This window comes from Lasiodiplodia theobromae (assembly GCF_012971845.1).
Source record: "Lasiodiplodia theobromae strain AM2As chromosome Unknown scaffold_25, whole genome shotgun sequence".
Taxonomy (NCBI): Eukaryota; Fungi; Ascomycota; class Dothideomycetes; order Botryosphaeriales; family Botryosphaeriaceae; genus Lasiodiplodia; species Lasiodiplodia theobromae.
The window spans coordinates 1-537,621 of record NW_023336458.1 but is presented as its reverse complement, the minus strand read 5'-3'; the positions used below and the strand labels follow the sequence as shown (position 1 = coordinate 537,621).

Below are 537,621 nucleotides of genomic sequence, written 5' to 3'. Positions count from 1 at the left end.
AGTCTCCGCATTCACAAGGTCTCGGGGATTTGTTTTATTTTTCTTTGGCTTATCAGAGAGCCGGGGACTTTAATATCAAGCTCGACACGCCGCTGAAAAAAACACTACTCCTCGTCACCGGGTTATGGACTTCTCAATCACGCCCAAATTGCATGACCCACAGTCCGTCGGTTTTGCCCAGAGATCGGATGTCTTCAACGTACGGAGCCATCGGAGCAAACGATGTCGAACGACGACATGTTCCGGAACGTCGCCCCCGTTCTGTCGGCGGCCTATACATGATGCTGCCCGTGCCACTCTTCTGTTCCATGGGCATGGCAGCTACAAGCTCGACTACCATTTTTGCCTACGAAATGCTCGTGTGCAAGGATCCGAGCAATTGCTCATCCAGCGAGAAAAAACGATATTCAGCAACCGTGGCCACGTCTGTGGTCATTGCAAACTTCTGTGCCGTCTTGGTGCTTTGGGTACTTCCGCTGCTCCCTCGGGCAAACCCGAAAAACGGCCTCTACTTTTGGATCTTGGCGCGCGCTTCTAGCGTGCTGGTTCTGGCTGCTGGAGGTTCGTGTGCTGCCACGCGTACGATTCAGTGTATACAGCTAACCGCGTTTGCCAGTCCATTACAGCAGCATCTGGCTGGCTTTGAGCGGCCGCGTGCTCGAAGGATGTGCGACAGACAACGTCCTCCAGCTAGTGCTGAACACGCTGTATCTCCGCGCGTCAGAGCAAACGCAGATTTCGCGTCTCTTCGGCCTCTCCCTGGCGCTGTTCATGGTCGGTCAAGGCCTGAGCCCGATCATAAGCGGCTTGTTCGCCGACTTCCGCGCCAGCTTCGCCATGGCCACGCTTCTGTTCGGGCTGTGCTTCTCGTACATCTGGATCCTGCCGACGGCCTGCATTCCGGAGGAGCAGGCAGCTCAAGCGGGGGGCATGGACGACGAGGATCGCCCGCAAAGAAAACCCACGTCGACGGCCATCCTCCTCCTCCACCTCCTGCTACAGCCACTACGAGCAGCCGTGCGCACCCGCGCCCTCTGGGCCCCCGAGGCCGCCCTCCTGCTCTTCCTCGCAGCAACCTCGTACCTCTACCCGGCCATCCTGGTCTTCGCCTCGACGCGGCACGGCTTCACGGCCGCGCAGAACGGGTGGATCGTCTCGCTCACCGCGGCCAGCTGCAGCTGCTCTCTCCTGGCTGTGCACGTCGTGTGGCCGAGGCTTCTGCGGAGACGACGACCAGCACCAGCAGCGGACCCGGACAAGCTAAGGTCCCGCGCTGCTCAAGTTGCGTTCGACGCCAACTTCCGCAACGCAGCAGCCTCGATGCTGCTGCTCGCCGCCGTCTGCCCGGCAATCGGCCTGACGACGCGCGCGTGGCAGGTCTACGTGCTCGCCGCGGTGGCGGCGCTGGGCCTGTCGGCGCCGGCGTTCGTCAAGAGCTACGCGGTGGGCCTCCTGGCCTCTTCCTCATCCTCCTCCTCATCTTCCTCCTCCTCCTCCTCCGACGTCGACGACAACGACGACGAGGAAGGGAGGAAGAAGACGCAGGCGTTGACGGCGCTGGCGCTGATGGAGACGTGCGGCGCGCTGCTGTCGCCCGTCGTGCTTGGCGGCGTCGCCGCCCAGAGCGGGCGGGGAGAGGACGGGGAGTCACGGGTCTTCTTCGTGGCCGCTGCGCTCGTCGTGGCTGCGCTCGCCGTCCTGACGGGAGGCGCGGTTGACGTAGCGTCTGGTGGTGGTCGCCGGGTGATACGGCTGTGGAGTGCTGGTGTGTTTTGTCGGTGACCGACGACGCCTCGGCTCGGCTCGGCACTCGAGCTGATGTTTTGCTTGAGCCTGAGGCTTCAGGCAGAGTCCGTGCGGGATGACTATCAAGCTAGAATCTGCTAGACTGGAGCCGGCAATGCAATTTTGCTCTCTGCTGCAATTACTGGCGCTTATATTGTGCTATTTGTGCCCTGACAGTAATCCACCGATCAGGACTCTTAGAAAAGATCAATGATTGCCACTTCCCGTTCGAGCGACACACCACTCACGCACGCAGCTAAGCCCACGACTGTAGGAATTGGCTTCTAGTCATTGTATTTCCAGCCATTACAGTCTACATACTGGTTGATACGTCTATGTGCCTCTCGGACGTAGTCAAGAGTGGTAGATTCATGATAAGATGTTCAACCCTTCTCGTGACACTAGAGGATTCTTCTTCTTCATGTGTCGGGACCCGAGAAATTGATTGTGCGAAAGTTTTGCCACCGGTCATCGAAGACTTGCTCCGTCTGATAGGTGTAAATTACAACACCTGGTGGCAATATCAATACTATTTGCAGTGAAGAGACAAGATTAACAGGTTTGCCATTTTCCGTTCTTGTCTCGACATAGGAAGAATGCTGCCGGTCTTGGTTATTGCCCTCCTAGTAGGCGTCTTGTACGCCACCGGGTTTATCGAATCCAGTCTGTCCTTCGTCGTCAATGTAAGATAAACCGCATGCAGCATTTTCAATCCGAGATGAACACACATGGCTAATTGTTGTAGCTCATTCTACAACACCAGCACAGGGTTCCGCACAGCGCAGGACAAAAGCCCATCCCAACGGTCCCCTTTACCTGGCCCAACGGCCAGGGCACCGAGAAGTTTTTCGAGGGCCGTAAGGCCGCACTACGATGGCGAGACGAGTTTGGGCCAATATACCGCATCTGGTCCGGGTTCCAAGCAGAGATGTAAGCTCACTCCACCACAGCTATCTCCAACGTGCTGCGCCCAGCTCACCCCACCTCCACAAGCGTTCTCTCCAAGCCGGAGCAGGCGCAGCGTTTCTACCGCGACTCCCACCTGCACATCAAAGCCAAAGACAACAACTCGGGCTGGCTCTTCGGCGAGCTGCTCGGCCAATGCGTCGGCCTCGTCAGCCTCGACCGCTGGCGCACCCTCCGCGAGCAAGTCGACCCTCCCTTCTCGCGGCCCGCCGCCATCGGGCACACGGCCATGCTGGTGCGCCAGGCCCGTGACTTCGTCGCCGAACGCTTTCTCTCCCCGCTTCCCACAGATGGCCGCACAACGCTGGCGATCCGTCCAGCCGCCGACCTCAAACTCTGCCCCTTCTTCATGGTCGCCGACATCTTCTTCGGCGCCCTGGACGCGCCGCAGCGGGCGGCGCTGGTCGCGCTCGCCCCGCTGCGTGAGGACCTGTTCAAGGACGCTTTCCGCGGCGGCGTCAGCCGCTTCGCTTTCGGCAAGTACCTGCCTGGCGGTGGCTCGCGCGTGCGCGCCCGCCTGCGCGAGTTCCAGGACGGGTGGCATGCGTTTGTGCGGGAGGCGTATGGCAAGGCGGTGGCCGCGCAAGGGCAACAGCAGAAGGGGGAGCTGCCTCCTGTCGTGCAGCTGTGGGAGGCGGTCGAGCGGGGGGATATCCCTATGGTCGAGGTACGTGTCATCAGTAAATGTTGGACTGTCTCATGGTGTTGACGGCGGGAAACAGTTCATGCAGACGCTGGACGAGTCGCTGTACGCGAACCTGGACGTCACCACGCATGCCGTGGCCTGGAATGTGATCCTCCTCGCACAGCACCCGGTTGTTCAGGACGAAGTGCTGGCGGAAATCCGGGCCGTGACCCGTGGAGGAGAGGAATCGGCCTATATTCGCTATCTCAACAGCGACGATACGTTGCTCGCGGCGTGCGTGGTCGAGGCTGCCCGCCTGCGTCCGATCTTGCGTATGTTACCAACACAGGGAGGACGGCTAGTAAATGTGACAGAGGGCTGATGCAAAGTTTACTCCTCGCAGCATTTTCGAATCCCGAGTCGGCAACAGATGACAAGATTATCGATGGTTACGTCATTCCTCGCGGCGTGAGTTCTCAGAGCATCGGCCGTGCTGATCGTTGTGCTGATTCTAAGCAGACCGCTGTTATTGTCGACACACACGCCATCAACGTGGCAAACCACTTCTGGAAAGACGGAGAGAAGTACATACCGCGTAGACACATGGGCTTGAGCAAGCAGCAAGTAAGCAACCAATCATGCACTAGTACCATCAGGATGAGTTCTCACCATGCCGAAATCAGATCCGCTACAATATGTGGAGGTACGGGTTCGGTCCGAGACAGTGCCTGGGAAAGAACGTCGCGGACCGCTTGATTCGCGCAATCATTGCGGAGCTTTTGCAACACTTCCAGCTTCGTCTCTCTGTCGTGGCTAAGACTGGCGACCAGGAGTTTTTGCTCGAGGATGAAAGCTGGGTGGGACTACCTACCACCGAGGTCATCATGACGAAGCTAGAATAGACCGTCTCGCTATCCATTAATGTCTAGCTTTACTTTAATACCTCTTGTAAAAGGAATCGGTTGATTGTCTGGTAAATGCAGTACATTTTAGTTTGGCATAGGAGAACGGGAGGTTGGCCCGCCACGCTCTTGCCCACTGACTTCGTGGGTGTTGATCCGTGGTACAGTCATACACCATTTTTCCCCCAACTTATATGAACTCTACTTGAGCTGATAGTACGTTTCAGTGGAGACATTGAGCGAAGAATATAATAAATCCACGGCGAAATTATTAATTAGACTTTAAACGATGAACAAAAATTCTCACCACATGGGGATTCTGCGGAAAAGGGGCAGGGAAGCATATCACAGATCAAGAAGATGATACGGAAAGATTCTAGTTGAATATCCCATTTCGAGCATGTTTTACTACTTAGTCTTTCTTCACCCCAGCATTTTCCCTCAATTTCCTCATGTCCAATCCCTCCCTCTGCGCCTCAGCCCACGTCTTCTCAACGATGTCGGCGTGCTGCTGGCTGCGGATCTCAAAGTGGCAGGGGAACTTGACCGGAGTCAGGAGGAAGCCCGGCTCGGCGTTCAGCGGCGGCTCGAGCACATTCCCGTTGCCATCGACAGACTTCCGAATGTTGTAAGCCCACAGGATGCGGGCGATGTTGATGAAGAGCGAGTTGTGCGCAACGTGGATGCCCGGGCAGTACCGGCGACCGGCGCCAAAAGTGAAGTGGCCGCGCGCCATCGGGTCGGGGGAGTTCATGGCCTCGGCCGGCGTGAGCGGGTCGTCGATGTAGCGGGATGGATCAAAGCGGTCGGGATCTTCGAAACGCTCCGTGTCGTAGTGAAGGGCCCTGACAGGAGGTTGTTTGCATTAGCTCGAGTACGGAGGGGAAGGGGAGGGACTGCATCACTTACCACCAGTTCAGAACCACCACCGCTCCTTTTGGAATAAAGTATCCCTTGTACCAGTCATCCTTTGTCGTGGCGTGGCAGGTGCCAACCTTGGTGGTGGCACGCCAACGCAGCGTCTCCTTTGCGAAACCTCGGATGTAGGGGAGATTGGGCTCATCATCAAAGGTGGGCATCCTGTCCTTGCCAACCACCCGGTCAAGTTCCTCGTGAGCCTTTTCCACGACTTCCGGATACAGCAGACATGCCAGAATGACGTTATTTAGTGCAGTGGTTGTCGCATCGCTGCCCGCTTCGATGAGAGCGCCGGCCGTGTATGCAGCCAACTCAGGCCCGACGTTGTTCTTGCGGGTCCCGATGGTTTCGATGTCCTTGATGAAGCAGTCAGGTGCGGTGCCGTCCTTGATCTTCTCCAAGCAGTCGTTGTACAGCCGCATGTAGACTTTGGCGTCCTCCTCATGCCACTTTCTGCCAATGTTCTTCCAGTTCTGCAGCAACCGCGACGGAATGTACTTGGCGAGTGACGGCACGGTATCGGCGATCCAGACGCCGGGAGCGGACGCGAGGGTAAAGTGCCGGATGATGGTGAAGATCTCGTCGTAGAGCGGATCAGCCCAGCTGGTAATGCGGCGTCCGTACGTGACGAGCATGATGACGCTGGCCGAGTACCGGCGGTTGATGTTGTAGAACTCGTGGTCGTCCTTGACGTGGAGCAGTTCCCAAAGGACCGACTTCGTCTCAAAGTCCTGCACCGGCTTGTACATGACGGATGTCTCAAGGTTCAGAGCAGCATGCAGCAGGTTGCGGACCTTGCGCCATTTGTCGTTGTAGGGCATGAAGTTGACCCTGTTCTCGTTGGAAACAAGGTTGATCATGGGTGCATGAGCACGTGATGAGTAGATATTGCCGCGCTTATCCATGAGGTCCTTGACGGCCTGAGGCGAAGAGAGCCAGATGTAGTGCTCAAGGCCAACTTTGGTGTGGAAAATCTCGCCGTATTCGCGTGCCCATTCGGCCGCACGCTTGGGCATGCTGTCGATATCAGACATCTCAAGCATCGAGCCAATTAATGGGAGACCCTTTGGGCCCGGCGGGAGGTGCTTGAGGCGGCTGTCGCGCGCCAGCAGCCAGTAGGCAAGGGCGACGAACTGCAACAACATATTAGCAATGGCTCATCGCTTGGAGCTCAGGGCGCACCGTCACAGCCAACGCCAGGTAGGCCGACGGCGGAGCCGTGCCAGCGAGAATATTTGACGACATGGTGCAAGGGTCAGAGGTGGATCCTGGACGACTCTGATGCGGAATTTACGACGTTCAGCAAATATGATATATTTGTCTCGGCTTTTACGCATGCGGTGCTCGATAATACCATGCAGGTGGTGCTCGGCTGCCGGCAGGGATAAGAAGTTTCCGCGAATGTCTCCGGAGCGACCAGGGGCCGCTCCCACTCTTCCACGCTCCCATCGGGCAGTTTCACGCACAATCGCGGATGCAAAGCGCATAGGTTGATGCCACTCTTTCAGTCCCTCACACCGTCGCCTTCAATTGCCGCAGTCACAACGATGACCACGAAACCAGGCAGTTCAGCCCACAACAGGCAAGCCAAGAGACTTGGAGTATCTTGGGAAGATCTCACAGTCAAGGTCAGGGGAGCCACCAAGCAACATGTCAGGACGTTTCCAGACGCCGTTGTTGGCAGCTTCGGCCCTGACCTGTACCGCCTCGTACGCAGCTGGTTCCCATCAACTGCCGGTGCCGACACCAGAACGATTCTCCATGGCTTTTCCGGCAGTATTCGCAGCGGCGAGATGCTCCTCGTGCTTGGTCGCCCTGGCTCGGGGTGCACAACTTTTCTGAGAGCCATTGCAAACCACCGCCACCACTTTCTGGAAGTCTCGGGCGACGTCAGCTACGGCTGCATCTCGGCCCGTGAACAAGCAGAGCATTACCGCGGCGAGATCACCTACTGCCCCGAGGATGACGTTCATTTTCCTCGGCTGCGCGTCTGGGACACTCTCCTCTTTGCTTTGCAGTGCAAGGCTGGAAAGCAGAATGCCAGCACAATATCCGAGACGGCTCACGGCCTTCTCGAGGCATTGAGGCTAGAAGGAGTCAGAGAAACTCGCGTCGGCGATGCCTTCATCAGGGGTGTTAGCGGCGGCGAGCGGAAGAGGGCAAGTCTCCCAGACTCGGCGGCCACACGAGCCTTACTGACGGCTGCCAGATATCCATAGCCGAGATTCTTGCGGCTGATTCTGCGCTAACTTGCTGGGATAACAGCACTCGTGGCCTGGACAGCGCAACCGCCCTAGAGTACGCCAAAACCCTGCGCAACGTCACCGATTCGGGGAACAGGAGCACTGCTGTGACGCTCTACCAGGCGGGAGAGGGCATTTACGCCCTCATGGACAAAGTCTTGCTCATTGATGACGGTCGATGCGTCTTCTTTGGCCCGGCGGCAGAGGCCAAACAGTAGGTGCCTACATAGCCTTGCAACACTCCAACGGAGAGCTGATACGAACACAAGATATTTCATTGACCTCGGCTTCGAGTGCCCACCGCGCATGACCACGGCCGACTTTCTAGTCTCGGTGACGGATCCCATAGCACGCCGGATCCGCGCCGGATACGAGGACCGTGTGCCACGCACTGCCGAGAGCCTTGAGGCCGCGTACAACCGCTCGTCGCATCATCGGGCCATGATGCAGGACACGCAGGCCTACCGAGCGGAGCTCCAGGACAGCCAGTGTGCCGAGACAGAGGACTTCAAGCGGCTCGTTGCCGAATCCAGGGGCAGTCGCATCCGGAAGGGCTCCGTCTACAATGCCAGTTTCCCGAAGCAGGTGTTCGCCTGTGCCCGGCGTGAGGTGTGGCTGCTCGTCAACGAGCCGATGATCTCTGCAACGAAGTGCTGGAACATCCTGGTCAACGCTCTGGTTGTCGGCTCGCTTTTCTACGGCCAGGGCCTGGACACGTCGGGAGCCTTCAGCCGCGGCGGCAGCCTTTTCTTCTCTGCGCTGTTCATCTGTTGGGTCCAGCTGCCTGAGCTCAATATCGTACTTGCCGGCCGACCCGTCGTCCAGCGACAACACGGCTACGCCTTCTACAGGCCTGCGGCCCTGGCACTAGCCAAGGCGCTGGTCGACGGTCTGGTTCTGGCTGTTGCATCGATCCTGCTTTCCATCATCTTCTACTTCATGGCCAATCTCGACACTGAGCCTGGCAAGTTCTTCGTATACCTGCTATTCGTATTCATGGTCTCGTACAGCATGACGGAGCTTTACAGGATGTTCGGCTCGGTGTCTTCTACCCTGGACACGGCCATTCGCTTCAGCAGCACCGCCCAGAACCTGCTTGTGCGCCGCCTCCCCACCCCGCTCCAGGGCCATTGCTAACACCGCATTCAGATCATCTTCTCCGGTTACATCGTGCCCAGAGCGGATATGAGCAGCTCCGCGCCGTGGTTTGCCTGGGTATGTGACTATCTCATGCTTCCGCGCTGCTCCTTCTGACATGTCTAGTTATATTGGATCAACCCTGTTGCCTACGGGTTCGAGGCTGTGTTTGCGAATGACTTCAGAGGCAGGACCATGACTTGTTCAGGCGACCTTATCGTGCCTCGCGGATCCAACGCGGTTTCCGGCTTCCAAAGCTGTGCCATTGAAGGCTCTGAATCCAACAGCCTGCTGGTCAGCGGCGAACAGTATCTGGACACGGCATACCAGTATCGCCCTCGAAACATCTGGCGCAACTTTGGAGTGCTGATTGCGCTGACGATCCTTTACGTCCTTCTCACTGCGCTCTTCTCCGAGCTCATCGAGTTCCCCGATGCCCGGGCTGGCGGGCTCATGTTCAAGAGAAAGGCCCGCAGCTTGTTGAAAGTGCGTCCGCACGACGAGGAGGCCGCACCCGCTGCGAAAAAGGATGCAGGGATCCACACGCGCGTGTCCGACAGCGCCGACGTCTTCATGTGGAAAAACCTGAACATCACCGTTCCCTACGGTTCTGGGGGCGAGAAGCACCTTCTGAGGGACGTCTGCGGCTATGCCAAGCCAGGCAGTTTGGTGGCTCTAATGGGCGCCTCTGGAGCGGGGAAGACGACGCTGCTCAGCCTCCTCGCGCAGCGTGACACGCCAGGCACCACGTCGGGCGAGATTCTGGCCAGCGGCAAGCCCGTCGATGCCTCTTTCCGCAGGGACACGGCCTTCTGCGAGCAGTTCGACATGCACGATGGGAGCGCAACGGTTCGCGAAGCCCTCGAGTTTTCCGCTCTCCTCCGCCAGAACGGCGGCACGCGGCGCGAGAAGTTGGAGTACGTCGACACCGTCATCGACATCCTGAATCTGGCCGACGTGCAGGATGCCGTCATCTCGAGCCTCGGTGAGTTTCCCACGCGCTCCGAAACCTTGCGTGTTACTCTGTGCTGACTGCCATTCTAGGGCTGGAGTTGATGAAGAGGACCACGATCGCGGTTGAACTCGTGGCCAAGCCGTCGAAGGTGCTGTTTCTCGATGAGCCGACGACCGGATTGGACAGCCAGTCGGCCCTATCCATCGTGTATTTCCTCAAGAAGCTAGCTCGCGCGGGGCAGGCAATCGTCTGTACCGTGCACCAGCCGAGCTCCGAGCTTTTTGAACTGTTTGACACCATCCTCGGCCTCGGCCCCGGGGGCAGGACCTTTTACTTTGGCGAGATTGGTCCGCAGGGCCAGGCCGTGCTGGACTACTTCTCCGCCCGCGGCGTCCACGTGCCAGAGGAGACGAATATCGCCGAGTTCATCCTCGAGGCATCCATAAAGTCGGGACAGACCGGGACCATCGACTGGGCTGCGGAGTGGGAGCATTCCGAGGAGCGTGCGGCTCTCATGGCACAGCTGGACGGTTTCAACAGCGTGCAGAAGACCGAAGGGCCTGAGCTGTCTTCTCGTCCGCGCCGCAGCGAGTACAACGCGCCCGTCAGCCTCCAGACGTGGCTCCTCACCAAGCGCGCCCTCGTGCAATACTGGCGGGACCCGCCGTACGTCTACGCCAAGATCTTCGTCGCCGTCGTCATCGGCATCGCCAACGGCTTCATCTTCTGGCGGGCGGGCGAAGGCAGCTCGCCGACCGACCTGCAAAACGTCATGTTTTCCTGCTTCGTGCTGGTCATCATCCCGGCCGCCATCGTCAACGGCATCCTTCCCAAGTTCCACTCCAACATGGCCCTCTGGGAAGCCCGCGAGCTGCCGTCGCGCGTCTACGGCTGCTTCGCCTTCTGCACCGCCCAGATACTCGCCGAGATCCCCTACGCCGCCCTCACTGCCGTCGTCTACTTCCTGCTCTGGTACTACCCCGTCGGGCTGCCTGCCGATTCGAGCACCGCCGGCTACGTCTTCTTCATGACGCTGCTCTACATCTTCCACATCACCACCATGGGCCAGTGGTTCTGCGCCTGGGCCCCCAACTTCACCGTCATCAGCTACGTAAGTCCCCAGCCGTGCCCCGCCAGTCCCCCCCGTCTGCCGCCCAATTAGCTAACACATCAGCCCCCAACAAGACGCTCCCCACCGTGCTCGGCGTCTTCTCACTCTTCAACGGCATCATCATCCCCTACGAGGGCATGTCGGTCGTCTGGCGCTACACGATATACTGGATCAACCCGACGACGTACTGGATGGGCGGCGTGCTGGGCGCCACGCTGCGCGACAAGCCGGTGCGCTGCTCGCTCGCCGACGCGACGCGTTTCGCGCTCCCTGCGAACGCTTCTACGTGCGCCGACTACGCGGGCGAGTTCGTTGCCCGCGCTGGCGGCTACTTGCTCTCCGCCGACGACGACGACGGCGTGCCGGATGGCGAGTGCGCGTACTGCAAGTTCCGCGTCGGAGACGACTACCTGCGTACGCTGCACGTTGACGCGGCTGACAGGTGGCGGAACTGCGGTATCTTTGCTGCTTTCTGCGTGGCGAATGTGTTGTTGCTGTTTTTCTTTGTTTACACGTAAGTCAAATGGTGGTGGTGATTCTCTGCTGGGTTGTTTTTGGCTGACTGACGATTTTTCATGTTTAGGACTCGGGTTCGTAAATTGTCGCTGGGATTCGGCAGCATTGGGAAGGTGATTGGAATGGTCTCTAAGAAGGTTGGAGGATCTTAATGGGAGGATGATGACACGGGGGGTGGAGGTGCACAACAAAGGTAATGGCGATGTTATATGGATACAAATATTTAATACAAGTCCCTCGTCATCGAATGGCTTCTTGTCGAATTTGGACGAAGTTGAGCTTCCCTCCGTCGCCACTACCCCAGATGTAGCGGTGGATGCAGTCATGATACTTCCACATCAGCTTGTAAAGGAAAACGCAGGTGAAGGCAACCCATGCGGGGCAGTTCCCCTCGCTGTCGACGTTCCACGTTGTAAGACGGACAACGCGTCTCAGGAACGGCCTCCACGTGTACTCGAAGATGAGTGCTCCCACAGTCGGCCTCGCAGGCTTCTGGTAGCGGGGAAGAGACTCGAGATAATCGACGTACGTCTGAGGGAGGCCATTACCTTTTGCTCCGCTGATGAAAAGGTCCTTCGGAGCCGCCGTTAGACAATGTGCTGTCCGCCACCAGCAGTGGGCCGTACTCACCAGGTATCGTGCACTCGGAGCACCGTTCGGGCGTATCGGGTGCTTGGCCTTCAACGTGACGGCGTCGATCGTCTCGCCCAAGTCCAGCAGCAGAGCCTGTACGGCAACGACTTCGTACACGACACCGCTGCCTTCAGTCACGAGAAGGCGGTGGAAGTCGTCGGGCGTCAGCAGGTACGCGACGCCGCAGACGGGCGGCACGGCGAAGCGCTGCGTGCCCCAGACCAGCTCGACGCCGGAGGAGCGTCCGTCAGCGGGAAAAGCCTCGACGCTGGCGTATGAAGGCTCGGAGTAAGGGATGCCGAATATGTCGAAGGTGAGGTAGTGCGTCGTCGCCTGAACGGTTGCGCAGCGCAGCGGCTGGACAGAACGTTTGGCCATGGAGGCCTGGCTCATGTTGGATCCATACGCGAGATACCAGATCGGCTTCGATTCCATCGGAAAAGCTGTCGATTGCATTGCTACATGAAGTTCAGCAACGATGAAAGGTTGGAGCGAGCACTGGATGGCGAGTGCAAGGACAGCCGCTAGGCAGCCGAAGAAGCTTCTTCGGTGTCCGAGAGCCGGCTGTCGATTCCCGAAGCCGATGCTCAGGAGTCGGTGCCCTTCTTAAGCTGGCTGTGGTAGTGCTCTGTCTAGACCAAAGACGAAGCTCACCATGATCGACATCACGTCCTCGCGTTCGCTCACCTCGGACATTCCAGACATCCCCTGCCTTCTGATCGTGGAAGGCCGGTACCAGAACTGGATCAAGCCTGTGATCTTGTTCGAGGCCCTGGGTGTGCCGTGGGACCCCGTCGTGCTCGATCGCGAAGCTGCGGCTGCTGATTGGTTCCGCAAGATCCATCCGCAGCTGTACGTGCCTGCGCTCATTGACAAGGCCGATGGCGGACGGGTTCAGCTCTGGGACAGCACGACCATCTTGATGTACTTGGGTCAGCACTACGACACTGCGAAGCAATTCGTTGGGAAGTCGGCCCAGGAGGACGTCGAGATCGGCAACTGGCTAATGTTTGAGACGGCTTCGCTTGGGTAAGCCGGCTGAGACCAACTTCGGCAGGATCCGCTGACAAGATACAGACCGACGGCCAAGTACTGGGTGTGGTACGACATGCGCACAGGAGCCGACGTCAACCAGAAGGCCCAACAAAAGTACGTGTCCGCGTCCGACTGATCCCTGCGCGTCGTTGCTGATGATGAGACTCAGGATGATGACGGATCTGAAAAAGCAGTACTCGATTCTCAACCAGAGGCTCTCGGAGCCCGGCCAGAACTGGATTGCGCTCAAAGACAGACCGACCATTGCCGACATATCGATCCTACCCTTCACGGACCACAACACGCTTGGGAGGATGCAGGTTGACATACAAGAGTGGCCCGCCCTGGCCGGCTGGTACAAGAGGATGATGGAGCTCCCATACGTGAAGAAGGCGTACGATGAATTAGAGTCACGGCCGGCGAAGAAAATTGTGTAGTGGTAGATGTTGCTGTCATTGGTCTACAACTTAGGTAGAAATCTGGTAGAAGCAAACAAATTGCCTTTGTCACGGGCACACATGTGGCGCTATTGCGACTCCTTGCTCGCCTCCAGCGCAGCCGCACCCTCTTCGTTGCACAGCTGCATCGAGACTACGGCACCAGCGCGGCAGCCTGGTGATTGATTAGCCGGGTAGCCACATGGGCGGGTGGCGCAAACGTACCTGCTCCCAGGGCCAGAGAGGCCTGCTTGACGACTTCGGAGGTGTCGCCAGCAACAATGCAGCCGGGGACGCTGGACTCGGTAAACAGCGCGTCGACGGCCACGTCGCCCGAGGGAGTCGTCTTGAGGCCGAGCTGGTCGATGAGGTGCTGGCCGCGGTTGCGCGTGGGCGGCTTGTGCATCAGCAGGCCCAGGGTGGCGCTGGGCCCGTCGTCGAACTCGAGCGTGATGCCGCGCTCCGGGCCTTTGCCGTTGTTGACCAGACGGCGGATGCGGCGCGTGTCGAGCGTGGCGCCGCTGGCCAGGGCCACGCGCAGGGCGTGCTGCACGGGAGCGGCGTCGGACACGGGCCCGTTGCTGTAGATGGTGACTTTCGGATTGAGGTGCAGGGCCATGACCGACAGGTGGCCGTAGGCGGGCGAGTCGAAGGCCAGCACGCCCATGGGGTAGGCGCGCTCGTCGAAGCCGTCGCAGAAAAGGCACTGCACAATGTGGTCGGGCCAGTTTTGGCGGTAGCCGTCAATGTCGTCGGGCAGCACGTCCTCGGTGCCTGTAGCCAAGACCAGCTTGCGGCCGCGGAACACGGCGCCGGCGTCGTCGGTCAGCTGGAAGCCCTTGCGGCCCGGCTCGAGGTCGATGTGGGCGGCGTGCGTGACGTGGGAGGCGTGAAAGGAGACGGTCGGGTAGCGCTCAATCTGGCGGCGGGCGACGGCGCGGAACTCGCTCGGATCCATGCCGTCGCGCGAGAGCACCGTGTGCATGGCCGTGACGCCGGCGTTGCGGTACACGCCCGTGTCGAAGACCAGCGCGGTGCGGCACACGCGGCCGAGGGCGAGGGCAGCCGCGAGCCCCGCGGGGCCGCCGCCGACAATGAGAGCGTCGTAGAGCATTATTGCTATTGATGTGCCGCTGCATGCGCGTTGTCGGCCGGGCATAAATACGAACAAAATGTGTCCGGAAACTCTCCGGCGGCTCGCTACCCGACGCAGGATATACCTGCCTATTGTAAGAGCCGCCAGCACGCATGCATGTTCCACCGCGATGCCGCCCGCCGCCCTCTCCGCCCGCATCCAGGCCGACATGGCCTGGTTCAGCGACGCCTTCCGCCGCCATGTCGCCAAGGAGAACAGCGTCGGCCCGGCTCCCATCGACCTGGGCACGGCCGAGAACCGCCTGGCACACGGTGACATGGTCGAGCTGCTGCAGCGCGCCGCCGCCGACTTCCCTGCGCACCTGCTCTGCTACGCCAAAGGGCTCGGCGCTAACCAAGAGCTGCTGCACGCCGCCGCCGCCTTCTTCAACAGCTTCTTCCGCCCGCGCGTGCCCGTATGCCCCGAGCACATCGTCGCTGGCCCGGGTGCCAGCGCCCTGCTGGAGACGCTCGCCTACTCGCTCTGCGCCGACGGCGACGCCATCCTCGTCGAGGCGCCCTACTGGAGTGCGTGCTGCCGGCCAGCCGCACCGCTGACACCGCTGACGCCGCCGCAGGCAGCTTCAACGTCTACTCGACCGTGCGCAACCATGTCCAAATGGTGCCCGTCCACTGCCCGCCGCCGCCGTGCAGCCCAGCCGAGTACGTCGCCTGCTTCCGCAACGCCCTGCGCAGCTCGCGCCGCCGCGTCCGCGCCATCCTGCTCTGCAACCCGCAGAACCCCCAAGCCCACATTCATGCGCGCGGCACCATCGAAGCGCTCCTGCAGTTCTGCGAGGAGGCCGACCTGCATTTCGTCTCGGACGAGATCTACGCCCTCTCCGCCTTCGGCCCGCTGCCGGGCTGCGGCGGGCTGCAGTCGCCGTCCCTGTCCTTCGATTCCGTCCTGGCCATGGACTTGGAGCGGCTGCGTGTCGACGCCTCCCGCGTGCATCTACTCTACAGCATCAGCAAGGATTTCGGGAGCAGCGGGCTCAGAATGGTAAACCAAAAAAAAATAACAGCTCTGCCGCCCGTGCGCTGACTTCGGGCACCCGCAGGGCTTCGTCGTCACACAAGCACACCCAGAGTTGCGGTACAGCCTGTCAGTCTTGAACTTCGCCAGGTTCTCCAACGCCGCGTCGTGGGTGGCGACGCGTCTGCTGGGCGACCTGCCCGAGGTGCAGCGCCTGGTCGACGTCAACCGCTCGCGCCTCCGCACCGCCGCGACCCTGGCCGTGCGCTTCCTGGACTTCCACGACCTCCCATTCTACCAGCCCGCCGCAGGGCTGTACGTCTGGGCGCGGCTCGGCCCGCCCGGTTGCTCCTGGGAAGACGAGGCCCGCCTGCTTGCCGAGTTTGCGGCTGCGGGCGTGTTTGTGGGCGCGGGCGGCGAGTATTCGAGCCCGGAGCCGGGCTGGTTCAGGCTGACGTTTGCCATCCCGCGCGACGAGCTGGTGGAGGCTCTGCGGCGCATCGAGCGCGTCTTGGGCGTCGTCAAGCACTGGCGGCCTGACGCGTGATGCCATTGGTCGTGTCGGCTGCCGATATTGCCTATTTTGGTTAGAGCATCGCCGGGGACCGACGGATCGTGGCGCTGGCGTTTTTAGTCCCCGTCATGTCGCAACGTCAAGACTGTTCGTAAATAAGGGAAATTTTTATGGAGACTGGTTTCTCGGTCCCCGCGTAGCTTTAACGGCCAAGGTCATAAATAAGGAGTCGACGCCCCTTGACGCTGGAAAACCGGGTGCGCAAATGGAGCAGCAATGCGGAGAGCAGCCCGTTGCCGGGCGCGAGTTCCTGCCAAGAGCCCAGCAACTTCTACGTGAAACCCCTCTCATAGGTCAGCTGCCCCTTGCCGCCGATCTTGACCCGTCCACACCACTGATGTAGACCATGGCCAAAGACGGTCACAACGATTTTCCGTACATGATCCGAGCATGGTACTCGAACCAGTTCGACCGCCCCGACTTCAACGTGCATGACATGCCCGTCGGCCACACCGACATCCGACGCCTCCGGGAAGGCATGCTGGGCGGCCAATTCTGGAGCGCCTATGTCCCGTGGTGGGTATTCAATATCGGAATCCGGTCCAGGGGAGGAGGACGACGACGACGACGATGCGAGCTAACGTCCCCCGTCCTACTTATATAGCCCGAAGGTCGGTGACGTCGACACCGACGTCGTCCCGCAAAGCAGCTACCTGGAGAGTTTTCGGCAAACAATCGAGCAGGTGGACGTCATCCACAGCCTGTGTCGGCGCTATCCCGAGACCTTTGGCTTCGCCGATTCGTCGTCGTCCGTATGGAGCGCCTTTCGCGCGGGACGCATAGCCAGCCTGATCGGCGTGGAGGGCCTGCATCAGACCGCCAACAGCCTCAGCGCGCTGCGCATGCTGCACCGGCTCCGTGTGCGTTACGTGACCCTCTCGCACAACTGCAACAATGAGCACGCCGATGCTGCTGTGCGTGATAGACTCCCGCCCGCTTGCCCCATATGCCCCCCGTTTGATGCCCGAGCAAAAAAAGCTGACATGTCAGCCGTAGACGACGAAGGCGAAGCGCCACCGAGGTCTCTCCGTGCTCGGGGAAAAGGTGCTCCGTGAGATGAACGCAATCGGAATGTGCGTGCTCCCCATTCCTAGAGCTCCTGGAAACGAGCAAAAAATTGACCATCGTTCAGGATTATCGATCTGTCCCACACCTCCGACGAGGTTCAGAAGCACGCCATCCGGCTTTCCACAGCTCCTGTCATCTTCTCCCACTCGTCAAGGCACGTTCCTCGATGCCGCCGCCCAAGCTCGATAGAGAGAGAGACTGACGCGCCAGAAAGCTATACGCTGTGTCCGCACCCGCGGAACGTCACGGACGAGGTTTTGGACATGCTCCGGGAGAACAACGGTGTCATCATGGTCTGCTTTTTGAGAGAGCTGACGGACGCGAACCAAGAGAAAGCAACACTGTCGAGAGTGGCGGACCACATTGAATACATCGGCCGGAGAATCGGCTATGCTCACGTTGGCATAGGATCGGATTTCGACGGCATGCTTCGTGGGCCGGACGGTCTGGAGGACACGGCCAAGTACCCGTATCTCATTTGTGAGTTGCTGAGACGGGGGATAGGAGAAGAGGATGTGAGGAAGATTATGGGGTTGAATGTCATTCGAGTGCTGGAGGACGTAGAGAAGACTGCTCGCATAGCACAGCAGGGGCATTCTCCCATCCCCTTTGATGAGGTCGAACAGATATTTGATAGCAAGCTTCGAGATCAGATACTCCAGGAAAGGGCGCGAGGAAAAGAGGTTACTGTAAGGCGTAGGTGCATTGAGGCGGAACAGGGGGCTCACTGCTGATGAAAACAAGAGGATTAGATTGTTACGCAACGTAGTGAATAAGAATTCTATTAGATTGTATATACAAAAAGAAGCTGCTAAGGAAGAGAAAGCCCTAAGAAAAATTGAGCTCAAGTAGAAAGAGAAATGCGCCAGTAGAGTTAGGTTATTTTTAAAGCTTAACAGTATTTATTTTCGCTAAAAGTAATTCTAAAAGAGTGTCTAATACTCTAGTATACACACCCCGATACACCGCCTCAACACTCGACACAACAGCAGCACCCTGCAGCCTCTCAACCATCTCCCTAATCTCGTCCATCCGCCTCACCGCCAAAATCCGCAGCACCTCCTTACTATCGCCATCATTCACAGCATACCCACCGCACCGCAGCATCGGAGTCTCGGCGGCGCCGATGGTGGCGTCGCTGCTGCTGCTACTACAGCAGTAGTCCGCAATCCCGAGCGTGATGTCGAGCGCGCGCTCGAGCGCCAGGCACAGCAGCATCACCGTCGAAACGCGCGCCAGGCAGTGCCCGCAGCGCGCCATGCGCGCGCAGTGCTCGACGTAGCTGCGCGACCGCTGCACCGCGCACAGCACCGCCGCGCCGGCCGACCGCCGTATGCCGCTGCACGGCGGGCGGGACAGCAGCTTCAGCAGCTCGGGGCCCGAGGCGCAGCACGGAGATGCAGACGCCGGGAGGGGGAGCAGCAGCGACGACGATGACGATGACGATGACGAAGAGGAGGAGGACGAGGATGAGGATGAGGATGAGGAGGACGATGGTGGCGGTGTGCTGAGGGACGTCGTCGAGTGCGACGAGAGGGAGAGGGAGGAGGCGGCGGCGGAGCAGGGATTGGGCGCAGCCTGCTCGCCCAACGATGGCAGCAGCCCCGGAGAGTGCAACAGCGCTGCTCCGGAGAAAAGCGCCACGTCCGTCCCGCCCCCTTCCGCTTCACCCAACGGGCCGCTGCTGAGAGATGGGACGCAGGAAAGTAGCTGCTCCAATGGCGTCAGGGGCGTGCTGAGTGCCGTTAACGTTCCGGTTGCCATCGGGTCGTAGCTGTCAAAACTCAGGAGCGTGCTGGTTGAATCGTCGGGTCCCGCTAGGGCGAACATGCTGTCGAAATCGCAGGTTGTGGATGCTGATTCCGCAAAGGTGGCCGGTAGCATCCAATCATGTTGGTGTTGGTGTTCTTGTTCTTGCTCTTGTCCTTGATGGTGTCCTCGTTCTTGACCTTGTTGGAGTCCCTGCTCTTGTTCTTGGTCTTGCACTTGTCCTTGTCCTTGTCCTTGTCCTTGTCCTTGTCCTTGTCCTTGTTCCTGGTCTTGGCCTTGGCCTTGGTCTTGGTCTTGGTCTTGGTCGTGGTCTTGGTCGTGGTCTTGTCGTTGCCCTTGTCGTTGCCCTTGTCCTTGTCCTTGACCTTGTGCTTGTTCTTCCGGCAGCTGCAGGTCCTGCGGCTTTGGCGTCAGGGCAGGGGCTGAAGAGACGATGGTGGTGGCGGTGGCGGTGCTGTGGGTTCGTGGGCGGCCCATGCGTCGAGATGGACTGTACACGCAATTAATGTGGTGCTTCTCACAGCGTGCACATGTCGGGCGCCGCTGATCGCAGCGAACCTTGCTTCGCTGGCAGCTGTCGCATGATTGGCGTATCTTGGGCGCTTTGGGATGCTTCATTAAAGAGCGATGATGTGAATTCAAGTGGTGATGGCGACATCGGCTACTTTGAGTGGCTGAGATATATATATGTATAGATGGCTTCCTTAGTCAGGCTTCCTTCCCAGGAATCTGTGCTGACCATGGAGGATCATACCCCCTGGAGAGTGGCGCATATGCTACTGATCTATTCTCTACCGAATTTCATCCTGGTGAGTAACGTTTTGGGAAACTCGCTCCGTGGCCACCGCGGCTAATCATCCTAGTACCCGTCCGGACACCGACGGATCCTGTTTGCATAATCCCAGTCCCTAACGCTTATCTAGTCTGGTACTTGTCTCGGAGGGCGCCGAGTTGACTGAGGGTGCAGCGTACCAAGTCATGGCACGCTGAGAAGTCACCGCCTCTTTCGGAAAGAGTCCGCTCGAGCGAGGCTACGGTAGAGGAGAGGCGAGCTAGCCGCAGCTCTATGAGGCCGTGGCTGAGGATCTTGGCGTCGGCGGGATCGAGAGCGTAGTTGTCAAGCGACATGGTGGCTTGCGAGCACCCCCGGGTCTTGGCATCAGAGTCCCACAGCTGCTCCAGCCACCGAACCACAGACAAGCTGAGCATGGCTACGGCGGCGAGAGAGCTCTGCTGTTGACAGCATTTAATGCAGTCTAGCAGCGCCAGACAATCGTTCTCGGCGCGTTTGGCCACCTCCAGCGCAGTCTCGAACGGCACCGTCGTGCTAGCGAGCTGTTCACTGCGGAGTAGGGCTCGTAGAGCTTCCAGAGTGCAGTGGCAGCCGCCGTCGGGTCGCATTGCCATGATTAAAGATGTCTGCAGCGCTCTGATTAGTGGTCAGGGGGGGCTGGAGAAAGGGGTCCCTCTTACTTGTTTGCGTGTCTTGAAGGATTGAGGCGGAACGGGTAGAGGTGAGTCAAGAAGCATACTAAGACTCATTCATGAGTAGCTACAACGCTAATACATAGTGGCTAGTCGGCTACACAGACTCCGATGCCGCATACGGTCGGTGTACGACAGTACCATCAGCGCGGATCGTGTGGCAGGGGGACGCGAAGCTGAATCCAAACTTCTGGTTCAATCGGTTTTGCAAAGACCACATCCCCCTCTGCTATTGAAACCGCGCTAGCGCTTGGGCCACAGTACGGGATATAGGCCTGTACTGAGGTCCAAGCGTGGCTTTTGTCAGCGTGTTGCTGAAAATCAGCAAATTACGGTAGCCACATTTCCGAGATTCGCGACCAATCTGCGACCTTTTAGGAAAGCGGGCAAGCGGAGCAGCGAATCTAGGTGAAGGATTACCTATCTTGTGCCGATCCGGACCAACCCCTCAAGAGACTGCGACCCACTGCGGCCACACCAACACTACAGTCTGGCCAGGCCAACGATAGTACATAGGCACACACGTAGATAGAGACGTTAGTTGTCAATTCCAATCATTGATTTACCTTCCCTGCTGCCATTCTCTACATTTTCGTCCAGTGATAGCCTGATAGCGAACCGTGAGCCGCTGCACACGTCCCTTCCTCCGATGCGCAGCGTAACAACCGAGGTAGCGGAATTTCAGCGCAAAAAGTCCGTGTCAACCATGGAGCGCATCCCCAATGCAATACGCTCTTCTTAGAAATAGTCGCTACCCTCTGGGACGGGGTACCGGTCCAGACGGGGTAGTGGGACAATCAATCAAAGAGCCACATTCAGTCGCTGAAGATGCCTTGATGAGCGATCCGAGGAAAATGCACCCGTATCATCACAGCATATCGTTGGCTGTCCCATTTCTCCGTCTGTCCCGGTAACCCGTCCCAGGTGTTAGGTTTTATAACCATGGTTCCAGGCGTAAATCATATTAGCTCAGCGCTATGCTTAAATAATTACCAGGCTTATTCACTATAAAACATATACTATCTGGCCAATCTCTACATCTGGTTACCGAAGTCTGTCCTCAAATAAACAAAAATTACGTGTCCCACACGGATACCACGCTAACACGATTGATAGCTCAACCATAGTACCCGGCGCGCGGGTTCATACACCTTGTTGTCCACCGCTGGTTCGGATTCGGAAACCTGTCAGCTCGCAATATTGCTCCTAGATTCCTTTTGGAATCTACAAGCGGGGGCCCCACAGTATATTGCGGTCGGGCGGGGAAATGTTTTGCCTCCCCCACTTGGGCGTCAACCGTCGTTTCCAGGATAGTTGCAGCATTCTGTTGGCTTCTTTGGCTCCTGATTAACAGACCCACAGTAGAAAAGAACGCCCTCCGACCACGGTAATAGGCGGACGCTGGCGGATGTCTACGGATACCTCGGATTATGCATTCACGCTAGCATCGGAAAATCGGGTCGTGTTGCGCAATCTGGATGCGTGCATTAGACAGGTTTAGTAATACGAATAGTAGCTGTTTTGGCGCGATAGAGGGGCCATTTGCGCGCTCGATTCGGCGCTTTGCACTAATGCACTCGAATCTGCTCACAAAGCCTAAAAGTCGGATGCCGTTCTTGACTGCTTTCAGAATCGAAGCATGGCTTTGCGTGAAATGCGATGCTAAACCTCTCTATTTGCCCGTCTCTATAATCGGGTGTCTATGGCGGTGACTGAGATGCCTTACACCTTACAAAGAACTGTGCGTCAATCAAACGGCGCAATCTGGCACATCTAACTGGGGTAGACAGGGTTGTATTGCAGCGGTGTCATGACTACCATCGAAGCAAGCCAAAGAAGGTGGCTGACGTGCTTGGCATTTATCCGTTCGGGTATATAACGGAACATGAGCCCAATTGCCTGGACCATGCTTCAAGCTGCCCCACGTGGGAAGGCGAGCAACTTTATGCGCTTCCAAGTTACAAGATGTGCATGAAATGGCCAGTCGCCGACGGACATACCGGTGGCCGATATGTCGGCAACCGAAAAAAGACGCGGCCATAAGAGAGGCAAAGATAGAAAAAAAGACGGCAGGACGAGACGTTCACAACAACGACAATGCTGGCAGAAACAGTAGTGCGAGAGCTAGAGGACCTACGGCAGCACGCCGAGCGCGTGGCCGAGTTCCTCGCAAGGCCTGACCAAGCCGCGCTCCTGGCCGAGCAGCTGCACAACCCGGACGAGCTGCCGCGGAAGGACCTGTGGCAGACGTGCGCCAGCGTAGTCGACAGCCTGGACCGCGTGCAGCTGATCATCTCCCCATCCGTCTCGCTGCTAGCCGACTGCTTCTTCGGTAAGGCCCGTCCCGCCGCCGCCGCCCATCATCCCTGCTCCTCATCCCCCGCTGACTGACTGGACCGTCTAGGATACCTGCCAACCAAAGCGCTCTGGACCGCCGTCGACGCCCGCGTCCCTGATCTGCTGGCGGCACACGGCCCGCAGACGGTGGAGCAGCTGGCACAGCGCGCGGGGCTGCAGCCGCAGCGCCTGCAGCAGCTGCTCGACACGCTGGCTCCCCTAGGCATCTTCGCGCATACCACCGACGCCACCATCACCAACAGCCGCGCGTCGGCGCTGCTGACGCGCGACCACTGGGCGCAGTGGCACCGCTGGGCCGACCTGTACGGCACCGACTTCTTCGACGCCTCGCGCTGTATGCCTTTGGCGGTGCGCGCGGGCGAGCGCCGCAGCGCCGCGCAGCTCTCGTTCGACACGGAGCTCAGCCTGTTCGACTACATGGCGCAGACGGGGCTGGCATCCAAGTTCCACGCCACGCTGGGCGCCGGCCAGGTCGCCATGGCGAAAGGCTTTACCGTCGACTACCCGTGGGCCGAGATCGAGAGCAGCACTAGCGAGCAGCAGCCGTTCATCGACCTGGGCGGCGGGTCGGGCGCGCTGCTGGCGTCGGTGCTGCGCGCGCACCCGCGCCTGCGCGGCGCGCTGATGGACCTCGGCCACGTCGTCGACATGGTCGAGCCGGACTTTAGAAGCAGCGACGGCAAGTTCGCCGACGTCGCCGACCGCGTCGTCGCGCTGCATCGTGGGAACTTCCTCGAGAGCGTGCCGCCCGCCGCCGTCTACACGATGAAGTGGTGCCTGCACGACTGGTCCGACGACGACGTCGTCAAGGTCTTCCGCGTCGTGCGGCGCTGCATCGACGTCGAGTCCGCCGTCAGCCGCCTCGTCGTCTTCGAGGCTGTGAAGACGCCGAAGCGCAGCGGCCGCATATCCCGCTACGGCGACCTGGTTATGATGGTGACGGCAAATGGTCAGGAGCGCGCTGAGGAGGACTGGCGGAGGCTGGCTGGAGCGGCTGGCTGGCGTCTTGCGAACGTGTATCCGCTGCGGGATGCTTGGGCCGCGGGAATAGAACTCAGGCCGATTTAGCTTTCTCCTTTTTCTATTTCCATCATGTAGCAAATGTCAAAGCAGAATATTCCTTGTATCTAGCAGCTGAAGCCTTCGCTATCCGGGCATACCGGCATCGGGTGCCGATTGTGGTAGCAGTTATATATTCAAACGCGGATTGAGACATGCACTTGTAATTCCGCTGGACGCATTTCAACGAGAATTCATTTCCCAGCATGCAGCCTCTCACTCTATACACCCATCGATCCGTGAGTGGTTGCTCGTGCCACCTTCTCCCTAGACTGATAACCAAAGGGGCCCAATCCGTGGAAAGTGGCCTTCTACCTGACCGAGCTTGGGATACCGTACACCGAGGTATTTCTTGACTTCGACCAAGTCAAGAAGCCAAGCTTCACGAGTATCAACCCCAATGGGCGTGTCCCGGCTCTCCACGATCCCAACAACGAAACCACCGTCTTCGAGTCGGGTGCCATCCTCGAGTACATCGCCGAAAACTTCGACAAAGACGGCAAGCTGTGCTACTCAAGCGGCAAGGAAAAGTACCAGCAGCTCAGCTGGCTCCACTTCCAGATGTCCGGTCAGGGGCCGTACTTCGGCCAGTGCGCCTGGTTTTTGCTGTACCACGGGGAAAAGGTGCAGTCGGCCATCGACCGGTACGCTGGCGAAATCAAGCGCATGCTTGCCGTCATCGACGCCCATCTCGCCGCGACCAAGTCCGATTACCTGGTCGGCGGCAAATGCACTTACGCTGACCTGGCCTGGGTTCCGTGGAACATCGTGGCGCACGAACGCTTGGTCCCAGACTGGGATGCGAGTGTGCAGCTTCCACACTACTGGGCGTGGCACCAAAGGTTGCTTCAAAGGGAGGCCGTGCGCAAGGTCTGGGAGCAGAGGCGGTTAGCGATCGAGTCTTGATTTCCTGTCCTCCTTTCCAATCTCCACTTTTTTCCGTAGGAAGAAGGAATAATACATTTGAATTCACCTATGTGAACCAAATTGCACTAGATGACGCTTTGCACATCCTCTTGTTTGCCCTTGTTCTGGCTTCCGTCATCGCCAAAGTGTACTGTCGGCCACCGGCCGATGTCCATCCTACGTTCGGGTGCCGAGCTTGGAACCACGCGAGCTAGGCAGAAGCAGCATGTTATAATCGTACGTGAAGACGCAGCAACCTTTTCCCTTTTCCATTAACTTCACCATCACTGCTTCGAGGAACACCCAAGAATAATGTCCGCACCTAAAGACCATGCTGCCGCGGAGTCAGCGAGGGATCGGTACCCGCTGCCATTCCACTTTGCAGAAATGGATCGGCTGAGGATCCAGCACGAGTGGGTCAAGGGAACATGCGGCGGTTTGATCAAGGCACCCATCGACTACAAGGCATCCGGGCTCCGCGTGCTCGATTCTGCCACGGCTGACGGTAAAATACGCCCAGTTTCTTCTTGTTCCAATTGCAAGCTGACCGTCCGTCTCAGGATTTTGGATCACCGACGTCAGATCGATTCTCCCAGCCGATGCAGAATTTGTCGGATTTGACATTGCGTAAGATAATCCCCCCAACCTCCTCACGCATGCATGCCCCCCCGCCGCAGCCGTTGACGAGAACGAAACTTTGCCCCCAACAAGGCCAGAACTATTCCCACCAAAAGGCTGGACGCCTCCGAAAGTGTCGCTCGTAACGCAGAGCCTGCTCGACGACTTCCCCGCCGAATGGACCGCGTCGTTCGACCTGGTCCACCAGCGCTTCGTCCTGCCCATCTTCGCGCCGGCGGAGGCCGAGAAGGTCGTCGCGCGGCTGGTGCGCTGCGTCAAGCCCGGCGGGTGGATCCAGCACTTCGAGCCGAACGCCACCGTCGTCGAGTGCCATCCGGATGCGAAGGCGTTGAGCCTGCTGCCGAAGCTGTTTGCCGTCTACATGCTCGATACGAATCCGTCGAGTAGCCTGGTGGCGACGCTCGAGAAGAACGGCGTCAGGAATATACGGCAGCAGGACGTCGAGCTTGGTATCGGGAAGGCGCATGAGAACGTTGAGTTGGGGCTGAGGGGAAGGAAGGACGTGCTGCATATGTATGAGACGTTCGTGACGAGCTTCAGGTAGGTATCGTTGGTGTTCGTTTCTGCGAGCGGCGTGCTGACACTTGAGTAAAGCGCGGACAAGTTGGGGATATCGCAGGAACGGTTTGACAACCTCTATGCAGATGCGGTGGATGAGATTGACCGTTTTGGTATGTCCGTGCGGTTTACAATTACCTGGGGTCAGAAGGAGTAATACCTCAATGGTGGTTATTGTCAAGACCACGGGCGGGTAGAAAAGGCGGAGGGGGTAGGAACGAAACGTGGCCCGAAAGAAGCCGAAGATACAGGACGGACTCGTGCAGCCGGTCGGCGACACCTATTATATTTGAGAATTTGTACCCATTCGCATGAATAGTGCCTTTTTGTGAGCATATTAAAGATGGCTTTCATGCCCAAATGATAAAGAGTATTGCGGCAAGTATTGTCGTATTACAGTTTGCACAGATCAACGGGCTACAGGCAACCCGAGTGCTATCTGGTACAGATGGGTCACTTGAGGGAGATATCGTTGTCCTATTGATGGCTAGTATCGCTGTTAGCCCTTATAACGCCAATAGTTAGCCCAAAGACGTTCCGAGATGAACGATGTATGAACAGGTCAGTCGAAGATCAATGCCAACTGTTTCAACTGGTCAAGGATGGGTGGACAGATGCCATCTTCCGTCTTGAACCCTGGGTACAATTCAAGACTCCCACTCCTGTCAATCCTTTTGCGAACATCCCGGCGTGCACCTGCATATCTGCTGCAAAGGAAGACGGTCGGAATGGCCGTCCGTTCTGACTTTCCAACCATGTACAAGCACCACAAAATCGTTCCGTTGACAGCCTCCCGCTAGAGATGATGTCTGATTTTTTCTGCAAGTTGGAGGAATGCGGAAAGCGCTGGATCTTTTGCTTCCCAGTAACTGAGCTTTCCAATCTTTCAATGGAACCTCCTAATAGACTGCTCTGGATTTTGCCATGCGGGTCGGTGAAGTTCACGAAGCTTGTCCCAAACCCTAGATCCGTCGCTCAGGTGAGCATCGTTAGGTGTCACCTTAGTCGATGACTTTTCCATCGGTAGACCACAATGATCACCGCAGGTGATGGTGCGCACAGTACTGTGTACGTCCAAGCTGTCGAATGTCACTTGGAGTTGATGATTGAGCATGGACGTAGAGGATTCCAAGGAAGACTGGCTCTTAGAAAGTTGAAAATGAGCGGGGTAGCTGCGGCTGTGAGAAGTCCCCAAGGTAGTAGAGTAGTGCTGGCACAGCTGAGCTCCAAGGCCCCCACATGCATGTCCACCAGTTGCACCTCCATGCTTAGCTCTCGCCATGTCACCTGTACGCCATCGAATGCAGGGCACTGTTTAGCCAAGATAAAATAAAACAAGCCGACCCTCCGCGGGCGTCTTGCCAAAACAAGACGCCCGCGGAGGGTCGGCTTGAACGTCTTAGCTTGTTTTAGCTTATTTCAGTAATCTTATAAGACGTCTTACCAAAACAGAGCCCTGATCGGAAGCTGTTGTAGAACAGCATTACGCAATTCCCAGTCCTGTGTGAAGTCAGCCTGGATAATATTGCCCGTTCAGCCCCCCAGTGATTCAACAGCAATCGAGCGAGAATGCCAGATGCGACATGCTGCAAAGGCCCATCACGAGTTGCTACTCCTCCCTGGCAGACCATAAGGTCTTGCTACAGTTCCCTGGGGGATCAGGCTCCTTCTTCCAGTAGCTTTACTCCGGGAGCCTCAACGCTGAGCCTTACTTGGAATACTACTACAACCAATGTCACGTTTTCAGTACCGAGCAGAGAACACATTTTTCTGACACCAGCAAGCCGGACTTTCATCTAATAGAGACCCACAAATGCATCGTCGAAGTTGCTCAATTTCTGATAACCGATGCTCCGACCCGAGAAGACATCCCGATCGCCCGCATTACCTCTGGGCACTCGCCAAGCGAATAAAGTGAAGAGCAGGATCAGATAAAAATGCTGCTTGAGAATTTCATCGATTTTGCAGCACGATGACTAACGATGATGGAGATTGGAGCGCCTTTCTACGTCATCTCATCCCAGCAACCATTGACGTGGAAAAGGGGCACGCTACGCTCTCTTGTAGCCGATCAAGTGGCACCAGGAGAGGTTTCGGGGACTAGCGTCAGGCTGCAAAATATTTCACTGCGCGCAACCTTGAGCTTCTGTGCAACATGCGGATTGTTGGGACGTCGAATCTCGCAGATTATCTGCGATTAAAAGATGACGATACGGTGTTGATGATTTTCCAACATGCGACATTCTTGTAGAACTGTCAGAAGTAAGGAATGCCCTTCCGCTCCGTGAATAGATCTACTAACAGACCACCCAGAGGTATCTTCCTTGCCGGGTTCTGCAGAGAAACTCTACACACATTGTCTCTTATATTATCATATTTAGACAAAGAGACTGTGAGATGGTACAATAAACAATGGGAAACGTGGGGGCTTGATCTCAAAGCTCTTCGGTGCCCACCATTGCGAGTAGATGATCGGCACATTGAGAGATTTCATTTGTGGAAGGAACATTTATCATCTTAAAGAGGGTCTTTGATGCAGCAGAGCCGAATACAATAACACAGTGGTGGTATGATAAGCGAAAAGAACCCCTCCGGTCTCGTACAGTCTCCCAGACCCGACCAACACCCACTACTTGAGGTCACATTCTACCATCACTTACATTATCTCAACGCCCTAATAAGCAAGTATAGGACAAGCGAGACAGGGAAAATTCATTATATCACTTCTCCGCACGCCTCGAGGCTGAGACGGAAGCAACCCACAGCGCTTACGATTGCCACAGCCAATTGTGGCCTTAAGCCACAGGTTTCAGCTACATGATAAACGATGCCAATGCAGTGAATTCCTCATAAACCTTCGGCATTTTTCATTTGGCAGGTGGAATACTAGATTACCGACCGAAAAGAGCAGTAGCCTAATCTCCAAAAACTATGGCCAGTGTTATCCGATCTACCGCTAGGCAACCATTCGAGCTATCCAAATCTCACCGATTATACAAGCGTTCGAATATTCCCCCGTCTTGTGTGCTGTGATATCTTGCTAAGCTAGCAATGATGATCTGGTTTCGCGGTTTTCTTTTCCTTTTTCGAATGGCATGTAGTTCAACTTTCAAACGTTTTCTTTCTTGAGGCTCGCAACCGCTCGTGATAATTCGGCAACAAGTTTTGCTATTAGTCTGCCACACAGCCACAGTATTTCAGCCTCGTATGCTGACACGAGAAAGAATGAGGCTGGGCCATAAATTGACATAGCCCATTGCTCTTTTATGACCGATGCCTAAAAAAAGCCAACATATTCAGGGGATCAGAACAAGGGGTATCTTCCCTTACGGATGATGTGACAGATCAAATGTGCTAGCGCCAGCTATGTTCGGGGTCTGAAAGGCCTCTCATGCATGGAAAAATGGATACGCGCCAGCCACCGGCGGCAACAAGGATTTGTGATTCAGCCTTGCAACTTGTCATTTGACACCCACCTCGCCGCAGCACCATCAGCCCTCTGATCATTCGATTCAAAATTAGCCCCGCTTGCTTGGGACTGCTATTTATTTTCCACGACTCTCCGTTAAGTTCAGCGATGCAACAAGCTTCAGGCTTTCCCTTCTACTTCTTCTTCTCAGACTCTTCCAATCATGGCATGCTCTGACAACGAAGAACTCGTTTCGATAACTCTTCAGACATTGACAGAGAACGGATGGTGTCCTCGACAAGTCGACTACCTAAGAAACACATTCGGCCCACCTGTCCTTTCGTACCTCAGCACCCTCAACCGATCGAAGTTCCGCAATGTCTCCCACGCGGCCTGTAAGAAAAGCAAGCATTGCTCTGCGTACAATGTAGATCGCAAAAAGTATAAGCCCGCCCATACAAGCAATTGTTCCACAACACCTGGAAGCTGTACCTTGGTGAAAGTCGACACCGGAAAACTGATAGACACCATTCAAAAGGAAGAGCACCGCTTATATCCATCAACCTCAAAGACGATCACAACGTATCCCTGCAAATCACTCCTCGGAACCATGAAACCCAGTATATCGCGATATCTCATGTCTGGTCAGACGGCCTTGGGAACCCGAAAGGCAATGCTCTGCCGTCTTGCCAACTGAAGCAGCTGAAACTGCAGGTAGCCAAACTGAAGCTTCTCGGAAATGCTGCTCCTCCTCCATTGATTTGGATCGATACCCTATGCGTTCCTGTCGAGTCGCAACATTCCCGTTACAGGAAACAGGAGATCAAGCGAATGTCATCCATATATGCCGGGGCCACGGCCATTCTTGTCCTGGACTCTGAACTCCAGAAAATCAACGCGAGCGCAATACGTGAAGAAGAGGTCCTCGCTCGCATTATCTGCAGCGTGTGGATGCAGCGTTGCTGGACACTTGAAGAAGGAATCGTCTCACGCCTGTGCTTTTTCCAGTTCCAGAATAAACCGATCGACCCACCAGTATTTTTTCCGGAGCTTACCGGCAATTTGATACCAGAGCAGCCGTATATCTATGGCATGCTCAAATTACATCTATGGGATAGGCTCCACTACGGTCGAGCTACTGGTGTCCGGCAGAGCATCTACTGTAAAGAATCACTTCAAAGAAGACGTTGCTTTCAGTCCCACGGCCCGTTGACCAAAGCCCTTTGGCCGCTCGTTGGTTCAAAGGTTGATTCAACATACGCTGCGTTGGACCGAAACGACGGCGCAACTCCGTCGTACCTTGCCCTTCAGCTAGTCCGTACATGGAATGAGCTGGCACATCGCTCTACATCAAGACCTGAGGATATCTATGCTATTATGGCTAGTGTCTTAGGCTTTTCGCCTGAGAGAATCATGAACCTTCAGGAGAATTCAGAGCGGCTTCATGCATTGATTTTCAGCTTTCCGTACCTTCCGGTGTCTCTCTTCTTCAACACTGGACCAAGATACAAGCAAGCAGAGATACATAACAATAGATGGGTACCAGAAGAGATCGGCCATTACATGCTGCAGGAGGGTGGCATAATGAGGTTCACTGACGAAGGACTACACTTGCATATCCAGAAAAGCCAGGATATCTACCTCATCGGTGGCGTTCTGAGTGACGAGATCTCATTCCGCATCTCAACGCAGTCGGAGGCTGTATACCATGTCACGCTTTCCCACGAGGATTCAAACGGAAACAATGCGTTGAGATCTAGATACAAATCCGTTTGCCTTTTGCTTCAGCATCCGCTTTCAGCAGACACTCAACACACACGGGGAGCGTTATTTCGAATACATACAACGGAAGGAGACGGAGTCCCGCCTGTGGAATCACATGAAGACTTGGACCTTATTTTCGACTGCCCAATCGATATCTATCGTACTACGCCAACACCCCGTGAGCTGGACGTCAAGCATACAACAAAGGTTGACCATACTAGGAAAGTTTTAGTCCTATACGGTAAACACTATAGTCTCTTTCAACTCCTTAATTTGCATATTGCTGACTTTCATTAGACAAGACCCCAAATTTCGAGGTCCTCCCGCGGCGACCCACTTCTCATATATCTCTGATGTTTTCCCCGGTAGTATACTCCATCTTGTTCTTTTTTCTCGTTATCATTGCCATCGTCGAGAGGAAGCTGATTTTTGCTTTGCCAAAACGTGCACCGGGAGTGAATTTCCACTTATTTTTTCCCTTCTGCGTGTGGTGCCTCAATGTCGCTCACAGAGAGCTAAGTAAATGGCTCGAGAGTTTAGCATACCGGACCTGGCTCGAATTATTCGACCATGATGTGCCTGAAGAACAGCGGAGTCTGCAGTGGAAGCTTTGGTGGAATATTATGGACGAAGGGAAGTATGCCGACATAAGATGGGAGCAGTGGGGCGCGTCTTGGCAAGTTACAAAGAGAGTATGGACGAGGTTCTGGGATGTGGTTTGGACCGATGTAGCATTGCGTAGGTCAGGGATCGATATTTAGAGCGTTTTGGCTGCCTCTTGGGAAGGCGTCGCGTGTTCACACCGCCCTAATCAAGTGACAGCTCTGTGATGGGGCTTCCAGGCCTTTAGTACCATGTAGGGTTTCTAGAGCAGCGAATAAAAGTACATCCAGCCGGCAGTATACCTTACCCTATCACCACGTTGTCTGAGAGCCTCCACCTTTTCATTGCGTTGGTTCGTTCTGCGTCTGGGTCTGGTTGATTTGTGCGGGTAGAGCCGGCCTTGCCTACGTCAAGCTTGCAAAGGTCTTGCATTATCTGATCCCAGATAAATTTCTGGAGCTCAGCCTGCTCAGCCCTGTCTTCCAGCATCAAGCGCTGTTGCTGCTCCGCAGACATATCCTTCTGTTTTGCACTACGGATTTCTCCCAGGGTGTGGATGAGCTCAGCCTCAGATGCTCGCTTCCTTTCGAGTGCAAACCGCTGGCCACGGACATAACGCTTAGTCACATCCGTGGCGCCGTCTTTGGAGAAGGCGATACAGTATGACAATCTTTTGCCCCACCCTTTGCGCTATCAGTACTGTACATTTGAAAAGTAACTCAAGAACACGACTTACCTTCACAATAGATCCTGGGTTCATCCCAAGCTTCTGCATGAGCATCCACGTGTATCCATCTCTTCTGGTGCTTCGAGTACACCTCGGTCCAAACGTGGTCTTCCGCATTCCACACCAATCTCACCCTGGCTCCAAGCGCGTGGCAAAGCATTGAGAAGCATTGAGTCCATTCTCCCGACCGCCCCCGTCTGGTACGCATGAGCACAAACGGGTCGTTATACCGCGGAAACCGTTCGAAGTTGCCACAGTATCTGTTCTCGCAGCGGTAAGCCTCGACGGCTCTTGCACCGCCAGCCAGCTCCTCAGCCTGTGGTACAGCCATTCCGATCCCGGTGGTTTTACTGCGGCAGATCGAACAGGTAGGATTGTCGACCCACTGGAAGAAAGATCTCTTGAACCACCTCAGCAACGCTTTGATGACACAATCCTCGAAACCCAGAATGGGGCGCCGGGCTGGTGAATGTGCTTTGGCGTCGGAGCGGACGACCTCGAACTCCTTCTCTGCTTGTCGGTGGAGCATCTCCAGTGGCAATTGGGAGAGCGCCTCGTCGAGTAGATCCGGGTTGTTCCACTGAAACGGTTTGCTCGAGAGTGACCACAACAGGTCCTTGAATCTGATCGACTTTTGACTCTGTGGTTGCTGTGGGCTGATTGGTATATTATGGATGATGGGAGGTTGAGATTGCAGCGGTGACAGTGGTGAGGTTCGGCGTGCCTTAGTCAACTTCGCCTTCCGCGCTTCACTCAGGTTTTCGCGGAAAGTTCTCGTCAACGCAGAAGCTTCACTGCCGCTTATGGCTGTCGTCGGTACCCTCGGTGTGCAACGGGAAAAGCGGTTCCAGATTTGAAGTCGTGATGAAAGCCTCCTCCGTATATCCTGCAGGACGCCATGCGCCGGTATGATGTAGGCATTACCAGAGCCTGGACTTCCGGCAACAATGTGGCCTTCAAGGTTGCCGGTCTCCTCGTTGACGACGATGGAGCCGCAGTCCCCCTCGGACACGATGCCGTCCAACTTTACTGACCAGAGCTCTTGCGTCTTCTTACCTCCGGGGAGAGTCATGATGGTGGGCGTACCCGAGAGTATCCCGCGTGTAGCTGTTCCGAATCCGGTGTAGGCCACAACTGGGGTGTCTCGAGGGGTTACGCTGGTACGCATCCGCGGCTGAATGGTATGGTAGTCGCAATGACGATGGACATGTGGTAGTCCTCGAGCTGACGACTGGCTTCCCTTCAGCATGACCAGGCAATAGTCTAGCGTAGGGTTGGGACCGTCTTTTGACGAAAGTACTACATCATCTGGAGTATACGTGAACGCTGGTAATGCTCCGGATACCTCAGGGTTCCGCACCCCAGCATGTCCATCGAACGTAACTACGCTTTGGGCGGTAGCTTCGTTACTGGGCTGCTGATGAAAGCTACCACTGGCTTTGTCTTCGTCGCTGCCATCGGGAACTTCGTCATGTCCTGCGTCCAGGGTGTCTTCGTCGAGGCTCAACTCAAAGTCGTTTTCATCGTCGTCGTCGAAGTTCAACGTCAACTCATGCGGGAAAAAGGCATGCGAAGCTGTTATGAAGAGAAGGAGGCCGTCCCAATTGAAAACAGCACCGACTGTAGCATTCACCCGCCGGTCAAAGCCTCGTTGTATCTCAATCCGGCGTCCGACTGGGTTACCGCATTCCATATTCTGGATTCCTGAGGGTCTGGATACTTGCATCCTGCCGGCTGCAAGCGGTTTCAGCTCGTCAAACTCTAGCGGCCGGGTGCAGTCCCCTGTTTTGAATCCCGGAAAGTTTGCGAGGATATTGCTCTCCTCTATCTGCTTCCGGACCGTCTTCCGTGCATCGGACTCTTTGCTGCAGAAGAAGATGACTGGATACGCGCTCTTTCTGGATTTTCCGATCATGTACACCTGCCAAATGACTGGTGTTGACACAGCGTCGCCATGCTCTTCCAAATGCTCCTTGATATGGTCTTTCAAAACAAGAAAGCTTCGTCGGACTGCTCCCTTGGCTTGCCAGCAATGCAACCTCCCGATCTTTCGATATTCCACTCCAATAGATTCCTCGAAATTATGGGTTTCATCTGAACTTTTGTTGTCTTTTGACTCCAGCCTGTGAAGAAAACGCGTAAATGGGTTCGTGGGTGTAGTCGTCATGTTTGCTGCCACATACGTCTTTGAGCCTTCCACGTGCCAATAGTACCGTCTGGGCGCTATGACACAGAGGGCTTGGCTTGCGGAAGCCTAAAGTTGAATCCAAAAGTGGACGGGGGAATAAGAAGGTGAATAAACTGGACTATTGGGCCAAAATGTCAACTTGAAAGTTCAGAATCGTGAGAAGAACGGTAGAAGGAATTGGTGGGCAACCAGCAGTGGCTGAGTTCGCGGGGTGCGGCGAAAAGGTCGACGTACGCTGCCGAGGCTCAGCTGCATGAAGGTGCAGATCTGCCTCGCGCGTGCTTACTTGTCCACGCGTCGAGGACGCGCAGCACGATGGGCGCAGACGGGAGCACTGTTGAATTTTCAGAACCCTCTAAAAGCATCGCATGTTTATTGTTTTCTTGACGATTACCCGCCACATTCATTGCAACCGCGAGTAGTCGAAATGCCGGATACCGACTGCTTGAAGCGATCCATCACCACGTGCCATCCCTCGCTAGAGGAGAAATCGATCCTCCTCAACATCATCTGGAACACTACAATAAACCCGAAGACTTCAAAGACGCCAGTACTCGACATCGACCCTTACCTGGAATACTACGCTGAACAATGTCACATCTTCAGCCTAGAACAGAGTGGCTTATCAGCGGACGGGCCATCTGGATTTGAAATCTCGGCCCACGAAGACATCCTCCAAGTCGTACAAAAACTAGCAACAGAGCCGCAATCGAGACAAGACGTGGTGCAAAGCCTCAAAGCATTACGACTACACCCCTCAGAAAAGGCGGAAAGCGAAAGGGAATGTACCGGTCAAGATTCAGCCCCCAACGTCGACGTCATCAACAACGCAATCGATTGGGCGGCAAGGCTGCTGACCATGATGGACATCGGCCAACCACATTGCGCCTATTCCGCCCAGCGGCCGCTCAGCTGGGAACAAGGCTCCCTGCGCGCATTCGTGTCCAATCGCCTAGAGCCCGAAAGGCAAAGCGCAGGAGGCTACGTACGCCTGCCCAAGCTGTTCAACGCGCGTAACCTCGAGCTCCTTGCCGGAATCAAAGTTTCTTGGACCAATAATCTCTCTGACCATCTGCGGATGAGGGATGATGACAAAGAGGTTCTGATTTTCCACCACGCAACGTTCCTCGAGAACGGCCGCACGTAAGCTACAACCCCCACACCCAACGATAGCCCCCACACCAAAACTTATCGTTTCCCGTAGGGACATCTTTCCACCGGGCTTCTGCAAAGAGACATTGCGCACGCTCTCGCTTCTTCTGCCAGCTTCTGACAAAGACACAGCAAAATGGTATAAGAAGTACCGCTCCGTGGAGAAGCTGGACCGCAGAGCAGTCAAACTGCCGAACCTCCGCACGGACGACCGCCAGATTGAGAATTTCCACTTCTGGCGAGAACGTCTCGTGATCCTGAAGCAGGTCTTCGACGAGGCTGAACCCAGCACGCTCTCGCAGTGGTGGTACGACAGGCGGAAGGGTCCACAGTGGTACACCTTTTGGGTCGCCGTTGCGGTTCTCGCGCTGACGGTATTCTTCGGTATCGTACAGTCTGTCGAGGGCGCGATGCAGGTGTATCGTGCTTATCATCCCGGAGGGCCCGAGGAGCATTGAAACAAAGTCTGATTGGTCATTTTGGAATTCACCCCGCCGTGGTTCGCGTTTCATGCCCGTAATCTGGTGCCTCAAGTATCTGAAACATTGGCCCTACCCGGCACAAGGCCCACACGCTCGATCCTGACAAACAAACGTTACCATTAGGTTGCACTGTGGACATCGACTCCTCGATAACCCATCGGCCGGTTGAATGGTATCGCCAACGACATCGATGCAGTCGACGTACTTCCGCCCCGTACTTGCCAGTCACGGTAGCTCCGCGCATCTGTGAAGGATCTCGATTCCTCGATATGACCCTAAGGGTGATAGCTCCTCTCGGGGCTTCGAGCTTTCTGGGAATACCCTTTCAAGGTCTCCCTTGTGGGCGCTCTAACCGTTCCCGTGTACACTTGCAGATGGTGGAATGTACCGAGGATTTTAATTGGCCGTAATTGAATTGCTTAAAAAAGCAGGATGGTGAAGGAAAGGGAGAGCTGATAAGGATAGTGGTAAAGCAGCTAAAAAAAATAGTCAGTGCTTAATTATACCCTAATTAGTATTCTAACCCGTATCTGGCTAGTGATATCTATGTATTCACTTTTGTCATTGTAGTAGGGGCAATTGGTCGTGTTATATGAACCCCGTCATCGACCACAACCCGTCGGCCCACCTGTGCTCCGTTAGTCAGCTTGTTCCACGACGCTTGAAACGTCTAATTAGAGCTTTTCCTTGAAAGAAACGTGAACAATTGAAGACTTCTCGTCTGAAGCCAGTCAGCTGATCGTAGATAATTCATCCTCTTCTACCAGCTGTATCTGGGAATTGATCAGCGTCTCGGTGTTTCGTCAAGCCCTCTTGTCCTGGTTCTCCTTCTTCATAGTGTCTTCAATTCCCTCAGTATAATCCCTCACCCTCTCCGCATACTTTCCCAATCCCCAGAGATGGATCTCATTAATCCAGTTCACAATTGTCTCCACGCCATCGGGTTGCTGGAGGTTTCCACGGTCTATGTGTTGAATGAATGTTCCCACCCATTCCCCTTGCTTCTTAACTCAAGGCTCGGCAAGGTATACCTCATACTTGTAACCGCAGATGATCATGGCATAGTGGCGTATGTCTTTCCGGTCATTTTCAGTCCACCCAAGATTGCCAGCATTCTTCTTGAACATTTCCCCTAGTCTGTAGCGGTTGTACTGGCTCACAAGAGCTGTTCTCTAAAAATAAAAAATAACACATGCGGAACAGGTACATTCCGGGTCCCAGCAACCTTGAACCCTGCGATCGATATCGATGTAGTCGATGGCAGTGTGTTCGACAACTACTGCTTCTCCAAGCCGTTTCCAGGGGGGACGGGGAAGTCGCAACGGTTTAGGAAGTTCCGGCAGGGAAGATCCGCTGGATCGTTGCCGACTCTGCATATTATCATTAGTAAAAAAGTTCCTGTTTCACGAACCGGCGGCCAAGAACTTACTTCATCAGTGCGACATAATTGGGTCCGAAACCAGTATTGATCTATAGTTTCGCACCCATCGTTAGCATCGAGACTGACTTATGTTACGAGGGGTGTGTGATAGAGCATACGTTGATGCATCCACCCTCGTGGTGATCTTCGTGGTTGTTGCTACAGTAGGAGCAAGTCTTCGAGTCGAACTTGCTGCTCGTCGCGATGATCATGTTGAAGTAACCGGAGTACGAGAAGGAGAGCGCCTCGTGGAGATCGGGTCCGCTGACCCGTTGGTCGGTGCCCTTGCCGACTTTACCCTCCCACATGTTCGTGCCCTTGCAGTCGCGGTCGCGGAAGAAAGTGACCGTGCCGTCGGCAGCATATGCAAGCTGGAAGGCGCTGAGGCCGAGGAGGATGGTGGAGATAAAGTTGACCATGGTTGCAAAATGTTGAGTGAAGATGAGCTTGGTGATTGTAGGAGTGGATGAGTGCTTGTGTTTGAGCTGGATAACGTAGAGCATGTCTCCTTTAAATACCGTCTCTCTTACTTCATTTCCATGATTTGGCCCCCAGCAAGTCTCTTTCACTGGTGATGTGGGTTGCTATTTTTCACGAAAGTCTCGAGATCTTCACTCGGCCTGAGAACGCACTGAGCATGTTGGAAGTCTCAGAAGCCAATGGTATCGTGGTGAAACGGCCCCCATGGGGTGCCTGGATGAACGGGGGTGTGCGGCGCCACCCGCGTCTGCCCTGTGCGCTGCCGCAACTCCGACTTGTCCCATGGGGTACCGATTTGGAAATTCCGAGCTCCACAATACATAGGGGACAATTCGAATCCTTCTCGTGTACACTTGCTTCAATCCTACATCTCTCGTGATTCAACTCCCTCGAGCCCTCATGAACGGGCCAGTCGTTCACACCAGCACCGACCGTGCTGCATGACGTATTTTCGTATGAGCGAGAGACTCTAAATCCCTAAAGCGACAGGAATGGTAGTTGTGCAGTGTACGTGCCCCATGTTTCGATCCTTGGTGAAAATACACTTTCCGCACTGTAATACTCTACATCTCCAGCGTCAGTCCCGCGCGTTCATACCAGAGAGTTTAGACAGTACGTAATTTTGATATACCGCTCCTTCTAAGGGCCCACACAAACGCTATGTACAAAAGGTGGCAGACGAGATCCACTGAGTCCATTTTGGACCCCAGTCAGACCACATGTAGTGGTGCTGACAGTAGATACGGCGTGCTTTTCTCCGGATGTCATTGTTGCATCACTTGAGGAACTAAACTTGGTCGAATCCTGCAATTTGTCTCCCAAAATTTGCAGTCCCCTTTGGCAGCGGAATGCGAGCGCGGGAATCGTCACAAGGCAGCCTGTCCTGGATCCAGTGATATGATAGGTCAGAATTGCAGATTTCATTACAAAAAAAAAAACTTCCGCACTAGCGACAGATACAGAATCTCTCTGCGGGTTAGAATGTAAACGCCTTTCTGTTGTGCCTCTTCTCTATCTTTTTGGAATTAAGGCAGTTTTCCGAATGTTGAGTACAAAAACGACCGAATCCCCGGGCAAAAGGTCAGTGCGCAGCACGGGCAAAAAGAAAAACGTACAACAGCCGGGATTCCCCAATGGTCACCCACTTGAGTACTAATCGACTGGTTCGCAGCTTAAGTACGGCGTAGCGTTGGGCGAAGTGTTTTGTTCTTGAAGGTCTCCTTGACTTTAGCCTACTTCGTTGCTGATGGTAATGCGCGCAGATACAGCTTATGGGGCTTTAAGTAGTCTGCATAGTTTGTATATCTCCATGTCGGACTAGAGTATGATCTGGGTTCCACATTAAATGTAGGTTCTTCTGGGTGAGGAGCGGGCTTCTCGAGAACAATACCTTCTAAGGGCTCCTCAGGAACAGCATCTTCTGCGGGTTGCTCGAAAGCATCCGGTGACGATGGAACGTCCGACAGAGCTGGAGTGGGTGGTATATCCTTGGAAACCTCCTCAACAGTGGGAAATGGTGTCGTGTAGTCCCCTGTGTACGCGAATTGGCAGAAGCGTATGAAGTCTTCTTCGTCAACTTCGCCCCAGATAGCAGACCTGTTTGACCCCTCAATCATGTTGCCGTTCATGAGACGATCTAACGCCTTTGATTGAAGCGCAAAGGCAGCTGAGTCGACAACGAACTTCTTGCCGTGTCCGCCAATGCGAAAGGTGAATTGGTCGGAACGCATGATCCTGCATGCGAACACAAAAATTTTTGTCGACGTCCATCGCTTCGCTCGAAAGGGGCATATTAACTGGCAATTACACGTACTGATCATAGAACTCTCGAGGATTCCCGCGCATTCCTGTGCTTTCACCTCTTCTGGATGAGAATCGGCCATTCTGAGCTGTGTTCTCGAGCTGGTCAATACCTTGGTATGAGCATTCGAATCTGGAAAGGAAATATTGAGAGGCAACGCTCCCGCAGGTAGATCAGGCGGCGCGGGAGGTCTTCTCTTGACTACGAAGCGTGGTGGGCTCGTTGTTTCTACCGAGATCACAGCTGAGCTCTGGTTGGCGAATTGGGTGCATGATGTTGGGACAGCGCACACAGCAGTGACGCCATGCAGCATTGCCACGCCGTTCGACAGAGACGTCTCATTGCATGAAATGAACACTGAGCTAAGCATTGTAGCACAAAGCATGAGCCTGAGCGGGGTAGAGATTCCTTTCGTAAAGTCTCAACTGCAACGTGCAGACGTAGGCGGCCGACTTGAGTTGACGTTGGCAAGATCTTCAACCTGCTGTTGATCGCCACGTTTTTGATATCCCAGCACTTCCTAGTCCTGTGTTTAGGCTCGGCCGCAGTAGTGGTATTATTTTTAGAAGGCAATCAAGTTGAGCGGGGTAGACGAGATGCAAGGCATGAATCGAGCAAGCCCGATAGGTCCATCGCACGAAATGCATAGGTAGCGGAAGAGAGATTGCGAACGATTTTATTGCAATTGTACATCTCATCTCTGATATTTCTCATGTCGTCATTCCCTATTCCGTAGTCTCAGGGCAGGCCTTGAAGCCCCTGCCCTTGTCGCCATCACGGTCGCAGCATTGATCCTGATTCCAAGTCAATCGTATCTGTAATGTGAAGCAAAAAAAAGACGATTCTACTTACGGGATCAACGATGTAGGCGCAGCACAGGTAGATCTGAGTGGAGACCTGGTGAGGCATGTCGGCCGGGCATCCAGGGTCGACGCGAGGCTGGAGGGCGGCAGCGTGGATGCCGGCGGCGAAAAGAATGGCAGCGAGCGAGAACTTCATTGTGTATTTTAAAGTGATTGACTGGAGAGTAAAGAAGGTGGGGATGCCACTCCATAACTCTACTTTTGCCCTCTTATATAGGCGTATAGCCAAGTTAATGTGCTTAGAACGGGGCCCGGTCAATTGGCTCCTGAGGCGAACGTGTTTCGGGTCCAGTCGCTTGCGCGTGTTGTTTCCCCGTAGGTAACTCCGGGCGTAACTTAAGCTTAACTAGCATATTCCTGGTAAAGGATTGATAGAGAGTCGCCCGGTGCGTACAGATACGAGGTGTGCACGGATATGAGCGAGGAACACCAAGACCCTCCCCCCGACTGATAAATAGCACTAATGTAACAAGAAGCGATGGGCTAGCAGACGCAGAGAGGACGGTAAACGCTGCAACATACATTGATTTAAGCTTAATTAATAGAGTGTTTGAAGCGATGATGCAATGCACTAGAAGAAAATCAACATAAAGCAAGCGCCCAGCTGGCTCTAGGGCCTCTTTCTTAGACTCTCGTCCAAGTTTCAACTATTATTCCCCGCATTAAGAGAATAAGACAACGTTCCTTCACGAAGACGTTCGAAGGGGCATGGAAGCCAGGTGGAACCTTGGTTTGACACGAGATGAAGAGCGGGGAAACGGGTGTTTAGGGGCCCAACGATTTATTGGCCGGTTAAGGCGCGCATGGGCTGATGACACGACTCAGGAGCTATCTCTGCATCAAAGCACCGCCGCAAAACGTCTCGAGGGCGGAATGTTCTCTCTAAACTCCAACACATCGCCAACCGTCCAACAAAGGTATGTGGGCTTTGGAAAATCTGTCGGCGGAGCGCAATCACAGTAGTGACTACTCAGCTTGCCGGTACCGTGGACCAGATGCCCAGATGCCCACTCGTTTATCCAGCCGAGTTCGCGAAACTCGGGGTTGCGGACCGAGCTGTCGCGGTATTGCATGACAGTGGATGCCGATCACTCTTCTTCGATGGTCAATCTTGAAACGACCTTCCCCCACTTCGAAGGAGCCTCAGAGTATATGTAGGGATAGCGTCCCGTCTCTTCGCGCAGCGTGACAAACTCCAACACATCGCCAGCCGTCCAATAAAGGTACAGGTCTTCCAAAATTCAGTTTATGCGAGTCCCAGCGGATCCTCCACATCAGAAGACCAAGAATGTCCCGGATAAGCGTGCACGACCGTGCGCGGCTGTAGTCAAGGAACACTAAATTCCCCGTTAACATCTACACACCTCTAGCATGGTCCTTCTCCGGACTTGGCTGTACATTGCAGCAACGCATTGGCAAACAAAACTTCTTCAAACGCATCGGGTACTGGCCCTGCTTCTCATTGTTGCATAGCTTGCGCATTACTACGCCCAGTTCCGACCCCGAACACCCGAACACCCGAACCAACGAAAAAAAAAATAAAATAGAAAGAAAGAAAAGAAAAGGCGTCGAGATTATAGTAACAGAGCCATGCCATCGGTCAAGCTCGTGCCTTCACTTGCCTGAGCGCCGTATTCATCCTCATCTGTGGATCTGGTAGGGACCCAAACAGCGAAAACCCTATATTAGGGTATTTGGTGCCCGTCATGAACTCTGCTGCCAACGAGCTCCGCTTCGAAAAGCAGTGTCCCACATCAAGTAGGGTCCGCACTCCTAAGTATATTTTTTCTAATTCTTAATCTCTAAGGGCATAATTTACTTACTCGTGATTCTATAAATGGACTTAAAGATCTAAGAATTGGTTAATACGTTATTGATATTTTTCGAGGGAGCGGATAAGATATCCTACATTCTGCGACCTATGGACGTACGTGAAAGATGGGTTGAACAAGAAGTATTAAGATGACAATCAGTCAACAGGCAGTTACGGTCGCGTACTGATGCTGAACAACATAGGCAATATGTCTTTGCCTTTAAGTTAACAGGCAGGAATGTAAGGTGGCTGAGTTAGGGAAGAACATTGAGCACGATAGATAGTCAGAATGAAACGGTGAAGAACAGATTCGTCTTAGTGGTTGCATTCTTTATATAGATCTATAAATGCTGTGTAACGTGACCCATAGCAGTGACTTTGCGCTTAACAGACTTTGTTAGGCTAGGTGGGTCCTCATTTGGTATCATTGGGTGCTGGCCAACGGGTATGAAGCGAACCGTCACAAGCAGCGCTACAATTACCCTTATCGCCAGCTGGAATTTGGACGCGGAACATAAGGCATGCAGGCGAATTTTTCATCTTACTTATCATCTCAGCCTCCGAAAGCAAGGACTCTGGGATGTCTGAATAGTCAACTCGTTTTTTATTTGCAGTCGCTTTATCAAGTGTCCGTTCGTATCACCGCTTTGTCCACAGAATCCGGGTCTGGTCACACTCTTGACGTGGCCCTCAGTTCCGGTGATAGTGGCTGAGCGTTTCGCAATGGATTCTAGATTCGGCATCTTTTCTTTAGGAGAGTCCAGCGTCCGACCCGCGGCCAAGTACGCCAAGCCCTCGCGCAGCATACTTCATCCAGACAGAGCAGCTAATTATAGAACTGCAGTGCCGCAGCCTCTCTGGCATAGATATTTCCAATTCTGCGGGGCCATCCACGAGAGTATCTTTTGCTTTTAAAAAGGGTACTCTCGCCGTCAGTTGTGCTGCTCTTTAAACTCTTTGACTTTCTCCAATCGGGGTCGCGACGTTTCAACTTTCACCACGACACACTCTTATCCTGCATTTTTGGTCTATCCGTTTCTTGCACCTTAGCTTCTCTAAAATCGCCTGTGAGACATGGCGTCTTACGGCTACTACAGATACCAGCCAAACACAGCCGCCGCCGGCATCTTCGCCGTGCTCTTCGCCATCCCGACATTCTACCACTGCTTCCAATGTTTCCGCACGCGGACTTGGTACTTCATACCACTGATAGTCGGTGGTTTCTGTGCGTTCCCTCTCCAATACGTTTCTCCCCCTCTGTCCCCCTTTCAACCCTCAGCCCAAGCTTACCCAACAACTGACCTACCATCACAACAACGCTGACCCACAACCACAGTCGAAACAATCGGCTACGTCGCCCGCGCCATCTCCTCCACCAAAGTCGACGACCTTGGCTCCTACATCGTGCAGATGCTCACCATCCTCATCGCGCCCTCCCTCTTCGCCGCCTCCATGTACATGCTTCTGGGGCGCCTGATGCAAGTAGCCGGCGGCGAGCGGCACGCGCTCATCCCGCGCCGCTTCTTGACCAAGGTATTCGTCGTCGGCGACGTAGTCGCATTCCTCCTTCAGTGCGGTGGCGGCGGCATCGTGGCGGCCGCCATCTTCGACACGTCCGGGGCACGCGACGCGGACAAGATGAAGCTCGGGGAGAAGGTGATCGAAGCGGGTCTGTTCGTGCAGCTGATCTTCTTCGGATTCTTCCTGGTCATCGGGTCGTGGTGGAAGAGAGGCGTCGAGAAAGACAACGAGCCGGCGGCCGGAAGCAGCAATGAGCCCGGGGTTGCGTGGCGCAAGCACTTCTGGGTTTTGATGGGGGCGAGTTCGTTGGTCTTTTTGCGTTGTGTGTTTAGGGTTGTGGAGTATATGAGTGGCAGGGAGGCGGAGTTTCAAAACCAAGAGTGGTTCGTGTATGTGTTCGATGCGGTACTGATGCTGGGTGTGGTGGTTCTGTTTAACGTGGTGCACCCGAGTGAGGTGACGCGCATGTTGAAACAGGAAGATGCGAGCGTTCGTGGGACGGAGTTAGCGTGATCTTTTAACGGTTTGCTCATTTCTGTATGCCTAGACTTTGTTGGGTATATCGAAACTACGCACGCACTCATTCCCTCATTAACTGTTCTGTAAGTAAATTAACACTATGGATGCGTGTACCTTCGTAGCAGTGAAGTTTAGTCTACGAGACAACAGCTGCGTGCCTAAGCTGAACATGCGGTTATCGTGAGAGACGGCGATAATTGTGTGTGTGGCTGGCAAGGAAAGATACGGCGAAATAGTAGGGCTCAGGGGCAATCCTTCGGAAGCTGGCTGATAACGCCAAAACGTCTGCCATGCGCAGGCCACACAAGCCGTCGTATCTGACGCTTGAAATGTGATAAATCTGCTACTCAAGCTAAGGTGTAGGACTAAAATTGAGCACATTCTCCTCAGCCCGGAAAGCTTTTGCGGGCAAATTCGCAATGACTGAGGGTCTTTTTGCTTGCCAAGCTCCCGATTGGTTATACAGTGCGAACCAATCAGAGCGCCGAGTAGGAGTTGGGCAAGTCGGTCAGAGTCGCCCGTTGAATTATATATGTATTCTCCGAACGCACATCAGCTCTCAAAATAAGCACAAAATAGAGAGAAATTTACCGGACTATAGAGAGCCGCCAGGGGACGTGCTAGTGGAAGGCGCCGAACAAAGAGATACATGATACCTGAGGAATGAACACAGCCGGATCTACGACGGGGAAAGGAAAGTTCTACATAGCAAGCTGCTACCTGCTGCGCCTCCTACTAATCGACGTCGGTTGGGGTTTTTGCGAGCAGTCGCGTACTGTCCGGAATCTCGCACTGCTTTCCCAATCGGGTTAGCAGCGCGAGCCCCATTGCCCCCCGCGAATGCCAAGGGCTTCCATATCTTGCTGGCCGTGTGATATGCACGCCCCCAATCCCATCAATACACAGCCACATTGCAGCATTCGGCGAACGACTCGCATTGCCGTTATCTCGAATCTCCGGTCACTCTCTTTGTTTCCGTTCTCTACCACCTGGAACTAAAATGATGAAAGGCCGAGCATGTAGGAACAATAGCGCAATACTCTCCTTTTTTTTTTTTTTACCTCAACTGCAAATTAACGAATGAGTCCAGAAGAGGACGAGAACAACAACATAGGAAACCTTTTCACGAGTCCAGACTCTTTCAACGATCCCTCATCTCCAGCAAGCCGCTGCTCCCACAACCACCTCACTGCGCCCCCTTCTTAAACGGCTCAATCGCCTCCGCCGTCACCATCGCATCAAAAGCCTTCGTCCCCTCAAGCTTAGGCAACCACGCGTACTTCTCGCGACAGTACACCTCCATCTTCGGCGCCCACTTCTGATTGAGGGTCAGATCGTCCAGCGTGCCGATGCGAACGTTGAGCATGCCGACCGAGTCGGCGAGGGTGCCGGTCAGCCAGCACGTGGTGCCGCAGTCGCCGCAGAAGTGGTTGTGCACGTCGGCGCCCGCGTCGCTCTTGCGCGAGTAGACCTTCGGCGCGGCGCCCGTCGAGGTGAACGACTGCTGCGCGACGGTGAGCGAGGCCGTGTTGGTCGAGCCTGTTTGACGCTGGCAGTTGGTGCAGTAGCAGAGGGCCTTGGCGTGGGGAGATGCGCGTTAGTATGGAGTCGTCTCGAGTGGAGTGGGGTAGTTACGGTATGGATTGGCTCGCTGGTGAAGGTGTACTTGACCTTGCCGCACTGGCAGCCGCCTGTGTAAGACATGTTTGGGGTTGTTGGGTAGTTGAGGTTTGGTGGGGTTGTGATGCTGTGGTTTGTCTTGGGCAGAGGCGATATCGTCGAGTTTATATACTCAACGGAGCTTGGAGACGCAGTCAGCAAGGAGTTGTTTACGCGGCCGTCCGGATTGAAGGAATACGCGTATACGGAGTCGGATGCAAGTTAGCGCTCAAGTGATTGGCTGGAGTGCAAAGGAATACAGCTGATGTCTTGGCCCTTCATTGGCGAGCCTCGGCCGACGTCTGCTTTTCTGCTGACATTGTACGACAATGCAGCTGTGGTTCCTCCATCTCATTCAAAAAAAGCTAGGATGATGTCGCTCCAACTCGGCCGAGCCTTTCGGCCTTTGAACATTGAATTTGTTCACAAACTGGTCGATGATGCGCTGCCAGATCGTGGGGGAGGACGGCATGATGGGACGTATGCGGGGGATCGAGTACTCTGTAGCAAGGCTACGCTATTGGGCTATTTCTGGACGTAAATAAGTGCAAAGAATAGATATGATGACTGCTTGACTTGAGCCAGGCCGATGTAAATACAGCAGCAATAGCACAGGAACATTGTCCTCGGAAAGACTCGATTTCTCATGATACAGAAGGTAATTCGAGTTCGTGAAACCCTACATAGAACAACGGTAATCCAAGATATGACAGCCTTCAGGGCATTGGCGCGTCTAGTGTTTAATAGTCAGGTCATAAATTTCGACGCCCTTTGAATACGTTTTTGAGAAGGCCTACCTTTGAGCCGACTTTCCGGAACATCCCTGGCTACAACGTGCCGGAAGTCTTCTATGTCGCAGAGAACATAAAGCCACTCTTTTTCAACAAATTTTGCACCCGCAACGCGGTACGGGCCTTTCGAATCCGCAGGTTTGTCCTGGCTGATAAATTGAACTTCGTCGGCTATGCAGAACCCTGCGCATGGAGGATTGGAGATCCATTGACCAACGCGAGACATGATGGGTGTTTTTCTGGTTGCCACTTTGCCTCCGACCCGCCCGGCATAAATCCTTTTTTGATTCTCAGTGGATGTGGGAAGCTATTGGCCGAGAATAATAAACTTTTGGCTAACCATGCCAACTAGGCCACGCCATTGCTTATCAATCACTACCCCGCTCTTAGGGATATCCATTGCCTTTAGGATGACCGTACAATAAATTAATCAATGATGACTATGTATGGGGTCCTGTCGCATATTTCGAAGGCGCAACCACTTGGTCACAACTGACTGTCAGACCCACGAGTACCCTTAGTAACCTTCACCTAGCCAAAATAATGGGAAACGAAGGATGTGCTATAAATTCGGATACAGCTTCGAAACTCTTGCACCCTCCGTTGGCAACTGCATGCACATTGGAAGAAGAGCAGCACCCGGAAGAAGAACTGCATCCATGGAAACTCAACCGCTTTTCACCCTTCAAGGTTCCGTTCCTCAGGGTATGGGACTACTTTTCAGGTAGTCAGCCGGATGACACAAACCGCATGATTTCCAGAGCACCGCGTCGACGCCTTGACACTTTCGAGTCTCGAAAAAACTCATTGACCGTACACGTGGATCACAAAATCTGGAGACCAACACCTTATATTTCGTTCACCACATCAAAAGAAGCTGCTCAGCTGTTGGCTGAGAGCAGATCAGAAAGGCGGAGATGCCAGCAGACTCTCACGGTCGTCAATCCCAATGTCCGAATCAAGAAGGGTCTACCTATACTCGACATTTCTGCCGAGATGGATTACTATGAAGTGCAAGATCCATACGGGATGTCGAACCAATATTACAAAGACCACTTTCTTTGCATTTGGGAAGTTCTGGAGGACGAGATCGTTGGTCACTGGAAGTGGAAGGATCTTGATGAAAATCCGCAATGGTACGAGGAGATCATCATGCCAGCTTTCAAAGCACATGAGGAACGAATGAAGATGAAGTCCTTGGACGATGAGATACTGGGATTATCAAGTGCTATGAGCAAGACTTCCCGTATGTTCTTCACCTCTTACTTGAAGGTCCAGCTAATTTGAGTAGTTGCCGATGTTTCGACCAACGCACAACAACTTCTCCGGAGCGAATCGGATACGCCGAGCAATGATTTTAAGTACTATTGCAAACACGAATCTTGCCGGAACGATAGCGAATCGGATACGTGGAGCGAGAAATTCAGGTACTATTGCGGACGGGACTCTTGCTCGAGCGACAGCGACGAGGAAGTGGACCCGGGGAAGGGGCGAATGTACCCGATGATGTGATCAAGAATCTGAAAGGCAGCTTTCTTATCAATGCTGCCGACTACAACTCCAACTCTATGGAGGCTCTATGGAAGTAACCCATGGTTAAAAATAGCCAGTCAATGCAAGCAATTTATTGGATCACAGAAAACTCATCATGTCCGTAGTCTTATCCAAGAACTATTCAATATTTTTTTTGGTCTACATGTAAAGAAATGCGAGTACGCTCAACTAAATACAAACGCCAATTCAAGCCATCCTAAGTCCCAAGCCCCAACCATAACCCCTAAAAACCAATCATGTCCAATCTAATCCCACCACCAACACCCCTTTTCGACCCATCGACCCTAACAAATCAATCAATCAATCACCTCCTTATCGCCAACCCCTCGCCATTCGCCGCGATACTCGCATCCAGCGCCGCAAAATGCCAGCCAAACCCCACCTTCTTCGCCTTCCCCGCCCACTCATGCGGGGGCATCCTGGTCCACTCCTCCTCCTTGCCTTCCTCTTGTTCCTTCTCAACCAGCCCCGCCACATCCCTCATGCTCAACCGCACGGTGCTCGGGTACCGACACTCCACCACCGTAGCACCCGCCTCATCATCATCATCTCCCACAACCGCCAGCCCAATCTCCCGTGCCAAATCCTCAACGCGAACCAGGTCGAAACTACCCGCCCACGCACCAGCCTCCGTCTCATCATCCTCCTTAAACGTCTCCGGCAGCGCGCGCAGCTCCTTGGCAACTTGACGAAGCTCGTTCAGCAGCTCCTCCGGAGCTTCTCCTTCTCCCTCGGCAGGCATAGCCCTGTGCACGCGCACCGGCAAGCCCAGCCGGGCCGCGGCGTCAGCGAGGAGGCGCTCGCTCGCCCACTTCGACAAGACGTAACCGCTACCAGCGTCCGCCGGCGAGCTCAGGGCAACCGCGCCGGCGCTCGACACGAAATGCAGCGGCACGCCGCGCGGGGCCGCGAGGCGGACGAGTTCGCGGGTCGACGCGACGTTCGTAGCGCGGAGGTGCTCGTAGTGGTCCCAGAAAGAGCGGTTAGCGGCGCTGTGCACGACGGCGTCGGCCGACGCAGCGAGGTTGGCGAAAGCCGCTTCCGACAGGCCGAGACGGGGCGCGGTGAGGTCGCCGGTGTGGACGACGACCTTGGGGTTGGCGGCGTGCTGCTCGACGAGCGAGGAAGGCTGGCGGACGGCGAGACAGTGCACCTCGGCGACCCGCTCGTCAGCGACGAGCTGGCTTAGGATCCTGCGACCGAGGTAGCCGGTAGCACCCGTCAACAGCACCCTCAGCGCCTCCGGCTTAGCCCGCGGCGCCGCAGTGCTCACAGCACCGCCCAAGTCCAGCGGCTCCGGCGCAACCGTGTCCTCCCTCACCCACTCCTCGACCGACGCTGGAGCACTACGCTTGACAGCCGCAGCCATGGCGCCGAGCGTGTTGTCCTCGAGCAGCTGGCGCAGCGGGACCGCGGCGCCGAACTCGTCGCGGATGAGCTGGGCGAGCTTGACGAGCAGCAGCGAATTGCCGCCGACGTCGAAGAAGCTGGTGTCGGCGGAGGTGGCGTGGGGGGCGTCAGCCGAGACGACGGCGCGCCAGAGGCGTTCGAGGGCGATTTGGTCGGGGGTGAGCGTAGTCGTGGTGGTAGTAGTGGCGGACGATTGATCCTCCTCAGCAGTAAGCGGGAGCGAGGCAGCGGCGCGACGATCAAGCTTGCCGTGTGCGGTCAAGGGCAGGCGGTCGACGGGGACGAGGGTGGCCGGGACCATGTACTGGGGGAGGGCCTGGGCGAGACGAGGCTTGAGGGTAGCGGCTAGGAAGTCGTTCTTGTTCTCATCTTCTTTACCACCATCGGCGGCAAACTCAACGTGAGCGACCAGGAAAGGCGGGTTACCTCTCACCGACGCGACGGCAGCGGCGACGGCGCCATCAGAAGCCTTGACGACGGCGCTCTCGACGTCGCCGAGCTCGATGCGGATGCCGCGCAGCTTGACCTGCGCGTCGTCGGCGACGCGGCCGTGGAAGAAGAGCGTGCCGTCGGGGCCGAGGTGGCCGACGTCACCGGTGCGGAAGGCCTTGACTGCCGCGTTATCCAGGTCCGGGATGAACTTGGCCGCGTTGAGTGCCGTGTCGACGTAGCCGGCGGCGACGCTGGGCCCGCCGACGACGATTTCACCAGCGACGCCGGCAGGGAGCGGGCGCAGGTTCTCGTCGACGATGCGGATGGTGTAGTTGGGCAGCGGGCGGCCGAGGGAGATGGCGCCGTCGTTAATACGAGCGGCGTCGGGGGTGGACGGGATCTCGGCCTCGGCGCAGGAGAAGGTGATTTCGCTGGGGCCGTAGGCGTTGAAGACGCGCAGCAGCGGGTTGGCGAGGGCGACGAAGTCGTCGCGCAGAGCGCGCGTGAAGGCCTCGCCGCCCGAAGTGGCGAAGCGCCAGTTGGTGGCGCGGGCGATGTCCTTCGCGCCATAGGCCAGCCAGGCCTGGTACTCGGACGGGGTGGCGACGGTCCACGAGATGCCCTCGGAGGCGAGCAGCGAGGTCAGTTGAGCCGGGTCGCGGCGCGCCTCGGCGGACGCGACGTAGAGGGTGCCGCCGTGCGTGAGGGCGGTCAGAAGCTGGCGGAGAGACATGTCAAAGGTGCAGGCGCTCTGCTGGAGGACGGTCTCACGGCCGACGCCCCAGTGCCTGTCGGTGCCCTCGATGTTGTTGCGGATGCCGCTGTGGCGCAGCATGATGCCCTTGGGCACGCCAGTGGAACCGCTGGTGTAGAGAATGGCGGCCGGCTCCTCGGGGCGGGCGCGGCTAGCACGTGGGGTTGCATCTTCGGCGAGCATGTCGACGTTGATGACGGCCATGTCAGGTGTAGACAGTGTCATGGCACGGGTGAAGGTGCGAGCGTCGCAAAGGATGGCGCTGGCGCGGCAGTCGCTCAGCACGGCGGCGATGCGCTGAGGCGTGTGGCGGGTATCCAGAGGCACGTAGGCGCATCCAGCCCTCCACACACCCAGCACGGAGCAAGCCCAATTGGCCGTGGGCTCCTGGAGCAGCGCGACGGAAGAGCCCTCAGTGACGCCGTGTTCCTCGAGAGCCGCAGAGATGGCGTTGCAGCGCGCATCCATGGTCGAGTACGTCAGATTGGCGCCGTGCCCGTCGCGGATGGCAGTGCGCTCCGGGTTCTGCGCAGCCATCACGTCGATGCGCTGCGACACGGTCGCCGGCCAAGCCAACTCCATGGCCGGCCCACGGCCCGCATCGAGCGCCTCTTGCACCGCAGCGTCGTCGAACAGGGCGGGCTCGCTCTCGCGGGCGTCAGGACGAGCAGCGAACACCTCCAGCATGCGGATGTAGCTGCGCAGCAGGAGCTCGGCGGCGCGCTGGGGGTAGAGGTACTTCTGCGTCTTCATCGACACGGAGACCTCGCCGCCGGCGTAGTCGGTGATGTCGAGGGTGACGTCGTAGGCCGTGTTGCCCAGCGTGGCGTCGCCCTCGAGCTCGGCGCCCAGGGCCTTCTCGGTGCGGATGGCGAGCTGGCGGTAGTCGAAGAAGACCTGGAAGAGCGGGCTGTGCGTCGACGAGCGCTGGATGGCGAGCTCCTCGAGCAGCACGTCGAACGGCACCGCCGAGTGGGCCAGGGCGGCGTAGGCCTTGGTGCGCGCCTCGGTCAGAACGTCAGCGAAGGAGCTGTCCTTGGATGAGCGGCGCATGCGCAGCGGGAGCAGGTTCAGCAGGAAGCCGATGGTGCCGGCGGTGTCGCCATCGGTGCGGTTGGCGTCGGCGAGGCCGATGCTGACGTCGTCCGTGTCCTCAAGCCAGCGGAAGAGGAGGACCTTGAGCGCGGCGAGGAAGAAGTGGAACGAAGTAGCGCGGTGGCGGCGGGCCTGGTCCTTGATGCGCTTGGCCAGGTCGGCTCCCAGCGTAACGGTCGCCTCGGCACACTCATAGCGCGTCAAGGCCTGGCGGGTGCGGCGTTGAGCGAGGGGGAAGAGCGGCAGCGGCTGCGGGCAGTCCGGGTACTCATTCTTCCAGAAGTCGAGATGAGTCTTGAGCTGGCCGCTCTCGACGGCGCGCCTCTGGCGGGTAGCGAAGTCGCCGAACTGGACGGCGACGGGCGGCAGAGACTGGCGGCGGTACGCGCGGTCGAGCTCATAAAGGAAGACGTTGAAGCTGAAGCCGTCGATGGCGATGTGGTGGAAGCCGAAGAGCAGGTGGTGCGTCGTCGGGCCGTTCGACAGCAGCATCAGCCGAGCCGTCTCGCCGCGCTCAATGTCGTAGCGGTGGCTCGAGAGGGTGCGGCACGCGTCGAGGACTTGCTGCTCATCGATGATGTTGGAAGTTTCGAGGCGCAGCGATGAGAAAGGCAGCACACCCTGCATAGGCGCGCCGTCGTCGCCCGAGAAGAAGGCGGTGCGGAAGGCCTCGTGGCGTTCGGCCACGGCGCTAGCGGCCCGCTGCAGATCGTGCACACGGAGCGGGCCGGTGATGCGGGCCCGGAAGACCAGGTTGAAAGCGGTCGGGTCGTCCAGGTACTGCTGCAGGAACCAAAACCGTGTCGACGCATACGCCATAGGTACCGTCTTCTCGAAAGTAGGCAGCGGCACCAGCTCCTCCACCTTGGCGCCGCTGCAGTCCTCATCCTCCTCGGCCTCGTGCTCAGAGAGCGCGGGAATCTCCTCCGAGAGCACCGACGAATTGTCGTCATCGGAGCTCACGTCCTCGGAACCGGAGCCCGCGTTTTCAGGCGCCGATTCCTCCTCGCTGGTAGAATCAGAACCAGCATTCTCTTCAACCGCCGCTGCCGGCGCGGCCTTGGGGACCAGCTCGGGCGACATGCGAGCAACAGCGTCCTCAACAAGCTCAGCGACGGTGGCGCCGCCCAGGATCTTGAGCACGGGCATATCGAGGTCGAGCTCATTGGCGAACCACGAGCGCATGTCGACGGCAACGAGCGAGTCGACGCCGAGCGAGACGACCGGGGTATCCGCCGTCAGCGAGCCGTCGTTGGGCAGCTTGAGCGTCTGCTGCAGGGTGGCAAGGAACGCCTCCTGCAGCACCTGCTCGGCCTCCTCCATGCTCTCCACCTCGAGGAGCTGCTTCTTAACGGGGTCCTTGGGGCGGCCCGCGGCGTCGACGGCGGCGGCGGCGCTGTTGCGCTGCGACTGGCGGTAGTGTGCGAACTTGGGGTTGTCGATCCAGGCCGGAGCGTGGGCGTAGGTGGGGTCGAACGACTGCAGGCCGGCCGACAGCTCGGGGTTGCGGCCCGACTCGGGGCGGCCGGCCTCGACGCACTCGGCGAAGAAGGTCAGGAAGTCGCGCTCCGACACGGTCGCGTAGCCCATCGTGTCGAGGCGGTCGAGGATCGTCTCGTCGGTGCGGTGGATGTAGCCGAGGCCCTTGATGCCGGCCAGGTTCATGACGCTGGCCACGAGGCCCCTCTTGCGGCGGCCGTGGGCCAGGGCGCACATGTACGAGTTGGCCGCCGCGTACGGCGACTGTCCGTAGTTGCCAGTGACCGAAGCCAGCGACGAGAACAGGATGAAGAAGTCCAGGTCGTTGGTCGGGAAGAGCTCGTCCAGGATCCGGCTGCCGTCGACCTTGGGCCGCAAGACCTTGTTCATCGTCTCGTAGTCCATGTTCGAGAACAGCAGGTCTTCCAGCACCATGGCAGCGTTGGCCACACCCGCAATCGGCGGCATGGTCCGGCAGATTTCGCGGTGCGCGGACAGCACCGAGTCCTTACTCGTGACGTCCCTGGAAAAAAACTATTGTCAGCTCGGTGTCTCGCCAGCAACAGTACTCACTTACACGGCAAACATATTGAGAACGACTCCCGCAGCCCTCATCATCTTGACCCACGCCTGATCCTCGTTGGGCCTGCGGCTGCAGAGAGCAAAGTGCTTGGCACCCCTCTCCACCATCCAGCGGCAGAGCGACCTGCCGAGATCGCCCGTCATTCCGAGCAGGAAGTACGTCCTGTCGGACCTGAATCGGACCGTCGATTCAACCGGGCGCACGCTGACCGTGACCGAGGCAGTGGCAGTCCAATCGACGACCTCGAGCGTGGCGTTGTTGGCAGCATCGCGACGGCCGGCGAGAGAGCCAACCGGGACTTCTGTAGCGTCAGTGGACGACAGCAGCTCGGGCTGCTGAGCCTGGGCGCAGGCCGTCGAGAGGCAAGCCGCCAGCTCATCAGCAGGCCAGGCGGCACGCGTGCTGGCATGCGAGCTCAGGAGGCTCGAAGCATCCATCAACGTGCATCCTCTCGGCGCGAACTTGCCGAGGTGCACTGCGTCCTCGCTCGCAGCCAAGTCGACGAGGAGAGAAATGTCCTGCGGGACGCACTGGCGCGCAGCACGCTCCGGGGCCCACGGGTGGATGATCGTGGGCTGCTGGCCATTGAGGTCGTACCTCTCGTCGCTGGAAGTAGTCAGCGCGAGCTTGATCTGCTTCTCAGCCGCCTGCTTCTCAAGCAGCGCCGCGAGCAGCGGGGCGGGCTGGTGGACGAGCAGGGAGCCGCCCTGCTCGACGCCGGCGAGGATAGCGGCGGCCGTGATGCTGGAAGCGGCCGCGACAAGTAGCTGGCTGGTCTTGTCTTCGGGCACATTGTCGCAGGCCGCAGTCCAGGCCTTGGGGACGCGGACGGCCGACGAGCAGCTGGGGGCCAGGGCGAGCAGCGTCTGGCCCGAGGCGCGGTCGACGCCCACGACCAGGAACAGGAAGCCCATGCGGCCGATCTGCAGGGCGGACGCGGTCGAGCGGAGCACGCGAATGTCAACGTACTCGCTGCTACCGGCAGTCTCATCGGCGCCGGGGAAGCGGCCCTCGCGAAGCTCGAGGGTGTCGTCGTCGGCGCGAACGACGTCGACGACAGACTCCTCCAGGGACACTTCGGCGGTGATGGGGCGGCGCGTAGAGTTGAAGCGGTCGTTGGGCCCCTGGCTGGGGCGGTAGCGGGGAACCTCGATGGCGCCGCTGCTGGTGACCGAGAGCTCGTGCTCGATGGACCACAGCGTGGAGCTGGCCCGCTGAGAGGCCGAGTCGCCGATCTGGAGGCGCAGCAGCGACGCCGCGATGAGCTGGGCGTCGGGCTTGACGGTGGTGTCGAAGTCGAGCATCTGCATGCGCAGCGTGCGCTTCATCTCCGACGCGAGGCAGCGCGCCACGCCGTACATCATGTTGGCGTACGGGTCGTCGGCGCGATTGCCCTGCGTGACCCAGAGCACGAGGCGAGCCGAGTCGAAAATGTACTTGGCAGACTCCAGCTTGCGGGCCGTGAAGGGATTGAAGAAGGCGGTCTCCAGCTCCGACACGTTCAGCACCGTGGCCTTGGGCGGGACGTAGTCGACGGCCTCGAGGCTGTCGAACGCGGTGATGTTCCTGCAGTAGGGCGCGACGGTGTTGCCGATGGCTTGGACGAGGCGCGAGGTGGCGAAGGTGGCGCCGCCCACGATGACGAGGTTGTCGATGATGGGCTTTGCGCTGGCAGGGTGGGCCAGCGGCTCCCTCAGCAGGCTGATGTGCGAGTCGACAGCCTGGGCAGCCATGACCGAGAAGGGGATGAGGTCGTTCTTGGAGCTGGGCGTCGTGGTGTCCACGCCCGCGAAGCCGGCGCGGCGGAGTACCGCGTCCCACTCCCGGCGCGTCACCAGCGGCGTGAGGCGGCGTCCCTCTTCCTCACCGACCCACCAGCCGGGCAGTCCGCTGAAGATGAAGCTAATGCGCAGCGGCCTATTGTTCGTGATCTCGAGCAGCAGGAGGTGGCCACCAGGCTTCAACAGGCGGCGAGCGTTGCGGAGCGTGTTCTCCAGCGAACGCGTGGCGTGGAGGACGTTGGATGCCACGATCACATCGTACGCATGCTCCGGGAAGCCCTGGTCAGTGGGGTCCTGCTCAACGTCAAGCGTCTTGTAAGTGAACCGGTCGTTGTGGTCTGCGAAGAGCCGCTGGGCGTCTTCGAAGAAGGCGGCCGAGATATCGGTGTAAGTGTATGAGCCGTAGCGGCGGCCGATGCGCTTCAGGATCGCGTTCGCCGCACTTCCAGTGCCGGCACCGATTTCAAGGAAATCCATGCTGGGGTAGCGGTGCGCGAGCTGGTCAGCAACCTGTCCGAGGTAGGTGTTGTACTCGGGCAGGCCGATGGAATCCCTGTAGAAGTGGTCCAGGAGATTGTTCGAACGGAACTGCTCGAGGATGGTCGTCTCGCCGCGCACAAACGGCACCAGCGTCTCTCCGACGAGCAGCACAATCTGGAAGTCCTGGAAGCGGTCCATCATCTTCTGCACCTCAGCCTGGATAAACTCGTACGAGTCATCCAACCACTCCTTCTTGCACGTCGGGTGCTGGCCAGCCGCGGCGAGCGCGACGGCGTGGGCAGCCCACTCCAGCACCCTCGCCTGGTGCCAGTTGCAGCGCTCGCGCTCTTCGGGCGTGATAGTCTCGTGGAGCCTGCGCAGGTAGAAGAGACAAGTGCGCTCACAAAGAGCCGACGCGGCGGCCTCGTCGTCGGTGAGCACCCAGGGCTGGTAGATGCCCTCCAAATCGAGCGACAGCGGGCCCCAGAGGGTCTCGGCCACCAGCTGGCGGTCGTCCTTGGCCGTGGGCGTGGCGAGGGGCGACACATGCAGGCCTTCGATCTGGACGATGGTATTGTTCTTACTGCTGCTGCCATCCCGCACGACGACGTCGCCGCGGATGCCGTCCGCGAGCGCCAAGTCGGCCTCGAAGGCGAGCGGCAGCTCGAGGCAGCCGGTGCCCATGCAGGCCGACGGGTTGAGGCGGATGCGCTCGATCAGGGTCGGGATGTGCAGCGTCCACAGGTCGCCATCGCCGGGGGAAGCCAGCGCCGCGAAGATGGCTTGGAAAGCCACGTCCAGCGGAGCGGGGTGGAGTACCAGTGTCGACTCCTCGTCGCCCTCGCGGGGAACGAAGATGGTGCCGCGGGCGGCGTCGCGCGTGCGCTCCAGGCTCGTGATGGCCTGGAACATGCCCGAGTAGTTGTAGCCCGTGTTGCGGAGGCTGGCGTAGAAGGTGTCGACGTCGACGCCGGCCATGTCGGCGAGCTGAGCGGGCCTTGCCGGCAGGCAGTCGGGCGCAGGGCTGCCGAGGGTGACCCTCAGCTTGCCGTTGGCCACCGAGGTGAAACCCGAGTCCTTGGTGAGGGAGGCATCGCAGCTGAAATCGGCGACGACGTGGCCCGCCTCGGTGCGGACGTTGGTGAGGCAGAAGAGCGTCTCCACGCCGGTGCTGTCGTCGAAGAAGCTGAGGGCGCGGTGAATGCTGAAGTCGGTGATCTCAATCAGGCGCGTCTCCTCGGGAGTGGCGAGAGCCCTGCAAGCCTCAAGGGCCATGCACGCGAAGCCGGCAGCCGGGAACAGCGTCTGGCCCTGGATCTGGTGACCACGCAGCCACGGGAGCTCCGTAGGCTTCAGGTAGTTGCGCCAGCGGTGCTGACCCTCGGCGTCACTGGGGCAGCGGGTGCCGAGGAGGGCGTGGACGGGGTCGTCGCGCAGACGCACCATGCGGGACTCGCGCGACTCACTCCAGAAAGTCCTGTCGTGGTCCCAGGGGTATTGAGGCAGGCCCTTGGGTACCATGCGGGGGGCTGGGCCGGAGAAGGCCTCGTCGAAGCGCTCCAAGTCCACAGCAGCCGAACCCAGGTGGGACCAGATGAAGCCCACGCAGTCGGCCAGGGCCTCGACATCGTTGCTGCCACGCTTGATAGTGCCGGTGTACGGGCAGCCACCCTTGACCATCTCCTCGATGGTGAGGCTGGCCGGGCCGCGCAGTGCTGGGTGCGGTCCGACCTCGATGGCGACGGCGGGGGCGCCCGTGGCGGAAACAGCAGCGGTCAGTGCCTGCGAGAACAGCACCGGCCGGGCCATGTTGTCGGCCCAGTACTGAGCAACGTCGACGTCGGCCACATTCATCTCACGGCCATCCAGCACGCTGGAGAACCACCGAGGGGCATTAGCCGGCGGGGTGCGCAGCTGGATGCCGGCGCGGCGCATCGAGGCGATGTAGCCGGGCAGGCAGGGCAGCATGTGGTGCGAGTGGTAGGCCGTGTCGACGACCAGTCTGCGCGCGAACTTTGACTCATCCTCCATGACCAGCTGTGCGCGGTCGACGGCGGAGGCGTCACCGGAGAGGGTGACGCTGGCCGACGAGTTGCTGGCCGCCACGCAGAGGCGCCCACGGAAGAAGGGCAGAGCGCACAGCTCGCTGGCGTCGGCCATGGATGTGCCTGCCGCGAGCATGGCGCCGCCGCGAGCACCCGTGGCGTGAAGACCACGCAGGTAGGCGATGCGGATGGCGTCGCGGGCGGAAAGGAAGCCTGCCGCGTAGGCTGCGCCAATCTCACCGCTGGAGTGACCGACAACGGCCTCGAAGGAGATGCCGCATGCGTATAGAAGGTCGACCAACAGCACCTGGACGGCGGTGCACAGCGGCTGTGACAAAGCCGCCTCGCGCACGCGCGAGGTCTCAGCCGGCGCGAGGAGCTGCTCGCGGAGCGACCACTCCGGCCTCTCGCTCTCGGGCAGCTCTGCGAGCGCCTGCTCGAGCTCAGCAAGTGTCTGAGACGCTGCCTTTGACGCCAGCACCAGACCACGGCCCATGGCGGCCCACTGCGCGCCCTGACCGGTGAAGATGCCGACGATGCGGCGCGACTTGGTGGCGGCGCGCACGAAGCTAGCCTCCTCACGCTGAGCATCCAGCCGCTCACACAGCTCCTCGACCGACTGCGCCGCCACCGACGTCCGCACGGGGAATGCAGACCGGCGGTGGTGCAGCGTCCAGGCGAGCGTGCGGAGGTCGACCTCGGCACCGGAGCGGAGGAAGTCGGCATGTGCGGCCAGCACGTCCTTGAGAGAGCGCACCGAATTGGCCGAGAAGACAAACGGCCCTGACGATGCGAGCGGGAGTGCGGGCTCCGCAGTGACCGCTGGCTTCTCGTAGCTCTCGACGATGGCGTGGGCGTTGGTGCCTCCGAAGCCTATACAGGGTCAGTGAGATGATACCAGGAAGGACTTAGACTAGACTTACCGAAACTGTTGACACTGACACGGCGCGGAGTGCCAGCCGGCAGCGCCGGCCAAGTCTGCAGCTCCGTCGGGATGCGCAGGTTGGAGTAGTAAGGAGCGACGTCTGGGTTCAGGCGGTTGAAGTGCATGTTGGGCGGGATCATTTTGTTTTGCACCGCCAACGACGCCTTGAGCAAGCCTGCGATGCCCGCAGTGCCCTCGGTGTGGCCGATGACGGTCTTGATCGAGCCGACCCACAGCGGCACCTCCCCAGCAGGCGTCTCGGCCCCGCCAAAGAAGGCTTCGCAGATGGCCGAGGCCTCCTGCGGGTCGCCCGCCTTGGTACCGGTGCCGTGAGCCTCGAAGTACTGACACCTGTCTGTCTCCTTGCGGGGATCCAGGCCCGCACGGGCGTATGTCTGCGCGATGAGATCTGCCTGGGCGGAGGCACTAGGCATGGTGATGCCTGGCGTGCGTCCGTCCTGGTTAACGCCCGTCTCGCGGATGATGCATTCGATGTCGTCACCGTCCGCGAGCGCGGCGCTCAGCGTCTTCAACACGACCGCTCCGATACCTTCACCGCGTGCGTATCCGTCTGCGTTCGCATCCCACATGCGCGATCGCCCCGTCGGCGACAGCATGTTAAGGTTGCTCTCGGCGATATACATCTCTGCAAGTGGCTGTTAGCGAGGACGAGGAAGAGGATCGGATGGCTTACTTGGGCCGAAGATGAGGTTGGCGCCGGCTGCCACAGCGACGTTGGACTCGCCGCTGCGGAGCACCTGCACCGCCTGGTGCACTGCCACCAAACTGGACGAACATGCTGTGTCGATTGTCATCGAGGGACCGTGCCAGTCGAAAAAGTATGAGATGCGGTTGCTCATGATACTCCTGGCCGAGCCAGTAGCGGCGTACTTTGGAATCGACTCGACGTCGTGGTACACGATCTCGGCATAGTCGTCGCACATGACACCGACGTAGACGGCGGTACGTGAGCCTTGAAGGTCTTCAAGCTTCAGGCCAGCGCTCTCGATCGACTCGTACACGCTTTCGAGCAGCAGGCGCTGTTGAGGGTCGATCGAGTCTGCCTCGGCCGCTTGGATATTGAAGAATTGTGCGTCGAACGCACAGGGGTCGTCATTCAGGAGGTACGACTGGCGCACGTTGCTCGCTCCGTGATAGTGTCCGTTTTGGTGGTAGAAGCTCTTCGCCTTGAACCTGTCAATGTTGGACAGGACGTCTCGTGGCTGCTTGAGAAGTTCCCATAGCTTCGACGGCGAGGTCGAGGATCCAGGAAAGCGACATGCGCTGCCTACGATGGCAATGGGCTCAGGGTTGCGCTGCATGGCGGGCTAATGTGGGGTGGTAAAAGATGAGTGAAAGCTCGTGTCTGTCAAAAAGATCAACGGAGATGGAGCGGAGGAGGGCTTTTAGATGGAGCTGAAGAGGGCGTTCAGATGGAGCTGAGGAGGACGTTAAGATGGAGCTGAGGAGGACGTGAAGATGTAGCTGAGGAAGGCTTTTGGATGAAGCTGAAGAGGGCGTTAAGATGAAGCGTACTCCACTGCTTTGCGTAAGTAATGTGATGGAGAGGTTCTGGCTGGCATTTATGTGTATGTATCACAGTCGGGCGTCGTTCAGGTGGATAGGTCAGCAATTGTTGCTCCCACGCGTTCCTGAAGCGAGTTGGGACCTGAGCACCGCCTAAACGAATCCAGAAGGTGGAGGTCTCAGCATACTGTGCCTCGTTGGTGGTGTTCGCGGTACCACTGACTTGGCACCGGCCAGAAGGGTGGGTATTGGAAGAGCAAGGGTAGGATGCTGGCTAAGCACCGGTAGGCTTGGCATAAGCAATCCAGTTTCCCGAAGTAGCTAGCGACGTTGCTTACCTAGAGAGAGGCTCTCCACGACCAGAATCGAGTTCCCTATCCAGAACACCATCTATTGTTGTTGCTAGTTTTGGGGGCTGCGTGGCTTGCGGTACGAGCCGAATCATGTCCAAACATGGAACCTGACAGTGCATAATCCTCCCGCATGGGGTGCCAGCCACAAACGGCCCCGGTCGATGCACGGTCAGCAGCTTGTATTCAGGCCCCATCGTGAGGCTCAGCCAATCCTTACAGCAACAACGGTTCCTGGGCCCTGAACGCCACAGTTCTTTTCTTACATTGGTGCATGGTGTTGGATGCGGGGCGAATGCTCAGCACCAAAAGCTGAACTTCGTCTTCATTTTGGTTTTATAAACACCGACACCACAGAAACTTGAGAAAGGCGACGATTTTTCTCTTTCTTTATTCAAGACCTCGACGCAAGCAGACACGATGTCGCAGACGATCCCAACGACTCAGAAGGCAATCATTGTGGACGACAGCGGCAATTTTGTCGAGTCCAGCAATGTGCCCGTCATGCAGCTCGAGCCAGACGCCGTCATTATCAAGGTGGCGGCCGTGGCCCTGAACCCCGTCGACACGAAGATGCTCGGCGATTTCGCCACGCCCGGTGCGATTCTCGGCTTCGACTGCGCCGGCACCGTCGTTGCCGTCGGGCGCGACGTCGGAGCAAGGCTGAAGCCGGGCGATCGTGTCTGCGGCAGCGCCGACGGCATGAACCGCTTCAGGCCCTTGAGCGGCGGGTTTGCCGAGTACGTGTCGCTGCCGGGCGATTTGGCGCTCAAGATCCCAGAGGGCATGTCGTTCGAAGCGGCGGCGCCCTTGGGAACGGCGCTGGCGTCGGCGGGCATGGCGCTGTTCGCGTCGCTGAAGCTGCCCGCCACGCTGACGGAGCCCGCCAGCGCACCGTTCTGGGTGCTCGTCAACGGCGGCAGCACATCGACCGGAACGATGATGATCCAGCTGCTGAAGCTGTAGGTACTCCTCCCGCCGCGGTTAATGCGGTCTGCTGACGGCAAAAAACAGGTGCAACCTTCGTGTGGTCACGACGTGCTCGCCTCGGAACTTCGCCTTGGTCAAGTCTTACGGGGCGGACGCCGTGTTCGACTACAACTCGCCAACCTGCGCCCAGGACATCCGGAAATTCACCGAGGACGCGCTTGAGTACGCGGTCGACTGCGTGACGCTGGAATCATCCATGAAGCTCTGCTACGCCGCCATTGGGCGTGCGGGCGGCAGCTATACGGCGCTGGACCCCTTCCCCGAGACGCAGCGCACCCGCAAGGCCATCACTCCAGACTGGATTCTGGCAACCCAGGTGACGGGCAACGCCTGCTCCTGGCCAGCGCCGTACGGCAGAGACGGGTCGCCCGAGCTGAGAGCGTGGGCAAATACCTTCTTCGAACAGGTGCAGAAAGCCCTCAACGAGCGTAGAATCCGCGGTCACCCCGCCAAGGTTTCGCCCGACGGCTTCGCCGGGGTGCTCGAGGGCGTGGGGATCATCAGACGCGGCGAGGTCAGCGGCCAGAAGCTTGTCTACAGCGTGGCTTGATCGTGGGTTTGGTGTTTCATAGCAGGGGAGCGGCGTTGAGGGACGGGCGCATGGAGTAGCATAGATGATATGATTATTGAAATGGATGAGTTTTGGCCACTGAATGAAGGGTTGTGGGTGACGCGTGCGACGGCAGTCGGTGACGCTAGGCTCCAACGCTAAGCCCCGGCGCTAAGCCGTGTGCTAAGCTCTAATACGAAGCCCTGGCGCTAGGCCTAATACGCCACTGACATCACTGAAAAAACGACAACCCAACACGCGCAGACTTCAACCATCCGCCAACGACCTTCCCAACCATCTATCCAGACATCTAGCATTCATCTAAACGTTTGCCATCCTGCATTTCAAAAATTTCTTATCTCCAGGCATCTGCATCAAAAAGACATCAATGGTAGTGCCACTTCTCACCATCATCGTGAGCCCGTAAGCGGAGCCAATGTTCCACAAAGCAGCTCGATCTCACAAAGGATCTTGTACTATGGCTCAGACTGATCCCATACGTCTCTTTTCAAGCTGGGCTTTTGGTCGTTGGCGTGCGGAAGCTCCGGAAGGCGGAGCTGGTTCCTGCTCGTTGGCTTGCAAAAGTCGTGGCCTACGTTTATCGCGGTCTTTCTCCAGATCCTCTCAAAAAAGCTGAAACAAGAAAAGGAAGAGATATCTAGGTCTTTCTAGGATGTGGTTTCAGTCATTGCTTGCCTCATGTTGCTTCTATCTTCAGCAGTGTTAGAGAAGGCCCCAGGCCTCAGGCTCATCCTGATCACTCCACGATACCCGGTGAGCTTCGATGAACCTCGGTTGATAGGACAGACATGCTGACCTTGCAGCTCGCACTGCTTTCCCATAGCGACACCACGGCGGACTGCGCCGGCGCAGCGACGCCCATATGAGTGGCAGTCGAGCAGCTCACTTTTGCGGTAAAACAAACCACAACCATGCAATTCGCCGCACTCATCTTCCTGTGCGCGCCCATCCTCATCGCGCTCCTCTCCCGGCGGCTCGCCACTGAGTGGCGGCTGCGCAAGCTGGCTAAGGCCAACGGGTGCAAGCCCGTCCGGCAGCTACGCAGCCGTCTACCATTCGCACTAGACCTCAAGTGGCGCGTCTTCCAGCACCGCGGCAGCATCCTCGACGACGTCATCTTCCAGGTGTACCGCGACCAGGGCACGTGGATCTTCAGCAGTGACAGCACGCTGGACCGGTCCATCTCAGCCGCCGATCCGCGCGTCATCCAAGCCATCCTAGCAACCCACTTCCGCGACTGGGGGCTGGGCCAGAGCCGCGCGCGCGCGGTGGGCCCGCTGCTGGGGCGCGGCGTCTTCACCAGCGACGGCGAAGTCTGGCAGCACGCGCGGGGCGTCCTCCGCCCGCAATTCACCAAGGCCCAAGTCAGCGACGTCGCGACGGTCGAGCGCCACGTGCAAGCCCTCTTCGCCGCCATGGGCGGCGCCTCGCCCAACGGCTGGACGCGCACGCGCAACCTCATGCCTCTCCTCCTCCGCTTCACGCTCGACAACACGACCGACTTCCTGTACGGCCAGAGCCTGCACTCGCAGACGCACATGGCCGGCGCGCATGAGGGCTCACCCGAAGCCCTGCACGCCGCCTCGTTCGAAAAGGCCTTCACCGACGCCAACAGCGGCGCGCAGCTGCGCCTCAAGGCCGGCCCCTTCTACTGGCTCTTCCGCTCGCGCGCCTTCGTCGCGGCCTGCGCGACGTGGCAGGAGCACGGCACGCGCCTCGTCGACGCCGCGCTGGGCCGCGAGAAGCAAGAAAACCGCTACTGCTTCGTCGACGGCCTCGCCGAGAGCACCGACGACCGCGCGCTGATGCGCGACCTCAGCATCCAGCTGCTGTTCGCGGGCGAGGACACGTCGGCCAGCCTGCTCGCCTTCACGCTGCGCTGCCTCGCCCTGCACCCGGGGGCGTGGAGCCGCCTGCGCCGCGAGGTGCTCGAGTTCTTTGGGACACAGGCGCAGCCGGTGCGTGAGGTCACGTTCGCGTCGCTCAAGGAGTGCGCACCGCTGCAGAACGTGCTCAAGGAGACGCTGCGGCTGTACCCGCCCGTCCCGATGAACGCGCGCGAGGCGCTGCGCGACACGGTGCTGCCTGTTGGCGGTGGGCCCGACGGGAACGCGCCGGTTGCGGTGGCGAAGGGGACGGTGGTCAAGTACAGCCCCTACGTCATGCAGCGCCGCGAGGATATCTGGGGCCCGGACGCGCTCGAGTGGAAGCCGGATCGCTGGGTCGGGCGCCGCGTCGGGTGGGAGTACCTGCCTTTCAACGGCGGGCCGCGCATCTGTATCGGACGTAAGGACCCCCCTGTAACCCGAGTATGGAACTTGCTGAAAGTTTGCAGAACAATTTGCCTTGACCGAGATCGCCTACGCTGTCGTGCGCATCTTGCAGCACTTCGACGACATCCAGGGCGGCGACTTCGAGCCCGCTATTTCGACGACGTGGAGCACTGCCTTGTTTCCCAAGCATGGCGTTCCGCTGTCGTTCCACGTGGCTGCGGAGTAGGGGTGTTGTGGGTGTTTCAACATTCGTTTAGTTTTCGTTTGTCACAGCATGGTGGGAGTTGGGTAGATTCATTTTTTTTAGCAATTTGAGAGATTTATTTGTGAGCGAAAGGTCAATATGTGTGGTGACTAACTATCGGAGGGTGATATGAAATAATCGCCATATTAATTTGCATTACACTTCACCATAGCATGGACGCCTTTCAGCTTCTAAACAGAAACATGAAAACTTCAGCTTTTCGGTGGATGTATATGCATACAATCTCCACATGCCACGCCAGTGGAAATAGAAGAAAGAAAACGAACAACTTGGAGAAATTGAACAACAGCAAGGGGTAGTGGTCACGGCATCCTCCATGAGTGTACAAAAAGACTCATGGAGGAATTATGAGATGGCGCTGAAGAGGTGATTTCAGGCAGGCGTTTTCTCGGCCTCGTCCTTCTTGCGCCTGACACGGAGGGAGAAGCCCATGACCAGACAGATGATGACGGCAATGAACTCCATCACGACAGACATGCACACGTAGATTGCGATGCTACCAGTGATGGAGTTGAAGTCCTGATCGCCACTAAAGTCATAGATCATGGCGTAGAGCAGACGGACGAAGACAAAGGGGAATGAAGCACCGACGCCGGGCAAGATGCGGCGCTCGCTGACTTCGATGCGCGACATGCTCACGGCCAGGTAGCCGAGAATGAGCACGTCGAAGACGAAAATAGCCAAGAAGATGGCGACGGCGGCTTTAGACTTGGGGTCCACGGTGGTGAGGCGGTCGGTGGATTTGCTGGCCTGGATACCACCGACGGTGCCTATAACGAGACCAACTAGCGAAAGTAGGTCGAGGGACTTGAATACAAGGCCCGGCAGGCGTGGCTTGGCCATGAAGTCGTTCCTGTGGGGCGCCTTGTCAGCAACAAAGGAAAAAAGAAAAGAGGCTAGGGGGCCAAGGTGCTTACGCTCGCGAAAGGAGTCCAAGACACAACAACACGAGAGGGGATAGGCCGACTGACGTGCATACGGCTAGGGCCGTTGCGACACGTCTGGAGGGATTGTGGGAGAAAATGAGCTGACAGATGGCGGCAACTATCCTTAGCAGCGAAAATGCAACTAGAAAGTACCAACTGGCGGATTTCTTGAAGCCATGTTTGAAGCAGAGGAAAGTCGCCGCCCCGCCCGCGGGAATGTAGAAGACGAGTTGGGCGATGGCAATGTCGTCGCGGTCGGTAAGTGTCATGTTGGACTACTCTTGGAGACGGTAGCAATAGAGTCTTTCGCAGACCAAGCAGCATTTTAGAAGCAGACAGCTCGCACTGGTTACCCAATGCGGACATGAAGTCACAGAGACATGCCGAGGTTGAAACCGTTCTACGAAGAAAACTCGCACTGGTGACCAGATGCGGACGAGGACTCACATAGCCACGCTTCGCCTGAGACTGTGCCACGAAGAAAAGAGCCTCGGCTGCACGGTCAGCAGCAACTATTCCTGCAGGGCAAGCTGGATGGATCACCATGTTGATCGCTCCGCCAGCAGCCGGAGAGTGCATCCAGCATCGCGCATCTAAATACACAGCAGCATCACGATGAGCAATAAAGTTAAGAGCAACAGACATGTTTCCCCTCCAAGACAACTGGCCAGAACCGTCCCAAGCAGACTTCGCCATAACCGACGCCGGGCCAGCCAGCATCCTGTTGCACGAAATGATCAGCTCAAAGACTACCGGGGGTCGCGAGATCGACCGGCTCGACCAGCCCCCCGCACGCCAGAAGCCGATGCAGGTCCTCTGCCTGGGCCTTTCCCGCACCGGCACCACCTGTAAGTTGCATGCACCGCCCCCCTCTCCGATCACCTGATTTTAACAGGCAGCGAAAAATCAGCAATGGTGCACGCGCTGGAAAGACTTGGCTACCGCAGCTACCATTTCAACGAGACGGTCGAAATGCAGAGAAAAGGCAAGATGCACCTTCTCTGCTGGCGTGAGGCGCTCGAAGCCAAGCTCTACGGCCGTGGCGCAGCATTCGGCTTGGCCGAGCTTGAGAAGCTTTTGCACGAGTACACGGTAAGCATCCCCCCAGCACCTTGGCGCCCAGGCGGCGCGGAAATACCCCACATATGATTGCTGACTGGCGTTTGCGGCGCAGGCTGTGACGGATGCCCCGTGCGCCAACTTCGTCGACGAGCTCATCGCGGCGTATCCCGACGCCAAGGTCGTCCTGACCACCAGGGACGACGAGCCGTGGCTGCGGTCCATGGAAGCCTCCTACTACGACATCCTAGGCGTTTCAGCATGGCCGTTCGTGCGCTGGCTGGACCCTGTAAGTAACTGCTCTTTCTCTCGGCTCTTGCTTGATAGCCGCGCTAGTGAACAGGGATGCTGATCCGCCCATGCGCACAGCCGGGACTGGGGGCCCTCTACGACGTCCTCCGCCTAATTCTGGTCGACTGGACGGGCGGGCCCTGGCGCGACCGCGCGGCCCTCCGCGACGGCGCTCGCCGCCACAACGAGCACATTCGCGCCCTGGTGCCGAAAGAGCGGCTGCTCGAATTCCGCGTGCAGCAGGGCTGGGAGCCGCTCTGCAAGTTCCTTGGCAAGGACGTGCCCGACGAGCCGTTCCCGCGCAAGAACGAGGGCAAGCATACGCTGACGAAGCTGCGCGTCGGCATGGCGCTTAAGACGTTGAAGGTGGTGGTGTTGGTGGCGGTTTCGCTGCTGCGCATGGCTGCGCTGCCCGCCTTGTTGGTTGGTGCGACTGCTTTGTTCCTGAGCAGCAGGCGCTAGATCTATTTTTTTTAAAACGTAGGATGAGGATTCGTGGGGTGTTGGTGGGGCTTATCGGGTGTTTTTCCGCGTGTTTCGGCTGCTATCGTGTGCATTTTTCTGTTCTGGCGTGGGGCCAAATATCTCAGACTAACTCATACCCCCAATTGAAGATCACTTGCCCTAAAACATTCACCCGTCGGCTTAAATTGGAATCACGCGTATTTGTTAGCATGAACTGCAACCCTTGCACCAAAGTAACAACGCTAGCAGATGATTTGCTCGACAAATTTCCTACCAACTCGTATCCATACTCAGCTCCCTTCAGGACCCAGCATTGGCAAGACAAGACAAGATAAGCCGTCTTAAACTAGACAAGACATCTTGGTAAGATGCGTCCCGTCTTGTCGTGTCTTGAAAGCTTGGCAAGCCATCGCGCCGTCTTAGTTAGCAATAATTCGCATAGTATTGATGCAGTAGAATATTGGCAAGACGCTGCCGAGGGTAGCTCAAACGAATCATCTTCCCGAAATTTGGAATTACAATACCGAGCTTTAACTATATCGGTAGCAGATGTTTCAGAGTTTCCGAGTTATGGTTGTCCGGCGACCGAAGATAAAATTCCCCAATCCGGTTAGATGGCAGATGAGTCGCAGGAATCCAGTGACAAGCCACGGATCTAACAGTTTACATAAGTATCAATGCTCTATTCGGCCAAGCCACAGCCCTGGGGCCCAATAAGTAGCAATACGTAGCGCCTGCCCTGAGCACCCCATAAGTTCAGCTTGAACCCTCGGTAGCCTAACCCCGAGTCAAGATGCCGCAGCCATTCACCATTTGCTTTGAAGACGCATCTACGAAAAGGCAGAGGCAGAACCGCATCGCGCAACGCAAGCACCGTATGATAGATCCTCTGGGCTGCCCGTCTGCGACAGGCTAACACGAATCCAGGGAGTCGAGACAGAGCGCGGCAAATGAAAGGCGGCCGGGACGTCCCGGAAAACCCAAGTCTTATGCAGCACGATAGCCCTCCACGAAATTACGTGCTCTCCTCCGGCAGCATGCCGCTCGAAACACAACCTCAGACAGCAGCCGAAGGGGTCGATGCCACCACCGGCATTGCTGACGCAGCGCCGGGTAAGAACTCTAGAGCGACCCCGTCCACTCTTATATCGCTGACGCACGACGAAACAGAACAAACAGGAGTGTTGACACCATCGAGCGATCCATTCGGCCCGGTATGCGCAAACACGGGGGCAGTGCAGTACGGCGGCGTGCCCGCCGACTGGTTCCCGCCGACGACGCAGACGACATCATACATGCAGCTCGATCAGCAGCATCCTCCTTCCGGCGCCGCGGCCCCGTACGATGACAATACCTACATACTCCCGTACTCACTACAGCCGGATCCGCCAGCGGTCCCGCTGCAGCAGCTGGCCGGCCACTGCCAGTCCGTTGAAGAACGCATGGAGGCGCTAGTCGAGTTCTCGCGCAGCATGGGCTTCACGACGTTCGACGACGCCGTTACAACGTACTATACCGCACAATTCAAAGCGCGCACCCGCATCGAGATGGAGCAGCGCTGCAGCCGCAGCCGGCAGCTGCCCGGCGTGCTGGCCCTCCTCACAGCTAGCGCGCAGCGCTGGACGAGCCTGCAGTCGCACGCCTACCGCTGCGAGATCGTCAAGGCGGCAGAGAATATATACGCCGATGAGATGGCCCGCCTGGAGGGCCTGATCGGCCCACTGCAGATGCACGGAGGCGGGACGGGCCTTGCGGCACTGCGCAACTGCCCGGATGAGCTGCAGGGGATTCTGGAGGACCACGTAAGGAGGCGGCCCGGCTCCCCACGGATTAAAGTTTAGTGTTTTGCTGATCGTGCATTAGGCTCCGAATTTGTGGCTCCTGCTGGTGGAGCTGGCTAAGTCGAGGACCCTGGAGAGCAATTGCACCGTGCTCAGCATTGCTGCGTCATTGTTGAATCTACGGCTGCTGCAGCGAGATACTGGTACGAAGAGTCGTAGTAGGTGAAACTACGGATCGAGCAGCGGAGGGAGAGGGGAAAGAGAGTACATAAGTCGGGATGAGTGGAAGGCGGTTTCTCGATTTTAACATATACGAATTCAATGCATTGGTAGGAGTATAATCGGAGGAATACATCATTCAATGAGCTTCAAAGATGAATATTGATTGCAGTACAGTGGATTTTGTCACATGATTCTGGGGAATGGCGCGCATCCGGCGGGCGCGGCGAGTGCGGGAGTACCCGGGACCGTTATGGCGCGGCCGAGGCCGGGCGCTACGTTTAATGCAACGTCAATCATATCTGCATACACTCCCGCACGCGGCTTGACATTATTCTGAGACTTTCATCATGCTGTGTTGTCTCTCGTGGGTTTCTGAGCCCTGCATCAGTTCGCGCTGGCAGAAAGCGCTGGCACGACAGGGGCCTGAGTAAAATGGCCCGCTCAATCCTACAGCCGCAGCCAGCCAATAGCATGCCTATCTCAAGTGTGCGTCACCCATGCACTGTCAGCGTCGTCTAGCCGCATGTAGAAGCCGAGGATCGTGCCGGATTCGGAATGCAGTGCGAGCTGTGACCACGCCCAACAATGCGACCGTCTCGCAGCTGCTCCGCCGTGTTGCTGCCTGGCGCACCTTCCGCTCAGCCACCAGCCACCTGCGTGTCCGGCCCCAAGAACCTCGGCTGGCCCCTTTGTCTCCACGATGATAATACTTCCCTAAACCTCCGCGCTGGACGCCTCCCTAAACAACAGCCATGGGTTCTTTCACTGAGCGCTCGTGCCCCAAGCCCATATCGCGCGTCCCCGCGAAAGACCTGTCAATTGGCGTCACCCTGCACGAGCTCCTCATCTACATTGCTGCACCCTGCACAATTATTACTGGCTTTTTTTCCCTCGTCCTGGTCTTCAAACACCTCTGCCGCTACACAAAGCCGACTGAGCAGCGTCAGATTGTTCGCTTGATCATTACCCCCGCCATTTTTGCTGTTTTTTCTCTCCTTGCCCTCATCTTCTACGACGAAAATGAGTACATTACCCCACTCCCGGACCTCTACGAAGCCTTCGCCCTAGCCTGCTTGTTCATTCTCTTCACCCATTACGCTCAGGAACCGACCACCATCCACCATAATGGAAACGTCGAGACGACTAAAAATCTCGACTCCGGACACGTAGAAGGCCTTCAAAAGGCGTGGGTTGCTGTCTTCCAGTACCCCGTCGTCAAGACCATTCTCACCATCGCCACCGAGGCCTCACTTGCCACTGGGAAATATTGTGCCAGCTCGCGTAGCGTTCACTTCGCGCACATCTGGGTATGCACATCCGCCATCCACCGACTCATCCACACTAACCTCTCCAGATCGTCGTCATCGGCGACATCTCCCTGGTCGTCTGCTTCCTCGCCATCCTAGAATTCTACAAGACGCAAAAGGCCCACATGACCGTGCACAAGCCGCTCCTCAAGCTCCTCTCCTTCAAGCTCATCGTCTTCATCATCTTCGTCCAGAACCTCGTCTTCAACTTCATCAGCATCCCCGACGGCCTCAGCGCCGACGACACCGTCGCGCCCCGCGACATCAAGTACGGCCTGCCCGCCTTCCTCGTCTGCGTCGAGATGGTCTTCTTCTCGCTCTTCTTCTTCTTCAGCTTCGGCAGCCGCATCTACCACCCCTCCAAGCGCCATCCCGAGCCCCGCGAGCACTTCCTCGTTGCTCTCTTCCACGTCCTCAATCCTGCTGATGTGATCCGCGATATCGCGAAGATGTTTTCGATGGCCTTGTCCGGTCAGAAGAAGTCTTCAGGGGGGTTTGGGGGGTCGTCCTCGCGCCACGGCGGCCACCGGTCGTCGAGACACGGCCACCACCCGCGTTATGAACATCGCTCAGGCCATGGACATCGCATGCGCCAATATGAAGCCCCGCGGTATTAGCACCGCCTGAGGCGCTTGTTTGCGCACGCGCATTGTGAGCCTTCTTCGCAATCTGTTTGGTAAGGTTCCGCCCCCAATGCGTCAATCAGGTTTCTAATTCATTGAACAGGTAGCGAGAATGAATAAAACATTTCTGCTCTTCTAAGTGAGCAGCAAATTAGCTGGATTGTATGACTTATGGCTGAATGAATCATGTACCGAGTGGGGTGCTCGGTTGGGTGTTGAAAGGGGGAACGATGATGTAGACCACTAGTTTGACGATTTCCCTCTTGCATACTTAGCGCTCTCGTTGAGTTTCTTTATCGTTAGAGGATTAGGGTCTTCTTTCAAATTATACCACTGTTGTTTGCTGTTCTTGCTCAACCTCGAACTCTTGGTCCACAGCGGGTAAATCTTATGCTAGCAATTTTTTGTTCGGTGTTGACTTGAATTGTTTCATTGCTGTGAAACTGTGTCGCGAAATGATGTGTGTAAGAAGAAATAGGAGGTTCATCGGTAGCTTGACTCCTTGGGAGGTTTTCGTTGGGAGAGCAAATAAGCATTCTGGGCATTGAAGCTTGGCTCTTGTCGCATGCAATGATGCAATTGTCTCTTGGTATTACTCATACCATTTCCTACCTCTTTGAGCCGACAACCTGCTTCCTCCAGGAAATTCTTAGGGCGATTCAATCAGCAATGCCTAAACCAAAGTGTTCTACGGTAATTCTTTTTTATTATTTATCTATATTGTTGAACGCGGATACCAACACCATTTCTTTTTCCGAAAAAAAAAACTCAACCATCGCTTCAAGCCCAGATCTTGGACCGTGCCGGTAAAGATTGTCTTAAAAAAAATATCGGACCACAAAAACACGAAGCCGTATTGATTTTAGTACTTAATGGTAGCCATGATATTGTCTGACTAAAAAGAAAAACCATTTATTTTTTAAACTTGCACATTTATATAGCAATACAACAAATTAATTTTTAATTCCGTCAATTCTACTTAAGGTGTAATATGGTAAGTTTTGGTGGAGAGTTGAGTTTAGAGGCTTTTACGAAAAGAAAGAAAAAAGGAGCGGGGTTTAGCAATTGCTTTTTGCTAAAGTCCATAGATTAGGATTCCTCTCAGACTTGCCCTGCTGCAGATGCTCGACGCCCGGCAGCAAGCTGAGACAGAAATGCCGACTTGTCAGGGTTCCTGACAGTGCAGCACCCCACTTTTGCGCCGCACAACACCTGACAAGGCGGAGCTTCAGCCCCCAAGTTTAAAAATAGGGCACGAACATACAAGTGGAGCCGCCACAACTCCAAGAAAGTGTACAAAGTGCGGAAGTTGTCTCTTCTATACCATACCTACTTAGTGACGAAGGCTGGGATTACTTTTGTGCCTGAACAAGATCTCTCCTCAGCGAAGCCGAAGAGGAGTGCCGAGTGTGCGACAACGTAGCGTGGCTGGGGATCGCGGTGGAGACTTGGGGTTTGGGGGCGCTTTAGGTGGACCTTCGAGCTCCTATTGGTCAACTCGGAAGGAAGCATCTGGCGTCGCCTTCCTGAATCCTCGGCGCTATTCTTGTCGTTGCTTATCCTCATAGCCGTACTCGCTGACCGTACTTTCTGGCGGCTGGGGTTGGCGTTTCGGGTATCTTGGGATCGTCGCTCTCGGCTTCGCCCCTCTTCCTAATCGTCGTTTGCAATAGCCTCAGATGCCACGCCCTTCACACATTCCTTCTCAGACTGAATCCTGATGTAGCCTCCTGCCTTCTAGAATTTTTCAGCCTCTTTCTCTGCCTGGCTCAGCGGGGTCCCCTGCATTATGCATTTGCATCTTTATCGCCGGTGATGGTATTTGTATGAAAACTGGACCTAAGAAAACTTGCAGAGCTCTGTCTCTGCCCAAATGACCATGACTATTTCCCAGAACTAAAAAGCACCTATAAAAAGAAAAGGATGGAAAGGAAAAGGGATAATTACCAAACCCAACCTCTTCCGTGACTAATAATCCAAACCCAACTCTCACCGAAACTTGCCTTCTTTATAGTGCTGTAAAACTTTAATGAAATTAAACTGTAAAAACATTTTTCTATCTTGAAACTACCAGACAGGTATGTAAATGTTTGTTAGAGTAAAAAATAAACATTTTTAACTTGATAACGTTAACTTACACGGACTAAGTGCCAGATTTGGGCCACGATGGTTTGATTTAGGTCTTTTGTCGCGGAGGAGGTCTGGTTTGGTAATTTCTCCAAAGGAAACGCCATTTCGAAGGGAAGCCAAGATCGGTGGATGCCGCGGATCCTAAGGCGTGAGCATCGCTGTCTATTCCGCTTCGCCGCCGGAGTCGGACGTCTCCCTATCATCAGAGATCTAGATGACTGGCGACCTCTTATTCCGAGGGGAGATGAATGGAGCCGAGACCTGCCGTTTCTTCGGCGTTGCCGGTTTAACTTTTTCGGGACTTCGAAAATTCGGCCGTCCTCGTGGTCGTCTTCGCAGCCGTCTACCCATCCATCTCCCGTATTCGCAGCTGTATTTGCAAGCTCTTTCTCAAAGACAGTATAGCTAACGGTAAGAAGCTCCCCAGACCCACGCGAGAAACCGAAGCGAAGCGTTGTGAAGCGTGGATATTTTGCCTCGCAATCCACGCGCCGATCATTTAAGGCGACTGAAGCATTTATAGCATGGACAGATACCCATCTTGCATGATCCCAGCCCATAACGGTAGGTGGTGTTTCCAGCCGATTTTTAAGCGGACTGGGCGAGAGGCTGAAAGGAGCTCTGGAGTTCGGGTCGCAGGAACCGAGAAGTTCGACACAATAGGACGCCTTGCCGGCTGGGCAATATTCCGCCCCCCGGAAACTCCAGTGGTGAAACAAGCTGCATCAACTAGAACAGTGGCGTCACTACTTGGTTCAACACCCTTACCGGCTATCACCGGGATGGACTTGGCTTTCTCGACAACGAAATCCTTAACTGACTCGTTTTCATCAAAATACGAGTTTATGCACAATCGAGCCAATCATGTCAAATGCTTTCCGAAACAGTTGCGAGACCAGGCATCCACTCTCTCCCTCCGCAGTACACTCGCCAGAATAAAAGAGGTGGTAGTCAGGCAGCCTGAACACGCTGCACCTCCGAATCAATCTTTTTCCCACTTAGTCGCTCTTTTGCAGGAAATCTGCTCCCACTAAAGTATGCGGGGCCCGACGGTTTTTCTGGCCTGTGCCTTGTCATCGTCCCTCCTTGCCGTAGCTGCTCCGTTGGAGGTTCGTCAAGACTCAAATGATTCGTCATGTACTGCCGAGACCTTGTCGCCCGACACCTGGAATAATCTCGACATCGACACTTTCATGAACGACTGGGCTGCACAAAATGTCACTCCGGCAGCTTCAAACAATATTCAGGCGCTTGCCAGCTCTTTTGGAGCGCCCAACTTCTTCTGGTCCGCTCGCTCCCCTTGGCTTCCCCCCCATTATGCTAATAAGCATCAGTGGTCTTGATAACTTTTGCAATGCCGGCCAGCCGTGCCTTCCGATCACGCTCCCTGCTTGGTAAGTCTTCATCCTCACCACAAAGCACCAGACTAACAGTAATGCAGGTACCTCATGGTCGCTATCCAGAACTGGAACAGCTACATGAACTCGCTAAACACAGCCATCATCTTTGCGTCGAGCATCCTCAGCATGAAGCTCCCCAGCATCGTATCCGACTTCTACCCGGACCCAGACGACAACGTCACACCCCTGCAGAACATAGTGCGCATGTTCAGCACGGTGCTCAGCATCGTGCCCTTCACCGGACCCGTCAGCACGGCGGCCGGGGCAGCCTCGACCGGCCTGTCCTTCCTCGCCGGCCAGATGCACGCCCCCGAGCCGACCGACAAGTTCATGGCATGGTCCAACGTCGGCAACTCGCTATCCGAAGTAGTGCAGCTGTACCAGCAAGCCGTGTCCGACTCGATCCAGGCCACCATCGACGCCCAGCTCAACGCCACCAACGGCGTCAACTCCGTCGTCGCCGGCGGCCGCTTCCTCGGCGTCAGCCAGAACTTCACGCAGGCGGACCTGCAGGACCAGGTGACGAGCGTCATCGAGACATTCGCCATCGGCCTGACGCTGCAGGCCAGGAAGGTCTTCATCTACCGCGACTCGTACAGCGGCGACAGCGAGTGCCGCACGCCCTACCTCGGCGGCTGGACCGAGTACTGCGTCATCGACGCCGGCGGCGGCGGCGCCGTCTACTACACGCTGCTGTCTATCGACAGCAACGGCAACTCCAACCCCGAGCTCGACGCCGCGGACATCATGGTCAACAAGTACGGACTCGTGCAGTCGCAGTTCCTTGAGATTCCGACGCATTGCTTCGATCAGAATAATAAGACGCAGCTGGCTTTCCCGTTCCAGGGCGACGCACTGCCGCTGAGTGCCTGGGATCCGTGCGTCTTTAACTTGCAGGTCTGCGATGCGCCGAACCATGATGTGTATGATAAGGGTATTTCGGATATCTGTAGGGATCAGGGCCTTGATATTTAAAGGGTCTGTAGATAGCTCTTGTAAGACCTTGTATCTTTATAAATGTAGAATGAGATACGTCAAAGATCCGTTATGAAGAGGAAAGTTATCTGTGCAGTAATCTATTCTGCCAAATAAAATTCACATACGTTAATCTACTGCTAAGCTCAGAGAATAAAGATGAAGTAAGGGCAATTAAGTCTGGTGAGAAAACTTGAGGTGATGCATATACGCACAGCCGGCCCGTCATGTGTTTTGACTGTAGGCAGAGAATATCCACGACTATTTAGTCTCATAGAAGCTGTTCTTAAGAGAACATGAGCATGCTTGGAAGACTTCGGGATTATGAGCATCTACGCCGAAACTACCGCCGAATCGGGGAAAGCGGCACGGCGTATCCGTCCACCGTCGCCGCTCTAACAAAACCTACAAGCCGAGGCCACTCAAGCTCGGAATCTCCTCTTGTTTTCCCGTCATCAGTCACTGAAACAGCCGTATACCCACGCTGCGTGACAATATGCCGACAGTACCTAGGGCTACAAGCACGGAAGCTGAGGCTCCAAACACCGAGGGTGAGGCACCAAGCACCGAGACTGTGGCGCGGCAGGGCCGACGTGCCGGGCCAGGGAGCAAGTCAATCGCGTGAGGCTATCCTCCATCAGTGTTAGCAAATTCTCAAGTCCGGCAAACTGACAGCACGTACGCAGTTGCCAGCGTTGCCATGCGAGAAAAGTCAAGTGCTCTGGAGGTCTGCCTTGCCAAAACTGTCGGCAAGCTCACCGAGAGCCCGAATGCTCATATCCTCAGCGGAACAGAAAAGTGAAGGTTGCACAGAGGTCGTATAATTATAGCTGCGTCTAGTGAAACGTGACGCAGGCTGACAATTGGCAGGTTCATTGATGGATTGCTCGAGGAAATTGAGCGGCTCAAGCGCCAAAATGCCTCCGTCACACCGCAAAGCCATGCAACGGCCCCAAGTCTCGTCCCCGAGACAGTGCTGCCACCTGGCACAACTGAACACGATGGCATTGCATTAAACCCAACGCTCAACGCCAAGCCGTGGTTCGATAGTGTCAATGTGTTCCGCACCCCAATCCTCATTGGGGAAGCAGCCGACAATGCATTTGCCACCCGATTCCGCCAAGCCATCTCCGACCCTCAGGCTCCTGAGCCCACTCACCTGCTACGGATCAACTACATCACCGACGAACCGCTGATGAATCTGGCAGGGTTCGAGGTCGCGTGGCCCAGCCCGTCGCGGGCGAGGTTCTTGATCGGAGCCGCTCTGAATTACGTCAGCCGCTGTTATTGCCTTGTTCGCCGGAGTTCGATCATGGAGGACCTGGAACAGAGTATTCGTGATCCAACGTGGGGTAACCCTCTACTCCACTGCAAGTTCTGGGCCTTGTTCGCCGTCGGCGAGCTGTGCTCGACAAGGTCTGTCGGAACCCAGGGCTTCCCCGGTATCGCCTTCTTTTCACAGTCCTTGAAAGTGCTCGGCCTTCTCGATGAACTCCCGGGGCTGGATTCTATTGAGCTTCTTCTCCTCATCGTAAGAGACTCCTCTGACTGAAGTTAAATTTTTGCTAACAGCTCTTGCCCAGTCCTTTTACTCCATGGCTCTCCATCGGCGATACAGCGCATATATCCTGGCAGGAACAGCCATGCGCTCCGCAATTGTAGCAGGTCTCCATCTGAACGTTCCAGAATCCCAACTCCCTGACCCGGGCGTTCGAGAGCACCGAAAGCGATTGTTTTGGACGGCATACATCTTCGACCGGATGTGGGCGTCCAAGCTGGGCCATCCACCCGCAACACAAGATGACGATATCGGAGTAGACCTGCCTTCAGAATCGCCAGTTGGCAGCAAATCTTCCAACGACTTCACCGACTCAGCTTATCATGTCGCCAACATCAGACTAACAAGCCTACTCACAAAGGTCATCCGCTCCGTCTACAGCCTGCGCAAACAAAACCACGGCGAAAGTCTATCAACCCGCATCCACCAATCCCTGAAAGATCTCCAAGCCTGGGTCGAATCGCTCCCGCCACAGCTCCAGATCGACCAATCATCCGAAGCGACCCACGATCTAAAGACAATCTCACTCCACCTCGCATTCAACCAGGTCCGCCCCCACCACGCGCGCCTCCCCGCCCCCAACTAACCAACCAACACCCCTTAGTGCGTCATCCTCGCCACCCGCCCCGTCCTCCTCCACACCCTGCGCTCGCACATCGCCTGCGTGCCCTCCTCCGCCCCTCTTCCTCCTCCCCCTGTCCCACCCACCGCCTCCACCCTCGCCGAAGCATCCATCCGTTGCGCCCGCCACTCCTTCCGCCTGCTCACGCAGTCCTGGATCGACGGCTCGTTCGCGACTTTCGACGCGCATTTCACGCAGTACCTCTTTTCCGCGCTGACCATCCTCGCTGTGTCGAGCTTGCTGGAGACGAAGGACAGCGGCGGCGACTGCGACGCCTTCGAGGAGGCGGCAAGGCTGCTAGACCAGCTGCGCGTGGCGGGGAGCTGTGTGGCGCAGGAGTATGGGAATCATGTTGAGGCGATGAGGGGGGGCGGTGGGGGCGTATGTCAAGAGGACGACGGGGGAAGCCGCGGGGGTGCAGCAACAGCAAGAGGCTGTGGTGACTGGTGGAAGGACGACGGAGACGGTGGGCATGACGTCGGCGGAGCCGTCGTTGAGGGAGTTGTTGGAGCAGCCGTTTATTGATTTGCAGTTTTTGGAGGATGCGGTTGATTATGAGGGGTTGTATTGGCCGGATCTGAGTGCCGGGACTTGAGATACTGTTGATATGGGGGCATGGAAGTTCAATTCAAATAATCGAATTTGTGCTTGACCTAGATCTGCAGTTTCGTGATGGCGAAAATGATTGGAGGACGATAAAGGAGAGCAAAAACCAGAAAAGACAAACATCCCAGTACCGACTCTAGACTTGTCTGGGACTGTCCTGTTCCCAGATCCGACGAGCTGCCAAGTACATATTCAAAGCTGAATTTGAACCATCACCTCCGAGATAGCTGCGTTGAATTTTCAAACGACACAGCATCGGAGGAGGCCGCGGAAAGCTTTTGGCAGAACGGGCTTCATTTTCGAAGAGTCTTCCCATAAACAATAAACACAAATGGGACGCTACTCATGAGGAGCGCAACGAAGCCTAAAAGAGAACACGCCCACTGTACTCCCAGCCGTGTATACATGGGAACTGCAGCGAAGGGAAGGCAGACGGCCGCAAGGGATCTGGTGGTGCTTGCAGCGGCATTGGCCGATGCTGAGAAGGTTTAATATGCGTCAGTGAGGTAGTTCAGCATGGCCATGAAAATGAGAAGATAGCCCGCTCCGAAGCAGAATCCCGACATGATTGGCACGGCTGGGTGAATTGACGGGACAGATGTCCAGCCCAACCAGAAGAGGGCAACGACAACACTAAAGTTGCTTGGGTCAGTAATTGCAGAGAGGTTGAGGCAGGAGGGGTACACTCACCCAGGTCCTCCTATGCAGGCGAGTGGTAGGCGGCGGTATTCGTCGTCGAATGTCCATAAGGCTTCTGTGCTTTTGAACTTGGCATACCTTGCTTCGTACCAAAAGAAGATGCCGAGAGCGGCTACGCAGCCTCCTGCCACTTTGAATGGTACTTCGCGTTAGACTTGGAAGGTATCAACAGTAAATGGAGACTTTGTACCAACCTGGCAGGAATGCGAGACCACTGGTGCTCGGAGACATGCCATAGACGCCTTGCGTACGGATTAGCATCATGCACAATCAGCAGCAGATACGAGTTACCAACCATGAAAAATGATAGGGTATGCCTGGAAAAATAGATAAAGGATTGAGTAAACAAGGGCAAGATAAAGTGAGGTGAATAGGACCACGGGCTCCTGAAACATCATGCTGAATGGCCTTGCAAACACAACCTTTAACTCTGAGGTCAATCGATGATGATCTTTACCATAAAGCTCCGTGGCTGGAGTATTCTCCATCCGGGTGGATGCGTCAAGCCGTCTTCGCAGGACTGGAAGAAACGTCTCGGGAAGAAGCAGAACGAGCGGCAGCCCTACGCCCCCAATCGCCAAACCAATCCAGAAGCTCCACCTCCAAGAAAGCTTCTCGACAAGCCCAGAGATTATGGGGCCGATCGGTGAACCCAGTGATCCAGCTAGAAGGAACGCTGCCATGACCTTGCCCCGTTCTTCATGATTGTCGTAAATGTCTGCGAACAAACCGCCAACGACGGCGTTAGGGGCAGCAGCGACAAGTCCGGCGAGGAATCGAAAGAGCAAGAGCAGGCTGAAGCGGTTGCTGAGTGCGCAAGCCATGGTGAAAATCAGATAGCTGATGTACGTGACAATGAGCACCGGCCGACGGCCAATATGTTCGCTCAAGGGGCCGAACATGGGCGGCCCGATGGTGTACCCAAGCATGTACAACGAATTGAGACAGACAAGGTTTGTGGCACTGTGGATCGAGAAGTCAGTTCGTATGGCGTCGACAGCCCCAGATGGGAGCGATGAGCCAAGGTTGCTGTTCCATGAAATCCATATGCCCGTCCATACAATTCGGCACTTTTGAAGCTGTCAAGGTGGGTCAGCGTGATATGCTTCTTACAGGACGGACCAGTTGAGCTTACCCTGGAAAACGAGGTAGGGACATGAGGCTCTTCAAGCTGCTGCAGTGCACCGCTTGATTGAGGATGCACATGATCAAGGGAAGCCATGGCTGCCATGGAGGAATTGCAACAGAGACGGTCTTCTCTTGGGCCTGCATCCAGGAAGTGCTGGGAACAAATCTTACCTTTTCTCCATAGAACACGTTCTGGTTTTCTGCCGATGGTCCTGGCGCTTGAAGACGGCGTTCGCGTAGCTTCGGCCTTGAACTGTAGAGTTGGCCGAGATGCGCTCTCGGCGAAAAGCATCAAGTCGCCGCGCAATTACTTGGCTCTTCACTTGCAAGCCATTAGTTCAACACAGAGCTAAATTTTACACTGGCAACAAACCCTGTCACTATATAACCCGCAAATACTCCTGGCACTTGATAGCCAAAATCACCACCTCCAATCACCTTGGTCCCCCAGCGAGTCACAGCGCCATCCACCGTCACTCCCACGGCCAACATGGCTTCCTTCACCTCTCCAACATCTACAGATGGTCCGCCACTACCCATCGCCAACCAAAAGAACGCCATCCCCACTCCCCTCGATGCCACCCACCTCACCCACACCCTCACGGCCCACCCTCGCCCCGTCCCCTCCGCCACAGCCATCGCCTCCTCCCCCACCACCATCTGCACCGACCACATGATCCTCGCTTCCTGGAACCACACAACCGGCTGGTCCGCCCCAGCCCTCCAACCCTACGCCCCGCTCAGCCTGCCCCCCACCGCCTCCTGCCTCCACTACGCTACGACCTGCTTCGAAGGCCTCAAAACCTACCGCGGCGACGACAGCCGCCTGCGCCTGTTCCGCCTCCCCCGCAACTGCGCGCGCCTGGGCCGTTCCGCCGCCCGCGTAGCGCTTCCCGTCCCGGACCCTACCGCACTCGCGGCGCTGGTCCGCGCGCTGCTGGCTGTTGATGCGGGGCGCTGGCTGCCCGCGGATTCTGCCTCTTGCTCTCCCTACAGCGGCGACGGCGACCGCTTCCTGTATGTGCGGCCGACACTGATCGGCACACAAGCCCAGATCGGCCTGTAACAGCCCACCTCCGCCCTCCTCTTCATCGTCGCGTCGTACATGCCGCGCCCCGACACTCCTGGCGGGCTGCGCCTGCAGACCTCACCCGCCGACGCCATCCGCGCGTGGCCGGGCGGCTTCAGGCATGCCAAGGTGGGGGCCAATTACGGGCCGACGGTCGGCGTGGGGCAGGAGGCGGCGGCGGCGGGGTTTGGGCAGGTGTTGTGGCTATACGGTGAGGAGGACTGGTGTACAGAGGCTGGTGGGAGCAACCTTTTTGTTGTGTGGAGGCGGAAGGGGGATGGGAAGACGGAGGTTGTTACGGCGCCGTTGGGGGATGGGTTGATTTTGGATGGGGTGACGAGGGGGAGTTGTTTGGAGTTGGTTAGGGAGAGGTTGGGTGGGGAGGTGGATGTTGTGGAGAGGAGGTTTGGGATTAAGGAGGTGATGGAGGCGGGGGAGGAGGGGAGGCTGATGGAGTGTTTTGTTGCGGGGACGGCGGTAAGTGAGTCTCGGGGGGAGGTGGGGATGGTTGCTAATTGGTTACAGTGGTTCATCTGTGCGGTTTCGCAGATTCGGCATCGTGGTCAGGATATCCACATCGGCATGGGGCCGCACGGCAATGGCGGCGAAATTACGACCAATTTTAAAGGCTGGCTGAGTGATATAATGTACGGGCGGGTTGAACACGAGTGGGCTGAAGTGGTACCTGAGGCTGCGAAGCGAGAAGAGTAGACTTGTATCATTTACATTCAGACTCGAGCAATAGATTGGACTGATCAGATCAGTGCATTAAAAAAACGATTTCTTCTGTTCAGTACACAGCCCCGCCTTTTCCATTTCCGATTCTTAGTCTAACGCCATTCGGTAATTTTCCATTGGCTGCTGGACCCTTACCCCGACTGGAGAGCCACTGTTGTGAAGACCTGTACGCCTGGGGTCTTAAACTCACCCGTCAGTTTTATTTTGCTCTCTAAGTCTATATACAAGACGTGTCTATCATTTTCCCTCATACTACTGGATAGCTCGCTTCAAAGGAATTCTGATTTTTTTTTTAAAGGGCCGCAGTTGTTGAAACGCCCACAACTGTCGACATCTCATGGTGTCCCATCACTCTCACCCTCAGCTTCCAGCTTCTCCTCAATCGTCGCCTCCTTCATAAACGGACTCCGCGCTCTGATACTCCTCCCCCAAATGATGAGCACAATCGGCATGCACGACAACAGCAAGGACAAGAACCCCAACAGAGTACTCGCCCAGTGATACCCCAAATCCGTATACAAACTCTGCGCCGCCAACGGCAAGAACCCCGCACAAAAGTTCTCCCCCAACGCCACCGCCGCCATCGCACTGCCCGCAAACCTCGCATACGCATCAACCGCATAATCCGCAAACGCGATGATCACCACCGTATTACCCGCCCCAATCATCGCCAGCCCAATCGCCGCCGCGATCCACGGCAATTGGGCATACGCCGTCCAACCATACACGAACATGCCCCCCGTCATGAACAGAAACCCGGCCGGCACACTGACATACAACCGCGCCTCCGGAATCGGGGACCCGGGGACCTCAGTATTCCGCCTCGCCGACGCGAAGTACAGCCGCGCCGACAACAGCGCGCCAGGCAGGCCCAGCAGCTCGCCCACCACGATCGCCGCCTGCACGTAGCCGGCCTGGACGGCGTCCCAGCCGTACAACCCGGCAAAGACCTGCTCGACGGACTGCGTGAAGAGGTAGACGTTGCCGATGATCAGCGCCGCCGCGAACGTCACGGCCATGACGACCGGCTCCGTGCACAGCATGACCAGCGGCCGCTTCAGGCTCGTCGCGACGAGCTCCGGCAGCGGCGTGTGGTTCAGTTCCAGGCGGCTGTACACCTTCTGCCCCGTGGTCCGCCGCAGCCGCGCCGCGCGCTGCGCGAGCAGCACGTCGCCGCGGTTCTCGGGCAGGAGCAGCAGGTAGAGCGGGAAGAAGACGGCGTACCAGATGAGCTGGCAGTAGAAGATCCAGCGCCAGCTCGGCAGCCGCGCGAAGATGGCGGCGCCGATGACGGGGCCCGTGCTGCTGCCGGCGAGGTACAACACGATCCAGAGGGTCATGGGGATGGTGCGCGCGTGGTCGCCGGCCCAGATGTTGCCGATGACGGAGGAGGTGCTGTTGGCGAGGATGGCGACGCAGCCGCCGCTGAAGAAGCGGGTGATGACGAGCGTGGCGAAGTTGCGAGCGACGGCTTGCGGGATGAGGGAGAGGATGAGGATGAAGTAGGTCGCGAGGAACACGCGGCGCAGGCCGAAGTCTTCCATTAGTGGGAGGACGACGAATGAGCATAGGGCGCCGCCGACGGCCCAGGATGTGACGGGCCAGTAGGAGTGCGGGAAGGTGGCGTCGGAGATGGAGAATTGCTCGTTGATGGCTTCGTGGGCGACGGTCATGATGGTGCCGTTGAGCATGGTGGTGAAGGTGGCGAAGAGGGCGACGGCTGTGATGACGGTTTTCTTGGACGTCGGCCAGTTGTATGGGTTCTCGGGGTCCGAAGGGCCGGTCCAGTCGAGGATTTGTGTGTCGGCGTCATAGTCTGGGGGTTGGTTAGATTGTGGTGCGATATGTTCTCTCTTGGGATAGCCTACTTGAGTCTTCAGCAGCCTTTGGAACGGCGACTTCATCCTGCTGGATATGTGCCATGGAGAAGAAAGTGATTCGAGGCTCTGGGGAACTTGGCGCCGAGAGAACCAATGGGGAAGAAGGCCAAATAAAAGCTTGGAGAGAAGGCTTCCGTCGGTTCGATCATCAGGAGAAAAGGCAGTTTAGTGGGTCCGTGGCCTGTTCGGCATGCAAGTTTTTGTATACAGCAATTGTGGCGAGCCGGAGGATGCAAGACGAGTGGTGTTGGGGCCAGGCTATGACTAAGCGAAACGTTCAAATATTCCGTAATGGCCGCATTATTTTGCCCTTTCAGGCCATTTCGGTGGAGAAAATTACCGCCCGCCAATGAAAATTGCCGGACACGCCATTGTGGTATGACAGCACGAAAGGCCCTCATGTATTGATGCCTTGTAGGGAAACGTAAGGGCCGCCGTCTGTAACCTCTCTGATTGGTGCATTGAGTTACCGCTCCGGTTGGTAGGCTTGCCGTGTCCGCTGCAAACCCCCGCCGGCACTCTTCACTTTATTTCAACACACATCCGGGTCCAATTCGTGATCCATTTTCAAGTGTAATCCGGCCGCCGCCCCTCAACTCTTAATTCACGCCAAAACTCGGAAAACAGGATACTCGTCTCCCGCCTCGACCGGAATAATGTTGAAGGCGGCAAACGAATCAATGTTCTCGGGCTCGAGGGCGACAAAGGCCAGGGCAGCATTCCTCTGCTTCGCACTTACCCTGAAACTTCCAGCCGGCAGCTCGATTTCCTTCTCGAACGCCTCCGTGGTCAATTCCGCCCGAACAACACCTTCGTAGTAGGACTTTTCAAGCACCGCCGACGTCACGTTGAGAACCTCGACCGTGCCCTTAAAGCCTTCCGCCAGCTCTTCGACCTCGAGGCCGAAAACCTCCAGGCGAGCAACGACGTCAGCCCATGACCGAGGAATGAGGTACGCCTCGGGGCGCGCGCGGGTAAGGTTAGCCGTCGTCGGCGTGGCCCTGCAGAAAGAAAAATCAGCATCACCCCCTCCCCTTCCATCCCCCCACACAGGCACAACTTACGAAGAAAACTTAACCGGCTGCTGCACAATCACGCCATCACTTGCCCTAATCATCTCAAACGTGCTATCCTCCGCCACCGTATAATCCGTCACGACAATCTCCCCGCCTTCCTCTAACCGCTTGACACCCCCCTCCACCGCCTCCACCACCTCCGCCGCGTACTCCGCCGCCGTCCGCACAATCGCCTCCGCCATCGCCAGCCCCGTCGCCGTGCGCCGCGCAAAGTGCTGATCCGCAATCCCGATCCCGCGCATCTCGCATAGAAACACAACTGCCTGCGTCAACCCCATCGCGTTGCGGCCGATCTTCGCATCGCTGCCCGCCTCGTCCAACGCAAGCACCCCATTACTACTCCCACTCGAATCGCTCGTCACGTACGGCGCCCACCGGAAGCCCTGCGCATCGAGCTCGGCCGCGATGGCGGGCGCGAAGACGTCTTCCGACAGCGTCCGGATAGCAGCGTCGATGTTGAGGTTCTTGGCGGCGCTGAAGAGCGCGTCGGCGGCCCAGACGAGGTCGGAGCCCTCGGAGCCGTTGTAGCGGCGGGTGGCGGTGAACTCGTGCATGTCGGCGGCGACGTGCGGGGCGAAGGTGGTGAAGAGGCGCTTGATGTCGCGCGTTTGTTGGCGGGCCAGCTTGACGTGGTCGCGGTTCGGGTCGTAGTTGGTGGCCAATGCGCGCTGGAAGTAGGCGACGCCGTCCGGGTTGTAGCGTGGGAGGACGAGGATGTCGAGGTGGGTGAGGAGGGAAGAAGCGTAGGTCTGGTTGGAGGAGAGGAGGCCGAGGAAGGCGAGGAGCGATTGGTCGCCGGCTGGCTCGTTGCCGTGGACGCCGCCTTGGAGCCAGACGCGGACTTTGGGGGTGGAAGTAGTGGTGTTGGGGGTGGACAGGAGGACGTAGGGGAAGGATCGGCCTTCTTCTGAGACGAAGTCTGCGGCGGTGTAGGTCATCCAGGGGTTGCGGGAGGCGAGGGTGCGGAGGTAGGTGTCTGCGGGGGGTTAGAAAGCAATTGGTTGGAGGGGTGGTGGTGGGGAGACGTACCCAGCTCATCATCGTCCGTGGGGCCTTCGGTGCCATTGGTGAAGGCGGCGGGGATGGTTTCGGGGGAGAGGAAGGCGGGAGAGAGGAGAGTGGTGTTGGGGCTGGGGAATTGAGCCGCCAACGCAGCAGGGTCTTTCCGCGTCGTCACCCAGTTGTTGCCGTATGTCGCGGCATTGACGGTGGTGAGGGCGGAGATCCCTACCAAAAGCACAGACTTCAACATTTTGAGAGCTGGTGTTGCTCTGCAATTGCACTAAAAGTCTGGGCGAAACACCAGATATTTGAGCCTCGGCGGAGATGCAGGTCCGACATGGTGCAGGGTGTAAAAAAAAGCTATATTTTATACACGGGTCCCCGCACTTGGAAAGTGGGATGTAGGTGCAATTACCGAAATGAATATAGATAAAGTCTGAGGCTCGAGCGAAAACCAAGTCGCGGCGTTCTTGGTACCTACCGGAAGCAGCAAGGATGCCAAGCGGTCAAGAGTTGGAGAAGTCGGGTCAGATTCAATCAGCCGAGGGGACTGATTGTTATAAATGTGCTTGACTGCATCTCAGTAGTAGAAAGAGATGGCAAGCGATGACCATGGTACCAACAACCGTTTGAGCCCAATGTTTGTTGATGTTTAGCGTTCGAGGCCGCCTACCCCGCAAAGCCTATTCCTCGTACGATGGCGGACAGAATTGCGGCGCAGGGAGACTTGTCGCACAGTAATTGAACGCGTAAGTCAACATCATTTGCTCATTGTCTGACGAGCTTCGAACGACGTGTAAAATGTCAGACCTGCATCCGGTCTAGAATGGAAGAGCAAGGAAGGCACGACGATCGAGCGGCAATGACTTCCAGCGCCATGCCCCGCAATTGGGCCGTTTGGCCGTCAGGGCGGCCGGATTGGCACAGCCACAGGTGCCGCTATTCCGAGCGCACAGGGGTGCGGTGGATCCGGGCGTACGAATGGCGCGAGGCTGCCCCGCCTCAGCCACAGCTAGCGGCCCTTAGTTTCAGGTGAGCTGGCGACAAACCACGGGAGACGCTGAGAGCTTGCGCTCGGACAGGCGCCCTGAGGCCATTGGAATACGTGCTGGTCCAGTATTCGTCAAGCCATCCCGCCCGCCCGTGTTGCCGGCTTCCGCGGGTTGCTGGCGTGGCCTCGCATATAAAGTCAGCTCTAGCTGCCCCTCCCCCGCTCACCTCACCGAGACCCTTAAACACATCACTCCCACCACCCCACCACTCATCCACTCATCCTACTATCCATCCTACAGCTCAATCACTACACTCTCCTTCCAACCGCCAACATGGGCAACCACCCCTCCGCCGTGGTCGACGATGGCCAGAGCTCCATCCACCGCCAGAGCTACACCGTCCGCGGCGACCTGTACGCCCGCTCCGTAACGGCCTCGACCATCAACGCCCGCGTCATCTACGCCCGCCGCGTCACCTGCCAGCGTGCCCAAATCTCGCGCCAGGAGACGCTCCTCCCGCAAAACTACCCGCAGTCCCCCCACCGAGCCATCACGGCGCACACGGTCAACGCCGACGCCATCTACGCCGACGAGATCAACTGCAAGACGCTGCGCTGCTACGACGTGTGCGTCGGCGAGGGCGAGCAGTTCCGCGTCAAGCGCGTCGAGCGCTTCGACCGCGACCAGGTCGGCTGGGACGGCAAGGAGGACGACAAGAGCGACGAGTCGGACAACGAGAGCGACGAGGAGACGACGCGCGACGCCGATCGCGCGCGCAGGAAGAAGATGCTCGGATACGGCGCCGCCGGTGCCCTCGGCCTCGCGCTCGGTGGTGCCGCGCTCGGATACGCCCATCACCGCAAGCACGAGAAGGAAGAGGAGGAGGAGAAGAAGAAGAAGGAGGAAGAGGAGCAGCGCCGCCGGGAGGAAGAGGAGCGCCGTCGTCGTGAGGAGGACGAGAAGAACCGTCACCGCCACGACGACGAGGAGCGGCGTCGCCGTGAAGACGAGGATCGCCGCAGGCGTGAGGAGGAAGATCGTCGTCGCAGGGAGCAGCAGCAGCACCATGCGCCGCCCCCTCAGCAGCCCATGGGCGGCGGTGACTCGCATGCTGGCCACCACCAGAAGATGCACGGGGGCAACTACCACCTGTCGTCCCGCAGCCCCCGTTTGTGGTCTGATGGTAACCACTGCTTCCTGGTCGCCGAATGCGACGCCGGCGGTGGCCGCTTCCAGGAGAGCCGCATCGACCTCGATGAGATCATCACCAACCGCGATGGCGAGTTCCAGTGGGTCCACCGCGGCCAGACGGGCAACTTCTCTGGCACCGCCGAGCGCTGGGAGATTGTTGACACCGGTAACGTCATGGTTGCCGACCTGCGCAAGGTTGATGGCACCATGCACCGCCGCCGCTTCGTCTTGTCCGAGAAGATTACCAACGAGGGTGGTCACCTGAAGTACCTTGACTAGAGTGCTGTGCTCATGGGTCTTGCCTTTCATTTCTCTCCTGTATGACTTCTAAATAGTTCACAAAAAAACAACGTCGGTCATGGTTTAGCGGTTCAGCATCTCTTAAAAGCCTAGCAAATCAAAACAAATCTTTTTTGTTAGCACCAAAAAATATTGTTCTGCATATTATTGTGTCTTGTGATCCCATCATCCGCGAGTCTGAAGATATAACCAGCAGCACTGATTGGGTAAGAGAAAGCCTCATGCAAAGATTCCCTATCTCAACAGTGTTCTAACAGCCCAAGGTGTAGAGAAAGTCGCGCTACCTAGCCGAACTAGGAGTAGTACATGGGACTCAAGCCATGTGCGCTGGCAGGCAGCAGCCCAAGCTGTCGTATTCAACAGCTCTTAAGCTGATTATGCGCTCGTATCGCAAACGCTTGACGCATTGCGCCGACCATCAGGGCACATTCCAGGCAGATGCAGAAACCTTTACAGTGAGTCGTACTTCAGTCTGCGCGCAGAGCAATTATATAGTTTCAACTACTTAGCCTTGCTAAGAAGAGTTTATCCCGCGCTTTCTCGCCATTATTCAAGTCTCGACATTTTAACCAGATGCGTAAACAGGGGGACATCTTCTATTTTGTTTGAAGAAGGAGGCTTCGAATACTGTTCCAAACTCATTTGAGTATCCCGCTAGCGTCTTAAAAAGGTCTTGTTCCAATTTCTTGTTCGAATTCTTTCCAGGCCTGGAATCTGCGTAGCTAACAGCACGGGACAGGGCTCACTCAGCTTTGTTAAAGGTGTCACGACAGAATGTCGACAACACTTTGCGAGCTGTGCACTGACTTTTTATCCCAGTGGCGCAATAGTGGCTTCAGTAATGGGATACCTCCAGCCCAGAGTTCCCATGCCACCCGTTGGATGACCATCATGACAGAATCAGTCAAGTGGAATCCATCTTCCAGGGAGCCCGAGCAAAGACAAGTCGCTGTCTTCAAGCACCAAGAACTTTGCATCACGCAACAAAATGCAGCGAATCAAAGCTGCAGCCTTTGTGCGGCGATAACATCTGTGGCGCGCAACTCTCAAATGTCCTCGGATCACTTGATTTCATTTCAAGTCAATGAAAAGGAATTCCACATACTTACGGCAGAATCTTCAGAGGAATCCTTCGAGGATATTGGGAGGTCTTTTCTCCTCCGAGACATCTCCATGAGCAATGAAGATTCCGGTACCCAGTCCAGTGGGATGGCCAATATAGCTGTAGCTATACGTCGAGATTCCGAGGTCTACTATGAGACGGTCGATGGATCTGTACTTATGCTCCGAGGTCCTGAAGTCAACTCCAATGAGCTGATCAACATAGCTCGATGGCAACGCAAAAGAATAGCTTCAAGGGACGATATTGGTGCCATTGCCTCCCACGCCAAGAGCATGATTGAGTTATGCGTCCACAATCATTGCTGCGACCCTGAACCACCATCCAATTTCCTGCCTACAAGGCTCCTCGACATCGGCACACTTGCAGATCCAATCCTCCGGCTGGCTCTGAGAGAGGAGGTACGATCGGATAAATACGCTACCCTAAGCTATTGTTGGGGCGAAGGCGACGAGAAGCATTTTCTATTGAAACATAGGGTCGAGGCCTACCGGATTGGTATTGACATCAATATTTTGCCCAGAACCCTTGCGGATACTGTGTTGCTCGTCAGGCATTTGGGTATTCGCTTTCTTTGGATAGATTCACTCTGCATCATACAGAAAGGCCCGGAAGACTGGAGAAGAGAAGCAGATGCCATGAGACTGGTATACCAATCAGCCTTTGTCTGCATTTCGGCACTTAAAGCACCACACAGTAACTACGGGTTATTTGAGCGTTCTGTGCACAGTATTCGCATTCCGATTCCAGGAGAGAATTCCACATCTTATCTTCAGGCCAAACTCCCAGCTGGATCGGCTGGTGCATTCACTGAAGCTTATTTGTCTTCCATTTTGGCAACGCGCGGGTGGACTCTGCAGGAACGTCTCTTGTCGCCGAGAGTACTCCACATTGGCCACGATGAGGTTTTTTTTGAATGCCGACAACATGCGTTCTCCGAGCATAGCTGGATCTGGAACAAACCCGGAAGCTGCGGCGCTTTTCTGAACTTGTCTGATTTTGCAAAAGTTTCTCATGATGACCTTTCGCAATCAGAACTCCTCAAAATATGGGATATGCTCATCGTCGATTACTGTCTGAGAAAGTTCTCATACGAAACCGACCGATTCATCGCATTTCAAGGACTAAGCGACCTTTTCCAACCATTGTTCCAATGTCAATACATATTTCGCTTATGGGAACACTATTTCTACAATGGACTTACCTGGTACAACTCGCTTCGGGATAATTCCCGGGGATCTATTACAGGTCGTTCCGTCATCAACCTTTCGAGTCCATCTGGAGGCCGGAGTGTCCCTATCCGGACAGGCATTGCTTGGGAAGAGCCCGATGAGCCCGGGGATCATGAGCGTCAGCTTGACACCGAGAGATCTATCAGGATTGATCCGGGGGCACTCTCCGCCATGAGAAAAAGCCTCGCATTCTGCGAAATCAAACCGTCCTGGAGCTGGGCAGCGTCTGGCCATCCGATCAATTTCTGCCGCCTTGGACGCGGTAAGATCGCTCATCATGAACAGGGGACAGTCTCGAGGTGGAAGCTCAGTGCTCTTCAGGTGATGTTTGTGACAATCTCAGGGTTGTCAAGACCATGTCTGGTAGTGCAAGGCACTATTGCAAGAGTTGGAGTTCGCCGGAACAGATGCATGCCACACATTGAGTATTATACCAAGCGAAATGAAAAGCTTGTTTGCGTTCGCATTGAAGGCTCCAGCAACATTTTCCTGTATGGAATTAGTGAGACTGAGGACTTTGATTCCTGGGCGATTATCGTTTATCAGTCCGGATTTTCCGAATTTTTTGGTAAAAGGTCCCATCTCACCGTTCTTCTTCTTAGGGAGGTTCCCACGCTCGAAAGCGAAAGACTTGCCGCTGATATCAAAATCGGTCACATTTTTGAAAGAATCGGAATGGGCTTCATCATGGAGGAGCAGGAATCACTTTTGGAACATGAACCTCCCACTCCAGGACACAGCACAGTCTATATTGTTTAGTTCTTTATCTGACGTGAGCTTGCAATTTACTTTCTTCAATCTGTCCACAAAACCTTCTGCAATGAGACTTGAGTGATCACACGGCAGTGATTAGCGCTAAGGGTAGTTCATCAAGCTACCTTGATTATTTGGTACCACCTCCGTTGTGCCTATTTCTTTCACATGTGTATGAATTATACACAGTAAAGGAAGCAACAACTATTGGTGGCCAAGCGGCACAGCGTCTCCTCGTAGGTTAGCATACCACAAATCACTTACTGGTAGGCATCACCAGGACTTGGCTTCATCGATACTAACGTGATTCTTGTAATACTGGTTCCAGAATGTACACGAAACGTAATTTAAACCCGTATCAGCGTTTCTTCAACGTAATTGGAATTCCCCGTCTCTACTACCGGTAGTGTCCGATAAAGTCTCATGCAGGAATCTCTCCGCATGACCGATACCGAGTGATGGTGAAACATGGGCAGAGATTGGTGGTTCATTAGTGAAACATCTGCAATGATGAAACGTTTCGCATCATGTCCAGATGGATGTCAGAATTCTCCAACCGGCATGAAGACCGGTCCGAATGCCAACAGACGCTTTATGGCTGCTATTGATGTAAAGACAGGGCCAAACTTTGGAACCGAACCGCGATCGAACGTTCTAGTGAAGAAGTAGGATTTCGCACCGGTAGATCACACTGCGTCAGTAAAACTTCCTGCCTACTAACTAGCAGCAGCTAATAGTAGCAGCTAGAGCTGGGCGTATAAGCAAAAAAGCAATTCGAGTTGCCGCTAGAGCCTCCAGAGCCGCCACCGCCGGCCGGCCGGGAGACGCCGGACTCAGCCCTACGCACCCCAACATCGATCAAATGCAGCCGCCAACGCCTCCTGCGCCGCTAGTATAGTTAGAATGGTCTAGTACAATCAGTAAAGTTCGTGCGCGCATAACGAAAAATTATATGCCGGTATGAATGCCGGCATAGAAATTTGATGAAATGCGTCAGTCTCGATGTACTTTTCAATAGTGTTTCTCTCAGTAGAGCTGTCGCTCTATTGCGTTCTCTATATATTCAATAGATTTAACTGAATCTCCGGGTTCTATATATAGAATTGTCTAGAAGTGCGAAACTTGCTAAATGTGCTCGAGGCGTTGGAGGCGTTAGAGGCGTTGAAGCCGCTCGGGGCGCTAGAGGCGCCGATTGTGCTAGATGCGCCGAACACCCGCGCCCGCGAATCGCCCTTGGCTCACAGCAGCTAGCTGCAGCTGTATGCGGGATTCGGCTATTCATTTGTCTTGGCGCCTGGGAACCTCCCTGATATATGCCCTTGCAGTGAAAGTGCCGATCACTGATCAGCCGGGACCGTTATTGACAGGAGGCTATCTGGCCAGAATGGCTCCCAAAACCTTTGCCGATGGGATTCGGATCACAGGAAAGCTGAAACTCCAAGACTCATCGATCGACGTTTTTTATACGTACATACAACAAGACTCACTAGCCCACTGGGATACTTTATCAAAACGCGGATGTGTTTTACAGCTATTCATTTTGCAATATCGCAGTATCGTCGATAAAGGACTCTCCGAGGGACGAACTTTGATGCATGACCCAAGAGTAGTCCAAACTTTCGAAATAACCATCTTGTGGAATATGACGACAAGTATACCGGAATCGCTTTCGGTCGAGAAGGTTTGCGGGGTTCTTTCCTCCTCCAAGATCTATTGTCCAAGCGCAATTAGGGGGTTTAAGCGTCTGCTCTATCTCTGCGCCTCGCCTTGCCTACACTAGCGTTTTCTGGGCATGCAGGCACCTGAAAGCTCCCGAATTGATGTCTCGCAGAATCAAGCTACCCGTTTCTTAGAACCATCAGAATGGCTTTGCTGGAATACTAGAGCAAAGAAATCAGAATAGCTGAGTGTTCATGCTGCATATGACGAGTGGGATAAACAGGTTGCGGCCTACTCAGCCGCAAAACTGGCGAATGTAAGGGATTGACTTGTCGCAACGTCGAGGGTGCCCAGACCAATACAAATGACAGTAGGAAACGTCCATCGAGTTGATCTATGGAAGAGGCTGCTGCTGAAGGATCTGTGATGAAAGGTTGACCTCGGTAGGATCTTAGGTCCCGCGGCCAACCCACAACTTACAATCACACAATTCTTGAGGGAGCAGACTTGTCGCATACCTCTGCAGCCACTTAATACGTTCTAGATAGACTTTATATTTCTTTTTTACCTATCTTTTGTCCTTGATTTCAACTATACAGAGCCTACCAGGTGGCCTTGAAGCCTAGTAGTTATTGCGGCTGGTTGCTAGTAGGCAGTAGTCGGCGTTGGATCTGTAAGCACTAGTCTTTGACAACATGCGCTACCATGCGTGGCGTTGCGCCCGGTGAGCCTTTCATGGATTCTAGCTCGGTTCCTGTACCAAAGAATTAGGATAGGATTCCTCCATCACTTGCCAAGACATGCGCGTCAGCTGCCAATCAAACCGCACATACTCTCGATTCGTAACTCTCGATGATATGATGAGTTACATAATGTTTGGGGAAGGATCTGCTTACAATCAGTCTGCCTCGGCCACCCTCCCTGTCCTGGGATCAGGAATGGTAGTGGCTTTAACAACAAGTAGCCGAGCTTTCATGACTCGGCTTATATACCATGGCAAATAGATAAGGCCCTCTCTTGGGTTTCAATATCTCCCATCTTTCCTTCTCCGCTTTGATACCCAATCCGGAAGCATCAGAACTTCCCAATCATTCCTACAATGTTCAATTCAATTCAAACATCGATACCCCCGAGCCTCGTCTTGGCTTTTGCAGTTTCAGCGGCTGGAGAAACACTGCCTTTTTCAATGCCGTTCTCTGAGAGTAGTGGTACGAAGCACTGCCCCCGTGGTTATGATACTCTGCTTACATGCTGTAGTGAACCTAGATGGACCGTGGAACTCCTTAAACGTGTCCACAGGATTTCCTGAGCAATACGTACCCATGTACCCCGCCCTCTCAGAGTTCTCGGTCATCATCAACGCCACAAATTACGAGTCGGGCGCAGCAAGCTGCTCGACATGGAACAATAGCCCGCAGGCGGGCTCCAACAACCATAGCCTCGACAACGGCAGAGATAGTGCACCGATGACGACTTCGTCGTTGTTGACTTTCGAGGGTGGATACATCTACAATCTGACAGGATTGAAAGGAAGCCTACGGTTTATACGAGAGCGGTTCACATTGCACTCAAAACATGGGACGCCGAAGCATCTGGACGGGACAGCGGTCGCAGTTGCTGACAACGTCAGCGTGACGTTGGCAAACGACAACCACTACCCCCTCGATGCCGGACTGGTGAGTGCTTAATGATGAAATCCCCCTGATCCTTGAGCTGACTTCGCAGTATTCACTCCACGGCTCTTCAGGGCTGTTCAACTACAACACGACAAACGGCACCGTCTCGTCGCAATACGCACTCTCCAACGGATACAAGCAACACGCATACCCGTCATTGAGTTTCGGGTTACACATGGGATCGGCGATGCACAACGTCCCCGGCAGCCTCATCCTCGGCGGCTACGACGCTTCACGCACCATCTCGAGCCCGATAGCCGTCCAAGACGACTACTTCTGGCTCGCCGACATCTACCTCGGCGTCGCCAACGGCAGCTCCGCCTTCCTCAACTCCTCCTCCTCCTCCTCCTCCTCCACCTCCCCCATCCCGCACCTCCTCCAACCCGGCGACGTGAAAGCGAAGCCCCCCCTCTCCGCGCAACCCGACCCCGCCGTCCCCTACCTCTACCTCCCCCGCACCACCTGCGACGCCATCGCCGCGCACCTGCCCGTCACCTTCGACGCCAACATCCAGCTCTACCTATGGAACACGTCTTCCCCCGCCTACCACGCCATCACCTCCTCCCCGCACTACCTCGCCTTCACCTTCAAGAACGGGTCCGCTGCTGCGACGCCCGTCGACATCGTCGTCCCCTTCGCCCTGCTCAACCTCACCCTCAATATCCCCAAGATCCGCACCGATACCCCGTACTTCCCGTGCCGCCCGTCGAACGCGAATAGCGACGGCCGCAACAGCCCGCAGACGGTGCTGGGCCGCGCGTTCTTGCAGGCTGCGTTCTTCGCGCGGCAGTGGCAGACGGGGTACGCCTGGCTGGCGCAGGCGCCGGGCCCGGGGTTCGCGAGTGAGGATGTCAGGACGATTGCGGAGGGCGCGACGAGCCTTAGTGACGTTGGCGAGACGGAGGCGTGGCATGAGAGTTGGGCGGAGGTGTTGCGGCCGCTGGAGGCGGTTGGTGAGGCATCTGATTCTTCTTCCTCGTCTTCTTCGTCTTCTTCTTCTTCTTGTAATCTCGTCGCGGATTCAAAGTGTTTCTCGACGGAGGCGAAGGTGGCGATCGGCCTCGCTGCTGTCGTTTTTGTGCTTGTCATTGTTGCGGTCGGCTGCGTACTCCGGTGCCGGTGGCGGTGGACAAGGGCGGGGCTTGGAGAGGCGCCGGAGAATCGGGTTGAGGATGCAGACGAGCTGCTGCAGTCGCAGCTGGAGTCGCCCATCAGGCTGGAGTTGGAAGTGCCGGCGTTGGTTCATGAGGCCGAGGGGCGGATGGATTCGTACCGTGCGCGGGACGTGGAGTTGCCGGGCGAGGGTGCTCGTAGATGAGTACTCGGCAAAGTATATACCCGCTCAAATGCTAGAAATTACATATAAATCGTGTGAATGTGAGAGTGAATCTAAACTTTCTGATATCGCTGGTTTCTTTGTCAGCAATGTTGATGTACTCATCAGAGCTCACGAACCTAGCCTCATTATTTCGCATGACTACTGGAAGGCTTGGAAAGTCACACGCACTTGGAAGAGACAATAGCTGCGCTATTGATGATCGTTCAGCCGGTTTCTTTTTTTTTTTTTTCAGTCAACAGCGTTACGCCCTAATCTTACTGCACCCCTCGGGACAGGTAGGCAAAAGTACAGCCAATTAACAATTCTGCGTTCAACCAACGGAGAATCCAGTCGCAAAAGAAAGAACAATTGAAGCATAGTCAGAGGTCATACATTTGCTATCGAGGGTTCCGCGCGGTCGCTCTTGCCCACACAGCAGAAATGGAGCAACAGTCGCAATGCAGCACCGCCTCCAATGTTGACCCAGAGATTTCTGACTCCGATCCTATACAAACAAACGAGCTTTGGCTCTCGGTCAACATGTCGAAACCCGGTGGTCCAGGGAGCCTAGCGAACGACCCAACAGCCTCCGGCGCCCAGCTAGTTGCTAAGAGAGCCAGGACCGCAGCAGCCACAGCCAAAAGCACCGGCAAAACCGCGTCGATCGATGGTCCTGATTTTGAGACCACAGTCCTAAAGCCGCGTGGTGTTGACTTTTTTCAGGATCCCAGCTAGGCATACAACCAAGTCCCCTTCCAGCACCTCGGCACAGAAATCGCCCCAGACTTCGGCAAAGCAGCTCACTACCAGAACCGTCTAAGCTACGAGATTGAGCTATTCATTGATGGAGGTTCCTCATTCAACAGCAAAATAGAAGATGAATTCACTACTGCTGAATTATGGAGTTACATCGAGCGCCGATACGCTAACCTTGTGATAACGTTTCTGCTTCGCCAAGATCGCATGAGCACCAAAAGAAAGAAGACCGGATTGTTTATAGCGGAAAGGCGTGATGAGGAGTCTATACTCCTATCCCGAAACTGTTCTGGTACCTTCGTCCTATTGTACATGAGGACACAACAAGCGCTTTGACTTCAATTTGTTCATCAATGCCGGTTACTAGCTATCGCTCTGCAACACGTGTAGGGGATATTGCAGCCCGACAGTTACCGTGAATTTCTTTTTTTCGCTCATGCCATGGGTACTTGAAGCCATCGTCCGGACATGAATGTATAATTATTCATTCTACATTTACATCCGGATAATAGCCTCAACTACCCATGTATGTTTTTTTTATTCCTTTTTTTTTAAAAAAAAAATAAGATTAAAGATCTGAGGCTTACTTCCGTTATGTTTTATGGCTATGCTAGCAATCGGCTGCAGTACCCCTCTATGTGTGGGGTAATCCCGACGTGGACCCCACAGTCGTTGTTTGCTTGCATAATCGATAAGTACTTGATTGGTAGCTGCCCGGCCTGACTAAAGTCGGGCGCTGACAACTCACCGGGTTACAGCAGATACAGCACGTCGATGTTGATCAGGACAGTTGAATCCCCTCTGATCACACTTCATCACTCAGTAAGACACGCCGTCGCATCTGTTCGAAAGTATGAACACTCTCATCTGAATTTCCTGTCGCTAACGTCTGAGGATAGGCGTAGTCTCAGCTTTTGGGCGCAGGTCGCCCCGCCCTGCAAGGCTTCGAGAACAGCGCAAGGCCACGCTATCACTCTTTTACTCTCCCCCTCTCATGTGCCAAGGCCCGGCATCCTTGGAGCCCGACGCAGATTGGGACCGGCGCTTGTTCCTCCCCCAACGAGGCTTACTAGCCCATGATAAACTTCCGAGGACGTTAAAATGGTATCCGACAAGGACAAGTGCTTCAGGCTTCGGGGTATACCGAGAGACTTTGGAGAGGCGAAAATCCGAGATGTTCTTGTCGGAGAATTTTCTCTCCATGAAAACGTGGACGTCGAAATCCACTCCCTCGCATGCAATCCTTTACGAGAAAAAGAGTGCATTGCGACACTAGGGTTCTCGGAGATTCCTGCGTCGCTGGCTCGACAGCCAGATTACTTCATCGACATCCCAAAATCCCGACGCCAACTTCACCTTGATGCGCATTTCGAAGGGTTTACGCCCCTACATACTACTGCAGACGACGAATGCAAGATTGACGTCGTAGCGATCAGTGGACTCAACGGCCATGCATTTGGGTCATTCAAGCAAACTGGGAGGATGCGTATGTGGTTGCGAGACGACCTGCCGTCAGACTTTCCGCAAGCTCGTGTATTCATCTACGGCTATGACACCTCTCCCGAGCAGCACGCATTCCAAAACATTCTTGATATTGCAGACACTTTTCGAAAGACCCTTGCCACACTTAGAGAGGCGCATCGCGAAAGACCACTCGTATTCATTGCGCATAGCCTTGGTGGCATCGTAGTGAAAGCCGTAAGTCTTACCCCTTGGCACATCAGGATTCAGCTAACCCATGTCACGGAAGGCTCTCAATGCTATGATTGAGTCTCAAGATGACCAAGATAAACGGAACATTTCAAATCTGCGTGGGCTATTCTTCTTCGGCGTCCCCAACCAAGGAATGAAGATCGGATCGCTCATTGATATGAATCCTGATATTACGAATCGAAGGATCATATACCCACTAGACGACGAAAACTCAGCAGACCTTCGATCTATCAACAAGATATTTGCTCAGAACTTCGCAAGTACAACCACGGTCAATTTCTATGAGACTCTGAAATCTCCAACCGCACAACAACAGGTAAGTTCACCTGACCAGTTTTCGATGTGGGCGACATCAAGGACATATGTTCTCTTTCAACAGAGGTGAAGTTAAGCGTTTTAAGTGTTGGCGGAAATGCTGACTGAGGGAGTAGGCCGACGGGTCATGGTCGATGTCTGGACCCCACGAAATCCTAGTCAGCACACATTCAGCCACGGATGGAAGACCCTACGACTGTGGGGTTTATCTTGTTCTTCCAATAAATCGAACTCATAGTAATATGGTGAAATTTAATGGAGTGCATGATCCCATTTATGGGCACATTCGCTATCAGCTCACGGGAATTGTTCAGGAAGTGGAAAAGAGGGGCGCTGATTTTGCGTCGCAACTGACTCAAGATGAGAAAGGTTAGTGGCTTTAATCTCCATATATTTCTATACCACTGACATTAACATAGATTGTCTTCAATCCTTATGGTTTCCAGAGCAGAACGATCGTCAACTCCAGGCAACCGGCCCTGCTCAAGGTACCTGCAGCTGGATTTTTGAGAACCCTAATTTCAAAACGTGGAATGAGTCACCTTCAAACCTCCTCTGGATTCTTGGACCCCCTGGATCTGGGAAATCCATACTCATGAAATCGATGCTCCAATGGAAAATCAACCAACATAAGGATGAAGAGGTCGTAGCCGCATTTTTTATTCATGGCCAGGGGAAGTCGGAAATGCAGCACAGTCTCTTGGGACTATATCGCGCTCTTCTACACCAGGTTCTTCCATATTTCCCCAAGAATTTGACCCATTTGGCACAAAAATACAAGAGCTATCAAAATTCACGAGGAAATCACGGGGTTACCTGGACCTGGTCAGAGCAGGAGTTGCGAGATTGTTTCTCCAATATCCTTACCAAGGAAACCCCGACACATCCAGTTACCCTGCTTGTGGATGCTCTTGATGAGCTATCGAGTAGCCGGGCTGATGTGGCCACTCTCGGAAGAGAACTTATTGCCGCATTGAAGAAGCTCACGGATGGGCATGCCCCTAACTATACTGGAGGAGAGCTAAAGGTCGTTGTTTCCTGTCGATACTATCCCATGATATACGACAACAGCGGCCTCTCGATTCTCATCGAAAAAGAGAACGACCGGGACATTACCACTCTAATCGAAAACCATCCGGTAATGAACAACATCAGGGGAGAAGAAAGGTCTCTCGAAAAAATCATTCAGAACCGATCCAATGGCGTCTTCCAGTGGGTTGCGGTTGTACTCGACGAAGTCGACCGCCTCTACAACAAAGGAATGTCCTTCAAGACTATCAAAAAAGCTGTTGAAACAGTACCGGTGAAGCTACAAGATCTATACGAGTCTCTCGTATTGAGCGGTGATTTAGACGATCGAAAGCTAGCCCTTAAGCTGTTCACATGGAAAGTTTTTGCTGTTCAGCCACTTTCCTTAGTCGAGTTCCGGGACGCATTAGCTGTGGACGCTACCATGGAGTACACCTCATTTGCTGAGCTTTCTGAGAGCAAGGAGTTTCGCAACCTGAAAGCCATGGAGAAAGTTATTAACGATGTCTCTCGAGGTCTTGTTCAGGTCCAGAGAAATCAATCTCTGACGGATCCCAGGTTCAGCACTCGACGGTTTCCAAGTGATGAGATGCGGCAGTTCGATCCAATTTACAATGGCGAATTGACATTGCAATTCATACATCAGTCTGTGCTAGATTACCTAAGAGCAGAAGGTCTTGATAAACTGGCGGCTTCCATTGGAAAGTCAGAATTTAACGCACAATGGGAACTGTCGAGATCATGCATCAAGTACCTGCTGCTGGAAGAGATTATCAACACGCCATTTGAGAGGAAAGAATCACAACAAAGTGATGAAGATTTCAAGAAATTCAGTACAGTTCCTTTGAGCTTTGAATATGCACTCACAGAATATGCACATTCATTTTGGCTGCTTCATGTCATGAAGGCCGAGGAGGAGAATGTCGATCAACAAGATCTATTACGATTGTCTGTCTTAGAAGGACGAAATGGGTACTTACCTGAATCAAGTAACATTCGAATGGCTGACATGACATGGGACTCAGCGCTCTTGCAGTATCGAACACGAGTAAGACACGTCGACGATAGGCTTCAATTCTGGGACAGCCGCGGCTTCAAGTTGGGTGACCAGTTCCAACGTGCGTTATTCAAGCATCCATACAAACTAGCTCTTGTAGAGCTTCTTTCCTTGACTGGAGTAAAGGCTGCAGTGTTGCGCATGCAACAGATGCGGCCAGGTTCCTCCAAGTGGAAACGCACCACTGTCCTACTTCAATACGCACTTTTAGGCCGGCATCAAGATACCATCGATTGGATCTTGGATAACTTGGAGAAACACCACCTTCGGCGCTTATTGAACACAGATACAGAGTCCTCTTTATATCTACCCCTTACCATCGCTGTTGCCCAGGGCGATCCAAAACTCGTACGACGGCTCCTGGATGCAGGCGCAAATGTCAATGCAAAGAACCGCCGTAGTTTGTGGTGTGAACCATGTACAGCACTTGGTATGGCGGCGGAGCAAGGAAACACTACAATGGTCAAAATACTGCTCAACGCCAAAGCGGATCCAATGCAAGAAACACGGGTTGCAGGATTATATAATGGACTGGAAATCAGCACGCCACATTTCGCAGCTGCCGCACAGGGCCACGATGATGTGGTCAAACTGTTGCTCAAACAAAGCTGTGAAAATGTATCAGCCCAAAAAATCGCCTCAATGAGTACCTTTTACGGGAGATTCACGCTTCTTCATTTGTGTCATAGCGGAACAGTTATCAAAACTCTCCTTGATCATGGGGCTGATCCGAATGCTCAGGATCATGAAGGGCGGACACCCCTACACAGACAGTGTGGATACTCCTCAGTAGTACGACTACTCCTCGACCACGGCGGCGATCCCACCAAACGTGACGGATTCGGAATGACCTCTCTGGAGTGCGCAGTGGATGGCTCGGAGACACAAAATCTTATGTTCAACTGGACCGACCCCTGCGGTCGCACTGCCCCCATGTTGCATGTTATAACATGTAGGGAGGCAGAAGAGCACAAGGTGCACATGTTAAGATTCCAACCAGCTCTGACAAGTACTATCGAACTTATCAGAAGTGCACTTGACCGAAGCGACTCCAACTTTCATCATGATTGGAACCAACAAGATCAAGACGGATGCACATTGCTTGCAGTAGCGGTGCAACAGAATATTCCAGACATTGTCGGGATGTTGTTAGATTCTGCGAAGGTGAATCCAAGGATCGCAGACAAGCAAGGCATTACTCCACTACAAATATCAAGGAGATATGGCTACGACGCAATCACAAGTCTACTTCAGAGGTATCAAGAGATCGATTCGAAGTCAATTTCAAAGGAAGGTATGTAGATTCAGTACTTATATATTGTTCATCAGCCTGTAAAAACGTACTAGCTAACAGATACCACAGAGCATACATCTTCTGTCTTAGATGGAGAGAGACCAAGAAAGAAAACGCGAATTTGTCGTCGCATACGAGGCCTGTGACCAGGGAATAACTAAAACTCTTATTGGAGCCTCGGCGCCGAGGAATAAGAGAGCCAGGAGAGGCATACAAGCGTATATTTCCAGGTGGAAGTATGTGTCCTCAGAACTAGGTTCTGGTCAGTGTGAAGATTATGTAAACAGAATTTCATTACGCATTTCACTTGGCTAGATTTGGCATGCAGCTGTCAAATAAAGTGTAATGTTTCAACGGTTGCAATTATACACGCTACAAGGCTCCTCAAACACGACTGATTGAAAATTTAGAGCTGATTCTCCCCACCTTTTGAATTAAACGTTCCCAACTCGTTCTCTGCGGGCAACTACTCACCTACGTTCAATATTTGGCTCACCAAATGAGTTGTATTTCATGAGATACCTCCCGGGACTACCTCTCCCTGTTGTGTTGAATCAATTCCTCCCGGGCGTCAGGCGAATGCGCAGAGACTCCCGTGTGTATGCGTTTCGCCCGCGTGTACGCGAAGAAAAATGAAAGGAAGTAGCAGAAGAATGCAAAGACAGCGATGGCAGAAAATATAATGGCAATCTTTGGAAAAGCGTCAGCTAACATTGCACCCATCAAAGATTGTCACAAAATACCTTCCAATCTGATGATGACCAGTCTCCCTGGTTATAGGCTGCGTTCCAAAGAAGGATGGACATGCCTATGAGGAACATGTAGACTCCGAATCGCAGCATCATGATGGGAATCTGCCAAATAAATAGCTGGGCGAGTCTTGGGTGCCAGTGGTTCGGCTTGTGACATTGATAGCCTAGCATGTCCTTCAAGCGCTCTGTTGGATCCTCATGGCTGTGAAAGCGATGCAGAATGATGCTCTGCTGTGTCGCGGTAGCAATACTTGCGATGATGAACATCAGGCCACCGTACCAGCAAGCCAGCGTCGGCCAAGTAGCGCTCTCAGCGGCTGGCCAAGTGAATGCACTTCCGAATAAGCCTGCGATGATGGCGGACTGTTTCTCCGAGTGAGCAGGAGAATCAAGACAGCAGAAAGGAATAGAAGTAGCGTACGGTAACTCCGACATATGCCAACTCATCAGATTTTGACTTGTACCATTTTTCCGCCAGCTCCGTTTGGCTGTATCCGGAGGCTCTAAGAAAAGCTTCCAGTGGCTCTCGACTGATACTGATAGGGACAAGGATCTCGAGTCCAATGCCTACGAGCTTGCGGTCTGTCTCAAGTGGCATCCTGAAGCTGCACATCAGTATCTGATGGGATTTTCGAGGGGCACAAGAGGGAATACCCGGGAGTCTCTATCAGTGAGTATCAAATCGAGCAGAAGGTAACGTCGTTAAAGATTTTGAATCGAACCTAACGAGCAGTGAAGGAGCGCGCATAAATGGCGTCGCACTTCGTTTCTCTGGATAGCGCTTTTTCCACGTCACGGCGATCACTTCTATACCAGAGCGTCATCAACTTTTTTTCGATCGCATGCATGCCGGAAACGAGTTGTTGGGTGGAGAGTGTCGCTTACTATACCCCTTGTAGGGTGTTTTCCCGTTCCAGATTCGGTACAGAGGGGCTCCACGCCCGGCCGCAAGAGAGAAGTTGCTTTTTCACAAAACGCCGATTCCGGCCTATCATATCACAAAAACAATCTCAACCACCCCTGTACTATAGTTAAAGGTATATTTTTTGTTAGTGCGTCCACTTCGGCAAGGGTCAAATCCAGGCTTTGTCAAGCCTTCAGTCAATAGGATATTCCGAATACCCCTCCGACCACAGTATTCAAGGGCTCTCAATTTTCGTTCCAGCAATCCGCTGCAAGAAGGTGATTGCATTATCATCCGTCTGAAAAAAAGTACTAACTCTACCTAGTTGCCTCCCGTGGGGCTTTAAGCGAGTGGGGTGTCTGTTCCACCTCGAGTCAGACGTTTGGCAGTGTGTAATCAAAGGCTCGTGGACCCGCCACGACCGTCCGCCCCACACTGACGGTCAAATACGCCTTATCAAAGATTGGAAGCGGGCGCTTAGGCCAGCTAGCAGAGGTCATCAGGTGTATTAAGTGAATCAATAAGCTTTGTATGCAATGGCCTCACATCCCTCTTTAAGTATTGATATCGCCGCTATTTCGCAGTAGATAATTTTTATGAGATAGTAAATGTACCATGATATTGATTTTTCTAATCAATCCCCTAGCGTTCTGACACTGTGTATTTGATCGTCCATGTGGGGCGGAGGGCCGCGGCGTGTATTCGAATGTTTGGCGGGAGCGGACGCTCCTCGGGTGGAACAGTGTCCACCTTTTTGCAGAACAAAAGAAATCCTTCACTTCGCAATCTAGTAGCTGCTGTTGCGTCAGATTCCGCCCTCACGTCTTGGTGACCTTGCCAATTCCTTAACCGATCAGCGTTCTGGTTCCGCGATTTTGCCAACCGCCCGGAAACCCCCCGTTATCTCGACGCTGCAAGAGGATGCAACATAGCTCGTATTCGTCGACTTGTTCAGCTAATACATAGCGCTTTCCACCGCCCCAACAGTCGTTTCGCTCCGGCGGGCGTGCATATCGATTTTCTTCTTCCCACGAGAAGAGCCGTTAGCGCAGCGCATTACGCATTCATACTCCTCGCGCGCTTCGTGATACGCAGATTTTACACCCCGTTTCTCGCTAAAATAGACTGTTTGTGTCGCCCGGACCTGCCTCTCAAGTTACTCGATCCCTTGCCATGGAGCTACGAAGCTACGTGGCATGAAAAGCTTCTCCACAGAGCCCAACGAATGGGGATCAGGGCATACGGGATCCTTTGTTGGGGACACGTCTGTGAATACATCAGTTCTGTGATGTGGCGAATTTCAGCCTTCACAAAGCAACGGTGAAGGGCTGCTAAATGGACATTGTTCCAAACTTTCCCCTCCATCGCCCCGTTTCTTGGCTATGCTACATCGGATCTACGGACACTGTAATTGTTCCTCCCCTATAACCTTCCACCTACAAGACAGTCTATACTAACTTTTTAGGAGGCTAAATATATAGCCGAGGCTGTGTAGTGACGAATTGTAAGGTCCGTCGGTTATTAGAAGCCCCATTGGCTCTTCAAAGTTAATCCATACCAGAGCCAAAGATAGGCAGCCTAGCAACGGAAACGAGTCCACAGTCTTTCTAGACTCCATAGCCATGGCCGAGAAAGAAGATACGGATACGACTGCACTCCTTACGCGGAAGTGGCCTACCGAACCCGAATCCTATCTGTACCACGACGAAATGATATCGAGACCTTTGGATAACTGGTTGATGGGAATCGAAAAACATGAAAAGGAGCTTGGCGGATGGTTCATTACCAAAGTCGAACACATGAAGAGCTTTCACTTCTCTAGCGTCATGCACGAGTACCTCCGGGTCACGGTTGAGCGCCTTACGCCCGATCCCGAGCCCTCCTCCAAACGCAAAGCTCTGCTTTTTGCTGAGCGGGAGTATGAAGACGATGAAATCACTGTTGGCTGGGAGAAGGTCAGGCACCCCGAGCTGACCGGCTGGTGGATCGTCAGGTTGTTCCGCGGATACTTCAGCGGGCCGAACGGAGGAGGCGTCCCGTTCACGGCCAGCTCGTCGGCCATAGACAGCTGGAGGGCAGTCGGATACTCGGCCTCGGATTTCCTATGCGAGCTCGTTGCTAAAGAGAACAGCCAGGGGCTGCCTCTGAAAGCTTTTGCCGAAGTCTTACGCGAAACGAATGCCCAAAAGCCGGTCTATCACGCCCAGGATGCCAATTGCTTCTGGTTTGCTGAAACCGTGTATAAAGGGCTACAGCGCAGGACGGGCGACGGGACTGTGGACCCGGGAGTAGCCAATTCAGCCGCCTCTCAGGGTCTGAGTTCCTGGTGGACGGAAAATCGAGGAGGCTACTACCATCACAAGGGCAAGTTTGGTGGAGTTCGTTGGCTTCCGTTCCAATTCCGTTTGATTCCAGCCATCCGGGATTACGAGCGATTCTCATTGGAAAAGGGCAGTAATCTCCCAAATTCTTACGTTGAACGCTTTCGGGTATTCAGAGAATGGCGTAACAAGCGGGTCACCAAAGCCAGGGATGAGAAAGATATCGAAAAGCAGAAGTGAAACGTATCAGTAAATTGAACAATACCTAATCTATGAAAGACTATTAGGCTTGAATGGACGTGATTGTCAGCAAACCGGGTGTTAAAAGATGTCTATTTACTTTTTTAGAATTCCTGTTCCTTCATTTGACCTCATACGCCGATTAATTTGGAATTAAATACGGACTGATATCTTATTCATTGCATGTTACTCTATCCACTGCGGTCTTAGTTCATTGTCGTCCTGGGGCTTCTGCATTTCCTATCAAGTGCATCCTCCCGGGCGGTCTGCGGTTCGGCCCGCTCCGTCGCCGATTCACAACGCCCTGCGTAAGCAAACTCACGTTAATATGCCATTGTAGTCTATCCCGCCTTTGAGCACTTCAACCTTTCTACAATATGTCTCTTGCTCTTAGCTGAAAGACCTAAAATGGTTGCCGTGGCTCAGAGTTCCTTGCGCTATGTTGTGATATCAAAGTTTGTTCAAACAGACTTATTCGAATGAATTAAGAATTCGCCCCTTTAATGAAAACAACCGTCCGTACTGTTTTGCCGCTGCCAACCTAGATAGAGATCAATAGTGAGTCGCTGTGTCAGTGCATGTAGGTAGAGTGGATTTGAATGTGCGTGTGCAGCCACATGAAACCCAAACCGTACAAGGTTCACGGGGAGGCGGCAAGGATACATCCGCGGCGGTAGCATATCTGATTTAGGCCTGTTTCAGAACAGCAAGGGTTGCTCAGCCATTCCCCAGCCAACGATAAAACACAACGCGGCTCACATGTTTCGCCCGCCTCGCTCACGCTCCCCGACCGCGCAATTCGTGTCTTTTGGAGTCCCACACCAACGCGCCATGGCAGCAACAGCCCTCCGCACGCGCGTGCGCTCCGTGTGGCAGCCTTCGTTCCGTCGAACCCTCTACACCAAACGAGCGCAGTTCACAAGACCCAATGAATCCGGTGACGAAGGAAGTCAGCGTGTGGATGGGCGATCCCGATGAGGCCTACGTCATCGTCCCCCGGGACGTCGGCAAGGCATTCGTGCAAGCCAAGCACCTCAGTCCCGCTGAAGGAGAGCTACGTCTAAAGTTTGATCACCATACGCGGCGCTTTCTTTGCAGTAGGTGCGCCCCCCGAACGAAAGACTGGCTCCCGGTTGACCAAGCCCTAATTTCCACCGTGCTTTCAGGATCGGAATCGCGTCTGCAACTCGAGATTCCTCAGCAAATGCCGTTCAAGTCTACGTATGCTTCTAATACAGGCATTAGCGATGCGATCTTGTTCCATACGCCGTGGTCGCCGACGCATACAATCGCGATCGAGAATACGCCAGACTGTAAGTCGCTGTTTATCCCCTGGAGACGGGGCATTCCCCTCTTGCTCACGCCTGTACAGATTGGTTTGCAAGACGAGCGTTTGAAAGCTACCGTATACTAAGGCCTGTGCTCCAACATCTCCAGCGCAGATGAGCGCAGCGCCTTGCGATGATTGTACAAAAGGAAAGGAGAGCCCGGCACGTCCGCGTTCCACCTTTCTAATTTTTTATAATCGAGGAACCCCCCGAAGAGGATGACACTGATCCCTTTTCATCCACACCTTATCCATCGTCTCCATTAGCGGAGGATCGGGAGTATGGATGTACTCTTGTTCTTCTTCGTTCCATTCCGGCTCGTACGCTCTGACCGAGATAGGGTCTTCCGCTGCTTTCTTGTAATACCAGCCCAGCTCTCTAGCTGACCGTTCGCCTCTCGCAACTTTGACATGTGCATTGGCGAGACTCTTGGTGCGGTCAGGTCCCAGCGGTTTTGGTGTCATAAGCCACATGCCCCATCTGTAGGCGTGCATATATCCGTTCAATATGATAAACGTGTTGGCTGCGAGGAGCGCCGTGCTCTTGTTGCCGTCGGCGAAGGCGCGGCTCTCCATCATCTGCTTGGCGAGAATCGCTGCCAGTTGGAATGGATCTCGCTGCTTCTCGTGCTCCTTCGAGTGCGCGGTTTTGATGAACGTTGAGATGGTTGATTCCAGCAGCGCCGGTCGGCTCGGCGGCGCGTTTGCGACAAACATGATGTGCAGCCGCTTGATTTGGGCGGCGGTGGGGAAACGGCGGGGCGGAGGAGCCATTCTGGTCTTGGTGCTAGAGAGTAATGGGATGGGTCCAAGGTGGAGTACTCGCGCGAATGCTCTAGTGGAGGTTGGGCGACGGCGGGAACGGGGTGGTTGGGAGGAGGCGTGGGGGTAGCTTAGCGAATACTCATTCACCTATCTATTTAAACGAGAATACCTCTTACACGCAACATATAACGGCGCCAAACTATATCTAAGAGGGGAAAAAAAAGCTCTGCTTCTAACAACTCACTACAACTCTACAAAGTTGCTGCAGAAGATTTCAGAAAGAACCAAAAAAAAAAAAAAAAACTATCAGCATCTCGATACCAGCTAAAATTCCAAAAGCAAGAAAGCCATTCAACGAAAGCTCACTCCCAATATTTCATACGTCCCCATTGGCTGCCCGAATCCGGTTCTCCACTCAGACCAGCCTGGCGAAATAGCTGGACAATAAGTTTTTGCTGGGGGTGAGCATATTGCAACGCATTTTTCCCGAGATCATCCACCGCAGTCGGAGCCGCACCATATGACAGGAGCAAGCTTAGAAGTTCCACGGTTTGTAGTTCTTCCCTTTCTCGGCTCTGAGAAAATTCAGAACGGCTAAAAGTCCCACCGAATCGAGACCTTAAGCCAATGACTGCATACATCAAAGCAGTCCTTCTCATTTCATCTTCAACGTTGACCTCAGCTCCTCCGTTCAGCAGAAGCTCACATATCTGAAGTGACTTAAAGAAAACTGCCTTCATGAGTGATGTTCTCCCCCTGCGACTCTTGATGTTCACATCTGCACCAGATTTGATCAATGCTTTGACCAGTTCGGCGCTGATGTTCTCGTCATTCCAACCATTTGGTATGGCGTTACATAGGGCAGTATCCCCTGTTGATGTCACCGCGTTCACATTCTGAAAGCCGTTTTCCAGTAGGAACCTGACCACCTCCACTTTCCCTGCCTCGCATGCCATCATGAGGCACGTGACATTGTCCCGTCCGCGGACGTTAACATCTGCTCCTGCGTCAAGAAGAAACCTGGCCACCGAGACGTCCCGAAATTTGCATGCTAACAGCAAAGGCGTTAAATCATCCTTGTCACGGATTTCCACCTCTGATCCTGCCTTGAAAAGGACTTGCATTGCTTCGAAGTTATTCCACCGTACAGCAGTGGTAAATGGAGTCCATCCTCTCATGTCTGTGGTGTTGATCAATTCCGATTTCGATCTTTCCATTTTCTCGCTTTTCGTATTACGTCCTGTCCAGAAAAACGCAGGCTTCTCTCGTACTCTTTGGTATAAAGAAATATGCCTAAGGATCGTGTTGATCACCGGTATATTGTTGTTCCGCGCGGCTACATGCAGAGGAGTCTCTTGATCACAATTTTGAGAGCTCACATCCGCGCCTTCCTGTATGAGGTGGTCGGCAATATGGGGACTGGTATGAACCCGGGCCATTGCGTGGAGAACTGTGTTTCCCATCAAGTCTCTGGCGTTGATCTTTGCCCCGTCACGAAGAAGAGCGTCGATAACCATAATATGGCCAGCAAAGGCAGCACGGCCAAGGGGGGTCCTGTGTGCAAGCGAGGAGGACTTGAGATGCGACTTCCAGCCTCCTTTGAGGAGCATTGAGACAAAATCTTCCTCTCCCAACTCGCAAGCCAACTCAAGTTGCGAAGAAAAGCGAGATTCCTTATCCAAGCCGACCTTTCTCTGGATTAATAGTTCGGCAATTGCTTTTTGTCGGCCACAGATAGCGTAAGTCAACGGGGAGTACTGAAGACTTGATTTGCGTAGTTCCTTAAGTCGTGCTTCTAGCAGTTTTTGGACTTGAAATCGAAGTCCACAGAAAGCAAATATGCACGGAAGTAGATTGTTTGTAGCCCATGCAGGTGGTAAGTTGATGTCCTTCGGGAAATGTATTTTAGAAAGACCGGGAGTGTTGAGGTATCCGTAAATTTTTTGTATCTGCTTCTCTTGATCGTCTGACTTTTTCTTTTGAGATAGTTCAAATAAGTCTACTTTATCAAGGTCGTCGAAGTCATTGAGTGAATTCTTCTGAGCATAGTAGTGATGAAACAGCCAATGCTGCCATGCATACAGTAAGAATGGAAGCTCGGACAAGCAGTGAAGTGTGGTTATACGTCGATCTTTCACTAATCTTGGACTTTTCACCCCCGCTTCGACAGACCACTTTTTCATTTTGGTTTTGTCATGGAGTATATCGCAAACATCTTCCATGAAAAGATATCTGAGGCATGACCGCGAAATCTGGAAGTGGGCAAGCCTTGCCGGGGGCAATCCTGAATCTCCAGACAGAAAGCTCAACGATTTCTCCGAATTCAACAGAAAGTCGATAACAGACTGATGAATGAATTGAACGACCCCTGTCTTAAAATCTCCTTTAACTTCGATGAGGCCTTGAGACAAGCTCTTGATCTTGAGATGTAGATCTTTCCCGTCAATATAGTCATCTCCACTTCTGTATTCGGCTGTTGACCTTGATTCCACGTTGTAGTCAAGTGCTAGCGCCTGCTGCAGCTCCCATGCGGACAAAGGGCATCTAGCGTACAACACCCACTGGAAGAGCTTGAGCGCTAGCTTTCTGTCTCGCGTCTCACGTGTTGACTCGTGGCAATGGGGTCTAGTGGTTGCTGGTAATAAAGACACATAAAGCTCGTATAGGCCCTCTGGTACCTCTCGAACTAGCTTCAAAGCATCTTCGAAGGCATTGCCGTGCGTCCGGTTACCAATAATTTTACTGACGACCAAAGTCGCCCATTGGATGATGCCTTGTGATCTAGTGCAGACAACTTCCTTCAGCCGAGCTTTTTCCCCTTCTTCGAAGCCAGAGTATTGAAGCTGATGATCCACAATACGGTTGACGTCGACGTAATTATGGTGTTCCATCACGATGGTGATTCCCCCATCAAGGGTGATTTGCGGGTAGTGTCTGCATGAAAAGCAAATTTTGAGATGTGATTGTTCATTAGCGACTGCCAGTGTTGACTTGAAGGCATTCACAATCGCCACTGCAGCTGTTTCTCCAGCTTCATCTAGTGCATCGACGAAGATGACGACCGAGCAGCGTCGGGAGATTGTGTCAAGTGCGCGCGAGAGATTCTCGAGTAAAATTTGCGGCACCCATGCCCATTTTCCCGAGTCAGGATCTCCACAATCATCAACCTTCTCCTTGAAGAAAGCCGTCAAGCTTGAGAATTCTGCTGGAAATCGTTGGTACAGTTGGTGGGTAAGTGAACGGTACAATCCTAGCTCTGATTTTTGGAGGGGGTTGCCTCTGCCGTGTATGAAGAAGGAAGTGATCATGTCCTCAGGTGCCGAAGCTGCTCGCGCATGCTGGAGCAATGATTTCATAGCCATCGATTTTCCTGTGCCGGGACTTCCGCGAATCCAGAGAAGGCCACATAAGTTTTGTAGCCAGGTTTTGTAGGCAGGGTGATCCACGAGCCATTCGCAGGTGCCCTCGGTTGGCTGGATTTCTACTTCGCGTGTAGCCTGATCAGGAAAGGAAAGAGAGCGAAGGCATGCTTCAGTAACGTTAGACTATAAAATGATCCTAAATAGCTCATGGCTGGGCTCTACCTTTCTTTGTTCCTTCCAATTCTCGCCAAGATTGCGGCTCGAATCGAAGCATTCCCCCGAGTTCCCTCAGGACAATCCTATATGTCGCGTCCGCTTGATCCTCAAACTTGACAACGTCTCCATGGTTTGAGGGCACAGGATGGACACGATGCTTCTTTGTACCGTAGACCTGCCCTTGCGTGGCCGAATGACGATCGACTAAGAAGGCAAAAGGACCAGTCATGCTCCATTGCTTCGTAAATTCCTGTAGCTCAAGTCAGTCCAACATATGTTGGGTCACAGTAGGGACACTTACATCTTGCTTCGCAGTTTGAGACATTTTGGTCTCGTAGAAACTGACAATGTCGAAATTCACGAAGGGTAGAGTGAGCGTCTTCAGAAACATCTCCGACTGGTTCTGTAAGAATGCCGAGTCGACACTCAAAGACTCCAACAGTTGCCGATTTGGACCATCTCCCACCATCGGCTGCAAGGACTCGATCGCCATCCCTTGACTTGGAACTCCAAACAGCAAGATACCTGCAAGGTTACGCAGAAATTCTCGGTCCTCTTCATTTTTTTTGCTTCCTTTTCTCATCAAGTTCACAGCCTAACAGGCATCAGCCAAGCTAATAGAAGCGTCGTGGAAGTTTCATATACCTCTCTTAGTATGATACCACCCAAGCTGTGACCTACGAGGACCAAAGGCTTGTTTGTCGCACTCGAAATTGAGAACAGTGCCTCACGGCACTGTCTACCAAGATCAATAATGTTTTGGGATGACTTGCTATCAATAAGCTCGGTGTCTAAGCCATAGGTGAGTACCCTTGATACTGGAACATCTTGGCTGAGACCATCTCGGAGCCACATCCAGTTGCCTCCCCGAGTCTTGAACGATCCGAAAGGATGGCCATTGAGGCCGGAAACTGCAACAACACTGTACAAAAGTCAGGAAAGCTTATGCCAAGAACAATAATGGACATGCAACACACTCAATGGCCCACTTTTCTTCCGGGTCCGTAAGGACTGTGAGCCCGAAAAAGTGCTTATCGAAGACAATATCGCAGCCTTGGACACAAAACTTTTGCTTGGATTCCTTCGGGAGCCGAGAAAGGCTCTCAGGGATGGTATTGAACTCCAGAGTGGCCATCATTCCCCCCGGCACCACAGGGTGCTTAGCGATCGAGCGGACGTTGATTTGCTCATCAGAACATCCGAGCGCGCTCCCCACTAGCTCCTTAACCCGCTGCTCATTCGGCTTCGCCGGAAGACCGCTGATGCTGAGCCTGAAGGTTTTGTATGCATCCGTTGCCTTCACTTTGGTGGGAGGCTGCGGCTCTGGCGGCGGCGGTGTAATCTCGCTCGCTTGAGGAAGCGGCGCGCTTATCGCGCCCTCCTCTAAAGGTGGCATGTTTCATGTGGAATGTGTAAGGATGAAGAGATGAAAGCGAGATCGGACAGAGACTTGTACTCCGTAGCAGGGCGAGGAAAGGCTGAAATTGAAAGACCAAGACAACGACGTGGGGGCCTCGCTGCTGCCTGCTCGTTAATGTACTCTGCAAAGCCTTGACCGGTTCGGATTTTCCGCCAGCCACTCTGGGAATAGTGCATTACAGGGGTTCCGATAAGGGTAATTGCGATGGGGATGTCTCATTGCCCACGTATATATGTATATACTCGAGGCCGGGGATGCTTAAATTTTGACGGATATTGGGCGAAGGCCGTTGGGGTTACTTTTATAGTACCAGGGCGAAGTTGCCTATAGGGAGATGCCGCATCCAGCTGCGGGCTCGTGATTCTTTTTTAACTATCAGGGCTCTGTCTACTACCCGAATACGGCTGCACCTACTTCGAGTATCAGACCTCTTCGCAATGAATTTTTTTTCCTCTGGAATTTTTAACACAAGCGCCATACCCTTCAGCCTCTTCATTATCGTGCATCCACTTTTCATGGGAAAGACGCTTATGTGCCTCTGCTATTGGGGGCCGTTGAGCATTTCTGGTGGGGCTTTTTGCCAAAGATGGGGGCCGAAACGCTTGTCACCGGCCTTGTGTCCCCTCTCAAAGGAAAATTTAAATGTTGTCATTGGTAGACAACAACGATCGGACTTACTCAGATACCAACTCGGATCCGATAGTAGCTCGGAGAAAAAAGAATTGGGTAGATGCTTACAAGCCCGGCAGGTGCCTAAGTGTATGTCTCTTCAGGCAGTGTTGATAGTGCCTGCCGTTGGCCCATTTCGGTAGTTGAGATCGACGAATGCGACACCATATATTACACCCACGTTAAAACTCTATTCTTCCGGTGGGCCAATGTTGCGTTGTTCTCCACCAACCTTGTTCGAACGTGCGGGGTAAATATTGGCGAGACATGGGTCTTTATTCTAGTACAAGAGCGAGAAGTAGAAGCAAAGGACAAGAGCGTGCGATCACCATTCGCATTTAAAAATCGGCACCCAAGAGTAACCGACTACTCCACAACCAAAACCATGGACGCCGCCAAAAGCGCAGAGGCCCGCGCGCACCTCAAAGAGCACGGCTGGGTGCGCATCCCCTCCGTCCTTTCCCCCACCGAAGCATCGGACGTCCTCGCACGCCTCTGGAAAGCCAAAGAATCCGCCGAAACACGCGGCGACGACACGTTCCTCCCCTGGCTCGACCCGAACGCCAGCAACGTGCGCATCTTCTACCTGCTCGAGCTGGACGCCATCTTCCGCGACCTGATCGCGCATCCCACCGCCGTCGACATGGTGCAGTCGGTGCTCGGCGACAACTTCCTCATCTCGAACTTCACGGCCAATATCGCGCGGCCGGGGTCGCAGAGCATGGCGCTGCACTCGGATATGAGTATCGTGTTTCCCGACCCGTGGAAGGAGGTGTGGGCCATCAATGCTATTTGGTGCCTGACGGATGTTTACGCTGAGAACGGTGCGACGCGGTATATCCCTGGCTCGAACAAGTGGGTTACTCGGGGTGATGTGCCGCCGAATGCACCTGAGCTGCTCACGCCGTTTGAGGCGAAGGCGGGGGATGTTATTTTCATGGATGGCCGTGTGTGGCATACCAGCGGCGCGAATGTGACAATGGACCAGGACCGCGCGCTGTTGTTTGGGTACTATACCGCGCCGTTCATGAGGCAGCAGGTTAATTGGACGGCGAAGCTGCCGAAGGAGATGCAGGAGAAATTGAGTCCGGAGTTGAGGGAGTGGTTGGGATTGAATCCGAATGCGAATATCGGCGCTACCGGAGACCTGAGGTTTATGTCAGTGCAGTATCCGGAGTATGCGGAGAAGGAGAAGGCTGCTGTTGCTTAGGTGGCATTCATTTTGATATTTCAGCACTGATTTACAACCGCAATGAATATGAATTTTTCAAGTGATAGAAGCAAACTACTTGAAAGACAGCCCCGACCTTACATATCAATCAAAATTGCATCACGTCGGACCTGGAATAAGGAACCAACAGTATCAGCCTACCGTTTATCTGAGCCCTTAGAGTGAAATAATGGCTTGTGATATGGACTCAGACGTACAGGATCTCGGAAAGATTGCATTACATCAGAACACTGCACGGCAATTCTAACATCCATAAGACCACTACTTAATTAGAAAAACATCCCACTGAATGGCTATAAAGCTTTGCGGGAAATTTGGCATAGGGATAAAGCCGGAGCAACGCTGATGTTCCATCAATGGTTGTATGGAAGTATTATGCTGACTGTAGGAATTCCAACATTGCTGATAAGGATATTGAGCATTACGATCATTTCGAGGACCTTTCTCTATCTACTATAGATCTTAATCAACGGTCTACAAATCAACATCCACGCCCTCACAACCCCTTAATCCCCTCTGGAATCGCCGCCTCATCCGCCTCCAACACACTCATCGTCTCAACCGTCCACTTCTGAAACGCCTCCTTCGTCTCCAAATACGGCTTCCTGGGCGCAAACGCCTTCGCATCCTCCAACCCGATCTTCCTTCCAACAAACCACCACGCGCCAAACTTGGTCGCAGCCAAGCTCTTCTTGCACGCCCACTCGGCATTCGCCACCACCTGCTGCAGGCGCGCCGCCTCCTCTTTCTTCCCCGCCTGCCACAGGTCGAAGATGCGCGCCGTTGCGCGCGGGAAGACGTTCGCGAGGCCGGTCACGCAGCCCACGCCGCCGGCCTCCAGCGTCGGCACCAGGTAGTCCGAGGACCCGCCGTAGACGCCGAATTGCGCGGGAGAGAATTTGCTGGCCAGCCGCACGACTTTGCCGACGTTGCCGCAGGTGAGCTTGACGCCGACGATGTTGGGGTGCGCGGCCAGGGCGGAGAGCTGGTCCGAGTCGAGGTCAACGCCGGATGTTACGCCGGGGAACTGTTTTGCGTGTTAGCATCAACTCCGTTTGTATCGTCTCAGCACAATTCCAAGCTCCGGCTAGCTAGAAAATTGTGCTTTCTCTCTCTTTCTCTGTCTCTCTCTCTCTCTTTTTTTTTTATTGCAACAGAGGGAGCCCAAGTTAAAGACGTGGAAGAAAGCGGCAAGCAACTTACATTATAACACACCACCGGCAACGGACTCCGATCCGCAACATCGCGATAGTACCCCAACAGCGCCTCCTCAGTCACGGACTTCGCCCAATAGCTCGGCGGCAGCAGCAGCGCAAAACTCGCCCCCGCATCGGCCGCGTCCTGCGCCAGCTGCACCGTCTCCTTGGTGCCCTGCGCCGAAATGCCGGCCACGAGCGGGTAGTTTGGCACGCCCAAGTCCGTCACGGCGCGCCGCGCTGTGACGAGGATCTGCTTGCGTTCCTCGCGGTCCAGCAGTGCCAGCTCGCCGTTCGTGCCGAGGTACACGAGGCCGTGCTGGCCGCCGCGGACGAGGTATTGGCAGTGTTTGTACTGTGGATGTTTAGTTTTTTGCGGGTGGAAGCTGAGGGGTGAGGTGCGGCGTACCATGGCGTCCAGGTCAATTTCTTGGAGAGGCGTGTTTTTGTAGAGGGTTATGACGGGGCAGTAGACGCCGGCGGGCAGCGGCCGCGCCTTGGCGGCGATGGTTGAAGTGGGCATGGTTGGAGAACAGAGGGTTGGTGTTGAATAGTACTCAGACGCGGACGGGGTCTGGAATCAGTGGCGGAAAATGCGTGGGGGAGCTTGGCTGAATGCCATTTTGTATGCTGAGAGCAGTGCTCTCGGCAATTGAGCTTGTTTGCCGCATATCAGCGGCCGAGCATACCGACGAGCAGCAGGGTTCAGTTGCAGAGCTACCTGGATCGGGGTGTTGTTCGTGGTCAGTAGGACCGCTGACCCGAACCCCGCATTGCATTGTCCAATGATGGTGAACTCGGATTTAAATCCGACGTGGGGCTTTTCCGTACTAAGTGAGCGCTTAGAGATTACCCGGCGTACCACTCGAGCATGTTCCCAAGTGCTTCGCAGATGGGCGGGAATAGAAAAACATTCAAGGTATGAGCTGTCATTGATGGTCTACTCTATGAAATCTCATTACTGAAGATCTATTGCGATGCCGCCTCAAACGCGCGAGTGTTGACCGGCGTCAGAGGCTTTCCAGCAAACTCCCCATCCGGACCAACAACAGTGACAATGTTCTTCATGGCCAGCAACTCAAAGTTGACTCTGGTATCCAACGCCCCTCCGCCAATATGCGTGGTCAAAGTGACGTTCTCCATCTCAAGGAGCTCCTTGGGGATATTCGGCTCGTTGTAGAAAACATCCAAACCAGCCGCAGAAAGATGGCCCTTCTTCAACGCATCAATCAACGCCTTCTCCTCAATAATGGGCCCTCTCGCAGTATTGATCAGCCTCGCACCCTTCTTCATCAAGAAGATGTTGTCCGCATTGATCAAGTCCCGAGTATGCGGATTCAGCGGCGTATGCAGCGAAACACAGTCCGAGATCTTCAACAGCTCTTCCAACGACGCATGATACGTCGCCCCCAACCTCTCCTCCTCCTCCGCGCTCGCACGAACAACATCATAGTAATGCACCTCCATGCCCAGCCCCGCGCGCGCCTTCACGGCCAGCTTCTTGCTGATGTTGCCCAGCCCGACGATGCCGAGCGTGTGCCCGCGCGGGTTGGCCGAGATGTCGGCGATCAGGCCGTGCGTGTAGGTGAAGCGGTCCGGGTCGCCCGACCGCGCGGCCAGCTGCGCGCGCGTGAAGTTGCGGAACACGGACAGGATCATGTAGAGCGCGGTGTCGGACACGGCTTCGTCAGACGCGCCCGCCCCGTTCGCGTACCAGATCTTGCGCGCGCCGAAGACGTCGACGTCGGCCCAGTTGAAGCCGGCGCCGGCCGAGGCGTAGATGCGGACGGAGGGTGGGAGGAGGGAGATGAGTTCTTCGTCCCATTGACCCATTTCGCCGCCCGTTTGGAAGTGCGGGCGGAAGATGGCGGAGAAGTCGCCGTATCTGTGGTATGGTTAGCAGCTGGAATGAGAAAGTCTTTGTAGCTTAGACGTACTTTTTCTCCTTCAAGGCCTTCTTGAATGACTCTCTGTCCAAGTCCTCATTGCGGACGACATTGAACCTTGGTAGGAACTCCTTCTCGTAGTATTCGGTGCTGTACTTGACAGCATTGCCCAGGTGCAGAACGGTGGGTTTCGACATTTTTGCTCGTGAAGAGAATAAAATTGAAAAATTGAAATGATGCTCGAGTTGCAAAACACCCCGCAATTATGGTCGGCCAGATGTACAGTGATTCCGACATCAACTGCGGGGCAAACGCCGACGCGTAGCCGAATGCTCCACTATTCCTACACTTTTCCCCTCTATTGCACAATCATCCTGCCGATCTCGCTCCCCGCAATGCAACTTATCCGACGGCGAGGTAAGCTGCTATACAGAAAATCCGTCTGTCTTCAGCAGCTCAAATTATGGGAAAGATCATCAGATTTAGATATTGAATCCCCCCACTTTCTAAGCTGGCATAAGCACTTCTCATCCACTCTAAGCCATGCATGTACTTTTTCTGATACAAAGGTATTAGATTACATTATCATAGCCACCAGCGACTAGTCTGAAATCAGTACTGTGGCGCTCTTTTCTTTATTTCGACAGAAGGATATTTGTATGGCAGAGTGACTAGGTTGGGCGAGGCAGGTCTTTCTCTGCCACAGTTCCGTATCGGGTTAATCCATGTGGTACAGAGAGACCCCACGTTCACGGCTGTAGGCACAGCCACGCAATTCCCCCTTACCTACTGAAAATCACCATTCGATTGGGTAGAATGGCCCTCTTATCTGGCTCCAACCGCGGATACCATAAGTCCAAGACCCTTTAAACATCGAAGATCCAGCACTGCTTTGTACGGCAACCTCGGACCGGGATAGGGACGAATTGGAATGCGTTCTGCATTCCAACGTCTCCACGTTTCTCTAGTCATGCAATCTGGAATGTTCGACGTGACGCATCGAAACGGTGTCAGCTTCTTCAATGTTCTACCGTCAGAGCCAAGATTGCTTAACGATCGCGGATGTCTGCATGCGGAAAGAGTTCATACTACCGTTTCTCGCTAACCGATGCGCTATGCTTCTTTGCGCCGAATTCTTCAGCCCTATCACGTCAAATTCCTCGAGGGATGGCAGGCTAGACCTGAAACGGCGTTAAGAGTGGTCTGTCCGGCTCCCGAGCACGCTGACGAGTATTGGACCAGTCGATCTTTGAGACCTGGCTTTGGATGCAAGGGAGAGTTTAACTAGGGAAAAGACTCAACACGGAAATTGCCACGGCTGCGGAAATCCAGAGCACGCCATCGCTCTCAAAAGAAAACCCTCGGTTCTCGCACGCACGTACGTATAGACTGCTGCAATACTCGTCCTCACAATGGACGTTCTCTTACTATGGACCAGAAACGAGATTCCGCAGGGACAACCGAGAACCGGGCCAGCACAAGGCTCTTCGCCAAGCCGTGCTCATGAGGTCATTGGCACATCGGTGTCTGTCTTCGCCGTATGCGTGCTCGTTGTTGGCTTACGCCTCTTCACACGTCTGCATCTCCTTCGAAGTTTTTCTTTGGATGACATTTTGATAATCATAGCAACGGTTCGTGGAAACAGTTCACACTCAATCTTGATTCTGACACTTTCAAAGCTATGTGCAGCAGCTCTAACCGGGCTACTTATACACGCCACCGGTAAGCTCGAGCCATACCCGAAGACTTGCACATCTGACATGTGGCAGAGATCGGATTGGGGAAGCATGTTTATGACCTCGAGATGTCCGAGTTGTCAAGCACAACACTGGTTGGTGTGCTCTCTCTTGAATATGATGCAGGAAACCGCTAATGGAGCCAAGCACTTATGGATCGCTTATATTCTACTCAACTTCACGCTCGGAATCACCAAGATCTCGATAGTCCTCTCGTACCTGCGGCTCTTCGCCTCTCAGAGGTGGACGAGAATAGCGTGCATTGCATTTTTGTGCGTCCTGATAGCCAACACGATAATTTCGGTGGCGTGCTGCATCTTGACCTGTCACCCGATAGGGCTATTCTGGCATCTCGAACTGGTCACTTCGCCCCAAGTGCTCACTGACAACTGCGTCAATTTTAAGGCTATGTGGTACACTCAAGGCTACATCTATGTTCTCTTCGACATTATCCTCATCATACTTCCGATACCGGTGGTAAAGTGCCTTCGGATTTCTCGGCGGGAGAAGGTGGCGCTGGCGAGCATCTTTGCTCTTGGAGGATTGTAAGTGCAGTAAACCTCCTCGCTGACAACTGAGATACTAATTCAAATGCAGTGGCTGTATATGCTCCTTCCTCCGTCTGCGCTCCCTCGGCCACGCGTTTGGTTCCAAGGACCCCGGATGGGACAACGTCGACTCGGCCCGCTGGACAGTCATCGAAGTGGCAGTCGGCATCATCTGTGCCTCGCTGCCTCAATGCAAGGCGATCCTCACGCGGCTGTTCCCGCGCTTCCTCAACCCCAACCGTCCGAGGAGCAAAGGCGTGACGATGGCGGTTTCCGAGTTCGAGAAAGGGCACGGCTGGCACTCACAACTGGAGCGGGGGATAAGGATGGACGCGACGCAGAGAAACCAGATGAGCCGGAAGGGAGGGCTCGTGCAATCGATGGTGGAGAAGGGCGGCGGGGTGGACTGGCCGCAGAAACTCATACCAGGCGGCGCGGCGACGGGCGCTTCAGCCATCCTGGTCACGACGACCATGACGCAGCGGCGGGAGTCGCGCTGCTCGAGTCTGGAGATCACGCACGACGCGCCGCGGAACAACAGCATCACCCCGAGCGAAGTGTCGCTGCCGCTCTTCCTCACCGACGACACTCCCCGAGCGCGAACCATGAACTCCACGTAGATAAAAACTCCGCAGTACATAAATAATTCGACGAACGCCATGACCCAAACCCAACTCTCAGAGCTTATAGTGCGGCCGCGGCACGTTATCGTAATACGGCACCACAACCACCCTCTCATCCTCCACCATACTCACCATCGCCTCCGTCCCGGGATGCGTCGGCTTCGCACTAACCCTCAAATCCAAGCACGCCGCCCCCACCCCGCCCTTCAACAACGCCCTTACCTTCGCCGGCACGTCCTCCAACCTCTCGCACTTCTCCCCCGCGCACCCCAGCCCCCTCGCCACAGCCGCGTAGTCCACCGCCGCACTCAACCCGCTGATCGGCCTCGCCGGCGTCTTCCCTCCGTACACGAGATCCTGTCCGTTCCGACTCATGCCCCAGCACGCGTTATTCACAACCACCGTCAGCACGCGCAATCCGTGCCGCGCGAACGAGTCCAGCTCCATGAAGTGGAACCCGGCCGCGCCGTCGCCTGTGATCAGGATGACGAGCGGCTTGCTGCTCTTCTCCCCCTCCGTCTCCCCCTCAGCAGCCACAGCGCTCCCCAACGCGTACCCGAACCCATTCCCCAGGAACCCCAGATACCCGGTCGACGACATCAGCGCCGCAGGCCTGCACCCCTCGCCCCCCGCCGCCGCCGCGGCAGCAGCAGCACCGGCGACCGAGCCCGCCCACAGCGCTGCCTCCCCGCCGTCCAGCACGACGATCGGCCGCGAGTCGCGCGGCAGCGCCGCGAAGAAGGCCGTCAGCGCGTGGTGCGGGTGCGGCATGCCCGTTTCCTGGACGACCTTGGGGGCCGCGTCGAAGGGGCTAGGCGCGGTGCGGAGGGCGAGGAGGGACTGAAGCCATGCGTCATCCCCCTTCTTCCCCCCAGAGGCGGAGGACGTCGACGAGAGGGCAGCAGCCAGCGCCCCCAGCGCCTCTGCCGCATCCGACACCATCCCCACCGCAACGGGAAACGTCCTTCCTATCTCCCCGCCATCCGTGTCGATCTGGATGATGCGGCACCCCGCGTCTTTCGCGGGCACGATGCCGCCGCTCTGCCCGCCCAGATACATCCCCGTCCGCGCGCCCAGCAGCACGACGCAGTCCGGCGCCGCCTTTCCGGCCTGCTGCACCGCGGCCAGACTGCTCGCCGCGCCTGCGTACGTCGGCACAGCGTACAGCGCGTCCAGCCGCGCGAACTTGCCGCTCGTCACGATCGCCACGCCCGGCGCCGCCGCCGCGAAGCTGCGCAGGGCCGACGCGGCGGTGGGAGAGGTCGCGGCGCCCGTGCCGAGGATGAGGACGGGCCTGGCGGCAGCGCGGATGAGGCTGGCTGCTTCGGCGATGGCGCCGCGGGATGGACCGGGCAGGTGGGCGGGTGGGTTGGTGATGGAGCCCCAGGAGATGAGCGGCGTGTGGATGGGGGAGAAGAGGACGTCGATTGGGATGTCGAGGAGGACGGGCCCCGGTGCTCCTGCCGTCGAGACGTGCACGGCGTGGGCGGCCAGGCGGGGCAGGTCTTCGGCGGAGGTGACGCGATGGGCGAATTTGGTGAGGGGCCGCGCGGCGACGATCTGGTCGATTTGGCCCTGCAGCGAGTTGTTTTCTTGGTCGCGCAGCGGCACCGACGAGGTGATGCAGAGGATGGGACTGCGGTCGGCGAAGGCGGTGGCGAGGCCCGGGAGGCCGTTGGAGAAGCTGGGAATTATTGCTTAGTGGATTGGCTTTTTGATGTAGGGTTGGAGTGAGAGAGGCTTACCCGCTGTTCGCGGTGATGAAGCATACGCCTGTCTTGCCTGTCATTTTTGCGTAGCTCTCCGCGGCCTGTACGGCCACCGTCTCGTGCCGCGTGTCGACGAGACGGATGCCAATGGTCTCGCAGCCCACGAGGAAGGCATCGAGATGGCCGCCGTGCAGTCCAAATGCCACTTCGGTGCCAAGCTGCTTCAGTGATTGGGCGAGGAGATCTCCTCCAGTCAGCTCCCTACTTTTCGGGAAGGTCAATGGAAACGCCATTTTTTTTTGTACGAGGACGGTATGGACTGTCAATGCTGCAAAATTGGTTTGAAAACACCCAAAGCACAACAGTTCCGCAACACAGAGTCGTATAAATAGAGAAACATCATGACGTCGTAAGCAGCCGCGGGGTTCGGCTAACCCCCCCTGGCATTCCCCTCTCAGCCAAGACAGTCCACCACCACCCACCAATAACCTTTCCCCACGCCCGTACAACGCCAACATGCAGCCAGCGGATCCGCAACGCATCCGCCTTCCGTGATCATCACCTCCTCCCAGCGCATGTAGCCCCGTCACAATTTTCTGACACCCCCCGCACCCACCTCCAACCCCTCCACCTCGGCTGCTGCCTTCTCCCTCTTCCCCTTCATCTCCACAATCTTCTCCATCGTCTCGCTCAAGCTCGGCCCCCGCCCCGCACACATCACCTTCGTCGCCGCTAGCAGCCCCTCGTCCAGTTCTCTATACACGACGCCCTCCCCATCCGCCCCGTCTCCACTCGCGTCGACCAGCGCCTGCGAGAAGGCTAGCGCCTGGTTGTAGCGCTCATCCGCCATGAGTGCTAACGCGGACCGTGCGGGCCCGGCAGGCGTCATGCAGATGGCACCGCTGGCGCGGAGGAGGGCGCCCGGCGCCAGACCCGTGTCGGTCCAGTGCGGGGCGATGGCGTTGACGCGGATGGCGGGCGGCGAGGGCTGTTTGCTCAGGGTGGGCACGATGGAGCGCATGAGGCCGAGGACGCCGTGTTTGGCGGTTGCTGGGTGGGTGGGATGGTTAGTTGTGGTGGGGGGAGGGGAGGGGATGGGGGGACGTACTGTAGTCGACGGCGGCGAAGCGTTGGAAGCCTGTTGGCGAGGATTGGAGTTAGTGGGGTGGTAGATGGGAGGAGGAGGGGGGAGAGGTGGACGGACTGGATGCCGATGCGGTCAGCACGATGCTGCCGCCGGGCGGCTGCTGCTTGCGCATGTAGTGCAGGGCCAGGGCGGTGGTGTTGAGCACGCTCTTGAGGTTGACTTCGATGACGGTGTAGTCGGGTTCTTGGAGCTTGCCGTTGTCGTCGAGCTTGTCTTCGAGCAGTGTGGTGCGGGGAGGGATACCTAGGGTTGGATGGGTTAATGGGGGGCTTTGAGTGCGGAGCGTGCGTAGACGTATACCGGCGTTGGCGAAGACGTGGTCGATTCGGCCGTGCTGCAAGAATGCTTTCTCGAAGATGTCGGATAGCGCCGTCCAGGATGTCACGTTGAGCGGGACGTAAGTGAAGCTTGCGTGCTCCGTGATATTCGCTGGAGGTGGGTTCAGGTCTCCCATGACGACTTTTGCTCCATATTCGAGGGCCATGGACACGGCCGCTAGTCCAATGCCCGAGGAGCCACCTGCGACGTAAACTGTTAATTGATTTTGATATGTTGGGAAAGCGAGGGCACTTGCCGGTAATGAGGATGACTTTGTCCTTCAAGGCATGGAGATCCTGGTCTCGGAATTTGATTTCGGCCATGGTTGATTGCGATTACGGCAAAGTAGAAGTTTTGAAAGTTTGGAAATTTGATGCAGCCTGCAGGAGACGTTCCTCATATATAAGTGGTGCAGGCAGCAGCCGAAGTTGACCGAGATGCCTCATAGACAGTTTCCCCGCATCTGAAAATCCTCGGGAAAAGGACAGGACTGCAGCTCCCTTGGCGCATCCTCACGACATCCTGCGCTGCCTATGTATCTCAGCATGGCGTCGAAAGCTTACTTCTTTGCGAAACAAGCGCGGCTGAAAGCGGAAATGCTTATGCGAGGCTCCTCAAGATGCGATTGGATAATGTTGCATTGGGCTGGGAACACGCCTACGTAGGCATAAGTTTATTTTGCTGCTAGACATGACAGCCCGCCACTATTGCACTCTATGCTTAAATGTTTATTCAGCACCTTTCCACTCCGTTATCGCTCGACAGGTACGTACGCGTATTCGCATCTTGAAATAAGCTTTACACAAGTTTGCTAAGGAGATTAAGACGACGCTAGGCATTCAACCGAAAAGTCACGAAAATACACCGACAAGCGTTCAATGTAGCATCGAAACATCAAGTGTTGGTTTGCGAAAGAAAAGGGAGAAAGCGGGTGAAACCAAGCAAGCGGGGAGCAGCAGCGGGCCGCCCGCAGCCGACGTCCCCCGGGCTCTCTCCAGTCCAATACGTCATCCATCCTCTCCACACTTCTAAATATTCCGCGGCATATTTAGAGGTCCACCTCCGGTGGATGCTGTTGTAGTGTATCTTTAGCGTCACACGAGGATCACACCTTCTTGTTCCCTTCGTATTCCCAGTCCTCTCTCCGGCGGCTATAGACATGGGGATGGCGCACGAAACGGCATGATCGGCAGCGGTATGCCCCTCGAATTGCAGATCGACTCGTACCCGAGCCGGTCGGGGACGGGAAACTTCCTGAAACTCGATCCGTCCCCGCTTTTGTCGAACAGGAGAAACACCAAACCACCAATCCGGCCGCGGCCAGAACCCGCGCTCCGGCGGGCGACGGGGGTGCTGCAAAACACGCTTTGAAACATCATGCCAGGCACACACACAAGGCGAGCAAGATGCGCAGATGCAAGGCCGCCCATCATGTCTGTTCTGGCTATATAAATGCCACATTGTCTCTCTCCGCTCAATTCGATCAAGCAACCCAGGCCTGCAGAACTCTGCGTCCACAACCACCATGAAATCCGCCATCCTCCACGCCCTCATCATCGCCGGCGCCTCGGCCGCTGCGGTGCAGAAGCACAAGCCCAACACCACACCCAAACGCCAATCCGGCACGACGCTCATCCCCAACACGTGTTTTGATGATTACTCGAGCCTGGAGGAGTACTTCAACTACTTGTACCCGTGGGGCAGCGACCACAACGGGTCGGCGCGCATGCAGGGCGACAGCGACGACCACGAGTACATCGCCATCGACCCGGCGGGCCAGCTGACCATCACGGCGAAACCCGTCTCCGGCCAGCCCGACACCAGCGGCGGCCTCGCCATCAACTACCTGTCCGGCGCCGTGCACGCCAAGCAGCATTTTGTTGTTGAGGCGGGTGGTGGGCTCGACTTCTCGGCGTCTTTCCTGGCGACGACGGATCGTGGCACCTGGCCCGCGTTCTGGTTGACGGCGACGGAGGGCTGGCCGCCGGAGATTGATATGGCTGAGTGGAAGGGTGAGTGAACAAGCTATTTGTAGTAGTTGTTGTTATTGACACAGGTGCAGGCTCGGGCGACATCTCGTTCAACACGTTCAACACCAGCTCCGAGGTCACGGCCAAGGACGTCGAGTACCCCTCCCCGACCGAGTTCCACGACATCAAGGCCGAGCTGCGCGACGAGAACGGCAGCGACGTGTCCATCAACTTTTACATGGACGGCCAGCTCATCACCACCCAGGTCGGCAAGGGCTACGTCGGCGCCGGTTTCTGGCTGTAAGTGATACTTTGCCTGATATCCATTTCTTCTCACTGACGTCGACAGCATCATCAACTTGCAGATGGAGGGCTCTTCGGGCTCCCCGGGACCGACGACCGGTAAGTTGTCCAGTTGTGCTTAGTTGACTGGTGCTAACGAGATGCAGACACGGTGTACGCAGTGAAGAACCTTGAGGTTATCAGCTACAACCCGTAGAAGGAATTATGATGGAATGATTGTATATATTTGATAGCTTCTGGTACCTACTTGGAATCCACGATATTCTGGGACATACTCACTTGACCTACCCGGCGATTGCGATGTCGTGATGAAACACATGTAGTTTCCCATGAATTGATGAAAAGTGCGGATCCATGACGAGAGTCAAATGAAATCATTTTGTGGTTCACGATGATGTCACTCGGCGCGCATTCAGCTGACTTCGCGATAGATTGTGTCACACAAATGGACCCCAGTCGGTTGCTCGGCTGTACCACAATGCAGCAAGCACGTCAAACTCATCCAACCTCGACGCCCTCCCCTCGAGCACGCGGCTGGAAGCGCCGTATCGCCAAAGTCCGTACTCGTCCGAACGCCTGCACAAAGCCACTGCTGACGTCGTCAAGGCCTGCGACTCGTGTCGTCAGAAGCGAACAAAATGCAGTGGAACGCGTCCCACCTGCTCGCAATGTACTCAGATCGGAGCTGGCTGCCACTACTCAGACGCCATCGAGAGACCGACGCGTCATCGGGTTGAGAAGTGTGTGAAGAGTTCCAGGACACGTAGCAGCTGGGTTAACGCGCCTGTCAGAGCGAGTCATTCCCAGCACCTCGAGGCACGCATCCACGAGCTGGAAGCAACTCTCCGCCAGTACCAATCGCCCCAGCATGCCTCAGCGGCTGAAACCTCAGGGAATGTATCCCAGCAAGAGCCCGATAATGACAGTCAACGGCCGTCAGCAGCATCGGAAGTCAGCGGAGGCCGCGGAACAATCGTTCTCGAAAACACAGGCGAGATGAGATACTTCGGTGTGCAGCCTACGGGCAGGAAACACGAGAGACGGCGGCGCTGACAGGTCAAGAGGCCCCTCCTCGAGCATCTCAATCCTATCACCGGACGGCCTGCAGTGGCTGGAATCCCGCACCTCCGACGCCTCGCTGCGTCACCGGCTCGAGCAGCCGCTGCGCGGAGGCGGCAGCTGGGCGAAATGGACCCATCCGCTACTACAATCACTCTGGCCAGCCAACACGTCGACGGCCCTCCCACCCTGGGACGAAGCATTAGCGCTGGTCACCGAATTCTTCGACAACTACAACACCGTCGTCCCCATCTTCCACCCGCCCACCTTCATGGCCCTGCTCGGCCGCCAGTACCAGCCCGGCGGCTCCACCACCAGCAACGCAACAACCCACGACGACCCCGCCTGGACCGCCGCCCTCAACGCCGTCCTAGCCCTCTCCCAACGCCGGCGCGCCGAGCAACAACCGCAGCCGCAAAACCGCGCCCACGCCCTCGCCGACCGCGCCTGGGCCTACGCCAAGAACGCGCTGGAAGTCCTCCTCGCCCTCCTCATGCGCAGCACGAGCCTGCTCTCCGTGCAAGCCCTCCTCGCCCTCGCCAGCTTCTTCCGCGGCACGCCGAACCCGCAGCCCTTCTTCTTCCTCACCGCCGCCGCCGTGCGCCTCTCGCACTCCGCCGGCCTGCACCGCGACCACCTCGCACCACTCACCCCCGCCGACCGCGAGCAGCGCCTGCGCGTCTTCTGGATCGCGCTGGTCCTGGATGCCGGCGCGTCATTCCGCACGGGGCGGCCGTGCACGCATAGTGTTGATGATATTGGCGTGCCGCTGCCATCCGCCGCGCCGAATGACAACCTCGGTATCGTCGTCGACCGCCGCGGCGCCGCCGTGCTGAGCTACCTGCGCGCGCAGGCAAGGTTCGCTGTGCTTGAGGGTAGGGTGTACGGCCGCATCTTTGCGGCGTGCGCGGCGGCGGCGAAGGACACGGAGGTGCTGGACGAAGACGTGCGGGAGCTGGGGCGGGAGTTGGAGGAGTGGAGTTGCATGGTGCCGGGGGGGACGACGGTGGAGTGTAGCGATGGGAGGAGGAGGAGGCTGGAGGAGGAGTGGGGGGGCCAGTGGTTGCATGTGGCTGGTCTGCTGCTCGCGTATCACAGTTGTGTTATTACGGTGCATAGTGCGACGTGGCAGCGGCACTTCAGTTCGCTGCGGAGCAGGCGGTGCGGCGGTGCGAGGGACGCTGCTGCGTCTTCGGCCAGCAGCAGCTTTCCTGGCGCCGAGGTGTGTCTGAGCGCTGCGCATGAGATTGTGAGGTTGCTCGCTCACGTTCCGAGGGAATGCACGAGCTTTATCTGGTATGTAGGGACTCTCCATCCTCCATTTCATTGTAAGGAGAGAGCTAACACTGCCTAGGGAGCAGGTCCACCGCCCCGTCCAGGCGATGATGCTGTTCTTCGTCTGCATCCTGCAGCAACCCGACGATGCGGACGCTGAGACGCATCTCCAGGCTATCCATGACGCTGTCGCCTTCATGTCCAGGGCCATGACGAACCAAGAGGACTCGTTTGTCCAGCCCATGGTGACTGTCGGTCACGAGCTTATCCGCATCGCGCGCGCTGCCATCCAGAAGGGCAGGGTCAGACCGGAAGCTGATCAACCAGATGGAAGCAGCGGCATGAGGGTTGGTGGTGCTCAGCCACCGGATGGCGTCCAATTTTCTGCTGTCCCTGGGCTTGGGACTGGAATGCATCAAAGCGTTCTTCCGTCTACACCCAGCCGCATGGGCGGCGTGGGCCAAGGAGCGGGAGGTCCGACCTCTACCCCGGCGGAACAGTCGATGTCCGGTTTGGCCTTTCCGGACCCTTGGAGCGTGGACTCGGGGTTTGCTGGGATCGATCAGCTCTCCGACATACCTCTTCCGTTTACGTGGAACTGGCAGGATTTGTCGACTAGTCTGTTAGAAGACTTCAACTTGTTTTAGCACGGTCATGTCAAAAAAGAATTTTATTGTGCCGTTCATGATTCACAGGCCTGGTAGATTCTCGCTTGCTAACTCTGCTTTAAATGTCCCCGTTCTCGCCTTAGGAACCTCCATCCAAAAAGGTCCCCGCACTACACACACCCCCTACCACTCCGGCTTCGACCTCCCCCTCGACCCCGACGGCACCTTATAGCCCAACTTCGACTTCTCAAACTTGAACGCGGGCGCCAATATCTCAATCTCCTCATCGATGCCCCACTCGCTCCCACTCATCTTCCAGAACCACTCGGGGTGCTGGAACAGGTCCGGGCGGGCCTTCTTGATGGCGGCGTGGCTCTTCCACAGCAGCGTCTGCATCTCGTCGTAGTGCCGCACGTGGAAGCCTTCGTTGCGGGCGCGCAGGGCGGCGCTTTGCGCTTCGTCGTACTGGCCCAGCCGGTAGTACCAGATGTTGTACTGCGTCAGGCTGACGTCGATGTCGAAGGTGACGGCGCGCTTGCTGCGCTCGAGCAGTGCGTGCAGGATGGCGGCGGCGCCGATGAGGCCGGTTTGGTAGTCAGAGTTTGCTAGGAGGGAGATCAATCAGTCAGCAGAGATATTGATGATAGAGGGGGGGGGAAGGGCAACTCACGCAGCAGCGGCACGACCGGCTCATCCAACCCCAAAAACTTGCCCTGCAACCACGAAATGCCCACCAAACAATCGCTGATCTGCTGCCACCCGGACCGATGCGCCAGCGGGCCCTTAAACCCATAGCAATTCTCCCTCGCGTACACCAACCGCGGATTGATCTCGCGCAGCCCTGCGCTCGTGAACCCCAGCCTCTCCAACACACCGGGGCGGTACCCGTCGACCAGGACGTCCGCGCCGCGGACCAGCTCGGCAAACGCCTTCTTGCCTTCCTCCGTCTTCAGATCGACGTGCGCGTCGCGCTTCCCCGTGCTCAGGTCCATCCACAGGATCGACAGGTCGGGCAGGTTCCTGTTCGTCACCTTGACGACGTCGGCGCCCAGCACCGCCAGCACCTTCGATATGACCGGCGCCGCGATGACGCGCGAGAAGTCGATGATGCGGATGCCGGCCAGCGGCTTGAATCCATCCTCCGCGCCGACCTCCGGCCACGGGCTGGGCGCGGGCGTGGGCACCTCCCGCCTACTCCACAGCGGCTCCTTCCCCATGACCTGCCCCTGCTCCGACGCGAAGAACTCGTCCGGCGTCAGGCACGTCACGCCGGCCTGGCGGAAGTCGTCGTTGGCGCGGCGCTCCAGCTCGGCCGCGTCCCACTTGGCGACAACGTCGGCGTAGATGGCGATGGCCTCGTCGCGCGTGACGTCCTGCTCGGGGACGCCGACCATGGTCATCGTCGGCGTCGCGTTCATCGAGCCGTGCAGGTGGTACCAGCGGCCGTCGCGCGTGCGGTAGACGTTGGTGGCTTCTTGGTGGATGGGCTTGGAGGTGTTGTGGAGGTCGCCGGCGGCGAATTGGGCGGTTAGCGTGGGGTGGGTGAGGAAGGATTGTTTGTCGTGGGGCCCGCCGGAGATGGTGGGGAGGAGGACGGATTCGAGGAAGAGGGTGGAGAGGTCGCTGGTGGTGGTGTTAGTTGTGGTGTTTTTTTTGTGTTGCGAGACGTCGTCGTTTGTGGTCCATCTTGCAGATGCTCCAAACGGCCGTTATCCAGGGGTTATGCTTTTTCCATCCCTTCTCTTGTCCTTTTTTCTTCATTCGATTCTCCAGAGCAACCGAGGAAAAAAATAGGGAAAAAAAAAACATAAGAGAATGGGCTTCCTTACGTATTAACCTCAACATCCTGATACCCGATTCCATACCGTTCCGCCGCCACCGCGCTGGCCGCCGCGGCCACGAGCGCCGTCAACGCCGCCGCCGACTCGGTCATCTTGCACGGCGTCGGTATGAATGGCTTGGGGTCGTCGCCAACGATGCGCACCTTGCGCGCCGCATCCGTGAACGACTGAGGCAACGCCAGCTGTGCGTCGTTCAGCAGACGCTCGTGCAGGATGCGCGTGGCTTCGGCCTGGACGGAGTAGTTATCTTCTGCCGTCATTGTTGCTCCTTTCGTTTTTAAATATTTTTTTTAAAAGAAGGAAGGTCAGGGGGAAATGAACTGCATCTAACGTGAGTTCCGGCGATGGGCCACGCGTTTTTATACATTTTATCCCCGCAGTCGTACTCTATTCTGACGCACGGATAATAGCTCATGATGGGTGACCAGTTCTCTCACCGACGGGCCGAACGTCGAATGACCGCTGCCCCGCCGTCGGTCGGCCGAGGCGCGGGCCTAGTTCTGGATACGTCGGGCGTCAGGCCCCTCCTGACTACTGATGGAGTGGTTTCTGGCGGTTCCGGAGTTTCGACATGCAGATCACTGCCGTTTGGCTGCGGTGGAGAACCTCGGGCGGAGTTTTGGATCAAAAAGCCTCGCAAAACTCCGGTGCCGGGGTTTCGACGCCAAATTGCAACAGCGAGCCAATCAGAGCCGTGAATGCATGTATAGTGCGATGGTACGTACTGTGTACATTTACCTTACCCCTCATCGTCGTCCGTGCCCCTCACGTTGGCTGTATCCGGCTTTGCCGCTAAGGAGGGGAAAAGTCGGAGATGGTGGACTGGTGATGGTGGTCACAGGGCGACGCAAGTGATGGGCGGTGTCTTTGCCCGCATCGACGATAGCCATGACTCGGGATTTTCGTCATTATTGGGCGCTTTTTTGCAAGGGGCCAGCTTGCTATATAGCGTCCGCGTCCTCAGTCGCGAACGTACAACATTCGGTCGATGCGAGATTGTAGAGCTCTCAAGTTCTTCAATCGGAGGCAATTTGGCTGATCTCGCTCCTCCTTTTCTGCACTACACACTTCATAATCTTCAAGAAACAATTCGGCTCTCAGCCAGTCCTCAGTCATGGCGTCTTCATGGCGTGAAGGCGAATTCGGCAAGCGGCCAGTCCGCATCGCCAATTGCTCAGGATACTGCGGTAGGAGCTCCCAAACGCCTTTCCAATATCAGTCCACAGTTCCCAGCTAACTCTCTCAATAGGAGATCCGTCAATCGAGATGTACAAACAAGCCACCCTCGGCCAAGTGGACTTCATCACGGGAGACTACTTAGCTGGTCAGTATATCCCGCGCAAACACAACCACCACCACAAATGCCCCCCAGCAAACCATCACCAACTCCATCCCTCTCACCAAAACGCCGTTTCCATTTCAAACAAAAAAAAAATAAAACCTACACTAACTACTACCCCAGAAATCAACCTCGCAGCCAACGCCACAGCCTACGCATCCGGCCAACACCCCGGCTACGAACCCTCGGCCCTCAACGGCCTGGCCGCCGCCCTCGACGCCCTCGCCACCAACCGCATCAAAGTCGCCATCAACGGCGGCGCCCTCAACCCGCGCGGCCTCGCTCAGCGCGTCGCCGCCCTCGCCCGCGAAAAGGGCCTCGACCACGTCCTCCGCGTCGCCTACGTCGACGGCGACGACCTGCGCGAGCAGATCGGCCGCAGCACCATGCCGCGGACGAAGGAGGAGGCGGTGGGGTGGTTGCCGCATTTGGACGCTGCTTCTGCGGGGGAGGGTGGTAAGGAGGAGGCGTTTGCGTTCTTGCGGGGAGGGGACGGGGAGGGGGTGGCAGAGGGGGAGAACGCAGGAGGAGGCGGCCAGCCCATCGTCTCGGCCAACGCCTACCTCGGCGCGCGCGGCATCGCGACCGCGCTACGCAACGGCGCCGACATCGTCATCGCGGGGCGCGTCGCCGACGCCAGTCCCGTCGTCGCGGCGGCGTGGTACTGGTGGGGGTGGGATGATGGCGCGTATGACGCGCTGGCTGGCGCGCTCGTCGCGGGGCATCTGATTGAGTGCTCGGCGTATGTGAGTGGCGGGAACTTTGCGGGGTTTAATGAGGCGGAGAGGTATGGCGGGGTGGACACGTTTTTGGAGCCCGGGTTCCCGATTGCGGAGGTGGATAAGGATGGCGCGTGTGTGGTGACGAAGCATGAGGGGACGGGGGGTGTGGTGGATGTGGAGACGGTGAGGTGTCAGTTGTTGTATGAGTTGCAGGGGAATGTGTATTTGCATAGTGATGTGAAGGCTGTGTTGGATGGGGTGGAGGTTGAGGAGGTGGGGAAGGATCGGTGGGTGTTCTTTGTTTTCTTGTCTTTTGGTTCTGATGCTGACGGGTCTTTGCAGTGTTCGTGTGAGCGGGATCAAGGGGTTGCCTCCGCCGCCGACTACGAAGTTGGCCGTCTTCTACAAGGGCGGATACGAGTGCCAGATTCTCGTCAATGCCACAGGGTACGGCTGGCGGGAGAAGTGCGAGTTGTTTGAGAAGCAGGTCCGGAAGCAGATGGGAGAGGATCTGATACGGAACCTCGACATCCTGGAATTCCAGCGGTAAGCAATCATCATTTCCCACCGACCATCCAGGTACTGATGGAAATACAACAGCATCGGCGTCCCAGCCGAAAATCCCTGGGACCAAAACAGCAGCACCATGTACATCCGCATCGTAGCCCAATCCCGTTCCGAAGCCGCTCTCAAAAAGCTAGCACCAGCAGTCAACAGCATCTCCCTCAGACACTTCCACGGTAAACCCCCAATGCCCTCCCTCTCAGCCTCCAAATCTGCACCACCCCACACACAACTAACCTTCCCCAGGCTACCACTGCTCCCTCGACTGGCGCACCGCGTCCCCCAAACCCTACCTCGCCTTCTACCCAGCCCTCTGGCCGCAATCCCGCCTCGCCGAAACCGCCCACTTCGTCTCCCCCACCACCGGCGAAACCACCTCCTCCCACCCCGCCGGCCACCCGCCCACCTACGCACCCCTCGGTCCCCGGGACACCTATGACACTTCCTCCCCCGTTTCCCTCACCACCACCGCCACCCAGCGCATCCGCCTCGGCGACATCGCGCTCGCGCGCTCCGGCGACAAGGGCGGCAACCTGAACGTCGGCATCTTCGTGCGCAGCTCGCCCGACAACACACAGCAGGAACAGAAGCAGTGGGACTGGCTGCGGAGCTACCTGTCGCGAAAGCGTATGTGGGAGCTGCTGGGCGGGGATGCGGCGAAGGGGGTGTACAGGATCGAGCGGGTCGAGTTTGCGCGGATCAAGGCGGTGCATTTTGTTGTGTATGGGTTGCTGGGCAGGGGCGTGAGTAGCGCGACGAGGTTGGATGCGTTTGGGAAGGGGTTCGCGGATTATTTTAGGGATAAGGTGGTTGAGGTGCCGGTGGAGGTGCTTGGGATGGGTGTGGGGGTGGGGGAGAAGGCGAGGATGTAGAGGTGGTACTAATCTGGCTTCAGTACGTAGGTCCTGGAAAATTGCCAGCTAATTGCTTCTCGGTTCGGTCAGAGCTGGTTCTATGACAGCCTTTTTGAGATCGCTTTGAGCCATCCTTCTTAGCACACTTAAAGTGTGTCTATAGACATGGTCATAAGGCCCGTCAAACTTGACCAAGTTCGAATGATCACGGTTGATGGGATGGGCTTGGCCTGCGCCGTAAGTGGCTGATCGCACGCTCACAAGTTTCGCTGGTGGTCCGCGCATCGACCACACTTCCTTGGTGCTGCCGTCCATTTCTTTCTGTGTCTACAAAATTAATGTATTGCGTAACAACCATATAAGATATAGTCAAGAACTCACCCTGGTGGCCGTTGGTGACTCCACTGTTTCATGGAACGACCTTATCGAAGCACTTCCGTGCACAAGCGATCCCTCAAACTCCGTACCAAGCCTTGACAATTCAGTAGAGCCGACTTTCAGGCTATTGAGTAAAACGGTATTTGGGTTGTCTCCCACAAGGGGGATTAGGGAGCTTATGTCCATTCCAAGGTGAGGTGTGCCGAAGAATAAGATGCCCTGGACTGAGCGCAGGAACTCAATATCAAGGGGCGTGGAATATTGATTCATAACGGCCATTGCCTAATATGTTAGTGTTTTATCTGAATCAGCAGAGCCTATAGACATACTTGCTTTGTTACGAGTCCTCCAAGGCTATGCCCAAGCAAGATTGTGGGTTTCGGCTATTTCAAGAGTGTGCAGTCAGAATCTACATACATGGATAAATTATTCTATTTCACTTACCGTTTCAATCATGTGAAGAGTATCTCGAAGGCTCACACCAAGGTCCTGCAACGTCTGAAACGATCTACTTCCAACAAGCTGGGTATCGTACCCGTAGATCAGGATTCGTGTTCCGGGAAGCTTCGCTGGAAGTGAGTCTCGGAGCCACATGAATGAGTCACCTTTGACTTTGAAGGACCCAAATGCGTGGCTATTGAGACCCGAAAGAGCAACCAGGCTATGAATAGTCAGCGCTATCCGGGCGGGAAAAGAAAGGGACTTACTCCGTCCCACATTTATCATCTGGGCATGAATGCAGAGGCGTAAGGCCGCGAAAGTGTTTGTCTAGCACAAGATAGACATTTTCAAATCTTCCAACCTTCAACTGGTGAAAGTGCCACTCGTCGCCAGAACCATGTCTACTAAGCTTCTTCGAAAACTTAATCGGTACTCTCGAGAAGGATAACGTCGCAGCCAGCTCAGTGCTATCAATTGGGTTTGTTGCCATCGAACCGAGATGAATACTTGTAGCTTCCGGGACGCCAAGGCATTCTCTTATGAGCAGTGGCAGCTCATTGATGGAGCAGTCAGGCGGGATTCCTCGAAGCCTGAACACCGTGTCAGGACCGAGTTCTGGCTTTGCTTCTCCTACCGAATTCATTAGCAAAGGAAGTATATCTGGCGTCGGTTTGCATTTACCTCTCTTCCGATACGACTGTAACTTTGGTAGCACCTTATTGACGAAAACGGAATCGTAAGGCTTGAATTTGATCATTTCGGTATGAGTTTTGTCAACGGGAAATCCCCCGAAAGAGACGTTCTCTTGAGGCTTGCAATCCAATGATGAACGGAATTCGACAACCATGGCTGGCGGCCCAGTCATTCTCCAACAACCATTGATCTACGGATCACATCACATAAATGTCAAAATCTTGATAATTCAGTCAAGTTCCACAAAGAAATTTTACCTTCTCCGGCGTTGGACTCGGTTGGGTTGCATAGAAGCAGATTATTTCGCAGCCATCCACAGCGAAGACGTGCTTGAACTTTGTTGCATGCGAAAAATTCGACGCGGGACTCAATAGAGAGACCCAAGACTCCTCGTTCGAGGTTCCTTCGACAATTTGTGCCAAAAACGGGAGATTCATACCGTAGTGCGGTGTGTTAAAGAAGAATATACCAGCAATCGAGTTGACAATGGCCGAGAGTTCGCTTTCTTCCCGCCTCAGCATTTGCATGATGGCCTGCATGCTGGTCAGGATTAAACGGAAAATTGTTTGCGGGACAAAAACCTCTTCTATGACCACTCCTCCAATGCTATGGCCAATGAGTACCAATGGCTTTCCAGGTGCGAGAAACTACATGGAGGTTAGCATTGCTCAAACGACTGTTCTATTGACAAGCCCATAATCACCATTCCCGATCGAATGCATTGAAGCGCTGCAACAAGACAAAATGCCAATTGACGATGGTCCTGAGTGGTCAATTTGGTATCATAACCATAAGTGAAAATTCTGGCAGTGGGTATGTGTTTCGGCAACTCGTCTCTTAACCACAGGAAGCTTTCCCTTTTTTGCTGAAACGACCTTATCGCATGCCCTTTCAGGCCCGGAAGTGCAATAATGCTATGATCATAGTAAGAATTTACAGCTATATGGCTTAATACAGGCTATAACTTACTCCATCTCCCAGCCCATATCGTACTCAGCAGGCGAATGAAGGCTCGTCAAGCCATCGAATTCAGCGTCTATGACCATTAGGGGGCCAACGCTCATTTCATCAGGATTGCAGACTGCGCAGGAGCACTGAATTATCTTCCCGTTCATTTGATTGGAATCCACTTGGATACCGGCGAACGCCCAGGTGGCTGTGTTTTCGCTCGTGTTCCCAGGAGAATGAGCAAGAGAGAAAATATGTACTTCGATGCTTTTCTCGGGTATAAGCAGTCTTATGCTAGGGTCATTTGTGATATGAGCTCGAATTTCAGCCTTGCTAAGAGACACGGGAATTCCTTGAAGGCGGAACAGCGGGGATGACATAGCTGGCGAATATCCCAAGCCTCGGTGTTCAGGCAAAAGGGTTTAAGAACCATCAAAAGAGTTCCAAAGATTTATTGGAGCAACCGCATAGAGGACAGTTATTTTTCTTTTCTCTCTCTTATATGTATGCCATAGTGCGAAATCCTACTTGGCAGAAATCCTAAATTTAGCAACTAATGCAGATGCCCACTTTTGACAGCTCGGCTCAGGCTGATTACAGGATGATCAACCTTGAACACGTCACGACATATCTCCAGCTTAGTTTCTTTGACAAATTCCCGATTCAACAAGATTCGTCGAAAGCATCGCCCTTCGCAAACACAGCTCCCGCATTTCCCTCATACCCCAGCTGCACCAGCGACTCGGTCTCAGCCTCATACGTCGGCCAAGCATACTGATCCTTCAGCCCATTCTCAGGGTCTTTCGCGAAAGCCACCCAGGCACCCTGCATGTACTCAGACGTTTGCTTCTCCAGCGCCGTGTTCGAGCCCAGCAGATCACTCGTCCCAAAAACCATCGGAATGTCGCCTGTGGCTCCGTCAGTCTCCCCCACCTCCGACACAATCCACCACACAATCCACTTACTAGAATGATACGCCCCCAGCCACTCCAGCGGATTCAAATTCGGCCACTCGCCAAAATACCTTGCGCGCCAAACCGGCACCCCAGCCTTGACCCTCGCCCTGCACACAACACACATCGTCAGTCACCAAAGTCCTTTATCTCTCTTTCTTCAAAACAGAAACACAAAGGAAATACTCACGCAGCCCCCCTCGCCCCCGGACACGTCGCCAAATTCCGCGTAATCGCATCCACCGCGCTCTGGTTGGGCGCCGCGTCGCCCTCCGGCAACGACACGAGCGTCGCGCCCTCGTTGTCGACCTGCGCGATGAGCGTCGGCACGTGCGCGAACAAGCCCTGTTCCTGCCTCTCTTCGTAATCGGCAAAGTTCGTCAAGCCGTCGGCGGCCGGCGTGAAGGACAGGGCGCGGCCGCCGTTGGCGGTGGCGTTGTACGTGTTGAGCACGGCGATGATGTCTGCGGCGTCGGCTTGCTGCATGCACGCGAGGACTTCGTCATCGGATGCCGTGGTGGTGGAGCAGCCGATCTGCTCGGCGACGTAGGTGAAGTTTGTGCCGGCGGCGTCGATTTTGGTGAGGCCCGAGTCGGCGAGGCCGGATTGCGCGATGAGGCCGCTGACGAGCGGGTCGGTGGGGTAGGCGTAGGCGTATTTGTCGACGGACATGCCGCTGGGTACATACGGGTCAGTGGATCTAGGGACGGTTGGGGCGTGGGAAAAAGAAAAACTTACCCGGCAGATTGGCCGAACAGAATCATGCGGTCAGGGTCGCCGCCGAACGCGCGGATGTTCTGCGACACCCACTCGACGGCCTTGCGCTGGTCTTCGAGGCCGGGGTTGAGGTGCTCGCCGTTCAGGGCTGCGGCGTTGGGGAAGCCGAAGATGGTGATGCGGTAGCTGCCCGGGATGTGGTGAGCAACATACGTGCGCGTGGTCGAGGATCGGGGAGGAGCAAGGGAGAAAAAAAAAAGAACTCACTTCAAAGCCACCACGATGACATCCTGGTGGTCCCTGACGATGTTCGTTCCGTACTTGTACGGCGACGCGGAGCCTCCTCCAGTGAAGCCGCCTCCGTGGATCCAGATCATGACCGGCAGCAGCTCACTTGATGCATTGAGCGCCCGCGGCGCCCAAATGTTAAGCGACAGGCAATCCTCGCTCTGCGTCTGTCCGGGGGTCAGGAGGAAGCCGGGGAGGTACTCCGTGTAGACGGTCTCCGTGCCGGTGTCGAGCTGGATGCATGACGAGCCGAACTTGGTGGCATCGATGACGTCTGTCTCGGGCAGCTTGGTGACTGGGGGACGGAAGCGCGCAGTACCGACGGGCGGCTCGGCGTAGGGGATGCCGCCGAAAAAGCGGACGGTAGTGGTGTTGTCTGCGAGCTTGCCTTGGACTTTGAAGAGGTTTGTATCCACCAACAGATCCGAATTGGCTACCCGAGTGTGCGCTGAAGGGAGCGCTGCGGCCAGGGACTGAGCCAGGAACAGGCCAGCGAGGGAACGCATTTTGGGAAACATGAGGATTGACAGGGGCAACAAGGACGCGGGATGTCTGGCTCCAAGCACCCACTTTTAAATGGAGCCGGGTAATGGTAGAGGCTGATTGCATCGAGTAGATGTCGGAAGATACGAGGAAGAACGCTTTGCCCGCATCGAACCCGCATGCATAGTTCCTCGGTACCTGACTTAATGTCGGGGAATTCGGCACTTCGGTCTGGGGTAATTAAACAAGATCCGAAATGTGGGGGGCAGCTTGCGGGGAAACAATTGCATTGAGGTAGGAGTGGCGATCATCTGGTAAATGCTTACCCGGAATCCGATTCCTCGATACAGGATTGACGTTTGTTTTGGGTGCCGACTTGGCATTGCTTGACCATGTGGGACATCGCGCTAAATAACGTTTAACGAAGGATTCGTCCGGTTATCTCAGGCAGAAAAAATTCGCAAACATGATGCAAAGAATACAACATGAAGAATGCACCATATGTTTGGATAGTACAAGTATTCAATGGCCTATTGAACTTCAGCTTGTCTTTCTTTCATCTACACGTCGCTTACCTCTCTGAAAACCCCTGCGTATAGACCAAACGAAAGGAATAGAAAAATGAGAAAGAGTAGAGAGTATTTCGCACGCCTCGACCTTCCCAAACCAGCCAAAGTCACCCCCTACTTCTTCACACAAACCAAAAACAGCCTCGGAAACCTCAATAACACACTCCCATCCTTCAACGGCGGATACGCCTCCCTCACCTTCTCCAAATACACCCGCTCAAACCTCTTCCGCTCCTCCCCCTCCTCCAAACCCTCCAAATACGGCCTAAGCCCACTCTCCCTAAACCAATCCAACACCCCCTCCGCCCCCTTCTCCAACCGATGATTATACACCGTATGCCACACATCCACCCGCTCACAAAGCGGCAGCAACTCCTCCACCAACACCCTCGGCTCCGGGAACGGCGACCTCCCGACCTCCGCCACCCCCAGCTCCTTCGCCGTCTCCGCCATCAGCATGTGGCTCGGCTCGCGCACGTTGTCCGGGACCTGCATGGCAAAAACCCCACCACTACTCTTCAGATGGCCGCCGACCCAGCGCTTGATCGCCGGCAGCAATTCGGCGTCGGGCAGCCAGTGCAGCGCCGCGTTAGTAAAAAACAAATCGACGGGCCCGTCGTCGGCAGCGGGCTCGTACGTGCGCAGGTCGCCCTCGACGAAGGTGGCGCTGGGCAGCACTTTGCGCGCTTTCTCGAGCATGTTCGGGCTGGAGTCGACGCCGGTGATGCGCGCGCCGCCGGCGCCGGTGCCGTAGCGCTCGGCGAGGAGCGCGGTAGAGTTGGCCGGGCCGCAGCCGAGGTCGATGATGCGCGAGGAAGAAGAAGAAGAAGAAGAAGAAGAAGAAGAAGAAGAAGAAGAGGGGAGAGGCGGGATGGCGGCGAGCAGGTCGCGGGCGGGCCGCGTGCGCTCGTCGGCGAAGCGCAGGTAGTTGGCGGCGTTCCAGTCCAGTGTGGGGGCCGAGGATGATGACGACATCGTGGCTCGTGGGGCGGTTGACAGTAGGAGGGTTTTGGAGATGGTGTGGATGATGCGAGGGCGGGCGGAAGTGGTCGGGCGGAGGAGGAGGGGTATCATTGGACGAGGGGCAATGGTGGAAAGATGCTTCCTTACTTTATGGCTCTTGGGATGTGGATTGGCGGGGTGCAAAAGAAAGCTTGTGTTCAGGTACGAATGTGGGGATGACGCGGGGTTTTAAGCTAGGATGTTTCGACGCGAGTAAGGTACCCTTGCAGGCGCATCCTTCCGACGTAAAAGCTTGCGAGGTCTGCAGGTCTGGTCTGCAGGTTTGCAGACTCCACCGTAAGAGTCATCTCGGGAAGATATGACGTCTCTCCGAACGCTTATGATTGTGAGCAATCAGGAAGGTGATTTCAGTAGCTGTAATACTTCTTTTTTTTTAAAAAAAAAAAAAGAAAAGAAAAGAGCTCGGAAAAATTGATTGGTTGCTACCACTCTATCCTTGTTCATGACACCGCTTTTAGAAAGTGGGATAGATGGCGCGGAAATAAAATAAATGCTACAAAAGGGGGTGAACATCTGAACTCATTGTCGGATACATCCGAGTCAGTCGGATCCTACCGGCCGCCAACATTCGGCTTACCAAGCTCCCTTGCCGTCACTTCTTGATAGACGGAGATTCTTTTCCGTGAACTATGATTTCCTTGATATTTCGGATATCTAAATTAGACGCCGTCATGATGAGAAGCGAGCACCTCATGTCCATACGTGGAGTTTCTATTGTTTTCCCTTTCGAGTGCTACACATAACACCTGCAGCCTCCAGGGGGGTTTCCGTAGCTAAGGAAATGGGCTGTAGATGATCCAGCCTCAAACTCAGCCTAAGACCTGGATGTTTAGCCTGAGGTACACTACGGATGGCATTGAAGACTGTCACAAGTGTTTTCACTCTATAGACTCCTTCGAGATGTGCCCACTGTACAGACTTCGTACGCTACAGCACAACGAAGCTCATCCTGATTCCGGTCAGCGGGAGCAGCTTTTCACATGGCCGTTGCAAGAGATCATGCAAGCGCGCATTCTCAGAGCCTGTCAATTTGAATACTGCTACTAGGGTGCGGGTCAATGATAGGACGCTGAGGGATGTAACGGGAGTTTACAGCCGAAGGCTGGTGTGAGGAATAGAGAACAATTTTCTTTACACACACACACACACACACACACACAAAAAAAAAAAAAAAATACAATATGTAGATAGTTGAAGCTATCGTCCGGACACGAATGTATTATTTTTAATTCGATATTTGCGTCCGGGCGATGGCTTCAACTACCCCCGACATGAACAAAACCTGGACTTTTGACACCCACAAACAGAAAAAAAAAAAAAAAAACGAGTGATCGACATCCGCGCCGGCCTGTCCCTGCAGCGGAACATAATGGCCGGTGGATCACTTCAGAAGCTTCATGCACCCCATAGCATACCGCAATTCCCATCACACGATGGTGGATGCTGAGAGGATTTCGCATGACCGAGCTGCGTATCATCAAGCAGGTAGACATCACACCTCAAACCACCCACCTACCCAATCCATCACAACGGGCGATCACAGCATCTTGCAGATATGATATTTTCATTCCGCTCCACTACCAGAAGACGAGTATCGCAACCAAATAAACAACAAAAAAAAAAGGACAAACAATCTTAATGGATCTCTTATCTCAACCGTCATAATGAATCCTCACTCCATGATGGATATGAATGTGAATTCAATCAGTTGCAGAAAAGAGGACGACAAGGAGTCCCACATCTCATCATCAATGTCCCACGACCCACCACCACACAAGCCAACAACCACAGCCGGAGCTTTTTTCCAGATCCCTTTTTTCAGCAGAATGAAGAATCAAACTCAATGTAAAAAGACACACTTTCTTTTTCTCCTACCCATTCTTCACACCAATCTCTCTTTTTACTCCTCCTCAGTTCTTATCCTTAACAAGCTCCAAAATAATGTCCCTCGCCTGCTCGACGCCCTCGCGCGAGCCGACAATCTCAATCGCCTCGTTGCCATCGCCGCCGCGTGGAACCTGGACCCTGGTGCCCGTCTTCTTGCGGATGCTGTTGATCTGGCTACCACCAGGACCGACGACGTACCTGTAGAGCTTGGGGTCGGGGAGGATGAGGTAACCGGTGCACGACGGCTTGCTCTTCTCTTCCATGGCCTTCTCCAGCAGGGCCTTCGCCTTGGCGACGTTCTCGGGGTTGCTCGAGCGGAGGATCCACGGGATGTTGCCGTCCTCACTGTCGTCCGAGGCAGGCAGGTTGTCGACGATGTCCCAGGCGTGCGCGTCCTTGGTCGACGACGGGTCGTCGGTGATAAGGGGCGCGTTGCTGCCGGCGTTGGCGCGGATGTTGCTGGCGCCGGCGGTCGTGGGCTTGGGCGGGGGCTGCTGGCCGGCGTGGTCGACAGTGACGCGGAGGTCGTTACGGAGGCGGCGGAAGAACTGGCCGTTGTCGGAAACAGCGTGGTGGAGACGCCTGGGGACCTGGACGGTCTCGCCCTCCTGCTCCTTGATCATGCTGGCGATGTGCTCCTTGGCCTTCTCGACATCCTGAGGCTGACCGACGATCTTGACCTGGCTGCGAGCAGCACCAGTGGCAGTCTGCTTGGGAACATCGACGGTAACCTTGAACTGGGACTCCAAGTTGCGACGAGTCTCACCGCCACGGCCGATGAGCATACGGTGCTTCTCAGGAGCAACCTCGATGAACTCGGTGACCTGGCTGTCGCGCGTGCTGACGAGGCCTTCGATAGCAGCGACGATCTTGTCAACGACAGCAGCGTTGCCCTCGACGCGGATCGTGTTCTCCTCAGACTCGGCACGGGGGAAGCGAACCATGCGGGCAAGCTCACGGCGGTCATCGGGGCCACCAGCGTTGATGACGATGTCGCGGATGTTGGCACCTAGACCTTTGATTAATATCGGAGGATACCCTCAACATAATAGTCTGAAACTTACCGCCAGCACCAATCAGAGCCTTGTGGTGCTTCTTGTCAACCTCGATCGTGCGCACCACAGTTTCGTCGAATGTCTTGGCCTTCTGCTCAAGGAGCTTCTTAGCATCCTCGACCTGCTTCTTGGTACCCTTGATCTTGATGTCAGCGCGTCCCGAGGCATCGGCGACTTCACGAGCGTTAGGAACGTCGATCTGAGCACCAGTGCTGGCACGCAGAGCATCCATCTCGCGACCGCCAGCACCAATAAGGGAAGGAATCTGGCTTTGGGCAACGGAAACGGTAGCGGTGTGAGAGTTGTCAATCGTATACTGGTACAGCTCGAGAAGCTCGTCACGGGCGGCATCAGCACCCCTCTTGGGACCCCTGATGATGACCTCATCGGCAGCTTGACGACGGTTGTGGTGCGAAGCCTCAGTACCAGCGTCGGCATCGTCGGCGGCGGCGGCAGCAGAGCGAGGGAAGTTGATTCGGACGTTGTAGCGGTCCTGAAGACGGTTGACCTGGTTACCCTTGCCACCGATGAGATCACGGTGGTACTGGGGCTTTATCTTGAGGACGTAAGTAGCTTCGTCCTCAAGCTTCTTGCCAAGAGCGATGATGTGAGCCTTGGCAGCGTGAGCCTTGGCCTGGGGACCCTTGATCTCGACCTTGCCATCCTGGACCTGGATGTCGACGTCAAACTCGTCGCGAAGCTTCTTGATGTTCTCGCCACGCTTGCCAATCAGAATGTTGGCAAACTTCTGAGGGTAGTCGAAGGTGATGGTGTAACCACGCTCGAGCTCATCCTTCTTCTCCTGCTCAATGAACTCCAGGATCTTCTGGGCAAGCTCGTCAACGTTCTTGTTAGGTCCACGGATGTAAACATTGTCCCTGTTGGCACGGGAAGCCTGGGGCCTGGCATCACCGAAAAGCACTTGCAGGGGAATCTGGTCCTGGGGAAGACCCTGTTGCTCGCGGTCGACGTAGCGGCGAATCTTGTCGTGGAACCTATACGAGCTGCATAAGTCAGTCAATTGACGGGGTTCAAGTTCGCTAAACTTACTTCTGCGGAGCCTCAACATCACGGCCGACAATCTGCTCCTCGGAGTTGATGAGGGAAAGGAGCTGCTTCTGAGCCTCTTGCAGAGCACGCTGGAACGCCTGGACGTCCTGCGCAGAGGGCTGACCACGAGGGAACTGGTACTCGGAGGGAGAGCTGGGGCCCTCGTACACAAGGACAAGATGAGGCGACTCGGCACCCTCGGGGAAAAGCAGGTGCACGCCCTGGTCCTTCCTCAGGTTCTGAGCAGCGCGCTGGCGCAGATGCTGGTGGTAGAAGGGGTCGACGTTCACGTTGCTGAACCTGCTCGGCGGGTGGCTGCTGATCAAGTTCATGATATCCATACGGGCCTTCATGCCGTTCTTAGCGTCGCGCGAGTAAATCTCCCATGCGGTAGGGCCATCCTGCGAGGTGGGGAGCACAATGCTGGCATCGTGCATACGCTCAAGCTCAGCAATAGCCTGGCGCTGTCTCAGGTAGCGGGTAAGATCGCGAGCGTGGGCTTGCGAGTTAGCGTGTTGACGGGCGATATCGACGTTCGTGCTCTGCATGGAAGTAGCCAGGTCCATAACCTTGTTGATACCGCTCTCAAGCTTATCAGCAGGACCGACAATGGTGAGCATTTCGGTGTCATCGTGGCTCGGAGGCAGAATGACGGCACATCCGGTCTCAGCGAGGAAGTCGTGGAGAGAACCGCCGCGCTCGCCAATAATGAACTGATGCCTGCCACGCTCAATGGGCATCTGGTTGATAGAGAGCTGACGACGGAGTTCCTCGACCTGGCGCTCGATCTCAGCACGAGCTTCGTTGGCAGCGGCGCGGTCACCAGAGATGGAAATCGGGTAAGCGGCCTGGGGAGCGAACGGCACGGGCTGGCCGGCAGGAGTAGGCTGCGGGGGAGCCTGCTCGGCCCAGGTCGTGTAGTGCGGAATCTGGACGCGGACATCGCGACCGCCCTCGTACGAATCGATGCGCGAGTTGTGCGGGCCGGCCAAGAAGGGGTAGTACTCGGCGGGAATATCCTTGAGGCGGAGGTTGACGGTAGACGTGCGCTCATCGACGATACGCTCGATCTCCTGCTTGGCCAGAGCCGCAGCGACGGTGTCACCCTCAATGACAACGTCAATGGTCGCGCTGTCGTCCTCCTCGAAAGAACCAGTCTCCTCCTGCTTGGGAACCTGTATGCGGGCGCCGGTGCGCTTGCTAATACCCTGGATGGTGGCACCCTGGCGGCCAATGACGTGAGCGCGTATCGAGGCGGGGATGGTGACCTTGGTGGTTTGCTAATACTTTGTCAGCACATGACCGCTTCCCGTAATTGCGGCGGCTTACCTTGGAACCAAGCTCCTTGGCAACCTCCCTCAGAGCAGAGCGGACAGCATCAACGGGACCAGTGCCCTGGAAGACAATGTTGCCCATGTTACCGGGCTTCATCTCAACCTTGGCCTTGGACCTCCTGTTGATGTCGCGGATGACGTCGGCCATGGGCTTCTTCTGCAGCTGGCGCGGGATCATTTGAGAGGGGGCGAGCGAGATGGACTCGACATAACGGCCGGGCAAAGTCATGGTCTGAGGGCCCGGGCCGCGAACCGAAGGCGTGGTAGGAGTCGCAATCCCAGAGGCGGGGGTGGACGCGCGCGAGGTACCATTGCTAGCAGCGGCGCCATTGACACCGTTGGCGCTGACCGAGGCAGGCTTGCGGCCCCAAGCAGAAGACACGGCAGCGGGAGTGTGAGCCTTGGGAGCGCCCAAGCCCGGGAACATCTCCTCAGAAGCAATGTTTATGGGCGGGTTGGCGGGCGACTTCTTGGGAGTCTCAACATCCTGGGCCTTCTGCTTGCCCTTCTCAGAGGGAGCGACAGAGGGCGCAGGATGAGCGAGGTCATCCTCATCGGGGACGTCCTCAACGGTCGGGCGGTGGGATTCCTCCTGGGCCAGACGGGCCTCCAGCTTCTGGGCCGGGGTCTGGCTATCTCCGTTGGTGGAAGCCTCAGCAGCCATAGTGAACCAGATCCGATGCCGGGTGTACGACGACAGTGACGACGGGACGGGGGAGGAGGGCGACGAGCAGGCTTGTCAGAGCGGTGGTGGAGGTCTGGGATGTTAGCGAGGAAAAAAAAAGAGTGGGAGCGTGGCACGTACATTTGACTGGAAAGGGTGGGCGAGGGCGGAGGACTCGAGGTGGCGGAGGAGCGGGCGGAAGTAAGGCACGGGCGGGCAGGAGATTGGCGTGATAGTGTTGCGGGCTATGCGGTTGCCATGCTCCGTCGGGGTGCGGACTGGGAGAGCGAAGGGTTGCACACGAGGCTGATGGCGCGATGGTCGGTGAGGGCGAGCGGGCGAGGTGAGCGACGAAAGTTCGAGCTCAGGTGGCTTCTTGCCCGCCATTGGCTGGACCCTCGAGATCCCCAGATTCCGCCCCCGGTCGCGCCAAACACGGCCTTCGACCGCACCAATGGGTGCGCCGCCGCTGCGGCAAGAGCCTCGTGCCTGCAATTGAAACCGCGCACACCTGGCATCTGTGCAATTTACCTCGAGAGCGCCCTCGTGCTGTGCGACGCGCTGGGGAATTTCCGCACACGGGCCACAGGAGTCGCTGCGCGCTGGGTTGCTGCAGCCGGCCGCACATGGACCGCGGCCCCGCCCGCCAACGAACGCCTCGCTGCCCTCACCTCACCTCTCGCGACCGCCGACATGCTTCCGGACCCCGCCACCGCCTCCAAACCAGATTGCACTTGTGAAATCGGCTAATAGATGTTGCCCCTGAACACTTGAATCCACCTCTTGATGCTGCTCGGAGCCGGCAGCTATGCTCGGCCGCAATCTTCCGCGGGAATTTTTTCCCAACATCTCGTTGCCGCTGAATGCCTCGAGACGAGACCGGCGGTAATGATGGCGATGTGCTGTCTAGCTCGCATCGGCAAAGCTACAGCCACAGCGAATGCAAAAGAGCGCACGTGGTCTCAGCTCTGTCCCGCTGAACTTCATGGAGCCCACTTATGGGTGACTGAAGTGCCCGTGTGGATGTGTTGGTGCAATATCAAGGTCTACATCTATACATGAATGTTTTGATTTCGGTGCCAATGCAGAGAAATTCCATTCGTCTTGAGGACATGAACGAGGACGGAGACCGATCGAGCTCTGCCAACACAATGACAGGCGTTCCCAAGAAGCAACCTCCGTCTCGAGCCGCCAATCGCAAGGACTCGCTATAACGTCCACATACGGACATCTTCAGCCTCATTTCGCGGCCTCGTAGTGGATTTAGAAATTTTGAATCTTCTATCCCACGAAAGGCGTTGCACTTTTTATGTAGGCAGCTGCAGCAAATATCCGGACATAGATGTGAGGCTAACCACTAATTCTGACCTTGGATACCCATGCGCTGGCGTCATTTTGCTTGCGAGAAAGTTTCATAGATGTCAAATGCTGGAGTACCAGGAGTAATCCATGACATTCGCCTCTCTTCTGCCAGTCATTTCCTGTTTGCAAATTACCAGTTCATCACTTTGCAGCATATCCGCGCTGCCTGCGGGTGTTCCCCTGCGCACTTCATAAAATTTCTGTCACATGCGGTGGCCTCTGGCCGTGCCTGCCTTATTGCGCAGTCATCCTTCCGCGCTTTCCCGTTTTGGTGCCCCATCGGAGGCGGCAGATATTTCTGCTACACCTTGTCGCTGTCTTCCTCGCCTCCACACCCTCCTTCGTTGCGACGCACCTCAATCTAACCGCAGCGGAACACCATGGCCGGCGGAAGAAGTACGAGGAGAGCCAAGGCGGACCAGGCGTCCGACCCGCCTGCTGGAAACACCACAATCGATGGCCACGAGCAAACCGTAAGTGAAGCAACCCGTAAGTGAGACGCCGCCTCAGCTAACGCGTCGGACGAAGAAGCAACACGCCGCGGGCTCCTCCAATCACTCGGTGGACGCCCATGCCTCTGCGAAGCTGGACTCTCTTCAGAATGACGGCATCCGTTCTCTTCTCAACGTTGTTGATAAGCTGCGCCATGTTGGTCTTACTGGTGTCCTTTCACTTCCACAACTCGTCGTTTGCGGCGATCAGTCTTCCGGGAAAAGCTCAGTCCTTGAGGCCATCACTCGAATTCCTTTTCCGCGCAACGCAATGCTCTGCACTCGTTTCGCCACCGAGATTGTCCTTCGCCGTGAGGCCAAACGATCCATTACCGCCAAAATCATTCCTGGCGATGCTCAGTCTTCTGCGCGCTCCGACGAGCTCTCGCGCTTTGAGAAGTCGATTACAGACTTTTCGAAGCTTCCGGATCTCATAAGCGAAGCCACAACGCTCATGGAACGCGCTGGCTCTGGCGATTCTTCGCACTTGAAAGCTTTCTTCGCCGACATGCTCAGCATTACAGTCTCGGGACCCGACTCGCCTCCACTCGCTCTTGTGGATCTCCCTGGACTTATCCACTCTGAGACGAAGACCCAGAGCAAGAGAGATGTGGAATTCATCAATGCCCTTGTCTGGAAGTACATCAGCAACCCACGCTCGATTATCTTAGCCGTTGTCTCCGCCAAGCATGACTATGCGAACCAAATCATCTTACAGAAGGCTCGCGGTGTCGACCCCAAAGGATTCAGAACCCTTGGAATCATCACCAAGCCCGATTGCCTTGAGGAAGGCTCTACTGATGAGCAGGTCTGGACTGCGCTTGCTCAGAACAAGGACATCCAATTTGAGCTGGGTTGGCACATGCTCAGGAATCGGACGCAGGCGGAATCTATTTCAACCTTTGAAGAGCGTGATATCATGGAGAAGGTATTCTTCGAAGGCAGGCCCATCTACAAGAACATGGACAAGAAGACTCTCGGTATCAGTGCTCTATGTGAGCGCCTCTCACACTTGCTCTTCGCTCACCTCAAGAGCGAGATCCCCAAACTGAACAAGGAACTGAACGAAGAGCTGGTCAAGACTTCGAATCGTTTGGTCACCCTGGGAGAGCAGAGGTACAGAATGTCTGACATCCGAGCATTCCTAATGAAGTCCAGCACGAAGTACAACACCATTCTCGCTAACGCTCTGAGTGGTAACTACAACGACGACTTTTTCCGTAACGACACCAACCATGTTTCCACGTCGGAGGCTGTCAGTTACACGAAGCTCCGTGCCGCTATCCAGTACCATAATTCGCAGTTTGCGAAGCTGATGCTAGTGTTTGGCTCAAAATACAAGTTCAAAGGCGTTCCCTCCGAAGTCCTGGACATTATTGGCAACGAGGATAACATGGACATCGACGGCGAACTTGAGTACTTGCCATATGCGAAGAGGCTCCAGAAGTCCAAGACACACAGCGAAGCCGTCGTCTGGGTTCGTGGTAAGATGCAGTCATCTCGCGGCGAGGAGCTCCCTGGTAGTATCAGCGCGACTGTTCTGAAGGAGCTCTACTGGGAGCAGACGGCCAACTGGGAGATCATTACGGTGAAGTACATTGAGGTCATTGCGAAGCATGTTCAGGACTTTCTAAAGAGCCTAACTCAGCATGTTATGCCCGCCGATGTTGTAGAGCGGATTTTGGAACGAAAGATCTCACCGAACGCAGCTTCGCACAAGCGCAATGCCATCGACGAACTGAAACGCATGGCTACCGACAACCGTCGCGCACCAATGACGTACAATCATTACTTTACTGACACTATCCAAAAGCTACGTCACCAGAAGATGATGGGTAGGGCCAAGGGCATCGTCAACTCCATGAACTTCGGCACGTACGGTCAAAGCAAGGTCGACACTGACGTTTTCCTCAAAACCCTCGAGCAGGAACTCGTTGAGCCGGACATGGAGAAGTTCACGGCGGAGGAGGCTCTCAACTGCCTCATGGCGCTGTACAAGGACAAGCTCAAGAACTTCATTGCCGAAGTCACCGAGCAGGTCATCGAGCGTCACCTCGTGGCGCCCCTACTCGACTCGCCCATCTCTCAAGTCGCCCTCGTAAAGCTCTCGGAGGACGAGGCTCGTCAGCTTGCTGCTGAGCCCAAGCATGTCAGCAACGAACGTACCCGGCTGTCGACGATCAAGCGCAGCCTGGAGACGGGCAAAGACGCCTTTGAGCGTGCGCTGGTCCAGTTTGACTAGCCAGATACAGATATCCCAGTCCCACGTTTGGGTCAGGTCATTCACAAATGGGACCGTTTCAGGTCACCAGATGGATTGAGAGGTTTCAGACACCTACAAGAGATCGGGAGATTCTAGAATCTTAGATAGATTTTCTCCATCTGGATAGATGTGTCCAATTCCAGTCCTCACATCTACAAGCCTACATTTGCCTCAGTGAAACAAGAGTGTAGCATCTTTCTCAAGAAGATAAAAAAAACAATCTCCCTGCAATCCGCCGTGACCACCATGCCGTGCCATACAACCACAAACCCCCTGCCTCCCCCCTCCGCCCGCCAACCGAGGGCGGTGAGTGCGTGAACCAACCCCATCCCACGCCCAGCACCTCCCCTAGTCCCAAAACACGCCACCACCAGCACCACCATCCCCCTTTCCGGCATTCCCCAGATCTAGATCCACCCCCTTCCCCCTACCTCCCCACAATCACGTAAAACGGCAACCTTAGCGCCTCCCGTCCTTCTAGACCCGGGTTCTATTCTGCACCGCCACGATCCATAATATTGACTCGGCTAAATATAGCCCCATGTCCTTCCCACGACCCCCGTTTCGAAACCCTGTCGATCCCACAAGGGTCCTTCCGCTGCCAGGCAATGACCCGCATGAAATGATGAACGCGAGACGAAAGGGCAAAGAGAACCGATATTGGGTGGTGGCTGCACGGACAACAGGGTCCCCGTGGAGGTCATAGCTCCCAGCTCTCGAATCTCGTTCTGCTGGATGTTGTTGATGCTCCTGCTTTTGCATTGCTTGCTACCGAGCTCGGTAGGCTATTGGCCCTATTTACGGTGGAGAGAAATGGGGTCCCGCTGAGGAATTCAATTGTGGCTTTATGCCGTTTGCAGCCGGGCTCTGCGATCCCCATAGTGACTGGATTGGGCGCCTGCAACGCTGCTGTATTGCAATCCACAGCGCCAACGTCCAAAACGGCGCGAACGGCCCATAGTTTCGAATTGAGATGAGCGCAACAAAACACCAAGTCTGGTCAACAAACACACAAATGTCCAAAACGCGTTTCTTCTTTCCCATTTCGCGGAGAGGAGGGGTATCTCGCCGTTCTACGTACATACAACATACCAAAACAGAGCGCATTAGCCATGCTGCTACTTACAAAGGGAAGTTTGATTGTACGTTGCGGCACACGCGCGATGATAAACGCGAAAAGGAAAAACGCACAACATAACCGGTGACGGACTATGCAATGCAATGGTAAAAGGAAACAAGAAACACAGAGAGACGGCGATGGCCACACGCAGACGATGGCGCTGGAAAAGGAAATGTAAATGCAAAAACAAAAAGACAAAACCAAACAAATACAAAATAACACAACAGCGAATAAAAAAACCACCGCGATCTAGTTCCTGCCAGAACGCCGCGCCAAATGAGAGACGAGAAAAGAAACGAGGTAAAAGTGAGAATCAGTCGCTGGAAGACCGAGACATAATGCAAACGGAAGCACAATGTGCCGCCTGATCCCATGCGCCGTTCTGATGCAAAAATGTACAAATGCAGTGGAAGACGGAAAGATTCTAATGAGTGACTGACCCGATTGGCTAACCTGGATTTTGCTGACTGGCATGTACGAGAAGCATATGTACGATATATGTATAATCGCCTGGCTTCTTTATATATGATGTTGTGGCCCTGGCATTGGCTTTATTGGTATCTTTTTCTGGTCGGAGGTAATCAATCTCCGATTAACCTCTCAGAACGTCCTCAAGGTTATCCCAGAATCCCAGATCGTAAATATTCTCGATATCGGCAAGACGCCACACGCGCTGCCAGCTATCCGGGTCGACCATGCCGACGAACTGCGGCGGGCATTCGCGGGGCGGCTCGCCGTCGGCGGTGCGGACGAGGACCTGGCACGGGCTGTTGGGCCAGCGCGTCGTGTTGGTGTGGGAGTGGAAGCAGCTGTCATCGGAGCTGTATCCGCTGTCCGAGGCGGGGGCGTTGCCGGTGGTGGGGGAGCCGTTGGCGGCGGCGCTCTTTTCCTGGTTGTGCTCGCGCGCGATGCGCCGGCCGACTTCGCCGGAGGTAAAGCCGAACTCGGCAAAGCTGTTGGAGGTGGCGCGGGCGCGCGAGTGGGCGTAGCGACCGCCGCGGGTGCTGGGTCGGCCGCGCTGGCCGCTGCCGGGCGAGGAGTCGCTGTTGCGCTCGCCGCCCCACAGCTTGCCAGCGTAGATGTGGCCGTCGCGCATCTGGTCGCGCAGATCCGCCCACTTGCTCGCCTCGTTGGTCGTCATGCCGGCCCAGATCAGGTAGACGTGGTACGCCAGTAAGCCGAGGGGAAGGGGCCAGGTAAGCCCAGCCAGGAGTCCGACGCCCATGACGCTCAAGCCGCCCACTTTGATGCTCTCAACCAGCACCGTGTTCAAGTCCTCGCGGAAGCCCTTGAGGCGCAGCGGCCACGGCGCCCAGCCGCTGAGGAGGCCTGCCGGGAAAGCGTGGTCGTAGTGCGTGAAGCGGTCGTAGACGCGGGGGTAGAGGTAGACGATCAGGGCCAGGTAGGCGCCGTACAGGAGGAGCAAAGTAGTGCTCACTAGTAGCGCGAGGAACCAGCGGTAGTTTTCGCGACCGACGCAATTGTTCACCCAGATGCAGTGGTGATCCATACGAGCCACGCACGTCTTGCAAATCGGGCAGTGCTTGCTACGTGCCGGCTTCGGCAAGCGGCATGTGCGACACGTCATGTTGGGTTGGTATAGGATGTGGTCGTACGGATACGCTTGCATCTGGGCGCTGTGGTTCGCGGCATTGATGATGGTGTTCGGTTTAGTCGTCGCGGCGAGGTAGGTGAAGACATAGGGCCACGGGAGGACGAGCGGGATGAGCAGGCGGTGGTATGCGGGGAGCGAGGTGTAGGTTTGGAAGAGGAACAGGCCAGAGGCGCCGGTGAGAAGGCCGAGGAAGAAAATCTGAAGTTGACTGGGTGTCAGCTGGCGCCCGGAGGCTTGCACTCTCTGGGCAGGCGACTGCACGGCAGTGGACACGTACGATGACCAGGGGATGCTTCTCGTAGAGTAGATAATGCCAGGTGCGGGTAGTGTACTTGTAGATCCGGCCGCCGGTTACGAGGCCGTCCAGACGGCGCAACAGCGCGGGGAAATGCACCCAGATCAAGCGGTGCAGGAAGCCTATGGGGGTTTTGCTGCAGACGGAAAATTAGAGAGGCAGACGAGGTGTTGACGTTGCACGCACCGGAAGACGGGAAGACGGCCAAAGAAGACGGTGAAGACTAGGAAAGAGAGAGCCGCAACGGCGATGACGATATGCTGCAGCGGACCCTCCATGATAGCGGCATGGAGCGGGGAGCTGCTGCGCGCTGTGGGGTTCAAAGCATGCGCATGACGGGGAGTCGTCCGGGATGGTCAGCAGCGAGTTGATGAGGCTCAGGAGAGGCTGCGCAACGGAAACGCGCGGCTCATTTTCTGGTCGGCTAGTCCGGGAGATGGGCGCGCCTGGTGGAGCAGAAAGCGCCTGCACCGCCGCAACCAGCCCGGCTCGCAAGGAGGAGCACTAAGCTTGGTCGCCGCACGGAGCCTGCCCGGCGCCGTCTCGGCAAATCGCAATGAAGTCCGTCGCGTCATTTCCCGACGCGTCCCCCGCATCCACACCATCGCGTTTTGACCACCGCGGCGCCATGCTCGTCATAACCGATGTCAGCCGCGAGCCGCCAGTCTACGGCGACCTGTTTGCGGGCAAGAAGTTCTGGATTGCCCAACGCGTGCCCTCGCGCAACGACTTTGTCAACCGCGTCAAGTACAACGGCGGCCAGCTCGTCGCGCTCGAGAAACACGCCGACTACCTGATTGTCGATCACCTCCGCTCCGAGTTGCCCTCCGGCGGCATCTCCTACCGCTTTATCGAGAGGTCAATTCAGCACTCAGAACTCCAGGACCCTAGCGAGTTCCATTGCGGACCGCCTGCCAATTCTGTCCGCGAAGTTGGCTCTTCGCGGCCGGCCCATCGTGGACGCATCCCCTTCACCGCGGAAGATGACAATGAGCTCTACGCTTGGGTCAAAGGCTGCGAGGCTCGCGGCTGTGCAGTCAAGGGCAATGAGATCTACAAGGACTTCGAGCAGAGGGTGCGCCCATGCCAACACCTCACTCTGAGTTGGCTGCACCACTAACACGCGCAGAATAACCGTCACACCTGGCAATCATGGCGCGACCGCTGGGTGAAAGTCCTCAGCACAAAGCCTCCTCGAACCGTTGCCGCCAATCCTCCGCCGTCGCCGCCCTCCGATGTCCAGCCCGTTCAATCCTCCCGCCGGGCTCTCAGGAACACTGCATTATCTCCATCCAAATTGGCAGCGCTCAAACTCGCCGAATTCGACGTCATCTTCAGTTCCGCAGAAACGGTCATGGAGGTTCCGTACGGACGTCTGGAGGAGGCTTGGGCACAGTTTAGCAATAAAAACCCAGCACATTCGGGCGAGGACTGGGCAAGATACTTTGACGCATTAGTCAAACCAATCTATGCGGACCTGGTCAAGAATCCAGCTCGTGGGGAAGCTTACGATGAGGCTTGGACAGAGTGGGAAGAGGTGAATGGTGAAACTGCGACTGTCACCGACTGGATTGAGTATTACAGAAATCATGTTCTTCCGAACTTCCCTCCGCCCATCTCAGATGCCCCGGAAATCAAGAGGGAACCCGAGGGAGAGGAGCAAGAGAATAAGATTAAAGAAGAAGAGCCCAAGGAAGTCAATATGCATGGACAAGAGCAGTTGCATGCAGATGTCGATCCAGCAGAGCTAGGAACCAGAATTTCTGGGGCTGCAGAGGAAACCCTTGCAACTCCACAAGAACCCTCGTCTGTTGCCCTAGGCAAAAGGCGACGAGAGGATACTAGCCCAGCCCAAGACGGGAGCGCTGTGGCCACACCCTCGCCAAAGCGGCGTCATACCAATGTTCAAGATTCATTGGGTTCTATTCAGGAGAGCATTGAGGCGTCACCGAACAAGAAATCCCCAACCAAAGCTGCCCCAGAGACTCGTTCCAACGCGTCCTCGAGTCCACGCTCATCACGATCGGCATCGCACACCCCTCCCGCAAAACCACAGCAAGATTCATCTCATCCAGAGTTTACGGTCTATGACGAAGGCCAGGATGGCTCGGGAAGTCAGCCGGATGAGCTCCGCGTTCGGGAAGCTTTGGAACATCTGACTGAGGGACAATTGTCCGATTTACTAGATGACTACAGAGCTCTTCCTAACGCACTACAAGAGCAAGACGGCGTGGCTCTGCAGGATGCTGTTGTAATGCATACAATGCATGCTATCAATATGAGTCAAATCGAGGAGAGTCAGGGCGTGCAAGCTGTTATGGATGTGTTTAAGAAGCTCGAAGACCTTGGTGTTATGGAGAAGCTTCAAAATGGTGAGGATGAGAGTGAAGGCGAGAACGATGAGAACGAAGAGCAAGAAGAGCTAGAGGAATCAGAGGAAGAGGAATCGGAGGAAGAAGGACAATGGCAATCGGAGGAAGATGAGGCAGAAGAGGAAGAGGAAGAAGAGCGAGACGAGTCACAAGAAGAGGAGCAGGAAGAATCACAGGAAATAGATCAAGAAGGAAAAGTGGAGCGAGAACAGGAAGACGTGTGGCTAGAGGTTGCTCAGGGAAGCGCTGAGACGGAGAGACTAACAGAAGATGGCACTGCGTCGAGCCCTGCATATACAAGACGGCGGCGTACCGTATCATCCTCCTACAATGACCATGAAAATCAGCGACGATCCACATCCAACTATACCCCTCGACGATCCAGCAAGTTCACGCATAGTCCTCAGCAACAGCACACCCGCCCCACAAGCTCATCTGGTGGCACCGGCTTCACTTCTTTCGAAATGGCCACTGAGCCCACTTATGACCTGACCAACGAAGCTGAGGCTGAAGCCTACATTTCCTCACGCCTTGCGCCTCCCTACAACTTTTCTGAAGAGCACATCATAACCGCTCTTCATGCCACGTGTGCTGTGAGTACGGCCATGGCGGACTCGGTACTCAGGTGGATGCGTGTCAACTCTACGAGCAATTCGAAAAAGGGACGAAGGAGCAGTGTGGGTCTGGCCATGCTGCCCGATGAGCGGGGCGTGTGGACGGAAGAAGATGATTTGGCGTTATTGGAAAACACTCCTTCGGAGAGAAAGCGGTTGGAGGCGAAGCATGGCAGGCAGAGGTGCGTGCGGAGGCATGAGTTCCTTACCGGACTTGAAGAATGAAAAAAAGGATGGGTTGGGGTAGGGGTTTGCATGATCCCTTGATATTTTCGGTTCTTCTTTTTTTGGGGTTTCTTTTTTTCAGCCCGTATAGTCACTGGGCATTGACAGGTGTTCACGGCGTTCAAAAACTTCATCTCTTGGAGAAGCATAAGCTGAGGCGCCTTTTCCTGCATCGATAGATGCTTACCAGTTAATATACCACAAACAGCTATTAGTACAGAATGAATTCGCCGTACCTTGCACAATGTGGGAACGTAGATTTATGTGTGATGCGGATGCTACATCTTCATCGTTGGACGAATGCATTAGGTTCAATGAGGCGCAGCATCCGTCCCATCATTGGTGGTCGATCAAACCCCATGATTTGGGTTGTTCGAAGATGCAGCTGAAACGAAAAATGAAGTCTTTCTACAGCCAAATGTCGATTAACATACGAGTACGCACAAGGAGAGCAGTCAAAATCTCAATGGGATTTCAAAGAACAGTCAAAGCGCAATTTCGTCATAATAGAAGTACTTGCAATCAGTCTTGTTCATAGTCACTTAGTCTGCTGACTACCGTTCTCTTTCGCGATTAGCCCAACATCAGTTCAGGCGTTGACTAAACATCTCGATAAAATGACTCCTCCCAAGGACTGTTCTAGCCCCAGCGAAGATGCAGTCAGCCTAGACTGGGCACCTCGCTTCGGTAAGGTGGCTGCAACATGTGATGCTTTCAGGCGCCCGAGTGGATCAGCCGGCAGCTATAGGTGGCCGCACAGCGATTGCCACATTTCACTCCTGCTTATTGGTGCAGCGTAACAGCCACCGGAACAGATAAATAACCGAGGGCTTTCGAGCTGGCAGACATCTTGGTTTTCACACCTTGGCCCCCACGTCACTTCGATATATGCCTTATCAGCGAGTTACTGTGACTCAAATCAACCTCAAATGTCTAATGTACGTTATCCCAAAAAAAAAAAAAAATAAGGCTTCACAAGAATTTTTTCGATAACATGAATTAGGTCATGCGATGGGGTCCGTCTGATGTGAGTAGATACCAGAGTTAAGGAATGAATGGAATACTAATGAGCTATTAAAGCCGTGGCCACAAGAGTTTATGGAGGAAGATCTAGTCCAGAAGCTTGATGGGCCAAGAAAGAGACTCATTAAGCTCAGAGTCTCAACAGCAAGGTATGAGAATGGCCATTGGGAGTACCAGTTGGTCGATGATGCGGGGAAACTTCATACGGAAAAGGATGGTGGGACAGTGAAGGAATGGTTTAAGGAAATGGAATTAAGACTCGCCTGATGCTCTGCTACGGCACAGGGTCATCAAATGTCGGATTCGTATACGGAAAAGATTGAGCGCTTATTCACGCTCCGCATTCGATCAGGTTACACAGCTTAACGACTCTTCATGCAAGCCGCCAATTTTGATCACTTAGCTCGTGAAAGATACGAGAATTATCAGGGTGAGCGTCATTTGTAAGCCACTTAGAAGCTTCACATAAGAAACATGATCTCAGCCTTGTAAGAAAGCAGTCTTTTCTTGAGAGTCTCCCGTCAACTTTCATTCTCGTAGCTTCTTCAGAGCTTGCTTTGTCTTCAGAACTCCCGTGCAACACAACTCGAAATGAACGGTATTATTGGTAATCCCAGCAAAAATACCAACAGTAAGATAGACCTAATCATACTCTGCGAGGTAAGCCTAAATAGCTGACAACATCCTCAGAGCCATGGATGAGGCATTTTAATTTCAGTTCGGGCCGACCGAAGGAACACCGGAAGACTGAAACGAGAAGTTGTAAGTCATCGATAATCTTATTTCAAACTTCATTTCTAAAACAAAACAGTAGAAAGCTTGGCTGGATATGCAAAGCTTGCCGCGTTCCAGACAGGCCAACCGAACTTTTCCATATACCGAGGTTTCAACTATCTATATGGAAGAGTACTCCTTGAGCTACAGTATGAAATCACCAGCTTGGAGCAGAAACTCGATGATTGCGACAGTTTTGATATGATGGACGAGCATCGAAAACTCCTCCTCTCGTCGATCAATCGGGATACTCGAAACGATCTTCAAAGCACCCACCCAATTCTTGCAGACTTACCTCATCCACAGGATACTGCAAGGTCATCACTTTCAGATCCATCTGAAATTTCATCACTTCCACAGCATCCTGAAAGTTCATCACTTCCACAGCCACCTAAAAGTTCTAGTCTCAGTGCCTCCGCGCAGTCCACTCCTCAAGAGGACTACGAGCCTCCTTACCAGAGGCGGGAGATTTTAGAACAGCTGAAGAAGAAGCTGAAGGATTATGGTACGTATTACGTCTTTACCTGTGGCTTTTCGGACTGATACAGATCAACCTCAGGTGATCTTTTGATAGTTGCTCGAGATGTAGCCGCATTCCGAAGACCGTCCGATCGGGACTACAAAAGTGTGCGAAGATTTATGGACGGTAATCATCCCCTCATACAAAGGGAGGCTATGCTCTTCCAAAAGAAGGAAGACTTTGTCACACTCCATCAAGGAAGAGAATGGGCATTGTTCGATGGCTATTTTGTGCTATTAGCCACTAAAATCCCCCTTCTGAAGGTACGCTGTTCACTCATGGCCTGTATTCCTTTTAATAAAAAGAAAAAAAAAAACGCTTCATGTCTCTATCTGAGTATATCTCTCATAGATTGAACAAAGAGCCTTTAGTCTTCCACGATAGAAAGGTTATAACACGCTAATAATACTGCAGAGGTGGTTGCAGACACCGGAACTCCGAGTCAAGACAAGTAATCCCAAAATCGGCTTCTACGACAATGATCGCGTGGAGCAAATAGCAAGTTACCTCGTGACGCCAGTCCTGTGTTCCCTGCTCGTCCTTCCTATCATTGCGATGTATGAGCTCAATGTGTCAAATACACAGTCGGCGCTTATGAGGGCTATTGTCGTTTTGGTAGCGTTCGTTCTGCTGTTCACGCTCGCCATGCCACTCTTCACGAAAGCTGGTCGCAATGAAATGTTCGCAGCGTCTGCGGCGTATTGCGCTGTTCTCGTGGTTTTCATATCGAACTTCTCAACCAATGCGGCTTCAAAGGCGAAGACAGAGTCATCGGGGTGATGCAGCCTTGGCTTGGGTGCGGTGGTTCGTTGACGGACTAGGTATATATTGAAATGCCAATAGTTCGTACTACTACTGCCATAGTGTCCCAGGAATCAGCATACAGCCTGCACTACGAGGACGACGCATTGATCGTTGCAGACGAAGGCTCTGCGCACAAGAGGCGAAGTAGGGCTATGTCAAGGGAAAGCAGCTCCGACCAGCCCATATTGACTATGCATATTTCGGAGCATATGGCAGCATTTGGCAAAACTTTTATCAAAATCGGGCGCCAAATATGTCAGAAATGGGGATGTTGGGGATGGAAGCGGAGATGGCGTCAAGTTGATGGAGGTAGAGAAATGGTGGCCGCATGGCGCTATCCCTTGTAAAGCTAGCGCGATCACGACGCGTCTTCCCGCTCGCGGCGCGTCTTTGCCGCTGTTGCTACACTCGATTTGCACCTACATCAATAATCGCACCCTCAATCATGTCTGCAAGAGTCCGGCAATCAACCGCTGGGCCGAGCGCCACTGCTGCCAGAGATCTGCCACCGTATGAACCGCCTGAGAACCCTCTCAACATTCTAGGCCAGCGCAGCTTGTACAACATTCTGAAAGACCACAACCACCAGAAGCTGGAACAGCACCTCCGCCAGGCCACGCAGGCTCTGAGCGACAATGCCAACACCATCAATTACCGGTTGACCGACCGCAAGGCCAGGGATCTCAAGCGCAAGCAAAGGCACGCCGACTCATTGACCGACGTGGACGAACAGCGCGCCCAGCACCTAGAAGGTTTCGACACGCGCGTCACCGCCATGACGAAGCGCATGGAAGAAACCGTGCGCAAGACCATCGACTGCCAGCAGTTCGCCGGCACTCTGCAGGAAGAGATCGAGCACCTCCAGGCCCAAGCCGCCCGCAACGCCTCCGCATCCCAGCGCCCGACGCAATCCCAGCGACGACGCGATGACGACAACGACATGACCGACTACGACCCCACCCTCCCCGGCGAGACACAAAACGAGCCGGTCCTCGTCCCCAGAGACCTCTTCGAGGAGCGCTACCAGGCGCAGAAGGACAAGTACCACTCCCTACCGCTGCCGACGCGCTACTCGGAGCACCCCGAGTACGTCGGCTTCAAGCAGGCCGTCCACGACGGCACCTATCCGAACGGCGAGGGCCCGCCTCTAGCGCCGAAAACTGCGTGGTTCACGAGCGCCGGCGCCCCGGCGCCCGGCGTCACGCAGGCTGGAGACGACGATTCGGACGACGACATTGCTGTTGCATTCGAGCGCATCAGCACAAAGTGTCCGCTCACGCTACAGGAGCTACAAGATCCCATAACAAGTACGAAGTGTCCGCATACGTTTGAGAGGGAGGCTGTTATGGAGCTACTCCTGCAGAGCAACTCTTTCACTGGCGGTAGCAACCGACGAGGTGCAAGGGACGGTTTGAGGACAGTGCAGTGTCCAGTGCCGGGATGCGACCAAGTAAGTGCTCTCCAAGGCTTGCTCGTGTTGGACTGTAGCTAACATTGGCTTCCGCAGATGCTCACCCAGAACGATCTACGGCCCAACCCCTCCCTCATCCGCAAGATTCAGCGCATACAGAAAAGGCGGGAAGAGATGGAGGACTCGGACGACGAGAATGTCGAAAACTCTCGACTACAGGTCATACCTTCTGACGACTCCAACGAGTACGACGATATCGACGAGCCTGCGAGCCAGCGGATCGTGCCCAAGATCGAACGAGCCAGTGGCATGTCGCAAGGTCCTGGTGTTGGGTCTAGCAGTTCGAATCATATGGGTTATGATGGGACAATGGACAGCAGTCATATTCAGAGCAGTAATATTGTGGACTTGGGGAGCGACAGCGAAGAAGAAGACGAAGAATGAAAACAGATGCATGGTTGCCGAGAGTGGAGGTGGATGCGAAGGGGGCTGCGTGCTTTGCATATTTCTCTCGTATGCAGTCTCAAGAGCAGTTTGTAAATAGCCCATCAGCTATGATGACTTCGCGTGGATCTTGCAGCAAGGTGCGGAGTACTAAAGGAACGGCGTTGATGGTTAGCGGACGCTAGTCTGTCCGCACAACGGGACTAACTCCGTCGACCATGGAGTTGAGCAAAACACTCGAGCGAAGGATGCAGCAGATTTGTACTCCAGTGGCTACCAGGCAGATGAAGACGTGCAAGGGAAACGGGGCGGGGTTGCCGCTGATGGCGGCGACATCAGATGTTATCGAGATACCCAGATAAAATACTTTCATCTTCCCTGAATACATGCTTGTCCGTTATCGTTTGAGTTCACCCTCTTCAACCAACCTGGCCTCATCCTCTCCCTCTCCTTTCAACGAGTACATCCAAACGCGTTCACCCTTGTTGATATACGCATCGGTAATCTCGTAAGTCTGCGTCTGCGGCTCGGACTTGATTTGAACGCGGTCCCCGACTGCGAATTCTTGAGCAGGCTGTTTACATTCTCCGTGATCAGTTTTTCTTGTTCGATGTGGCTCTCGCGGTGAATTTATTGGCTCTTTAAATGCTGCAATCAACGTACAAGTCTGGGGTTGGAGTGCCGCGTGAGGCGGGCAGCGGAATCACCACCGGGCTGAACAAATACAAGATAGTATTAGTAAACTTAATTGTAGACAGTTATTCCGTATGTTCGAGATGAGCAAAATATTTGGGCTAGGTCTTAGTCTTACATTGGCCATATTGCGGGTCGTGTAATTAATCAGAGCAGAAACAAGTTTGTTCAAGAAGCTCGAGATAAATTTTGAAAACAATCAACAGATCTAGATGAATTCCAAAGATTTCACGAATACCAAACAAGCTCAAAAGCCAAGAAATATTAGACCCTGCAGTTTCGTTTTATCTTATGATGCCCCTTTGTCACGTCATATCTGCATGAGTGGATTTCTGTCATGGAGTGTTGTGGCCCACGCAAGGATACATGCACCTGCCAATCTGGGCTTAGCTTGCTCACACAATACATCACACATCCTGATCTCGCGCTATCAGACGAGGCATAGGGCACGAATCAAATGTTCGTGCGGAAATCCCTTGCGGAGAAGCCGCGTCATGCTAAGATAATGGGCGATTTTCCACCAGAACGGTGAGTTATTCGTACAGGGATAAAGCTTGCTTGCCTGACACTTCACTTCTCGCTACTACACGACGCATCCGATAGCTACAACAGCCTCATATACATGGCTATTGCCGGACTTTAAATTTCATTCGTATTGCGGTATACTCGCTTTCCCCCCTTAAACTATACATCTACACCTGATGAGGTTGAGATATCGCACACTGCCTCTCGCCTGACGTGGAGACCTCGGCTTTCCGCGGGCTGAGTCACCAAGAAGTTCTCTCCAAGTAAAGATTTGCCACTTCACATGTCGATCGATGATCATCGTGAAGCATCCACCAGCTACCTCGGTGGGACACACCTGGCAGCCAGCCATGGCCAATCAACAATGGTCTTCACCAATAGATGCACTTCACTCATGGATCGTGACCCTGACTGTGCACGTAATTGTCCCAATTCTTTAGGTGACAAAGCTGTGACTGCAAACGGAGTGAAAACAAACCTCGAATGCGGGCATGCTGGCCCGCCCACGTGGTATGACCTTGAACATTTCCGAGACTAAGGACAGTTCGACAGGTGATGCCTTTCTTCAAGGGATAACTCTAGCAGAAGCTTACCCAGGATGCTTGCTCAACGGGCCAACCAAGACTGCGAGCGAACCTTTAGCTTGCATTCCTGTTGCCGAAGAAATTTCCGGCTCCATCTCGGGGTGCGCAAAGATCTTTTCACGCAATCGAGCTTATGTGAAAGCAGTAGTACTGATACGCTTTAGGTTGGCGAGGCGGAATGGAGGCTCGCGCTTTACCCCATAGGTGGCCGTATCTGCTGCCCGCGGGGCTTTAATGCTCTAAATTGCGGTAGTCTCGCCGCACTAGTACTCTGCTTTCGGCTTCTTCACTCTACGGCTCAACAACACCAGATCTCTTGCGGTAGACACGGCGGCTATGGCTAGTCAACCTTTTGTGATCTACGACGGCGGCGAAAGCTTCTTGATTTCTATAAATCCAATCTTCCGCCGGTCTTCGATTCAGACTCATCAGCAAGCATCTCTTCTCATCAACAGCTTCAAGCACTTCATTCGCTTCGATCACACTCGCTCCACAATCGAGTCGCATCCGCTGATTCATCAAGTCCTTCAAGATGAAGCACTTCATCGCCCCCGCGTTCGCTGCTCAGCTGGCCCTTGTCGCCGCTGTCGCTCAGGGCCAATTTGGTGGCAATGATCCCAATGACTTTGAGGAGGGACTTGGAGAGGCCGGCTTCAGTTCTTGGCCTAGCTCGTGGTCGACTACGGGCTCGTGGCCCTCTACCTGGACCGATTCGTCTTGGACGGGTTCTTGGCCCTCCTCCTGGACGGATTCGTCCTGGACGGGCTCGTGGCCATCGACTTGGACGGATTCGTCCTGGACGAGCTCGTGGCCATCGTCGACTTGGACCAGCACCACCAGCACCAGTAGCAGCTCTTACAGCAGCTCATCCAGCACGGAGACTAGCACCAGCACCAGCAGCAGCTCCAGCTACACCTCGTCAAGCTCCACGTCCTCGCCCACCAGCGAATCTACTTCGTCCTCTTACTCGACCTCGTCGAGCAGCTCCGAGAGCTCTTCTGCTTTGCCTACGTCCGAGTCTACCTCCTCTTCTTCCTACAGCACCTCGACTACCAGCTCGGAGAGCTCGTCTGAATCCGCCTCGCCCACTTCTGAGTCTTCCTCCTCATCCTACTCTACTTCCACCAGCTCCGAGAGCTCGTCCGAATCTGCTTCGCCCACTTCCGAGTCTTCCTCCTCGTCCTACTCCACTTACACCACCAGCTCGGAGAGCTCATCTGAATCTGAGGAGAGCACCTCCACCTACAGCTCCGAGAGTTCTTCGGAATCTGAGGAGGGCACCTCGACCACCAGCTCCGAGAGCTCGTCGGAATCCGAAGAGAGCACCTCCACTTCCGAGCCCTCCAGCGCCGAGGCCTCTGCCACCGACTCGTCTACCGCCTCCTACTCCAACACCACCACCAGCGGCTCATCTTCCCACTCGCGCTCCCGCACCAGCTCCGCCACCGCATCGGCCACGTCCTCGTCCGACAGCGATGACGAGGGCGACGACACGACCGGCAAGGCCTCCGGCAACGGCCGTGGTGGCGGCAACAACAACAACAAGGGCAACAACAACGAGGAGGAGAACGAGAACAACAACGAAGGCGGCAGCTCCGAGAAGACTGGCATCAAGGGCGACGCGGCCATCGACGGCGGCGACGGCAACGACGACGAGAGCAGCAGCAGCGAGGACAAGACCGGCGACGACCACGAGGAGGAGGAGCACAAGAGCAGCAGCGCCGGTGCCGCTCCCAGCGTCGGCACTCCCATTGCCACGCCCCCGGCCGAGTACACGGGTGGTGCCTTTGCGAACAGCATCGACTTCGGCATGCTTGGTGTCGCTGCTCTCGCTGCTGCGCGCTTCATGGCCTAAGCGGGTCGAGAAAGCAATTCCTAATCACTTCACAGGGAGAAGGATATAGCTGAACCAGATTGTACCAAAACATGCACATGGATTAGGGTGATGGAAAAGATTGGTAATTGGGAACTAGATTGAATAAATAGTAATAGGAGGATAATGGTGGGAAAAAAAGCCATATGTATCGGGTAGTCATCTTAATCCATATCATTCAAGCCAAGACATCTGCAGAAGACAAGTGACCGTGTATATACAGACCCCACTGCAAAATCATTCCCGACATTTCCACATCATCTCACTCATCAAACATCAGCCCTCAACCCCGCACCCCTCAGCTCGGGCACTCAAACACCGCCGGGCCAGGCGTGACATAATCCGCGGGACTCTGCTTATTCGTATCCCACAAAATGCCCTGCCCATCCGTCTTATACCCTCCGGGCAAGGCAATCACGCTGTCCCCACTCGGCACCTCCGCGCCGTCCCCCTCAACCGTGACCTGCGCACAGCTCGGATAGAACTGGCACTTCCCCTCCGTCTTGCAGTCGCTCAGCGCGATGATCTCGTGGCGCACGAGGTACTCGCCGGGCGCCAGGCACGCCGGCACCGTCGACGTCCAGACGTTGCCGTCGTCGACCAGCTTCTGCGACCCCCACGTCTCGTCCTGGTACCCCCACTCGTCGATCTTGAACCAGACGGCGCCTTCGGTGCCCGTGAAGGAACCGCAGTCCGGATCGCACTTGGCCATGTAGGTGAGCACGGGGCCGCTGTGCGGCCACTCGTTCCAGAGGAAGGTGATGTTGGTGCCGGCGGTGACGGCGCCGGTGAGGGAGGAGCCGGACGAGTCCGTGATGGGGGCGGCGCCGATGTTGCACTGGTGGTGGGAGTGTCAGAGTTTATGCGGTTTATGCGGTTTCTGAGAAATTGAGTTGTTTCAACTTACGGTGATGTTGACGGTGCCGATGTCCAGGACGGGCCCGTTGCCGCCGATCTTGCGCACGATGCTGGGCGGGTCGGCGGTGAAGTCGGGGGTTTTGACGGGGAGGAAGCCGGTGTAGGTGGCTGAGTTCATGACGTGGTACTGGACATGGCTGGGGATGTCGTCAGCAATGCTATACAAAAGATCACCCATTGGACATTGCGGCTGAGAGGCTCTGCTGCTACGCACCCGTGAGCAAGCACAGTGGTGCTCAGGCTAGCCAGAACAGGCAAGATGCTAGCGCCGACGTTTGCGGAACGCATGTTTTCTCTGGTTCGATGGGGAGGGAAAGAGAAGAAGATAAAAACGGAACTTCAGTCCTGGAAACACGACAAACGGCAACTCTGACCGGGTCCTTCGAAACTACTTATCTACTCCCCATACGCAACACTATACCGCCAAGCTTGCAGCGAAAACAAGCCAGTCCGAAAAGCAGCGGCACATCAAACGATGCCAAGACTGGACTCGCGGCCCGTGTGTCCCGGTGTGAGAAACAGCTTTTTCTCCGCTCGCTGCACCCCGTTTTGAAACGCACTGCGCGCCGTGTGATTGGTGGGATGCTTTGACAGGTGGATACACCATTCTCCGCTCGCTCTCATCTATTTCGGACAGGGGATTACTGTTTTTGTAGGGGAGACGTATTGTCTGACCACTCGTTTTGCCAGGCTTGTCGCCTCGAGCGCCGAACACCCGCGTCCCGATAGCAGCCAGGTGGGATGCATGTCATTTGCGGCTTGCATGGCCGACGGAAAGGCGGATATAGATATGAAGACGGACCTGGTTTGGGGCTTGCTGAGGGTTAAGCGATGCTCGCCTACTTCGTTGGGTGATGAAACAGTTGCCTGTTCAGGGGGCGATCGCCATTTGAAGGGAACGCTGGATCGAAAAAATATGAGAGACCGGGCTTGTATAAGCCGCATCGCTTTCAATACTAGCCTACGGGATGTCGTTCGTGGGATTATTTGCACTCTGCAGCTTTGGTACTATTCGAAAGTAAGACCGAGTGCAACTGTGCGTGCTGTACAAGTTGCCCCGGCCTTTCTATTCCATTTGAAATGAACGGAACTGAACACGTCAGAAGACAGGCGGATGAATGTCCCACTAAGAAGTCGCAGGAATGCCAAGGTTGTGCCGGGATTCCGAGTGAAACGCGGTGGGCGGCTCGACTATTTTGCATAAGCGACTCTTGTCTTCACGTTCAATGTTCTTCAAAACTTTTGCAATGTGCATCTGCCGTTCGGATTTACTACTGACTGCCTCGTCGATGTCCAAACGACACACCAGATGGCCAGCTCTCTATCATGAACATGATTACGAGTATGCAAGCGTCAGATATGTCTTCATGCCTGCCCGTCTGATGCGCTGTGCTATTTGGACTCCTATTTTTCTGCCACGGCGGTAAGCCTTTCTACTTCAACTGCCCCCAAACTACTGCCAACTGTTGGCATTGGCCAAAAGGTACCAAAAGAGAATCTCTACTTCTCGATACTGATGCTTACTCTTTGTTCATTAGGATATGAGCTTTAGCACAATTCGTCGTCATCAGCTCCCCTGCCGAGCCTCCGAAGCCGTCCCGGACCCACTCCTTGAAGCCAGGTCTACTGCTGCTGCCGCCATTCAGGAGAAGTCGAGGCCATGACAATGGAGTGTTTGTCATGCGGGGATCAGCTATCGTGCCTGACCCAACAAACCAACGCACCGGAGAAGGCTTTGGAAAAGAGCGCGGAAAAAAATGGGACGAGTGCGGGGAAGCCCGCCGCAGTACCGGCAAAACGGGATGCCGAATTGACTACAACGCATGCCACCACTCTTCTGGACCGGAGCGAAATCAAATCACAGCAGCCCTGACCAGCATGTGCTCCCTCGACACGTGCTTCAAGGTGTTGATGACGTTGATCCAGACATGCTGTTCCGAAGTCCGGAACCCGATTCCAACCAAATGGAAACTGTCTATTTCGAGCGGCCGTTTAGCCTGGGACCAACAAAGGGGTACACGGACTTAGGATGGCCATTTAAACGAGCTCCTATGCAGTTTATGGAAGAGGCTGCTTTATGCGATGCGTTGTCAAAGGGAGCCTTTTAACAGCGCAGCACTGTGCGTGCAGATCCCTTCCTGCCCACGCCTTTGCACGCTCAGGACAAATGCATGAACGCTTAGGTAATTGGACCTCGGGAAAGGATTGAGGGGCTTTTCAGCTCGATTGGAAAGCTGTGAGTATTTACATTGAAGTTCCAGCGAAGGACGCGATCGCATACAACGTCATAACGTAGATCTGATATTGCAGCTGACTAACGCGCATCAATTCCACAAACGCTCGCTGACAGCAGAAGATCTAGTGGCAGGGTCTTAGTCGTCGCAGGCTTACTGGCTGGCCGCCGGCAGGAGATTTCTGTGTCGGGCGCAAAACGGCGATCAGGACGAGAGGGAGATCAGTGCGCGAATTGCGGTGAAAATCGGGGAACGTGGTCTGACCAACGGTTATCGCGGCGGGGCTCTCAGGGATAGCGATGGGGCTAATATGTCAGAAAGTCACGGCACGAGGTCCCAACGATGTGGTTACCGGCGCCGAGCTGAGCCATGGTCTGGATGGTGTCTTAACTTCCAGCCGCGACAAAGACGTCTTACAATTCGCGCTCCCGCGCACCGTTCGAACGCTTTATACCCCGCTTCCCGGAGCCTGTTAGACGTTATTCAATTTTCCCTGGAGCTGTCTTCTTTTGTTGCTGCATGAAAGTCACGACAATATCGACAGTTGGAGCCGCGGCACACCACTACACTTCCGCCTGAGCATGCGCAACCGCCACCACCATGGACGCAAACACGCAATCGCAACAAACCGAAACATCCAAATCCGCACAAATACTCTCCCAGGATAACTCCTCCCGCACAACAGCAACATGCACGAAAACCGAAACCCTACCCACCCCCCGGGCCCGCGACACCGAATTATTCCACCCCACCCCCACCAGCACCCTCACAGCCCTCCCGCGCGCACCCCCACCCTGGCGCGCCCGCAAAAAACGCCAACAAGTAAGCAGCTGCACATGGCGCAAGCAGCTCTGGTGCTCGTCCTGCGAAACCCTCCACCCAAAGAGCTATTTCACCCCCACCGAACGCCTCGTCCCCGACCACATCCGGCAGTGCACCGGGACAGTCTCGCACATCCGCCTGTGCGACCACCTGCAGCGCCTGAACCACTGGGAGATGCAGCGCGCCGCCGCGCCGTGCTTCCTCGACGCGTCTCCCTCGTCCCCCTCGGCCAGCCGGATGCTCTGCCCCGAGTCGTGCGTCGCCGTCGAGCAGTACTACCCGCGCTCATCACCCGCCGCACGGCCACGCGGTCGCGGCTGTGGCGGGGGACAGCAGCACCATGGGGCAAGGAGGCGCTCGTCGTCGATGCAGTTGGTGAGGAAGCACGTGAGGCTGGATGTCGATGACAGGGCGCGGCTGGGGGTCGATGATCACGAGTTGCTGGCGGGCGTTTTCGCGGCGGATGCGCAGCTGTGCCCGCATTTGCGCGTTGCGGACTGTTTAAACGACTTTCGCTTTTGCGGGGCGCCGACGGCGCATTTCCATCCGAAGGGGCAGGACGAGTGTGGGAAGAAGTGTAGCGAGTTTTTTTGGTGCCCGAGGGCGTATGAGGGGTGTAATACGTCACTGTACCTTTACAGTCGTAGGGTGCATTATCCGTCGCTTAGGAGGGGGAGTGAGATTGCTGTTGTGAGTGGTGGTGCTGGGGAGGAGGGCGAGACTACGGGGGAGGATGTGGCGAGGGAGAAGGTGGAGAAGGATAATGGAGGGTCGTTCGACCAGATCCATTTGCTGTCGTTCCGGAATCTGGGGCCGATGGACGATCCGAACGATACGGCATGGTTGATGCAGTTGGACGATGGATGGAGAGGATGTGTGAAGCGGAACAAGGCCAAGTTCTGGTCGAGAATACGTAGGAAAGCCCGCAAGCTATTGCGGCACTGATGAATGTGGCTTTGCACTGCTGTATAGCGGGAAGACATGATTGGCTGAACTGAGTTTGCTCAGGATGAATCATCGAGGCGGTGGCTCTACACGTTGCCGCATCCGGAAAGGCCGGATATACCCGACTACACGCGATATGTGCATATATAAATACTGAAATGATCTTCTGGAATATACCTCTACAATCCCACCATTTTTTCCCTTTTTTCAGACCTCCCTTCCAAAATGTCCGGGAATCACGCATTGGTATTCGGTGCCTCCGGTCTGGCCGGTTGGGCCGTTGTCGACGAGCTACTTTCCAATTACCCCGCACACGGCACCTTCAGGAAAGTCACAGCATTGGTGAATCGCCCTCTGAAGCTTGAAGATTCCTGGTGGCCGGCACCGTCTCCAGATCGGCCGGAACTGGAGCTGATTGCCGGAGTCAATCTGCTCAACGGATCCGTGGAGGAATTCACCGCATTCTTGAAAGATAAGGTCAAGGATGTCGGCGCTGTCACGCACGTTTTCTATTTCGGTCAGTATCGGAACATTCTTTGTTAAACGTCTTCTTCTGACTCCGGTCCACAGCATACAAGCAGGAAGATGACTGGAGCGTCGAGACCCGCGTCAACACTGGCATGTTTGAGCGTGTTGTCGGCGCCGTCGACACACTCGCCCGAGGATTGAAGTTCTTCGTCTTCCCAAGCGGAACCAGGGTAAGCTTTTTTCGTCTTTCTTGTCACTAAATTCACTTTGCAGCATTTTATTTCCTACCGTCCCCCATTTAAACGAAAGCCAAACGCTCACTCTCACTTCCAGGGCTACGGCATCCACGTTCCCGGCGGCCTGCACAAAGCGCCCCTCGTCGAAACCATGGACCCGCTACCCGAGCCCTACCGCAACAACGTCTTCTACTACAACTACCAGTCCATCCTGCGCACTGCCAGCGCTGACAAGCCCTGGACCTGGGCCGAAATCCGGCCCGACGCCATCGTAAGCATCATCACTGCCCACTTCCTCTTCTTCTTCTTCTTCCATTCCCCCCTCTCATCGTCTCAGCCTCAGGGAAACCCCTGAAGAACCTACCGTCTCTCCCCACCACCACCCACCAACACCCCGCTAACCACACACACAAACAGATCGGCTTCTCCCCCACCGGCAGCACCTACAACCTGACCGCGCACTGGGCGTCCTACCTCAGCACCTACGCCCTCATCCACGGGCGCGGCGCGCGCGTGCCCTTCCCAGGCACTGTGGCCGGCTGGGCCGACGCGCCCTCCAACGACGCGTCGTCTGCCATCATCGCCCGCGCCGCTATCTGGGCCAGCCTGAACCCAGCCGTGTCCTCTGGACAACTCTTCAACATCGCTGATGAGGAAAAGGCGCTGGCGATGAGTGAGCGGTGGCCGCGGTTGGCGGCTTGGTTTGGGTTGGAGGGGGTGGGGCCGGAGGAAGGAGAGGGGGAGGAAGGGGAGGAGGTGTTGAGGCCGGGGAAGTTTGTGGAGAGGCATCGGGGGGTGTTGGAGAGGGCGGGGGTGAAGGGGGGCGCGAGGGTGTGGCAGCGGGAGGCGCTGGATACGGTGGGGGAGTGCTATGGGTTTGATCGGAGGTTGGGGTTGGGGAAGATTCGGGCGGCGGGGTTTACGGAGGAGAGGGATGCGGTGGGGTCGTGGTGGAGGGCGTTTGAGCGGTTTAGGGAGGCGGGGATGATTGTTTGATGGGGTTGAGGTTTGAGGTGGGAGTGGGAGGAGGTGGGGGCCGAATTTCAGAATTGAGTCGAACGAATGAGGAGAAAGCGGTTGTAGATGTATGCTGATTTGCTGGCGTACGCCATGCTCATGCACATTGATATTTAAGCACGAGAGCCAGCCTCCAGAGCCAAGTCGCTGCCTAATTGTTTTCTCCAGCCTGAAAATAGAACCTACCTTTGCACAACGCGTCCTTTCAGCAACAATGGCTCCCCGTAGTATACTCGGTGATATGCGCCACAAGATACTCCTTTCGAATCGTTCATCTGCCTCTCAAACTCGCGACACAAGGACGAATCATGGCGACTGGCCAACCAAGAAGTCCGAGGTTCCGGCCTTTGGAGACCCGCTTCTTTGCGACAAGCCAGGCCCGACGGCCAACTCGACCTGTCCAAACCGCTGGATCGAAAGGGCTTCCGACCGCGAATCGATGGGCTTAGACAAGAGAGACCCAAAAGGTTTCAGTTTTCGAGAGCTGGTTGCCGGACTTTGCAAAACTGCTGGCGTTTCGAAATGCCGAAACTCTACTCGATGTCAGACCGAAAGACAAAAGCTCGACAAAAGCCTGCCAAAGTGCCAATGGAAGAGTTTCCGAGATTGGATGCTGGAGATTCTGGCATGCTGCAGCATCCGTGACAGCTCCCTCGACCTACCGAAGCCCGTTTTCTGGTGCATCTGCACCGCCCTGAATCCAAGAGTACGCGAGCAGATACGACCCAGTGGAGATCTGGACGTCGAATTCGAGGTCTTTAGGATGCTTTTCTGGATCGGCAAATCCAGAGACATCATTATGGTTACCGATTCTCATGAATTCGCACCCAGATTTTTCCTACCTCGCACAGTGGAATCCGCAAGCTTCCATGCCGCGCATAAAGCCAACGAGTTGAAAATATGCCCAAACAGGCTGTGGAACATCGCATCAGCCAGTCCTGCTAGAGAGGCAGACATTCCAACACTGTTGGAAGCCATATCACAGGCAGACCACAAGGGAAGCTTTCAGCAAGTCGGGCATATGGATTGCACTCCGGATTTCTGCGAGATTGCATGCGAGAACACTACATTCAAAAAGCAATTGCACAAGTGTACTTCTACTCTCGACAAGGGTGGAAATATCAAGCCAAATACCGAAAAACTCAGAACATTCCCACAAGACATAATTCTGACAGCCATCAATGAGAATAAGCCCGCCATATGGAAGATCAGAGAGGAGGCGAGTTTGTGTGACTATTGGGATTCATACATCGCCATATCTCACGTGTGGTCAGATGGAACCGGAGTTGGTGTTCAAGAAGCAGGCAAGGTAAATCCTTGCTTGTTTAACTACTTCGCAGATATCGCCGACCAATTGGGCTGTCGTGGTATCTGGTGGGACACTATCAGCATACCGACTGATCGAAAAGCACGTGGGAAAGCCTTGAACGGCATACAGGGAAGCTTCAAAAATGCGAACTGGACAGTTGTACACGACGAGTTTCTGGTTCAATTTCCCTGGTCTGATGACGGCCTCCCGTGCATAGCTGTCCTACTGTCGAGTTGGTTCACACGCGGATGGACTGCATTGGAGCTATTTTTCTCAGAACGCGTCAAAATCATTTTTAAAGACGGCGAAACTGGCTCATGCGTCCTCAAAGATCTTGATAAAGAGGTCATGGCACCAGGCACAAAACCATCTCCAAGTGTAAGCTACGAACACTGGGTTGCGACTGTCGTAATATTCCAGCTGCGGCATCATTTCGTCACTCAGTTTTCTCATGGGACATTCTTACGCTCTCTGGCACTCCGGACTACTTCTTGGCCAAGGGATCGAGCAATCATCGCTGCTTTGATGGCCGGGGTAGAAAATCTTGAGCCTGGCATGACGCAAGCGGAAATAACTCGAAGGACAGTCACACAACTTGACTTCCTCTCTGGCAATTTCCTGTTCCACGGATTTCCGACTATGACCGACCAAGGAAGCTTTTCGTGGTGCCCACACATTTTGTTCAATGGGCAAAGTTTTATTGGATCGGCACGAGTTGCTGGATCAGAGTCTACTCCATTGAACGTTAGAAAAGGAGGCGAGATCCAAGGACGCTTGCGTGCGTTCGTTCTGAGTGAGGAAATCGCCAACCGTATAAAACCGCGGTCGTTTCACTTCTCGGTAGACCTAAGGATCAAGCATGCGCTTCAACAGTGGGAGAGTTGTCTTCTGATGGACCTAGGTCCCTCATCTGACGAGGAAGCTTGGGAAGGAGAAAAGCTTTGCATCCTCGTTGTCGTTCTGGGCTGTGAGGAATCTACGCCTGATGGCAAACCGATACTCGACTGCCAGTACGTTGGGAGCGTCCATGAACCAAACGGTCTGGTGGAAAAAGACATGATTGGAGTACGCTTTGGGAAGGTGGCTGGAAGGTCAGGAGTTAATGCAGCCGAGATGCTCAGAGATTATGGGTCTTCTCGTGGTCGTAAGACCAAGCACATTCCTCTCCACAACTCATATCCCCCCTCAAACTGTTGACCTCCAAGATTTACTGAATGTTGTCATCGTCTCCATTTTCTTTCTTCTTTCCTTTTTTCCTTCCTTTCTTCTTAGTTACTCATTTCTTGCATTTACTCTTGCATATTTTTCTTCTTTTCTACCTTCCAGCACATTTCCGAGATCTTTACACTTTTGTATCACGGAATGTTCCATTTGAGATCAGGTAATCAAAGCTGTTTCAATATTATTAGGATAAACTTATGTCTTATTTCAACTCCACCTCACAGTCGGGTGAACTGCAGTGATGAAATTCTTCGAGAAGACGGAAAACACGAAGACGGCAGAAAATTCAGGAAAGAATAGTAGTCTACCTATAACAACATGGATGCTAGAGGCGTAGCTTCCGAAATGTGAAGCTATTATGAAAACTAATCTGATGGATGAAGTTCTTCAGGATTATGTTCAGCGCTGCAGCGCCAAAGCAAGGCGACAAGCCCTAATGCATATGCTATCTTCCCCAACTAACGCAGAGCCGCTGGTGAACAACATGAAAGCATTTCGATACAAGCCCGCGCGCAGCTCCGGAGCGCCCACCAAACCCACCAAAGACGCAAGCCCACATATAGCCTACACCCCGGCCTAGCCCCTGTCTGTCTGCCGACCAAACGCCCCCATCCAAAAAAAGAAAACACCAAAACATCAGATCAGATCTTACGCGTCGGCAGCACGCGCGCCATGCAGTGGCTTGACGTCAGATCCACCCGCACCCCTACCCCAGCCGTCTCCACCACGACGTCAGTCCAGCAGAAAGTACAATGCAAGATGATCTCGACAAACAGATTCGATCTCCCCAACAACGTCCATTACTCCTTGCTGTTGCGTTTCCTTCCCCACAGAATACGCACGTGTCCCGCATATGCGTGGTACCAGCATCTAGCAAGCATCTGGCAGGGAACGTGACTGGGATAAATTAAAAAAAAGGAGCAACCAACCAGAAGCGACAAAAGCCCGCATAAATCTAACCCAACCAGATCGCCCGTCACTTTCTGCGTGCTTTGCAGGAATCGGCGGGAACTACCCGTCGCGCACATCCGCCGAACCCCGAATCGACATTCCTACACACCCACCCCTGGTGATCTTCGATCAACAGACGTGCGTCCTCTCAATACTTAAGATCGTCGGTAGAGCAGGGAGATGAAAAAGCCACAATGCTCGGCGTGCGTGTGCGTCATCGGGGGGAAGAAGCCGTTCAGCCCCCCGGTGGATGCCTGTCGACTCCCCCCAGCAGCGACAGCGGGTAGGGCAGAGCCGCAATCCTTTCATCGTTTGCATTTTCCTTTTTGCGGGAGACGCGCATGCTGATGCCGTCAGTGTGCTGACTTTGCTTGAGAGAGATTAACTGCAAAGGAAAGCGGAAAAGGAGAGTTGCAGAAGCGGCTGGCACAAGGAAGATCCGGGTAGAGAGTTTACGCAAGCGGACGGTAAGGCTGTGAGACAAGGTGGTGTAAAGTGGGGTGTGGTGATTATGGTGATGTAGGTCGCAAGGCTCACTGCGTGCGCGCATGTGGTGATCCTATCAAGTGTAACCGGAGAAGAATTCATGATGATGGTCGAAGTGTTCGAGACTGTGCGATCGCCCCCAAGGCTCAATTGGCCGGTGAACGCAACGAGAGATCGCGCAAAGTTTAACTCTCTGCACAAGGCACCGAAGCAAACGATGAGAAGAGGCATACGATCGCGGTGCGCGAACCGCCGAACCGCCAAAGCAGGCAGGAATTGTGGCTCTACGACGTAGTCCCAGTTCTGCTCACCGGCCAGCCGTCCCGTAATGGGAAGCTTTGACCATTCCGAATACGGCAATCGGTACTTGCCTGTATAGCATAATGGTTTATGGGCCAGGATGACGCTAAAGAAAGTACGCGAGAAGAGAGGGAGGCCGGCCGAAAAGGAACTGGGGGGAACAGGGGGGCCCAACTCCCCGGTGGCGAAAATCAGGCACCCTGTTTCTTTTCTTGTCCTACATCATCACGACCACCACCACTGCAAAGCAAAAAAACTTCACTTTCACAAAAAAATCCCAACAACAATAAACGGACTGCATGCAGAGAAGGATTTGGAAAGGATATCGCCTTCGCATAACGCCATCCCGCCGTCCGCCCTGCTCACCCCATGCCACGCTGGCTAGCCTGTCCGGTCAGCTCAGCTTGGCTCGACAGATACATTGTTGTTGTCTACTGCTTGCTGCAAGCAAGCAAGGAAAAAAAGATAGCGCGTGCGTGAGATCGTCAATCACCCCAGATGCACGCAACAAGAACATTAGCAGAGTGTAACCACCCCGACGAGGCGTGGACGCGGCAGCAGCCCCCCACGTCGCCCTGCAGCTGTCCGTCGCGCAGAGTGCAGTGCATAGACGCAGCAAAGCAGCAGCAGCAGCCGTAGGGAACCGCCGACCAGAGCCTTTTCCCGTCGGCATGCCTTTTGCTTTTCGATCCGCAGCAAGGCCCCTTCGCGGCCCTGCTGCCGTGCTCACCTGCGATCGGCGGGTAGGTGAGTAATGGTGCATGAAGCCGCCGTCGTGTCCGGCATATTGGGAAGAAGGAAAGAAGACGAGAAAGGGTGTTGCCTGGGGGAGCTGCCGGAGGAGAAATCCGGGCCCACTCGCCCACTCGCGGGAATATTCAAAACGCCTCGCAGGCTCACTACAGTCAACGGGTGTACAACCGTCCAAAATGCCATCGATCGGGGTTTTGGTGCGACGCTGGCGTCGGTCTCGACACACGGCCGGCGGTACCGGGTATGCGGGAGAGACGGCGATCAAGAGGAGGTAAATCCGGCGCGAGGCGAGAGGCGAAAAAACGTGGAGAGATTGACACGGAGAGCACATGATGGTGGAGGGTGAGTTAGTAGTGAAGATCGCAGTCGGTGGTGGATCGTCGGCTCACGCTTCCTACTTCGGTCGCCCACCCCGTATCTCGCCTCGTTATTTTCGTCGTCGACACCCCGGCGTCCACAGCGTCGGTACCTCATGTGTTATGCCCCAATCCGCCACTATTGCGTGTGTAGATACGAGCCTCTCCTTTTCCCACATCGGCTGTCAAAGCGGACAAGCGCGCATGAACGAGCAGGCACCCCAGCTGGACCCTTTCGACAGCCACACGTCGCTATCAGCAGGGGCGGCACGCGATAACGCCTGCGGGTTCGCTCGACCGGCGTGGTGGGCGAACGCAAGCAATTGGGCGGCGGGCGTCAGCAGCGGTGGTGCGCGTCACCCAAGCATTGCGCCTGCGGCCTGCGGCCTCGGGGCAAGGCTGTCCTCTGCTCTGCTCTCCCCCGGCGGCGAGATAGCCCAAAAAGTAAAGAGGGGCAGCAGCATCGCAGCGCCGATCGGGGCCCCTGGCAGCGAGGGGAACCCTGGGTTGCGATGATGACCAGATGCTCGGTTGGCTTGGCCGCTAAACTGCCAAAAGTCAGGCCGCAGGGAGCTGTACCGGGGAGAGCGTGGTTGGCGCCTCGCGGGTTGACGTCGTTCTTTTTTGCCGAGCGAAAGAAGAAAAAACGCCCAAGACAAATCGAAACTTCGATTTGCCGTGCTGTTTTTGGTGCCGTGCCGGGGTCGCTTGCATGGTGTTGCGATCGTGAGGACGGGAATTCCGTCCGGACTTCTTACGTTAACTGCTGCAAACAAAAAAAGAAGCATGCGAAACGAGAGGTCCAACCACCTTGACCCGGTTGCTATGGTAAGGTAAGCAAACCGACCTCTTTATTTTTGTTTTCTGGTTGGTCTACCTCTGGTCCGGCGGCGCGATACGTAGCCTCACTGCGCTACGGAACGGGCGACGGACGAGACGGCGTTGCCGGAATGGCGTGAGGGCGGCCTGCCGGCTCCTGCGTGGTGCTAGTGATGCGAACGGGGAGGTGGTGCTGGCATCGGGGGCTCGCAGCCTTGGCGTAGGCACTGGGTGCAGATTTCGGCCGAGCCTCCGATGCTGCCTGTAGAGAAAGGAGTTCGAGCTGCTTATTTTCCTCGATCAGGTGCAGAAACTTGCTGCGGGAGAAGAGAGGGAGAAGGTGGTGGGTGGGGGCGGGTGAGATGGTGGTGGCAGAGCTCGAGGCAGAAAAAGTTCGGAAGCGAGACGCGCCACGGCAGCCTGCAGCAGCAACCAGCTCATGCTCTCGAGAAGAGCTGCGTTTGTCTCAGGATTTCTGTGCGAGCGGACGGCAACCTTCTCGCTGATGGCGCAAGGCAGACCTATGCAAGCCAGAAACTCTATCTTCGCAGTCATCCGGGGCCGTGCATGGCAAGCAGGCAACCAGGCTAATGTTTGCGAGCAATCACCACCAAGTCTGGTCACAGAGGCGGCGGCGCAGGCCTGCTTACTGCGCGGGGGAGGGTGGCCACGCCGGGGGAATGCCAGTCATGCGAACAAACGCCCACTGCCACTTTGGGCTGAGTCGAAGCACCACGAGGGCCACACACGCTGGAAACTGAGTATTTTCGATGACTTTCATTTGCTATCTGAATCCAAAGCAGCGAAGCCATGGCTGAAACCCCGTCATTCCTCCGCCGCGCTCCCGCCCGTCCCGAGCGACCGGGCCAACCCCGGTCTGCGTCATTCCTGTGACCCTCCTCTGCTCAACACCCGAGTTTGGTGGAGCTTCCAAATTTGACAAAGGAAAAAATTTTGTGATGCGATCGCTGCTTCGATGAAAACAGTGCGATGATGGTGATGAGGCGCACAGAGCCCCTCAGACAATTTCCTGAGAATCGTCGGGCGCGTTGTTGCTGCCCTGTCTCGCCCGGGCACCCCGGTTGCTGGTTGGGCCGCCGCTGCTCGTTGTCGGCTGGCCCGTGGCACCGGCCACTGTGCGCAACGGCGTCGCCGGTGGTGCCGGTGCCTGACCCCTCAAGTCGAAAATGTTTTGGGAGGTTCAAGGAATACCCCGTCGTTCGCCCCGCGCCTTGGCTCGTCCGGTGACGTAGTCGTGATCATCGTGAATGGTGATAGATGTGGTAAGAGGAAAGAAAAGACGTATCAAAGACATCTCTCGTGCGTGTGATTCGTTCATCGGTAGTAGCCGGAGTGACGGTGCTCGCGCATGTCCCGGTGCGAGGGCTCGCGCACCTCGATGTTGTACTTGGCGAAGTTGCGGCGCTGCTCCTCCATGTCGGACTCGTACAGGGAGCCACGCTTCGCGACGTTGATCACCGCCTGACGCGGCGAGGCGGGCCACTCGTACTGCTCGTGGTTGCCCTTCGGCCTCGGCGGGAGAGCAGGAGCCTGCTCAACCTGCACGGGCTGCACGGGCTTCTGGTTCTTGGTGCGCAGCGGGAGGCGCGGCGCGATGTGGTAGGAGCGGTCCATGCTGACGAACTGCCGGCGGTGCCTGATGCCGCGCTCGATGGCGCGCAGCAGGCCACGGGCCTCCTCGTACGTGGGCTGGATCTCGACGCGGACGACCTGGCGGTCCTCCTCCTCGGTGCTGTAGGCCTCGCCGTCGCGCTTCATGTAGAGGAAGTGCGCGACCTGCTGGGCCAGACGGTGGCCCTCGTCGCAGAGCTGGCGGCCGGAACGGTGGACGTCGTAGGGGTTGCGGCACTCGGCGCAGGCACGGGCGTGCATCTCGAAGTCGTAGAGAGCCCAGGACTCGGCGATGTTGGCGGGGCGCGAGATGCCAGTGACCTCGCCCTTGACGAAGCCGACCACACGCTCCTTGCGTGGGCCCGCCGGCTTGGTGACGACGGTAGGCATTGCGGATTGGCGGTGGATGGAAGGCATGGTGGTGAAGTTGGACTTCAGGCTGGGTTTAAGTAGCGGAGCCAAGGAGACTCGCATGGAGGTGGAGGGGTGTCGATGCAAAATGGGCCGGCCCGCTTGGTAGTGTTGGACCGGGTGTGAGTGTGAGTGTGATGGTGCTCTCGGGCCAGTGGCTGTTGGTGGGTCTGACTCGAGGAAATGAGGAGGGTCGTTTGGGCTTTTGTAGACGCGACTGATGGTGTGATAGTTCGGGACCCTTGGGCGCGGTCGTCCGGGAAATATATGTAGTAGGCGTAGGCATGTTTCTGAGGAGCATGGGTCTGGATGCCTGGCATGGCGTACGTATAGATTGACCAGGGTGCCTGGGGCGCACTACTGCACGGACTTGCATCGCCCTGTCCCCAGCCCTCGGCGCCGATCAGGCCTCTGCGCACCAAGCCTGCCGACCTGCTTGCTGCGCGCGCATGATGAAGCAGTGCGCCTCCCCCCTCCCCCCGAGCGCGCGCCACCAGCGCACGCGTTTGCCAGTCTACGCCTTGGCCAGCGCGCGCCCGTGATTGGCCCGCGCGGTGAGCAACGCCGTGACTGGTGCGCGGCGGCGACGTGACGATGACTGCGACACCGGCACCGGGCGCTGGAAGCAGCCGGCGGCCGCACGCGCCACGGGCAGCTGGTGGCCCGCACCGCCATCAAACGCAACCTTCTTGGGAAGTTTCGCCTCGGGTTTGGTCTGCTGGCGGCGTGGCGCGGTGGTGTTTGGAGATGGCAGCACGGCAGACGGTGTACGAGAGGTGCACCGGACGAGGCCTAGGGCTTACTGTGCCTGAAGCGGCATGGGCGGGGGTGCTAGCGCGTCGCGGGGGCGCTGGGTGGGCGATGAGTGGCTGCGGGCGAAGTTTTTCAAGAGCCAAGCTGACCGATGTGCTCAGCCTCTGCTTGTCGACGTCCAAGCCGGCTAGGGCTGCGGCCGAAGGCGTCCAGGCCTCAAGTTGCATGTTGAGACGCGAGACATTCCGCTCTGCGCCTGCTGTTGGGCTGTCGTTCGCACCAATCCTCCCGCCATGCTGGCAGGCACGGCAGCGCAGTCATTCGACAATTACTGACCGGCTGCAATGGACAGCGTGTTTCTGTGCGCCCGCAGGAGCCCGAGCTGCCGCTGCACCCCAGGGCCAGGGCCGGTCCGTCGTCAAACTCCACACGACCGTTCTGGAATTCGACCTCCCTGTGGCTGCAGCTACATGCTGCATCAGCTTGACCGGTTGCATCAGGGGTCCGCTCGATCGCAATCGGGGGCTGCAGACAGCCGGCATGCCGACCTGAGCATCATCATGGAATTTGCGCTTCTGGCAGCCTGTGGATGCGTGCTGCTGCACTGGCTGTGCGACCCGCGGCCGCGCTCGAGCAGTTGACTCAGCTCCGCCGTGTGCGCGTCCAATATCGCCATTCGCCGCGCCAAACTTAGTCCGCAATGCACACGAAAAGCAAGTCACGCAAAAATTTCCACGCATCTCACGCAGGTGCCCTGATCATCTATGGGGACGCTCTGGCCGCTGCAGCGCGGGAGCCGAGCGGATCCGTCTGCACGAGATGCGGGAGCGTTCGACGCGGTCCACGTATGTTTGCACAGCGCGTCGGTACATCTGAGAGGTCACTTTTCTGCTTAGTAGCCCTATGGCTCTCCCTTGACTCACCGGTGGGTATTGGCTTCTGCAGCCGCCATTCGCCTCTGCTCGACGAACCGGAAGCGCGGCTGGCTTCGCTCGGCCATCCCCGACTGACGCGACGAACACGTCTACGCGCCGCGTTCCCCAGCCTGCACGGGCCATGCACAGCCATGGCTCGCTAGCACCTGACGGCTGCGCCATCGCTTCAGCGAGCGTGCGGCTCAACTGACGTCAACCCGCTCATCTAAGCCTTACGCCGTTTCGTCGCTTCCAAGCTTGCCGTCCGCGCCCGGCGTTTCTGCCATTGCAACACCACCGCGGCCCATCGTCAGCCGTGGATCCACCCGCCAAGGTCACGCCCGTCCGCGTTGCCCGGGCGCAGTGTCTTCTGACGAGGCTTCTCGTTCGTGCAGCGCGTCTCCACAGTGTTTCTCGATCCAGCCTGCCAGCCTCCCTCTTCGTTCTAGCGACGTCACCCTTGCTCAAGCGTGTCGCTTCATCTGGAAGCGTCATCCCAACCCTCACCCCATTTCGCTGCGTCACCCGGAAATGACAATTCCATCCGCCCCGGCTCCATTTCTAATTTTCGAGGATTGCCCGTCTCCACTCGGCCTTCGTTCTGGAACTTCGCGAGGCGTGGCTCCAATCAATCCGATAAGGTTGCATCTCCACACTTCTCCACATTGTTCCGGCCGGTTCTCTGCCTAGTCCGCGGCCCGTCGCATCATCGACGACGCGATCGAGCCAGTGTGAAAATCTCCCGCGTTGAAACAAGCACCCTGCAAAACACTGACGGTTCCGCCGGCGCGGGTTGCCTCAGGCTGAGAGAACGTGGGCAGCACGCCGTGCAACCACTCAGCTAGGCCCGTATTCTCGCTTCATCCCGCCGTCACAACATCGTCTGCTGAAGACCGTGTAACGGCGACCGCGCCCGGTTTCGAGAGCGCCCGGTTTCAGACGGCGGCTTTCGTGCAACTTTGGGTTTTGTCAGCCTTTGCCTGCTGTCTGAGTCCCCGCAGCCCGACGCGTCTCGCGTGCGGCGTGTCACCCTCGCCAACACCTGGCCGGAGGGGGGGATGCAAACAGTCACAACCGGTCAGTAAGGCTCTGCGACGAAACCGGTCAGGACTTTGCGGCGGCTGATGAATCCAGCGAGGAGGATTCTGAGCATGCATGAGGAGGGGAAGTTGGGCGCCAGATGGCATGTTTGATGAAGTGGCAGCCCAACCACCCCGCGCCGTCTCCGGAACCACAACATTGCAATTTTTTCGGCCCTCGCTATGTCTTGCCCTGCTCCAAAGAATTTCCTTACGTCCGCTCCGTAGGCAGCAGCTTTCCTCTACGCGATCGGAGCGGGGTAGGCCGAATGCAATTCACATGCCTCGCCTCCTGGGCTCTTCGCACTGCAACACTGACATGGCAACAGAAACCAAGGAACCAGCGTGTAACCGCGGCCTTCGAGACCGTTGCTACCCCGCGTCCGAAATAAGCGATAATGGCTGTCGTCAGAGGAAGCTTCCATGACTGCTTCGATGGCAGCACGCGCGCTAAACGCCACGGCCTCATTGGGTGATGCATACTGCTGAGCGCAAGGCTGAAGCAACCCACATGGGCAGGACAAAACCCACATGGGTAGGCTGCAAGGTACGGGACGGTCCGTCAGGGCTGTGTTCTTTCCTTGTGCTCGACTCATAGGTTCGCACTCCTAGAAGATGACGCATCCCTTCGTATCCCGTGAGTTCGTTGGTTGGTCGGCGTGGTGACTGGCACGTTGGCTGGTTTGTTCGCGAACACAATCTTGCAGCATCCAGGGGCCGAGACTCGACACGCGAGATACCCGGGCAACGCACCACAAACATTGCTGCCTTCCTGAACGGAAACGTCTTCGGTCCCGTGACCTCGCCCGAGGTGCCGTCAATCACCACCCAATCCGTTCCGTTAGAGCTGAACGACTTTCCATCGCCGTGATTGGACAACGGTCCAGCACTGAACAGCTGGCCAGCCAACACAGTCTCGTGCCACATCTTTTCCTATTCCTGCTGTCCCGCTGTGCTCTTGGGTTCCATCTCGAGGTTCACTGACATCACGCTTTGTCCATCAGTGCAGTTTCAAGATTTGAGAGTCGGATGGTAGAAAGTTCTGTGGTTGGGTGATGATCATCACCGCGTTGCTGCTGGATGTAACCACGTGCCTTCGTGCCACACCCATGCCTTCCAGGCCTGTTTCGATAAGCGCCGCACCGCCGCACCGCCAACCACATCCAAGACCGCAATGCCCTGATGTCATTCGTCGATTCGTGTCACCCAATCCCAACCCTCCGACGACCAGTCCGCCAGCGAATAGAACGCTTTGACCAACGTTCGAGAACGCATTTTTTTTTCTTCATGTCGAAAAGGCGTGAGAGGACAGCGCAGCTCTGTAGTCACGTTTTTTTTTTCTCCGTCATCGGGGCCGTCGAAGAGGACAGCGTAGCTCTCTCGTCATCGTGGTCACGATTTTCGTTCCTCCGCCGCTCACTTTCTATTTTGGCGAATTCTCAGGGTCTCATGGCCTCCCCACCCAACTGTGCCCACACCGTCCCCGTCTGCCGGCTCCTCCCTCCTCAGGACCCCACAAGAAAATCAGATCAGTTCCCACACCTGTCCGCTCGCGCATCTGATGGAATCGTGATCCTCTGCTACTGACATCATGCCCCCCAGCCACACATCACGACTCGTCAATCATGAGGGTTTTCGACACCGATAGTCGAGCGGTGTGCGCGCGAGTCAGATGTATCCACTCGACGAAGCTTAACTGGCCCTCGGGAACCCTCAAAGGGCCATGGAAGGGCGAGGGCAGACGTCATTTGTTGTTTGCTTTTTTTTCTTTTCTTTGCTGTTTTTGTTTTGGTGGTTGCGTCATGGTTGTTGCGTTGGTTTCCGGGTGGTTGGAGTCGTGGTTGAGTTAGCAGCTTGCAGGCGGGTAAGTTGCGTTGGGCGTGACCGTTGCGTCAGAGAGAGAAAGGTGGAGGCTTCGCGCGCGGTTACAGTCGTCATCGTTGGTGCTGGATTGTTCCAGCGTTGTCGAGAGATGTGGGTGGGGACGCTGTTGTTTGTTGTTGTTGGTGCGTTGGGGCCGTTGCGATGCGGGTGCCGAGGGCGAGACAAAGCGCCTGCCCGTGCGTTTTTGGTCGGCTTGCTTATTTTTACGTATGGTCCTGCTTGGGTCGATGCTACAACTGTCCTTCTCTACGTTTGCGTTGATGGTTGCAATGTTGGGTGTGAAGAGCTCGATCATTTACTTGTGTGCTTTTGCCTAGTGATAGTAAGTGCTACAGTAGGTATGGGGAGGGTGCAGCAAACATTTTAAGACGTGAAAGCATTGCACCAACGGCTTCGATATCAAAGTGCGCCCTCAATGATTTTTGAGAGAAAAGAGTGCCGACATGGATTCTGATGCGAGTTCATGTACGGTATACATGTTATATTTGATGCCTGGCAATCAATCAGAGCATTTCACAATAGGACATACGAAGAACTAAGCGATGGGCTACCAAACCAACTCAGTATGAGCCCGTGTTGAACATTGTATTTTGATTTGATTTGAAACTTCAAACTTTCGCAATTGGCTATCCCTTCCGAGTTCCTGTAGACTACCACCCAAGGGTCTGGCCGAAAGCCTGGCCAGAGATGTTGCATGTTTGAATCTTGCTTTGAGGCTAATGCCAAGTGGTTGATATTTTGCAAATTGCATCTTTTCAACCAGCCTCATTGATCAGTGTCCATAAGGCCGGACCGCGAGTGAACGAAAAGCCGACTAAAGAGTATCCCTAAACGCCCATTGAGACTCCGATAAATTGCTGGGTGCTCTCGAAGGTCGGGCAGAACCGACGAGGCCCCGGAAACCGGCTAATTTGCCTTGGGTATCGAACATCTTTCTTCTTTGAATCACGCAAATTGCTCAGGTAGTCTCTCGACAGTATATCTTCCCTTCCCGACCGCGAGGAGAGGAACACCTGGTATCTTCCTTAGGCGCCGTCGTAGGTCCCTATCGTTAGTACCGACCAAATAGCAGCGATGCTTCTTGACAGTCTCAACAATGCAATCATCCGCATACGTCCCGGAATGCGAGCACTTCAATCTCTCCCACCGTTCATCCTTGGCCAGGCGCAGCGCCAGCCGGTACTTGTCACCCAACTTCTCAAGTTCTGCAATGGAGCATTCGGTAACGACGGGGACGCACTTGGCGAACAGCAGATCCATCAGGCCCGGCAGGACCTCGATCTTGGAGCGGACGGTGTGCGAGAAGAAGTTCGTGTCGAGCAGGACGTGGTACGGCGGGCCGAGCGCTTGGTTTGCTTGGAAGAACATGGCGGAGGGGGCTTGGGGGATGCGGCACACCACGGCGGCGCGGTCCGCGTCTTCTTGCTGCTGCTTGCTGGCCGCCGCCGACTTTGCCTGCAGCCGGCTGTCGCGAGCGCTTAGAACCCGTTTCACCTGGAATTGCGTCAGCTTGAGGCGGATTTTCTCGCGGCGGTGCGTGAAATGGTCACGGACCTGGGCGAACTTTCTTGTCTTCTTGACTTTACCCATCTTGTTATGTTGGAGGGGGGTGGGGAGTGAAGAGCGATAGGCCAAAGTCGCGAGGTTTCGGTGTTGCAGCTGGATAAATTTTTATGACTAAGCCGGGAATGTTCGGGGAATGGCTGCGGCGCGTCGACTACACCTCCGTGTCTACAATTGTACGACTCAAATGTTTCGGACATCATTTTTTCAGGAGGGCCGTACGCTCTGCCTTTTGATCGCTCGGAGATGGCGACAACCAAAACATTCGTTCGTCGCCAATTGACGTACAGCAACGCCACCTCCATTACGGCGTGTGAAGCAGCACCGCCATTCCCAAAGAACTTTGGTCTCACCTTACGCGCGCGTTTCGTGGCGGAACTCGCGACATCACGCCCGCGAACGCGTCTATCCACGCCACGTCCTGTTGGTGGCGCAATCACTCATGGTAGCCAGTCGAGTTGGTTTCTGCGCGCGAGCTCGCCATCCCATCACTCGTTTCGGCAACGCTCTACCGCGACGCAGGAGAACGTCCAACGTGAACCAAGTCAGGAAGACATCGAACTCGCAAATCACCCGGAGCCCTCTCCGCGGCTAGACCCAGCGTGGCAGCTGGTGCTCGATTTGGCGATACATCAGGAACAAAACGTGTTCATCACGGGTCCAGCGAGGTCCGGCAAGTCATGTCTCCTGCGGGAGTTCGTCCAGTTGCTGGATGCCAAGTACAGCCAGGAGAAGGTTGTTGTGGCTGCATCTACAGGCCTTGCACACAGCATCGGCGGCACAAACATCCATGACTTCACCAGCAGCGGTATCAAAGGGCTGATTGCGCACATCCACAAACACCCAACAAAACTTGAACGCTGGCGGACAGTCAAAGCCCTCGTCGTCGACGACATCTCCATGATCCCTGCCAAGCTTCTCGACGCGCTCGACGAAATTGCCAGGAAGGTGCGGATGGACGACCGGCCGTTCGGAGGAATCCAGCTCATCCTCGGCGGAGACTTTTGCCAGATCCCACCAGAATTGCGGGACGAGTATAGCGGCAAGCCGCAGTTCTGCTTCCAAGCCGAGTCGTGGAGGAAAGCCATGATACATACGGTTGGCTTGACTGAGGTTTTCGGAGAGGACCCATCATTCGCCAACATGCTGAGAGATATATGGCAGGGCGTCGTCTCAAAAAAGATGAGCTCCAGGCTTAAACAGCTGGACAGGCCTCTAAAGTCACCCGACGACGATGACGGCCCAGAGCCTGTCTCGCTGTTAATTCAACGCAATAAAGCAGACCGTGAGAACACAAGGCGACTAGACCTGATCGAAAGCACAGCCCACACGTACGTTGCCGAGGAAGGCGGGAAGGTCGCGGATTCAGACACGCGCGCAAAGCTGCTGTCCTCCTGCCCACCCCCGGGGGTTCTTGACCTGAAGGAAGGCGCACAAGTCATGCTCATCAAGGATCTTGACTACGGGCTCGTGAGCGGCTCCGTGGGCCGCGTCGTCGGTTTCGCGGACGAGCAAGCCTTCTCGCAGCAATGGAGCGGCGACGAAGGCAAACAGCGTTTCAAGTGAGTAAATATAAACAGTTTAAGCCATTCTGAATCTCGGTTTGCAATTTCTAGATCTCAAATTGATTTAACACTAGTTTAACCAAATGATTTACACGTAACTAACAACGATTTAATAAGGATTTAGTAAGGATTATTATTAGATGGGTCGATTTTCGGGTGGCGTATATAGTGACGCATACTATATATACTTAATATAAGATACTCTTTCTAGCTCTCTTATTTGCTCTTTTATAAGTATTCTTAGTTAGATAGGTCTTTATTACTTATAGAAAGAGACTACTACGCGCTTTAATACTATTACTTTCTTTTTATAAATACGTAAAGAACTTATTTTACTTACTTATAAACCTGACGATTTAGTAAATCGAGGATTAATGTGGTTTGAATTGCGAAATTATTTCAGATTGAAATTTTGATTTACTCACTGGAAACCCTGAAGGCAAAGGCAATGGCGCCCAGAAATCACGCCACCACAAGAAGGAAAAAGACAGGTCGCAGCTCTACCCAGTCGTCCGCTTCTTCCAGAAGCCCGCAAAAAGCGACGGCACGACGGCGACGCGGGTGGTGCTGTGCCGGCCTGCGCAGTGGACTATCAACGAGAAAGCGAAGTTGTCGACGCGCATACAGGTGCCGCTCGTGCTGGCGTATGCGCTCGCCGTCGAGCAGACAGTGGGCCGCACGATCGAGCCGGTGAATTTGAACCTGCTTCAAGGCTGGAGCGAAAACCGGCGAGGCATCGCGTACTGCGCGCTGTCGCGGGCGACCGGGTTTAAAGCGCTGCGGTTGCGGAACTTCGAGGCGACCAAGATCAGAGCGCACCCGGATGTGAGGGCGTTCTATGACGGTCTGAACCTGCCGAAGGAGACTATCAGCCACCGGCCCCCAAGACTATTGATAGGTGAGTCTGTCTCATTAGAACTCTTTGCTGCTGCCTTATTAACAGCCTTCATTAGCTTCCGAGTGGAGGCCCTCGGCATTACAGGTGGTTGAGAGCTATGACACGTTCCAGCGCACCAATTTACTCCGTCGGATTCGCGAACTGTTCGCAAGAGAGCTCAAGACAAACCCTCAGCTCACCAAGCCTTACTATAGAATCCAAACTAGCTTATCAGACGTGGTTCGGAAGGCTCAAAAGAGCCTTTGGGTGGAATACATCAGCTCACAACTGACTGTCACGGACCTAGATGAGTCAGGTACTCAGCAGAACTCTCCAACAAACGAGGCAGCATCCGGAATCAGGCCACGGACAGAGTCTCCGATATCTGCTTCCCCGACTGGAGAAATTTCTGATCCGTTTACTTTTAAGGCTCCACGGAATATAGACGATGATAGCGCAACCCGGAACGAGATGAAATAGGGTCGCAGCCTCTCGGATCGATAGCGGAATAGAAACGGTTCTAGCTAAAGATTCCGTTTTAGTTTATTTTTGTTGCACAATGTACTGTAGCAGCGCCGTAGTTAGCTTAGTCACCTGAGCAGGGTATAAAGGCGCCACCCACTCAGTCCTCATGCCACTCATCCAGTGACGACAATACTACCTCGTTTTCCATCACCCAGTGCAACATTAGTTTAACAAAAGTTATAAAAAGTTTTATATATTATTATACTAAATAATAAAGAAATAAAGAGTAACTTTAAAGCTTCGTAAAAAAGTTTACTATTATACTAACTATCTCAAAGATATTTCTAGAAGGTAGAGCTGTAATAGTAATATAGTACAGTGGTAGAAAGAGACGTGTTTTAAACTTATACTCTATACCATTAAGTTTGAGTCGTAATCAACTTTACGGGAGACATAGATGCCGTTTTCGGGGACCATGTGGCGCTGACTCTCCGAGTCGCTGATGCTGGGCTCGGAGTGGTTGCCCTTCACGCGATGCTCGCAGGTAGTAGAGACGGTTCCGCCTTTAATGTTGCGCATCTCAAAGTTGTCGTTATCGTCATCGTCGTCGTCGTCGATTGTGTTGTGGCGGCTGCGCTTGCTGTCGCCGAACCGCTCAGAGTCGGGGGTCTGGTACGCGGCGACAGTCCAGGTGGCCTTGGCTTCCTTGTCGTCCTTCTGGAGGGTACGCGTCATCTGGAGAGTGTAAGTGGAAGAAGTATAGGCAAAAAAGCACAGATAGAGACATACGTAAAAGAGAAGCATCGCATTGGCGAAGATATCGACGCCGCAGGATGCTAGGCAGAGCCAGCCGGGGGCGTCGATCATGATCAACATCACCAGGTTGGAGATGGTGGCGATGACGGAGCCAACAGAGGTCCACATGGACTTGATGGCGAGCGTGCGGAGCTTGGGATTTGTGAACTGGTTCCTGAAGAGGGGAACGACGAACATAGCGAGGAGATAGACTAGGGAGTGTCAGAATTTGACGGAGCTGAAAAGAGCAGGAGAGCGTACAGTTGACGAAGACGTCGAGGGACATGAGAGGGATCAGGGCCCACCACTGCCATCCAAATATACAGACACCATCCCCTCGAAGATCATAGATGCGACCAGTCTCCAGCAGGATGAAGACGGTGAGCCAGCACGCCATCAGGAGGAAATTGAAGCGGTAGTGCCAAGACTTAAGGCGGATTCCACCGCCGCGGACGATGAAGGCACGTTCCATAAGACTGTAGTCAAGTCAGCTGTCGAACGATTCAATAAGGGGCGAGTATCCTACAAAAGGTAGACGCCAAGCTTAGTCGTGGTGTAGAACCAGGTGCAGAGGAAGATGCCGCGCGAACACTCGCTGATGCCTTGGCTCAAGCCAACTCCGAGGTTGAGCACACCTCCGACAAAGATGTAGCACCAGCTGGCAGCGAGAGCGATGAGGATGGTGATCTTAGAGTAGGACATTTCCCACTATAGACGCGTGTCAGCAGAGAGCCTCGAGCAGATGGATCACGAAACGTACTCTGCTCATGGCGCGGATGGTTTTGACAAGCGGGAAGCGAGAAGACACCATGACGGACATCAGCGACAGGGCAATCAGATATCCAACGGTGACGCCGATCTGGACATCGTGGTTCGGAAACCAGGGCACGTCGTTTAGTCTCTCGTAGACCATGGTGGGTAATGCTTGTCGAGGGTCTCTGTAGGGGTTATTAGAGGGCGAGGAGCTGTAAGGGCGATGAAGCTGAAAGAAGTGCCTGCGCAACACAGGTTAAATAAGAGGTAACAACTTCTAGGGGCTTGCGGCTAACGGAGTTAGTGTTGTAGAAGCTGGTGGAAGCTGGGGAAGGTTCCTCCCCGGGATGGCCCCAGCCGGAGGATCTGAATCCCATTGTGAATAGTCGATCCAGCGGGGACGGGACGTAGCGCACTCGTTCCTACACGGCTGGTGGCCGCTACGTTGATGGGCGGAGTTGCGAAGAGGCTTAGGTAGTTCAGGGGGAAGGTGACATCGACTTAGTAGTGCTGTAGCCGGTGCAGCACGATCAAGCCACGGCCTTCTGAAGCATCTTATCGGTGCCGGCTATGTTTTTCCGATCACTGCACCTACTGCAAAGTGTTTGCTCAGCTAACGAATCTAACTGAATTCAATCCTCCCGCATAAGACGAGGACGGTCCAACTCGAGCCGGGCTATTATCGTCGCCGCCGCCATATATCGAATGCATGTACTGTGACATCAACCCGACAACTGTGTAGCTGTTGTAGTGGGTGACAGCCAATGGGCGGCACTAACAGCTTGGAATCATGTCGCTCAGAACGGTTGAGAAGTCGAAAAACAACGCGGACAGCTAGAGAGCACTGGACATGCTGCGGAACCATGAACAGGGGAGACTAGAATCCTGTGACCGACGATGCTGAGGTGCGGGAGGAAATCCAGATCTAAGGAAGCGCTAAGCTTCTTGCTAACCTAGATCACCACGTAAGCCGCTGGCCACAGGTCCGTGCGAAGGTCATCCGTGGGACTCGGGAAATCGAGATTCGCCGCAGAAGGATCGTAATCTTTACTAGGGGTATAGCTTTGCATCGCACTGTATAGTAGGGGCTGTCGTAGAGTGCTGATATACTGATGTTGCGATGCCTAAGGCTAAATGAAACGAAAATAGAGCGCTAGACTTTCCTGCGGGTAGCTAAGGGCTAGGTCTCGGCTTATAGAGATGGCTGCGAGGCTTATCTCCGGATGCAGCCTGGGCTCTGCTATATAACTATACAAGATGGGGCCTAGTATCTTGACGGGCGGGCGTTTAGCGTTTCCGGCAGACGCTATGGCGTTGTATACTAGCTCCTGGACTAGACTCCGCCCGGCAGGTCGGGCCGTCGTGCTCTAGCTTGCGGTAGCTCTTCACATGCCGGTGACATTTTAAGTAATTGACACTCACCGTAATAGAAATAAATGGCGCTGGCTTTGCTTTAATTGAGACCAATTTCTTATCAGCGCTCCACAGTGCGCGTCGTTATGCGACATATAGGGGAGCCAGGAGCCTTCACTACAGGCCCAGAACGTTCCCGGAGAATAATTCTGCCCACGCGGGGTGAGGTTCAGCGGCGTGTCACCAGATCGCGGCGGGCCCGACGTGGGCAAGATAGCTTCAGACTAGACTAAGCAGCCTCCGTCTACGTTCTTTATCGTCTCGACGAAGCACGCCGTGTTAATAATTAACGTCGTGACCCGTACAATCTCTTGATAGTAATCCAACCTCTTGCTCTGAACCCGCTTTGGACCGTATCAGATAGCGGGAAATAGTCAGGTAGTAGAAGATCTGAATATCTTGACGCAAGACTGCCCTCTACGAAGCAGCTGCCATCTTCTTCCTAAGCATCAAATCCTCCCTCTCCCGCACAACGGCCGCCATTCCCTCATTTCCGATCCCTTCAAACCCCTCAGCAACACCCTTCCGATCCCCTTCGCCCATCTCCTGGCTCATCTTCCACTTCCCCGCCACGCTCGTAATCTCCACCTCAATACCCACAATGGCCTTTTTCTTCATGTTAACAAACGCCTCCGGCGCATCATCCACCTCCCAAGGCCGCGCGAACCCCATGATGCTCGTCTCGCACATGCGCGACAGATCCGCCATCTGCGTGTCCAGAAACGCCTGCGTCACGTCGCTCTTGGCGTCGAGGTATAGCTTGAGCTTGCCGTAGACTTGCACTGCGCTGTAGTTCCACGTCGGCACCACCTTGCCAGTTGTTGGCTTCGTCGCCGTGTAGAACTTCGGCGTGACGTAGTGCTGCGATGGCCCGTTGAAGAGGATCAGCACGTCCTGCTCCAGCACCTGCGGCTGTCCGCCAGCAGGCTGCATTGTCTCTGTCATGGCTTTGACTTGTGGGTTCGCTCGCGCCATGTGGGCGCGCAGTATGCCCAGGGGCTTGTCGGAGGGGGAGGACGATGAGTCATCGGGAACGTCGAGGACGAACGGGAGGTGGCTGGCCTGGAGGACGGGGAAGGCTTGCGTCGGCGAGTGGATGGCTGTGGTGAGGAGGCCGAGGGGGTTGGCGCGGATGAAGGCGTGGAGGGTGGGGAGGTCGTGTTCGGCGTGGATGGCTGGGAGGAACATGGTGGCGACGGACGGGTCGAGTGGGACTGCGGCGGTGCGTTCGTGTCGCTTTGAGGGGGTGTTCAGGGCTGAGTTGACCGCTGGGCAGCTCGTTGTGTCAATGGGACGTGGCTGTACAAGGGGAAGAATGTAGTTCCTTACGTTGCAATGCTGATGGGTCTGCCTGATGAAAAGAGGCATTCGGGAGCATGGGGGGTTCGCAATATATGCACTCTGAAAACAATTGTATGACTCCCACGGGCCGAGCAGCTTTTTGCCCTGTCCTTGAGCTAGAGGATTCTGGACCCAATCAAGTCAACAGTATTAGCTAAGAACCATAACACGGTCCACCATTGAGACTTCTGCCGTGGTCGGCAGTGATGTCTTAGGACCTTTGAAGTGTATCTCCGCGGAAATGGAATTGACAGTTAGCTGGAACGCTTTTCATTGGATCCGGGCGTCAATGGCGGCGTTTAGGGGTTGCACAAGGATGGGTAAGCTAGATGCGTGAGGTCTGCCTTAGCGCCGGTAGAGCTTCTCGGTACAATGATGGTCTCCAGTCGGTTGGCCTGTGCAAAAGAGTCTGATGAAGGATTCGGGGGCTTGAAAGAGGGGATCATTTTGTTCGATATTGTGAAGAATGAAACAATCTGCGCGTTTACGTGTCGGCCAGTCTGATCTCCGGCGTTGATCCAAGTGGCTCTAGATGCCACGGCCACGTAGCCTGCTTTCCTTGCTTTGTTACGGTATTGCATACCTTGCTACTTTCTTGAAGATCGTAAGTTTCAGCTGAGTTGCGAAGGAAACTGGAGTCTACCTACACGGTGTTGCTTCACATTCCCTGTTGGCTGTCGCAATTGATAACCCTCTTATGTCCCCAGCTTGTCACCGTATCTCACAACCCTTATTTCCTTCTATTCTCTGCTCTGAGCATTGACGACGCAACTTCTTCCCTGACTGGGCCTCACACCAACGCCATTCCGTCATAACTTATGTACGCTACATGGGCTGCTACTCTACCAGCCAGTCGGCCTACGAAGAGAAGAGAGAGGGATACATGATGGTCACCCTTCGATGGGCTCTCCGTTCTCGGATCGGCTTAGCCTACCTTTGGTCTAGTGCTTGTCCCGCCGCTTTACGCAACCAAATCTGCCTATTGGTATGCCTTGCTTGCCTTCCTGTGTTTGTACCCGCTGCGCCTTTTTCTGTGCGGGGGTTCAGTCCTTCCGGTGGCAAAGTTAATATGCTCTCCTGTTTGATGACTCATGGCCGCACCTAGATCACTCGTCGAACCCTAAACGATCATGCGGAGCTCTAAATAGGGACTTTCCGTTAAAAGAAAGTCCATCCGAAGGGCGGATCATGAATCTCGGATCATTAAGCTCGGCGCCATCGACGGACGCTTGGCTTTATTCCTACGCGCTCCCAGCCGATGACCTACGAATGCATAAGTCCTAAGTCCTAAGTCCGATACCGAGCTCTTCAGCACGTAACAATCGTAACTATCATCACCACATCTTCCCTCGAACCAGCCCAGCTTCCTTTAGGATATTGAGAAATCTGCTTGTAAAGGATTCTTAGAGAAGGAAACCTGCTTAATGTATGTCATTTATGAAGGACACATAATCGTCTAGACTCATGACTTAGTTTTGTACAGGTTTACTTTCTTAACAAAAGTGCCACCGCCGCGTGCCTACTTCCTCAAGAGTGCATTAGATGGCTAGCTTCATCATGTCTGCTATCACTGTGTGATGCAAGAGCTCCTGGCGAGACGGTTGTGTCAAGCGCTAAAATTATCAATGGTTCGGCTCGGAGTTCAAGAGATAATTAATGACGCGAGCGGATCGTATTCTATTAAGCACATGGACAAAAAACTTGGTAGTCCGGATGTGGCGTTGAGGCTTTAGCACACACCGAATCTGTGACTCATCTAAAGTCGCCTTCATGGCGTAAGCGATGTGTCACGCACGCACTCGTTCTATTTCAATTCTAGAAGAAATGCACGTTAGCTGTAGGGTCGAGCTCTGGCGCCGTTGACGCCGGCTCCTGTATTTTGCGGTTATATCCGGGGTTAAGCAGATGCTACAAAATCCTATGGATGCCAATTCTCCGCGGAGATACCTTGTGGTACGCCAGCACTATGGATGTCTCCTGGCGTAGTTAGTTTCCACGCAAAACGTGCTATTTAACCTACCAGCCATTGCAAGCATCCAGCCTTCCAAACAACAAAGTTCCGAGAAAGTCACCCAGATCAACACAATCCGAACCCCCTCTCACCATCCTCTCCCACAACCAAACAACTTCAAACCCCCTCCCCCAGAACTATGGGATCCCTCCCCCCCACCACCGACCTCATCCTCACCGACCGCGGCGGCATCATCGAAAACACACACGCCATCCACGCCGCCATCGTCTCCAGCAGCGGTACGCTCCTCTACTCCGTCGGCAACCCCCATCGCCTCACCCTCGCCCGCTCCGCCGCCAAACCCGCCCAGGCCCTCGCCATCCTCGAGACGGGCGCCTTCGACCAGTACAACTTCTCCGCCGCCGACCTCGCCCTCGTTTGTTCCTCGCACAGCAGCGAGGAGCGGCACATCTCCCGCGCCCGAGACATGCTGGAGCGCGTTGGTGGAGGCAGTATAAGCGAGAGCGATCTGCGCTGCGGCGGGCACCCCGCGCTGTCGGAGGCGGTGAACAGGGAGTGGGTTAAGAAGGACTTCGTGCCGGGGCCGCTGTGCAATAACTGCTCGGGGAAGCACGTCGGGATGCTGGCGGGGGCGAAGGCCCTCGCTGGCGGTGCTGGCGACTGGGCGGCTACGTACCATCTGCCTGACAGCCCGATGCAGCTGCGCGTCAGGGAGTGCGTCGCGGACATGTGTGGCTTGCCGGCGGAGCAGGTCGCGTGGGCGGTCGATGGGTGTAACTTGCCGGCGCTGGCGTGCCCGCTGCGGTGCTTGGCGCGGAACTATGCCCTTGTTGCGGAGGCGGCGGATGTGGTGAGGAGAGAGGGTCCCGAGGAGGAGGAGGATGAGGAGGAGAAGGCGTCTTCCCGGGCGAAGGCTATGGGGCGCATTTTCGACGCTATGGTCAAGCATCCGGAGATGGTTGCCGGGGAAGGAAGGTTCTGCACCGTTCTGATGGAGGCGTTTGGGGATACTGTGATTGGCAAGCTTGGGGCTGATGCGTGTTATGGGGTTGGCGTACGGGCTTCGGGGCGGAGAGGTGCTCTTGGCATTGCGGTCAAGATAGAGGATGGGAATGAGGAGATTCTTTATGCTGCGGCGGCTGAAATTCTTGAGCAACTGCAGATTGGCACCGTAGATATGCGCCAGAAGTTGGCGAGCTTTCATCATCTAGAACGAGTGAATACTGCGGGTGCTGTTACCGGTAAAGTCTCCTTTCAATTCAAGGTACGAGCTGTCAGTGATGGGTAGCCATTTACACGATTAGACCAATTAGACCACTTAGCTGTTATTATAGCAATAAGAGAAAGTCTTAATTTATAGTTTCGTTGAAGTTTTACTACGCTTTAAACACGGTGGTTCTGGTGCAGAGGTTGGGTGGGGTTGAGTCCTCAGAGTTGGACTTGGGGCGATTAACGAAAAATAGTTGGGTCTGGTGATTTCCCCCTTTGACAGCTGTAGCGCGAAAGTGTTCCGACGGCTGCTTGGCCTCTCCTTGTTCTCGGGCCCAAGGCGTCATGTTAGTGAGACGGCACTACTATCGTCCCCCCAATGGCGCCGCCGCCTCGCTAATACGAGAACTCTGGTGTCCAGGCCAAGCCTAAGCTAGCAGGCAATTGCTACCTTACTCCCAGATATCGTATGAGCAGCTAGTCTTGGCCACCACCGCTGAACTTCAGCTCCGTGCGCGCCATGTCTGATGAAGGTAATAATGGCAACATGGCCTGCTGTGCTTACAGACGGGCCCGCCCGACTGTTGCCGTCCTTGGGCTGCTGCGCTGTCTCATGTGGGGCTAAAACATGTTTTTGGATCATGACAAGGGGAGAAAAACAGACAGCGGACCACCGAAGATAGCAAATGCTCTGCGAGGTTCGCAGGGTTCGACGAGCTGAGGTGCTGACAGCCAGGGTTTCCCCCACTTCATGACTCCGATTGGTGACCCACCCTGGACTGCGATACAGGTTTGTCATCATCGGAAAGCCAATCGATAGTCTGCACCTCCGAGCTGAATGGGTTTTTATAGACAAGGTCATATCTCGTGTTACACGGATGTATTGCATGTGGGGTCCAAGACCGTGCCAGGCTTCAAGGCCCAGATCATGCACTATATTTTCTGCGCTTTCCATCATATCGGAATGGAATTGCACCGTCAATTTCAACATCTACCATTGTCGATCTCATTGCCAGCTCAGAATCCCTCTACACTGTCCGGACGGGAGTCTGGACAGACTGGAGTCATGGCTCTGTGTTCGGGGCGACACTCACCCTGAGACGTGACGACACCAACCTGCTCATCGCTTTTATTGCATTATTTGTCACTGTCGTGGGTACCCGTGCCTGGCGAATCTGTTGTTTTGGTCTCCATCAAGCCCTTTCGTCTGCGCAGCCTCGAGATGGTCTTTACCATCAGCTTCAGGCCACACTCCGGAACGCTTCCAACGTTACCTCTGCACTCGTCACCCTCTTTCAACTCTCCTGGGCGTGGCGCGGCCTTGCGCAAGGTTGGAAACGGCGACTACTACCCGTTCTAGCCTTCGCAGTTCTGTTCTTTGCCGCTTTTGCGCTCGCCAGCGGCTTCTCTTCCCGGATAGCTGCCAATAGTGAGGCTCTGATCTCGAGCCCTCATTGCGGCTGGCTTGACTATAGCCTCAACACGAACAGCTCGGACCTCCAGAGCATTTTCATACCGTACACCTATCGAGACGTTTTCACATCAGCAAACTACGCTCAGCAGTGTTACGCATCGAACTCAACAGGCGTCTTAGCTTGCAGCACCTTCGTCAAGAAGAGACTGCCCGTGAAGGTCGTGACGAACGCTAGCTGCCCTTTCGAACAAGAAATTTGCAAGAGCAATGACAGAAACCTGCTCCTCGATACCGGCTACTTGGACAGCCATGAAGACTTTGGTCTCAATTCTCCGCCTGATCAGAGGTTTGAATACAGAAACGTGCTGCACTGCGCACCTTTAGTGACAGCCGGCCGCACCAGTACTTGGAACCTTTCCAGTGACAGGTCTTACACGAGATACGACTACGGTCCAGCAGTACTCCAACCTGGCAATTTTACTTATCAATACTCAAACGACTTTTTCTGGGAATCCACTCAAACACGTTTCACGGCGGCAGCAACAGACTACGATATAGGGTCAGTTTTTCCCAGAGAGATCAAAAGACATTCGCTGACATATATCAAGTTCTGCAAGAGCACTTCAAGTGAACGGCTCAATACTGACAAACATTTCAACCTTCGAACCGACGCCTGCCCTCCACCGAAAAGACGCAAACATCTACATCTTCTTCCTCTCCGCCAACCGCATCATCTTCAGCGCGCCCACCACCGACGACTGGTACAGCGCGACGACGCTTCAGGGCTACATCCAACACGCATCCGTAGTCGGAAAGGAAGCAGTCTACCGCCAAGACGAAGTCGCGTCCCCGCTAGCCTGCACCGACCAAGAGCAGTTCTGCGACACGAGCCTCCCCGCCGACCGTCAGCAATGCACGCCGCTGACGAGCTCCAACGACGCGCGGACGCAGGCTGGAGCTCTTCTCGACGGCGGCGACACGGCGTCGGCCAACCGCTTCGACTGGTTCAAGTCCACCATCTTGAACAAGCCCAGCCCGTACGGCATCGTGCAGAACCTGGGCACCGCCGCGCTGCTGTCCAGGAGCAGCCTCGGCGTCGGCATACAGCGGCCGCTGCCGACGAACCAGTGGCAGCTGGACGTGACGCGTTGGTTCGAGACGAGCTTGGCGTCCATCCAAGGGCTCTTCCTCGACACGGCGACGGGGCCGTCGGACAGCAGGATGCTGCAGTGGGTGCACAGCCCGGCGAACGCAGAAGAACGGACCCTGTGTCACAGCCAGGTACGTCCTTCCCCTCCCCCTCCCCCAGCCCACCACCCACCACTAACACCCCCACAGAAAATCCTCAGCACAGCATACATATCCTTCTCCCTCTTCGGCCTCAGCCTCATCCTCGTCCTCGGCACGCTCACCATCATCGCCTCCGCCGTCCTCGAGCCCGTCGCCGGCTACGTCCAGCGCCGCCGCGGCTGGAAGGATTACGCAAGGCTAGAGTGGTGCACCAACGAGACGCTCCAGCTGCAGCGCCTCGCCCACGAGGAGCTCGGCGTCGGGACGTGGTCGCACGCGCTCGACGCCGTGCCGCGGACGGCCAAGGGCGAAGTGCTTGCTGTGCTGGATTGGGAGGGGGGTGATAGGGAGCATCCGCGCTTGCTGGCGGTTGAGAAGGGTGAGGATGCTGCGGTGGTGGTGGTGGTCGAGGGGGAGGAGGGGGAGGGGGAGGCGAAGACACCTGCGGTCAATGAGGAGGAGCGGCGTGGGTCGGAGGAGGGCGGTAGTCAGGGGAGTGACGGAGCATCATCGGTGTCTTCTGTGGAAAGTTCGCAGGTTTGAATTAGTGGTTGCATTATTTCAGTGTTTAAGGACCTAAAGGCTAACTGCTCGGAAGGCTCGGGTACGGGGCGCGCCGAGGGGACAGAGGACACATGGGAAATAGTCACTCACCCGCTGAATACGGCTCCGGGAGCTGAGGCCTTACGAGTCATGATCGGCGTGCGGGAGACGCTATGTAGAACCGAGATAGGAATTGAATAACTTGAATACGCCACCAAACCCGGAATAATACCAGAGAAAGCTCTTATTTGAGTCTATCTCATGACCTTGGCAGGAATCCGAGTAGGGGAGGGGGGAGTGAGTGTAATCGATCTTTCATAGCCAGGTGGTTAATTGGTCGACGGCTGCAGCCTATGTCAACGCTTAACCCCCACATTTCGCGCGCCTGCGTGTTATCTCAGCTTGGGAAAAACCGGAGCGGACTCGCGGGTTGTTGAAAACCATGACAGATTGACCCTCTAAGGGGCTGGCGACTAGCAGAGACTATGTACAGTTCAGAGGTGGGACTGAGCCTAAACAGGCTACTCTGGGTAAATACTACATGCGGCTCTTCGTACTTCAACATTGGGTTTGGTCCGTTTAGCGAAAAAAGAAAAGTTGGGGTTGGTAGCGAAACAAATGTTGGTTTGGTAATTACCCAAATAAAAAAATTCTCCTGCCATATAAATTGGTGCTGACCCGACCTTTCGACACGACACACGCTCAGCATCCCCACCCAGCGGATCCATGAATACTTCTGCCACTGCTTCAAACAGTATGGATGCCAATGACTCAGTGAAAGGAGTCCAGGACAAGACCGACAAGCCAAAGGCGACTGTCCAACTGCAGGCACGCCTCGGCGCTCCCCAAGAAACTCCGGCCGACCTTTTACATGCGAACGATGGATCTACTACTGAATCACGATCGCTTCATGCGGAAACCACTACTAATATGGCAACACAAAGTCATGGCTTCGACCTGAGGAGATTCATCATCGATATGCTGATGAAGGAAGCCAATGAATTACTTGGATACACAACCTCTGACTCTTCCTCAAGTTGTTCCACGTCAGATACAAGCTCTGATGATACTTCGAGCGATGGGGGTCTTCAAAGCAGCCGCAATGTCTCTCCCGTTGGTGAAGAGGTAGAAACAGGGGTTCTTCCCTCTCCATCAGACGGTTCACACGAAGGTAAAAGGCGCGACCGTGACGGAGGTAGCATCACGACAAGCTCAGTCGGCATTTCTGAAGGGCCACCTCCCAGGTCTGAGAACAAGAGACGCAGAGGCGTTGAAGATGACGGAGAGGATGGTCAGGGACTCAGGATGAAGAGAACTGTGACAAGCGGCAGAAGAGCTTCAAACCCTCCGGAGACCCTCAACGAAAACGGCGATTTGCTTGGCACGGATTGGAGACTATAGCTCGTACGAAGTAAGTATTCTGACAAGATAGAGCAGAACTGTGTTTATGTCACTGACATATCTTCAGGGAGCATATCTATCGCAACCACCGCGAAAACCACGTCCGTGAGATCTGCCACGAGACTTTCGAGAGCAACAGGGAGCTCTTGAATCATTTGATGCAACCTGAACTGTGTACTGCCGTTGGTGAGCCAATATCAGCGAGCTCAAACCTTCTTGTCTTTTCTGCATCAGCTCGACAACAAAAAGCTCGTAAATAAGATGGCTAGGATCAAAGACTGGGTCAACGATGACGGGAAGGGATTCAGCTTCAATAGGCGTCACAGTTGTAACGTATTTTTAACAGCTATGGGACTCACACGTGACGAAGAGCCTCAGGAACCAAATTGAAGGAGCTGGCAGAACAGGAGGGAACTTAGCGCTCACTTCAAATTCACATTTTGTCGGGAATCTCAGGAGGGTTCTTGGTTCTGTCGGTGGTCTTTCTCTTTTTTTTTTGCTGCAACTGCAGTGAGAATATTTATTGCAAGTGTCCAAAATTGATTGACGGCTTTGGCTTTACTTTTGCTTCGAAATTGATGTTACCAGAGCATATGCGCGCTTCTACTGTCGTGGTTGTGTAGATAAACCCCGATAAATCCTCCAAGGGCAGACGGCGTGTAAACTGCCAGCAATTCTTATCTGGCTCTGTCTACTCATGAGAAAGGAATCATTCGCACGTAGTCGACTGGATGGACATGCTTAAATATTTTGATTCTGTGCGTGCAGGAAAACGAGGGTTACCCGAATGATTTGCACTCTCGTCCATAGACGTGGCTCCCATTTTCGTTGATGCAAACCAACTCGCCCGCGCAGCGCCTGAAGAAACTGCATCATCCGCGCGCGCACCGCTGCGTCCTCTCAAGGATTGGTGAATACGCACCGGAATATTCTACACCAGGCAGTTGATCCTGTTGCTTTCTTCGATAGTTCTCGCATACCGTATCAAGTTTTTGGTGTTGGAAAAGTAATTTCGGTGTTGTGCATTGGTGCGGGAAAGTTGGTGCGGGAAAACTGGTGCGCTGAACAACGCTTTTGCGGGGCAAGATCAATGTTTCAGCTCGTGTTCCGGAGCGAAGCGACGTCATGGCCAAAGCACCGCACATCCAGACTCTTTGGGTGGGGTTTTGGGGGCTAAAAACCAACAAGTGCTGCCTGGCGGCGGCTTACTCAGCTTGCATGTGTCACCCGCCGCGTGCGGAGTTTCCTCTCCAATCCTGCAAATCTCCACGTCCAATAAATAAAATATAAGGAGAGGAAACAACATCAAGTCAAGAGCAATCTTATCCATCTCAACACGCTAGTCTTGCTCATCTACCATGCCGCTCCCCTTTTACGACACTACCGTTGCCGTCTTTATCAGACAGCTCAAGAATCTCTCGGCCATCCTCCAAAAGGTACGAATACCATCCCATTGTGCCAGAATGAGCCCCTGATGCCAATTACGGCAGGCCGAGAAATGGTGCGACGACAACGGAAAGCCGCACTCGGAGGTGCTCGAGGCCCGACTGGCCCCGGACATGTACTCGCTGCCCTCGCAGATCCGGCTCAGCGTGCGGTGGGCCCGCAACGGCGTGCTTTTGAACAAGAATTACCACTTCAAGTCTTCGCAGACGAAGCCCGACGTTGAGCATGTGTTTGCCGAGCTGCAGGCCATCATCCAGGAAGAGCTGGACTTCCTGCAGGCGGTCAAGCCCGAGGATATTGAGGGGGCCGAGAACAGGCCGCTTTCAGTCTGGACTTCTGGTATGTCTCGGTTTACCACATCTTTTACCCCCAGAACACGTGCGCTAATTTTTTTGTAGGCGAGGAAGGCAAGGGTATAGGCATGAAGTTTGACGCTGGCCATAAATTGCTCACCCAGATCGTCTTTCCCAACTTTTGGTTCCATATTTCGACTGCCTACGCCATTTGCAGGATGGCGGGTGTCCCCTTGGGCAAGCAGGACTTCGTCATGGCTGCTGGTCCTATTGACTGTGAGTTGGTGATGCCTTAGTGTCAGCAATAGAATGAGAGGCCGAATATACCGTTACTCAGAGAGGATTTTCCACCGCGCATCATCTTAACCTGTAAGCGGCAAGTTTTCTTCCATGCTTAAAAAGGAGGTGTATCATGGGGTTGAGAATCCCGAATCACGGGACGGCATTAAAAACTGCTATCTTCATCGATTCGCTTTTCCACTAATCCCCAGTAAGTATCTCTATGCGGGCGCATACGCGCCACTGCCGCCAGGTCCGCGTGCTACGTAAGCTTGGCTTACCTTAACCACGACATCGGAGGTAGCCCCTCACTCACCCCTCGCTCATGCGCCACCATTAGCCGCGGTACCAAGATCCAACATCCGGCATCGCCGCGGAGAAACGGCTTTCAACGGTCATGTTACTCCGCATTCGGAACGGTCCACCAAAACCCCTCCTCAAGCAAGGGTGACTCACATATAAGTAGGCTCCGATCATCAATGCTAATGCATTGACATATAACCAACTACAACCGCCTTTAATCTACAAATCCATCAGTTCCTATCAAAAGAAAACACACCTAAATAAACACGGACACACCACCATGGCTTCCACCAGCTCCTCACCCATCGATGCCCCGCCCCACATCCACAACCTCTTAAGCAGACTCCACGCCCTGTCCATCAACCAAGAAAAAGAACTGAAGAGCCAAAAAGACGGCGCCCGCTTCGTATCCTCGACGTCCGATGCCTCCGACTTCGACACGCTCATGCGCGACAAATTCATTGCCCTCGACGAGGACAAATGCCACTTCGTGTACCAACTCATCCGCGCCAAGGGCGCTCTGAACATCATCGAGGCGGGCACGAGCTTCGGCGTCAGCACGATCTATCTCGCGCTCGCCGCCGGGCGGAACGCGGGCGCGCTCGGCCGGCCCGCGACCGTCATCGCGACCGAGTTTGAGGTCGAGAAGGCGCAGAAGGCGCGGGCGCACTGGAAGGAGTGCGGGGAGAGCGTTGAGAAGTGGATCGATTTGCGCGTCGGCGATATCCGCGAGACGCTCAAGGAGGGGGTCGAGGATGTTGATCTGTTGCTGCTGGACAGTAAGTTGCAGTGTGGTAAGGAGATGGTTGTGTTTGAATGCTGATCAGGGTGATAGTTTGGTCAGCGCTGGCGTTGCCCACGCTGAAGTTGGTGCAGCCGAGATTGCGGCCGGGTGCTGTCGTTCTTGTGGATAACACCATCACGGCTGCCGGTGGCTATAAGGAATTGCTGGAGTATATGAAGGCCCCCGGAAGCGGCTTCACAAGCATTGTGGTGCCTTATTCTGGAGGATTTGAGTTGTGTGTCTACTATCCGCCCAAGTAGGAACTTGTCAGCCCTGGTGAGACTACCGGCTTAAGTTTAGAGAAATTACTACTCAAGTTTCAGTAGAACCCTCTGCTCTTTCATCTCATCTCTCGAACTAACGTCACGGATAGCTGAAAGAGTTAGAGTTTAAAGAATATAAGATGTTGACTAGTGCAAAAATTTAAATCAATCAACAGCCATTCACATGGGCGTCATTCACATGCCTTACCTCTTATTGCTATATAAAGAATGTATGTATTTCAGTTTAGCATTGATTGTATTTGAAAAACGGATGTATAAACCTGCATTAGGTAGCAAATACAGAGGGGTGGCAGTGTTTATTCTAGTCTCACCCACATTGTTCAACAGGAAAGAAGTGGAAAGGAAATAAGGGCTGAGGCATCTGTGGCGTACTGTCCTGATAGAATTGATCGATTTCGGTGTCGCCCCACATTGCCAGACTCGCCGCCGTAAGTTCGTCCCACAAATCTGAATGCGCCACAATAGTAGGAGCCCTCTCGTCATGAGCACCATCGCTTGAAGCAATAGGTTGTGGGTCAGAGGGGTTGTTTTCTGCGGTGTCCTCAGATTGAGTATCAACCAAGGCAGAACCATGTCGTTGACTTGACAGGGCGTGAGCCTGCTGCATCTCATTCAGGGTCATGCTGTCATCTGTGTTTGGCGGTGCTTCAAAGGTTGCAGGGGATCCGATCACATTCACGTCCGGTGATGCGAGTCGCGAAGGTTCCGTCTCTGGCCGAACGCCGAGTATTGTCGTGTTTGCTGGAGAATTCTGCCGATTTCTTTGCTGATTGAGCCATGTGACAGTCCGTTGAGAGTTGTAGATCTCGTAAAGGTCTCTTTGTGCCTCACGGATCACGTCAGGTAAGCGTTCGAGAAGGCTACTGTAGAGTTCGGTGAAATGAGAGTTTCTCTCGGCTTCCGTTTCTAAAATTTCGCGAATCCGACCTGGTAAGTGGTTACGCAGAAACTGATCATATCCCTCAGTAGCTTGTGATACCAATGAGTCTTGATTGCAGTCTATTGGACATAATTAGTACAATGGGAGCCTGGAGTCTTCGTAACCGACTCACATGGCGACGGTGTTGGAGCATCATCAGGGAGATGGTGGCAGATACGGTAAATGTTTCTCCACTTCTCTTCATCAACTCGTCCACGCAGTCTAACTTTCAGCCTCTGTACTTGACTCTCGTCAATCCCTACTTGCTGAAAGGGCTCATCGACAGCGTCACATCTTTCAGTCCGTGCCAGATGGTGCAAGAGCACGTCACTGCTCTCAAATTCCACATGGCATCTCGGGCAGAAATGGTTTACGTGCTTGCGGTATATATGCTCTCTTTCAGTAGATTAGTAACTTAGACTTATAAACAAATAGTTGTCAGCATCTACTCACTTCGTACGAGCTATTGTGTCGAAACCTGGCCATACACAAGATGTGCATCTTGCGTGAAGTTCCGGATTCCTCTTGTAAAAAGGGCATGCGAATCGGCGCCTATGCTGAGGATCCCCGGAAGGTTGCGATGCTTTTCTGCGTTTTTTGGGCATTTCTCCGTCACTGTCCTCTGCTCCTTCATCTCCACCGTCTTTTTTTCTCTTATGGCCGCGGTTGAAAGAGGAGGCCTCATTATGGCTTGTCAAATTCGGAACAGTCCCGCTTCCATATTGAACGTGTGTTTGATCTCCATCTGGCGCATCCGAATGAGCGAGAAAGAGCGTTGATACCCCATGACGGGAATTTTGAGAAACATTGGGGTGGCTTTCACATTCTTCATCACTCAAGGTGTGATCTGAGCTCGTGTCCGACCAAGCGCAGCTCTGAGAGGCTTCCGAGTGCGTGTATCCAAGTAGCTCATGAGCTTTCCGCATCAAATCATTGATGAGACAATCTTTAAGCTCCGCATCGTGGCCCTGCCTTGGCTCTTCTGGAGTCAGTGATGGCGTAGCAAAAACGTTTCTTTCGTATCTAAAGTCGCGTAAGCATTGACCCATGCGTGTTTGATAACAATGAAGACTTCACCATACTTTTCTGCGGTCTCATATGGCTCATTATGCATGCCAAGTCTATAGTGATTGAGTTCCCGGAGCTGCTGTGTCTCCGCAAGTCTTATAGACCACACACTTTCCGCGTCTGCTAGTTCACTCCAGTCTCCAGCATAGCCAGCTATGCTGTCATCTGAAGCAGAGCATGGCCAACGTCTTGATTGAGCTTCCTTGGGTGGATAGTTGATGCTTTCTTCAGAAGAGTCGGGTGATTCTTCCTCGGTGCTCGAAATGAGCGATGGTGTTGGGTAGGACTTGTGCCCTTCGGGAAGATTTTCGCAAGCGGAATTAGGCAGGTCGTCTTGTTTTTCCTCGTCCCGGCAGTGGACTCGAGTGTGGAGTTCACGAAATTCCCTGTGAGACATCCTATTTAGCTTTGCGGCTCTAGTGAAGCTATCGAGATACATCCATCTCCCGAACTCAATATTCCGAAGGATAAAGGGGAGCGCTTATGGAAAGGAGATGCTGCTAGGCTCGGGGAGATTACCGACGAGAGAAAGACATGTGACATGTGAAACATTTGAAAGGTGCTTCGTTAATGTCTATGACGGGGGAGATCAGTAACACGAGGGATGTAGCAGCAATATCAGCGGTGTTAGCGACGTACGTCTGTGAATATGCCTCTCAAGATCTTCGTCCTGGGTGAAGGACTTGCCGCAATAGGTGCAGAAGACCATGGTTGTGGAGACCTGAGGTCAGGAGTCGAGTTGAGATCGCAGAAAGGCGAAGCAAGGCCTGAGTGGACGAACGTTGGTTGCAAAACTAAGTGACGACAAGTAGTAGAATACTAAGCAAGAGAAGCTCATGTAAAGCTACGCTGTTCTAATCATGGAATGAGAGAGACTGTTGAAAACGTGAGAGCAGAAATCTTTTACTTTTAAGGCTGTTATAACGCGCAAACTCGCAAAAGCTGAGCGTAAGCGAAATGTCAAGCGGGGCTGCGCGCCCGTATAACCTGTAAGCTGCACCGACGCCCTGCAATTATGGACCAATCGCTATCGGACTCGCCAGCCCCGCATCCCAGCCTTGCATCCTTCCAAGTTTTAGAGTTCAGCGGTGGCAACAGTGGCAGTGTCGAAGTTGAACAACTTTACAGCGATGAGCCGCTTCGTAGATTCAATTGGACGTAGTAACTCAGCATCCCTGATTACAGGCTTTGATATTCTCGTTTTGGCCTATATGTACAAGGTCCTAGCATCTTCGTCACGATCCCGAACATTAAAGACACTTCAATCTATACATCAGAAATTAACTGCTACAGCTTCTATCCTTCTCGCAATAGTGCGCGTCCCAGAGACTAGCGGTGTGCGAAGTGTAGTGGTGAGGACGCTTGAGTGTGATGAATACGGAGCAGCTTTGCGATCGGCAAGTATCAGCCTTGCATACAGGGTCTAAAAAATTGACACCGCTTATCTAATTAGGCACAAAGACGCTATTTCGCAAGTCATTCACACTAAACATCGCAAATTCCTTGCACGTAAACCCATGTCTCATCAATTAGTCAATGCGGTACGTGTGGAAACGGAGGCAGTATAACCCCTCCAAACTTGGCATGGCGATGGTGTGAGCCTCTTACAGTCCTACAATTTTAGAATCGAGGCTCCTAGACTTCCTGAGTCATTTCTTTGCTACTAGACTATGGTGCTGTAATGGAGATGTCGGTGTTGTAATGCTAGGACTGAGAAAGGGGAAGTAGCGTGCGGAATTTCTACTAGCTAGACGGTGGATCGTTCAACTCAAGAAGAATTTATCTTCGAGTCATTCTTGTACAAAAATATACAAAAGAGCCATCTAGAAGTAATAAATGCGTTTATGTTAGCGACAGAATGTTAAATAAAACTAAAAAAAAGAAACAAATGCTTTTGTCAGCTCTATTAGAAATGTTAAAACTGTGGGAAAATGCCCTTTCTGTAACCTGACACCATCCCAGCCTAGGAAAATTACCGCTTAAATCCATTTCCACCGAGACTAAAGTCTAGCTCACGTTTATCAACATCCCCCATGCCCCTCCCCTCAATGATCGGAAATCACTTGTCGCTTGAAACTTCTTCATTGAAGTGGATCGTCGGTTGATGGTACCATACTGGACCCAAGGTTGTCACCCTGAGACCAATCAAAGGAATCCAGCCAAGACTCTCCGTTTGTCCCGTTTTCCAAATTATCATTCTGCGCCACAAAACGTTGGATGTTGGGATTGAGATCGAATGCAAGCTGGGTCCGGTTTGGCATCTGGGCACCGTGCATATGGAGAATTAGAGCGTCCCCACCGCTTCCATGCACACCTTGATCTTTTAAAAGATCATCGACACTCACGCTTTGCCAACCACTAGAGTCTTGTGAAGAGTGTGACTGGCGAGGGAAGGCTTGTGGTTGAGGAACATCTTCGGTAGGAATTGGTTGGGACCCAGAATCCCCATAAAGGTCACTGGGTTTGTGTGGCTCAAGCACGCCGGAGCCGTATGCGGAATCACTGTTGCGATTACCCCTCCGGCCAGACAAGTTAAGAACCTGCTGAACCTCGCTTGGGTTCATGCCATTGTCAGTGTTAGGTGGTGCTTCGAAAGCCACGGGCACGTTGGTAGAGTGCTGATGAGGTGCAGGCTCCACTGCTCCTTCACCTGAACGATGTGCTGTGAGTGCCGCATTATCCGGAGAGAAATCTTTTTCATATGATGGTGTCGCATTTGCTCGAGGGCCGGTAAATCTCTGATATAGATCGTTTTGACAATCACGGATGATAGCCGGTAGCTGATCTGTGGCATTTTCAAGAAGCTGCCTGATATTTGGCTGCCGTTGAAGGCGTTCCTGAATCATGTTGGGTAGATGCTCGCGCTGATACCAGTCATATCCTTCGACTGCCTGATCGGCTGGAGAGTTATGGTCGCAGTCTGTCACTGACTTTAGTGTAAAGCATTCAGCATGGTATATTGTGACTTACAAGGCCAAGGCGTGTCTGCATCGTCAGGAAGGTTATGGCAAATCCTGTATATAGTTCTCCACTTGTTCACAGGGTCGGTTCCGCGGTCTCTGCTTCTCAGCCTCTTCAGTTGATCTCCATTAAGCCCATCCCCTGGCTGTGGTCCCACAGTCTGGAGGCATCTTTCAATCATGGCTAGGTGTCTGACCAATTCCGAGCTGCTTTCAAACGTTTCGCGGCATCTGGGACACGTCGTGTCCCCATCATCATGGCTCACATGAACACGGTAGAGATGTTCCCTACAAGTTTGTAAGAATTACGACAGTATTCTATTCCTTTTCGGAGAGTACTTACTTCAAACGTGATATGCCACCAAAACCAGGCCAGAGGCATGATGCATTTTTACCATGGACTTCCGGGCTCTTCTTATAGAAAGGGCAAGAAAACCTGGGCCCGTTTCGGATGCTTTTGAGAGGCCTGGGATTCTCTTTCCTCTTTTTGCCGTTTTCATCATCCTCACCTTCTGACGTAGAGCCACCCGTGCCCCTCTTTCGCTTGTTTCCGAAGCTAGACAACGAACGATCGGCAGTGTTGCTGATATCTTGGGATCCAGGTCTTGTGGTCTGGCTTCGCGATTGGTCTCCAGAAGGTTGGGTGGATCCGCCTTGGCAGTGATAAAACCCCACTTCTGTCGAGTCATCAAGGTCCACCGCGGGGTTATGCCTGTATTGCTCGTCGTAATCGTCCAAGTTGCTTCCCGGTGATAGGCTACTTTTGGGGGAACCAGAAGGCGTGGAGCCAAGAAGCTCGTAGACCTTCCGCATAAGCTCGTCTAAGATAAATCCTTTGACCTTTTGGTTAGCATTTCTTTCCTCAGCTAGGAAATCAGCCCAGTCCTTCCAGATAACCCACTCGGGGCTGTACGGGTTGAGGCTGCGGAGCATGGCGTCGATCTTTTCAGGATCTTCGTTCCAGGTGAAGGTGGCCCCGGAGGAAGTTTTAGTGGCGGAGGAGCTGCTGGTATTACTGCTGGAGGCAGTGGACTCTCCTCCAGCGCTTCCGCAGCTCGTGGATAGAGAGGTGCTCGAGGATGAGGGTGGGCTTACCGCGGACGACGAGCAGGCACTGGCCCTGTCGCCCTCATCATCAGGCGAAAGGATACTGGAAATGCTCATGTTGTGATTTCGACGCGGCGGTACCGATGAAGAGACAGGCGGCGGGGATGTGCAACCGGAGGTGTATTCCTGAGGCGATGTGGCTGGGGTGGGCAGACTAGTTGCTATTGCTGGCGAGTAAGCGAGGTGGTGATGGACAGTTTTCCTGCCCGCTCCAGATCGGGAGCCTCCTCTGGCTACATCCATGACTTGGTTCCAGAAGCTAGTTTCCATGCTCTGTTGGTGTTCCGTCATAAGTAGGGCTTAAAGCATGATTAGCCGAGCTACAACACCAGTGAGAGGATAGTTTGCTGGATTAAACGCTCTGTTACATTGAATTCTTTATACTCTCGGAGTGCAGTCGAAAAATGTATGCACTTCTCGTCTAGAAAAGAGAATGCAGTAATACCTACGGATTTCCGGAAATACTCGCAGTCTCAGAGCGATGTAAGTGAGGCTGTCATTTCAGACCATGGGTCCCCGGAACAGTTCTTATGGGGCTTGCCGCAATTTTCAAGGATTTTGAGCTGTTTGCGGGTGCTACGAATGGTGGTAAGAAGTGTCGAGGAATAGATATGGAACTTTCAAGGCAAAGAGGTGTTGCACAGTGCATCAAACGCTAGAAGGCGAGGAACCGAGTAAATCAATTGCACAAATTGGAAAAGACGAAACTGAGTTAACGCGCACGTTCGTAGAATGTGGGGGATGTCAGCGCTAAATATTCCGAATTCGCTGTGTCTGTGTAACACATCGAGCAGCCATGTCAACCAATTAAACCCCTGTCATCTACGCGCTGCCCCTCTCCTTGAACACCAACTTCAGCTCAGGCAGGGTCATGGTCCAACAATCGCCACTGCCGTTGATAAACTTCTGTCCATCCTCGCCCTCAGCAAAGGTAACCTTGTACTTCGCCATGGTCCTAGCCAAAACGCTCCTCAGCTCCCACATGGCGAGCTTCTGGCCGACGCAGTAGTAGGTGCCGACCTGGAAGGGGAACCAAGCGGAGCGGTCGTGCAGGAGAGGAGCCTCGGGGGTGCCGGGGATCCAGCGGGTGGGCAGGAACTCGGTGGGGCGGCCGAAGTAGCGCTCGTCGCGCTGGATGCACCACTGGGGCATCATGACGATGGTGTTGCCGGGGATGTTGATGTCGCCGTACTTGGCGTCGCGCACGTACAGGCCCTCGGGAGGGGTGACGCGGGGGTTGCCGGACGGGATCGGGGGCTGCAGGCGGAGCGTCTCGTTGATGATGGCTTCCAGGAGGGGCACGCGGTCGAGCATCTCCGGGGTCAGGGTGGCGGGGTCGGCGAGGGCGCTGGCGGGGACGTGCTCGACGATGGCGTCGTAGAGCTCCTGCTGGATCTCGGGGTACAGGCTGAGGTAGTAGAGGAAGTTGGTCATGGTGGCGGTGGCGGTGTCACTGTGGTGGTGGTTAGCATGAGGGGGGTTTTGTAGAGAGGAGAAAGCAGGATACGTACGCTCCGGCCATGACAAGACTGCGGGTATCATCGTCGAGAGCCTCAATGGTCTGGGCGCCCCACGGCTTCTTCTCCTCGTAGGCTTGGATGAGCCAGGCCAAGACGTCAGTGGGAGCCTCAGGCTTCTCCTCGGAGTTGTGGACAGCCTATTCGAAACAGATTAGAATCCCGCTTTGTGCTTGCTTAGCCAAAAACTCTTACCTTCATCTTCTCCCTAACCAAATCCCTGCAGTAGCGCGCATAGGGCTCCATAGCGGCTTGGCCGCCAGGCATGCGTTGCAAGACGTTGCCCAACCACGGAACGTGCTTCAAAAGACCAAGAGCGAAACCAAAGTCGTGCATTTGCTTGATGGCAGCGTGGTCGGTAGCCTTGCGCAGGCAGTCGAAGTCCTTGCCGAAGCCAACAACACCCATGATGTCGTAACCGAGCCAAGAGATCCAGTCGGTGACATTGACGGGCTTACCGAGGTACTGGGGCTCGCCGAGGCGGTTGAGAAAGAGCGAGATGGTCTCCTGCATGGCAGGGTTGTACCTGGCAACCTCTGAAAAAGGGTCAGTGGAGAAAACAATGGCGGGCTCGGGGCGTCTAACGTTGCGGGGTCATGGAGATTTCCCACGCCCTCCTTCCTCTGCGGTGGTCCTCGGGATCCATCTTGAAGGGAAGACCCTGGCACTCGATTCTGGTCTCGGCCATGCCATAGAAGTTGCCCTTTCCGCAGGTGATGATCTGGCTGAGCGGCGAGATGCGGTTAATGGAGAGCTCGCGGGGACCTGCATGCGCTGTTAGTATCGAATTCAGAAAATGATGAGAAGGCTGCATTACCAGTGCGCACGACATCGCCATATTTCTTGTGCAGCTTCTCGACTTCGAAATGGTACTGAAGGTTACGCGACATGTACCAGCCGTAGAACTTGGAAACCTTGGCTCCGAGCGGGCCGGGGAACTTGCGCAGCCGGTGGAAGAAGAGGCGGTACACAACCGTGGACACTGCCAAGCTCGCGACAAAGATGACGGCAGCAACGGCGAGGGATGATGCGGATTCGGCAATCGGTTTTTGGAAGACGCTAACGTCGACGTACAGACCGGCAAGCCAGACGGCGGCGAGACCTGCAATAGTCTGAGGAACAACAAAGTCAAGTTCGAATGTCTGGATTGCGGCGTGGAAAGCCACGCCGAGGACGGCGGACGTAGCCCACGTGGAGGCTCCCATGCTTCTAGATTAGTAATTTAGAACGGCGGGAGGATGTTTGCACAAGAGGGGACGTTCCTCGCAGTTAATATACGCCCTCTTGCGGCGTCGTGCGGCGTCGTGCTTCGCACGCGGCGCCCACATGGCGAGCGGGTCGGTACTCCACACCTCCCCCTTGACAGGGGTGGTCAAACGGTACCCCGCTCCCTTACTCGCTCAGCGCTTCTGATCTCCCTAAACGAATCCCTTTCATGGTGTTCTCCGAGACGGGATGCACGGTCGGGATCCAAAGCGGCATAGTAACCACGGGCTTTAGGAGGCTGGCCCACCTAGCGAAACACTCAGTGCCGCCGATTGGATGGAATACGAAAGCAATCCGTCAGCTTCTCCACTATCGAAAGATAAGGCAATGGCGTGAACTGTGGAAAGGATGCGGAATGACTCGAGGACTCGCCGCTAGAACGGATATTCTAAAGGGGCAAGCAAAGATTGGGGTGGACGCCCTAAACGGCTTTCCAATCGATGTGATTGGTCAGTCGCTCTCGTCAAAATGACAGGGACGTTTTATTACCACCATTCTGGCCGTTGGTGATGAATATCTGCGACATCTTATCACGACCGGCGCAAGACGCACGATGACGGACTGTTTCAGCGAGTCATATACGCTGTCGCGTGCGAACACTCGCATTATTTAAGGAGATTGCTGATTGCCGAACGCCCACGTGGCGCACGTGGTGAACAGCAAGCGACCACGCGACGTGGGACGATGCGGCGGCCCGCCCCGCAGTAAAACGGTGGACTGAAGAGAGATTGCAAGGGTCCTGAAGAATCGATTAGGCTGGGCTCTAGAGCGCTGCATAGGAAGCCGGCATCTGCACATTTAGAGCCGCGGCAATTCCCGGCACCTTACTTTTTATCTTTTCTGTTTTTAGAAGCTATGGCATTCCTCGGCGATAAGCAATCGCAATGCATAATGCCGAAGAGGCCGACCTTGTCGCAAGTCGAACCGCGATCGCCCAACGCTCTTTGTTGTTCATTCGCAACATTATTCCCAGGATGGATAGCAGCGGGTAGTTGCCGCCGTCAGAGCTAAAATAGCGCAGGATCTAGACGCGTACGGTTAACGGCAAATCAAGTTGCCGCTAGCGCTACCAGCGGCTCCAGCGGTTCTAGCCCCTCCCCTCCCCCTCCTCCACCTCCAGTTCCTCCAGCTCCTTCAGTTCCTTCAGTTCCTGCAGCCCCTGTAGCTCATCCAGCACTGCCAGCGCTACTACCAGCAATACATTTAGTATACATTCTTTTAGAAATAAGAGTACGAAGGTACGAACAAACGAAAACAATAACGAATAAGTAGTTGCCGCTATACGAACGGTTCGGATTTTTACGAACTGCGTAAATTTCGGCTTACCTTTTGACCAGCATTACCGCCTATAGAGCGAGAGACCTAACGTGTAGAAGACGCTTTGGCCAGGTCAAAAGGGACTCTAAAAAGGAGTACTGCTAATTTTAACCCACGGCACTGACAGTGCGGGTGGCGCTTGAGGAGCTGGAGGATCTGGAGAAATCGAATTGCTACCACCCGTGCCTGCGAATTGCCCGTGCTTCAAGCATCGCTTGCGCCTACAAGCAAAACCTTAACCCTAATGTGGGAAATTCGCTCATGGTTGCTCACCGGTTGATAGCATTGCTCTCCTATATCGTATTAGAGGGTGGAGTCACGCGTCATCGATGGGCCGATCTTTCGACGACGACTGCATCAGTTTGAACTCTAGCAAAGCATACTCTTACTTTGCATTCACCCAGAGCTTTTTCTGAGGTTTACCCGTTGTTACACTGCATCGTGCAAAGGACTCTCGTTCTACTACCATTGAGCAGTCCCTTGTCACATAACACCATCTAATGCTTGCCATCGAACGAATTCCAGGGGCTCCTCACCCGGATGTTCCTTGCTGCTTTAGGCGACAATGACGATACAAGTAGTGCGCTCAGGGTCCAGTTGCGGTGAACATTGAGTCTTGGCAGATCCTTCAGTTGTGCGAGAGCCATAGCTTTGTCCATCAAGCACCATATGCGGAAGGTTCTCAAAGGGTTCCCAGCAAGCACGGTCGATTCCGTCGCGATATCTTAATTGAATGATACGGAATCGAAAGATATAGAGAAGTTTCTCGTCTAACTTTTGGGCGTAGACAATAGAATATTGTCCATCGTATCCGTCATCACCATTGCTGCTGCCGAGGCACTGCGGGCGGCTAAGCTGAATGTTTGTTTTAACGGCACTCCTTTGCATGAAGGTCAGCCTTGCGTAGAGTTATCAAGGGGTAGGATTCTGAATCAACAATGGTTGTCCGGAGGGTTGAGCTGTATGGTTCTCCATATTTCCTGGTCATGGGTTACGTACCCCCCTGTCAATGATCGACACGCTCGGCGCCGATCAAGATCTAGAAAGCAAATTGGCAGAGCTTTGGGCATGTGGTGTGAACGCGGTTGCCAGCATTAGGCCGGTCGCGAAAGCGGGGTTACCATTTGGAGAGGCCTAAGAAATCTTCTATAACCTGGAACATTCCCACCTTCGCTTTAACCAGCCAGAAGTTCGCACCTCGGACTGGCCTATTGGATGAGCAAGATTACCCAGCAGATACACAGAAGACTTACGAGGCAATTGGGCTACTACTGAAGAATACATCCCAAGAACAGCTGGAATCGCTCCACAGTCATGTTGCTCAATATTATTTGTTGCGGACGAGAGTATGCGGAAGGTTGCTGACGCCAAGGGCACGGAACTACTACCAGGCTCTTGTGTTCGGTCTCCCCTATAGCCTCCTGGATCAGCCTCTTTTCTTCAGCGAGGTTGAAAGCGCCGCATTCTTCCATGATATATGGGGTAAAGGAAGTACCACTTTGCTGGCAATGTGCACTGAATTCGGGAGCTGCTTGCGAAGCACGAACATGATCAGCAGGTCGCATGTTCTCTACTCGCTTTCATCCATGTATAATGGGTGTTGCAAGCTTTTCAACGTCAACTCATCGCTTCCTCGTCTCGCCGATATTCTTAGCCCAATCTCGGTGCTGACAATGCCTCTCATCCGTACCACAGACATTCCCGAGGAAATCTGGACAAAAGCGCTTGTCGACCTGCCCGTTGTTGACCTCATAACAGACAAAAGTGACGGTGAATTGTTGGCAGGCGATGACGACGGTCTAGTGTTCGCGCAAAGTCCGAAGACGAAGCAATTACAACTGCGGCCAGACCTATGAAACCTACCTAAACCTGGGTTGTCGATCCAAGCATGTGCACGCTGCTCGGAAGTGGATGATATGGCGGGATGGTGATGATTGCCTCGGGCGGTGAAAGGCTTATCGGTGGATTCAACCCTTTGGCGGCTGACATCTCATTCCTCAGCACTGCCTACGTATGTCCGGGGGTTGGCGAAGATGATGACCCCAATAAAAGGTTTGAAGTGTTCGAAGTGAGAGATGAACATTGGCTGAAGGCGCGAGCGAGGCGGCCGGGAGAGGGTTCCCGTGGATTCGAAGTAGAAATCGTCCATTAATATGGGTGTGCATGGCTCCGGTATGCTGCGGCTGGCTTTTACGCGGAAAATGGAGGGGAGGTAAACATTGCAAGGGCTGCGGGTCAGCTACTCACGGCTTATGGGAGAGCTCGGGGACAAGATCAGGGTATCGTCATCTCTTGATGTTTTTAGTGGGGCTCATGCTGCAAATTGAGATTGGCTGTCGTACCAATACTGCATCTGCAATGTCCTATCACAGCTAGGCGACTTAAGCAAGGCTGCATGCAAGACGCACGCCGACAAACTTGGATGACAAGCCCTATGCGCTGTTGCCTACACCTCTCGTATTAGAAAAAGCGAGGCGCATCGTGCGGGGCTCAAAATGACACACCTGGGCTCCGAACCTCAAAACACGCTCCTCTATGGATCCACTTACTCAGTCTCGACTGGGGTCCGTGTGGGCGAACGTGAGCCGACGAGATTTTGAGAGAAACGTCGATGAGCTTTACAACAAGGAAGTCGTTCCAGAGCCTAATGACTATACCGGTGATGACCAAACGGTCAATGGAGACGCGCACGACCCATTGCCTATTGACATAGAACGTAAACTGGCGGATTACTTCGCCTACATCTCGGCATACGATGCTGGGGTTCATCCCGTGACGGCTGCAACGATCGAGTACTCGCTCGGGTCTCCAGGAATCACGGTCCGGCTTGCCGCAAACAGCGGTGTCAAAGATCATGTCCGAAAGGCCATAATCGATGTTCTAATTGCACTCAAAGAGTGTAACAACAGAGGTTAGCCAAGCAGTTGCTGGACGAAATGATTCGAAACTGATCCGCGTTAGCCTCGCATCGTAGGAAATGTGAAGAGAACATTTTCGATATCGTCGTTCGGCTCAACCGGAACAAGATATATTCACGACTCGGGTCAAAACATTTTCGCAAACCAACGAATGGCTACCCCCAAAAGAAGAAGAAAAGGGTGATGAAGAAGAAAAAGAAGCAGAGTAGGGAGAAGGTGAACGGGCCTTTGAGCGTCTGCTTGAAGGAGGTGCTGAGGGATGAGTTGCTGAAGGAGCAGACTCTCAACCGTCGGCGTGCTTTGACGGCACTGGCGGACGAAGTCAATGAGTTCCACAATGCTTTCGAGGTACTAGAAACGTCCGAGGATCCAGAATTGGTGGAAGCCATTAAGAAACTCATTAAGGAGGCCTGGTCGATTTCAGGGAAAGATACCAATTTCCATCGCCGGCTCGAAGAACTAGGATTTCCAGAACAGGAGCTGCGTAAAATAAGGGAGGTTCGAGAATTGGACAAGACCGCACACTATTGGAGAATAAGTCGTGATCTGGTCAATATACGTGTGGCTCCCAGTTATCGTCATTTGTTCGACAACCCGCGGCTAGAGGCGATCGACCATTACGAACCTGTTCTTAGCAGTCAACAGCTTGCTCCCAGTCAACAATCTGCCCTTGGTCAACGACCTCGACCAGAAAAAAGATTCGTCCATGCCGAGATCCAATTGATCGTCTATTATGAGATCAGTGGCGCCAAAGCATCTCCGCGAGTATTAGGAGCCTCAAAAGAAGCATGCTTTCTGTGTGATGCTTTCATCAAAGCGCACAATCGTTTCTCTGTCTCGAAAGCCCATCGGAAAGTTGAGAACCAATGGACTGTGCCTGAGAGACGAGAGTACAACGCCGAAAGTCTAGAGAGGATGCAAAGAGCCATAAAAGCTGTAAACGATGAGGTGCTTACCCAAACGAGAACTACGCATGGATGGAGACCATGGGCAGCTCAAAGCTCGATCAACTTGAATAGTTTTGCGGAGAAATCGCCTCCAGTATCTATCATTAGTTCAGTTCCGACGAAGCAGTCAAGCACGATGTCCATTCGAGAGCCGACTAGAAGGACGAGCACTTCAATGGTGAGGCCCGGCGAGAGGCAAGGAATCTTGACGGATAATGGGTCAATTTCATCGAAAATATCATCTTCACTAAGAAGCTCTTCAGCGTCAACCGTCAAGCCAGAGAAAAACGGATCCAGTTGTTCTGCAGAACAGGCGATCGCACATCAAGAGACGATAACGGAGAACACGCTTACAGCATCCGGCTCTACACAAGCAACCGCGAAGCAATCAGAAAGTGCACAGACAAACGGTAACGGTTCGGGTACGGCAATTCAGCAGACGAATGAGACGGGCCGGCAATTTCCGCAGAGAGGTGCTGATACGGATGCGACCGGAAGCAACACAACAATTCAGCCGCCCCGGGGGCCAGTCGAGCCAAATGGAGATGAGCACGGCCAGAACGGGCGGCAACACAGCCGATTGTCGGCTAGGGAGCGGCACGAAATTGCACGGCGGAATGCTTCTCCAATCCGATTGGGAGGGCTTGAATTGTTCGAAGATCTGGAACAGTTCTCGGATTGCGATAAGGCGAGCATCAGCCTCGTTTCTTTCAGCGATTGTCCGTCCAAAGAAGCCGACCGGGTGGTTGATGCCCGAAGCCTGGCGGCAGACGAAGAGACGGTGATCGGAAAAGCAAGCGGAGCGGATGGCGGGGACCTAACAGTGCGGCTTCATGTAGAGGGTTACGAGGATGCCATGCTTATGTGTAGCTGGCTTGCGTCGGAAATTGAAGGGCATGGCCAGTCACGGGGTTAGTTGGAGAGCCGGCTGACAGCGATTGTCGAGGCTCAACAGCGGGCGATGAATGGCGTTGAGGCTTAGGTCCATATTTGTATAGAGCCGGGCTGGATTGGAGGTTAGGTTTGTTGAGGTGGAGTGAGATAGGGCGGGCCATGCCGCCCTTGCATGCGGGCGATAAGCTTGATGATGTGAAGGGTGCGCGATTTGTTCCGAGGAGACGGAGTGCAACGTGCGCTGAGTGCGAGTGAATACCGTGTGGTGCAGCCGGGGAGCGAAATTCCGAGCTTGTTGCGGCGCGGAGCGAGGTATGGGTGAAGATTGGGTGATGGAGGCAGCGCCAGTCCCGCGCGCTTCAGCCGGCCAGCGGAAGGGGACCAGCGACGCTCCCCGACAGCCGCCCGCCTTGGCCTGTGCACGTGGCGCCCGCTGCGGTCGATGGCGGTGGGCGAGCAGCGATACTGGCCCAATGCATTCTGTCGAGCGCAATCGCGCCACGCTCGCTGCAGCTCGTTCATATGGGTTTTCCACGACCTCAATGTTGGGCGCTGGTGATACGTTTCACGTGTGATGGAGCGCTGGGGGATGCGCGCAGGGCGGCGCTGGCCAATCACAAGCGGGGCTTAGTTAGCGGGGAGGGGAGCTCTGGCATGACGTACCGCAACACACCTCCCACAACGGCTGAAGCTTCCCGTCAGGAGCGTGCCATCCCGACCAGCCGACAACAAAGACGCGGGAATTTCAGGAGCAATGCCTCGCCGGACCGAGGATGCGCGAATGGGCTACGCGCAGCCCCAGCGACGCCCACCACCTGTCATTGGTCTATTGACGTGACTGATCAAGCTTCCTGCTGTTACGTCGACCCAGCAGCGCTGCTTCCCCGCATTCTTGGGAGCCTTGCAACCACCTGTCAAGCGGAGAAGGAGGGGGCTGCACAGCCTGCACTCTTCCGTCCGTCCTGCTCTGCCCCTCTCCCAGCTCCCTCAAAGAACCAACAAGTACCTTTGAAGCTTGCGCGCCTTTCACCTCGCCAGAATTACCGACTGCTGTTTATTCTCAACGCGTCGAGCCCGCTTAGCAGCGTTCTGAAGCGGCCTTGGCACTGCACGCCTTCACTGGTACGCTCTCTCCAGCTGTGATGCACCACCACCTACCTCTCCTGCACTCCGCGGGTGTATTCGGAGCTCCCAATCTCTGTCGCAATAGCACTGCCTGATTAGTCGTCTGCATCGCGCGGCGCTATCCGACATGGGCGAAGCTCTTAAATCCCAACACTGTCCCTGCGTCCACACATGCCTGCTTACCCAAGCTCAACCCACGCTACCAGAGTGTACCTACTTCAGCTGCCGTGCTGATCGCTCCTAGCAGCCACTCCTCCCGTCCGAGCACTTCGGTAAACCCTCAACAGCATATCTTACCTCCGACTACCTCGCTTCTATCTTACTTCTCCCCGGCTCATCTTCCAGCCCGTCCGCCGACTATTTCTACCGGCTCTTCTTTCACCCACCCCTCAACCTTCCTCGCCCACCATGTCCTCCAGCACATCTCTCCTCGAAGCTGCCAAGCGCCAGACGTCTGCCGCCATGAACAGCGCAAAAGAAGCTGCCTCCGAAGGCTCCGCCGCCATGAAGAACGCCGCCGAGAACCCCTCCAAGGCCACCACCGACTTCCTCCACACTCCTGCCATGCGCGCAGCTCTGCCCTTCATCAATGGCGGTCTTGCCGGCATGACTGCCACCACAGTCATCCAGCCAGTCGACATGATCAAGGTCCGCTTGCAGCTGGCAGGTGAGGGTGTGAAGACGGGTCCCAAGCCTACTCCTCTCTCAGTCACCCGGGACGTGATAGCAGCAGGCAAGGTGCTCGACCTCTACACTGGCCTCTCAGCCGGCCTCCTCCGCCAAGCTGTCTACACCACCGCCCGCCTCGGCTTCTTCGACACCTTCATGAAGACCCTGACAAAACGGGCGGAGGCGCAAGGCACCAAGATCGGCTTCACCGAGCGCGCTGGCGCCGGTCTGACGGCCGGCGGCCTGGCAGCCATGGTGGGCAACCCGGCCGACCTGGCGCTCATCCGCATGCAGAGCGATGGGCTCAAGCCGCCGGCCGAGCGCGCCAACTACCGGTCCGTCATCGACGCCCTCGCCCGCATCTCCAAGAACGAGGGCGTGACGGCGCTGTGGGCCGGCTGCTTCCCGACGGTGGTGCGCGCCATGGCGCTCAACTTCGGCCAGCTCGCCTTCTTCTCCGAGGCAAAGAACCAGCTCAAGGACACGAGCTTGTCGTCGCGCTCGCAGACGCTGACGGCCTCGGCCATCGCCGGCTTCTTCGCCTCCTTCTTCAGCTTGCCCTTCGACTTTGTCAAGACGCGCTTGCAGAAGCAGACGAGGAGGCCTGACGGTTCTCTGCCTTACCGCGGTATGGCGGACTGCTTCAAGAAGGTCGCGCGCGATGAGGGCCTCCTGAGGTTCTACCGTGGCTTCGGTACCTACTATGTGCGCATTGCGCCTCACGCGTAAGTCTCCTTTTTCTTTTTTTTTTTTCTATTCTCACATCGCCCCTTTGATGTTGTGTCCGCGCATTTGATGTGCGGACTCTCCCTTTTCGGTAATTCGGTAAACAAGACTTGGCGGGCTGACGGAATCGTTCCGATGTGCACAACAGGATGGTAACGCTGATCGTGGCCGACTACCTCGGGTTCATCACCAAGTAAAAAAGTTGCCGGCGACGGGAGAGCGGCGTGCGTGCGTGCGTGCGGCGGTGACGATGATGGCAGCGGTGACGGGCGCGACGGAGTGTGGCTTGCCCGGCCCCACGGTAATAGCGCGCGAGCTTATGCCAACAACTCCGAGCCCCGTTGGGGGTAGGTGGGTTTTGTCTCGGCTTTTCGGTTCATGGACGGCGCATGGACGAATTGCTAAACGGACGGATTGGGAAAATGGTGACGTTTTTCCGAGGTGATGACTACATGATGGCATCGTTTTGCTTGTAAAACGGCCCGAGTCGACCTCGGGCGGGCGAGGGGAGGATAGGGGACGGCAGGTACGTGGGGGTTGGGTGGGGGAAAGTAGGATAGTTGATGACGGGGAGATGACGGTGTTGCATGGTTGCTCCGTAGAGCGTTGTCCATTTTTTATGTTCATTGTTTGGTTGTTTGGATTGGTTTTTTTTTTTGTTGTTGTTCCCGTGTATAAGGCAGTACGATCGACAACCCCCTTGCGAATCATTGAGCGTCCATTGCTTTTCTCTTTCCCTTTTGCGGTCTGGTTTGGGAAGAACGTTTCCGAGAGAAGATATGCAAAGTTGTTTAATTGGTTAAAGCACAAAACCCCCCCTTCATGAATCAGTGGTATCGTGGATCTTCTGTTGGACATTGTTGCTCTCCACATCCCCTCCAGCAATGCTATTCTCCCTTTCTGATCCGTGCTCTCGAGCGTGTTTCCTTTTTCTTTTCTCCTTATCGCATCTACGCATTCCACACATCGCTCCGTGCCCGCGATGTGGTAGCATCCTCGGCCCGATCTACTACGTCACATGAGTTGGTACTTCAGGACCGGTTTGCCTTTCGTAGCAATACGCTCGCTTCCATGCTGCAAGGAGTAGCAGTGCCAAGGCATGCGCGGCAACGACTTTGTGTCCCCCTCCTTGGTTTGGTTCTCAGACCTTTCGTGCTGACCCCTGGAGGGGTAGAGGGTAGCCGCGCTTCATCTTTCTGCCGGGCCACCACAATGTCGTCCACGCACGCACATCCTTTTCGAGATGGCTTTCAGGTCAACAAAATCGCAGTGGCTGGCGGGTGAATTTTGTTGCGGATGCGTAATAGTTGAAGAGGAGGGTTGAGAGGGGTCTGGATTGCTGGTGGCTTTTTTTGTGGTGGCTTTTTCCGGGCTGAGAACGACTTCAGATCCCGAGGGAATGGTCGACATCTGTGATAGAGAGGGGCGCGTGATGCGGTTTGATGCATCTCTGCTGATTGTTCCTAGCTTTCCCCCCCTTTCCCCTTTGGTGACGCGGATCGTGGGTTGCTCGTGCTACGCTTCTACCGAGGAGTAGTTGCGAGCATATGCCAAGGTATGACTCGCGCCCTTCTTTTTGTTCCCCTCTCTTGTGGCTTAGAGAAAGGCCATGGTGGAGGGGGGTCACACTGAGCAGCGGAAGAACCCTTGGAATACAGAGCCCGTAGCGTAGGCTGATTGCTTGCTGACGCTGGTGGCTGGTGAGAGATCGGCTAGTCGGTGGTATAATCACTTGCAAGTACCTCACAGTCAAACAAAGGCAAAGAGACAATTTAACGTGCATTTTGCAGCCATTGATACAGATATACAAGTCAGACTATACCCTCACATATTTTTCCATCCGCCCAGTCATAAATATTTACATCGTGAAAAAGAAACAATCATCATTAACCCCTCTCATTTCGGACACGCCAACGCCTTAACCGCACTCGATCCCTTCACAGGCGTAATCTTGGGCTTGCAGTACCCCCTGCCCACATTCCGATTAAACTCCTTCGCCAGACTACTACCAGTCGACCCGCTATTCGACGTCGACGTGAGGCGGTTGTTGCGGCCGGAATCGAGTCCCGTGCAGCCCGTCCCGCTGGCGCTGCAGTCGGCGCCCCGATTGACGCTCGAGCAGCGCGTCATGCACACGTTGCGCGTGACGGCCGTCTTCGCGCCGGGGCACTGGATCTGGATCTCCTCGCAGGTGCCGGTCAGCCCCGCCGGGCACTTGCCGGCGCTGGTGCAGAGTTGCAGCGTCGTGGACGAGACGGCGGCGGTGCCGGCGGTGAGCTCGTGGTTGCCTGCGTCTTCGCCGTCAGCGTCGGCGGAGGAGATGACGTAGTCGGCCGTGTTGGACAGGAAGTCGTCGTTGATGGTCGGGACGGAGATGTTAAGCGGCGGGGGCGGCTGGGCGGTCGAGACGGAGCTGGTCGAGCTGTATCCCGTCGAGTTGGCCACACAACTACCACCGGAGATGTCGTCCCACGTCGCGGCCGCGGCGTCGAGCCAGAGGCGCGTCATGTTCCACACGTTGTCGAGCGTGTAGTACATGCGGCAGTTGGCGGCCTCGTACTTGAACTGCAGGGGCACCGTGTCGTTCTCGCGGATCTGGTCGCGCAGGTTGAAGCCCGCGTACGACACCCACATGCCGCTGTCGCGCTCGCGCAGGGGGCGGAGGTTGCCGTAGGCGGATTCGTTGCCCGCGTTGTCGTTCAGGTCCATGCGGCCGTTGACCCAGTCGATGTCGATGTCGATGTCGTTGGCCGTGTACTCGAGCGCGCCGCGCGAGCCGCTGGCGGTTTGCATGGGCCCCGCGCCGGGGCGGCCGCCGACGGCGAGGGTGCGCACGCCGATCTGTTGCGTCATGAGCTCGACGAAGAGGGCGCAGGTCGAGGAGCAGGTGCCGTCGGTCAGGAGGAGGATCTGGTCGGGCCGCCAGGGTGCGGTGCCCCACTGCTCCGGGTCGAGGAACCAGCCGTTGAAGGCCGTGTCGGCGAAGACGGGGCTGGACAGGTTGTACTGCTCGGTGAGCGAGAAGTCGTCGTCGTTGTAGTGGCGCGGGCCGTAGAAGGCGGACCACGACGTGAAGTTGAGCCCCGTGTCGGCGTCCAGCCGGTCCGTCACCACCCACTCGTCCGACGCGAGACTGTCGTACCAGTCGTCATAGTCGTCCGTGCCCGGCTGCAGCGAGCTCCAGAAGTCCGTCGTGAAGCTGCCGAGGGAGTTGGCCAGGTCGAACGAACGGCGGCGGCTGCCGTGGAAGGGTGTGGTTTGCGGGAAGAACCAGGCGAAGGTGATGAAGGCGAGGAGTGTGAGGCCGCCCGAGTTCTGCTGCAGGTCGATCACGCACCGCGTAAGGTTGCGAGCGGTGGCGTTGTTGACGAAGTGGCCCACCGTCTCGTCGAAGAGCCCAATGTTGTCGTCGTACTGGTCGAAGCTGGGGATGCTGAGAACGGCGGTTGAGGACTCGTTGAAGAAGTAGCCAGTCAGGACACCGCCGCTCTCGATGGACAGGTTGGGCTGGACGATGTCGGGGTTGTCGGGGTATGCGCCATAGCTGTCGTAATTCCAGTTACCAGACGTGTCGTCGGAAGAGGTATCGTCTGAAGTTGTGTCATCCGAAGAAGTGTCATCTGAAGTGGAATCGTCCGAAGTATCATCAGAGCTGGAGTCGTCCGTAGAAGTGGAGTTCGCGGCGGCCTCGAGCGCGTCGTAGTAAGCCTGGGGATACTGCCTCAGGACGAAGTAGTTGTAGAAATCACCACCCGTGGTCAGTGGGCCGGTGTCGTAGGGGTTGTTGTAGATGGCAATCCAGTTAGTAGTAATGTTGCTGCCATCTTTGAACCTAAACTCAAGCTCGTCACCAGGGTAGAATGTTGCGCCACCGCTGAAGACGTTCAGTGTACCCTGGATATCCTGAGCAGGGCTAGAGAACAGCTGGTTCCAGTCGGCATGAGGCTCGAGCGTTCCCTGCGAGTTGAGGGCAGCGAACTCAGTCAGAACCTCGATCACGTCACGCCCGTTGATGGTGGCAATTGCGCTTGGCTCAGGGTCTCCGGGGGCGCGCTCCCACACGTCATCTATTTATTGGTTAGACTAAACCCCATGCTGATTGGCCAAAAACTTACTCCAAAGATAGATCTGCGGGTCCTGCTTTCCATCAACCGAGGCCGAGGTGATGTAGTAAGGGCTGGCAAAGGAGAAGGCTGAAAGCACCCCCGAGTTGAGATCGACGTGCATGTCGTGCATCGAATACACCAGAGCCTGCATCTCCGCCTCGAAGGCATACTGGTTCTTGTACTTTCCGTTGTCGATGTTGTCCTGGATTTGCTGCAATCCTGCGACAACATCGATGGCCGGCTGCTGGTAGCCTTCCGGCGGGTTCTTCAGGTATGCTAATGTGCTCTGAAACTGTATCGTGGTGTTGTAGTACTCAATAAACCGGCTGGCGACTGCGGCATTGAAGGGAACACTGGTCAAGCACCGGATCGCATCGCGGGCGTAGAAAATGTATTGGCCCTCTGCAGCTGACGTTAGCTTGAGCATGAGAGTCCTAGTGTGGTTCCGAGCTTACCATTTGCGGCGCTTACGATTCTACCGCAGATGTCCCACGGGGCATCTGATGCATCCTCGTTCGTTTGGATTTCCACCGGAGCAGGGCGAGGGGTCGGCTTCGCCAGAGCACCGAGGGAGAGGCACGACAGAGCCGCGACAGATGCGAATGACCTCATGGTTGTCTGAGATGAGAGGCTACAATAGCGTGCTGGATCAAGCTATCCGGTCGGGGAGAAAGCAACCTTTTACACATGAGGCTTGAGGTACGGGCCGCCTCAGGGAGCTAAGACTTCTGGGGCTGCATCATGCAGTTCCACCTACGCAAGGCACCTGCCATGGAGGCGGTAAGACGTCTATTCGAAAATAGACCTATCATAAGGCTGTGTGGAGATCCGCTATACCCGCTACATGATGTGTGCATCACGGCATGCCGCCACATCGGACTTAGGAGCCTATTCTAGGCCGTGGCTGAGCCTCCACCAACTAGTGGATAAATCGCTGGGCTCCGCATTGCTAGTGCTTTGGGGGCGGAAAAGCGGGCGGAGCGGCCCCCATGGTCCTAGCTCTGCTTACGCCAAGCCCGGCGATATAAAGGCTTGGATCCCGCAAATAATACCATGCCGTTGGGAGCTCGGACGTGTTGCGCTTTTTTTCCTTCGATGCGAACGTGAACTTGAGCCTCATAATGTGGAGATTAGCCCGGAGGGAGCGAGTGTGATGCAAAAAAGAAAATCCACACTTAACTTAAAACGGCATCTGGGGGCCTAAAGCCACACCACTTAGTACTTAGTCACCCACCTAGTCTATCTATAGACACTGTCACGAGCACGGGAAATAATTTGCATTTTAGCATCCCGTCCCAGCAACGGGACGGAGCGTGTTGCCGATGGATTTGCACCCTGGAAAAATGCACCCTGCATTACGCGAGAGATGCGCGTTACCCGTCGACCTCTACGAGAAGGCCCTCTCCTGGTATTTCGACAGCGAGGAATTCAACTGTTGGTTGAAGAAGGATCGAACATGGCACTTGCGGTGTCCTGGTGGGCCCGGATCGGGTAAGGTCTGTTCATGTCGACTCCAAAACCAGAAGCAAAAGCCGTTCTAATTCGGTTACCAGACTACGCTAGCAGCACTGGCCTCTGACTTTCTAAGCAAGCGATTTGAGAGCAAGCCTGACGTTGCAGTCGCTTCGGTCTTTGTCGTTGCCGACGTCGATGACAGCGGTGAAGACGCAGCGGCGTTTGTGGAGAGCGTCCTGGCCAGCCTCTGCCGCCAATTTCGCAGGGATACCGGTGCCAATGCTTGCGCGGCGGACGAAATTTACCGTGCATACGTGGCGGCGTGCGAACGCGGTGACAGGTTCTCCCGCCGCATCAAACTCCTGCGGAAGGCTTTGTACGCTCGCCTATTGAGCCTCGATCAGGCTTTCCTAATCGTTGACGATTTTGACCGTTGCGGCGATGCTATCGAGATTTTCTTCGAGGACGAATTCGCCAGACTTCGCAGGCACGGCCTGAAGATTTTCGTTACCTCACGCATCGTGTTCCAGCGGACCGAGCATAACGCCTGGTGTGATACCGTCGATGCAGATGAAGAACCATGCCCCAGCCGTGGAATCAGTGTCTACTGGAAATGCAAGAAATGTTACTTGAACGGGGTTGATGATGATTATGTCATCTGCGAACAATGCATGTTGCGAGGTGAGGGCTGCAAGACTTGGTACGTCAGACAGCCTTCCGGCGGAGATGAGTACACCAAAAACCTTGCTAACAAACATGAACAAAGCGGACCGGGATCCGAGCTCTACGAGCCATACTCCTACCTCGAACTAGACCTCTCCATCGACCAGGACATCGCCACAGACTTCACCTGCTGGAGCCTCGAAGCCGAGCACGGCGACCTCGGCCTCGACACCGACAACGACAACAAGCCCCCCCTCTCCGCCCTCGGGCGCGTGCTGGTCAACCGCGGCGGGCCCGCCGTGATACGGGACCTGGTCGAGTCGATCGCGAACGACGCGATGAACAACCTGACCTTCGCCAAGCTGCGGCTCGACACGATCCGCGCCGCGCAGTCCATCGACACGGTGCTCAGGGTCGGCGATCGCCTGCCTGCGAACCGCATCGCCATGTTCGGCGCCGCCATCAAGCGCATTGCGGGGCAGCCGCAGCCGCAGAGCCGGCTGGGCTTGACGGCCATCTCGGCGGCGGCGAATCACTTCAACGGCAAGTCGTTCAGGGAGCTGGAACGCGAGCTGCAACGGGTCGTTCCACGAAGCGGTGGCGATCACGGCTCACGGCATTACACGGTGCAGGAGGTGCTGAAGGCGGCAGGAGGATTCCTGATGCTCGACAATTCGACGGATCAGGTTGTGGCGCCGTACCATGAGTCATTTTTCTTGTACGTGATGGAAAAGTACGACGAGCTGCTCGTGTGGACGCACGGAGACTTGCGGTATGCCATGCCGCCGAGGTCGAAGACGATGGCGCAGTTGGGCGCGCAGAACCACGTCAAACGAGCGCCGAAGGGCCGTGGAGCTCCAGCTGCGAGGAAAGACTTCAAGGGCGTGGCTCCGCGTGTGCCGCTTGACTTCAGCAACAAGATGAAGCTGCGCAGGCAAGGGACAAGCATATTCTGAGTGCCTGACATAAATTATTATTCGATGACTGCATAGACTGTTTGAGGTTTAGACGAAAGGAGCGTACCTATTTTTACTTTCGGCCCCCATTTGGGCGATCAGATGAGTTCCGGCCCCCAACGTGGCTACACATGCGGTCAGCTTTTAACGTCTGTGCAGCCGCCTCCCGCGTGACTACATTTGCTCGACTGACACCCCAATTTGTATTTGGGCATCTGTAGATTGATTTTGCAGGAACTTCCCAGAAGAAATTCCATCAAGTGTGCACTGTTACTATTAGCTTGACTCTCGATGTTTTGCAAGTACTGCAGGGAATCCGTCCTCGAGTCGACGCAAAGATGGGCTTATCACCACAAAACCTACCAAAACCTTAAGGCGAGTGCTGTCGCAGAAGAGCCATGTGCATTCTGCCGTGTGCTGTATGAGGACGTGCGTTTGGCCGCCGAGGCCTTCGACGAACCGCTCTATCGATGGAGCATCACCAGGCCAGCGGCCATTCGGGAAAGCCAAGAACCCGTGGTCATCACCTTCAGGCCGACCCGGCCTATCAAAATCGCGACGCCGACCGACAACATACGTGAGGAATTCCCGCCGGAGAGGGAATTCTACATGTACCCTGAGACTGGTGAGCCGAATTAAACAAACGAGAAGAAGAAAAAACAAAACAGAAACATGCAACTCACGCACCCCTCCAGACCTCACCACCCTCCTCCCCTCCTCGCCCCTCGGTCCAAGCACAAACTCCCCCCAATCATGGACCCAAGTCTCCCACTGGCTGCAAACCTGCCTCTCGTCCCACCCACGCTGCAACAAACCCCGCGGGCCAGACAGCTTCGTCCCGACCCGCCTCCTCGACGTCCAGCACCCGCTCCCCGGCTACATCGGCCTCGTCGAAACCAAATCGCACCCAGCCTTCACCAACCCCTCCACCCCCTCCTCCCCACCCCCCGTCTACTGCACCCTCAGCCACTGCTGGGGCCCCTCCCCCTCCTTCCTCCGGCTGCGCGCCAGCAACCTCACGTCCTTCCTGCGCCACGGCATCCGCATCGGCGAGCTCGGCAACCTGAACTTCGCGCACGCGGTCGAGGCGTGCCGGCAGCTGGGCGTGCGCTGGCTCTGGATAGACTCGCTGTGCATCGTGCAGCACTGGGTGGATGGCGACGAGGCGCCGCCCGACGACGCGGCGCACCGCGCGCTCGAGGAGGCGGATTGGCACCACGAGGCGCCGTTTATGCACCAGGTGTATCGGAATTCGTATTGTAATATTGCGGCGGCGGATTCGGCGGATGCGGAAGGGGGGTTGTTTAGGGAGAGGGGGGAGAAGGTGGGGAGGGACGGTGGTGGGAGTGTGACGTATAAGGCGGCGAGGGGGGAGGAGGCGGATGCCGTGTTTGGGGATAGGACGTGGCGGGTTGTGTCGGGGGATATATGGCAGACGGAGCTGCTGGGGACGCCGTTGTATGCGAGGGCGTGGGTGTTCCAAGGTACGTGAAGCTCTCTCGTCGACTTCCCAGAGCGGTTGAAGGAGAAGAGAAAGAGATAAGACCCAACACCAAACCGCCAACCCACTAACGCCCCCCTCCCCACCACCAGAACGCATGCTCTCCCCCCGCCTCCTCCACTTCACCGCCCACCAACTCTTCTGGGACTGCGCCACCCTCAGCGCCTGCGAGTCCTTCCCCTCCGGCCTCCCGCAACCCCTCGACGCCCCCGCCGTCACCGACCGACACTGGCGCGCCCGCCTCCTGCAGGCCTCCTCCAGCACCACCAACGCCGACCACCAAAAGATGCGCGACACCATCAACGCCCCCCTCGCCACCGCCACCGACATCTCCCTCGAGCAATTCTGGCACACGGCCGTCTCGTCCTACACGCGCTGCGCGCTGACGCGCTCGTCCGACCGCGCCGTCGCCGTCTGGGGCGTCGCCAAGCCCTTCCGCGACAGCATGCTGCGCGAGCGGTATGCCTACGGCTTGTGGGAGCGCGGGCTGGAGGAGCAGTTGGCGTGGAAGTTGGAGAATGTGCCGCTGCCACATCAAACCCCCATGACAACGACGAACGCTAATAAACTGAGACCGACGCACGCGGGCCCCGCCTCCGCACAGCCGCCGAATCCGTTTCCGTCTTGGTCGTGGATGGCGGCGGCGGATGTTGGTGGGCCCGTCGTGCTGGCGGACAGACTGCCGGGGCGGCGGTCGTACATGGTTAAGGCGCATGATGGGGAGAGTGTCGTTGCGTTCGAGTTGGCGGCTGGGTTTCGCAAGCAGCGGGTAAAGGCCGAGACGAAGTTTGGGACGTGGGAGGAGCAGTTTGGGGAGTGGGATAAGCGGATGGCGGAGATAGAGAAGCATGAAGAGCGGAGGCGGAGGATGGTGGTGGTAGCTAAAGATCCGACGGCAGCAGCAGGAGCAGGGCGGAAGTTGGGGAGGATTGGGGAAGAGGAGGAGGAGGATGAGGGGGGCGAGGGAGAGAGGGAGGTAGATGAGGAAGAGGAGGCGGAGAAGCTGAGGGACGAGCATCCGCAGCTGGCGTCGAACTCGATTGCGTTGTATGGCTACGTTAGCCGCGCCAGGTGCGTGTATGATGCGGAGAGGGAGGATTACAGGCTTGAGATCGAGGGGTGGGAAGAGGATCAGTACCGGGTAGAGGCCTTTCCTGACATGGTCCTCGAGCACGGTGCCGTGGTCTATTTTATGATCCTGGCTGCCACTGCTGAAGTCTTCGAGGAGGAGGGCTGGGGGGATGACTACGACGAGGAGAATGAGTATGATGAAGATGAGGACAATCAAGACGACGAAGATGAGGACGTCGAGGACGTCGATGCCGTCGAGGCCGTTGAGAATGGCGATGATGCTGTGGAGGATGACAGCGACGGTGCTGCTGAAGAATTAGACCCTTTGTGCGATGGGGTCGGTATCATACTACAGCCCGCTGAAGGAGAAAACCACTTCCGCCGTATAGGCGCTTTGCGTTTCGAAGCGACGCAAAAAATAATGGAGTCGACCTATCTCCAAGTAGACACGGAGGATCTCAAAGGCTGTGATGGAGAAAGGAAATATAAGATCTGGTTGGATTGACGATAAAATTGGAAATGTAGACGATAGATGTTAGAGATAGAGAAATGAAGCCACCTGTACAGAAAGAGACTTACTAGCCCATCACTCTAATGCGCCAGAAAGGTGACGTAGTGCTGCACGTATATCAGCCCTTTACCCAGGATCATCTGTGAAAAAAAAACCTTGCCACTGTCCCGAAATGTGAAAAGCAAACAGTGTCTGAAGAACTTTCTCTTTCCTCCTCATTACTATTCTCTTGCTCCTTTTCGAAACTACCGGCGCTATCTTCCCTTGTTGATTCTATTCTTTGCAGCCGGCCTTCCAAACACGATTCTTTTTAATTTTTTTTGTTCTTTCGCTCCCGTGTTGCCCTTTTTCCCTCCTTACTTCCTAACCCAAAAGTAATACGGTCCCGCATCCTTCAAATTCTTCTCCTTCGCCTCCAGCAGAGCCATGAGCGTGTTATCCGAAACGCGGCGGAAGTGGTCGATGATTGGATAGCAGTCGAAAATGAGACTGGTCGAGACGACGCCATTGAACTTGAGTTCGCGGAGCTGTGGATGTCCACGGTCACTATGGCTGCGAGTGTAGTAGAGAATGAAATGATTATGAAAGTAAAGAGATGAATATTGAATGATTGGCCGAGAACTGAAATGTAGAAAATGGATCATGAAATCGTGCTCCTCATGCAGAGTATATGGAAGATACCACGACGAGAAAGCCGAAGCATAGCACGGAGAAGAAGTCCTGTCCGACAACACATAGAACCAAAATAACAACGCCTTAAAATGAAGATAAAAGAAGAGACCCAAGACAAAAAAAAGAAAGGAAAGAGCAATTCACATACCTGCGCACCCCCCCAATAAGTACTCACAACCCTCTTCCCATCATCCGTCCAACTCATAACCGGCAACACCTCATCCACACTCTTCACCACCATCCCCGCCCACCGATAATTCTCGAGCATAGCGTGGCACGGGTGCATGGGCTTCGGCTCGGCGCGCGGGTCGTCCGTATCGGACGGGCTGTAAAAGTCACCGCCGGACCAGTCGCCGAGCAGGTCTTCCGGGGCGATCGGCTCCAGCGCGTCGAACAGCGACGACAGCTCGCGCACCGACGGCGCGCCGCCCTCTTCGATCAGCTGGAGTATGCGCATTTCCGGGCTGTTGGTAGGAGCGCGCGCTTCCCGGCGCGAGCCTTTTTTTGCTTTCTCCGCCTTGTTGTCCGTTTCCTGGGAAAGGAACGGGCGGAGAAGGCAAAAAAAGGGGCCGGGGTGCATTTGATGGTTAGCCGGGGTGTGCCTTGCTGGGGTGGTGGTTTGGAGAAACGAAGGGGAGGGGGAAAAAAAGAAGGGGAGTACGGGTGGTGGGGAGTACGAGTGGGGCACGCGGAGTGTTATTTTGGGTTACGCGGGGGGGAGATGATGTGTTCGGGGAAGACGGGAATGAAGGGAACAGAGTCAGGGGTGCGATGGGGCACGAGTGATTCATGTGGTGGGTTTAAGGTGTGGAGGTAGTTCCGGGGATGGTGGGCGGGTGCTCGAGGAAGGGAAAAAATAACCAAAAAAGCAAAAAAGTAAAAAATAAAAACAAAAACACGGGCAAGCTACAAGGTGTTTGGGTCGACCCACGAATCCATGGCTGGTGTGGTAAACAATTGAATGACACACGGCAGCGCTTTTTTGACAATAGCAATTGCTTTCTCTCTCGCTCTCCGTCTAGTGGTAGTAGCGGGGGTTCTCGAAGTTCAGCCCTGCGGTGTCGTGGCTTCGGTTCGGCGCGAGCTGAAGCAACAGGCGTGCAGCGAGCGGCGGCGACAGCGGGAGTTCGGCTCGTGTAGCGTGTGTGGGCTGTATGTAGATTGTATGCAGGCGCAGGCCCCGCTTACGTGCATAAAGTCTGGGGAAGAGGGGAAAAAAGTAGCAGGCAGAAAAAGAAAACAAAAAATGGGCAGTGCGGAAGAAAGTTCCTCTCAAAACCCTGTCGACCAGTGGGAAGTGTGCGAAAAACAGAAGTTGCTGGAGCTGGCGCGATCTCCTCTCTTTTCTACTCGTGACCCCTCTAAGAAAAAAAGGATGAAAAGGTTCCGCTGGGTTGGTAACTGGAGGCTTTTCCGGGCGGATACCGTTTCAGGGTCACGTTTCTCTCTTGGTGGAAGAGCGAATGAAGCCCGGTCCCGGGGCGTGTGGCGGGTTGGTCCTGGTGCCTGGCTGCCGGGCGAGGGAGGCACACGAACAAATGGGCCGGGTGGGGTGGGGGGGAAGGGAGGAGAGTTGGTTGCGCGGACCCCCCGGCGGCACGGGTTGGCGCGGCCGTTGTGACTTCGTCGCGTGGTAAATTCGCCGATGCATAGCCGATTGCGTTAGCTACGGTTGACTAGCCCGGGCCCTGCCAATAGCATCCCCAAGCTTCCTCCTTGCTGGTCGAACAATGGCGTCGTATTGACTCCTCCCCTTCTACCTCTCCCTGCGCCGTAAGGAACCGGCCGGCCAGCCACCTGGCGAGTCAGGATTGGACGGCCGGCCGGCAGGCGATATCGGCCCGGCGGAGCTCGCTCCTTAGCGAAGGTGGAGAACTTAGCCACTGCTCCGGGAATGTGGCATGTTTTTCGACTCGGGCCTGTGGCGCAGGTGTTGAAGCTCCTCGCGGAATCATGTCGAATAAGGCCAGCCAGACGTCCATCCATCCATTTCCCAAACCGGCATATGCCCCCAGCACCACCACCAGGTGCCTGAGGTTTCCCGTTTCGAGCAAGCGGGGTTGCTCGGGAAGCGCGCCCATTCGCCCATTCGACTCCCGAAAGGGGCGGTTCCTGCCGTGCCAGACGCGCCTCATCCCGCCCGTTCCCCCCGTGCCGCGTCTGCCATCATTTCGACGGGTCGATCCTGCGGCTGTTCGCCGTCTTGAATCGAGATCGTATCTGCCGGCCGGCGAAAAGCCGCGCTTATCATTTGACCAGCAATCAAATGAGCGTGATTCAAAACAGCGGTCCACTGACAGGGTCCCTTTTGGGCGTGCTGCATATACGTACGCTTAGGGAGGCATGCGGCAGAGCATTAAGCGCGCGCAACTAGCGGTGAAAAGCAAAAGGATGGTGGGGAATAGCAAAGCGCATAATAAAGTCCTCTCGATTGGAAAAGCGGTTGTCCTAATTGAGTCAGGTGGAGAGAAATTTGTAGGTGTAGCTGACTTCTGAGCGGATGCAGTTTCTGCTCTATTCAGCTGACATGTTCTCTGCATTCTGGGCCCGCGTTCGTATTCGGACCGTGAAGAGAATCCAGACCTTGGCAGAAATGGACCATGAGTGTATGTCAAGGTTAGGATAGAGCTGCTATCAGGAGGTGGTCCAAGAACCTCGGGCGGAGCTATTTCCGAGACACTAGGGTTTGGTGGACCATGCTCTGTATACGCAAAGAGGCATTCGTCCAGGCAGCGAACAGTTCTGAGACCGAAGGTGCACATGAGGACCAATGCAGATCTTTGCTCGGGCAGCAATTGATACCGACAGTGCGTCCTGAGTCCTGAGTTCCATTAAGGTGTAGCACTTATCCTGAGTTTCCACTGCGGCGCAGCACATCCCCGGCAAGCAAGTCCACATTCATCAAGGTTCGGGGAAGCTCCGGAAGAGGATTGCGTCAGAGCGTGGGACGTCGGGGACACTGCGGTTATGTCTATAAAGCACTTCTTATTTCCGTTGGATCGCACGTTGTAGATGACTAACTGGAGTTAATGATTAGTAGTTCAGTTCGATGGTGTAGCACGGACACTGACTTCAGAGCAATCGTGCGGCTGGATCTCTGCTCTCGGCAAATCGAGCAAGGGCAGCAAGGGTTCCTTGCAGATGCAACGCTACCGTGCTTGCTTGCCACGGACGCGGCGCTGCTGATCGTTTGGATTGGCGGGGGACACGGACGCATCTGCATCAGGTGATGTTTTAGTGGAGAGAGAACAGGGAATGCAGATAGGCCGACTACATAGTGGTAGCAACTGCGGCGCAGAACGATGCCTGTCTCCTGAGAGCGATCACTGACCAGGCGGCATGTAGGTGGTGTCGGAGGTCGCCGCCCTATTTCTGCAGCTCAAGTGACCAGGCGGTGGTAAGAGGTGTAATGTCTTTCGGAGCGTCGCCTCTGAACATGGTCAAGCCTGAGCGCATGCTCAACAACTTCAGACGTCTAGCAAAAATCCCCGCGGGTATGCGGGAGCGGAGACGGCTCTTTGCGGGTTGTGGCTGAAATTTCGGCCGATTGTCAGATGATGGAACATGTGAAAACTTCTGGAAGTGCGGAGCAACGGAGACTCCATATGGGGTTCGGCCGAGGAAGAAACGTCCAAAAGCTATTTGAATGAGAGCGTGCTGATGCGATGAACAGATGTGGGTTGATAGTGATGGTCAAACAAGGCATAGGCGTTCCATCACATCCAGGAGCGGTAGCAACCTTGGCGATCAAACCTTATTGGCCAAAAGTCGTATCGCGTGCAAGCATGTGCCCTACCAAGACTTTAGCCATGCCTATAAGAGATCCCTCTGGATGATTCCTTCAACGGTTGTCAAGCTGTAGCGCGGCCTTGGAGGCGCTGTGAAACCCAGGACGCGGAAAAGCTCGGCTACATCCGGCAACGATCCGAAGCGAAGGGTGGTCGATCGCTGAGGGGCGGGGTCGTTAATTAATGGGCGACCGGGGACGGTTCCAGCGACGAATGGTCGTGCAGCGAGTCGGTCTGACGTTGGGTGTTGAGCGTTGCGCTTCCCTTGGAGCGCCGCTATTGCTAGCCGATGCTGAGTCAGCACTATTCCGTCACTATCAACATGCGTCAACACGCTTTTCATCCACAACCAGAGAAAATCAGGACATCACCAAACCAAGCAAACGTGAGGACAATTATATATAGATTGCGGACACCCGGTCCAATATCTACAGAAAAAATGGGGAAATTTTCCAGTCGGAGATTTTTTGCCAAACCCTACATGATTCCATAAGGCAGAAAAGGTGCCTGAAGGGCTTCGAAACTTGGAGTGAAAGCGCTTAGCAAGCCTGGGCGTCAGCCTCGGTGTACTTGCAAGCATCGCTGGGGCCGGAGCCGGCCTCCTCGGGCTCGCTGCCGTCGGTGACACCGGTGTACTCCTGGCAGACGGTGTCGACGCTGGTGGCGCAGGTGTTGGAGATGGTGGCAGTGTCGCCCATGTTGGAGTTGATGCCGACAAGAACCTTGCCGGACGTGGCGGTGACACTGTCGACGGTGATGTGACGCTCGGGCATGTCGTCGCAGTTGCCGCAGCTGCGGTAGAACTTGCCGAAGTCCTCGACGAGGAAGCCCGAGACGGCGAGGGTACCGCCACCGTTGTGCTGGAGGACCTTGTCCTCGGCACCGCGGGCACCACCGCCGATGATGTGGGTGGTGTCGGAGGCGCCCTGCTCCTTGATGGTGAAGGCGTCCTCGCAGACGGCGGTCCACCAGACGTTCTTGAGCGTGCAGCCACCGAAGCAGTGGACACCCTCGATCTGGTCGGCAGCGATGATGACGTTGGAGAGGGTGGCGCCCTCCTCGAGCATGAAGACGGCGTCACTGTCGCCACCCTCAGACTGGCCGGTGCAGTCGACACCACGGCCGAAGGCCTTCATGCCACCGTCGAAGTTGCCAGTGACGGTCATGGGCTCGGAGAGCTGGCTGGTGCCAGAAGAGGCAGGGAAGCCAGAGGCGGCGGCAGTGGCGCCAGGGGTGACGACCGGGGTGGAGCCAGAGCCGGGAGTAGTGACGGGAGTGGCAGCGGCCGCGGCCAGACGAGCGTTCTGGCGGGCGTTGGGGAAGCCCCAGGCCATGCTAGGGTCGCGGGGGACCATGAAGGCGTTGGTGGAGGCAGCCATGGCGGCGAGGCCGAGAGCGATGGAGTACTGCATTTTGATTGATTGGTTTGTTTGTTTGTTTGGTTTGGCAAAGTTGGATTGGCTTTCAAAGATTGAAGTGTGGAATGTCCGTCTGGATGGTCTTGCACAGCAAGGAACGAATGAAGTAGAGAACTGTTGAGGTGAACCTGTCGAGGAAAGCTTCAAACGAGCGAAGTCACAGCTCTTTAAACACCATCAGGAGCCCAGCCATGACAAGCATTTTTGCAAACACGAAAAGTACAGGCGATTCTAGGTGGAGAGTTCCGTGAAACGCTCAAGTGGAGATCAAACAGAGTCAGCATCTATTGCGTAGCCGGCGGGCTGCCAAGACAACGAGCGACTAGGTGTCGAGGGCGTCGGTAGGTGGAATAACACGGGAAACAGTGAAGAAACGCCGGGAGATTTGCGGTTGACGGCTTGGCGCTTCGGGTTCATGGACGGAGCAGGGTGTTGAAGCATGGGCATGCAGTCTTGGCACGGCTTGCCGCTGTTAAACAGCTGTTTAGGCGGGCTAGGCATTCATCAGTTCGAAACATCGGGACGTGATATTGGAGAAGATCACAGCAGTTTCAGGAAGCATTGTGGTGGCACAGGCAGAACCTGGCCCGCGGCAAGGATCTACCCACACCCAACGCGGACAATTAGGCGTAGCCACCAGCACGCGGCCTTCATTTATCGTGGGACAGACATCAATATAGATCGGACCCACCCTTAGGTCCCCGGGCGGAGCGTTGGGAGACGGTGAGGAGGGCGGAGAAGCTATCGGAGCTCGCAGTCCGTCATTCCACCGTCAGGCCGTCAGCGAAGTGCGGCGCGTAGCGACATGAGGAGCGTCAGGGGCGTTGCCAGCAGGGTGTTTCAAGGCCCTGGGATGGCTGGCAGATGCAGCTGAAAGCGTTAGTGATCTGAGGGCGGGAGCTGGAAGCGAGCGGTTTTCCCAGGGCGGAGCGGAGTCTGGGCCTGCGCCCGACACGGCAGAGCTGCGAAACGGCGAAGCATGAACTGCCGAGAAGAGCGGCACAGCGCTGGTGTTTCTGCACCAGACGCCTTGAAACGCCCGCAACGGACGAGAAGCTCGCCACTCCGTTCCGCGGGCGTCGGAGCCCAGCGTCCCGAGACGGCAGCCGCGCGGTGCACGTGACGTAATTCGGACGACTCGCTCGGATTTGCAGCCTCTCCGCCCCCCAACCACTCAGAGCCTCTATTTCCGCCCACGTCAACCCGCGTCGGTGCGATAACGCGTCGGCCCCTAACCCGATCGACAGCGCAATGTTGCATCCAGGTCATTGCTGTGGAGCGCGGCACTCCTCGAATGACGCGCTTTTATCGCCTGAGGTGACGGTACCTGCAGCTGCGCCTACTCGTACACCGTAAACGCCGTGAGCGGTTAGCCTCAGGCACCCTCTCACGCCCTCCTTTGTCGCCCGCCCACTGCGCGCCTGTCGCTCACTCACCACACTCCAGCCTGCCCGCTGTCTCGTCCAAACTGCAACACCATCGCTTTGCCATCATGTATACACCCACTCTTGCGCGGCCATTGCTGTTCAGCGCCGTCCCCGCCCGGCTAAAGCGAAGTGCGGAGTCATGTCAATCGCTAGCCTTCCCCGCGCAGAGATATGGCCGTAGCAGGTGAAGGTTACAGTCGGCAAACCAGGTAAAGTGGGAGGCGAAGTAGATATCAAAATGCTACCATCACGTCCCTTTGCTGTTCAATTGCGCGTCTCTTGTTTTTCTGCAGCCATGGTGCTCCCGACATTTGGTGCTGCTTACCTTCTAGTGGCCGCCGTGGGCTGTGCGGCTGCCCCTTCACCACTACATGGCCGCAGCGCAAACACCAGCCAAGTGAGCATTGCAGATCTCTGCTTCACGCTGCAAAACTGATATTCAGCAGGCCGTTTCCATTCCGCTCACCCAGTACCTCAACAACAGAGCGTTCGGCAGCTTCCCTGGAGATGCCGACTTCGACGGCTCCCTGCAATCCTACCCGGCCGCCGAGCTGAAGTATTCTGGTTCCTTCATCTCCAGCGCTACTGGAGTCGACTACTTGTTTCCTGCTGCTGCGCTCTCCAATTCCAGCGACAATGTGCTTTGTCTCGGACAGACTGTCCCTGTACCGCCAGCGAATTACCTCAGCGCTCAGCTGTTGGTCGCCAGTGACAAAAGAGACACCATCGTCTCTGACAACATCACTTTCATCTATGCCGACAACACAACATCTGTCCTTGAGATTCGCGCAGAGCCGTGGTGGGCTTTCCTGACCATGTACAAGGGCGAGATCATCCTGCCTTACCGCTTCCTTTCCAATGACACCAATTTCAACACCACCCACGTCTACGAGTGGACCGGCGCCTTGGACCCTACCAAGCAGCTAACTGCCATCTCTTTGCCCTCTACCTCCAATACTACAACCGGCCGTATGCATGTCTTTGCTTTGTCGCTGCGAGGCGCCTCAGGCGTTCAGGTTCACCACATCCGCCCTACCCAAAAGCAGGACGAGAGCGGCGCCGGTGTGCAGATCGTCGAAGTGACGGTTGGTAATTCCGGTCCATCCTGGATACACGGTGATGGCGTTGAAGTGTCTATCGAAGCCCCTGGCGTTGAAACGGTCAGGCCAGCCCAAATCAAACGCCTCCGAGTCGGTGACCAAAAGAAGGTCAACGTCGGGGTCGTTGGATCCACCAATGGGACTGCAGTGGTGAAGCTCTCGAGCAGAAATGAGACGATCACTTTTACTTTCCCTGACACCGAATTTGGCCTAAAGGACTACACCGAGTCCCTTGACAGTCTCACATTGCATGAATCCCCTGAATGGTTCAACAACGCCAAATTTGGTATTTTTATCCACTGGGGGCCTTACTCCGTGCCCGGCTGGGGCAACTCAACCCCCTACGAGGTGTACGCGGAATGGTACTGGTGGTACTCGCACCACCTGGCCGCCGACAAGGCCGACACGTACGACTACCACCTACGCACCTTCGGGCCCGACGTCAACTACGACGACTTCTTCGCCAACTTCACCGCCGCGAACTACGACCCTAAGGCCTGGGTCGACCTCTTCGCCGACGCGGGCGCGCAGTATTTCGTCTTCACGACCAAGCACCACGATGGTTTCGCCGGCTTCGACACCAAGGAAACCTCAAACAGGAACTCCCTCAAGTACGGCCCTAAGCGCGATCTCCTGAGGGAGCTGTTCGACGCCGCCAAAACCTACCAGCCGCACCTGCACCGCGGCACCTACTTCTCCCTGCCCGAATGGTACAACCCAGACTTCGGGTAAGTATACGCGCGCCGATCCCCCCGCCCCACCCCTATGGTGTTTTAGAAAACTAACGCACACGTGACAAGACCCTACGGCTTCGCGCAAAACGAAGGCAACGCATCAACATCCTGGCCCGGCATCCTCGCGACGAACCAGTACACGGGCGAGACCGAACCCTACACGGGCCACGTCCCCGTGGCCGACTTCATCGCCGACGTCATGGTGCCGCAGCAGGAGATCCTGGCCTATGACTACGAGACGGAGATCATGTGGTGCGACTGCGGCGCCGCCAACGGCTCGGCCGCCTTCGCCGCCGCCTGGTTCAATAGGTATCCGTCGGCCACGATGAACAGCCGCTGCGGCATCGCGCAGGGCAGCGACTTCGACACGCCTGAGTACACGACCTTCAGCAGCGTCTCGCCCCGCAAGTGGGAGAGCAACCAGGGCATGGATCCGTACAGCTACGGCTTCAACCGTGCCACGGCTGATGACGCGTACATGAATGCGTCGACGGTCGTAAAGTCGCTGGTTGATATGGTGTCGAAGAATGGGAATCTGCTGCTCGATATCGGACCTCGCGCGGACGGCTCGATCGTCGAGGTTGAGGCGGAGAATTTGCGGAGGGCGGGGACGTGGATTAAGAAGCATGACGAGGCCATCTTTAATACTACTTACTGGTTCGTCACGCCGGAGGTGGGGGATGTCAGGTTCACGCAGAATGATGAAGCGTTCTATGTGCTGTTCTTGGAGGAGCCGGTTGCTGGGGCGGATGTCCTGATTGAGGCGCCGTTGCCGGTGCTGCCGGGTGATAGTGTCACGGTGCTGGGTGAGGGACTGGAAGTGGAATGGGAGGCGGTTGATGGTGGGGTCAGCTTCACTTGGCCGGCGGAGATGGAGGGGAAGGGTGAGTACTGTTGGGTTGTGAAGATTGGATACACCGCTTGAACTCAGTATTCCGTTCAAAGCCGCCGGATCAGGGTTGATATTTGGCACTGATTTTACGTATCTGACGATAAAATGAAACCACTCTTTTAATTTTCCCAACACCATAACATTACTTAAATTTTCATTTTTTACATTTAAGAGTCGTTCGCAACGACAGTGACCCCGTTTTCCGTTAATAGGCATTCAATAGCTGTAGATAAGCAGTACAACTCACGATGACACACTAAAATAGTTCAAAGAGAATCGAGTGTTTTCCTTTTAAGAAAAAAAAACCGTTGCTGGGTCAGTTTTCTAAGGGGTATGCTAAGGTAAGTTAAAACTTCCAGCTTTCTGTAAGAGTTAAGATGCCTGGTATTGACTGTATATACTCGTGGCAACTTTTCCAAGTAGGCTGCTTCTTAAATATCGAAAAACTTGTGAGCCTATGTCTGCCAAATATCTAAATTTGTACATATTACCATCACTTCAGCCCATCTGGAAAATAGACATTGCAGTGACGAGGAATGAACATCACTTTACGCGTGGCTGATTTAGCTACTTTCAAGGTCGATGTCATGCAAAAGAGTTTTATTCAAACTGGCGATGGTCTATTGTCGCCAATTGAGGCCTGGTGTTGCTTGATTCAATTGGAGACTGTGGGATCTTCCATCCGATTTCACCAGCAGATCCCAAAGTTCGACAAGTTTGCACCAACCATTCAGTGCGGGGTTCATGCTTATGCAGCAACGAACGCGAGTAAGCACAGGCATCAACATCTAGCCGTCCAATAGTTTCAGCACGCCGCTTTGAATCCGCTGCCTCGTCGGCGTAGGTCGCGCACAAGCCTATGTAAAACAGCGAAAAGAAAAAACAAGGCATCCTTCTGCCTTGCCTTATCTTACGCAGATCACTCGGTCAGCCGCGGGTCCAGGGCAGTCGCAATCATAAATACAGGTGGATGTCTCATTTCCGATCGTATTTGCCCGACTGTGTTGCATCTTGATCAGACGCCACACCATTTCTCATTCAGTAAAACTGGATCCTTTTCCAGAAACTCTTGTCTCTTCTAGCCCCAGCAAGTCGTGGTAGTGTATGCGTCCTCTTAATAAAAGTCCTCAAGCAATGCTAATATCTCATGGAACATAACAGACAAAAACCACCAAACTTCAGTCAAAGCTCGAATCGCTTGTATTATACTGTCACGGTCTTTTCTCCCAGCATGTATGAAGCTCGAAAATACACTGTTGGTGTGCTTTGTGCTGGAGACCCTACGTATACCGCCGCACGATTTTATTTCAATGAGAAATTCGAAGATCCAGAAGAAGTATCCATGAGCGACGGAAAAAGCTACACAGTCGGTCGTGTTGGCCGTCAAAACGTTGTCCTCGCACGCTTCCTGGAAGGTGAGGACATAACGTACTCGGCAACCGTCCGCGCGAGGTACATGCTCAAAAGCTTTCCAAACATCTCATACTTCCTTATTCTTGGGCTCAGTGGATTCGATAAGCCCGTCCCTCTTGGAGCTCGTCTTATCTCTGAGAAAGATGTGGAAGCTATTCAATCTCGTGGTGAGAGGGGCGATACTTCGAGAGATTATGAGAGAACACTTCGGATCTCTGATGTTCCACAACAAGCGCCTCCAGGGTTGCGAAAGAACGGATTCGCGATCTTGAATGTGCTTCAAAATGGACAGACTCTAGACGAGCTCGTCCGTGGGAATCAAACGGTGGTGAAGATTTACCACCAGTGGCTTGATATAGCCCTTGGTCGATGGCAGTTGCGCATTCCTCCATCAATCAGCAATATTCCGGCTCAATCAAGCGATCCAGAAGAGAATGACGAAGTAAAACAGGCAAGAGAAAGCGAGAAAAAGAAAGGCAAAGGGAAACAGGAAGAAAAAGAGGAAGTCCTAAGCCTGGAATTTAGTGGGTCCTCAACCGGCATTTCACGGTATGTCTCCAGAAGAACCTCATAACGCCCCACATCATCAAAGGCCTGAACCTACAGCTCACTTGGACCTCTTCTAGTGATGAAACTGTTCAAGACTTGAGCCTCCGATCTCGACGACCGCCGGCGCAAGGGCCCGAGTCTGAATCGCATCTGCTATCAGTGCCAACATCCATACCTGAACACAGATCAGCGTGGACGGGTGGGGCTGGATTCAGTCCACCGATTGAAAATCAAGACGCTCTGCAGAATTTTGGCCTCGCACCAATGGGGCTGATAGTACCGAGAGCCCCTCAAACATCAGTTCTGTCCCTTATCTTTCACCGTTCAACACTCGTCGCCGTCCTCCTGCTTTTCGAGTGCCTTAGCGCGTTCATGATCGCTACAGCTGTTCAGAAAACGCGCGAACCTTCTTGCACTCCACGCATTGAGGCGATCACCACCGATGATGGTTTCTGGGTGCTGCTCAGTCAGCTATCTGTACTGGTGATTTCTACTTATTGCACACTCTACGTGGTTTACACTAGCGAAGAGATGTTTTGGCTTGACAGATTCTGGTTCGAGATTTTATTACTTGTCAGCATCTCAGCAGCGGTCTCAGCGGTGGTGATTTATCCATGGAGTTGGAAAATCTCAACGATACTAGGCTTTGTCTCCGGATCGGCCCAAGTCGTATCTCTGGGCCAGGTTGCAGCAAGCTTACGTCCACTTGACGATAGTCTCGTTTGAGTGCAATCAAGTGTGCTAGACTGAATCTTCAAAAAGTAACAAACCAAAAACTTGCCCTTTATATTTTTTCATTCGTGCTTGCTCAAATCCTGATGAATCATGAAAGGGGGCGTAATGTATCTTATTAAGATTGATTTTTCGACAAATTTTTCTACGTATGGTGTTGTCACTAATTGTCTTGTACGTCATAACGTGTTTAGATGTACTGCTAAAAGGATTTACGGTTTAATCAGGCACTGTCCAACTACGGCTGGCAAATCATATTGCATGATCGACTGGTTTTGAGGCTTGACTCTATAGGCAGCTCGTTAAATATGGCATGGAAGTGAGACTGTATGAATACGACTTTGATGGCTGGTAGCAGAGGAACTCAATGGCTTCATTGCCGATAGTTGATTCTGCAGTAACTTGACGACTATCCAGCGGAAAGCCCGCCCAGCAGCGGCACCTTCATCCTTTGGGTTATATTGATCAGAGACATCGCCGTAACGTGATCTTGAACGTTGCCTTAATTTTGAATGTAGCCCTTTTCTACATGCTGGCCTTTGCTTTCCCTTCTTTCCTGAGGGCAAATTGTCCGAGAAAGAAACAAACCAATAAATTGGCCCCGCAATGAGCTGAGATTCGCATCCCGTTCTATGTGCAACCATACGATGACGTGGGCGAATGAGGGCTTCCCACTCCCCTTCGGGGCGGCCCCCACAACAAACCCTCTCGGACGACCCCGGAGCCCGCTCCACGACTCCGAGAACAGCAAAAACAAGATCTCCAATCAATGACCCTTGCGAAAAACCGGATTCACCCATCACCTGACGTTGCAGCAAAATTTTGCCTGCCATCCAATCATTTCGAGCCAAGCAGCGAACGAATGGATTAACGAAAACGCATTTGAAAAGAAGGAAGCAAAAAGGGCAAATCATTGCTGCGCCCCCTCTCCCGGTTGACAAATCGATAAAACGGTCTTACGTGGGCTGCGTAGTGGTACCACCGCATATGCGAGGCTCACCAACCAGCAGCAAGCTAGCACCGCCGTAATCAAAATGGCGTGCAATTCGTCACGCACGCTGCACCTGCCGCCGTTGTGGCAAGGCATCGTGACGTTATCGACAACAAAAAGGAAAAAAGCAGAAGCAAAAGTCGCAATCAAGGCTATAATCGCGAAAATGCGGTTTCATCGTTATCTAGAGGGATAGACTCACCTCTTTTTCTATTTATTCCGTAAGTTAATAAAGTCTCCCGATGATAAGCAAACGCAGGGCTGAGTAAGTAGCAACATGTAGCCCGTGCCGCAGGATCGGGAAGGCCGGCAAGCAGCAGCAAGCAGGGCAAAGCAAGGGTCGGGTCGGTGGGGGCTGGACGGGGAGGAAAGTGTCACGCAAAGACGCTACCCCACACAGGCAGGCAGGCCTGTTGGATCGGAAGTGTGTGCGTCATCTCCCCTTGTCTGGTTTGGGGCCCAGTGAAACAGGGATAAGGTATCCTTCTGACGCCGCCAGCAACCGTCGTCGTCCAACCGATACTACAATAATGTCGCGCAGCTAGAGAAAGGACAGGGAAAAGAGAAAGAAACGAAATTGTCCACTTTTATTAATCGTTGGGTGTAAAATCCCTGCACTACCCTGCATTTTCGCTGGGAATTAGTGTTGCAAAAAGTTAGTTGCACCCTGCTGGCTGGGGTTGGAAAGTCACGCGTTCTTGTTGCCGTTGTTGATGCCGTCTGTCTCGTGCACCGGGTGTCTCTTGTCCAACTGTTGTTTCTCAACAACCCAGCCGTTGAAGTTCTACAGCACGAAAGTCGACGATGACGTCCCCAGCAAAAGCAAAAAAAAAAAAAAAAAGAGAGAGAGAAGCGCACAGAAACAAGCAGACACGACTTCGGAGACCGACGATGCTGGCGGACACACCACCCCCCCAGGTAAAAAAAACAGGGCACCCGGTCCGTCTTAGACAAAAACCCCCTCATCGGGACGGCCCGGAAATGGATGTGCGTCAACCCAGCCCATACCATCGCGCATAAACCTCGTATTCTTCCTCCACCCCCTGTTGCTATACAGCGTAACAGAAAGCAAAGGAATGAAAAAACACCGAGGTGAAAGGTGAGTAGCACCGAGAGGCAAGACAAGAAACGGTTCGTGTGGGGAATAAAGTCGTCAGCGGCAGCAGAAATGGCCCGATCCTACACCGACGTCATAACCCCCGTCTACGCCTTCCTTTCGCTGCTCTGACGTGGGCGCTTAGCCAACTGCCTACCGCTTGTTGCAACAGCTCGCCTCGCTTCTCGCCTTTCGTCTCGTCTCGTTTCGAGAGAGAGCAATAGTAAGTAGTTAGTGGGTGGGCGCTTATCAGAGAAGCTCCGTTTTGTTCGCTTGGCCATTGATTGGGTCGTCGCTTGGGGTAACGCTATTCATCCCGCCTGGCGCGCGCGCGACGGGTGGTTGGACGAATGGGAATTCGAACAGCTGTCTCATCAGCAATCCCTCCCCCCATCCTTTCTCGACCAGAGTTTGTTCGAAAAGTAACAAACCCCACATCACGACCGGTGATTCGTCTGTTTCGTGATGACTGTTCTTATTAAAGCATATAACGAACGAAGCTCATGCGTGTCTGTGTTTTTACTCGGGGTCTATCCCGGTCGGGGACCTGCCGCATCAAAGGGGACGTGTCATTCTCAGATAAGATGATGGGGGGGGTTTGGGCTGGACCCGTTGTTGTCGCACATGGCCCATGCCCGGATTGGGGATGAAAGGCATGGGTATGGGCGAGGTTGTGAGAGAGAGAAGAACAGCTGGCATCAATGGGTCCCAGTCAGACTCGTGCCACGACGTGATGCGATGCCAGCCATGCCCCAGTTGCCAGCCCCGCGGGAAAGAAATGCCTCGAGGAGCAACGGGCGAAGACACTCTGAAAGAAAAACAACCAAGAAGCGTAAGGCATCAATGCAGTCGCGATGAGTAGTAGTCAATCCTACCAGCCATGGTTCTAGATAGACACGATGAGATGAGCTGAGGCTAATATGAGGTAAGCGCAGCGATCTGACAAGAAGAAAGACAAAACGCGGCACGCACATAGAGCACGGGAAAAAAGCGCCGGCCGCCGTCTGTCTACCTTTCTGCGCTACCTACAGACAGTTCTAGAACCAAATGCATTAGCAGAAATGTGCGCAGCAATTAACGTTAGCGCTGCAGAAGTGCGATCTGCACATGCTGGCGTGGCGCAGGTATGGTGCCCAGTTTTTGATGACGATGATCATCTGGAGAGCCGCACGGACAGGGCAGCCTCTCCCCTTTGTGTGTCTGTGTGGCACCAATTCATCGAGTGTGGGGAGAGAGGGGGGTTAGGCGGCAACCTGCAGGAAAAAAGCAGGCAGCAGCAGCATCTCCAAGGACGGAAGAGAAGACTGTCGCACAGCAAGGCGGCCTCACAGCTTGCAGCCTCGGTATCAAAGCTCAGCAGCAGGCAGCCACTTTTCACCAATCGACGGTAGCACGTGTTTACACAAACCCGCAAAGTCTTTTTGAGATAGATGAGAAACAAGTAGAGCCTATTCTTCTCCAGAAATCTACTGCTACATCTGCCTGATTTTTGCGCCTACAAAGGAAACCAAAGATAAATCTCCCCCCCAAACAAGACTCCAAAGCTAAACATGTTGGAAATAAGAGAGAAAACCCCCACAAATATTTGTTTAGCCTTGAGGCAACCTTGTTTGACCAGTCTTCTTTCTGTGATACCGCGTCCCCCGTGTGAGTACAACAAAGGAAAGAAAAATAAATCGCCAGCCGCCAGAAAGTCAGCCGTAGCAAACGAAAGTGAGACAAAGGACTCCAAGAAACGAGTGCAGGACCCCGTAGCGCCTTGTTTGTTGTTGCTGTAAATAAAAGCCGGATCGCAAATTCTTATAGTTTATTCGCCATTGGTGGATATCGTTGTTTTTGTCGAATGTCGAGAAGAAAAAGAAAAACCAGAAAACAAGAGAAAAGGGAAGAAACAGGCGGAGACCGACAATCTGCAGTGCTAAGAAGGAAAAGAAAAGCCTCTCTTTCTTGAAAGCAGTCTGACGGAAGGAGGAATCCAAAACACCCTGCAAATCCTCCAAAACTTCTGTTTCTCTCCACTTTTTTCCGCATTCTTTGTGTGCCCCTCCAAAGCTCCCCGCTGGTGGATACTTAGACAAGTCCGTCGAAGAAAAGCCGACTCTTTCCCCTGATCAAAATCAAATAGAGGACCAACTGCGCACGCTAGAATCCAATGCCATCTCGATGTCGTCGTAAAAACAGTAGTGTCGTCCTCGTCAGCTTTCGCGCTCTCCTCGAATCTTTTGCATTTGTCCTCCAAAATTTTCTTCCTTCCACCATTCCACGCCTAATCCCCATCCATCAAATCGTCCGACGACACCTTCCTCTTGCGTCCGCCCTTCCCGTGACCCTTTCCTGCGCCCTTCGACGATCCCTTCCTCTCGGCCTCAATCTCGTCGTTAAGTTCCCGCAGTCTCTTCAGAACTTCAATTACGCGCGGATTATCCAGCATCCGCTCGACAACTTCCTGGTCGCGTTCCTGCCACGCCGCCTCAGCGGCGCATGCGGCGCGGTACTCGCGCAGCGTGGGAAAATTAGCGGGGCCGCCGGCGATGCCGCGGTGGGTGATTTCCTCCAGCTGCTCGGCGAGCTGTGCACGCGTGGGTGGGTACGCGTAGCGATACGCGTGCTTGGAAAGGGCTTTGCTGTTACTGTGAGTGGGCGCGTAGTTTTGGGTGGCTGTGCTGGTCCACGGCAGGGCTTGGGCGTAGACGTCTTCCTGGAGGAGCGAGTCGCGCTTTTGGGCGGCTGCGGCCTTTGCCGATTTTGCCGCCGCAGCAGCGTTATCGGTCGTGGCAGTGCCGCCAGTTTTGGGCTTCTTCAGCTTCGGCGCCATCTTTTCTGGCGGTGGTGAGAGCTTGCGCTTGCGGTTTTCAGATGAGTCGGGAGCGGGGGAGGGCTTGGAGTCTAGCTTTTTGTTGGCCTTGGTTTTGTTGGTCGCGTCGTCGAAGACAGTCGACTTGCGCTTGGCCGATTCCTTGGCTTGGCCGTCGGGTGCACGTGATGTCAAGGCAGAAGACTTGTCCTGATGGACGGATTGGGCAGGCTGGACAGCGGGGGCTGGGTGAGGCTCAGGCGATGCGGCGTGTGAAGTCGCTGCTGCTGAAGTAGCGTAGGCCGCAGTCGCGCCGCTGGAGGCTGGGTCGGAAGTAGCGGGAGCAGCTGAAGTCGAAGTTTTTGATTTTTTCCTAGTCGAATCTGACGTGGGAGCGGCAGAATCCTTTCGCTTGCGGCTGGCATTCGGCGCTGACGGCGGCGCAGGTGAGCTTGCAGGCGAGGCCTGAGTGTTGGTGGTAGTGGTGGAAAAAGCGCTCTCCGAGGCCGGGTGAGAATGCGAGGACTCGCTGCCGGAATGGTCGTGGAAATGTTGACTAGCATTTAGGGCGGCAGCTCTTGTGCGACGTCCTTGGCCGGCAAGGAAGTTGTTGGTGAAGGAACTAAAGAGCTCTTTTTCCAGCCTGCTTGCGTTTGGAGGTGGCGCCTCGTCCTCGGCGGGATCGACGGCGACATACTCCCAGCTGTGCTTTGCGCGCGAGCCCTTGCGGGCCTTGCGGCCGTGCTCGTCGGCGCCCTGGGTGCTGACGGAGTAGACGGAGCTGGCGCGAGGCTTTGGCTCGCGCTCTGGGGCAGGCTCGGTCGACATGGTGTCGGATGCTGTGGAATGCGGGTGCTGCGGAAGCGGATGCGTAGGAGAGAGAGGGGAGTGAAGGGAGTGGAAGTAGCTATGAAGCGTGTTCTGATGGGAAACCATGGCTCGCAGATGGAGTGGGCATGAGGTGAGGTTGCGTGTGTCAGGTGGCGGGCTGTGTTCACTCTTCACTGGGCCAGAATGCCAAGCCGAAAACACACAACGCGACGCGTCGAACGCCGTCACAGCCGGGCGGCGCAGGAGGCGGGTGCGGCGCGCGCGACGTCGAGATGCGAGGCGACCTGGCTGCGCTGCTTGGGGAATTGTTTGCTTGAGTCAAGATGCGGCGCGGGGTGTTGGGTTGGGAGTGTGGTGGTTGATGGAAGGCGCTGATGAAGCTTGGCCCATTCAGGGTGCAGCCGGCGCTGACTAAGGCGTAAAGGGGCTTAGGGGCAGCAGCTGGCCCTGCGGATGCTGAAGCGAAAGACCGTGACGTCGCAATCTCAGCATCAAGGGCGCTCAGTGCCACCTGCCATGTCCGCTCCGCCGCGTCCGCTGGAGTACCTCTCGGCCGCAGCGCGCGCGCGATCACTCTCCGCCGCCCGTCAGACGGAATGTTGCGCGAAACAATACGAAGAAGCTTCGCCACCCGGTGCGCGCCGTTGCCGGTGGATACGTGTGAGAAATTGACCCCATCTCGATATGAGCCCATGATTTTCTGCGCTCAATCAAACCCGATTAAGTCCCCGTGGGGCGGACGCCACCGACTTTTGCAAAAAAGCGCTCGTCTATTGCCCCTTCCAGCCCAGGATCGCGTTATCCTCGCATTTGAATGGCATAAGTCCGACGCTTGGCTGCCAGTCCCTGCACATCTTCACGGCCGCTGATCTTCCATCCCTACCTCGTATGGCGCCGCGGAATCGCATGGCTACACTCTCCGTCGTACACAGCCAGCGCGGTTCAATCCCTCAGCAGCCCCTCGGGCGCCGCTGATCGCACTGTAGGCGCCAGGTGCGCAAGGAGGCGGCCGTAGTAGCGTGACGTTGCCGGCTGACGCACTCCAGGAGGCGCCGGCGGCGGCCACCAGTTTGCTTTTGCACCCGCTTGGAACTTCGCCAATGCTTCGGCCCTCCGTGCCGCTAGCCGTGTGCCGCCCTCGCACGCTATCTAAGAGGCATGATAGGATGCCAGGAGGCTTCCAATGGCGCCTAAAGTAGCGCTCCCTTGGGAATGTGGCTGCCTCTACTCCTAGACACTACACTGCACTACCTCGTCCCGCACTGCGTCGCTCGTGCCAGTCAGTGCGCCATTCCTGCTACCTGCGCCTGCTCGTGCCCTCTCTACAATGCAGATATGCACGCAAATGAAGTGTTTCTTATACCTCTCTAAATTTTCCATGCTCTTTCGCTTCTACTTCATTTTCATTGCCAATGCTGCGATCTTCTACGTCCATGACTTCCCAATAAGTTTGCACAGCCTCAAGCCACCAACCTACTCGCGCGCGTCAGTCCACTATAGTGTAAAAGCAGTTGTCCTATGATATTCGCAAGTCTATGGAACCCGTCTGGCGTCGGGTGTTCCCCTTTCGCACTTCCGCCGTTTCAGCCATCCTGATCTGCCTCTGAAACGTGAGCCCAAACTATTCCTGGTCTCCCGTCCGCTCGCAAGCAACGACAACATCAACGCGGTCAGGTGAAGATGGTTGTATTGTTCAGTTATATCCGAAACTCCGACAACCACTTCCGAGTTGTACGGTGAGCATTGTGTTGGAGTTCTTTGTTCACCGGTCGTCCTGGGCTGGGCAACCCGCCTTGTTCCGCGCCTGGTATGACTTGCCAGACGATAACGCAATCAAACTTGAATTAGCAGGAACGCCCACATATTAAATCCAACCCACAATGGAAACCAAAACCGATGTCTAAAAAGAGCATTCTTCAAGTGTCACAGCACGCGTGTACACCGACGTCGCTGAGCTGCCGTCCGTTGTCTCGTAGGTCCCGTCGAGCAGTAGTCCAATCCCGCAGCCTCCAGCTTCGCCATTGTAGAAAGACCACATTCCATGAAATGAACCCACCAAAGCCCTACTGTAGAGCCGAGTCTTCACAAAGCACTCTCCCATTCCCCAACGATTCCAACGTCGCCTCTTGCTCAAAGCGGCCGTTGGGGTGCCGAATCCTGCATGACATACTCGTCGTACGTGACGACGTAGTCGCCCACGGGCTCGCACATCCCCTCATCCATCTCCACACTCGAGTGCCCGATAATGTATCCCCTCTCCCTCGCCTCCCGCAAGACAGGCAAATGCAGCTTGGCCCGCTTCCTGCGCCAGCGCCGCCTCGCCCAGTCGCCGTGATGCAGCACGACCGCGACCTCCAGCTGCGGCAGCGCCGCGCGCAGCCTCTCCAGGCACGCCCAGACGTAAGCGTTGCGATGGCGGCGGCAGTGTTCCTGGTCCGCCAGCTCCTCCTCGCTGCACTCCGCGCCGGAGCAAACTGCGCCGTTGTCGTTCTCCTCGCCGTCATCGTCGACGACGACGGGGGTGTAATAGCTTTCCCCGTACGGCTGCCACTCGATCTTGACGACGAGCTCGAGCTTGCACAGCGCGCCCGCCGCCGCCTCCAGCAGCCGACAGACGCTGCGGAACGTCGCCTCGCGCGCGACGTGGTCGGGGCGCCATCCGCTGCCATCAACGTGACCCTCGACCGTGCGCCAGCCGCTGCGCTCAGCCGGCGTGACGGCCATCTGGCGCTTCATCGCCGCGGTGCCGAGCAGCGCGGGCAGCAACCCGGGCGCGGCGGCCCTGACGCCGTCCTTGAGCTTGCCGAGCAGCAGCGGGTCCCAGAAGCGTTCGCCGTCACAGCGCAGCGGCGCGTCGACGTGCAGGCGGCGCAGAAAGCGGCAATGGCGCGGGCCGATGGTGTTGAGGAAGGCGTGCAGGACGAGCCACTGCGCGCGCGGCGGGTCGGGCTTGGTGAAGCGGAACTCATTGCGGCTGTAGAAGACGGACGCGATTTCGGCGTGGAGAGCGCGGTTGAGGCGCATCCACGCGAGGTAAGGGCGGAGGGAGCGGTATTGGTGTGGGGGGCTGGGCGTGTCGGCGGAGAGGATGTCGATCGGGTGGGAGAGGAGGAGGAAGTGCTCCCAGATCATGATGCGCACGTCCGGGTCAACGTCCATGAAGCTGATGCGCATTCGGGGGGTCTGGGAGGGGTGTAGTCAATGGGCTTGGTTGGGGCGTCGAGGTGAGGTCGTTTTGGGTTGTCCGATGGGATAGTATGGAGGGAACGTACAGTGTACTTGGCTAGCTTGCGCTCGAGGTAGAGCATCGGGTAATCCTTGTAAGGCTGTAGTTCTGCCTCCGTCCACGGAGCTGGAAAGCTGCCCATTCTGTCAGGAACTGATGTGGTGTTGGCTGTCGCGGGCACTGGAAGCTCGTGTCTGAGTCGATGCGGGTCAGATCCGTCGCACTGTGTTGGAATGGTGCGGCGTTGAGGCGATTGACTATGACACAGCTAATACGCGCATATGGTGATTGTGAGGAAGAAGTTGCGACAAGGCGTTGAAGCTGTGGTGGACGGTCGTGCGAACTGGACCTTGTGTGGAGCAGTCTGTCCGGATGGTCGATAGTCGTGGTGCGTCAGGAAAGAGTGGAGGGGTGACAGACCTGCAAAGAAATAGATAGAAAGGGAAGAAGAGTGAGCACCCGTCCCTGGTGGTGCCTCCGCCTTTCGCGCTCCTACTCCAACCGGGCACGGGAGTAGTGAAGGACCATATTCTCCACCGACTCGTCGAAAGCAAACGAGCACCGCCTTTGTGGCTGCGCACTTCTCGCACAGGTATGCACAACCTCCTCCTAAATCTACAAAGACGGCCCATGCTTGACAGTGAGGCGATTTTCCTCTGTCGCATGTATCCGCTCCCTCAGGCAGTCTCAGCAGCGACCCAAAGCGCAGCAGTTTCGCATATCATCGCGTAGACAGAAAAGCTATAACACCAGAGCATGTCAGCCAGCCAACAATAACCCGAAGGGCTGTGATGAGGACAACTGATTCATTCGCACCCTAGGCTCCTCTCAGCCAGTCGCTCCATGATCCGCAGCTTTCCACAGTTACTGAGTGAGTCAGACAGGCTCGCGGTTTTGATGAAGATGTCTCAGTACCATGTCGCACGGTTGCGTATTCTGTGGATATAGCATACCCAAAACTCGATGCAGTGTGCGATACAAACGTAGGAGCTGCTGGATTCGCGACTCATTTCGAGCGAGGCCCACAAAGACGCGGACTCGGCGAACTTATATCAATATGTCAGAACTGGTGAACTATAAATAGGGTCGAACAGTTTTGGACTAAGCGCTCTCAGGACGAAAGAGTTCATCGGCAGTCTTGCAGTGCGCTTAGGATACTGTGGACTTCGTTTGCGCAACGGACGACACAGTATTTGCTACGTACTGGAAAGCGCTCTACATATCTAAATAGCGACGGTATGCGCTGATGCTAAAACAGGCTCGACGCAATCCCGTCAATGATCTGCCCGCCGGCGTGGTCCCTGCAACTTTGTGATAACCCTGCACAACAACGAGACTTTAATCCAAATATCACAGCGTCACTTCTACAGCCTCCATATTCTTTGCAAACGCTCATATCCAAGCTGGTAGCCTTATTCGTAGTATGGGGCCCTGCGGCTACGCTTCCGTGTGGTGAAGTGGCGAGACGCTTTGGCACGATCAGCAGCCCAGAGCGTCGTTGCGATCGGCACCTACCAGCCTGGCACAAAGGGTCTAGGGGCGTTGCCACCCGCTGATCGCATTATGCATCAGGACACTTCTGCGCAAGTCATTCGCACCCGCATGTCCAATCCCGGAAACGCTTTCCCTGCCCAAAAAACCACCTCTCATCAAACCGTCAATGCGATACGCGGGAAAATCGGGACCGTGCAACTCTTCCATGACTCGGCGCAGCCACGGCGCACTAATCAAGCCTCGTGCAGACCGGCAATTCCGGAGTTCATGCGCCTGGGTTTTTTTGTGAGTCGTTTCTTCGCTGCGTGGTGCTGCGGTGGAATCGTTAGCGTTGCGATGGTAGATCTCAGGGGAGCGGAGTTGGCGGATGCTACCACCTAATGGTGGGACGAGCAATCTAACGAGTAATATATCGATTTGTCTTTGAATGTGACTTATACAAGGGCATTTACCCGATTCATCTAAAATGATATTTGCCTAGAGCTTATGGAAAATTCCGTTGCCTGTCTTTGCTTAATATATGAAGCATGCTTATCCTTAAAACCGTTCCTTTTTTAGTATAACACCACCTGATTGACACCTTCGTTTATGGCAGCTCCTTATCGGAAAGAAACTTTCTACGTTCACATGACATCGTGACGTGGGAGGGGAACATGGCCCTATTGCTGGCGTTCAACTCGTTACAAAGCCCCTTGCTCCGCATAAGAAAGCACTATTACTGCGCGTTAGAGAGTTCTTTTCTAGACGTAGAAGGCAAGCTGTAAAAGCATATCCCATCATCTGTGCAAATCCAGACAGGCTTGACGAAGGAGGTGTCATAAAAGTGGAGATTACTTTATCATCAGTGTACATCGTCAGAATCACAGATCACGCAAATAGATTTAGATCAAAGTCTTTTAATTTTGATCTTTCATGGGCAAGTCCGCTTTGGCTCTTCAACGATTCTCCTACATTGAGATCAGTTGATTATAGCGATGGGGACTACCAAATACGTAGGCAATGTAAAATCTGATACGTTACATCCGCTAAATAATCAATTTTGTATCAATTTACAAACATCTAGACAGCAAACATTGCGCGAATCCTGACTGGTCTAATCGTACCAATGAAACGTTTCGCCGTCGTAGTCCTGACCACCCCAACCTGTCTTTTCGTAATGCCCTCCGCCTTCGTAGTCCTGATCACTCCAACCTGTCTCTTCGTAATGTCCTCCAAAGTTTCCGCGGTTGCGATGCTCAAATTTGCTTGAAGTACCGGTGAGTTTGAGTGTCCGCATACACTCGCCACAGGCTGTTTCTGCACAATTGGGACACTTGAAAGCAAATTTGTTAAAGGTACGGCTGCAATGCCGACAGTAATGCCGACCGTTAACCTTGAGCCAGAAGGACTTGTGCGTGCACGATGACGAATCTCGGGGCTGATGTGGCTTGTACTGGGTTTTCTTGGGGGGTTTTCTCCGTGTGGTTTCGCGCGCAGCCGCTCTGTTCCTTTCTTCTCTCTCTCGTGCTTCTCGTGCTTCTCTCTCGCGCGCTTCTCGTGCAGCTCTCTCTCGTGCTTCTTTCTCTCGTGCAGCTCTCTCTCGTGCTTCTTTCTCTCGTGCTTCTTTCTCTCGTGCTGCTCGTGCTTCTTTTCCTCGTGTTGCTCGCGCTTCTCTTTCTCGTGCTTCCCAAGCTTCCCAGGCTTCCTGCGCTTCCCGTGCCCGTGCCTCCCGTGCTTCTCGTGCTTCTCGTGCTTCTCGTGCCTTCCGTACTGCTTCTGCTTCTCGCTCCTTCCTCGCTCTTTCTTCTTGTTCACGTTGCTTCTTCAGAATTTCTTCAAAAGCTCTGCGCTGTTCTGCTTCTTCCCTCTCTTTAGCTTCCTTTTCCTTTTTCCTTCTCTGAATCTCTTCAAACCTCAAGCGAGCATTCTCTGCAGCTTCCTTCCCCTCCTTCTCAATTACCATCTCTTCGAGTAACGCAGCTATTTTCTCAAGGCGTGTCTGTTTGATCCTCCTGGTAGCAAGCCTCTGAAGTTTTTCAACTTCCATATTCTGTATGTCCTTATCCGTGAGAACCGTTCGTGACCAGAACAACCAAGAATTGGCAGCTCGAAGTTTTTGCTCATGCTCACGGTCAAGCTTGTCAAGCTGTTCTATCTCTGACCTCAACTTCTCGACTTTTCTCTTGGTGTCGGCTATCTTCCGATTCATCGCCTCCACCCAGTTCAGCCAAGCACGCCTTTTCTCTGCGCTTGCCTCTTTCTCGCGCTGATCTTTCTTGGCGTTGTCTTCGGGCTTCGGTCTTGGTTTTGGCTCTGGCTTTGGATTTGGATCTGTCTGCTGCTGTTTTTGAGTATTCCCTGCCGGTCGGCTGCGTGCAAGTTTGGCGTCGTAAATGCGCCTCTTCGATTCATCTGAGAGAGTTTCCCATGCTGCTGCTATCTACACAACAAAACTTCCAATTTAATGACTTTCGCTTGGAAATGACGAAGAAAACTCAAATCTTGCTTACTTTTTGAAACTTCGCTGTAGCAGCTTTTTTGTTTGGATTCTTGTCTGGGTGATGAAGAAGTGCTTGCGCGCGGTAGGCACGTTTAATATCTGCTAATAGAGCTGTTGAAGAGATCCCCAGGGTCGCATAATGGTCAGGCAGAGAGCTGTAGTCCATCGCGATTTTGCAGCCAGGAGCTGCCGATGAGAGTTCTCTTGAGTAGTAGTGAACTGCATACACGAAATGGTCAATATGTTGAGTCTCTGATCTAAGCGAGGTTGCTGGTACCGTATTTAACTCCCTACTAAAAGTAAGGGTGGCATAATGGCATGACCTGCCACAAACGCGTACAACATTCCACAGATATACTCGCAGATGGGTGAGATAGGGCATCGCAGTCTATTGGTTAAATGCAGACACGTGTCAGAATCCAGACCGCCATTGAAGGCGGGGCTGTGGTGCCAGACCTTTGGGAACACCACGGATGGATTTGCATTGAACAGTCCACATAGAATCAAAGCAATGCTACCTTTCCAGTGCGATCAGTCTTATGTGTATCTTTATTCGTATCTTTGCCCGCGATGCGGAATCAAAGGTTGCTACGGTCTCGGCCGGGTATCTGTGCCCAGCTGTGCATTCGTACTGCTTTAAATTAGCTTACTAAGACTAGGAAAAACCTGCATAAAGGCCTTCGACTACGGTTGGGACACATCAATCTTACATCGTTACACAACACGGAAAATCACTCAGTAGCAGCCACCAGTCAACCATTCGTCCCATTGCGAATGCCAACCGCCCACGAAATAAGAAGCATGGCAGCTTGGCGTATATTTAGCCAATACATTTTGCTGAAATGTAGGGTGGGACTTTTTTTTAGCGTCGACTCATGCATTACTATAGAAAGGAGTCAAAAGTCTTGCAGCGACTTTGAGACTCAGATCTATGATCAGATGAAGAAAGTCGTAGTAGATACCACCAGAGCCTTTAAGGTGAGTTTGGAAATGAAGCAGTTACAGTAAGAGTGTTACAAGCGAACAGGCTTTAGGATGAACCATTCAGCCGCTAAATAAGAGCATAGAGTCGCTAATAGATTAAGAGAGAATCGACTGTACTTATGCGAACGACGAAACGCGCAAACTTGCGAAACGTTGGAAGACACGCTAGGTTCGAACGACTGGACAAGTAGCCAATTACTAATCCTGCGGGGATGGCATACCTTCTCCCACTTTGTCAAGCACAACGTTCCGCCCAGCAGCAGTAAACTCAAAGTATCTTAAGGTTTCCCTTGGAGTTGCCGGAACATTGGTCGGCTCGGCTTTTCTATTTAATTGTACACGTTCCTTCTCCAACCTTAGGCAGCCCAAATTATGATTCGGAAGTCGCCCCCATAAACACAGACCAGAAAATCATATCCGTCTAGAGATCTTTTGTTAAGTTCCCATTCTATGTGACCAATAATTGAGCTCGAAGAATACTGGGCCCAGTTCGGCATCTGAAGACGGACATCCACTGGCTGATACGACTCAAACATGCTAGAACGGTATCCTAAGTCCCTATCGCGATCAATATTCTCGCTATTGCCGTGTCTTTTGGATGCCTTCAACATCGCTTAGTCTCCCATCTAGACACTCAAACATCGGCGTCACAGTGTCCCTATTCTTGATATCGATTTACCATTCAATAATGTAATTTCACGACAGCTAGCGGACTTGTTGGCTTTGATTTTGCGTGACTATATGGCAAGGGCGCCGCGACGAGATTGGCGCTGAGAAACACTGCGATTGGCACCATCTAGAGACATTCGCCACCACAGTGGCGCATATCACATCATGCACAAAGACACTGCTGCACGGCAAGTTCGTACCCAACAATGCATAGATTAGAGAGCCTCTCTGCTTTATTCTGCTTCTTTCATAGCATGCCTTACCCTCTGCGTCGCCGAGAATACGTTTCCAACGTTAGACGTGGCGTCATGCATTAAACTCCCCCGCCTTGACACAAACACTGGCGACAATCTTTGCGCACAAACGCAACGGCGAGCTAAAAACGACAGAGTATACCCGCTGCCGAGCTCCAGGATGCTGGCAGAGTCGGAGAAATGTATCAGAAATACCAATTCCCACAAAACGAGGTTTACGATCCGATAGCTCAGCCAGGAGCTTAAGATCTTGTTCAGTCTGCAACAGCCGGGCGGTTTCACCAGAGGTGATCCTTTGCAATAATCTTCTCGAGGAACAGCACTTCACGTACGTAGTAGTCGAAGCTAAGGTCTGGAATTTTCCGTATAATTATGGATTCCACATCTACGTCCGAACGGTTGCTTCAACTACACTTAACACGAGCTTAGGTGTTTGAGAGATTGAGTCATCGTGGCTCAACTTTTATGGCGCCAACTATAGTAGTGGCAGTACTACATGAATATTTTCTTCGTATCCTAGATAAGCCCCGCACTATATTTGCGCCGCCCTCACTTATCTGACTCGTGCGAGACTGAGGACACATTACCCACTTTATCCGCTTATCTTTTCGCGAGCCATTTTTTTGCGCCAAGCTTCCATTGAAGTGATCTAACCTGCATCTAGAAACTCGTAAAAATCAAAAGGGCAAGGATAGACCGGAGAAGAACACAACCACACGCAATGGAATAAGTACAAAGGAGAGTAGCAATCGTAGACATCGAATAACAATCCAAAAGATTGCTTTACATGGATTTTCATTCCTCAAGGCCTTCTTGAGGCTTTCTTCTTCTTCTCCCTCCATAAGCCGTTCACCGACAATATTTCGTCCACCAAGCTAAGGAAGCCATTCACTGGAATGCCGTCAGAGTTCAAAAGAAGCAGGGCGGTAGTGTAGATCGTTCATTAAGAGTTTTGATAAGTGGGAACTCAATGTCGGATCGCGATCTCCACGGCGTGATTTGTTCTTTCGCTTTGACCACTCGTTTGTGAATAGTACGCAATGGTCATGTACCAGGTGCAACGCCCAATCCTAAGAAGACTCTTCATCAGAATTTAGAGGTAGCTATACGAGGGAAATCCGTTATCTGAACTCTCAGAGTTCCCCGTCCGCGGCAGGATCGTCTTCAAGTGTCTATCTACACCTTGCTCGGCTCAATCCTCGAGGCCCTTGACAGGCAGGATTTCTTTTATGGAATTGCACGACGTTATTAACAGGAAATCGAGAACTCGTTGCTGGCGGGCTCTTTTTCCCATAAGCTTTGGAGAGTGAGTCACCTATTTTGTGAAATCCGAATTTAGCGAACTCGCTCCTCACATAGACGCTGTCTAAGGGGGCTCCAGATACTTTCCTCAGGCACAGTCCGATCATTCATAAGGACAATTGTCACGAGCACACGGTATATTAACTGAATACGCCGGACGACATACCAATTACAGGACCTACGTGGCATCGTGGCGTGATGAGCAAGTGCGGGCCTTGCAACAGGCCGGTTAGTTGCATCATCTGAAATGGTCATTTTAGGAAGTTATAATCTGATCAAGCTACGTTGCGGCCGGCTTGGACCTATAGACACAAGTGACTGTGGGAGAGTTATCTGAGTCATGGCCTTGTAAGTACTTCATAATAATCACTACGGCTTGGGGAGAATTACCTTCTTCGTCGTTGTGAGGAGAGGAAGTCGGAGGGGATGGAGATGATATCCGGTTGGGTTGAGTCGAGGGCGAGCACGTCCTGCTGCTCCGCATATTGGTGCGGCTCTCTTTAGCCTCAGGTGCGGGCGCGGTGACTTTCCACGGTGTTGGCGGGGTCTACCTCGGAAGTCCGATTCGTAAACGCGTAGACGAAGCGCTCTGCTCCCTTCTTAGTGACCAGGATGTGTGACAGAAAATACAAGACGGATTCCGTTTTCAAAGCTGGATGGTGTCCATCCGAGGGTCTTTATTAACAACGCGCTGGAAGGGGCTGACAAACTCCACTCAACGGAAGAGGTAAGTGTAAACTGCGCAAGCGGTGAATTCAATCGCAGCTATTTCTTTAAACATCTTTCGCTTAAGCTCTGTAATTCAGGAATTACAAGAACGCTGGAATAGAAGGAGGAGCGGGAAGGGGCACCAGCTCGATGTCTCCTGGCGCTTCGCTACAAGGCCTGCGTACGACAGGCTCATATTGTTGCTCGGGACGGGCGGTTGTCCTTCCCATATTCTCGTTGCCGTAACTACGGCACCGGCCAAGCATGATAATATCCATCCGTAAATTCATGTTGCCTGCCCGCTTAAAGGGGCTAACGAATTCCGATTGGCGCCTACGGCGCGTACGAGCGGCACGACTGGCCCGTTCAATAGTGGCGATTTCATGAAGCATTTTCTGCTCTATGTTAGCATCGCCAACGACGTACGTAATGAATTCAGTGGTTATACCACTCTTGCTGAAGGACGTAGTAGTCCGGTGAATTTTCATGTTGCGAAAAAGCAGTATGAAAGACTGCATACCGCGTCCTTGGCCCCAAAAAGAGACGACTGCCAGGGCCTAAGCCTACACTTGCGATCCCGGGCAGCAAGCCTTGCTCTTAGCCTCCATAGCTGTTAGTGGTGCTGAAGGTATATATCTGTCTTCCTCCAGCGAGTCATGACAGTCAGGTAAGCTGGCACATCTGTTGTTCTGCTGAGTTTCAAGTTTCGAACAAATGGAGAGTGTCATCTACCTTTCGAGCAGTAGCTTGCGCCCACGATACCGCTTTGGATGTTTGGTGATGTATTGGCGCGAGCGAGGAACCGGTGATGCAAAAGGCCGAAGAATAGCATCCCTACTAAAGGCAATAATGAGCGCCACACTCGTAAGTTTGGTGAATCTGGCTTGCTCACCAGGCCTGGGTGAGTGAATGGCGAACTTTACAGTTGGTGGACACCGAAAGAAATTCGGGAAGGGCGATCAGACTTAGCTTACTTCCGACCAAAGTGCTTGCATTTCCTGAAGAAGCCCTTCAATCCGAGATTGTCGAAGCGTGGATCTTAGCAGCAGAAAGTCGACAGTTGTGACTATGGATTCTTTGGACTTTGAGCAGCTTGTGCTGATTCCGCGTGGAATCCGCATTCACAATGATCATGATCGGAACCAACGACCTCAAGACCCATACAAGCACTTTAAGACCGAGAACAACAAGCCGAAAGATTATCGCCATATCAAGTTCTACAACGCAATCAAGGGCCTTCAGAAATCGACAATATGGCTAGATCCGTCCCCAGAGTTCCAGGAGCTCATAGTTGAAGGCTACAACGCCATGGCGAAGTGGGAGGCTTCTTATTCAGGGAGATTTACACGAGCCCATGGGGAGTGTGATTTTATTCAGCAGTGTCCCAGAAGGCCAGGAAACCGGAGGAATACAATCATTTGCTTTCTCATCGTACGGCGACTTCGGTAGTCTAGAGCTTAAAGCGTAGTATTGGGTATGTGGCGTTCGCTTCTGACTGGCAGGGTCGGTCATGAAGTTGCTCGTGAGCTAAGTGCGGTGCATCTCTAGGCCTTTAGAAGGGTACACAGGACCCGGCAGAGAGATCACCGTCCAGGAGACATCCTTGTGGGGGCGCCGGACTTCTCCTTGTCATCGGGATCCTTGGGGCCACCAGTGCGCTCATTGCTTGCCGGATCCTTCATGTAGTTCATTATGAACTGAACTGGGAGCGGAGCATCTCCAGGACCGAGGCAGTGTCTCCCTCGCACGGCGAAGGGACCACCGCCCAAGACACATCCCCACGGGAAGTCCCCCGGGCCAGATTCTTCTGGCCGGCATCCTCAGCGCGCCTGTTGACCTGGTACTTGAGCATACGCTCGCCAGTGTCCAGTGTCTTTTCCCAGTCCCATCTTCCGTTGTAAACTTGATTGTTATTTTTCGGATTCTGCGGCGGAAAAGCGCAGTCGTCGAGAGTCGCGGTTTTCTGAAAGATTTTGACGACCTTGGGCGGCGAGCCCCGAGCGACGCCAGCGAGTATGCGGTGTCCGGAGGTCTGCGTCGGAGGTGGTACGTACTGCGATCCCGACGGAGGTGGAGGAGGTTGACTGTACGGCTGCGGTGGTGGTTGGGCCGGCGGGTATTGGGGAGGTTGGGCAGCTTGGTGGTAACCACCCCCACCGCCTTGCCTTTGGTGCGATGTTGGCGGTACTTGAGACGACAATTGGATCCTGCTGAACGCTTCCACCATCGAAGGCATAAGGCGAGATAGCGCCTCCTCTGCACATGATCCTCCTCGCTCGGAGCTGGCAGCGGTCGCCACGGGTTGCATCATGTACAGGTCCTCGACCTTCTCGTCAGCCCACTCGATGGCTGCTTCAACCGCCTGGTCCAGAAGCAGAGGCTGATCCCCAGATGCCTTCTTCATCATGATCAGCGGTCAAGACCCTTGACGAACTCGGACATGTCGGCGGGCGCGAGGAGAGACCGAAGCGCTTAGAAACAAGGGTGGGAAAGGAGAACGACGTCTGCCGCCGAGCGGGCGAGGAGCAGCGGTAGCCAGGCAAGAGCAGAAGCCCAGCAAGATAGTCTGTGAAGGTGAGCGGCTGCCTGTCGCGTTAGAGGTGAGCCTTCCCATTTCGGAAGGAGCGAATAAGGCAAGCGCATGTTCCGAGACTTTGCGAACGCCAGCATGAAGCTACTTCCCGAGCGCCGGGCGGCGCGACGGGACCAGTCCTGCTGTGTCGCTGCCGACCGAGTCGAGGAGGGTAGGCAGGTTGCGTGGATAGAGCGACGGACGTCTTCATGGATGGCGCTGCGCACAGTGAGCGTAAGCCAGAAAAGAAAATAAGCATACAGGAAAAGGCGAAAGAAAAAAAGGATGCCCCCGCCCAGGAGTTGAACCTGGGTCCTTCACCCAGCCGCACTCGAACCAGACGGATCCCAATATCCCGGATTTTCTCGAGCCGCCAAGAGTCGCTCTACCAACTGAGCTAGCGGGAACAATGGGAAGGCTGGTTTGAACCATTTATATCACGATTAGGGGCTTACTATGTGTCATAGGTGGCATGAGATGAGATCACGGCACGCTAACCATCGCTCGATACCTTCCATCCTCCTCTCTAGCTCCAAAAAGCGATGGCACACCCCTAATTCTGGACATTCTGACCAAGCTGCCCGCCGTCTTGGTCGTTCCAGTACACATCTTAGCCTTCTCACCTGGGGTCCCTCTCACCTCTCCACGACATCTCAGCACATGTTATAGAACATCAGTAAGTTTTTGTTTTTTCAAATGACTGTTAATGCGATATAGATCATCTAATTCTACTACATATTCCATAATCCGTATGACCCCTTTGCCTCCACCCAAGTTCTCAGCTCTTTGTCTCCTTTGCCCGGACTATCCTACATATCTGGCGATCGCACATCCGCCATGACTGTCGCTGAGGCTTCTCTTCTCTTTGGAGGCATTCTTCGTGGGTGTGTGCCTGATGCATCTTCGTCGCCTCCCTCCTGATTCTGACTGTAAACAAGAGAGCAGAGAATAGTAGCTTTCTTTCATTCTGTTGAGACTGTGGGTACATATTCTGTTGCCTCCGCTCCGGTTTGATAGTTAGGAACCAAAGGTGGGTGGGTGTTGCTGTGACAAGAAGCAAGCAACATTGTGAAGTTGTCCAATATCTCAAATGCTCGTTACCTTCACTGAGATCTTCGCCACCCTTGCCTTCTCCATGTCTCCCTTGTTCTTGTTGTGGAGTTTGAGCTTGGTGGGGATGTGGATGCGACTCGATCCGTCATCAGCTCGGAAGATTGGGAGGATAGCGTCGATGCTTGGAATGAACGCCCTCGATTGGCCTTTCGAATGGTCAACCGCTGTCTCGAAGAAACCCCAACACACCCTCAGTTATTTTGCGAAGCAGCTCCCCAGAAAGCCCAACAACACGGCTGTCGGGCTCGCGGTTCCTGGCTGAACTGCGTCATCCATAACAAGCCGCTTCAATCTCCCCAGGACCCGCTGGATGCCCGCAACGAGGTTTTGTAACATTTTTATATACATAGTGAGATCAGCTCCCCCCGCAAAGGATGGCAAGATCGTGATGCACTTGCGACAGAAGGCACGAATGGAGGCAGGCGCGACGCTGGGCGAGTAATCCTCGGAGCTTGGTCTATGGAATGGGTCCACGCAGATGGGACAGTGCGTTTGCTGGTTTGATAGCTGCACGGATGATAGCGTCTGGGAAGTGCTTGTGGAGGAGACCCTCCGTTGCACTCACAATCGACGCATTAGACTCGCTGCTCTTCAGGCTGATGTTGGAACGGGACCTTCCGCGATAAGCTGGCAGCGAGACGACCTTCCGAGATTCTTTCTTCTGGAGTTTCCTCTTGCAATGGTAGTAGTCTGGCGCGGGGAGCAGTCTCGACGAGCCAGAGCAGGGCCGAGGTTGACTTTGGGGTGCGCAAAAGGCCCGGCGAATGGGAGCGCTAGGTATTTCATCCTGAAAACTCTTCTGATTGGGTTCTTTGAAGAGCTATATTGGAACACCGAACGACAACTTCCGATGCTGAAGGGTGTCGTATTTCGGGATAGTGGTTCTTGCCAAGTACCAGCATCCAGGACCCTATACCGTCCGTGATCGTCGTCGAGGCGGTGGACTTCTTTGAGGGACCAACCCATGTCCAAGTGTCTTGGTACTCGAGCTTGATCGCTAGGCCGAACTGGACGTTGCACTTCCCGATACTCCCAGCCAGTCGGACTGCATCAGCCTCTTCCAGGTATGCGTAATCAGGATCCTCGCCAATGCTGGGGTAGTCCTTCCTGACGCCGTGCGTTTCTTTAGCCAAGAAGTGAATGGCAAAGAGTGCGATGTTGATGGTCAGGACGCGGAGGGCCGTGTTGACAATTGCGTACGTCTTCGAGCAGACATGGCAACGATGCCCAGAAGAAGCTGTAGGAATGATTTGCTGATTGGCTCCATCGGTGCTCTCGGCAACTTCATCCTGTAGGGGCTCTTCGCTGTGCGAGTGTGTTGCCTCCGTCAAGGATAAGGTGGTGATCTGGAGAGTTGTCGGCGAAGCTGGTTCACTCTTGGCCTGCTTCGTGCTGGGCGACTCGAAGTCTTGGGCAGATCGCTTCTTGCTTGGTATACTCTTGCTGCTTCGTGTTGGGCAACTCGCAGCCTGTCTGGCGCAGCTAAGCTGGATGAGGACGAAGTCGAGCGTAATTCTACACGGGAGGTTAGCTATGGCTCAGGCGGATGGAAAAGGGGGTTTTGGTTAGTACCTGAAAAATATATATAGAGTGGTATCATGCTGGTGACATTCTGTGCACGCAGATTCGTTCATCTCGCTAAAGCTGGTCAGTTGGAATACCGTTGAATCATGCTTTGAAGCTGGTCTCCAGAGATAATCTCAGTTGCGTACGACTGAGCATAATGGAAGAGCTCGTCGTGAATGGCGCAACCACACCAGTAGCCTACGATGGAGTCATTAGTAATAGAAACACTGAGAGGAACGGAGATCATACTCTTCCCTGTCCGTATGATACCAGCGGAAAAGTCATAAGGCATAATCCAGTAGCCTTCGGAGGTAAATCACCTTTCCCGGTCTGGCCTATTTGGCCAACTGGTCCGCCATAATATTCCCCATCACTGCCCACTTAAGATCCTCCTTCTCCTTATGGGCCTTAACCCATCGTAGCGTTACTTTTATTCCCAGGGCCATCAGTGCCCTTGTATAGTCGTGGATATGTTGGGTGTATCTGACAAGCGGATCGGTATGAGTGACCAGGCGGTCGTCAGCAGAATGCCAATCAACCCGCTTCAGAATAGCCCTGGAGTCCGTGAATATGTTGATGTGAGTGATATTGATATTCATGGACTGCATCCACAAGGCGACACGAAGCGACCCTTCGGAAGAGTCTATGTCAGATAATTGCAATTGCTCAATGGAGAACCTTTAGAATCCGTGTCGGATGATTGTAAATGTACTTCGGACTTCTCGTTCGTGAAATTGCTTGAGTCTATGGCGACTAGAGCTTTCAGCTCTTCCAGGAACTGCGCTTGGTCACCCTCAAGTCGATGCCAGAAGGTTTCGACTTTTACTCTTTGCGCGCTGACTACATCTTGCGTGGCTACCTGGCAACTCCAGGTGGCGCGTATAAAGATGCGATCGAGAGTTGACAGTCTTCCCTCGTTGACCAGCTTGGTCAGCCAGGTGTGTGCATTCAGCGATGAGCCTGGGTATTGTGCGAGTTTCCAGCCGGCAGCAGAGAGGTATATACGAGCCCGAGGAGGTTCTCCAGTCGGTGGCGATCGAAGTGCGTCACGGCAGACACCGACGAGTGGCTGAGACGGCTTCGAAGCTCCTGTGGTGTCTGCCATTGCGAGATCTGGAGGAGTTTCCAACGGACGGAGCGTCATGGCGCCGAGTTGGGTCGGCAGCGGCCAGACGAGAGTGATCTCAGCTCTTCAGCCTTGCTTGATCGTACCTGACCCAGGCTGTTCTTGCGTTATATAGTGTCCAAGAGCTGAACAAGAATAGATGGTTTTCTCCATCTCAAGAAAGGGTTCATTGTCGGGCAGCTTCTCGTGTGCAGCCATGATGGCGAAGACGATTCAAAGCGCTTGTCCTGATGACGGCTCTCACGAGATCGAGCAGCCTGTCAACCACATTTCTCTGAGCATTTGAGAATTTCCTCAGCCCAGCTGGGGAAACGTCGACGCCCAGGCGATTCAGGGCGGCGGCGAACTCTTCGTCGATCTGCGGAGGGACGCTCTTCCTTGGGAAATACTTCGGCGGTACCAAGCGTAGTCCAGGCTGTCACGCAACAGAATGCCGGGGAAGCCTGGATCGTCAAGCTCGGTTTGCTCCTCCTCGAATCCCTCCTGCCGGTCCATTGGATCGGGGTGGAAAGCTTTTGCGACGTGGCGGATGTCGCCGTAAGGAGTTGACTGCGCAGCACTTCCTTGAGACAGGGCCTCCCGCATCCTCCCCGCCTGCCCCCGGCCCACCGGGCAGCCCAAATTATCGGCTTCAGGCGGAGCCATCGTTTCTGCATTGGTGTTGGGCAGTGATGAGGAGTCCTCACCCTTCAGCCGTTCCGGCTTGAATGGGGAAGTTGCAATGGCGAAGAGGTAGAGAAGGATGTATATACATATATCTGCGCTGACTTGTGCTCGCCTAGCAGATGATGGAACGTTGTGAAGAGGATTGAACAGATGCGCCGTATTGTTTTCTTGGGCACTTGCAACATTGCTGGTAACATCATCGTGAGAGACTATCCTGAATGAGAGCTTGACCTGTAGAGGGGAATTCTTACCAATATAGACTATGACGGCTGACTGTACCATGGGGTTGAGCAGCTGCTGATCGTTTGTGGATGCTCAGCGAGAAGGTCGTAAGATATGTGCAAGCTGCACAGCATCAGTGGCAGCAACGCAAACGCAGCACACATTGAATGATTCGATAGTGCTTTTCCGAAACTGGATATCTTCATAGAAGATCAAAGCTGCTTCATGTGTCGGCCGGCTCCCAAGAAAAAGTCTCTTACAGACTTGAGAACTGATTCCTTGAGCAGCCTCCGGCCAGGTGCTTGCTTAACCTGAGCACATGGAGGGTGGACTTGAATCATACATAGCAGCGTTGCAGTCTAGTAGATGCAACAGTTTGTAGAAGGTCTAGATGGAGGATTAGTCTTTTGGTATTGCAGAATGCGGGCAGAATCCTTCATACCTTGCGCTAATGGGGAAGTGTTTGTCGAAGCGCCAATTTTGAAAGGAGGAATCGTGCACGGTACAGGATATTCGCAGACATTTTGGTCGAGAAGTTAGCTAAAATAAAAGACGTCTGTAAATATCATAAAAAGAGACGCATCTGTAATTGAATACTTTGTGCGCTTTGCAATATGGATGCTGGATGCAAGGGCTGGTACTGCAACGCCATCAAGGCGAGCCCTTGTGCTGGAGGCTATCTTTCTGGGTAGCAGAGATCTCTTTATAGTCGGTGGGGATATAGCCAAACGCTGTAATATGTTGTGAGTAGGTCAACAAGCGGATTGATTCTCAAGCGCACGTACAAACAGAGGATGGTTTCCCTTTTCAAGGTCACGCCTAAGGGATCGTTGTCACAAACACCTGCGAGTTTGACCGGAGAAATCCGAATTGGACTTTTTTCTAGTATCTTGCATGCCACTTTTCATTCACTCCTGGAGTATGGTCTAGATAATGGCCATTAGATACTACTTGATTCTCTTACGGATACGGCCGCCCGATTTCAAACATATTTGACTGTCACACAAGACGCCGTGACACACCATAGTTACATTGAAGGCCAAAATTCACTGCTAGGGAAACTACCCCAAGAGAACGGGAGTTCCGGTGCTCCGCCCAAAACCTAAAATCCGGGAGTGGCTCTTGCCAGGAATTTTCTGCGATTGTTTGTTGTGTGATTGCTCACCAGGCCGCAACTTCTGGTGCCTCTGCACCTTATGTCACTCTTGTTTGCTTCCACGCAGAATCGCCCAAATATACAGTATTTGCGAAATATCAGTAGTCCATTATTCTGCAGTACCTCCAAATCTACTCTCACTTAGTTGGTGCTCCTATAAGCAGGCAATGGTTATCAAGCAGCAATTTACCCCACGGCTAAGCACAATATAATACGTCATGTACAAACCACCAGAATAGTGCGATCGGAGTGAGGAGATTTTGATTTTCGCAATCCTGAATGTCATGAGATGATGTCAACCATCAGATGTCCATTATTGTGCTTGTAATGTTGTCTTAGCCGTATTCAATGTGAAGGCGTTTGGTTTTGACACGATGCAATTTGCAAATCTGCTTCCAAACCCGTAAACTTGACTGCAATCATGCAGTGTAGTGAGCGTTCTGGACATTCTTTTGTCATCCGGTCTTACGCGAGGGAGAAACCAGTCTCCCAAGCTCGCCACAAATTGATCATCCTAAATGTGCGGAGTCTGAGTGACTGAGGTCCATATGGTCGCATCATGTATGTAGGATTGAAAACGAGCGTGTCAGTGATGTAATCGAGTGAGCCGTCCAGAGCGAAAGAGACTGGGAGTAGAAGTAGCCACAGCCTCTTCCGAAGTTGGAGCCGTCCCAAGTACCAGCAAACATTGTAGAAAGCAAGGGCTTTGGTGATCCGATCGCCTTGGCTGACTTCGCCGTACATGCGTTATTGCGGCCAAGTTTTCCCTTGATATGGATCCATGCACCCCTTTTTTCTCTCTCTGTACCTCCGAATTCAAATGGGTTAATAACGGAAGCGGGCCAGTCTCCACGGCAAATTGAGGCAAAAGCATCTGCGTAATCAATTCTTTAATCAATTGAGTATTCTTTCCGCCAATAGTAACAAGGAATAAGCATTCGCTGGTTCTGATAATCGCTGAAGAAGAGGTTTTTGAAACTTTGTGAGACTGGTGTTAGCCGCTGATCTGAACTTGATGCAGTAAGTCTCTTTATACCGCCGCCTTTTGCTTGACATCACATTGCATCTTCGGGCTCTGAGTGACTGTAAGAGCAGTTGGATAAATGAACAACAATGAGCACAAAAGGTAATCAGAACGAATCACTGAAGAGCTGATCCGTCTGGATTAATGCATTGTTCATATAAATCTACTTGAGCTATGAACGTAACTCAGATTCGTGATTAGGGACTTCAAATTGTGTTCAAGCGAATGAGGCCATCATGGAGTGTCATTGGGAGCTAGTAAGCAGACATGAGGTGAACCACGACAGCAGCTGCGGCTTATGCATACATGAAGTGGCGAGGAGTTTCTCTGCGGCTTAAAATATTTTCAAGGCATACAGACTCACTGACGCTTTTGCCGAACAAGCTTAGCACAGATTGGATGGACCACTATGTCATGATTATGCGTTAGCAAGGTCTTCCTGAGAAGTTAGCCCTGGTAGATTTGGCCGAAGCGCTGGTGCCCCTCGGGAGCCCAGCGCACACAGGCTCCGAGCACATGCCCTGCTCCGAAGAAAACAATAACCAAAGCTCTATGGAACCCTAAACCTTTTCACAGCTTCGGTGCGCTCAAGAACGTACTCGGGCCTGAACTGCCGGACGATACCTAGGATTTGTCTTGTGATCCATGCAGTGAGGCTATTTCGATCTATACAAGCGCGATAATTTCATCAATAGGCAAATCCAGTATGATTTTGTCCATTCTCTACTTCAAGCTATGTGAATCGTGCCTGAACCATCCCTCGAAATCCACTGCCTGAAAGTTGAAACCCGCAAACACATACACACACCCGGCCTGACAGCCTTAGCCCCTCAATCCGCACCAGAGTCCGGGCCCGGCTCCGAAACAGTCCAGCCCGTGACCGTGTCGTCCACGATGGAGCCAGCGTCCACGACCTGATATCCACCATGTTCGTCGTCGAGGCCGTAGCATTCGCGAAGGGACCAGTCCATGTCGGTCGCGACGTTCAAGAGCCAGGCACGGTCGGCCCTACCGGACCGGCATTGGTCCTGGATGGGCGTACCATCGTAAGCGAAATCATCCGCGTGTCCGTAAACTTGCTTCATCTTCCTGAAGAATCCATGGTGGTAAAGGACTAGAGAGATACGTAGATCCTTGTTGGAGCCCTTCAGACAATTGACGTCGCGACACAACCTCTCGTTCTCATGCTCTTGGTCTCTGAAATAGTACAACGTACAAGGGACGATGAGCTGCAGCTCTTTGAGGGCGATACCGACGTCGTCTTTTGCAAGTCGATGCAACGTCTTGATGATGCTGTCGACGGCGTCAAGCGAGTCGCTGAAGCATATGTTTTGGTATGGGCGAATCATGCCACAACGTTCGATCCTGCGGGAGATGTCCCTTTCATCATCCACTCCCCATGATGCGCATTCCGCTCCCAAAATAGCAAGAATGGGGAGCGTCAGTTTGCGCAAGAAGCGCACGTTGCTATCACCGATCGTCATGAAGAATGACTTGCACACAAGGTACGCGCTAGTGCCGCTGAAACGAAACTCGTTCTCGCCGTAGAATACCGGTGCGGCTTCGCTGTGGATCTTCTTGCTCAAGCGGAGTACAGGCAGAACGATCCTAAAGCTGGAATAGTGACTCCACGTAGCGTCAGCTTCGTAGAGTCCGGGCCAGAGCTCGAAGGGCCTTTCCGATCGGAGGTATTGGTACACGATCAGGCGGACTTCCGCGGGAAGCTCCATGAAACCCAAGGTTTGACGCACCTGCAACTGTATCATTTGAGAGGTATGGTGTTGGTTTCCGTCGGTAGGCTGAACGAAGCTTGGTCAGAAGGTGTGTCGGAGATTAAGTGTACTAGAGGCAGTCGGCTGAAGTAGGCACGAAGGGTTAGTTGACAGGAGCATTGTTTTGTGACAGAGCGGACCACCCGGTGAGCGAACAACCTGGGATGACACTAGTAAGCAACCAAAGAGCAAGTGTTAAGCGGTTGAAATGGCTCTTCATTCACTGAACACTAATGAGCGGAAGATAGCTGGCGAACAATGGAGACATCAGGCGAGGAAGGATGAGCGAAAAGTATGAGCATTGTTAAGCCACACCATGAGGACCAAAGAAAAGCACACAAATGCATAACAAATCTTCGATTTTCATCAGATCTGAGCAGCAACTTATCCATCCCTACCTCCCCAGCAGTGGCCTCTTCCATCGCTGCTCCAACCGCCCAAGGTGTTATACAAGGTTACCAACCCTGACAGCGACCAATTGCCAGGCAGGCTGCACCACACACTCCCACAATCCGACCGACTCCATATCATTTCAATCCGCCGATGACAGCTCTCTCCAACATCCTTCACCATCACCTCGAGCATGACAGGTAGTCGGCGCAACTGCCCCGCGAACCGCCGACACGCCGGGCACGGACCACCCCATCGGCATTTCCCCGGGGTGCCCGTCAATCCTCTCGAGTATCGCAGCAGCAGTTCGCCGCAAACCTCCGCCCCAACCCGCAGCGTCAAGCCCCGCCGCCCAAAGCCCATCATCATGGCGAAGAAACGTACGTCAAACCGCGCCCCGCTCTCGTCCTCCGTTGTCGCCGCGTCGCGCCGCGCCGCCAACCATCCGTCCCGCAATGGCCCCAAGAACACGCAGAATCCACCCACGCACCATCCTCCGTCCTGCCCACGCACTACAGCTCGCGCGACGCCGCTGCGCTCGCGAAACCCTCATACACACCCCAATACCTCCCCAACGATCCCGAAAAGCAAAGGCTAGAACACGGCGACGAAAGAGCGGAGTAGGAAAAGGAAAGAAAGACGAACACGTCGCTGACCATTGTCCTCCCTCCGAAACAGAGAAATCCCGCACCATCGCCGTCCGCCTCATCTCCATGGCCATGACGGGCTACTACAAGACGTTCGTGCGCCCGCGCCAGCACCGCCCGCTGAGCATGCTCAAGTACGACCCAGTCGGTACGTTTTTTGTCTCCAAACTTTTCCCTTGTTGGAGGACAGCAGGAAGGACAGCAGGAAGAAGGATTTGGGGGAGGGAAAGAAGGATTGGTTAGGGGAGAGCGTGCGCGCGTGGGAGTGTGCAGGAGGGAACTGTTGAATCTGGGCTGCGATTGAAGGGAGAGAGGGACGTCAGGATCGGTGTGCATGTGGAGAAAGACAGAGGAGGGGCGGAGGATTCTTCAATCAAGAAAAAGAGAAAAAAAGGCCAGACGGAACGCTGACACCAGCTGTGTTGTAGTGCGGAAGCAAGTCCTCTTCCTCGAGCAGAAGCGCGGAAAATGAGCGGTCGGAACTGCAGAACCACGGAGCTTCCTTGCGCGCTGAACTGGGGGTGATTCCCAACCCAATCCGAACGAGACATCCGCGCTAGATAATGGAGAAATCCATTGGGAAGTTGGGGTGCCGGGAAACTTCACCATCGCTATAGACTTTCAAGCGAATTGAAGAGGACAGCTGGCGAAGAAACATGATATCACGGCGTTGGTGGGAACAGCTTAAGAGCAAACGAGCCTATTTGATTCAGCAAATATTTGTACGATACACTTCTCCGCGAAAAGATGCTGAAACTATGTAGAAAACCTACATACGCTGGGCTAAAAGGACAAAGAGTAAAGACTGTCTAGCCACATTACCCCTCTCACAGACTTACACAAATACTGCCTTGCCCTTAGCCACATTACTCATCATGCGAAATCTCTCCATAGGCCAGCAAAAGCTTAAAGAGCAAGACTCAAAAATGTACCCAGAAACTAATGCTGAATGTAGAGTATTGCTGGCGCAAGTTGACGAAACGAATTGAAGTCATCTGGAAGCGTGGAGTAGCTCGTTGGAAGTCCGCTCATCGCGAGCTCTTGATCTCTTGATCAAAGCGACCGCCAATCTCCTCTGTCTTACGCCTTCGTCCACCCTTCGGGGGAGAGTTGCGGACGGCATTGGAAGAAGACGCCTCGGAAGTTCTCATGCGAGAAACAGACGGAGCACGCGCAGACTGTTGTTGAGACTGAGGCTGCAAGGGCTTCTGCGGGGTTTCTTGAGGCTGAGACTCCACATCTACCGCAGCCTCGCCGGATTCCTCGGGAAAACGAACATGAAGATCCTGGGATTGGCTCTCTGGCACTTGCGAATGTGAGACAGCTCCTCGAGAGACTGCTCTGGTCATGATCGGACTCGACCTGTAGTTGGTAGGGCCACCCTTGACCCGCTTGCTGGAATATGTCTCGTCCTGTCCGGAGGCCCGACGCTTACTAGCACCTGAAGGGGTGCTATAGATGCTCTGTGAGACGTGCGTCGGCTGGGTTGTACGATGGTGACTGTACGTGACCTGGTTTCTGGCATTGGGCGGGTCCATGAATAACGGGCTGTCCCGCTGGCTTGACTGAGCCCTCGCAGTGCCACGAGAGTTGAAAGGCGTTCGTGGTAGGCTCTCATCCACAACTGCGGAGTCAGGTTGGTGAGATCCCTGGCGCAACTGGTAGGATGATTCCATTCGCTTGCCCGTGTTTGCTCGAGATACCGGGCGCTCTTCTTCAAAGAAGGGGTTCTCTATCGATGGATTGGTCTGCCTTGCTGTAGAGTCCCTATCGCGGAGTCGTGACGTCGGAGACGAGGTCGCAACATCGTCTTGATCCAGCTGAGGTGGGAACAGACTCTCTGGTATTTCCAGATCAGTGGATGGAACGCTACTCAAACCGCTGCTAGAGCTACGCTCTTCATGAGAATCATGTTCTTTGTCAAATTGTGAGAACCTTTTTGGCGTGCGTAGAAGATCTTGGATAGTCTCAAGATTCTCCGCCACTTCCTGTCTGTGAGGCGGAAGACTCATCACACCCTGTTCCGTCAGCCTCTCTTGCTTTCCCAGCTCTTGGGAGACCCAGAAGTCTTCACCGAAGGAGCTTCCATCTGATGAGGGTTGAGTAGCGCGGATGTGGGAGCGTTCAGGGCCTGGTTGAGAATCGCCTTGAAAGCTTGGAGGATTGCGGAGTAGAAGAGATTTTTCCGGTTGTGTCTCGTCAATAGTTTGGTCGGTAGATTTGTTGGAACGACGCAGTTTCCTTCGCGGTTTTCGGACGGATCCAGAGTTTGCTGCTGGTATCATGACCTCTGGAGCGGGGGATCTCAAGGTGTTCGCAGAAGTGGCGGTTGGTGGCCTGACTACATTCCCAGTCTGAAGGGCCAAGTGCTCGTCCATATCGATTTGTCGTTCAGACTTGGTGTTCTCCCGCAGACGCCGATAGTTGCGAAGCTGCTCTTCATACTCTTCGAACCTGAGCTGGGTACTGGCCTCGTTTTCTTGCATTTGAGAATTTGCAGCTTCAAGTTGACTCCGTATGCCCTCGGCTTCAGCAGCCCATTGCTCCTCTCGCAGGTGCAACCACTCCTCCGCATCACTTTTCTGTTTTTCAGCCTCTTGGTCATACTCTTTGACAAGGTTTCGGGCCGCCTCAAGCTGCTGCTGCAGCTCAGCGAACTTATTGTTAGACGCTTGTAGGTGCCCTTGTACAGTGGCGTTGTTTTCCTCTGCTTGCTTGCATCTGAGATCACTCTCCCGCTTCTGAACTTGCAGATCGTTTAGCCGCACTTGGATCTCATTCAGCTCCCTATCGCTCTGGATTTGCATAGAAATCCGAATTTCCGTATTCTCTGTCCTCGCAGCATCCAGTTGACGCTGAAGGTCGTCGACCGTAGCACTGCCTACGGGACTGGATTCCCCCAGGCTCTGAAGCTCCAAGTCCTTCTGCCGAATCTGCTCTTTCAGTGATGCGATCTGGGCGGATTGAGATCTCAGACTTTCGTTGGCTTGACGAGTTTTCTCTTGCTCGGTGTGCAGTTCATTCGCGTGTTTCGCCTGGTTCTGTTGCACGACATCTCTGGAATGCTTCGAGTAATACAGGCGGGCATTCTCCCGCTCAGCCTCAATCAGTTGAGAAATCTAAATGAAAATTAGTGAGATTTACTAAGGAAATCCAAAGAATGCTACTCACATCCGTGCTATCTTGGCTGTTGTTTGAATGCGCCTTGGAAATGGTCTCTTTGGCGTTGATCAATTGTTCCTGGGCATTGATTAGCGGCTGAAGCGCCACAATTTTGCAAGTGGTGACTCAAAGTAAAAGAGGGTACTAACCTTCAGTCCCACAACTTCTTGGCGGAGAGCCAGCTGAGTCTCAGAAAGAGAACGGAACTTCCGCTCCTCTGCATCAATTCTGATCAGAGCGTTGCGCAGCTCTTGGTCAACCACCGCCTTGCTGGCTTCGAGTTGCTGTAGCCGAGTGGAGTCAACTGATGTGAGGCTGTCCCTCAGCCGGGACAGCTCAGTCAGCACTTCGGTGTGGTTTCTTTGCGTAGCCTCCTTAGTGCTTGCTGCTTCATCCAGCCTCTTCCGCATTTCAGTGACGCTCTCTTGGAGAAGAGCACAGCGTTCTTCAAGAGCCGCATTCTCCTTCCGGGCCTCAACCAAGTCTTCTTGTGACGGTGCATACGTCTTGAATTCTTCATGGAACCGATCAAAGAGGCGTTGTTCAAAGACACCATTGTTCCTACGGGACAGCTCCTCAGACTCTTTGAGACCATCAAGCTTACTTTGAACCCTAGAATCCTGTCAGCACGAAACATTGATACAGAGATACGACAGACTTACGAGTCATTCAAATACTGAACAACACCACGTAGGGCTCCGACTTCGTTGTTCTGGCCTGAAAGTACGGAGTGAATAGTCCTCACGTTTTCCAGTATGCCATCAACTGAATCTTTCGTTGCTTGCCCCTCAAGAATTCTGCCAGTTGACTGAGTTATCCCTGCAAGAGTCTCGCTCAATGAGCTGCCTAAGTTGTTGATGATTTCTTCGATGATGCTGTACTTGGATAGCGTGTCCTGCTTGTCCTTTACGAACTCGGCCATGCGGTCTTTCTGCTCTGCAAGATCACCAACTTTCTGACTCAAGTCCTTCTCGAGCATCTTTATCACCTGCTTTGCGTTCTTGAAATCTTTCTGGGTCTCTGAAAGTTCGAGTTCGAGTTCTGCAACCTTCTGCGATGCTTGCTGTTGATCCGCATCTTTCGAAACCGCCTTCTCGGCTTCGAGCAACGCTATCCTCTTCTCTGTCTTTGCATACGCTTTGGCCGCAGTCTTCTTATCATGCTGAAGCTCCTTGACTTCTTGGGATGCACTCGTCAAAGATGCTTCAAGCTCTTGAATTCTTGCACCCAACTCTTGATTGGCATTCTGGAGTTGTTGAAGCTTCGTTGACGCGGTCAGTCTGGCCTTCTTCGCAGCCTTGAGGGCCGAATCGTGCTCTTGTTCTGCAAGACGCAGCCTGGCGAGCTCTGCTTCGCAATTCTCACGCCTCGCTACTTCTCTGGCAGTCAATTGTTTCTGTTCTTGCTCAAACAACTTCTGCCAAATGCCAAGGACATGACTCGAGTGGATTTCAGATCCCATTCTCGGAGGATTGGCAGGCTCGCCTGCACGACCGTTGTTTTTTGCTATTTTGGTTGAACCTTGTGCACGTTTTGCTCCCACCCCAGTCTTGGTAACTTTGGTAGGCGCCGCCCGGCTGTTGAGATTGTGCAGCTGTTCCTGGCTCTTGGGTTCCGATTCTGGGAGTCTGGGGCCTCGGAAAGCACGGCCAGCTGATGGCGCTTTGTGAGAAGTCTGTTGCTTGACATCAGGTGATCTCTGAAGATGCTCTCCGACTTTATCTCTTTGCTCAGGATTGGCTTGATGTTCAACCTGGAGGTATGCATCCGTGTTTTGCTCTTCTCCCTCGTTGCCTTCCTGGCGAGCATTTCCGTCCACCATCGTATTGTCATCTTGTCGGGTGTGTCGATCCACTCGATTATGCGGTGATTGAGGATGCACCTGCGAGATGCCGCTTCCGCTGGTAGTTGGGGGGCCCGGGATATTATCACCCTCTGCCAATGGTGAGGCTCGCAGAGAGCCTGCCAAGTGGTGCTCTTCGCGAAATGTCCTCTTTGCCTTCTTGTTTCCGATTCTCGAGATTGGAGGCGCGGGATCCAGAGTGCCACAGGCAGACAAGGGCTTGTCCTGATCAGGCTTCGCAGAATTGTCTGCGGTAGGTGGCCTGGCACGCTTTGTGCCCTGCTCCTCTGTCGAGATTCCACCAAAAGGTGCCGAATATGAGATTGGCTTTGAGGAGACATGGGGGTCCTGCTGCGATTCCGTTTGGTTGGGGTGTGTGTTGTAAAGGTCGGTTTGTGCGGCATTAAATGGCAATTTGACCGTGTGATCTGGCTGCAGAGGCAATTCCTCCCTGTTACGAATGTAAGATGACCGCCGTACGAAGAAAGCAGAGCGTGAAAAAAAGGCTTGTGAAACCAAATCAAAGAGTATTGACGTACAATTGGACCTTTTGAATGCCCGAAAAACTGTTGATGGGCTCCTGGAGCTCAGAGGCATTGGGCTGTTCTCTGCCTCCTTCTTTGCGGACCAAAGGCTCTTGTCCGTTCTCGTTCTTGCCTGTATCACTGAGAAGTGGTGATCCTGTTTCATGCATGTCAAAATCATTTCGCTGTCAAACCAGGGATAGTGCAAACGGGAGTCGTGGTCGACTTCAAGCACGGGAGGTAGCTTACCGGTGTGCCCTTGCTTCTTTGTAGTGCGAGGCTCAGGAATCTCGCTAGCCTGAGTCTTTGAGCTCCTCTTCCTCGTCATATCCAGCTGTCGCCCTGTGGCCTTGACGAACTTAAATCCTTGGGAAGGCGGCTCGCCAGATGAACGAGGCCTTTTGATTATGGCACTTGGGGCATCATCGGATTTGAGCGGTACGGTCATGATCCGGGAGCTTTCATGGACCTCGCCACTCACAGGGCGCTGGGGGTGTTGCTGGCTGTGAGTGGAGGGTGAGGTGTCTTGGCTGAACTTCCTGGCCATTTCCGCAGCGAACGTGAAATCAAGATCGAAGATGGCATCATCAAACTCATTGGATGACACTACCTTGAAGCCTTCGGCGTCGTTTCCCTCACCAGCCTCAGGTGAAGGCATGGCGGGCGAGCCGATGGCCGGAGCGACGTCAAGGAATGACGTTGAATGAGGTCAAATGGATGTGCAAGCTTCAGAAGGCGGGTGAGAGGTTTGCTCGCGACTGAGTGAAGGGTAAGCGTGGTGATTGAGGTGAAAAGAGGGGATTGAAGTTGTTGTGACTCGGATGGAAGGTTGGTGCCTGCCCAACCCGAACGTGATAGGAAGTCGCGGGCTGCTGCGTCAGCCCCACCGCCCACCTCCAAGTAGAGAGACGTCACTGGTCAAAGAACAAGTGGGGAGGATTTACGAAGCCAGAAAAATTAGAGGTAGAGAGATATGAGCGTGATTTTTGCGATGGACGCAACCTCCTCACCATCGCCGTGGAAGAGCTTCGTCGCCGTGTCATGGGTGCTTCGCGCGCGGGAACGGCGGCGACGGCGGCGGTATATTCGAAGCGGCAAGCTTAGCTGAAAATATATGTGACCATCAATTGTGCACACTAGACTGTCTGAGTAGAGCATGTGAGTGGAGCATTGTCTCACCTTCAACCAACGACCACCGCATTTCTTCACGCATTAACACTAAAGCGGCTTCATATTCTCTCACTTTGGGGTGGAAATCATGAGTTGTAGCAGAATCGGGATGGTTTGAACATCTTTCACACCCTCCTCTGACGCACCCTGTAGGCGTACCGGATCAGCGAAGTTATCACCACCCCTCCCCCTCGCATGACCCTGGCTCTCAATGCCTCTCATATTTCACGTGCAATGACGGTGATACCTTTCACGTCCATCAGTAAGCAACCGCATACCAGACATGTATCAGTAGCCAAAAGAGGAGGCAAGGGGTTGGCGACGACGGGAATTGCAACCCATACGGCTGCCCATCTACCTAGGGTCTCACCAGACGTCTTACCCACTCTCCGCTCAATTCACCGCGACTGTCAACGCACAGAAAAAATTAAACAGCAATTTCGTCATGTGTACGGCTTGCGGGCAAGTCAAGGGGGGATGACTCAAGCACGCGATAGTGAGCAACCACGGCACGGAAATTCGCTACCATCATCATCACCCACACCCAGCATGAACAAAAGAGATTCGAAACTCGGAAAGTGAAGAACGTAGACAGACGATTTATAGATGAAAGAAAGAAGGAAATCGAAAAATAAAAATAAAAAAGCGGTAGACTGGGGAGCAAAACTACACGCTCCTCCAGGTGTCCCCGGAGCGTGCAGAAATCCGTCTACGGGTCCTGTCCGTTGGACCCTCGGGATTTTTTGCGATTCGATTCCCCTGCGTGGATTGGGGCTTGAACTCGGGCACTTGGCAAGTAGCACGAGTATCGCCGGCGTCTAACACATGGGCTATGCCAACGTGTAGACGCCGGCGATGGAAGGATAGTTGCGGGACTGACCTATATACTCACATACTTTCCAACAGCATCTAACACGGAACTCAACACGGCAAGCCGCCTAAGGCATCAACCGGCTGAACAGGTGACCGTAGGGTGCATTTGTGCAACGAACTGACTGTGTGTCGACAACAAATGATGATCGCAACGGCTGATCAGCTTTGGTATTCGAAATTCTCCGCAAAGACGTGAATGCCGCTCATCGATCGTCTGTGGAAAGTAAGTGTGGCATGATTCATCTGCACATCTTATTGAATTTGCTCAAAGCTTACGTCCATATGAAATAAGGGAGAAGCACACAACCTAACCTTCTGCCTTCCGTCGAAGGTTCTTCAAGTGATGACGACCATCATCTTGCCACATTCGAGATGTGTTCAGTTATCCGATCGCGTGCACGTGGAATCTGCTTTGAAGTAGTCAACTCTTCTGCTACCGCGCTGTGCATGTGCACCGGGTCGCTGGACGGTTACGGGATTGAAATATTGCGAAGGTATCCGATTGTAGCCAGAACCAGCCCATCCATGCTAGCCCAGGACTCTGCCAAACCAAGCACCGATAGCCCCAATCTCTTTCTCCCAATTTGGACCACGGAACGGACCGCTCCATAGTCCCGCGCCCGGTCTTAATCTCAGGCCAACTCTTCTATTCGCCTCATCTTCGCTGTCGAAGTCCCTGCTCATACTCCTCTTCATCAACCGCACGAATTCTTCAGCCTGATCTAACAGCACCGACTCTTCCCCAACGCTGACGCTGAGCAGCGGTAGTCTTAGCGCCAAGCCCGTTGGCGGATAAATGCGATGTGATCTGCGTCGCTCCTCAAGCACAGGCTCAACGCTGTCCATAATGTTGAATTCGGTGGGGACTTCGGATGCCAGATCATCCTCAGTCTTGACGGGCACTACGTAGTTGATGCCTGGAGTCCGAAAGAAGTGGATGGGCGACGCGAAGCGATCAAAGTAGGCGTCGGGGTTGGGGAAGAGCTCGCTGCGCGCATGCGCGATTGCCGAGCTGGGGAGCGCGGGGTTGTGAGCATAACTGTCCCAGGAAGAGGGCTGGGTTGCAGGGTTCTTCTTGAGCTTATTCTCACGGGGAACGCTCCCGCCGCCCATGGAAAGTGCCAGGTCTTCCAGCCAGGCTGAGACATTTTCTGACTCGGCATCGTCGTGCTGCAGCTCCTGCAAATCCGAGGGGAAGATCCAGTCGACGACAGGGTTGTTCACGGCGGCAGCGACGATGCGATGCGAAGCCAACTGGCACTCGGTCAAGGCCAGCATGGTCGCCAGACTGCCACCGATGAGCTCGCCGCAGACGCCGATGCGGGCGAGGTGCGGGCGGTTGGGGCTGCAGTGCTGGGGTTGCGAGGCCAGGTGCTCCAACACCCAGTCGTAAGCGGTGAGCACATCGTGGACGGGAGTGGGGTAGCGATGCTCGGGGCCCAGCCTATAGTCGATGGAAATTACCGTGGCGCCCGACGCCTGCTGGAGCTGGTGGAGAATGTCCTCTTGGTCGAGCGGCGAGTGGCCTGAGAGGAGGGGGCCTGGGGGGAGGTACAAAAGGATGGGCGAGGGCTGCTGTTGGCGTTGCAGGATGCTGTTCGATGCGTGTCAGCAACAGGCGCAGGCGCGGCTGTGCCCCAGCACAACGGCTTACCGCAGTGGCACATGGCCGTTCGATCGGCATTCCACCTGCACGGTGTGCCTGGCTGTGGAGTAGCTATGACGCCGGCGAGCCTCACGCACCGCCGTACTCGTTTCGCCGTGTCCGCATCGCGATACGCACGGGACGGCGAGGCAGCGGCGCGCGGACAGCACCAGGCGGGAGGAGCGGAGCATGAATCCTTAGATTGAGGGCGGGCTTATCGCGCGGCGCTGAGGGCTTTGGGCGGCGCTCCGTTTGTATCCAGGCACCCAAAGGGGTTTCGCTCGTCAATCGAGGTAAATTATTGTCCGCGCTACCGTTGGGGCCGGGCAGGCCGCAACCTGTGCGCCCGCTAGGTTCTGGCCGCCGCAGCGCGACGAGAAGGGAACCCTGCGGAGGAGGCGACGCCCCCGTTCAAGTTAGCCACCAACAAGAGGTCAACCCGCCGGCTCGCTCTCCTATCCATTTCCTGTCACGCTTCCTCGCCCGGCTGTGTCTGTCGTCCCCCGGTCTGCGCTGCGCTTATGGTCCAGTCCGCCGCTTAAAATTAATTCGAGAGGCCCGTGTCAGCCAAGTCCGCTCCGCCTTTTCACTGCCCCAGCCAGCCCTGCGCGAAGCCCGCGACCCGCGACTGTCACTCCTTTGACCGCTCCCCTCGCCCGCCAATTTTTACACCAAGCCCGAGCCCCGCGCAGCTTTCCTCGCTCTGTTCGCTGCTTCCTAATTGCCCCCCAGGCTGCGATCGCCGTTGTCTTGTCTGCGATTCGCGACGCTTCACGACCGAGCCCACGACTGAGCACAGCCTCACTGCGTAATCGATACCTTCCCCGCGTCAGAAGCCCACCTGCGCCGCACACCCTCGTCGGTCGCGGAGACGTCAGCTTTATACCGCCGTCGCCCGGACGTCCTGGCGCCCCACGACATTCCACACGTCAGGAACATGGCTGAGGGTAGTCGGTTACGGGGCTTCTGCACCCTTCTGCGGAACCTCCTCCTCGCCGCGTTGCTGTACACTTGTATCCTCAGTATAATCAACCTCGCTAAGAACCCTTCCTCGCGACCCACGGGCAAGCTTGGCATCCCAGCCTTCCTAGGAAAGTCGGGTCCGGTTGACTTCATCAAGCCGACCAAGTCTGGCGTCAAGGTCAAGTTCGCCGGCTCGCCCTCCAGCATCACCATCAACCCGCACGCAAACGTCTTCAATCGCCCCGACAGCGCCGTCGCTCCCAAGGACGACTTCCTCGGACCGAGACCCCATGTCGACACCGAGGCAGACCTGAAGATGCTGGTGGAGGAGTGCAGGGGAACATACTTGGGCATTGAGAAGATGCGGAATGTTTTTGACTGCTTGCAGTTCTTCGCCAACGAGGAGAGCCGCTACTACCAGCTTCCTCCGGATGGGCAGCGCGCCAGCCAGAAGAACCCCCAGGAGGCCGAGTACAACGACTCCGATGGCTACGGAAATACCATGGCTAGTTACACGCCCATTTCTAACGCCACCCAGCCTTCCAAGAGCTCCATTGGAACCTGCCCGGGCCCGATTGTGCCTTACCACACCTACTGGACTGGACCTGCGACTTGGAGAGTGGAGGTCTTCATCAAGAGTTATCTGTACACCCAGAACTTGGCCTGCTCGCGCCTCTACATCTGGTTGGACGCTGACAGGAACCCGAATGCCGTCGACGACATGCTCAAGCGCGACCCTCTCTTCGCTCGCTTCCTTCCTCTTGTGGAGCGTGGCGACATCAAGGTCATGGGCTGGAAATTCCCCTCTCGCATCCCTCTCCCGAGCAACGTCGACCACACGGACGGAAACGGTTTCTCGCGCAGCAAGCCGAACGCGAAGGGCGAGGTCACCGTTGCGGAGGGCGTGATGGAGGATAAGACTGGCCAGCAGTGGCTGGTTCTGACGCCGAAGCAGATGACGTTCCTGCCCGTCGCCGTCTCGGACGCCGTGCGCTTCGTCATCCTGCACATCTACGGCGGCGCCTACTTCGACATGGATGTGCTCATGCTCAGGGATATGCGCCCCATGCTCATTCCGCAGAACCACTCCTTTGCCGAGCGCTGGGCCGCGCACCCGCACCCCGGCGACTACAACACGGCCATCATGTCGCTCACCGCGAACTCGTCCCTGTCCTCCTACCTGCTCCGTGGCGGTGTGCGTATGGGTGTCAACTTCCACCCCCGCGTCATCGGCCGCATGGCGTGGAAGGACGGTCGCGACCAGGAATTCCTCATGCTCGAGACGGCCGCTTTCGACCCGATCTGGACCGAGTTCAACTGGGACCGCGAGGGAAGGTGCACGGTGCCGTGCTTCACGGACTACAGCCAAGCCTTCAAGGGCAAAGCCGGCGCGATCAAGGATGAGTGGCAGAGTTATGACGGCGCCCAGCTCGCGCACGTGGATCTGTCTCAGCAGAAGCCCAGGACCAGGATCGAGGCCCAGAGCGTCGTCGAGGGCCGCACCTCGAGCGGAGAGGGTAGCAGGCTGGAGACCGAAGTTCCGACCTCGTCTGCCGCTCAGCAGAAGCCTGATTCTGATTCGCATGAATCGTTCTCCGCGACTAGTGCCGAGGAGAAGCAGCTGAGGGAGAAGGGCGTGGTTGCCGAATACGTGCTCGAGGAAGACAAATTCCCGCCGAATAACCGTACGCTGGAGAACTTCTTCAAGGGCGCTTGGACCTATCATATCCACAACCAGGTTAGTCAAGCCACACGAATCAAACTGAAACAGAGGACTGACGTTGCAATCTAGTGGCTGAAGCATCCCGAGCCGTCTTCCTGGATCAACATCATGGAAATCGCTCACGACGGCTTCTTCGCCGGCATGCGCCAAAACCCGTACGGCGAATCCTGGAACGGCCCGGACCTGATGCCGTACAACTACTGGCCAGAATACGTGTGATCGGCAAGCAGTAACACCACCGATTGTCCGACCTCCGAGAAAAAGAAAAGAAATAAACGACCACACACGACCTGTACAAACGACCAAACCCACCCCACATTTGAACAAATCTTGAACCTTTCTCATTCTTCAGTCGCATAGCCTGTAATGCGGCCAGCATCGTTCAACCCAATGTTCAAGCGAATAAGCTACCAACCCCGGCGCGATTAGAGGAGTTTTTGTTTGGATTAGGCATTTTGCAAGCATGGCCGCCCCCGCTACCACCACGTTTCCCCGCATCGCCAGCGCCTGTCCTCGACGTCCCCGCCATTTTCTCCATTGCTACACACACGCCATTACAACATCAATCAGTGCGCAGAGGTGAAAAAAAGGAGGATTCGGTGGGTGGTGAAAGAAAGCTCATCATGAGTGTCATTTTGTCACTTATTTTCTCTTGTCCTTAAGAGCCTTCTGTTTTAAAGGCGGCGTTCACGCAAATCCCTAACCGGGATCCGGATATCAGGGAGGGTGTTTTGAAAATCCAAATTCTTTTTTGATTCCAACTTTCCCATCATCTTGCGCGTCTATTGCCTTTTGAATATCGGGGGTGTTGTTGTTGTTGTCTGTTTCTGTGCGTTGTACGCTTTGTTTTGATATTCCCGTTTTTCTCCCCCTTCCTTGCCTTTCTTCAGCGAGCTGCCGTTTTCTGCGTGTCTTCTTCTCTCTTCTCCCATCCCAGCAACGCTTATTTCGATCAATCCGGCTTCTTACCTTCTTCTCCATTTCTCTTCCTTGCCGGATTCGACAAGTTACCTTCTGCATGGCGAAAGAACGTCCGTTCGCTTTTTCGCCCTTCTTTTCTCATCCGCCCTCTTCACGTGAACACCACGCGCAGAGATTCGCAACTTCCATCAATCGCTTTTATTAGTTTTACTCTTTTCTCAACACGCGTTACTAGACGGCGCTGTAAAAGACCTTTATATCCCCCTTTACTCTTCTTCTACTTCTCTCGCTTTTCTTTTTGTAACCCCCCGCGCAAGAACCTTGCGCGCTTTTTTATCCTTCTTGTACAGCCGCACGTCTATTCATCGTTTACCGCGCGGATTCAGGCATTACAAGTTTTTTTGTGATCGCGGCTCTTGTGCAGAGCAAGAGCCGTCGATTCTTTTCTTTCTCCTTCTTTCGTTGTCTTCTCGCCCACGGCGAGTAAGAAGAGCAAGAGGGCACGGCAGGCAAAGCAAGCAAGCAATGAAGCAAACAGACGGCTGAAAATTTTTTTTTGGCGAGTTGGCGTGTCTTCGATGTTGGAAAAACGGAAGATAGATGACACGATAAGAGAAACGATATACACAAATACGTTCGATCGATTTCACTAGCATTGCGTGTGAGGTGATGAGATACGATGATGCTTTGATTGGTTCGGAGCGATGAAAAACGTGCGAGGCACGCTATGTCAATGCTACTCGGTTCTTTTTAAAAGGGAGAAAGTCCAGCGCCGAATGAACTACATACATTACATGACCGCATCAAACGATTGTCGCCAGAAACCTTGAAAACATGCCAATGCGTGAGGGGGAATCATTCCCAATCTCCCTTCAAGGAAAACAAAAGTGAACAATGAGACCACCTGTACAAGGGTACATGCAATTACTTTCCCATTTTCTGCGGTAATAGAGGACACGACTGGGGGGTGGTGATGATGGTGACGGGGGTAATTGTGGGGGTGATATCCATACAAAGCCAAAATGCGGGGGAATTTCCATGACATCATGGGAAGAAAAGGGTAGGGGGCGAAGTAGAGGAAGCGATCGCCGCCAGAAGTGCCATTCCTCCGGTCTAAACATCCCAATGCCTCAATTACTATTGGTAGTTCAGCATCTTCCTCCTTTCTTCTTTCCCATAAAGTTTCCTCCCATTACAACTCAATCAACGCCTCCTCCTTAGGTACCTGCGGTTGGTGTTGCGGGGCGCTCGGGAAAGCGTCTGCCGCATAACCGCCTGCGGTCTGTTGCGGTGGGTATCCGTACTGCTGCGGCGGCGGTGCCTGTTGCTGCTGTTGCCAGTACGGGACTTGCTGAGGTGGAGCAGCCTGCTGTTGCGGGGGAGGCTGCTGCCAGTACTGTTGCTGTGGGGGCTGTTGTTGCGCTTGCGGGGGTGGGGCTTGGGCATCCTGAGGCGGCTGCTGTTGCTGAGGAGGTTGCTGATGGTACAGTTGTGGTGAAGAGGGCTGCGGGGGCTGCTGTTGTTGCTGAGGGGGGGCAGTGGGGGGCGCACTTGGCTGCTGCTCGTTGCCGTAATAGTAAGCAGCATTCGGGTCGTCTGCAATCGGCGGCTGTGATGGAGCATAATGACCAGCCGGCGGAGCGGACGGCTGTTGGTTCGAAGAACGGCGCTGGAGTTGAGGAGAACCCTGACCCTCGGAAGGCGGGGCTTGCGGATAAGGAGCACTTGGTTGACCCTGTTGCTGTTGCGGGGGTTGTTGGGCACCGTAATACTGCTGCTGCTGATGTTGCGGATCTTGGTGTTGAGGGAAACCTTGCGGTGGCATTGAGTTCCGGTTCGGCACGTATGGTTGTTGCTGCGGCTGCGCGTATTGGTTGTACGCAGACTGTGGGGGAGCGTAAGGATCATTGTTTCCAGAGTAGAAGCTTTCTGCTCCAGACGGGGCGTCCGGAGCGCCAGACGAAATGCTGGGGTAGAGATTCGAAGCCGGACGTGCCATACTTGGCTGGAAACCGTAGCCGGCGTGGCTGTACGTATTCGACAGGCGCTCTTCAAGCATGCGGTCATAGTAGCGAACGACGGTTGAAAGCTTCGCGTGGAGATCCAGAAGTGTATCGTGCTTGCTCATAGTTTCACCATATGTCCTTGCCAGCTTCGGGCGTAGCTTTCCTATGCTCTCATAGAGCTCTTGAATTTGCGGTTCCCGGAGAATGGTCCCAGGAGGTTGGTGCTGAAGGCGTTCCACCAACGTAGCGAAGAGACTGATGTTCTCGGCCTCAGAAGGGCTAAGCTCGTAGTCGTTTCGCGGTGGTATCGCTACCGCAGTGCCGTTTGAAGATGACGTCTGCTGCTTGAGCTGGGCCGCATGCTTCTTCTTTTGCTCCTCCATATCAGCCAGAGATGCCGCGATGGCAGCCTTCAAGTCCGCATCCTCTTCCTCCTCATTCTGAGTACCGTTGGCCGGTTTCGACTGGACTTGCGACTGAGGGACATAGCCTGCTGCGGTGTTTGCCTTGACCTCCTCCAGACTCATTTCCAGCGCTCTCTTGAGATCTGCGTCGAAGCTGTCCTCTATCCTTGCGCTCCTAGGCTCGAGTGAGCCTTGATACAACGTCTTGGCCGGCTTCGCAGCGTCAAAGCCTCTGGGCACGGGAGTTCCCCGGTTCTTGTCGGTGAGTTTGGTGTAGCATCCGTCATCCACGCGCACAGGTTGCATTATTCCGAGGTGGGTAAGAGCAAGGTTCTTGCTGGAGCATGAGCCGCAGAAGACACCTCCGCAGTTGCGGCAGTGGTGCTTTCGGTTGGTAAAGGTAAAGGCGGTGCGGCATCGCAGGCAGACGTCGGAATCAGTCCACTCGGGGGGCTGCCAAGAGTCTCGTTAGTAGGAGCATCGCGCATGGAGAACAGATATCTTACCGCGCTGCTGTCAAACATACTGCTAAGCACCTCCTGGCGCGGCGGAAAATGGAAGCCTTCGCGCTGCAGCGACCTGTAGACCTCAGGAATGTAGACCAGCTGGGGGCGACCTTCGGCAGCGATAGCCCAGACTTGTATCAGCTCCAGTATCTTCTCCTTGACGTCCTTGTTGACTTCAGCAGCGCCGTATGCCTTGAGTAGCGAGACGAGGTTGTCCATAAACTCGCGCGACGCGATCTCAATGATGAAGTGGTCACCGCCGTTTTTGACGCACGTGTCGGTAAGCTGCAGGGCTAACAGTCAGCAATCGGATGCCGGCAATAGGCAGAAGAATTCCATACGTTGAGAGCGGCTAGCTGCACGTTCGGATTCTTGTTGCCTATCCGCTTCTTGATCGACCGCATGGCCTCCTTCGGCTGCACCGTCTTGGACCGAATTATGTCAGAGATCTCTAGGTTGAGCGCGATGTCTTCTCTGCAGCGGGGTCAGCAGGTAGCGCCCGACTCGGGCCAAGGAGTCGTACAAGCTCGAAGAGGTGGCGCGCTCAACCTGCTCGTCAAGAGCGGAGTTGGACGACGCGAACCAGCCCGCCATGGCGCCGGTAGAGCTTGCGGGGCGGAAGCAGAGGGTCGGAATGCGTTGAGGGTGGCGGCGAGCTCAGGCTTGGAGCAGTGGAGGGGTGCACGGCGTTGGGAGCTCTTGGGCGCGATGTTGACGAGCATGTGGTTGGAGAGAGGTACTCTACTAAGGCGCGGCGGTGCAGGCCGCCGCCGCCGCCCGAAGCGTCATCGCTGCCACCACGGTCCAGCCCCAGCTCCAGCTGAGCCCGACGCTGCTCCCCACGCACCACGCCGCTGACACCCAAGGCTCCAATAATTCTCGCCTTGCACCACTCAGACAGCCGCGGGCCATCGCCTTTAAGCGGGCGGCTGCACGCGCGTCCAGAGCGCTGGTGCCGCCGCGTGCACATGGACTCGGGCCTGCGCCTCGTCACCGCTGTGGCGCCGGCATCGTCATCTGGAAGCTCAACCACCGCCCGCAGCCCATCTCCACGTCCGGTAACCAAAGACCCGACGGCACCTAAGTTACCCACTACCCACTTGCACCGCACCACCTCTCGGCTCCCGCCCGCTCTGCCGCTCTCTTGCGCTCTGCTTTCCTGTCACCGTGCTCTCGCCTGATCGTGCACTTCCGCCCGAAGCTCACCGCGGAATCGTCGTGGCCTGTATTCGTATCCTCCGGACGCTGGGGACCGCGAAGATCGCCACAACGAACACCACCCAGCCCTCGGCCTCACCTGCGCCCTATTTCTGCTTTCCTGAACATGTCAAGCCGTGCGACCTTATAAGCCGCCGAGTTTCGCCCCCCGCCTGCCCATGCGCCCCGGCTCAACCCCACCATGAACGGTTACAGGCCAACCTCCAGCGGACTGGCTTCTCAGAATGGCGCTGCCAGTCCTACACCGCGGGCCATGCCGCATATCAATGATCTCAAGGCCCGCGCCGAGGACAGGCTGCGAAGCGCCCCGCTGACAGTAAGTCAACAGCCACGCGTTCAAGCCAAGACTGACTGACGATTGGCGCAGGTTGATCGCATGCTCGAAATGGCCGAGCAGTCCACCATGCAAATAGACTCCCTTCTTGACTTTCGTCGCCCGGACCTGGCATACCTCGAGTACATCGTCGCCTCCGAGCTCGTCTTCAACCGCATTCCCACTTCGCGCGATGCCCCGCTGGTGCGAGAAGATAGAGGTACGAGATACCAGAGGCACAAAGGTCTTGTGAAGGTAGGTTGTGCCTTCTCGGTAGCCACAATCCCGTGTAGTTCTGACTGGGGGGTAGTATTTGTCGGATAGAGCAGACCGCTTGGCGAACATCAAGGAGATCATAATCAACGACAACAAGCGGAGCGGAGTTCAGCCTGCTAGCCATACCAATGGATCCGCCGAAACGCATGCGCGCCATGCCAGCGTCCCTTCTACGTCCAATCCCCCCGAACCGAGCGCAATCCCGAACCCCCGATTCTCCATGCGCGACGAGCTTTTCCTTGAAACCGGCACAAGCACCTCTGGCTATTCTCCTCGGGGCTCTATCGACACCGGCTCAGAAGGCCTCTCAGGGCGTTCCACGCCCCTCAGCTCTGTCGAGTCTCCTCGGACTCGTCCGCCGGTGAATCTGAAGCCGCAGAACATGCATGGACGCGCGCTTCATGCAAATGGATCCCCCTCTGGTTTGAACAGTCAGGGTGATGCATTGAGCGAGCGCTTTGCGCGTTTGCGTGCTTCAGGAAACGGATCAGCTCCTCGGCCTGGTTCAATACAAATGCCTTCTCCGTTGGATTTTAATGGCATGATTCCCGGGGCGCCTCCAAAGCCTCAAGGCCCGCGCGCTATGCCAGCCAGCCCCTCAGCACCCGATCGCCCACCTAAACTTCCTCTTGATACCCGAATGACTGCCTTTCTGCCGAAAGAGCCGAGCCCAGCGTACAGTCCGGCGCGTAACATGCAAACTCCAGCCAACGTGGACCCGCCCCGAACAACAGCTAGGAGTTTGGTCCGCACAAATTCCATTCCCACGTCGAGCCTCTCGGCGCAAGCACCCAACGGGGATGGAAATTCCGAATCCTATTTCCCCAGACCTCCAAGTCAGCAGGGTGTGATTCGAAGAAAATCACTGCACGCGCCACGGGAGTGGCAGATCGGCGCCGAAAAGCTCTTTGATTACTTGAAACCTTACAATGTGTTGGTCATTGACGTTCGGAATAGAGAAGACTACGACGACGGCCATATTTACGTTAATTCCATAATGTGTATCGAGCCCACAGCGCTAAGACCCAACATGTCTGCCGATCAACTTCAAGAAGCTCTCGTTCTTTCTCCGGATATCGAGCAGGAGATGTTCGACCGCCGGAACGAATTCGATCTGGTTGTCTATTACGATCAATCAACACCATCCGCGGATTTTCTCACCAAGTCCCCCCGAACGCCGCAGGAATCCGTACTGAAGTACCTTTACGATGCGCTTTACGAGTTCAATGCGGACAAGCCCCTTCAGCGGCCACCAATTCTGTTGATGGGTGGTCTTGATGCATGGTCAGATCTACTTGGTCAGGGTGCATTGAAGACTTCGAACACCGCAGCAATTGTCACCGACCAACAGAATGGAAAGATTGCGCGGCCAATACGCAGGGTGCCGGTGGCCAGCAACGGATCACGCCTATATCTCCAGAAGAAGAGGATGCGCGACTACAATCCGCTGGATCCAGATGAAGAGCGGAAATGGCTAGAAAAAGCCAGGGGCGAACGACCCCCGACTGTGCCACCACAAGAAGCAGAAGAAGACGGCGCTGCAGATGAGGAAATACCATACTATCACAGCACGGAGGAGTTCATGCGACGTTTCCCGGATGCAGCTGCAATTGGTCCACAGTCGATGACATCGGCTGGACCGAGACTACCAGCACAAGCACCTCCATCCCGACCACCCTCACGCCCACCTCCGACACAGCCCGAATATCCTGGGACAGCCATGCCATCGATACCTTCAAGACCGCCGCCTGCGGCGGCTCGCGTCAACTACAGCGGTGCGCACGACAGAGCCCATCCTCAAAACCATGTCGCTATGGCACGATCATCACAACTTCCCGCATACTTCCCGCCTAGTCAACTACCGCAGAACATTCGGTTGCCCAGAACTGGCCTGATCAACTTTGGAGTCACATGCTACATGAACGCCACCATTCAATGCTTGAATGCGACGCTTCCTTTGACAAGAATCTACAGGGATGGCAGCTTTGTGAAGTACATACAGAAGTCGAACTGGCGTGGCTCAGGAGGCATCATGTCTGAAAACTACGCCACCCTTATCCAGAACTTGTGGGTGGAGGGCGGCGGACCCTGCCGCCCGAAAACGTTGAGGGTAAGCTAACCATGGCACTTGCATTGAGATGTTGGCTCGTTTCGAGACTAATAGGTGTCCAGGAACTATGCGCTCGCATGAACCGCGAGTGGGGCCTTGACCGTCAGCAAGATGCCAAAGAATTCTTCGACTTCCTGGTCGACATTCTCCACGAGGACATGAACGTCAATTGGTCGCATCCACCAGCACAAGCATTGACCGACAAAGAGGAAGCCCGACGGGAGAGCCTACCCAAATCCTACGTGGCACGCATCGAATGGATGCGCTGGTCCATGCGCGAGCGGTCGATCATCAGCGAGCTCTTCGGCGGCCAGCACATGTCGCGCCTGCGCTGCACTACCTGCGGCTTCACATCGACCACCTTCGAGACCTTCTACAGCATCAGCGTCGAGATCCCGCGCGACCGCCCCGCCGACATCCGCGACTGCCTGCGCTCCTACTGCTCCGAAGAACGCCTCGCCGGCGACGAGGTGTGGCGCTGCCCGCGCTGCAAGAAAGAGCGCGAGGCCAGCAAGAAGATCACCATCACCCGCGCGCCCCACTACCTCGTCATCCACTTCAAGCGCTTCTCGGCCTCCCACACCGAGCGCGCCCGCAAGGTCCGCACGCCCATCGAGTTCCCCCTCAACAACCTCGACCTCGCCCCCTTCATGCTGCCGCCCATCACGCCCGACGAGGAGACGGGCCTGCTCCAGCAGCGGCCCTCGGACGGCGCCGAGCAGCTCCGCGCCATCAAGTCGGACGAGCGCATGATGCCGCCGTACAAGTACAACGCGTACGCCGTCATGCGCCACCTCGGCGCGACGCTGACGAGCGGCCATTACGTGGCGATGCTGAAGGATGCCGCGAGGGGCTGCTGGTGGCAGTTCAACGACCACCGTGTCACCGAGTTCCAGCCTGAGGCGCTGAGGGGCGATGAGAGGTTGCAGAATGAGCAGGCTTACATCGTGTTTTATGAACGGGAGAGGTTGTTTGGGCGGTGAGTTGAGTGTGTCGGGTTTGAATGGAGGTGGGAGTGGATGCGGAAGTCCGTCTCCGTCTCTCCCTTCTTTCTAGGCTTTCGTGGCGTTTTGTCTTTTCTTTCGGGTATTTCCTGAATTTCGATGGCGTTGCATGATACCTCTTTGTGGTGTTGGGGGTCCTCGACCTCTTTCGTTTATTTTCTCTGTACCTCTCATCACACACACACCCTGGATGCAATCCCTGAAAGAATCGGACGCTCGGTTTGGTAGTCGGCGGCTTTTTCTTTTTCTTGTAGCATTTCTGGGACCTCTTACTCTTGTCTTTCCCTCAACGGTTTGCATTGGGAGGCGGAATAGCTGTGGACGCGGAAAAAGAGAGGAGGCAAAAAAAGCATATATGACGACATTGATTAATTTGATACGATTGTGATGAGTGTCAAGTGTTTGTTCGGTTGTCGTGGTCGTTCTGGACATCGTCTAGTGGGGAATACATGCCGGTAGCGGTGTTTGAATTCCCTCGTCTTCTTGTTCTGCATCAACCGCCACTGCATTAGGAACATGGAAGAATAGTGGGTAGATGCAACATTGCATGCGGCTAGAGCGCGAGCACTAGCGAAGACTAGAGACGCAGATAAGACTGTACCTGCAACGATGCAGCGGAGTGCTGGCGAAGGCACATTGGACGAACGACGACAGTCGAACTTCTGTTTGACACGTACTTGATAGCAAACCCCAGAACAGACAGAGCAGGAATGCCAGCATGCAGTCATGTGCATGTATGTACAACAAACACTTACGAGACCGCTGGCATCTATCGGCAGGTATTCTGGATATTGGAGCTGCAAGGCCGTATCGCGAGCGACGCCAAACATCTCCTAGCACCTACGGTCATGCGCATCAAACGGAAGTTGGGGAACCGCAACATTCCATAGTCTTTTCGAGCACATGAGCTACCAACACACGTGGGTGCTTGCTTCAACTGCCCACCTAGGAAGGGGGTTGCATCTTGAGCAAGGCATGAATGTCATGCAATTCATTTTGATGGCTGTAGAGGTTTGGGAACAAGGTACGCGGTGAAGCTGGATTATTCGAGCCTTTACTACTTTCATGCTGTGCCTTGGGTGTCTAAAGACTAGCTTTCTGGGTCTAGTGACTAGAATAACGTTTTTAGAACGTAATACGTGAGTCTAGCGTTGAACATCTTCACTAATGAGCGCTGATTGCAACACTGAATAGAGTATTTTCTATTTTTAATATGCAACTGTGTGCAAAGTTAGAATGTAGAGTAGCGCGGCACTTGCTTTCAGTGTCTTCGCAGTCGGCCTTGTTGATGAAGAGGGGGCGCAAGAAGGGACTTCTTCCAAGTAGTGACGAACACCCCATTATTAAGCCAGCAGGGGCTTTCGGTAGTCGGTTCGCACGGGAGAACGGGAGCGTGAAGCGTTGCGCTCGACCGCCAAGTTAACCCAAAACGTCACAATACTCAGGCACGATTCTGGCCTTGCGCAATAATGCTGCGGGGAATTGCGGTAGATCAGAAATAGCAAGGTGAAGTTGCTGGCCGGAGATGGGGATGTTGAGTTGCCGCGGAAGATCGCTCCACATACTCCATTTGTCCGCAGCCGAAGCTTCCCCCAGTGACGTCACGGCTGATAATTATTAAAGAGCATCCCCCAGACCACAACTTGGAATTTTTCTACACAGCCCTCCTGCAAGCAAGACACATCAAACACTCTACGAACACTACTATCCTAAAACCGCATTCCGCTCCAACCGAAAGATATAAAAAGAAAAACCAACCCTCCAGCGCCTACCGAAACACATCCGCAACCACCACCACCAACACCCCACCACACACCACACCACACAACCAACCATGTCGACCACCAAAACCGCCACAACAACACTCACCCGCCTCCGCGCCTCCACCCTCATCACCGTCATCGCGCCCTCCGCCCGCCCAATCACCCGCCACGCGTCAGCACGCTCTTTCTCCGCTGGCCCGCGGCTACTCCTAAAAGAAGACGCGCTGCACCACGAGCGCAGCGGTGAGGAGGCGGAAGCAGCGAAACAGGCGCAGATCCAAAAACAGAGAGACGGCAAGGGCCACTGGCACGAGGAGCTGGCGTCGAATAGCGAGGTCAACGTCAAGGCGGACCAGGAGGCCGGCGGCGTGGCGGACCACGGGCGGCATATGCAGGAGTTGCAGATATTGGGGAAGGAGAAGGGGGAGAGGGGGGAGTTGTGAGGGGAGGAGGAGAGAGAGAGAGAGCGATGTTTCGGCGGATGTTTTGCTTCGCGCTATACCTTGGCTGCCTCGGACTTTTCGGGGGGGAAGAGATGATGGGGATGGGGATGGGGATTCGGAGCGCTTGTAGATAACTTGGGAGACGGGGTAGATGGAGAAAAGTAATGCCTCGCGCGGCAAGAGAGTGTGCGCGCGCGCAGGTATGATTGGACTTGAGAGAGAGAGAGAAAAGGATACTAGACGCCAACGTGGGGGATATCTATCTGTTCAGAAGAAGAAAAATGCAAGAGAAACCGAATATACCACAAAAATGCACCTCAAGTCCTGCTTTGAATGAGACATGGCTTCGTAAGAGAATGGAACAACCCCACAACCCAAGCCTCTCCCTCTTCCGGCAAACACCCCCTCCCTCCTCCTCTTCCTCTCCCACCTTTTCATTTTCCCCCTATTAGTAGTCGACGTCGACGGGTATCATAAGACCGAGCTTCATCCCTTGTAACCAAACACCTTGTCCTTCCAGCTCTTGACAACCGGCGTCTCGACCGAGAAGGCGCTCATGGTCGGCTTCCCGTTTCTCCCGACAGACGGCTTGCCACTGCGACCGCCTTCGCCCTTCTCGAGGTCGCGGTTCTTGGCCCCCGGCGGCGACTGCACGCGCACCGCCGTCCGCCGGTTCTCCTTAGCGGCGGGAGCGGTGCTGCGCCCCGTCAGGCGGCGAGAGACGCGCTTCAGCGACTTGCGGACTTCCCATTGGCGCTTCTTGGCGATGAAGAAGAGGGCGGTGGAGATGACTGTTTTGAGATGATGTTAGTCGCTGTTTTTTAAGAGAATTTTGGGAAGGGGAAAGCAATAAGGATTGAGACTTACTTCCACCAACAGCGACAACAACCACGACGATGATTATAGCAATCATGCCGCCTTTGGAGAGCTTGAACGATCCTGAATCCGGGCCTTCGGCGCCGGCGGCGCTGTCGGCGGCGCTGGAACCGCTATCATCATCGCTGCTGGATGAAGACGACGAAGAGTCGGTTGCTTGGGTGGCCGGATCCACGATGTAATTGCTGCTGCTGCTGCTGGAATCCTGGGCGGCTGCTAAGACGGCGAAGAGCGCAAGGAGCGCGAGGAGGAAGAGGCGGCGCATCATCGCTACAGTATATCCTTCTTTTCCTTTTCTTTTTTCCCCTTCTCTTTGATGGAGCGAGCGGCTCTCTACTCCCCAAAAGCGGTTAAGATGGCGTAGTCCAGGCCAGAAAGTGGTAGCAGGCCTGGTGGAATCCCGAAAGGCGTCGCGCGCGGGAAAAAAAAGTTAAAAGCGGTAACCCAGGCTCCCAGGCGAGAGGGACAGGCGAAGGCGGCACAGGTCATACCTTTGTACTCCCCTCCCATACGAGGCCTTCTCCCAGTCACAGCGGCGACACATGGCTCAGGGCGTGCCAGTGGCTCCGGCGGCTATCAGGGCGTGCAGCCTGTCACAAGCCATAGCAGCGCTCTTGGCACGGCTCCCGACGCAGGAACGCTGGCGGCAACGCGGGGCTGTGGCGGCGAACGATTGGCTGTGGTGCGGGCGGCTACAGAGCAGATGCGCGGGCGTTGATGTGCGGCAGGCCGCCGATGCGCGCGCTGATTGGCCGGAGTGATGCTTATTTTTCCGCCCGTGCGTGCGCTGTCACACCCCCGGCCCGCCGCCGCGACACCAGCTGCACACACACACAACCCGTCCGTAAGGTCCTTTTCCCACCCCCGCTGCTTATGTATAGCTGCACCGCCTTCCTGCATGGGGGGCTGGCCACTCAAGTAGGCCGGCGACAGGCATGTCGTGCGTGCTTGCTGCAGTCTTGTCGCAGATGCCATTTCACATCACTCTCCCTTCTGCGTCTGGAACCCGTCTGAAGTTCAGCTTCATTATCGTTTCTGCCCTGCCGCGCGGGATCAGCACCTGGGCTCAATATCGATTGCTCAGCCCCATTCTTTCTCCGAAGAGTCACAAGATTGAAAAATCTACCTATCGGCGGAGGAGAGCCGACAGGTGGGCTCATGAAAGCACATGTCTAGGGAAAGATCTGCATGAACGACCTCTTCTTCGCTTACACAACCCGAGTGGTGGATATGAGCCAAGCACTCTTAATGCCGATCTCTTCATTATTGTTGGGCTCACTGGGCCGCGATAGCTGAAGAAGTTGGAAAACACTACGGCCACATACTGGCAAAGCTGAAGAACGCATCGCTGGCCCTCATGGAGAACCGCATCATCGCTGAAAAGGTTTGGATGATGAGTGATTCAAACGCGGCGTGCGGAATAGCCTGATGGTCATCGTCGCTAAACAATACTACGGATTGTACGACCTACTGCAGTCACGACTTTGGACAAATACTTTGAGGCTTGACTTGATTGGTTCCATGTCTCTGTCAGCCTCGTCGCAACAGTAGGCAACATCAGCCTCGCACTTATTTTCTACTTTCAACATCTTTCCTGGTGCATGAGAATACCTGAACTTTCTAATCTCCAGTTTGCACTTTGTTTTTTCACGGACGGCCTTGATAAAGCTACAACACAAGTCAATCAGCAACATGTGCTCAAACGATGACCCTTCAGACTTTTCCACCTGCGCTCCATTTACCAATGAAGAACCAGAAAGTCCCCTGCAGAGCCAGATTGCCTCTTCTGCGAACAAGGGTATCTCGGCTCGTGTAACGAGAGTCGCGTACTGTCAAGATGCGGCCTGCTCCTTTACCGGCCTCTCCCCGCATCTCTCCGTCGAGATCGACGATGTGCCCTTGAAATCGAAAAACGCCACAGCCATCTCATACGCTTGGGGAGAATTCCACCGAGAGAAAACATCCATCGGCCACATGAGTGACGATGCTTCAGCGCATGTCCAGTTGGAGCTTGGAAAAGAGTGGGTCATCGGAGACTTTATCGATCGGCTGGCCGAGCTATCGAAAGATGCCCCAATTTGGATTGACCAGATATGCATACCGCAGAAAGAGGAGGCAATACGCCAAGTTTTGGCGAACATTCCATCAATCTTTCGGACTTTTGACGTTGCTGCGCTGATGCCGGGCCATCCATGCAAATGTTTGGACGACATCCTCGAAAACCGCCTGCCCCGCATTCTCGCAGCGGAAGATAAAACAGTTAGCGAAAAAAGCCAGGAGTTAAGTACGCCCACGGAGTATCAGTGTCTAAGCAGTCTAGCCCCATCTTCCTGGTTTAAAAGAATCTGGACCAGGCAGGAATTGATGTACTCTCGTCAAATTCGTTGCGTGTGGGCCTCTTCTCGTAGAGCGAAGTGCGTGTCTCGGGATGCTCTTGAAAGAAACGATCTTGAACCTTACATGGCACTATCATTTGAGCAGCTCAAGGATGATGGCTTTGCCGAAAAATCAATACCTGACCAGCTTCAGAGTCTTCAGGTAGGGTGGCTCGAGGGAGCTTCTTATGACTTAGCGGTTTACCTGAGGCGCCGTGACCAAACGGATCCTATCATCGCCAGTGCACTTCGGTTCTATGGAGGAGAGATCTTTCGAAATGGCCAAGCAACTGCAGACACAACAGTCAAAACCCGGATTGAAATTTTCGCCATTGAACTCCGCTGGATTGGCACCTGTAGCTCGGGAGTCGTCCATCGCAGAGCAACTCGCTCATGTGACTACGTTGTGTCTGTATGGGTAGACTGTCCTGGCTACACAGTTCCTCAAGGGTACAGAATGATGGATGCGCCAGAGCTGTTGAATAATGCTACGACGCAGCTGATGCACAATCACGGACTGGCGCTCCTCACCAACGCACCCCGGGGACTTTTTGACTCCGAGACTTCTGGGTCAGCCCTATTCGATGCGGCCACGTATTTCTCCGGGACGCCTGTTGATCACGTTGCCGAGCTATACGGACATCTATCTAAAGAAAGATCCTCTACCTTTCTTGTCGATCAAACAGGAGCTGTCCCAATACTTCTCTCGGCTCGACATCCTGTTGCTCTCTCCCACTACGCAGAAGAGTATACGACACTTCGCGAACGGTTCAACGAGGGGAAAGAGTCAACTTTGATCTCCCTTTTCCGGAATGTATTGAGCTTTTGCTCGTACATGTGTGCGATGAAATCTCTCAACTACATGGAGACTTTATTTCACCTTCTTTCAAAAGAATCTGACAAGAATGAACACGAAGGAAAGCCACCGCTTGAGGAAATTTTGCATGTCGGACGCTCAGTGACACTTCTTGAAAAGCTCGCCTGCAGGGATGAGTTCGCTCGCCAGAAGTTTTCTCAATTCTCGCTCGGGATGGGTCATTTGAATGCTGCTTTATTTGGTGAAATATTCGACGATCGCTGGGAGACCGTAATGTACGATTTTATGGCCTTCAGTTTGGGTATCAACTGCAAAGTTTGCAGGGCTGCTGGAGTGGCCATAATGGTCGATCCAGGAGATGCTTCGGTGGCCAGACAACCGAGGATTGGCTTCTTTCGCGGTGACGTTGACTTGAAGAAGCTGGGGCGTAGGGCGATTACTGTTTGCATGGACACAATTTCCGAACAGCGTGATTTCACCTCCGGAAAGATGGGTGAGGCTGCGCCACTTTTCGAGGCTTATCAAGTTGAAGGACTTGGCTCTGGGGACGTGCCAAAGTACAGGGTCTTTGGAGTATGGATTCCAACAGCAGTCACAAAATCGGAAGAGTACGGTGCTTCTTTGGGGTCGTTGAAAGAGGGCGGGGCAGATGCTTTTCTCATTTAATTGTGGGGGCTGCAGAGGTAATAATCAGCAACATCCGACGCTGTGGAGCATGTTGATGTATGATTCAATATGTGTCACCACGGACACGGTTCTCTGCTTGGTCAAATCCCTTCCCGTCAGCTTATTTGCGATTTTCCCCGCTCTTTGCGGTCACCAAATCAGGAAACACAGGCGAGAATCCAGCATTTGGGAAACCATGTCACCGACATCACAGAATACAAATAACCGCTTGAATACCATTGAACTGTTGAACCAGAGGCAGCAACTTTCCAATTCGAAAATGCAGAAGCTCATACTCTTTGCACTCCACAGCTGTGCCGCCTGGGCCTCGTACAACTTTGGCCCAGACAAAGCAGAATCCTGGCTCACGGTATTATGCCCATCTCGCTCTCAAAGCCGCCAACATGCTAACCAAGTGCTTGCAGCCAAACGTACCCACACTATACGACCTCACAGCCTCCCAATTCCAGAGCGCCCCCATCTCCTCCTACTACGCCGGCTCCTTCCTCACCACAACAAACGGCAACCAATACTTCGTCGTCTCCCACCTCCTCCTGCTAACCCAGCAACCGCAATCCAACATCCGCCACTCCATCCTCGACATCACCAACCCATCCACCTATCTGACCTCCTCCTCCTTCGTCCCGACGCCCCCGCAACCCCCTGCCAACACCACCGCTGGCCCCTGGTCCCACGCCTTCCCCAACTACACCTTCTCCTCGCCATCCTCCGACTCCGCCTCCCGCATGCACACGCGTGCCACCTCCGAGAAATACTCTTTCGACCTCAGCTTCGCCGCCACCTCTTCCGCCCTGCACAACCTCGGCGCCGGCACCTTCGCATTCGGCACGGGGAACAACTCGCAGTGGTCGCTCCCCGCCTGCCGCACGTACGGCACACTCACCATCGACGAAGAGGAACTAACCGCCGACCCCGACCGCTCGCTCACCTGGTACGACCGGCAATGGGGCTACGTCAGCGCGCCACCGGCGTTCACGTGGATGGGCCTGCGTTTTCCCGACGCGGACATCAGCATGAGTGTTTGGGCGATCGATTACCACGACTCCTCCTCGTCGTCGTCGAATGACACACGGCAGTGGCGCTTCGCGACGGTGCAGACGCCGCAAGGCAACTTGATTCTGGACGTCGCGGTCAGGCCGGACGAGGGGTCGGTGTGGACGTCGCCGGCGACGGGGAAGGCGTATGCGGCGCGGTGGCGGCTGGAGTTCCAGAATGGGGATGTGGTGAACGTCACGGCTGTGCGGCCGGATCAGGAGTTGGGGACGGGGATATCGGCGTTTGTGAGGGTCGAGGGGAGGTTCATGGGGACTGATCAGGGGGGTTTTGGGGTGGTGGATGTGCTGGGGTGATGGGGGGTCGCGGATGTGCATAGCCAAGGGGCTTTTGGTGGAAGAGTATGGAGACAAAGAAAGAGCTTGCATTGTAGGTATTAAGGTGATGATGAACTGCTGCGGGAAACAGCTTGAGCGTGATGGAAACCATGCTTCAGAAAACCGAGACGGAACATATTTGGAATATAGAGCCATCTCCGGTAAAATTCATGCAAGAAACATCACAACAAAATTTCTCTTCATCAATTTAAAAGAGCAGTTATACAATACTTGCACAGTGTCGAGCATTAGCAGGTAAATTAAGGTTCAAAATGCCCTATCAAATCCAATTATCAATACTTCTCCATGCCAAAGTTGGTAAGAGCCGTCAAAATTGTAGTCAAAGGAAACCGCACTTCAGCAGTGAACCTGAGCCCCACTCAAGTCCAATCGCTCTAGTTATTCCGAGGCTCATCTTTGTTCCCACCATATGCAGCTTCAGGAAATCGGCCGTCTTGATCGGGCAGGATTGCGAAACGCCCGCCTCCGTTGCCGCCGCCGCCGCCACCGCCGCCGCCATGACCACCACCACCACCAGGGGGACCACCATGATGACCGCCAGGAGGTGGACCGCCGTGACCACCGCCATGATGGCCACCATGAGCATGATGCCAACCACCACCATGATGCCAGCCATCTGCACCTGCATGGTGCCAACCACCACCTTCATGATGCCAGCCACCACCACCACCATGACCGCCATGATGACCACCACCACCGCCAGCCACACCGCCGCCGGCACCGCCACCACCCTGCGGCGCATTCAGCGCATTCGGAGCACTATTACGGCGCCTCAGACCACCGCCACCATGCTGCCCCCCGCCGCCGAACATAGCGTCTGGGGGGAGAAGCCAAGCAGGAGGCGGAGTACGTCCACCACCACGACGCTCGACAACCCAAGGCGGCGGCGGACCACCACCGTGAAAAGCCCAAGGAGGAGGATGACCACCGCCGTGAAAACCCCACGGTGGAGGTGGAGGGCCGACGTAATCCCACTGCGGAGGTGGTGGAGCTGGGCCGTGGAAACCCCACGGGCCGGCAGCAGGAGGAGGAAAGCCGGGGTGAGGCCTGTCCCAAGGCGGGGGGAGATACCCGCGGGAAGCGTCGTCGCCGCCGCCGCCTTCATGGAAGACCCAGGGTGAGGTCCAGGACCAGAATGGCATGGTTGTGAGGATGAGGTGTAGGTGTGGGAGAGTTGTATTTGTGGGGGTTTTGTTGAGGGTTGGATGTCGGGTTGCTTGGGGATGCTGTGTTTGGGAGTAGGAGTTGGAGCGCTTTCTTCTGCTTTTGAAGAGGGAGGTGTTTTAGTGGCCGGCAGAGAAATATATGCTTTGAGTGAGACATATATTTTCAGAACGAGTACGTGATTCAGTCGTGTTTCGGCACGAGAACGCAAGTGTTTGGTGGCATGATATACACTGGCTGCCAGCACTGCCAAGTATATACAGATCGATGTGCAAGCCAACATGATCAGAAAAGATCTTGTTTACTACTGCCACCTGTAGCAGCTTCCATATTACGTAATCGGGTCTGATGCACGCCTTTTTGTATGTACATACACGTGTCTACACGTCACTATAGTGTACTACTAATACCGAAGTAGATTGAATATCTACGTCTTTTGTAGTACAAAAAGGTTGAACTTAGTGGTGAAGATGCATTACACTATCGCATTTCATGGAATACAAGTATCTTTAGCTTAAGCGCTTATATTTTAAAGATTTTCTTGAAAACGATAATTAATCGAAGATGAGAAATCGTAATGATCCCAGACAAGCATTCCAGATCAAGCCAGAGTATTATGGTAGCGCTATGAAAGCGAAGAGGAGCTGTTATTACAGATACACAGGGCTACTACATAACACAGCATCCACTACTTTTCTTTTTCTTTTTCTTCTTCTTTTTGTCCTTTTGCTCTCCGCCTTCATTACCATTGTGACCGCTTCCACCGCTCATAAACACAGTTCTCTCGCCCATGGAAAATGATGGGGGCGGAGGCGGACCAAAAAATGGGGGAGGTGGTCCAGGAAAAGGTGGCGGTGGCCCAGGAAAAGGAGGCGGTGGTCCTTCGAAGAAGGGAGGAGGGAACGGCAGTTCATGAGGGCAACCAGGACATGCACCTGGACCCTGAAATGGAAACATTCTGTTCTGGGGATACGCTTTGGTAGAAACAATATCGTGGTATGATGCTTTAGCCAGTATGGTCGTTACTTCTCGGAGACTTGGTTAGTGAGTGGTAAAGTAGCAATATCCGCGAGGCAGGGTTTTAAAGACATCTTTTGTAGACCCCATTGTCAGCCGATGCTTGAACTCGTGCAAATGGCACCATATATATGCCGCTTGGTGGTCGTCATCATTTTCTGAAAGAAATGTGGTGCTGGCATCATGTTTCTCATTCCTACGTAGCAAATTCAATGGGCTACAGTTTCTGACATGTCACTACGACGTTGATACATGCTGACCAGAATATAGAAATAGCTTTGTGAGGCTCAAGACTCCTGGGTACTATCTTCTAGAGTCATGTCAATGACCAGTTTCCCTCCCTGCCCTCTATGATACTCTTCAACGAGGTCGTTCAACCGCGACAAAGGGAACGTCTTGACCTTCGCCTTTATTTGATGCTGTGCCGCGAAGTCCAGCATCTCCCTCAGAGTCTTGTTACTCCCCACCAAACTCCCCACAACAGAAATATCCCTAAAAACAAGGTCCCTGGCAGACACATGAAACCCAGCTTCCGGAAAAGACACAACCACGCACCTCCCATGATTCCTCAACAGCGCCATCCCATAATCAAACGCCTTCTGACTCTCCGGCAAAATAATCACCGCATCAAGCCCCATATCCCCCGCATCCACCCTCCCATCCTCCCTCCCCATCTCCTCCACCGCGCTCCTGGCCTCCACCTCCCTCGCATCCACCACCCTCACCGCCGCGCTCCCCAACCCCGACCCCACCTCCCTCGCCACCCCCAACGGCCCATCCTTACTCTCCACCCCCAAAACCCTATACCCCATCTTCGCCGCAAACCTCATCCCCAAATGCCCCAACCCACCACCACACCCTATAATCCCGACCCGCCCGCCAGCCGCCACCCCACACCGCTTCAGCGCCCCCCACACCGTCACCCCCGCGCACATCAGCGGCGCCGCCTCGACCGCGGCCATGCCATCCGGCAACGGCGCCACCTGCCGCGCGTCGACGACGGCGTACTCGGCAAACCCCCCAGCGCGGCTGATCCCGCAGTTCTCGGCCGCAGTGCAGTAGACGGAATAGCCGGCGTCGTCGTCGTCTTGCGCATTCCCGGCGGTTTTGCGGCACTCGCAGCACGTGCCGCAGGGGCGGAAGGCGCGGCCGGGGACGCCGATGCGAGTGCCGGGGGGGAAGGAGGAGGTGGCGAGGGGTGATGGGGAAGAAGAAGAAGGGGCGCAGTGAGAGACGACGACGCCGGCGAATTCGTGCGAGCCGATGTGCGGGAAGGAGGCGGGGAGGCCGGGCATCTGGCCGGCGGCGAGGACGGCGTCGGTGTGGCAGTAGGACGCGGCGGTGACGCGGATGAGGAGGTCGTTGGGGTGGGTCGGGGTGGGGAGCGGGAGGGTGGAGGAGAGGGTGTAGGGGGTGTTGTAGGCGTGGAGTTGTTGGGCGCGCATGGTTTGGGGGAGGGGTGGTGGTGGGGTGGGCATTGTTTTTTTTTTGGTGGTTTGGTTGTGTTTGGTTGATTGGTTTTTTGGTGAAAAGAGAGGCTTGTGTGAAAGGTGATTGAGGGTTGGATGTGATATGCTGAGAGACTGGTGGAATATGGCGTGGAAGTGCTTTGGAGCAAGATGCAAGACTGGACGAAATCAGGTATACACTCGGAACTTACTTGCCGTACAATGCCATAATCCTTGTCTAATTATTGCGGGACGGGAGGAACGGGAGATGCTCGTCCCCGCGGCGAAGATGAGGGGAAAGATATCAACCCCACCGCCGATCTCCTCCACCCAACCCCAGACATTCTCTCCAACACCTGCAGCAAACAGTGCGGGGCGCCACACCAACACCACCAGAATAATGCTTAGACCGATCATAATGCCTCTCCTACCTCTAACAACAATACCACCACCAACTCCATCATCACCACAACCACAACCACCAAAATGCCCACCCCACCCACAACCGTAACCCTCTCCGCCCTCGACGCCGGCCACCTTACCCTCCCAGAAAACCTCTTCATCAACCCCCCCACCACCACACCCCCCCTCCGCACCACCGTCCCCTCCCTCTCCTTCCTCCTCCACCACGCCCCCACCAGCACGCACCTCCTCTTCGACCTCGGCCTCAAACGCGACGTTGCTGCCTACACCCCCGCGCAACAACACCACATCGCACAGCGCCAGCCGCTTATCACATCCCCCGACTGCGCCGCCAGCCTGCGCGCGGGCGGCCTCGATCCCGCAACCGACGTGGATGAAGTCATTCTGAGCCACGTGCATTGGGACCACGTCGGCACGTCGGCGGATTTTCCGCAAGCAAGGTTTGTGGTCGGCGCCGGGACGCTGGATGTGCTGGCGCGGGGCGCGGGGCACCTGTATCCGCGGGAATTGTTCAACGCGGATGAGGTGCCGAGGGGGCAGACGGTGGAGTTGCCGCCGGTGCCGGGGGGAGTGGTGGTGGACTGCGACAGGCGGGATGGGGGAGAGGGGGGGCAGAAGGGGGAGGGGGAAGAGGAACAGGAGGAGGTGAGGGTGCGCGCGGCGCCGGCGGAGAAGCGGACGAAGCATGTGTGGGAGCGGTTGGCCGGGTTGGGGGCGGCGGTGGATTATTTTGGGGACGGGAGCGTGTGGGTGGTTGATGCGCCGGGGCATATGTATGGCCATGTCAATCTGCTAGCGAGGGTTGGGGAGCGGAAGTGGGTGTATCTGGGTGGGGACTGCTGCCATGATCCGAGGATTCTGAGCGGCGAGAAGGGGATCGCGATGTATGATGATGGGAGGGGTGGGATGAGGAGTGTGCATGTGGATACGGAGGCGGCGAGGGGCACGCTAGATCGGATACAGGAGTTCTTGAGAGAGAAGAAAGTTAATGGGGAAGAGGCTGAGGTGGAGGTGGTGGTTGCGCATGATAAGGAGTGGAGGGAGAAGAATAGGCACAAGTTCTTTCCTGGAACATTTTGAGCGAAGGCTAAGACTCGGTCTTGCATAGCAACTTCAAATGGCATACCATCTAGGGTTCCCTGTCCAGATAATTGGAAGTGTAAACAGCGTAAACCCCGCCTTGACTGATGCGGGGTAATGCACCTCGCCACATGCGAGTTCTTACGAATACAAACTTGATAAATAGCCATGAAAGAACGGCTCTGTCCTGGTCTTGAAATATTTCTCGAGCCACGGATTCTTGAGGGGTACGCGGTGTATATCTCTCCCAATTTAACTGCGAAATATTGAGACAGCTGCACAACATGACTTCTCCGAAGAATACTGTAGCGTTCATTGGTATGCACATATTCAATTCTGAATTAAACACAAATGCTAACTTCAGATACAGGCCTCGGGGTGATGGGTTATCCAATGGCCAAGAATTTGAGAAAAGGCCTTGGTTCTGACCAAAACCTCGTCATCTGTGACATCGACAAGGACACCATCGCCCGCTTCCAAGAAGAGACGGCAGAATACGGACCGGTAGGGGTAGTAGCAAACGGCTTCGAGGCCGCGAAAACGGCAGTGCGTATACAGCTCTCAAGCCCCGTCACAACTCCACAGACACACACCCTCACCCCCTTCCCAGGACGCAGTCATAACAATGCTCCCCGACTCCTCCGCCGTCGAAGCCGTCTACCTCGACCCAACCACCGGCATCGTCGCCGGCATCTCCGCCGCCGCGACCACCTCGACTCACGGCCAACACAAGCTAATCATGGAATGCGGCACCATCGAAACCGCCACCATCGCCGCCGTCTCTGCCGCCGTCGACAAACTCCAAGCCACGGTCCGCGCTTCGCTCCCGCCCACCCTCCCACCCCGCCTCCCCGCCGTCCTCCCCACCAAGCTCCCCTCCCCCCACAACACCCTCACCATCTCCTTCGTCGACGCCCCCGTCTCGGGCGGGCCGATGGGCGCCCACGCCGGCACCCTCGCCTTCATGGTCGGCGCCGCCACCCCTTCAGACTTCTCCCACGCCCGGGACACCTACCTCACGCACATGGGCAGCGCATCGTCCATCTTCCACTGCGGGCCCGTCGGCGCGGGGACCGCGTTCAAAATCATCAACAACTACCTGTCAGCCATCACCTCGCTCGCGGCGTCGGAAGCGCTCAACATCGGCGTCAAGGCCGGCTTGGATCCGAAACTGCTGACCGACGTCATCAACGCGAGCGGCGGGCAGTGCTGGGTGACGAGCTGCGCTAACCCGGTCCCGGGGGTGCAGGAGGGGGTGCCGAGTTCGCGCGGGTACGAGGGGGGGTTCAGGTTGGAGTTGTGTGCGAAGGTGTTGGGGATGGGGAGGAGGCTTGCGGAGGAGGTGGGGGCGAGGACGGTGCTGGATGGGGTGACGGCGGAGGCGTTTGCGGAGGCCGGGGCGGATGAGAGGTATAGGGGGAGGGATGCGAGGGTGGTGTATAAGTGGTTGAGTGAGAGTGAGAGGAGGTGATTAGGTTGCCAGAATTTATATTGATGTTCTTTTTTTTTTTTTTTTCGCCCTTTCGGTTGAACATCGTCCCTTGATGGGTATAATACATCATCCCAGCTCCAGCATATCCGCATATATATTCAACGAGCTCCCAATAACATCGACCAACGCCCACGTCTGCGCGCCCCTAAAAATCGTCGCCCACACCCTCAACACGCCCGCATTCAACCTCCTCGTCATCTCCGCACTCCCCATCTCGCACCCCGCCGTCACCGGCACCGCGAACTCCGTCTCATCCAGCAGCATCTTCACCAGCGCCACTATCCTCCTCTCATCATCCGAGATCGGCGGCTGGTCCCCCTCCCCCCCAGCACCACCTCCCGCCGTCGCCGTGGCCGCAGCAGCCGCATCCGCAATCGCCTCCAACCACTTACTCAGCAGAAAAGCACACTCGAGCGAACACAAACTATGCTGAATACTCCACACAAACGTCTGCGTCCGCGCAACCAACCTTATCCCAATCTTGACCGGTATGCTCAGCGCGTGCGCCGAATGCAGCACCGCGCGCACCAGCTTCGGCGAGCGCCGCAACCGCCGCGGAGACCACTCGCGCAGCGCCCGCGCCACCGCGATCGGGTCCCGCGTGTCCAGCGCCCGCCCGGGACCCGTGTCCATGTTCAGGCGGATGTACGCGAGACGTAAGAGGGCGGTGCTGTTGAAGGCGACGGGCCCGTTGGGGGAGAGCGGGTCGAGCGAGGATTCGGGGTTGCGCTGCCAGCCGTGTTGCCAGTTGCGGAGGGCGTGCTCGAGGGAGGTTACGTCGGAGGGGGTGAGTTCGCCCGAGGGGGGAGAGGAGGAGGAGGGGGGGTGGGAAGAGGGGGTGGGGGAGAAGCGGCACCGCGCGGTTTGGCGGACGAAGAAGATGTGTTGGATTAGTGCGTGGATGAGGATGTAGTTGCCGAGCGACGAGTTGAGCTCGGTGACGTCGCGGCCGCCGCGCGAGAAGAGGCGGCGGAGGGCGTCTTGGAAGTCTAGGGTCGTTGTGTTCGTCGTCGTCGTGTTGTTGTTGTGGACTCTTCTGCTGCGGGCCTCGTGCCACTCCGCCGCCGACGCGGCCTTGAACTCGGCGGCGCTGGATGGCAGACGCATCTTGAGCTCCGAGTTGAGGATCAGCGGCGGGATGTTGTAGACGATGCAGTGCAGGTTGAAGAAGCAGAAGACGATGAACTTGGTGCGCGTGCGCGACTCGCGCGCCGTCCACTCCTCCCAACTGATGTCGAACGGGTAAGGCGAGCTGCTGCTCAGGCCGTCGTCGCGGACCAGCGTGGCCAGGATGCTTTGGATGGCGAGGGCTTCGCGCAGGATTTCTTTGTGCTTGGCCCACGTTGCCATGGCCATCAGGATCAGGAGAGCCTGCGCCGTTTGGATGAGGTCCTCTTTGGGCTCCGATACCAGCCCTAGTGTTGCTCGCGCTGTCGATGACCAGAGTGAGCCTTCGGAGTTCGGATATGCGAAGCTAGCGTCTCGCTTTCGAATGCGTTGAGATGCAATGGCCCGAGCAGTGTGGAACAGTTCGACCCCTTTCTCTCCTTCAAAGCAGTATTGAGCTCCAACTGCTGCAAGAGCCAAGAGAAGTTCCACACAAGTATTCTCGACTGTCATTGTCGGGATATGGAGAAAGGGCAGGTGCTCGTGAAAGCCGTTGATGTAAGCGCCGATGTATCGGGATAATGCAAGTCGAGAGGGCAATCGAAAATCAGCCGGAATAATGGAGGAGAATTCTGCCATTCTGCTCAGAATGTCTTGTCTATCCAGGTTTGAGATGTTAGAAATTGGTTTGGGTCCTGAAGGTTGGCGACGTTGTTCCGACGGCTGCTCTTCCGGTTGAAGCGAGGGCAGACGAGATCCAAACCGTGAGAATGAGGTTGGCTCGTCGATATTGCTGAACATCGGATGGGGATGTGGGCCATTTTGCGTTTCATTCTCCGTCGAATTCAAGATAGACTCGGGAGAGAAGAATGGCACTGGCTGTTCTGCAGTGATGGTCGACGAGAAGCGGTACGATGACAATGGCTCGTTTTCCAGAAAAGCAGCCAGACTATCCAGCGTCTCCGAAAAGTCCGGATCCACTGGTGGCGCTGCAGTATTTACAGATGTTGGAAGCGCATCAACTTGGGCCAGGGGCTCCAAGTGTTCTGAGTTCATGCCAGGAGTGGCTCCAAACGTCTGCGGCGACGACGCAGCCAAGGCATCTTGGAAGGCGCTTTGCTCTGCGGCGAACGATAGTGCTGCCAATGGAGAATGGAAGCTTGTATCCATGGACAAGGTTGGCATGGGATACGACAGATTTACATTTGGCGAATTGGAGCGGTCGTCACTTGTTGCTTCTTGGCTATCTCCGTCTCTGAGAGAGGCAATCCGCACCCGCTTCTCATTTTTCTGAGATTGATTGACATCATCCGAGGAATCAGCCTTGTCTCTCGCAAACTTCCGTTTCGGGGCATTTTTGTTATGTGAAAGCCGCTCGTGGCGAATCAGAAGATCACTGTACGACGTCAGTCAGCCAGAGCTTATCAACAACCCGATTGGGGATTTACCTCCTAGTGAAACGAGAGTCACATTTATCACAGAGAAACGGCTTCTCCTGTGTATCTGCGGGGATTGGTAAGAGATGAGTCAAGGGCTTGTCAGATGCTGCTTACGGGTCCGTTCGTGGCGCTGCAAGTGTTCCAGCCGCGCAAACAGCCTCTGACACCGCCGACACTGGAACCGCTTCGGCTTCTTCGGCGTCGGCCGAGCCTCCTCATCTCCGGCCGTCGTCCCCTCAAGAAGGTCCGATGGGGCCATGATCGAGACTTCGGCTCACAAGCGTCGTGAGAGAATAGGCTTGAGGCTGTGTCGTTGGAGAGAGAATGCGGAGATGCGGGGAACCCATAAGTAAAGTAGACGAGGGCTCGGGGGGAGTCATTTGCCCCTCCCCCGCCTCGGCAACGGCCAATATCCAATGTGGCCCACCAAAGCCGGAGTGCCTGCACGTGTAGAATTCTGTTCCAACTTTGCCAATTGATCTACAGAAAACAGCTCGGCGTTTCCAAAAATTCCCACTCAGCCCGAGGAGGGCGGATATCAACAAGTGTGTGTGCGTGTGTGCGTATCTACACCTTCTTTCCCAACTCCCTCGGCATCTCGCCCTTCTCCGCCATCTCATCCAGCACGCGCTCCGCCGTCTTCATCGCATCCACGCCCGCCGGCACACCGCAATACGTCGTGCAGTGCAGGATCGCCTCGCGGATCTCCAGCTCCGACAGGCCGTTGTTGCGCGCGCCGCGGATGTGCACGGCGAGTTCGGGCGCGCGGTTGAGCGCCATCAGCATGCCGATGTTGAGCAGGCTGCGCTGCTTGCGCTCCAGCCCCGGCCGCGTCCACGCGTACCCCCAGCACCACTCGGTCGTGAGTTCCTGCCCCGGTTTGGAGAATTCCGTCGACCCGTTGGCGAGTGCTCGGTCGACGTACGTGTCGCCGACGACGCTGCGCCGCATTTTGAGGCCTTCTTCGAAGAGTTGTTTGTGGAGGGCGTCGAGTTTCGGGTCTGTGCTCATGGTGGTGGTGGTTGTAGTTGCGGATTGGGAAAGGTCTTTGGTGGGTGTTATTCAGAAAATTTAACTGAAGTTCGCTTTGAGGAAGTGAATTGACGTGAATATTAAGAAGTCTTCGAATTCAATTGAGAGTAGCAATTCGAAATTGCTCTTTGACTGATCGAAGCGTGCGGGATCGGCCGTTGACGCGGGGTGCCAGGGCTGCGGGGTTACCCCAACCCCCACCTTCAGCTATGACGACAGGCACTACCCTGCTTTTCCAACGCCTTCATTTTGCGGCAGCATGTGAAAATGGATCTGGCTATGTGCTACACCTAAGGCTCGTAGGTCGATGTTTTTGGGTTGGGATATCGTAAGTGTCTGTTTGTGTACTGATTGTGAATTTCACAGCGTCTCTGGTCGAGTGGCATTGGGGAACATCGTTGTTGGAGACACTGAATTAAATAGACTCTCCAAATGCTCCCTTTTAGGCTTCATGCTTCGAAGTGGGTCTCATCAGTCGATGGGGAACATGCGAAACAATCTTGCGGGGGATTGCGGGGTACATTTCCAAGGTGGGGGACTACGACTACAACATCTTACCATTGTTTTCGAGCAAAATATCACTCGGCAATCTGTACATCGTTTGTACTTCTACCGTTAAGCACCTTTCGATAATTCACGATGGCATCGTCCTCGAACGTTCGATCGGACTTGGAAGAACAATTTGTAAGGGAGCTCGGAAAAGATGCGCTGGACGAGGGCTGGCAGGATGTCTTCCGGGCAAGCCCAGAGCTTTTCAAAGCCAGTCTCGCACTCAGATCTGTGCCGAGAAAGAAGAGACATCTCCCGCTCAAGGTGCAGCACCTCATATCAATAGCGGTCGACAGCTCATCGACCCACTTGTACATGCCAGGGATCCAAGCACACATCAGAGAAGCCTTCAAGGAGGGTGCAACAATGGCCGAGATCGTGGAAGTGATTGAACTGACGAGTACGCTGGGAATTCATGCTTGCAACATCGGTGTGCCGCTGCTGGTCGAAGTCATGAAAGAAGAAGGCATCTACGATTCGCACCCAACAGCTGGGAAGCCGTTTGACGAACACCGTAAAAAGTTGAGAGAGGAATTTACACTCAAGCGCGGTTATTGGCATCAGTTCTGGGAAGACTTTTTGAAGCTTGACCCAGAGTTCTTCGAGGCCTATGTGGACTTCTCATCCATTCCGTGGACAAAATCTGTCGATGGATCTGAGAATGGAGTGCTGGAGCCGAAGGTGATCTTGATCTATCCTTCCCCTTAACTCCTCATACTCACACTGTATTAGATCAAGGAGTTGGTCTATTGTGCCTTCGATGCAGCAGCAACGCATCTATACCAACCGGGCTTGAAACTTCACATGAAGAACGCGATTGGATACGGTGCAACGCCAGAAGAGATTATCGAGGTTCTTGAGATCGCAAGTCTTTTGAGTCTGCACACGGCGCACGCAGCTATTCCGCCTCTGCATGAGATACGCCGGCAGATATGATCCAAGTAGTCATGGAAGTACGCGCAAGCTATTAGTACGAGATGACAGGCAGGCGAATTGGAATGAGTCAACAACGGTCAAGCACCTGCAGTAATGGTGCAAAATGGATCAATTTCTCTCTCCCCTAAATGATATACCTGAAATCTGGTGCTCGGTCAGTGTACTGCTCCAGCGGAACAGTGATCCCTTCTGCCAATGCCTTATCTTTCCATGCTTCTCTCCGCTTGTAGATGTGCCTTACTACCCACCACATGCACCAGGCGAACACCAGACAGCCAAGTGACCAGCCATGACCAAGGAAGAAACGTGGTGCGGCGGTTGTCTGATAGATTTGCCCTGCCACAACACCGCCAATATTTGTGAGCGTAAGTAGAATCCCAAGACTCGCTGCTCGCTTTCCATCAGGAGCACAGTTTCCAGATAGCCAGGCACTGCTTGAAATCAGTGAAATGTTCTTCTGGGGATTGTGACACTAGATACTTACATGTTTCCACCGGTACATAGGAAGCATGCGGTAGCAATCAGATATGTGGCGAAATACTGGACGCCAGCTGAGACTGGTGCAAGGCAGATGGCGTATCCTGCGATGCCGAACGGTGCGCAAATAATTAGAGGCCAGAAGCGTGTCTGGTATCTGTCGCTGAGAAACGCTCCGACTGCGTACACTATAGCGCCCCAAAGGTTGACTGTAAAGGTCTCAGACAATGAATGCGGATTTGGCATTAATGTTTGGTCTTACCGGGTATTACCAGGTATTGTGCCTGAACAGTGGAGTAGTGGAAGCCGTTCTTAATGATAATAGGGAGGAACGTTCCGAAGCCTTTCAATGAGTCAATATCCCAGCAAGTTCATCTCTATTGTTACCACAAACCATAGAGTATAGTCACCACGCCGATCTGTATCACACCGTGGATCCAGCTCTTGATATCATGTGCTGCCTCTTTGATGTCCTTTTTCCCGTAGTGTCCGGAGCCACCACTGTATGCCTCCATGTGATCTGCGCGCTGCTTCATGAGGGCTTTGTCTTCGTCATTGAGGAAGTATGCTGTCTCGTAGCTTTTTGGGACCACGAAGATGCATACCGCTGCCCACACGACTGTGATAATGCCCTCAATTATGTACAGCCTACTACCTGTCAAATGGATTCTTATATTCGGAATGGCCCAAGGAACTTACCATCGCCAACCCGGGTATCCGGACACGCCGTCCATGTATAATATTGCCCAAGCCAAGAGTCCGCCGAAGGCACCAGAGAGAGCCGAGGCAACTATAGAGCTATTATTAATAGGAACAGCCGTAACCTTGATTTTCGATGACTTACTGAAGAGGTATGATACCCGTACGGCCAGCTCCTCCCGTTTGTACCAGTTACAGAGGAACAAGGTCATGGCTGGGAAGAGGCACCCTTCGAAAAATCCCAGAAGTATGCGCGTCACGACGAGGGAAGCGAAACTATGAATAAACCCGGTGCAGAGACAGACTATCCCCCAGCAAAAGGTGATTGTTGGGATGACACGATTGAACTGAAGCCTCTTGACCAGAATGGATGTTGGGAACTCGGCAAGGATGTAGAATATGTAAAATACTGAGACAGCTGTCTAAACCATAGTCAGCGAAGTAGCCATCAAGAAGATCTCGGGAGACATCTGCTTACGTTCAACTCCGTGCCCTTAAGTCCAATATCTTCGGTCATGCCTTGGGTTGCAGCAAAACCAATGTTACCTCGATCCAGGTAGCTGATCAGCATCAGTAGCATCATCACAGGCGCGATGAAGCAATCCAACTTCCGCACCAGAGCCGCTTCTGTTTTCTTGTGTAACGCCACCTGCACAGACTCATCGTTGACGTACTCCTGGAACTCGGCTCCATGCTTCTCATCATCAGCGGAGGAGGCCATGATTGTGAGGTGTTGTAAGAAACAGCAGGAGATGAGTCCGGGCGACGCAGAAGGACAGGTGTCGGGACTGGTCAACTTATGGGCAATCTTACGCCTCAATACTCCCACTGTCCGGGGTGATTGGTTTCTTCTACCTGGATGAAATACCTAAACCGCGGGGAAAGGGTGGCGATCCAGTTTCTTGGGGAGGTGCAGGTCCCCGGGAGTCGTGAGACCCCAGAATGCGGGGAAGTGCGCCAACCATGCACCCCGCTCATCCAATCCGCTTGTGGCGATAATTGAGACACCTCCGATAATACTGATAATAGATAGCGGAATGTTTCAATATGTACAGTTTCCTTGGAGGTGAGGATATTTCCATAATTGTGGGGAAGTCTTCGGTGTTCGTGTTCGCTGCATCTCAAGATTAGTGGTTCTAATTTCTTCCGAGTGTATCCCAAGTAGTGGCATTCCATTTCAATATGAATGCTGTCCGAGCAAGATAAACAGTTGCTTTAGTATATCGCAAATACTGTTGAATAAATCAGCGCTTCTACTCACGCGATATGTATCATGCTGTACGATCAACCGCGTCACTTGCCTTTTATGCCTTTCATTTCAGATGGCCAGTCAGGTCATTGGACCTGAATATTTTGAACTATAAGAAGGATTATATTCTCAGCCATATAATGATGTACCGCATAAACAGGGATTTGACTTTATACGATACATAAGATTTAAAGACACTCCAAGGCGGCAATACTCTGGACTCACTCTGTATAGCAAGTGTTAACTTCTTGAGAGTCCTATTACTGATAAACAACACCGCAGAATGCTTCCCATAGATAACAGATGGCCTGCGAAATCTGTGGAGAATAGGTATCTTACTAATAATTTCATTTCAGCGGTCTCGTCCTCACATGTTATTCCGGAACCCGGAGGCGTCTCCTTCATCGCCGAAACCGACCATAGCCTTGAAATAGCGACCACCATCAGATGTTTTGCAGCTGCGATGGTTCCACAGAATAATCCAGAGCTCCACCCTGATTTGCATATTTCTGCCCGAAGAAGAAGAGTGGGGTAGTAAACGGATCTGGCAAACCGGGATGACTGGTCCTTCATCGATACAAGCAGGCGAATGCAACTGCGAGAAGATCATACCACCTCCTTCGCTACTACCTTAACTCGGAGCTGCCGATGTTGCACAGAATCGTCTTTTCTCCTCGCTTAGAATGTTTCCTTTTCCGGGTCACGCCCCGGTTTTCATTCAACACGCGGGAAAGGGAGGCTTAGACCATCACCTCGGTTACGCCGCATGTGAAAGAAGCCTACAAAGGATCCATTTCGCAGGGATGGGCTAACAGGAGACCATGGGTGGAACCGAATATTCAGATGATCAGTGGGGTGACGGGAAGATCAGGCGCGAAGGTGATCGTGGGGTACACTGCAGATCTCCTCGAGCACAAGAATGTCCCGGGCCATCGTACGTAACCAGGAATCCAGGTACCGGACCCGGTAGTCAACTGAAGAATGGCCATAGCGTAGCGAGTTTCTGCTCAGGGTCAATACGGGCTCTTCTTACGCTTTCAAGTATTATCTCGGATCTGTAGCATGACATCCAGGACCGCGGGTCTGCGCTCTCCCTGCCTAGAATTCGAAGACAGACGTCATTGCAGATTCCTCCCACACTTCAGCCACCAAATTTGCAGAAGCAAACTTTATTTCGATGTTGTACAAAGGAGGGGCCGGTCAAGCACCATAGGAATGCGCTACCGTGAACAGGAACGTCGCCCTTTGTGTCACCACGTCAGACTGCCACGAATGATTCAAGAAGCTGAAACACCCTCGTTGGTTGATGAGCTCTTACCCATTTCCAAGAATACACGTCAGCATAGCGAACGATGCATGTCTTCAATGTCGTTGCCGTAGCCCTGGCTCTCAATTGCCGCTCCATTCATGCCAGACTTTTTTCTCGGGATAATTTCCCCAATGAATCACACATAGGGATGAGAGTGTTGACCTCGCCACAAGGTGTAAACGTCTCATACCAGCAGCCTGGAAAGGCGGGTATCTGCGAGACCACAGAAGGCGTCGAAGACTATTCAGGATATGTTACCTTGGACAACAAAACACATATGTTCTTCTGGTATGTGTCAAGCTATCTTAAATTCATGCTCGGCCTGACCACAGTGAAGGTATTTTGCCGCTCGAGATGACCCGGAGAACAAGCCGATGACGCTGTAAGCACGCTCAATCCCAACGTATCGGTTAATTACTGACATTCGAAACAGTTGGCTCAACGGAGGCCCGGGCAGCGATTCACTTATTGGACTGTTCCTGGAGAACGGGCCGTGTAACGTCACTGAAGATGTCGTCACGCAGTTGAACCCTTACTCTTGGAATGAGGCTTCCAACATGCTCTATCTCTCTCAGCCTCTCGGAGTCGGTTTTTCGTACGAAGGTTATGGAGATGGTACACACGAGGACGGCAGTCCAGTGATTGGTCCAATGTCCAATACCAGTGTTGATGGACGCTGGGCAGTAGTTGATCCTGACCGTACAAACACCACCGAAGCAGCAGCGATTGGTGCTTGGCAGATCATCCAAGTTCTTCTTGGAGTAGCCGAGGACACAAAAGACACAAGACTTTCCAACAGGACATTCAATCTGTGGACTCAGCAGTACGGCGGTCACTGTGTGTAATCCCACGTTTTCAGCGAAATTCTCCCGCTGGACTAACCTGATTTTCAGATGGCCCGACCTTTTACAGATACTTCAGCGACCAGAACGAAGCCATCCGGAATGGCTCCATCTCGGGCTATTCGATGACGATGGATACGCTCGGCATAATCAGCGGCCTCATAGACGAACAGATCCAGACGCCGTACTACCCCGAGTTTGCGGTGAACAATACATACGGCATCAAAGCGATCAACGACAGCATTTACAGCTTCATGAAGCAAGCATACGAGACGCCTGGCGGATGCAGTTACCAACTCCAACTTTGCGCAGACGGCCTCGACGTCGACCCAACCAACAAAGACACACTCCGCTACTGCTCGACCGCCGCCAGCTCCTGCTACAGCTTCGTCGAACAACCCTACTACGACTACAGCGAGCGAGCTGCTCAGGACATCCGCTCCTTGGAAGAAGACTTCCATCTACCAAGTGCGTTCCCCTCCCCAGACCCGCCCCCCACTCTTCACCGTTCCCACTAACCAAGCCGTGCGCAACGGCGCCGTGCTGCAGCCTACTGGCTCGACTACCTCGCCTCCACCTACTTCTCCGACGAAATCGGCGCCAACGTCAACTACAGCTTCGCCAACGCAAACGTCAGCCTGGGCTTCGACCGGACCGGCGACGCGGCGTACCCGTTCTTCAAGCGCGACCTCGAGTGGGTGCTGGACCGCGGCGTGCGCGTCGCGCTCGTGCACGGCGATGCCGACTACATCGCCAACTGGTTCGGCGGCGAGGCCGTGTCGCTCGCGCTGAACCACTCGCACGCCGCGCACTTCCGCGCCGCCAGCTACGCGCCGTTCGTCGTCGACGGCGAGGAGTACGGCGTTGTGAGGGAGTACGGGAATCTGAGTTTTACGCGCGTGTACGAGGCGGGGCATTTGGTGCCGTTTCACCAGCCGAAGGCGAGTTTGGAGTTGTTTAGGAGGGCGGTGAATGGGTTGGATATTGCGAGGGGGGAGACGGTGGTGTCGGAGGGCTTTGAGACGAATGGGATGGCGCTGGCGACGCATACTGAGGCTTATCCTGGGAAGTAGGGTTGCAGTCGGAGACTGGAAGGCAAGCTTAGGGTAGGGATCTTTCATTTTAGAAATTGCATGTTCTTGGCTTAGGTTTGAAGCCGATTGTTCTGAGAAGTGTATCTTCATTGAATAAGATGGAACTTGGTTTGCTGGATCACTACCACTTCCAGGAAAGAGCCATTCAGACCAGAACCGCGTCATATTTCTCTCGATTTTCTGACGGATGCAAAACAGCCATTCCAAAGTCCTTCATATCATTGGCCTCGAATTCGAGCGGAACCCAGACGCCAAAGACCCTGTACTCAGGGGTATTGCTACGCGAACCAACCCTCTCAACTTCGAAAAGCATCGGTGGATGCTCTCCCGAAAACATCTTCACAGTCAGCACATCGGTCTTCCCAGAAGCAATCTTCAGGACGTCGACATCTCTACGACATAGCCCCACCCTTTTCGTTCTTCCCGAGGGATGCTCAGAGGCGGAGAATATCAGCTTCACCTGTCCATCTCGGAAATATCCGTAATCAATCCCTAGCGCAAGGCAAACCAAGAGGCCCATAGTAGAATGCAGTTTCTCCATTTTGCTTTGCGAAGGTTCACCATTGCCCTCCGGTTGCTGTGTTGCAGAATACTGAAGATCCTCGTCATGCCTGTTGAAGAGATCGAGCAAGATTGTCCACATCTCCTCAATGGCCCGTCCATCGCCAATATTAAAGTCCCAGGAGAACAGCCTTTGGTTGACCCTGCTTACTCTATCCTCAGACCAGTTGTCGACCAATCCATGGAACATACGGGTAAACGCTGAGATGACTGAAGCTTCTTGCGAAGTATCATCTCCCGGGCTGAGTTCTGAGCGGTTTATTCGGCCGCTGGCTTGCAATGCCGTCTCGGCGTGTCTTCCGAGCAGCTCATCTATCAGCGCATGGCCATCCTTTGCTCCAATTGAGAGAGGGACTGCCTCGAGGTTTGTTCGGTTGCGCACAAGCGGGACAGACTTATCCCTCAGAACAGGAATGACATGTATCTCGGCGGCAATCGTGCGATAGTAGTCGACCACACCGGAGCTCTCGACCTTCGTGAGATACTCCGATGGCTTCCAAATAGCGGATCCTGCCAGATCACCACTGAACAATCCTTGGGGCGCGGTGCTTCCGAAGACAAGTCCTTCTTTGTCGAACATTTGGTCTATCGCGTCCTGCATCAAGCTCGAGGCTTCCATGGTGTTGTAGTTGTGAGGAATAACGTACTTATCCCAATCCGTCCAAATCGAAACGACGTAGTCGCGGGGTTTACTTGCCTGGCGGTTGGGAGTCCAGAGGTAAGCGGATCCGTATTCCTCCAGCACATGGAGCACGAAGGCGTACACATTTTTCTTCTCAAGACCCTGTGCTTGGTTCTCCAGAGTTTCGCCATCAAGGAAGCGATAAAGAGGATCCGTGTGATTAGGGTTGTGCGCATAGCGGACAAGGTCGGATCTACCTTCCTTTTCGAGATCATCAAAGTAGATTAGTATCTCTTCCAGCGCATCCTGATGGTTGAACCCTTTCACAGTTGTAAACTGGCTATACAGTCTGGCAGCGAAGGGACCGAGGTTTTGCAGATTGGCGGTGCCGTCGCCGACCAGGAAGCACCGAGATCTCTCCCTTGCAGACCAAACGCAACGAATCCGTCGAGAATAATGCAGCTCTTGACGTGGCCACAGTCGGCGGAACCATGAAGAAATACCCGTTGCATTCAAGCATTCGTCCGTGCGAGAAATGCGGTACGGATCTTCAGGATCGGGCGGCAAGCCATTTACTTCACGCACGATGCGCGGCAGGCATCGGCAAGGCCTTCCTGGCATGAGCACCGTGACGTCAAAGGAACGGTAGATGGATGGAATGTCAGCCAGGACTTTTCGAATCGCTTGGTCATTCTGCTCGATGCAGAGCTGGTCGATCCATATTGGCTTCGCATCTTTTTCTGCCGTCTCGGCGAGACAAGCGATGAAGTCTTCGATGACCCATTCTGAGCCAAGCTTCACGCTGATAATTTTCTGAGAATGGCCAGCGTGATGTCCGATGGGTATTGGCTCCTTGCGGCGGAATTGGCCCCAAACGTAAGAAATGGCTGTCGCGTTACTGCGATTTAATGGGACCTCGGTGAAATTTACAACGAGATGTCGAATGGAATGCTCAGAGGAGAAGGAACATGTACCGTCATGACAGATCGACGGCCATGCGACACGTGCCAAAATGGTTGCCGTGCCAGGTACAGGCTTTGAGCATGCTTCAAGAGGCTTTCCGGGTACCTTTTCAGTGTTTGACTCCGACATCATGCAGGGTTTGGTGTCGCGGAATCGGTGTTCATGAGAGAGGGTCGGAGGCGAGAGGGTGTGAGAAGACTCGGCTACGCGACATGACCACCACGGCCAGCTCTATTCCAGGTCTTGAAAATCTCTGGTAGTTGCCAGTGAGACTCTTGAAATTGCGGAAGTTGAGCTGACACGTCTACACTCTGCGTTTTGGGGGCCGAGAAGACCCTCATCAATTGGCTGAACGAGCTGTACTGAGGCACAACCCTGCATGTAACATGTGGGTCGAAGGGCCCAGGGGATTCTTCGTCATAGGTCCCTTCTTATGTTTTAACGAGTTTGCATGCATTAATTAAAAAAGAAACGGGCTCTACATTTTTAAACCTAAATCAAACTCGATGTCCAGCCAATACTTACCACCATAAAACATATTGATTGTTATAACGAGCACTACCGCGATATTCAAAGACATGACCGTCCAAAATAGATATATCTCTAAACAATACTCCCTGCCAAAATTCTCCTCAGAATCGTATATCGACGACGATATCTACACCTTCGGCGGAGCACAGCTGTTATCCAGACTATCGCGGTTCCGTTTCGGCCTCGTCTACCGAGGATTGATAAGCCTCTGGCCACGATCAGCCACACCGAAGGGATGGTTACACCACCCCTTCCTACATAACCCCCCACCATCACCAATCCCTTGTCTCCATTCCTTACCTGCCCAGAAGATCCTCCATTCCATCCCGCCCTGCAAATCTGCACCATGTTCCACCACTACCTCGCCTCATTAATCACAACACCCCTGCTCTTCTGCAGCCTCGCTTCGGCCGCGGACCCGGTCGGCGTCAACAGGCAAGACGTCATCGCCAAGCCGCAGCTGTCCATCAACGGCATCCCCTTCAGCACGCGCGCACACTGGATGCGGCGCGCGAACGCGGCCCTGGCAGATCTCGGCTCGCCGTGTCCGTTCGCTGCGTTTGGCACGGCTATCGTCAATCACACGGCGACGACGGAAGACGGGCTGGGCGAGCTCGTTTGCATTGGCGCAAATGCGAATAGCAAGACGGGGAATCCTACGATGCATGGGTAATAAACGTCATTGTTGGCTAGAGGTAGAGAGCAGTTTGCTGATGTTTTCTTTTCTTTGTTTTTTTCAAGCGAGATGGCTGCGATAAGTAACTGCACGGCTGTCTTGACGGATCCGAATGGACCGTACAAGCTGAATGCGAGCGAGGCGCAGGATGCCTTCTCCCAGCTGAGTCTCTACACCAATGCTGAGAGCTGCCCGATGGTATGTCGACGTTCCTACATTGAGAAAAGTATCACAGACTCAGCTAGTATCAGTGTGCGTCCGCCATCCGGTGGGCAGGCTTCAAAGAATACATCTACGGCACCAGCATCGAAACCTTGATAGAGCAAGGGTGGGGGCAGATCCGGATACCCTCTATTGAAATATTTCGGCAGTCGTTCGACCTCCCATCCCAATCGAGGTTAATTGGAGAAGTTCTGACAAATGAGACGGACCCCTACTTTTTGTGGCAGTACAATCCCGACTACCCGTGCCCTGCGGGCTGCTCGAGATCGGGGAGTACCTGCACTGCAGATGAGCAATAGTCAACGTCAAAGCAAACTGTCTATAATCCTGCAGAATGCGGAATCAAGCATAGTGTACTCGCAGTTTCTTTCTTTTTTGATTAAGTTGTGTAATATAGAAATGTTCTAGACATGACAGATCATGCATTTCTGCGAAGAGTTGGAACTGCATAGCGGTGCATAGGATTAGCGAAAGGGGAAAAGACAATGGGAGACAATTATCATTAATCTGCTATTACTGTATTATTGAAAGCTGTCATGACGATCAACATCAGCCTAAATTTTTATTGCATGGATAGTCAACGCTTCGAAGGGTGTCCACCCAGTATATCGTCGGGTAATCTCTCCGCAGCTGTCATCGCGGGGCCGCCCGAAACCCGAGAGCTTCGGCCGGGACACCCGAAGCGCTATCGGGTCTCTTTAATTCAACAAACCTCGACATGTCAGACTCTATCAATGGTCGATTGCAAGCTGAGTGCTTCTAGCAGTATTGTAGGAGCCATTCAGGCCCAGCGACTGCCGCCTTGTGGCTGTTGCATGCTTGAGACGTCCGCGCGATGAGTACCCCCGGCCGCAAGCGACTGGCGTGTGACGAATGCACGAGGAAAAAGGTAAAGTGCGACAAAATTGTTCCCTGCTCCAACTGCATCAAGAGGTGAGTCTGAGTCTTGTTGGCTTGCCATCGAAGAACAAGAAGGGCAATTCACATTGATAACAACCCCAGGGGCCTCCAAGATGTGTGTTCGCGGAACGGAGAGTCAGATGCCTTAGCCATTCCAACATCTGTCGAGGATGGAACCAGCACGCATCCACAGCTACCAGAACCGAGCAGCCAAGCTGCCTTGATTGCTTCCCTGTCAGCAAGACTGGCTGAGTTGGAGAACGCCATAAGAGAAATCAGAGATACGCCTGGCCAACTTGAGCACACTCCGGCTCGGCCGACGGCTCCGTTTCAGCTCCCAGGCGCTTTTCCAGCTTCCAGTCTACCTCCAGACGCGAATTCTGCATCCACAGTGCACGATATCGAATTCGCCCCATCGGAAACAATTCAGGGCCAAAATTCTGTAAACAATGCAATGACGGCAGATTCCGAAGCCGCCTCTATTCTGGAATTTCTTGCATGGGGCCGGAGAAAACCAGACGGCCATATTGCTGCAACAACAGTCCGGGACGGGAATACCCAAGCGACTCCGGATGAAGTTGACGATCATGAGCACGATCAGTTTCTCGAAGATGACATATTTGGACATGGCTCTCAAATTGCTGCTGTTCAGTTGCTTCTTCCCAGCCGCCAGCAGATCGAGCAATTGGTCACCTACCACGAAGAGTGTATTCTCTGGTACCACGGCTCTTTCTTTCCCCCAGAGTTCCAGAAACAGCTCGATGGCTTCTTTGATGTCCATGACGGCAATGTCGATAGCCGAGGAGTTAATCTGCTGTGGTTGGCTCTACTGTTCGCAGTCCTTGCTGGTAGTATGTGCTGCGCTCCTCGCTGCCGGGTCAGAAGCTGGGGATTTCGAGACGGAGAAAGGGTTACTCTGTCCAAGCGATGGCACAGAGCAGTTACCATTTGCCTTAACGCTGGCGACTTTATGTCTCGTCACCAGCTGTACAGCTGCGAAGCGATTGCCACGTTGACCGTCTCTTCACACCTTCTTGGCCATTCCGACAGCCAATCTATTCTCCTTGCATCAGCCGTTAGAATAGCTCAAAGTCTCGGCTTGCATCGCTTGACGGATAGTGCCAAGGGTCCTATGGCTGAGCGCGGGCGACGGGTCTGGTGCCAGCTTTGCACCCAAGACTGGTTCGGAACGCCTTTTTCGGAGTCTTACAGCATCAATCCGCTCAACTCAGAATCCAGGAAACCAACAAACTGCCATGATCATGACTTGGCCGCACTTCCAGATACAGTACCAACCCTTGTTGGGTACCCGCGGTTTCTACTTGACATTGCCCGCCTCATGCCGCAGCTCCAGGATGGCATCGCCTCCTCCAACACACTGTACACCAAATACGAGCAAGTCCTGAAATACGACAGACAAATGAGAGAGCTGGCAACTAAGCATCGGCCGGTTTTTCTCTCCAGCGGCCAAATCGACCCGGCGTGGCCTCGCTGGGTGCCTTGGGCAAGACAGAGTCTGACCATCAGCTCGTCTCACAAGATCATCATGATACACAGACAGTTTCTTGGACTCAGCTTTACAAACAGTCTGTTCAGTTTCACGCGTCGGACGTGTATTGCAGCAGCAAAGACAATTCTCAAGGAGCAAAGGCAGATGGGAGACCCGGACGCGCCACATTTGTGGATCCATGATGCCTTCAACGTCGCAGCATGCGTAAGTACACAGCACTTTGCTTACTCGGATCGCTAGTCTCGGCCTTCCTACATTACTTTTCATCCCTGGGTGCACGGTTGGCTTCCATGCATATGAGTGTGTCGGAGTTGATGCGTGGCAACCGCACTATTCACTTGGATGTTTACTAACAAAATACAGATAATCCTCTGCCTAGATCTGTTTTATAGAGACCCCAGCGACCTTGAGTTCATTGAGCACTGTCAAATGGTGAAAGAAGCCCTGGATGTTCTCCGAAACACCGAAGGCAGCATGATCGCTCAACGAGGGGTTCGCCTCATATCGTTACTGCTTGCAGAGCAACGAAAGGCCCCTCGTGATGACTCTGGAAAGTCGAATAAACGCAAGGCATCTGAAATTGTCTCTACTGGCAGAGCTACAAAGCAGCGGCGTTTCGACATGGACGCGTTTGTGAAGACCTTCTATGGAGGCACCCAGGAACCAACCGGTTTATCTCCAGGGCCAGAGTCTACTACAAGCGTCGAAACCACTCCGCAGATTCCAGCCCAGCAAAGTGACGTTCGATCAACTGAGAAACCTTCAGAAGTCGAAGAGTCCTACACGCACCGACTTTTGAGAGAAGCCGAAGATCGTGGCCGTCCAAGGACCCGCACCTCCGATGACATGCTATCCCCTCGCGGCAACTTTGAGAACGTCAGTTCGTTTGAGAACCTGCTTTTCCTTGCGCAAACATATAATTTCTGAGTTAAATCGTTCTACACAACGCCGAATTTCGCTTTTCATCACGGGTCGTAACTAAGGTGGCAATCCTCGCTCACGCGGTCTTCGCCTCAAACTTCAGCAAATCCCCCGCGATAATCTCGTCCTTCTTCGCAAGCAGCTCATCCGGATCCCAATTCGCGCTGACCAGCCTGCCATTCAACCACTGAAACCTCCCAGGCTCCCTCGTCAACCAGACGAGAAAGTGACCACACAACTCCGGATCGTCCACGAGATCTGCCAGACCGTCAGAATCCACTCCGCCGACAAAGAAAAAAAAAACTATGAAGGGAGGGGGAGAGAGGGGAGACGAAAAAAAAAAAACACTCACACTTCTTGAACTCCTCGGGCGCCGTCTCCATGGCCATCGTCGTCTCCACCGCCCCCGGATGCACCGCAACCGCCAGCAACCCCTTCCCACCAAACTGCTCCGCCACGTGCTCCACGATCCGCACCTGCGCCATCTTGCTGATGCAGTACTTGCTATTCGCAATGATGCCCCGCCGAATACACCCCGCGATACTGCCCACCACGCAGAACGCGCCGCCGCCCTGCGCGCCGCCCCCGCCGCGCAACAGCAGCGGCACGAAGTAATGCGCCGCGTGATACGTCCCCAGCGCATTCACCGCAAACGCCTGCGCCCACTCGCCCCCGTCTTCAGCAGCGGCGTCCCCGTCCGTCACCTCCAGCTCCACGTGCCCCGAGTACCCCGCGTTCAGCACCAGCACGTCCAGCGCTTTTTTCTTCTTCCCTTCTCCTGTTGTTCCCCCTCCTGCTTTTGTTCCCCCTTCTCCTTCCGTGCTGTCGTCGCCGCCCAGTGCTTCATCCCCAACAAACCGCGCCAACGCCCGCACGCTCGTCGGACTCGCCACATCGCACGCCCGCACGCACACCGCGCAGTGCGGATTGACCTCGCGCACGCGCGCGGCGACGGTGCCCAGTTGCGTCGTGTTGCGCGCGGCGAGGATGAGGGTCGTCGCGCCGGCGCGGGCGTAGGAGAGGGCGATGCCGGCGCCGATGCCGCGGGAGGCGCCGAGGATGGCGACGGTGAAGGATGTCCTAGGGAAGGAGAGCGAGGCGCGGAGGGTGCTGTTGGGGGTGGAGTGCGTGGTGTGGGTGAAGTTGTCGATGGCGGAGACGCGGGGGTCGGAAGGGGGGTGAGGAGGAGGGGGAGGGTGCGAGTGGAGGGGGGTGGCGGGTTGGATGCCGGGGGAGAGGGGGGTGGTTATTGCGGTCATGGTGAGTGAGTGGGTTTGGTGGTGGTGGTGTGGGGTTGTAATGAGTTTATCGTTGTAGTACGTAGTGATAGAATGAGTGAACAATTCGATGAGGTTGTGATTGATGATGAGCGGTTGTGTGCTTGGCGAAATGTGATTTCTCGTTGAGGTAGTTGGGCTGTGCCTTATATGGCCAAGAAAGAGTTAGTATGCGTGATTTAAGAGTAAGCTGGGTAGCAGAGCTGAGACAGTGGTACTGCATGCACACGCCAAGGCGACCCGAAGTTCTGGTGAGAAGCTAAGACAACGCGCAAGCTCTTCTTATAAGTGATAGAGTGCAATCCTGGAACGAATAGGAGTGGTGAAGAAATATAGACTTTTTTGCTCGATGTATCTGTAGCGGGGTCATCATCCAGCCCCTACCTGCCCGGTTAAGTTTAGCGGCAGTGTGGCATCAGGATGAGCCATCACCATTCATGAGATAGACTGCATGCCACCAGCGTGCAATGGTTCTCTACGCATTTCTGATCCGCATATCCCCTCGGTTGATCTCGGCCTCCTGCATCAGTCAGTATTCTATGAGGCCAGTCGCTGCGACTCGACAATGCGTCCGCCCCACTTTCATCGACGACCAAACTCCCCAATCAGGACATGGGATCACATCAATTCGGTAGCAACTTCTCACGACTGCTGCATCAGGAAAAGGCTGATCATTTCAGGCCACGCAGCTAGCTGCGCTCTGAAACTCAACCTTCTTCGGCAATGCACCCCGTGTGGACGCCTCAATCGAGCGTCTCATTTCTTGGCTTGACTCGTCGCAAAATTCAAAGAAGCTTATTCGAAACGTACAATGCCGTTGCGGTTCCAAAAGCTGCCGGCCTATAAAAAAGAAATCTTAGCAGACATGACCGGTCGCAGTTAGCTCCTTGTCTGGTGCGACGGCAATGCAGCCAGCTCGATTCTTAGTCAGCGGCAATATTAGAGGTGTCGTCGCCAGGCCAGGCATATTAGCGCATGAAAGACGTTCGGAAACTTATCAGATACACAGTAGCGAGGTCGACGCGGGGAGGAGTGCGGAGAAAGAGTCGTGTTTCCGAAGAAACTAGCCCTGAATAGGGATGCCGATATCGGCTCACCCTTTCAGGGTCCAACATGCGAGTAATCGAAAGGCCATAAGGCTGACGGGACGAGTCAGTCGAGAATCATTGTGAATGTCTTCTGTCATAACAACGGATGTGGCGCCCATGCTGTTCCTGAGGCTCTTGGATAGTCTGTCAGGCATTTGTGCGGGGCACCAACCTGGTGCAAACGTATGTTGAAATTTTGCTCTCTGATGTCGAGCTTGTTCAACCGTGGGAACCGATTGCCGTAGCGCCACCACTCGGGCGAACTCGGCAGCCGCGGGCACTGGTCTTCGAGACTTGCGATGAAGGAGCAGTCCTGCTACGAGCAGCACGAATCTCGGCGACTTTGCATCTGAACTCTGCATCTTCCCGACAAGGCTTGCGGGGCGGCGCAGACAGCGGCATCGTCGGCATCTGAGCTGAGTCATCACCGCCGGACCGAGACACGCCGAGAAAGGCGGCAACGCTTTCGGGGTTTTGTCGAGCACGCCATCGACACCTATCCGTTTACGGTATTCTCACCTTCGACGAGCCCGACTTTTCCACCAGCCATGGCGCGCCATGAACTGCTGACCGGGCCCATTCGCCCATGCCGGCCCATTGATTGCTCAGCGATACCGGGCCTGGATTCTACTTTTTCTCCCCGCCACGTCCGTCTCCACCCACCCGCCGTGGCACTTTCTTTCTTTCTTTACGCGCCCCAAACAAGACCGCAGCGGACTCACCTTTCGCAGCAGCAGGGCGCGCCGCTTGTCTTCGTGTACAGCGCGTCGCAATTCCTTTGTTCCTTGAGATACCACCAAAAAGTTTCTGTTTTCGCCGCCCCGCTGCCAAACCATGCGTCTCCAGCTGCCCGAGTCCGCCGGCCCTCAGGCTGAGGCCCAGCAAACTGCCCTCAAGCAGTTCGCCCAGAAGTCCTCGAGCCTGCCCTTCGGCCAGCATGTCCCGCTGTCCTCCATCTCCGGCCCTACCTACCTGACCGCCCAGACCCTCGTCCAGCAGGTCGCCTACGCCCTCTCCGACAAGGTCTTCGCATACTCGCCTGAGACGTACGACCTGGACGTTGCTTTGAAGGAGTGGCAGTCGCAGGGCGAGCACAATGCCTTTGGATACAAGACTGGCGTCTCTGCCCTTGAGACCAGGACTGGCGCCGGCAACGTTGCTCTGGGATACATTTTCTCCAAGGACTTTGACCTGTCCAAGAGGCACATTCCTCAGGCCATCGTTGCCTCGTCCTCCACCCTGCAGCAGCTGAGGCCTGCTTTGGACCAACTTTCGCTGCTCTACTCTGTCGCGAACCCTCTGGTTGCCCATGTCGCTGCCGTCGACTACGCTGCTGGCTCCTCGTCCGGCCTGGTCACCGACTACTCCACCAGCTTCACTCTTGCCGAGGAGCTTGGCCTCGGTCTTGTCTCCAGCGCCTCTGCCTACGAGATCCAGCACATGTCTCTCTTTGCTACCCTTCTCGCCAGTGTTCTGCCCACCATTCACACCTATGATGGAATTACCGTTGGTCGTGAGACCACTCGTGTCGTTGATGTCATGGATAAGTCTGGTCTGCTCAACAACTACAACGCCATTCTGAAGGCTACCTCCAGCGTCGAGGGCAAGCACTCCGACAACGAGGGCCGTGCCGTTCGTCTCCTCAAGGCCTTCAACGACGAGTTCGGTTTTGACTACAAGCTGTTCGAGTACCACGGCCACGAGGCGCCTGAGACCGTCATTGTTGCTTTCGGCACTGTTGAGGCTTCCCTGGGCGCCCAGGTTGCCCAATCCCTTGCTTCCAACGGTGTCAAGGTTGGCCTGATCAACGTCCGTGTCTACCGTCCCTTCGTTGAGGAGGTCTTCCTCGAGACCCTGCCCAAGTCTGTTCAGACCATCGCTGTTCTTGGCCAGGTCCACGATGCTGCTGCTGTCTCCGACGAGAGCGTCCACTCCGCGCTTTACAGCGATGTCCTTGCCGCTGTCAGCTTTTCTGCTGCCAGCGCCGCCTCTGTCGTCGACGTCAAGTACGCTCGCGAGGAGGTTTGGACGCCCGCGAAGGTCGCCAACCTCTTTGCGAAGTTCAGCACCGAGGCTGCTCAGGCTGCCCTCTCCATCTCTGATGCTTCTGCCCAGCAGTTCACTTTCTGGAACATTGACGAGTCCGTCGCTGTTGGTGCCCCCGTTGTCCTCGGCCAGCTGTACTCCAAGGACTCGGCTTCCAACGTAACCGTTCGCACTGGCCACGACAACCTGGTCCAGGGTGGTGTCGTTCGCACCGATATCCGCAAGTCCAGCAAGTCCCTTGAGGCCGCTTACTCTGTTGATGCTGCCGACGTTGCTTTCGTTGGTGACGAGAAGCTCCTCCACGAGTTTGACATTCTGAACAGCCTGAAGACTGGCGGAACCCTTATTGCCAAGATTCCTGGTGCTAAGGACGACGAGCTCGAGAAGCATTTCCCCGTTGGCGCCCGCAAGGGTCTCTTCGGCAAGAAGGTCAACCTCTTCGTTCTTGACCCCACTGCTTCCGAGAATGTCTCCGAGGACGCTGCTCTTGAGGCCTACCTTGTTCAGCTTTCCTTCCTGAAGGTTGCAGAGGCTGGCAGGTTCGAGACTCTGGCCCACAAGCTCGCTACCTTGAGCGGCGGCTCCCTCGACAGCATCGTCAAGGATGTTGAGAAGTCCCTTCGCCAGGTCCAGATTCCCGAGTCCTGGGCCACCATTGAGCCCGAGGTTGAGAGCATCTCCCTGCCCACCGACATCAAGGTCAACAGCTTCGCCTCTTTCCAGAAGGTTGACCCCGAGCCCCCGACTCTTCTCAAGAGCTGGGTCGAGGCCGCCAAGGGTCTTGCCTTCAAGGAGGCGTACGGCACCAAGACTGCCCTTCGTCCCGACCTTGGCGTCAAGACGGCCATTGTCCACATCAAGGAGCGCCGCCGTCTCACTCCTCTCGACTACGACCGCAACATCTTCCACATCGAGTTCGACCTCGGCGACTCCGGCGTCAAGTACGACATCGGCGAGGCTCTCGGCATCCATGCTGAGAACGACCCGAAGATGGTCGATGAGTTCATCCAGTGGTACGGCCTCAACCCCGACGAGATCGTCGAGGTTCCCACGCGCGAGGACCCCAACGTTCTCGAGAACCGCACCGTCTACCAGGCACTGCTCCAGAACGTCGACATCTTCGGCCGCCCCCCGAAGCGCTTCTACGAGGCTCTCGCCGAGTTCGCGACGGACGAGAAGGAGAAGACGGCGCTGCTGGCGCTGGTTACTCCCGACGGCGCCGTCGAGTTCAAGCGCCGCGCCGAGGTCGACACGGTCACCTTCGCCGACATCCTGCTCGAGTTCAAGTCTGCGCACCCGTCCTTCAACGACATCGTGCGCATCGTCAGCCCGATGAAGCGCCGCGAGTACTCGATCGCGTCGTCGCAGAAGGTCACGCCCAACTCGGTCTCCCTCCTCATCGTCACGGTCGGCTGGGTCGACGCGCAGGGCCGCGACCGCTTCGGCCAGGCCACGCGCTACCTCAACTCGCTCTCGGTCGGCGACCCCGTCACCGTGTCGGTCAAGCCGTCGGTCATGAAGCTGCCGCCCAAGACGACCGCGCCCATCATCATGGCCGGTCTGGGAACCGGTCTCGCGCCTTTCCGCGCTTTCGTCCAGGAGCGCGCGCGCCAGAAGCAGGAGGGCCACGAGATCGGCGCCGTCATGCTGTACATGGGCGCGCGCCACCAGCGCGAGGAGTACCTGTACGGCGAGGAGTGGGAGGCCTACCAGGACGCCGGCATCATCACCCTGCTCGGCCGCGCCTTCTCGCGCGACCAGCCCGAGAAGATTTACATCCAGGACCGCATGCGTCAGACCATCGAGGACATCCGCAAGGCGTATCTCTCGGAGGAGGGCAGCTTCTACCTCTGCGGTCCCACCTGGCCCGTGCCGGATGTTACTGCCGTGCTGGAGGAGGCGATTCAGGAGGAGGCCAAGGCTGCTGGCAAGAAGGTGGATAGCAGGAGGGTGATTGAGGAGTTTAAGGAGGAGGGCAGGTATGTGCTGGAGGTTTACTAAAAAGGGGGACGGGAGGAGATGCAGAGAGCGTTGTGCGGGGGCTTTTTTTTGGGTCTTCCCCGTTTGATATCCTTGTCATGATTGCGCTACGTAGATGTGTCTGAACGAACGTAATTCTGTGTTGATAGAATTGATACGATCTCATTGTTGCGTCAAAATACGCGCATGGAAACAATTGTTTAGTATGTTTGATGTGAATGTGATTTGATTAAGTGTACTTAGTACCAGTGAAGTACTACCTATCCGATATGGATTTAATGTGATTGATATTTGGTATGCTGCAGTAAAGTATATCCGCATATGAATACCATCCACGTATGATGCAATCCCGCTAAAGTCCTATCTATTCGGGAAACCAAAATATGTATCAAAACCCAACATGACCGCCACAACAAAATATCTCAGGCAACCTCGCCGACCAGCTATGGCATTCAGAATCCAATCTGCGTCCTGCTTCAAGAAATCCCTTCATCAAAAACGCCCATCTGGCTTGCGGTAGGGATCGCACGAACTGTACGAAGACCCCTTCCACTCGATGCGACGGACCGTAGCGGGCTTGTCGTCATCATCGACACCCGCTTCTTCGACCTCAGGCACCACACTTCTCTCGTGACGGACGTGCGTGGACAACTGCTTCGAAGTCGTATTGGCAGAGCGGTGGCTACTTTTCTTCGGTTTGTCCTCTTTGCCCTTGTGGGGGCGTGCGAAGCCGCGCTCTCCGTTGCGCATTGGCTGGATCTTCTTGTTGTTGCTGAGCTCGATCCGCGAAGCCATTTTAACTTTGTCGGTCCTGTCAGCGCCGAAGGCAACCTTTCGTACTTCCGGCATGACTGCTGTGTGAGGCCGCTTGGGTTGTGGGTCGCTGGAGTTGGCTTCTCGAGTATGCAAGTGTGCTGAAGTTGTTGAATCGGAGGCTCGGACTGGGTTGTTCTGCGAGGGTCTCTCTGTTGTGGTAGTGCTTTTAAGTTGAAATATTTTGCAATGTGGATGTCATCAGCATGTGGCTTGAGGGAATATTCTTTAAACTTAGAACAGGTATCACGTATTCCACATAATCACAAGGCTCTCTTTGACAACAACGTCTATTGTTGAATGAATATTTTAATGAAGCAAAGTTTATTCACATAAGTCACACTGCCTAAAGTCACCTGTCCGTTTGACAAAAGGAAAGGAGAGAGAAATAAAGGAAATAGAACTCGATTGCTACAGTAAAAGGTATTTGGAACCTACCAAGCCGTGGCCTCACCACCACGTTTCAGGTCCTGCATAATGACTAGCCTCCCTTCTCGAATCTAGTGTACGAGTGATTGGGGCCGTTCCCAGTAGTATCGCCACCCTCGCGGCGGCGCGAGGACAAGGGCGCATGATCATCGCAATTACTCCTTGGAGTCAGTCTCGTACAAGTCATCATCAACGCGCGCCTCGTACTTCTTGTCATAGTAGATGTGGCCGTGAGCCTCCTTCTCAGCAGGGCGGCTGTCGCCAGTCTTCTTGTTCTTGTCGCCCTTCTTCTTGTTGTTGTTGTGGTGGCGGACCCAGCAGTAGCGTCCGTTCATCTTCTCAACCTGAATGGGGCCCTTCTTGTTCTTCTTGTTGCCAAAGAGTGCCATTGCGACGTAGATGTAGATGCGGTTTGACGTAGATGCTGTTTGATGTGGATGTTGCTCGGTGTGGATGCTGTTCGACGCGGATGTTGCTCGTTACTTAGTTTTTACTTCACTATCGAGGTCTTAAATATGAGCGTATGCTGGAGTTGTTCAATATCAGTTACGTTGTTTTGCAAAGGATCCTCAAAAGTGTTGTTTATTGTAAAAAAAAAAAAAACAAAGACTTGTACAGTGCTAATTCTTTGAGCATGTGTCTCGAGCAGATCTTCTTGGAACTTGGAGCAACTAAATTCAACATCTACTCTACGCACATCGGGACCTGAGTTGAGCAGCTGCCAATCAAATCAACTTCGAGAGTGCCCAGCTAAAAGTTCTCGGCCCGTTCGTCTCCAATAATTTTCCTGCACACCGGACAAGCAATTTTGTTGTCATTGTTCGTATCCCAGAATTTCTCCAAGCATTCACGGCAAGCTACCTGTCGGCAGGACGAACAGCGCACGACCGCCGTATTCTCGCTGAGTGGGAGAGGTGTGGTATGTGGAGGTATCTCATCCATGCATATGACGCAAATTTCTCGCGGTGTGTGCTCCTCTTCACCCTTCTGTGCCTCGTCGCTGGCTGTGACATTCTCCGCAGGCGTATCTGAAGCGAAAAGAAGGTCCAAATACGACTCGACATCAGAATCCGCATACAGATACTCGGCCTCGCTCAGAGCGGTTTGCAACGTTTCCAGTTCCTCGGAGTATCTTTCATGGCAGTCCTGCAGGCGTTGAAGCTCTTGCACGTTGTGTACCTGCGCCCTCACATTGTCCTGTAGCATCTCGGCTACTTCTTGTTTCAATGAAGTTAGCCTCTCCCACCTCTCGTCATGGTCTGTAGAGAGAGCTTGCTGTTGTTTTTCTTGACAGAGTCTTTCGTATGCCTCGATCAACTGAGAGGCTTTTTCACATGCTCGTGCGGCCTCATTGCAGAATTGAGCAAATTCTACGTATTGAATTTGCCAGGCAGCAAACTGGTCCGCCGATGCCACCTTCAAAACTTTCTCCGCCATTGAAGAGGAGCTAGAGACTTTGAAGCTTTCAGAGAAATGCTGTGTTAAGTCCTTTGCGGCTATTGTGATAGCCAAAGTGGTTTTATGCTGTGTACGCTTTTGCAGTCGTGTTGCTGGGTTCGAATTGCGAACGGGGGTGTGAATTTGTAAACTAAAGGGAAGCTACGGTCAATCATTAGGAAATATTGTGTAGAAAGTCACACGATTCAGTGGTTGTGCACATGCTAAGGTGTTTGTTTCGGCGAATCACATGTGGTAGTAAATATTCCTTTGACTCCGAAATGTAACAAAGAGGCCCCGGAAATCGTACAAATGTCTAAGCGACGCTGGAAATAACGATGAGAAGCCCTGGTTTATCTCATTAAAGCCATCTAGATATCTTTAAAGATGGGGCTGGTCCGTCCGTCGACTTCAGGTGTGGACTCCTCCTTTACCATGTGATTCCGCGGCACCGCCAAGTTCTCAGAAGGCGCTTTCCCTTCCTTTGTAGATGCTTCCCGACGAGATTTGGGACTGTCTGAACTGGGCGAGCTGTACGGATCAGCAGGAATAGGTGTCTCTTCCTCCATAGTGTCAACCGGGTGCCAGAAGTTCTGCTCAGCCTTGGGTGGGCTTGGGGTATCTACATGGGTAGTAGCTCTGCGCATCCATGCTGGAAGCGGTACACGTGCACCACCTGCCAGACGTCGTTTGCGCACCAAGCGGCTGTCATGTTTGCCCACAACGCGGATAGCTTCTACAGGTTCGGCGTCGCCTCTCTTCACGGTAGTCTTACAGGTTTTGCCCCCGGGCATGCAGTTGATGCGGTAGGCGAGGTAGACCTCGCGGCATCTGCGGCGGAAGTCATTTTTGGTTTCTCCCATGCTACTGCAATTGTCGTTGCAGTTGATGATGATGCACATGTCTGCAGGGTTGTTTGTATGCGTACCAAGTATACTAGTGTTTTGTTACACATGGGAAGATGAAGAGGGCATGTTCTGGTTGAACTGCAGGCACTTTAAAGATTGAAATGTTTTCAGGAAACCTGATGAGCGGGCACTTGCCTGTCGAAAGTTATTTGGCGTGACTCCTGTTGTCTTTGTCGTCATTTTCCTTTTGTTTCAATCAAGCAGGCACACTTGTTACTAAGGTAGACGGGCAGTATCGCTCTTTTGAGCTGCCGAGTGGCTGCTCTTTATTGAATGTGCATCCGCCATTAGAAGCCTTCATATTGCCACAAACAACATCTTGCACACATTATTTCTGAATTTTGGAAGGAGCTTGATGCCTGGAGAGTTGAATAAGGCTTCCAGGCCTCTCGATTACATTAATGAATCCCCAAGTTCCATATTCCGACATCTCAATTTGCCACCCATATACAATTTTGACCAGGTATTCCGTTCGCCATTCACAAAAAGATAGAATACAAGACGCTCCACACACGGCAGCTCAAGCAGCACGTTATTCTTTCGGTTCCGTCATGCCCTCATCAGCACTGCTATGTCTGCGAAACACGTGTGTGGCAGCCCGCCAAATCGAGTCTCTCCGCGAGCTGGGCGATGACGATGTCGACCACACGCTACTTCGACGGCGCTCACGCACGGGCTCTGTAATACGGGGAGCATGTCGTCAGTGAGCATTCAAACAGCCTAGCAGCCCCACTCCACTAATACGAACGTACCTTCGTCTTTGTTTTGCACAAGCACCGTCTGTGCGGCCCGAACGTCCGAAAGGCGGCCTACGTCACGAAGAAAGGTAAGCAAGAACCCTTTTCGACGTCCCTCAGAAGAGGAGTGACGATGTAAATGCAAAAGGCTTACGTAGGTTCCCAGCGCCACCGCGACCGTAAGACGTGTAGCGTTCGATTTCCACGACCATGTTCTCTGTCACACGAGTCTTCCGTATTCTCTCGTATATCGAAAAGTCAAAAGGGGAGTCTGAGCAATGACCATGAATCGTATCCCACGATCGAAGGACGAGAGTAAGAGAATAAAGGGCTTCCTCAATCCCACAGGTGAGCGTCACCCCATATGATAAAGCTCCGTCCCCACATGTTTCTTCTCCTCGCCTACTTGCCCTATCCGGTCCTGCCGGTCGTGGTCTGCAACCAATCACCAGCAAAACACCTATCTCCCACCCGCACATGACGTACGTAGGGCTGGTACGAAAGAGTCCCCTGCCAAGTCAGCGCTATCAACCACACAAGCTTTTCCGTCGATCTCCCCACATCCCGCATCATCGATCGGAGCCCGCGACCCACTCAGAATCGTCATGCTTATCTAGAGCAAGGAAACGGAACAACGGTACGCTAGCGTTTCGAACTCCTTCCTCGCCTTTTCGACGACCGTGGTATTTTTGGGGATTGAGTGACCATGTTGCCCGTGTGAGCTTTTACCATCTAGGACGATGTCAGGTATGCTCGTGAGAGGTGGCTTGAGCTAATGGTGGTGATTTCGACTTTTTTTTTCCTCTTTCCTTCTTTCCCTCCTTTACGCCCTCTCTTTCTGGCACAACTGCATTTGTGGCGCCGAAAGCCCATTCGACCCACAGAGAACCTCTACAAATAAGTTTGCGCCTCTTCCGAGAATTCCGGTGACGTGTGCGGGCTGATGAGGCGGGAAAAAAAACGTCGGCGGGTGGCGTTGGTACTGGGCGTTCCGAGGCTGAGCTGAACCACCACATCCACCCAGCTCGTATTTTCATCTTTTTCCCCAGGTCCTGGCGTCGCGGGTGAGGCTTGGGCCAAGCGAACACTTGGTGATCCGCGACCCCGTGTCTAAGAATGCGGGGAATGTGGGTCTCTCTGATGAGACTACATATTTCGAGGATTTTCATGAAATTTGGTCTTGGGGATCTTCGCGAAGGGACAGGAACGTGGACTATGTGGCTGTGTTGCTGCTGCTGCTGCTGCTGCTGCCGCCGTGCGGCTGTGGAATGTGAGACCTCTTTGTAAGACCCCTTTGTCTCATATGTGAGTCTTCTTTGTCTCAATGCTTGTGGCGCGCTGAGCCTCTCTGCATTCCATCGACGGCGTTTCCGAGCTGCGGACGGATAAGAATCTGGCCATGGCGTGTCCGGATGGCGGTGCTCTGATCTCCCATGAATACGAGATTCTGGGCAATGGGCGTTGCACTGACGAGATGAGGGACAACACGGGAGGAAACTTCATACAAACCGGTCAAACATGAACACTAACCCTTTGGTGAATGCTTTGTCTTCAAAAATTACAGCAAAAGGGAAACAAAACCCATTGTTCATGACATTGTAGAACAGTGTGGGTGATAGACGAGGAACTGACGTAGGCGAGTGCGAGCCATGGAATGTAGTACCCCCCGTGGCAACATGAGACAATCGACCACCAGTGTCCCTCGTCTGGCATGTGACGGTGAAGAGTAGGTTCAGGAAAGACAAGAGTTAAAAGTAAGGTTATTTGCGCACGTCCTATCTCCCCTATTGAATGATGTCACAGGGTCGAGCAAGTCTGGGAAAACGGAAGCGATACGATTGGATAGATTTTAGAGTAGTGATAAGGCGAGCAAGCCAAATGAATTATTGGAAAAGTGAAAGGAACCCGGCACTCGCTTACCAGAAGCAGGGTCAACACCAGCCCGGCGCAATCACCAGGAAGCGAGGATCAGCATTATTGATAGAGAACAGTACAAGTGGGGTGAAAGTGATATTGTTGTATACGCCATCCATGCCGTACGTACCACCCTTACGCGTCTGCGCTCTTGGCAAAAACCCCCATCTCTGGGCATCGGGACACACAGACGCTGCGCGCAAATTCCTCGTTGCCGAACGCTTGCTCTCTCTCGCGCCGAAGAACGGAACATACCCTGGTCACCCGATCAATCAAAGTCGTTGCAATTTCCCCTCGGTCAAGCCAATCAAGAGCACGATCACTGTAGGCGTGAGCTAAGCGAGTCATCGACACTCGCCTGGTTCGAGCGGCCCGCCCCCGAAAGGAAATAAAGAGCCGCAAAAGAGTGCAAGCGCCGGCGTGAAGAGAGACAGAGAGGGAAGGACAAGGTTTCCTAATCAATCCTTCGCGCAGCAAGCGGACGGGGGTGGCGCGCCAGCATCGCACGTGTTGGAAAAACGCACGCACACGATGATGGTCCCCGAACGAAGGAAGCTCCCGGGGCAAAAAGACTCAAATTCAATCAGCCAAACAAGCGAGGCGGAAAAGCGGGCGTTGGGTCGGGTGCCGGCAATCTCCTTCGGCCCAGCTTTCCCACGCTCCTCGCTCGCTCGCTCGGCAGGAAGAATTTAGCCGCACCTCTGCCATTCTCTGTTTGCCTTTTCGCTCCGACTGCCGAGCAGGCCACCCGTAGCGAACCTCCGCTTTTTTCGTCGTTCTCTTCCGAAGAAACGACAGGCAGGATCCTTGTCAGTTCGGGATCTCGTAGGCGAAAAACGACAAACCCGGGGTTGCTCAGCGAACTACAGACCTCAACATCAGAAATTTCTCTCTCCCCTCTTCCTTCCAGCTGCCCGAACGCAATGACAATGCACAAACGTCGCACATCGGATCAGCAATTCAAGCTCTTTTGCGCCTTGGTGCTTTTGCCAAGCACTCACCAAGCCCCTGGTCTTGCCCGTAAACGAGCACAAGACCGGGTCCGCACTCCAGGCTAAGCGGGCGGCCGAAGCCGCTCTGTTGTCACCATTTCGTTCCTTCCTTCCTTGTGGCCGTGATAGAAAAAACGGAGAGGAGGAGAGAAAAGGGACGGCTGCGGGCTTGTGCACCGCGGGGCGTGGCGTCTGAACAGGAAAGAGCCGGGGGGGCCATGTGAAACGATAGTTCCTGTCGAGAGGAGGCAGGCCCTCGCCACCACGGCCGGAAATCTAGTTAAAGCTTGAGCGGGCACGCACGGGGACGAAGGTTTGTGCTCTCTGTCACAGCCGATGTGCAAGCGCAGGGACGGCAAGACGGACAAAAGCTTGGGTTAGCTGGGCAGAGAGAAAGGAATTGATGAAGGGGGAGGGCGCGTTGAAACGAGTAAGTGTTTGATGCCTCAGGCTAGGAGAAGGAGGAGGAGGAGGTGGTGGTAGATCGTGAGCAGTGGTACGTAGGCATGCCTCAGGCTAGTGTTTTGGCGAAGGAGGCTCTGTGGTGTTTCGAGTAAGCGAATGGAGATCGCTTGCCGTGCTTGGCGGGGGTTGAAACGTTAATGGGCAGTTTTATCGGGGTGTGTTGCGGTGAGGTGTTATTGTAGGAGCGAAAGGGAGGAGTGAGTTCGCGGATTGTTTGAGCAGTGGTGATCTTGCACATCAGCGGAGCCGATGTTCACACCTAGACCGGGCGATAGTCTCCACTCTTTGTCCGATGGTCAAGACTCTTTTTTTAGGTGTTGTTTGGATTCCTGCGTGCCACGACTGTCTACTTGGCGTGCTGCGTGTTTTACGAGGGTTGGCTGGCCGGTTGGTTGGCGGCGCATCGGTGTCCAAACATGATGTGTCACGTCAATCGCGCGGCAGAGGGCGAGATCAAGCCAAGAGGATCTAACGTAAATCGTCGCCAGGATGAGCGGATTTTCCTTCCGCTTCCCCGTGCTCCGAATTTTCAGATTGCTGTCTGTACCCACCACTGCTAGCAGCTACGGTATTCACGATTAGGAAATAAGAGTCAAGGAAAAAGGTAGTCAATGTCAAGGATAGAAAAATCTCCTCCAAGCTTGTAGCTCTCCGGAAAGTTTAGATGCATCTTGCGTAAATTTGTGAAAGAACACTAGTAAATTTGGGTATCTCCAAGCCGTCCCAGACGCGCCTCCATATGCTATACGGGAAGGGTGGGGGGTTGTTTGTCGCTCGTTCGCTTGCGAGATGAGTCGAAGTAATTTCCTCGTAGAGGAAAGAGTTGGGGTAAAAAAGGTGAAGTAATAAGGACAGTAAAGTTTGTTGTGAGGGAAGGGCAACAGACATTAAGCATCGTATGGAGTACAGCTTTCCGGGGTGTAGGGTGGATCGGGGGTATAGAAAACGTAACTCGTCAATGGAGAGAAAATAGGTATGATTTTGTAGCAAGACCTTCCCGCAAGACAGCTCAGACGACTCCAATCCGATGCAGAAATGGTGAGACTCCAATCCGTCAGGGGGTACGAAGAATAAAGTAGTTGAAGAAGGCTAACGCTCCGTGACCAGCAAGCGTGCGATGGGCTTTGCGCCGATCACAGGAGGAGGTAGCCCGCACCGGCAACGACGGCGGCGACGGCGGCATCGATCCTGAGGGACGAGGCGGCGCCGGTGGCCGGGGTCGACGAGGGCGACGAGGAGCCGGAGGCGGAGGCAGCGGCAGAGCCGGTAGCCTTTGCGCTGCTGGTGAAGCCGCCAGTGCCGATGGGAGTGCTCGAGTTGCCGGCCGAGTAGACGATGGGAGTGGTCACGGGCGTGTTGGTGGCACTGGTGGCGACGACCGGGGTGGGGATCAGCTCGGTCGAGGTCTCGATCTCGGTGCTGGAGTAGTGCGTCTCGGTGACGACGTGCAGCACGGTGCGGGTGCTGGTGAGGGTCGAGACGGACGTCGTCTTGTCGTCGGCGGCAGCGAGGCCGGAGAGGAGGGCCATGGAGGCGGCGATGAGGCTGAAGGTCTTCATTTTGATTTTCTGTTCCGATTGGCGGGGATCCGGAAGATGCGGCTTGACTGTTGTCCTGGAGAGGAGCGGTTGTTGTTTGTTGTTGTTGGTTGAAGGAGTGACTGGCGCGAGCGCTGCTCAGAGCAGAAGTTTGGTCTGAATGAGCGACGAAGCTTGGTGAGCAATCGGTGAGAGAGAGCGACGCAACGAACAGCAAGAGGGCGTGGTGTTGAGGGGACAGGGCAGCATTTTAACAAGCGGCGGGCGAAATTGGGGCCAAGACACCACGACAGGCGCACGTCCCGGGTCGGCATAGCGCGGTTGTTTAAGGTGGATCTGTGCAGTTTCATTCGCCGCCCAGCTGGCGGATTGTGGGGGGAGCAGAGGCTTGAGCGGTTGTGCCCGCCGGCGCCTGCGTCCGAGAGAGGGCTGATGTGCGCCCGGGAAATTGCACGCCGCTTCCTGGCGGCTCTTGCTCTCAGCTTCTTCAATCTCACGCCAGCGCATTAATCGCCCCGGCAATCGCCCGCTAGCCCGCCCAAGATGACGGCCAATATTGTGCGAATTGCATTGAAACGACATTGCGACACTCGCAGTGCCAGCGAGCAGCCTGGACGGGTCGGCCGTGGGCGGTGTCACATTGATTGCGCCGTTTCTCTTCTCGTGCCGACTGTCCCAGACGGGCAGGCTGCGACTTCCCAACGCGTGCTACGCTCGCGCACGACCTCATTTCCTTTGTGCCGCCGCCGCGAGTCTCGTGGCTCCCCGGTCTCCATCCAGCTGTGGTCCGCCGCTATCGTCATCCGCGCCGGCAGTGAGCCTGTGCCCCGGTTGCCGGGCTCTTGCACAAAAACTTGATGCCGCCCATGACGGCCATGCTGTGCCCCTATCCAACCCCCGAGTGGACATCGTCAGCGTCTTGGCAGCAGGCTCCGTGCCTTTGACCGCGCCAGCGGGCGGTGAAAACAATGCATCAAGCGCAAGCGACCAACATGGGGGCCGAGCGCGGGCGACGGTGGTGAGTGGTCCCCTTCTCCAGCTCCGTGCAGCAGCAGAAAACCCACCCAATTTCGCCGAGCGAATGCCCGTCCTTGCCTGTTCCTGTCACGAGTCCCAAGCATCAGCTTACCTGTCCGTGAGGATGACCGCCACTCCCCTATTCACCCCAAGCGCGCGCGAGGGCCCAGCGCCGCAGCGCGCCGCATTACCGCGCTGACGGTGTTGCTGTAGGCATCATCTCAAACCTAATCTCGTGGATAACGACTATGACACGAGTGGCGCCGCCCGTCCGCGTTCCTGTGCTTCTCGCAAGCAAAGTGAGACATGGCTGCCGCTGAGGGTCCATTTGTCAGACCTCTCGGAGATCCCCCACAAGCCGAGGCCTATTTTACTCTTATTTGCCTCATTGACGCTCGCCGGAGCCAAGTGTTGGTGGTGTTGCGCCGTGCCACCACATGCAGGTACGCCGCGCTGTCTGTACATCCGTACATCCCGCACATCTGCATATCTTTCTCCTTGCGTTTGCCCGCCAGAACAGATCGTCGCTTTCTAGAATAGCAAGAGCACCGGGAATAGTAAAAGGCCAATAGGGGACGCCAGACGGTGCCCGGCTTGCGCTGACAGACTGTACATCTCCTCCCCATATGGTAAGCCCGAGTATACAATGAATCAGTTTTTCAGCCGGCCTGTCACACCGCCTACGGCATCCGCAATCCTGTTGCCTGTACCTGATAGGCATGAAAAATTGCTCTTCGCATAGGATTTGCAAATTGCGTCTTCGGGCGAACAGACCACATCAACGTCCATCCCCGGTTCCAGAACTGTCTGAATGAAAAGGCTAGCCACGCTTTAGTTTCTTCCTTTTTCCTATAGTCGAGGTGGGGACTGCTACCGATGATCTCTATATCGCTCGTCCCGCCTATCACTCGCCCCCTCCAATGAATCGAATACGACCCGTTCGCCAGGCCGCAAGCTAGCGGGGAACGTTGGGGCGGTAACGTAGAACCGCCGAAGAATACCGACAACCCAACGTCCGCGTTAACCGCTCTTTCGTTTTCCCGACTACTGCTGTCCAAACCACATGTTTTTTTTTTGCCACCCACCCTCACCGTATGAGCTCTGTAAGGCCACCATCCGTGCCGCTTTGGCCGCTTAGCAGGCGCGCGGTACGATGGATCAGCCAAAAACGGCAACATTGTTGTACAGCCAGCGCACACCAACACCAGCACACGCCGCCAACAAAGCCAGGCCAGCCGGATGGACAACCGCCGCACGCTCTCGGCGCCAACCAGCCAGCTCAGCCCCCCAGCCCAGCCAAGTCCAGCCCAGTCCGATGTACCTACAGTAACCGCTGGCGCGTGGCCCTGCGGCACGGGAATACGAAAGCAGGCAGCCGAGACTGGCGGTTGACGTTGTCTCACCCACGGGGCGGTGATGCATGGCGACCCAAAAAGAGAAAAAGAGATGAATGTACTACGTCAAACTCATTCCTCAAAGGGATCCATCCGATAGTGCGGTGTTCAGCGTGTGCACGCACTTGCTCGCAGAAAAAACATACGTCGTCTTTGAGCACGCGTATCTGACGACAGTCCATGCGATAAGAACCCCGCGGCCAAAGCGTGAGACATGAGGAGACAAAAAGAAAGAACGAGAAGGCTTGAACGCTAGGCGAAACGTCATCGTGCATGGTCCCTCCTTCGAGTAACGGTCGATGGCGTCTATGCGCTCGATGAAACGTCTCTCGCAAAAGGGGGAGGGGGGACGGGAGACGGGAGAGAGAGGGAGGAGGGATAACTAAAAAAAGATAAAGGTATGCAGAGCACGCCAGGAGTTGGCCTCCGGTGAAGAAAGTCCTGCCCCCATCGCCTACTTACTCAACACCCCGTTACCGCCACCCCCCAAGCGCCCGGTCCGTTATCCATCTCTTGCGTGAAGTCTAAAAAAGGAAAAGAGCTGGAAGAGCAGGAACAGGCACCCACTTGCGGTCAAGAGGTCGCCTGCTTCCCACAGACGCCAAAGATCGATCGATGCTTCTCGAGCCGTCACGCAGGACTGACTGACAGGTTCAACTGAAACGCTTACTTGCGTGCCGCCGTGCCTATGTGTTACCGCTCCGACATCTGCAGCTCACGGCTTGAGTTGAGGAGTTGAGGAGGGGAAGGGGGCCTTGCAGCATGTCAAGCAGACGCAACGCTATGCATGCATGCATATGCATATGCATCCATGCAGCAACGTGCATAAGTATGTACACATGAGTACTACAAACAAAAGGTCACCCCGTCATGGTCTGATATGATGTTTGTCTTCCTTTCTTGCCCTTCTTACCCTCCTCATCTTCGTCCTGATGGCGTGATGTAGGAGCGTTACACATACAGGAAACCCATGGCAGTTCTAGCCTCTGCGGGCATCAGAGTAGACATGGGAGATGGAGATCCAGGTTGAATAACCGTGTACACAAGACATCTATTTGAATAGAGGAGCAAAGAACTGCAATGGTATAAGAAAAAAAAAAAGCAAATCTGGAAAGAAATGTGTATCCAGTCTGTCTGCTCTAACCTCCAAAGCGGGGAGAAAAAAAAAGGTATAATCGAAGTAACCAGACAAGACCCAAACCACCTCAGGATAGCCAGTCATCACGGCCGATCAACTACTGCCGAAACCACCACCTCAGTACAACATCACTAGAACACACGAATCTTGAGCACAACAAACTACAAGACACGCACACACGTAGCACATCACCTCGTCAACTTCCACGTATCACAAACCGGAACTCAAGTGCCAACCGATGATGCTCGTTCATTCTTATACTTTCCGTCACAACTCTACAAATTCCCTTCAAACTTCTGGATACTGCTACTCGTCGACTTGACGCCAATTTCCCCCTCCTCCTCCTCCTTCGCCCCTCCATGTCCTCGTCGCAGGTCCGCTCAAACCGGTATCTACTCTCATTTTAGTGATATGTATACACGAAGGAGACGACCCATTCGCAGCAATGGAGAGTGCAAGAAGAAGAGGAAGAAAGAAGGAAGAAGAAAAGGCCGGAAAAGTTGTCGTTTCCACGCTGAAATTCTTGTGATTAACTCATTCCAGGCAGTGTCAACCACTGACCAAAAGCCGAAGGCGCCCAGGAACAAATGACAGAAGACCGCCAACTCCTCAACGAAGCCGAAGAAGAGAGGAGCAGGAGCATTAACGGGAGGAAGAAGAAGAAGAAAGAAGAAAAAGACTATTTGAAGAGGAAGCAGAAGAAGACCGAAAGGCACACCGACGACAGTGATCATGAATTTCAGCCAACCACAGACCAAGTCATCAACGAAGAAGAAGAAGAAGGTCCATAGGTAAAAAAGAATCCCAACCGGTCTAACGGAGGTAGTAATAATAAAAGAGAAGTACCCATCAAAAGCCCGGGAAGTCATTAAATAACTCCAGCAGCTCCCATGCCCCAAAAGCAAACAAAAACCAAAACACGAACGACGCAAAAAAAACGTACGTATGTTGGTTGGAAAGCCCACGCCGCCAAGAAAGAAAGCCAAAACCCGCCGCGCCGTATTGCTGCTGTGATGATGATAAAAACACAAAAAGCCCACTAATTACTCCCTTCCCCATGATTCCCACGAGTCGATTAGGCCGTATCGGAACAGTTATCGATTGCAATAAGCCGGGGGAAGACAGCAGATTGCAAAAGGTGATAATTCCCGCTTCTCCACCTCACCAAAAAAAGCCCGTATCGCCGCTGCCGCCCTCGCCTCACTTTCCCCAGCTCTCTCTCTGCCTGTGAAAGTGCAGGTGGGTCCCACTCTCCGGACGAACGCACGAGCATCTCTCGATAAGGGAAAATCCAATGCAATACGGACGACGATCCGCGCAACATCCGTGCTCAGAGAGAGTGAGAGTGAGTGAGTGAGCGATGAGAGAGATAAAATCGGCGAGAGAGAGAGAGATGATCTTCTCAGTGAACGCGTCGCCCGCCCATCAATGTGCCCCAAATCCAGTCCACCTCCCGCTCGTCCTGTTCCCTGCCCCTGAACGTCCCTTCCTGAACCCCCCATATCCACTAGATTTTTCTTTTTATATTTTTTCCTTCCCGCACATTCCTCTCCACAATCCAAGTCGTCCTCTCCTCCTCCTCGTCCATATATCTCCAGTGTCATCTCGTTGTCGATCTGTCGTCGTCGATCCTCTCAGAAAGAAGGCCCCAACCCCCACGGTTCCGTCATGGCCCGACCCCTGAAAGAAAGATAAGGGGTAGGTTGCCTGAATGTGTTTATAGAGTCAGGGCACAAAAGTCGGATAGTAGGGGAGCGAAGGGGCAACGCAAGCAATATCGCAGGGCAGAAAAAAAAGTTAAGAACTAGAAGCGAGGGAGCCGATTGTAGCCGAGGGTGGTAGTAGCCGGAGGGGACAGTGGGATGCTGAAACTGTTCGAGCTTTCTTTTGCTTTTTTTGCTTTGGCCGTGTGCTGCTGATTCTTTCTCCTCCTTGGCATGGTAGAAAAAATGCGTACGTCATGCACAATCCGCGCAATCTCGACTCTCTTCTCTTTTCGATCCCTTGCAATCAGTCCATTCCCATCACCCTCCTCCTACTGACGCACTCACTCTCCCTCTGGCAGCTCGTTCCGTTCCCAAATCCTTCGACATATTTCCTCGATCTCGTCCTTCTCTGCCGCGGCGCGGTCCTGCGGCGAATCGTCACCGCGGCCAGGCAGGTCGAAGCTGACGCGCGCCCTCCGCGCCGCCGCCACCGCTTCCGTGACGCTCGTCGGGGTGCCGCGCTCGCGGTCCATGCCCTCGCCGGCGCTCGACGCCCGGAGGCTGTGCTGGCGGACCAGGCCGCCGACGCCCGTGTCCGGTCCAGGCCCGGCGTTCGTGCTCGGCCGCTGTTGTGCAGCATTGCCGGACTTGACCGACACGGCATTGCGGTTCTTGCGCAGGCTCGTCGGGGTGTCGGCGAGGCGGGCGATGGCGTCGGCAACGGGGTTTCGGAACCGGCGCACGACCTTGTATTCGGAAGCGGCCTCGTCGAAGCGGCGGAGCAATTCTCGGTCGACGACGACCTCGCCCGATGGCGTGTACGTCACGCCCGCCGGGTACAGCTGCGAGGCCGAATGGCCGTTGCGCGGCAGGTATTCTTTTTGTTGGGGCTCGATGTTGGAGCTGGCGCGCTGAAGCCAGAGCTTTTGCTGGGTCCGGGACGGGTGCAGGTCGGTCGGCGTAGCGGTGCCGGAAGACGATACGTGGCGGCGGTGCGTGGACGACGTTTCTCGGTCGGTCATGTTGGGGGCGGACTTGTTGCGCTTGCCTGGCGTGAGCTCACCGCCGGAGCCCTTGGGGTGGTGCGGCAGGATGCTGCTATCCCGAGGGGTGCCGGACGAGCCGTCGCCGTCAATGAAGCGTGATACAGCTTCCTTGTTGCCGCCTGGTGTGTCTATCATTGTAGAGCCGGTGGAATGGCTGAGTGAGCGCGCGTCGTGCGAGTCGGAGACGACGGTGGCGGAAACGTCCGAGACCTGGGGCCGCAAGCTGTGCGTGGCACTGCGCTGGAGGATGCGCGAGGTTATCATGTCGGCATCGGGGAGGTTGGGCTGGTGGTATGAGCTCGCTCCGTTGATCTGGTTGCTGCTATAAGTCACCCGGTCCGCGTCCCGACGGCTGCTGGGCGAAGCCGGCTGCGAGGTTGAGCGCGACTGCGGCTGCGACTGCACGCGGCGTTTGGGGGCGTCGGTCTCGGTCGACTCGGAGGTTTCGTTGTCGCTTTGGCTCTGGTGTTGGTCGTGCTGCTTCTTGGTGAAGACGTGCTTGTGCGGCTCGAGGATGACCGAGTTCTGGCGGGTATTGGATCGAGTAGTGGCAGGCGACTGCGAGGCACTTTCCTCAGTCCATTCATTGTCCTCGTCGCCGTCGTCGTCGCCCAGGTCGAAGCGCACGGCGGGGTGGTCGGGCTCGGGCGAGACCTGGCGGCTGCGCTGTTGCTTCTGGGCGCGCTTCAATGTCTCGAGGTCGCTGCTGTTGCGGTGCTTTTGCATGCTCTTGGTGGACATGGCGCGCGGCAGGTGGCCGCTGGAGTGGTTCTTCTTCAGCACGGCGTGCGACGTGTTGCGCGGGACGACGGCGGCAGAGGCATTGCGCTTTAAGCCTGGGCGGACGGCCTGCGCCTCTGCTGGAGCCGGGGTGGAGCTACCCGACAGGGTGCGCTGGTGATGTCTCGTGCTGCCATCGCCCGTAGTCGGGCGCTGGGCACCGGCCTTGTTCAGATTCTTGCCATAGGAGGGGTTGCGCGGGCCCATGCGGCCGTGGCCAACGACATGGCGCTGGGCTTTGTGCTGCTGCTTGGGGTGCTGCTGGACGTGGTGCTGGCCGTCGGACGGGGATTGGGAGACTTGCGACTGCGACGACTGGTTGCGCCGCAGGCCTGCAGGGCGCCTCGGCGGCTGGTCCGGGGACGGCATTCTTGCTTTTGCTCTCGCTGTCTGCGGCTAAAGCGCTCGCTGACGCGCACCCTCGGGGTTAGGGTCGAGGCGAAGGGAGGCGGGCGGGCAGGCTCTGACGGCGCTGGTTTGCGGGGCGAGTCGACTGAGGCCCGGGGCTGGAGCTGCTTCTGATGGCGGCGCAGCGGGCCATACGCGTCAATTGGTGAGAAGGAGAGGGGCCTCGGCGGCCGGCTCGCGAGTGGAGGAGGAGGTTCGCTGGCAGCCGGTCGTGCAGGCGGTCAGGCCCGTCAGAATCGAAGCTGGCTGAGCTGTTGCGAGTGCCGTCATTGGACCGTGGCCAACACCAAGGGCCGCTACCAGAGAACCGTCGTCTCCTCGCGCGCTCCCTTCTCTCAACATGCCGCCGCCAAAGGTACCGGCCGGCCACCCACGCGCACCCCGGCTGTGCGCCCGCCCTCCGCATTTAGCCTCGCGCGCATGAATGGCGGGCGCGTCGGAACGTTGCAGCCTCGGCGCGACCACGCTGCAGTCAGCATCATTCCACCCGACATTGCAACTTATTTCATTCCGTGCCCCCGCCCGCTATCTACGTCTGCATCCCTCGCGCCCTCGTCTCGTAAACCCTAGGCAAATATCGTACTGTACAAAACTCTCCATCTTCCATGACATGTGATTCTCGGATGCGAAATGCCGTGCCTACCGAACCAGGATATTCCAGCAAAAAGAGGGACCTGAGCCTTGTAATATGTACACCATTAGTGGATAGACGCCTGCACGTCCGTTAAACGGCCCACGCGATCTGAGCCGTAGAGCCGGAACTTGTGTCCCGCAATCAACCCACAAGGCCTGCGCGTGTATCCACCCGCGAGCGCTGTGGCCTCGTGGAACCGCATGCTCTGCGTTTCGAGTCATGCTCCACTCTTCAGTACGGCATCATGCAAGCCGTGTCGCTCTCCATATACGGTCTGGTCTGCCTCACGGGTACTTCAAAACGGCTGACAATCCTCTTTAGAGTGTGCCTTTTTGGCTTGTTCCCGGCCAAACTGCTTCCTTTGGACGAGATGGATGGGTTGAGAAGGTTGACGTCGTCGCCAGCTTCTTCCGGGTCGACATCCTCCGCTACGGGTCCCTCAAGAACGACACTGGCTCCCTTCACCACGTTATCCATACCTCCGTCGAACTGTCCCTTATTGGGATCCTGTTCAATAGCGGGCCGCCGCATGCCGTCAACGCAACCGAAGGAAGTCCACGACGAATCGGAATCGGAATCGGCATCATTGCTGTAGAAACGACGATGAAGGCCGGTGAAGACCGAGCGGTAGCTTGGGGGAGTGTTCGGAGTAGGAAGAGCGCGCTGCGAGCCATCAGAAAGACGGAGCATACGGTTACGGCTAGATGATGACCAGCGGCGGTCGGCTAGAGCTGCCTGCTCCTCTTCGTGGGGCTCAGTAGCTTGTGAGATGGACCGGGATCGAGATGCAGATCCCTGCACTGACGGAGACCTGAGCCAGGTCATGAGGTCGGAGGGTGATCTCACAAGCTTCTTTCCCAAGGCCGATGAGAACGACGAACTCTTCATGCGCTGCGCTGGCTCGCCTCCGCGATTCATCCGGGCTTCGGAAGAGGTGGCCATCTGCTCAAATGCCGGCCAGTCGCCTGGGGACTCGGGAGCTGAACAACGATGGGAGTTCTTCGCCGGGACGTCGAGCGGTGTGTGGGCTGAGAGGCTGTACATGGCCTGAGCCTGAGCGTGCAGAGAGTCTTCGACCCAGGCCTCTACGTCCTTCAAACGCATGGTTGAAGGCCTGACTGTGGCGTCGAGGTAAGCTTGGGCGCCTTGAAGCGCTGCGGATGTTGGTCTTGGTGGTCTCGGAGGGTGACTGCGCCTCTTGAGCGCCGATATCTCAGTTGCTGAATGGCGTGGGCTCGGTTCCCCCAAGCTTCCCGGCGGAAGAGCGTCTTGTCTGTCGTAGCGCCTCTCGTGAGATTGGAAGATGAGGCCGAAGGTGGCCTCGAGCGACGGTTCAGGGTGAGCAAGAGCTGAGCGGACCGGCTGGGCTGGTGCTGCCTCTAGACTGCTGGTGCCTGGAGATGACCGAGGCCGCCGCGGTGGCGGTGAAGCGCTGAAGCGGACGGCGGGCATGATGGGCAATTAGGAAAGTACTACTAGGATGAGGTTGTCAGTGAGTGGCTAGGCGGGTCTCATGACAATGAGGTTCGGCCGATGTGTAGGCACCGAGGTGGTGAATATGGATAGAGTCAAGGAAGGAGCGAAAGCGAATGCGGTTCAGCACGCGAAGATGAGCGGCGCACGCGACGCGTTGTTGCCGAAAGGGAAAGTCGCACAAGCTGCAGATGAGGAAAGAGCAGACCCGCTCACAGATCTTGAGAAACACCTCCCCACTACCACCAGCCTCTCCACTGCCGCAAAATCTGCATCGGAAACTCTTCGCCAGCGGCCTCTGGACCTTATCCCACTTTGCGAAAGGCTTGCACCGTCAGCATAGCATAAACTCCGGGTGCGCGCCTTGCCGCACGCCTTCATTGACGCCACCGGCGACCAGATTCTAGATCTGTGCAACACGTGTCTAAAAACAGAATCTATTCTCCACCTGCACATAGCAGGGTCTGTAGGGCTTGTCTGCTTTCTTTTTCGTCATTCTTCCAGGCTTGGCTGTCTTACTCGTGTAGCCGCACACTGCTCCCATTGAGTCGCGTTCACCGGCTCCTGAGTATTCACAAAATCTCATTTTAGAGTATGGGATAATCTTGAGCTACCCAGCAAAGTTTCCACATACAATCAAAGAAGTTACACATCTCAAAGCCCGATAATGGAGATCTCACTTCACCAAAGCTGTCTGGTGTTCCCCAATAATAAGCTACTGTATATTATCATTACATACTATGCAGCTTTGGCATTAGCAGCAAATACTGAGAAGTCTCCGGCATACTTCTAGCGGGCTTCCCGTAACAAAAGATACTGGCATGTCGAGCATCCTGAATGTGACTCCTCACAGTCCTTAAGTGTCTTTATTTCACCGCTAAGCTCGAGGGAATCACTGGCCAATTGGTCCAGGCAAGGCACCATTGCAAGATTCACAGGATTAACCCCTCTAATTTGCTTCGCCTAAACCTGAATTTGTAGAAGAAAAAGAAAACAGTTGTTTCCTTTGGTGCTAGAAGTACATGGAAATCCTACTTGCAAATAGATACAAGAAATGAAATCTCACAGAACATTGAATGATGTGAACTAATCAAAGTGCGGAGTACCTCAATCAAATGCTCACTGTGTCATGGCTGAAGTCCAAGCCAAGACTGAGACTAAGTTCAAGATGATTTGCGGATTTTGCGCGTGACAGTCTTCTCAGAGATATCCCATGTAGGCAGAGCGCTTGGAGTGAAATTCCGATACTGAGGAGGCGAGAAGTCATATATCAAGGGAAGTTGGTAATGGAAAAAGTTGTGAGGTCGAAGTAAAATGATCATTTTGAACTTGTCGTGTAGTTCCGATCCAGCCTTTTTACCCCGCAAGGACTTCGGAACCTCTATCCTACCGTGGATTGGCTCAATGCTTTCATTTGGTCTGACCTGTAATCCAGGCTCCAAGCCGCTTGGAACAATGGTGTTCACACTGTATTCGGGTGTCAGATTAAGAATCGTTATCCATACAGTATTTTGTGACCGATTATTAAACTTCATGGTCAATTTGGCCAGTATGTTGGGGTTATCTCCAGGCTCTTCTTCCAGAATTTGCAACTCGTGCTTCGTATCCAGCTTGTTGGGGGGTTGCAATTTGTCCACATTCATGTACAGGTGCAAATGGCGCAACATTGCGCAAAGTCGTTTGGTAGTTTCGATCCGGCCATCTGCCGCCAACGTGGGAGTGTTTTCCAGAGCTTTCCCGTTTCCAAGGGAAACCTCGATTTTGGAGTCGCCGTTAATGGAGAGCAGAAAGTCTGCTCCCTCAGAGTTGCCATCGAAGCGGAACTCCAATGGATTTGCGTCATCGATACAGTCTCGCCAATCCCTTTTCAGGTTCTTGATAGCTTGATGCGCTTCGGCCAGTGGAATCACAGTTACTCGGACTGGAGTGATCCTTCCACACCTCTTAGCATACCAAAACTCCTTGGCGTCGATCTCGTCGGTCGGCGTTATTGGCTTTGTTCGACAGCTGAAGTCATCTATGTCTTCAACACTGACTTCCAGACCATCAAGGTCGTTTTTGACGCTAGTAATGAGATATTGATCCGCCCACCTGACTCCATCGGCCCTTCCGCGGTTGAGAGAGATCTCAGACCCATCAACCCTTTCCACTATTGCAGTAGTGGAGAAATCTGTTGCTCGAGCGAGGCCGTCATCGAAACCGAATATTATCCTGTCGACTGGCCCGAATCCGAGGGGAGATTGGAAGCCACCCGATTCTACCCGGCACCTCACCTGCAGAATTTCCATCAAAGTTCGGTAGTTTGTCGTTAAGACATCCGACCCGAGAGCTGCGAGGGATTCTCTGAGGGAATACGTCAAGATGCCACGAAAATTGTAGTCGGCATCAGGCATCTCTTTGGCTCGCTCATCCGGCTGGCACGCTGCTATGAGGTTGAAGGACCTGTCTTTGTAAAACCAATGTTGATCCATCGTTGAGGTCGCCGATTTCATCTGCTCCTTTAGAGATTTTGGTTCCAGCCACTTTGTAACCTCAGGTATGACGACTGTTTCTCGGTAACGGGTGTTCATTTCATCACCGGTTCGTAAGGCACCACCAGAGTGACAGCAGTCGAGCACCGTTAGTACAGTCCTGTTGTTCTCCGCGAGCTTATCGAGAAGAATGCCCAATTCAATGTCGCGTATGATGGATCCGTCTGCGCACAGCAACGCTTCGTCTAGCTTCGACCCTTGTTTCTCGTAGACCGTGGGCACCTGAGTCCCATGACCGGAGAAATGGATGTAGACAAAATCACCATGCGGGACATCCTTTGCAAGGGATTCCATGGCACCAATGATGTCTTTCCTTGATGGGGAGGTTGGTTGTGATACTTTTGACGTGTCACCGCCAGGAGTGTGCCCAAGGATGGTGCGGATGTTGGAAGCGGGCACATTAATTGTCGTGAGCAAGATCATTCCCATTTCCATGGCATCTCGAACAGCTCCACTCAGGTTCCCGGTTCCGTAGTGATCTATCCCAACCAGAAGGGCCCATTTCTGCGGTTGCGCTCTGCGTGGAAGTCCCGAGGTAGTGTCATCGACAGACATTCTGCTGGCTGGAAGGAAGGGAGGGGATGGCGCGGTTCTGAAGTGGATAGTGGAAAAAAGCAGGCTATTAGATCCTGGCAGAGTATCTGGTATTTCATGATGTTTGCCTCTCTTAGTTTGTTGTTTATTCTTTGCTATTTGCTGTTTGCTAATTGCCAATTAGCTTCCAGCAGCGTATATACTATGCTGCCTGCAGATATTCTATAAATTATCTTGCGAACCATCTTCTAATGCAAAATCAGCCCTTCCATCCTTTTCCGTAACAATATCTGTTGCTTTACACCTGGTCTGACTTTGCCCTTGCTATTTTGCTACCGTCTGCGAACGCCGGTTTTGTTTCCGAATCCCTAAGATCTCTCCGCTCATACTTGCATGACGAACAAGCTGGCCAGCGTTCTCATTGACCAACCAAACCAGAATAGCCAAGTAATTATGCAAGACGAATCCAGGGGCGTGACAGTGGGAGATGATGGGTCTCCCAGACTTCCAAACTCGTATCCCCTCAAAAGACTTGCATTTGATGAAGACCTGGTCAAGGTGAAAAGCATACACCTACTTGCAGCAATGGTAGATTGGGCAGAAGCTCCCAGTAGGCTTCCAAAGAAGGCCCCAGAAAAAGAGCCATGGCTGGAGAGGCTCACTTCCGCATTCGCAAACCAAGATATGAATTTGATAGATCCGAAGGCATTGGACACAGTCATCATCATTTCTGAACGAGCTTTCTGTCCGTCAGAAGACGCTTCCGAGAATGCTTTATCCCGTATACGCCACTTCATGCTACTCCTCTCTCGGTACGAGCACCGGGGTATCTCAGACGGTTTAGAACGAGGATTCGATACAGCAAGACAGGCCGTTGAATGCTTACCATCAGACGATATCATCCGGGGAATTTATCGAACCATGGAAGTGAAGAAATCTTGGGCCCACTTCAAACGGACTAGTAACATTGGGGACCTTGATAGGACAATTGCTGCCATACAAGAAGCTCTCTCTTCATGTGAGCTAGAGAAGCTGGACAGATGCATTTGGACAAGTCGACTAGCTACCTTCCTCGCTCATCGATTCAAGGTGACTCGTAACTCTTCCGACATAGAAGAAGCAATTTCCAATGCTCAGCAGGCTATAGCGACTCACTCGGATGGTTCAATACCGATTCCACAATTACACCTACTGCTTGGCATGGTTTGTGAAATCAAGTCTCGGCACACAGGGAGCATCGAGGACCTCGGGAAGTCCATCCGGGCAATGGAAAAGGCCATAGAGCTTATTTCCGACCAAGAACCGAAAATAATCGTACTGGCCTATCTGTCCCTCATATCTTGTCTCCAGCAGCGATTTGATGTCACCGAAAACCTAGAGGATTTGAAGAGGGCCATCAATAACTTCGAACATGTACTTTCTCTCGGAACAGAGCTAGAGGCTCTTCTTACGGATTTTGCATGCATGAAGCTACGACTCTTCCGGAGGACTTCGCAGCCAAATGACCTAAAGCAGGCCATCGAGGCCTTTTCTTCCGCGGAATCAAAATTACCGCAAGGACACCCTGAACGGCCTAGAGCGTTAACAAATATGGCCCTGGCATTCAACGCAACAGGTACAATTGAAGGCATCAACACGGCTATTGAAAAGGCCCAAGAGGCAGTAGAAGCAATACCAGAAAATCACGCAGATCTCAGTGCACAACTGAACACCGTGGGACTATGTTTTGCCCATCAGTACTGTATGACTCAGGTTGAAGGCTATCTCGACAAAGCGATCCAATTTTTCAAACAGGCAAACTCCAATGCGATAGGCGATAGCCACGTGGTCGTCCAGGAAGCTATATATTCCGCGAACCTTGGAATTTGTCTTGACTTCAAGTATGAGACGTCAAGGGACACAAAATACCGCGATGAGGCTCTTCAATGCTTCACGAGCTTGATAAAAAACACCTTGGCTCCTCACTGGCGACGTATTCATGCAGCCCGGGCAGCCCTAAGGTCTCTTGCGAGAGAGAGAGACTGGGCCCAAGCCGAAGAAATTCTCAACATCGCACTTGAGCTTTTACCGCATGCCTGCAACCGGCATATGAGCCGCGAGGATCAGCAGTATAGCGTTCAACTCGCTTCTGGACTTGCTGCGGATGCTTGCTCGCTTTCACTTCAGCACGGCAAGGTAGAAGAAGCGATACAACGTGCGGAAATGGGCCGTGGGATCATTTTGAGTCACTTGATGGACAACCGAGCCGACCTATCTCTGCTGAGGAAACTCCACTGCGGTCTTGCCAAGGAATACGAAGATGTTAGAAATATGGCTTTCCAGTCTGTTGAAAGCGAAGACTTCGTTGTGAGAGAAGGACTTTTCAGAAAGCGGGAGAAAGCTCGTGAGCGTATGAGACACCTTGAAACAGAAATTCGGAAAAAGCCTGAACTCAGGTTTTTCTTACAATCACCACCAGTGAAAGTCATCCAACAAAATGCATCCGAAGGGCCAATAGTCATCGTCAATGTAACAGATATCAGCTCGGATGCGATAATCATCACGGATAGTACTATCAGCACAGTCAACTTAAGTGCCATGACGTCGCAGCCACCAAAAATTTTCGCCCAGGACCTCAGGAACTACAGAAGCGAGGGCAAGCATGATTTTGGGCATCGCAATTTTGTCCACGAGCATCTCCAGGACAACGATTCAATGCAATGGCTCTGGTCCACGTGTGTTAAGCCCGTGCTCGACAACCTCCCCTCATCGAACGACTTAACTCGAATATGGTGGATTGGGTCCGGCGTTGCCAGCTCTTTGCCTTTTCACGCAGCGGGCGACTACAGCAGCGAGAGTAAGTCCGAAAATTGTCTGGCCAGAACTATCCCGTCCTATGCGCCGACAGTCAAAGCACTCATAAACGCAAGGTCCAACGCCTCCAGTCATAGAAAAGTCGACGTAAGCAAGCTCCAAGCTCTCGTGATTTCAATGCCGAGTACGCCAGGGGCGAAGGACTTAAAGGGAGTAAAAGAAGAGCAAGATGCTATTCAAGAAGCGGTTAAGGACATCATATCTTTCAGGTCGTTGCAGAGGCCTACTGCTTCGACGGTGCTTACTGAGATCAAGCACAGCAACATTGCGCATTTCGCCTGTCATGGGTTTGCTCATCCCATAGACCCCTCAAACAGTCATCTCCTTCTTCAAAAGAAAGATGACACAGGGAGATTGGTAAATGAGGTGGATAGGTTAACCGTCTCCGCTCTTCTAGAGACACATGGTGGAAAGGATAGGTGGATCGCTTACCTGTCTGCTTGCTCAACTGCACAAATCAGCGAGAGAGAGATTGCCGACGAGGGACTCCACCTTGCCAGTGCTTTTCAAGCTGCTGGTTATTCGCACGTCATCGGTTCGTTATGGCCTACGAGAGATGATGTCTGCGTGAGCATGGCTCGGCTGTTCTACACGAATCTCGTCAAGAATCGGGAAGCGTCTGACTTGAACAGAGCCGTTGCCTCGGCGCTGCGGGATGCGACAATTCAGTTGCGTTCATCCAATGTTTATGACTTTGGTGGATGGGCTCCGTATATCCATTGGGGAGTGTAAAGTTTGTAATAACGGGGAGTAGTCTAGCAGTCAAAAGGTTATTTGATCCAATTTTCTTTTCTTTTTCTTTTTTCTTTTTCGGCGTAGTTTCAGTCTTCTATTTAACTTACGAAGTGTTGAAGCTAGTTCATGTCTGCGATCTTAGTACTGTGATGCTCAATACTATCACCGATGGAGGAAATGGAGTGCAAGGACCTTTGGGTAGCTATCACGAGCGTTAATGGCAGCAAAGCTTTGATTTACATTAACTCTGACCTCAGAAGCCAGCCCATGCTTAATGGGCAAATGGTTTCTCACGGTCAGGGTTTGTATTTGCTTTCTCGTGCAATATACAGATCGACGCTATTCGTACTGCTCGTGGATATACTGGTGGATTGCGATAGCTAAAAAGAAAGAAAAAAGGACGAATGTGCGCTCATTCCTCAGCGCACAGGGTCCAGATCGCTGACGCAACTGCACCCCGGATTTCCTCCGGGTCGCCGCAAACCTCCGCCCCACCACTTTCTTTCTCACACACCACCGACTGCTGCCTACGAGCAAGCGGACAAACAGGCACAAAAAGCACCACCCAGCATATCTGCCCGCAAACAACCCGACATTGCCTCCGTCCCCGCCACCAAGACCTCGCAAAGCAAAGCCGCATCTCCCACAGACGGCCAAAGCGGCCGCGCGCACCTACCTCACACCTCGAACCACCACCACCGCCGCCACCAAGCCTCACCACCCACCCCACCACCCGCCAGCCAGCCAGCCAGCCGGCCAGCCGGCCGCTAGCTTCCACCGCCCAACATGCAAGGCTTCAACATGGGGCGCTACTACGCGCCGTCGACCGAGCACGCGCCGACCTTCAACACGTCCTCGCACCCCCTCGGCGCGCGCGCCCGCAAGCTGCGCAGCGAGGGCGTGCTGGTGGTGCGCTTCGAGATGCCGTTCGCCGTCTGGTGCGACACGTGCGCGCCGCCGACCATCATCGGCCAGGGCGTGCGGTTCAACGCCGAGAAGAAGCGCGTCGGCGCCTACCACTCGACGCCCATCTGGGAGTTCGCGCTCAAGCACGCGGCGTGCGGCGGGCGCATTGTCGTGCGGACGGATCCGCGGAGGGCAGAGTATGTGGTCGAGAGTGGTGGGAGGAGGAGGGATTACGGAGAGGCGAGGAGGGTGGAGGAGGGTGCGGAGGAGGTGGAGGGGGAGTATTATGAGGGGCTGTTGGAGGGGGGTGAAAGGGAGATTTTGACACCTGAGGAGCGGGCGAGGAGGAAGGGCGATGCGATGGCCGCGCTCGAGGGGCGCAAGGGCGAGAAGGAGAAGAAGGCGTGGGAGGAGAATCGCGTCGAGGAGCTGCGCCGGCTGCGCGAGAAGGACTGGGCGGACCCGTATGCCGCGAACAAGAAGCTCCGGAAGCCTTTCAGGGAGCAGCGCAAAGAGCGGCAGAAGGAGGAGGGCGTCAAGGAGGAGCTGCAGGACAGGTTCGGACTCGGCTTGGAGATCGTCGACGAGAGGGAGGAGGACCGCCAGAGGGCGAAACTCATCGACTTTGGTGGCGATTCGACAGATGGAGATGTCGACGCCGCTACATTGAAGGCCGCATCAAGGCCGCTGTTTGGAGAGGACGCACCGAGTAACGCCTTGTCGACGCAGAGCACTAAGGGCAAGACGAAGGCTGAGCGAGCCGCGGAAATAAGCAAGCAGGCGCTACAGCAGAAGCTCAAAGGGAACACCAGAGCCGCAATGGACCCGTTTTCAGCCGAGAAGACACGCATTGGACCGCCCACCATCGCCGGACTCAAGAGGAAGCGCGCCGTTGCTATGGAGGATGATGCTAAAGACAGCGTCAGCCGCGATACGACTCCAGAGGAGCCACCGCTTCGGGAAAGCAAGACTCCCTCTGAAAAGAGGACATTGGCACTGGTTGCTTACGACTCGGATGACGAGTGATGAATCAAGGCCAGGTCAACCGATGTGAGGCTCCCTGGATTCGGTTTGGTGCAGGTTGCTGGGACCTACCAACGGCAGCTGCTGTTAAGGATCTGTGAATACTACTGGATGGGGAAAAAATCCCCTACTGCTCAAAAGGCCGTGTTGCCAGCTCAGGCCTCGGCGAGGCTGGCTGAGGGAGGCGCACAATACACCGTTTATTAGATACCCCGCGCTCAATCGCGCATGTTTTTGGCGCGCAGGCTTAGACCGGCGCCTTGCTCCTTTATTTACACGAATTCAAACCATCTACTAAGAGCATGCCGCTCCTAAACCATTTCATCTGGCCATGCCTTCATATTTTCATTGCATATTGCTATTGCTATTTACTCTAATGGTATCTTTGAACAATAAAGAAAAAATAATGCCTCCATTACCACCACTACTACTATTGCTCAAACAGCAACCCCGCCGCCATCTCCACGTTCCCATCCGTCGCATTCAAAGCAGCCACGGCATTCGGCCTCGCGAATCCCAGCTCCATCAGCTGCTTGACCTGCTCCGGCCAGGGCACCGGCGGCTCCGCCCCCGCCCCCGCTCCCGCCAGCCCACTCCCGCTCTGCGCGCCCCAAGGTTCAACCGTGGACGATCTCGCCGCACGCCCAATCCGCTTCGCCCATTCCCACGGCTTAAACCCATCAGTGCCCCCGGCATTGAAGTACTCCCACCCCATCACGCCGGCAAACGTCCTATTCGCGCCGCTGCCCACCCCCTGCGGCGTCGCGGCCGCCGGCGGGGGATACTTCGCGCGCAGCTCCCTCACCACGGCCTCCAGCACGCCCGTCGCGACGTAGCCGCTGCCACCATTACCCTGGTTCGTCAGCACGCCGAGCACGAGCTTGCGCGGGGCCCAGCCGGCGGCGGCGATGGCCTCCCACAGCGCCGGGTTGCTGGCGTCGCCCCAGCCGTTGTAGAACTGCGTGTTGTACCACGAGACCAGCCCGCCGTGGCCAGCCTCGAGGGCGAAGTGGTTGAAGCCGCTGAGGTGCGGCAGGCTGCGGGGGATGGTGAGCGGCGGGGCGCCGGCCGTGGGCGCGCCGGTCGAGGGATCGAGCGGCACGTACTCGAACGGCGGCAGCTGCATGTCCGGGATCAGCGCCGTCGAGACGGGCGCCAGCGTCGTGATGAAGGAGGGGCCGAAGTCGGCGCGCAGTCGCGTGAGCAGCCGCAGGATGGTCGGCAGCTCGATGGCTTCTTCGACGTCGAGGTCGAGTCCGTCGAGGTGGTGGTGGCGGACCAGGTCGCGGAGCGGGGTGTAGTAGGCCTCGAACTAGAATTGTAGCGGGTCCCCGTCAGCCGAATGTCCATAGTGTTGTTGCGTATCTGAGAGAACGAGAGAGACACACCTCTTCCGCACTCCCTTGCAGCCGCCAGTAGCTCCCCTTCGCTGCGCCGCCCAGCATGCCCATGACCTTCACGCCCGCATCCTGCAGCTGCCGCACCTCGGCCCACAGCGTGTCGAACCGACTGTGGTCGGGCCGGTGGTCGTTCAGTGTAATGTTGCCCGGCCCGTCGTTCAGGTGGATCGCCGCGATGATGATGTGTGTGACGCCCGTGCAGTGCGTGAGTAGCGGCAGCAGCGAGACCGGCTCCTGCGGCTCCGGGCCGGGCTTGTGGTGCGTCTGCGCATAGAGAATGAAACGTGGAAGCGGGTGGGTGGCGGAGTCGAGGAGCTCCTGCTGCTGCTCCTGCAGGTCGGCGGGCGGTGGAGGTGGGGGTGGTGTTGGCGGCATTGGAGGGAAACTGGATGGAGGCAAGGGGGATTAAGGTAAGGGTGGAATTTGGAGGCGAAAGAGGGAGGCAAGTTGTTCAAACGGCGGGGTAGGCTGGAGGGGGAGGTGCGGCTGAGTGTCGGAAAAAGCGGCACGGCGGCTCAGCCTGCGGCCGGCACACAGCCTGCGGAGCGGCGCGCTGCAGGTGCGGAGACGCGTCCCGGAGGATCAACGCAAGGTGCGGGGTACAACCGCGGGTCTGCCAAGTTCCACAGGGTCTCGGGTGCGTGCTAGTGCATTAAACATGCAAGGACATCGTGACGCGATGCGGGCCGGGATTACTTGCATGTTAGAGATTGAAACCGATGCGTGGAAACATTATGCTCATCTATCGTCTACGCCAAGTGTTTACCAGCTTCACTAAACATACAGAGGGGTGTTCTTTTATTTTTTCCACAATGAAAAAGAACATGTATGGGTAGTTGAATTAAAACATCCGGACGATAGCTTCAATGACCCATGGTATGAGCGAAAATTATATTCACGCTAGCTGTCGCTGAAATACCCCCTGTATCTACGCGAGTGAAGATCATGTAGTATTACTCTACGAAATAGCCAGAAAAACGGCACGCTTGCTGAGATGGAAAAAGGTCTCTCAAAAGCTTGCAGTAATCAGTGTAGGGCTGATATTCCAAAAGCGCTTCATAAAGGCGGCATTACATAAAAATGTTTCTTCGAAGTCGAATCCAACAGTAAAAATAGGTTCATGAAAAATCCAATGGCTTCCCAACCGAAATCAAGCCTTCTTCTCGACCGCACTAGCGGTCTCGCTGGTCGGCGCGCTAGCCACGGCTGGGCTCTCGACGGTGTCCCCGCCGGTGATGCCCTGCGTCTGCAGAGGCGAGGGACCCTTCTCATCCGGGGTGGTAGGGCTGGTGGTGACATTGGTGCTAGACACCCTGCTGCCGGCGGGGGTGTTGGGCGAGTCGTTGGTAGTCGTGCCGATGCACGAGCGGATCGTCTCGTACCACTTCTCGGCATCCGACGCCGTGTGGGCCTTGAAGGCCAACTCGTGCGTCATGGAGAAGGCGTTGCCGACCTTGCCCTTGGACACATCCTTGCCCTTGACGTTGAACTTGTTGCCGTCGATGGCGCCGATGACGCAGTCGGGCAGGTACAGTGACATCTCGGGCTCCGGGTCCTCGCCGAAGTCGTCGTCCGTCTTGAATTCGTGCAGGAACTTGGACGGCGTGACGGCGTAGTAAGCCGTGGCGTACCGGCGCAGCATCTTGCCGCGGCGCTCCAGCGAGCCGGCCATCAGCGGTTGCGTTGCGCGGTGGCCCTGGTTGGGGAAGGAGATGTTCGAAACAGAGCGCGGCGGAGCATTGGGGTCGATGAGGATGTGGGTGTTGCGCTGGATGAAGCCTGGAATCGCCTTTGAGTTAGAACCACCCCATACTCATTCTACCTCGTCGTTTACGCACCTTGCCACTCATAATCCAGCGGGATGCACTGGGCGGTGCCCACGATGTCGTTGTACATGGCCTTGGTCTGCTCCTGCTGGCCCGTCAAGATCTTCATCATGGCCTCCAGACCCTGCTGCATCGTCTGGATGACGTGCGCCTCGAACTGCGAGAAGTTGCCCTGCACGGCCAGGAGGTCCTGCCGGTTGTTGTTCTCCTCGATGACCTGCTTGTTCAGGCGGTGCATGACCTGGCGCTGCAGCACGTACGGGTCCTCCGTCGCCGTCATCTTGCCACCCTGCGAGTCGAATGACGCCGCATGCTGGCCCAGCAACTCGATGTGCTTCTGCGTCACCGCGCGCGCCTTGTCTACAACCTTGCCCTGCTTGCCCGCGCCCTTGGTGAGCTCCTTGTTCTTGTTCTTGATCTCGGCGTGCAGGCGCTCGAACGACGGCAGCACCTGGCCCTTCAGCGCCTTGGCCGTCTCGTTGTGCGAGTTGGAGATTCCCTAACAACACCCCCCGGAGTCAGCCGATTGTCGCTCCACCTCCTTTTCCTTGCACAATGGGAATTCTGTCCTTACCTGAGTGTTCGAACGGATGTTGTCGAACATTCCCGCGATTCCGCCCAGGTTCTGGTCGAAGTGGTGCGCTTCCCTCAGGGGGTTGGAGACGGTCTATTTGCGACGAGTGAGCTCATTGCGCCCGCGCGCTTCCGGCGGCGGGTTGTCGCGCACCTTCAAAACCTTCTCATACTCCTTCGCCTGACTGATCTGCAGCTTCTCGGTCGCGGTGATGTACTCCTCGAGGTAGCCGCACGCGTGTTTCCATGCTTGGAGGCGCTCCTGGAAGAGCTTCGTCACCTGTTTGCGCCGGCAAAAAAAGGTGGAGTGTTAGCGACCCAAGCTTTTTTTCTCATGCGAATTCTGGAAGCACAAACCTCGCTTGTATCTTCGTCGCCGATCACGCCCTCCTCACCCATCGTGGTGGTGGTCGTGGCGCGCGTGGGCAGCGTGCTTTCGGTCGGGCTGGCCATTGTGGTGTCGTGACGTAGTGTAGAAATATCAGCGGGGTGGGAAAGGCGCGAGAGTTCGCGAGCGAAGGGAAGAGGGACGGAGCGCAATATATGCAGGTGTGGGGTGGGGAAATTGGAAGATTAGAGGGTGGTGGTCAATAGTAAATAGCAGGCCGCTCAAGGGGGGTGGTGTCTTGGCCGAGCGGACCGCGTAAGAGGCGGCCAGGGGTTATCAAATGCGACTACGGGCGACTGCGATGGAACAACTGGGTCATTGTGTGAGAGCGCCGGCGCGAAGTATGAAGTCACTCTCTAGCGCCTAGACCCTGAAAGCTTGTGATTTTCATTCCTCCGATCCCGCATGTGCCAGTCTGGAGCGGCGGAGATGCTTGGGATCTTAGCAGGGAATCCCAGGACGTCATCGTGCAGATCACCTGCTATCGCTCTTTCAAGCCACCACGCTAAACATCGCCACCTTCCTCATACGCATCATGGGAACACAAATGGGCTTCATTAGCCTTGTTTCATTAAGGGATACTAAAGCTACTACTGTATCGTGCTCAAAACCAAAGCAGTATGTATTAGTTTTGTATGTAATAGCCAACGCCGAAACCATGCTGACATCCGGAGGTGGGTATCATCCGCGCCAGTGTCCTATCTATAACGAAGAAACACCAATAAAAATCATCCAGCGAAATTCAAAAACAAATGGGCGTATCAATGGCTGACATGGGCAGCCTCGGGGCGCAGAGCGCGATTAAATGCCGTATTCCTCTCCGTTTCTTCTGTAAGCGTGGCAAGACTACCGGTCGGAGACGGCGTCGTGTCCCTGCTGCCACGTAAGTGTACTTGCCCAGGTCGTGGCGGTTCATGCACAGGACTTGCTGGTCTGCTCGTCGCTACAGCATATGTCGGGAGATCCTCGCTGACTGGTGTGCGCAGCGGGGTGCGTAGCGCCGTGTTGTAACTGGGAATGCGCGCCAGAGCTTCCATGTCGTACGAAAGGCTATCTGCGGGTGGAAAGTAGCTCGCACTGTCACGCGGGCGGTGCATGCTGTTGTGCGATTGGCGGCCGCTGTTGTTTCCGGAGTTACTCGAATCGTTCCCCGCCGGGCTAATAGGAGCCGAGCTCTCGTAGCCGTTGTGCGGCGTGCTGGTGCCGGAAGAATGCCGCGAATAGCTGTTGTTCCGCGACATATGGCTACTATAGCTGTTGTTCTGCGAGATGCTGAGTCTTGTCAAGCGCGAGTGCAGTTGACTTGCAGAGGCGCCGTTCCCGCCCGTAACAGTGTCCATCGAGGGCAAATCTTCAACAGAGTTTCTCCGGCTCTGCGCGTAGTACGGTGTAACGTAACCACTCTGGTTAGGAGAGCCGTGCCATCCACCAGGGGTTCTGAATCCACTCGGATCAATGTCTCTGTACATCTGATCCAGTTGGTGCTCAGCGTAGGTCGGAGGTGCAGCCTGAGTAGCCTCTGCATGCATGGCCGCTTCAACTGCAGACCCCGAGATAGCGGCCAGAACCTGCTGGTCCTCGCCAATCGGAAGGTTTGGTGAAATGAAGAGAACACAGTTGTTCTTGACGAGAAGCTGTATCGATGTTAGCAAAGGGGATGGAGACGAGAGTACACGAAATATCCCTACCTGACTGGTGTGACCCTCCGGGTTGTGCAGGTTTACGTAGAGCTTGATCTTGTGGTCTATTCTGATGAAGTCCGTTTCCACGTTTTGCCTGCACTTTTTCAGAGACTTGGGAAATTGGAGTGCCAATTTGAACTTGAAGGATTCGTCGAATGGGTGGTCGTCGTCCTCTTCGGTCATCCTTTGCTCGGCGTCGTTGGGCATGTCGTACTCCTCTTTTGCAACGATAGCGTCCCACGAATGCGGAATGTTTCGGTCGCCCTGGATGGCGTTCAGGACGACGTGCTCGTGAAGTTCCATCTTGATCTTTCCAATCGTAACACCCTTCTTCAGGGGAATCAACTGGAAGTCCGCGACGGCCTGCGTTCCGTAGATGAAATTCGTTTGAGGGATCGTGATCTTGTAGCACAGCTTGTCGGCCCACACATCTTCGTTGGTCTGGATTCACATGTTAGCCAATCGGACCCTCAGTGATGTCAGAGATGGCGGGACAGAGTGGGGACGCCAGTACGCAAACCAGCCGAACCCCAGCCACAACCATCCCATTAAGGTTTCATGTACCTGCTCCATGGCAGCGTCGGACAGAATCTCCGACGCCAGCGTACGGATAATCCTCAAATGCTTGTCCGCGTATAGCGTTTTTGCCATCATGCCGCGGTCCATTGTCGCGTGGAGGTTGTAGACAATGTAGCTTCCTGCGAGGCCCTCGACGCTCTCGGGCAACGAGCCCCTCAGCGTGAACTTGAAGTTCCACTCATGGACGCCCGGGCCCATGTGGTGCACCGTCTTCTTCACGGTGAGATCCGTGGGGTAGATCTGCACATGCTCCCGGAGAAATTCATCTTTGTAGACGATCTGCTGCGGATTGACGGCATTTGTGAGCCATCTGCAACGGGCCGTTGTTAGCAGGCGAATTTCCCCGTGAGTTGCACATGACGGCACTTACGAGACTTTCCGTGTGCCGATGAGAGACAGTTTGATAGAGCGGACGGGAATCGAGTCCTGGTTGGTCAGGACTAGCTTTCCGGTAAGAGTGACGGGCTCGGCGTGGTGTGCATCGCCCTGGAAAACAATGAAGGGCGAGTCCGGTCTGGAGAAAGGCCGTCAGTCATCGGCTGCTGAACAAAAGATGGGCAGCGGCGGAGGTGGATAGTTCAGGAAGGACAATGCGGCGTGGTGCAGGGCAAAGGCTCCAGAACACGGCGCGGACAAGTGAAGCAGACGTTTCTCTCCCCAGGAATGCGACTGTGGCCAGTCCCTTGAAAGTTGCGCAAAAACTCGTACCTGATTTCCAGCACCGGCTTGGACTTGCCACCGCCAAAGACCTTGGGGGTCGCAACCATGTTTGCGGACGAAGGATTACCAGCGCGGGCTGGCGGAGGATTGTTGGCTCAGATAAGGACGAAGCTGTGGCGGGAACGGGAGGCGTGTGCAACGGCTCCAGTTGGTGTGAGGATAATTAAGTAGGCGTGCAGGTGGAAGTCCGTGAGGCGGATCGTCGAAATCATGCGACTCTCTCTGATACTGCAGGAGCTCGCTGCAGCTCTGGGTGCAGCAGGCCAGACAGGCGCCCCTTCTGTTGGTAGCGGATGGGGGGGTGGGTGCAATATGACAGGACAGGACGTGGTGGGTATGGGAGCTCTCTCCGAGACAAAGCAGGTATGCCGATAGCGGTCACACACAGCCTCGTTGGGCGGGTGACGTGATATGTCAGGTCAATCGAGCGGCGGGATCAACGCGCGATGCGCGGGAGGTGCAGGCCGACAGGGCTGGCGCGGCGTGGGACTGCAGGAGGACGCAGGCTGCGCGGGATGCAGAGCTTCTTCAACGCAGTGGCGGCCACGGGCGTCCCGAAAGCACACGAGAATAAAGTGGCTCCGCGGCGGCGCTTGATTGCGCGGATGGGCCCCGAGGCCGCTCCATCAAAGCCGGCGATAGAGCGATGACGTTTTTGCAGAGAGAAAAACTTATCTCCCGCCACAGCCAGCCGCCTGTGCAGCCCGCCCGGAGCGCAAGATAGGCTGAAATGGCGCCGACATTTCGCGAAGCCTCCGCCGGACCCGCTTGCGGCAAGCTCAGGGTGCGGAAAAGGGCTCACTCATGTGAAGACACAAAGGGCTGTGCGTCCTCCCTATTGCGGCTCCAGGCCTGGCGCGCCCACCACCAAGGGCGGAGCCCAGCACGGGCACTGCCGCGCTGGCACGCTCCCGGCGCGCGAACGCTGCCTGCTGCGCGTCCCAAGTCACCATTCTGCTCGTAATCAAATATCGCGCATGCAGGTGAAGCGAAACGTTTCACGCTGTTTTTTCTGCGAGTTGGCCCTGCCCGCCAACATTCCCGCGCCCCAATGCCGCGTCGTGCGGTCGAACCATCGAATGACACTGACGAAAGTATCATGCCCTCGCAGCAGCGCAACGCCCGCGCCCATGCACCCGTCCGCCTCTGGCAGAGATCACCTATATACATATCAAAGCACAGCCAGCAATGCCGGCTCACCTGCCCGCTTCCGCCGCCGACTGCCGGGCCATGTTTCGCCGGCCTCTTTCGCCGCGGCGCCTGCTCATGTGCTGTCTGTCGTCGACGGCGCCGAATCGCTTCCTTCGGCGCCTTCCTTGGGCCTGTCCCACGTGCGGATATGCCCTGGATATATGGATGGCTGGTCAGCATCTAGATCTACACTCGGCAGCGCAGCCGCTACGGGCGGGTTCCTGCACGCCGAGTGGGCCGTATCGGCCCAACGACGCTAGGCAGAGATAAGCGCGAAGAAATCTTTGTCTCACCGTTCTCGCAGGAGGTCAGGATGCAATCTTCCTCAAACCCAAGCCAGCAAAGTGGGTGCTCGTCAACAGATTTTGCCTGCGCACACGGTTGCGTTAGCTCCGGCAGTTTTCGTTAGGCGCGGGACGAAGGCCTTGCTCACCATGACCGGCGGTAACATGGCCGTTCGGGCCCGAGGCTCAACAGGGTGCACCACCTGCTCGCCGCCGCCGTCTGCGCTGCCCGTTGTCAGATTCGAGTCCGACCGCAGCCGGGTTGTCGAGCTGTCCGGTCGGGTTCGCGGCTGCGGCATGTGCGAGGAGATACTGCCTCTTGCGCGGACCGATGCCTGTGACTCGCAGCACCCTGTTAGCAAGACTCCACCGAAACCTGTCTCGAATATGTGGATCTGCACGGGGCCATACCGCTCGCGGCCTGTGCAGCATTCCGACGCTGAAGTCCCACAGCAGCAGCCTGGCATCCTCGCCGACACTGCCAAATCGGTAGTTGCGATCGTCGCACCGCCACGGGTCGAAGGCTACACCCGAGACCCACGAGTTGTGGCCTTGGCATCGTGCAACCAGCATGCTGTCCTCCTTTGACCATATCGACACGAGGTCATCCTGCCCTCCGGTCACGATGTATCTCCCGTCCGGTGACCAGCACACGCAAATCAGCCCCCCGTAGTAGCTGCTGAAGACGTCGAGGAGCCTGCGAGCACATTAGCGGATGCAGGACCCACGCAGGGGCGGTGTCCGTACTGCTCCTTCAGGTAATCGATGATGCGTAACGAGCCGTCCTCCGACACGATCGCCAGATGCCTGTTATCCGGCGAAAATGCAAACGCGTTGATCTTCGTGCTCGAGACCTTCCAGACCGCCACCGGGTTGCTTTTCTGGTTCCTTGATTGGACCGACTTTTTGATATGGAGTGACGTGCTCTGACCCTTGTCGCTCGGAGGCTTCTCGTTTTGTACGCCCATTTCCTCAGGAACGAATGGAGCGTCCTCCTTCTCCTTGTCGTATACGACCATTGTCCCATCCATGTGGGCCGCGAGAAACAGGTTATCCGAGTTTGGCAGCCAGCGTATCTCTGACACCGCGCTTCCATTAATAGCTCCCTACAGCGAGTCAGTGCATCTCCTTTCCTTTATCTCTGATCAACGGGAGGCCTCCTCTCCGACTTTCAGACAACACGCTCCGTCGGACACGCAAGTTGCAAAAAGCTTAGCAGTCAATCCTGTAGACGAGCCCCTGATGTTCTCCTCCGCCGACTTCGGCTCTTCCGCACTTTGCGTTGTCCTTCAAAGCAGTGGCCACTGGCCGCGAGAGGAGGCCGCGAGAAGAGGCCGTGCTAGGAGTGGTTCTTACGTTCTTGTTGATGCGGGCATACTTCTGCGACATCGGCTCGTACCATATTATGTCGCCCGTCGAGAACCCCATGACAATATCAATATGGTTGCTTGTTTTTGTGACCTTATTTATGTCATGGCACAGTGCATGCGCTTTGGTGAACAGGATCTTGGTCAAATGTTCGTCCTGTTTTCATGTGAGCTTTCCATGCACAGGCGACTGCATCATCCCCGACCAACCTTATTAGCAGCAGAAAGGTCTAGCCACTGCAACGCTCGGTTCACATTTGCGAATGCCATTAACCCATCCGCAGCCCGTTCTTGCAAGCGCTTTTGTAGGGCCTCGTGTGGAATAACCCGAGATACAAATGACGAATTGCTTTTAATAATATTGTTTTTGGGTTTCCTCCGCTTCAGCGGATCCTTGGATTCCTTGCCGTTCGTCATAACGAGAGCTGGGTTACCCTCTCCAAAGGAAGGTACCGACCCAAATCCATTGCTCCTCGTATATGGCGAGCTGAAGTCACTGCCAGCACTATGAGACTCGTGTGGGCTTTCTGCGATGCTTGGGGGTACACCGGACAGGGCGCTAGTCGTCGTGTCGGAGCGTTGAAGCCGGGGAAATTGGCTCGGCCGCGGGGAAAGTATCGTCAAGGAAAGCTTGGTCCCTGCGGAAGGGGGCGACGGCGTGGTCGCCAGCGGGTTCGGGTTGTGGACGGGCGCTTCGGAAGGATGGGGCGGCGGGGTCGCGAGGTGAAGGCTGTCTTTCAAGACGTAGGTACCTGGCATGATAGAAGGATGAGGACGCAGCCGGGGCGCATGGGCTGTGGGGAGCGCGCATTACCTTCGCCGACAACAAGCTGATGCTCAGGGCCCGTGGGGTGACTGAGAACGTTGTTCGTCTCGATGACTGGCTGCCCGGGCATTCCCAAGCCATACTGGCTGCTCGGGAAGCGCGGAGGAGGGGGCAGCACGAACATGTTGCCGTCTTCTGCGCGATTCCCTCCCTTATCAGTTGATGCCCAGCGCCAATGGGAGACGTGCGATCCGTTGCGGTAACACTGCGACGCTCACACGTTCAGCAACGTGCATAAGCTTTGGGGGTGGTGACGCGCGTGGCGGAAAGGTGGTTGCGGGAGGTAGAGTTCACACCCTGGGCGGGATGGTCGCATATGAATCAGGACGGACGGGCGGCAGCGATGATGTAGGAACACGATCTCGGCGTGTGGGAGTGTGGGGAGGCTTGCGCACGCGCCGCAATGTCCGGGCCGTCAGCTGGAGAAGCGGCTAAATGCGCAAAGCGAGCGGCGTGGATGTGTCGCAAAGGTGAGCGAGGTACTGTATGGGGAGGAACGAGCCTATGCGAGACCAGTAGTAAGCAAGCTCGCGCAATATCACCGCGGAGCTCGGGGCTGAAAGCGAAGGCTCCCAAGATGCTTGGCCCGAGTCGCGGCCCTGGCATTGGAGTTGATGAGCAGCAAGGCCCACGCGCCCGGTACGCTAAAAAATGACCGACGCTTCTGCCGAACCCGAAGCTCCAGCTGCGGCTCTCCGGTAGCTTCTCCCCGCCATCAATTATGCTATCCCAACATGGCTACTGTTCGCATTTGTGTCTGCGGTGACGAGGCCACCGGTATACACCTCCGTTTCCTTGCGCTAAGCTGCAGCTTGCTAACAACAACGCGTAGGGAAGAGCTCCCTCATCACCTCCCTCGTTAAGGACGTCTTTGTCCCGAAGATCCAGAGCGTCCTCCCACCAGTGACGCTTCCGCCCACGCTGGGCACCCCCGAGAATGTTACCACTACCGTCGTCGACACCTCCGCCCTGCCGCAGGAGCGCGACAAGCTTCGCAAGGAGCTCCGCAAGTCCAACGTCATCCTTCTCGTCTACTCAGACCACTACAGCTATGAGCGTGTTGCGCTCTTTTGGATGCCCTACTTCCGCTCTCTTGGTGTGAACGTGCCGGTGGTTCTCTGTGCCAACAAGTCCGATTTGCAGACAAATGGAAGCACGTCGCAGGTGGTGGCCGACGAGATGTTGCCGGTGATGAACGAGTTCAAGGAAATCGATTCATGCATCCGTACAAGTGCTAAGGAGCACCATAACATAAACGAGGTCTTCTTCCTCTGTCAAAAAGCGGTTACGCATCCGATTGCCCCGCTCTACGACTCGAAGGAAGCGAACCTGAAGCCAGCTGCGGTAGCAGCTTTGCGGCGGATATTCTATCTGTGTGACAGGGATCAGGATGGCTACCTCAACGACGCAGAAATGCACGCTTTCCAGTTGAAGTGCTTCGAAAAGCCGTTGTCTGAAGATGACCTGTCCAACATCAAGCGCTCAATACAAAAAATGTCCCCGCAATCTGCAAATGAGAAGGGTATTGACGAGAAAGGATTCTTGCTGCTGCACAAAATCTTCGCTGAGAAAGGGCGCCATGAGACAATATGGATTATTTTGCGGAAATACCACTACACTGACAGTCTCAGTCTCAAAGACACATTCCTTCACCCCAAGTTCGATGTGCCCCAGTATTCCTCTGCGGAGCTCAGCCCCGCGGGCTACCGTTTCTTCGTCGACCTTTTCCTCCTTCACGACAAAGACAATGACGGTGGCCTGAACGATGCTGAACTGGCAACCTTATTCCTACCCACGCCTGGTCTACCTCCATCCTGGGTAGACTCGGCGTTCCCGTCGTGTACAGTACGCAACGAAGCCGGACACATTACACTTCAAGGTTGGCTTGCACAGTGGAGCATGACAACTTTTGAGGAACCGAAGACGACTCTCGAGTATCTCGCTTACCTTGGTTTCGAGAGCTCGGATCGTGGTGGTACTACCGCCGCACTCAAAGTGTCGAAGGCACGCAAGAGGCGCAACCGCCCCGGTAGAGTCGAGCGGAACGTGGTACTTTGCTACGTACTCGGTGCAAGCGGTAGTGGCAAGAGCTCGCTGCTCAATGCGTTCCTCAACCGCCCCTTCAGTCCGATGCACCACCCTACAATCAAGCCACACTCGGCGGTGAACAGTGTGGAACTTCAAGGAGGAAAGCAATGCTACTTGATCCTGGAGGAGCTCGGGGAACTTGAGCCAGCAATTTTGGAGAACCAAGCAAAGCTGGACGCCTGCGACCTGCTCTGCTATACGTACGACTCGAGCGACCCGGAGAGCTTCGACTATATCGTGCAGCTCCGAAAAAGATATCCGCACCTCGACGCGCTGCCGGCCGTCTACACCGCACTGAAGGCCGACCAGGACAAGGCCATGCAGCGGACCGAGATGCAACCGGACGAGTACACGAGCGCTTTGAACATGGCAGCACCGCTCCACGTATCCGTGACGTGGAACACCATCTCCGAATTCTTCGTACATGTGAGTATTATGCCCTGTTGGTGCCAAGTTTAGAGTGAAACAGATCACTGAAACACCAGAACGCCAGCTTGCCGAATGCGCTACGCATCCCTCTACCGCATTTCCCAAGTCGGACGAGGAGCCGGTCGACAACACCAGTCTGTACCTGGCCCTGGGCGCAACGGTCTGCGCGACGGCCGCATTCGTGTTCATTTGGAGGAAAAACTCCACGGTTGCGTGAAGTAAAACAGAGATGATGCACGGGACGGCGTTGGAGTGGGCCTTTTTGCTGGCCGTGAGGCTCCGAGGACGAGGAGCTCGGACGGCGCATGACGACTTGCCTCCCCCTGTCATTTTGCGGCTTACAGAACTCTCCTCTTTTATGAAGCTGAGCTGCAGGCTATAAATAAAGTCTTTCTTGAAAGCGTTAGATGGACCTGGCGGTACACAAGTAATTTCAGTAGCTCAGCCGTGGATGGCATACGCGAGAGCCCTTCCAATGACGTGCCGCGCCCAGCAACGAGGCGGCTGCACGCGGAAGTATGCGGCTATTCCAGAAGGCGGAAGGGGGCTTGACGCCAGCCCGTTGGGAGGCGGAGACGGGGCACGCATCGTCACCGCGTGGTCGTTTTGGAGTGATGTTTGGCTCGGCTCGAGCAGGGCGCCTGACAGCGTGCCAGGGAGCTGTGGTGATAAGGTTGGCGTGCGGCGGATCGGTCCCGCGACGAACCAAGCGCGAGCTGCGCCTCCAGGCGCGTGGGCCGCTGGCCGTTTTTGCAGCAGCGATCAGGCTGCAAATTGCAGGCGGCAGCCGCTCTCCTCAGCTCAGGGTTCTGCGGGGAGGGTGTGCTGTGGGGGCGCTGATCCAATCCGGTTCTTTGCGAGTTAAGCGCTAGCGGCTGTCTCGCAGCCACGGTGGACGTGGGATAGCGAGGCGCCTGGAGGGGGCTTGTCGTGTGAGGCCGTTCTCTGTCTCCGTGCTGTCGGGCATGAGAGAATAAGCGATGGTAGTCACTAGCGACGCGCCAGCGGCATGGACGGACATCGGGGCCTGAGCTGTCACCCCCGATCTAAAGTCTCGCAGCAGGAACTTGTTGTAAGCAACTTCGCAGCAGCCCGAGCAAGTCGCCCTCCAAGCTGCTCCTCGCCGCGCCAGATCATGCTCATCAGCCTGAGCTCCTGCCGCTCTCTCGATCGATGAACACCGCCCGCGCACCCCACCGCCGCCCCCTGTGAACCCGTCGCCGCCGAGGCCTCGTTGCGACGAGGATCTGCATTCCTCGAGTAGCTATGCAGGTTGGTCCTCCCGCTGCCCGTTGCCCGCGCTCCCAATGCAGGACCCAGATTACACAGCAGCAGCAGCACGCCTCCGCCCCGACTGCGAGCGCGCTGGGCCGCCACATCCTCCTCTCGCCGCTCCCTGTCCTCGCGACCTTATGCTAACCACCCAGTACCTCGACCCCCAGACCCCCGAATCACCGCCCTCGTCGAGAGCGGCCGAGCTGGAGCGCTTGTACCAGGCTCGCCGAGGCCATGCTCCGCAAATCTCCATCAGCGACGAAAGCCACCACATCACCGAAGCAATTGGAGACATGTACGGCGAGAATGAATACAGCCGGAACGAGTCACGGCCCTTGAGCTTCATCAGTTCGCCCACCAGCGAGACTTTTGACATCAGTCCCTCCTTTCCCTCCTCGCCCAACCCGCTCGAGCGCTCCTCCTCCAACGAGTACAAGCACCACGCAAATGGCCAGGCCACCTCGCCGAAGATGCTGTCGCCCCGCAGCGACTCCTTCGACCGCTCTTCCGTCTCCCCGCCGCGCTTGAACCGCCAGAGCTCCGACACTGCGAGTCAGGCCTTTGAGTTCCAAGACATCGACTCCCAATCCAGCCCGGCCGCCCTGGCCCAGGAGCTGAGCAACCTACAAGCAATACGGCGCATGTCCATGGACGTCCATGGTTCCGACCCCGACCTGCCGTCGTTCGGCGACAGGCCGCCCATGCCCTCTGCCGCGCCCACGCACGAAGCCGACGAAGACGACCCATCGCGCATGTTCTGGGTCCCTGCCCGAGTGCACCCGGAGTTGGCGCCGAAGGAGTTCAAAACATTCATCGAAGAGAAAGTCCAGAGACACCGGCGGAGGTCAGGGGATTCTGAAGCCTTTCTTTCGGCGGATGGACTGAGCCCGGAAGGCTCGGGCGGAGGACTGCGGAGGAAGAAGTCGATGCTGTCTAAGCAGGTCGACGGACCCCATGGCTACAAAGACGGTGCTGAGCGCTTGGAAAGAAAGAGATCGCAGACTGGCGACCACACTCACATGCCTACTCTGCACCAGCTCGAAAGCGTGGAGGAGGATGATGATCCGGCACAATTGATACGGCGCATGAGTCTACGCGACTCCATAGACTCTGGGGTTGCTGGTGTCGAGAGCGCTGGAGAAGACGACGTGCCCATACTTCCTGTCAAGCCCGCTGGCATTCTGAAACGCTCCACGCGGACCAATTACAGACGTGGCAGTATACGCAAAGGGGAAAGGGTTCCTTTCAACCGTAGGATGGGAAATAAACAGGGCGACACTGACACTGACGAATCTCCCGCCTCGCCGCCTCAGGAACCAGAAGTGAAAAGGGGAATTCAAAGAGTCCAGACTGAGCCCATGCCCACGAAAGCTGATCAGCCAGAGAACTTCTCGCGCCCAACCCGGCCACGCCCGCCCCAAGGTCCCAACCCCAATGCACCACAAGCTGAACCTACACGGCCCCGATCCGCGGAAGAAGCGCCCTCTAGCCCGCCCGAGCACCAAGGCCCGCAATCACCCCCGCAACAGGGACAACGAAAAACTTACCACTCCCGCATTGCATCAAACGGCCGTACGACTGCACTCCTTCCCGGTTATAATGTTCCTATCGACTCACCTGTCATCTCTTCCACAGCTTCCCCGGTTCCTCAGATTGTTGAAACTCCTCCTGCGTCCTCCGACACTCCGCCTCCGATACCAGCCCAACACCCGGAACGCAAATCCTCCAAAGTTACAGTTGACCATACGGCTTCACAGAACCATGCTCCCGTCAAAGTTCCCCCGCAACCGGTCAGAGGCCTTCCTCCAGGACGACAGAGTCTGCGCGAGAAAGCAGAGAAAGCTCAAGCCAACAAAATTCCAAGTCAGTCTCTTGATGAAATGGCATCACACCCCACCGCTATCCCTGGTCACACTAGCGCGACAAGATCCGACTCACTTGCAATTATTCCAACCTACGCAGATGACAAGAAATCGGACAAGGGCGACAAGAAGTCCCAGAAAGTCGACGATGACGATGACGACATGGAGTCTGGCGGAAGGAAAACGAGCTGGGGCTGGTTCTCGCGTAAGAATAAGGAAAAGGAAGAAGAGGAAGAGCACAAAAAGAAGGACAAGGAGGAGAAGGAACACAAGAAGACCAAGTCAAAGCTCACCAAATCCGCTGACAAGTCACACGACAAACACGACAAGCACGATAACACGCGTTTGGACGTATTGCAGTCTTCGATCGATGAAGGACGCGGACGAGAAAGCCTTGTCCTCGACCGCAGCAGCGTCAAGCTTGACGAGGAGCGCCAGAAGACGAGCAGCCGGAAAACTTCGAGCGAAAAGAAGGAGAAGGAAGGCCTCTTCTCCTCCATCTTTGGAGGAAAGGCGAAGAAGGGCGAAAAGGAGCCTCACGGAAGCAAGAAGACAATGGCAGCCCGTGGCCTATCTCCCGACCCCCCGCCGCGCATCCTTCGTCCCGACATTGACTACAACTGGACCCGGTTTTCCATCCTCGAGGAGCGTGCCATTTACCGCATGGCCCATATCAAGCTCGCCAACCCCCGCCGAGAGCTCTATTCGCAGGTACTTCTCAGCAACTTCATGTACTCATATCTCGCCAAGGTTCAGCAGATGCATCCGCACATTCAAATCGGCCAGTCGGCAGCTCAGAAGCAGCAACAACGGTTAGCCCAGGAGCAAAAGAAGCGGGAAGAAGAACAGCGCCGTCAGCAGCAGCAGCAACAGCCGGAAGAGTTCAAGCAATATCAGATGTATCAAGATGTGAGTGATCCCGTGAAGATTAAGCGAGGATTGGTTATTGACCTGATGAATAGCAACAAGCACGAGCGGAGGCCAATGAAGGGACGTCTGAAGGTACGACTTATCATCAATATGGAGACACTCAATACGCCAACGACTCCTCACACGCATCACAACACACACAGTATAATAGAACGAACGGCAACGGATACAGTGTTTCGAGCGGGTCCAGTTACCTTGGCCAACCTGGAGGACAGGTCCAGCAGCCGTACTACGAACAGCAGTACGACGATGACGATGGGCGAAATGATATGTGGTAGGGGAAGCATGAGCATTGACCGTTTAACCGCAGCAGAGGTTACGGGATGGCGTTCTGGGGGAATGGATCATCACAGCGAGAATTTGTGTTTTGTTGATGGTCATTTGTGCAATGCATAGCGACTGGGATCATTCACCCACCGCCGATGGGATGATGAAGAGGAGCCGTGGGATCATTGTTTCTTGTTGCTACTGCATTCGTCTTTTTCCAGTTGCTATCTCTCGCTCGCTGCTCTCCCTCCCGTCGTTCCTCTCCTGCTTTTTTCCGCCGATCGCATTCGACCCTCTGCCGTTTCGTCCGCTCCTACCTTTTTCCGATTCGAGATTGTCGCCATCGTTTCCGTCGAGAGGGTCTTTGTACTGTCGTGAAGTGGGGTCGAGTATCTTGGTCTTTTGCATCCCAAACGTACTCTGGTTGGTGAAGCCTTTTTCCTGAATCTGTACGATAGCCTGTTGTTTCCTGTTGTCATTTTCCTGCTCTTTCTTGCGTTTTCACCGTGGTGCTAAAAACAAAATCGGATCAGGGGAAGTCAAAGTCCGCCGAAGCTGTGAAATAAGTTTGCCCTTTTTCTCTTCTTCCACTCTTTTGGCTCCTCATTTAGTCAGTTCTTTTTTTCCCTCATGTTTTATTTCCTCTTGCACATCTCCCCAATGGTTCTTTTCCGACAAAGCGGGCGAAGGGATTATTTTTGTTTGAAGGCATGATGATGGAAATGGTTTTTCAGGATCATGGGAAACATTAGCGCGGGTGTTTGATAGAGTGTGTCAGAGAGATTGGAGCATAGGTCGTGCGTTGAGTGCCCTTACTACTATACGTTTCTCTCCGATTTGATCTGACTTGTTCTGGTGGTTGGGGAAAATGCCTTTAAGATGAAGCAAATGGTAATGTGTTTAGACAATTTTTTTTCTTCTTCCCTAGGTACGAGGCCGTGTCTGGGGACCGAGCCCATGTTCTTTGTGGCTTGGAAAATTCATTGTGGGGCGAGGTTGACATGTTTGAGAAGGGTTGGTGATGATGCGGAGTTGAAGTCTCCATCACAAGTGCGGAAACGCTACAATGAGCTCTGCTTCTACTGCATTCAAAGGGGTCCAGTTCTTTTTTCTTTCAATGAAAAAGAACAGTTATGGGTAGTTGAAGCTATCATCTGGATGTAAATGGAATGAATAATTATACATTCACGTCCGGACGATAGCTGCAGCTACCCATGATCTGAGTGAAAAATAAATTCACGCTAGCCGTCGGCTGCAATACTCCCCTGTGTTGAGAGTGAACATTGCGATTGGATTGGAAGAAAGTGTGGTGAGAAACCAGTCAGCATCGTTGCACTGGCTGCAGAGGCCTGAACGCACCATCACCATGACCTCAACCTACAACACCTGGCTCCAATAACAAATGCGACACACAAAAATTACTTTTGCTCTCTTTCGTAGAGATGCAGTTGACGATGGCAGTGTTGCTCTCTCGGCGAAACCAACACGTGCGACTTGCATATCTTATCTCACGTCATCCCAACTTCATTTTCCCTGTGTGTACAAGGACCTCTCTCTTTTCCCCGCCCGCGTGTGTAACGGTACAGGGAAGCGGGACGGACGCTACCTAAATTCCGCCCTGCTTATTTCCTCCCACCCCCTTCCATCTCTCCGACAGTCTGCTCTCCCCCCTCCGATTCGGCCCTGCAGGATTGTGCTAAGAAGAGCTGGATAAGACCAACAAAAAAAAATAAAAGTAATTCAACCACCCAATCGAACAAAATCAGAAAATCTGCTACGCGCGCCCCACCACCACCCACCAACACCAACCGACTACTGAACCAACCACCATGTCGGTCGTCGACCCCGCACTCGCGAACCCCATCCGCCCCGCCTTCGCCATCCCGGGCGAGGCCATCAAGGCTGGCGGAACGCCCGAGCCCGGGGCCGTCGTGCCACAGGAGCCGGCGGGATCGCGCGCCGTCATCGCGGCGCTCAAGATGATCAAGCATCCGGAGGTATGTACGTTGTTGTGCGTTTTTTGCCTCAGGTTTTTTTTTTCTTCTCTCTTTCGAGGAGGTTTGGGTGTCTTTTTCTTTCGTGCGGCTGTGGGCTTGGGGATGGGTAGCAATGCGAGAAGAAGGGGGGGGAAAAAAAAAGGAAAAAGAGCAAAGGCCGGATAACCTCCTCTGCTCGACTTTCTGTATCCCCATCTCTATAATCTATCACGCCCAACAAACCCACCAAAAAATGGAGACTTACTCTCCTGTTTTCCAGGGCGGCTACTTCGTCGAGACAGACCGCGACCAGCGGCGCGTGGCCAACCCTTTCCACGCGTCCTACGACAGCGGCATGACGGCCGTGTCGACGAAGCAATGCTTCGCCGAGACGACGGCAGAGGAAACCGACGGCAAGGGCGGCAACGAGAAACTCTGGACCGACCTCACGCGCAGCGCCAGCACCAGCATCTACTACCTCCTGACGCAGGGCCGCAGCTTCGGGCGGTTCCATCGGAATAAGGGGAGGTGAGTACTACTCCTTCTCTCCTTACCTCTCTTTTATTTTTATTTTTTGTTGCTTTGAGGGACGGGTGTGGTTGGGTGAGTGCTGATGGGAATAGGACGGTCCACACGCTGCACAAGGGCCGCGCGCGCTACGTCATTATCCATGCTGATGAGGTGGTCAATGGCGTTCGCCCTGCGGGTCAGGCCCGCATCGAGACGTACGTCGTTGGCCAGGACGTGGCGGCTGGCGAGCGCCTGCAGTGGGTCGTTGAGGGGGGCAAGTACAAGGCTAGCTTCTTGCTGCCGGATGAGGACGGCGCTGGTGCTGCTTCTGCGAGCAAGGACGGGTGTTTGATTAGTGAGGTGAGTTTTTTCCGTTGTGTTGGCTGGTGGGCGATGTTGATATCTGTGACAGACTGTTATCCCCGGCTTTGAGTTTGCGGACCATGACTTCTTGAAGCCGGAGGGCTTGGTGGAGCTCGTGGGCGAGGAGCGCGCGGCTGAGCTCGCGTGGTTGCTGACCAAGAGCTCGGAGTGAATGGGGACGGGTTGTACGGGCATGCAGGTAATGAGCTGATGAGCAGGGTGTTTTAACTCAAACAGATGGGTTCATCGAGGCAACTACAATCGAAACAATTTCATCCCGGGGTGTTGAGAGAGCTAATAGCCAACAGCCTGTCTGCACGACGCTCCATTTATTGTTTTGAACATTGCATTTGGAGAAGCAGACTAACGTGGCGCACCGTTATACCACATAAATTTCCGCATGAGGATGCAAGGTGACCCAATGTGCATGGAGGTTAATCCCCGATGCCAACGCTGAGTCAAGGTAACAAGCAAGTCAGTGGAAACACACACTAATTTGATGCTATTTTTAGTCTCTTTCCTCTTCTGATTCAGTATTTCTTCAGGAGACATGATTTCTAGGTTGTGTGGCTTCCCGAGCGCAATTTTGAGAAGCAATAAAACAGCGGTAAAGGCAAGCATGGTTGTGCAACTGACCATGGTCATTCTAGATTTTTCGCTCAACGGTTGTGGAACACATGGCACATTGTTTCAACGTGCGGACCTGAGTCAAGCTATTTACTATGGTGGACCAAATTTCGAGGAACAAAGTTTGCCGAGAAAAGAAGGATGGTCGATTTGGCTCGGCTCAACCGGGACGCCTCATCTGGAGAGAACGGGGAGACAAGCAACAAAAGCGAGAGTTTCCGGCTTGGCGTGCAGCGGGGGCGGCGTCAAGATCGACGGAGTTGCAGCAACCATCGGTGAGCACGATAACTATCTCCTCCGCCCCGATGCTCCCTCCTCACCTCCCAGGCCGCCCTTACTGGGTTTAGTGTATTCCTAATTGAGAATGTCTGGGAATTCCTAGCCAATAGATAAGTTCCGATAATTGCTAGGAGCAGTGGGCTGGGAGGTGAGGAGGGAGCACAGGGGCGGAGGAGATAGCAGACGGCGGGGTTTTAAACACGGACGGAGCGGTGCGAGCGAAATAGGCAGGCCCTAGCAGTCATGGGGTCACGGCTGCTGATGGAACTGGACCATATACAGATAAGCTTTCGGACGGGGCGTGTGGCGTGGGCGGCAGTGGCTCCATGCGGTGTTCGGGCGTCTGGGGTGGCATGCGGCAACGCTAAGGGAGGGGGATCCATGGGGGTAGCAGGACCCACGCGAAATTAACACGCCCCTCTCTCGACGTTGTCCTCCAATTGAGTGGTTTTCCCAGGATCTAAGAGGCCCCAAAGCAAGCTCAAGGCGGAAACGGGCGGAGATGAAGACCGGCAAGCGGGCCAATGTGCGGAGAAGCATGCATGGCTGCACGAATCCTCTGGTGGGGAGGCAAGCTTCCATGGGAACGCGTTACCGGCTGCAAGGTATAATACAGTATGAGCCGCCTGCGCATCGGGGCCCCATGGCCATGTCACGTCGTCCGTGCTCCACCATGCGGGCGACATTTAAACTGACCGTCCTTCCCGGTGGCTTGATCATGGGCTGGTGCTGCTCTCAGCTTGCCTTTTTCTCCTCTTACACCGCTCGCTCTGTAGGCCCGTAGACTCGTCGCTCGTAGAAGCGCCGTCCTCTCGTTCGTTTGTCCCAACCATGGGTCTCAAGTCTGTCGTCGCTCTTTCGCTAGCCTGCCTCAGCGCCGTCCCGGTGTGCGCCCAGTCGGATGTTCTGCAGTACGTCGATCAGTTGATTGGAAGTAGCAATGGAGGTTAGTTTTCGAAGACACCAAAAATCAGAACGTCCCATTGACGATGCTCAGGAAATGTGTTCCCCGGTGCCACGCGGCCGTACGGAATGGTAGGTAGTCATTGGAGCCCCGTCTATGTAGCAAACGGGTGCTGAGTAACGTCCAAAGGCCAAAGCAGTCGCCGACACGGATTCGGGCAGCAACCAGGGCGGCTTCACCACCGACGGCGCCAACATCACCGGCTTCAGCCAGATGCATGACAGCGGGACCGGGGGCAGTCCATCTTTAGGCCTGTTCGCCCTTTTCCCCTACACCAACTGCCGGGGCGACGAGATCGACAACTGCGTCTTCCCCAAGAAGGCCAGACGGACGCCGTACCAGAACGGCTCCCTCCAGGCCAGCCCGGGCTATTTCTCCTTGACCCTGAACAGCGGCGTCCAAGTCGAAATGACTTCCGCCGCGCACACGAACCTGTTCCGCTTTTCCTTCCCCTCGACCGGCACCGACGGCAACGCTCCGAGCCCGCTGATCCTCCTGGACCTGACGGATCTGTCTGATTCCCGCCAGGACAACGCGACCATCGCCGTCGACGCCGCCACGGGCCGGATGACGGGCAACGCGCGGTTCCTCCCCAGCTTCGGGCAGGGCAACTACGTGGCGTACTTCTGCGCCGACTTCCAGGGCGCCGCCGTCCGCGACAACGGCATCTTCGCCAACAGCCGGGCGAGTGCGGACGTCAAGAACCTGACCATCTCGCGCTCCATCAACGGCTACCCGCTGCCGGGAGGCGGCTTCGTGCGCTTCGCGAATCCGGGGGGCAACGCGGTGGTGGCGCGCGTGGGCGTCAGCCTGATCAGCGAGCAGCAGGCGTGCAGCAATGCGGAGTCGGAGATTCCGGATTATGATTTCGAGGGCACGCGCAGCGCGGCCGTCGACGAGTGGCGGCAGAAGCTCAGTCCCGTGCGCGTGTCGACGGAGAATGTTGACCGCGATTTCCTGGTTAATTTTTACAGCGGCATTTATCGGACTATGGTCAACCCGCAGGACTACACGGGCGAAAACCCGCTGTGGAAGAGCGACGAGCCGTATTTCGATTCGTTTTATTGTATTTGGGATTTGTTTCGTTCGCAGCTGCCGTTCTTGACTATCGTCGATCCGGACCAGGTCGCACGCATGGTCCGCTCGCTGATCGATACGTATAGGCACGTCGGCTGGCTGCCTGATTGCCGGTGAGTATACAGCAGGGCTGGGTCATGATTCCGGATCTTGGAGCTAACATGGTGCAGAATGAGTCTGAACAAGGGCTACACGCAGGGCGGGTCGAACGCGGACGTCGTCCTCGCCGACACGTACCTCAAGGGGCTGCGCGACGGCATCAACTGGGAAGACGGGTACGCGGCCGTCGTCAAAGACGCAGAAGTCGAGCCGTACGACTGGTGCTGCCAGGGGCGCGGCGGGCTGGACAGCTGGAAGGCGCTGGGCTACATCCCCGTCGAAGACTTCGACTACAAGGGCTTCGGCACCATGACGCGCAGCATCTCCCGACACCTCGAATACTGCTACAACGACTTCACCATCGCCGAGCTGGCCAACCGCCTCGGCGGCGACCGCGCCGCCGACGTCGCGAAATACCAGGACCGCAGCGCCAACTGGAAGAACCTCTTCCGCGCCGACCAGACGTCATTCCTCAACGGCACCGACACGGGTTTCGTCGGCTTCTTCCAGCCGCGCTACCTGAACGGCACGTGGGGCTTCCAGGACCCGCTGCGCTGCAGCAACATCGACCCCTTCACCGACAGCGTGTGCAGCCTGCAGAACACGGCCGTCGAGACGTTCGAGTCGTCCGTGTGGGAATACGGCTTCTACGTCCCGCACGACATGGCGGCGCTCATCACCGCCTTCGGCGGGCCCCGCGAATTCGTCCGGCGCCTGGAGTACCTGCACGACCGCAACATCACCTACATCGGCAACGAGCCATCGTTCCTGACGGTGTTCCAGTACCACTACGCGGGCCGCCCGGCGCTGTCGGCGCGCCGCAGCCACTACTACATCCCGGGCTTCTTCAAGACGACCAACGACGGCCTGCCGGGCAATGACGACAGCGGCACGATGGGCGCGTACGTCGCGTTCAGCATGATGGGCCTGTTTCCGTGCCCGGGCCAGGACGTGTACTTCATCACGCCGCCCTTCTTCGAGAGCGTCAACGTCACGCACCCGCTGACCGGCCGCACCGCCACCGTCAGGAACGTCGGCTTCGATCCGAGCTACCAGGCCATTTATATCCAGAGCGCGACGCTGGATGGCGTGCCGTACACGAAGAATTGGATCGATCATAGCTTTTTTACTGAGGGGAAGGAGCTCGTGCTCACGCTGGGCAGGAACGAGAGTGCGTGGGGGACGAGGGTTGAGGATCTGCCGCCGAGTTTGAGCGAGTATCGTGGGTTTAATGAGTCGTCGTCGGCGAAGGGGAGGAGGTGGGCGCCGCCGCCGGCGCCGGTGGTCAAGCCGAGGCAGTTGATGGTGCCGGGCGTTTGGCCGCCGGATGGGAAATTGGGGGGGATGTAGAGACTGGTTTTTGTGTCATTACATTGATCAGCAGTGAGAAAACACCATGCTGATTGTACTTGGGATGAAAGTAAATGAATACTATGTTTTTGCTGTACTGCGTGGCCTACTTTGTTGTGTGATGGCTACAATCTCGGAACCTAATACCAAATGATGGTTTCGTCGGTTGGTGGTTCTATTGGGAAAGGTCGGGCTGACGAGAGAACAAGTGCAGAAAAAACCGCAACGGGGGAAGAGCAAAATCTGTGTAGGGCTGACTGTTCGATGCAGTTTCGAACCGTTCGACAGTGCTGCTCCGGCTGATGGCAGTAAGCACTTTTGCTCCATGCGGCCGCACTTGTTTCTGACTCTTCCTCATCCTACCCAGTGTTTCCCTCTATGGACGTATCATGTCCTCCTAGACAACGAGTGTGGCTCTGTTCGTGTTGGTGCGTCTATTTCGGCGTTGATTGGCAGAGAAGTGTCATGGATGTGGGATTGCGATTGAGCGCGGTTGCCGCAGGCTTCGTGTACATCTTCCATCGAGGTTCGCGAATATGCTTTCTTCGTTTCGTTTCTGGAGGTGTGCTGTTTTCTGATTCGATGCGAAGACCGGTGTGTATTGGCGATGACTGGATGATGGAACAATGACTGGTTGACGGCCAGAGTGGGCGGAACGCCGAAACAACTTTTGTGGAAAATGAACTTGGGCGAATTCTGAATAGAGTCAATCGAGTAGGAGAACAAGTCTGGTAAAAGATCTTTGTGACTCACATATCAAGAAGTACCTGACTAGACTTCGGCTAGCTGAGCCGACTTTCTGCCCAGTGTCGAAGAACAATGCGAAATGGGCGAGTTTGCGATTTGTCAAGAGCGACACCGGCCTGGACATACGAACTACGCTGGCCAGAGTCGAGTGCCCCTTAAGTAGTCGGGACAGCGTCGAGGTCTTGTCGACATCAGCACAGCGCGAGTGTAATCCGGATGCCCGACTATTGGTGGCGTGGGTGTTACGACTACAGACGCCCCTCCACGGGGCGCGCGCGTGGCCCATGGGGCACTTGTCAAGTCTTACATGTCACCGGTAGGGCGGAGGATGGCTGGCGCCATTGGACTAAACCAAAGACAGAACTGTCCGAACTGTCCGATTTGACCGAGTAAAAAACGTCAGCGCATGGCAGGAAGCCATTCGTCAAGGAAAAGCCGGCGCCAGATAGCGGTGTGGCATTGAAAATTGAATTCTGTCACGGCTGAGCACTTTGTACCGTGTATGTTAAGTATAGACGGATTTAGAATTGCGGAATCCACTACGCAAGCGAGTTTCCCCTAACGTTAAGCGGAAGCGGGATCTACGGAGGTGCCGGCCTTGGCAGAAGTCCCGAACCATGTCATGTCCGCCGGGCGAAGTTGCCTGATAAATACCCCGCAGGAAGCACCTCTGCTCGAAGAGTTTGTCACACCACTTTACTTTTGCCCTGGCAGCTGCCCTGAATGTCTATCATTCCCAGACTCCTCCAAACCTCCAACAAAATGTTGGATATTTCGATCAACCTCAAGAGCGCAGGCAGTGGCTTGAGTCACGAACTGTATACCACCAATGACGAAATAGTCGGAGAAGTTGTCATCATTGCTACCGACGACATCCACGTAGACGACCTGGACATATCTTTCATCGGTAAGTGACAAAAACATATCTGACACCCTTCAACACAGAACACTGACAACTCGACCGCCAGGAAACACCCAAACCCGCTTCGACAACTTCGGCGCCGCCCCAGTAGCGCCACACATATCGTACACGGACAAACGCTTCCTCCACCTCCAACAGCCCTTCGAAAAGCCCCCGAGCGGCATGATCCTCAAAGCCGCCCACCCCCACTCCTTCCCTTTCAACTTCATCGTCCCGGACCGCCTCCTCCCCAGCTCCTGCCCCTGCCTCCACTCCGACGAACACCTCCTCCCTCCCCCCACCATGGGCGGCGCCCACCGCTGGCACCACGGCCAAACCACCCTCGACGACCCCACGCCCGTCATGGCCCAGGTCGCCTACACCATCACCGCCAAAGTCCTCTACAACAAGCCCGGCGGCACTCACGGCCGTCGCTCCGTCCAGCTCGCAGACTTCTCCCGCCCCGTCTGCGTCGTCCCCGACTTCCCTGAATCACCCCCGATCTTCCTACAGCAACCCAGCAGCCGCGACGCGCCACCATCCGAATACCGCCTCCGCCAAGAAAAAACCATCTCCAACGGCCTCTTCTCCCGCGGCCGCGCCGGCTGCCTCGTCGTCGAAGCGCAGCAGCCATCCGCGCTGAAGGGCGGCCTGCGCAAGAAAGGATCACCCGCCTCGACGACGCTGTTGCTCAGGTTCGATCCTGCGTCCGATGATGATAGCTGCGGGCCCCCTCCACAGCTCGAAGACGTCAAGCGCAAGATCCAGGCGACGACGGTCTTCCGCGCGGGGCAGATGGAGGCAGATCCGGCGTACGGAGGGTTGGTGAGCGCGGCCGGACCCCACCAGCAGCAAGGGCAGCAGCGGTCGTACACGGAAGCCGTCGCGCTGCCGTCGCTGTGCGTGTCGGGGGCGCGGTGGGTGCGGTGCGGAGCGAGTTGGGCGCATGAGCGGTTGTTTGAAGAAGGCGGGGGTGATGGGATCAGGGGGTTGGAGACGATGGTGGCGCCGTCGAGCGCGTACAGGGGTGGCCCGTATTATTTGCTCAAGTTGGTGATCCCCGTCGAGTATCCGCCCGACAAGGCGCTTGTGCCGAGTTTTCGGTCGTGTTTGGTGGATAGGATGTATAGGCTGGATGTCACGGTTACGCTGGGGTCGTTTTCGTCGGTTGCGGTGAGGGTGCCGATTCAGCTTTGTACATAGGTACGTACATAGAGTGGAAGGAAGGGCTGGTGGGAGTGACGGTCGGAGCATTAGGTAATTTTTGGATTGTAATAAGCTATTGCTGGGTGCTCCGGAGAGTAGGGATCGAGAAGTGAGGGAGCATCGAGAGTAACAAAGTAATGAGTAATAAAAGTATAATATGAGAGACTATCTCACTCTCTCAACTTTGCTTGAGCTTCGGCCGACAAAGAACACAGTCATAATCCGGATTCTCATCCCGCCATTTCGTCAAGCATTCTTGATGGTAGAAGTACCCGCAGCTCGGACAAGGAGCAATCTCTTTCTTTAGCTGACCCTCCATGTCTTTTTGTGGTCCTAGTTCAAAGCACACCATGCAACACGGGTCATCATTTGAATCTACAGAGGGGTCGGACATGGCTGTGACCATAGGCGGGATACAGTTCGCCACGAGCCGTTTCAAAATCATCTCTTCCAGAAGGGTATTGGTGGAATGCTGTTGTTGATCCAGGTACGCGATAAACTCTTCTTCATGGCCTTGTAATGCACGAAGGTCTTTAATGTTGCGTATTTGGCAGTCCAAATTGTGTCGCAAGTAACCTACAGTTCTTTGTTGCCGCTGTTCAACGTGCGAGAGATTGCGTTCTTTACGCTCTTGAGCTCGTTGACTTAGCTTTGATAGCCCAGCATCCTCACGGTATGTCAGAACATCAAAGAGAGCATCTTGTTCGCTTCGAATATCGTCGACGAAGCCGTAAAGTAGATTGTCTCTTTCTTCCCGCAGGTCCATGGCTTCCTGACATAGCTTTGTCATTTCTTCGAAGTGTTCTTTCCACTCGGCAAAGTATTCTGAGCGATAACCCAATTGCCTACGCCATGTACTGCCCGCGATAAATGGATTGCGGAGCCGTTCACCAGTCTCGGAATCGGTGTAGTACTCGTCATCTTGGCAACCCTGGGTGAATATTTCTTCTACCTCCTGCGCATTGTTCTGGGGAACTTCATCGTCAGCTCGTTCCTTTGCCTCCTGCGCATTGTCATCGACAATTTGTTCCTTTGCTTCTTGCGCATTATCATCGACAACTTCATCCTCAGCTTGTTCCTTGGCTTTTTCTTGGGTCATAGTCGCGGCGGCCGCTGGAAGTGAGTGGAAGGGTAGTGTTAACAGTGTAAGGAGACACAGTGCTGGATCGCTGAAGTTGTTGGGCAGGTCTGTCCTAGAAATAAGCTCAAGAAGCAATTTCAAGCTTCATTGATGAAATTGTCACAAGAACTGGACCCACTTGATACATGGTTGGGTCCACCTCGAAGTGTTTGTTCAGCAGAGCACCGTTACATAAAGAGAGGTAAATACCAACTGTCGCTGGCAAAACCTAAGTCTTAGACCGTGCGGGTCAACATTCTCTTTTATAAAATTAACTTTTTACTATAGTAGATATCTGTAGACTTAGCCATCACTACAGCAATGAGAAATAACTTGGATTTTAATTTCGTTGAAATTATACTGTAGCTAAAAGATGGTGGATTTTGGTGGGGAGTTGGATTTGACCGGCGGTAGTTGGGTTTCGCCGGCGATGACTGTAAGGAATTGGTCCAACCCACCACACCACGCCTTCAGTGTGGGCCCTTCCGAGGGAAAATGAGTTATTGAAATGAACGTGATGAGCGATGATTCAAGCGTAGTCAGTTAATAAACTATGTCGGGAACGCATATTCATATTGACACCTACATGACAGCGGTGTATGGTTCACGAATCCAGAAGATGTCATCACATGAAGATTTATTTTCTTTTCAGGAAAAGAGAGCGAAATCATTCAGGAAGAGCAAATCCAAAAACAAGTGCATGGCACCCATGTTTGGATTCTTTTTCATTTTTTATTTTTTGCGAGAACAGCCACAACGAGCTATCAAGAATTTAGTCTCTCTCATCATACAGGTCATCATCCAAGAGCACATCTTCCTCATCGTGAAGGTGCTTCGCAGACTTCTTGGCAGACTGATGCTTCTTGTTCCTCCTGTAAGCGCTCTGCTTTACCCAGCAGTAGCTTCCGTCAACCTTGACCCGGACGGGGCCCTTGTCATTCTTGTTGTTCTTGTTACCGTGAGCCATTGCGATGCTGGTAGCTGCTGCGGCAGGATAGTCGGATATCGGTTCCTGCTTTCTTAAATATAAACATGTACTGAAGTTGTTCAATCAAAGTCTTTGTTTGCGTTGTTTTGTAAAGTTGTTTCGTTACTGAACAAAGTCTTGTGCAGTGTATCATTTCAGCGCGTGCCTTAGGGAAGTTTTCTTTGATGTCAAAGTAGCCAAGGTCCGCCTATCTTACATGATTAGGAGCATCCCTCCAATGATGACGTCTATGGATGACGCGAGACCACTCAATTTATATTGTACAAAGCCGTTCCGATGATTTATTCTGTAGGCAATCGAAAAGCTAAAAAGAAACCCCTGATTAACAGTGATAATACTTTGCCTGCTCTTAAAATTAGAATCTCCTTCACTAGTACGGCAAATCTCTTGTATTCCGCCCTATTGGGAGATCTCTGATTTACATCATCAGTTTAGTACCTTTCATGAAACCATCGGACCCATCCCGAAAGATCTTTGGTAACCACATTTCTACCATTTACAGCATGCATCATTAGTAGCTGCAATTCTAGTGCTTGTCGCGGTGCCTGTGACGCTCGTTTCAGTAATCAGCCCTGCAATACTTCCGATGTTTGTGGGGATACCAGTTCTGGTGGGAGTGGTGAGAGCGCCGGAACCTATGCTCCAAGTGGATGATGCAATGGGCTCCCATATTGTGAAGCCTCTATGGGGCTTCGCATCGGAAGACCCCAGCAGACGGTTCCGTTTTGTTCTTGGTAAGAGTTGCTCTTCACATGGTTCGTTTTTGTCTGTCGGGCTATGACCCCCGTCAGTTAGACGTAAATAAATGAAAAAAAAAAAAAAAGTAAGTTATGGTGTGGACTCACGCTCATTATGATCATCAAACTCCGCCCAGCCTTGTATTTTGGTTACTCACATGATGGGAAATATGAGAATCCCTCATTGAAGCATTTGATTTAGATACGTAGAATGAGTAAAATATATATTCTCCAGCTGCAACATTGTTGAAGAATGCGTGCCGAAAATAATCTGGTATCATAGAAGGTTGAGCCAGTTTCCTGTGGCTAAAATTTGACCAGTAGAGAGTGAAAGTTGTAGCAGGCTCACTCAGCGTTTCTGACGAAGTGTTCGGCGAGGCGCTTGGACTTGCTACCTTTGGCAATTCAGAAACCTATCTTTCACAGAAGAAGCCCGTTATTGCGTGTGCAGGGGTACGGGATAAGCCGGATCGCTATGCAGCTTCCAAGCGAATCACGCTCTATCGCCTGCTTGCATACTGCTGCCTTGGAGGTCAAACCGCCTGGCTGCGCTGTTTCAAGTAAGCGAACTTATTTATTCCATACATTATATGCTAGTGATGCTACACAGGCAGCCTCGTGTGACGTGTCTTCCATTCATCGACTGCGCCACAACCGATTATAATCGCCTGCATCTGCGCCTACCTCTTTCTGTGATTGCTCTTCGATTCCGCTGACTGCGCCTCTAGCTTATGGGGCCCTCGTTTATAAAGGCGCTGTCAGCGCTGTTTCTTGTCGTGGGTCGTGAACTTCCCCACACAGCTGGCCCTTTGGGGCTGTAACGAGCCATGGCCGACCCACTATCGATCGCGAGCGGTGCTGTCGGGTTTGTTACACTCGGTTTGACCGCCTGCAAGAGCATCGCCTCCTTTTACGAGACCTACAAGGACCAGGACGAGGAAACCAACAGTCTTGTTCGCAAATCCGAAGAACTTCGCGTCGTGCTCGAGTCAATCGAATGCCATCTACCACAGCTCCAGCATAGCCATCAGAAACTGGCCGAGAGCGTCGCAGCATCTATAGGGGAGCTGGTCAAGTCACTAGATTCGCTCGACCCGGCTGTTGCGAAAAGTCGCAAGGCTAAGGACTCGAAAGACTTCAAGGAAAAGCTGCGCACAGTCTTTAGTCGGGCAGCATATCCGCTTCGGCGTGAAACCATTCTTGACTTGAATCGCCGTGTTAATGACTGCAGAGAAAGCCTGTCCTTCGCTCTCACAGCTGTGGAAATGTAATTGGCTCCCCTTTCCTCTCTTTGCTAAACGAATGGAGTTGACTGGTAATCAGGGTCAGGAGTGGTTCTGCTTTCACAGAGCTCTCTACGCAGCTGAAATATCTGCAGGCATCTATGGCCAAGCTTCAGGGTTCCATGGATTTGGTTACTCCAAATTCCTCACAGCCAAATCACATTGTTTCCAGGTCAAACCCCACCATTGATCAGCTGGCATTGAAGATCTCCGATAGTACAGCAACAGCCGCTTTGGTAGTTTCGAGACAGCACTACACAACAAGGTTGTGCCTTTGCCGACCGCAACGATCGGGCCAAAAGGCTGTCTGGCAGATTGGCCCATTCGCCCTTTTCAGTCATGCTACCAGGTCAAGCAAGCATTTTCCAGACTGCCCTTATCACATTCGTTGGGAGAATACTCAGCGATACGGCGTTGAATTCATGCTGCCGACTTGGGGTGGGAAGCATTTTGTGCAAGCGTTTCTGAATTGGAGGGTGGCCGGAGGGGCCTTGCCACTAAGTCCAGGCCTTCAGGTCCGACAAGTTGTCTCCGACGAAAATCCCGCATTTCAAGCTCTTCACTCCATCAGTTCATGGTCCCCGCACATGAATCAATTCCAATTCCATGAGAAATTGATACTGCAGTCTTGTTGGTTCGGGAATCATTCCAAAAACGACAGGCGTCTCCAATGGTCATAAATAGTATAGGCCGCAATTTACTCATGGTAAGTGGGCAACATAATCTATTCTATATACTGACTCCTTACAAACAAGGCTGCATTTCTCGCCTTGTCAATTCGTTGGGAGATGTACCTCAAGTCTCCTGTCGCTATTCAATCATTCATTGACTCCTTTCGAAAACTTATTTTCGCCTTGAAGGAATATGGGGTCCCTTTTGATGAACATGCCGATAGTGGATTGTGAGTAGTATCTCCTAAAGAAGGAAAATGGCAGTTAATCGATTGATTTAGAACCCCGGGGTCTCTTCTGTTATCAACTATCATGCATAGGGCATTTGCATCTGGTGATGACCCATCCGATCACTTGTTTTGGTCAGAAATGATTAAGCTGCTTCGCGAAATCATAGTGTCATATGATCTCAAATTCGACAAGAGCACTCTCGGGATTTGCGATAGTCTGTATTCTCACAATTCTGCCGAAGAAAACAATGTCCTTCTTGTTGGGCTACTGCATGTAGAGATTTCTTGGTTAGATGGTACGTGGAGGTGATCTTCATGAAGAGTAAAGCTAATCTTCTACATAGATTTTGGCTGTTCCACCTTGGGAGAAGCGATATTGAGGCGATCAAGAATCGAAATGGGGCAGCTTATCAAGCAAGACCCCGACAAACTTTACAACAAGACGGCATTCGGCCATAGTGTCATACATCTGGCCGTTGGCTGGCCTGAAGGTCTTGAGCTACTTTTAGACCTTGGAGGGAAAGCATTGATCAACGACGTTGACGCCAAAGGTGGATCTCCCCTAGCGTATTCGTGTGTACGACACCATTTCGACTCTGCAAGAATATTAATGAGCAATGGTTGCCGCATCGATGCAGACTTGCTCTTTCTTGCAATCAGTAAACACGACCTGGGCCACTCAAAGATTCTTCACTTCATTCTCCCAGAGCTCATACGAAGACGGCAGCAACTGGTTCAGTTTGCCGCTTGCCATCTTGGAAAAAGCTTCGTCGACTCTTTGAGAATTCCTCCTAACGCTGTTCCTGACCAGTGGGCGGTGTTCAAAATCCAAGATGCTTGTCACAAGAGCAAAATTCCCGTCCCGGAAAATATGCGCCACTCAACCGACGGCCTCCCAGAGAATCAGCGTTCTGCAGTATGGAACTCGGTATTCGTCTTCTCAAGATCACACCCCTCGGAATTTGGCTTCCCAGGATCACACTGCCTATCAACTCTGGACTCCCTATGGTCAGCCGGATTTAGAGTTGGGCCAGACCGGTTGCCTTGGACATTCGGCTGGAATATTGACCCAATTAAAGACGTTCTAGACAAAATTGATTGGTTCATCAGCCGCGGTTTCGATATCCACAGTCGATTTGCTCATGATGCTGCAAGTTTTATGGCATATGGAACAATAGGACACAATAATGCCCCAGTCGGTTGGGATCTGGAAAAGTCAACGAAGAAACGCGCTGAAACTTTTGAGAAGATTTATTTTTCCAGCTACAGCATCGATCATCATTGTCCTTGTTCCGTCGAAGGATGTACCGCAGCGACAGCTTTTCTTGTGCGAGATGTGCCAGACTGTACTGTGGACGGATTACTTTGGTCTGTGTTTTCCATCGAATCAACAATCCAATTCAGCCCAGAGGAAGCCGAAAGCGGAATACCCGACACTGCTGGCTTCTCAACTTGCCACGTATCCGCGAATTATGCATGGGCGGGTAGGCCGTGCTGGTATTGTCGAGGCAGGGCACAACGCACTGTTTGGCAGAAGGAAAGGTGGATTCCATTGGCCTCAAAACTCCTGAGAGCATATTTGTTCCAGTACCTTCGTCTTACTCATTCACTGTCGTGCTGTAAGGCAGGTCTTAACAAGAAAGGAAAGCCAAATACCTGGAGATCTTTCGTCTGCGTACACGACGAAGACACCAGCAGAAAAAGACAAGAAGAAGAGAGAACCCGTGTAGTAGATTTGAACACTCTTGTTCGAGAATTGGTCGATGAGTTCAAGAGCGAGTCAATGAAACTAAGCATGTCGACGTTCATTGAAGAAGTCGCGAAACCACGAGCTGAAAAGCTGATGCAAGGATGGAATGACAATGGGCCAGAGAGTGGAGTTATCTGGGATATTGAGAGCGATGACTCTGCGGGTAATGTGTTGTCGACGATCCTCAAGGATTGCGAGACAGAGCCATCTTCTTAGGCTTAGACCATGAATGGATTGCTGCTCAATGATGAGTGTCACTGTTCGATTACTAATTATATTCTGAAAGTCACTGCATAATAATTTTTAGAAAGTATATTACATTCATCAGACTTCTATCCATCCCACAGTACTCATGCTTCTACTAATCTTCACTGACGTGTCCAGAAGGACCCTGGGTCGCATAATCCGTGGTAACAAAAGCTCTATCAACTTCTCCCAGCGCTGCAAAGCATCAGCATTCATCTCCTTATACCATCGGAACCAGAGGGTGAACATACCTTCACAGCAGTACTGCAGGGTCTCGGCAATATCATGCGCCTTCCTCAACGGAGTCTTCTCATCCAGCAGCACATCCATCTCCACCCACACGCCATCGCCTGCATGGTACGCGGTGACACGCTTCAGACCAGACACGACGGGGGAGAAACGATAAGCCAGATACAGCATCTTGCGCTGGATGCGGTCGTCGGCCGCGGAGCCAGTGAGCCTAGTCACGTTCTCGAGCGATGTCTCGGCCCAGTCGTAGATGATGAAGAGGGAGAGGAGGGCGGCGCCGAGGGGATCGAGCCACCAGAGGTCGGCTTTGGCGCCGATGACGGGGAACAGGAGGGAGAGAGTGTTGAAATAGACGTCGGTCTTGCAGTCTGCGTGATGTGTGGTCAATTCTCGGGCTGTCTCGAAACTCACATGGCAAGTAGCTTACCTTGGGCGAGAGCCTGAACTTGAGTTGTCTTGATGGGGATACAGCCAAACCAAATGAGACCTTTCAAGCCGATGGTTGCGGCCATGGCTGCAATTGCTATGATGGGGAGCTCCTCAGCCTTGCCGGTGCCGGGGATGAGCTTCCCGATGGACTCCTGCAGAACCTGTACAAATGATACGATCATGATCTAAACAGAGTCAGTTGAGAATTAATTCTCCAACGCCAAGACTTGTACTCACGATAGAGAAGACCAAGATACCCAATGGCTCCAGACGCCTTCTACCCACGGGAAACTTCGCCTTCAGCTTGCTCAACCTCCACGCCACCAGCTTGTTCGTCGTCCAAACAATTAGCGTGCACAGCAGGTCCAACGCCGAATCGACCAATGACGCAATCAGCGAAAGCGAGGACGAGAAGTACGCCGCAATGCACTTGGCTCCAAGCAGCAGGATATTCGCGATGACGTTAATCTGCAAAGCAACCACCGTCAGCACTTCATTATCACCACGTCGCACGAAAAAAACAATCCGAAACAAAAGAACGCCACTCACATTAATCGCCCACCTCGCATTCCTCCTCGCCTTCCTCCTCTTCTCCCTCTCATCCTCCGGCAACAGAGGCTCCACACTCTCACTCGTGGCCTGCAGCGCACCACCCGCCTCCGCAATGCCATCGTGATCGAAGTCCCGGGGATTCATGCTATCCAGCACATCATCCGCCATGGCCATGACCAGCGCATCGACCTCGAGCCAATCATCCAGCCTCTCATTCTGCTCCTTGTAAAAGGCCCGCACCTTCTTATTCTTAATCGCCTTCAGCTCCTCCTCGCTGAGCCGAAACTTCTCGAGCGAGCTCCGCCTCGGGTCCTGGATGCCGTCCCGTAGCGCCTTCTTGACCCGGTCGACGTCCTGCATGTCGCGCGCGGTGACGACGGCGTCGCGGAAGCGGAAGCGCGGCGGGAGAGGGTTGGGGTTGCCCGTGGTGGTGGAGCTGCGGCGGCGGCGCGCGCCCGTCGCGCGGCCGGATTCGAGGTCGTTGGATGCATGGTATTTGTACGTGTCGCGGTAGAGCGAGTCGTGGCCGTTAGAGTGGCCGATGGGGCGGTTGTGGCGGGAGGAGACCATGTTCTGGGGGTCTTGTTTGTTTGCTTGCTTGTTTGTTTTTTTCTCGGAAGAAGGGGGGTTGTGTCGTCAAGGTGGTCGGTACAAGTTGTGATAGTGGATTAGGCTATTTATGTTGAGATGGTGGGAGCAGTGGTAGAAGGTAGGCAGGTGGTAAGCTCTCCACAGGCCGCGGGGGAAGCTGCGCGTAAGTAGTAGCAGTGGAGCAGAAAGTAAGCAATAGACCGGAGGAGGATGCGAGCTCCCGTAGCTTTATTAGAGCCCGGTGGAATACGAGAGCAAGGCAAGAGGAAGCAAAATCAGGAATGCAGCAGTAACAAGACGCTTACACGTCGGCAGGCCGGTGTAGAGAGAGGGTGAGAGGGCGCGCGGCGCATATATTTACACCTGCACGCAAACGCGCAATAACGCGCGCCGACATCATTGCGCGAGGAACCCACAGGTCGAAAGAGGACAAGCTAACGGACAAGACGGCAGCGCCTTACGCGTTTCGGTAGTCAAGGGATCAGGCATTTGGCCTGAAACTTGGCAGGGCTGGACAGGTTCTGCGGAGCGGGAAGCGGATCGATGACGTATGAGGAGATGAACGGATTGCGCAAAATGGCGGGAGGGGCGCCGACACGTCCCGGCAAGCACATGCCGTGCCGGAGCCGGGAGATCTCCCACAACACCTCATCATATGTATGCAAACGCCGCGGCTTTTTCCAGCCACGGAAATCTCTCCGACCAGACCGTTCCTTGGTTTTCCGTAGGTCTAGAAACACCTTTCTGTGAGCTTCGATACCGAAATGCACATGCATACAATTGCTAAAACACCAACCCCAACTCCAATACAACTACGTCTACATTATAATGAACCAAAGCAACATCCGTCAGTTCCGAACACCGGTTCTTAGCATGCGTCTTCAGCGAAAGGAAATACGTATACATATCTAGTAGTAGATGCCACGACCCACCTTTCTTCACTTGGATCTATGCAATAGCGATCTGAACCGAGAGAGAGAAGTGTCGACTAATTTACATATCTTCCGAATCATAATCCTCGTCTGCGTAAAGCGCAGGATGGTATCCGCGTCTGCCACGAAGGTCCTGCTCGAGCCCACCGTCGGACTCCGAATCCATGTAGCCTACATTAAGTTAAATGTTAGCCATCACTGCATGATCGAAAGGGGGATGAAGAAATAAATGGCTTGTTAAAACTCACCTCTCCCACCAAACAAGCTGAGCGCCGCCGGCAAAAACACCAACGCATGCAGCGCGGCCCAGATGACGAGCGCGAGCCAGACGCGGAAGTAGTAGATCTCGAAGATCTTGCTACGGGTGAACGCCAGGACGGCGACGCCCAAGAACTTGGTCACCGTGATGCCGCTGAAGACGCTGCCACCGACGTTGGTCAGCGCGACCCAGGCGCGGGCGTCCTTGCCCCTGAAGCGCGCCTTCGGCGCCGCGCGCTCGAGTAGCGACTGCGACGGGTACGTGAAGGCGCGTGCGATGTGCGCGCAGAACTCGACCGCGATGCCCACGCAGATGATCAGGTTGACGAGCGACACGGCGTTGAGAGAGACGCCGGCCAGCGCCATGGTGCCCGCGATGTCGACGACCGTCATGACGACCGTCACCGTGACCACGAGACCAGTGCGCAGGCTGCCCAGGAGCGTCGAGGTGACGACCAAGATCAAAGCCAGCGCTGAGCCGACGAGGGCGCAGGTGAGCCGGACGATGGAGGCGTATTGGTCGAAGAAGATGTAGAACTTGGAGTATGGGAAGACCGAGATACCGGTGCGGTCGCTGATCTCAGAGGCAATCCGCCTGGCCGATGCGTAGGCTGCGATGAAGTCCTTCTGGCTGCGCAGCGGTGTGTGCGAGGTTCTGAAGTGAGAAGCCGGAATTGTTAGGCGCTTCGAATCGATAACCAAGGCATTTCCGTAGGCAGCCTTGCCAGCGAGCGGGCATTCGGCAGTAGTTGGAGATTCGATCCAGCGCTTGAGGTACTCGATGAACTCCTCGCCTTCAGGCATGCCCTTCAAAGTAGGGTTCCACGGAGGGCTGCGGTCAGCAAAGCAAGCCTTCTTGTCATCACCCCACGGGTCGTTGCCCTCATCGTAGCAGCAGCTATCGAGAGACGGGTTAAGCCAAAGGAAGTAGTCATCGATCCAGCTGGCTGCGGCATCCGCGATGTAAGACGTATCGGGCCTCTTCCTCTCTTGCTCAAGCGTATTCGCTAGCGAGAGCTCGCCACAAGTAGAGAAGCGTCCGCATAGCTCTTGCTGATGCCCACGTTGAGTGGCATTCAAGTCGCGCGTAACGAAGTAGACCGGAGGGCCAGCGCCAAAATAATCGTAGAGGTCGTTGAAGTAGTCGATGAGGTACGAGTCACTAGGAATGGCAATCCGCTGGTCGAGGCCAAGCTCAATCTTAGGCAGCAGTGCCAGACCTGCTGTGAAAAGCCCCAGGAAGATAGTGATGATCAACGTCTTCGTCTTCTTGCCCAACAGCGTCGGAGCGTAAGTCTTGCGAATGAAGCGCTGCAAAGCGCCTTCCTCGTCGCCACCGAAAACGACACCGGTGCTGATACCGCCTGGATCAGCACGTGTGACGCGAAGGCACGGGAAGCAATCGGCGCGGCTGGCTTCGACCCTACGCTGGTTAAGGGCGAGTACAGAGATAAACATGGTTACCTGCAGAAGGGCATTGATGAAGACAGCGCCCGCGGCATAAGCTGCAAAGTTCCGTACGGCAGGCATGCCAACAGCCGCACCTAGAGCGAAAGCCGCCGTCTCAGTTGTGGCAGAGAGCAGGATACTGGGGCCCATCCTGCCAAGAGCCTTTGCAACTCGTTCCGATACGGTTCCTTCGGCGTGACTGATGTTGACACGCTCGAATTCATGGACAATCAGGAAAATGTTGTCGACGCCGACAGCGAGAACAAGGAAGGGAATGACCTCAGCAATGATGAGGGTGACCTTAATGCCAACCGCAGAGAACAGGCCGACAGATGCCGAGACGGACATCAGGACGATGACGATACCAACCACACCCAACATGAACTTGGATTGAACAAGGGCGTTGGCCGGATTCTGCAAGATGGCTCTCACAGATAGCGTCGTAGATCCCAAGGCTAGCGAAGCGTAGATGAACATGATGATGTAGCTGATGACAACGATCTTGGCGTCGGTGTTGGTGGACTTGTTCAACTCTTGTTCCAAGCTGATCTCCGTGTTGAATGAAAGGCGAAGGCCACGTTCGGCAGCTTCATCCTGTACAGCACGCAAGAGGCTCTTGAGACCGTTCTCCCACTTCATGGCTGTCTCGAGCTCTTCAGTACCGTCTTGGTGATTGTTGACGACCCACGTGACAATTAGAGCCCTGGCATCAATGACGTTGTCTTCCCATCCACCCAAAAGCATCGAGGGGTTTAGAGGCTGTTGGAAGTCCGGTAGGCAATCCACTGGAGAATCCGCACAGGCCCGAAGATCCTTCTCCCAGGTCTTGGGGTTGATGTTGGAGAAATCCCCGCCAAAGTAGCCGGTGACGGACTGGACCACGCAGGCATCACCGGTAGGCTTGAAGCAAACGTCGTCGAAGGTGATTCCGTCAACCATCAGCCTATTCACCCGGTGTTCGACATCAAACCACCAACGCAAAGTCTCATAACTCAAAACAGGACCTGGCCCGGAGGAGTCGACATCATTGACCAAGAAGGCCTGTTCGGCACGGTAAAAGGGACCGAAGTTCTTGTCGAAGAAATTCTTCTCTTCAGCAGCAGCAGAGTCAGGCGCCACCCAGAGTCGGACCGGGTCTGTCTCCACGGTGAACCTAAGCCAACCCAAACTCAGCAGGACGACAACGACCACACTTGAGAATATGGTAATGGCAGGGAATTCGGCACATGTGTATCCCAGGCGACTGAAAACCTTATCACACCAGTCGTTCAGCTTATACTTCCTCGTGGGAGTTTCAAGGATACCAGCGGCGGCCACGATATCACCCTCATCTTCATCGTCACTTGGCTCCAGGTCCTGAAGAAGGCGCAGACGCTCCTGTTTGTGTTGGTAATGCTTTTGGTACGCAACATGGCCAGAGATGGCGACGGTGAGTAACAGGATGAACACAGAGTAGATGATGATGACCGCGAAGGACAGGCATGGCAGTACACCGACGTGGCACTGTTTGTTCTCCTCAACCTCGGGAAGCTCCGGGCAGACCGACGGACAGTCAACACAAGCACACCGGTACCGCTCATCCGGATCATTGCAAGCCCTGGCGCCCTTGGTCTGAGGCTTCAGACCGGGGTACAAACTGGGATCGGGGAAGTTCATCTGGAACGGGCTGCCAAGGAACTTCTTGTCGCCGAGGAACTTGAGGAACTGGGTGTAGTTCTTCGCACCACCTCCGATGAGATCCATGGCATTGCCGTTGGTAGCGCCGACCTTGACATCCTTGCAGCTGTCATAGAAAATTGAGCCGTAGTCGTTTGAGACCAGATGCGTCAGCTCCGTGACGACGAGCTTGCCACTCTTCGGCTTTGTATCCGTCACATTGACGAAAAGGGACTGGTCGGGCGAGCAGGTAAAGGTGCAGAACAGGTTGAAGAAGTTCTCCTTGCAAGCCGGGCAGGATGCGATGAGTGACTCGGCACGCTTCAAGTTGGACTGCAGAGCATCGATCTGTGGCCAAGACATTAGCAGTGGGCCGTTTCAGCACGGATGTCAGCTGGACGCACCTGTTCCTCTTCACAGCAGACATCAGTGTCGGTCCATTTGTCACCACAGATGTTCACAAGCTTCTCGCGAACATCCGCTTCCGGAGTCTTCGCCAGTCCGTTGTCGGGACAAGGCAGCTGCGGACCAAAGAAACCCTCGCTGCCGCAGTGCCCGCGGATGGCACATCGGCCCTTCTCGTGCTTCTGCGTCAACCCGTCATCTGCAGCAAGGCCTGTTGCGATGAGCAGGGCCAACAGCAGCGCGGTAACCAGCCGCGTGCCTCCCCAGCTTCCCCCCATGTCGAGGTCGTCGGGTATCGTTTGCGGGTAGGCGTGGGACGATGGTGATGCTGAGGCGCGGATGAGACTGTCGCGGAGGGCTCGGAGGCAGTTGAAGTGGCGATAGGCGGGGTATCAGGTGTCGTGGAGACGCGCGCAGCGCGGGTGGCGGGATGTCGTGTTGATGGTCTGGTGTTGATCAGCTAGGCGCAGCGGTGCTCGGTACGTAGGAACCCGCTGTTGCGACGCACGCACGTCACAGCCAAGCGTTTGGCTTGCCCGAGCTCTCCAAGCTGGCACCTGGCACTGGCCCGCTCCGCATTGCTCAGGCACATGCAAGCCCCACAGCTCTGTTGACCCCATCCACTTCGTGTGCTGCTGCTTCGCCGATCGGCGCGCTATCCACGACTCCAACAAACCTTGGCCAGCGCGCTAATTGTTCCTTCTTCGATCGATCGCGGAGGATCGCTGTCGCGTGCTCGACTTCACTGCAGCTGTCATGTTCGCACAAATCAGCCTTGTAGGGCTGAAACTGCTCAGCCTCCGCTCTGTCACGCAATTAATCAAATCACGACTTTTCCCATTACTCGCTACGTAACGTACAGGGGAATAATCTTTTTCGGGAAATACACACAGTGACGCTAATGTCTGCTCGCCCAGCACGTCTACAACTCGACGAAATGTGAAGCGATAAGAGAAAAAAGCCAAAGGAGAGCTCCTCCGAGTTAAGATCAGCCTGTGCCTGAAAGCTCGGAGAGCCGTATCCTGAACCTGCCTCTCCTTTCTCCTGCCTTGAAAAAACAACCCGTGCTCCATCCGTCCACCCGCTACTCCCTAGCTAGCCAGTACAGGTAGAATCGAATGTAAACCCAGAGAAGTCGGAAACTGCACAAGCATTGTCAATGCCGTGGATTAGTCGTTCACGAATCGCCGCCGCCGGGTGCGCCACCCTCCTTGAATCCGCCACGGCCACGACCGCGGCCTCTCTCGCCTCCCCTGCCACCACGTCCGCCGCGGAATCCGCCACGGCCACGGCCACCTTCGCTGTCGCTGGCTCCGCCGCTGCGGTATCCGCTGCCCTGTGCACCACCGCGAGTGCTTCCCCAGCCAAGTCCGCCACGGGGCTTGTAAACCCTAACGTACGGCTTGCCTTGCTTACCACTGGTGTACTCAGGATCCATCCTGTTCAGGATCGCCTGGAGGTCTTCGGCGGGGTCGAAGTGAGCCGTCATGCCACCAGCGGGGTTCTTGCCCTTGTCAATGCGCTGAATCTTGTCCTTGTCCTCCGCGGCAAACAAGGCCTTTGCGTCGTCTTCGGATCCAGCGTTAGTGATGAAAAGACCATGGATCTGAGGGCGCGCATTTCCGGCGTCCGGCTTGGGTCCAGCCAGCTCAGTAGGCTTGTCTTGGCCAGAGGTTCCGTTGGGCTTGGTCTCGGCAGGCTTCTCCGCATTGCCAACGGCCGGAGTACCGGCAGCGCTGGGAGTGGCGGCAGGCTTCGGGGTAGCGGGCTTGATTGGCATATTCGGTACAGCCGGAGCAGGCGAGCGAGTGGGCTGGGGTGCAGGCTTAGGCTGTTGCGATTGCGCCGGAGTGCCAGCAGCCGGACGAGACTGCTGAGGACCAGTGGGAGCCTGAGCGGGTGCGGCATTTGCGCCAGCCGCCTGTGCCTGCGGCGGAACCTTTCCACCGCGGTGAGCGAAGTTGAAGCCCTGGGCGCGCATTTCGGTACCGATCCTTCCCTGGTCAATGTCCAGAACCAACCAACCGTAAGCAGCGTCCGCCAGGTTGAAGTTCCACATGTTCTTGAATGCGCTCTCGTCGATTTGGCCCGTCGCGGGTCCGACATGGCCTCCGAATGGGTTTCCGCCGTTGGCGATGGTGGGCATCTTCTCAACAATGTCCAGAGCCAGCTTCAGTAGCTGCTGCTGGCTTTGGTTCTCCGCAACGGCCGGCTCCACCTCGGTCTTGACAGTCTCCCAGACATCGTTGAACGACGCACGGGAGGCCGCAAGCTTGCCGCGGTAGTGGTCCAAGGTCGGGTTCACGCTGAACTCGTTGTAAGAGCTACCGTAACGGAAGTGCAGGCCGGCGGAGATGGAGAAGTCCGCCTTCAAAGTCACGGAAAGCTGGTTGAGAAGACCCTCGCGAGCGGGTGAGGCGTGCGTGACGAAAATGCGGGTTTCCGTGGGGTCGTAGACGCGGTTGGCCGTGTCGACCAGCTCACCCATCTGCAACAATGTCGTCCACATGGTGCCTTGGCCTCCGGCAATGGTCGTCCTTCCCTCACCATTGTCAAACAGCTTATGCATGACAACCGCACCACCCAGACCAAGCAGGCGAAGCTTGATACCGCCGGCCTCAACCAGACGGGAGTGTGCTTCATCGATGATGTGAAGGTTGTTGATCTTGTACTCTCCCGAGCGTAGCTTCTCCAAAACCTGAACATCCTCGCATGCACCCCAGACCGTGTAGACGGGCACCTTCAGGTTGTAGGTGCCGTTGAGGAAGTCCGGAAGTTCCGAGAGCTTCAGGCCTTCGCGGACGTAACGTTCCCTAAGAGGCGGTTGCGGGGGTGCTTGCGCGATCGAGTTCTTCACGGCTTGCGAGAGGAGCGGCGAGTACTGGGCGACATGGCGGAGCGTCCTGATGAAGTGTCAGCTGCCGTTCAACCTTGCGTGGTACATGTGTACATACTTCTCGGCAATGCGATCTAGCGAGCGGTCGTCGTAGAATCCGAAGTCGCCAGTGTGGATGATAGCGTCAGCTCTCGCCTGGTCGGCGAGCTCGTTCAGAGATCTTAAGTTGCCTGGCAAATTGTCAGCCTCGGATGACGCAATTGACAGCGATCAGAGCGCGCAAACTTGCCTCGGACATCAGCAATGCAGAGGATCCTCGAGCTCTGAGCTTGGATGATGCGGCCTTGGTTGGGGAGCAGCGGCTGGGCACCAGGCGTAGGGCCGGCGGCTGGGCCACCGTTCGGCAGGAAAGGAGCGTTGTACGCGCGCGGCTGGTTGGGTGCTTGCTGTTACCAATTAGCATATGCAGCAAGGCAAGCGACGGCATCGCGTGCGCGCGCGCGATACGTACAGTAGCCATGAGTGCGGAGCTCGATGCGGCGAAAGCAAGAGGTATCGGGGGTGAGGTGTTCCGTCAAGCGCGTCCCGGAGCTTGAGCGGAGGATTCTGGGGTGCTTGGACCGCAGAAATTCGCGTGGAGATGGCGGGGAGCAAGGCCGGAGGATGGGAGCCAAGATGACGAGGGACGGCGGAGGGGTGATCCAAGGTCGTTTGCCGTAAAGCAGCGACAGAGCATCTTTGGCTTTGGAAGGCACGACCGCCCATATGCGCGCTAACCACATACGGAATAGTCCAGCCACGCCAGCTCGAACAGCTCAGCTGCATTGCCTGAGGCAACAATCCGATCGCTCGCCGCCAGTGACCTGTGGTCATGTTGTGCACCTGACTCACATGTGCTTTCATGGGGCCCGGCCAGACCAGAGCTCACTGAGAAGCTGCAGTGCATCCGTAGCGCAGTGGGTGGTGGAATTGCTACCTACCGAATGATCGGCGGCTCCTGTGAATCTCGGAGTAGTCTCCTAGAGCGAATCTGCCGTGCACGCATAGCCCGAGTTTGAGCAGTTGAATCGAGAGTGTCTTCAACATACTAAGACACTGAACAGGACAGAATGCACGTCTCGCAATGCGTGTGCAAAATCGAGAACTGGAAGCCACAGAAGAGGGGGGATTATCAAATAGCGCGGGCCTAGTCAGTCAGTTGCGTCAAAATAGACATACTGAAGCCAAATTAAACAACCATACATGGGCTATAGACTCTAAAGATTAGCTCGCCTCGGAGAATTAAGCCCTGCCAAGAGTAGATCGATGCTTCGCTGTGGTGTTTACGAGTCACACTCGTACTCAACATTTCTGCTGGTACAGATGTGCATTGCAGCTGAAGGCTATTTTTGTTATGCTATGGGTGGCTGAAACAATTGTCCGAACGTAAATATAAATTTAGCGGTTATACATTTGGGACTAGACAATAGCATTACTGCCTACAAGTGTTGCTCCTCATAAAGGAAATACAGAGGTAGAGTTTCAAGGTCCTCCTTCGCGTTAGCCTCCGGCTGCAATATTCCTGTTTTTAGCTGATAGTCTGAATCGAACCGACTTCGGGAGGCGCATATAGACTTTGTGGAGCACAGATCAATTAATGTTTGACTCCGTTCACCTGTTCAAGATGAAGTCCCAGCTCGAGAGAGAATCGCAAGCCCTACAGCTCCTACGTTCAAGAATGTTGCTAATCGCATTATGTAAGGCGATGCATGTAATTTTGGAGTTTCGCCAAGTGACCGGGAGCATAGAAGAATGATTAATAATTAAATTGCCGTGCCTTCGCGGTGGTGAGTGGAAACTTCGCTGTGACGTGAAACTACTAGCCCAGAACATTCGCGTGTAAACAACGCGTCCCGACGCGCCACGAGGCAACTACCGAAAATCACACCACACTAGACTACACTGGGGACTGCTGCCTTTCGAGCCCACGAGGTAAGATGCCGGCAAGATGTGCAAGGCCACGCAACTGTTGAGATATGGATGTTGCACGCCGACACGCTCGAGTGCGCGCATTGACCTGCAGAGCGGCGTCCCGCAGCGGCGACGGGATGATCTCATAGGCGTCCTGGCTCGGGCTTGAAAATTCTGGTCGCGGTCGCCACAAAACCGCAACTTTGCTTCGAATCGAAAAAGGAAAAAGAAAACAAAGAGCTGGCACCAGACGCGTCGTGCATAGCCAATTAGAAGTTAGAAGGCCAGCGCGTCTCGTCGGCGCAGAAAATTTTGGCAGCCAGTGAAGATCAGTCGTGAGGGCAGATCAGCCCCGACAGGGTTCGCCGAGACCCTTCGCGTGGCGGTGAGCCCCGGCGTCTGGCAGAATTTCCGCCTCAAAAAAATAATCAACCCCCCACCGCCGTCTTCTTCTCAAGCGTCCGCACTTTCCCTTTACTTTTTGATACCCCTTCTTTTGCTGGCCGTGTCGCTTGCTCAGTCGCCCGCCATGGACCAGCAACAGTTCGTTGGGCTCCTCCAGAGCCTCATGCAGCGTGAGTAAACGCCCCTTCCCCCCGCGCCGGCTCCCGCTCACACAGCACAACAGCCGACACGGATCGTGTCAAGGCCGCGACCGCGACGCTGAACAAGGACTACTACAAGTCCCCTGAGGCGCTCACCACTCTCCTCCAGATCCTCGTCTCCCATGAGGATCAGGCTCTGCGCCAGCTTGCCGCCGTTGAGGCGAGGAAGCTGGTCGGCAAGCACTGGGCCAGCCTCCCTGATCAGCAGAAGCCCGAGATCCGCAACCAACTGCTTCAGTCGACCATGAACCAGGAGGTCACCCTCGTCCGCCACTCCTCTGCCCGCGTTGTCGCTGCGATCGCCAAGAACGACTTGGAAGACGGACAGTGGGCCGACCTGCCGCAGACTCTGCACCAGGCTGCCGGCAGCGATGTCGCGAGGCACCGTGAGGTCGCAGTCTTCATGATCTACACCCTCATCGAGACCATGGGCGACTTGTTCTCCGAGAACTTCGCAGAGCTGTTCAACCTCCTCGGCAAGACCATCAACGACCCCGCCAGCCTTGAGGTCCGTGTCAACACCATGATGGCTCTGAGCCGTGTGGCCATGCTGCTCGACCCTGAGGAGGACGAGCACTCGCTTGAGCTCTTCAACAGCATCCTCCCCAGCATGGTCAAGGTCCTCGAGGACAGCATCGCGTCTGGTGATGAGGACAAGTCCATGCAGGCTTTCGAGGTCTTCCAGACCCTGCTTGGTTGCGAGTCGGCTCTGCTGAACAAGCACTTTGAGGATCTCGTCAACTTCATGAACAACATTGCTTCCAAGCCCGAGATCGATGACGATGCCCGTTCGCAAGCCCTCGCCTTCCTCATGCAGTGCGTGCGTTACCGCAAGCTCAAGGTCCAGGCGAAGAAGCTTGGCGAGAAGCTCACCATCAGCGCGCTCCACATCGTCACCGAGCTGGGTGACCTGTCGAGCGAGGACGAGGAGGTCACTCCGGCCCGCTCCGCCCTTGGCCTGCTCGATATTCTTTCCCAGAGCCTTCCTCCCAACCAGGTCATTGTTCCTCTACTCCACGCCATGGGCAGCTACGTCAACAGCGAGAACCCTGACTACAGGCGTGCCGGTATCCTTGCCCTTGGCATGTGTGTTGAGGGTGCCCCTGACTTCATTGCTACCCAGCTTGGTGAGATCCTGCCCCTGGCTCTTCGTCTTCTCGAGGACCCTGAGGTCAAGGTCCGCGCTGCGGCCCTGAATGGTGTGGCCAGGCTCGCCGATGACTTGGCCGAGGAGATGGCCAAGGAGCATGGCAGGCTCATTCCTGCCCTCGTCAAGAACCTCGATATGGCTGTCGAGGCTTCCCAGGGTCCTCAGGCTGAGCGCGCGCTGGAGATCCTCCGTGGCAGCTGCAACGCCATTGACTCGCTGATCGAGGGCCTGGACGAGGAGGATGCCGCCAAGTACGTTGGCGAGCTCGTCCCCAGGTTCAACAACCTGTTCAACTCCAACGACTTCAAGACCAAGATCGCCTCTGTCGGCGCTGTTGGCTCTGTCGCTGCTGCCTCGGGTGGAGCCTTCCTGCCCTTCTTCCAGGCCACTATGCAGGCTCTTGGTCCCTTCGTCCAGCTCAAGGAGAGCCAGGATGACCTTGATCTGCGTGGTGTTGTCTGCGACTCCATGGGCAAGATTGCTGGTGCGGTCGGCCCTGCTCCGTTCAGGGACTACGTCCAGGATCTTATGCGGGCGTCTGAGGAGGCGCTCAACCTTGACCACCCCCGCCTTCGCGAGACCAGCTACATTCTGTGGAGCACCATGGCCAAGGTTTACGAGGAGGATTTCGAATCCTTCCTTCCTGGTGTTGTTGAGGGTCTTCTCAAGTGCCTGTCGCAGGATGAGACTGACCTTGAGGTTGCTCTTGGTGAGGAGGCCAAGGATCTGATTGGCCAGGAGGTCACTGTTGCTGGCAAGAAGATCAAGGTCGCCGACGCCACCGACGATGACGATGACGACGGCATCATTGACCTGGACGACGAGGATGATGACGATGACTGGGATGACCTCAATGCTGTCACCGCCGTCGCCATGGAGAAGGAGATCGCTGTCGAGGTTATTGGCGATGTCATTTCCTCGACTCGTCACCGCTATGTGCCGTACCTGGCTAAGACCATCGACACTGTCTTGAAGATGGTCCACCACGCTTACGAGGGCGTCCGCAAGTCTGCCATTGGCACTCTCTGGCGCTCGTACGCCACCCTCTGGGGCATGGCTGAGGGCGAGGGCATGGCCAAGTGGAAGCCTGGCCTTCCCCTCCAGATTCAGCCTTCTGACGATCTCGCTAAGCTTGCTCAGGAGGCTATGAACGCCACTCTCGAGATCCTCGAGGATGAGATGGACCGGTAAGTGAAAGACTTTCTTTCTGCAAGAATCATCGCCTCGAAAAGATGACAACACATTCGTTATTACCCAGCTCACTCTGACGCACAAGTTGCGGTTGAAGTGAAAGCGATTCTGTTTCTGATCACATGAACATCACTCCTATTCTCTAGCGTTTTGTTTTGAAAGAGAAAGGCTGACATAATGTTTAGTGGCACCGTCACCGATATCTGCCGTGACCTTGGCGCAACGCTCAAGCTCACTGGCCCGGCCATCTTGGTCAACCAGAACGGCACGGTCATTCCGCAGCTCACCAACCACCTCATCGCTATCCTCACCAAGCGCCACCCCTGCCAGCAGGACCTCGGTGACGAGCTCGATGAGGCTCTTGATGAGTCGTCGGAGTACGACTGGCTCGTCATTGAGGTTGCTCTTGACTGCGTGACCTGCCTGTCGGCTGCCCTTGGTGAGAGCTTCGCCGAGCTCTGGAAGATCTTCGAGAAGCCGATCATGAAGTACGCCAGCGGCCAGGAGTCTGTCGAGCGCAGCAACTCGGTTGGATCCATGGCGGACTGCATTGGCAACATGGGCGCTGCCGTTACCCCTTTCACGACTACCCTCATGAAGCTGTTGGTCCACCGTCTGTCGGACGAGGATCCGGAGACCAGGTCCAACGCCGCTTACGCTGTCGGTATGCTTTGCGAGAAGTCGAACGATGTTCAGGAGATTCTCAAGAACTTCCCGACCATCTTCACCAAGCTCGAGCCGATGCTGCACGAGCAGCAGCAGGCTCGCATGCTTGACAACGCTGCTGGCTGCATTAGCCGCATGATCATGAGGCACCCGGAGCACGTCCCTCTCCAGCAGGTCCTTCCTCGCCTGGTTGAGCTCCTTCCTCTCCGCGAGGACTTTGACGAGAACCAGCCTGTGTACACCATGCTGATGAAGCTTTGTAAGTGCAATATGCGCTCTGATCCAGTTGATGAATTTGCTAACAGGGACACAGACGGCGTTCAGGAGCCCCAGATCCAGCAGCTCATGCAGCAGCTGACTCCCCAGCTGATGCAGGTCTTCGAGAAGGTGCTTGGCCCGCCTGAGGACCAGCTCGAGGATGAGACCAAGCAGCACCTGATCAGCCTTGTTCAGCGCCTGCGCGGTTAAACGAAAAAAGCATGGATATGACGGCTTCTTCTTTTCTGATTTGTTGATACCACTATCGCTGTCTACGGATGGGATGAAAAAGAATGGGTAATGAGTTTGGACAAAAAGGGTTCCGGGGTGTTGTTTGGATGCGATAGATCGCAGTATGAAATAGAGATGACATATACAATATTTCAGAAATCTAGCTGTGCGAAAAGACCGGTGAAGCCACGTTCCATGTTACTGATGGTTCGGAGAAGCATTAGAGATCCGGGCCCGAGGCGGTCAAGGTTCTGCAGGGATGGAGCGCTACCTACGTAAGTGTCGCCTCACCGCCTGCCGGAAGCAGTTGGGGCTTCCGTGCAGGAGCTCGGAGCCTCGAGGGCCGTGCGCCCAAATCAATCTCCAGGCTATCAACATCACAACATTGATCCAACCCGCCTCTTCTCCCCCGCAAAACTCTGACGCCACGAATTTTTCCCCACACCATCGTGAGATCGATCAGTCATTTTCCCATTGATTTATTCTTCCAGCGAAGCTCAAGAAATTTTTAAATTCCTCTCCCGACAGCAAACGCCATGCTCGCTTCTCGCTGGGCCGCCGCATCTGAGCAGCAGAACTCAGCCGCATCGCCGCCGCCACCACCGCCGCAAACGCAATCCCCGCCCGCGAAGGCCGACGACAGCGCATTACCCACGTCCGCGCACCAAGAGACCTCCTCCACGAACGGCGACAACAATGTTTCCACCACCGCGCCGCCGCAAACGGTCGACGTCACCACCGCCACGCCGGACACGGGCTTGTACAGCCCCGACCCCATGATCGACGAGTTCGCGCAGACGCGCGAGGACGACGACCTCTTCGATGACGACTTCACTCCCGTCGCCGGCGAGCCTGTCGTCGAGGTCATCGTGCCCGCCGACCACCACCATAGCGACGAGGACGACCCGGTGGGGCTGCCGCCGCAACAACCTGCTGCTGCGGCTGCTGACGAGCCTGCTGCGGCGCTGCCGCATGATGACGATGCGGTGGCGCCTGAGGTTGTCGCGGCTGCTATTGCGGCGGTGGTCGAGCAGCAGCAGCAGCAGCCGGTGTCGGCGCCGGCGCCGGCGCCGGCGCAGAAGGCGCAGCAGGGGGGCGCGCAGCCGCAGCAGCAGCAACAGGCGCGGGCACAACAACATCAGCAGGGCGGTGGAAGGGGTAATGCGAGGGGTGGGCGCGGCGGTGGTGGTGGTGGACGTGGCGGTGGGCACAGGAACAGAGGCGGGTTGCTGGGCGCATCGCAGCATGCGCCGGATAGCAGGAAGTCTTCAGCGGCATCGGCGGCGGCGGCGCAGCAGCAGCAGCAGCAGCAGCAGCAGCAGCAGCAACAGAAGGAGGCGAATGGGGAGGCGGTGACGAAGAATGAGGCTGAGGATGGCGATGCGGAGGCAGGGTTGGAGAAGCAGCCGCCGAAGGGGCCGAAGAAGGAGGGTTCTGTGCGAGGCGATAGGAGTGCTACGGGCGGTATCAGGAAGGTGAGTTTGTTTGTTTGCTGCGCTATTCTTTCTCGCGCTTCTTTTCCCCCCAACACGACGACAACGATGCGCTGTATCAGCGATGCATAATGCAACCCCCAGTCTGCCCCCACTCCCTCCCCCCACACCAACATCACAACCACCAATAAAAAGAACCCGCCCTTTGTCTAACCCCAGCACGAATGAAACAGGCCAAGCTCACCGAAGAAGAGCTCGAAGAGCGCATGTCGGCCATCAAGCTCAAAAACGCATCTCTGACGGCTGCACACGCTCGCGCCGAGGCCGACCAGGCGCGTTTTGAAGAACGCGAGGCCGAAGCCGCGGCGAAGGCGCGTGCCCGCCAGAAGCAGGAGCGCCAGAACCGCCAGCAGATGATGGGCGAGCGCGAGCGCAACCGCCAGCGCAAGCTCAACGCCGTCCAGGGCCGCGAGTGGGACGCTGACAAGGACGAAGGCTTCGGCGGCACGGGCGACCGCAGCGGTGGCCGCGGCGCCAGGCGTGGCGCGCACGGCGGCGTGACCGGTCTCTCCCCTGCCGCTGCTGCTGCCCGATCCCCGTCGGCGAGGAGGGGCGGAGCGGAGGGCGAGGGCAGTGAGGGCGGGGCGGGAGGCTTCGCGGATGACTGGGGTGACGCATCCGCCACCGCTCCTTCAGGCGGCAGGGGTGGCGAGCGGCGCAGCCGTAGCAGGCGGGGCGGCGGAAGGAGGGGTGGCGGCGGCCGTGGCGGAGGTGGAGCTGGTGACCAGCATCATGGGGGACGCAAGGCCTCGTCATCGTCTCACGCGCCGGGAGATCATCACCACCATCAGAAACACCAGGGCCCGCCTCCCACGGCCGCGGACTTCCCCGAACTGCCGGGCTCGTCCTCGTCCAATAACGTCCCCGCGGCAGCAGCAGCAGCGGGTGGAGACGAAACGGCCGCGGCCGCTGCCCCGCAGTTGTCCTTCCCCAATGCTAGTAAGAAGACCATGGCTGCGGCCGCGGCGGCCGCCGCCGAGCCCGTGGGCTCGGGTACTGCAACTAACGGCGCGGCTGGTGAGACCGGTGCCACTACTGCTGCTGAGAGCGACAAGGATAGGCCTGAGCCGCCCAAGCGCGTGGAGAGCTTCGGTCTCAGCGCCGTACTGGGCCCGCAGACGGGCGAGAAGAAGTCGTGGGCTGATCAGATCGATGACTGAAGGGATGGGATGTAAATGATCCGAAAAAAGGGAGGCGATGGTGTGGGACTTTTGGGTTTTTTTTTGCTTCGCGTTCAAGCTTTGGAGGGGCTCATTGCTACGTGTCGTGTCTAGTCTATGTTTCATCACCTGTTCAGAGCATTGTTGCTGTTGTTGTTGGAAAAAAAGAGAAAAGAACCCGGGGCGGTTTACTTGGTTTACCCATTTTCTCCTTTCCTCGTGGTGTTTTTTTTTTTTTTTTTTGGCTCTCCTACAGTAACCGCGGTCTTGCATGGTGTTTCATTCGGACGAGAGAAAACTCCTTTCTCTTTTCCCTGTCTCTCTCATTTCTGTTTTTTCTGTCTCATTGATACTGTTCAGATACCAGATTGGATAACTCACGATGGGTCGTGCTGGGAGAAGAGTTTGTATGAAAACATTTGCGTCTTTGTCATCACCACGAGACGCAATTTCACTGGGAAGGAGGATAGCATGGTGTTGGAGGCCACAGAAAGTTGTGTTTGTGAAGTCATTACGCGCTGTTTTGTCTCAATTCTTTCATCGTTTTTCGAGTCGTTGATCTTTGGTGTTGAGAAGCATGGCGGGAGTCAGATGTGCACATAAGAATGCATGGGACCTGCTTTCTCGGAAAGAATACAGGCTCTCACTAGTGCAGCGCAAGAATATTGCGTGGAAGAAAAAGTAAGAAGAATGTGCACTTGTATGGATCTATCCTCTAGTAATTACTCGAGATATTAACTTAGCAGTTATCCTTCCATCTCTTCCTCTAGTGACAAGGCGTCGCGGCCTTCTCTCTGTATCTCTTTCTCTCTAGTCAGGTCTTCCTTCAAAACAACAAATGAAACGAACACCGAAACCGGGCGTTCGTTGGTATATGTACACATTACTCATCAAGCGAGTGGTATTTTTCTTCAAAAGTGTGAGAGGAACACTCGTGAAGAGGGGGGTTTCATGTCATGCAGTAAAAATTCGTAACGTTATAAAAAATGCGGAAAAGGGAAACGGACACGAACGGCTCTCTACGCTCATTTGTTGTTGAGCAGCAGCAGCGCGAACGTGCCGCCCATGACCGGACGTGCGACGAAGGTGATGCCGCTCGGGTAGCTGTAGGTGCACATGGTCAGCGGGATATTCATACGGAAAGCGACGAAAATGCGCTGTAGGGAGAAAAGGGAAACTCACTTTCCGGTCTCCGTCTCGTAGAGATCGGTCAGGGCGCGGTTGGTAGGCGACTCGTTGATCCACTTGGCAATGTCGGAGTGGAACATGTCGCGCGTCTCCTGCGAGGCGATGGCGGCGACGAACATCTCCCAGTCGGTCTTGGTGTAGCTGTTACGCGTGTCAAGCGGCACGCCGTAGGTGCGCTCGACCGTCGGGTAGAAGGCGCTCTGCTGGTCGTAGATCACTTGCGGCACCAGGTTCAAGCTGAGCTCGCTGTCGGCGTACAGGTTGTACAGCAGGCCTAGGATTTCGCATTGCATTAGTTCAGATGTCTCGGCTTTCATAATTATCGTGGCTGGCGTGTGCTTTTTCTTGTGCGAGGGTCTCGGATACGAGCCGCTCGGGTGACTTGCATTCCGTGCGGCTGGCGTAGCGCCTGCCGCGCGGAAGGCTTGCATTGGTGGCTGGGTGGCTTCAAAGGGTTAAACGTACCGTGCGAACCCGCATCGTTGTATGCAAGGTTGGTGTGCGCGGGCGTGTTGCCGTCCTGGGGCACGACGGCGAGCTTCTGCCACTGGTCGATGTAGCTGGTCGCAGTGTCGTGGTCCGTGGAAGACTCGTCGGAGTGGCCGGTCAAGTCGGCGATCTTGGACATGGCCTCGATGCCGATGATGCCCTTGAGTGCCAGGTTCGTCTGGTTGCTAAATTCAAATTGCGCGATTAGTTTTCTTCTTGGCGATGCATTGGATTTCAAGGGGAAACTCACGCAAGCGTGCCGGCAAAGTCGTCGGTTGAGAGCTGGTTGTTGGGGTACAGGGCCTCATCAACCAGGAAAGTGGTCCACTGACGAAGGATGTCGTAGTGCGTGTTCAGGTAGTCGAGATCCTGAGTGCGCTGGTAGTATGCAAGGACCATGATGAGCATGTTGCCGCACTCCTCGAGAGGCATGGGCTCATCGTTGCCGTCCGGATGACCAGTAGCGTTCGGGTAGTGCGCGCCGAGGTCGTGGATCGCGTAGTCATTGGGGTACTGGCCGGATTCCTGGTTCTCAAACAGGGGCGCCATGACCAGCTTCAACAGCTCGGGGTTGGTGTAGAGGAACAGCGGGTGGGCGGGGAAGATGACATCCACGGTGTTCATGTTACCGTTGGAAGAGATCTCCTTGAGGAACGCCCAGTGCTTGTCCTTAGTACCGACGAGCTGGATAGACGCAAACACCTGGCGAACAGACAGCGAGGTGATGGTGAGGTAGTCCTGACCGGCGGCACCAATGGCGTCGCTGGAAATCTTGTTGTCCAGCTCGGTAGACTTGTCAGAGGAAGTGCTGTAGTCCTTGTGGAAGAAACTGAGAGCAGCGACATCATCACTGAAGTAGTCTAGCCAAAGAGATTGACGGGGAAGGTAGCCATCGGAGCCAGCGAATTGAATAGCGTCTTGCTGGCAAAGACCAATGGTGAACAGCGTGTTGACGGCGTTGGTGTTGACGGAGCCGAGGTCAACGGCGAAACCCATCACAGGCCAGTCGTTGTTCACAGCACGGAAGTTGGTGTCCTTGGTATTCGACAGCTTGCCGTTGCTTACGAACTGCGAACGAACATCGTCATCGGAGCCAGACTGGAAAGTAAGGCCGTCGACAGCATCAGTGGCGTAGTACCAGTTGCCCCATTCAGCTTGGTCAGCATTCTCAGAGAAGGCCTGCTGAGTCTGCCTGTACACCTTGTGGTACGCCAGATCACCAGAGGTATCGTACTCCCACTGAGCAACCTGGCTACGGTCACCCGTGACCCATTCTGTAAAGCGAGGGTTAGCGGGATGGGTGATTTGTTGAGAGCGCAGGAGTTGGATGCTTACCGGCGGAGATATCGGAGTAGAGCTGCACATCGTGCTCAGAGCCGTCAATTGACGAGACCTCAACGTTAAGGTAGGCGAAGACCAAAGACTGGCGCTGGAAATCATCCGGGGTGATGGGAGAGAGGAAGGTGATGTTCATGGCAACCTTGCCGCCGACGTTCATGTTGAAGATACTCCTGGTAGAGGTGTACTCGTAGGAGTTCTGATCAACGACGGCAGGGCCATTCGCGCCGAGAGGGTCACCCATCCACTTGTAAGCGGTGCCGTCAACCCTAATCATACCGCCCCAACCGGTAATCTGGTTGCTGTATGGAGAGTGAGCGCCGAGCTACAGCTGTCATAGAATATGTTCAACGTACCTCCAGTGTACCGGCCATTGACCGGCAAGATAGCCTCCATTGCCGCCGTCACTGCCGGCATTAAGCCAGGCGTTAAGGTAGGGGGACTTGACGGCTAGGGGAATGGCCGGCGGACGGGCAGGATTGAAGGAAGAAGTGGACTGTCCTTGCACAGACACAAGGCCTGCGAGGCAGGTTGCCAGAAAATAGAAGGAGACCATGGTGCCTGCGTCCGAGCCGGGGAAGGTAAGTGATGGACAGGTGGGTGCTGATTTTCACAGGGCGAAAGGCAGTTTTATACGAAGGGGGTAGGCGGCGGAGATTGCATGGGTAAGCATGGTTCTCCACACAACGGGTATTGGGGCCAGCGAACGGACCCAGGGGACCACAACACATGATGTCAGGGTCCTGGTGTGCAGGCAGTCAATGGCATCTAGTCTCATGGCCTTGACTTAGGCCCTTCACGAGGGCGCCACGCTGCTAGCACATGGCCCGGGAACTGCCCAAAAGGACAAGCTCGCGGGGACAACGCCAAAGCCGAGCACTCCGCGCTTGGCAAAGGAATAGCGGCTCTGGGGTGGGACGGGGGCCACATGAGCAGTGAGGTTGTATGCAAGAATGAAAGCTCACCGGTGTGGCGGAGACGGCACCCTACGCCGGCGGACGGTCGGGGAGAGCAGCGGTGAACAAGATACAACGACGGACAGCGGGCAGGGCAAGGACGGAGACTTGGCAGCAGGCGGGCCGCCAGCGGCGGGATAGGGGCGATGCTCGGTCAGGAATCCCTACAGGCAGACATGGAACAGCCATGGCAGCATCCCCTGCGGGTCGGAACGGGTGTAACGCTGGGGTATTAGGGAGCCTGTGTGACGGCGCGCATGCTCGCACAAAGTGATCAGGACTCGGCGCGTCTGACACGTTGATCGGGCCGCGTGATGGGCGGGCGATCTGGTAGGGCGCCGCGTCTGGTGACCAGCAACAGCGTCGTCCATAGTGGTTCCGACGGGCGGGGGGAAAGAAGTCCGATCCTGCGTGGAAATGGGTCTCGAAGCAAACAAATGACTAGCATGCGACAGGGATTTTAGATGGCTATAGGCAACCCTGAGCAACGAAAGCTGAGATCTCCACCTGGATGCAACAGCAGGGTTCTGCTGCGTCAGCCAGTCGGGGCCGCTTGCAGCGCCATGACCGAAGCGCATGGGGTAGCGCACAGCTGGTCGGGCGAAGTCGGCGGCGGCAAAGGCAGTGCTGTATTTTGTCTTGAGGCGTTCGGGGTGCCTTACGCGGGGGGAATGGAAGCGTCAGATGTGCGGAGCTTAGTGGGAGATCACAGCGCTAGGCCCCGCAGTCTCTCAGGTGGCGCACGTGAGCAAAAGACGTTTGCGGCGCGTGCTGCAGTGTCCCTGCAAGCGGACAATATCGCGGTACGCGGCAATAACAGCGCACGCGGCTGTGGGCGCAGGGCGCGTGGCGGAGTGGCGGAGTTTGACGTGTGTTCGAGAGGACGCCATGTTGGACGAAAGGCTGTTGAGCATGCTGATTCGTTGCCGGGGAGCATGCGCTCGGATGCACTCGTCGCACGGCCCAGGGCTGCACCGGCTCCCATGATCCGGGTCCGCAGGGAGATCGTGCTGCCAGTAATCCTTCTGTACAATAGAAAACAATGGGAAATTGCATTGTCCTAAGCTTGGGCGAATCGTCAGAGGCGCGTGCTCGCAAGCGCCTGCCGCAGCCACCGCGCGCATTGTCTTCAAGCCTTCCGCCCCCGGCCAAGGAGCGCTTACTGTAAGCCTCATCGCAGATCGTCGAATCCTGCAGGACATTGGGCTTCGGCGCCGCCAGGGTCCGCGTCGCTGTCAGAACTTCTGCTCAGGTACCACGGTCGAGACGCCTCTCCATGGCCCCGCTCTTGCAGGTGCAGCCGAGACCGGTCAATAATGATGCTATGGATGAACTGGCGTGCTGCTGCCGGCTCCATTGCGGGCCTTCCGAGCGCCCTTGCATCATGCAACGGGCTGCGCATAATCATGGCGCAGTCCCGCCCGAATGAGAATTTTTATGTGCCTGACTGCTGCCAATTTGCGTGCTGACGGCGGCTGTTGGTCCCCCTGGTCCGTGCCTGAAGAGCCGGGCGAATGAAGTTGTCGACGAAAGTTGTCCGATAAAGCGTATTACGAATTTAGAAACAGCCCCTACAATACGACTTGCATGCCGTCAAACTCTCTGAAATTGGCCTTTTCCCGGGTCCGCAAGGTAGGCGCCATTCCATCCAAGGTCGACGGCGACGCGTTGAGAAAAAAAGTGGATCAAGAGCCGATAGGTGGGCGAGCATTGTGGCGACATCCGGCGTCCGATCCAATGATGACGGCCAAGAGTCATGAGCGGCTCCTCCTCATGCAAGGGCGCGCGGAACCACGTAAAAACAATGCATGGTGATGGCGAAAATGTAAACGGCCGTCAGAAGTTGCTCGGAAGCCATGATGACTTCCGGCCGTTTTTCCGAGCCGCGCCTGCTGAATTGGAAGCGGCACGTGCGTGCCTGCCTTTCCATCGCATCCGCACCCAACTTCCTGTTCGGTGTGGCGACGCTGCCCCCAATGCACCGTCTTCGCCGTGGCTTGGTCTCTAGGATCGTCCTCATCAATCCACCACGCTCCGCCACTAGACTTCCGATGCGCCAGTTTCATCCCGGGGCACCGAGGCGGATGACCTCTGACACTGGTCCAGCTGAGATGTCCACCCGGCAGCCTTCTTCCAAAAAGGCAGCGGAGGAGACTCCGCGCCCGGCCAAGCGGTCGAGATACGAGAGGAAACAAGACCAGATGCATCCAGCAACACTTTCTCTTCTGCGCCAATATCTTGGACTCGAGGACAAGACTAATTCAGTCTTCAACTCCGCCACGCCGCTCGATCCGGTCTTTATTGCCATAGATGTTGAAGCGTTCGAGTATGCAACGCAAAAAGTCACCGAAGTTGGCATCGCCGTACTCGATACACGCGAATTGCCTGCCTTTCCCAATGCTTCGGCTTCGGAATGGGCTGAAAAGATCCGCACCCACCACCATATCATCCAGGAACATAGGCATCTTCGTAACAAGAGATTTGTCAAAGGCTGCCCCGAAAACTTTATGTTCGGTGAAAGTAACGTCACGCCGTTGATAAAGATGAGGGACATCCTGAAACTAGCCTTCACCCCTGCGGATCCGAGTGCCGGCGAAAATTGTCTCCGCAACGTCGTTCTAGTCGGTCATGACGTACGGGGAGATCTCAATTGGATTGCCAAGCTTGGTTACTCTATCCGCACAACGAATCCGCCCATCGGCCTTGTTGATAGCCAAAAGATTGCGAAAGCTCTCAAACTGCCAGAGGGTCTGGCGACTCTGGTGAATGCCCTCGGAGAGCACCCCGAGTTTCTTCACAACGCCGGTAATGATGCGTACTGGACCATGCAGTCGGTACTCCTCTTGGCTTTGTATGGCTCGGTACTCCCGGAACCGCCCAGCATGGAAAACGCTCGCCAAATCCGAGAGAAGCAGATCCAAGCCGCGAAAGAGAAGAGCGACAGGCTTAATGCAGAGGCTAAAAGGGTAAGGGAAGAGAAGGAAGCCAAGGAGAAGGAAGCGAAGGAAGCGCTGGACCGCCAAGGCGAGGGGCTTCACGACGTCAGTACCAAAGACCTGCCAAAAGTCAAGGCGGCTCAACCCCGGCAGGTCAAAGGAAGAAAATCAGAAGAAGCCAAGAAGCCTAGATCTGTTCCGGGAGAAGGAGCCGAGCCCAGTAGCTCCGGGACCAAGAAGACTAGACGTCGGAGTCGCAAAGCCAAGATATCTACTAAAGACTTGAACTACACTGGTAGTCATTAAGAGAACCATTGAACAAAAAGGCTCTCTAATTATCATTGGTAATGGTTTGAAAATTCTCCGTGGCCACCCTTGAGCTTACTCCAATTCAGATTCAGCAGAGAATGGTGATATTGCACAGTGAGGACGGAGTGTCGATACTATCTCGGCATTTACAGAAAGGTCAAGGCCTCCAAGCGGGAGCGGCTCGTACTCCCGGTCCACAGCGGGCCGCTCGTATCTTCTCCAGATAACATCTCCCGCTTAGGGAGATCCCCGATGTCGCAAGTCCCGCTCTGTCTAGACCTTTTTTTCTTACTGGTGGCTACGGCAGCATTTTTTCAATCCATGTGACCCGACTAAAGAGATGCAGTTGCGGATGATGGACGGTAGGCGCTTCCTTGGTATACATGTTGCAACCGGCCGTCAGTGACCCCGCCATTACCGCAGCTCTGCAGGGCCGAAAGGAGCAAGCGTCGAATGTTTTAGGTAATGGACGAATGCAGCCGAGGTCATTTGACCGAGCCGAAATCTGGGGCCGGGGCAACGCCGCGTGGGGAGCGGTGCAACAAAAAGTCGGGGGCGGCGAAAAAAAACCCTGATCAGCCCGAGGCGGCGTGACTATGAGGAAAGCCGAGCCAGACAATGTTCGGTACATGGGATTGCACGTAGGTGGACGCATGACCAGCACATTGCGCCTGGGAATCGCGCCGCGTACCAGAGATCATCGCTTTGATGGTTCACCGCACCTGTCGGTCTTGCCTCATTCGGTAGGTAGCCACGCTTGGCTACCGTAACATCGTCGGTATGACAGACCCTGGCAAAATTTTCGATGCGACTCCGCATGGTGAGGGGCCGAGGAGCAATTGAGCTGCTTGTGAATGAGGAATGCGGGGCCGAGCGAGTTCAGCTCAACAGCAGACATCGTTCCTCCAGAGCAAACATAGAATGGCCTTTGACTGTTTGCTTTGCTTCTTACCATACAATCTTTTCTTCCTGCTGCACTACATGCACCTCCATTCCTCACATGAAATCAGATTCCCAGCTCAAGCTTCACTCCAACGTGATAGTGATTTGGTTTGGGGTTCTAACTGTCTGAGACTCGGACAATTGCAGGAACGGGTCAACCACACCGTTGTTCTTTCCTTCTGCAGTGGGCAATGGCTGCAGGTTAAACTCCAATATTCCCCGGCAAAATTACCTTGAAGGAGAACCCACGAAAAAACGAATGCCGACAACTCTACGGAGATTCTTTTAGTCTTGCGAAAGTGAGGGCTGAGTGCGCATCTAACGGACTCAGAGAGCAATGGATTATTTCAGTACTTAAAAACCATCCGAGCAAAAGCTTAATTGTATGGTATCTCAATAGTGAGCGAATCAAAGTTGTGGTGATTTGAAGCCTTATCGATAAGCTCGCCAAGCAAATTGGATGGATGACGATGACTGCGCCCCACCACGCTCGTACCTGTTCAAGCCCAAGCCCCGCGCTGTTTAACTTTTGACTGCGAGACACGCGCAATATATGAGCCCGCCTGCGACTCTAACTCCCCTCGTACAACTTGACTACCGACACAGCCGCGAACATGTCGCACCGCAGAGTGAAAGACATCGCCTACGACGATGAAGACATCTACGACGAAGACGATTACGACGAGGGCGAAGAAGGTTTGGCGGCACACCACATTCAGACTTTGGTCGGCCTATGCTGACCACCGACTCCTGTAGAGTTGACCGAGGAGGACAAAGGTTTGCGATCCCGCCCCCCGCCTGCGACGCGTCGCGACTGATGCGCCGCCCGCCAGAACAAATGCGCCAGGGCACCATAAAAGTCAGAGAAGCGCTGGGTGCCGAGTACTCCAATATATCGAACAAGCAGATAGAGGAGGCTCTGTGGAACTACTACTACGATATTGGGAAGTCGGTCACGTATCTGAAGAGTGAGATGTCCTTCGGCGCATTTCTGGCTGCTTGTGGCTGACGCGCGCGTAGACGCCCACAAGCCCGCGCAGCCCAAGAAAGCGAAGCAGCCTTCTCGGTTCGACCAGGCAGCAGCAGCGGGAGCGGCTGCCGCGAAACCGCAGCCCAAGAAAACAGCTGGTGAGTGCACTTTCTCTCGCGTACCTCCCCCCCTTCCCGCCCAGAGCTGTCCTCCACTGGCCGTCATGTAAATATCTCGGATATACCTACCATGTAAGGCCCAAACAGCATCCCATACTTTTCAACAATATTCTCTAAGAGGTTACGCAAAACAGACCCCTCCGTGGCCTTTCCGCTCCCAATGTTCCTTCCGACTATGCGCACAGGTCGGGCGTCTACGGACTTCTTTGCCGATACCCCTTGGCTCAATGTTCCCGCCCACCGTCTCGGGAAGCTTGCAGAAGTTCACACGGCACCGCGGGGCTATCTTCTCGGTGGTTCTTCCAAGCCTTCGAAGCTAGCTGCTCTGGCTGCTGCCAGGAAGAAGAAGCAGGAAGAGGCCAAAGCCAGCGCCCCCGTCTCGTCCGCCGATGCCGGAGAGCCAGCTCAGGACAAGGCCATTGCCCTCTTGGACAGGCTCAAGACCAAAACCGAGACACCGCCCAAGGACCCGTCGCCAGGACCGAGCGTACTTTCTGAGAAGACAAACGTAGAGGAAGAGGAAGCAAAAGCGCAAGCAAAGCCCCGCGCGTACCCCATCCGCAGGAAAAAGAGCCCCAGCCTTGTTCGTGAGGAGCCAGTCGTTGAGCCAGAACCCCTGCCAGAACCGGAGGAACAACCAGCCACCAAAAGGGTCAAACTCGAGGACGTTTTGGGCACGCCATCCACCTTTGCTACTTCTATGTTTGGTCCCAGGCCTGGAGGACAGCTCGATCATTCCATGTTTCCGTTGCCGTACACGTCTTACCCGGAGTATGCTAAAGCCAAACCTTTTGCAGGTCCAAGCCCAGATGACGTTGTGCTGAACGCGCAGGCCAAAGGTGCGATCCGCGCATGATTTCCTAGGACCTGACCGGATACTAATGTGACCAGGTGCCAAAAAGAAGCAGAGTCAAGCGAAGGACGCCAAGGCCAAGGATGAGGCCAGCGGCATCAGTGAAGGTGTAGAGGGGATCAAGATCGACGACGCTCCGCGGGTCAAGAGCAAGAACTTGAACGTTCTCGAGGAGTACGAGAAGTCAAACATGAAGAAGTCGGCGAACTTTGTAGTCATTGGTAAGTGAAAGAGTGATACAATGGTGCCCTGCCACTATTGAGAAGTGGCAGGGTACGTGATGCAGATCGGGGTTGCTGAAACAATGATTTAGGTCACGTCGACCACGGAAAGAGTACCCTTATGGGTCGTTTACTCTATGATCTCAAGGTCGTCGACCAACGTTCTGTGGACAAGCTCCGGAAAGAGGCACAAAATATTGGCAAGTCCTCATTCGCTCTCGCCTGGGTCATGGACGAAACCTCCGAAGAACGGTCTCGAGGCGTTACCGTTGATATTGCAACCAACACTTTCGAGACGGAGAAGACGAAGTTCACGATCCTCGATGCACCAGGCCACAAGGACTTCGTGCCGAACATGATCGCAGGAGCAAGTCAGGCAGACTTCGCAGTGCTCGTCATCGACGCCAGCACCAACAGCTTCGAATCCGGCCTGAGAGGCCAGACCAAGGAGCACGCCCTCCTCGCCCGCAGCATCGGCGTCCAGCGCCTCATCGTCGCCGTCAACAAGATGGACACCATCTCGTGGTCAAAAGACCGCTTCGACGAAATATCGCAGCAGATGTCGGCCTTCCTCACCACGGCCGGCTTCCAGAGCAAAAACATCGCCTTCGTCCCCTGCGCCGGCCTCACCGGCGACAACATCGTCCAGCCCCCACCCACAGAAGCCGCGTCCTGGTACACCGGTCCCACACTTGTCGCCGAGCTCGAGGCGTCGGAGCCTAGTAAGCGCGCCATCGACAAGCCGCTGCGCCTCACCATCGGCGACGTCTTCCGCGGCGGCATCACCAACCCGCTCTCCGTCTCGGGCCGCATCGACGCCGGCGCCCTGCAGGTCGGCGACCACCTCGTCGTCATGCCGTCGGGCGAGTCGGCCTACATTAAAGGCATCGAGGTCGACAACACGGGCGAGCCCGCCGACTGGGCCGTCGCCGGCCAGATCGTCACGCTGCACCTCGCCGAGATCGACCCCCAGCACCTGCGTATCGGCGACATCGTGTGCCACGCCTCCGCGCCCATCAAGAACATCAAGATTTTCACGGCGAAGATCCTCGCGTTTGAACACGTCACGCCGATGTACGTCGATGTGCTGAAGGGCCGCCTGAACGTGCCTGCCCGCATCAGCCAGCTTGTTGCGGTGCTGGATAAGGCGAGCGGCGAGCCGACGAAGAAGAAGCCGAGGATCGTGCAGCCCGGCGCTGTTGCGAGGGTCGTCGTCGAGTTGACGCAGGCCGTGCCGCTCGAGCCGCCGTCGAGGGTCGTGTTGAGGAGTGAGGGGAGCACGGTTGCGGCGGGGTTGTTGGAGGAGGCGTCGTGAGGGGGGTGGGGAATCTGTGGTGGTGGTGGTGATTTTGGTTATGATAGAGGTGAATGAAATGAAATAACTTTTCGGATTTGAACGGTTGTGTGGTTTGTTGTGACTTGTGAATGTGAGGTGAATGTTTTTGGTGGATTTTGGGCTGAAAGTATTGATCACAGTGGTGAGAAAAGTGCCCTAAAGGTAAAGGTGGGTCTGTGGAACGATGCCGTTTGTGGTCAGTATGATTTAACCGTAAGATGACGTGATCTTGGTCTTTAAAGTGTGTTTTACTGTTGTTTAACACAGCAGTGCCATTCACCCACCCCAGTTGGAATGGATCCTTGGGCCCTAGCAATCTTTGTGGGGAACAAACTCGATCAATGTAAGCAGTGGAAGATACTGTCCGAACGTGGAAGCGTGAAGATTATTTCTAAATTTATGCCCAGGCAATTGCCTCAACTACCCACGACACGGCGATGACAGAAGTCTGGAAAATAAAGCCTTTTGTTTGTGATACCTCGTTTTAATGGCTGGCCGCAGCGATTATCTTAGCAAGCAAGCTAGCTGCAGCAAACAATGCGGGCGCTTTTCTAAATGAAGTAGAACTGCTGAAAATCCTTCCACCTTGGCAATTGAAGGATCACCAGGCAAACGCATAACAAGCTGTTCCAGTGTCTTATTAAATATCCGTCAATTCCAGAGAAAGGCTCCTCTGCTACTCTCTAACCTCTCCATCTTCGAAGACCTTCCGTGGGGCAAGAAGTGTATGGCATTTTGAATTGGCTTTGTCCGTCGCTTTGTCATTACACTGTCACTAAATTACCTGTCGCACTCGCATTGGAGCTTGAACGACGAAGAAAAAACATCAGAGCGATACCGCAGATCTCTCAGCCCCGGCCGGCTCGAAATCCTGGACCACAGACGATACTAAGAGACAGGCGAGTACGGAGACAGACACCGACGACGACGCCTCTCGGGTGTCCACATCTGGTTCCCCGTCCAACCACCCGAAAGATCCGCTCAGCACCTCTTCAAAGGATCTCCCGAAGCTCAACGGAAACCAAAGCGAACGTAGTAAATCGAAGATGAGCATGCTGAAAGAGTGGTGGGTTTTAGCGGGCCTCTCCCTCAGTATCAACTGTCTGATCGGGGTTGTCATGCTCGCGCTCGCGCTCGAGCTTGAATTTATTCCGATCTCCGCCTGGAACTTTCCAATGGCACCCGGCACAGTCATATCCACTCTTATGACAATCGCCCAGGTCTCAATGTTCCCGCTCATGGCAGAAGGCTTAAGCTTTGCATCGAGATACAGGCTCAGTGCTCGACTTGCCTTCATATCATTTGGAGTTTTCTTCGGCGTTGCAGCGCTTGCAACTTTTCAATTTGCTCAGCAGATACTATCATTCGATCTCTGTGACAACGTTCGGACTAAACCACCCGGTACAGCTGCGACCATTACGGTTACCGACACTTACTATCCCCGAGACTCCTGTGTAAGCGACCAAGAGATACTCACAGCCTGGGCTGCTAGTGGGTATGGCGATGATGTAAGCGACTTGGAACAATCTCTACAGTCCAAGTGCATCGACGCAAGCATAAGGAACGCTTTCCACACCGGCCTCTTTGACCTCAACGCTAGCTTCGAGAACTATTGTCCAGGGATGATCTGTACCTGGCCTGACTTCACTACGCTCGGTATCTGCAGCGAGTGTGCAGATGTGACGAGGTTTACTCAAGTTTGGTCAGCCGTCAAGGGAATGTGGGACGGCAGTGTACTTCTCACTACGCCCAAGGGACCGGGGTTGTTGATCCTCGACGCACCTGGCGGAACCAAAGATCCTATGGGAAGGTTAGGGAGCGAGGTAGCAGTGTCTGCGAGAAAGGATATCGACAAAGATGCTGCCGTGATTCTTGACTTCGCCTACGCGCAAGAAATCCCGGAGGCCGTATTCACCGGAGGAGAAACACCTTACGTTGTCACCGAATGTCAACTGAAATGGTGTGCCAAGGTATTCAGAGATGTCAAGAGTGTAAGTCCATTTTCCTACGTTTCCATCCGCCTTCTCTTCCGATAGCGCTGGACAATCCGCCAACACCTCTGTTCTCATCGTCTTTCTCAGGTGAATCGCTCGATGCAGTACAACGTCACAGACCTCCAGCTTCAAACAGTCGACCCTCCAGACTATGGCTGTGATGTCACACACTGCCTCTCGCCGAACACCACCACCACCACCATACCACCATTTCCTTATCCCCACAGCCTCCCCGATATAACCTTCCACGTCCGCGACTCCGACAGCCGCACTCTCGCCTCAGTCCTCATTAATGAGATGCACAATGACGATGCCGGCAACAGTAATAGGATGCTGCTGTACCACCCGACTAACGTCTCCGCCGCCGCTGGCCGCATTGCCGCTGCGCTGACTGACATTGTCCGCCGCAACGGTGATCTGGTCATTGGGGAATACTCCTATGGGGGCGACTGCGTTGTGGTGGGGTGGTACTGGGTGTGGTTGGTGGATGGGTTCGTCTTGCTGCAGCTGCTGATGCTGCTCTGTGCGTTGTGGCGACGGTGATGGTGGTTAGTGCTGCGGTATTTGGCGGTACGGGATGCGGGAGGTCTTCGTTCTTGTTATTCTTACTGCGCGGATTGGGAGGGCTCAGGGCGGAAGGGAATGGTGGTGGCGAGTTGAGGGAAGAGTTGTTGTGTAACACTGGTGTGTTTCTCCTGTATAACAGTCGTGAATCATCGTTCTTGGACACACCTTTGAATTCGACACTTGAGAACAGCGCTAAGACCAGTATCTATCGAAAGCCCTCAATTCCCATTTGACATAGCCCATAGAGACCAGAAATAATCAGTCCATACCAATAGCAATCTTGAAAGCCGCTACAATTTCCTCTCGCGAAACGTCCCTTGTGTTCATCATGGTGCCAAGCTCGGAAAGGACCCCAATCAACCTTTCGGACGGGATACTCGGGATCTCCCCAGCACGCAACGGAAACGCTGTGATTGTGATATTTGTTCGTACGTTTTTTAAGGGTTCCAGATGGCGCTGCGGGCTTAAGGTCAAGACGAGCCGGTTATGTTGTCGAGCCCGCATATTGTGCTCACTTATCTGTGAGCAAGAATTCCAGATCGATCGGACATTTTTACATACAGTGTGCTGTCGTTCGTCATGTGATCAAGAACGTCTTGTTCGATGTCTCACTTCAGAGCCCGCAGCTCGATCGCCACATCGTCTCGTAGCTGTGTTTGAAAATTCGGGGTTGAGCCCGAAGGTATGATCTCCTCACATACCAATCACAATCGCAATTGGCGCAGTTTTCCTCTTTCCCGCTCACTGGCGGAAAGTCCCCTCTCGCAGCCGATGGCTAGCGTGGATTTGGTTTTTTTGTTCATGTCATGGGTGGTTGAAGCTATCGTCCGGACGAGAATGTTGAATTAAAAATTCTACATATACGTCCTGACGATAGATTCAACTACCCACATATGTTGTTTTTCTGAGAAAGAGTTGGGGCGTAGCTCTTTGAATTTGTCATGTTGGCCATTCATAGGTAGCGGCCAGAGTATTGCTGTGGAGTCGCTGCAATCAAGAAAGCCGACAGACGATGGAGGTGGCGCTGTCTTGCGGAAGATCCCAAAAGGGTGTGTTGTATGGTGAAAGGTGAAACAGGTATTTCGGAGTGCGATCGAATGCCATTGAATTTTTTAACCCTTCGGATATTATATCCGCTCTATTTCTTCCCGCCAAACAGCAGCAGTCCTTGCTCGCCCAAATCCTCCTCATCACTGTCTCTCTCCTCCGCCTCTTCCTCTGCCAAGGCATTGCGCTGGCCGAACAAGCTGCTAAACAGCTCATCAGCCTGGCGATCCTGCCAGGCATTGCGGTCCTCTGGGGCCATGTAGTTCTGAAGCTTCTCGTGCACAGTGTACCGCAGTTTACGGCCCTTGCTAGCGCGGACGTCAACGTTGGCGCGATGCGTCTTCGCCTCACGGGCGGCCTGCCAATGGCTGGTGATGGGCACGTTGAAGCTCATGCCGGCCAGGGCGCCCGTCTGGTTCTCCTCGCTGCGCCGCTCCAACAGCTCCTTCAGCAACAGCCCGTAGAAATCCGCGTCGTCGAAAATGTCGGCGCTCTCGGTGCCTGCTTGCAGCGGCGCGCACGACCGAGCGGTGCGAGTCTTTTGCACCAGTCTGGTCGAGTCTGCTAGTTGGGATGACAGCACGTCGACGATGGTTTGCTGGGCGGTGTTTGTGAGGCGGCCCTTGGCTGGCATGGCGGAGACGCCGCGGGCCTTTGTGGACCACTTTTCCAGCACGCTCTGCCGGTGGGGCAAAGTTTCGGACTCGTAAGACTGCATGTAGCTCCAGATCTCATCCGAGGGGGTAGAAGTGCTGATCTCGATGCGCTTGCGCTTCTCGCCGGTGCGAGTGGTGTGCAGGCTCTCGCGGAGGTCGTTGAGCGAGTTCCAGAGGTTACAGGCAGCCTCCTCGGCGGCGCGGACGGGATCGGTCAGGCTCTTTGCATCATCGGGGACCTCGACCTTGGGCGAAGAGAACGAGTTTGTCGAGATGATGGCCTTCTGGAGCCTGATCCTGGTGTTGAGGAGCGCATCGAAAGTCTTCCGCTGGGCTTTGACAGCGCGACCCTTCTCCGCGTCGGCCTTGGCTGCCTCCGAAATGGTTGCAGCGACGGTCTTCTGCTCCTCGCTCATGATCTTGCGCAGCTCGGCACGATCGACGCCTCCGCTCTTTGGTGCAGCGTCCTCCATATCCTCATCGTCATCCTCGTCGTCCTCGTCGCTAAGGTCGGTTGCTGAAGTGCCGTCTTCGTCATCTTCAGACCCGCTGCCTTCAATGCCGTCCATTTCGTCCTCCTCCGAGGCGCCGCTTTCGTCTTCGCCCATTTCTTCGTCCTCATCCTCCTCGTCACTGCTGTCCTCGTCGAAGCCTTTGCTGAACGGGTCGTCGCTGTCTTCTTCCTCGACGGCATCACGGCCAACACGAGAGCCCTCGTACTTGGGACCTAGCGGAACAGTTTCGCGCTTGCGCAGCTTGCTCTTTCTGCGATAATGTCAATCCAAATGATCTAGTAGTAGTATGCCTGGCGCAACATACCCAACTTCGACATAGTGTTCCCGTCCGTCATGCGCATTCTCCTCATCGCTTCCCGAGTCGTCGCTCTCGCTGTCGAAATTGTCCGGCTCTTCAGGGTCGAAATCTACGCAGCGCAACAGGCGTTAGCAAACTGATTTTCCCATAATAACTCGCGGATAATCGGACCTTTGGGCGCAGGACCGTCAAGGTCCGCGAGCTGCTCAGCCAGCGTCTTCGCGCGGTTTCCCTTGGCCATGTCGAAAGATTGGTTGTCTTTTTTGCGTGTTTTCGGCGGAGAGTTGCGCGGCGAAAACGCGACTGGAGAGAGCTCACAAAATTTCTGGTCGGCGTTTCGCAATCGCCGACGGGACAGGGGGGGCCAACGCCCGGCCCCGGTCCGGCCGCCGCATGCTCGACGACGTCACGCTTCAAAGAAAAGACGATGCCGCTATGAGGTCGCGCTTATTCTCGACGCTGCGCGCATTGCAGCATGAGAACCCTTTGGTAAGGAGACACAACTTTCTCGCTTGAACAAAATTGATTGACTGGATGCATAGGGTCTCCCGCGCTCCGGTGCGCCGCCGCAGATCCCGCGCATGCAGCGCGGTCTACCGCAGAAGCGCAATATCAGAGATGTAAATAAAGTCGTCGCTGTTTCATCCGCAAAGGGCGGAGTTGGCAAGTCGACAATAGCCGGTAAGCGGCCATGATCGAAATTTGTTTTCAAAATTCCAATCTGACTTTCACCAAGTCAATCTCGCTCTTTCCTTTGCTCGCCGCGGTCTGCGAGCCGGCATCCTCGACACCGACATCTTCGGCCCCTCCATCCCCACCCTTCTCAATCTCTCCGGAGAACCAAGGCTATCAGCCAGTTAGTGATCCATTCTCAATTGCCCCCTCTCTGACCACAGCAAACTGATCTCAACCCCCCAGACAACCAACTCGTCCCCCTCTCCAACTACGGCGTCAAATCCATGTCGATGGGCTACCTCGTCGGCGAAGACGCTCCCGTCGTCTGGCGCGGGCTCATGGTCATGAAAGCGCTGCAGCAACTCCTCCACGAAGTCGACTGGGGCGGACTGGACGTCCTGGTCCTCGACCTGCCGCCGGGGACCGGCGACGTGCAGCTGACCATCACGCAGCAGATCGTGCTGGACGGCGCCGTCATCGTCTCGACGCCGCAGGACATCGCCCTCAAGGACGCCGTCAAGGGCGTCAACATGTTCCGCAAGGTCTCGGTGCCGCTGCTCGGCGTCGTCGAGAACATGGCGACTTTCCACTGCCCGCACTGCCACGCTGAGACGCCCATCTTCACGTCCGCGTCGGCCGGCACCGATCACTCGTTCCATTCGCGCTTCAAGGAGCTCGGCGTGCCGCTGCTGGGTGAGATCCCGCTGCACCCGCGCATCTGTGCCGATGCGGACCGCGGCAAGCCCAGCGTCGTGGCCGAGCCAGCTGACAGCCCCAACGTACGCGCCTTCGAGGGCGTGGCGGCGAAGGTGGCGGAGAAGATTGGGTTGGTTTGAAGGAGAAGGATAAAGAGGGAGGGAGCGGAGTTAGGTAGGGCTGAGATTTGGATGTGTGTGTGTGTGTGTGTGGGCTTCAACTCTGTAGCCGTCAAAAAAAGAAACTAAGCAAGTCAACCTTGATCCTTGATCGATAACATTCGAGAAGTTCAGCCCTCATTCCTACCGGAAGAATTAGACAGGTTTTATTGTTTACTGTGTGCTTTAAAAAAAAGGAATAGTGTCAAGAATACATCTAGCATGACCAATCTTACACCAACCACCTCACCTCTCACCTTCGCACACATTATTTATAGACCATTGATACAGATAAAACCTACATACAACGAGACTTCGACCAGACGAGTGCGCCCCCGATTAATCCGCCGCCGGAGTATTCGCCACCTGATATCATGCAAAGCTCATACATAGGGCAAAACGGCCGTTTCTTGAGAGAGAAAAAAAAGTAGAAAAGGGGGAGGACAACTTAAAGGAAGCAGCAGCAAAAGATACTTCATGCATTTCGATGGTGATGATGATGTTTCCGTTGATTCATGCCCGACTCCAATTTTCGCGCATTCCGCCCCAATTTGTTGTTTAAAAGGAGACTCATGATCGAAGGGGTGTAACTGAAAAAAAAGGAAAAAAAAAAGGAATACCAAATGTACAAATGTGCCCCCCATCCAGTTTCCCCACTATCCTATCCTGCTTCCTCCATTTCGAGGTCGTCTTGGAATCTTACTTGTTCGGGTGGATATCAATCGTCGCCTTCAGGTTGTTGCGCTGGCTGTGAAGTTGCAAGTTGGCTGCGCCCGGAGCGTCGAAGCTGAGGAATCGCGACCATTGCGGGAACCCATCCACGTAGCCGTTGCCCTTCTCTAGAAGGCGATGATACGTGCCTTATCCAAGCCAACCTCCTCCTCCACCATCACCCCTCTACCACACTCACAAATTAACGATAAAACCCATCCGCATCATCCCGCACTCCTCCACCTGCCATGGCTGCTGGCTGCTGTCCCCACCTTTGCGCAGGCGCGCCGGCGTTCGGGTTGTACGCCTGGTAGCCGCCAGCGCCTGCTGAGGGGGGTCCACCGGGAGCAGTACCAGCCGGCGGCAGCGTCATCGTGCTCTGGTTGAAGGCCATGTACGGGCTCTGGCCCGGCGGCGGCGTGTTACCAGAAGGAGGGTACGCGCCAGGCACCGACTGCTGGTGCTGGTGCTGGGGCTGCGGCGCTTGTTGGGCGTACGGGTCGGACGGTCCCTGCGGAGGCTGGCCCGGGTAGGCTGAAGATGGCGAGTCGTACGAGGATTGGCGGTTAGGCTGGGGCTGGGGCGGGTAGCCTGATGCGGGAGCCTGGTCTGTAGGGATGCCGGGAGGGGCTTGGCTGGGTTGGGGAGGATAGGCGGCATAGCCCTGCTGGGGAGGCGGCCTGGAGTCGACAGGACTGTTGGCAGCCATTTCCTGGGGGAAGGCCATGGATTGTGGTCGTCCACCCACAGGCACGCGCTGCGGCACGTAGGAGAGGTCGCCATTGGCTGGCTTGGGGCTAGTCATCTGTGCGGAAGGAGGTGCTTGTCCGGGAGGGGCCATCGTAAAGGGCTGGGGTCCGTTCTGAGGAGGATATCCGTAACCTTGCTCTGCTGCTGGAACGGGTGAGTAATACCGATCCTGAGGAGGTCCTTGCGGAGGGTAGCCTCCGTATGGAGTGCTCTGAGGCGGCGGTGCGCCTGCGCCGTAGCCATAAGGTTGGCGACCGTAACCGGGCTGTGCTGCTTGCGACATAGAAGCCTCAAGGAGGGACTCGTAATCGCGGCGTGCCTTGATGAACTTCTCGTTCAACTGCGTGAAGTCGTCTGGAACACAATCAGTCATTGATAAACCATCCGGTGCAACAACCTCAACTCACCCTTCTTCTGCGAGTACTTGCCAATGAGCTCGATCAACTTCGGCCGTATCGACACAGTCTTGTGGTACAGCGAAGTGATCTCCTCATTTTCCCTCGCATCAGCACTCGAACTAGTGCTCAACAAGGCCAACAGCTTCTCCACGTTCTTGATCTCGGCAAAGACCTCTGCTTCCATCTGAGCTTCCCTCTCCAGCTCCTCCTTGGTCGGGTCCTGCAGCTTCTCGACATAGTTGAGGGGAAAGATGCCAGTCTGTCCCCGCAGCGAGCCCTTCCACCAATCCTTGTACACAGACTCGAGCACCGCAATAATGTCACCCTTGCGGAAGGCCAACTCGCCGGGTTCCGAGGGCGTGAAGTCGTAGAGAGCACGAACGCGGGAAACGGTCGCTGCTGTGGTTCCAGATGCAATAGGTTGGTGCTGCTCTTGTTCCTGGGCAGGCTGTTGTTGTGTGTTTGCTTGCGGCTGGTTGGACCTGGCGGCGGACGGCTGAGTTCCGTTTTCCTTGATGGAAAGGGCCAGAGCCATCTGTAGCTCGTCCTCCTCTTTCTGGCGGTCGGCATCGGTGATCTGGGTCTTCTGAGGCTTCGACGGAGGTCGTAGGTTCGGGTCTAGGAAATATCAATCAGCAAGTGCCCGACAAAAGAGGGCTTATCCCGCGCACTTTGTGTCTTGAGCCTCATGTAGGCCTGCTCCATGATGCCAAGGTCAGCGTCCTTGGAGAACATCTCCGTCCACTCGCCCATCCGCTCCAGGATCTTCGCCTTGACCTGCTGGTGCGTGTTCCGGTCGTTTGCCAAGCGTAGCAGGGCATCGGTAAAGCTCCGCGAGGCCAGCTCCTTGTGAATCTTCAAGCCGCAGTTCTGCGACAATGCGTTCGCCAGCTAAACCACACACGTAATCCCAGCGTCAGCATCATTCTGACGCGCATGTATCGAGTGTGGCATGTGAAAGGAAGGGCCACCAACCTCAAGGGTGTAGAGCTGGACATTGGCGTTGCGATGCGCCAGGCGCTTGATTAAGGCAGCAACGACGTCCTTCGCCCTGCAGCCTCCCAACCACAAGTTAGCCTTGCCCTCACCAGGGACATCCTGCGAAGGTGAGGAAGATCGTACCCGCTATCGCTGGCGCCAACTTTGTCGCAAACATCCTGCACAGGTTGTCTCAGTACTCGGTCACGCGTGTGTGCGGGCGCGGGGTCGCGGGCGTACGAGTATGAATTCCCAGTTCTCGCTCGTGAGGTTCTCGTCCGTAGCTCGCACTGCAGCACGCAAGCTCCACCGTCAGCAAATCCATTCATCGATCGAGGGGGCGTGGGCGGGCGGGCAGGAGGAGGCGCGCCGTCGTTCGGTCTCCCGCTCGCCGCGGCGGCGGTGCCCGGGAAGCTGCCGCGACACACTCACCGACTACGTCGTCGAACTGGTTCGCCTGCGCGCGGAACATGGTTGACCGGAGCGCAAGTCGCTGTCGGAAAGCTGAGTGCGCGGGGTATCGAGGGGTGAAAGTTGCTCCAAGGTTCGCGGTTGGGGTTCGGAGGGGTTTGTTGGACTGGTGGTGTTGAAGCCTAAAGCAGGTGCTCTGGGGGCTCTCTAGTGCGAGACGTCACCGAAGGGTGGCGCCCTACCGTACTCGTACAACACGGACAACCCTGCATGACGCGCACAAGCCTGCTTCGACCCCATCAGCAAAGCCTCCACAGCTGCGACATGTAAAAGCGCGCAGTGACTTCCTTCGAGCTCCGCGCCCGCAGCCTCTAACATTGCACTGCCATTGTGAACGCGTAACGTACAGTGGTGGCCTAATCACGAATTGCTTGTCTCCGCCTCGGCATGGCTTTTACAAATAACTGCTGCCTCGTGCACTGCATTTTAAGATCGTCGAGTACGTATTCGTGTACATGCTCAAATTCGCATTGACTGCAAAACCGAGGCACACAACAGGTTCGGATACTCAGCCAAAATCCACATGAAGAATGCCTGACGAAGCATGTCGAAGGCAGAAGAGAGTTCCATTACATTCAGCCGCTCTGCTCGTTTCCGTGCTCGTCGATCCGCATAACCGGTCCCAATTTCCCTTTCCACCAAACCGTGAAAGAAAAATTGGACGAACATGGAGAACTGGGGGGCGATTTGTGGATATTAAAAGAGAAAACCCTGATTTCGTCGGGGATGATGATAGTGTGGCACCAGGGTTGTATCTACAGAGATGATGATGGGGTTGGGGGAATGACTACGCATAATGAAAAAGATGTAAAAAAGACTTGGAATCCCGAGAAGATGCACGCCTTGAAGCCAAACGCCCTCCCTCGGTCCTGATATTCCCCCCTCTCTTCCCTTTCCATCCGTCCAAGAAAAATTAGTAAGAAAAGATTTTAGCCGCCGTAGTTCCACCCCCCACGTAACGGTCCCTAATAGCAACTCCAGAACGCAATGACAAAGGCGTGAATCTCGCCAAATCAATTGCACTGCAAGACATCCCCTCCCAAACCAGCGCAGCACCCTAAAAGGTCGTCTAGGCCTCGACGGAAACCTCAGCAGACGCGCCAGCCGATAGGTGAGACGAATCGTTATCCTCAGCACCGGCCTCGGCATCGCTGATGTTGTCGTTGCCGTTATTACTGCTCTCATCACCCGTGTTCTCGGCATCCCGAGAATCATGCTCTTCTCCCTGCTCTGAACCAGGACTTCCGTTCTCGGCGCTGTTCTCAGTCATGAGGGTTTGCTGGCTTCCAGCTTGTGCATCGTCCATGAGAACCGGCGAGGCTCTGGCGGTGGTCGGAACTGCAACCTCCGGTTCCTGCGCTCCGAGGATAGCTTCCACGAGCGCCTTGCCGTCCATGGCATCGCCGGCAGCGGCGCCCATTGCCGAGCTCTCGGCACGAGGTCCTTCCTCGGGGAACAAGTTCGGATACTGGTCCTGCGGATGGGTCAAAGAAGGCGTCGATAAAGGCGCTGGGGCAGCGACTTCGATATGACGAACGCCTTCGCCCTCAAATTCAGACGTTGCTGCATCTTCGACCAGGAACTCGTTCTGTTCGAAAAGAGCCCCGCCGACGTCGAGGAAATCCCGGAAGAACTCTCCCACAGCCAGTGCCATTTCATCAGCTCTAACGAGAGCTTCGGCTTCTTTAGCCCGACGTTCGGCTTCCGCCAACTCCTTGAGACGGGCAGCTTGGCGCTCAGCGTCGCGGCGGCACAGCGTCTGAACACGAGGCTTCATCGAACAGACCGGGCAATGGTAGTGGGTGGAGCAATACGCGCATGGGCAGGGAGGGTTGACGTTCAAACAGCCCTGGAGAACGGGTTAGCTCAAATGTTAAAAGAGGGAAAGAAGAGTATGAACTCACATCGCAGACCAAGACGCCACAGTCGCCGCACTCCCTCATACCAGCGTTGCAACGCGGTCGACAGTCACCGACCGGCCGAAGCTGCTGGCAGAAGTAAGCGCCGCACCCTCGCCATTGCACCGGGTGGCGTGGGGTGCCTGGCAAAGGAAGCCTCATGCGCGCTCGTTCCATTTCCGCAATCCTCTTGCTCAAAGCGTACTGCTGAGCATCGTTGGGCGCCTTACCCTTAGCCCACGGGGACAATGAACGTGGCGAGCGGTTTTCGGAAGCGCTGAGCGCACGAGGACGCGAAGAGAATGGAACACCCGAAGATCCTTCGACCAAGTTCTTCAAAGCCGGGATAGAGTTTGACATGTCCGATTCTTCTTCATTGGGATTAGAGGTGAAGAGGAACGACTTCGTTATACTCCGAAGGTCCGGATTGGAAGAAGAGTGAGAATCCGTTGAATCCTGGGTTTCCATCGCGCTGGACTGCTCTGCACGCTGGGTCGGCGGCACATATGCAGGTATGTGCAAATCAGGATACGACACGGGTAATGTTGTTGGAGTATGCGCCCTCAAGTATTCCCGCTCAAGGTGCAGCTCTCGGTAACCGCACTTACGTACCTTCAGACCTCGGAAGTCATGCTCCTTACACAGCGGCTTCTTGCACGCCTTGCAGGCGACCTTCCACCGGAACGTGCGGTAACAGTCCTGGCATAAGCTGCGTGGACATGTCGCTGCCTGGAGGTCTAAGTGATCTTGCTGGAGATACGGCACGATGTCTACGTGCTCGCCCAACACATGTTCGTAGAGAGTGGCGTTCTTGAGCTCCCGTATCAATTCTGGTGACCGCAGAACTGACATGAAATCCGCATCCTCGAATTGCTGGCCCTTTGGCAGCGGCGTGGCGCGTATCCTGTCAGCTCCTCTGCCACCGACGCCGGGTCCCAATACTACTATTCCTCCGCCGCCGGAAAATACCGGTTCCACGCAGCACCAGTTCATATTGAGCTTGGGCGGAGTCGATACGTTCATGACAGCTAGCGGATTCCCTCCATGAAGCGGTCCAGGCTCATCAGAATCGGAAGCATCATCGTCCGAGGCTAGTTCAGTCATTAAGTTCGGGGATCTTGTCGCACCTGGTGCCCACCAGAAACGATTACTTATCTTCCTCTCTTCTTCCTCCGCGGCGGTCTGCTGGGAATTGGACTGCACATTACTCGCCGCGATCACTCCAAGATTGGTCAGGGTTCCAAAGGCCTGGCTGGTGAAGGCACGATTTGTCCGTCTCCTCTTCCGCGGAATTGGCCTGTTGAACGCGCAGCTCGCACACAACGTCTTCCTACAACCCATGCAGTGCATCCGGATGCTGCATTGCTCGCACCTCTCCAGGATGGCATCCCCGCATTGATCGCACTTGATGTCGTCCACGAAAATCCGATGGCTCCTCCGGAGGTGTGCAGGCATGTCCTTTCCTTCTCCCCTGTGCGGCCATCCAGTGCTCGTGCCGAGCGGCTCCCCATCGTGTCCACTCTCCGCATCCTCCCACATCCTTCCGTCAGAATGAGCGGGCGGGTTATCCGAGTCCGGCGGTCCTATCCTGTTCCCCGAGCGCCACAACCTGTCGAAAGGCACCCACACCTCGTTCGTCCCGGGAGCCGCACGGCCGGAGTAGTAGTCCTTCCTCCTGAAGCAACGGCCGCCCGGGGTCGTGCACCACATGGTATCCGTCCAGATGCCGAGCTGGTGGCAGATCTCGATGAGCTGGTGGGTGGGCTCCGAGTCCGAGTCGCGCCTCATGAGGGACGAGGGCAGGTAGGGCCGGCGGCGGTGGTGGCGGCAGCGGTAGGTGTACAGGCTCCGCAGGGCCAGCTCGCTCGTCTTGGCCCACGGGCTGCCCGGGTGCACGTACGGCTCCAGGAAGGGCACCAGGTGGTACTTGATGGAGACGTTCTTGCAGCCGCGCACGCTGAGGTGCTGCAGCGTGTGCACGCGCGGCTCCAGCACACGCGACACCAGCCGCACACCGGACACGGCCGTGTTGCAGAGATCCAGGCTCGTCAGCCGTGTGCCGAACGGCACCACCACCTGTATCAGCAGCGCGTCCAGGGCGTACTGCTTGGCGTTTCGCGCCGGCCCATCAAGTGCATCGCCGTCCGGGTTGTTGACGCCCAGGGCAGGCTGGGGCGCGCGGAAACTCAGAGTCCGCCATGCCAGCGGGTATTCGGCCAGGAAGCATCGCAGGTGGCGCGAGGTGTGGAACAGGTCGATGAGCGAGCGCGTGGGCAGCGAGGCCAGGAGGCTTTCGGCGATAGTCGGATGCGTCGTCAGGATGCTCTCGAAACGGCTCTTGGGGGCCGGCTTGCGGGGCGTGGATGGCGGGACCGTGGCTGAAGACATGACGGCCACGGCACTCGGGGTTTGGTCGTGTGAGGGCGCGCCGAAGAGGTTTGACGGTGAGGCGACGGGAAGTGTGAGAGCCTCCATGTCGGCGGCGAACTGCACGGCGTCAGGCGGGCGGAAAGGGTCCTCTCGTCGCAGAGGCGGCGGCGGAGTGCAGGTGCTCAGGCGGGCATGTAGGCGGAAAGGGCGTGGGCGAGTTGACTCCTTGTGGGCGGTGGTGCTGCAGGTCGGCGTGTTCTGTGGTGATTTGCGTCGTCGCACGCGCCCTATGGTTCTACCAAGGCTCCCCGGCCCGCATCCAGACTTAGAAAGACTGAGAGCACACTCCAAGGGGCACCGACGCCGCACGGCATACAAGACATTCACCAACTTCTACCTGCTATAGTAGCCCAATCCAGCAGCGAGGACCAGAGCCGCATCCGCGCAACGGCCGGTCTCTCGCTTTCGCCGCCGGCAGCCTCACCTAATCTCCGCACCGTCCCCAACAACGTATCCCCTCGCCAGTCCGCCTCTGCCCTCCTCAACCCGCGCGCCCCTTTGCGCCCCCTCTTCCTCCGCCTCATCGGCTGCCTGCGTATCGAAGTCGCTGCCGAGCCCCTGCCACGTCCTCTGGCTCCGCAGGAATTCGGCGCCCGGCGACGCCACGCCACCAATTTGCGCGACGTCGCCGTTTGCACGCTTGATAAGGGAGTGCCCGGCCTTGCTGGCCCCGTTGATCTGCGCAGCGCCCTGCCGCTCGCTCGCCGTCGATGCCGCCGCTGTCGCACGCATTGGCCGCGCATGTGAGACATAGCGGCCGGTGCGGAGGTCGAACTCTGGCGGCGCCGATTCCTCTTCAGAATCCCACCCCTCTCCCGTTGCGTCGCCCGCCGCATCGCCCTGCCCCTCATCCGCCTGCGTCTCAGCATCTGCCTTCGCCTCTGCCTTCGCCTTGAGCACTGCCTGGAAATCGCCCGTCCATTCCCCCGTCCACACGCGCTCTGAGTCATCCTGTAGAGTGAGCTGCAGCTCGAATGGTGTGATGATGGGTTTCCAAAAATCCTTGCTCTCGATCAAACTACTCTCCCAACACCCAATGACGACCCAACCGCCGACTTCGGAGAAGTTGGCCACCTTGGCCGCATTGATCTTGCCAACTACAAACGTGTAGCTCTTCTTGCCCGCCGCCGCAATCATTTCCTTGACGTGATCCACAATGTGCAGGTAGTTCTTGACCGACAGAGTGTTGATCAAGATACCAAACACAGGCTCCACACTGAGACGTGTCAGGAGGGCGTAACGGCGACGCAGGGTCTGCGCTGACGAAGCGAGCAGTGCTTCTGTCGGCTTAGATGCGTCCGTGGGGTATATATGTATGGCACCGACGCGGGACGAGAGCGTCAGGAGCAGCGAAGTTGGCGGGTCGGAAACATGGAAGAGCTGATAGTCTCTGAGTGCCGATTGATCCTCCTTGACCTCGTCCGGCACACTTCTGTTCGGCAACGGAGAGGACGGGTCGTGGACGATCTCTGTAAGGAAGAGCGCGGTGTAGCCCTCGCTCTGTAGTCTTTCGAGTAGCGGCGAGAGATGATGCGAGTAAGGTATATCTGCCATCAGCACAATCTTCTGGTCCTTCTCCGGGTACGTCTGCTTAAAGACGTCCACCACCGGATCCAGCTCCAACGGCCTCGTCGTGAACACATAGATGACCGGCAGCCTCGCCGTCGGCGACAGGCAAGACCTGCCGTAGTGCACCACGACATCCGCATCCACATGCTCCGCCGCAACCTCGTCCACGCAGCAAGCGCCGTACGACGTGTCCCCCAAGATATACAGCTGCTCCTCCTCCTCCTCCGCCGCAGCAGCGTCCCCGCCATTCACATCCACCTCGGCCAGCCTCTCCGCCGCACCGTCCACCTCATCCTCCTTCGCCTCCGCACTCGCTTGTTCCCTTCTCGCAGATGATGCCGCGTCTTCCTTCCGCGCCCGCGCCAAGCCCCTGCTCAGCGCGGCGTACACGCGCGGCGCGTCCACCAGCATGTGATCCGGAAACTGCAGCGCGATGCGCCGCCACCGGCCCGCGCGGATCTCCCTGACGGTGCGCTCGACCTCGTACGTGATGGCGAGCTGCGCGTCCGAGACCTTGCGTACGCTGGCCGGGTCGACGGGGGGCGTCGGGTCCTCGAAGATGTGCGTCTCGGGCGTCGAGAGGACGGGCGCGACCTCGAGGGTTGGTGGCGCGGTCATGGTTGGGGATTTCTCGTGGTGATGGCGGCTGCTGTTCGTAGAGAGGATTCGCAGAGCGGAATGGGAAGGGAAGGGAAGGGAAGACGCGGATAGGTAATTGGGAGGTTTGGGTGGCGTTACTTTTTTCTGCCTAAGGAAAAATATCGTGCGGGTTGCGATGGGCAGCGGCGGGGCAGAAGCAAGAGAAAATTCACGCGAGTCATGTTGCTTATTGCCCGCGGCGAATCTCGGACGTCACTCGTCTTCAGCAAGGGAGATCTGCTAGTGATTTGAAGGCATTGTTATTTCTTATGGCTTTCAGTTTGGATTTGGTGGTAGAAGAGAGCCACGCTAACATCCGACACGACATTACTTTTTTTCGTAACCAGACGAACGGGAGGTGTTGCATGCAGGCACATGTCTCGCTTCGACCTTACCCGACGGGAGAGCGATCAAATCATCACCGTCCAGTAGTATGAATTGTATAGTAATGCTAATGATATCATTCATGTTCCTAGAATAAAATACACCGGCCTCCGCAAGCTCATGAGAACTCATTGGGTTTCCAAGATACAGAATTTCCAACCCAAGAAAAGTTCATCCAGCTTTGAAAATTCCCAACGCCAAATAATGCCTCGTCGTATCTCATTATGCCCGCTTCTTACGCATTACCAAAACTGCCATGTATTAGAAAAATTTCATCAAGCTGTTACTCGCTTTAGAGCATGAGGGCTACACCGGCAACAACAGCTGCCAGGAAAGAGTAGAAGCTCGGCATGGTGGTGACTGCAGCGCTGGTAGTTTTCAGCTCCTCCAACTTCATCTCCGGAATATACGTCGTGGCCGTGGAGTTGCGGTCGCCGTTCCAGCAGTACTTGTTGAAGCATTCAGTACAAACATCTGGTACGGTGGTGCCAGTCCTGTTCCAGCTGCGGGACATGATAGCACAACCAACGCACGTCGGCCACTGCGAATCGAGCGTGCCGTTGCCCATGGTCGCGACATCGTATCCGTTCTCGATCATGGCGTTGCGTTGGCTGATGCTGTACTCGCGAGTGAAGGTGGAGATGTTGGAGTTGAAGACGTAAGGAGCGTTGGGAAGGTATACGATCAGAGGCGTGGTGCTGGAGAAGTTACCAGCATCGCAGCCGAACATGGTCGGTCTGTTGTTCAGACCGAGGTTGATGAAGGTGTTCTGATCAGGAATAGATGGGAAAATGGTGCCGTTGGCCTGCGTCACGTTGAGAGAGCGCTCGTAGGTTGCAACCATGGCGGTACCGTTGGGCCATCCGGGAGCTTCATCGGACACAGTGTCTGCGGAAGAGTCGATGGCAAAGATGACATCGACATTGCGCAGAGGCTGAATGAGTGGGTTGAGAGGAATATTCTGCAGATCTTCGCCTCCATCCACAAGTGTCAGCCGCTTGCTAGAAGCACCCTGGTTGGTTTCGTTGTTCCAGTGGTAGAAAGGGTTAGGGGACCAGTCCGCAATGTCGTTGTTGCTCTCTCCAAAGTTCTCAAGAGCACTGGTCAAGACGCCCTTCAGGCTATCCGGCACGCCCTCCGTGTCGTTGATCTGGAGGAGGAACTGGTTGAACAGCGAGCTAGAGGTTCCAAAAACAAAGCTGAGCGAATCATAGCCACGAACACAGCGCTCACTGCTCGGAAGCTGTCCGCCGCTGAAGTTAGATCCCACATAACGGAGAGGGGCAAAGCCAAAGACAGTCGGATCGAAGGAGCCCATTTCCCACGGGTTGAATTCAAAGTTGGTCGTGTTGCTGGCTATGACAAGCTGGCCTGGCTCCCTGCCATCCGCGACCAGAATGGGTAGGGGCGCGTCGCCCTTCTTGAAGTAGTCGTCATCTTGGATGGATGAATAAGTGTATCCGGGACCGCCGTCGCTGGCATTGAGAAGCTGGAAGGAAAGAGCGCGGCCCCAATAGTCGGTGATTGATGTATCGAAGCCAGCATCAACCTTGCCGTTGACCTGATCGTAGATGGTCGAGTAGTAGTCGGCTGTATTCAGGATCTGGATGCCTCCCTGTTCAGGACCTGACAGAATTGAGTTTTGAAACTGCCAGAGATCACCGGATTGGTCGGTATTCGCATTGATGATGTCATACACCGAGGTAAAATTGTTACCGTAAAGCGACGACACCAGCCAACCACCGCCAGACAAGCCTGCGAAGTACGTGGAAGACTGCAACAGGCCGCCAATGTGACCACTTTCGGTCGAATTTGGCGTCCGGCTGTCGAATGCTGCAACGGCACCAGCGCCATTCAGCAACGCACGGTAACCTCCACCGGACACGGCAATGCCAATGTTGGGCAGAGCAGAAATATTTTTGGCGGCGCTGTCAATGTACGAGTTGGAGTCAAAACCGGAGATATTCAGTCTGCCCAAAAGGTCCCGCATTGCAGACACGGTGTTGTTGCGCCTCGTCTCGAGCCATGACGTCTCACTGGAGGAGAGAGAGGCAGCCTGTCTGATTGAAGGTCTGGTAGAGGGGCAATCGACTTCCTCAGGTGTATATCCATTGGGCGCCTGAGGGCTGGCCCGCTTGAATGCAGCGAGCGCAACTGCAGCAGCCTGTTCTGGCGTTGAATCACGCGGGACTGCGATTACATTCGCTACAAAAAAGAGTTAGCGAAATCTCTAGTTCAGGTAAAACCATTTCGCGAGAGCCGCATAGTGTGTTTCGGTCGCACAGGTGCCATTGGTCTTGTTTGTTGTGTGTAGTGCTAGCCTGAGCGAACGCTCGGGCTCTCTGTACGAACTGAAGGCGACTCGCGGCAACTTGGACAACAGAGTAAGGTTGGGCTCGTGCTTACCGGAAGCTGCAGAGAGCAGCAGAGACGCACTGACGGCGGTATCAAGTTTCATGACTCTGTAAGGCTGGGAAAGGAAGGGTGGAGTCGGGAGCTGAGCATGCGACAGCAGATCGCGCAGCTTTGTAGGTTTGCAGTGGGCTCAGCTTAGGCGCCATGTGCTGCAAGGCAGCGCCCTCAGCATAGCGCTAACGACGGGTAGACCGGATGCGGCGCACGGAAATTGGGGGCTATGACATCGCTCAATACCCTGAGATCTGCACGGGGGTTTGCAGTGCCTTCGTGTGCCGAGGGGGATTGGCACCCGCCCTGCAGTTCTCCAGACACGCAGCTACAAGGGGCAGAGCAGGAATTCGCGCTGTAGCAGTACCTAATGCTAGCAGCGCATATTCTTTAGCCCGCTCCTATAGCCTTAGGACCAAGCTACGTCAGACGGTGCTGCATAGCGGGATGATCCTAGCGCTGGGCACCTTACGGCCCTACCACCGCCACAAACCATGACGCAGATCCCCTGAGACAGCACAGAACAATGTTGTCCCGGAACTCGGCAGTGGCAGCCTTCCAGCCAATGCAATCAATAACCAGTCTTCCGGCAATCTCCAGCCACCCTTTTCTATTCTTCGCAACGGCTGCCACTTTGCACAAGCGCATTCCACTGCTGCTCAGCCACGCGTCAGCCGCCATCGCGCAGCATTCCAACACCGGGTAGTGGTTGCTCAGCCTCAGATCCCTACCTTGGGTCAACTCCCCACTTGCTAAATTCAGCGAAAACTGATCACGGGAACTCGGCGCAGGATACGATTTACATACGAATGCGAACACGCGTATAGTTGGATCTTACTCATATTACAATCCTCTGCTTCCCTTTCTCGGTACCTTCGTGCGAACAGGATGCGGGCACACTTCCGGCCCTTACGGATCTTCAGAGTCGTTGACATTGGCTGACCTGAATCCACGTCACATACTTGGCGGGCACCGCGGGCACCGCGGGGGCGGACAAACGCACAATTCGGACCGCTGCACTTCCGGACAGCTCACCAAAATCCACTTCCCACCTAACGCAATTCACAAAGTGATGGCTCAAGTCAAACTTCTGTTGGTGTGGAATTCCGGTCCACATTTGTGGCAGAGTACTCTATAAATAGCGCTACACACTGACGCTCCAGATCTCCACCCAAGAATCTGACAGAACTCATTCAACGCTCAACGAAAACATTTGAGAAACATTTCCAGCGAAAAATAATCTTCATAGAGATCCATCACAGCCAAGATGTCGAGGCGACGCATCTCTCTACGGATTTGTAGGAATATGCGCAGTTGCAGCCCGATCCGCCCGCACCCGGTGGTTTGACATGAGTATGAAGCCTTACCGGAAAACGACTGCTCCCGTACTCCGGTATTGTTATCAACAGACAAGAGCACTGCATAAGGTTGAAACACTCCATTGTTCTGCCTGCATGTCTTGTCCCACAGGCACGATTCCCCATCCGCATGGCCATACCTCATGCGTCACGGACGCGTACCTGCCGATCCCGCCTGTGCAGCCAAATCGCTTCGCACATCACGATAAATATCACCGAATTCGCCTGATTGTCCACTAAAATGTCAACGGTTTCCGACTCTGAGAGAATGTCTGCACTGAGTTAGCAAATCGGCACGAGATGAACAATGGGTTTACTTGCGTTTCTGTAGGACATTTGCGAGCACACGATTGCAAAATTTGGCCATGATTGCCCGACCCCGGTCCGAACAGCACATGCGAGACAAGCTTCGTCGGTAAGGAACACCGGCAACCAGCAACCTTGAGCGACCACAAATGCCGTAACTAAATCTCCTCGGAAGATGGTGATCTCAGATCTACCATGAGAAAAGGACTTGAAGCCTTCCTGGGGTGAGCCGAAAGGAAGCAGCTTCTCAAGCTCTTCTGTGATGGTATCATGATCATCACACCTACATTGCCGACTGGGGGCCAATCCGGTGCCGCGGGTGATATTCTCGATGATCCTGCCCGGACCAAGAAGATCGATGCCATCTTTCAAAGGCAGCCGGAAACCCACCTCCAGCCAAGGGCTTCGCTCGTTTACGAGCTGTTCCTCCACCACCAAGTCCAAGTCAGCCTGGCGGGGTATTGCGGTTTTTTCCTTGACCCTATCCGGTACGCATCTCTGTGGTCTGGTGACTGTTCTCCAAGGAGCAGTGTCCTGGTACTGGTGAGATCCCAGATCCGCGATTCCTTCGTAAGTCTGCTTTCTGTACTCAATACTCCCTGGCACAACCCAGACTTTTGATACTTCGTCAGCTCCCCGCAGCTCACTCTGCTCTAGTATGTTGAAGAAGCAACAAATGCCATGGATGGCAATGGCGGAAGTTTGCGGCTGGATATTTTTATCCAGTTGACGCCCAGAAAACAGAGTATGGGCTACCGCGAGTGGAGAATACTCCGGTGCTTCCTTGTCGCTTTTGACACGTTCAACGACTCGATACAGAAACAGCTCGTCTTTAACCACGTCTTTCGCTCCTTTACGCTGCACCATAAGCCTGTCATGCTGTTGATTGTAAAAGCACTCAAGGCCCGACCTATTCAAGAACATCTCTCTCTCCGTCCGTGTGCCTCTCTCGTTGACGATGTCGATCTTGGTCTCAATACCAGAGAGCACTCGAATAAGCCTGATAATAGCGCAAGAGAGCGCGATAAGGCAGTAGTTTCCATCAGGCTCCTTCTCGTTGGTCGTTGCTGCAGCAGTACGCTTTGGGGTTGGCCTTCCGTTAAAGCAGCAATACTTGCAGTGGCATTGCTCGGCGATCAGAAACATCGATTTCTCAAATTCCCGCTCGGCTTCGTCGAATGTTTTCAAGGCCGCAAATTTCCGCATATCCTCCTCCATGTTCCACTTCTTCAACTCTGGAAATCGGTCGAGAGCAAACAAGACATAGTCTATTCCAAAGCTCGACTTGTAGTACGTCTGGCATGCAGTACGCCATTCCAACGGTACGTCGTCGTCTCCCTCGGTCAACGCTTGGAAGACACGGGCAGCACAGCCTATTGCGGGCCCGAAGTTCGAGTGCAACCCCTTCAACCGCTGGAGGCTGGCTTTGAACGTGGTTGAAAGGGCACTGTTCCAGTAAACCCTTCCAGATATCTTGTTATCGGTGCTAACTTCCTTGCCCCTAATCACGTTTTTCAAGGGAGGTAGATAGATCAACCGACCCTGGACTAGCGTTCCTTCATAGGTGGCCTCCTGTGACAACACGACAACGACTCGAGACTCCAGGTTTGGTCCGTGGCTTGTAGCGACTTCTTGCAATGCTTCATCCTCCAGCTTGCGGAACGAGACCGGCAAGTCGGCGAGCCAGAAGCCGACCGCAGCTACCGCGACTGCGTCCGCGCCTCCAACAAGTGCGACTTTTAGGGACTTGTTTCTCGAGAGCTGGCAAATTTCATAGAGGGCGTCGGCTATCTTTTCCGGACTCGCGATCCCTCGAGATCTCGGGATCCTGCTGGAGTTCGACTTGGGTCGGCAGTATCCGGTAACCATGTCATGGCCATCGTGCGACATGAACTCTTCGACCCTGACCCCGAAATCCGATGTGGCGAACAGACCGGAAAACCGTTCGACCACTGTTTTGATGCTTTGTAAAGAGGGAGGGTATATGTCTTGCAGTGATGGATTATTTGGATTCTCGTCGAGGATCTTCTTGATCAGTTGAAGGATGATCTTCGCGGACCATTCTACCGAATAGCACTCGCAAAGGCAAGCGCACAGCGCGGCAAAGCACTGACCGTCGTCTTTGTCGTGAAGGAGGGTCTTGATCTCCGCAACGTCGATCCCGAACTTCAGCAGATAGTTGATCGAAGGCATTAGACCGTTAGTTTCTGACAGAGCCTTGTCCAAGCGATCTCGACCACTGTTGCTCCACTGCAGAGCCTGCCCGACGATCAGTGCCACGCTGTAAGCGTGAACATCGATTCGCTTTTGGACCAAGCATCTAAGCAATGGTCTAGAAATGTTGTACACCAGCTGTCCTGCAGTTGCAACGTCCAGCGTGGTCTGGAAGGAAGATGATCCGTTGTTGCGAACGACGGCACGTGAGGATCCATCATCATCTGGAGGTGTTGTAGGTGGCATTTTGGCGATATGAGAAGAAATGAATATCACCTTTGACGATGGTAGGGCGATGGTGGGGAAATAATCTCATGAACAAAGTGTGTCGCTCTGTCGTTCGTTGTGAACGCTCCTGGCCTTTGGTGAGAGCGCGTGATACGGCTGCTTACTGTGCGTGAAACGACAGGCGAGGGGATCACCAATCATTCCCTCATCACACTAATGGAGTAGTACCTAGGATCATTCAGCCTTGCTTGTGACATCACAATTGCGTATACACTGCACATCATGAATCCCAAGACAGTCACCGGGAGGAACTCATAGGACAAGGCTGTCTCTTGAGAACCAATGGAAATACCAAGCGATAGCTGATAACATCTGATCCGTGTCTTAACGATCAAGGTTTCGACTCTTAGGCTTATTAATCGAACTTACTCAAAGCATACCCTGCGGAACTTCACCCACCTCCATATACCGATTCACCCTTAGCAAGTCTTTGATGTCCACCTAAGCCACATCATGATAGATAGCACTCAAGAACGTATACGAATGCGAACACCCCAAGGTATAGTAAAAAGCAAATTCGTGGCAACGGACAACGGCATTTGAGTATGCAAGCTGCCGTTGCAATACCGTTTCAGCCTTGTGGGCGCACATGAATACGAGGAGCTGAACCGATAACATCCCGCATGATGACTGAGCATCGCTAACATCAGACGAGGCAGGATTGTGGCTATATAACCACATCCAATTCCATGTTTCCCCGCATAATAACGGTAGTTGGTTGGATGCCAAGATGAGGCAGCGGAGCCGTGAAGCGAAGCCTTGCGGCAACTGTGAGAATTGCCTTACAGTGGCTTGAGCTGAACTTTCCACGCAAGCCATATGCAGGTGAGTGAAAATAGACGTCGGTTACAGATAGGCCAGCCCTTTTCGCCAAGGGCTCCGTGGGCGTGTAGGGTGATCTACGGGACGGGGCTGTATTGTGCTGCGGGGCGGGCCGGGAGCCTCGTGCTTGACTGGCTCAATATCATGGATTGTTATCTTTCAGCCTTGTCTGCTGCCTGACCAATCATTAACATCTTCTTTCTTTCTTTGCCATAATCTACTCGCTCATGCATCCAGAGACCCCTCAAATGAATATAGATATATGGCTAAGTCAATTAATTGGACAGCCTGAGGGGAGGGCATGCGCTGGAGTCGTGAGTACTTATCAGTGGCGAGGTACTAAAATCTGTTGGCTAAAAGGGCAGTAAGCTTACTCTTTGGCTTTGGGGTCTAAAGCCCCTTCGTTTGTGAATTTGAAGTAGACGTTAAAACTGGATTCCGAACAAAGAATCCATCGTTGAAATTACTGAACAGAAGGCTTAGTCTGAATTACCATGCATAAGAGTATATTTACAAAGCTAACAGCAGACACAAGCCAACGGGTCGTCCTCTATTAGTCCAAATCCACGCCAAATAGCCACAAGGGCTGTGAAAAATGCTGAAATTTTACAGTCATATTCCAGTCGTTCGACTTTCAGGCATGGCTTCAGCTGGACCAATCCTAAATGTACGCCATGTACATATGTGCATGTGCTATCACTGCGCAGGATTGAACTCAGCCGCCACAATAGCAGCAAGGCTCGAAGTCACATTACTATATATATTTTTCCTCTCACGCCTCCTGTAGGAGGAGCATGTCGGCCGAACGCCACCATAACAGCCTGCATGGGAATTCTGCGGTCATTTCTCTAAGGGTCATTCCCGGCTGGTCGAATAATATTATTCCCTCTGAAAGCCGGATACATATATTAAGGAGCATAATTGTGAATCGCATTTGCCAGATTCACCAGTTACATTCAGCTCCTGATACTCACCATTCAAATCAAACCACCATGTTGATATTCAATTGTATTTCCGCCCTCCTCTTTGTTTTCGGAGAACTCTGCTCTGCCGCCAGTCTTGAATACGATGTGAGCTCTCAACAGCATGCAAAGAGAGAGACTGGCGCCATAGAGGCACGGATGGTAGCCGCGTCCAGGATTTCGAAGCTGAAGAAGCGCGCTGATCATCTCGGACTCTACAACTCATTTGATCTGGAGTATATTGAAGGTGGTTTTCCTGGTGGTGCGATTATTTACTTGAGAAAAACTAACGGTCAAAAGAGACGCATCACGGCAGCGCGGATATTATTGCTACGACTATTCACGTAGAGTCAAGCAAATCTGTGCTTCTTCTGGAAGACCACGAGCATTTGATGCACAGGATTGAGTGTTCGCAGGACAAGATTTCCCTTTCTTTCTCGGGTTACTCTGATCTGAGCACCGACTTCTTGGATGAGCTGGAGGGTGGGTTCCTCATCAGTTCCCATGCCGGCTGTAATGACCAGGGAGTTAGGAGTGTGTTCAGGTATACTCCCTTCAAGTGTTTTTCTTAATAGCGAACTGACATATGATCCTAGCGTGGAGGGATACGAGCTTTTGCAAGAAGGCATAGTTGCATCGCTGTCAGTGCATCGCGTCGCTTGGAAGGCCGCTTTTCCCAACATGACCATCAAGATGGGCCAAGTAGAAAGCAAGCTCGACTACCAGCCACGGGAGGAACTTCTGCGCCGACAAGATACACCAACTCCCACAAGCTCGACTTCTGCAGCCACGACCACAGCCACTGACCTTTCTCTCGCAACACAGATAGTCAACAAGGACCTTGACTTCGAGTTTGTCGACGCAGGATGTACGAACTGCACAACCACAGGATCATTGGGATTTGATGCAACATTCGACCTTGATGACTACAGTGGTGAAGCGACCATTGTGCTTAATGGCTTCTCAGCATACATGGCTTTACACGTCAACGTTCCCGATAGTAATAAGTACGAAATACCACTTCCGTTCGAAAGAAATGTCACGGTTAACGTAAGTCCATTAAAAGTAACACAGCATCCGTGCCTTACCATTTCGCTAACTACATCGATAGCTTGGGTTGATCGGGTCTGCAAGTTTTGTCTGGGCTCCTTCTATTATTGTCGGTTATTCCTTGAATGGTAGTCTTGGTTTTGAGTTTGGATTTGACGTTCAAGTTTGTGCAATACCCCCTTTGCGACTGGCAAATACTTATACTCTCTAGGCCCCTGATACGGTTCAATTAACCCTTGACCTCGATCAACCCAGTAATTCTAACCAAACAGGCTTGTAAGCTATCTCACAGCGAGCTATGATCTTGTAAGCACTCTCTGACTAAGGCCCTAGTGATGACTGGCAATCTACAGCCCTCCCTTTCAGTGCGGAAGTGGAAGTGCATGACGTAAACATTACCCTTGGGCTCCGTAATAGTTTTATGGTCGAGTGGCGTGACAGCGATGACGGGGATGACGACAAAACGCAGAATAGGACTGCAAGCGACCCAGATGCTTATGCCGGATTATATCTCGATCTCCCGGTACTCTCAACTAAAATCACTGCACTCGAGTCCGTCGACGCGGATTGCAACCCACTCGATAATACTAACTTGGACGCAACCAACAAAAGTTCGATATTAAAAGCTCTCAATAAGCCGTATAGCATCGAGCCGTTCGCCAAGATGGAATTCGGAGTCAAGGTAGCCGTACGTAAAATCAGATTGTTACTTATGAATTATTCAAAAGACGAGCAGAGACTAACAGCGAACCTAGGGCCTCGAAATCGTTGACGATATAGACGGCCCGCTATTCCCACCTAAGGAGCTGCCACTTCCAAAAACTTGTCTGAACTTCGACTCGGACAGCAAATCATACTTGCCAGCAGCCGAGGTCGTCAAAAATATCGAGGGCACGTCCGATGCTATGCACGGAATGATTAACCCGTTAGCAAGGCCCCTTGCCTCGACTTTACTGGTCCTGTCGATTTTTGCCGCTCTGGCTTAGCTAGATCGTTCGCTCTTAGCCTCGCTGACTGAGAAATGGGAATGAATGGTTACGCGTTATGCCTGGCATAGTCAAGAGTGTTGCAGTCCATACGAACCATAAAACACTGGTCACTCATTTCGGACTATGGTTTGATCACTCATTGTTATTCCTTACGCAATTTCTTTATCCTCCTATAACACATTCTTTCATCTCATATGTGGAACGTAGTTAAATAGTACGTCGCTACCAATCATTGAGAGCATCCTTATCCTGCTAGAGCAGAGGCAACCTTAAATGCTTAGATCTACGATGAAGTACTCGCCTTAAACTGAACCATAAGAGGAGGCTGCGTTGTTATAAAAGCATCCAATACCCTCTCTCATCACGAAATACGTCTCTCTCCCCAGGTGTAAACACCTTGTTCAAGTTCTGTGCAATATAGCGCATTGTTCCACATAGCAACAGCGGTTAGAGGCTGAAAACGGAGAAGATTACATAAGCATTGGCCAAATATTCTGCTCGACCTTAACCCCGCAATGGCCGTGTACCTGTCGATCCCGCCTACGCAGGCAAGTCTTTTCGCACACAGGCCCAGTACATTGAAGGACATCTAGGGTCGACATGGCCATACGTCTGGACAAGCTTATACACGTCGCCGTACCTGCCATCGGACCGTGACGCCCGACAACCTAACCGTCTCACCTTCCATCCGACTGACTGCAGCTGTGCCAGCATTCCCCCGCGCCAATTCAAGCGTCCTTCCGCGCCACGTGCCGCGGGCCGTCGAATCGCCACAGTTTCCCATCGATCGGCAAAGATGCAGCGTCGGCCTTATCCGCCGGGCATGCAGCGCCGATCGCTCTGGACCGATGGAAATTTCTAAGGAACCCGAAGCCCAGCGGCCGAATATGACGCACGAGGGGCAAGCCGCCCGCCGGAGCCTGTTGTCCGCCGAGGGGTGACAGAAACCCTGTCCGTGCCCTTGACTCATGGTGGGGTTCAAATAGAAGACGATGGAGTCATCACGCAACAATCGAGCAATTCGCATTGAAATTGCTCACCGGCCACTGGACCTATATATCCCTCTGGATCCGATCGACTGCCCGCCTCTGAAACTGTTCAGATAAGCCACAAGCACACAACAGCGCGCCACCTACGCCACCACCAACAACAACAAACACCATCTCCACCATGGCACCCGCCCGCCTCCACTGCGTCCGCCACGCCCAAGGCTACCACAACCTCACAACCGACAACCACAAGCTCCCCGACCCGGCCCTCACCGACCTCGGCAAGCAGCAATGCGCCGACCTGCAACGCGCCTTCCCTTACCACGACCGCATCACGCACGTCGTCGCCTCGCCCATCAAGCGCACGCTCTGGACGGCTTTGCTCGCCTTCGCGCCCGCCATCGCCGCCAAGAACCTGAAGGTCATCGCGCTGCCCGAGATACAGGAAACGAGCGACCTCCCGTGCGACACGGGCTCCGACCGCGCCGAGCTGGAGCGCGAGTTCGCCGGGCAGCCGGTCGACTTGTCGCGCGTCGAGGACGGGTGGAATAGTAAGAAGGGCAGGTGGGCGGCGACGCCGGAGGCGGTGGCGGAGCGCGCGAGGGTGGCGAGGGTGTTTTTGAGGGAGTTGGCGGGGGAGGATGGGGAGGTCGTTGTTGTGACGCATGGTGGGTTGTTGCACACGTTTACGCAGGATTGGAGTGGGTTTGGGAAATTCTGCGGTATGGACTGGAGCTTATCCACAATTGGGAGAACACTGCTAACGTGTATTGAAAACTTGCAGGAACCGGCTGGGCCAATACTGAGTACCGCACCTACACTTTTGTCCCCAATTCTGGCGATGAGGCCCGCATCATTGAGACCCCCGAGTCCCGCGCCAAGCGTGGCGCATCGCCTTTCTCGGAGGAGGAGAACCGAAGGCTGAAGGAGATGGCTGAGAGGGAATGGCTGACACAAGAATTTGAGAACCAGACGAAGGATCCGGCGACTGGTCCGGCGATCCAAGAAGTAGGTGCTGAAGCCGTAAAGGCCCAGGGTTAGAAAGAGCCATCTTAGAAAGAAGGGGTTAGACTTTTATAGAGGCATAGAGAAGTATACGGCTCCACTGGCTTGGGAATTAGAGAAGGAAAAGAGTACTAATAAGCATGGTCCGGCTTTGGGCATAGAAACTCAGTTAGAAAGAAGAGATATTATTGTATTTGAATCAAATGAGAAACTACAGACACTCTTGATAGCTGACCGGCATGGGTCCATTTGGATGTTCTTAGACCCGTCCACTAGTCTTCTACGTGAGTAGCTAAAGTAGATATTCGAGCGTATGGGAATTTTCGGACTTAAACCAACACAGTTTGGCCACCAAATTCAACTGCCTATGTAAGCAGAGCGCGACATGTGTAGTCGGAAATTTTCAGGAAAAGTCCGGGCCTCCGTCGCCCGCTGTACTGTCATCTCTCGCAGGGCAACCAAGATAACGCGATTAGATATCTGATAAGGGTCTTGGCGAGGAACCAACGACGCCGATCAGAAAAAAGTTATGGGTGTCAGCCGGAGAGTGGTTGGGCATGAAGATCTAGATAAGACTTCTTGAAAGGTACAAGAAATAAGCTTCAGGTGAATGATGAATGATCATTATAAGAAGGATATGGTAGGCAGAAAGGGAAAAAAAGGTCTCGAGCGCTAAGCCAGGTACAGTATAGCTATACTACGTACTTAGAAGCATGGCCTTACCATATACGGATCAGGATTTGGCGCGTAATTCGAAAGGAACCACTACCATCAGGTTCATGGGAGCGTCGTTCACATGGGCGCCGCGGCTATGGACGAAAATTATTCGGCGCTTCCGAGCCGGGGTGGCCCACTCGAGCTGAACTTCACCGCGGGGCTGAAGGCAGGCGACGGAGTTTAGCAAGCCGGATAACGACGGCAGTGCTTGGGTAAGCGCTTGGTGGGGAAGAAAAGCTGTGGAGATCGGGAGAGGAAGCTGCAAAGATTCCCTGCCTTGGGTTTCGTGTTCGACACACCGCTCTGGGACAAGAGTCAGGGTCCTCAAGAAGCACAGGCCCCGACAGGCGTCACCACTCAGCCAGAGGAATCGGAGACGTCCAGACAGGCAGCAACCTTGGGAACGTGGATGTTGGGCTGGGCCGGAGGACGTCTCATCGCACAGGACGTGCCGCATCCTGCCTAGCGCGCATTGATTGCGACATCCCGACCCCTGCTCCAGCGGCGCGTCCTCTCTTGAATCCGAGTCGAGCTTACACCTTAATGACCCCAGGTTCCGCCCACCATGTGTGCGCTTAGCAATTCCACCTCCGGTCTCCGGCCGGTACTCCAATTGGCTCCTCCTGTGTATATATTTCGGTCCCGCCGCGTGTTGAAAAGCCCCGAACTCCGCGTCTTCGCGTCATCCAAGCCGGCACCGCAATCTTAACAATCGCATCATCGCGACCTGCCCCACCAAACCTTTTCCGCGCCAAAAGATAGTAGATATTACGCGCCGCGAAGTACGCGAGTTCCGACAACACTGCTTTCCCTCCCAGACAATGAGCGCCACCTCGCTGCTCGAGCCCTACGGCTCTCCCAAATCCACCAACAGCGACGAGAGCACCTTCGACGAGGCCGCCAGCACCGCCGGTTCCAGCACAACATGCGCCGACGACACCTCGGCGTCGTCCGTGACTCCCACCGCGTCCGAATGTGACAATGACAGCAACCCTCTCAAGCGCAAACGCGGCCTTTCCTCCGCCCTCACGCCCCCGCTCTCCGCCTCAGACGAAGACCGCCGCTGCGACGCAACCCCCACCACGCTCTCGCGCGCGCTACACGTCCTAGCCACCGAAGCCGCAGCCCTCGCACACGCGACGCGGCTGTACTCGACGTCCGCCTCGGCGCGGGCAGCGCTGGTCAGCGCCGTCTCGATCGTCGAGCGCGCGCACGCCGGCGGCGGGAAGGTGGTCGTGTGCGGGGTGGGCAAGAGCGGGCTGGTCGGGCGCAAGACGGTGGCGACGATGAAGTCGCTGGGCTTGGGCGCGTCGTTCCTGCACGCGGCCGAAGCCGTGCACGGCGACCTCGGCGACGTGCGCCCCGGCGACGCCGTCCTCTTCATCAGCTTCTCCGGCCGCACCGCTGAGCTGCTCAACGTCCTGCAGCACCTGCCCGCCGACACCCCCGTCGTCGCCCTGACGGCGTATCCGGACGCGGAGACTTGCCCACTGCTGGCGGGGAGGAGGGGGGATGCCGCGGTCTTGCTGCCGGCTCCGATTCATGAGAGCGAGGAGGCTAGCTTCGGCGTCTCGGCCCCGACGACGAGCACGACCGTGGCCATGGCTGTGGGAGATATGCTGGCGCTGACGGCGGCGGAGAGGATACATGAGGAGGATAAGGGCCGCGTCTTCAAGCGGAATCATCCCGGCGGCGCTATCGGCGCGCGGACGCTGGCGGAGGAGGTGACGACGGTCGTGAAGACCAAGAAGGTCTGCCTCACCAGCGTGGTTGAGGCTTGAAAGGCCCTACATCTCGGAGAGACCAAAAATAAACAACCCTCGTTTTGGATACCCGGTGGCTTGAGATAACCGACGGGAGATCGACGCCGTTCGGTCCGTGGATAGGATGCCCGGATGTACGCACCTTGTACTTGTCATCGAGGAGTCTTTGACCACCGGCCACTCGCTTGCACTGCCCTCATGGCGCAGTTGTTACACGAAAGAAGGAGAACGAAGAACGACGCCCGACTCCTGAGTCGATCTCCTCAGGGGCCATCATACCGCCGTCCCCCCCGCCGTCCGAGCCTCCAACCGTGCGTCACGATTCCTCGGTTATACACGATTCGATAAATACATCACCAAATGGCAGAATTTAGAAAGATCAGTAAGCAGGAGCTTACTGCGAGCGCCATCCTGCCGAATATTTCTTCTTTCTTTGCTTCCTGTACGAATGCGGCTCAAGAATCGCAATTTCATGTTATGTTGTAAACAAAAACCATGGAGTGGTTTGTCTGCTTAAAGCGATAACGAACGAGACCTTACTTGAAAGGAACACAGTGGCGTCCTGGTAGTCGTAGGTAAGATACCAGTATAACGGCGCACTACAGATAAAAGAAACGCACTTGTGATTGGTTTGTTTCACGTCAATTTGTTTGGCTATAAGGAGATATGACATGTGCGACATGTTAGATAGATGTATGTACTTATGTCTCTAGAAGATGCAGAATCGTGTTTTGAGCACAAAAATCTCACTGGCGTTGACTGGCGGATATGATGGCTCTGCGCTGGAGCCTTGGGAATTGACGACTGCGAATAGCCAACATAGTGTTACTGTACTACACGAGCTGCATGTTCATCCAGCAGCAGTCAGCTCGATGGAAAAGCACTCGAAAGCATTTCAACATCGTCTGCTCTGCCCGAGACGCGTCAGTTTCCCTTTCCCCCCCCCCTCCGTGCCCTCAATACCGCAATTGAAAGCGTGGAGAATAACCGTCACGCAAAGCCATGACTTCACGGCGTGAAACCTTGATCAAGATCTAGGCCCCGTTATAGCGATTCCCGTGTCAGTAAACAGTATTCCGCTGTGTATCCCAAAGTTAGCACTTCCTGAGCACCTGCTGATTCGGACTTTCAGGCCAGGCTGACCCGAAAATCCGGTTGAAAGACATTGCCGCTATGATTGGCTGAGTGCCGCCAACGGCTTTGCAATACGATAACTTGACCCACTAACCCTAACGGATGGGCGCTGATTGGCTGAGCAGCGCCAACAGGCCAATATCCCGTTACACGGCAAGCATATTCAATCCCGTTCTACACCATAAGTTCTTAAATAGCTGCCCCGTCCCAAGTCAAGAGCCAGCTCGACATGATCAGAAAAGTTCTTCGACGATATATCTATTCTCTTCAACTTCAAGAAACTTTCAACGCTGACTTCGCCTCCTTACTTTCGTGATCTACACCTACATCTTGAGAGCAACCACCCACCTCTGACCCTCATATTTTGAAGCGGCTTTCCGTATCCCCATCGTCCACCTTTCCAAGCCTGAGGCTAACAGGGTGTCAACCCCATCCTCAATCCCGTCATCCTCGAGATCTCTCGCAAGCTTCCTCAGTCTCGTGGTAGTGGTAACCAGCACACCTCTATCGCCGCTACCACCCGTAACGGTTTCATGGCAGCCCAGGGATACGGTATCCATGGTATCAAGGGTACTCGTCTCATCCCCAACGACCTGGTTGTTTACCTCTCTCTTCTGCTCATGATCCGCTGCGTATCCGCTACTCCAACTGGTACAGCGTCCGACGACAGCAACATCTCGCCAACTGTCATTGTTGCTATAGTCGTAGCCTGTCTGGCGGTACCCTCAGCAATATGGACGGTGCTACAGATTTGGCAATGGTTCAGCGGAGACAACTCTGGTTCTCCATCCGGTTGTATGGGAAACCAGGTACTTCCTGCTTTGCAATCAAACAGCGGAACCATTGGAAACATATACGGCGGCAACTGGTCACAGAATGAGGACCCTTCAAGGCTTGGAAATCGACGTCGTGGCCTCTCACCGTCGCAGGAAGGGTCCGAGGAGAGAGATGCATTACTCGGAACGCGCGACCAGTCGCCTTCTACACGCAGTAGCGACGGGGAAGGCCTAGAGCTTCATGAGCTAAACGGTCGCACAGCCTTGCCGTACCGTGATCAACAGCAAGCCGCATGTGCCTCCGTCAGCGTGACCGTTGACGGCACTACAGATCCTAACGCGAGTCGAACGCGTATGAATCTACCTGCCGACGAGGATGAGGATGAAGGGCTGATTCTGCAGCAAGGTGCTTAGGCACGCGCCGAGGGATAGTATGCGGCAGGACAAGAAGTTTGGCGCTGTCAGGGTTGATGTAGTAGATGGGAAGGTGGCGAGAAGGAACATCACCGGGTAAGGGAAACAGTGTACTTAGACTGTATATGAATGTATGAATGCTCCACATTTTCTACATCTGACTTTGATTATGGGGGTGATTATGTGCGCCGCGCCTTAGTAGTAGTCCAGAATTCGTTCTCATCGTTTAACATGTTGCCAAGTAGTTGGTAAACATTACAGACCTTGTATCCCCGGATACAAGAGATGCATAGACCCCGAGAGGAGAACTGCATATTGTTTTGCATTGGTTTAAGGGCTGGGTGACGTTCATTTCCGGCATGTCGCTTACGTCCCCTGCAACCTGTAAGAAGCATCCTACAGGATTCGTCTCAGCCTTATCCCATGGAAGCTGAGCGCCCACATCCCAAGGCTCCGCTGAACCTCGACCCAGACTATCAACTCACACCGATAAACACTCCTCCAACAAAAGTACCAGCTCTCATTCACAATGCCGGAAAAGGCCATCGACCCAGCGCCTTGCTTTCATAGCCCCGACCAAGGCAACGACCACCCCAAGACCCTCCAGCAGGCCGACGCCCGACACTGGATGCTCCCTCCCACAACTCTGCCCCAACCACCCCTCGCCGCCTCGGACACGCGCACGGTGCAGAGCTGCCCCCACTGCGTCCTCATCCGCACAGGCGTCAAGAGCAACCGCGATCGCCTCGCCAGCAAGGAATGCCATCGCTTCTTTCATCCATGCTCCCCATGCGCATGTGACGCTGTTGCAGCAGAAGATCTGAACGGAAATATGACTCAGCCGCCGCTCTGCGATTTCTGCATGCACCTGCGCCTTAGGCACCTGTTCGCCTGCTCGGAGGCGGCAGGTGGAGAGTATGGAAGTCTGGCGGTCTTGTGTATGGGCGTGGGGGATCGTATCAGAGAGCGGGCGGTGGACGGATGTGTTTTCTGCGCTTTCATGTTGGCGTTGGGAAAGGGGTTGGTGGCGGAAGAAAGGGTAGGAGGGGTTTGGTTTGATGGCGAGGTGCTGCAAAGAGATGGTGAAAGGATCTTAGAGTTGGTGCTGAGGGACGACACGGGCGACGAGTCTCCATGGGATCGGCCGAGAATGGCAGTGAGCGTTCAGGATGTCGCCGGCGCGGATGTCGTTGAAGCTGGGTATGGTAATGGGCCTCTGGAAGTCCATTACGATGAGAACGATCACCCGATATATGGACCGACACCAGGAGGGGCTACAATCATTCCGCCGCTTGTTCGGACGAGGGTTGACTGGTCTCGCGTTGGAGGCTGGGTTCAGAAGTGTTGCTCCGACCATCCGCAGTGCAAGCCGAGGGATGACTTAAGCTTCCCGCCCAACTTTCGACTCATCGACGTGGAAGAGAGACGAGTAGTCAGGTCGAAGAACCCACCACCGCGTTTCCTTGCTCTCAGCTACGTCTGGGGTAGAGCTCCGAATCAGAAAGCGACGCGCGCGAATATAAACCAGCTTTATCTCACCAGGGCCCTGGATGCATTCGATCTACCCCCGGCTATACGAGATGCCATGTCAGCTTGTAGGGGACTTAGAGAGAGGTACCTTTGGGTTGATCTATTGTGCATCATACAAGATGATCCAGGAGACAAGCAAGAACAGATCGCGTCAATGGCCGCTATCTACTCGGCAGCCGCATATGCTCTGGTTATTGCGTCCGGGGAAAGTATGGCCGATGAAATAGCTGGAATCTCACGCGCGCGAGCAGAACAGCCCCGTATCACAACTCAACATCTCATGTTCACTCAAGCCGGAGGTGCTTCCCCAGATGATGAGTTGTTGAAAAGTAAGTGGGCTACTCGGGGCTGGACCTTTCAGGAGTGGATCCTCCCAAGTCGGAAGCTCTACATCATGGACCGTGAGGTGTGGTTCGAATGCAATATCCATGCTGTGCGAGAGAACGCCAGCAGCTCATCCTAGGGAGAAGTCAGGAACAAGCGCAGCCTATCTTGGAATGGTGGCTTACTTAACGCACGCCGACGTGGTTCGGGTTTGACCTGGACGATGTATTGTGAGCATCTGGAGAGCTACTCGCGCCGCCAACTGACAAATTTTGGAGATACCTATGATGCTTTCGAAGGCATCATGCAGGGGCTCTATGGGGATAAAGGATGCTCGTTCTTCGGGCTTCCAATCGTGAGTTTTGACTCCGCACTTTTGTGGTCTCCACATAAGGAAAAAGGCCCAGTGTTTACAAATGAGGATGACAGCGGTTTCCCAACCTGGTCTTGGGGATCATCCCGATCCGAGATCACCATGGAATGGCTGCCCAGAGAGGTCAACCCGTTGGTATTATGGTATCGATACAGCAAAAATACCGGGAAGCTTGAAGAGATACCTTACGAGTGTTCAGCCAGAGACGAATCGGAAGAGTATTTGTTTTATCGAAGAAGCTACAGTCGCACCTGTTATATCAGTCTAGCGTGGCAGCTCGGATGCCTGGAACAAGCCTTTCCCTTTTCAAAGGAAGTCACAACCACTATCGAAGATTTGGACAAAGCATCTACATCTAGATGGCCAACGTATGGCGATTGCCTGGAGGAAGCGCTGAGAGATCCAAATTGCTCCGCTTCAGTTCATGAATTGCTCAAGAAAGCTTACTGCAGTAGATCTGCAGTGCGGGAACCAGTTGGAGTGCTCTTCACAAGAGCTCAGTCGGCCTTTTTCAAAGTGAAGGCGATGCCAATCCCAACACAATTCAACCTCGGTATCTGGACTTCAGAGGGTCAGATTGCTGGTTTCCTCCAGCGCCCTGATAACACGCAGGTACTTGAAAGGTTTTGCCAGAAGAATCAAGATGGAGACCTGGTTTGTGAGTTCATTGCGATATCGATGTCTTGCATGAACCTTAACAATGGTTCAAACGTTACGGAGCTCGTTTCTCCGGCTACAAGAGACGCAAAGACCCCGAGAGGGGACCTGCATACTATAGACTGGCAGATGCAGCTGATAGCGACTAGGGAGTACGACTTGACCTTCTTTGACGGCAAAGGATCCGCGCTCAATCCAATTCCAATTGTGAACGTCCTTTTGATCGGCTCGGATACAGATGGTTTTACATTCCGCATCGGTTTGGGCTGGATTACGTTGACTAAGTGGGTGAAGTCGAGGAGGACTTTTAAAGACATCGCCTTGCGATAATACTGAAGATATTGGTTTCAGATATGCTCATTGTCGAAATGTTTTTATTTACACTTTTTGAATTGGAACTCTCGTTTTCAAATTTGGACTTTGTCGTTATTGACATATGACAGATCAACTCGCTGGGCATCTAGTCTACCTTCTCAGTTATGGGACTCTCCTCTATTTTCCCAACCACCGAAGCCCACGTCAGAGGTAACCACAACAGCGTCCACAAAATCAAAGCTATGATTACTGAATAGCTGTGGGGCTAGCCGATGATCGGTCATGTTCATAGTAGAGACACTTCCACAAATTTCCAAACCCTTTTCGATATACGTCGACTACCTGCTTCAAGCTGAATCACTCGGTGTCGATTTATGGTCATGTATTATGATTTTCTGCTGGGTCTAATGCTGAGACAAAATGCTACACGGAATTGGTCGCTCGCAGATGCAAGAGGAATTTACACTTGTTTACTTCCTTTTCTTCTCCAGTCCCTCAATCCCGCCCTCGAACTCGGTCAGATCATACTCGCTCTCGTACTTCTTCAACAGCCTCTTCGTCTCCTGGATCTGAGCCTCAGCCTCCTCCGTCACCTCCTCATACACGCCGTCCCACAGATTCCGCAGCGCAGGTCTCTTCTCCTTCTCGGCACGGGCGAAAGCGGCGAGGACTTGCTTGCGGACTCGGCTACGCTCAGCCTTCTCCTTCTCCTCGTCCCACAGGCCACGGCCCTCCATCCACTTGCGAAGGCGGGTGATGGGGTTATCGCGGCGCTTCCAATCCTCGACCTCGACGCGGGCGCGGTAGGCAAAGCTATCATCACTGGTACTGTGGTGCGAGACGCGGTAGCTCATGGCCTCGACGAGGACGGGCTTGCCGCCGTTCTCGAGGGCGCGGCGGCGGGCCTGCTGGGTGACCTCGTAGACGGCGAGGATGTCGTTGCCGTCGACGCGCACCGTGTCGATGCCGTAGCCGAGGCCGCGCGACGCGATGCCGTCGCCGCGGTACTGCTCCAGCGTCGGCGTCGAGATGGCGTAGCCGTTGTTGCGGCAGAAGAAGACGACCGGGCACGACCGCGTCGCCGCGATGTTGAGCGCCGCGTGGAAGTCGCCCTCGCTGGCCGCGCCCTCGCCGAAGTAGCACGCTACCACGCGTGGGTCCTCATTCGGGTTCTGCAGCGCTTGCATCTTGAGCGCGTACGCTGCGCCTGCCGCGTGCGGGATCTGCGTTGCTAGCGGCGAGGAGATGGTGTGGATGCGCAGCGCAGAAGAGCCGTAGTGCACCGGCATGTTGCGGCCCAGCCCTGGATCATGCCGGTTGGCGAAGAGTTGGTTCATGAAGTCGTCGAGCGTGAAACCACGCTGTGCGAAGACGCCCGTCTCGCGATACTGTGCGAATATGACATCCTTGGGGTGCAGCGCTGCGGCCGAACCTACTGCGATGCCCTCCTCGCCCGCCGACACCATGTAGAAGGAGAGACGCCCTTGCCGCTGCGCCTCGAACATGATCAGGTCCATGATGCTGACCGACAGCATGTTCTTATACCATTCTAAGACTTGCTCGTCCGAAACCTTGGGTAGAGTGCGGTCTTTGTCCACCACGACACCATCTTGGTCCAGGATGCGGTATGTGGGCATGGCGGGCTTGTCTGCGGGCTGGTCGAAGGACAAGGTCGTGGTAAACTTGCTATTAACAGCACCGGGAAAATGAACACTGAAAGAACAGTTAGCACTACGTCTCTCGAGTCAATCTGGACGCAATGGTCTTCTTGGACTCACCGATCTGAGCCGGGCCGCTGAGAGACGGAACTCCATCTGACCCTTGGGGCTGCCGGGTGTCTTTGTTGTGGCCATGGCTGAAGGCAAGATTTGGGTGAACTCTGCGAGATTCTAGCGCATTTCGAGGAGAAGCCTCTGGGGAGACTGTGGCGGAGAGACATGCTGGCGTAGAGGCATGGTAAACAATCGAGAGGGAGGAGGGATTGCGGAGGGAGTGCGGAGGTGTGGGGAAGGACGGCTACCTTCGGCCTATGGTACAGACCCTACCCGGCGATCAGCCTCATCCTCAGCCCTACGCACAGGCGCACAGGCCACATCCGCGGCGCAGAAAGTCATTCCGCACCTCCAGAAAGTCGTCCCATCTTGTCGACAGCTTCCACCCCAGCCACGATGCGTCCCTCCGCCCCCGTTTTCCGCCGCCAATTGCTGCGCGAGCTGCGCGCCAGACCCGTTCGCGAGCCCTACCGCTGCTTTTCGTGCGCCGCACGTCTCGCCCAGCAGCCAGGAAACAATGAGAAGACCACCCACTTCGGCTTCGAGACGATCGCCGAGTCGTTAAAGGAGGCCAAGGGTATGCAATTGAACACGGTCCCAACCTACAATGCCTCACTAAGAATGCCTTCCCAGTCCGCGGCGTCTTTTCCTCGGTTGCGAGCTCGTACGACACGATGAACGACCTCATGTCTCTCGGCATCCACCGCCTCTGGAAAGACCACTTCGTGCGCAACCTGAACCCGGGTACCAACCCTCTGACCTCGCCGCGCGACGCATCGACCCCGCAGGGCTGGAACATCCTGGACGTGGCGGGCGGCACAGGTGACATCGCTTTCCGCCACCTCGATCACGCCAGCAACATCAACCACGACCCCCACACGCACGTCACCGTCGCCGACATCAACCCGGAGATGCTGGCCGAGGGCCGCAAGCGCGCGCTGGAGACGCCCTACGCGCGCACGGGACGCCTGGCCTTCGTCGAGGCCAACGCCGAGCACCTCGACATGATTCCGGACAACAGCATCGACTTGTACACGGTCGCCTTCGGCATCCGCAACTTCACCGACAAGGACCGCGCCCTGCGCGAAGCCTTCCGCGTCCTCCGCCCCGGCGGCGTCTTCGCCTGCCTCGAGTTCAGCAAGGTCCACAACTCGATCTTCAATCAGGTCTACAAGCAGTGGAGCTTCGGCGCCATCCCCCTCATCGGCCAGCTGGTCGCCGGCGACAGGGACAGCTACCAATACCTCGTTGAGAGCATCGAGCGCTTCCCTAGCCAGGAAGAGTTTAGGGATATGATCAAGGCCGCTGGTTTCATCGTTCCCGGCAAGGGCTGGGAGGACCTTACGAACGGCATCGCCGCGATCCACAAGGGTGTCAAGCCGGTGACGTCTTCATGAGATGTTTCATTGTAGAATCATTGTAATATAGGCTTATGGTGTTGGGTACTGGGCGTAGCAATGTGAAAAATCGGAGGCACAGGGACTTGAAAAATGATCATTCGGTTCCACCTATCTTCTTCGACTTTGATACTAATAAAACAGTGTTTGAACCCTTCATGGCTAGCCTTCACAGGTACCAGAACTTTCTTGAATATCAAACGGTTCATTTTTCTCCCATGGGACTGGTGGGCCCTGGTAGTATTTAGCGTTGTGTGAATCTGGTACACAGATGAGGGTCGCCATGGTAATGTGAGGCTATGCACACGAATTGCAAACCCACACACGTATAAAGGCCAGAATCACCCCCTATCTCGGTTGTTCCAAATCTCTGATCTTTCCTGGACCACTTTCATCGCCATGCAGCCCCACCAAGAGGTTCGATTACAACCGGCTGCTCCAATGTTCCCGTTCGAACTTCCAGAATTTTTGGGTTGGGATATGCCATCCATATCCACACGCCTCCCCGACAAGTTGTCCCAGAGGGCAATCATCTCACAAGGCTTCGCAAGGGTCCAGGCTGAAATGTATCGAGTAAAAGAGTGCATCGACGACAACCTCCGCTCAGCACATCACCGTCGAATGAGCACAATGTAAGTGATGATGCCCGGTCGGTCTAGAGTTATCACTAACAGATATTACAAGAGAATACAACACGCTGGCCCGCCAGCATAATCGATACGTAGCAGCGTTCGACCTCGATCGCGACCTCATACCGCTAAAAAAACATACGCACGAGCATTGACATCTGGCCATTCCCTCTGCGTATCGAAAACATATCGAAACATAGGTCGGAAATGCTCGCTGGAGTGCTGCGCGAGCTAGGAATTGATATAAATACCAAGAACGCTATCAGGCAGTACATCATCTACTTATTCAAGAAGATTATTGGTGTGGAGGTGATGGGCACTTAGGTAGATATCCTAGATAATCGTTCGAAGAGTGCTACTATCGAGGACTTCATTCAATTCCAGCCGAGTAAATATGTGCCAACAAGCCGATTAATACCACTGAAGTTGCGGAACGGACATTAATCCTCGAAAGACTTAAAGCAGTGCCTTAGAACAGAGGGTGACTATGGCCCTGTACCACGATAGGTCTCAGCAAAAATGATCACTTAAGTTGGCAGTTGAAGCTATTGTCCGGGCGCGGATGTATAAAGTTTCATTCGACGTTTACATCCGGATGGTAGCTGAAGCTACCCGTGATATGAGCGAAAAACAACATTCACGGTAGCCTTCAGCTGCAGCATTCGCTCTTTCCATCTGGTGCGAACAGACATAAATCCACTATGTTGCGTTTCAGAAACATGGTAGCTCATCATGGCTCCTTGCAGTTGTGGATGTCGAGACCATGGAATGCGTATAGCCATTCGTACCAAAGTTGACCGAGAGATCTTAGAAAATACTCCAACAGTTTTTCTTGGAGTATTCAGTGCTCAAGTGATTGTATTGCTATCAGCTCAAGTAGCTATCTTAAACATGAACTGGGAATTAGGACCTGTTTCTGGGTTCCAGAGGATGACATTGCTTCCTTCATGTGATTTTCTCCCGGCAACGTTGAGATAGTAGTCCATGTTCGCGCTGGTGATGCTGGGTAAATGATTAGCTTACTTATTGGCCGAACGGACTGACTGGTTACTTACTAATGCGAGCCGTTCCTGGCAGGGAGGATCTTCCAGCGGCAATTGATTTTGTCAGGCCCAGTGACATCGCCAAAGATTTTTTTCCTAATGCCGAGACCCTCTGCGTAACGATAGTGAGCTGAGGCGACACGGTAGATGCAGCCGTTTATACTTACCAGCGCAGAGGTAAAGTCCGGAGTTGACACTCACAATATGGTGTTCGCCACGCCCAGCATCGACGATCTCCCACAAAGAGTTGGCTCTAAGGGGTTTTCTGGGGCTAAAATGGTCTCAGCGATGGGTGTAAGATGAAACTAGAAATACATCACTTACTAGAGCCTCACCGGCGTCCCAGGTTGATGAGAGCCTCCCCAGAGGTTAAGATTCATTCCTTGAGCATTCATTGGGACGATCTCATAATGTTCTCCTTCCGGCCACTTATTGCTTTGTATGTCATCGTTGCCTGTGTGCGTGCAAACAGGCAAGGGGCTAGAATCCTTAGTGCTCCCCGTGAATGTGCAGGAACTGGTCTCGTCCTCCAGGCTAAAGTGAATCCACCCATTGTCATTGTGCATTTCAAGATGGCCGTACGTCTGGTCTGGCCTGTTCCCTTGCGGGCGCAGAGGAGCGTCAGGAGCACCGTCACGGAAACCCTCGGGCAGACGAAACCGGATATCCTCGCCGTCCGAAGTGTAGACCCTCTGAGCGGTCCTAGCCCTGTTGACCAATTAACTTCTTTCTTCTAGTTGCTGATAAAACGGGAAGGGAACTACAATTCGATGGCTGTCATAGCAACCGAAAGGCTGTCTCTGCATTCATTCACGCGGCGATTAAGATCAAGAATGGTTTCACGCCTAAGAGGATCAGCTGCTCGACTGAAGAGCGTTCGCAGCTTTCCCTTAAAGTCTTCCGAGTCCTTAGCCTTGCCCACACTATTTGCAACCGTGGGGTTGAGCGAATATAGTGATTTCACTAGTTCGCCTATAAAAGATGCTGCGACACTTTCAGCCAATTTCTGGTGACTGTGCTGAAGCTTTGGTATATGGCGCCCAATCGCTTCGAGCACAACTCGAAGTTCCTCAGAGTTGCGGACAAGATGTCCGGTTTCCTCATCTCGGTCTTTGTGGGTGCCATAGAATGAGATGATACTCTTACAGGCAGTTAAACCGAATAAAACCAATTCGATGGCACCACTCGCGGTCGATAATGTGTCGTTTAGAGTTCCTGAAGCGGGTTGTGAGATGGCATGGCATGCAGTTCTGACCAACTGCGAGATTTTTCCTTGGACTCGGGAGTATAATTCATCATATGGGTGGGTGAACTTAACCAACTCTGAATGATTCCGATCGAAAGGGTGCTGATCCGTACTGCCAAAAGTAGCAGATACGGGATCGACTAAGATATCAGACGGCCCGCTGAGTTCCCACTTTTCTTCGTTCTGGTGAAACATTAGCAATGGCCCTTAGAAACATTTTAAAGAAATCCATGTACTAACTTTGATTGCGGTGGGTGACGTTATGGTCTCGAAATATGAAACCACCTTAGGGACCTCCGTACCAAATGCCCGATCAAAATCTCTTTGTAGGCGTTTAAGGAGATCCGAGTTCCTACCGAGAGACTCAAGGAGAGCCCGATTCGGTTGATCTCCCATCAATGGAACGAGTGAACCAACCGCCATACCCTGGTGTGGTACACCAAAGAAAATAAATGCAGTAATGGATTGAAGCGTCGATACATCTTGGTCATATCTGTCCTCGCTCATTTTTGCTATTGCCTGCATTGACAGCGTCAGATCTGCCGGTTTCACTTGTTTGGAGAACTTACTTGCTTGATGACCAAGCCGCCTAGACTGTGCCCGATGAAGATTATTGGACGGTAGGGTTCCGATATCTAAGAACAGGTAAGCTTTCCTCGGCTAGATTTGGCGTTCTTAAAAATTACGCTGACCTCTCTGATATCTGTCTGCAACGCTCTGCCTAAGTCGGACAAGTTCTGGAACGAAGAACTTTGGACCGTTGTTGTGTCATATCCGTATATTAAAATCCTCGCAGTAGGAATGTCGCCTGGTAGGGCATCTCGAAGCCACATAAAGGGTCCATTCTTCTGTTTGAAAGAGCCAAACGCATGACCTCCAAGGCCAGAGAGCGCGATCAAGCTGGGATGCATCTCAGCGCCGTACGCCAAAGTGCGAGGCTTTCAGTGACTTACTCAATCTTACAGTCTTCTTGTTTGGTGCTTTGAAGTGGTGTGAAACCGCCGAAATGAGTATCGAAAACAAGAGGCTTCCTCCAACCGTCCGTGTCGTCCGAGTACCAGTCACCCTGCGGGTCGAGAACCCATTCTTTCTTTGAGCGGTCGGATAAAGGGGTTGGTATGGCTTGGAAGGATATTGTTGCAACTCTGCTCGTTGGTTCAAGAGGGTTGGCGGCAACAGAATGGATGTCGAAACGTGTCTCGGGGTGGATGGAAAGAGCTCTTCCGACGAGATCTTGAACGGCGTTCTTTGTCGAGTATTGGCTCGGAATTCCCCGTAACCTGAAAGTTACATTGCTATCTGCCACCATTTTTCAGTAACGCCAGAAGCATCATTGTCGACCTGTTAGAGAGCAAACCCAAGATGAGAGTGTAGATTGAGGCCCAACTGACGCGACGGAAGCTGAAAGTCTCGTGCAAAGTCGCCAAGCCGTATCCCTGCCACAATATGCCAGCTCACAAGCCCTCTGACCTTCCCTTCTCCGGGTTTGAGTTTTCACAATTACAGTTGGTTGCCCTAAGTTTCCGTGGTTTTTCCGCAACATTAGGAATACGCGCGCGCGTCTCCCACCCTCCCCCAAAAACACACGAAAATTCCAACACAACGTACTCCACTGAAGGAGATCTTTCCAAATCAATTTCCAGAGATGGAAATCTCACCTTACCATTGCAGAATCTTAGTATTAGTAGTCGTCCGTGAGTCCAAAACTACCTATATTGCGAAGGCCACCAATGTTCCATACCTACATGAAAGTCTGGGGTGTATTTGTAGCTATGGTTTTGCGGCTGTAGACGTGGTTCTTAGCGAATCATTGTGGTACTGAGAAAAGTTAACAGACTAGTACTTGAGAAGCTCTGGCAGTTATTTAACTGATACATTGCCGAGTAGCGCGTTTGTCAATTCAAATCCCCAAGATTACCTGTTGCGGAGGTAGGTACTCTTTCCGCTGGGGATTGCCCGGGGGTTCCCTGCATTGCCCCGTTTTGTGCAGCGGGGAGTTCCCGGTTCCCGCTGCGGGCCCATGGCGTCTCCGGAGATAAGTTCGGCAATAATCGTAGAAACGTCATCTCTGTCGATATCACACTAGTTGATGCAGGATGAAAAGCTGTGAAACCTTCTTTGAGCCCAGTTCAACGTCAGGTCCGTACCCAAGTTTTCACTGAGCTTAGGAATACAGCAAGTATCAGGGATGAGTGACCTGCATTGAGGGCTCTACCAAGCTATTCCAGTGGAGATTCCTACGAGCCAGAACTACCTTCTTCGCCGTCTCGTAGAAGATTATGGTGTTATTATCAAAAGCGAAAAATCTCATAAGCGTACACTGGTATCAAAATCCAAGATCCGGCAATTTCTCCCCGTCTTTGAACAAATCAATATAATCCGTCTCTCCATAAACCAGCTTCGGAAAGTTAAGCCTTGTACTCCATCTGATATTCCTCGTAAACGCCTGCTCATTGTAATCGGTTCCATGATCCGAAATGTCACTAAAAGCACTCTTTGCGCCGACCGGACGATGATGCTGGAATAGCTGTGGCTGGACGGTCAAGCAGGTGCTGATCGGGCGGCCATCGACGCCGTCGCACATGGAGCGGAACATCATATCATTCGTGCCGGTTATCTTGCGGATCCCGAGTTCGTAGAGCAGGCGCCGCGCGCCACGCTGGGTGAGAGCGTATCCCAGCGTACACGTGTTTACCCGCGCACGGGATACGACCCGCGTATGCACCGGATACTGCTAAACCAGCTCATCGTTGCCGAACTGCATTTGTATGTGCTGCTTCTCAGGTACGGTCTCGTCATTTGGGATAACGACGCGTCCGAGCGGTGCATTTTTGTCGCTGAGCTTCGGAAAGCGCGTGCCGCAGTGCCCCAGCCACAGCATATCCCATCGGTCTACATCGCCGTAGGGGGAAGTGGTCGGCTCGGATGTCGTCTCCTTGTCGACTTCGAAGTTCTGTGGCGACTGTCCGAGTTGAGGCTCTGGGTAGCTGGGATCGAGAAAGCTGTCGGTTGTGCCGGGGAGAGGCTGAACAAGCAGTCGAGACGCTCTGGCGAAGTCTCGCATCTGCTGCTTGATTCTAATGTCCCAGTCAACGTCACCTTCAAGGACGAGTGCTGAACTGAGGTTTTGCTCGACGATCCTACGACTATAAGCAAACGTGTAGGCTATTTGATCGAGGGATTCTCACATTCTGGCGGCATTCATGTGAGCACGCCAGGCGTATAAACTTCCCGGGTTGAGATTCACCTCCTTGGCACCAGGAGGCAGCGTTTTCTCCTCGACGCTTGTAACGCCATCTATGAACTCGACCTCTAAATCTGACAAGGCAGCAGCTAATGCCATAGAGTCCCGATAGTCTGTGCGCGATGGCAGATTGATGACGAGTATCTTCTGGAACTCGAAAGATGTCAACAGTGACGCCGTGTATCAATGGGATTCACTTACACCAAGTGTTCGGTTGAAGACATGGTTGAGAAGATCCGAGTCATTTACATCTGAAGGGCGCTCTGAAGGGCGCTCTGAAAAGTGTAGAGGTGATGAAGCGTCGTTGTCGTAATTGTATAGCAGGCAGAGCACTACCAGGGAAAGGACGCATGCCCCGATTAACGCGCTGCGGGTGTGAGACGAGGATAGAGACATGCTGCCGTAGACTTTTGGAAGCACAGCGCCCCGCGCACTTTTAAAGAGGTGACTCGGGGAGTCCGGGCCAAATAACGATATACAGAGGCCAAGTCCGTGCACAACAACTGCGCCGCACATGCGTGCGATTCATTTTGCCCAATGGTAATGCTGGACTAAGCGCGGCACCTAAATCGGATGCACGTAAGCTCCACTTAAACGCATTCCACATATGTGAAGTTCTTTCTTCTTTCGTCAGAGCTGGCGCCTGAAATAAGCCAGTGCCGTGTTTGCTCAACGACCGCGCCGCAATGGGACGCAGGAGAAGGGCATGCGAGGCCAATGGCACAACCCAAAACACCAACATGCGTTTCATCTAACGCGCGAGAGCCGCCGACACCGCTGGCATTTGGTTAGCGTCGTGTTTGCTGTCAATTGCATGATTCTCCGCGGCTAACGTTCAGCCGCACACGCGCCTATCGTCCATAAGTCGCTTCTTCCTTGCATGGACTAGTCCTTGCGAGTTGCCTTTGCAAGGTCTTTTCGAACCTCGTTTATTGCAAATGGCCTCATGGAATGTTTTCCATCTAGGCCTCATTCTGTTCAGTCTGGTATTTGCTGTCCTTGCCGATGATGACAATCTCTGGATCTATCCAACCGAGCCCGGCCCCTCGAACAACTTTGTGGCCAACCCGACTTTCACACTTGGCTCGAAGCAGACTATCGAATGGACCACTACCCTCAATTCCTACTCTATCGCGCTATTCCAACAGCAGATAGACCTTGAGTCCGGGATTGAAATTGAGACAATTTACCGTGGGTTTCCGCACACACGACGTAGGGTATACGCGAGGCTGACAGCAACCAGAGAGTAGCCGCAACGGCTCAGGAGACAAGTCCTTCAAATGGACAGTTCAGACGTACGACGCAAATCGGACACTATCGCCCGTTTACTTCTTCTGGATCAACCCGGGCAGCTCCGCTGGTTTCACCTCTCACTATTTCAATATCACCAAAGATGACACTGCAAACGCTGTAGCCTTGTCTTCGGTAGCCACTTCGTCGTCAACAACCTCTCAACCCACTACTTCCAGCCCCAGCACCACAACACCAAGCAGCGCAAGCAGCGCAAGCAGCACAAGCAGCACAAGCATCACCCCCACCAGCACATTTATCACGTCCGCGAGACCAGCAGCAACAACAACAACCCCTGCTTCCACCATCATCCCAGCTATCTTCAACAAATCCACATCCGACTACCCCGACGCCTCGGTCATAAAAGTTGCCTTGGGCGTAGGGCTCGGGCTGGGCATCCCACTGGTGCTCATCGCCGGCATCTGGATCGGGCTCAAAGCCGTGCAGCAGCGACGAGCAGCGTCGTTGTCGTTATCGTCGCGCAACAGTGACCACCCCAACGACCGTGAAGCCATCAATCCGCAGCAGCGAGGCTGGCAAATGAACCCGCTACCTGGAGGAGGACGAACGGACCAGAAGAGGATAACGCCGGTCGTCGAGGCACCGTACTTTCAGCGCGTGGCTGAGGTGGACGGCCCCTGGTTGGCGCATGGGAGAGTGTATGGGAGGATGCATGAGGCGCCTGGTGACTTGCCGCCGCGCGTTGAGCTGGACGCCGGGCATCACAGGTGGATATGATGATTATGATTATGATGTAATGTCCGTTTTGAAATTATGATTGATAAGTGTGTGTTTTTAGTGTTGGGGTGGGCAAGTTTTCTCAAAAGGGGTCTCAGTCGTGTGCTTGAATGCTGAGCGAGGTATCTTCTACGTGTAATATAGATGAGTGCAGATCAGCATCTACTAAAGGAGAACGTGGCTTGAGGATGGTGAGGGCGGTGAATTTGACTGACCAGCCTGGCTTGGGCATCGATCAAGCATAGGAAAGACATCTGCATAGAATTGATTCCCCGTGCGTGCCGCCCCACCACGCATGTATGCAGAATGCTTCGACGGTCTTAGCGGCGATTTCAGCTATCATTCGTTCTACTTTCACTCTTCCAGCACTACAATTCAAAGCCATGCCAGTTGCTGGTTATAATTGATGCAATAAAAACGGACTTTCCTGTCTTTCAATTGGTCAGGTTGGGTTTCCTGGAGCTTTGAAGAAGAGGAAGCGTAAATGACCATCGTAAACTCGCCTGGCAATTTGGAGCCAGAATACGGTACCACTACTTCTTTCACTTCCATCCGTTTGATCATCGATACGCTCTGTTTTATCTTTTGACAATTCGAAGGTAAGAACATTCTGACTCACTTTCAAGTCCTGCTCACGTTCCTGAGTTAGCTTGTAACATTTCCGTACGATAGATCCTACTGCTACGTCAGCTTGCTCGCCTATTCTACTACTTCACTCACTCACCCGCGCGCCTAGATCTTTCCATCACATGCCACCTGTGCAGCCCACCGACGCACGGACCTGCTGGCGCATATGAATGCTTCGCCTACCCATTACGCTTCTTTCCTCTACATCATCGTCGCACATACGCCGCGCGCCTACAATCTCTCACAGCGCGTCACCTCTAGCCGGAAATATGCAGGCGTCTCCATTCTTTCTATCTAACATCAGAATTGTTAGGACTTCAACCGCTGTTTTCGACACCGAGATCACGGTCTCATGCGACGGTCCAGTTCACGGTTTTTGGTGGCACATGAACTTGGATCTCGTGGAAGACATCCTATTTCACTCTGATGCTGACCGGCGCCATGATCTCGGGATCGACGGTGAACTCTGGCGCTATGACAACGGCGAACGCGTCTCTATAAGCGCAGTTCTACGAGCGGCCGTTGCAGACATGACGGACCGTAGTCAAGGACTGCAGCCCACATTTATTGTGGGTACGAGCCGCGAGATTGAAGGTAAATAGAGTTGTTTCTTCTCTCTATTGGATGCGTACTAATTTCTATCTATAGAGCTACGACGTCGCCCGCTTCGAGACCTTGCCGACCTCCGCCCTAACGAGACGGTGCTCCTCGACGTCTCCTCACCTACAACTCAGCCACAACAACCTGAGACAAGCCTTCCACCCCGTGAACACACGACTCCAATCTCACCGAAGCATGAGCGGACGCCTACGCCTGACCCATCCCAACCGGACCCACCCGCGCAGCTTGACCCACTCCCGAAGCTTGAGCAGATTGACAGCGCGAGCGCCGAAACAATTGTCATAAAAAAGGAGAGAGACAGCAACCCGCTGAAGGACGACCCAGACTCAGGCTTCATCGACGACCCGAAGGTGACGGTCGATGCCGGAAAATCGTGGCTCAAGGTAGAAAAGTCAGAGGAGGACGATTCAGACGCATAAATGGCCGTGTGCTCGAAGGAGAAGTACATGTCTATTTCTTGCGAGAGGAATTCGAAATGTTCCTCGGAAAGACGAGTGCGAGCCTTTCGGCTATTGAGTCCCTCAGGTGCGAAAAAGGTAACAGTGATCTGATGATTATTCCCTCAGAGGTTAGCCATGAGCTGATCCTTTCATACTATAGCGGAGAACAGCAGAAGCTCATCAGAAAAAGGAGCCTCCCTTTACGGTCTCAAAATTCCCGGACCACACGTGCGAGACCTACACGATAAGCTTAGGCGCACATAGGCTGGTTCTCATATCCGCATGCGAACAAGACACTATCGATTGACTCACACTTTCAACGGTTAGAGCGAGCAGACAGCGACCACTACAACTGCAGAGAAGTAGAATAAGTACCAGGGTCTCTGCTGTGATTTCCAACATTCAAGAAAGTACATTACCAGCTCGAACAAGCAACAGAGAACAAAGTAGACAACCTGCTGGCGATGCTGGGGGGAGATCATCAGGGGAAACAAAATTGCTAAGTCCGCGTGCGGGCCCTGAAATTCTCGGTAAGGTAGGAGGTTTCGGAACAGAAGCAATATCCACGAACAAACTGGATTAGTGCCGTGGTAGTAGCTGGGCTGCCGCAGTCTACATCACTCTCAGTATTCTCTATACAATCATTCCACAGCTTAACAGCCAATACTGAATCTTCCACCATGCTTACCTGCCTGCTTGTTTTCTGTGCCCTGGTCTTCTGAATCAGAGTCAAACAACTCCTACCACTCCTACTATCTTCCTCCCTTTTCGTTTAGTTTCTCCCCCTATATTGTGACTCTCTCTTCTCTTTCGTTGTCCTTTTTCTTTCTAGTGGATGTTTCCCCCCCAAGGACCTACAAAGCTCATCAGCGCTATAAGTACGGGCCAGGATGACGCCGTTGGTATTTTCATGTTCCAGTATTTGGCATTTGGCTTGAGCCAAGTGCGTTGGCTTGGGCCAAGAAGGCTTGATCAAACCGCATCGAACCGCATCCGAATTGAGCGACCACTGAGGATGCACACAGCCTACAACAAGCTAGGAAACTGAACTGATGTGTTTATTCGTATAATCTGATGTCGAGCGACGTCGTGAACTGACTTGATCTGAATCGCGCTTCGTTCTGGGATGTAAAGTTGGTGGTTCCTTGAAGTCGGGTGACATCGCTGCTGGTGTTTCTGTCTCTAATGTAAGCGAAGTGGTATAGCATGATGAAAGTCCATGTTGAGAATCATCTGAAGCGCCTTTCGGCTTAACGGAACATAGGTCCTACTGCAGTTGTCTGGATGTTGAGGGCGATGGTCGTTTCGGCCCAACTCTGAACCGCGGTTAATCCATGAGCCGAACTTGCCTTTGAATTTCACGACAATAGCGGCCGCGCGGCGAGACGGGTCAAATTTCAGCCGCAAAAGTTGAGCCGGCGAGCGCTCGCCCAGCCCAAGTCCCATAGAAGTGGCGGCCTGACTTTCTACATCGGTAAATCATAGAACAGATAGCTCACAGAGGAAGACGGGCGCAGTTGGCGAAACAAAGTTTAGCCAAGCTCAAGAGACCAAGAGGTACTTGAAAAGTAAGCCTTTCCTCTCTACTGAATCCAAGCATTTTCAGTAACGGTATCTTGGGCACTGAAGGCGACTACACTGGTGTGGCCTGACCGGATGTAAAGAGTCATGACTCCGAGATGGTGATGTGGTGGCAAAGTTGGATTCCGCCGTTATCTCGTCTCTCTCATCTCCGTCAAGTGCTTTGTCTTCAGCAGAGACTTGCAAATCTGCTGGAGAATGAACCTTGGGAAACAAGCATGGAATTTTATGCATCGATAGCTTATCACTTCATAAGTTTGCAGTGAAGATGATTGCCTGATCCAGTAAGTCTCACAACGTCAATCGAAACATTGCGGAGAAGTGGGTCATGGGGTATGTATGTACGTACCGACAGGCTACGACCCACCTGAAGAATCTAATGTCTTTCTATAGAGCATCCACAGTGTTCCACATCGTGAAGCGAAGGCTGGAGTCTCTTCCTTCTCTTTCACCAAATGAAGAAAGTACCGCCGATGGCAATCCGCCACCAGGTACTTGGCATCCCAACGGAATAACCCAGAGCGTAGACCGCTTGAACGCCACCAGTCATAACCGATAGTCATGCTCGTACGATAGACCAGCCCATCGTCCTATCATCAGGCCGCTGTTGATGGGTCGCCGAATCCCCCGCTCCCTCTTCCCGGGCATGACTTTTTACCGACACCGTGACCCCGGATTCCGGGCGCGGCATCTGGGGTCATTGGTTCGGCTTCCCCGCAAACAATGCTAGTGTCCTGCGGAGAAATAGCCGTGCGTCCTGGGCACACGGGCCATAAATACCGGCTTCTTCCTCTCCCTCGCCTTCCCTTCAGCTCAAGGCCCTCATCTCTTTGCTCACCTCTCATTGTCTCCTTTCATCCTTGCTCAGAGCAAGATTCTCACTTGGTAAAATGACGGAGAAGGAGAAGACCATGAGCTACCCAGCTGACGAAAAGCTCCACATCGAGGAGCTGGAGAAGGAGAAGGGTGTTGTCGTCGATGGCAAGGAGGACTACTCTGGAGCCGTTGCAAAGACGGATCCGGAGGAGATTGCTCTCGTCAGGAAGCTGGATTGGCGCATCATGCCAACGCTCTGGTGCATGTACTTCCTGAATTACGTGAGTAACTCAGCACTGGGTCTCTGATCTGGAGAGAAACTGACTTTTCCACACAGCTCGACAGGAACGCCATCGCACAAGCCCGCTTAAACGATCTTGAAGATGACCTGGACCTCCACGGCTCCCAATACAACACTGCCATCTCAATCCTCTTCGTTGGGTACGACTTTCCAAGCAGAGTCAGCACTCTCCGCTGCAAATGCTGACGAAGAGTAGATACCTCCTGATGCAAATCCCATCGAACATGTTCATGTCCTCGAAGAAGGTCCGGCCGTCGATTTACATGGGCATCTGCATGGGCGCCTGGGCCGTCGTCTCCGCCTGCACCGCGCTCGTCCACGACTACAAAGGCCTCGTCCTCGTCCGTTTCTTCCTCGGAGTACGTCGTCCTCCATCCCCCCTCCTCCTCCTCTCCCCCAACCAGCCTCGCTGACACCCAACCCCCCATCCCCACAGGTCGCCGAAGCCCCCTTCTACCCGGGCGCGCTCTTCATGCTCTCCCTCTTCTACACCCGCAAAGAAATCGCCACCCGCATCTCGATCCTCTACTCGGGCAACATCCTCGCAACCGCCTTCTCCGGCCTCATCGCCGCCGCCGTCTTCGGCACCGTCGACGGCGCGCACGGCCTGAAAGGCTGGCGCTGGCTCTTCATCATCGAAGGCATCCTCACCTTCTCCGTCTCCCTCCTCTCCCTCTTCACCCTCGCCGACCACCCCCTCAGCACGCGCTGGCTCACCCCGCGCGAACGCGAACTCGCGCACGCGCGCATAGCACGCGATACCGTCTCCGCCGAGAACGACCGCGGCGCCCGCGCAGGCTTCATGCAGGCGGTGCGGGATCCGCGGCTGTACCTGTTCTGCTTCATGCAGAACATGCACCTGTCTGCGTGCGGCTTCAACAACTTCTTCCCCACCGTCGTCGAGACGCTCGGCTTCAACAGCACCATCACGCTGGTCCTGACGTGCCCGCCGTACCTGGTGTCGGGCGCCGTGGGGATCCTGGTGGGGTGGACGTCCGGGCGGTACAACGAGCGGACGTGGCACGTCACGGTGTGCATGGGGGCCGCGGTCGTGGGGTTCGTGATTGCGTGCGCGACGCTGAATACGGCGGCGCGGTATATCGCGTGTTTCCTGTTCGCGAGCGGCGCGTATGCGGTTAATAGTGTGATTCTGGGGTGGGTGTCGGCGACGCTGGGGCAGACGAGCGAGAAGAAGGGCGTCAGTTTGTCGGTGGTGAATGTCGTCGCGAATGCGTCGTATATCTATACGGCGTATCTGTACCCGAAGAGCGACGGGCCGAGGTATGTCATTGGGATGGGGGCGAATGCGGGTTTCGCGTTTGCGACGATCGCGAGTGCGTGGGTGATGAGGGTTTGGTTGATGAGTACGAATAAGAAGATTAGGGACGGCAGGTTGCAGGGTGCTGAGGGCCGGAATATGTATGCTTACTGATGAGGGGAAGGGGCTTTGGGGACTTGTTGTTGAATCAGTATAAGCCTAGCTATCACTCAAGTCCTCTCAATTCTCTCTTTTTAATGTCAATGCAATGAATAGAAGTTCAACATCACTTGTGTTAGCAGGCGAATGCAGTGGATTTGTGGGCGCTTCGTGGTAGCTTAATACAGAATCCATCCACGGTGCTATCTACTTCGAGGCACTCATATTGCGGCTGAGGAAATCGATCAAGGTTTCGTTACTAATGACAAGAAGTATGATTCGTGAGTGTTTAGTGCCGCCCCGGCCCGCTTGCTGGATGATCATCTAAAAATGCACTAGCTTCCCTTATGCTAACCACAGGCCCAGGTGATTCTCCGCTAGTAGTCATTATTCTCATCTGCTGTTGTCAAGTATGGGCTTTTTACCGACTTAGTCTCCCACAGTCCATAGAGCGCATCGTCGTTCCTCCCTGAAAACCGACGCTTTACGCAAGAGTATATAAGGCTTAGGAAAAAGAAAGCAAAGCGGACTGAATAAAGAATCCTGCAAAGCATTTTCCATTAGTGATTGGGACCAAATGAGAGTTACATTAGTATTTGCTTACATGCACAAGATTGCTAGGCCGAACATGAGCTTTCCAAGGGAACAGTAGCTTCGGTCTTTCATGCAAATTACCGAACAGCTTCTCAGCAAATACCAGGGCCGGGCGCTCGGGTGTTTCGGGTCTGTGAAGTCGCCAGACATCTGACCAGCCACACCGTATGTCCACAGGCCAGAGAGGGTGGCATCGTAGAACATGTCGATTCCCGAAGATGACATGTGGAAGTAGAGGAGCGTGGCTTTGACAAACCACACTACAAGGCCGAGAGTTGCAATGGCGAGTAGGGAAATATCCAGTCTATGCGTCGATGAGTATACGGCGCAATCAAAAATGCGAAGGCACATACTCATGGCTCCAGACGACAGGGATTTCTGGTAGCTCTTTATGATTGGCGATGAAGTAGACACGGTGCCGTGGATCCGAGTTCCAACCTCTCTGACCGCCTATGTCCCAAAGAGTGGTTCTTAAGTCTCGAACGTAGGCTGCTATGGTCAGGCACAAGGCACAGATGGAGACGAGAAGCTCGGCCAGGAGAATGAGTGTGGGAAAGTTTTTTGGTCTCTTCATCTCGACTGTTCAAAAGTAGATAGGATGCGCAATCAAATATGAGGGTCGAATTGTCTCTTTAAAAATGCACGTCAGGATGTATTATTGGAGACCCACCGCGGTAATTATAAAACCGCGTGAGGTGCGGCCAGGTGATGTGATACGAAGTTTACAGGGATGGTGCGAGAACGCGCGCAAATCTGCTCACAGCGAGTGATCTCAGACGACTAATCGAGAACATCGTAACATGTATAAAACAATCAGAGGCAAGCCTTGATTAAATAGAAAAGGCCCTCAAAACTATACCCCAGTAAGCTATTCAAGCTCGTGGTGGTAGGTCGATATGTATTATGTCCAGCTCTTGTCTCTTCTTGATGACATGCTCCCAAAATTCTGGATCCCTAGCGTCTATTGTTCTAACTAATCTACTCTTCATATCGTCTTCTGTTTTCTGCTTGACATGGTGGAGCTTGCAGTATTGCTTGCAGGGGCGCAAGTAGCGTTTACTCGCTTCCTCTTTCGAGCATTTTGTGTCGAAGGCGACGTTGATGGTGCGGAATGTGGTCGCTTGCTTCTTAGACGCTTCGACCGCTGTGGCTCCGAAGGCATTATGGATGATCTAACTAAAGACTAGATATATGAAGTCTTAAGCGGACCGGTCGGTAGCAGTTCGTGACGGGTTCGTTGTGGGAAAAGCGCCTGGTTTGGTTAGCGCGTGTAGCTTATAGAGGGGTATTGCAGCCGAAGGCTAGCGCGAAGAATAGCAGTGGGCAACTAAGGCCCCACAGGATAGATGGACTTGAAAAAATTGAATTATGTGGGCAGTTGCAGCTATCGTCCGGACGAGAATGTATAATTATTAATTTAATATTTACGTCTGGACGATAGCTTCAACTCCCCATGACATGAGCGAAAAGTAAAATCACGCTAGTCTTCGGCTATATATCGTGGCCCCTTCCTCGCCAGTCCGCCCATCGCCTTTCCATCATCTTCTTCCTTTCTCATCTCATGCGCTCCATCATCGCTGACTCTCGCATCAGAGGCATTTCCTGGACTGCAACTCTCCAGCGCACATTCGTCCCTGTTGCATTCCAATCGCCACCACTTCAGCCGCATCAGTCGACGAGTGGCAGGCCTGGCCCCCAAATAGCAGCTGTTGTGCGACCTTAATCCTAGCCTTTCGTGACCTCAACCTCACTCCCTGGCGCTCTCTGGCCCCCAAAGCGCGCCTGTCGCCCGCCGAATCACGCATCTGCTGTGTTTCGCAGCCCAAATCGCAGCCGCCTATTCGCTGGAGGCAAACGCCCCGCGGCTTTGGTGCATCCGCATCCTTCGGCCGGGGTCTGACAGCCTCGCACAGTGGTTACACGCCCCTGTCAACGCCTCAATTCCTACAAAGCAATGGCTTTACTTTGATTCACTCTGCTGTAGCAGACAGCCGGAGCGTCCGAGTCGCTCACTTTCGATGCACAAACTCGAGGCCCTATCGCCGCCCGGTAGCCGGAAAATGTGATGAAAAAGAGCTGTGGATTGGGCAGGCTGGAGCCTTCAGCCTTGCGATTGATGGTTTGATGTAGTACTGACCCCAGCAAGAGTGATAGCGCCTGCATCTATCCATGTTCTCGGCTGCCAGCGAACCCAGTGTCGGGGAAGTAATGCAGGTGCGGCCAGTCACCTCACGAGCAGTCGGCCCCTATCTCATGGCTGCGGCACCGTGAAGGCTGTAAGACTTGGCTCTGTGAGACTTGCTCGGTCGAGAAGGCATCGCCGGGCCGGACGTGACCCTGTGCATTCCCGTCTGTAACGCGGCTCTCCGCCCTTCATACCCTCTTTGTTTCTTCTGTTTCTTTCGCTGCTCTTTTCTTCAACTTGTCGGAAGGGTCCCTCCCCCGTTTCGCCAACGTTCGAGGCCAAGCATATCGAAGGACTGTCCAATAGCCTCGCCGATTTGCAGCAAACATCAATTGGGCGACAAGATGACGACATCAGATGCAGAACCAGACCACGACAACACGCCGCCAGCCGGGGCGCTGACGACGGTGTTCACAATGCCGGCCTCTTGCTCAACACTTACAGAAAATTACGCTGACTTCGATTGCATGCCTCCGTCGTTTTCCAAGAGTTATTGGTACGGCTATGCTGGCTACTACTCACCAGCCATCTGCCCGGGAAACTATACGTCGGCATGCGAGCGGCCAAAAAGCGCCAGTGGAGGGACTCCTTTCGGCCCTCCGATAGCTGAGGGCGAGAACGCGATAATCTGCTGTCCGACGTACGTCCTTCCTTCCTCGTGCATTGCGCCACCGCCAAACATATCTGACTAACTCGCACACACCAGGGGCTACGAGTGCCTGACCGGCTCCGAAAGCTGGTGCATGTCCACCGAGCCGACCACCAGCGTCTGGACATACACTTACTACGAGAGCTATTCCGACACACCCATCACCTCCAAAACCACCGACGTCTCGATACCCAGCGGCTACGCCATCCAAGTCCGCTGGCGGGAACAAGACCTGGTCAGCCTCGAAACCGACCCCCTCACCCCCGGCGCATCTGCCACTCCTCCTCCCGCCTCCACCTCCCGACACTCCACAGCCCTCTCCTCAGCCCTCCCTACCACATCAACACCTGCGAACACCACGACCGACGGCGGCGGCATGTCAACCAGCAGCAAAGTCGGCGTCGGCGTCGGCGTGCCTCTCGGCATCCTCGCCATCGCCGGCCTGCTCTTCACCTTCTGCTTCCTCCGCCGTCGCCGACGCCACCCCAGCCTCGACCGCAGCAGCGACTCTGGCAAGGACCTACCAGAGGTGCACTACACATCACTACCGCACAACAAGGGCGGGCCGATGGTCGGCGTCAACACGGTCAGCAGCTTGCCGTCCATGGCAGGGAGTGGCGCAGGCGTCTACAACAGCTATAACAACAACAACTACAACCACCCTGAACACCACCCCAGCGCCAGCGGCAGCATCGTCATGAGCCCTTCTTCGACGATCGTCGGCCCACGCGCCTCGTCTTTCTCCTCGCCGCAGCCGGCGGCGACGGCGCAGTATAGCCCGGCCCCCATGGCGCAGCCGGAATACATACCGCCCAAACCTGGCGGCGGCAGCGTCCCGATGATGATGATGAACCACGCCTACAACAACAGCACATCGCACCTCTCCTCCCCCTCCATCACCAGCCCACCCGCTGCAATCGTCGGTGGCAGCGGTAGCGGCGCCGCTTTCGCTCCCGCCCCCGCGTCTGCGTCCTCGCCGCCTCCGCTCGCCATGTTCGCGTCGCTCAGCTCGCTGCACAGCCACGACTACAGCAACGACAGCAGGAGTATCCATGAGGCGCCTGGTAGCAACGGCTGGCAGCAGCAGGGCGGCGGCCACCACCACAACAGCTTCCACCACGATTACCTCCCCGGCGTACCGCCTTCGCTCGACGGCGCGGGCCATCTGGATGTGCCGGGCATTAGTAGTAGTCTGCGGTCGGATGATGATGATTCTGCAACGATCGCTACGCCGCCGTCGTACCCACCGGCGGCGGGAAGTGGAGCTGCAGCGTTTGCGCCGCGGGGAGGCTTTGGTGGTGGTGGTAGTAGTAGTGAGGCGGGGGATCGGGTGTCGTCGGAGCATGGTGGAGGCAGCAGTAGCAACAGTGGGAAAGGAGGGTTGGCGCCGCCGCATGGTGATGATACGGATGAGATTGTGCGGCTGAGGCGGGAGGCGCAGAGGTTGCAGGAGAGGAGGCAGCGGTTGACGGAGATGCAGCAGTTGGATGAGGAGGAGGAGAGGGTCATGGGGCGGTTGAGGGAGTTGGAGGGGAGGAGGGTGGTGTATTGAGGTGAGAGGGTGGTAATGGTTGTGTGGATGGTGGTTTTTGCCTTGTGTGTGGTATATATAAGGTCGTCGATTGGAAATATCAGTTCGCTATTGTGCAGATGATTTAGGCGTCGATCCTCCAGAGTCAATTAAATGTATTTTTCCGCAGGGATACTTGTACTCATCATCACTCACCCAATGACAGCGCTTCAATTCTTCTCCCTATAATGCTTAGAGATGAATTGGTAGATGTCCGCTAATGAGTTAGTCCCAATGTTCTGCATGTATCTGCAGCTCGTGTCTCCTGCATCCGCCACCCTTGCCACAGTTCTTATCAGCCAGTAGATCTCGGCTGCACGTCTCATCAATCCTGACATGTGGAGCTGACTTCCGCCAGACTCCCTGACAGCGAGCTTCTCGTCCGCTATGACCTGGCAATCCTCAGTAATATTTTGCTCGTCTAGAAGAAAAGGCTCTCTGACCGCCTCCGCGGCGAATGTCTGCCGGATCTCTTAAAGAGCCGGGTGACTTGTCTCTAGTTACTACAGGAAGCATCGCAGGCAAGCAGTCCTCCGCAAATTGTCGAGGCCCTACTCTTCTACGCGTAGTACAACACTGTCGAGCCTTAACCTTCTTTAGCGTTGTTACTTTAGAAGAAAGACGCGCAGTTCTGTCTGCAATGGCCTCCGAGTTCAGTAGTACCGGTCATTGGTATTGCTGCGAGAACTGACATCCATTCATGATCGGAGATTGTGGCATGCCAATGCAAGAGACAACGGAGCTGCGGCCGGCGGGAGGAACCACCAGCTTGCGTTAGGTGTGCAGAGGGCGGATAATCTGGAGAGGGAGCTAAGGGAATTTAGTTTGTAGTCCATGAGTTACTCCTTTTTTTGGTGCATGTCAAGCCCTTTGCATGAATGTACGATTGCTCAACTCCGCGCTTATGGTGCTTCTTTTTGGGAAGTTAAGCTTTTCGAATTCTAAAGCCCACCACGGTAATTGGAAATTGATTCCGTGTTCTTCAAAGAAATAGGAGCGGTAAAGCTGCCAAATAACTACAAGCTGAAGCCAATCTAAACCCGTCACAATCCATTTGAAGGACTGGATAAGATTTCCGGGAATGAAAGAATTGATCATGTGATTATACACGTGATAAGAACATGATTGCCAAGAAAGCTAGTGCACGATAACTCCGCATTAAAAACGTAGCAAAATTTTTGCGATTTGGGTTCAATGCGACACTGTAAGCAGCCGCCTTCGGGCAGCACTGACACTCGCAGTACGACGATTAATATGCTCAGATACACTGTATGTCAATGCACCTCTAGATCCACACGCTTCTCTGCTCCTCTCTACTGACTGCTAGAGGATTAACTGTATCCGCTAATATATCGCTATACTCTCAAGGCAGCTATGCTTATATTATACACGTCATAACCATTCTTAAATTCCGACATTTTTCGGCAATTACCGTGAAAGACCGTTACCAAAATGGCGTTTAGATCAGACTACTTCTATACAAAATCATACGTAACCTAAGTTACAATGGAAAACGTTCGTCATGACTCTAGAACCGATTTTCCTTTTTCCAATTAACATAAACGCTAGGTTTTTTTTTTAAAAAAAATAGGATCGGGAAAAAGAAAAATATATATGAAAAAAAGAGCATCTTTATAGCAAAAGGCTTTAGGTACGACTGTCCATCGCATTTAGCTTACTATTTTTGGAGCAAAAGCTTAGACAGTCCCAGAAGAAAAAAAGAAAGAAACAACAAAAATGAAAGCCCATAAACGCTACTAATTTACTCGGGCTTCGACAAAATCAAACGAGTGGAACAGTCCCCTTCATTTCACATACAGCGGTTCGCTCACCGGACTGTATATGAATTCTCTTGTGGTTGATATAGGAATGTGAGTCGTTTTGATTTTACAGAGTGAATCTTGCATCCGGCTGCGATGGGGTGCACCATTCACCGAGGCGACCTTCATCGCGAAAAGCTTGGCTTAAGGGTTCACACTCTATAAGTTCAAACGGGGTTGAGAATCCGATAGCGTTTGAGCGAGGTTGGTCTACCTCCTCATCAATCGTACCGGGGCCGGAGAAACCAAAAGTTGAATTGATGTCGAGATGTGGATGTTCCCCTTGAAGATCTAGGGAACTCTCGACATTGGTAGCGGGGAACGTTACATCTTCCATAAAATCAATGTTCGCGGTGTCCCACGTCGGGGAAACCTCATCCGCATCTAGTCATAGTCCGTCAGCTCCAAAACTAAATTTACAAGGAAAACTTCCGACTTGCCGTGGCTTTGTGAAAAGCTGGCGGGTGTCAACATGTCAAAAGGCGTGACAGAACTGTAATTTCCATGCAGAGAGCCAGAACTGCCGGCATTAGACGACATTTGTCGGTTCAAGTCTTGCGAATGGGCATGCCTGGTTTGAGATGATGGATTTGGGTTCCATTGATCGATGCAGGAGCCATCATTACAGCTAGAACTGGTTTGAGGACTCGGTGGGGGGCATGACGGTTGTGTGATATCAGCTTGCTCATGCTGCTCCTCGACTGACGTTGTCTGTGCAGGAGTACTGGGGCATGTGGTGGAAGCATCATCACCCCCGGAAAGTCCAGATCGTGGACACCCATCTGTCGAAGAAAGGCGACAATTTTCCATGCAGACGCGCTTCGCCGAGTGAGTGGGGGGGTGGTTGAGCCTTGCTTTGTGGGTATTGTCGGGATTGGGAAGAATTTTTCCATGCTGCAGGTTCTCAAAGTCCACGTGTTTGCGTAGGAGTCTTGTTAGACTTGTTTGTATGCCAGCGAGCTCTACTCTGCTCGTTCCACAGCTCTCCAAAACCTCAATAATGAGGCTCGCAGTCGAGACGTCCCAATTACATCTTCTTGCATGCTCTTGTGGACCAAGGTTCATGGACAGCTCCACGCAGATCTCGTGGATGTCCTCTTTGTTGAGCTGATTTTCCCACCTATATACAAGTCTCATCATCAGCACAGTTCTCTGAGCTCCGCCAGACCAAGTATCATTAATTCTCACCGGCTCAAACAGTCGCCTCTCAGTTCAAGGAGACGGCCCATACCGGTTCCTTCGGCAAGCTGGAAGTACATATTTGCGCCATGGATGATGCGTCTAAGGTCGTGGACAGTCTCGCCCGTAATCGTTGAGAGTTCTCGCAGTGCATAAGTTCGAGCCCCGCATCCCGTCTCTTTCTTCGCGCATATTTGCGGTGTTTGCTGCAAGTAATCCGCACAATGCGAGAGGAGCAGGTAAGTGATGCGGCTGACACATGCGATTGCATATTTATCTTCCTTGTTTTTCTTGTAGATCCTGCCGACCACCTGTACCACCTGTGACACCGGGATTCCTATGCATTCAGCATTGTAGGCTGTCTCGGGATGTTGCGGTGCTTCGAGATAGCGAGAAATGATTTCTCTGAGCTCTTGAATGGGCGGCTCCGGGTTGAAGGAAACACCTCGAAAACTCTCGAGGCCTTCCTTCACTCTCTTGCGGTTTACTTTGCCTCTCGATCTTTCGTGCCCCAGCGGCTGGCTTGGAGAATTGCCTCCATCAGAAGGGGCTCTACCATCACTCCCTATAAATGTATTAGTTTTGCAGTGGCAAAATAGTGATGGGATAGAGACCACTCTGGATCAGCGGTGATAGAGGTGGGTTCTCTGGAGGAACCATCCACGAGATGAACCGCAACGGTCCGTGGCACAGCTTTGTTTTTGCAGGCTCATCTCTGTCTTCGCTACGCTGAGGCGTGATTGGGAATGAGCTGGCTTGGCGTATATCCACCAAGAATGAGAGAAGGGAAGGGCCACGATAGTCAGGAGAATCTGATGTGGAACACAGGAACTGCTCAACAATTTCGTGTCCCAAGAACGTTTGGCAAACATTTTCAAGTTGCTTGCGGATAGTTATTAGTTTCTATGATCACCATTCGATAGAAGAGCTGCTCAACTTACTGGATCCTCCGAGACCATACGAGGATAGATGGTGCGAAGTTTTCCAAACGCTGTTTCCAAATCCGCTGCTACAGCCATGACGCAAGGTCACTTTTTGTGATGGCTGTAGGTGAGTTCGGCAGCCATCAGGAATAGGACGCCTGCTGTCCGCCTTGGAACGTTTTGCTGCAGAGACATAGGTGTGTAGTTGGTTGAATTAAAACAAGGATGTTCCTGACAGACGCCGTGGAAAGACTAAACCCCTTCGAGACAGAGCTTCGCTCCATTATTTGAAATGAAACCTGGAGTATGCAATTCATGGTAATGATATGGAGATAATCGTTTAGGCCTGGAGAAACTGGACGCTCAGCTCCGAGCTTGTTTTGCTTTCTTCCCCCGCCTAGCATTTCCCTGACGCTGGCGATCGTATTCTGAGCCGTGTGACGGGATACAAAAAACGTGATTCTTCTCTCATTAACCGCGGATTTGGTCGCTAAAACTGAAAGTGTCTATGACGAACCCTACTCTCTGTTCCAGACTCGTCAGTCTCCCTGGTAAAACTTTGAAGTCAATGGTTTGCCTCTCCAGCACCTTGGAGAACTCATAACTAAACTCTTCCCACTCTTCGGTCCTTCCATACTTCAGTCTCACATCATTATCGTTTAGCCATTCTTCATTGCCAGGCGTGCAAAGGATAACCGTCGACCTCCGCATCCATTCCCGCAAGCAAACCCACTCCGGTGATGATAGGAGCTTCTCTGCTGAATGATTGCCCAAATAAACTTGTGCATACACGATAGGATCGATCCCGCTACGATCGGATATGTACCAGCGATCGCGTAGGGTTTCCTCGGCCTTGTATTGGGCCATCAGTATGCTTTTCTGAAGCTCGAAGCCCCTCTCTGGATCCGTGACGTCTGCCGAGTTGAAACCGTTGTTGTGCATGACTTGTGTGGCTGCCTCTCGGATGAAGGCGGGTGCGTCGGTATAGCAGGGGCTCTCATCCCGTTCCTTGGCGTTCGAAAAGTATTCTTCTAGCGCCTCAAGCAGTGTTGTTTTTCCGGTACACTGCGCCCCGACAAGGTAGATGTTTGAAGGTTTCATGTATGCTTCGCTGGGGATGGCGTTTAGGTGTTTTGAGTGCTCCAGACTTCCTCGCGTCCTCTTCATGAGATAAAGCATGATCTCAATGCGGGTTTATATAGACAATTGTTTACCAACAGGAACGGTAGAGATTAAAGATGAGTCCACCCCACTCCTATCCAGACGTACTCATGTGATAGTTCAACGCAAGCTTGTACGCCGAGCCTGCTCAAAAAATGCAGTCAACTTTCCTTTGGGAATTTCTTTGCAAAAAGCCCACGAGTAACGATCCATGAACTGGATGATTTTGCTGTCCATCTCCTTCATCTCTGCTTCTTTCAATTGAGTGATGGCCGAAGGAGCACCAGGCTCAAACTGAATGGAACGCTGCAGCTCAACCTCGCCAACAGTGTGGCCGAAATCTGTTTGATCAAGAACGATGCGGAACTCATCGTCTGCCAACCAGCTTTGTCGAAAGGTTGTAAGAGTAGCTAGCTCTTTGAGGCCGAAACAGTCGACTTGGTTCCCCTCTCCGCCTGCAAGTGCCCGGACATATCGCGCGATCTCGAATGGGTCCGTAATTTCCTCAAATTTTGAGTTGCTGAAATCCCCTCCCTGCCTGACTTTCGCTTGCCAAAGACCGTCGCGTCGCCTTATCCAAATGCCGTTGGTTGACAAGATATTTGATTTGTCGTAGTATACATCCGTGAATTTTCGAGGACGTAGACGTTGCAAAGTTCGAAATGGTGGATTTCCGGCATGTGAAGTGAGATCTTTGACCGCAATATTGCTGAATTTTCGCTCGACCTCTAGAATCGTACGGATGAGAGAGGATCCCACCATATTCTTCCCCTTTTTCCACAGATGAACTGGATAGCGATAATTGATTCAGTCAAATCGAACCGTACTTCGAGAAAGAGGAAGTTTTGGATACGAATGGAATTTTCCGAGCTAATTCGTCGTTGCAGGGAAGCCCGATTTACATATGCAAAAGCGGGGTTGATCTCCCACAATCTTTTTTCAGGGATAATCCAATGCTACTTAACCTTAATTCGGAAATTCATTTGTACTTGCCGAGAAACAACACCCCACCTCCCTTTCTATCCTCCCTCACTCTCTTCTCGGGAGCGCGCGCCTCGCAGAGGAGGTTCGCTTTACCTTTTTCTAGACTTGCTTGGCAAAATGAGCCTCCAGAGCATCGAGTACTTTAGTGACTACCATGCAAGTATATTCGCATGGCTTATTTCCACACACTAGTTACATCTCCGTATGTTTAAGAAGTTGGGGGAAAGTGCATGTATGCTTTGGAGCGCGTACTATGTAACTCACCAAAGCCTCAATAGCGATCGTCTGATCTATCCTTCCACGGAAATCATCCAAAATAAACTTATGATTTCCTTGACTTCTAAATTCTTCTACGGCTTTCATCACGATCGGCTGCAGTTGATAGAAGTTCGTTCTTCCGGACGCTGTCGATGGTAGCTTGGTCCATAGCTGCGTGATAATTGGGTATAGTTTTTCTAAGCAGATCCCCGATCGACAAGTGGACGAAGCCGTGATCTTGGCCAGCCTTTTGCACAACGTCCCCTTGCCAGAGGCCGGTGTACCTGTGTCCGATGAATTAAAGACGGAAAATCTAGAAAATTAACTTACCTATGACATACACGAACGTACACCAATTGCTTTCATTCGTCATTGAAACTGTTGATGAAGTGGTGTGGCGATTTGTAAGTTGGGTGTTAGAACAGGGAATACGAGCAAGCAGACTGATATATATACACACAACGCAACATAATCTTCATCTTCACATCATTCCGATGTCTGATCTGTTACCTCTTGATAGCCATGGCTCTTGTTCTCTCACTTATTTTCTCGTTGGCAGCCTTGCTCGCTGTTGTGCTACGGAAACTGGTGTCCAACCATCGCCGCAAGCATCCCATATCCGTTAACTACCACTTCACACGTCGATGCAACAAGTCGTGTGGATTTTGCTTCCATACAGCTACGACTTCATACAAAGAAAGCGCAGAACGCGCCAAAGAGGGCCTTCGCTTGCTTCAGATGTCCGGGATGCGAAAGCTCAACTTTGCGGGCGGCGAGCCCTTTCTGTACCAGAAATTTCTGGGCGAAATGGTCAAATTCTGCAAAGAGGAGCTCAAGCTTGAGTCTGTATCGATTGTCACGAACGGCAGCCTCGTCACGGAGCGTTTTCTCGCAAAGTTTGGACGACACATCGACATCCTAGCTGTCTCTTGCGATTCGTTCAAGGAATCAACGAACATTGAGATCGGCCGCGGCTCTGGGAATCAAGTAGACCAGCTTTACCGAATCCGAAACTGGTGTTCCCGGTACAACGTCAAGTTCAAGATCAACACGGTGGTGTGCAAGCTCAACTACACCGAAGACATGAACCGTCACATCGAGAAACTGAGCCCGTTCCGGTGGAAATGCTTCCAGGTTCTCTTGGTGTCGGGAGAGAACGAATCAGCCGAAAGACTTCGCGACGTACGACGCTTCTTGATCACTGATGAGGAATATCGGGTGTTTTGCGAGAGGCACAAATGTCAAAAATGCTTTGTACCGGAATCAAACCAAGTCATGGCTAAATCGTATCTCATTCTGGACGAGTATCTCAGATTTTTGGACCGCGACGGCCGACAACCTTCTGCGTCTATCTTGGAGGTGGGTGTTGAGAAAGCGCTCGCTAGCGTCTACTGGGATGAGGAGAGTTTTCACGCACGAGGCGGGGTGTATGACTGGAGTAGGGAGTTGCAGCCGGCCTCACAGTCTGTAACGGCGATGGATTGGTAGCGGCTTAGTTCCGAGCAGATAAAGGCGGCCGTGACTGGCCTTTTCTTTGAAATAGCAAATACACATCTTCTCCATCAATGTATATCAGCCTATAAAATAATGATGACTACTTACAAACCATCCGCATGCGGCTAATTCGTGTTGAAAATCGTGAAGTAGTGCTCGCTTAGATATTTCAGAAGGCGTTTACCAATCCGGGGCAGCTGAACCCCACTTTCTGAGAATGCCTTGCTCTTAGATAATTGTATCAGACCGGGCTATATCAATGGCAAGACTGAGATGTCATTAGAGCGAATCCATATATTCCGATATCTGAAGCAAGATTTTGCCTTCTCGATGCGGGTTTGATGAAATCATGAAACCGAGAATCGGGATGAGTAGCCTGTAGTGAAGAATTGGACGCTGTTGTCTCATTTTAGAATATAATTCTTCATCATTTTCTTGCTCGACCATTCAGAGATACTCAGGGCCAAGACTTCTGGATTACATTAGGTTAAACCCCTCTTTTTCTTCCTTTCCCCACGGCTCGTCCCCCACTCTACTCATGCCTCCAAGGATACGGCCGCATCTCCGCCTTGCCCACACTCTCCCTCTTCCTCAACGCCCTCCCATCCTGCACGAGCGGCGCCAGCTTATGCTGAACGCTCGTCGTGTTCTTACCAATGGGAGCATCATAGTCGACAGTGAAGACGCTGACGGCGCTGCGGCAGCTCTTGCCGTCGACGACTTCGGTCTCGCCGGGCAGACTGCAGTCGCCGTTGATGCAGATGTTGACGCCGGGGCCGACAATGTCACCGTAGCGGAAGAGCTTGGTGGTTTCGTTGTAGACGGCGATGTCGGAGAGGGCGCCGCCAGTCAGGCGGGTGAGGATGAAGGGCGGGTCGACGCATGAGTCGTTGGTGAAGGAGGTGATGGTGGGGAAGTTGACGCTGTGAGGAGGTCTGTTAGTGCTTGAAGCCTCCACCAAAAAGGAAAGAAAGAAAGGGATCCACATACTTAAGCCCATACCCCAACGGCAACACCCTCTCTCCCTTCTTCGTCCCCTTCACCAACTGCTCCACCAACTTCACCGTCAACTCGGCATGCACCGTCGCCGGATCCGCATACCCACTCGCCGTCGTCTCATTAATCCACTCGTAACTCCTCTGCCCGCCCACGCTGCTCGCCGAGATGGCTATCGCCGGCACGCCGCGGCCGACGGCGGCGTACGTCGCACCCATGGTGCCCGAAAGCGTGTACAGGAAGGACCCCAGGTTCTGCCCCACGTTGGGCCCGGCGACGAGCAGGTCCGGCAACGTCACGTTGGGCCACACGCGCGGCATGACGTAGTCGAGCGCGACGAAGGTGCAGGCGGCCGGCGTGCCGTTGTAGTACCAGATGTGCGAGTCGGCCGGGTCGGAGCCCAGCGCGGGCGCGCCGGCGGCGACGGACGAGAATTCGCCGTCGGTGACGAGGGTGGCCGACGAGGAGAAGACAGCCCTGCCTCCTTGGCCCGAGTTGTCGACGACAGGCGCGACCATCAGGACGTTGTGGCCGGCTTCTTTGAGCAGGCGGTACGTCTCGCGGATGTTGGCGCTGGCCCAGCCATCGTCGTTGTTCAGCAGGATGTTTAGGGCCTGCGCCGACGGCGAGGAGGAGAGCGCCGCAAGCACTGCGGGAACGAGTGTCGAGAAGCGCATGATGGCTGCGGTCGAGGTCGAGGAAGGCAAGAGACGCCCGGCAGGTGAAGCGAAAGAAAAAGCGGAAGCAGTGACGACCAAAGAAGGCAGTGTTAGGCAGTCCACAAATTTATAACTGCGAGCTGAGGATAAAAGCCGGTCCCTGCATGTCACCCTTGTCAGGACCGGGGGATATCAAGGCAGGATCTGGAGTGAAAATAGCATCAATGCCGTCCAGAAACTGCCATTGAGCCAATGGGAGTCTTTTGGATCCGCTCGGAGCTTGCAATTCATGTCCTTTTGTTCACACTCGGCTCCTCGAAAGCCTGGGATGGTCAGCAATAGCCGCATGAAACGAACGTGCTGTGGCGTAGATAGGCTGCGGAGATAGTGCAGCAAATCCAGGTACGCGGCATTGCTCTCCCGAACCACCTCCCATTCTGAGCCATAGTGGGCGGGAACGAGCGCTCAGCCGTCATGCTGGCCCACCAATTAGTGTTGCGACCAGCACGATCGGCGCAGGGGGTGCAGAGATAGGCTGGACACGCTGCGGGGAGATGGCGAAGGGCTGAGGCCTGCGAACAGCGGTGTCGGCGGCTGCCGACTATCAGCCTTGTGTCTGTTATCGCCCGAAATTTATAAGTGTTAAGGAACACGAGGTAGGAGAAGCGAGCTGTGCCGCTTGAAAGTGTTGGAATCGGGACTGATAAGCGCGGGAAGCGGGAGATGGCCCTCGCGTTGCCGAAATCGGCGGGCTATAATTCTGACCAATCACTGAAAGAGACAATCAATCATTGGCGTACTGAATCGAGATTACCCAATCGAACAACGCAATGCGTATTCGGCCAAGACACGCATGTCCGTTTTCTCTATGTCGCAAGATATATTCCCGAGCTTTGCCCATCAATGGGCTATGAGTGGGAAGATGGTTGCTGCGAATCAAACACTACTTGTTGTTAACACTCGGACTGAGGAGCGGCTCTGCGTTTAGGAGCTATCGCTGCGGCTTATGGAGGCATTCCTCGCTTCCATGATCTTGGCAAGTATAGTCTTGAGCTTCTCGCGAGACCTCCCAGCCGAGCATATACCTACGTCACTTCTCTCTCATGCATCAACAGCTTCCATTGCGTCCTTGACTTTTGAATCCATTGGCACCGATGGAAAACGTCGACCAAACTCTTCCAGATCAAGGTCCTCCTGAGTTCTTGAATTCAGCACCAGCTCATTGCTGGGGGGTGCATCGTCTGGCTCCATCGTTGATCCTTCCTACGAGGTGGAGTCAAATGTTTGGAACGCCGCTATGATACGGACTGGAGAATTTTTTCATCTCAAGCGAAAAATTAAGACTTCGGTGTCAATGAGAATGCCCCGCGCTTGAAGTTGCAAACTCAGTATTGGTGAGGGGGGTGGAGTTCATGATCATTGAGGCAAGGCTGACGTTCATTTTCTGTCTACCCCGCCCGCCTGCTGACAGAGACAAGTGATATGCAAGGCAGTCTGCCATGTAAGCAAGTCGAACACGTGTTATGAAGGAAAAGGAATCTCTTACACGACCATGAGCGTCATAGGTCGGCTGTTTGTGCTCTGATAGATCGCACCGGCTTGGAGCATCGCTACACACATGAAACTCTCCTGCGATGAATCATCGGTTACAGTGGTATTTGTAGACTTATACTCTTGTTCTCTGCTTATGAATCTATGACTTATGTCATGACTCGTTTTGAGCGGCGCGCGTGCCATTGACACGACAAATAATTTTAAAGCGCCATAAACTTAATTCATTTGCACCTTGTGATGTGTTCATGCCAACGCTCAAGACATTTCGCTTTCAAATCAATGCACCAAATTCTCTTCATCATTCTCCACAGTGTTGTTTTAATACTAATTCCCGTGTGCTGAAGCAAGGCTGAGGCAGGTGATTAACTCCACCGAGAAGCTTGTTTGGATTCTTTTCAGTGGTGTTTCGTGTAGCAGATCAAAGCCCAGGCTAAATTACAAGTTAAGCTATCCCCGTGATACATACTACCTTCGGCCACAACTTTGAGGCAACCTCAAGGCTATAAGTTCTTCAAGGAAGAATTTACGAAGTTTCTCATCGAAAAATCGAACACAACGATAACATACCAAGCACTTGAAACGCAGCGGCATCCACAGCATATTTCAAGATTCAACATGCCAATCCCTAAAAATCCCACCAATAGGTACAATTTGGTCCGCGCCATTCGCCATACAGGTGATCGGGAATGCGGCGTGTACGTTGTGAAAAAGGAAGCCGATGGAAGAATGTATGTCAAGAAAACAGCCTTTGGAGAAGAAGCAGTGGCAAGCATTTGCAGAGAGTATCGAGCACTGAGGGTACTCGATCACCCAAATATTATCAAAATGGTCGAGTCGTTCGCAAACATGGATACCATGATGGGGGCTATCATAGTAGAGTACCACATGGCGGGCGACCTGTCGCAACTCATCACAGAGTGGGTTCTCCTGTCTACCTGCGCTCCTTGTTGGATACTTCACCTATGAACATTTTCTGAGGGTCGGACACAGTCATCTTTACAGATCCCAAAAGGAAATCGGCACCGAAGCCGTGAAGAACATCTTCAAGGACCTCGCTGCCGCCCTTGCCTACTGCCATTACGGCATCCGCGCCCCCGACAGCCCTCTCCCCAACTGGGATGCCGTCATCCACAAAGACATAAGGCTCGAGAACATCTTCCTCAGCCCTGACAACAACGCACCGGGCGGCCTTATCTCGATTCTCGGAGATTTCGGTAAGTGGGATCTCACCTTCCTTGCATTACCCAACCCCCCACCAACCCTCTCCCTGTATCCACTATTCACACTTTGCCTTCTCCTTTTCCTTCCCAACGTGCCAAACTAGCCTTTCCGCATTCACTACCCAATCCCACCGCTAACCCACCACCACCAGGTTCATCCACCAACGAAGCCGCCGAGGCGCAGCTGCGCCGGCAGCCACGGGGCGCCATCCGCCCCGGGGGCGACCCAGACTGGCTACCGCCAGAGGCGCCGCGCCTCACCGCGAAGAGCGACGTCTGGGGGCTGGCGACCGTCATGGCGTGCGTGTGCCAGCGCGTCGCGCAGCCGCGAGAGCTTCGGAAAACGCTCGGGAACTACCACGTCGGCGGCGACGACGGCCGTTCCCACTATGAGATCCATGCGCGGTACGGTCGGCGGTTTGGAGAGATCGTGAGGGAGATGGAGAGGGAGGATGTGGGGCGGAGGTGGGATAGCAGGAAGGTGTTTCAGGAGGTTGAGGTTGGCGTGGTGTATACGCCGTGGCAGGAGCCGGGGTATTAGTTGTGCGGTCTCTGTGCCTCGCGCTATTTGGATTCGAACATGGGTGCTTGCTTTTGGGTAAGGGTACACCACTGGAGCTGTTGCAATTTTAGTAAACCGACCTCACAGTCGCGTCGCGGTCCGTGACCGGAGACGGCTTTGTAAATTATAATCAATCTTTATTGAGGTACCGATCCGAACCCGAGAATGTATTGGAGTAAATATCACCATGTCTATGTCTCCTACTTAAGGTGGGATTCAAATTCTTTGTTGAGCCTTATCGTCTCATTTGTCATGGTTCTCATCCGATCTTCCTCAAAGTATATCCTCAGTCTCCGTTGCTCGATTTTTCGCACCAGTGGCGTGAGGACCTCTCTCTTTCTCAACATGTCATCCATCTCCGCATCATGCTTCATCACTACGGTCAGTGCCTCCACGATATTTTTAGATGGCACCATCTCATCTCTTATTACATTGTCCTGACCAGACATACTCCTTTGCCTTACTTCCACCGCCTTCTCTTTCAACATTGCAGTAATCATCTCGAGTTAATCGTCTCTCCTGAAAGTACTTGGAGTAGCCGAAGGGTTTTGCTGAATGTTTACATGGTCAAAAGAATGGTCAAAAGGGTTCGTCCTTGAGTTTTGACGTAGACCCTTCAAACTTCCGCCATGAAGGTATTCCATCAACCATAGGACAAGTATGATGGGACCAAAGAATACCAAAACAAATGCCGAAAGCAAAATTGGAGAGAGTTTTCTTTGTCGAGCTCGGTGGGCTTCCAGTCTTTTCTCAAAAATCTCGGTGTTGTGATCGCTGCGAAGCCATGATTTGGAAGCCAAGTCGGCAACAATTTCGGCATGGCCTGATTTGATGGCAAACTTCTCTACTAAGCTAATGCTGAATGGTATTCCAGGATATCTTTTTTGTCGAACATGCCAAAGCCCGCAGACCCAGTCGACGCAAGTGTCGTTTAAGAGTGCCCACATCTGGCGGCAGATAGCCGTTGGACCATGCTGTAGCGATACCAGGAATGCCACTGTTGCAAGCGCATATGCTTGTGCACCTCTTCGCTGAGCAAGGTAAGTTGATCTATCATCTTTTGGGAACCATAAATTGACCAGGATGGATGCTGCATTTGGCAAACCATTGATGCAGGCCTGGTGAGTAAGCTCTCCAAATATAAGCTCCAGCAGATATTTTTCTTCCCAGCGTGGTTTTCCTGATAATTTGACGTATATTGGCGATGTACCAAGTCTGATGGATCGGTTCTGAATCAGTGTTGCAAAAAATCCACCAACATCTTCTGCATCCGATGGATCTAATCGCTCCAACAAAGATTTCCTCAGAAATGTGTCCGCAGTAGTCCATGGAAAAGAATCTAGCATGTCTATCTCGAGATTGAGTGGCGATAGCCGAGCGAGTATGTAATGAGCACATTGAGAAAATGTGTCCGGATTGAGTTTGTCGGATTGGAAGAGGAAGGTGAAGAGCATACGCCTCTCGAAAAAATTGAGGATGTCATCGATGGCTTTCCTGCGCGTCTCAAGATATGTTCCAAGGCCTTCATATTGCATGGTATGTTCGAAACCGCGTTCCAGGATGGATAGGTAGCTCGCTTTATCCTCGCCTACGGCTGCAGTCGCCATCTCGTCTGTGAAGTAAACTGGGCCTGCAGTCTCTGGATTAGCCAAGAAGTCTTTTACTGTCCGGTGTAGAAGCTGGGTTGTATTGCCGGGATGGTAATTCTTTCGGAAGAACTTTGGATGGTTGCGTGATTCGGCCGTAATTACATCCAGGAAAGGACCACACCTCAGCCGTAGTCTCCTGCGGAAGGCGTACCAGTTGCCGACCTGCATCTTGTCCCGAAATATAGGATCCGGATCGTCTCCAAGATTCGTCGTCTCCAACGAGGATATTGAAATTGCCTCATACAATGCACCCAATGGAAGCCGGCCCAGTAGACTCCCTCTGCTGACCCACATCAATGTTCTTCGAGTCCCCAAAACCTCCTCAGAAGATAATCTCGTACAAAGATCATCTACAATTTGCTTGTATAGCTCGCTCAAATCCTTTGGCAGACTGCGAAGTTTTTTCTCAAGTTTTGCAAAGCTGTCCTCGCCATTCTCAATCAGAGATGTTAGCGTTTTAATGATGACTGTTACCCATAAGATCACTCCATCCGCATTGTCGACCAAGTATGATCGAATTATTCTGAATTTTTCAGAATCTGCGGGATCATTTGAGATCCATGAAGACGAACTCTTCTGAATAGTTTGTTCTCTTCCGGAAAATATTTCCATTCGTTCTTGGAGAGATGCGATGCCTGAATCGATAATTTTTGATATAGCACCAAAGTTGTTCTCTTGCATCTTGATTCTGCAGACAAACTTTTGCCATTCAGGTTTCAAGAATTGATCTTCAATCTCTGTAGAGGGCCGAGAGAGTATTATGAATCTTGCTTTCGAATTTGGAACCTCAGCAACCATCTCGAGGAAACTCCGGACAACATTCTGTCTTTGAATGTCGGGATCTTGCCCATGGTCGGATTCATCCATGGCATCAACCACGGATAAAATCGGGGCTCCTTACTCCACGATCTTTTTGATGATCCTCTTCAAGGAATTTATACTGATCCAAGATTCCGAAAGCGGCTCCTTTTGCCGATATTCGGAAACGAAAAGTGGAAATATTGCAGGATTTTGTTGTAGCCATTGGAAGAGTATGGATTGGAACAAGAACCTGTGATTCCGCGCGGTGGCGTTGCTTCGAATGCTGTAGTAACAGTCAGAGAAGAGCATGAGACTGTTCCCTGATAGAGAATGCTCCTCTCCATCCCGGCGTCTCCGGTCACGTTCCGACCCCAGCATCACCTTGTGCTTGTTACTTACACTCTTGGCAAGCACTGACTTCCCACTTCCTGGCTTTCCTTCGATCCATAGGATGCCTTGAGGCATGGTTTCCCAGGATTTATAGGATTGGTGATTCCATATCCAATCCGCCGTTCCTGGTTCGGCATTACATATGTCCTCTCGACGCTTGTTCTCCTGAGGTTTTCTACCGAGAACATCAAGGCACTCTACAAATAAATGTCAACATTCAGATAGTCAACGTAATTGAGAGGAGGGGATAGACCAACCGAGATATTCAAGATCATTCCACACACAAGACACCGATATTCCCTCAAATGGTACCTCATGAGGATTGGTAATGCTTACAACGAATTTGGTAGGTACACCCAAATCTTGGCATCGGTGTGCGAGTTCCCAAATGAGATGCATACCGCAGTCTCCTTCGACGTCGTCAACATTGTCAACTGCAATTATGGAGGGCACGGATAGAGTTCTGAGGTAGGAAATGAAGTGTCGCTTCTTTGTCTCAAGGTCGACAGAGATAGGTGTGCCTTGTAAAGCCGTCCTACCCTCGGTAATGCTTAGGAACCTAGCGCGAAATATTTGGTCTCCTTCGGCCAAAGCCTGCAATTTCAATGAATTCAGAATATCGGTGGGACTCGTGGGATTCTCGGTGGGAGAAGCGACCTCTTTTCCCGGGCCACGCCTTGTTCTTGATTGTGGCTGGCAGTTGAAATAGTAAACTCGTGGCACCCGACCGCTCCATGGGTCTCCGTCATCGATCAGACCCGCAGCAATGTATGCAGCAGACTTTCGATTGTGTTCCGCTTTCAAGCCAGAATTGCCTTTGTCGTAAGCGGGGACCGCGCCCTCCCGACTCCAAGACTGATATTTGGAGGTATGAAAGTAGGATGAGAAAAGGTCGAAGGCAATTGGCGTCAGCTCGAGCTGGCTGGAAACCCGCAAAGAATGATTTCGAGCAATGTTCATTATCTTGGAGATCCCTAGTGAAATTAAACAACAGTCAGAGTCTAGACATTCAATATGCTTCCTCGTTTGAAAAGTCTTCAGACAGATGTGGATTCTGAACAACTGTAATCAAATATTAAACATAAATAGACGTACACCCTCGGTCCTTTAGTTGCTGGACACAATGTCCCAAAGCAATGTAGACAGTTTCCTTACTGAGATACTTCCTTGTCACCGCCTTGACATTGTCAATCTCATTGGTCTCCTCCAGTCCGACTTCTTCCAGTCCCTGATCCACGTTGAAACGGAAGGCATAGTTCTTCTGGAAGAGATCCGTATGGATCTTGTGGAAATGATTCGCGGTCTTTTTGGTCTCCGTGAGGATACCTTGGAGCGACTTCAACATCTTGAGGCCCTTTAAGGTCTCATGGAAAAGTTCCAGGGCAAGTTTGCCGGTTCCGACCGATACCAGACATCGTACGTTTGCCTCGAAGTTCCAGGTCGGGTCTCTTCTCCCCCACACATCTCTTGCCTCTTCTTCAAGTTCTTGCACGGGGTTGTTTGCTCCAAGGCCTCCGTCACCAAATTTCTCACCACTGATTGTGATGGGGTCAAAGAAGCTCGGGGCAGCCGATGTGGCGCGAGCAACCTCCCATATTTTGGCAGTGTTCCACAACTCACTATCCCGCCGATCGGAGTAATAGTTCGATAGGATGGCTACGCCTCGGTGCACGTAGCTGGTTGCACATACAAACCTATTATCAGTCAGTGGTGATGTCATTACATGGATAAGAGTTTCAAACATACACCTTGCAGGGAGGGTCCGCCTGTTCTTCTCTGAACAAAGCATCTTCACTGAAACCATACCTGACCAACATGCTTTGAATGCCTCGTTCGAATGCTTCATGATCGAATCGGCCCTGAACTGAAGCATCGAACCTTAGGCGATGCTTCGTTTTGACGAAGATGAGCGGCGAGAGTTTCAAGTATTCGTCGATGTATTCCTGCACAAGCATGATAGCAATGAGTCCACCGGCGGAGGTGCCGCATATCATGTCGAAGTGCTCATAGGGTTTCGGTGGGCTTGTCGGGTTGATGTTCTCCATCAGCCTTCTCAAAATGAGCAAGGAGGATAGCCCTTTGATGCCGCCGCCGTCAAGAGAGAGGAGGCATAGCTCTCTGCTTGCTGGAGTGTCCCCTCTGACTTGCGCCATGCTTTCGAGCTGTCTTACCCCTGTCATGGGGTTGTGGGTTCACATAGGTCTGAGAACGATGAGGAGGAGAGTGGGCGAGGATTCGCTATTGCTGAGCCTTGCGATGAAGTTTCTGAGGGGTAGAACACAGCCATCATGCAAGTCGCCCGACTTGCGTGTGCTCTACAGTCCCCTCGTGCAGCCGATGGCTAGCGTGGATTTTTGCTCATGTCGTGGGTAGTTGAAGCTATCGTCCGGATGAGAATGTCGAATTTAAAATTCTACAGACACGTCCGGACGACAGCTTCAACTACCCACATATGCCATTTTTCTAAGAAAAGAGCCGGGGCATAGTCGTGCCTGGGGCTTTACTATTCTTCACGCTAGCCTTCGGCTGCGAGACCCCCTGTATCAGCCGCTGTAAGCCACAAAGTTGATGCGGAGAATGATTCGTTCAGCATGGCCTGGTATTTGCTACATAGTGTGCTTCAGCAGCCATTCACATACGAGAAGTCGCATGCTGACAACACGTGTCTGTGTAGCAGTAAGTACGAATAGTATGGACAGAAAATCACCCCAAGCCAGCAACATGATGGTATTTAGACACGTAAATATAGCAAACATGAATTTTCCAACACGCAGTATATCCTAGACGAAAGAAAATACCCGGATCCGAGCTTGAGTGCATCATATTCACTCATCCCAGCATCCGAGCGAAGTCTTCAAACAAGCCGCGCGCAAAGGCAAGCTTGCAGAAGATACCAAGCAAATGGCTAGGCCGATGAAAGATCGCTAGATATCCTCAACACAATAACCATAGCGATCGATCCGCAAATTAAAACCAGCAAGTAGGCGCGGCCTACCGGGCTCCCAATCGCTGATGATAGTTTAAGCGCTCTCCAAACTCACCTTGAGCTTCCATTCAACATTCGTGGAGGAAGAACAGCGCAACACTCCTCATCACTTCTCCTCCCACTTACCGTACACTTCTAGGCCTCCCCTCTAAACTCTCCCACTCCTTAGCTCTTTGCTCCGCCACACAGCGTCGTACGTACCTACCCTTCCAGGAGACCGTCACCTCCTGGCTCCCGAGAAAGCTCCACCGCGGAGAAAGCCTGCAGGATGCCAACTCAGCAGCACGTCCATCTCACCTCCTTCATGCTCTTTCCTCTTCTCGGCCGGGGGACAGCGGTATTCGGTCGGGGAAAGCATGCCGACGGTCGGCGATGCATCGCAAACAAACAGGTGGCGGCGCGGCCCAACGCTAACGCAGGAACGCAAAACGTTCGGTGAAGCCTGAAAAGAGGAGACGCGGCCGAAGTGGAGGGTGGAGAGTGCCAGAAAGAAGGCGGTCGGGGTCGGTCGGTCAGTCATGCAAGAACGAACGAACCGCGCACGCCTTCGCGCCTTTCTTTCTCGCTAAAAGACAAAGGCATTCCAGAAAGTCTCCACAGCAAGTTGGCGGTCAAGCAAGGCGCTCCATCACCAGGAGGCTCTGTGCCCTCTCCCCATCCCCACTGAAGAAGCCTCTTTTCCCCACCTGTTCCTGGCCCGTCCGCAGAGCCGCGCCTTTCCCTAACCCCACCTGAACTGAACCGCCCACGCCCACATCCTCCACCGCCTTCTTCACACCCTTCCCGTCCGTGTTCGAGACCCCCGCCGGCCGAACGCCAGCGAGCCAAACGCACGACCTACCAACTGCGCACACCACACCCTGCTCGCAAGCCAACGACGCTCAGGCACGCTCAGGTACCGTCGCGGCTCTTCTCTCGAGAGTCGCCACGATGATCTGATGGGAGCTGACGTGATAGCACGTACCGCGCCCGCGCCGCCTCGTGCGCGCACGCGCGACGCGCACTGGACGAAAGAAGGAGGCCCGACCGTATCAATGCTCACGGTCTGCACGGAGCCCCCCTTATCCACGCCACCCAGGGGGAAAGGCTCAGGAGAACATCCAAGCACGACCACACACCGTCAGTGCTTCTCCTTATCCCCCAGCCCACCGGGTGAGCGCCGAAGCTTCTTGCATATGCGGTCGAAGCGTTCTCGCTGGGTCGCCAACCCGACCCAAACCCCACTTCTGGACGTGCGTTGACAGCCAGCACATCTTTTTTTCTTGCCGCTCAGCCCGGTGCGAAAAGGGGTTCGTCCGTGAAAACACTCTGCCGGTGTGAGTGTGCGTTTGGTGTGGGGAAGGGAGCAGACCAGGTCCCAAGCCGCACGCATTCAGGGTGCGCAGGGGAAGACGAGCGTGCGAAAGATGCGCCGCGACCGGCCGGCGTGCGCGTTGTGGAGATAAAAAAAAAAACTTGGACTAAAAAGGAAAAAAAGAGAACACTGTGTTCGCATTGAATTGCAATTGAGAAGGAAAGTGAGGCCGAACGCAATAAAGGAGACTCAATGCATATCAATTGCACATGAGTAAGAAGAGAGAAGTAGGAAAGGAGATGCTTAGTAAGGTCAATGGTGAGGCATCGAGGCATCGACGATCCAGGAAGCCAAATCCCGTGACTGCAACCACGACCGCGTAAGCGTAGGTCCGCTCAAGCGCGGAAAGCAGCGGCGTGGGCTGCGCGGTGCTTTTCCGACGGACGCAGCGCCGGTCATCGGCGCATCGGGGGCGTCGGCGGCGGCATCTGGCGGGGGGATGCGTGGGCCGGAGAAGGGAAGTCGGGGTGTGGATTGTGGGAATTGAATATCGAAAGTGGGGGTGGATTCTTTCTGTGTGAGAATTGGCGGCACAGCTGGGCAAGGTTAGCGGCTTGAAAAAAAAAAAAAGCGACTGTCCGGCGGAAGATTGCTTGTCCCGCCGGGCGTCTACAGCGATTGCAATTGCACTTTACGGAAAACGACGCCATTGGTCAGGCAAGGCGAAATGCAGCCGCAACGAGGGCTTGCCGGAGGATCTCCCCAATTGCTCGACGCATCAGGTAAGCCGCCGAGCAACGGGGAAACCACTCGCGTGCCCAGCGTTACTTCGCTCAAGTAATGCCAATGCCTCACCACCAGCCTTCCTTTTCCGTGGATGCTAACGGTGGCAATGGGTAATTGGCACTGCAAACGGCAAGCATCAACGACGTCGTCATCATCGGCCAGTCGAGTCAGGCCCGGGCAGAAGGACAGCGACGTGGTGGTACCCGGGTGGTTGGTGCTTCCTTGCAGCTCAAAGTCCCCACGCACTTTTGCTCCCAGCCGTGCCATGCTTTTCCCACGCGCTCGATGCCGGGCGCGGAGTAAGGGACGCGGGTGCCGCCGCACACGCCCTGCATACGACCAAAAACCGCGCCGGCGGAAGGCAGGCGTCGTCGTGTGCGCAATATGGACAGAGGTTATTACCGTTCGGCGTTGGCGTCCGCTTCAGAAAATCCTCTTTCTCCACCGTGACGTCAGAAGCCGTGCCCGTTGCGCCGCCGCAGGGCAGGCGAGGCGAGCAGCAGCAGGCGGTCGGATAATTGTTTTGGGGGCCACGAGATGCGCGCGATGCACGCGCGGATTCGCCGCCGGCTGCGCACCGCAAGGCGCGCGCTGAGCCGTCCGTCGTGTCGGTCTCCACGCCGTGTCGTCGTTCGCCCTTCCGATTCTTGGCGTAGTTTGGGGTTGCTATGCTGGAGAAGCCCATTTTTTTCAGTGGAAACTCCGGGGCGAATTCGGGGAAGCTGTCTGGCTGGCATGGGGATGGATGCCGTGGGATGAGAGCGAGATGGGCCGCGGCAGAGCTAGCCGGTCGGGCGAGGCGGGCGCTTCCAGAACACCGATGATACGCTGCGATGCGCACGCCGAGCCCGCACATCCACGGCCATCTCCAGAGACACACGTAGAAAGGGAGTGGCGGGATGATGATGCACACATTGCACAAGCAGGATCAGCAGTGTGCTGAAGATGAGGCTGGCGGCTGTCAGAGATGACGGTAACACAGACGCTGGTGGATTTCAGCTTGCTTGGCATCACTCTCAGCGTTTCGTGCGGTTGCCATGGCAGCTTGGCGTTTGGATTGCTAAAGTTTCCTCACATCGCTGAGTCCTAATGTGTCACTGTAGGATGCTGAAACACTACTCTGTACGCCGTCCTACAGAAGCAGGAATTAAACTGGAGAGTCCCGTCTCAGACAAAGTTCATTGCTATAATAGCGACCCGACCAATATCCATCGCAAAGCATCAAGGCTCCCTTGTCTCAATGTCAAGGATCCGTCGTGCAAGTAGCGTCGTATCCCCAGTTTCCCGCAACCATGGTTGTAGGAGGTCGGTCAAGCCCGCCGACCAACGGGCCGGTCATCATCGGTCCAGGAAGATTTTTGCAAGCGTGCACATGATGAACAACGACTTCACCGTCTTGTCTCATTGATTCCCTGTACGCGCGCGACACGGTGTTGCAGGCGGGACGAAGGCCGCCAGCCCGGTTTGCAAGCCCGATCCAACCCGTAGATACGTCCTGATCTTTCTCTGCGTGCATGCCCAGCCGAACGGCGCCTTCGACGCTCCCCAACATCAGGCCAATGAGCCTTCCGTCCTGCAAGCGCACGAAAAGCGCCCCATGGGGGCGGCCTGACTCGCTCCCCACGTCATTGTCGTGTGTCGTGTCGCATTATTGTCGTGAGAAACAGCAAAGAAACGAGATTAGGACGCGTTGCTGAAGGGTTCCTCCGGCGTGATTACTGAAAACCTGTTTTTCCCTTTCGTGCACTTCCCGATCGAGCAACCGCCCACTCTGTCTCCGCCCCAAATTTGCTGGCAGGATTGCCGCCTCGTGGTTCGCCAAGCGGGAAATGAATGAACGACTCTCTTCCCTTGTAAAATCCTCGCCAAACACATCCCGGCCATTATGGATTTTTTTTTTCTGTGCAATCGCCCGATAGTGGTAGTCCCGTTAGTCCGTGAGCCAGGTCCGTCGGATCGGTCCACCCAGCCTCCCCAGCTTACCATCCCTACAACACAACACACAACCACGCCAGTCCAGGCGCCATGGCGCTGCGCCCTTGCCCTGCACAACCCCGTCCCGTTCCAACTCTTACTCTTCCTTGTCCGCCATTGCTAGGCGACCGTCCGGCGTGTCAACGGTGGCCCGAGCTCGTCAGCTGATAGCGATGGGCTGTTCCCAAGGGTGAACTGTGCACCCCAGCTCTTGACCTTGCTTGGACCTGTGCGGCCGCTATCTGCCGAGCCCGATAAACTAGTGGTCCATCTCGTATTATCCCCCATGGGCCGGTGAAATTGCGACCGGCAAAACCGTCTTGGACAATGCGAGCGAGGCGAAGGCGTTGGACCGATGGACGTCGACGTGTTCGTTTGTGAATCCACTCCGTTGGTTGCTCAAGACGGTGTAGTCAGGGGAAACAGTTGATGGGGCCCGGCTTGGCCTTTGCGGGTGGACCGTGTCGGTGACAGACGCCAATCCAGGCCCTCGTGATGTCGAATCCTGACAAGGCTTCCTGGTCTAGTGGGTCGGCTAAAGTCGGGATAGGCAGGTGCGCCGAGGCGGGAGGAAAATCTCAAGTCGAAGTACCTGTGGCAGAGGTAGCAGTACCGTAGAACAAGTAGAGGGAAACACAATAGCTGTAGAAGACAATTTTGAAGAGAATTACCTCAGATTGTTATTAGGTCTATGGGGTCTCTATACTAGGCGAGGCATAAACATGAAAAGGAAATCTTTATCAACACCGTAACTTCATCCAAACTCCTGCGTCCTTCTTCAATCAGTGGATAGAAGGACCGGGAAGAAGGGGAAGACATTTAGTCCTCCTCCTCCTCAGCCACCTTCTGGACGATGGTGTAGCGGCCCCTTCCATCGGGGTCGACCTCGTGCTCCAGAGCAAGCTTGGAGAGGCGGCTGATGATGTTCTCAATGCGCTCGTCCTTGTGGCCACGGTTCTTGCGGCCGAGATCGGCAAGGGCGGGGAGGCGGTTGAGAAGGAAGTAGACAATGGCAATGATGATGGTGACACCAATGGAGTAACACCAAACAACGACAACGGTGACAACGTCAGTCCAGCCATCCTCACGCTCGACGAAAGCGGACTTGGGGGAGGTGGGCTGTGGGTCGCCGGAGAGCCAGCCGAAGATACAGAAGATGGTAGCGAGGGCATCGACACCGAAGATGGCGAAGACGAGCTGCCACGAGGGCCAGGTCTTACCACCACGGGTGACGAAGATCAGCCAGTTCTCAGTGAGCGAGACCTCAAGGAAGAGAATCTCCTGGACGGAACCGAAGTTCTGGACGAAACCACCGGTCTTGAGGAACAGAGCACCACGGATGATCCAGGTACCAGCAGCGAGCATGATACCGAGAACGACGGAGATGATCCAGATCTTGGGCAGCTGCCACTCGACAGGGCGCTCATCAGAGAAGGCGTTGTCGTAGGCGACGGCGACGGTGGCAAGATCGGCGAACAGGGCAATGAAGACAATGAGCTCAGAGCGGATGGTCTCGTTGATGATGATCATCGAGGAGACGAGGTAGATCTCGAGATGCAGGCAAAGAGCGATACGGTACTGGATGTAGGCCTTCATGCGGTTGAAAATCTGGCGAGAGATCTTGATGGCGAGGACGATGGTGGAAAGACCGGGAGCAAGGAAGACAATATCAGCAGCAGCCTGGGCAGCCTCGGTGGAACCCTCGACGGCAATACCGCAGTCAGCCTTCTTGAGAGAGGGAGCATCGTTGACACCGTCACCAGTCATGGCAGTCAAGTGACCACGCTGCTGGAGCATCTCGACGACCTGGTACTTGTGCTCGGGGAAGACCTCAGCGAAACCATCAGCGCGCTCAACGAGATCGTGAGCGGCAGCGCCGGTCAGACCACCGTGGATGAGCTTCTCAGAGTTGTAGACCTTGGTACCAAGAGCAAGCATCTTGCAAGTCTCCTTAGCGATGGCAATAGCGTCACCAGTAAGCATCTTGACGGGGACACCAAGGTTCTGGGCCTCGAGGATGGTCTGGGCAGTGTCCTCACGCGGGGGGTCGAACATGGAGAGCAGACCAAGAAGGATCCAGTCACCATCGTTCTTCTGGTAGGCAACACCGAGCGAACGGAAACCACGGCGAGCGAACTCGGTGGCCTTGTCGCGGTACAGGTCAGCGACCTCCTTGGAGCAGTTGGCGAGGTTGACAATGGCCTTGGGGGCACCCTTGGCGCAGATGTACTTGTCACCGTTGAGCCAGCAGATGGAGGTAATGCGCTTGGAGACGGGGTCGAAGGGAGTGAACTTCTCAGTCCTCCAGGGCTGCTGAAGGATCTCACGGGCCTTGGGGTAGCGCTTGAGCGAGAGAATGGTAACCTTGTCGATGGGGTCGAGCGACTTGATGTTGTGCGACGAAGCGAGAGCAGCGCAAGCCATCATCCAGTTGACGTCCTGGCCCTCAGCGACGTAGGGCTCACGGAGAGAGAGCTGGTTGGCAGTGAGGGTACCAGTCTTGTCAGAGCAGAGAACATCGACACCAGCGAGGGACTCGATGGCAGTGAGCTTCTGGACGATAGCCTTCTCCTCAGCAAGGTAGGCAGCACCGACGGCGAGGGTGGTGGTGGTAACGACGGGAAGACCGACGGGGACACCGACGATGAACAGAATGAGGGCGTAGTGGAGCAGGTTGTTCGAGCTGTCCTCGGGGGTGGCGATCTTGAGCGAACGGAAGAAGCCACCAATCCAGGCGACGAGGATGAAGAAGACGACGAGGACGAGCAGCGAGGTTCCAATGGAGTCCATGATGGCCTTGAAGTGACCAGAGTCCTTGGCGCCAGCAACGAGCGAGGCGGTGCGACCGACGAAAGACTGCTTGGCGGAAGTGAGAGCAACGCCGTACGCCTTGCCACGCTTGCAGCCAGTGGTGTAGTAGCAGACATCGCCCATGAACTTGTCGACAGCGAGCGATTCACCAGTGATGGCGGACTGATCGCAGGCAACGAGGGGCTGACCGAACTTGTGGTTCTTGTCAGACTCATCCTCAGCGTTCTCCTCCTCCTCAGGGTCATCCTCCTTGAACTTGTCGGTGTCGCGGAGCTCCTTGTAGCGCTCGAAGTCCTGGGGGCTGGAGTAGTCGCAGATCAGGCGGATATCACCGGGGACGGTCTGGCCTTCCTCGAGAACGACCTAGATATTGAATTAGCGCTTGTGCGGACGACGCGTTGTGAGGCAATGGCTTACAATGTCACCGGGGACGACCTCGCGGGCGAGGATGTTCTGCTCGCGGCCGTCGCGAACGACGGTGCAGCGCATGGCAATGTCACCCTTCAGGGAAGCGACGACATCGGCAGCCTGCTTCTCCTGGTACCAACCGACGATAGCGTTAAGAACGAGAATACCAATGATGACACCGAAATCGATCCAGTTGCGGAGACCAGCGGCGAGCAGGACAGCGACCTCCATGGCTGCGGCGATTGTTAGCATCACGTGGTCGCCAAATGGTACATTGGACGGGTAACTTACTGTAGAGGACGGGGCCCTGGAAGAAACCAAGGAACTTGAGGAACAGGTTCTCCTTCTCGGTGACGATTTCATTCCAGCCGAACTTCTTGCGGCGGGCCTGGACGTCGCTCTCAGAGATACCGGTCTGGATGTCGGCCTCGAGCCATGCGGGCGGGACGGTCAGGTCGCCGCCGGGACCCGCCTTGGACTTCTTCCAAGGAGCGTACCAGGGCGCCTTCTTCGCCTCGCCCTCCTCGGCCTCCTCCTCGGCGTGAGCGGCCTTGGGGTCGCGGTAGGTGGTGATGAACTTCTGGAGAGCGGCGTACTCGTCCAGACCTTCGTAGTCGTCGTGGTGCTGGGCAGGCTCGTCGCCGCCCTTCTCGATATCCTTCTTGCCCATGGTGGCGGTGGTGAGCGCGGTGGCTCTGGTGCAATTGGCTCAGAGAGTGTTGAGAATGGCCAAGGTAATGAAGGAAGATGTAGTGGAAATTGGTTGCCCGACGCTGCGGAAATTTGCGGTCGGCGAGCCGGGCGCAGCACACACTTGTCGCTCGATCAGGACACGAGGGGACGAACAAGAGTAGAGAGCGAAATGCCTTGGGGTGTGGGAGAGTTTTTATGGATGGTCGGGCAGGCCTTCGCTCGCTCGGCCGGCGGAGGGCCCTGGCCGCAGTAGCGTGCACGGGGACCCCTGGCACGCAGCGAGCTAGCCAGTGACGAAAGAACCGATTCTTCTTAGGTGGTGCGTGCCGTCCTTGCCGCCTCAGTCCTCGGCCGCCAGAGCAGGGCGCTGGGCCGGGAGTCAGCCGCGCGATTTTTCGCGCCTCTGAGACTCATCTCCGAAGCGTACCCCACGGTCTAAGCAGTTACGTCAACCCGATAAGCGACAGCGGCGACTCGGCGCGCGACAAAAGCGGTCGAGCAGACTGGGCCTCATGCAGCCCCCAGCCGACACGCGGTTTCGCCATCCTGCGCCGCGGGAGCTTGGCCGACGAGTGCGACAGGCGCCGCCGCAGGAAAAATTCTGATCGAGGTAGCTTGGGGCTCTGCCGCGGGCGCAGCCGCACCCGGTGTTGCAGCCGCGCTGGAGCAGCCAGATCCATTCCTCGCCGCTGCGGCTCCCCCAGGCCGGCGCTGCCAGAGCTGCTGCGCGCAGGCGGCACGCACTGACAAGCAACGCTTGGCAGGCTAGCGTGCGGTAGCGTGCCGAGTTACGGTGCCGTGCGCGGGCGCACTTATTCCCACCAGAGCTTAACCGCTTTCGCGCTGGTGGGAGCCTGAGCGCCGCGCTGCGCGATTTGACGTCGTATGGGGACCTGGAGTCGCTTCCTGCTCGCCCACCGCACCCGCGGCCGAGATCAGCGCGAGAGCGACAGCGCCGCCGCTTGCCGCGCGCACATCTTTTCCGCCACCTGCTGCCACCCTATGGCGCTCCGCGGTGCCAATCCACCCCGGCGGCATGGCCAAGCCGCGCCCAGCGGCGTCTTCCCTGGCCGGCCGCGACAGCAGACTTCTCCACGTCGCCAACAGCGCGTCGCAGCGTCGCCATCTGGATCTGCAGGGTACTGGGGCCAGTATTGCCCAGCGGTGGACCGCCTGGAGATGAAAATTGTGGAGCTCTGGGCGTTTGGAGCCTCGCGGCACTTGCCCCAAAACCGAAATCAACGCTGGCCGCTCCCGCGCCGTAGTACTGCGGGATGATTGCTGATTGATTCGGCTGATGAGCTTCGCCTTGCAGCTGGTCCAATGCGGCAGGCAGCCGCCGCCCTACCCGGCGGGAAAAATGCCTCGCACAGGCACCCTCAGGCTTCTGACGTTGGACTGGCGGTGACCTGCACCGGGCCTCGCGCGCGCTCTGTGCGAGCTGGTCTCTCCTGGAGGAGCGTGTACCTGCCCCAGCGACCGCTCCTCCAGAGCTCCTTAGCTGGTGGGGAAGCCTGGCCGTGCCGGGTTAGGGAACTGCGAGGGCGGAGCCCGGCCAGCCAGTGACAGCGCGGCCCCGTGCTTCTATGCATGCTTCGATGCAGCGAGATCGCCAACGGCCGACTCGGGATGGCCTCGCGCTAGACAGGGGCCCATGGGCCAGCATCGCGCCCCGGCATCCATATCGCGGCGGGCCGTTGCTGATGTTGACAGCAGCATTGCTGTCTCTTCTTTCCCAGCCCGTGGCAGCTTTTCGGTGCGCTCGGCCGACCGACGCCTGCGACGCACGGCTATAGCATCGTGTGCGCTGCTGCTGCTCCCGTCCGTGCCACGCGACACAAAGCCGACCGGCCAGCTCTGCCGCGGAGCTGGTCGCAGCGTCAAGCCCGTCACCGTCACTCCCAAGCTCCAGCTTCCGCGTCTGGTAGTCCGCGTCCTCCTGCCTTCCATCGCCTGCTGCTACCGCTCCTGCGACACCACGACCGGTCAGACGCTGGGCGGTGATCCATTGCCTGGTAAAAGTTTTGGCGCTGCCGGCATCTAGACCGGCGCGACGCACTATGCGCAAAACACGCCTCCACGGCCAGGGGCAATTTAAACGTTCGCTAGAGCGGTTTCCATAGTGTTTCGCGGATTTACAGTTTTCCCAGAGCGTCGAAGCCGACGACCTCTGGCAGACGCCGTGCCAGTCGGCCCTTCTTGCCCGAGACGGCAGTCTGGCGCGCGGTGAGGCGGGCTGGCGAGCGAGGGCGTGCACGGGGAGATGTGTCTGCAAACGGCGCCCGCGATGCTCTGTCCTCATTTCCCGCCCTCAGCGCTGGCGACTCAAGCCGGCATACGGTCTCATCGTATCTAATCTCGCTGCGGCTCCAGCCTCTCCAGCCTCGTTTGATTGCCTTCCCGTGCCTCCGCGTTTTCCAAGACAGCTCCCCCGGACTGCTCCTGAGCCTTGGCGCTCCTGATTGCTGTGATTGCTGCCCATCCGGGGACCTCACGTGCCTCGGGTTTAACGCCCACCGCCCTGCCCGCCTCGGCCGCTGAGACCTCCTGTTATTAACCTATTCGGGTCGCGGACCCTCTTTTCTTGCATCATGTCTTTCGACAACACCATGATGGAGGTCCGGTATCCGCAGTTACTCAAGCAAGAGTAATCAGTTGCCCAAGGTAATGGAGCACCCGAGGAGCTGTGGAGCTCTGCTCTGGCAGTATAAAGGGAGGAATAGGGGTGGTAGCTGAAGGATTTCTGAGCGATCTACTGCCACATCTGCAAGTTTGTCGAGTATCTTGTCCCCTGCGATAATCTGCTTGGCCTTCCTGCAAGCCGCCCAGCCGCCAATACGATCTCCCAGCCACGCACGTACCCCCCAAGTCATGGACACCGTCAAGCACGCCGCCAGCGCCGTCGCCAGTGCCGTCACGCCTGGCTCCAAGCAGACGATCCTGGTCACTGGTGGCTCAGGCTTCGTTGCCGCCCACGTGCTGAACTCTTTCCTCACGAGGGGATACAACGTGCGGACCACCGTCCGCTCTGAGGCCACTGCGGACAAGGTCCGCAAGACTCACAGCAAGTACACCGAGTCTGGCCAATTGACTTTTGCCATTGTCAAGGACGTCGCGCAGGCGGGCGCCTTCGACGAGGCCGTCAAGGGCGTCGATGGAGTCGTCCACACCGCATCCCCCTTCCAGCTTGCGGTAGAGAACAACGTCAGGGATCTGCTTGATCCGGCCGTCAAGGGCACCACTGAGATTCTCGAGGCGACCCACAAATACAACCCCGGCGTCAAGCGTGTGGTCATCACCTCCTCGTTCGCGTCCATCATCGACCCCTTCCAGGGTCTGCGCCCCGGCCACGTGTACACCGAAGCCGATTGGAACCCGACCTCCTGGGAGGATGCGGCCAGCACCCCCAACGGCGCCATTGCGTATCTGGCGTCCAAGGTTTACGCCGAGAAGGCGGCGTTCAAGTTCGTCGAGGAGAAGAAGCCCAACTTTTCCATCGCCACCATCTGCCCGCCGATGATCTACGGTCCCAACGCGCACCTGGTCGAGGATTTCGCCAAGCTCAACACCTCGTCGGCCGAGATCTACGGCTTCATCAACGGCAGCAAGGCGGAGCCCGGTGACGCAGCCTTCCCAGCCTTCGCTGACGTCCGCGACGTCGCGGAGGCGCACGTCTTGGCGTACGAGAAGGAGGAGGCTGCCGGCCAGCGCTATCTCATTTCGACGGGCAACTACAGCAACCAGCAGTTCTGCGACGTCATCCGCAAGCACTTTCCCGAGCTGAAGGATCGCGTGCCCGAGGGCACCCCCGGCACGCCGCTTGGGGAGATGTACAGCACCGATAACAGCAAGGCTAAGCGCGAGCTGGGCCTCAAGTTCCACACCCTGGAGGAGACGGTGGTCGACAGCGTCAAGAACTTGCTGGAGCTCGAGAAGTCGATTGCCAAGACGGCCTAAATCGACCATCGGAGGTGGATCCTGTGGGGGATTTGCAGGCTTAATTCCCCTTGTGGTCATTCCTCCTGCCTGAGACGGCGGCTGTTCGATCAAAAGACACGGGACGGCTGAGATACCACGAGACGAGAAGCAATTCAAGGCCACGGGCCAAGAACACTTGTATATAGATAAGATGTATAGGAATATAAGACGTACATATCTGCTGCCCAAAGAGGAAGTCTTGCATGGTGATGAAACTCGAATCTGATACGTCGAAACTACTAGTGACGTTGGAACATCTGCCAAGACGTGTCCCGCGTTTCGGGAAAGCCATCCACGGCGGCTAAACACAGGGTTCCTCTGGCGGGAAACACCCCAGACCCCTCGGGGTCCTGGAGCAGCTGGTGTCTGGGAAGTCCAGCCGAAAATGAGGCGTGCTCTTGCTGCCGCGGTCGTCACAGTGCTTCCCCGTCTGAGGTAAGAACCGGCGCCTGATCGATCTTCAGGCATTCGCGTGAACCATTTCTTGTCATACTTTCTCTCTTTACTAGACCCGGCCCGGCCCGCCTCGTCCGGCCGCCCACTTCATCTCCTCAGAATTGTCCGGCCGGGACAATAGTTAGGTCTCGGGGAATGCGGGCGGCTTCCGACGGGGGTGAGGAAGGAGGCGTTGACGCCGGTATGAGGCTAGCCCCGACGCCTCATTTGCCCCAGGATCTGTAATGGTGCCGCGGCGAAATAGGAAGAAAAATTGGTGGCAGGGTCTGGCTCGACGCCCGGGCAAGCCAAGCTCGAGAAAAAAAAATAAAAAAGAAAATGGGTGAAGTGGACAGAAGGCTAGCTCCGGCATCGGCAGATTCTAGAAGGTTTGTGGAAGAAAAATGGCTCACGGTAGGAAGTGCCTATCAGCCGACTTCTGCCGTCATACCGTTGTTGCCACCAGCCTCGATTGGGCGAATGATGTGCAGCGGAAGGGAGGGACGGAAGGGAATGGGAATCACTCGGAGAGGCTTTTCGCCGGTAGGGCTGACGGATTTGAGTGCGGGATGATGACGCGGGTGGCCGGTCGAGGTGAGGGATTTTGTGGTAACCGGCGGCGGCGAGGGTGGACGGGTCCGTCTGGTGGTTGGTCGAAATGCTTGGGACGCTCGGGCGTCTTCGGGTCAGCCCTACCTACCGGCTTCCACCAGCTTGCCACACGCGGGATGCCAGAGCGGCTCGAGCTAGGCGTTCCTGCGTGGAGTTGGCCGAGGAGAGAGCAGCCGAGGCTGGGTGCCTGCAGGGCCGCCGGAAGCTCGTCTGCAGGGCCGGAAGTCCGTCTGATGGAAAAGCCAGCCAGCCGCGGCGCGGCGAGGCAGACGGCGAGGTTGCATCATCCGCCGCCTCTTACTTCGCATTGCTTCTGCTCTGCTGCCTGCCTCCTGCCCGCCTGCCTGCCGCCTGCCTTCTTCGACCGCATGCGCCATGACAATGTCTCAGTGCGACATAAGTGAGGCATTATTCGCACAATCAAGCGCCCACCGACCAGGACAAAAAAACGCAAAAGACGCAACGCGTAGGTACGTACAATTACCGAGTACTCGACGAGCGAGCAGCGGCACATTCAGGGTCTGGAACGACAGGCTTCAGATTGGAGGATGCCGGGCGAGCGACACAGCGCAAAAGGCGCCCCCGACGCGCGCGCGCCAGCCTGTCGACCAGGCGCACGACCCCAGAAACTCAGCATCTCACCGCGGCAGCCATCTCGCATGAGCTGAATGCGAAAGCCGACTGCGAGATACTCGCGACCGAGCTGTGCCGCGGATGCGCGGCGGCGGAGATGCTTCGGATAGCCGCCCCAAAGGAGCCTGTTTCCACTCTCAGCGCGAACTTTAACCCCTTCAGGCTCGCGGATGCCGTCCAGCTTCCCCCATTCTTCGCGTCCTCCGCCCCAACCCTGCCGCGCGAACCAGTATTGTTAATTTCGTGATTAGCTTTATTGTGTCGCATCAGCGCCGTGGGTGTGAAGGACAAGAGCGCGTCGGAAGGATGCTCGCAGGCGCCGTCGATCACTGCGAATCACCACGTCGCGCCTGCCTCCTGCCTAGAAAGTCTATTGCACATGGCCAAGAGACACCTATTTGGCCAAGACAGACGGGCTCGAAGAAACAATTGCACCGCATCTCCTGCACTCCTGCACATCTCTCTTGGCCGCCGAGCAAACCTTGGTGCATTTGCGGTGCATTTGCGACACGCTTGCTGGACGCTGACCGCACGCGGTAGAGCGCGCGTATCCGACACATAATACGATTGCGCGTATCCGCATTGGATTGCCGACGAACGAGAGGCGCGAGACGCGCCCAGAGCCGGCACGCTGCAAGCATCCGCCGCACATGCGCAAAGCCGACACCACGGCGCGGACCCAAAGGGCCACGTAGAATGCTCCCGCGCCGCAAGCCGCACCCTTACAGCCTCCGGTCTGCGATTCTGCGGCACTAGCCGTGGCTACCGTTGCATTCACCACGATCGATTTGCCGACTCGCTGATTGGGCACTGACTTCAACAGGAGGCCGTGCCTCTGTTGCTCTTCGTCGAGCCAACTCATCGCTCCGGCGAAATCGTCATGGCCGAGCGGCTGAGAAAGGCGCGCAACGGGAGAAATTACTTCGCCGTGTCAGCTCGCGAACTCCGTGCGCTGTCTTGGAATGGCAGTTTTTTTCGCCGAAATGAAAGCACGTGATTCGCGATGCGGCGCCCGGCGCGAAGCTTTGGGATCTGTCTTTTTCCCTGATGGACGTCCTCTCCCGTCGGATCTACACCGGGCTTCATGCGACAATTGACTCGGTCCTTGCAGGAAATTGGGAGTTGGAACGCAGTAGGAACTCCGTCGTGCCGCGGAGCTATTGACCATCGGCGAATAACTAGCGGCCGCCCTGCCGAGCCTACACTGGAAGTGATCGCGCTTCCAGGATCAGACCCGAGATGAGCTTCGAAACATGATAGTCAGGTCTAGGTCGCTCCTGACGACCAACAGGACTCCAACGTCAGCACCATCTCGTTCGGCCGAATCACTGACATCGGCCGCCTTCTTAGCGCCGGGATGCTGCCGTTTTGCGCTGGCACCTCGCCTCCAAACAGTGACTATCGCCAACACTATGTCAATCCTGCAATCATCACCTCGTGATGCTCTGCCAAGTTTCCAAGAAGTTCTAACGACCATCTGAACGAACGTCTCAATTTCACCTCCTCGTATGACGTTGCGTCGCTCGTCGGCCCACCTTCTCGACGATGGACTGAATCTCTCGTCAGCTCTACTCCCCTGACTATACTGAACTCGCAATAAGGTAGGATCTTCGCCGCCGCTGCTACTATTGATTTTCCACCTCCTGATGCCACTTTCCAAGACGGCTGGAAGAGCAAAGAACGTCCTTCCGCGTAGAGCCGCGCGCCGTATGATGTTGCTCAGTTAGATCAGCTCACAATAAATGGACCCGTCTGCTGAGAGTCTGTTCAGGAGCGCCGAAGTTCGCAGTTGCTGGCGCGCTAAGGCGCCGTGACTGCAGCTTCACCCCTCGGTTCCGTGCTCCACGATGTTGTGGTAATGTCTTGAGTCATGATGTCCTTGACTCGACTACATGGGATTCAAGCAACCATCTGAACCCATGGGAATCCTACAATGCGCTTATGTGATCTATAGAGTTTAGTTATCTAGAACGGTTGCAATAGCAATAATATACCACCATCTATTTTTGTATCATGTGTTTGAGAATACGCGACCGGTAAACATAATCAAACTTTGTAAATCATCCAGCTCGACGGTAGAAGTCCCATGCTCTCCTTATCGAACAGCTTGGCTTTGGATTCTGTCTCGGGGCTATCATCTCTCGGAACTCGTATTCAACTGCATTCCGTGATGTTGATGTGCCACCTTGAAAAAATAAAAACACACTTCTACCAGTCGAACAACATTCAATCGAGCATACATAGTTAATCTGACCGGCATGCACAAATTAGAGAAAAAAAAGTGTAAGCATAATCTATAAAATGTTTCGAGTCGTTGGGCCGCCGCCAAATAAGGTTGTTCGGTTTTGTGTGTTTTTTTTGTTAAAGTTCATAATTAAAATGTGAAGTTAATTGAGAATTTGCAAATGCCGAGACCAAAACCTGGTCAACGGTACTTTCGGCATTTCGTGAATATACTCTGGGACCGACTTATACCGGAGGTTTGATCGATAAGAAAAATGTCAAAAGTTGTTGTTGTCTTGCGCAACTGCTCTTTGGTTGCCGCATGGCATAATTTAACTGATACACTTCCCGAAAGAACCCAAATGCTTATCTCCATGGCCCAAGAAACCCGCTCAACACCAAGAGAAATGGCGGGTAAGCGGAACTTCTTATCTCACCGCCAAGTCCAGCCCGAAAAATCCTCCGCTGTCCCGCACATTCAGGGTCCCATGCTACTAACCACCCAGACCCTGACACTTCCGGTTCCCTAACGCATCCGGACCCTGAAACTTGCAGACCCTGACGCATCCGGACTCTGAAGCAACCTAGACTCTGAAAGCATCCAGACCCTGCCATTTCCAGACTTTGAAGCAATCCAGACCCTACCGCATCCGGACCCAAACCCTGCCACCTCGTCCCATTCCTCCTTTCCCCCTTTCGTATCCCCTTACCTTACTTCCCAGCCTCAGCCTCAACTATCCCCCGCCACAGCCCCCACGCACTCAGCCTCTCCCGCGGCTCCCACGCCACCGCCCGCTTTACCAGCCGCTGCAGGGCTGGGCCGAGCCTTCCGCCACTGCTGCTACTCGGTGGTACCCCATCGCTGACTTGGCACTCTTCCGGCGACGCCACCAGCCGGCACATGCACGTCACGACGGCGCCCAGCCCCCAGACGTCGCTAGCCATGGTGTACCGCGGGCTCTCGGGCGGCAGCCACCGCGGGTCAGCGGGCGATTGGTAGCTGCTGCCGTCGGTGGGGCGGCGGTAGATGGTGCGCTCGAGGGAGAGGTTGGTTGACCAGTCTAGGGTAGTGGCGCGCACGTGGGTTAGCTAGAAATGGTTTGTGGGGGGTGGGGTCTGGGGAAGAATGGGGTGTGGGGAGGATGGGGTGGCTTACCGAAGTCTCCGAGTATGGCGATGATGTTGCCTGGGGCGGTGGGGTTGCTTTGGAGGAAGATGTTGTCGGTTTTGATGTCGCGGTGGATGATGGCGCTCCAGGTGGGCGGGGGGTTGGCGTCGTCGTGGGGGGAGCGGATGCCGTGGTGGCAGTAGGCGAGGGCGGCGCAGATGTTGGTGAAGATGTTCCATGTGATGTCGTTGGCGATTGGTGTTCCGGACTCTCTGTGGCTGTTGTGATGTTTTAGCGGGCAAATGCAAGGCAGGCATGAAGGGTGTATGTAATAGAGGAAATCAGCATACTTCTTGACATAACCTGTCAGATCCCCCTGATCATAATACGTGAGGTAGATAGCTCCTATCATCTTCTCGGGGTTTATGAAGCTGTCCACCATTTTGGCTATATGCGGGTGGTCGAGGGTGGATAGCGCTCGGTATTCTTTGCCCAGCAAATCTAAATGAAATGGTCCTGTAGCCTTCTTCTGGACGTACACACCACCGTTCTCCCTTTTCACAAGATCTACACCGCCGGATTTATGAGTTGGACCAGTGAGGGTTGTGAATTTCTTGTACGCATATTTTGAGGTTTTGTGAACCATTTCTCAAAGCTTTCCAATGAAAAGCGGCGACGGCGAGTTGAATTACCACACTAGTCTTGAAAGTAGAGCCGATTCTGTATCTTAATGTGGGCGTTGTGAGCAATATTACATCACTAAATTTTTAAATAGAGGCGTTTTGTCCACCGGGAAGGCCCGTTGTCAAAGAAGAAAGAATAAAGAGCTGAGAGAACGTGTCCTGCTGAAGTCATTCTGCCGTGTGATATGCATATGAGAACACCAAATAACCCAATGGGAAGAAGCACATCTAAGAGAGTGAGCTTTCGGTATTCAATGATGGCCACCTGGCTCAGTCTTGTTATCTGCTGCGCACATGGTCACTGACGTATCAAAACAAACCCAACGGAAATAATAGACAGGGACTCATCTTGAAGGGTGAAAATCAAGGCCTCCTGAATTATGCTTACTCAATGTGCATAAAGACGTTTACTTCACAGCCTTTAGTTGGCCAGGAATAATCCAGTTCAATCTCTCCGATGTTCAGCTCCTGTAAAGTTCAACATTTGTTTTCCCGTCACGACTGTTCAAGTGGTCTGAAGTGGCAGGGTCTGGTTTGACAGCCGTCGCTGAATTTGACGTTTATATTCTACTGTAGATAAGATCGCAATACCCTTTCCTTATCCCGAGCAAAACGTGTCAACTGTATCTTGACTTCATTTAGTGTTAGATAGTGTTTGGGTTAATGGGATCGACGTTGTTGAAGTGTAATTAACAAAGAGACCAAGTGAAGCGGCTGAGCGAGCGAGGATTTCAGAACTGCTTCCAAGAATCACCTAGGGAGGCCGCCTGATATGATCTACTGATCCACTATAATCCTGCAAAGCTACGGGTGACTCAACAAGTCCGGCAGAGATTAGCGACGGCTTGCAGGGTGCGGTGTCACTTGAGTGACCAGGGTCGTGCCAGCACTATAACAGCTCTGTCGACGTCTACTCCCCGCCTGAACATCAACCACCCTACCCTCAAGCAACAACAATGGCATCCACCTCCACCACCACCCACAACCTCACCACGTACCTCCGGTCCCTGGTGCAGGCCAAACAGTCAACACTCTGCGTCAGCGCAGACGTGACTTCCGCCACCGAAATGCTCAAGCTAGCCGACACCGTCGGCCCCAGCACCGTCGTCTTCAAAACCCACGCAGACATGCATGCAGGCTGGAACTCCGACCCGGAGCGCGGTACGGGCGCACAGCTCGCATCACTTGCACGCCGCCACCGTTTCTTGATCTTCGAGGATCGAAAGTTCGCCGACATTGGCTTCACCGTGCAGCAACAGTACACGGCCGGTGACTATCGCATATGTGACTGGGCGCACATCGTCAACGCCCATGTGCTGCCCGGTCCCGACATGATACGTGCGCTGGCCCTGGAAGCGGCTGACTGGAAGGACGACCACAACCGCGAGCCGCAGCGGCGGTCCGGGCCCGGCGATGCCAAAACACCACTTCACGATATCCCAGAGCCGCCCCAAGACCGCGCTTTGCTGCTCCTGGCGCAAATGACCTCGGTCGGCAACCTGCTGGACGCGGATTACACCGCAGCGTGCGTGGCCATGGCGCGGCAGCAGCTCGACTTCGTCATGGGCTTCATCGCGCTCAATCCACTAAACTCAGAACCCGATGACGACTTCGTCGTGATGACGCCTGGCTGCGCGCTGTCGCCGGAAGAGTCGCTGGACGGGTCCGAGTTCGCGGGCGGCGATCCGCTGGGCCAGCAGTACGTCACGCCGCAGGAGCTGATGCGGCGAGGGTGCGATATTATTATTGTTGGGCTGGGCATCTGCAACGCGGCGGACCCGGCGGCCAAGGCGGAGCAGTATCGGCAGGTGGCGTGGAAGGCGTATCAGGAGCGGCTGGGCAAGTCAGAGGAGCGATCGTCGTAGGAGTGAGGGCATATAATGGATATCCAGCCACTAGGTGATGACAAGTGAGCATGCCGTGGAAGGGGATCGTAGATTCCTTTTTATTCAGAAGCAGCAGTAATCAGCAAACGTAGACCGCAGTCTTATGTTTTTAGCATCGTCCACATAATGAAATACTCAGACTTGAGACTTCAGTTGACTGACCGGCTTGTATATGCCAAGGCCTTTCCCTTCTACCCGCCTAACAAACATATTAGATCCATTGCGCAGAGTAAAACAGAATTAAGAAAAAGGTAGGTTTTAACGAAACAATCTACACCAAGAAACGAAAACCTCCACACGAAGCACGTTTTAACCAACCACCTAACAGGAAAAAAAGAAAAAAAAAAGAAACCACACAACTACCCACCTCATACGTAAACCAACACTACAAAACAAAAAAAAACGAACAAAATCACAAACACCTCTCAAAAGCCTTCACCCCCCTCACCGCCGCCGCAATATGCCACGGCACCGCGCCGCCCCTGGTGCCCCTCATCCCCTTCAGCCGCGCCAACAACCCCAACCCCCTATACGTGATCAAAAACTCCCTCAACACCGTATCATACGTCGTGCGCGCCTGATTCGCCGCAAAAGGACTACCTCCCACACCGGTCCCACCAACCCCTCCCCCTCCACCTCCTTGCCCCGCACCAGCACCACCAGGCGACGGCAGCGCGCTGCTGACGGCGCTCGGCCCGGCGCTCGCGGCGGCACTGCCGGTGCTGAGGGCAGATCCGCCATTGCCGTTGCTGTTGCCGTTGGCGGAATTGTTGTTGGCGCCGGCTGCGGCGGCGGCGGCTTCGAGGTGCTGGAGGGGGATGCTGATGTTTGGGTTGTGCGGGGTGGGGGTGGCGACGGCGGAGTGGTGGTGATGGTGGTGTTGCTGTTGCTGTTGGGCAGCTGCTGCAGCGGCAGCGGCCGCAGCAGCGGCGGCCTGGGCGGCGGCGGCGGCGCGTTGGGGTTGGTGGCCGCCGGGCGTGCTGCCGATCCAGAGGAGGTTGACGCCGACGGCGATGGGGCCGCGCGGGGAGTCCGGGTGGTCTGATGACCTGCCGATGCCGATGCCGCCGGTGGTGGTGGTGGTGGTGGTGGTGGTGCCCTCGGTGGTGTTGCTGCTGTTGCCGTCGGCGCCGCGTTTGACGAGGTAGCCGCTGGCGAGGGAGGGGCGGAATTCGGTGGTCGAGTTGGAGTTGTGCAGGCGGTGCTGGAGGATGACGCCCCACGACTCGTCCGTGACGTCGACGAGGCGGGCGTCCGGGTCGCTGGACGGGTCGACTGCTGGAGCGCTGGTGTTGCCGTCGGAAGGGGTTGCGGCGGGTGTGAAGCCGTGGGCGTCTGGGGAGACGCCGGGCTGTGGCGTGTTTCCTGGTGTCGATACGCCCGTGTTGCCCGAGTTCTGGTTCATTGTGGATGTGAGAGTAGGTAAGCTGGATGTTATACAGAATGGCGGGTTTGGGTCCACGGAGATCAATGCTGTTCCGATCACAAGCGGACATGGGCTTGTCACGAGTGCCTGCCATGCTGAACAAGATATTAGCATTTCATTCAATCGAGTATAGTTGGGTGTCTTACCATCTTGCTCTTCGCGCTCCATCACCCCGGCCCTTGCAATGCAGAGCCTCCAGGTCACCCGTCGAGCAGACATAATCTCCAACGAAGTCTGGTGGATCTCCCGTGCGACTTCAACAAAAGAGCGGTTATTCAGACAGTACGAGGCTGTAGCTTGGTGCTTTCCGGGATTGTCTGTCCAAGCCGCTGTGAGCCAAGAGCCGTCCACGCTGACAGCGTAGCCCACATGTATGTAGGAATTTTCGTGAAGCAGGTCCGATGGAGGCTCGGCCGTCACTCTGAATGGAATAGACTTTGGCAAAGTTTCCTCAAGTTGAATAGAAGGTGCTGAGTAGATGCTGAGCGCAGTATGGTCAGCGCTAGGCTCTTTCGGAGGACACCTATCATAGACCTCACGGGCGAGTCTCGCCAGAAGACTCGGTTCAAGGACTACGGGGGCCTCAAAAGAAGCTATGCATTTGACAGGGACCAGCTGAAGGACCAACTCGGGCCTCGTTGCATCCAATGCTCTAGAGGACGAGGGAAGGTACGCTTGGAACAAAGCCCAAAAAGCGGAGCAGAGCTGCCAGAGATTGTGCGGGTCAGAGAAGGGATTGACAAGGTAGACAACGATGGCGTCTGGTTGAGAAGAGTCTTCAGGCTTAGTAACCTTCTTGAAGTCTACTCTCGACAAATGCCTCCCCAGGGAAGAGCAAGTGTCGCGGATAGACTGGAGGCAGCTTTGAGTGGTTGGCTTCCAGTTATCGCTCTCGTGAACACTGATCGAGGCAGGCACCAGACCACCGTTGGATATATGTTCGATATCGGGACCGCGGACGTGCGTACCGAACTTGCTGCTCTCGTAGGCCATACTTATGTTATCGAGAAAGCTTGTGATTGGCTCGCTCAGCTGGTCACTGGACGGATACACACAATATGCCATGATATTCTTTGGGCCACTTGTAGGTGATAGGCCGAGAGATTCCCAAAAAGACAGCGCCGGAGGGAGAACGTCCCATGTGTCCTCACCTCGTCGGAGACGGACGTGAGGTGTTGAGATGGGAAAGAACATGTTTGCGTGAGGATCCGCATTGGTGGTTCGCCGTTGTACTGATTTCTGTTGGGCCTGTTTCGCAGCAGCAGACTCGGGCATAACGTCTTGGATAGAAGCGTACTTTAGCATGTCGCACTCGCTGATTTGCTGGAAGAGATCTCTGACAGCATTTTGGACCGTTTGGATCGGGAAAAGCTTGCGGAGGCCACCAGTCTGAGTTCGTGTGCAGACTTGATTCGGTTCCTCATCTTCTGGGATCAAATCCAGCGAGCTGTGAATAATCTGATCTGCCAGCATTTGGGTGATGTTGATGACCTCCTTGAGATTGAGCGGGTGTGGCTCCACAACAGCCTCCGAACGGCCATCTGAAGAAGGTGTTGAAGCAGCTGAAGCGAGTGAGAATGATCCCCTTCGTGACCTGGGATCACCCCCATACCGCCGTCTGACCTTGACAATTGGTGGCGGTAGACTGCCCAGAGACCAGTCCGAAGGAGTCGGCTCGAGGGAGGAAAGTGGCGGTAGCTCAGGTACAAAGCCGTCCGCGTCGCCCAAGAGCATATCTTGACTGCCTGGATCAAGTTGCAGCGTTCCAGGTGTACCAACACCCGGAGTCCCAACGGTCGAAGAACCCAGTTTTCTGTGGCTCGGGACCAGTAAGCCTGATTCCTGTCCAAGCATCGTGGAGCCGGTCTCTTCATCGTACGAGCCTGTGCTGACAGATATGTCGCTATAACTGTCGCTGTCGTCGGAGAGACCATCTTTCATGTACGAGTCGTCGCCAGTGTGTTTCGGTACAACAATACTTCGTATGAGATCAGAAGCTCTCTCCAGAGTGGCAGAATGTGCGGAAGAGGTCGGGCGCGAGAGTTGACCGGATTGTGAACGTGTGCTCGGATCCCGGTCCTTTCCAGAAAAGAAGAACTGGCCACCAGCAGCATACTTGGAATCTGCAAGTTGCATCTTCTGGCTGAAACCAACCGTGTCAAACATTGCTCCTCCATCCGCTTTCGCCTTTGCGAAATCTTTGACATCTGTTTCTGACTCGCCAACGTGTGGCGATCCAAACAGCTTCTGGTTAATCCGTGCTGGACTAAGTGGAGGGCTAGGTTCCCGAACGATCACAGGTTCCTCTGCAACCTCATGTTTCGCTGCATTTAGCTCGGGTTCTTGCTCAGGGGGTGTGTCTTCGGCTTTGGGATGTTCTTCAATCTCAGTCATGTGGACGTCGATCTCAGGTGGAGCAGCAGGTGAGGTAGCAATCTCTGATTTGAGTGTCGAAGGTTCAACTTCGGTCTGCTCCGCATCTGCTACTTGGATCATCGGCGATACGCCTTCGAACCTGGTGTTTGCAGGACTACTGTTCTGCTTCTGCTCTTCGAATGTTGCTGGTTGGGATACGTCCATGAGATCTCCGAATCCGCCGTCTCCATCGTCAAAAAAATTGAAGTCCGCTTCCGTGACATCATTTGCTCCAAACATCTCTTCGTCCATATCCTCAAAAAGATCATCGTTATTGTCAGCTTCAGCAGGCCCACCTGTCGGTGTGTCTGTTTCCCTCGGTGGATCCAAATGCTCTCCAGGTGTTGCTTCGGTCGCTCCTGTGTGTTCTTGCTGTGTGAAATTGTCACCGCTTACACTCATTTGCCCCGGATGGCTTTGAGAATCTTGGGTTGTTGGCCCCATAATTATACCATCCATGGTCGTATGTCCACCAGCACCGGGAGGCAAAACCGCGTCTGGTGGCGTGGGATATACTCCACTGACAGCTTGTAAATCCCCATATGCGGAACCTCGAGAGTAAAGGGGGGATGAAGGATATGTCATGGTAGGCTCAGCTGCTGGTTGGGTATTGTCTTCTTGTGCTTGGCGTGCCTTTTTGCGAGCTTCAATGGCTTTTTCTCTCTCTGGCTTACCTAGGAACCAATTCCATGCTTGCCACAAGGGGTCCGTAAACCCGCTCTTCCCAGGTCCCTGCCACCACATCACACCAGAATCCTGGTCATCCTGATGGCCAGTCGGATGGAGGGCTTCGAGAGATTCCAGGTCCCCCTCACTCCGTCCGGCGCTGTACAAAAAGCACAGAGCGGCAGGCCAAAGACACTCGCGGCAAAGAGATGCAGAGGGATCGTTCAAGTCTTTTGTTGCCTGTGCACTAGGCTGAAGCTGAATTCGCACCCATTTCCCTTCCTCGTTCATGTCTGGAAGGACAAGACCTTTCATACGGAGCCATCTTAAAGTGTCTGCTTTCCACTGCTGGGTTGCTCTCGACCGTCTTGTTGGGCCTGAGCCATGGCGCTCGCTACCGACTGCAGATGTTTCGTGGCCAACGTATCTGGCTATGATGCCGCAAGGAGAAATCCGGACAAGCTCTCCCAGAAAATCGTCGTGCACATCGTACAACGAGAGAATTTTCTCAAGCTGGTAGACACTGTTGGTAGTTGAGACGGAAGTAGAAATTACCAATGTTCCGGCGGTCGACAAATGGGCGTCCAAGGTGGTAAGGAGACAGCTGAGTCCTCCAAGGATGTTTGTATCGTCGTCGTCGTCGTCATCTCTGTCGGCTAGGTTCGTGGCTCTGGAATAGGAAACAAAAGTACGATAGTTCAGGGGTATCATATGATGAAAGCGAGACAAGTTATAGGAAATAGAACCAATGACAGCGGACATGAAAGATTCGTAGACGGAAAGGGCGTCATGCTGGCGAGAGGCATCGGCGCTGTTGGCTGATTGCTGGTTTGCCTGAAAGGCGCGGACGTTGGCAGCTTGGATTGCACGAGCATTAGTGGCAGCAGAGCCGTGCTGCAGCCCCGACTGAGAAGCTGGGAGGCGGCCGGTGAACCTTGCCAGTTCAGCAGCCTTCAAATCACCCTCGGATTGAGCTGCCAAAGAAGTCAGTGAACAGAACACAGAAGTGGGGAGCGAAAGATGGACATACCAGCCAACTGGAGGCCGTTCAGCTGTTGACTCTGCAGAGAGCCATGATCCAGGGCTGGAGGATTGCTGCCAGGCTCGAAAAGCCACAGAAGCTGCTTGAGTCTATCGACATAGACCAGGCGCTTTGCCTCGCGAAGGCGAGCCTCGACGCAGCTTAAGCCATCCAGCTCAGCAGCCTTGGCGTTCGGAGCGTCGACAGATGAAGTAGCAGAAAAGGTGCGGTATGAAACGACGGCATAGCCATTCTTCCTGGAGTTAGCATGTCATACAGTAGGACATGTGGCGGTGGCGCATACGACGGCGGACACACTGGTAGTGCTGCTTTTGATGGAATCCATGGCTAGGGGACGTCGAAAGGGAAGAAGGTCTCAGGATGCACGCAACCCACGGCGAGCCTGGTCTTCATCAACGTCGGGAGAAAGCTGAGACGGGGCGTCGATCATGAGGCGTGGCACGTGAGGAGCCCCGGCGGCCGTCTGCAATCGGGAAAGAGGACAGAATTCGCAGTTGAGGAGAGGCTCCAGGGCGTTATCAGCATTGTTGTCCTTTCCGGGGCGGCAACGCTGGGTCGGGCTCGGCCGGTCGGCGGGGTGGCTAGGGCCGCGAGGCGAGTCAGGACTCCGGATGGAGATGAGGACGCGAGAGATGCGGTTTGGAGACAGGGTCTGGTCTGGGTTGAACACCCAAAGCGGCCCGTGCGCCTCAGCCCTACTTCCTCCGCCTATCGCCGCGACTTTTTTCTATCGCGCGCAAAACCACCGACACGCCTTCGCACCCCCCCGCGACCAGCGCCATGAAGGTCACCAACCACTCCGATGTGCCCGTCTACACCATCTCGGGCTCCGACACCGCCCGCCCGCTGCCCGATTGGCTGGCCCGCAAGCGCAAGCGCAGCCTGAAGCAGGACGCCGAGTACGCCCATCGCATCGAGCTGCTGCAGGACTTCGAGTTCGAGGAGGCCAGCCAGTGCGTGCGCGCCAGCGAGGATGGCGACTGGCTCATGAGCACCGGCACCTACAAGCCGCAGATCCATACCCACTACCTGCCGCACCTGTCGCTGTCCTACGCCCGCCACACCAACACCATCAACCAGACTTTTTTGCTGCTCTCCGAAGACTACACCAAGTCGCTGCACTTGCAGACCGATCGCTTCCTCGAGTTCCACAACCCCGGCGGCCTCCACTATACCACCCGTATACCCCGCTATGGCCGCGATCTCAAGTACGACCGCCGCTCCACCGAGGCTCTCATCCCCGCAGTCGGCGTCAATGAGGATGGCATGGGCGAGGTCTTCCGTCTGAACCTGGAGCTTGGACGCTTTATGAAGCAGTTTGAGATTGACGTCGGTGGCGACGACTACACAAGCATGGGCGGCGGAGCGTTGCAGGGTGGCATCAATACCGGCAGTGTCAATGTTGCAGCAATTGCTGAGGAGTCGCACAATCTTCTGAGCTTCGGCACGTCAATAGGCACAGTCGAGTTCTGGGATCCCAGATCGCGGAGCCGTGTTGGCATACTCTCGCTTCCCCCGGACGCATCGTATGGTGACGAGAAGGTTGGTATCACCGCCCTCGAATTCGACCGCAGCGGCCTCACGCTTGCTTCTGGTACCTCCAACGGCCTGGTCCATCTGTACGATCTGCGTTCTCCCGTGCCTCTCTTGAAGAAAGACCAAGGTTTCGGTCTGCCCATCCAGAACATCATCTTCCTGCAATCGAAGACCCGGTCCGCACAACAAACATCGGAGCCGAAGATCCTCACGTCAGACAAGCGCATCATCAAGATCTGGGATCAAAGAGACGGCAAGCCCTGGACACACGTAGAGCCAGCTGTGGACATGCATCACGTCGAATGGGTCAAGGACAGCGGCATGCTCCTTACCGCCAACGAAGGCAAGCAGCAGCACTGCTTCTTCATCCCCCAGCTTGGCCCGGCACCCAAGTGGTGCGCTTTCCTGGACAACGTCGTCGAAGAAATGGCCGAGGATCCCGACGACCCCAACGCGTTCGGCGGCCACAAGGCTGGCGAGGTCTACGACAACTACAAGTTCCTGACTCTGAAGGAGCTGGAGCAGCTCAACATGGCGCACCTGGTCGGCACGACGAGCCTGCTGCGGCCGTACATGCACGGTTACTTCGTCGCGCAGAAGCTGTACGAGGAAGCCCGCCTCATCAGCCAACCGGAGCTGTGGCAAGAGCAGCGCACCAAGAGCATCCAGGAGCGCATCAACAAAGAGCGCGAGAGCCGCATCCGCGGCAACAAGAAGGTTCAAGTCAAGGTCAACCGCCGGCTGGCAGAGAAGTTACAGGAGCGCGAGGAGAAGAACGAGCGCCGCAAGGCGCGCCGCGTGCTCGAGCGCGGCGGCGACGACGACGCCGACGACGCCAACGCCGTGCAAGCACCATCGAAGCCGGTCGACGAAAACGTCGGGGGCTCGGACGACGACGAGGACGCTGCTGCCGCCGTCGCCAACAACAAGCCCGTCGGCGCCCGCCTGCTCAGCGACCCCCGTTTCGCCCAGCTCTTCCAGGACGAGGACTTCGAGGTCGACGAGGGCAGCCGCGAGTTCCAGTCCATCAACCCCAGCACCAACCCCGCCGCGCGCAAGCCGCAGGGCCTCACCGCGGTCGAGGAAGAGGCGCTCGACGACCGCCGCCGTCACGGCGCGTCGTCGGACGAGGACGACAGCAGCGAAGACGACGAGGACGCTGCGGACCAGCGCCGCAGCCGCGATGCGAAGAAGTGGAACGCCGCGCCTTCTCAGCAACAGGAGAAGGAAAAGGACACGGGCCGCATCTCGTCGTCGACGTACAAGAAGTCGGGCCACCGCCCCATGCCGCAGATGGTCGTGTCGTCGTCCAAGAAGAAGCCGTCGCAGACCAACCGCGACAGGTCGTTCGGCGCCCGCGCCGCAAACCTGAAGGGCAAGCCCAGGACCGGCGGCGCCGCCGCTGCCGGGGGTGCCACCGTCGTCGGCGAGAGGGAGATCACGTTCGCGCCTAAGGGAAGGGAGAAGCCGCAGCGCGGCCCTAGGGAGGGTGGTGATGAGGGGGAGAGTGGCAGGAGTAGGAAGCGGATGGATCGGAGGAGCGCGAGTGGAAACACTTTTAGGAAGATGTAGACAGGGGTGGAGTTTCGCTTTTGTTTGTGTATATGCATGTGTAGGGCGTTTTGTATTGGGTGGCTCAGGGACATGTGTTCTGGGAAGATCAAAAAAGTTTTCTATATACCCGGGTAATGAAGCTTGTGCTTGGTTGAGATTTATTGCGGTGTCGTTGCCATTGTGAGATTGGATGACTACGTTCTGGTTACGAATTGGAGAAATTTTGTTCGAGAGGGAGTGTCTTGGAAATGGGGCTGAGGTTCGGCGATAGGTAAGCCGATAGCGAAGGAAGGCTTATCTCGGGTCACGGATGCATCAGTAAGCGGAGGAAGAGGAGCGCAGATCGGGTTGCGAGTACGTACGCATAATTAATTTTTTTTCGTGTGATGGGCGAGAGCCGATCACGCTCGTGTTGGATCAATTGGACAAGAGGATCGAGTTCGAGTCGTTCCGTTTAGCAGCAATCGGGAACATCGGCAGGGACTCTCAAACCAAGCTTCGCCCAGGCGCGCGAAGAAGCGGGCGAGGCTTGAGCCGCCATCCCGCCGTGGCGCCCAGCTATTCCTTTTCCTCGCTCGCCACTGACGCCGGTGTAGAGACAAGTTGCTGTGCTCTTTGAAGTCGAAGAAAGAGCGAGTAGGTACGAGATCGAGTCAAGGGCCAGGCCTGCACGGATGTTCTCCACGCATCTGACGAAGCGCGGGCAAGCGACTAATGTGAAAGATTTTTGGTCGTTTATCGAAGCAACGGCACGCCGCACCCAGGCTGGCGGTAAGCAGTGCTACGGTAGTCCCCGAACATGTCTCACCCATGGCAACCCCACCGAAGTCGCAAAGCGCGGAACCTGGCGAATTGGCGAGCGCCGGGGCGGCACGCTGTGCGGCTGATACTCCCTCTTTCTGCGCCGTTCTCCAGCCGTGCACAGGCGGGGCGCCTTGCCGGTTCGGGGCAGAGCAAGAGAGACGGCCGTGGCGGGGGCATCGACCGAGGGAGAGATGCAATGCATGCGTGTGATGCGCCGCCTATCGCCGCTGCAACCCTGCAACCCACCCCAAAATCCTCCGCCTAAACCTCTTCCTTCTCTCGCCGGCCTTCCTTCTTTCCCACTTTCTCGCGCTATCACAGCTGTGCCGCAAGCCGAGGCTTGACGTCGCCAAAGACGGCCGCTAATATATCTTCCCATTGATTGCTTCTTGTCTGCCGACGGTTCTGGCTCCGCTCAATCTAAGACCTTGCCTCTCCACCAAACGCGCCACTGCCGTCCAGACCCTAACGGCTGTCCGGTGTTTGTGTCGCGCCTGCCTTTTCTCCCCATCTCCCGCCCTTGCTGTGCCTGCGAGTGCATCTACCGTCCTCTCCAACCATGGAACCCAACGCAGCAAAATCCGGGCCCCAAAGCGACACCAACTTCGATTCAGAGCCCCGACGCAACAGCTATGCCGCCACCGAGAAGGGTCGCTGGGAGAGACTCTGGCCCGTCATTGCCTGCGGAGCAGGTGCGCGCACCCAACCAACTAATTCTGATTGCACCGGCACTGACGTAGCACAGGTCTGTTCAGTGACGGATACCTGAACAACGTGAGCCCAGCCACCACCCCGACGCGTGACCCGATCAGCCCAAGCGCAACCAATCCCTTCCTGAATAGCTGTGAACCAGAACTCTGAATGCTAACTAAACCGCATTTGCTTTTCGGGCGTGGATAGGTTATTGGATCCGTCAACACCATGCTTGCCAAGATCTACCCGACAACTTACGCCAACAGCAGCGCTCAGAACAATGTCTCATCCATCACTTTCGCCGGCACCGTCGTCGGTATGCTCTTCTTCGGCTACACCAGCGACCATTTCTCCCGCAAATGGTCCCTCATGGCTTCCACCTTGATCATCATCCTCTTCGCCATTCTCGGCACTGCTTCCTATGGCGCTGGAGGTAACGTTGGCGGCCTCTTTGCGGCTCTGACTGCTTATCGGTTTTTCCTTGGAATCGGTATTGGTGGGGAGTATCCCGCTGGTAGTGTTGGTTGCGCAGAGAGTACTGGAGAACTGAAGAGTGGGACTCGCAACAGGTGGTTTATTCTGTTCACCAACGTCCAGATCGATATCGGGTGAGTTTGTTTTCTCTCGTCAGAATCTTCCAATGACTGACAATCCCTGTTAGATTCGTTGTTGCTGCCATCGTGCCCCTGATTGTCGTAAGTGATAGTCAACTTCAGGCTTTAATACGGGCGGACCTGAGCACCGCGCATGTAACAAACCGTTTACTAAGCCTCGTACCACCAGGTTCTTATAACAACTGAAGACCACCTCCGCGCCGCATGGCGCATCTGCCTCGGCATCGGCATCATCCCGCCGCTCTCGCTGCTCTGGCTGCGTCTCAAGCTGCAGGAGCCCGAGGCCTACAAGCGCGAGTCGATGCGCGACACGACGACGCCGTACTGGCTAGCCCTCAAATACTACGGCTTCCGGCTCTTCGTCGTCTCGCTGATTTGGTTCATCTACGACTTCTCGGCCTACGCCTTCGGCATCTACAGCTCGACGATCGTGTCGAACCTGCTCGGCAGCGACGAGCGCCTGTGGAAGTCGTTCGCCTGGAACATCCTCATCAACTTCTTCTACATCCCCGGCTGCGTGCTCGGCTCGTTCCTGGCCGACATCCCGTGGCTGGGGCCGAAGCGCACGCTCGCTCTGGGCGTCATCCTGCAGGGCATCGTGGGCTTCGTCATGGCGGGCTGCTACGCGAGTCTCGAGAAGCCCGGGAACATCGCCGCCTTTTGCGTCGTCTACGGGATTTTCCTCAGCTTGGGCGAGATGGGGCCTGGTGACAATATCGGCCTGATGGCAAGCAAGATCAGCGCCACGAGCATACGGTGAGTTCCAGTTTCCCCCCCCCCCCCCCCCCCCCCCCCCCCCCCCC

The 537,621-nt window shown here is 54.8% G+C and overlaps 160 protein-coding genes across 160 annotated transcripts; 82 read left to right on the top strand and 78 right to left on the bottom strand.

The window, feature by feature from the left end:
- Positions 1-308: 308 nt before the first annotated feature.
- LTHEOB_8161 (Cytochrome P450 monooxygenase) lies at positions 309-4,278 on the top strand (the record flags this gene model as incomplete). The annotated part of the gene is made up of 9 exons (XM_035517608.1): positions 309-561; positions 617-1,765; positions 2,416-2,468; positions 2,531-2,642; positions 2,736-3,418; positions 3,474-3,708; positions 3,780-3,844; positions 3,896-4,000; positions 4,060-4,278. The coding sequence occupies 9 exons, from the start codon at positions 309-311 to the stop codon at positions 4,276-4,278; spliced, it is 2,874 nt and encodes a 957-aa protein (XP_035370708.1).
- A 412-nt stretch (positions 4,279-4,690) lies between these two features.
- LTHEOB_8160 (Cytochrome P450) lies at positions 4,691-6,441 on the bottom strand (the record flags this gene model as incomplete). Its single annotated transcript, XM_035517607.1, has 3 exons — positions 4,691-5,123; positions 5,188-6,329; positions 6,379-6,441. The coding sequence occupies 3 exons, from the start codon at positions 6,439-6,441 to the stop codon at positions 4,691-4,693; spliced, it is 1,638 nt and encodes a 545-aa protein (XP_035370707.1).
- Positions 6,442-6,743: 302 nt separating this feature from the next.
- Positions 6,744-11,310, top strand: LTHEOB_8159 (ABC transporter; the record flags this gene model as incomplete). The annotated part of the gene is made up of 8 exons (XM_035517605.1): positions 6,744-7,331; positions 7,406-7,653; positions 7,709-8,537; positions 8,589-8,654; positions 8,703-9,561; positions 9,621-10,642; positions 10,717-11,156; positions 11,226-11,310. 8 exons carry the CDS (start codon positions 6,744-6,746, stop codon positions 11,308-11,310), a joined length of 4,137 nt encoding a protein of 1,378 aa, XP_035370706.1.
- An 88-nt stretch (positions 11,311-11,398) lies between these two features.
- On the bottom strand, positions 11,399-12,226 carry LTHEOB_8158 (uncharacterized protein; the record flags this gene model as incomplete). Its single annotated transcript, XM_035517604.1, has 2 exons — positions 11,399-11,731; positions 11,789-12,226. 2 exons carry the CDS (start codon positions 12,224-12,226, stop codon positions 11,399-11,401), a joined length of 771 nt encoding a protein of 256 aa, XP_035370705.1.
- A 220-nt stretch (positions 12,227-12,446) lies between these two features.
- Positions 12,447-13,263, top strand: LTHEOB_8157 (Glutathione-S-transferase; the record flags this gene model as incomplete). The annotated part of the gene is made up of 3 exons (XM_035517603.1): positions 12,447-12,820; positions 12,869-12,940; positions 12,996-13,263. 3 exons carry the CDS (start codon positions 12,447-12,449, stop codon positions 13,261-13,263), a joined length of 714 nt encoding a protein of 237 aa, XP_035370704.1.
- An 89-nt stretch (positions 13,264-13,352) lies between these two features.
- LTHEOB_8156 (Thioredoxin reductase/thioredoxin) lies at positions 13,353-14,377 on the bottom strand (the record flags this gene model as incomplete). Its single annotated transcript, XM_035517602.1, has 2 exons — positions 13,353-13,438; positions 13,489-14,377. The coding sequence occupies 2 exons, from the start codon at positions 14,375-14,377 to the stop codon at positions 13,353-13,355; spliced, it is 975 nt and encodes a 324-aa protein (XP_035370703.1).
- Positions 14,378-14,528: 151 nt separating this feature from the next.
- On the top strand, positions 14,529-15,920 carry LTHEOB_8155 (PLP-dependent transferase; the record flags this gene model as incomplete). Its single annotated transcript, XM_035517601.1, has 3 exons — positions 14,529-14,925; positions 14,976-15,400; positions 15,459-15,920. The coding sequence occupies 3 exons, from the start codon at positions 14,529-14,531 to the stop codon at positions 15,918-15,920; spliced, it is 1,284 nt and encodes a 427-aa protein (XP_035370702.1).
- A 373-nt stretch (positions 15,921-16,293) lies between these two features.
- On the top strand, positions 16,294-18,789 carry LTHEOB_8154 (Membrane dipeptidase GliJ; the record flags this gene model as incomplete). The annotated part of the gene is made up of 5 exons (XM_035517600.1): positions 16,294-16,463; positions 16,552-16,861; positions 16,944-17,020; positions 17,080-17,704; positions 18,298-18,789. 5 exons carry the CDS (start codon positions 16,294-16,296, stop codon positions 18,787-18,789), a joined length of 1,674 nt encoding a protein of 557 aa, XP_035370701.1.
- Positions 18,790-18,832: 43 nt separating this feature from the next.
- On the bottom strand, positions 18,833-19,994 carry LTHEOB_8153 (uncharacterized protein; the record flags this gene model as incomplete). The annotated part of the gene is made up of 3 exons (XM_035517599.1): positions 18,833-19,172; positions 19,664-19,704; positions 19,758-19,994. 3 exons carry the CDS (start codon positions 19,992-19,994, stop codon positions 18,833-18,835), a joined length of 618 nt encoding a protein of 205 aa, XP_035370700.1.
- Positions 19,995-22,367: 2,373 nt separating this feature from the next.
- Positions 22,368-23,696, top strand: LTHEOB_8152 (O-methyltransferase; the record flags this gene model as incomplete). Its single annotated transcript, XM_035517598.1, has 2 exons — positions 22,368-22,602; positions 22,675-23,696. 2 exons carry the CDS (start codon positions 22,368-22,370, stop codon positions 23,694-23,696), a joined length of 1,257 nt encoding a protein of 418 aa, XP_035370699.1.
- Positions 23,697-23,893: 197 nt separating this feature from the next.
- LTHEOB_8151 (Glutathione s-transferase) lies at positions 23,894-24,593 on the top strand (the record flags this gene model as incomplete). The annotated part of the gene is made up of 2 exons (XM_035517597.1): positions 23,894-23,926; positions 23,973-24,593. The coding sequence occupies 2 exons, from the start codon at positions 23,894-23,896 to the stop codon at positions 24,591-24,593; spliced, it is 654 nt and encodes a 217-aa protein (XP_035370698.1).
- A 312-nt stretch (positions 24,594-24,905) lies between these two features.
- LTHEOB_8150 (Methyltransferase) lies at positions 24,906-25,947 on the top strand (the record flags this gene model as incomplete). The annotated part of the gene is made up of 4 exons (XM_035517596.1): positions 24,906-25,098; positions 25,154-25,220; positions 25,305-25,772; positions 25,827-25,947. The coding sequence occupies 4 exons, from the start codon at positions 24,906-24,908 to the stop codon at positions 25,945-25,947; spliced, it is 849 nt and encodes a 282-aa protein (XP_035370697.1).
- Positions 25,948-31,869: 5,922 nt separating this feature from the next.
- LTHEOB_8149 (Transglutaminase) lies at positions 31,870-33,461 on the bottom strand (the record flags this gene model as incomplete). Its single annotated transcript, XM_035517594.1, has 2 exons — positions 31,870-32,249; positions 32,303-33,461. 2 exons carry the CDS (start codon positions 33,459-33,461, stop codon positions 31,870-31,872), a joined length of 1,539 nt encoding a protein of 512 aa, XP_035370696.1.
- Positions 33,462-33,659: 198 nt separating this feature from the next.
- Positions 33,660-34,001, top strand: LTHEOB_8148 (50S ribosomal protein L14P; the record flags this gene model as incomplete). Its single annotated transcript, XM_035517593.1, has 1 exon — positions 33,660-34,001. One exon carries the CDS (start codon positions 33,660-33,662, stop codon positions 33,999-34,001), a length of 342 nt encoding a protein of 113 aa, XP_035370695.1.
- A 907-nt stretch (positions 34,002-34,908) lies between these two features.
- LTHEOB_8147 (FAD-type 2) lies at positions 34,909-36,091 on the top strand (the record flags this gene model as incomplete). The annotated part of the gene is made up of 2 exons (XM_035517592.1): positions 34,909-35,624; positions 35,686-36,091. 2 exons carry the CDS (start codon positions 34,909-34,911, stop codon positions 36,089-36,091), a joined length of 1,122 nt encoding a protein of 373 aa, XP_035370694.1.
- Positions 36,092-37,391: 1,300 nt separating this feature from the next.
- On the bottom strand, positions 37,392-37,954 carry LTHEOB_8146 (uncharacterized protein; the record flags this gene model as incomplete). The annotated part of the gene is made up of 3 exons (XM_035517591.1): positions 37,392-37,485; positions 37,545-37,585; positions 37,655-37,954. 3 exons carry the CDS (start codon positions 37,952-37,954, stop codon positions 37,392-37,394), a joined length of 435 nt encoding a protein of 144 aa, XP_035370693.1.
- A 2,587-nt stretch (positions 37,955-40,541) lies between these two features.
- On the bottom strand, positions 40,542-40,815 carry LTHEOB_8145 (putative short-chain dehydrogenase; the record flags this gene model as incomplete). Its single annotated transcript, XM_035517590.1, has 2 exons — positions 40,542-40,610; positions 40,669-40,815. The coding sequence occupies 2 exons, from the start codon at positions 40,813-40,815 to the stop codon at positions 40,542-40,544; spliced, it is 216 nt and encodes a 71-aa protein (XP_035370692.1).
- Positions 40,816-43,566: 2,751 nt separating this feature from the next.
- On the top strand, positions 43,567-44,526 carry LTHEOB_8144 (Rta1 domain protein; the record flags this gene model as incomplete). Its single annotated transcript, XM_035517589.1, has 2 exons — positions 43,567-43,717; positions 43,829-44,526. The coding sequence occupies 2 exons, from the start codon at positions 43,567-43,569 to the stop codon at positions 44,524-44,526; spliced, it is 849 nt and encodes a 282-aa protein (XP_035370691.1).
- A 1,192-nt stretch (positions 44,527-45,718) lies between these two features.
- Positions 45,719-46,236, bottom strand: LTHEOB_8143 (Glutathione-dependent formaldehyde-activating enzyme; the record flags this gene model as incomplete). The annotated part of the gene is made up of 2 exons (XM_035517588.1): positions 45,719-46,108; positions 46,168-46,236. The coding sequence occupies 2 exons, from the start codon at positions 46,234-46,236 to the stop codon at positions 45,719-45,721; spliced, it is 459 nt and encodes a 152-aa protein (XP_035370690.1).
- A 2,604-nt stretch (positions 46,237-48,840) lies between these two features.
- On the bottom strand, positions 48,841-60,842 carry LTHEOB_8142 (Hybrid NRPS/PKS protein 1; the record flags this gene model as incomplete). The annotated part of the gene is made up of 4 exons (XM_035517587.1): positions 48,841-54,229; positions 54,284-59,468; positions 59,519-60,166; positions 60,215-60,842. 4 exons carry the CDS (start codon positions 60,840-60,842, stop codon positions 48,841-48,843), a joined length of 11,850 nt encoding a protein of 3,949 aa, XP_035370689.1.
- A 975-nt stretch (positions 60,843-61,817) lies between these two features.
- LTHEOB_8141 (alcohol dehydrogenase) lies at positions 61,818-62,937 on the top strand (the record flags this gene model as incomplete). The annotated part of the gene is made up of 2 exons (XM_035517586.1): positions 61,818-62,359; positions 62,412-62,937. The coding sequence occupies 2 exons, from the start codon at positions 61,818-61,820 to the stop codon at positions 62,935-62,937; spliced, it is 1,068 nt and encodes a 355-aa protein (XP_035370688.1).
- Positions 62,938-63,869: 932 nt separating this feature from the next.
- Positions 63,870-65,457, top strand: LTHEOB_8140 (uncharacterized protein; the record flags this gene model as incomplete). Its single annotated transcript, XM_035517585.1, has 2 exons — positions 63,870-65,244; positions 65,294-65,457. The coding sequence occupies 2 exons, from the start codon at positions 63,870-63,872 to the stop codon at positions 65,455-65,457; spliced, it is 1,539 nt and encodes a 512-aa protein (XP_035370687.1).
- A 411-nt stretch (positions 65,458-65,868) lies between these two features.
- Positions 65,869-66,691, bottom strand: LTHEOB_8139 (uncharacterized protein; the record flags this gene model as incomplete). The annotated part of the gene is made up of 2 exons (XM_035517583.1): positions 65,869-66,349; positions 66,576-66,691. The coding sequence occupies 2 exons, from the start codon at positions 66,689-66,691 to the stop codon at positions 65,869-65,871; spliced, it is 597 nt and encodes a 198-aa protein (XP_035370686.1).
- Positions 66,692-67,065: 374 nt separating this feature from the next.
- Positions 67,066-68,234, top strand: LTHEOB_8138 (P-loop containing nucleoside triphosphate hydrolase; the record flags this gene model as incomplete). Its single annotated transcript, XM_035517582.1, has 4 exons — positions 67,066-67,270; positions 67,318-67,514; positions 67,597-67,770; positions 67,851-68,234. The coding sequence occupies 4 exons, from the start codon at positions 67,066-67,068 to the stop codon at positions 68,232-68,234; spliced, it is 960 nt and encodes a 319-aa protein (XP_035370685.1).
- A 796-nt stretch (positions 68,235-69,030) lies between these two features.
- Positions 69,031-70,244, top strand: LTHEOB_8137 (Transcriptional regulator; the record flags this gene model as incomplete). Its single annotated transcript, XM_035517581.1, has 4 exons — positions 69,031-69,112; positions 69,165-69,350; positions 69,408-70,039; positions 70,101-70,244. The coding sequence occupies 4 exons, from the start codon at positions 69,031-69,033 to the stop codon at positions 70,242-70,244; spliced, it is 1,044 nt and encodes a 347-aa protein (XP_035370684.1).
- Positions 70,245-70,992: 748 nt separating this feature from the next.
- LTHEOB_8136 (uncharacterized protein) lies at positions 70,993-72,164 on the top strand (the record flags this gene model as incomplete). The annotated part of the gene is made up of 2 exons (XM_035517580.1): positions 70,993-71,547; positions 71,595-72,164. 2 exons carry the CDS (start codon positions 70,993-70,995, stop codon positions 72,162-72,164), a joined length of 1,125 nt encoding a protein of 374 aa, XP_035370683.1.
- A 3,329-nt stretch (positions 72,165-75,493) lies between these two features.
- LTHEOB_8135 (Fungal specific transcription factor domain-containing protein) lies at positions 75,494-79,450 on the top strand (the record flags this gene model as incomplete). The annotated part of the gene is made up of 8 exons (XM_035517579.1): positions 75,494-75,585; positions 75,635-75,694; positions 75,742-76,649; positions 77,362-77,473; positions 77,546-78,206; positions 78,259-78,780; positions 78,838-79,236; positions 79,283-79,450. 8 exons carry the CDS (start codon positions 75,494-75,496, stop codon positions 79,448-79,450), a joined length of 2,922 nt encoding a protein of 973 aa, XP_035370682.1.
- A 499-nt stretch (positions 79,451-79,949) lies between these two features.
- Positions 79,950-81,391, bottom strand: LTHEOB_8134 (uncharacterized protein; the record flags this gene model as incomplete). Its single annotated transcript, XM_035517578.1, has 6 exons — positions 79,950-80,094; positions 80,152-80,290; positions 80,355-80,402; positions 80,618-80,680; positions 80,744-81,239; positions 81,296-81,391. The coding sequence occupies 6 exons, from the start codon at positions 81,389-81,391 to the stop codon at positions 79,950-79,952; spliced, it is 987 nt and encodes a 328-aa protein (XP_035370681.1).
- A 387-nt stretch (positions 81,392-81,778) lies between these two features.
- LTHEOB_8133 (Branched-chain amino acid aminotransferase) lies at positions 81,779-83,068 on the top strand (the record flags this gene model as incomplete). The annotated part of the gene is made up of 3 exons (XM_035517577.1): positions 81,779-82,309; positions 82,358-82,834; positions 82,883-83,068. 3 exons carry the CDS (start codon positions 81,779-81,781, stop codon positions 83,066-83,068), a joined length of 1,194 nt encoding a protein of 397 aa, XP_035370680.1.
- A 362-nt stretch (positions 83,069-83,430) lies between these two features.
- Positions 83,431-85,018, bottom strand: LTHEOB_8132 (MFS multidrug transporter; the record flags this gene model as incomplete). Its single annotated transcript, XM_035517576.1, has 2 exons — positions 83,431-84,911; positions 84,964-85,018. 2 exons carry the CDS (start codon positions 85,016-85,018, stop codon positions 83,431-83,433), a joined length of 1,536 nt encoding a protein of 511 aa, XP_035370679.1.
- Positions 85,019-85,579: 561 nt separating this feature from the next.
- Positions 85,580-87,303, bottom strand: LTHEOB_8131 (Carboxypeptidase 2; the record flags this gene model as incomplete). The annotated part of the gene is made up of 3 exons (XM_035517575.1): positions 85,580-85,976; positions 86,040-87,027; positions 87,081-87,303. 3 exons carry the CDS (start codon positions 87,301-87,303, stop codon positions 85,580-85,582), a joined length of 1,608 nt encoding a protein of 535 aa, XP_035370678.1.
- A 1,075-nt stretch (positions 87,304-88,378) lies between these two features.
- On the top strand, positions 88,379-89,515 carry LTHEOB_8130 (Glutamine-serine-proline rich protein; the record flags this gene model as incomplete). The annotated part of the gene is made up of 1 exon (XM_035517574.1): positions 88,379-89,515. One exon carries the CDS (start codon positions 88,379-88,381, stop codon positions 89,513-89,515), a length of 1,137 nt encoding a protein of 378 aa, XP_035370677.1.
- Positions 89,516-95,622: 6,107 nt separating this feature from the next.
- Positions 95,623-97,294, top strand: LTHEOB_8129 (Aspartic-type endopeptidase; the record flags this gene model as incomplete). The annotated part of the gene is made up of 2 exons (XM_035517572.1): positions 95,623-95,976; positions 96,026-97,294. The coding sequence occupies 2 exons, from the start codon at positions 95,623-95,625 to the stop codon at positions 97,292-97,294; spliced, it is 1,623 nt and encodes a 540-aa protein (XP_035370676.1).
- A 9,442-nt stretch (positions 97,295-106,736) lies between these two features.
- On the top strand, positions 106,737-107,675 carry LTHEOB_8128 (uncharacterized protein; the record flags this gene model as incomplete). The annotated part of the gene is made up of 1 exon (XM_035517571.1): positions 106,737-107,675. The coding sequence occupies one exon, from the start codon at positions 106,737-106,739 to the stop codon at positions 107,673-107,675; it is 939 nt and encodes a 312-aa protein (XP_035370675.1).
- A 1,519-nt stretch (positions 107,676-109,194) lies between these two features.
- On the bottom strand, positions 109,195-109,776 carry LTHEOB_8127 (DOC family protein; the record flags this gene model as incomplete). The annotated part of the gene is made up of 1 exon (XM_035517570.1): positions 109,195-109,776. The coding sequence occupies one exon, from the start codon at positions 109,774-109,776 to the stop codon at positions 109,195-109,197; it is 582 nt and encodes a 193-aa protein (XP_035370674.1).
- A 6,043-nt stretch (positions 109,777-115,819) lies between these two features.
- LTHEOB_8126 (Phytanoyl- dioxygenase) lies at positions 115,820-116,644 on the top strand (the record flags this gene model as incomplete). Its single annotated transcript, XM_035517569.1, has 1 exon — positions 115,820-116,644. The coding sequence occupies one exon, from the start codon at positions 115,820-115,822 to the stop codon at positions 116,642-116,644; it is 825 nt and encodes a 274-aa protein (XP_035370673.1).
- Positions 116,645-117,161: 517 nt separating this feature from the next.
- LTHEOB_8125 (Dihydrodipicolinate synthetase) lies at positions 117,162-118,384 on the bottom strand (the record flags this gene model as incomplete). Its single annotated transcript, XM_035517568.1, has 3 exons — positions 117,162-117,692; positions 117,869-118,216; positions 118,271-118,384. 3 exons carry the CDS (start codon positions 118,382-118,384, stop codon positions 117,162-117,164), a joined length of 993 nt encoding a protein of 330 aa, XP_035370672.1.
- Positions 118,385-118,830: 446 nt separating this feature from the next.
- LTHEOB_8124 (D-mandelate dehydrogenase) lies at positions 118,831-119,944 on the bottom strand (the record flags this gene model as incomplete). The annotated part of the gene is made up of 2 exons (XM_035517567.1): positions 118,831-119,746; positions 119,799-119,944. The coding sequence occupies 2 exons, from the start codon at positions 119,942-119,944 to the stop codon at positions 118,831-118,833; spliced, it is 1,062 nt and encodes a 353-aa protein (XP_035370671.1).
- A 1,215-nt stretch (positions 119,945-121,159) lies between these two features.
- LTHEOB_8123 (Integral membrane protein) lies at positions 121,160-122,651 on the top strand (the record flags this gene model as incomplete). The annotated part of the gene is made up of 5 exons (XM_035517566.1): positions 121,160-121,285; positions 121,427-121,469; positions 121,517-121,578; positions 121,631-122,028; positions 122,081-122,651. The coding sequence occupies 5 exons, from the start codon at positions 121,160-121,162 to the stop codon at positions 122,649-122,651; spliced, it is 1,200 nt and encodes a 399-aa protein (XP_035370670.1).
- Positions 122,652-122,708: 57 nt separating this feature from the next.
- Positions 122,709-124,656, bottom strand: LTHEOB_8122 (TPP-binding enzyme conserved site; the record flags this gene model as incomplete). The annotated part of the gene is made up of 2 exons (XM_035517565.1): positions 122,709-124,338; positions 124,400-124,656. 2 exons carry the CDS (start codon positions 124,654-124,656, stop codon positions 122,709-122,711), a joined length of 1,887 nt encoding a protein of 628 aa, XP_035370669.1.
- Positions 124,657-124,949: 293 nt separating this feature from the next.
- On the bottom strand, positions 124,950-125,994 carry LTHEOB_8121 (Short-chain dehydrogenase/reductase SDR; the record flags this gene model as incomplete). Its single annotated transcript, XM_035517564.1, has 4 exons — positions 124,950-125,413; positions 125,472-125,501; positions 125,568-125,753; positions 125,811-125,994. The coding sequence occupies 4 exons, from the start codon at positions 125,992-125,994 to the stop codon at positions 124,950-124,952; spliced, it is 864 nt and encodes a 287-aa protein (XP_035370668.1).
- Positions 125,995-127,353: 1,359 nt separating this feature from the next.
- Positions 127,354-128,297, top strand: LTHEOB_8120 (Glycoside hydrolase family 16; the record flags this gene model as incomplete). Its single annotated transcript, XM_035517563.1, has 4 exons — positions 127,354-127,840; positions 127,891-128,098; positions 128,148-128,200; positions 128,248-128,297. The coding sequence occupies 4 exons, from the start codon at positions 127,354-127,356 to the stop codon at positions 128,295-128,297; spliced, it is 798 nt and encodes a 265-aa protein (XP_035370667.1).
- A 672-nt stretch (positions 128,298-128,969) lies between these two features.
- Positions 128,970-131,082, top strand: LTHEOB_8119 (Fungal specific transcription factor; the record flags this gene model as incomplete). The annotated part of the gene is made up of 3 exons (XM_035517561.1): positions 128,970-129,076; positions 129,164-130,456; positions 130,515-131,082. The coding sequence occupies 3 exons, from the start codon at positions 128,970-128,972 to the stop codon at positions 131,080-131,082; spliced, it is 1,968 nt and encodes a 655-aa protein (XP_035370666.1).
- A 144-nt stretch (positions 131,083-131,226) lies between these two features.
- LTHEOB_8118 (CaiB/BaiF family enzyme) lies at positions 131,227-133,144 on the bottom strand (the record flags this gene model as incomplete). Its single annotated transcript, XM_035517560.1, has 3 exons — positions 131,227-131,648; positions 131,714-132,666; positions 132,873-133,144. The coding sequence occupies 3 exons, from the start codon at positions 133,142-133,144 to the stop codon at positions 131,227-131,229; spliced, it is 1,647 nt and encodes a 548-aa protein (XP_035370665.1).
- An 854-nt stretch (positions 133,145-133,998) lies between these two features.
- LTHEOB_8117 (Short-chain dehydrogenase/reductase SDR) lies at positions 133,999-136,381 on the top strand (the record flags this gene model as incomplete). Its single annotated transcript, XM_035517559.1, has 6 exons — positions 133,999-134,071; positions 134,134-134,208; positions 134,347-135,232; positions 135,288-135,491; positions 135,546-135,685; positions 135,756-136,381. 6 exons carry the CDS (start codon positions 133,999-134,001, stop codon positions 136,379-136,381), a joined length of 2,004 nt encoding a protein of 667 aa, XP_035370664.1.
- Positions 136,382-139,486: 3,105 nt separating this feature from the next.
- On the bottom strand, positions 139,487-141,287 carry LTHEOB_8116 (Carboxylesterase family protein; the record flags this gene model as incomplete). The annotated part of the gene is made up of 5 exons (XM_035517558.1): positions 139,487-139,731; positions 139,789-139,886; positions 139,967-140,452; positions 140,515-140,679; positions 140,761-141,287. 5 exons carry the CDS (start codon positions 141,285-141,287, stop codon positions 139,487-139,489), a joined length of 1,521 nt encoding a protein of 506 aa, XP_035370663.1.
- Positions 141,288-141,947: 660 nt separating this feature from the next.
- On the bottom strand, positions 141,948-142,907 carry LTHEOB_8115 (Trans-aconitate 2-methyltransferase; the record flags this gene model as incomplete). The annotated part of the gene is made up of 1 exon (XM_035517557.1): positions 141,948-142,907. The coding sequence occupies one exon, from the start codon at positions 142,905-142,907 to the stop codon at positions 141,948-141,950; it is 960 nt and encodes a 319-aa protein (XP_035370662.1).
- Positions 142,908-144,766: 1,859 nt separating this feature from the next.
- On the bottom strand, positions 144,767-148,846 carry LTHEOB_8114 (RNA binding effector protein; the record flags this gene model as incomplete). The annotated part of the gene is made up of 4 exons (XM_035517556.1): positions 144,767-145,752; positions 145,808-146,802; positions 146,849-148,128; positions 148,178-148,846. 4 exons carry the CDS (start codon positions 148,844-148,846, stop codon positions 144,767-144,769), a joined length of 3,930 nt encoding a protein of 1,309 aa, XP_035370661.1.
- Positions 148,847-150,588: 1,742 nt separating this feature from the next.
- LTHEOB_8113 (Dynamin family protein) lies at positions 150,589-152,941 on the top strand (the record flags this gene model as incomplete). Its single annotated transcript, XM_035517555.1, has 2 exons — positions 150,589-150,681; positions 150,737-152,941. 2 exons carry the CDS (start codon positions 150,589-150,591, stop codon positions 152,939-152,941), a joined length of 2,298 nt encoding a protein of 765 aa, XP_035370660.1.
- Positions 152,942-154,674: 1,733 nt separating this feature from the next.
- LTHEOB_8112 (Zinc finger DHHC-type palmitoyltransferase protein) lies at positions 154,675-156,270 on the bottom strand (the record flags this gene model as incomplete). The annotated part of the gene is made up of 3 exons (XM_035517554.1): positions 154,675-155,895; positions 155,975-156,128; positions 156,179-156,270. 3 exons carry the CDS (start codon positions 156,268-156,270, stop codon positions 154,675-154,677), a joined length of 1,467 nt encoding a protein of 488 aa, XP_035370659.1.
- A 278-nt stretch (positions 156,271-156,548) lies between these two features.
- LTHEOB_8111 (BRCT domain-containing protein) lies at positions 156,549-159,203 on the top strand (the record flags this gene model as incomplete). The annotated part of the gene is made up of 2 exons (XM_035517553.1): positions 156,549-157,067; positions 157,122-159,203. 2 exons carry the CDS (start codon positions 156,549-156,551, stop codon positions 159,201-159,203), a joined length of 2,601 nt encoding a protein of 866 aa, XP_035370658.1.
- Positions 159,204-162,769: 3,566 nt separating this feature from the next.
- Positions 162,770-164,179, top strand: LTHEOB_8110 (Chromosomal organization and DNA repair protein; the record flags this gene model as incomplete). Its single annotated transcript, XM_035517552.1, has 2 exons — positions 162,770-163,774; positions 163,832-164,179. The coding sequence occupies 2 exons, from the start codon at positions 162,770-162,772 to the stop codon at positions 164,177-164,179; spliced, it is 1,353 nt and encodes a 450-aa protein (XP_035370657.1).
- Positions 164,180-166,513: 2,334 nt separating this feature from the next.
- Positions 166,514-167,836, top strand: LTHEOB_8109 (uncharacterized protein; the record flags this gene model as incomplete). Its single annotated transcript, XM_035517550.1, has 1 exon — positions 166,514-167,836. The coding sequence occupies one exon, from the start codon at positions 166,514-166,516 to the stop codon at positions 167,834-167,836; it is 1,323 nt and encodes a 440-aa protein (XP_035370656.1).
- A 316-nt stretch (positions 167,837-168,152) lies between these two features.
- LTHEOB_8108 (Glycoside hydrolase family 61) lies at positions 168,153-169,060 on the bottom strand (the record flags this gene model as incomplete). The annotated part of the gene is made up of 3 exons (XM_035517549.1): positions 168,153-168,692; positions 168,762-168,909; positions 168,987-169,060. 3 exons carry the CDS (start codon positions 169,058-169,060, stop codon positions 168,153-168,155), a joined length of 762 nt encoding a protein of 253 aa, XP_035370655.1.
- A 2,546-nt stretch (positions 169,061-171,606) lies between these two features.
- On the top strand, positions 171,607-172,773 carry LTHEOB_8107 (uncharacterized protein; the record flags this gene model as incomplete). Its single annotated transcript, XM_035517548.1, has 1 exon — positions 171,607-172,773. One exon carries the CDS (start codon positions 171,607-171,609, stop codon positions 172,771-172,773), a length of 1,167 nt encoding a protein of 388 aa, XP_035370654.1.
- Positions 172,774-172,998: 225 nt separating this feature from the next.
- LTHEOB_8106 (Sirq protein) lies at positions 172,999-174,473 on the top strand (the record flags this gene model as incomplete). Its single annotated transcript, XM_035517547.1, has 4 exons — positions 172,999-173,290; positions 173,344-173,471; positions 173,575-173,748; positions 173,895-174,473. The coding sequence occupies 4 exons, from the start codon at positions 172,999-173,001 to the stop codon at positions 174,471-174,473; spliced, it is 1,173 nt and encodes a 390-aa protein (XP_035370653.1).
- A 7,551-nt stretch (positions 174,474-182,024) lies between these two features.
- Positions 182,025-182,795, bottom strand: LTHEOB_8105 (Macro domain containing protein 1; the record flags this gene model as incomplete). The annotated part of the gene is made up of 1 exon (XM_035517546.1): positions 182,025-182,795. One exon carries the CDS (start codon positions 182,793-182,795, stop codon positions 182,025-182,027), a length of 771 nt encoding a protein of 256 aa, XP_035370652.1.
- Positions 182,796-188,307: 5,512 nt separating this feature from the next.
- Positions 188,308-188,952, bottom strand: LTHEOB_8104 (rRNA-processing protein fcf1; the record flags this gene model as incomplete). Its single annotated transcript, XM_035517545.1, has 2 exons — positions 188,308-188,856; positions 188,917-188,952. The coding sequence occupies 2 exons, from the start codon at positions 188,950-188,952 to the stop codon at positions 188,308-188,310; spliced, it is 585 nt and encodes a 194-aa protein (XP_035370651.1).
- Positions 188,953-189,171: 219 nt separating this feature from the next.
- LTHEOB_8103 (DNA helicase PIF1 ATP-dependent) lies at positions 189,172-191,480 on the top strand (the record flags this gene model as incomplete). The annotated part of the gene is made up of 4 exons (XM_035517544.1): positions 189,172-189,192; positions 189,448-190,487; positions 190,982-191,388; positions 191,434-191,480. The coding sequence occupies 4 exons, from the start codon at positions 189,172-189,174 to the stop codon at positions 191,478-191,480; spliced, it is 1,515 nt and encodes a 504-aa protein (XP_035370650.1).
- A 763-nt stretch (positions 191,481-192,243) lies between these two features.
- LTHEOB_8102 (Transmembrane protein) lies at positions 192,244-193,540 on the bottom strand (the record flags this gene model as incomplete). The annotated part of the gene is made up of 5 exons (XM_035517543.1): positions 192,244-192,567; positions 192,622-192,839; positions 192,889-193,103; positions 193,154-193,335; positions 193,388-193,540. The coding sequence occupies 5 exons, from the start codon at positions 193,538-193,540 to the stop codon at positions 192,244-192,246; spliced, it is 1,092 nt and encodes a 363-aa protein (XP_035370649.1).
- Positions 193,541-195,210: 1,670 nt separating this feature from the next.
- Positions 195,211-195,981, bottom strand: LTHEOB_8101 (Transcriptional regulator; the record flags this gene model as incomplete). The annotated part of the gene is made up of 1 exon (XM_035517542.1): positions 195,211-195,981. The coding sequence occupies one exon, from the start codon at positions 195,979-195,981 to the stop codon at positions 195,211-195,213; it is 771 nt and encodes a 256-aa protein (XP_035370648.1).
- Positions 195,982-198,284: 2,303 nt separating this feature from the next.
- Positions 198,285-202,562, top strand: LTHEOB_8100 (L-asparaginase ii protein; the record flags this gene model as incomplete). Its single annotated transcript, XM_035517541.1, has 6 exons — positions 198,285-199,370; positions 200,561-200,645; positions 200,736-201,075; positions 201,157-201,288; positions 201,338-202,010; positions 202,068-202,562. The coding sequence occupies 6 exons, from the start codon at positions 198,285-198,287 to the stop codon at positions 202,560-202,562; spliced, it is 2,811 nt and encodes a 936-aa protein (XP_035370647.1).
- Positions 202,563-205,321: 2,759 nt separating this feature from the next.
- On the top strand, positions 205,322-205,998 carry LTHEOB_8099 (uncharacterized protein; the record flags this gene model as incomplete). Its single annotated transcript, XM_035517538.1, has 3 exons — positions 205,322-205,399; positions 205,454-205,748; positions 205,808-205,998. The coding sequence occupies 3 exons, from the start codon at positions 205,322-205,324 to the stop codon at positions 205,996-205,998; spliced, it is 564 nt and encodes a 187-aa protein (XP_035370646.1).
- Positions 205,999-206,564: 566 nt separating this feature from the next.
- On the top strand, positions 206,565-207,328 carry LTHEOB_8098 (O-methyltransferase; the record flags this gene model as incomplete). The annotated part of the gene is made up of 2 exons (XM_035517537.1): positions 206,565-207,063; positions 207,120-207,328. 2 exons carry the CDS (start codon positions 206,565-206,567, stop codon positions 207,326-207,328), a joined length of 708 nt encoding a protein of 235 aa, XP_035370645.1.
- A 4,853-nt stretch (positions 207,329-212,181) lies between these two features.
- Positions 212,182-213,463, bottom strand: LTHEOB_8097 (uncharacterized protein; the record flags this gene model as incomplete). Its single annotated transcript, XM_035517536.1, has 4 exons — positions 212,182-212,259; positions 212,310-212,324; positions 212,566-212,587; positions 212,643-213,463. 4 exons carry the CDS (start codon positions 213,461-213,463, stop codon positions 212,182-212,184), a joined length of 936 nt encoding a protein of 311 aa, XP_035370644.1.
- A 765-nt stretch (positions 213,464-214,228) lies between these two features.
- On the bottom strand, positions 214,229-216,128 carry LTHEOB_8096 (Cytochrome p450; the record flags this gene model as incomplete). Its single annotated transcript, XM_035517535.1, has 5 exons — positions 214,229-214,859; positions 214,918-215,063; positions 215,119-215,459; positions 215,509-215,688; positions 215,741-216,128. 5 exons carry the CDS (start codon positions 216,126-216,128, stop codon positions 214,229-214,231), a joined length of 1,686 nt encoding a protein of 561 aa, XP_035370643.1.
- Positions 216,129-220,041: 3,913 nt separating this feature from the next.
- LTHEOB_8095 (uncharacterized protein) lies at positions 220,042-221,148 on the top strand (the record flags this gene model as incomplete). Its single annotated transcript, XM_035517534.1, has 3 exons — positions 220,042-220,417; positions 220,468-220,837; positions 221,070-221,148. The coding sequence occupies 3 exons, from the start codon at positions 220,042-220,044 to the stop codon at positions 221,146-221,148; spliced, it is 825 nt and encodes a 274-aa protein (XP_035370642.1).
- A 2,650-nt stretch (positions 221,149-223,798) lies between these two features.
- Positions 223,799-224,982, top strand: LTHEOB_8094 (Mitochondrial 2-oxoglutarate malate carrier protein; the record flags this gene model as incomplete). The annotated part of the gene is made up of 2 exons (XM_035517533.1): positions 223,799-224,784; positions 224,934-224,982. The coding sequence occupies 2 exons, from the start codon at positions 223,799-223,801 to the stop codon at positions 224,980-224,982; spliced, it is 1,035 nt and encodes a 344-aa protein (XP_035370641.1).
- A 1,699-nt stretch (positions 224,983-226,681) lies between these two features.
- Positions 226,682-229,503, bottom strand: LTHEOB_8093 (Peptidase S41 family protein; the record flags this gene model as incomplete). The annotated part of the gene is made up of 3 exons (XM_035517532.1): positions 226,682-228,852; positions 228,901-229,293; positions 229,347-229,503. The coding sequence occupies 3 exons, from the start codon at positions 229,501-229,503 to the stop codon at positions 226,682-226,684; spliced, it is 2,721 nt and encodes a 906-aa protein (XP_035370640.1).
- Positions 229,504-230,234: 731 nt separating this feature from the next.
- On the top strand, positions 230,235-235,042 carry LTHEOB_8092 (Heterokaryon incompatibility protein; the record flags this gene model as incomplete). The annotated part of the gene is made up of 6 exons (XM_035517531.1): positions 230,235-230,387; positions 230,445-231,046; positions 231,113-231,781; positions 232,277-232,590; positions 232,661-233,449; positions 233,559-235,042. The coding sequence occupies 6 exons, from the start codon at positions 230,235-230,237 to the stop codon at positions 235,040-235,042; spliced, it is 4,011 nt and encodes a 1,336-aa protein (XP_035370639.1).
- A 362-nt stretch (positions 235,043-235,404) lies between these two features.
- On the bottom strand, positions 235,405-236,177 carry LTHEOB_8091 (Transcription factor; the record flags this gene model as incomplete). Its single annotated transcript, XM_035517530.1, has 2 exons — positions 235,405-235,575; positions 235,869-236,177. 2 exons carry the CDS (start codon positions 236,175-236,177, stop codon positions 235,405-235,407), a joined length of 480 nt encoding a protein of 159 aa, XP_035370638.1.
- Positions 236,178-240,047: 3,870 nt separating this feature from the next.
- Positions 240,048-240,920, bottom strand: LTHEOB_8090 (Pectate lyase; the record flags this gene model as incomplete). Its single annotated transcript, XM_035517529.1, has 1 exon — positions 240,048-240,920. The coding sequence occupies one exon, from the start codon at positions 240,918-240,920 to the stop codon at positions 240,048-240,050; it is 873 nt and encodes a 290-aa protein (XP_035370637.1).
- Positions 240,921-242,648: 1,728 nt separating this feature from the next.
- LTHEOB_8089 (Tissue alpha-l-fucosidase) lies at positions 242,649-245,112 on the top strand (the record flags this gene model as incomplete). The annotated part of the gene is made up of 3 exons (XM_035517527.1): positions 242,649-242,750; positions 242,800-244,181; positions 244,254-245,112. The coding sequence occupies 3 exons, from the start codon at positions 242,649-242,651 to the stop codon at positions 245,110-245,112; spliced, it is 2,343 nt and encodes a 780-aa protein (XP_035370636.1).
- Positions 245,113-252,126: 7,014 nt separating this feature from the next.
- LTHEOB_8088 (uncharacterized protein) lies at positions 252,127-253,482 on the bottom strand (the record flags this gene model as incomplete). Its single annotated transcript, XM_035517526.1, has 1 exon — positions 252,127-253,482. One exon carries the CDS (start codon positions 253,480-253,482, stop codon positions 252,127-252,129), a length of 1,356 nt encoding a protein of 451 aa, XP_035370635.1.
- A 2,133-nt stretch (positions 253,483-255,615) lies between these two features.
- Positions 255,616-256,853, bottom strand: LTHEOB_8087 (uncharacterized protein; the record flags this gene model as incomplete). Its single annotated transcript, XM_035517525.1, has 2 exons — positions 255,616-256,668; positions 256,758-256,853. 2 exons carry the CDS (start codon positions 256,851-256,853, stop codon positions 255,616-255,618), a joined length of 1,149 nt encoding a protein of 382 aa, XP_035370634.1.
- Positions 256,854-266,291: 9,438 nt separating this feature from the next.
- LTHEOB_8086 (uncharacterized protein) lies at positions 266,292-267,008 on the bottom strand (the record flags this gene model as incomplete). Its single annotated transcript, XM_035517524.1, has 1 exon — positions 266,292-267,008. The coding sequence occupies one exon, from the start codon at positions 267,006-267,008 to the stop codon at positions 266,292-266,294; it is 717 nt and encodes a 238-aa protein (XP_035370633.1).
- Positions 267,009-269,068: 2,060 nt separating this feature from the next.
- On the bottom strand, positions 269,069-270,144 carry LTHEOB_8085 (NAD(P)H-quinone oxidoreductase subunit S; the record flags this gene model as incomplete). The annotated part of the gene is made up of 4 exons (XM_035517523.1): positions 269,069-269,106; positions 269,203-269,801; positions 269,948-270,050; positions 270,102-270,144. The coding sequence occupies 4 exons, from the start codon at positions 270,142-270,144 to the stop codon at positions 269,069-269,071; spliced, it is 783 nt and encodes a 260-aa protein (XP_035370632.1).
- A 1,164-nt stretch (positions 270,145-271,308) lies between these two features.
- LTHEOB_8084 (Zinc finger ring fyve phd-type protein) lies at positions 271,309-271,623 on the bottom strand (the record flags this gene model as incomplete). The annotated part of the gene is made up of 1 exon (XM_035517522.1): positions 271,309-271,623. One exon carries the CDS (start codon positions 271,621-271,623, stop codon positions 271,309-271,311), a length of 315 nt encoding a protein of 104 aa, XP_035370631.1.
- A 3,253-nt stretch (positions 271,624-274,876) lies between these two features.
- LTHEOB_8083 (uncharacterized protein) lies at positions 274,877-275,812 on the bottom strand (the record flags this gene model as incomplete). Its single annotated transcript, XM_035517521.1, has 1 exon — positions 274,877-275,812. One exon carries the CDS (start codon positions 275,810-275,812, stop codon positions 274,877-274,879), a length of 936 nt encoding a protein of 311 aa, XP_035370630.1.
- A 589-nt stretch (positions 275,813-276,401) lies between these two features.
- On the top strand, positions 276,402-277,327 carry LTHEOB_8082 (uncharacterized protein; the record flags this gene model as incomplete). The annotated part of the gene is made up of 3 exons (XM_035517520.1): positions 276,402-276,588; positions 276,887-277,003; positions 277,284-277,327. 3 exons carry the CDS (start codon positions 276,402-276,404, stop codon positions 277,325-277,327), a joined length of 348 nt encoding a protein of 115 aa, XP_035370629.1.
- Positions 277,328-277,883: 556 nt separating this feature from the next.
- On the bottom strand, positions 277,884-283,042 carry LTHEOB_8081 (Myosin ii heavy chain; the record flags this gene model as incomplete). Its single annotated transcript, XM_035517519.1, has 15 exons — positions 277,884-278,063; positions 278,133-278,296; positions 278,348-278,513; positions 278,559-278,695; positions 278,750-278,770; positions 278,873-278,937; positions 279,253-279,974; positions 280,027-280,095; positions 280,167-280,629; positions 280,680-280,693; positions 280,745-280,814; positions 280,899-281,340; positions 281,548-281,645; positions 282,400-282,541; positions 282,634-283,042. The coding sequence occupies 15 exons, from the start codon at positions 283,040-283,042 to the stop codon at positions 277,884-277,886; spliced, it is 3,162 nt and encodes a 1,053-aa protein (XP_035370628.1).
- Positions 283,043-284,955: 1,913 nt separating this feature from the next.
- LTHEOB_8080 (Alpha beta hydrolase) lies at positions 284,956-286,263 on the bottom strand (the record flags this gene model as incomplete). The annotated part of the gene is made up of 3 exons (XM_035517518.1): positions 284,956-286,021; positions 286,082-286,129; positions 286,211-286,263. 3 exons carry the CDS (start codon positions 286,261-286,263, stop codon positions 284,956-284,958), a joined length of 1,167 nt encoding a protein of 388 aa, XP_035370627.1.
- A 746-nt stretch (positions 286,264-287,009) lies between these two features.
- LTHEOB_8079 (SnoRNA binding protein) lies at positions 287,010-288,977 on the top strand (the record flags this gene model as incomplete). Its single annotated transcript, XM_035517516.1, has 2 exons — positions 287,010-288,773; positions 288,828-288,977. The coding sequence occupies 2 exons, from the start codon at positions 287,010-287,012 to the stop codon at positions 288,975-288,977; spliced, it is 1,914 nt and encodes a 637-aa protein (XP_035370626.1).
- A 1,894-nt stretch (positions 288,978-290,871) lies between these two features.
- On the bottom strand, positions 290,872-293,189 carry LTHEOB_8078 (Zinc finger FYVE-type protein; the record flags this gene model as incomplete). The annotated part of the gene is made up of 4 exons (XM_035517515.1): positions 290,872-292,542; positions 292,596-292,880; positions 292,937-293,069; positions 293,119-293,189. 4 exons carry the CDS (start codon positions 293,187-293,189, stop codon positions 290,872-290,874), a joined length of 2,160 nt encoding a protein of 719 aa, XP_035370625.1.
- An 805-nt stretch (positions 293,190-293,994) lies between these two features.
- On the top strand, positions 293,995-297,495 carry LTHEOB_8077 (Ubiquitin c-terminal; the record flags this gene model as incomplete). The annotated part of the gene is made up of 8 exons (XM_035517514.1): positions 293,995-294,129; positions 294,181-294,381; positions 294,437-294,755; positions 295,137-295,147; positions 295,292-295,686; positions 296,007-296,177; positions 296,287-296,512; positions 296,575-297,495. The coding sequence occupies 8 exons, from the start codon at positions 293,995-293,997 to the stop codon at positions 297,493-297,495; spliced, it is 2,379 nt and encodes a 792-aa protein (XP_035370624.1).
- A 1,855-nt stretch (positions 297,496-299,350) lies between these two features.
- LTHEOB_8076 (uncharacterized protein) lies at positions 299,351-299,722 on the top strand (the record flags this gene model as incomplete). Its single annotated transcript, XM_035517513.1, has 1 exon — positions 299,351-299,722. The coding sequence occupies one exon, from the start codon at positions 299,351-299,353 to the stop codon at positions 299,720-299,722; it is 372 nt and encodes a 123-aa protein (XP_035370623.1).
- A 486-nt stretch (positions 299,723-300,208) lies between these two features.
- On the bottom strand, positions 300,209-300,866 carry LTHEOB_8075 (uncharacterized protein; the record flags this gene model as incomplete). Its single annotated transcript, XM_035517512.1, has 2 exons — positions 300,209-300,513; positions 300,590-300,866. The coding sequence occupies 2 exons, from the start codon at positions 300,864-300,866 to the stop codon at positions 300,209-300,211; spliced, it is 582 nt and encodes a 193-aa protein (XP_035370622.1).
- A 3,870-nt stretch (positions 300,867-304,736) lies between these two features.
- LTHEOB_8074 (Hydroxyneurosporene synthase) lies at positions 304,737-305,826 on the top strand (the record flags this gene model as incomplete). The annotated part of the gene is made up of 2 exons (XM_035517511.1): positions 304,737-304,826; positions 304,882-305,826. The coding sequence occupies 2 exons, from the start codon at positions 304,737-304,739 to the stop codon at positions 305,824-305,826; spliced, it is 1,035 nt and encodes a 344-aa protein (XP_035370621.1).
- A 539-nt stretch (positions 305,827-306,365) lies between these two features.
- LTHEOB_8073 (uncharacterized protein) lies at positions 306,366-306,989 on the top strand (the record flags this gene model as incomplete). Its single annotated transcript, XM_035517510.1, has 1 exon — positions 306,366-306,989. The coding sequence occupies one exon, from the start codon at positions 306,366-306,368 to the stop codon at positions 306,987-306,989; it is 624 nt and encodes a 207-aa protein (XP_035370620.1).
- Positions 306,990-308,336: 1,347 nt separating this feature from the next.
- Positions 308,337-309,527, bottom strand: LTHEOB_8072 (alcohol dehydrogenase; the record flags this gene model as incomplete). Its single annotated transcript, XM_035517509.1, has 2 exons — positions 308,337-308,850; positions 308,983-309,527. 2 exons carry the CDS (start codon positions 309,525-309,527, stop codon positions 308,337-308,339), a joined length of 1,059 nt encoding a protein of 352 aa, XP_035370619.1.
- Positions 309,528-309,983: 456 nt separating this feature from the next.
- Positions 309,984-311,000, top strand: LTHEOB_8071 (Metallo-hydrolase oxidoreductase; the record flags this gene model as incomplete). The annotated part of the gene is made up of 1 exon (XM_035517508.1): positions 309,984-311,000. One exon carries the CDS (start codon positions 309,984-309,986, stop codon positions 310,998-311,000), a length of 1,017 nt encoding a protein of 338 aa, XP_035370618.1.
- Positions 311,001-311,284: 284 nt separating this feature from the next.
- LTHEOB_8070 (3-hydroxyisobutyrate dehydrogenase) lies at positions 311,285-312,471 on the top strand (the record flags this gene model as incomplete). The annotated part of the gene is made up of 3 exons (XM_035517507.1): positions 311,285-311,318; positions 311,371-311,546; positions 311,611-312,471. 3 exons carry the CDS (start codon positions 311,285-311,287, stop codon positions 312,469-312,471), a joined length of 1,071 nt encoding a protein of 356 aa, XP_035370617.1.
- Positions 312,472-312,558: 87 nt separating this feature from the next.
- On the bottom strand, positions 312,559-315,297 carry LTHEOB_8069 (uncharacterized protein; the record flags this gene model as incomplete). The annotated part of the gene is made up of 4 exons (XM_035517505.1): positions 312,559-313,966; positions 314,363-314,995; positions 315,048-315,102; positions 315,153-315,297. 4 exons carry the CDS (start codon positions 315,295-315,297, stop codon positions 312,559-312,561), a joined length of 2,241 nt encoding a protein of 746 aa, XP_035370616.1.
- A 308-nt stretch (positions 315,298-315,605) lies between these two features.
- LTHEOB_8068 (Carboxymuconolactone decarboxylase) lies at positions 315,606-316,049 on the bottom strand (the record flags this gene model as incomplete). Its single annotated transcript, XM_035517504.1, has 1 exon — positions 315,606-316,049. The coding sequence occupies one exon, from the start codon at positions 316,047-316,049 to the stop codon at positions 315,606-315,608; it is 444 nt and encodes a 147-aa protein (XP_035370615.1).
- Positions 316,050-316,709: 660 nt separating this feature from the next.
- On the top strand, positions 316,710-317,555 carry LTHEOB_8067 (Beta-lactamase; the record flags this gene model as incomplete). Its single annotated transcript, XM_035517503.1, has 2 exons — positions 316,710-317,300; positions 317,352-317,555. 2 exons carry the CDS (start codon positions 316,710-316,712, stop codon positions 317,553-317,555), a joined length of 795 nt encoding a protein of 264 aa, XP_035370614.1.
- Positions 317,556-318,035: 480 nt separating this feature from the next.
- Positions 318,036-319,452, bottom strand: LTHEOB_8066 (MFS transporter; the record flags this gene model as incomplete). Its single annotated transcript, XM_035517502.1, has 6 exons — positions 318,036-318,241; positions 318,295-318,375; positions 318,427-318,680; positions 318,732-318,822; positions 318,877-319,153; positions 319,210-319,452. The coding sequence occupies 6 exons, from the start codon at positions 319,450-319,452 to the stop codon at positions 318,036-318,038; spliced, it is 1,152 nt and encodes a 383-aa protein (XP_035370613.1).
- Positions 319,453-321,566: 2,114 nt separating this feature from the next.
- LTHEOB_8065 (Carboxypeptidase s1) lies at positions 321,567-323,204 on the top strand (the record flags this gene model as incomplete). The annotated part of the gene is made up of 6 exons (XM_035517501.1): positions 321,567-321,577; positions 321,627-321,671; positions 321,723-321,904; positions 321,974-322,126; positions 322,183-322,599; positions 322,681-323,204. 6 exons carry the CDS (start codon positions 321,567-321,569, stop codon positions 323,202-323,204), a joined length of 1,332 nt encoding a protein of 443 aa, XP_035370612.1.
- A 166-nt stretch (positions 323,205-323,370) lies between these two features.
- Positions 323,371-325,503, bottom strand: LTHEOB_8064 (Het-domain-containing protein; the record flags this gene model as incomplete). Its single annotated transcript, XM_035517500.1, has 6 exons — positions 323,371-323,685; positions 323,734-323,802; positions 323,938-324,117; positions 324,169-324,728; positions 324,912-325,221; positions 325,477-325,503. The coding sequence occupies 6 exons, from the start codon at positions 325,501-325,503 to the stop codon at positions 323,371-323,373; spliced, it is 1,461 nt and encodes a 486-aa protein (XP_035370611.1).
- Positions 325,504-326,248: 745 nt separating this feature from the next.
- Positions 326,249-326,575, top strand: LTHEOB_8063 (Cytidine and deoxycytidylate deaminase zinc-binding region; the record flags this gene model as incomplete). Its single annotated transcript, XM_035517499.1, has 1 exon — positions 326,249-326,575. The coding sequence occupies one exon, from the start codon at positions 326,249-326,251 to the stop codon at positions 326,573-326,575; it is 327 nt and encodes a 108-aa protein (XP_035370610.1).
- A 2,464-nt stretch (positions 326,576-329,039) lies between these two features.
- LTHEOB_8062 (CMP/dCMP deaminase zinc-binding protein) lies at positions 329,040-330,137 on the top strand (the record flags this gene model as incomplete). Its single annotated transcript, XM_035517498.1, has 2 exons — positions 329,040-329,414; positions 329,574-330,137. The coding sequence occupies 2 exons, from the start codon at positions 329,040-329,042 to the stop codon at positions 330,135-330,137; spliced, it is 939 nt and encodes a 312-aa protein (XP_035370609.1).
- Positions 330,138-330,207: 70 nt separating this feature from the next.
- LTHEOB_8061 (Short-chain dehydrogenases protein) lies at positions 330,208-331,390 on the bottom strand (the record flags this gene model as incomplete). Its single annotated transcript, XM_035517497.1, has 2 exons — positions 330,208-330,389; positions 330,484-331,390. 2 exons carry the CDS (start codon positions 331,388-331,390, stop codon positions 330,208-330,210), a joined length of 1,089 nt encoding a protein of 362 aa, XP_035370608.1.
- A 1,940-nt stretch (positions 331,391-333,330) lies between these two features.
- Positions 333,331-336,543, top strand: LTHEOB_8060 (Sulfite reductase flavoprotein component; the record flags this gene model as incomplete). The annotated part of the gene is made up of 1 exon (XM_035517496.1): positions 333,331-336,543. The coding sequence occupies one exon, from the start codon at positions 333,331-333,333 to the stop codon at positions 336,541-336,543; it is 3,213 nt and encodes a 1,070-aa protein (XP_035370607.1).
- Positions 336,544-337,014: 471 nt separating this feature from the next.
- LTHEOB_8059 (F-actin-capping protein subunit beta) lies at positions 337,015-337,371 on the bottom strand (the record flags this gene model as incomplete). Its single annotated transcript, XM_035517494.1, has 1 exon — positions 337,015-337,371. One exon carries the CDS (start codon positions 337,369-337,371, stop codon positions 337,015-337,017), a length of 357 nt encoding a protein of 118 aa, XP_035370606.1.
- Positions 337,372-337,919: 548 nt separating this feature from the next.
- LTHEOB_8058 (uncharacterized protein) lies at positions 337,920-338,153 on the bottom strand (the record flags this gene model as incomplete). Its single annotated transcript, XM_035517493.1, has 1 exon — positions 337,920-338,153. The coding sequence occupies one exon, from the start codon at positions 338,151-338,153 to the stop codon at positions 337,920-337,922; it is 234 nt and encodes a 77-aa protein (XP_035370605.1).
- A 1,419-nt stretch (positions 338,154-339,572) lies between these two features.
- LTHEOB_8057 (54S ribosomal protein L7) lies at positions 339,573-340,064 on the bottom strand (the record flags this gene model as incomplete). Its single annotated transcript, XM_035517492.1, has 2 exons — positions 339,573-339,823; positions 339,977-340,064. The coding sequence occupies 2 exons, from the start codon at positions 340,062-340,064 to the stop codon at positions 339,573-339,575; spliced, it is 339 nt and encodes a 112-aa protein (XP_035370604.1).
- Positions 340,065-345,350: 5,286 nt separating this feature from the next.
- LTHEOB_8056 (Mucin-5ac-like) lies at positions 345,351-345,776 on the bottom strand (the record flags this gene model as incomplete). The annotated part of the gene is made up of 1 exon (XM_035517491.1): positions 345,351-345,776. One exon carries the CDS (start codon positions 345,774-345,776, stop codon positions 345,351-345,353), a length of 426 nt encoding a protein of 141 aa, XP_035370603.1.
- A 4,115-nt stretch (positions 345,777-349,891) lies between these two features.
- On the top strand, positions 349,892-350,095 carry LTHEOB_8055 (Sas10/Utp3 family protein; the record flags this gene model as incomplete). The annotated part of the gene is made up of 1 exon (XM_035517490.1): positions 349,892-350,095. The coding sequence occupies one exon, from the start codon at positions 349,892-349,894 to the stop codon at positions 350,093-350,095; it is 204 nt and encodes a 67-aa protein (XP_035370602.1).
- Positions 350,096-351,351: 1,256 nt separating this feature from the next.
- On the bottom strand, positions 351,352-353,205 carry LTHEOB_8054 (uncharacterized protein; the record flags this gene model as incomplete). The annotated part of the gene is made up of 1 exon (XM_035517489.1): positions 351,352-353,205. The coding sequence occupies one exon, from the start codon at positions 353,203-353,205 to the stop codon at positions 351,352-351,354; it is 1,854 nt and encodes a 617-aa protein (XP_035370601.1).
- Positions 353,206-354,109: 904 nt separating this feature from the next.
- Positions 354,110-355,330, bottom strand: LTHEOB_8053 (uncharacterized protein; the record flags this gene model as incomplete). The annotated part of the gene is made up of 1 exon (XM_035517488.1): positions 354,110-355,330. The coding sequence occupies one exon, from the start codon at positions 355,328-355,330 to the stop codon at positions 354,110-354,112; it is 1,221 nt and encodes a 406-aa protein (XP_035370600.1).
- Positions 355,331-356,514: 1,184 nt separating this feature from the next.
- Positions 356,515-358,437, bottom strand: LTHEOB_8052 (Metacaspase-1A; the record flags this gene model as incomplete). The annotated part of the gene is made up of 1 exon (XM_035517487.1): positions 356,515-358,437. The coding sequence occupies one exon, from the start codon at positions 358,435-358,437 to the stop codon at positions 356,515-356,517; it is 1,923 nt and encodes a 640-aa protein (XP_035370599.1).
- A 4,353-nt stretch (positions 358,438-362,790) lies between these two features.
- On the top strand, positions 362,791-363,936 carry LTHEOB_8051 (uncharacterized protein; the record flags this gene model as incomplete). The annotated part of the gene is made up of 1 exon (XM_035517486.1): positions 362,791-363,936. One exon carries the CDS (start codon positions 362,791-362,793, stop codon positions 363,934-363,936), a length of 1,146 nt encoding a protein of 381 aa, XP_035370598.1.
- A 427-nt stretch (positions 363,937-364,363) lies between these two features.
- LTHEOB_8050 (Class iii chitinase protein) lies at positions 364,364-365,708 on the bottom strand (the record flags this gene model as incomplete). Its single annotated transcript, XM_035517485.1, has 2 exons — positions 364,364-365,245; positions 365,322-365,708. 2 exons carry the CDS (start codon positions 365,706-365,708, stop codon positions 364,364-364,366), a joined length of 1,269 nt encoding a protein of 422 aa, XP_035370597.1.
- Positions 365,709-366,483: 775 nt separating this feature from the next.
- Positions 366,484-368,185, bottom strand: LTHEOB_8049 (Ph domain-containing protein; the record flags this gene model as incomplete). The annotated part of the gene is made up of 5 exons (XM_035517483.1): positions 366,484-367,112; positions 367,172-367,658; positions 367,734-367,826; positions 367,887-368,012; positions 368,090-368,185. 5 exons carry the CDS (start codon positions 368,183-368,185, stop codon positions 366,484-366,486), a joined length of 1,431 nt encoding a protein of 476 aa, XP_035370596.1.
- Positions 368,186-368,881: 696 nt separating this feature from the next.
- LTHEOB_8048 (Arrestin-like protein) lies at positions 368,882-371,148 on the bottom strand (the record flags this gene model as incomplete). Its single annotated transcript, XM_035517482.1, has 5 exons — positions 368,882-369,754; positions 369,809-370,243; positions 370,367-370,691; positions 370,752-370,895; positions 371,090-371,148. The coding sequence occupies 5 exons, from the start codon at positions 371,146-371,148 to the stop codon at positions 368,882-368,884; spliced, it is 1,836 nt and encodes a 611-aa protein (XP_035370595.1).
- A 1,217-nt stretch (positions 371,149-372,365) lies between these two features.
- Positions 372,366-374,004, bottom strand: LTHEOB_8047 (Catabolite repression protein crec; the record flags this gene model as incomplete). The annotated part of the gene is made up of 6 exons (XM_035517481.1): positions 372,366-372,445; positions 372,586-372,661; positions 372,726-372,911; positions 372,988-373,273; positions 373,324-373,682; positions 373,933-374,004. 6 exons carry the CDS (start codon positions 374,002-374,004, stop codon positions 372,366-372,368), a joined length of 1,059 nt encoding a protein of 352 aa, XP_035370594.1.
- Positions 374,005-375,503: 1,499 nt separating this feature from the next.
- LTHEOB_8046 (Mitochondrial Rho GTPAse protein) lies at positions 375,504-377,503 on the top strand (the record flags this gene model as incomplete). Its single annotated transcript, XM_035517480.1, has 3 exons — positions 375,504-375,546; positions 375,602-377,283; positions 377,351-377,503. The coding sequence occupies 3 exons, from the start codon at positions 375,504-375,506 to the stop codon at positions 377,501-377,503; spliced, it is 1,878 nt and encodes a 625-aa protein (XP_035370593.1).
- Positions 377,504-378,593: 1,090 nt separating this feature from the next.
- LTHEOB_8045 (Telomere silencing protein zds1 protein) lies at positions 378,594-381,631 on the top strand (the record flags this gene model as incomplete). Its single annotated transcript, XM_035517479.1, has 2 exons — positions 378,594-381,332; positions 381,386-381,631. 2 exons carry the CDS (start codon positions 378,594-378,596, stop codon positions 381,629-381,631), a joined length of 2,985 nt encoding a protein of 994 aa, XP_035370592.1.
- Positions 381,632-383,449: 1,818 nt separating this feature from the next.
- Positions 383,450-384,641, top strand: LTHEOB_8044 (uncharacterized protein; the record flags this gene model as incomplete). Its single annotated transcript, XM_035517478.1, has 4 exons — positions 383,450-383,617; positions 383,877-384,124; positions 384,220-384,466; positions 384,519-384,641. 4 exons carry the CDS (start codon positions 383,450-383,452, stop codon positions 384,639-384,641), a joined length of 786 nt encoding a protein of 261 aa, XP_035370591.1.
- Positions 384,642-386,206: 1,565 nt separating this feature from the next.
- On the top strand, positions 386,207-388,865 carry LTHEOB_8043 (Alpha-12-mannosidase; the record flags this gene model as incomplete). Its single annotated transcript, XM_035517477.1, has 4 exons — positions 386,207-386,321; positions 386,373-386,410; positions 386,469-387,529; positions 387,587-388,865. 4 exons carry the CDS (start codon positions 386,207-386,209, stop codon positions 388,863-388,865), a joined length of 2,493 nt encoding a protein of 830 aa, XP_035370590.1.
- A 1,509-nt stretch (positions 388,866-390,374) lies between these two features.
- On the top strand, positions 390,375-391,716 carry LTHEOB_8042 (Arrestin (or s-antigen) n-terminal domain containing protein; the record flags this gene model as incomplete). The annotated part of the gene is made up of 2 exons (XM_035517476.1): positions 390,375-390,519; positions 390,581-391,716. 2 exons carry the CDS (start codon positions 390,375-390,377, stop codon positions 391,714-391,716), a joined length of 1,281 nt encoding a protein of 426 aa, XP_035370589.1.
- A 444-nt stretch (positions 391,717-392,160) lies between these two features.
- LTHEOB_8041 (ABC metal ion transporter) lies at positions 392,161-393,806 on the bottom strand (the record flags this gene model as incomplete). The annotated part of the gene is made up of 3 exons (XM_035517475.1): positions 392,161-392,250; positions 392,300-392,912; positions 393,631-393,806. The coding sequence occupies 3 exons, from the start codon at positions 393,804-393,806 to the stop codon at positions 392,161-392,163; spliced, it is 879 nt and encodes a 292-aa protein (XP_035370588.1).
- Positions 393,807-395,391: 1,585 nt separating this feature from the next.
- On the top strand, positions 395,392-395,835 carry LTHEOB_8040 (uncharacterized protein; the record flags this gene model as incomplete). The annotated part of the gene is made up of 1 exon (XM_035517474.1): positions 395,392-395,835. The coding sequence occupies one exon, from the start codon at positions 395,392-395,394 to the stop codon at positions 395,833-395,835; it is 444 nt and encodes a 147-aa protein (XP_035370587.1).
- A 3,024-nt stretch (positions 395,836-398,859) lies between these two features.
- On the bottom strand, positions 398,860-400,544 carry LTHEOB_8039 (Cation efflux family protein; the record flags this gene model as incomplete). Its single annotated transcript, XM_035517472.1, has 5 exons — positions 398,860-398,939; positions 398,996-399,361; positions 399,421-399,607; positions 399,660-399,890; positions 399,972-400,544. The coding sequence occupies 5 exons, from the start codon at positions 400,542-400,544 to the stop codon at positions 398,860-398,862; spliced, it is 1,437 nt and encodes a 478-aa protein (XP_035370586.1).
- A 1,014-nt stretch (positions 400,545-401,558) lies between these two features.
- Positions 401,559-405,543, bottom strand: LTHEOB_8038 (Patched sphingolipid transporter; the record flags this gene model as incomplete). The annotated part of the gene is made up of 3 exons (XM_035517471.1): positions 401,559-401,668; positions 401,746-405,208; positions 405,265-405,543. 3 exons carry the CDS (start codon positions 405,541-405,543, stop codon positions 401,559-401,561), a joined length of 3,852 nt encoding a protein of 1,283 aa, XP_035370585.1.
- Positions 405,544-406,442: 899 nt separating this feature from the next.
- On the bottom strand, positions 406,443-408,621 carry LTHEOB_8037 (Ser thr protein phosphatase family protein; the record flags this gene model as incomplete). Its single annotated transcript, XM_035517470.1, has 4 exons — positions 406,443-408,168; positions 408,220-408,331; positions 408,472-408,547; positions 408,613-408,621. The coding sequence occupies 4 exons, from the start codon at positions 408,619-408,621 to the stop codon at positions 406,443-406,445; spliced, it is 1,923 nt and encodes a 640-aa protein (XP_035370584.1).
- Positions 408,622-410,580: 1,959 nt separating this feature from the next.
- Positions 410,581-414,131, top strand: LTHEOB_8036 (Importin beta-4 subunit protein; the record flags this gene model as incomplete). The annotated part of the gene is made up of 4 exons (XM_035517469.1): positions 410,581-410,626; positions 410,680-412,993; positions 413,183-413,922; positions 413,977-414,131. 4 exons carry the CDS (start codon positions 410,581-410,583, stop codon positions 414,129-414,131), a joined length of 3,255 nt encoding a protein of 1,084 aa, XP_035370583.1.
- Positions 414,132-414,688: 557 nt separating this feature from the next.
- Positions 414,689-416,805, top strand: LTHEOB_8035 (uncharacterized protein; the record flags this gene model as incomplete). Its single annotated transcript, XM_035517468.1, has 2 exons — positions 414,689-415,627; positions 415,819-416,805. 2 exons carry the CDS (start codon positions 414,689-414,691, stop codon positions 416,803-416,805), a joined length of 1,926 nt encoding a protein of 641 aa, XP_035370582.1.
- A 1,025-nt stretch (positions 416,806-417,830) lies between these two features.
- On the bottom strand, positions 417,831-420,376 carry LTHEOB_8034 (Glutaminase; the record flags this gene model as incomplete). The annotated part of the gene is made up of 6 exons (XM_035517467.1): positions 417,831-417,909; positions 417,988-418,267; positions 418,459-418,667; positions 418,733-419,756; positions 419,818-420,122; positions 420,177-420,376. The coding sequence occupies 6 exons, from the start codon at positions 420,374-420,376 to the stop codon at positions 417,831-417,833; spliced, it is 2,097 nt and encodes a 698-aa protein (XP_035370581.1).
- A 2,511-nt stretch (positions 420,377-422,887) lies between these two features.
- On the top strand, positions 422,888-424,018 carry LTHEOB_8033 (Qde-2-interacting protein; the record flags this gene model as incomplete). The annotated part of the gene is made up of 1 exon (XM_035517466.1): positions 422,888-424,018. One exon carries the CDS (start codon positions 422,888-422,890, stop codon positions 424,016-424,018), a length of 1,131 nt encoding a protein of 376 aa, XP_035370580.1.
- Positions 424,019-425,577: 1,559 nt separating this feature from the next.
- Positions 425,578-428,501, top strand: LTHEOB_8032 (Elongation factor TU GTP binding domain-containing protein; the record flags this gene model as incomplete). Its single annotated transcript, XM_035517465.1, has 7 exons — positions 425,578-425,659; positions 425,720-425,740; positions 425,797-425,931; positions 425,984-426,091; positions 426,247-426,951; positions 427,004-427,186; positions 427,279-428,501. The coding sequence occupies 7 exons, from the start codon at positions 425,578-425,580 to the stop codon at positions 428,499-428,501; spliced, it is 2,457 nt and encodes an 818-aa protein (XP_035370579.1).
- Positions 428,502-429,697: 1,196 nt separating this feature from the next.
- On the top strand, positions 429,698-431,059 carry LTHEOB_8031 (uncharacterized protein; the record flags this gene model as incomplete). The annotated part of the gene is made up of 2 exons (XM_035517464.1): positions 429,698-430,513; positions 430,604-431,059. The coding sequence occupies 2 exons, from the start codon at positions 429,698-429,700 to the stop codon at positions 431,057-431,059; spliced, it is 1,272 nt and encodes a 423-aa protein (XP_035370578.1).
- Positions 431,060-432,221: 1,162 nt separating this feature from the next.
- LTHEOB_8030 (Traub domain-containing protein) lies at positions 432,222-433,840 on the bottom strand (the record flags this gene model as incomplete). The annotated part of the gene is made up of 3 exons (XM_035517463.1): positions 432,222-433,551; positions 433,606-433,708; positions 433,771-433,840. 3 exons carry the CDS (start codon positions 433,838-433,840, stop codon positions 432,222-432,224), a joined length of 1,503 nt encoding a protein of 500 aa, XP_035370577.1.
- A 152-nt stretch (positions 433,841-433,992) lies between these two features.
- On the top strand, positions 433,993-435,110 carry LTHEOB_8029 (Nucleotide-binding protein 1; the record flags this gene model as incomplete). The annotated part of the gene is made up of 4 exons (XM_035517461.1): positions 433,993-434,088; positions 434,142-434,280; positions 434,336-434,455; positions 434,518-435,110. The coding sequence occupies 4 exons, from the start codon at positions 433,993-433,995 to the stop codon at positions 435,108-435,110; spliced, it is 948 nt and encodes a 315-aa protein (XP_035370576.1).
- A 931-nt stretch (positions 435,111-436,041) lies between these two features.
- On the bottom strand, positions 436,042-438,437 carry LTHEOB_8028 (Class e vacuolar protein-sorting machinery protein hse1; the record flags this gene model as incomplete). Its single annotated transcript, XM_035517460.1, has 7 exons — positions 436,042-436,943; positions 436,997-437,605; positions 437,659-437,878; positions 437,963-438,038; positions 438,110-438,144; positions 438,206-438,255; positions 438,398-438,437. The coding sequence occupies 7 exons, from the start codon at positions 438,435-438,437 to the stop codon at positions 436,042-436,044; spliced, it is 1,932 nt and encodes a 643-aa protein (XP_035370575.1).
- A 1,068-nt stretch (positions 438,438-439,505) lies between these two features.
- Positions 439,506-442,809, bottom strand: LTHEOB_8027 (Diphthamide biosynthesis protein; the record flags this gene model as incomplete). The annotated part of the gene is made up of 3 exons (XM_035517459.1): positions 439,506-440,285; positions 440,341-441,631; positions 441,707-442,809. The coding sequence occupies 3 exons, from the start codon at positions 442,807-442,809 to the stop codon at positions 439,506-439,508; spliced, it is 3,174 nt and encodes a 1,057-aa protein (XP_035370574.1).
- Positions 442,810-443,184: 375 nt separating this feature from the next.
- Positions 443,185-444,951, bottom strand: LTHEOB_8026 (Diphthamide biosynthesis protein; the record flags this gene model as incomplete). Its single annotated transcript, XM_035517458.1, has 1 exon — positions 443,185-444,951. The coding sequence occupies one exon, from the start codon at positions 444,949-444,951 to the stop codon at positions 443,185-443,187; it is 1,767 nt and encodes a 588-aa protein (XP_035370573.1).
- Positions 444,952-445,648: 697 nt separating this feature from the next.
- On the bottom strand, positions 445,649-447,346 carry LTHEOB_8025 (Lysophospholipase plb1; the record flags this gene model as incomplete). Its single annotated transcript, XM_035517457.1, has 1 exon — positions 445,649-447,346. The coding sequence occupies one exon, from the start codon at positions 447,344-447,346 to the stop codon at positions 445,649-445,651; it is 1,698 nt and encodes a 565-aa protein (XP_035370572.1).
- Positions 447,347-449,584: 2,238 nt separating this feature from the next.
- On the bottom strand, positions 449,585-451,886 carry LTHEOB_8024 (uncharacterized protein; the record flags this gene model as incomplete). The annotated part of the gene is made up of 3 exons (XM_035517456.1): positions 449,585-449,616; positions 449,714-451,489; positions 451,541-451,886. The coding sequence occupies 3 exons, from the start codon at positions 451,884-451,886 to the stop codon at positions 449,585-449,587; spliced, it is 2,154 nt and encodes a 717-aa protein (XP_035370571.1).
- A 1,856-nt stretch (positions 451,887-453,742) lies between these two features.
- LTHEOB_8023 (GPI anchored protein) lies at positions 453,743-455,748 on the top strand (the record flags this gene model as incomplete). Its single annotated transcript, XM_035517455.1, has 6 exons — positions 453,743-453,959; positions 454,013-454,256; positions 454,309-454,762; positions 454,974-455,038; positions 455,096-455,444; positions 455,518-455,748. 6 exons carry the CDS (start codon positions 453,743-453,745, stop codon positions 455,746-455,748), a joined length of 1,560 nt encoding a protein of 519 aa, XP_035370570.1.
- Positions 455,749-456,921: 1,173 nt separating this feature from the next.
- On the top strand, positions 456,922-457,781 carry LTHEOB_8022 (Histidine phosphatase superfamily clade-1; the record flags this gene model as incomplete). Its single annotated transcript, XM_035517454.1, has 2 exons — positions 456,922-457,462; positions 457,525-457,781. The coding sequence occupies 2 exons, from the start codon at positions 456,922-456,924 to the stop codon at positions 457,779-457,781; spliced, it is 798 nt and encodes a 265-aa protein (XP_035370569.1).
- A 1,502-nt stretch (positions 457,782-459,283) lies between these two features.
- LTHEOB_8021 (Sugar isomerase (SIS)) lies at positions 459,284-460,243 on the top strand (the record flags this gene model as incomplete). The annotated part of the gene is made up of 1 exon (XM_035517453.1): positions 459,284-460,243. One exon carries the CDS (start codon positions 459,284-459,286, stop codon positions 460,241-460,243), a length of 960 nt encoding a protein of 319 aa, XP_035370568.1.
- A 1,649-nt stretch (positions 460,244-461,892) lies between these two features.
- On the top strand, positions 461,893-462,549 carry LTHEOB_8020 (Histidine kinase; the record flags this gene model as incomplete). The annotated part of the gene is made up of 1 exon (XM_035517452.1): positions 461,893-462,549. One exon carries the CDS (start codon positions 461,893-461,895, stop codon positions 462,547-462,549), a length of 657 nt encoding a protein of 218 aa, XP_035370567.1.
- A 3,669-nt stretch (positions 462,550-466,218) lies between these two features.
- LTHEOB_8019 (2-oxoisovalerate dehydrogenase alpha subunit) lies at positions 466,219-467,385 on the bottom strand (the record flags this gene model as incomplete). The annotated part of the gene is made up of 1 exon (XM_035517450.1): positions 466,219-467,385. One exon carries the CDS (start codon positions 467,383-467,385, stop codon positions 466,219-466,221), a length of 1,167 nt encoding a protein of 388 aa, XP_035370566.1.
- A 531-nt stretch (positions 467,386-467,916) lies between these two features.
- On the top strand, positions 467,917-468,917 carry LTHEOB_8018 (Ubiquinone biosynthesis methyltransferase coq5; the record flags this gene model as incomplete). The annotated part of the gene is made up of 2 exons (XM_035517449.1): positions 467,917-468,097; positions 468,154-468,917. The coding sequence occupies 2 exons, from the start codon at positions 467,917-467,919 to the stop codon at positions 468,915-468,917; spliced, it is 945 nt and encodes a 314-aa protein (XP_035370565.1).
- A 5,652-nt stretch (positions 468,918-474,569) lies between these two features.
- On the bottom strand, positions 474,570-475,475 carry LTHEOB_8017 (Glycosyltransferase family 25; the record flags this gene model as incomplete). The annotated part of the gene is made up of 3 exons (XM_035517448.1): positions 474,570-474,975; positions 475,024-475,226; positions 475,281-475,475. The coding sequence occupies 3 exons, from the start codon at positions 475,473-475,475 to the stop codon at positions 474,570-474,572; spliced, it is 804 nt and encodes a 267-aa protein (XP_035370564.1).
- Positions 475,476-476,017: 542 nt separating this feature from the next.
- On the top strand, positions 476,018-477,107 carry LTHEOB_8016 (uncharacterized protein; the record flags this gene model as incomplete). The annotated part of the gene is made up of 2 exons (XM_035517447.1): positions 476,018-476,270; positions 476,323-477,107. The coding sequence occupies 2 exons, from the start codon at positions 476,018-476,020 to the stop codon at positions 477,105-477,107; spliced, it is 1,038 nt and encodes a 345-aa protein (XP_035370563.1).
- Positions 477,108-478,003: 896 nt separating this feature from the next.
- On the top strand, positions 478,004-478,774 carry LTHEOB_8015 (M protein repeat protein; the record flags this gene model as incomplete). The annotated part of the gene is made up of 2 exons (XM_035517446.1): positions 478,004-478,328; positions 478,383-478,774. 2 exons carry the CDS (start codon positions 478,004-478,006, stop codon positions 478,772-478,774), a joined length of 717 nt encoding a protein of 238 aa, XP_035370562.1.
- Positions 478,775-481,266: 2,492 nt separating this feature from the next.
- On the top strand, positions 481,267-482,925 carry LTHEOB_8014 (Vitamin h transporter; the record flags this gene model as incomplete). The annotated part of the gene is made up of 4 exons (XM_035517445.1): positions 481,267-481,473; positions 481,530-481,633; positions 481,690-481,852; positions 481,930-482,925. The coding sequence occupies 4 exons, from the start codon at positions 481,267-481,269 to the stop codon at positions 482,923-482,925; spliced, it is 1,470 nt and encodes a 489-aa protein (XP_035370561.1).
- Positions 482,926-486,033: 3,108 nt separating this feature from the next.
- On the top strand, positions 486,034-487,890 carry LTHEOB_8013 (uncharacterized protein; the record flags this gene model as incomplete). The annotated part of the gene is made up of 2 exons (XM_035517444.1): positions 486,034-486,329; positions 486,396-487,890. The coding sequence occupies 2 exons, from the start codon at positions 486,034-486,036 to the stop codon at positions 487,888-487,890; spliced, it is 1,791 nt and encodes a 596-aa protein (XP_035370560.1).
- A 7,081-nt stretch (positions 487,891-494,971) lies between these two features.
- On the top strand, positions 494,972-495,721 carry LTHEOB_8012 (IFN-inducible and antiviral protein; the record flags this gene model as incomplete). Its single annotated transcript, XM_035517443.1, has 1 exon — positions 494,972-495,721. One exon carries the CDS (start codon positions 494,972-494,974, stop codon positions 495,719-495,721), a length of 750 nt encoding a protein of 249 aa, XP_035370559.1.
- Positions 495,722-496,259: 538 nt separating this feature from the next.
- LTHEOB_8011 (Acid phosphatase) lies at positions 496,260-497,400 on the bottom strand (the record flags this gene model as incomplete). The annotated part of the gene is made up of 2 exons (XM_035517442.1): positions 496,260-496,650; positions 496,718-497,400. 2 exons carry the CDS (start codon positions 497,398-497,400, stop codon positions 496,260-496,262), a joined length of 1,074 nt encoding a protein of 357 aa, XP_035370558.1.
- Positions 497,401-499,761: 2,361 nt separating this feature from the next.
- Positions 499,762-500,697, top strand: LTHEOB_8010 (NEK protein kinase; the record flags this gene model as incomplete). Its single annotated transcript, XM_035517441.1, has 3 exons — positions 499,762-499,853; positions 499,939-500,150; positions 500,309-500,697. 3 exons carry the CDS (start codon positions 499,762-499,764, stop codon positions 500,695-500,697), a joined length of 693 nt encoding a protein of 230 aa, XP_035370557.1.
- Positions 500,698-504,567: 3,870 nt separating this feature from the next.
- On the bottom strand, positions 504,568-505,603 carry LTHEOB_8009 (Phospholipase; the record flags this gene model as incomplete). Its single annotated transcript, XM_035517439.1, has 3 exons — positions 504,568-504,593; positions 504,654-505,252; positions 505,305-505,603. The coding sequence occupies 3 exons, from the start codon at positions 505,601-505,603 to the stop codon at positions 504,568-504,570; spliced, it is 924 nt and encodes a 307-aa protein (XP_035370556.1).
- A 5,814-nt stretch (positions 505,604-511,417) lies between these two features.
- LTHEOB_8008 (Plasma membrane h+-ATPAse) lies at positions 511,418-514,487 on the bottom strand (the record flags this gene model as incomplete). The annotated part of the gene is made up of 3 exons (XM_035517438.1): positions 511,418-513,772; positions 513,827-514,050; positions 514,109-514,487. 3 exons carry the CDS (start codon positions 514,485-514,487, stop codon positions 511,418-511,420), a joined length of 2,958 nt encoding a protein of 985 aa, XP_035370555.1.
- Positions 514,488-517,381: 2,894 nt separating this feature from the next.
- On the top strand, positions 517,382-518,467 carry LTHEOB_8007 (Nad dependent epimerase; the record flags this gene model as incomplete). Its single annotated transcript, XM_035517437.1, has 1 exon — positions 517,382-518,467. The coding sequence occupies one exon, from the start codon at positions 517,382-517,384 to the stop codon at positions 518,465-518,467; it is 1,086 nt and encodes a 361-aa protein (XP_035370554.1).
- Positions 518,468-523,102: 4,635 nt separating this feature from the next.
- LTHEOB_8006 (Serine threonine-protein kinase) lies at positions 523,103-523,941 on the bottom strand (the record flags this gene model as incomplete). The annotated part of the gene is made up of 3 exons (XM_035517436.1): positions 523,103-523,452; positions 523,548-523,777; positions 523,850-523,941. The coding sequence occupies 3 exons, from the start codon at positions 523,939-523,941 to the stop codon at positions 523,103-523,105; spliced, it is 672 nt and encodes a 223-aa protein (XP_035370553.1).
- A 1,197-nt stretch (positions 523,942-525,138) lies between these two features.
- On the top strand, positions 525,139-526,047 carry LTHEOB_8005 (Orotidine 5 -phosphate decarboxylase; the record flags this gene model as incomplete). Its single annotated transcript, XM_035517435.1, has 1 exon — positions 525,139-526,047. One exon carries the CDS (start codon positions 525,139-525,141, stop codon positions 526,045-526,047), a length of 909 nt encoding a protein of 302 aa, XP_035370552.1.
- Positions 526,048-526,480: 433 nt separating this feature from the next.
- LTHEOB_8004 (Mediator complex subunit Med13) lies at positions 526,481-531,942 on the bottom strand (the record flags this gene model as incomplete). Its single annotated transcript, XM_035517434.1, has 6 exons — positions 526,481-527,589; positions 527,641-528,533; positions 528,792-530,205; positions 530,584-531,549; positions 531,606-531,849; positions 531,901-531,942. 6 exons carry the CDS (start codon positions 531,940-531,942, stop codon positions 526,481-526,483), a joined length of 4,668 nt encoding a protein of 1,555 aa, XP_035370551.1.
- A 455-nt stretch (positions 531,943-532,397) lies between these two features.
- LTHEOB_8003 (WD repeat containing protein) lies at positions 532,398-534,725 on the top strand (the record flags this gene model as incomplete). The annotated part of the gene is made up of 1 exon (XM_035517433.1): positions 532,398-534,725. One exon carries the CDS (start codon positions 532,398-532,400, stop codon positions 534,723-534,725), a length of 2,328 nt encoding a protein of 775 aa, XP_035370550.1.
- A 1,345-nt stretch (positions 534,726-536,070) lies between these two features.
- LTHEOB_8002 (MFS phospholipid transporter) lies at positions 536,071-537,621 on the top strand (the record flags this gene model as incomplete). Its single annotated transcript, XM_035517432.1, has 5 exons — positions 536,071-536,203; positions 536,257-536,285; positions 536,412-536,812; positions 536,866-536,899; positions 536,988-537,574. Coding segments are annotated over 5 exons (1,184 nt in total), but the record flags the coding sequence as incomplete, so codon positions are not given.